Raw genomic sequence first — 560,145 nt, forward strand, 5'->3', positions numbered from 1 at the left:
AAGACCCTATCGTATCCACCTCCACCACCTTGAACCTGTGCCCTCTTGTGGCAGCCATTTCAGCCCTGGAAAATAGCCTCTGACTATCCACACAATCAATGCCTCTCATCATCTTATACACCTCTATCAGGTGACCTCTTATCCTCCATCACTCCAAGAGAAAAGGCTAAGTTCACTCAACCTGTTTTCATAAGGCATGCTCCCCAATCCAGGCAACACCCCAGAATTATATTGATTGGCATCTCCCTAGAGTGAGGGGTTTAGATGGGGTGGAGTTTGTTAGATGTGTTCAGGAAGGTTTCTTGACACAACATGTAGATAAGCCTACAAGAGGAGAGGTTGTACTTGATCTGGTATTGGGAAATGAACCTGGTCAGGTATCAGGTCTCTCACAGGGAGCGTCTTGGAGATAGTGATCACAATCTTATCTCCTTTACCATTGCATTGGAGAGGGATAGGAACAGACAAGTTAGGGAAACACTTAACTGGAGTAAGAGGAAATATGAGGCTATCAGGCAGGAACTTGGAAGCATAAATTGGAAACAGATGTTCTCAGAGAAACATACAGAAAAAATGTGGCAAATGTTCAGGGGATATTTGCGTGGAGTTCTGCGTAGATACATTCCAATGAGACAGGGAAAGGATGGTAGGGTACAGGAACTGTGGTGTACAAAGGCTGTTGTAAATCTAGTCAAGAAGAAAAGAAGAGCTTACAAAAGGTTCAAAAAACTAGGTAATGTTAGAGATCTAGAAGATTATAAGGCTAACAGGAAGGAGCTTAAGAAGGAAATTAGGAGAGCCAGAAAGGGCCATGAAAAGGCCTTGGTGGACAGGATTAAGGAAAATCCCAAGGCATTCTACAAGTATGTGAAGAGCAAGAGGATAAGACATGAGAGAATAGACCAATCAGTGTTACAGTGGAAAAGTGTGTATGTAACTGGAGGAGATGGCAGAGGTACTTAATGAATAATTTGCTTCACTACGGAAAAGGATCTTGGCGATTGTAGGGATGACTTGCAGCAGACTGAAAAGATTGAGCATGTAGATATTAAGAAAGAGGATGTGCTGGAGCTTTTGGACCAGACAGGACGTACCCCAGGCTACTGTGGGAAGTGAGGGAGGCATTTGCTGAGACTCTGGTGATGATCTTTTCACCATCAAAGAGGACAGGAGAGGTTCCAGAGGATTGGAGAGTTGGGGATGTTGTTCCCTTATGCAAGAAAGGGAGTAGAGATTGCCCCGGAAATTATAGACCAGTGAGTCTTTCTTCAGTGGTTGGTAAGTTGATGGAGAAGATCCTGTGAGGCAGGTTTTATGAACATTTGGAGAGGCATATTAGGAATAGTCAGCATGGCTTTGTCAAAGGCAGATTGTGCCGTACAAGCCTGATTGAATTTTCTGATGATGTGTCAAGTCAAGTCAGTTTTATTGTCATTTCGACCATAACTGCTGGTACAGTACATAGTAAAAATGAGACGACGTTTTTCAGGACCATGGTGTTACATGGCATGGTACAAAAGTACAATGTGACTGAACACATTGATAAAGGTAGAACTGTAGATGTAGTGTATATGGATTTCAGCAAGGCTTTTGATAAGGTTCCCCATGCAAAGCTTATTGAGAAAGGAAGGAGGCATGGGATCCAAGGGGACTTTGCTTTGTGGATCCAGAACAGACTTGCTCACAGAAGGCAAAGAGTGGTTGTAGACAGGACATATTCTGCATGGAGGTTGGTGACCACTGGTGTGCCTCAGGGATCTGTTCTGGAACCCCTATTCTTTGTGGTTTTTATCTGTAGGGCTCTCAGTACCATTAAGTGTGGTGTTAACTGTTAAGGCTAACAAAATGGCTTCTCTGTAGTGTTACTTAAAGCTGTAATGGGTGTCTGTAGCTTGAATGTTTGGATCATGACTACAGATAAGGGGGGAACTAACCAATGGAGAATTGTTATGCTATCTTGTACGTGTGAGCTGAGCAGGAGTTTGCAGTCTTTGTCGGGAGGCGAGCGAGGAGGATGGATGTGTGAGGAACGGACAGCGGATCCATGGCAGCAGATACCGGATGTCGGCGGTTCGGACGGTGGCCGAAGACTTGGAAGGTCATTGTGGATGGAACCGGAGGCATGAGCACCAATGTATTAAAATATTATGTGCACAAACTGATAAACTTACTGATTTGGTGCCTTTAGGTTATCTGTTTCTACTAACCCATCACTAAGAAATCATTGTAAAGTTATAATTATTCACTTGCCTTTGGTGTTTTGTTTGATATTTGTGTTGTGGGTGTGTACTGGGGGGTATTGCATCATACTTACACCAAAGTATTGCACTGTTGGTGGGGCAACGGCTGTTCACCCAACAAAACGGGAGTAAATTGGGGGCACAGACGCTACATATAAATGACTTGGATGAAGAAGTGGAGGGGTGATGACACAAAGGTTGGAGGTGTTGTGGGTAGTATGGAGGATTGTCAGAGGTTACAACATTGCCTCGATAGGATGCAAAACTGGGCTGAGAAGTGGCAGATGGAGTTCAACCCAGATAAGTGTGAAGTGGTTCATTTTGGTAGGTCAACTATGATGGCAGAATATATTATTAATGGTAACCCTCTTGGCAGTGTGGTGGATCAGAGGGATCTTGGGGTCCGAGTCCAAAGGACACTCAAAGCTGCTACGCAGGTTGACTCTGAGGTTAAGAAGGCATACAGTGTATTGGCCTTCATTAACTGTGGGATTGAGTTTAAGAGCCGAGAGGTAATGTTCCAGCTATATAGGAACCTGGTTTGACCCCACTTCTTAAGGAGTGAAGTGACATTTGCAATCTTCCAGTCCAGACCATGCCAGAATCAAGTGATTCTTGAAAGATCATGTCCAATGCATCTGTTATCTCTTCAGCAACCTCTCTCAGGACTCTGGGATGGAGTTCATCTGGTCTGGGTGACTTATCCACCTTAAGATAGGTGGTCTGCCTAGTATCTTTTCCTTTGTAATAGCAATGGCACTCACTCCTGCTCCCTGACACTCACAGACCTCTGGCACATTGCTAGTGTCTTCCACAGTGAAGACAGATGCAAAGTACCCATTAAGTTCATCAGCCATTTCTTTATCCCCCATTAATACCTCACCAGCATCATATTCCACTAGTGCACTATCAACTCTCATCTCCTTTTTTCTTCTTTATATTAATGAGAAAGCTCTTGGTATTCTCCTTAATTCTGCTTCAGCGAGTTTGGCCTCGTATTTCATCATTTCCCTTCTTATAGCTTTTTTAGATGCCTTTTGATGGATTTTAAAAACTTCCCAATCATCCAACTCCTCATTCACTTTTGCTACCTTACATGCTCTTTCCTTGGCTTTTATGCGGTCCTTAACTTCCTTCATCGGCCACAGTTGCCTACCAGTGCCATTGAGAACTTCTTCCTCTGTGGGACACATCTATCCTGCTCTTTGTGAACTATTCCCAAAAACCTCAGCCACCTCTGCTCTGCTGTCATCCCCGTCAGTATCCTCCTCCAATCCACCTGGGCAAGCTCCTCTCTCATGCCTCCATAATTCCCTTTATTCCATTGTGATACTGATACATGTGAGTGCTGCTTCTCCCTCTTAAATTGCAGAATGAATTCAATCATGTTATGATCACTGCCTAAGGGTTCCTTTACGTTAACCTGCCTAATAACATCTGGGTTATTACACAATCTAAGATGGCCTTTCCACAAGTAGGGTCAAGCACAAGCTACTCTAAAATTCCATCTCATAGGCGTTCAACAAATTCCTTCCAGCTCTTGCAATCCGCCACTGACTTGATTTCCCCAATCCCATTGTATATTGAAATCCCCCATCACTATTGCAACATTACTCTTACTGCATGCCTTTCACAGCTCCTTTTGCAGTCTCAACCCCATATCCTGGCTATATTTGGAGGCCTATAAAATATTCCCATCATTTTTTTTTACCCTTGCAGCTTCTTAACTCTACCTACAAAGGTTCAACGTTCTAATGAGTCTATAATTTCCTTTCTGCTTGTTTTCTCCTTTCTTGAAAACTGGAGTGATATTTGCAATTTTCCAGTCCTCTGGCACCATGCCAGAGTCCAATGATTTTTGAAAAATCATTTCTAATGCCACCTCAATCTGACACTACAAAGAGTGATGCCTCAAAAAGGCAGCTTCCATCCTTCAGGACCCCTGCCACCCAGGGCATGCCCTATTCTCACTGTTACCATCAGGAAGGAGGTACACACTCAGCGATCAGGAACAGCTTCCTCCCCTTTGCCATCTGATTTCTGACTGGACAAAGGGCCCATGAAACAGAATCTGGTTTAATATCACTGGCATTTGTCATGAAATTTGTTAACTTTGTGGGAGCAGCACAATGCAATACATAATAATAGAGGCAAAATATTGTGAATTACAGTAAGTCTATATATTAAATAGTTAAATTAAACAAGTAGTACTGAGGTTAGTAGATCCTCATAAATATTAACACCCAGGAAATCGAAGTTGCTCACTCTCTCCACTTCTGATTCCTTGATGAGGATTGGTATGTGTTCCTTCGTCTTGCCCTTCCTGAAGTCCACAATCAGCTCTTTCGTCTTACTGACGTTGAGTACCAGGTTGTTGCTGTGGCACTACTCAAGTAGCTGGTGTGTCTTGCTCCTGTACGTTGTAACATCAGTGAATTTACAGATGGTAGCCACACAGTCATTTAATATAGATAATGCAATTTAGAGTTTATTATTATTCGGCATGGACTAGAAGGGCCAAGATGGCCTGTTTCCGTGCTGTAATTGTTATATGGTTATAATGTATTAATTGTACTGCTGTGGGGTTTGGGGTGGAGCTGGGGGTTTGGAGTGGGGCTGGAATTTAGAAGGAAGTTCAGATTGGAAGGAATCTCATTGAAACCTTTTGAATGTTTAAAGGCCAAGACAGAGGATGATTCCCACTCGGGAGTAGATGTGGAAAGGATGATTCCCATGTGGGTGAGTCTAGGACAAAAGGGCACAGCCTCAGGATAGAGGGACATCTAGTTAAGAAATCATTTCTTTGCACAAACAGATACAAATCCTTAGAACATAGGGTATTACAGCACAGTACAGGCCTTTCAGCCCACAATGTTGTGTCTTTAAACCTACTCTAAGATCAATCTAACCTTCCCTCACACACTAACCATCACTCTCTGCACACCACCTTGGCTGAACAGAGAAGTACTTTTGGTAATAGACTAAGGCAACTGCACTGCTCCAAAGAACGCTAAATGAGGTCATTCTTACCCTTGGCCATTAGGCTCTATAATGAGTTAACCTACACCCTCTCCTGTTAAGATTGTTTGTGGTAACTAATTTTTTAATTCTTTCTTACCTCTCTTCTAACATTGACATCTGTGCTCTTTCTAATGCCACCACAATCTCTAACGCTACCTCTTTCAGAACCCTAGGGTGCAGTACATCTGGTCCGGGTGACTTGTGTACCTTTAGGTCTTTCAGCACCCTTGCACCCACTTCTCTTCCTTCACTACCTTCAATATCTGGTATACTACTGGTGTCTTCCACAGTGAAGACTGATGCAAAGTATTCCTTTAGTTCATCAGCTGTCTCCTTATCCCACATTATTATTTCTCCGGCCTCATTTTTTAGCAGTCCAATATCCACCGTCATCTCTCTATTATTTATATATACTTGAAAAAGCTTTGATATTGTTAGCTAGCTTGCTTTCATATTTCATCTTTTCCCTCCTAAAAATTCTTCTAGTTGCACTCTGTAGGTTTTGAAAAGCCTCCCAATCCTTTTCTTACCACTATTTTTTGCTTTGTTGTATGTTCTCTCCTTTGCATTGACTTAGATTTGACTTCCCTTGTCGGCCACGGTTGTATTATTTTGTCAATTCAATATTTCTTTGTTTTTGAAATACATTTATCCTGTATCTTCCTCATTTTTCTCAGAAACTCAAGCCATTGCTGCTCTGCTGACATCCCTCCCAGCATCTCTTTCCAATTTACTTTGGCCAACTTCCCTCTTGTATCACTGTAATTTCCTTTACTCCATTGAAATACTGCTACATCAGACTTTACTTCAAATTTCAAGTTGAACTCAAGCATTTTGTGATCACTGGTTCCTAACGGTTCTTTTACCTTAAGCTCCTAAATCACCTCTGGTAACACCCAATCCAGTAGAGCTGATTCCCTAGTAGGCTCAATGACAAATTGCTCTAAAAAAAAACACTATCTCGTAAGCATTCAACAAACTTGCTCTCTCGAGATCCATTACCAAAAATCCTCTTGCACTTCAGGTACGGTGATGCCAGCGACGTTCCCAAATGCGGGATACTCGACTGCAAAATTTGTGGTAGTGGGGGACCGTGTTCGCGCTTTCCCCTTTTCAATGGTTAATAATAATTTATCTTATTGTCATATGCGTTGCTATCTATAAGTGCACGATATACACAATATTCCATGAATAGCTTCTTTATTGTATTGTTCTTTATCTATTCCACTTTAAATTTCGTATTTTGATTTCCACACTATCGATACAGCAGAGCAGGACAATTGTTTCCTCTGATGCTGAGGTATTATTATTAATGATATTGTCAAAGCCATTTTCTGTGTAAACAAAATACCCACCTTTGATGTTTCTCCCTCCCCCAATACTTTTCTCCAGTCACCTTAAGCATATTCCCATGAGCACAAGTTCACGAAGTATGCAGAATTAAGATCAGAGACAGACGATGCTATCCATTTGAAGTAGGTTGCCGTGGCTTTATTTTCCAGAAGTGGCTACCAGCAGGGCAGCAGACAGGCTCATCATGGGTGTGGACCAAGTACGTCCAGAGGGGCAGATAGTCGGACATCTTTTGCAAACCCTTCAGTAGTTGCATGGACACTGATAGATGGAAGCGACCAACAACTCTGATAGAGGCAGATGCCAAATTTCTAAGCTCACCAGTGGGAGGCGGTGCTTTAGCACTGCTGGCCCACCACCTCGAGGGAGTCTTGATCATAAGCGGGCCGAAACTCCTGAAGACAGGTGGCAGATCAACTGATGATCCCACTGGTGATAGCACAGGACAGTTAACACCTTAGTTCACGTGTATTTTCAATTCTTCGGTACTGACCAATGCAGGGTCACTTTTAACAGTCTTAATACACTTCTGTCAACTTACCTTTGTTCAAGGGAAAAAGCCCTAACCTATCTTCATAAGACATGCTCTCTAATCCAGGCAGCATTCTAGTAAATCTCCTCTGCAGCCTCTCTAAAGCTTCCACATTTTTCCTATAACAAGATGACCAGAAGTGAACACATTACTCCAAATGTGGTCTAACCATAGAAAACCTACAGCACAATAAAGGCCCTTAAGAAATTTCCTAGAGGTTACCCATAGCCCTCTATTTTTCTAAGCTCCATGTACCTATCCAGGAGTCTCTTTTTTAAAAGACCCTATCACATAAACTTCCTCCACCACCATCGCTGGCAGCCCATTCCACTCACTCACTACTCTCTGCGTAAAAAACTTATCCCTGACATGTCCTCTGTAACTACTTCCAAGCACCTTAAAACTGTGCCCTCTTGTGTTAGCCATTTCAGCCCTGGGAAAAAAGCCTTTGGCTATCCATACAATCAATGCCTCTTATACACCTCTATCAGGTCACCTCTCATCCTCCGCTGATCCAAGGAGAAAAGGCCAAGTTCACACAACCTATTCTCAATCAGTTTTACAGAGCTGAAACATTATCTTGCAACTCTTGAATTCAATTCCACGATTAATGGGCGATTCAGTATTTCTTGCACAAGTTCCTGCATTGCTCCCTTAAATAAAAATAGCAATATTCTGTATTGTTTCATTTTTTTAGACTTTCACAAGACTTTTTACATTACATTAATTTTCTGTCAACCACCATTTTTTATTTCAGGTTTGTCTAAATACATTTATTTACACACAGGGTACAGAGGGGTGGTGCCATAGTGTTTAAGGTTAAAAACAAGGAATGAATCTGTAACCAAGCAAACAAACATTAGAAAACACCAGAAATACATTCAAACAGCCAAGAGTTGACATCCCATCCCGAAATGTAGCAAATTTCAATGGACTAACGCAGCCTGACTGTAACAAATTAACATTATTTTCAACTGGATTTTTTTTGGGAGAAATCCTTGTGTTTTCTCAGTTTCTACAATCACAACAGCAAATCCCAAATAGCTTCAATCAACTTGCAAATATTTTCTCAACATAACCCAGGTTACGAGATCATTTATTTTTGGGGATAGCAACCCACCAATTTAACCCTAGCCTAATCACAGGACAATTTACAATCATAATTAAACTGTTAACCAGCATAAGCAATGAAATGGTGGAGCAGATTCACTGAGCCAAATAGCCTAAATCTGCTCCTGTTTCTGTATGGTCAAATGCAAGTAGAAAATGTGAGGGCACCCTTCCAAGCTCCAGACCGCTCTTCTGTCTAGCCGTCTGTCAGTGAGAGCTCCCTCCCCGCCCCGATCACTCCTCTGTCCAGCCGTTTGTCAGTGAGAGTTCCCTCCCTGCCCCGATCACTCCTGTCCAGCCATTGGTGAGAGCTCCCTCCCTGCCCCGATCACTCCTCTGTCTAGCCGTCTGTCAGTGAAGCTGCACTGAGTGTCCAACGCAGACTTGTGCAAAACTGATGTGTCAGTTAGTTTCAGCTCCTCTTACCTCAGGGGTGAGTTTCTCCCCAAGTGAGGGTTCATACTTACACCAAGCTGTGGGAGGAGGTGAGCAGCAGAAAACCGTCACACAGAGAGGGAAGACCGTGACAAATGGCATAGAGCCTGCATCAGCTGTTGCCTTTGTGTCTGAGCAGACTGGCCCAGGGAACTGCTCAAGAGTTTGTAAAGTTACAAAGGGCAGCTCAGACTTCCAGTGCTTCTGTGTGTGGTTGTCCCTGTCACCTCGCCAAACCTGTGAAACTGCTTCATATCACCATGTATACAATTCAGGATTTCCCGTCTGATCTAGATAAATCCTTGTGTAGTATACAATTCAGGTCTACAGATAAATCCTCACAGGAACATGAGGAAGATGTGGGCAGCCAGCACAGATATTCACTTGTCTGAAGTCCAGGGGAGGGGAAGGCTGGCCAGTTAACTCTCATCTCTCCCACCACCAACAGACAGCAGTAAATATGTTGAAACACTGTTCATCCCTGCAAACACTTTGGAGTCAAGCTCATTTCCCAGCAGCTCCTATGAAAAACATTCAGTCCCAACCCAGTCCGATGGTCAAGCCACCACGTTAGTTCAGAGGGTGAGGAGAATTCACTGGGTAGATCTACTTCAAAGTCTGCACCTGGTTTACACCTGCTCCTTAATCCAGCCGACGCACACATCTGTCCCCACCCTCCCCAGTACATATCCATCACCCCCCACCACAGTCCATCAGTCCCCACTCTCCCCTGTACATATCCATCACCCCCCACCACAGTCCATCAGTCCCCACTCTCCCCTGTACATATCCATCAGTCCCCACTCTCCCCTGTACATATCCATCACCCCCCACCACAGTCCATCAGTCCCCACTCTCCCCTGTACATATCCATCACCCCCCACCACAGTCCATCAGTCCCCACACTCCCCTGTACATATCCATCAGTCCCCACTCTCCCCTGTACATATCCATCACCCCCCACCACAGTCCATCAGTCCCCACTCTCCCCTGTACATATCCATCACCCCCCACCACAGTCCATCAGTCCCCACCATCTCCTGTACATATCCATCACCCCCCACCACAGTCCATCAGTCTCCACTCTCCCCTGTACATATCCATCACCCCCCACCACAGTCCATCAGTCTCCACTCTCCCCTGTACATATCCATCACCCCCCACCACAGTCCATCAGTCTCCACTCTCCCCAGTACATATCCATCACCCTCCCCCCTCCCGAACCCTATTCACTGGAAAGCATGTTTCTCTGCACGTTGTGTTGGCCCCTGACCCTCTTGTGTCTCCACAGACATCAGTGGTATCAGGCCTGGAGGGAGGAGGGGTGAATCATTCCGAATGATGAGAAAAGAATAAAGTGGCCTGATTCTACTAGTTTCTGGTGCTCACAGAGCCCTGAACACTACCACACTGTTCAGCCCCTCCACCCTTATAGCCTCTGGCACCAGGTACACGTCACCTTCTGAACAAGGTGCCAACACCTCTGAAAACCTGTCCTAGGTCCAACATACTGTGCAATTACAAGAAAGCACAGCAATGGCTACATCTCAGTGGGGGTTTGCAGAGACTCAGCACATCACCAGTGACTCTCACAGATTTCTGCAGATGTACTGTGGAGCATTCTACCTGGTTTCACCAGCCTCTGGTCGGCGCCACTGCACAGGATTGGGAAAAGTAAACTCAGCCAACTACATCATGGATACCAGCCTCCCCAGCATCGAGGACACCTTCAAAAGATGGTGCCTCAAAAAGGCGGCATCTATGCCCTCTTCTCATTTCTACCATCAAGGACGAAGTACAGTAGCCTAAAAACTCCACATTTCGGGAACAGCTTCTTCCCCTCTGCCATCAGATCTCTGATGGACATTGAACCTCACTATTTTTCCTCTCTTTTTGAACTATTTATATAGTTTAATTGCTTAATGTTTTTAATGTAAATTATAGCTTTAAAAATTATTATGTATTGCAATGTATCGCTGCCGCAAAACAACTAATTTCATGACAAGTGCCAGTGATATTATACTTCATTCTGATTCAGAAATCGAGCAGTATCCTGGTTGGATACTCATTTAGGGGCACAGTCACCCTTTGCACTTCAGTGGAAGACCTGGCCCCAGAGACATGGGACAAATCTGCCAGTGGGAAATATGACAGGACCATAGGACAAGACTCCCACAGGCCGCAACAGAAAGCAGCCAATATGGCAAAAGGGAGCAGTTTTACCCCCTTATCTAAGAAAAGATGTGCTAACATTGGAGAGGGTCCAGAGGTTCATGAGAATGAACTCAGGAATGAAAGGGTTAATGTATGAGGAGCACTTGATGGCTCTGGGGCCTGTGCTCACTGGGGTTTAAGACAATTGGGTGGGGAGGAGTCTCACTGAAACCTATCAGATATTGAAAGGCTTAGATAGAGTGGATGTGACAGGGATGTTTCATATAGTGTTTGATTCTGGGACCGGTGGGCAGTTTTGGGAATAGAAGGATGTCCCTTTGTAACAGAGGTGAGAAAGAATTTCTTTAGTCAGAAAATAGTGAATCTGTGGAATTCACTGCCATGGACAGCTGTGGAAGATAAACCTTAAGTATATTTAAGGCAGAGATTGATATTCTTGATTAGTCAGGGCATCAAAGACTACAGGGAGAAAGCAAGAGATTGGGATTGGGAGAGGTAATAAATCAGCCACGATGGAATGGCAGAACAGACTCAATAGGCAGAGTGGCCCAATTCTACTCCAGTCAGAATCAGAATCAGCTTTATTATCACCAGCATGTCGTGAAATTTGTTAACTTAGCAGCAGCAGTTCAATGGCAGAACAGACTTAATAGGCAGAGAAGCCTAATTCTGCTCCAATGACTTATAGTCTTATGGACAATGGCTACAATGACAGACTTGCAGCAAAAGGTATACTGGCAGATGGAGTTCAACCCACGTAAGTGTGAGGTGGTTCATTTTGGTAGGTCAAATATGATGGCAGAATATAGTATTAATGGTAAGACTGGAGTCTGAATCAATAGGACGCTCAAAGCAGCTGCGCAGGTTGACTCTCTAGTTAAGTAGGCATACAGTGTATTGGCCTTCATCAATAGTGGAATTGAATTTAGGAGCCAAGAGGTAATGTTGCAGCTATATAGGACCCTGCTCAGACCCCACTTGGAGTACTGTGCTCAGTTCTGGTCACCTCACTACAGGAAGGATGTGGAAACCATAGAAAGGGTGCAGAGGAGATTTACAAGGATGTTGCCTGGATCGGGGAGCATGCCTTATGAGAATAGTTTGAGTGAACTCGGCCTTTTCTCCTTGGAGTGACAGTGGATGAAAGGTAACCTGATAGAGGCATATAAGATGATGAGAGGCATTGATTGTGTGGCTAGTCAGAGGCTTTTTTCCCAGGGCTGAAATGGCTAGCATGAGAAGGCACAGGTTTAAGGTGCTGGGGAGTAGGTACAGAGGAGATGTCAGGGGTTAGTTTTTTTTTTTTTTTTTTACGCAGAGAGTGGTGAGTGCATGGAATGGGCTACCAGCGATGGTGGTGGAGGCGAATACGATAGGGTTTTTTAAGAGACTCCTGGATAGGTACATAGAGCTTAGAAAAGTAGAGGGCTGTGGGTAACCCTAGATAACTTCTCAGGCAAGGACATGTTCAGCACAGCTTTGTGGGCCAAAGGGCCTGTATTGTGCTGTAGGTTTTCTATGTTTCTATGTAAATTATGAGGGGTATAGATAGGGTGAATACAAGCAGGCTTTTTCCACTGAGGTTGTAAGAGACTACAACTAGAGGTCATGGGTTAAAGGTGAAAGGTGAAAAGTTTAAGGGAAACATTTAGTGGAGTTTCTTCACTCAGAAGGTGGTGAGAGTGTGGATGGAACGAGCTGCCAGCAGGAGTGGTGGATGTAGGGGTCGATGTCAACATTTAAGAGAAATTTGGATAGGTACATGGATGAGAGGGTTATAGAGGGCTATGGTTGATGGGACTACGCAGATTACTAGTTCAGCACAGACTGGATTGGCTGAAGGACCTGTTTCTGTACTGTAGTGTTCTGTGACTCTAAGAATGACCAGAGGGAACATTGGGGAGCTTGCAAGGAAGGACAAGATGATCACTTTGTTTTACATTAGGAAATCAATCAAATGTGATGAAAGTTAGTGTGGATCCCTGGACACTGACAATTCGAATGGTGTGTGTGTGTGTGTGTGTGTGTGTCTGTCTGTATCTGTCTGTGTGTGTGTGTGTGTGTGTGTGTGTCTGTGTGTGTGTGTCTGTGTGTGTGTGTGTGTGTCTGTGTCTGTGTCTGTGTGTGTGTCTGTGTGTGTGTGTGTGTGTGTGTGTCTGTGTCTGTGTGTGTCTGTGTCTGTGTGTGTGTGTGTGTGTGTGTGTGTCTGTCTGTATCTGTCTGTGTGTGTGTGTGTGTGTGTGTCTGTGTGTGTGTGTCTGTGTGTGTGTGTGTCTGTGTCTGTGTCTGTGTGTGTGTGTGTGTGTGTGTGTCTGTGTCTGTGTGTGTGTCTGTGTGTGTGTCTGTGTGTGTGTGTGTCTGTGTCTGTGTGTGTGTGTGTGTGTGTGTGTCTGTGTGTGTGTGTGTGTCTGTGTCTGTGTCTGTGTGTGTGTGTGTGTGTGTGTGTGTGTGTGTGAGCAAGAGAGAGAGAGAGGCACGGAAGGTGCTGGATAATACAATTTCTGGAAATGGGTGCTTGTTAGTTATGCAGACATGGTGAGCCAAATGAACTGTTTCTGGTTTCTGCCTCCTTCCTTTCCTGTCCTGCTGAAGGGTCTCGACCTGATATGTCGAAGGTGCTCTTCTCCACAGATGCTGCCGGTCCTGCTGAGTTCCTCCAGCATTATGTGTTACACTCTGGATCTGCAGAGTGGGTCTGTTTCTGTAGAGTGTGACTCTGTGACTCTAAAGTCAAGGCCAAAAATGACCTTTTTACAGGGAAAAGAAGAGAGTCTGATGGAAATATTAATGGGGTCATTAGTGGACTGGTGAGCACCTTATGGTGACAGGACAGTAAGGAGAGAAAACAGGACCAAGTGGGTTGCACAAATGTGATGAGACAAATGGCCTCCTTAAATAGTGGATAATGGGAGATAGTGGGAAACGACTTGTACCTACACTGAAGCACAGTCTCTTACCGACAAGCTTCACTTCAGGCCAGAAATGTCATTCATTTCAGGAGGGTATGCTAGACTCTGAGAGCTGGGTTTGATTGCAACCCACTGAAATTGGCAGAACATTAACTTGAGCCAAAGCCAGTTTATAAACAATTCCACAACCTGATGTGAATCTTTTCTCTGATCCTTCCTGAACGCAGCAGCTGCAGACATGGCTGCTGATGGTTGGACAGCCAAGGGGAGCAGTCACATTGAACAGTGAATAAATATTAAATAAAGGAGACGGCATAAACGAGAGATTCTGCTGGGTTAATAGGTTCGGCGTGTGGCGTAATCCAAGACCATACTGGCAGCTCCGAGCAGTGCGGGTTCAGTCAGGCTGGAGACGGCCACTTCCACTGTGTGTGCTGAACGCAGAGCCCGCTGGCTGATCACCTCTTTCACATCGTCCTCATAATGAGCAGCCAGGACCCCAGACAGCACCACCAGAGAGGGGTTCAATGTGTGCAGGACATTCACAATGCCAAGCCCAAGAGCATGGCCAGCTGTGGGTGAGAATGAGATCCCATTAAGAAGCATTACAACACAATAATTCAAACAATGATCTTTGCCGGATCAGACTGTTAATTCTTAGAATAGTTGTAATTTTTTTTGCTGTTTAGCAATTATCCTCTTGTATCTTAAGTCATTTTTATATGCATGTAACAATTTATTATGTATCCTAATGGTCACAATATGCACATGCAAGCTCAGTGTTCCCTAGTGGACATCATACGGGCATGATTCTGGAAGCTTCACTTGGTAATGCATTATTTGAATAAGAGCTATCTCATTGGTTGACTCTTATCTATAAATCTGAATGGAATTTTCATTAGCTATGAGTATAAAATAACTGACCACAAAGCAGAACTTTCTTAGTTCTCTTGTCTCTCTTGGCTTCGCAGACCTCTGTTACTGTTTCATTCAATTTCTTTTTGTTCTATTAACACCTAATTATACAATCATGAAGCAACAAGATTTGTTCCTCTTTCCTGACATCTAAAAGAATCTTGGATTTAAATATCAGAATACAACACCTCTTCAGTGTGTTCCCATGACTCATCACCAGAGGACGTCCTTTTAAGAACAGAGATGAGGAGGAATTTCTTTAGCCAGAGGGTGGTGAATCTGGGGAATTCATTGCCACAGATGGATGTATTTAAAAAAGATGCCAAAGGTCACGATGTCAAATGTTTCTGGGAGAAGGGAGGATAGTGGGATTGAGAAGAATATAAATCAGCCAAGATTGAAGGGTGGAGCAGACTCAAAGGGCCAAATGGCCTAATTCTGCTCCTGTGTCTTATGGTCCTATCACAAAATCACCACCACACCCACCCCTCTGTCTCAGGGCCCCTGACCATAGAGTCACAGAAAAGTACAGCAAATAAACAGACCTTTGGGCCTATCTTATTATTTGCCACATTATTTGCCAAGGGAAATCACACGTGCAATTGTGGTTGTTGTGTGCATCTCTCCCTGTGCCAACCCGATGTCAGCATATAACATCGTTCACATCGTCACAGCCAGACTATAAACCCAGCACCCGAGTGCCCTCATTACCATCTCAGGTGACTTCAACCATGTTAACATGGCTAGAACACGCAGTATGTGAGCTGTACAACCTGAGGGGAGAAGACCCTGGACTTAATGTATGCTAATGTTAAGGATGCTTACAGCTCCTCTCCCTTCCCCCCACTGGGAAGGTCAGATCACAACCTGGTGCATCTCAAACCCTGCTACGTGCCTCTGGTGAAGAGTAAACCTGCAGCCTCGAGGACAGTGAGGAAATGGTCAGGGGAGGCTTATGAGGCACTCCAGAATTGTTTTGAGGCGACAGTCTGGCAGGCCCTCTGTGAACCACATGGAGAGGACATTGATGGGCTCACAGAGTGCATCACTGGTTACATCAACTTCTGTGTGGACTGCAATGTTCCGGCAAGAACTGTCCTTTGTTATTCACATAACAAGCCATGGGTAACAAAGGACATTAAGGACATCCTGAACGCTAAAAAGAGGGCGTTTAGAGATGGAAATAGGGAGAAGCTGAGGACAATACAGAGGGACCTGAAAGCCATGATCAGGGAGGCTGGTATAAGAGGAAGCTTGAGTGGAAACTCCAGCAGAACAACATGAGAGAGGTCTGGAGTGGGATGAGGACCATCACTGGGTTCCAGCAAACCAGCAACAGAGGAGCTGAAGGCAGTGTGGACAGGGCCAATGAACTTAACCTGTTCTTCAATAGATTTGACACGGTGGCCCCTGCCCATTCCCCACATGATTCATCTGTTGTCGGCCCCCAACCAACACATACTCCACTCTTCCCTCCTCACAGCCCCCCACCCTGCTCTCATGACTACACCCCTCCCTCACCTGAAACCACCACGGTGGTCTTCACAGCTGAACCGTCTCCATCCAAGCAAGGCTGCAGGCCTGGATGGTGTCAGCCACAGGGTGCTCAAAGCCTGCGCCCCCCAGCTATGTGGAGTACTTCACCATGTCTTCATCCTGAGCCTGAGTCTCCAGAGGGTTCCTGTGATGCGGAAGACATCCTGCCTTGTTCCTGTACCGAAGACACCGCGCCCCAGTGGCTCCAATGACTACAGACCAGTGGCATTGACCTCCCACATCATGAAGACCCTGGAGAGAATTGTTCTAGAGCAGCTCCAGCCTAATGGTTAGGCCACACTTAGACGCCCTCCAGTTTGCCTATCAGCCCTGACTAGGAGTTGAGGTTTAAACTAATTTGCAAGGGGGATGGGACCTGGAGTGATAGAGCAGTGAAAGAAGTGCATGGAGTAAAGCCAGATCTAACATATATAGAGGCTTTGAGGAAAGAGCAGCAGAATAAAGAGTATAAAGGTAGTAAGGTAGAAGGGCTAAAACGCGTGTACTTTAATGCAAGAAGCATTGGGAGCAAAGGTGATGAACTGAGAGCTTGGATACATAATTGGAATTATGATGTAGTGGCCATTACGGAGCCTTGGCTGGCACCAGGGCAGGAATGGATTCTCAATATTCCTGGATTTCAGTGCTTTAAAAGGGATAGAGAGGGGGGAAAAGGGGAGGAGGGGTGGCATTACTGGTCATGGATACTATTACAGCTGCAGAAAGGGTGGGTAATGTAGCAGGATCCTCTTTTGAGTCAGTATGGGTGGAAGTCAGGAACAGGAAGGGAGCAGTTACTCTACTGGGGGTATTCTATAGGCCCCCTGGTAGCAGCAGAGATACTGAGGAGCAGATTGGGAGGCAGATTTTGGAACAGTGCAAAAATAACAGGGTTGTTATCATGGGTGACTTTAATTTCCCGAATATTGACAGGCACTTGATTAGTTCCAAGGGTTTAGATGAGGCAGAGTTTGTTAAGTGTGTCCAAGATGGATTCCTGTCACAGTATGTTGACAGGCCGACTAGGGGGAATGCCATACTAGATCTAGTGTTAGGTAATGAATTGGGTCAGGTCACAGATCTGGTCAGTGGATGACCGTCTGGGAGACAGTGATCACCGCTCCCTGGCCTTTAGCATTATCATGGAAAAGAATTGAATCAGAGAGGATAGGAAAATTTTTAATTGGGGAAATTGCGGGAGTGAACTGGGATGATGATTTGCAGGGAAATGTACTATGGACATATGGATGATGTTTAAGGATCTCCTGCAGGATGTTAGGGATAAATTTGTCCCGGTGAGGAAGATAAAGAATGGTAGGGTGAAGGAATCATGGGTGACAAGTGAAGTGGAAAATCTAGTCAGGTGGAAGGCAGCATACATGAGGTTTAGGAAGCAAGGATCAGATGGGTCTATTGAGGAATATACGGTAGCAAGAAAGGAGCTTAAGAAGGGGCTGAGAAGAGCAAGAAGGGGACATGAGAAGGCCCTGGCGAGTAGGGTAGAGGAAAACCCCAAGGCATTCTTCAATTATGTGAAGAACAAAAGGATGACAGGATTGAAGGTAGGACCGATTATAGATAAAAGTGGGAAGATGTGCCTGGAGGCTGTGGAAGTGAGCAAGGTCCTCAATGAATACTTCTCTTCAATATTCACCACTGGGAGGGAACTTGATGACGGTGAGGACAATATGAGTGAGGTTGATGTTCTGAAGCATGTTGATATTAAGGGAGAGGAGTTGTTAGAGTTGTTAAAATACATTAGGATGGATAAGTCCCCGGGGCCTGACAGAATATTCCCCAGGCTGCTCCACAAGGCGAGGGAAGAGATTGCTGAACCTCTGGCTAGGATCTTTATGTCCTCGTTGTCCATGGGAATGGTACCAGAGGACTGGAGGGAGGTGAATGTTGTCCCCTTGTTCAAAAAAGGTAGTAGGGATAGTCTGGGTAATTATAGACCAGTGAGCCTTACGTCTGTGGTGGGAAAGCTGTTGGAAAAGATTCTTAGAGATAGGATCTATGGGCATTTAGAGAATCATGGCCTGATCAGGGACAGTCAGCATGGCTTTGTGAAGGGCAGATCATGCCTAACAAGCCTGACAGAGTTCTTTGAGGAGGTGAACAGGCATATAGCTGAGGGTAGTACAGTGGATGTGATCTACATGGATTTTAGTAAGGCATTTGATAAGGTTCCACACAATAGGCTTATTCAGAAAGTCAGAAGGCATGGGATCCAGGGAAGTTTGGCCAGGTGGATTCAGAATTGGCTTGCCTGCAGAAGGCAGAGGGAGTACATTCACATTGGAGGGTTGTGATTAGTGGTGTCCCACAGGGATCTGTTCTGGGACCTCTACTTTTCATAATTTTTATTAACAACCTGGATGTGGGGGTAGAAGGGTGTGTTGGCAAGTTTGTAGACGACACAAAGGTTGGTGGTGTTGCAGATAGTGTAGAGGATTGTCAAAGATTGCAGAGAGACATTGATAGGATGCAGAAGTGGGCTGAGAAATGGCAGATGGAGTCAACCCGGAGAAGTGTGAGGTGGTACATTTTGGAAGGACAAACTCCAAGGCAGAGTACAAAGTAAATGGCAGGATACTTAGTAGTATGGAGGAACAGAGGGATCTGGGGGTACATGTCCACAGATCCCTGAAAGTTGCCTCATAGGTAGATAGGGTAGTTAAGAAAGCTTATGGGGTGTTAGCTTTCATAAGTTGAGGGACAAGAGATGCGATGTAATGTTGCAGCTCTATAAAACTCTAGTTAGGCCACACTTGGAGTACTGTGTCCAGTTCTGGTCGCCTCACTATAGGAAGGACGTGGAAGCATTGGAAAGGGTACAGAGGAGATTTACTAGGATGCTGCCTGGTTTAGAGAGTATGGATTATGATCAGAGATTAAGGGAGTGAGGACTTTACTCTTTGGAGAGAAGGAGGATGAGAGGAGACATTATAGAGGTATAGAGGTATACAAGATATTAAGAGGAATAGACAGAGAGGACAGCCAGCGCCTCATTGCACAACATTGTGAGCTGAATGGCCTGTAATGTGCTTTACTATTCTATGTTCTATCTTGCCCTTCCTGAAGTCCACAAGCAGCTCTTTCATCTTACTGATGTAGAGTGCCAGGTTGTTGCTGCGACACCACTCCACTAGTTGGTATATCTCACTCTCGTCACCATCTGAGATTCTACCAACAATGGTTGTATCATCAGCAAATTTATAGATGGTATTTGAGCTATGCCTAGCCACACAGTCATGTGTATAGAGAGAGTAGAGCAGTGGGCTAAGCACACACCCCTGAGGTGTGCCAGTGTTGATCGTCAGTGAGGAGGAGGTGTTATCACTAATCAGTGCAGATTGTGGTCTTCCGGTTAGGAAGTTGAGGATCCAATTGCAGGAGGAGGTACAGAGGACCACATTCTGCAACTTCTCAATCAGGATTGTGGTAATGATGATATTAAATGCTGAGCTGTAGTCGATGAACAGCATCCTGACGTAGGCGTTTGCGTTGTTCAGGAGGTCTAAAGCTGTGTAGAGAGCCACTTAGATTTTGACTTATAGTGGCGATAGGCACATTGCAGTGGGTCCAGGTCCTTGCTGAGGCAGGAGTTCAGTCTAGTCTTGACCAACCTCTGAAAGCATTTCATCACTGTCGATGTGAGTGCTAACGGGCGACAGTCATTCAGGCAGCTCACATTACTCCTCTCAGGCACTGGTATAATTGTTGCCTTTTTGAAGCAAGTGGGAACTTCCGCCCGTAGTAGTGAGTTGTCCACTGTAACCAAGGAAGTTGCCAGTTTGTGCAAACTACCCATACCACTGGACCTGGACTTCCAACGTCAAGACACTTGCACTGCCACAGTGCAAAGGCTTTTCCACTTTGATAACTCTCCTGCACAGATTTCCCTCATCGCCAGATGCAACAAACAACCAACATTATACTCCTTAAAACGAATAGGACAAGAACAAATGTGTGCTGGTGATTACCTGTTTTGAGGACCTTTTGAGCTTCAACATTCCCAAGTTTGGCAGCTCGAATGAGGTCGACCGCACCAACGGTCTCGCCACTTTTTGTCATTCCGCCCACCAACAGCAAATCTTCTGAAAGAGATAAAACAGAAATACTCTCCTGAGCAACATATCACCAAGCAGGGTACGTTTTGATATTTTTTTAGAAATACAGCATGGTAACAAGCCTTTCCAGGCCTTCACAAGCCCACACTGCCCAAGTAACCTACTAACCTGTACGCCTTTGGTCTGGAGTGCCCAGAGGAAACCCATGCGGTCACAGGGAGAACATGCAAACTCCTTACAGACAGATTCAGGACTGAAGCCATATTGTTGGCGCTGTAAAGCATTACACTAAGCACTACACTACCGTGCTGCCAAAACAAAAATGGAGCACACAAAGGAAATGCATTCAGTTTTCTAGACAAAGTTGTCAATTCAGAATCAGGTTAATTATCACCAGCATGTGACATGAAATTTGTCACCTATACCATCTCACCGTGATGAGAGGGTCCCAGTTATTGAATCTGGGCATGTGGGAAAGGGGTTGGTGGTTCAAAAGCATGACACCTAGGACATAAACAACATAACACCAAAAACACTGCAGCACAGTACCTGCTCACAATGTTTTAACCTGCTCTAAATATCAATTATCAATATATTCCTTCCTACATAACACTCCATTTTTTTGTCATCCATGTGTGTATCTATGAATTTCTTAAAATGTCCCTAATATATCTGCCTCTACCACACCCTGGCATTGCGTCTCATGGACAAACCATTTTGTGTGTGAAAAATCTACCTGACATTCCCCTATACTTTCCTCTAATGCCCTTAAAATGATGCCCACTCATATTAACCATTTCCACCCTGCCAAAATGTCTCTAGCTATCCACTTCATCCAAGTCTCTTATCTCATACACCTTGTTAGCTGCCCAGTCTTAGCACAGAGGGTTGTGCCGACTCCTGTGAGGGGAACAGGGCAAGATCCAGTGCTCATTCACAGCCTGAGGGGAAGGTGGGTATAGGGTGGGGGGGGGGGGGAAGAATGACTGAATCTGTTTGAATGCAAGGTTCACAGAACAAAGACAGTTACATACTTAACCTACTCCCCAGTTTATTGATTTAGAGACAAAGCACACAACAGGCCCTTTTGGTCCAACTAGCCACACCACCTGGCAACCCACCATTTTAACCCTAATCCCAGAAGATTTTACAATGGTCAACTAATTAACATATTAACTGTTAGGTCTTTGAACTGTAATGCGCTGTAAGGTTTCACTGCTAATGTAATGGCTTCTTTGTAATGTTCATTGCTGAGGTAATGGTTTCTCTGTAGCAGCAATGTTTGGGTTATGGCTGGAGATAACAGGATGCATGTTAGCCAATAAGAGATTGTTACTCTGTCTTGTGAATCTGGACAAATGTTTTTCATGGTCTTTGTCGAGGAGAGATGAAGAGGGAGGACGTGTGTGGAGAGAGCTGGTAGACCACCGGATGGAGTGGGCTGGGATCTGAGGGTCCAAAGGTCAGTGACACTCGGAGGAGACCGATGGTGGAAGAACGACTATTGAGTAAGCTCCAACGTGAACTCTGGACTTTTCCTTGAACTGGGCCTCTTTTTAAAAAATTTTCATTAATAACCCTACATTCAGATTAAGATTCATAAAGTTCAATCATTTAATTGCACATGGTGTACTGTCTGATATTTTACGTTGTGGGTTTGTAACTTGGGATACATCACACAGCATCCACACAAATGTGATTTCCCAGTTTGGTGGGTTGTTTCCCCTAGACGAACATGAGCTGGGTGAGCCTGAGGGTCACAGGTCTGTGGAAGCAAACTAAAGCACCTGAAGGAAACCTACAAGCTTACAGGAATAATGTACAAACTTTTACAAAGGATGCCAGAATTGAACCTCAAACAATGACGATCCGAGTTGTGATATCATTGTGCCCATGTGGCAAACAACCAGCTCTTGGACTCCAGTTTGAAGCTACTTTGTATGGTTGCTTGTTAACTCAATAAGGGGTATTATACTTGAAACAGACTGCCAGCATTGTGTAAAAACAAATGGTGGATGAAGTAAATAAGCATTTAGTGACCGCTTCACTGTGGAAGACACTAGCAGTATGGTGGAAGTTCCAGGTGTTGAGGATCATGAAGTGTATAAAGTTACCATTACTAGAGAGAAAGTTCTTGGGAAACTGAAAGGTCTGAAGGTAGGTAAATCACCTGGACCAGATGGCATACACAGGCATTTGAAAGAGGTGGCTGAAGAGATCGTGGAAGCACTTGTAATGATCTTTCACGAATCACTAGATTCTAGAATGGTTCTGGAAGACTGGAAAATTGCAAATGTCACTCTACTCTTCAAGAAGAGAGAAGAAATGAAACTATAGGCCAGCTAGTCAAATCTCAGTGGCTGGGAAGATATTGATTATGAGATCTCAGTGTACTTGGAGGCACATGATAAAATGGGCCATAATTACCATGGTTTCCTCAAGGGGAACTATGTTACAATTCTTTGAAGAAATGAGGATAGACAAAGGTGGATTGTTTCATATTCTGTACAGTACTTGGATTTTCAGAAATCTTTGACAAGGTAATTTCTAAGATAAGGACATATTCGGCACAGCTTTGTGTGCCGAAGGGCCTGTATTGTGCTGCAGGTTTTCTACATTTCTATCGTGCCTCACATGAGGCTGCTTAACAAGCTATGAGCCTATAGTATACCAGGAAAGATTCCTGCATGGATAAAGCTGATTGGTAGAAGGCAAAGAGTGGGAATAAAGGGAGCCTTTTCTGACTGGCTGCGGGTGACTAGTGGTGCTCCACAGGGGTCTGTGTTGAGACCAATTCTCTTAAATTATAATTCAATAATTTGAACGATGGATTTGACGTCTTTGTTGCAAAGTCTACAAGACAATACGAAGATAGTGGAGAGGTAGGTAGGTCTGAGGAAGTAGTAAGGCTACAGAAGGACATTAGATAAGGAGAATGGGCAAAAAAATGGCAAATGGAATACAGTGTCGGGAAGTGTATGATCATGTACTTTGGTAGAAGAAATGAAAGGTTGACTATTTTCTAAATGGAGAGAAAATACAAAAAAACTGAGACACAATGTGACTTGGGAGTCCTTGTGCAGGATTCCCTAAAGGTCTGTTCGAAGGTCGAGTCTGTGGTGAGGAAGGCAAATGCAATGTCAGCATTCATTTCAAGAGGACTAGAATATAAAAGTAAAGATGTAATGTTGAGACTTTATAAAGCACCAGTGAGGCCTCGCTTGGAGTATTGTGAGCAGTTTTGGAGCCCCTTTTCTTAGAAAAGATGTGATGAAACTGGAGAGGGTTCAAAGGAGGTTCATGAAAATGATTCCAGGATTGAACGGCTTGTCATATGAAGAGTGTTTGATGGCTCTGGGCCTGTATACACTAGAATTCAGAAGAATGAGGAGTGACCTCATTGACACCCAACAAATGGTGAAAGGCCTTAATAGAGTGGATGTGGAGACGATGGTTACTACGGTGGGAGAGTCAATGACCAGAGTACACAGCCTCAGAACAGAGGGACTTCCTTTTAGAACGGAGATGAGGAGGAATTTCTTTAGCCAGAGAATGGTGACACTGTGGAGGCTGTCTTTATAAGACATAGGAGCAGAATTAGGACACTTGGCCCATAAAGTCTGCCATCAAACGCTCTTCATATGACTAGCCATCAATCCTGGAATCACTTTCATGAACCTCCTTTGAACCCTCTCCAGTTTCAGCACATCCTTTCTAAGATAAGGGGCCCAAACTTGCTCACTATATTTGGTGAGGCCTCACCAGTCCTTATAAAGTCTCAACATTACATCCTTGCTTTTATATTCTAATCCTCTTGAAATGAATGCCAACATTGCATTTTCCTCTGTTTCCAGTTTCCCTCTGCCTCCTCCTCCAGCTCCCTTCCCCTTCCCAGTTTCCCTCTGCCTTCTCCTCCAGCTCCCTTCCCCTTCCCAGTTTCCCTCTGCCTTCTCCTCCAGCTGCCCATCACCTCCCTCATGGTTCTGCCTCCTTCTACCACCCATAGTGTTTTCCCCTTACATTCCTTCTTCACTTTCCTGCCTATCCCCTCCCTGCTTCCCCTCCCCACCCCTTGATCTTTCCATTTACTGGTTTTTCACCTGGCACCTACCGGACTTCTCCTTCCCACCCTCCCCCCACTTTATTTATAGGGCTCCTGCCCCTTCCCTCTTCAGTCCCGACGAAGGGTCTCGGCCCGAAACGTTGACTGTTCGTTTTCATGGATGCTGCCCCACCTGCTGAGTTTCTCCAGCGTGTTGTGCGTGTAACATTGCATTTGCCTTCCTCAGCCATTCAATCATGGCTAATCCTTTTTCCCCTCCTCAGCCACGTCAAATCAAGAATCTATCAATCTGCCTTAAATACTCCCAACAACCTGGTTTCCACAGCTACCTGTGGTAACAAGTTCCACAAATTCACCACCCTCGCACTAAAGAAATTTCTCCATATCTCTGTTTTAAATGGATGCCCTTCTATCCTGAGGCTGTGCCCTCTTGTCCTAGACTCCCCCATCATGGGAAACATCCTTTCCACATCTACTCTGTCTAGGCATCTCAACATTCGAAAGGTTTCAGTGAGAGCCCCCCTCATCCTTCTGAATTCCAACAAGTACAGGCCCAGAGCCATCAAACCTTTCTCATATTGATAACCCTTTCATTCCAGAGTAATCCTCATGAATCTCCTCTGGAATCTCTCTAAAGCCAGCACATCCTTTCTTAGATGAGCAGCTCAAAACTGTTCACAATACTCAAGGTGAGGCCTCACCAGTGCCTTATAAAGCCTCAGCATCACATCCATGCTCTTGCATTCTAATTCTCTTGAAATGAATGCTAACATTGCATTTGCCTTCCTCACCACCGACTCAAACCTGCAAGTTAACCTTCAGGGTGTTCTGCACAAGGACTCCCAAGTCCCTTTGCATCTCAGATTTTTGGATTTTCTTCCTGTTTAGAAAATAGTCCGCACATTTATTTCTACTACCAGAGTGTATACATTTAGATACTTGATTGGTCAGGGCATAAAGGGTTATGAGGAGAAGGCTGGAGATTGGAACTGAGAGGAAACCTGGATGAGCCATGATGAAATGGCAAAGCATCTGAACGGGCCGATGGCCTAACTCATTTGCTATATCATATGGTCAACCTATTGTTTAAATTAATAAGGGGTATTACACCTTGAAACAGACTGACACCAACGTGTAATCTCTTGTTTAAATCAATAAGGGGTATTTTACCTTGAAACAGACCATCACTTACCATCGTGCAACCTCTTGGCCTCTTTTTGCAATGCTAAACCTGAAGCATAAGCCTCGATACAACCGCGGCCCCCACACATGCACTCGGGCCCATCGAGTGACACCACGATGTGTCCGAGCTCGGCCGCACAGAACATGCTGCCGTGGATCAGGTCGCTGTTGTGGATAATTCCCCCTCCGATTCCTGTTGCAATAACATTCTTGGTTAGTAATCACCCTTTCCCAAATCACTTCACCATCAACACAACATACATTTCAGAGTCCAGGACAGGTCAATGCATCACTGGGTTGTAAAGGGATGAAGGATGCAAAAGTGGTTGGGTAACAGTGCTGAGCTATCAGAGCTCTAAGACATAGGAGCAGAATTAGGCCACTTACCCTATGGACTCTGCTCAGCCATTCCATCCCTCTCAAACCCATTACCTACCTTTTCCTCATAATCTTTGACACCCTGACAAATCAAGAACCTGTCAACCTCCACTTTAAATAAATATACTCAATAACTTGGCGTCCAAAGCCATCTGTGGCAAAGAATTTCACAGATTCATCACCCTCTGGCTTAAGAAATACCTCCCCATCTCTGTTCTAAATGAATATTCCGCTATTCTGAGGCTATGCCCTCTGGTCCTTGATTCCCCAGTATAGGCAACATCCTCTCCATATTCATTCTATCTAGGCTTTTCAATATTTGATATCTTTCAAGAGATAACACCTCATTCTTCTCAACTCCAGCAATTTCAGGCCCAGAGCCATCAAATGCTCCTCATATGTCTGGTAAAGAGTTTTAAAAATCTAGTCTCCATAAAAGAAGGGTCATCGTTCGAGTGTGAGTCACAGTGACAAAGCTTTGGCTTAATAGGGCTTCAGTGAGAACAGCTCGAGGCAGGGTAAGTAGGTATGTTCATCCCATATTTCTTTTTTTTTCTTAGTTAACTCTTGAGAGAATAGAGGGTATGCCTACAGAGCCACTCTTCTGTTCTGCGTGTCAGATGGAGGATTTCCAGGAGACTACCAGCCTCCTTGATGGTCACATCTGCACCAGGTGCACTGAGATGCAGCTCCTTAGAGATCATGCTAAGGAACTAGACCTTAGTTCAATGACCTTCGGAAATTGAAGCAGTGATAGACAGGAGCTACAGGGAGGTAGTCACCTCAAGGCTACTGAAAAAATGGGTGACTGTCAGGCGAGGGAAGGAAAAATGTCAGATAGAGGAGAACACCCTGTGGCCACCCCTTCAACAATAAGTACTTCATTTTGAGTACATTTGTGGGGGGAGGGGAAATGAATTACCTGGGGGAGGCTCTGGCTCTGAGTCTGGCCCTGTGGCTCAGAAGGGTAGGGAACAGAGGTGGAGGGCAGCAGCAAGAGGGGACTCTATAGTTAGATGGGAGTCAGACAGGCAATTCTGTGGACGTTAAAAAGAAAGCCAGATGGTAGTTTGCCTCCGAGATGCCAGGATCCGCAATCTTTCTGAATGCGTCCACGATATTCTGAAGTGGAGGGTGAGCAGCCAGGAATCATGGCACATATTTGTACTAACGACATAAGTAGAAAAAGGGAGGAGGTCCTGAAAAAAGAATACAGGGAGTTAGGAAGGAACTGAGAAGCAGGTCCTCAAAAGTAGTAATCTCGGATTGCTGCCTTTGCCATGCGACAGTGAGAATAGGAATAGAATGATGTGGCAGATAAATGGCTGGCTGAAGATTTGGAGCAGGGAGCAGGGATTCAGTTTTCTGGATCATTGGGACCTCTTCTGGAGCAGGTGTGACCTGCACAGAAGGGATGGGTTGAACTTCAATCCAAGGGGTACAAATATTCTTCCCAGCAGGTTTACTTGAGCAGTTGGGAGTGGTTTAAAATAACATGGTAGGCGATGGGAACAAGTATGATAGAGCTGCTACATGAATGTAAGGAAGGACAAGAAAATAAATGGGTACAAATGGTTGGTTGGTAAGTTGATGGAGAAGATACTGAGTGGCAGGATTTATGAACACTTGGAGAGGTATAATATGATTAGGAATAGTCAGCATGGCTTTGTTAAAGGCAGGTCGTGCCTTACGAGCCTGATTGATTTTTTGAGGATGTGAGTAAGCACATTGATGAAGGTAGAGCAGTAGATGTAGTGTATTTGGATTTCAGCAAGGCATTTGATAAGGTGCCCCATGCGAGGCTTATTGAGAAAGTAAGGAGGCATGGGATCCAAGGGGACATTGCTTTGTGGATCCAGAACTGGCTTGCCCACAGAAGGCAAAGAGTGGTTATAGACGGGTCATATTCTGCATGGTCTGTGACCAGTGGTGTGCTTCAAGGAAGCGTTCTGGGAAAACCTACTCTTTGTGATTTTTATAAATGACCTGGATAAGGAAGTGGAGGGATGGGTTAGTAAGTTTACTGATGACACAAAGGTTGGAGCTGTTGTGGATAGTGTGGAGGGCTGTCAGAGGTTACAGTGGGACATTGATAGGATGCAAAACTGGGCTGAAAAGTGGCAGATGGAGTTCAAACCAGATAAGTGTGAGGTGGTTCATTTTGGTAGGTCAAATATGATGGCAGAATATTGTATTAATGGTAAAGCTCTTGGCAGTGTGGAGGATCAGAGGGATCTTAGGGTCCAAGTCCATTCGACACTCAAAGCTGCTGCACAGGTTGAGTCTGTGGTTAAGAAAGCATACAGTGTATTGGCTTTAATCAATCATGAGATTGAGTTTAAGAGCCAAGAGGTAATGTTACAGCTATATAGGACCCTGGTCAGACCCCACTTGGAGTACTGTGCTCAGTTCTGATCGCCTCACTATAGAAAGGGTGCACAGGAAATTTACAAGGACAATTGCCTGGGATTTGGGAGAATGCCTTATCAGAATAGGTTGAGTGAACTTGGCCTTTTCTCCTTGGAGTGATGGAGGATGAGAGGTGACCTGATAAGAGTTGTATAAGATGATGAGAGGCATTGATCGTGTGGACAGTCAGAGGCTTTTCCCAGAGCTGAAATGGCTATCACAAGAGGGCACAGTTTTAAGGTGCTTGGAAGTAGGTACATAGGAGATGTCGGGGTAAGTTTTTTATTCAGAGTGGTGAGTGCATGGAATGGGCTGCCGGCAACGGTGGTGAAGGCAGATACGATAGGGTCTTTTAAGAGACTCTTGGATAGGTACATGGAGCTTAGAAAAATTGAGGGCTATGGGTAACTCTCGGTAATTTCTAAGGTAAGGACATCTAAGCTTTGTATTGTGCTGTAGGTTTTCTATGTTCCCATGTTTCTAAATGCAGACAGAGCAAACAGTTCAATTGTACCACAAAGGCAAAATTCAAAAGAGCAAAGAATGCAGGACTGAAGGTGCTGTATTTATATGCATGTAGCACTCGGAATAAACCAGATGACTTGTGGCGTAAATAAGCAAACAATTTTCGCTTAAAATACACCCACGATCTTGGCCTCCACAGCTGTCTCTAGCAGAACATTCCACAGATTCACTACTCTGACTAAAAAAAAAAATTCCACCTTACTTCTGTTATAAAGGGTCACCCCTAGATTTGGAGGCTGTGTCCTGGACACCCCACCATAGGAAACATCCTTTCCACATCCAACTTATCTCGTCCTTTCAACATTCAGTAGGTTTCAATGAGATCCCCCGCATTCCTCCAGTGTCTTATAAAGGCTCAGCATTATCTCGTTGCTTTTATATTCTATTGCACTTGAAATAAATGCCAACATTGTATTTGCCTTCTTTACCAGACTCAACCTGTAAATTAAGCTTCTGGGAGCGTTGCATGAGGACTCACAAGTCCTCTGCGCCTCTGATGTTTGAACCTTCTCCCCGTTTAGATAACAGTCCGCACTATTGTTCCTTTTACCAAAATACATCATCATCCATCTGCCACTCTTTTGCTCATTCCTCCAACTCGTCCAAGTCCTGCTGCAATTGCATCGCTTCCTCAGCACCTCCTAACCCTCCACCTATCTTCGTATCATCCATAAACTTTGCCACAGTCTTCAATTCCATTATCTAAATCATTAACAAACAATGTGAAAAGTAGCAGTCCCAATTCAGACCCCTGAGGAACACCACTAGACACTGGCAAACAACCAGAAAATATCCCCTTTATTCCCACACCCTGCCTCCTGCCTTTCAGCCATTTCTCTATCCATGCCAGTAGCTTTCCTGTCATGCCATAGGATTTTATCTTGTTAATCAGCCTCACGTGTGGTACCATATCAAATGCCTTCTAAGGATTATATCCACTGCCTCTCCTTGGTCCATCCTGCTTGTTACTTCTTCAAAGAATCCCAACAGATTTGTCATGTAAGATTTCCCTCAACAGAAACCATGCTGACTTTGACTTATTTTATCATTAGTCTCCATATTCCCCGAAACCTCATCCTTAGTGATAGACTCCAACACTTTCCCAACCACTGAGGTTCAGCTAACTGGCCTATAATTTCCCTTCTTTTGCCTTCCTCCCTTCTTAGAGGGGAAATCAAATCACAAACAAAAGAAAATCTGCGGATACTGGAAATCTGAGCAACACGCACAAAATGCTGGAGGAACTCAACAGGCCAAACAGCAACTATGGAAAAGAGTACAGATGACGTTTCAGTCTGAGACCCTTCACAAGGACTGGGGTTTCAGACCAAAATGTCGTCTGTACTTTTTACCCCATAGATGCTACCTGGCCTGCTGAGTTCCTCCAATATTTTATGTGTGTTTCTTAAAGAGTGGAGTGACATTTCCAATTTTCCAGTTCTTCAAGACCATGCCAGAATCAAGTGATTCTTTAAAGATCATGAACAACAGATCCATTATCTCTTTAGCAACCTCTCTCAGGACTCTGGGATGTAGTCCATCTGGTCCAGGTGACTTATCCACCTTAGACCTTTTAGCTTGCCTGGCACTTTTTCCTTTATAATAGCAATGATACTCACTCCTGCTCCCTGACACTCACAGATCTCTAGCACACTGCTAATATCTTAGACAGCGAAGACTGATAAAAAGTACTCATTAAGTTCATTTGCCATTTCTTTATCCCTCATTAATACCTCACTGGCATCATTTTCCAGTGGTCCAATATGAAATCTCATCTCCCTTTTACTCTTTAACAACTGAAAAAGTTTTAGAAATCTGCTTTATATTATTAGCTAGTTTGACCTCGTACTCCTTATTTTGTTAGATTTTAAAAGCTTCCCAATCATCCAACTTCCTACTCACCTTTGCTACCTTATATGCCATTCCCTTGGCTTTTATGCAATCCTTAACTTCCTTTGTCAGCCACGATTGCCGAACCCCGCCATTTGAGAACTTCTTCTTCTGTGGGACATATCTATGCTGTGTCTTGCGAAATATTCCCAGAAATCTCAGCCACTTCTGCTCCTCCGTCATCCCCATCCTCCTCCAATCCACCTGGGCAAGCTCCTCTCTCATGCCTCTGTAATTCCTTTTATTCCATTGCGATACTGATACATGTGACTTGTGCTTCTCTCTCTCAAACTGCAGTATGAATTCAATCATATTATGATCACTGCCTCTTGTGATCCTTTACATTAAGCTCCCTAATAAGATCTGGGTTATTACACAACACCCAATCTAAGATAGTCTTTCCCTGAGTAGGCTCAAGCACAAGATGCTCTAAAAAGCCATCTCGTGGGTATTCAACAAATTCCATCTTTTATGATCTGACACCAACCTGATTTTTCCAATCACCATGCATATTGAAATCCCCCATTACAATTGTGACATTATCCTTACTACATGCCCTTTCCAGCTCTCTTTGTAATCTCAACCCCACATCTTGGGTACTATTTGGAGGCTTGTATATGATTCCCATAATAGTTCTTATCATCTTTGCAGTTTAACTCAACCTGGATCGTGGAAAACTCTCCTAGTAAGTAGAACAGTCATATCCAAGTTTGCTGATGACACTTAAATGAGTGGAAAAGCAAACTGTGCAGATCTTGAGACTACCTAAGTAAATATATTTAAGAAAAGGTTGGATAGATTCTTGCATAGTAGGGGAATTAAGGGTTATGGGGAAAAGGCAGGTAGGTGGAGATGAGTCCATGGTCAGATCAGCCATGGCCTTACAGAACAGGCTTGACGAACCAGATGGCCTATTCCTGCTTCTATTTCTTTATGTTCTTATAGGATTCTGTGGGCGTGATAAGAGACACCCAGATGGTATATTGCTTCCTAGGTGCCAGGGTCTTAGATCAGGTCCACAGCATTCTAAAAGGGGAAGGTGAGCAGCCAGAAGTCTTGATACATCTTGGCACCAATGACATAGGTAGGAAAGGAGAGGAGGTCCTGAAGAGAGAATTGAAGGAGCTAGGTAGAAAGATGAAAAGCAGCACCTCCATGGTAGTAATCTCTGGATTGCTGCCTGTGCCGCGTGCCAGTGAGGGTAAAAATAGGGTGATTTGGTATATAACTGCGTGGCTGAGGAACTGGTGCAGGGGACAGGGGTTCAGATTTCTGGATTATTGGGATCTCTTCTGGGGAAGGTACAACCTGTAGAAAAGGGATGAATTACACGTGAACCCGAGGAGGACCAATATCCTTGCGAGCAAGTTTTATAAAGCTGTTCAGGAGGGTTAAAAATAATTTGGCAGGGGGTTGTGAACCAGAGCAATAGGGCTGAGATGGGGCTGTTGGTTTACAAACAGAGGCAATATATGGAGAGGATAGGCTGATGATATGGCAAGATTGCAGTCAAAGTAATGAGCTGAAACATTAAAGGGGTACAAAATCAAAAAGGGTGACGAATACAGGATTGAATGTGTTATATTTGAATGCATGCAGTTTATGGAATAAGGCAGATTAACATAGCACAATCACAGATTAACATTTTCTGATGCAATGAGCATCACTGAATCGTGGCTGAAAGAAGATTGTAACTGAGAGCTTAGCATTTTACGATACTCATTGTATCGAAAGGACAAGCAGGTAGGCAGAGGGTAAGGTGACTCTGAAGGTAAAAAGTGAAATCAAATCATCAGAAGGAGGTGACATAGAACTAAAAGGTGTAGAATTGTTGTGCGTAGAACTTAGAAACCACAAGGGTAAAAAGATACTGATGAAAGTTTACCCAGACCTTCGAACTGCAGCAAAGATGTGGGCTACATATTACAACAAGAGAAATTAAAAGAATGTCAAAAGGGCAATGTTACAATAGTCATGGGGGATTTCAATCTGCAGGTAGATTTGGAAAGTCGGGTTGGTCCAGGATTGCAAGAGAGGGTATTTATCAAACGCCTACAAGATGGCTCTTCAGAGAAGCTTGTGGTTGAACCCACTAGGGGATCAGCTATTCTGGATCGGGTATTATGCAATGAACTAGATTTGATTAGATAGCTTAAGGTAAAGGAACCCTTAGGTATCAGTGATCATAATATGACAGAGTTGACCCTGCAATTTGAGAGAGAGAGCAGCTAAAGTCAGATGTATCAGTGTTACAATGGAGTTAAGAGAATTACAGAGCCATGAGAGAGGAGCTGGCCAAAGCTGACTGGAAGGGGACAATAGCAAGGATGATGACAGACTAGCAACAGCTGGAGTTTCTGACAGCAACTTGGAAGGTGCAGAATAGATACACCCCAAATAAGAAGCAGTATTCTAAAGGAAGGATGATGTAACCGTGCAGACAAGTGAAATCAAAGCCTACATTAAAGCCAAAGAGAGGGTAGATTCGATTGTGAGAAATGCGCAATGCTGCTGAGAAGGGACAAATAGGAGATACTGCCTAGCGGAGTGGTCGTCAGAGTAGCGTGAGGCAGAGTAGTAGGACACTCAAAGCTGCTGCACAGGTTGACTCTGTGGTTAAGAAAGCATACAGTGTATAGGCCTTCATCAATTGTGGGACTGAGTTTAGGAGCCAAGAGGTAATGTTGCAGCTATATTGGACCCTGATCAGACCCCACTTGGAGCATTGTGCTCAGTTCTGGTCACCTCACTACAGGAAGGATGTGGAAACCATAGAAAGGGTGCAGAGGAGAATGTTGCCTGAATTTGGGAGCAGGCCTTATGAGAATAGGTTGGGTGAACTCAGCCTTTTTTCCTGAGAGTGATGGAGGATGAGAGGTGACCTTATAGAGGTATACAAGATGCTGAGAGGCATTAATCATATGGATAGTCAGAGGCTTTTCCCCAGGGCTGAAATGGCTAACAGAAGAGAGCACAGTTTTAAGGTGCTTGGAAATAGGTACAGATTAGCGTCAGGGGTAAAGTGTGTTTTTTTTTACACAGAGAGAGGTGAATGCATGGAATGCGTTGCTGGAGATGGTGGTGGGGGTGCAATCTATAGGGGTTTTAAGAGACTCATAGATAGGCACATGGAGCTTAGAAGAAGAGGGCTATGTTTTATGTTCACATAATAGACCAAAATTTAGTGGGAATTTAGAGGATTAACAAGTTTTAAAAATCAACAGAAGGCAACTAAAATAATACATAAAGAGAGAAAAGATGGAATACGAAGTTAAGCTAGACAATAATATTAATGAGGATACTATAAGTTTCTTTAGATATACCAAGAATAAAAGAGAGGCGAGGGTGGATTTTGAATAGCTGGAAAACAATACTGGAGAGGTAGTAATGGGGGGGAGGAAGGGGAGGCAATGAAATGGCAGATGAACTGAATACATATTTTGCATCACTCTTCACTGTGGAAATTACTAGCAGTATGGTGGAATTTCAAGGTGTCGGGGGGCAGAAGTGGCTGAAGTTGCAATTACCAGGAAGAAGGTGCTTAGGAAACTGAAAGGTCTGAAAGTAGATAAGTCACCTACACCAGATGGTCTACAACCAAGGGTTTTGAAAGAGGTGGCTAAAGAGAACATGGAGGCATTGGTCATGATCTTTCAGAAATCAAGAGATTCTGGAATGGCTCCAGAGCAATGGAAAATTGCATATGTCATTCCACTCTTCAAGAAGGAAGAAAGGCAGAGGAAAGGAAGTTATAGGCCAGTTAGCCTGACCGCAGTGTTTGGAAAGATGTTGGAATCAACTGTAAAAATGTGGTTTCAGGGTACTTGAAGGCACATGACGAAATAGGCCGAAGTCAACATGGTTTCCTTACATGAAAATCTTTCCTGATAAATCTGTTGGAATTCTTTCAGGAAATAACAAGCAGAATAGACAAAGGAGAATCGGTGGATGTTGTGCAATCAGATTTTCAGAGGGCTTTTGACAAGGTGCCTCACGAGGCTGCTTAACAAGTTAAGAACCGCTATATTCAAGGAAAAAAACCAGCACGGATAGATCATTGGCAGATTGGAAGGAGGCAAAGAGTGGGAATAAAGGGAGCCTTTTTTGATTGGCTGCCAGTGATTAGTGGTGTTCCACAGTATTCAGTGTTGGGACTGTTTCTTTTTATGTTGTACATCAATGATTTGGATGATGGCTTTGTGGCCAAGCTTGCAAACAATAGGTGGAGGGTCAGATAGTGTTGAGGAAGCAGAGAGGCTGCAGAAGAATTTACACAGATTAGGAGAATGGGCAAAGAAGTGGCAAATGGAATACAGTTTGTGAAGTGCATGGTCATGCACTTTGATAGGAGAAATAAAAGGGTAGACTGTTTATTAAATGGAGATAAAATTCAAAGCAATGAGGTCCAAAGAAACTTGGGAGCCGTTGTGAAGGATTCCCTGAAGGTTAGCTTGCAGGTTGAGTTGGTGATGAGGGAGGAAAATGCAATGTCAGCATTCATTTTGAGAGGACTAGAATATAAAAGCAAGAATGTAATGTTGAGTCTTTATAAGGCACTGATGAGGTCTAAATTAAGAGTATTTTGAGCAGTTTTGGGCCTCTTATCTAAGTAACGATGTGTTGACATTGGAGAGGGTTAAAAGGAGGTTCATTAAAATGATTCTGGGATTGAAAGGCTTATCATATGAAAAGCATCTAATGACTCTGGGCCTCTACTCACTGCAATTCAGAAGAATCTCAGTTAAACCTATTGAATGCTGAAAGGCCTCGATAGGGCGGATGTGGAGAGGATGGTTCTTATGGTGAGGGCATCTAGGACCACAGGACACAGCCTTAGAATAGAGTGATTTAGAATTAGAATAAGGGGTAGGCCATTTAGAATGGAGTTGAGGAAAAAATTTTTCACCCAGAGAGTTGTGGATCTATGGAATGCTCTGCCTCAGAAGGCAGTGGAGACCAATTCTCTGGATGCTTTCAAGAAAGAGTTAGATAGAGCTCTTAAAGATAGCGGAGTCAAGGGATATGGGGAGAAGGCAGGAACGGGATACAGATTGTGGATGATCAGCCACGATCACATTGAATGGTGGTGCTGGCTCGAAGGGCCGAATGGCCTACTCTTGCACCTATGTCTATTGATTTTAGACTGTGACCGGAGATGAGCAGGAATTTGTTTCCCAGAGAGTTCTGAACCTGTGAAATTCTCTGCCACTGGCGGTTGTGGAGGTCAAGTCAGGGTATATTTAAGACAGGTTGATAGATTCTTGATTAGTCAGGGCATGAAGGGATACAGGGAGAAGGCAGGCGATTGGGACTGAGATGGAAATAGATCAGCCGTGATGAAATGGTAGAGCACACTCGATGGGCCAAATTGCCTAATTCTGCCCCTATATCTTATGGTCTTCTTTGTGCACACTTTAGACAGAATCCACGGACTGCTTGGTGCCATTTCATACAAGTAAAAAAGTGGTTTATTTGATGCTCTCTGTTGCTTACCTGTGCCAGTGATGAACACTGCAAAGTTTTCCACCCCTTTGCCACGGCCAAATTTTTTCTCTGCTAAAGCAGCACAATTACCATCATTGTCTATCCACACTGGCAGGTGAAGTGTATCAGATATTGGCGTCCGGAGATCCACTGACACCCACTCCTGAATAAGCTTGGTGGAATCGAGCACAATTCCTTTCTTGGGGTTGACGCGGCCTCCTGTGGAAATGCCTGAAGAGCGAAACACAGAGGAGACAAACTATCATCACCATCATCATCGAAGGACAAAGCAGATCCACACTTTCTTGAAAGTGGTGTCAATCAGAGATAGGGTCATAAAGAAAGCTTTTGGCAAATTGCCCTTCAAAATTCAATGTATTCGGTACAGGATTTGGGATGTTATGTTGGAATTGGAAAAGACATTGGTGAGATTTAATTAGGAGAATTATGTACAGTTTTAGTCACCTACCTGGAAGAAAGATGTAAATAAGGTTGAAAGAGTACAGAGAAAATTTACAAGGATGTTAATAAAGATATACAAAATTATGAGGGGTATAGATAAGGTGAATGCAAGCAGGCTTTTTCCCGTGAGGTTAGGTGAGACTATAACTAGAGGTCATAGGTTAAGGTTGAAAGGTAAAATATGAAAAAAGACCTTCTTCACTCAGAAGGCGATGAGAATGTGGAACGAGCAGCCAGCAGAAATGGTGGATGTGGGTCCAATTTCAACATTTAAGAAACCATAAGATCATAAGACATAAAAGCAGAATTAAGCCATCTGGCCCATGGAGTCTGCTCCATCATTCAATCATAACTGATCCTTTTTTCCTATCTCTTCCTCAACCCCAGCTCCCTGTATCCTTTGATGTCATGTTCAATCAAGAACCTATCAATTTCTGCCTTAATACATCTAATGACTTGGCCTCCACAGCTGTATGTGGTAACAAATTCCATAAATTCACCACCCTTTGACTAAAAAAATTTCTCCGCATCTCTGTTTTGAAAGGACGCCCCTCTGTCCTGAGGCTTTGTCCTCTTGTCCTGAACTCTCCCACCATGGGAAACATTCTTTCCACATCTACTCTGTCTAGGCCTTTCAACATCTGAAAGGTTTCAATAAGATCCCCCCTCATCCTTCTGAATTCCAGTGAGTACAGACCCACAGCCATCAAACATTCCTTGCATGATAACCCTTTCATTCCAGGAATCATCCTTCTGAACCCTCTCCAATGCCAGCACATCTTTTCTAAGATGAGGAGCCCAAAACTGTTCACAATACTCAAGGTGAGGCCTCATAAGTGTCTTATAAAGCCTCACCATCACATCCTTGCTCTTGTATTCTAGACCTCCTGAAATGAATGGTAACATTGTATTTGCCTTCTTCACCACCGGCATAGCCCGCAAGTTTACCTTTAGGGTATTCTGCATAAGGACTCCCAAGACCCTTTCCATCTCAATTTTTGGATTTTCTGCCCATTTAGAAAATAGTCCACATATTTATTTCTACTACCAAAATGCATGACCATGCATTTTCCAACATTGTATTTCATTTGTCACTCTCCTGCCCATTCTTCTTATTTTTCCCCAAGTCCTTCTGCAGCCTTCCCATTTCCTCAACTACCCCTCCACCAATCTTCATATCATCTGCAAACCTGGCAACAAAGCCATCTATTCCATCATCTAAATCATCTATATGCAGTATAAAAAAAAGTGGCCCCAACAGCAATCCCCGTGGAACACCATTAGTCACTGGCAGCCAACCAGGAAAGGATCCTTTTATCCCCACTCGCTGCCTCCCACCAAGCAGCCGATGATCTAAACATGCCAGTAATTCTCCTGTAATACCATTGGGTCTTAACTTGGTAAGCAGCCTCATAAGTAGCAACTTGTCAAAGGCCTTCTGAAAGTCCGAATATACAACATCCACTGCATACCATAAGACATAGGAGCAGAATTAGGCCATTCAGCCCATCGAGTGTGGTCCACCATTCCATCATGGTTGATCCCAGATCCCACTCAACCCCAATCACATATCTTCTTGCCATTTCCTTTGATGCCCTGACCAATCAGGAAATGATCAACTTCTGCCTTGAATATGTACAGAGACTAGGCCTGCACCGCAGTCCGTGGCAGAGCATTCCACAGATTTACTATTGGGCTAAAAAAATTTCTCCTTACCTCTGTTCTAAAGGGTTGACCCTCAATTCCGAGGCTGTGCCTTCTAGTTCTACAAACCCCCACCATAAGAAATGTCCTCTCCAGTCCTTTCAACATTTGATGACTTCCAATGACATTGCCCCACATTCTTCAAAATTCCAGTGAGTACAGGCCCAATCCTCATATGTTAAACTCTTTAATGCTGGAATCATCTTTGTGAACCTCCTTTGGACTCTCTCCAATGACAGCTAATCTTTTCTGAGATATGGGGCCCAAAACTGTTGACAATACTCCATGTGCAGTCTGACCAGCATCTTTTAAAGCCTCAGCATTATCTCCTTGCTTTTATATTCTATTGCCCTTGAAAAAAAAATGTTCACATTGCATTTGCCTTCTTTACCACAGACTCAACCTATAAATTAACCTTAGGAGTCTTACACAAGGACTTCTAAGTCCCTCTACACCTCTGATGTCTGAATCTTCTTTTCACTATTCTCATTTAGATAATAGTTTGCACTATTGTTCCTTTTACCAAAATACATTATCATACATTTCCCAACACTGTATTCCATCTGCCACTTCTTTGCCCATTCTTCAAATTTGTCTAAGTCTTGCAGTAATTACTTTGCTTCTTCAGCACTACTTACCCCTCCACCTATCTTCGTATCATCCGCAAACTTTGCCACAAAGCCATCAATTCCATTATCTCAATCACTGACAAACAATGTGAAAAGTAGTGGTCCCAATACTGGCCCCTGAGGAACAGCATTAGTCAGACAACCAGAAAAGGCTCCTTTTATTCCCACTCCCTGCCTCCGACCTGACAGCCATTCTGCTATCCATGCCAATATCTTTCATGTAACACCACAGGATTTTATCTTGTTAAGGAGCCTCATGTGTGGCACCTTATTAAATGCCTTTTGAGAATGCAAGTAAATGACAGCCACTGCCTCTTCTCTGTCCATCCTGCTTGTTACTTCCTCAAAGAATTCTAATAGATCTGTCAGGCAAGATTTTTCTTGTCAGAAGCCATGCTGACTTTGACTTATTTAGTCTCCAAATACCCCAAAACCTCATCCTTAATAATAGACTCCAACACTTTCCCAACCACTGAGGTTAGGCTAACTGGCCTATAATTTCCTTTATTTTGCCTTCCTCCCTTCTTAAAGAGTGGAGTGACATCGGCAATCTCCCAGTTCTCCTCAACTCACCCAGAATCAAGTAATTCTTCAAAGATCATGGCCAATGCATCTGTTATCTCTTTAGCAACTCTCTCAGGACTCTGGGATGTAGACCATCTGTTCCAGGTGACTTATCCACCTTAAGACCTTTGAGCTTGCCTACCACTTTTTCCTTTGAACTAACAAAAACACTCACAGGCCACTGACACCTGCTGGTGTCTTCCATAGTGCAGACAAATGCAAATTACCCATTAAGTACATCTGCTAATATTTTGTCCCCCATTACTATCTCAACAGCATCATTTTCCAGTGGTCCAACATCAACTGACCTGCCTTTTAATCTTTATGTAACTGAAAAAACTTTTCGTATCCTGCTTTATATTATTGGCTAGCCCTCATATTTCATCGTTTCCCTTTTTATAGCTTAGCTGTCTTTTGTTGGATTTTAAAAGTTTCCCAATCATCCATCTTCCCTCTCACTTTTGCTACCTTACGTGCCCTTACCTTGGCTTTTATGCAGTCCTTAACTTCTTGTGAAGCCACAGTTGTCAACCCCTGCCATTTGAGAACTTCTTCTTCTGTGGTACATATCTATTCTGCACCTTGTGAAATATTCTCTGAAAACTTCAGCCACCTCTGCTCTGCCATCATGCCCACCAGTATCCTCTGCCAATTCCCCTTTATCTATCCTCCATGCAATCTCCTCAAAGAATTCCAACAGGTTAGTCAGGCAAGATACTCCCTTAAGGAAACCATGCTGAAGTTGTCCTATCTTATCCTTTGACTCCATGTACTCCATCACCTCATCCTTAACAATTGACTCCAACATCTTCCCAGCCAGGCTAACAGGTCTATAATTTCCTTTCTGCTGCCTTCCTCCTTTCTTAGAGTGGAGTGACACTTGAAATTTTCCAGTCCTCTGGCACTATGCAGGAGTCCAATGATTAGGTTAGGATTAGGGAACCCTAACCCTAACCCACCCTAACCTGACAATCTGTAATAGTGCAACAAAGGCATCCAGCTTATTTCTTATACTCTGTGCATTGAAATATAACACTTTGAGTACCGTAAATATTGAAACATAGAAAATCTACAGCACAATACAAGCCCTTCTGCCCACAATGTTGTGCTGAACATGTACTTACTTTTAAAATTACCTAGGGTTACCCATAGCCTTCTATTTTTCTGAGCTCCATGTACCTATCCAGGAGTCTCTTAAAAGACCCTATTGTATCCTCTTCCACCACTATCAGCGACAACCCACTCCAAACATCCACCACTCTCTGTGTAAAAAAACTTACCCCTGATATCTCCTCTGTTCCTACTTCCAAGCACCTCAAAAATGTGCCCTTTCGAGCATTTCAGCCCTGGGAACAAGCCTCTGACTATCCACACAATCAATGCCTCGCATCATCTTATACACCTCTATCAGGTCATCTCTCATCCTCCGCTGCTCCAAGGAGAAAAGGCCGAGTTCACTCAACCTATTCTCATAATGTATGCTCCCCAATCCATGCAACATCCTTGTAAATCTCCTCTGTACTCCTTCTATAGTTTCCACATCTTTTCTGTAGTGTGGTGACCAGAACTGAGTACAGTACTCCAAGTGGGGTCCAACCAGGGTCCTATATAGCTGCAATATTACCTATCGGCTCTTGAATTCAATCCCACAGTGGATGAAGGTCAATGCACCATATGCCTTCTTAACCACAGAGTCAACCTGCACAGCAGCTACCCTTTTTGACTCTGTATCCCTAATGCACTGATACTCACCCTGCTGGCTGCAATTATGTTCTATCACCTGCCTGCCCTTCCCGACAGTCTGACTGCATGCTATCTTTGCTTTTTTACCATCAGTCCTATCCTGAGCCCTTTCAGTTCGGTTCCCACACCCCTGCCAAATTAGTTTAAACCCTCCCCAACAGCTCTAACAAACCTTCCTGCGAGAATACTGGATCCCTCGGGTTCAGGTGCAGCCTGTCCCTTTTGTACAGATCATATCTCTCCCAGAAGAGATCCCAATGATCCAAGAACTTGAAGCCCTGTCCCCTGTACCAGCTTCTCAGCCACGCATTAATGTGCCAAATCATCCTGTTTCTACCCTCACTGGCGCGTGGCATAGGCAGCAATCCAGAAAGTACTACCTGGGAGGTCCTACTTCTCAGCTTTCCACCTAACCCTCTATATTCTCTTTTCAGGACCTCTTTGCTTTTCCTTCCTACGTCATTGTTACTAATATGTACCAAGACATCTGGTTGCTGCTCTCCCTTCCTCTCCAAAATGTTGTGTATGTGACCCTAGATGTCCCTGACCCTGGCTCCTGGGAGGCAACATAACATCCAGGTGTCCCGTTCACATCCACAGAATCTCGTGCCTGTTCCCCTCACTATTGAGTCTCCTATCACTATTGCTCCCCTCTTTTCCCTCTTTACCTTCTGCATCACAGACCTACGCTCAGTGCCAGTAATCCAGTCTCCATGATATTTCCCTGGGAGGTCATCCCCCACAACAATAGCCAAAGCAGTATACTTATTTTTTAGAGGAATGGCCAAAGGGGTGCTCTATGCTAACTGCCATTCACATTTCCATTTCTCCTGAGAGTCATCCAGCTACTTGCTTCCTGCAACTTAAGACAGAGGTCGATAGATACTCGATAGGTCAGGGCACAAGGATACAGTCGGCACTCCTGATCTGCGGGTTCCACATGCGCAGATTCAACTAACCATGGATAGGGAAAACCCGGAAGTTCTCTCTCCAGCACTCGTTGTTTGAGCATGTACAGACTTTTTTCTTGTCCTTATTCTCTGAACAATACAGTATAACAACTATTTACATAGCATTTACATTGCATTAGGTACTATAAGTAATCTAGAGATGATTTAAAGTACAGGTAGTCTTTAAGTCGGATTTGTACCTAAGTTCGAACAGGTACATCTGGTATTATTTAGCGTCAGTTAGTCAAACGCTTGTCTTAGTATACAGTATATATTTTACCTTTCTATGCCTATTAAGAAATGTATGTATTTCAATAATTAAACCACTGCATTGCTTAGTAATAATTGTAGCTTTCATCGGGGTGGGGCCTTTCACATGCTCCATTATTCTCACTTTATCCTTTAAAATTGTTCCAATCGTTGACCGAATGTAGCCTAACACTTTTCCAATGACCTTTGGTGTTTCACCTCTTTCCAATCACTTTATTATTTCCACTTTATTTTCAATCATGATTATTTTCTGTCAACGGGTCCTGACCTCTGCCGGGTCCTAAAGTCCACTGCACTAAGACAGGTTAAATAACGGACTTGAGTATCCACGTTTTTTGTTATCAGTGGGGGGTCTGGGAACCAATCCCCCGCAGATAAGGAGGGCCGACTGTGCATGGGGAGAAGGCAGGAGGTCAGGGTTGAGAGGGAAAATGGATCAGCCATAATGAAATGGTGGAGTAGATGCAATGGACCAAATGGCCTAGTTCTGCTCCTACATCTTATGGCCTTAATCAAAGAGTAATTAGCTGAACATGGACATGTAGAGTTTCTGCTGATGATCTGTTAAACCACAGACTATTTTCAGATGAGAAGCGGTTTATTATGTAAAATTGCAAGCTTGTAGAAGGAAAAGCCTGTGATCTGGCCATTCCCGCCCAGTGTTTGGGTGAACTGGTTTGAACCAGTCTGCGTTGGGAAAAACAAAAGCCATTCCCTGGGGCAGAAGTCTGGGGGAAGAGCTATAATGCACTCACCAGGAAACCTGTAGATGCTGGAAATTCAAGCAACAAACTAACTGCTTTAAGAACTCAACAGGCCAGGCAGCATCTATGGAAAAGAGTATAGTCAACATTTTGGCCATTGATGCTGCCTGGCCTGCTGAGATCCTCCAGGAGTTTGTGTGTGTTGTTGTTGTAGTCTTGGGCGACATCCAATGAGAATCTGGCACAGGTCAATCGGGTTACCTTGAGCCAACAAAATTGTAACATCACAGATAAAGAGTAAGAGTAAAGATAAATGTTGTAAATTTGGACTTTCAGAAGGCCTTTGACAAGGTGCTACACATGAGGCTGCTTACCAAGTTAAGAGCCCATGGTATTACAGGAAAGTTACTAACATTGTTAGAGCTTTGGCTGATTGGTAGGAGGCAGCAAGTGGGAATAAAAGGATCCTTTTCTGGTTGGCTGCCAGTGACTAGTGGTGTTCTGCAGATGTTGGTGTGGAACTGCTTCTTTTTATGCTGTATATCAATGACTTAATTCTGAAGGAAGGCAGTTTTTAAAAAAACTTCTTCAAGTACAAGAAGGGCGAGACTGCGCAAGCACGTGACATAGACAGGACAACGCAGAGAATTTAAAAGGAAGGGGACTTCTAACGGTTGTTTTTTGGATCGGGACAAGAAGGGCGGCGTGAGAGCTAATTCTGAAGGAAGGCCGCTTTTTAAAAAAACTTTTTCAAGTACAAGAAGGGTGAGTCTGCACAGGCACATGACATAGACAGGACAGCATCGAGAGTTTAAGAAGACCACCCTATACAGTGGGCAGCAGAGTCAGTGACAACAGAATGTAGGGCTTTGGGTCTAGGCAGTAACGGGAAGAGGCGAAAGCAAGGCACCAACTCTTTTTATCCCCTTGGCGAATCGGCCCGGACCGACAGAGGAACAGCAGGGCTCACACAGCTAACAGTTTAAGAAGTTTGTGTGTTTGGTGAGGTAAGTGGGTGAGTAGACTTATTTTTCCTTGTTTCATTCCTGTAGAATTAAGTAGCATGTCTACAGGGTTAGTGCTTTGTTCAGGGTATCAGATGTGGAAATACTGGGAGACCTTCAGCCTCCCTGATGGTCACATCTGCGCCAGGTGCACCGAGATGCAGTTCCTCAGAGACAGTGTTAGGGATCTGGAGCTGCAGCTTGATGACCTACTGCTTATTAGGGAAAGTGAAGAGGTGATAGACAGGAGCTACAGGGAGGTAGTCATCCCTAGGCTACAGGGGTCAGAAAACTGGGTGACTGTCAGGACAGGGAAGGGAAATGCCCAGATAGTGGAGAGCACCCCTGTGCCTGCCCCCCTCAGCAACAAGTATATCTTTTTGGATGCTGTTGAGGGGGATGACCTGACAGGGGACAGCCACGGTGACACACTGTTGTGCAGGAGGGAAGGAGGGAGAAGAGGAATGCAGTAGTCATAGGGGATTCATAGTCAGGGGAACAGACAGAGATTCTGTGAGCCTGATAGAGATACCCGCATGGTGTGTTGCCTCCCAGGTGCCAGGGAACGGGATGTCTTGGATCAGGTCCAGAACATTCTGAAGGGAGAGGGCAAGCAGCCAGCTATCTTGGTGCATGTTGGTACCAATGACATAGATAACAGAAGGGAGGAGGTCCTGAAGAGAGATTTCCGGGAGTTAGGAAGGAAGCTGAGAAACAGGACCTCCAGGGTAGTAATCTCAGGATTGCTACCTGTGCCACGTGCTAGCGAGGGCAAGAATAGAAGGATCTGGCTGATGAATGCGTGGCTGAGAGACTGGTGCAGGGGGCAGGGCTTCAGATTCTTGGATCATTGGGATCTCTTCTGAGGGAAGTATGATCTGTTCAAAAAGTACAGGTTACACCTGAAGCTGAAGGGGACCAATATCCTGGTGGGAAGGTTTAATAGAGCTGTTAGGGAGGGTTTAAACTAATTTGGCGGGGGATGGGATCCAGAATGGTGGAGCGGAGGAGAGGGAAAACAGAAATAAATCTAAGATAGTGAGCAGTAAAGATGTCAGGAAGGACAGGCAGGTGATGGGGTAAATTTGCAGCCATTGGGATGAGTTGCAGTGCAATCAAAACAAAAAGTCCTAAATACTGGACTTAAGGTATTATACTTAAATGCACGCAGCATAAGGAATAAGATGGATGATCTTGTCGTACAACTACAGATTGGCAGGTATGATATTGTGGTCATCACTGAGACGTGGCTAAAGGATGCATGTCTCTGGGAGCTGAACGTCCAAGGATACACGGTGTATCAGAAGGATAGGCAGGTAGGCAGAGAGGGTGGTGTGGCTTCATTAGTAAGAAATAATATTAATTCATTAGAAAGAGGTGACATAGGATCAGAAGGTGCAGAATCTTTATAGGTTGAGCTAAGAAATCGCAGGGGTGAAAGGACCCTGATGGCAGTTATCTACAGGCCTCCAAACAGCTGCAGTGATGTGGACTACAAATCACAACAGGAAATAGAAAAGGCTTGCCAGAAGGGCAGTGTTATGATAATTTTGGGGGATTTTAACATGCGAGTGGATTGGGAAAATCAGGTCAGCACTGGATCTCAAGAGAGAGAATTTGTAGAATGTCTACGCCATGGCTTTTTAGAACAGCTTGTTGTTGAGCCCACTAGGGGATCGGCTGCACTGGATTGGGTATTGTGCAATGAACCACAGGTGATTAGAGAGATTGAAGTTAAGGAACCCTTAGGAGGCAGTGATCACAACATGATTGAGTTCACTGTGAAATTTGAGAAAGAGAAGCTGAAATCCGATGTGTCGGTATTTCAGTGGAGTAAAGGAAATTACAGTGGCATGAGAGAGGAACTGGCCAAAGTTGACTGGAAAGGGACACTAGCGGGAAGGACAGCAGAGCAGCAGTGGCTGGAGTTTATGCAAGAAGTGAGGAAGGTGCAAGATAGATATATTCCTAAAAAGAAGAAATTATCGAATGGAAAAAAGGATGCAACTGTGGCTGACAAGAGAAGTCAAAGCCAAAGTAAAAGCAAAGGAGAAGGCATACAAGGAAGCAAAAATTAGTGGGAAGACAGAGGACTGGGAAGTTTTTAAAAGCTTACAAAAGGAAACTTAGAAGGTCATTAAGAGGGAAAAGATGAACTATGAAAGGAAACTAGCAAATAATATCAGAGGATACTAAAAGCTTTTTCAAATATATAAAGAGCAAAAGAAAGGTAAGAGTAGATATAGGACTGATAGAAAATGATGCTGGAGAAATTGTAATGGGAAACAAGGAGATGGCAGAGGAACTGAATGAGTATTTTGCATCAGTCTTCACTGAGGCGAACATCAGCAGTATACCGGACACTCAAGGGTGTCAGGGAAGAGAAGTGTGCGCAGTCACAATTACGACAGAGAAAGTACTCAGGAAGCTGAATAGTCTAAGGGTAGATAAATCTCCTGGACCAGATGGAATGCAGCCTCGTATTCTGAAGGAAGTAGCTGTGGAGATTGTGGAGGTATTAGCAATTATCTTTCAATAGTCAATAGATTCTGGCATGGTTCTGGAGGACAGGAAGATTGCAAATGTCACTCCGCTATTTAAGAAGGGGGCAAGGAAAGGAAAAAGGAAATTATAGACCTGTTAACTTGACATCGGTGGTTGGGAAGTTGTTGGAATTGATTGTCAAGGATGAGGTTATAGAGTACCTGGAGGCATATGACAAGATATGCCAAACTCAGCATGGTTTCCTTAAAGGAAAATCCTGCCTGACAAACCTAGTGCAATTCTTTAAGGAAATTACAAGTAGGCTAGACAAGGAAGATGCAGTGGATGTTGTGTATTTGTGATTTTCAGAAGGCCTTTGATAAGGTGCTGCACACGAGGCTGCTAAACAATATAAGAGCGCATGGAATTACGGGAAAGTTACATATGTGGATAGAGTGTTGGCTGATTGGCAGGAAACAGAAAGTGGGAATAAAGGGATCCCATTCTGCTTGGCTGCCAGTTACCAGTGGTGTTCCACAGAGGTCCGTGTTGGGGCCGCTTCTTTTTACATTGTATATCAACGATTTGGATTATGGAATAGATGGCTTTGATGCGAAGTTTGCTGATGATACAAAGATAGGTGGAGGGGCCGGTAGTGCTGAGGAAACAGAGAGTCTGCAGAGAGACTTGGATAGATTGGGAGAATGGGCAAAGAAATGGCAAAGTTGTTTCCCATTGTGAGGGAGTCTAGTATGAGAGGGCATGACTTAAGGATTGAAGGGCACCCATTCAGAACAGAGATACAAAGAATTTTTATTAGCCAAAGGGTGGTGAATCTGTGGAATTTGTTGCCACGGGTGGCAGTGGAAGTCAAGTAATTGGGTGTATTTAAGGCAAAGATTAATAGGTATCTGAGTAGCCAGGGCATCAAAGGTTATGGTGAGAAGGCAGGGGAGAGGGACTAAATGGGAGAATGGATCAGCTCATGATAAAATGGCGGAGCAGACTCAATGGGCCCAATGGCCGAATTCTGCTCCTTTGTCTTATGATTTAGATGATGGAATAGGTGGCTTTGTTGCCAGGTTTTCAGACCATACAAAGATTGATGGAGGGACAGGTAGCATTGAGGAACTAGGTAGGCTGCAGAAGGACTTGGACGAATCAGGAGATGGACAAGAAAGTGGGAAATGAAATACAATGTTGGAAAATGTATGGTCATGCACTTTAGTGGTGGAAATAAATGTGCAGACTATTTTCTAAATGGGGAGAAAATACAACAATCTGAGATGCAAAGGACTTGGGAGTCCTTGTGCAGAACATCTAACGGTTAACTTGCAGGTTGTGTCAGTGGTGAGGAAGGGAAATGCCCTGTCAGCATTCATTTCAAGAGGTCCAGAATATAAGGGCAGGGGTGTAATTCTGAGGCTTTATAAGGCATTGGTGAGGCCTCACCTTGAGTATTGTGAACAGTTTTGGGCCTCTCATCTTACAAAAGATGTGCTGGCATTGGAGATGGTCCAGAAGAGGTTCACAAGGATGTTTCCAGGAATGAAAGGATTATCATACAGGGAACATTTGATGGATCTGGGTCTGTACTCAGTGGAATTCAGAAGGATGAGAGGGGGGATCTCATTAAAATCTTTCGAATGTTGGAAGTCCTAGACAGAGTAGATATGGAAAGGATGTTTCCCAGGGTTGAAGAGTCTAGGACAGGACACAGCCTCAGGATAGAGCGGCACCCTTTCAAAATAGCAAAGCACAGAAATTTCTTTAGCCAAAGGGTGGTGAATTTGTGGAATTTGTTGCCACATGTAGCTGTGGAGGCCAGGTTGTTGGGTGTATTTAAAGCAGATATTGATAGGTTCTTGATTGGACACGGCATCAAAGATTATGGGGTGAAGGCCCAGAACTGAGGTTGAGGAGGGGAAAAAAAAAGTATCGGCCAAGATTGAATGGCAGAGCAGACTCCAATGGGACAGAAGGCAAAATTCTGCTCCTATGTCTTATGGTCTAAAAATAGAGGATTTTAGGAGCACAGGCAGTGACCGCTCTGTGGAGACCAGCCACATCAGGAAAGTGGATACCCCGTATCAAAAACATGAAGATTACATCAGGTTTAAGAGAAATACCTGGCCAAAGGAGACCTTTACTCTTCTTGACTAGGGTCAAGAACATCTCGTAGATTTGCACAGAGGTATTCAGTTTTGTAAATTCACATACTTGTGAACTAAGCCAATCAAGGTGTTTGTCAGTAAATACAGATTCTCTCTGTGGTAAAATGATCAATATTATTGAGAGCTTATCGTGGTAACAGTATATGTCAGACACACTGGTTTAGAAATTGATAAATTACACAGAAAATTTGCACTGTCAATTAATAGGATAATACAACTGCGTAACTTCACCAAAGCAGACAGCTCCAACAGCAGTCACCAAATGAAGACTCCCTACAGCCCTGAAGTTTTCAACTTACCAACTCCAAGTATTCTGCAGTTCAGATTCACTGACTCTGCTGCAGCCTCTGTGCACATCTTCAGAATCAACTCCATTCTTTCATTGTAAGCTTTGGGATTGGATCGAATATATTTTTTTATGATTTCGCCCTGTAAGGTTTGCAAACAATCAAACTTAAATCAGAAATTGTAATATCTCAGTTGCAGCACACAGAGCAAGAGTCAACATATCTCAAGTAAAATCAATGAAGTAGCACCCAGACCTGAAATGTATCTGCACCTGCGTTAGGGAAACTGTTTGGTAGCACAAACAACCAATTCTATGTAGCTTTCAGCTCATCCAACCTTCCATGGCAAGGCTATGCCCTGTACCTATTCCCACTCAACAATTATTATGATTTTTCTGATATTTTAGCTTTAATTCCCTGATTTTTCATCCTTATGACTTAACTTTCAGGTTTCCTAGCTCTCCTTGTGCAGTTATCATCAATTGCAGCCTTCCCTCAACAGCCAACCAGTCACATTCCGGAATCCCATGCAGGACCCTCTTCAAGCCCCACAACCAAAGAAACACACTCAGGTATTCCCTGTAAAACCCTGCTCAAGCCCCCAGCCACAGAAAGACATTCAGGAACCCCCTGTAAGATCCTCAAACCTCCAACCACAGAAACACACTCAGGAACCCCCTGTAAAACCCTCAAACCTCCAACAACAGAAACACATTCAGGAACCCCCTGTAAGACCCTCAAACCCCCCAACCACAGAAACACATTCAGGAATCCCCTGTAAGACCCTCAAACCCCCAACCACAGAAACGCATTCAGGAATCCCCTGTAAGACCCTCAAACCCCCAACCACAGAAACACATTCAGGAATCCCCTGTAAGACCCTCAAACCCCCCAACCACAGAAACACATTCATGAATCCCCTGTAAGACCCTCAAACCCCCAACCACAGAAACACATTCAGGAATCCTCTGTAAGACCCTCAAACCCCTAACCACAGAAACACATTCAGGAATGCCTGTAAGACCCTCAAACCCCCAACCACAGAAAGACATTCAGTAATCCCCTGTAAGACCCTCAAACCCCCAACCACAGAAACCCATTCAGGAATCCTCTGTAAGACCCTCAAACCCCCAACCACAGAAACACATTCAGGAATGCCTGTAAGACCCTCGAACCCCCAACCACAGAAACCCATTCAGGAATCCCCTGTAAGACCGTCAAACCCCCAACCACAGAAACACATTCAGTAATCCTCTGTAAGACCCTCAAACCCCCAACCACAGAAACACATTCAGGAATCCCCTGTAAGACCCTCAAACCCCCAACCACAGAAACAAATTCAGGAATCCTCTGTAAGACCCTCAAACCCCCAACCACAGAAACACATTCAGGAATCCCCTGTAAGACCGTCAAACCCCCAACCACAGAAACCCATTCAGGAATCCTCTGTAAGACCCTCAAACCCCCAACCACAGAAACACATTCAGTAATCCTCTGTAAGACCCTCAAACCCCCAACCACAGAAACACATTCATGAATCCCCTGTAAGACCCTCAAACCCCCAACCACAGAAACACATTCAGTAATCCTCTGTAAGACCCTCAAACCCCCAACCACAGAAACACATTCATGAATCCCCTGTAAGATCCTCAAACCCCCAACCACAGAAACATATTCAGGAATCCCCTGTAAGACCCTCAAACCCCCAACCACAGAAACACATTCAGGAATGCCTGTAAGATGCTGCTCATTATGCTCCTATTTTAGAACAGCTTTTTAACCAGCCTTTTTATCAGTTCATCTTAAATCTTTTGAGTATTGCATATTTATTTTTGATTAAAGATGATAAAGATTAGATTTATTAGTCACATACACCAAAACATACAGTGAAATGCATCATTTATGTAAATGGCCAACATGGTCTGAGAATGTGCTGGGGCAGTCCACGAGTGTCACCCCCACAGGAATCCTGCGGTCACAGGGAAAATGTACAAACTCCTTACAGGCAGCAGCAGGAATGGAGCTGCAATCACTGGCACCGTAAAGCATTATGCTACCATGCTGTATTTAAATCTGTGCCGTGCTTTTCTGTATTAAAGTGGCATATTGGTGATGTATTTCGTGAGAACAACACAGACAAATGGACAAGGGACTCAGAGATTGTGCTAATCTGAGGAAAGGATCATTACCTTCATACTGATAATAGCCACTCGCAGGTTTGTTCCACCCAAGTCCACAGCTAAGGCACTCTGTATTTCCAGAATGTGGTCGATATCCTGCGAGCCACACTCCTTCACCGGTGGGAAACAAAACTTCTTCTGCAGAGGCTCAGTTACATCTATTGTCTTCAGGAATTTCAATATCCGTGGGACTGCATTTCCATCACCATATATTTTCGAACTTGAAATAGAATTTTAAAAGTTTTAAGAAGAAGCAATTGCAGGCTTTTGCCATTTTTCTGGCAGACCAAACAAATTGTGTTTCGTCAGCAAGGGCAAATAAAAATAAAGCAGGGCAAGTAGAGGAGTGATTGTGTAAGTAGATCAGTGTTGGAGTTCGGGATGCCTTCACAAGAATAGGCTTGGGTGAGTAAGTTTCTTCTTCACCCTTTATTCTTTGTCCATTAGTGCATATTTAGAGCAGTGCGGATGGCTCCAGGAGCTGTGCTGCGTTTTTGTGAGAAATGTGGGAATTCCAACCTCCTAATAAGCAGATGTACCGATCTGCAGCTCCTCAGAGAATGTGTTAAACAGCCAGAGCTGCAGCTCAAACGGGAAACCGAGGAGATAATAGGAGTTACAGGGAGGTAGGCACTCCTAAGTTGCTGGATGGGTGACTGTCAGCAGAAGAAAAGGAAATGGGCAGCCATTGCAGAGTAGCCCTGTGCCCATTCTGTCAGTAATAAATATACCGCTTTGGATACTCCTGGGGAAAGAACGTATTGGAGGACGCCGCAGTGATCAGGTCTCTGCACTGTGGCTCAGAAGGGATGGGGAGAAGAGGGCTGCAGTAGTGATAGGGCATTTCATAGTTAGAGTAGGTTCTGTGAATGTAATCAAAACACCCAGTTGGCATCTTGCCTCCCAGATGCCAGGGTCAGGGCCATCTTGGATTGGGTCCACAGCATTCTAAAGAGGCACGGTGAGCGGTACATATTGGCATCAGCCCTAAGGAGAGAACTTAAGGACATAGGTAGAAAGATGAAAAACAGAACCTCCAGGGTAGCAATCTCTAGACCACTGATGCGCCACATGCCAGTGAGAACAGAATGATTTAGCAGATGAATACGGGGCTGAGGAACTGGTGCAGTGGGCAGGGCTTCAGATTTCTGGATCACTGGGATCTCTTCTGCAGAAGGTGTGACCTGTACAAAACAGACAGGTTACACCTGAATCCGAGGAGTACCAGTCAGAAGGGGAAAAGGGTTAAGCAGCCAGTGGCTACCCCTCTCAACAACAGGTATGCTGTACCACTGTGGATACTGTCGGGGGGAGATGGGGGGGATGATTGAACAGAGAAAAGCAACAGTAGTTGGGTCTTTGGCACTGAATCTGCCTCTGTGACTCAGAAGGAAAAGGGGGAAAGAAAGAAGCAAGCTGTGGTGATTTGTTAATTAGGAGAATGGACAGGAGGTTCAGTGGGTGAGAAGATTTTTGGATGGCATGTTGACTCCCAAGTGCCAGGGCATGGGATATCTTGGATCAAATGCTCAGTATTCTTAAGTGGGATGGTAAACAGCCAGAAGTCATGGTCTGCATAGGTACCAAAGATATGGTCAGGACAAGTGACGAGGTTCTGCATTGAGAGTTCAGGGAATTAGGTGTTAGTTAAAGGTCAAGACCTCCTACATTAGTGCAACGTGCTAGTAAGGCCAGGACTAGGAAGATTATACAGATTAACACGCAGCTGAGGAGTTGATGTAGGAGGGAGGACATAAGATTTTAGAATCAATGGGCTCTCATCCAGGGAAGGGGGGACACCTGCAGAAGACACAAACAAGAGAGAATCTGCAGATGCTGGAAATCCAAGCAACACACACTAAATGCTGGAGGAACTCAGCAGGCCAGGTAGCATCTATGGAAAAAAGTACAGTCAACGTTTTGGGCCAAGAGAGACACCAACTCTTGTTGGAGTATTGTCCACAGGGCACATGTCATGTCCTAATGAAGGGTCTCAGCCCGAAACATTGACTGCACTTTTTCCATAGATACTGCCTGGCCTGCAGAGTTCCTCCAGCAGTTTGTGTGTGTTATGGTTTGCACCTGAACTGGAGTGGGACTAATATCATAAAGGTAAGGTTTGTTAACGCTGCATGGTGGAGTTTAACCTAGAGTTACAGGGGGATGAGAATCAGAGTGCAGGAACAGTTAGTGGAGAGGTTGTGGAGGCAGATGCTGGTAGAATGTCAGACAAAGTCAGGAATGAGAAGCTTGAATTGTATATATTTCAATACCAGAAGTAGAATAGGAAAGTTGGATAAGCTCATGGCGTGGATCAACATATGGATGGGGGGGGGGGGGGGGGGGATTGTAAATTAATTCTTTGCATCTGTATTGACTCAAGAAATGGATACAGAGTCTATGAGGCAATGAGGTGTTATTTGCTACACTGAGGCAAATCAGGGTGGATAAATCCCCAGGGCCTGACAAAGTGTTCCCTTGGACCCTTCAGGAGGTAAGGGCAGAAACTGTCGGGGAGAAGGTTCAAATATCAGTGTGCAGTGAGATTTAGGAATCCTCATGCAAGACTCCCAGAAGGTTAATTTATAAATCTACGGTAAAGAAAGCAAATGCAATGTTTTATTTATTTCAAGGGGAATAGAATATAAAAACAAGGAGATAATGTGGAGGCTTTATAAGACTCTAGTCAGGGCACACTTGGAGTATTGTCAGCAGTTTTCGGCCCCATATCTCAGAAATGATGTGTTGTCATTGGAAAGAGTCCAGAAGAGGTTCATGAGGATGATTCTGGGAATGAAGGGGTTAACATATGGGGACTGCTTGGGAGCTCTGGGCCTGTACTCACTGGAATTTAGAAGAATGTGGGGGGATCTCATTGAAACCTACCAAATGTTGAAAGGACTAGATAGGGTGGATATGGAGAAGATGTTTCCTATGCTGGGGGTATCCAGAACTCAAAATTGAGGGGCACCCTTTTAGAATGGATGTAAGGAGGAATTGTTCTAGCCAGAGAGTAGTAAATCTGTCGAATGCTCTGCCACAGACTTCAGTGGAGGCCAAGTCCATGGGTATATTTAAAGAGGAAGTTGATATTTTCCTGATTGGTCAGGGCATTAAAGGATATGGTGAGAAGGCAGGTGTATTGAGCTGAGTGGGATCAGAGATCAGCCATGATGCAATGGTGGAGCAGACTCAATGGGCTGAAAGCCTAATTCTGCTTCTATGTCTTATGGTCTTATGTGGGCTGCAAATTACAACAGGAAATAGAATAAGTATGTCAAAAGGTCATTGCTGCAATAGTCATGGGGGACTTCAAAATGCAGGTAGATTGGGAATATCAGGTTGATGCTGGATCCCAAGAAAGGAAACTTGTAGAATGCCTACAAGGTGGCTTTTTAGTGTAACTTGTGGTTGAGCCCACGAGGGAGCAGCTATTCTGGATTAGGTGTGGTGTAATGAACTGGATTTCATTAGTGAGCTTATGGTAAAGAACCCTTAGGAGGCAGTAATCATAAGAAGACAGAATTCACCCTGCAATTCGAGAGGAACAAGTTAAAACCAAATGTATCAGTATTACACTGGGGTAAAGGGAACTACAGAGGCAAGCCAGAGGAGTTGGCCAAAAGTGATTGGAAGGCAACACTAATAGGGATGACATCTGAGCAGCAATGCCTGGAATTTCTAGGAGGAATATGGAAGGCAGTTGATACAAACATCCCAAAGAACTAGTTTTCTAAAAGGCAGGATGGCACAACCTGCCAAACCCAACATAAAAGCAAAAGAGAGGGATATAATAAAGCAAAGGTTAGTGGGAAGTTGGAGGATTGGGAGCCTTTAGACCAACAGAAGGAAGTAAAAAAGCCATAAGGAGTGAAAGGATGAAATGTGAAGGTAAGCTAACCAATAATATCAAAGTGGATAGCAGAAGGTGTTTCAGATATTTAAACAGTAAGAGAGAGTTGAGTACAGATATTGGACTGCCAGAGAATGATTTATACTACCTGGATTGGACAGGCTAGATGCAGGAAGATTGTTTCCAATGTTGGGGAAGTCCAGAACGAGGGGTCACAGTTTAAGGATAAAGGGGAAGCCTTTTAGGACCGAGATGAGGAAAAACTTCTTCACACAGAGAGTGGTGAATCTGTGGAATTCCCTGCCACAGGAAACAGTTGAGGCCGGTTCATTGGCTATATTTAAGAGGAAGTTAGATATGGCCCTTGTGGCTAAAGGGATTAGGGGGTATGGAGAGAAAGCAGGTACAGGGTTCTGAGTTGGATGATCAGCCATGATCATACTGAATGGTGGTGCAGGCTCAAAGGGCCGAATGGCCTACTCCTGCACCTATTTTCTATGTTTCTATGATGCTGGAGAGGTAGCAATGAGGGATAAGGAAATGGTAGATTAACTAAATAAGTACTTTGTGTCGATCTTCACTGTGAAAGACACTAGCTGTTGCCAAAAGTTCTAGTGCCGGGTAGAAGTGAGTGGAGTTGCTTTTCCTAGGGTGAAGGTATTTGGGAAGCTGAAAGGTCTGAAGGTAGACAGGTCACCTGGACTAGGTGGACTACACCTGGGGGTTCTGAAAGAGGTAGATGAAGAGATTGCGGAGGCGTTACTAATGATCTTTCAAGAATCACTAGATTCTGGCATGTTTCTAGAAAATTGTAATGTCGCTCTACTCTTCAAGAACGGTAGGGGCAGTAAAAAGGAAATTACGGGTCAGTTAGTCTGACCTCAGTGGTTGGGAAGATTTTAGAGTTGATGTGGTTTCAGTATACTTAGAAGCACATGATAAAATAAGTCCATTATCAAAGAAAGAATGTGCTGACATTGGAGAGGATTCAAAGGATGTTCATGAAAAGAATAGGACCTATCAAGTGTGACAGTGGGAAATTGTGTATGAAACCGGAGGAAATAGTACAGGTACTTAATGAATACTTACTTCAGTATTCACTATGGAAAAGGATCTTGGTGATTGTAGTGTTGACTTGCAGCAGACTGAAAAGCTTCAGCATGTAGACATTTAGAAAGAGGATGTGCTGGAGCTTTTGGAAAGCATCAAGTTGGATAAGTTGCCAGGACCAGATGAGGTGTACCCCAGGCTAGGGAGGAGATTGCTGAACCTCTGGCAATGATCTTTGCATCATTGGGGACGGGAGAGGTTCTGGAGGATTGGAGGGTTGTGGATGTTGTTCCCTTATAAGAAAGAGAGTAGAGATAGCCCAGGAAATTATAGACCAGTGAGTCTTACTTCAGTGGTTGGTAAGTTGATGGAGAAGATCCTGAGATACAGGATTTATGAATATTTGGAGAGGTATAATATGATTAGGAATATTCAGTATGGCTTTGTCAAGGGCAGGTCATGCCTTTCGAGCCTGATTGAATTTTTTGAGGAGGAATCTTGGGGTCCGAGTCCATAGGACGCTGAAAGTAGCTGCACAGGTTGACACTGTGGGTAAGAAGGCATATGGTGTACTGGCCTTCATCAATCATGGAATTGAATTTAGGAGCCAACAGGTAATGCTGCAGCTATATATGACCCTGGTCAGACCCCACTTGGAGTACCGTGCTCAGTTCTGGTCACCTCACTACAGGAAGGATGAGGAAACCATAGAAAGGGTGCAGAGGAGATTTACAAGGATGTTCAACACGTACAAACAAACTGCATGAACTCAACAGGTTGGGCAGCATCCATTGAAATGAGCAGTCAACGTTTTGGGCCGAGACCCTTTGTCAGGACTTAAGAAGGGGGGGGCAGGGACTCTATAAAGTAGGTGGGGGGAGGGTGGAAGATGCCAGGTGAATAACCAATCAGGAAAGATCAAGAGGTGGGGGAGGGGAAGCAGGAAGGGGATAGGCAGGAGGTGAAGAAGGAATGTAAGGGGAAAGCACTATGGGTAGTAGAAGAGGGCAGAATCATGAGAGGAGTGATAGGTAGCTAGAAGAGGAGGCAGAGTGAAAGTGGGATGAGGGAAGGGAGAGGGAGGGAATTACCAGAAGTTGGAGAATTCGATGTTCATACCAAGGGGCTGGAGACTGCCCAGATGGTAAATTAGGTGTTGCTCCTCCAACCTGAGTTTGGCCTCATCATGGCTGTAGAGGAGGCCATGTATGGACTTATCCAAATGGGAATGTGAAGCAGAGTTGAAGTGGATGACAAATGGGAGATCCTGTCTGTTGTGGTGGACGGAGTGGAGATGCTTGATGAAGCAGTCCCCCAATCTGCGTCGGGTCTTGCCGATGTAGAGGAGGCTGCACCGGGAGCACTGGATGCAACAGATCACCCCAACAGACTCACAAGTGAAGCGTTGCCTCACCTGGAAGGACTGTTTGGGGCCCTGAATGGTGGTAAGAGAGGAGATGTAGGGACAGGTGTAGCATTTATGCTTGCAGGGATAAGTACCAGGTGGGAGACCTGGTGGGAGATCTGTGGGGAGGGACGTGTGGACCAGGCAGTCACAATAGACAACAGGTGCAGAGGTAGACCATTCGGCCCCCTCCTTCTTAAGTCCTGACGAAGGGTCTCGGCCCGAAACGTTGACTGCTCATTTCAACGAATGCTGCCCAACCTGCTGAGTTCATGCAGTTTGTTTGTACGTGTTGAACATCCTTGTAAATCTCCTCTGCACCCTTTCTATGGTTTCCTCATCCTTCCTGTAGTGAGGTGACCAGAACTGAGCATGGTACTCCAAGTGGGGTCTGACCAGGGTCATATATAGCTGAAGGGCCTGCACCGCCATTTTGAGATCATGGCTGATCATCTACTATCAATACCCGGTTCCTGCCTTGTCCCCATATCCCTTGATTCCCCTATCCATAAGATACCTATCTAGCTCCTTCTTGAAAGCATCCAGAGAATTGGCCTCCACTACCTTCCGAGGCAGTGCATTCCAGACCCCTACAACTCTCTGGGAGAAGAAGTTTTTCCTTAAATGTCCTAAATGACCTACCCCTTATTCTCAAACCATGCCCTCTGGTACTGGACTCTCCCAGCATCTGGAACATATTTCCTGCCTCTATCTTGTCCAATCCCTTAATAATCTTATATGTTGCAATCAGATCCCCTCTCAATCTCCTTAATTGCAGTGTGTACAAGCCCAGTCTCTCTAACCTCTCTGCGTAAGTCAGTCCAAACATCCCAGGAATTAACCTCATGATTCTACACTGCACTTCCTCTACAGCCAGGATGTCCTTCCTTAACCCTGGAGACCAAAACTGTACACAATACTCCAGGTGTGGTCTCACTAGGGCTCTGTACAAATGCAAGAGGATTTCCTTGCTCTTGTACTCAATTCCCTTTGTAATAAAGGCCAACATTCCATTAGCCTTCTTCACTGCCTGCTGCACTTGCTCATTCACCTTCAGTGACTGATGAACAAGGACTCCTGGATCTCTTTGTATTTCTCCCTTACCTAACTCTACACCGTTCAGATAATAATCTGCCTTCCTGTTCTTACTCCCAAAGTGGATAACCTCACACATTAAACGTCATCTGCCAAGTATCTGCCCACTCACTCAGCCTATCCAAGTCACCCTGAATTCTCCTAACATCCTCATCACGTCACACTGCCACCCAGCTTAGTATCATCAGCAAATTTGCTGATGTTATTCTCAATGCCTTCATCTAAATCGTTGACATAAATCGTAAACAGCTGTGGTCCCAATTCCGAGCCCTGTGGCACCCCACTAGTCACCACCTGCCATTCCGAGAAACACTCATTCACCGTTACCCTTTGCTTTCTATCTGCCAACCAGTTTTCTATCCATGTCAATGTCTTCCCCCCCCCAATGCCATGAGCTTTGATTTTACCCACCAATCTCCTATGTGGGACCTTATCAAATGCCTTCTGAAAATCGACGTACACTACATCCACTGGATCTCCCCCGTCTAACTTCCTGGTTACATCCTCGAAAAACTCCAACAGATTAATCAAGCATGATTTACCCTTGGTAAATCCATGCTGGCTCGGCCCAATCCTATCACTGCTATCTAGATATGCCACTATTTCATCTTTTATAATGGACTCTAGCATCTTCCCCACCACCGATGTCAGGCTGACAGATCGATTGTTTCCTCCCTCCCTCCTTTCTTAAAAAGTGGGATAACATTAGCCATTCTCCAATCCTCAGGAACTGATCCTGAATCTAAGGAACATTGGAAAATGATTACCAATGCATCTGCAATTTCCAGGGCTACCTCCTTTAGTACCCTAGGATGCAGACCAACTGGATCTGGGGATTTGTCGGAGGGAATGATCCCTGCGAAAAGCGGAGAGGGGTAGAGAGGGAAAGATGTGCTTAGTGGCAGGGTCCTTTTGAAGGTGGTGGAAGTTGCAGAGGATAATAACGGAGGCTGGTGGGGCGGTAGGTGAGGACAAGGGGAACACGGTCCCTGTTGTGGTGACGGGAGGATGGGGTGAGGGCCAAAGTGCAGGAAATGGAGGAGATGCGGATGAGGGCATCATTGATGACGGCAGAAGGGAAACCACAATTCTTAAAGAAAGAAGATGTTTGAGATGTCCTGGAATGGAAAGCCTCATCCTGGAAGCAGATGCGGCGGAGACGGAGGAACTGGGAATAGGGAATAGCATTTTTACATTTGGCAGGGTGAAAAGAGGTATAATGAAGGTAGTTATGGGAGTTAGTGGGCTTACAGAAGATGTCAGTGGGCAGTCTGTCTCCAGAGATGGAGACCGAGAAAGGGGAGAGAAATGTCCGAGATGGACCAAGTGTATTTGAGGGCTGGGTGAAAGTTAGAGGCAAAGTCAATGAAATTGACGACCTCAGCATGGGTGTAGGAAGCAGCATCAATGTAGTCGTCAATATAGCGAAGGAAAAGTTGGGGAGCAGTACCAGTATAGATTTGGAGCATTGACTGTTCCATATAACCCACGAAGAGGCAGGCATAGCTGGAGCCCATGCGAGTGCCCATAGCTACACCCTTAGTCTGAAGAAAGTGGGAAGAGCCAAAAGAGAAGTTATTAAGTGTGAGTACCAGTTCTGCCAACCGGAGGAGTGTGGTGGTGTTGGGGAACTAGTGAGGTCTATTGTGAAGAAAGTAGCGGAGGGCTTTGAGGCCTTCTCGATTGGCCCTCCGCTACTTTAGAAGAATGAGGGTGGATCTCATTGAAAACTATCAAATGTTGAAATGCCTAGATGGAGTGGATGTGGAGAGGATGTTTCCTATAGTGGGAGAGTCTAGGATCAGAGGTCACAGCCTCAGAACAGAGGAACACCCAGAGATGATGAGGAATTTATTCAGTCAACTCATGACAATTTGAGCAGCCACTGATATTGGTTGAATGCATTGTAAAGCAGATGTGCCCAATGGCCCCACTCACATAGCAGTGGAACCACCATTCCTTGGCATTGTTCTACACGTTCAGGCCATACTGTCGCGTTGCAAAGTAAAACTATCAGCATACCATGGGTACAACTTCCCAAACTGGAGCTGCAGAGCATGAAGTATTTTGTTCTGACTGTCAGCATTCCGAACATGTAGAACATTTTCACCTAAAGCCGTAAAGGAACAGGGGGTAAAAATGTATTCAAAGTAGAAAAAAATTATTTTATTTTATGGCCTAGAAACAGTGCAGATTACCGATTGATCCAAATCCCCCTGCTATTCGTCCACCCTATGAGTATAACCCTCCAATTACCCAGGCCCCTTTGAGCTGAATTGCCTCACCTTTCCCTGTGCTGCGTGAAAGTTGTGCTTACTGGAGAAAGAAGGGTGAACGATAAGATTATAAGACGTAGGAGCAGAATTTGGCTACTTAGCCAATTGAGTCTGCTCTGCCATTCCACCATGGCTGATTTATTATCCCTCTCTCCTGCCTTCTCCCTGTAAACTTTGGCACCTGTTAACCTCTGCTTTAAATATTCTCAATGATTTAGCAAAGAATTCCAAAGATTCACCACCCTCTGATAAAATAAATTCTTTCTATTTTCTGAACCATGCAATCACAGAGTGATCTATACTTTCTTAAAGGGGAGGGGGTAAGCGGGAATTCAACATTTCTGAAACTTATACTTCAGTCTTGTTGTTGCTTGTTTGTTCAGTTTCTCAATGGCAATGGGTGGGCAGGGGGAGTGGGGAGGGGAAGGGGCAGAGGGTGGGGGGGTAGGAGGAAGGGGTAGGGGAGATGTGGGAGGAGTGAGGTGAGTGGGATAGGGTAGAGTGGGGGGGGTAAATATATGCTGATATTTCTGTTTTTGCTGCCATTTTATTCCATATTTGTACTTTAATCTGTAGGTTTTCAATATAATTCTTTAATTCTTATAATTGAAAATTATTTATACAAACGTCCATTCAGTGGCCACTTTATTAGGTACACCAGCTCGTTAAAACAAATACTTAATCACCCTATCATATGGCATCAACTCAATGCATAAAAGCATGCAAACATGGTCCAGATGTTCCATTGTTCAGAGCAAATGTCAGAATGGGAAAGAAATGTGATCTAAGTGGCTTTGACCATTGAAAGACTGGTGCCAGACATAATGATCTGAGTATCTCAGAAACTGTTCATCTGCTGGGACTTTCATGCACAACAATCTCTAGAGTTTACAGAGAATGGTGTGAAAAATAAGAAACATCCAGTGGACAGCAGTTCTGTGGGCAAAATAGCTTGATGGCTGCTTAATGAGGAGTCTTCCAAACCAGTGTTACTTGAATATTCTGTGCACTTTTCAATCTTATTTTAACTCTGTCCCAACTTTTGTTGAGTGTGTTGTAGCCATCAAATTCTAAATTTGTGTATGTTTACAAAATACAATTAAGTTGGTCAGTAAAACTATTGAAAATCTTTTCTTTATACTTTTGTCAGTTAAATAAGGGTTCACGTGAATTAACATATCACAGATTTTTGTTTTTATTGCATTTTGGAAAATATCCCAACTTTTCTGGAAATGGGATTTGTAGTTTGACCTTAAGGTTATGGATGTAAACCTCACCCCAACCAGCGGTGTTGGATTTAAACTGAGGCCTTTAATCTGCAGTTGTAAATTCCATCATGGGCACTATCCCAACCAGCATCAAGGCCATCTTCAAACGGTAATGCCTTGAAAAGGCAACATCCGTCATTAAGAACCCCCATCACCAAGACATGCCCTCTTCTCATTGCTACCATCAAGGAGGTGGTACAGAAGCCTGAAGACACAATCTCAATGTTTCAGGAACAGCTTCTTCCCCTCCGCCATCAGATTTCTGAATGGACAGTGAACCCACTAAACCTCACTATATAATTTTTCTATTTTTGCTCTCTTTTTACACTATATTTATTTATTGTTGTTCTTATTATTCTGCTAGTTTATTTATTGAGACACAGCACGGAAATGACTCTTCTGCCCCATTGACACGGACCGTCCAGTAATTCCCCAATTTAACTGTAGCCGAATCACAGGAGAACTTACAGTGCCCAATAAACCTACCAAACAGCACATCTTTGGACTTGCGGAGGAAACCCGAGCACCCAGAGGAAACCCAGGCTGCCGTGGGAAAAACCTACAAGCTCCTATAGGCACAGCGGTATCTACACTTTCTGAGGAGATTGAGGTATGAAAGGCACCCTGCCCCTAGTCTCCATGAGTGCCAGTGGGAGTGCCAAGTCTGGTGCATCTTTGTGTGGTATGGAAGCTGCAAGCCATCGGATCACAAGACCCCACAGAGGATGATAAAAACCAAGAGGATAACTGGGGTCTCCCTCCCCTAAAAATTTATGACATTTATTGCTTACCTGTGCCACGCACTACATACATTTTGAATTATATTTCATGGCAATATTTTGGTTTAGGAACGATGTGTGCTGTATGTTTGTTGTGTATACCACAGTCTGGATGAACATAGTTTCATTTGGTTGCATATATACAATGACTATACTTGATTAGCAATTTGAAGAGATTTGGTATGTCAACAAATACACTCAAAAATTTCTATAGATATACCGTGGAGAGCGTTCTGACAGGCTGCATCACTGTCTGGTATGGAGGGGCTACTGCACAGGACCGAAAGAGGCTGCAGAGGGTTCTAAATATAGTCGGCTCCATCTTGGGTACTAGGCTACTGGATTTAAACTAGATACGAGGGGGGAGGGGAACCAGAGTGTAGGAACAGATGTATGTGAGAAGGAAGAAAAAGAAGACAGTAAAGTTCTTTGTACTGTTAGAGATAAACAGAGAGGAAGAGGTGGAGAATTTCTTAAATGCATCTATTTTAATGCTAGGAGCATTGTAAGACAGGTGGATGAGCTTAGAGCATGGATTGATACCTGGAAATATGATGTTGTAGCTATTAGCAAAACATGGTTGCAGGAGGTGTGTGATTGGCAACTAAATATTCCTGGATTTCGTTGCTTCAGGTGTGATAGAATCGGAGGGACAAGAGGGGGAGGTGTTGCGTTGCTTGTCAGAGAAAATATTACAGCGGTGCTCTGGCAGGATAGATTAGAGGGCTCGTCTAGGGAGACTATTTGGGTGAAATTGAGGAATGGGAAAGGTGTAGTAACACTTATAGGGGTGTATTATAGACCATCTAATGGGCAGCAAGAATTGGAGGAGCAAATTTGCAAAGAAATAGCAGATATTTGTAGTAAGCACAGGGTGGTTATTGTGGGAGATTTTAATTTTCCACACATAGACTGGGAAGCCCATTCTGTAAAAGGGATGGATGGTATGGAGTTTGTAAAATGTGTGCAGGATAGTTTCTTGCAGCAATACATAGAGGTACCGACTAGAAAAGGGGCAGTGTTGGATCTTCTGTTAGGGAACGAAATAGGTCAGGTGATGGAGGTATGTGTTGGGGAGCACTTCGGGTCCAGTGATCACAATGCCATTAGTTTCAATATAATTACGGAGAAGGATAGGACTGGACCCAGGGTTGAGATTTTTGATTGGAGAAAGGCTAACTGTGAGGAGATGCAAAAGGATTTAGAAGGAGTGGATTGGGACAATTTGTTTTATGGGAAAGATGTAATAGAGAAATGGATAAAAGGTGATATTTTGAAGGTACAGAATCTTCATGTTTCTGTTAGGGTTCCCTTGGGATCAATAAAGTATGTCTGTCTTAGGTTGAAAGGAAAGGTTAAAAGTTTGAGGGAGCCATTGTTTTCAAGGGATATTGGAAACTTGGTTGGGAAAAAGAGAGATATCTACAATAAATATAGACAGCAAGGAGAAAATGAGGTGCTCAAGGAAAATAAAGAATGTAAGAAGAATCTTAAGAAAGAAATTAGAAAAGCTAAAAGAAGATACGAGGTTGCTTTGGCAAGTAAGGTGAAAATAAATCCAAAGGGTTTCTACAGTTATATTAATAGCAAAAGGATAGTGAAGGATAAAATTGGTCCCTTAGAGAATCAGAGTGGACAGCTATGTATGGAGCTGAAAGAGATGGGGGAGATTTTGAAAAATTTCTTTTCTTTGGTATTCACTAAGGAGAAGGATATTGAATTGTGTAAGTTAAGGGAAACAAGCTAAGCCCTATGTAGTGGAGAGACAGATGCCAAACATACTAGTTTTCCGGGTGAAACCAAAGAATGGGAATGGGCCTCTCAAGATTATCCGTCGGAATCACCTTCTGCCTCTAAGACAAGAGGTACAGATTGACCCAGAGCCCAGATACAGGCAGGGATGATGGAAAGCAGAGATGGCTATAGTTCTGGGTATAGTTGACAAGGCACAGGATAGATATGTCCCACAGAGGAAGAAGTTCTCATTTGGCAGGGGTAGGCAATTTAAGGCTGACAAGGGAATTTAAGGACTGCATAAAAGCCAAGGAAAGGGCATATAAGATAGCAAAAGTGAGTGAGAAGTCGGATGATTCAGAAGGCTATAAAGTCCAACAAAAAGCAACTAGGAGAGAAAAGATGAAATATGAGGGCAACTAGCAAATCATTATAAAGCAGGGTACCAAAAGTTCTCTCAGTTATATAAAGAGTAAAAGAGAGGTGAGAGTTGATATTGGATCACTGGAAAATGATGCTGGTGAGGTAGTACTGGGGACAAAGAAATGGCAGATGGTCCTTATTCTTTGGAGCGTAGAAGGTTAAGGGGGGAGTTGATAGAGGTATTTAAAATTATGAGGGGGATAGATAGAGTTGACGTGGATAGGCTTTGTCCATTGAGAGTAGGAGAGATTCAAACAAGAGGACATGAGTTGAGAGTTGGGGGCAAAAGTTTATGCATAACATGAGGGGGAATTTCTTTACACAGAGAGTGATATCTGTGTGGAACGAGCTTCCAGTAGATGTGGTAGAGGCAGGTTCAGTAATGTCATTTAAAATAAAATTGGATAGGTATATGGACAGGAAAAGAATGGAAGGTTATGGGCTGAGTGCAGGCCAGAGGGACTAGGTGAGAGTAAGCATTCTGCACGGACTAGAAGGGCTGAGATGGCCTGCTTCTGTGCTGTAATTGTTATATGGTTATATATGGTTACCCAGGACATCTTCAAGGAGTGGTGTCTCAGAAAGTCAGCTTCCATTATTATGGGCCTCCAGCACCCAGGGCATGCCCTTTTCTCACTGTTACCAACAGGTAGGAAGTACAGAAGCCTGAAGGCACACACTCAGTGATTCAGGAACAGTTTCTTCCCCTCTGCTATCTGATTCCTAAATGGACATTGAATCCTTGAACACTACCTCACTTTTTAAATATATATTATTTCTGTTTTTGGACAACTTTTAATCTATTCAATATACGTATACATTAGTTGATTTACTTATTTAATTATTATTATTTTTTTCTTCTTCTTCTATATTATGTATTGCATTGAACTGCTATTGCTAAGTTAACAAATTTCATGACACATGCCAGTGATAATAAACCTGATTCTGATGCTATATGTACAGTCAGATGACAATAACCTTGAACTTGGGATGAGGTGCTTCTTACTCACAATTGGTTTCCTCTCCATTTCCCAGGTTTACAGCTCTTCAATTAGCAGAAATATTCAGCAATTCAGCAAGTGTGTGCAGTGAGATGTGTGCCAGAGTTTACCTGTTTCCCGTCCAGTCTGACGCGTCCCCAGGTTGATGACAGGTGTGCCGAATGCACCTGCCTCACGCACCCCACAGCTACTGTTACCGATCATCAGGCCAGCGTGTGCAACTAACTGGATAAACTGTTCAAAGGGGATATGTTTCACAGCCCGGAAGCTTGGATTCTTTTCAATTCCCTTCTTTCTCATCACTCGCACCATTTCTTTGCTTCCTACAAGTATAAATCAAAATTGAGAGAATCAGTTCATAGTCAGAACAGTGGACCATTGAAAAAAAAAATCAAGACAATCTTGTCACAGGTTTACTAAGAGCAAGGCTAACATTTATAAGATGACATGGAAAATATGCACAAGTACATGTGAAGTTTTAAAAATAGACATTCATTCATTAGGTGCTGTGCCTTTATGATGTAGGCAATCATGGTTTTCCATGACGTGGATTGTTCTTGGCAAGTTTTTCTTCAGAAGTGGTTTACCATTGCTTTTTTCTGGGCAGTGTCTTTACAAGAAATTAATGTGGACCAAGTGTAAGATGTTGCACATTGGGAGGACCAACCAGGATAGTACTTACAAGGGAAGTGGTAGAGCACTCAGGAGTGTAGCAGAACTGAGGGATCTGGGAATACAGATGCATAAATCCTTGAGAGTGGTGACACAGATAGACAGGGTCATATAGGAAGCTTTTGCACATTGGCCTTCATAAATCAAAGTATTGAGTACAAGAGTTAGGATGTTATGTTGAAGTTAGTGAGGCCTAATTTGGAGTATTATGTGTAATTCAGTCATCTACCTACAAGAAATATAGAAATAAGATTGAAAGAGTACAGGGAAAATATACAAGGATGTTGTCAGGACTTGTGGACCGGAATTATAAGGAAAGGATGAATACGTTAGGACTTTATTCCCTAGAGCGTAGAAGAATGATGAGAAATGTGATAGAGGTATACAAAATTATGAGGGGTATAGATAGAGTAAATGAAATAAGGCTTTTTCCAATAAAGTTGGGTGAGACTACAAATAGAGGTCATGGGTTAAGGGTGAACGGTGAAATGTTTAAGGGAAACCTGAGGGAGAACACCTTCACTCAGAGGGTGGTGAGAGTGTGGAACAAGTTGCCAGTGGAAGTGGTGGATGTGGGTTTGATTTCAACACAAGAGAAATTTGGATGGGTATGTGGATGGGGTATGTATGGAGTGTTATGGGACTATCCAGATTAATAGTTCAGTATGAACTACATGGGTTGAAGGGCCTCTCTCTGTACTGTTGTGTTTTATGACTCTATGTGAAAGTTATCATAAATTGGACATAACATATTCAGACACCATCTATAAATAAAACAAGTGTTCAGACCAGCTATCAAAGTTCAAAGTACATTTACTAAAGTATGTATACATTATACCTTTCGAGTCATCTCCTAACAGGCAGCCACAAAGCAATGAAACCCAAAATAAACCCATATATATGAAAAAAACTGTCTTGCACCCGATGTGCAGAGAATAAAAAAGCACACCATGCCCATAAAAAACAATAAAATAACCCATAAAAAAGACCATCAAACACCCAATGTGAAATGAAAAAGAAGTCATGCAGACAGTAACCGTAAGCAAATAGCTATGTAATAGGTCATCGCACATTCCCAAGAGAAAGAGCGTACTGGGAATACAGGGTGCCCTGTTTCAGGATTCCAGTCAGAACACCTGGTCAAGTATCGTTCAGAGCTCTGGCATCATCGCACAGCCCCAATCACTGCTCCCAGACACAGAGTGCTCCAAGCAATATGCTTAGCCATCAGAATGAGGGCAATGAGTTAGGACAGTTTACCCAGGGATTCTTATCCAGAGATGTATACTGCAAAACAAAGATCAAGAACTTCCCCAGCCAACACAAACTATACTACCATTTCAAGTACAGTTCAGGAACAGTTATTACCCCTCAACCAGAGAGGTAACTTAACTCAACTTCACTCACCTCAATGCTGAAATGTTCTCACAACCAATGGACTCACTCTCACGGACTCTTCATCTCATGTCCTCAATATTTATTGCTTATTTATTTATTTGTTTGTTTGTATTTGCATCATTTCTTGTCTTTTGCAAATTGGTTGTTTGTCCATCCTGATGGGTGCAGTCTTTCATTGATTCTATTACATTTCTTGGATTTACTGAGTACGCCCACAAGAAAACAAACCTCAGGGTACCATATGGTGACATATATGTACTCTGATAATAAACTTACTTTGAACTTTGAAATACACATGTTGCAGGAAGATTTTATGAAAAGCAAACTTAAAGCAACTGCAGAGATATATAGTAACACATACAAAATTCTGAAGTAACTCAGCAGCCCAGACAGGAAAAAGTATAGTTGATGTTTCGGGCTGAAAAACTTTGGCCAAGACTGGAGGAAAAAAAAGCTGAGGAATAGATTTAAAAGGTAGGGGAGGGGAGAGAGAAACACAAGGTGATAGGTGGAACTTGGAGGGGAGGGATAAAGTAAAGAGCTGGGAAGTTGATTGGTGAAAGAGACAGAAGGCTATGGAAGAAAGAAAAGGGGGGGATGAGCACTAGAGGGAGGCGATGGGTCGGCAAGGAGATAAGGCGAGGAAAAGGGGATGGGAAATGTAGCGGGGGGGGGGGGGGTGTTGAGGGGCACTACCAGAAGTTTGAGAAATAGAAGATCATGTCATCAGGTTGGAGGCTACCCAAACGGAATATAAGGTGTTGTTCTTCCCACCTAAGTGTGGCTTTAAATGGAGGAGACCATGGAAAGACATATCAGAAAGGGAATGGGAAGTGGAATTAAAATGGGTGGCCACTGGGAAATCTCACTTGTTTTGGCAGGCTGCGTTCACCTATCACATAAAAACATAAGAGATAAGACCAGGAGTAGGTCATCTGGCCCATCGAACCAGCTCTGCCATTCATTAAGATCATGGATGATCTGGCCATGGACTCATCTCCACCCACCTACCTCTTCCCCATAACCCCTGTTACTATTAATTCCCCTATTATGCAAAAATTTATCCAACATCTTAAATATATTTACTGAGGTAGCCTCCACTGTTTCCTTGGGCAGAGAATTCCACAGATTCACCACTCTCTGGGAAAAGCACTTTCTCCTCATATTCGTCCTAAATCTCTGCCACCAAATCTTCAGGCTATGTCCTCTACTGCTAGTCTCAGCTACCAGTGGTAACAACTTTCCTGCCTCTATCTTATCTACCCCTTTTATAATTTTATACATTTCTATAAGATCTCCTCTCATTCTTCTGAGTTCCAGCAAGTACAGTCCCAGGCGACTCTATCTTTCCTCATCTCAGGAATCAAACTCGTGAACCTCCTCTGCACCACCTCCAAAGCCAGTATATCCTTCCTCAAGTAAGGAGACCAGAACTGCACACAGTACTCCAGGTGTGGCCTCACCAGTACCCTGTACAATTGCAGCATAACCTCCCTGTTCTTAAATTCAATCTTTCTAGCAATGAAGGCCAACATTCCATTTGCCTTCTTGATAGCCTGTTGCACCTGCAAACCAACTTTCTGTGATTCATGCAAAAGCATTCACTCCCAAGTCCCTCAGCACAACAGGATGTTACAATCTTTTACTATTTAAATAATAATCTGCTCTTTCATTTTTCCTTCCAAAATGGATGACCGCACATTAGCCAACATTGTACTCCATCTGCCAGACCCTTGCCTGCTCACTTAACCTATCTATATCTCTCTGCAGACTTTCCATATCTTCTGCACAATTTGCGTTCCCACTCAATTTAGTATCATCAGCAAACTTAGATACACTAACTCAGTCTCCTATTCCAGATCATTAATGTATATTGCAAACAGTTGTGGGCCCAGCACTGACCCCTGCAAAACACCGCTCACTACTGATTGCCAACCAGAGTAACACCCATGTATCCCAACTCTCTACTTTCTATTAGTTAACCAATCTTCTATCCATCCCATAATACATCACCTCCAACTCAATGCATCCTTATTTTATAGATAAGGCTTTTATGTGGCACCTCATCAAACGCCTTCAGGAAATCCAAGTAAATAACATCCATCTGTTCCACTCTATCCACTGCGCTCGTTATATCCTCAAAGAACTCCAGTAAGTTTGTCAAACAGGACCTGCCTTTGCTGAATCCTTGTTGTGTCTGCCTGATGGATCCATTTCTTTCCAGATGTCTCGCTATTTCTTCTTTAATAATAGCTTCAATCATTTTCCCAACTACAGATGTTAAACTAACTAGCCGAGAGTTAGCTGCCCTTTGCCTACATCCTTTTTTGAACTGTGGCATGACATTCTATGTTCAGATCTACTCCTCGGCTTCTTTTCTCCAGTCCTGCTGAAGGGTTTCAGTCTGAAACATCGACTGTACTTTTTTCCATAGATGCTGCCTGGCCTGCTGAGTTCCTGCAGCATTTTGTGTGTGTTGCTCTAGATTTCCAGCCTCTGCAAATTTTATCTTGTTTACAGAGATGTATATTCATATCTCTAGAATGACAGAACTTTTACAAAGTGGCTTAACACAGTTACGCAATACCTGCCTTTTCCCAATGAGCAATTCATTTACTACTATCTGGATGGTTCTGTACTTTTTTCATCAAGTATCCATCCAAATCCCTTTGTGGAAGGCATTGTGTCAGTTTCCCTCAGCTCACTGGTGCTCTCCATGCACAAACCCAGCACAGCTCGTCTTTCTTTATTCTGTTGACACTCTACATGATTTTGAACATCCCCTCAACCTCCCACTGAAAACCACTCTGGGTTTCCTTATTAAAGCACTTAGATATGCTGGCATTTCCCACATATTTCTACATGCCTGCCAATTTGATTGGCTTGATACACCAGGATAAAGGATGGTAACTGAGTATGGATTCTGACACAGACCAGGCTGGACAAAGATGGGAGGTTTTCTTTTCTGAAAGATGTTCACCATCAAGAGCAGTTGAATGAAGATACCGATCAGGAGACAGTAGTCGAAGACAGATAGTCTAGAGAAGATATTGATCGGGAGTGGGGGCAGTCTGAGGAAGGTATTGATCAGCAGATGGCAGTCTAATGAAGATATTGATCAAGAGACAGCAGTCTATGGTATTGACCAGGAGTCGGCGGTCTAAGGAAGTACTGATCGAGATACGGCAGTCCAAAGAAGTACTGATCAGGAAACGGCAGTCCAAGTAAGTATTGATCGGGATACAGCAGTCTAAGGAAGTACTGATCGGGACACAGCAGTCCAAGGATGTACTGATTGGGATATGGCAGTCTAAGGAAGTATTGATCGGGAGATGGCAGTCTAAGGAAGTATTGATCGGGAGATGGCAATCTAAGGAATTACTGATCAGGAGATGGCAGTCCAAGGCAATGGCAATCTGAGGAAGGTGGTCATCAGCAGCCTCCCAAGGACGACCATGATCGGCAGGCGGCAACTTGAAGAAGGTTGTGATCTGCAGACAGCAGTCTAAGGAAGATATTGACCAGGAGATTGCAGTGTAAGCAAGGTATTGATCAGAGCACAGTAGTCTAAGAAAAGAATTGATCAGGGGATGGCAGTGTAAAGTATCGGTCATAGACAGCAGTCAAAGGTACTGATGAGATGGCAACTGGAATACAAGAGAAAGCCAGCAACGTACAGTAAACAAACTATAAAATATTCTGAAGTGAAAAGCAGAAGATATTTTTAAATTAACATGGGTCCCTTACACACTGAGACAGGAGAAATTATATCAGACACAACAAATAAACACATCTTCTGTATATGTTCATATGACATGGTAAACACTATCATCAGGTGTGGGCAAAGATATCAACATGATTAAAGATGTACAGTTGCAAGAAAAAGTATATGACCCCTTTACAATTACCAGGTTTCCTGCATTAATTACTCATAATCTGATCTTCATCGAAGTCACAATAATAGATAAATACAATCTGCTGCAGCTATTGACACACAAACATACAGAAGCAAGACCTCCCAGGTAGTATTTTTAGGATTGCTGCCTGTGCCACACGCCAGTGAGGTAAAAACAGGATAATCTGGCAGATAAATACATGGCTGAGAAGCAGATGCAGGGGACAGGGCTTCAGGTTCTTGGATTATTAGGATTTCTCCTAGGAGAGGTATGACTTGTTCAAAAGTTATAGGTTGCACCTGAATATGAGGGGGACCAATGTTCTCGTGGGCAGGTTTGTTCGAGCTGTTCGGGAAGTTTTAAACTAACTTGGGGTGGGGGGGGGGGGGGAGGAGTTGGGAACCGGAGTGAAGAGGCTCAGGAAAGGACGGATGGTAAAAAAGTAAAGATTGATGACTTTTGAAGAGTTAATTAGCAAATATTCTCTCTCTCATACACATTTTCTACAATATCTTCAGGTTAGACATTTTTTACAACAATGCTTATCTAAGTTTCCATATATGCAAGAATCTGATTTGTTGGATACTATTTTGAATATGATTCCTTTAGTAAGAGGTTCCGTTGGTAGAATTTATAATTTATTTTTACTACAAAAAGATAACCTCTCACTAAAGATTAAACAAGATTGGGAGAGAGAATTTAATATGACCATTGTTAATGAAGATTGGTTGTGAGTTCTGAAAATGGTCAATTCTTCCTCAAAGTGTGCCAATCAGTGTTTAATTCAATTTAAAATTGTTCACTATTGTTACTTAACAAATAAGAGACTATCCAAAATATTTCCTAACATAGGCAATTATTGAGATAGGTGTAAAACTGAAGTACCCACTTTGTCACATATGTTCTGGTCATGTTCTTCATTAAAATCTTTTTGGAAATCTTTATTTTCTACAATTTCTAAAACTCTGAAAATTAATTTACAACCTAATAGACTGACTGTTCTAATTAGAATAGTCTGCATCATATTCAGGATATTTCATCTTCAGACCAATATGTAATTGCATTTGTTACATTGTTGGCAAGAAGGGCTATTTTATTGAAATGGAAAGATACCTCTGTCCCTACATTAATTCAATGGTTTTCTCAAGTAATGCTATGTCTTAGTTTGGAAAAAATTAGAAGTAGAACTTTTGATCCTCAATTTGATTTTGAGAGAACATGGGGCTCTTTTGCCAAATATTATCATTTAATTTTAATTATCTTATATGGCTTCCTTCCAATTTTATTTTATATAAATGTGAATTGGCATTCTTCTTTATATGTATAGATGATGGTAAGACGTCTTGCTCCGGGAATTGATTCCTAATGGGCTTTTTTCTTTTTTTCTCTTTTTTCTTTTTCCTTCTCTAGTAGTTAGTGGGATTTCTTTTTTTTAGTTAGGGTTCGCTTTTTTCCTTCTTTTACTTAAAAAAAAAATTTTCATTATACATTATTCTTTTTGATAAGTTTTTCTCAGCTTTATTAATTGTATATACATATCAACTTGTTGAAGTTTTGTATCATTTTATAGCTGTAGAAGATAATGTATTAATAAAAAGATTTTAAAAATGAAAAAAGTAAAGATAACGTGAGATTGTCAGGAAAGGCAGGCAGGTGATGGGACTTAGTTGCAGTCAACAGGCTGAGTTTTAAATCATTAGGGATGCAGAATCAGAAAGGAGAGCAAATATGGTACTCAAGGCCATAGTAAATTGACAGGGATATCGGCAGAGCAGGAATGGCATGCATTCTGGGAAAAATGAAGGAGGTGCAGAACATGTGTATTCCAAAAATGAAGAAATACTCAAACAATAAAATAGTACAACTGTGGCTGACAAAGGAAGTCAAAGCTATTGTAAAAGCAAAAGAAAGGGCATACAACAAAGCAAAAATTAGTAGGAAGATAGGATTGTGAAACTTTTAAAAACCTACAAAGAACAACTAAAAAACATCAGTAGAAGAGAAAAGATGAAATATGAAAACAAGCAAGCAAATAATATCAAAGTGGATAGTAAAAGCTTTTTCAAGTACAAGGGGTGATTGATAAGTTTGTGGCCTAAGATAGAAGGAGTCAATTGTAGAAAACCTAGCACACTTATTTTTCAACATAGTCCCCTCCTACATTTACACACTTAGCACAACTGTCGTGGAGCATACGGACCTCCAGAAAGTGTCCACAGGAGTGATTGATAAGTTTGTAGCCTAAGGTGGATGGAGATGAGTTATACAACTCTCGTTACATGCATATGCAGTTCAACTCTTTGCGTGATTATGCAGAAAGTTTGGTTAATAACTCATCAGGGTGATTGACAAGTTCATGGCCTAAGGTAGAAGGAGATGAGTTCTTAACTACAAACTTTCTGCATAATCACTCAAAGAGTTGACCTGCATGTGCATGTAATGACAGCTGTATAACTCATCTCCTTCTACCTTAGGGCACAAACTTATCAGACATCTGAGGACACTTTCTGGAGGTCCAAGATCAGTATGCTCCATGACCACAGGACTAAGTGTATAAATGTAGGAGGGGACTATGTTGAAAAATAAATATGCTAGGTTTTCTAAAACTGACTCCTTCTATCTTAGGCCCCGAACTTATCAATCACCCCTCGCATGTTAAAAAAGAGAAATGCAAGTGAATATAGAACCGCTATAAAATGAGGCAGGAGAAATAATAACGGGAGACAAGGAGATGACTGATGAACTAAATGAGTATTTTCCATCAGTCTTCACTGTGGAAGACACTAGAAGTATGCCTGATGTTGTAGTGTGTGAAGGAAGAGAAGTGGGTGCAGTTACTGTTACGAGAGAGGTGCTGAAAAAGCCAGAAGACTTAAAAGTGCATAAGTCACTTGGACCAGAGGAACTGCACCCTAGGATTCTGAAAGAGGTAGCGTTAGAGATTGTGGTGGGGAGGTCACTAGGAGACGCTCATGGAGTGAGTACTGTTTCAGATTCGCTCCATAACCTTTACTTTTCTTAACCTATGATCACCCTTATTTAACTTACTTTTACCTACACCAAAAGATTCTTGCTACTTTTTTGGACTAAGAGTGTCCTGTGAATTTTGAAGAAATTAGTACAGAATTGGCTTTGAGATCTAAAGGGCGAGACCCTGGGAAAGATTCTAACGGCAACAGAAAGAAAAAAAAACGATCCTAAGTGCACTGAATTGACTTATGAAATGTTATTGGAGCTTTTAAATGAAAAATTTGAAGAGCAATGACAAATTTTCAAACAAGATATAAAGGCTTTTCAGGATTATATGGATAAGACTGATTCAGTAGTTAACCAGCAGCAAGCTCTAATCACAACTTTGCAAGAGGATGCTCGGAAGCGAGACTTGATAATTGAAAAACTGGAGCAGAAGTTATCTTCGATGATTAAACAGGTGGAAACACTTAAAGCTAAGAGTGTTGACTTTGAAAATCGGTCCAGAAGACAGAACTTACGCATACTTGGTCTCCCGGAAGGTATTGAACAAGGGGACCCCTCGAAGTATTTTGCTCAACTTTTAAAGGATGCGTTCCCATCTGTATTCCCAGACAGTCCTCCTTTACTTGATCGTGCCCACAGAATTATGCGCCGATCACCAAGTTCTTCATCTAAACCACCTGTTGTAATTGTTCGATTTCATTATGTGCATGTCAAAGAGCAACTTATTCGTGTGGCTTGGAGTTTAGGGATGGTTAAATTCAAAGATTTCGAGTTTAGATTAGTGGAGGATTTTAGCCCAGAAGTAATGAAGCCAAGGCTTCTTTTTAAACCTCTGATGTTTGAATGTTATGAGAAAAATCTAAAACCAGCACTTTTATACCCTGTGAAGCTTAGAATCTCGCCTCCGAATGCACCACGGCGTGTTTTTCTCTCCACATCTGAAGCTCGAAGCTTTCTGGATGAGAACTACCCGACTGCTTCAGATTCTCGTCTCTAATAAATGAGTGATTTTGATCGTTACAAGATAGTTTTTGTTTCCAAAACCAGATTTTGTTTCTGGCTATTGGTTTAGGTTTATTCTATATTTTAAATTTTAATTAAAGTTTTTTTTTTGACGTACTAATCTTCTTATTTTACTTACATTAACCACTGTACTTTATTTTTGGTCATTATTATTAACCCTTTGAAGGTGAATTTTTTTTAACTGTTTGATATATATCCTTTTCATTTTTTGTGTGACTAAGATGGCAGTTTCTTCTCTAAAATATTTCTTGCTTTTTTTTATTTCGCCATTTTTTTTCTCTCATCTTCTTCCTATAATACATTTCTTATCACATTTTAACTTTTTGTTTGGGTTTTAACCTGATTTATAAGTTACTAGTGTTTATATTCTTTTTGGTTTTTTTTAACTAGCAATTATATTAAGAAGTTTGTTTTAGTATAGTGATCATTACTTTTTTGGAGTTTGGGTGGATCTTTTTTTTCTCTCCTTTATATATTTGGAGTTGCTTTCTGCTGACACGGGGTAGATTTAGTATCATTCCTTTTTTTTCCCAGCCTTCTCCAGACTCGAGATGGACTTTTTCTTTGTGGGTGGGGGGGTGGGGGTCTCTTTTCTAAATCTATTGTTCTTTTTACCAGTTTTTTTTTTAGTTTTTTCATTTGGGCTGATTTTAAACTACTAAAATGTCCGCGATATCATCACTTCCGGGACCGCCCCTTATTTTTGTTCCTCTTCCGGGTGCATAATTTGTTCATAAGTTCATAATTTGGTTAACTCTTTATATACCAAAGGGTTGATTTTAGAAATATGGCTCAGACCATTAATTTTGTCTCTTGGAATACTAATGGTTTAAACCATCTGATTAAACGGCAAAAGATTTTCAAAGTATTCCAAAGACTGAATGCACATATTATTTTTGTACAAGAAACTCATGTGAAGAAAGAGGACAATCAATGTTTTTTTTAGGTTTTGGAGGGGTCAACAGTACCATTCAAATTCGAATGCCAAAGTAAAGGGAGTTTCAATTTTTATTGACTCCTCTATTACATTTGTCCAACACGATATTACTTCGGATCCGAATGGTAGATTTTTGTTAATTATTGGGCTACTTTTTAACAAAAGGTTGCTATGGTTAATGTTTATGCTCCAAATGTGGATTATCCTGATTTTTTTAAGTCATAATTTACTTCTCTATCTAATCTAAATGAATATATGTTGTTAATGGGTGGTGACTTAAATTGTTGTTTAAATCCTTTGCTGGACAGATCTATATCCACTCAGACTTTACCTAATAAGTCGGCCACTTACATTAATTCTTTTTTGACTGATAATGGAATTTTTGATATTTGGAGATTTCGGCATTCTAAGGACAAAGAGTTTTCATTTTTCTCACATGTTTATCATTCTTACTCGAGAATTGATTATTTTTTATTGACTCTCGTTTTATTCCATCTGTAATTGTTTGTAATTATGATATTATAACCATCTCTGATCATGCTCCATTGAAACTTTCTATTAAATTTATGGATACAGCTTCTAGTGTTAGGCAATGGTGATTTGATTCTACCTTACTGCAAGATCCGGATTTTATTAAATTTATGAAGGAACAGATCGATTTCTTCTTTTCAACTAATTCCATGGATGATATTCCTTGTGGAACACTTTGGGACACTTTTAAAGCATATTTATGTGGACAGATTATCTCCTATTCTGTTGGTTTGAGAAAATTAGAGAAACTGACAAGAAATATTCGACTGCTCCTAGTAAGGAGCTTTACAAACAAAGGGTTGAACTTCAAATGGGACACAGTTTATTACTTACATCTTCGACTGAAAATCAATTAATGAAAACCAGATCTGATTTTTATATACATAGTGAAAAATAGGGTAAACTGTCAGCTAATCAATTGAAGAATGCTTTGGCTAAATGTCAAATTATTAAGATTCGTCATCAGAATGGTGAATTGACAGTTAACCATGATGAGATAAACAAATCTTTTCAAGATTTTTATACCTCCCTGTATCATTCTGAATTCCCTCAAGATCATAATACCATGTATGATTTTCTTGGGAAATTGAATTTTCCAAAAATTATCATCAGATGATCTTTCAATATTAGAAACTCCTATAACGGATGCAGAAATTAAAGGGGTTATTTCCTCTATGAATTCTGGGAAAGCACCAGGTCCAGATGGGTATACAGTGGAATTTTTAAAGTGTTTTTCCTCTACTCTTTCTCCTTGGTTATGCAGGGTGTTTGAAGCAGTCAAATTGGGTAAACTGCCACAATCTTTTTATAGAGCTTCCATTTCTTTAATATTGAAAAAAGATAAAGACCCTACTGACTGTGCATCCTATAGACCAATATCCTTATTGAATGTAGATTCCAAGATCTTTTCCAAGTTACTGGCGTCCAGGCTGGAGAAGGTATTACCTCAAATTATCTCGGAAGATCAAACTGGTTTTATTAAAAATCGCTATTCTTTTTTCAATATTAGGAGATTATTGAATATTGTTTATACTTCTTCACGTAGCACGTCAGAATGCGTCATTTCATTAGATGCGGAGAAAGCATTTGATAGAGTTAAATGGCCATACTTATTTACTGTGCTTGAGAAGTTTAATTTTAGTCCGACATTCATTTCCTGGATTAAACTGATATATCATACTCCAGTAGCCTCTGTTTTTACTAACAATCAAAGATCTCCCTTTTTTCGTTTATTTCGGGGTACCAGGCAAGGCTGTCCTCTTAGTCCATTATTATTTGATATTGTTTTAGAACTTTTGGCAATTACTATTAGAGAATCACCGAACATTTTTGGCATTACTCGTGGGATGGATATACATAAGTTATCATTATACGCAGATGATTTATTATTAATTATTTCTGATCCTGAGAAATCCATTCCTGCAGTTATATCATTGTTGGCTCAATTTAGTAAGTTTTCCGGGTATAAATTAAATCTTAATAAGAGTGAATTGTTTCCTTTAAATAGACAGGTTCCAATTTATGGAAATTTACCTTTTAAGTTCTCTTTTGGAAGAGGACAGTTCTCTTTTGGAAGAGGACAGCGAGGCTTGAGAGGAAGTGCGGCGGCGGCCATTTTCAAATCGTCCAATTGCTTCTCAGATCGGAGTTCTGAGAGGCGGGACTGCGCAGGCGCGTGAAGGAGGCCCGGGAAGGAGGGAAGATATATAAAGGAAATACTGAGTGAGGTAGTTCTCTTTTGGAAGAGGACAGCGAGGCTTGAGAGGAAGTGCGGCGGTGGCCATTTTCAAATTGTCCAATTGCTTCTCAGATCGGAGTACTGAGAGGCGGGACTGCGCAGGCGCGTGAAGGAGGCCCGGGAAGGAGGGAAGATATATAAAGAACGCCGCCTTAAGAAGCGGGCAGCTTCGTTTGCAGGCAGCGGAGTGAGCCGGGCGCAGAGTATAGGGCTTGGGCTCAGAGGGCTTAGGCGGAAGAGGGCACAGCAGGCTTATCTTTTTAGTTCTTGTATTTTCAGTTATTTGGGAGGTATGAGTGTGAGGGCAGCTTGTTGTTCTCGGTGTCGGATGTGGGAGATCCTGGAGTCTCCGAGCCTCCCGGACGTCCACATCTGCGCCAGGTGCGCCGAACTGCAGCTCGTGATGGACCGAGTTAGGGAACTGGAGCTGCAGCTCGATGACCTTCGCCTGGTCAGGGAGAGTGAGGAGGTGATAGAGAGGAGTTACAGGCAGGTGGTCACTCTGGGACCATGGGAGGCAGATAGGTGGGTTACAGTCAGGAAGGGGAAGAGGCAGGTACTAGAGAGCACCCCAGTGGCTGTACCCCTTGACAATAAGTACTCATGTTTGAGTACTGTTGGGGGGGGACAGCCTACCTGGTGGGAGTGACAGTGGCCGAGCCTCCGGCACAGAGGACGGCCCTGTAGCTCAGAAGGGTAGGGTTAGAAGAAAGAGGTCCATAGTAATAGGGGACTCAATAGTCAGGGGCTCAGACAGGCGTTTCTGTGGAGGTGATCGGGAGTCCCGGATGGTAATTTGCCTCCCTGGTGCCAGGGTTCGGGACGTTTCTGATCGCGTACAAGATATCCTGAAGTGGGAGGGTGAAGAGCCAGAGGTCGTGGTACATGTAGGTACCAATGACATAGGAAGGAAAGGGGAAGAGGTCCTGAAACGAGAGTATAGGGAGTTAGGAAGGCAGTTAAGAAGAAGGACCACAAAGGTAGTAATCTCGGGATTACTGCCTGTGCCACGCGACAGTGAGAGTAGGAATAGAATTAGGTGGAGGATGAATGCGTGGCTGTGGGATTGGAGCAAGGGGCAGGGATTCAAGTTTCTGGATCATTGAGACCTCTTCTGGGGCAGGAGTGACCTGTTCAAGAAGGACGGGTTACACTTGAATCGTGGAGGGACCAATATCCTAGCGGGGAGGTTTGCTAGGGCTACAGGGCGGACTTTAAACTAGTAAGATGGGGGGGCGGGAGACTATTTGAGGAGACTATGGGAGAGGAGGTTAGTTCACCAGTGGAGCAAGTAAATAGACAGTGTGTGAGGGAGGAAAGGCAGGTGATGGAGAAGGGATGCGCTCAGCCCGAAGATGTAGGGGAGAAGAAAGAAAAGGATAATAAATTTGAATGCATTGTTAGGGATGGAAAGAGAGGAGGAGATGGAGAGTATCTTAAATGTATCTATTTTAATGCTAGGAGCATTGTAAGAAAGGTGGATGAGCTTAAAGCGTGGATTGATACCTGGAATTATGATGTTGTAGCTATTAGTGAAACATGGTTGCAGGAAGGGTGTGATTGGCAACTAAATATTCTTGGATTTAGTTGCTTCAGGTGCGATAGAGTAGGAGGGGCCAGAGGAGGAGGTGTTGCATTACTTGTCCGAGAAAATCTTATGGCGGTGCTCTGGAAGGATAGATTAGAGAGCTCCTCTAGGGAGGCCATTTGGGTGGAATTGAAGAATGGAAAAGGTGCAGTAACACTGATAGGAGTGTATTATAGGCCACCTAATGGGGCGTGTGATTTGGAAGAGCAAATGTGTAAGGAGATAGCAGATATTTGTAGTAAACACAAGATGATGATCGTGGGAGATTTTAATTTTCTACACGTAGACTGGGAAGCTCATTCTGTAAAAGGGCTGGATGGTTTAGAGTTTGTGAAATGTGTGCAGGATAGTTTTTTGCAACAATACATAGAAGTACCGACTAGAGATGGGGCAGTGTTGGATCTCCTGTTAGGGAATGCGATAGGTCAGCTGACAGATGTATGTGTTGGGGAGCACTTCGGGTCCAGTGATCACAATAGCATTAGCTTCAATATAATTATGGAGAAGGACAGGACTGGACCTAGAGTTGAGATTTTTGATTGGAGAAAGGCTAACTTTGAGGGGATGCGAAGGGATTTAGACAGAGTGGATTGGGTCAAGTTGTTTTATGGGAAGGATGTAATAGAGAAATGGAGGTCATTTAAGGGTGAAATTATGAGGGTACAGAATCTTTATGTTCCTGTTAGGTTGAAAGGAAAGGTTAAAGGTTTGAAAGCACCATGGTTTTCAAGGGATATTAGAAATTTGGTTCAGAAAAAGAGGGATGTCTACAATAGATATAGGCAGCATGGAGTAAAGGAATTGCTCGAGGAATATAAAGAATGTAAAAGGAATCTTAAGAAAGAGATTAGAAAAGCTAAAAGAAGATATGAGGTTGGTTTGGCAAATAAGGTGAAAATAAATCCGAAAGGTTTCTACAGTTATATTAAAAGCAAGAGGATAGTGAGGGATAAAATTGGCCCCTTAGAGAATCAGAGTGGTCAGCTATGTGTGGAACCGAAGGAGATGGGAGAGATTTTGAATGATTTCTTCTCTTCGGTATTCACTAAGGAGAAGGATATTGAATTGTCTAAGGTGTGGGAAACAAGTAAGGAAGTTATGGAACCTATGACAATTAAAGAGGTGGAGGTACTGGCGCTTTTAAGAAATTTAAAAGTGGATAAATCTCCGGGTCCTGACAGGATATTCCCCAGGACCTTGAGGGAAGTTTGTGTAGAAACAGCAGGAGCTCTGACGGATCTTTAATATGTCATTAGAAACGGGGATTGTGCCGGAGGATTGGCGTATTGCTCATGTGGTTCCATTGTTTAAAAAGGGTTCTAGAAGGAAGCCTAGCAATTATAGACCTGTCAGTTTGACATCAGTGATGGGTAAATTAATGGAAAGTATTCTTAGAGATAGTATTTATAATTATCTGGATAGACGGGATCTGATAAGGAGTAGCCAGCATGGATTTGTGCGTGGAAGGTCATGTTTGACAAACCTTATTGAATTTTTTGAAGAAGTTACGAGGAATGTTGACGAGGGTAAGGCAGTGGATGTAGTCTATATGGACTTCAGCAAAGCCTTTGACATAGTTCCACATGGAAGGTTAGTTAAGAAGGTTCAGTCGTTAGGTATTAATGCTGGAGTAATAAAATGGATTCAACAGTGGCTAGATGGGAGATGCCAGAGAGTAGTGGTGGATAATTGTTTATCGGGATGGAGGCCGGTGACTAGCGGGGTGCCTCAGGGATCTGTTTTGGGCCCAATGTTATTTGTAATATACATAAATGATCTGGATGATGGGGTGGTAAATTGGATTAGTAAGTATGTCGATGATACTAAGGTAGGAGGTGTTGTGGATAATGAGGTGGATTTTCAAAGCTTGCAGGGAGATTTATGCCGGTTAGAAGAATGGGCTGAACGTTGGCAGATGGAGTTTAATGCTGAGAAGTGTGAGGTTCTACATTTTGGCAGGAATAATCCAAATAGAACATACAGGGTAAGTGGTAGGGCATTGAGGAATGCAGAGGAACAGAGAGATCTAGGAATAACAGTGCATAGTTCCCTGAAAGTGGAGTCTCATGTAGATAGGGTGGTGAAGAGGGCTTTTGGAATGCTGGCCTTTATAAATCAAAGCATTGAGTACAGAAGTTGGGATGTAATGCTAAAGTTGTACAAGGCATTGGTAAGGCCAAATTTGGAATATTGTGTGCAGTTCTGGTCACCGAATTATAGGAAAGATATCAATAAATTAGAGAGAGTGCAGAGACGATTTACTAGGATGTTACCTGGGTTTCAGCAATTAAGTTACAGAGAAAGGTTGAACAATTTAGGTCTCTATTCATTGGAGCGTAGAAGGTTGAGGGGGGATTTGATCGAGGTATTTAAAATTTTGAGAGGGATAGATAGAGTTGACGTGAACAGGCTGTTTCCATTGAGAGTAGGGGAGATTCAAACTAGAGGACATGATTTGAGAGTTGGGGGGCAGAAGTTTAAGGGAAACACGAGGGGGTATTTCTTTACTCAGAGAGTGATAGCTGTGTGGAATGAGCTTCCTGTAGAAGTAGTAGAGGCCAGTTCAGTTGTGTCATTTAAGGTAAAATTGGATAGGTATATGGACAGGAAAGGAGTGGAGGGTTATGGGCTGAGTGCGGGTAGGTGGGACTAGGTGAGATTAAGGGTTCGGCATGGACTAGGAGGGCCAAGATGGCCTGTTTCCTTGCTGTGATTGTTATATGGTTATAAGTTAGTTAATGACTCTCTTATATACTTTGGGATTAAAATTACTAAAAATTATAAGGAGTTATTTAAGGTTAATTTTTTACCTTTAATTGATCAGATTAAGTGTTTGTTAACTAAATGGTCACCATTATCTTTATCTCTGATAGGTCAGATTAATGCTATTAAGATGATTATTTTACCTAAGTTTTTATATATATTTCAAGTGATACCAATTTTTATTCCGAACTTTTTTTTGTTAATGTTGATTCAAAAATTTCCTCATATATATGGCAGAATAAAAATCCTAGATTAGGTAAAAAAATATTTACAGAAGGAAGGAAGGTGGATCAGCATTGCCTAATTTTAGATTTTATTATTGGGCAGTTAATATCCGATATTTGATATGTTGGTTAAAGGATTGGGATTTATCTTTTAGCCCTCATTGTGTGAACTTGGAAACTAAATCTGTACAGGGATTTTCTTTGGGTTCTATTTTAGGGTCTTCTCTTCCCTTTGCTCTTTCTAAATTGCAGAAACGAATTGACAATCCGATAGTTAAACATACTTTACATATATGGTTTCAATTTCAGAAATTTTTTGGGTTGAATCAGTTTGTTTTAACTATTCCTATTGTATCCAATTTCTTTTTTTTACCCTTCTATTATAGACCAAGCTTATTCAGCTTGGAAGACTAAAGGATTACTACGATTTTCCGATTTATTTTTGGATAATTGTTTTATGTCTTTTGAACAATTATCTAATAAATATAATTTGCCTAGATTTCATTTTTTTTTAGATATTTACAGATTAGGAATTTCTTAAATACTGTACTTCCTACCTTTCCAAATCTTGAGTCTTCGGGTATTTTGGAGAATTTGTTAGAACTAAATCCTTCTCAGAAAGGTGTAATATCAAAACTCTACAATATAATTATGAAAATACATTCAGAGCCCTTCTGTAAGATTAAAAATGATTGGGAAAGAGAACTTAACCTTACTAACCCTACTGAGAATTGGGATAAAATTCTTCAATTAGTCAATTTATCATCTGTATGTGCTAAACATTCATTAATACAGTTTAAAGTTGTGCATAGGGCTCATATGTCCAAGGATAAATTGGCTCATTTTTATTCCTATATAAATCCTATTTGTGACAGATGTCATTCTGAGATACCGTCTTTAACTCATATGTTTTGGTCATGTCTGCTTTTGAAAAAATATTCAAAAGACATTTTTGATATTATTTCCACGGTATTGAACATTGATTTACAACCTCATCCTATTACTGCAATTTTTGGTTTACCAATGATGGACTCAATCCATTTATCTTCTTCTGCTTGTCGAATGATTGCATTTCTTACATTAATGGCTAGAAGATCTATTTTGTTGAATTGGAAAGAAATTAATCCCCCTACCATATTTTATTGGCTTTCTCAAACTATGTTATGTCTAAATTTGGAGAAAATTAGAAGTGTTGTATTTGACCCTTCTATTAAATTTGAAAAGACATGGAGACCATTTATTCAGTATTTTCATATGATGTAATGAGACCCTGTTCCAAACCTACTCGTTTTTCCAGTTTTGATTATACATATGTTGAGAGGATTGGAGTTGGTGACACTGATGATTTTGTAATTTTTTTTATAGATGTTATAAACAACCCGTTTTTAAAATTATTTTTTTCTCTTTTTTTTCTTTTTTCTCTTTATTAGTTATTAGGTTGTTAAGATTAGTTTTTTCTAGGTTTTTTTTTCTTTTTCTCTTTTTTTTATATATATTATGATATAACCTAGTTTTGCTTTGTTTATATGTTATTTGTATCATTCATGATTTGGGAAGACTTAATTATATTGTAACTATTGCTTGTGTATCCTTTCATGTTTAGTATAAATTTGTAAGTTTCTAATCCCAATATATATTGATAATAATAATAAAAAGATTGAAAAAGAAAGAAAGAGATTGTGGTGGTATAAAATACGATCTTTCAAAAATTATTTCACTCTGGTACGGTGCCAGAGGACTGGAAAATAGCAAATGTCACTCCACTCTTTGAGAAAAGAGGAAGACAGCAGAAAGTAAATTATAGACCAGTTAGCCTTACCTCTGTGGTTGGGAAGATGTTGGAGTCAATTGTTAAGGATGAGGCTGATAGAGTACTTGGTGACACAAGACAAGATAGTACAAAGTCAGCATGGTTTCCTTCAGGGAAAATCCTGTCTGACGAACCTGTTGGAATTCTTTAAGGAGATTACCAGTAGGATAGATGAAGGGGATGCAGTGGATGTTGTATATTTGGATTTTCAGAAGGCCTTTGACAAGGTGCCACACATGAGTCTGCTTACCAAGTTAAAAGCTCATGGTATTACAGGGAAGTTACTAATGTGGTTAAAGCATTGGATGATTGGTAGGAGGCAGCGAGCAGGGCTTCCAGAGACTAGCGGTGTTCTGCAAGGGTCAGTTTTGGGATCACTTCTTTTTATACTGTATATAAATGATTTAGATGATGGATTAGGTGGTTTAGTTGCCAAGTTTACAGATGATAGGAAGATTATCCTACTTATAATCTTCTCAAAGAATTCCAACAGGTTTGTCAGAGAGGCGGAGGGAGATGGGATGAGTGGAGTGGGAGGCGGAGGGAGGTGGGATGAGGCCGAGGTGGGGGAGGGGGAGTGGGGGGGGCCGGGGACAAGGCTGAGGAGGGGGAGTGGGAGAGAGAGGATGCTGAGTGTGAGGAGGGGGAGAGGGGGAGAGGAATGGAAATGGGAGCAACAGGCCCATTAATGGAAGGAGAACATACAGGGGCCAAGAATTAAACACAAAGCTGTGGAATTTTCTGCTCACCTGCATCGATGTTGGGAAACAGGATCAACGTGCGTTTACCGAATGTTAATAGCGCATCGAGCGTGAGCTCGAACATCTTAATGGAATGTTTAATGTTGGTGGTGACTGGATGCTGTAGAGCCACAATGTACTCCCGAGGTTTCACATCTTCACCTACAAAAGCAGAGCAAGTTTATCATGAACTATTACAAAATCCACAGCAAGCACACAATAGATGCAGTTCCAGAAATTATTTTTAAACATATGCACAATAAGGAAAGAAACTGCATATATTGATGGGATACTGCAGTATATACCTGTTTATCAGTTCATGTCAGTCTCAAGTATTTCCTAAAATTATAAACTACTTGTCAATACAAATGGTAATTTATAAAAATACAAAAAGCACTGGTACAGAACTTAAAATCTACTAATTTGAAGATAGCACTGCTGTACGCTTTATTATCAACTTAGCTTACTTTCCAGTTAAGCACTGGAACAGGGCTGTAGGTATCTATTACATGAGCTCAATGAACGCACGGATTAGAATCAGAGTTATGGAGCACGGAAATAGAACCTTCAGTCTAATTGTTACTCTACCTGGTCCCACCGAACTGCACCTGGACCACATCCTTCCAGTCCCCTCCCACCCATGTACCTATCCAAATTACTCTGAAATGCTCAAATCAAACCATTTCCACTGGCAACACATTCCACACACCCACCGCCTTAAAGATTTCACCTTTCCCCCTCAATCCATGTCCGTTAGTTTTAGTTTCAGTGGGAAAAGCCTGACTTCATTCACCCTACCTATACCCCTCAGAATTTCGTATACCCAGGACTTTGTTGACATGACCCACCCATTCACCAGAGCACTGACAGACAGCTTTTTTTTTCACTAAGTGCAATCGTGAACAATAGCCAGATCAGAAATGCTGATTAAGTCAACTAGTTCCCAAAGAGAACTCTGATAGGCCAGTCAGATGGTTCACTGCTGTTCAGCGATAGAACATTAAAAAATCATATGTACAATTAAGAAACATTTAAAAATAGAATTAATGCTGTCACTGTCACTTGTGCATCATCATCCCACCCTCTACACATAATACCAATACCCTGATCTCATCGTCGTCCCCGCCCTCTACACATAATACCAATACCTGGGCTTCATCATCATCCCCAACACGTCACTTAATACCAATATCCTGGCCTCATGTAAGAACATAAGATATAGGAGCAGTATTAGGTCATATGGCCCATTGAGTCTGCTCTGCTCTTTCATCACAGCTGATCCAATTTTTCTCTTAGCCCCAACCTCCTGCCTTCTCCCCATATCTCTTCATGCCCTTACCAATCAAGAATCTATCAACCTCAGCCTTAAATATACATAAAGATTTGGACTCCACAGATGCCTGATTCACCACTCTGCTAAAAAGAAATTCCTCTTCATCGCCATTCAAAAAGGATGCCCCTCGGTTCTGAGGACATGTCCTCTAGTCTCTGGATGTGTTCTCTGGTCCCACCATAGGGAGTAACCTCTCCACATCCACGCTATCAAGGCCATTCACCAATCGACAGGCTTCAATAAGGTCATTCCTTATTCTTCTGAATTCGAGTGAATACAGGCCCAGAGCCATCAAACACTCTTTATATGAGAAGCCATTCAATCCTGCAATCATTTTTGTGAACCTACTTTGAACCTCTCCAGTTTCAGCACATCCTTTCTAAGATAAGGGGCCCAAAACCACTCACAACACTCCAAGTGAGGCCTCACCAGTGCTTTATAAAGTCTCAACATTACATCCTTGCTTTTATATTCTAGTCCTCTTGAAATGTATGCTGACAATGCATTTGCCTTCCTCACCACTGACTCAAGCTGCAAATAAACCATTTAAAAAAATTTTTTTATTGTTAAGTTCAATGTTTAAGTTCATCATCAAACAAACATTTCCATAAGATGTATTTCAGACATTGTACATATATAGCATATAATCATATATATCACAAATCTCCACAATTTATCTGAGGTATACACTTTCAGAAAAGAGTGGAAAGAAAAAATAAGCAAAAAGAAAGAACTATGTACAAGTAGGGAGTGATCTTTAATTTTACAACAGATTCATTGATTTTGAGAGAATAAAAACAGGCCTATGAGGCATTATGTAGTTAAACCATTTTTCTCAGTATGAATCAAATTGTTCCAGCTTATGGTTAACAGATGCTGTTATCTTCTCCATTTTGTAAATGTCCGTTGTAATTTTCATCCATGTATTGAAAGTTGGGCTCTCCTGTGATAACCATTTCCTAGTAAGAGTCTTTTTACCAGCCACCAACAGTATATTCATTAAATGTTTATCTCTTTTCAACCATTCTTGAGGTATATATCCAAAATATATGGTCTTACTCTCTAAGGGTATTTCACATTTAAAGATGTCTTGTAGGGCATTGTGTATCCCCCTCCAATAGTCTTTGATAACAGCGCAGTCCCAAAAAATATGATAATGATTTGCATTTTGATTTCCACAATTTCTCCAGCAAACAGCGAGGTTACTATCATAATGGGATTTCTGAGAGGGTGTAATAAAATATCTAATCAAGTATTTCCATCCAAACTCCCTCCATTTCTGTGAACTGGTACAATTCCATTGATATCTCCATATTGTTGTCCATTCTTCCTCAGATATAATTATCCCTCCTTCCTTGTTTTAATGTATGAAGTCAAATGTGTTTTAAGATTTGACAATACATGCTTGAAATGATTCTACTACCGTTATCTGAATTATATGCTTTTCTAAAGAGCTCTATCAAGCACATACTTGCCTTGGTTACATTTTTAAGCGTCTCATTAACATATTGTCGCATCTGTAAATACTGATAAAAATCTTGGTTTTCTAATAGGTGTTTCTCTTTAAGCATTTCAAAACTGAACAGTGTTCCTTCTTTCATTATGTTGCAAAGAACTGTTATTCCTTTAGCTGCCCAGTGCTTAAATCTAGCATCCAATTTATTTTGTATAAAATCAGAGACATATGCACACCATTTAAGAATTGCAATATCTCCCTCTAGATTATATTCTTTTATAGTAGTTTTCCATATTTTAAGAGTCAATTTCACCCATGGGTTATCAATAGTATTTATGTAGCTTTGCAGGTTGTTATCAGCCAAAATTGCTTGTATGGGGATGGGAAGTACCCGCTCCTCAATGTTTTTCCATTGAGCATCATATGATGAGTTGCACCAACATATCACAGCTCTCAACTGTGCTGCAAAATAATAATCTCTAAGAGAAGGTAGGCCCTATCCCCCCTTTTCCTTTGCTAATTGCAAAGTTTTGAGACAAACTGTAGGCCTTTCACCCTGCCAAATATACCTTGATAACATCTTGTTCCATTCATTGAATTGATTTTGATTAGTCTCTATTGGTAGGGTCTGAAAGAGATATAACAGTCTGGGCAGTATATCCATTTTAATAGACTCAATCCTTGGACTGAGACTGAAAACAGGAATCAGGTTCCATCTTGCCATATCTTCCTTATTTTTTTATATATAATTTAAGTCTCCCCCACATATCAGGAGACCTTCTGTTTCCGTTACCATAATAGCAGTATTTTTCTGAAAGAAACCAGTATCACTTCCCGGTGGTGCGTATATATTCAATAGAGTAACTGAATTTCTGTCTATATTCCCCCCTCACCAAATGCATCTGCCCTCTTTATCTCCTTTTTCGAATACTTTTTCAAAATTTAGCTTACTTGAGATAAGAATAGCAACTCCTCTCCTATGTCCTGATTTATATGAGGAGAAAAACAAATTAGTGAAGCCCATTCTCTTTAGTTTTCTATGCTCATTATCACTTAAATGAGTTTCCTGTAAATATACTACATGGGCTTGTTCTTTTTTTTATTTTGCATAAAATTCTATTACACTTGATTGGATTTAATAGCCCATTGACATTAAAAGAAATGAATTTTACCTTGTCCTTAGCCATCTGTATTTATCTATCAATGTATCATTGAAATTAGAATAAAACTTAATTGATATACTCCCTGAACAAATAAGAACCAAGAAACACAAATAATAACAAAAATGGCAAAGAATGTGTGGTTCCAAGGCTGAGGTCTCTAGTAAATGACCCTGCGTTGAGCTAGAGGAAACGTCTAGCTGTGGGGGATAACCCCTCCTACTTGTGAGTAGAGGGCCCCCATTACAGTATTCATAAAAGTCAGTGAACAAATCCATTACACAGAAAAGATTTCCATGTGTACTCCTCCTATATATATATACACATATACACACACACACACATATATATATATTACATACACATATGCACACATATATATATGTATTCTCATTTTGGTGGGGAAAAAGGAGTAAGTGAGCAAATAAAGAATAACAGCTAAGTCATATAAAATCAACATTATAGTAAGTATTTCTCGAGATGGGTATATCACCATCTACTTTTGCTTCCGTTTAACATTTTTAAAGTTAGCCAAACCTTCTGGCTCTTCTGAAGGGGGTGAGGACTGTCTTTGGGAAACTCCCAGTCTCTTCCTGATATACTTCTCTCGGCCTCCTCCGTCTCCTGCCTTCTCGATTCTCACACTATCTCCCAAGCAGAGCGGGATAATTCCTCAGCCAGGCTTTCTCTTGGTTTGGTCACGCTGACGGGTAACCCTCTGGCCTTCACGTCTGTAGTCGCCACTTCCACTGTCTGGTACAACTGCGTCCCGTCGTCATAAAACACTTGACGTTTAGCAGGGTACGGAGTCTGAAATCTAATCTTTTTTTGCTTTAGTACTCACTTTACTTCAAAGTATTCTTTATGTTTCTGCAGGACCGCGGGGGGAGGAGGGGTGATCTTGGTCGAAATATATTAGTTTATCGTTGAAAAACACTCTCTTCTTACCCCAAGCCCTTCATAGAATCTCCACCTTGGTACCGTAACGAAGGAATTTAATTATTATTGAGCATGGCTTATCTGCTCTATCATGGGTAGGCTTCGGGACTAACGCGCGATGCGTTCTTTCGATTTCCAGCTCCATAGTTGAGGGAAGCTCCAGCGCAACTTTCCGACAAACTCCATCACAGACGAGCCCGCCGCTCCTTCGGGAACGTTATAGATTCTGATATTTTTCCCCCGTGATCTTCCCTCCAGGTTAAGCAGTTTACCTTCTTGGTCATTTAATATTTTTACCATCTTACTCAGTATTCATTTAACATTTTGAACGCGATCTTCCACCTTCTCAATTTGAGTCTCTGCCACCACTATTTTTTGATTGACATTGGCGAGCTCTGACTTAATATCATGTAGCTGCTGCTTTATTTTTCTGGAACTCCCTTATCTCTTTCAGAATTTCGATCATATTCGCTGCTTCACCTGAACGAGGCTCAGCGTCCGCCTTGCTAGTACGCGGTCGGGTAGGAGAACCGCTCACTGCACTCCTCTCGGCTGCAGAATCTGCAGTGCCGCTTTTTTTATTTCCATTCTTTTTCCCCATTCTTGCCCCTCATTTCAGTTCAAATATTTTCTGAAAAATAATATATTTGATGGGTTAATGGGGCTTAATAGGCATTTTTCCAGAGGAGCTAGTGACTTAAGCTGCCATTCTCAACGATGACGTCACTGGAAACTACAAATAAACCTTAAGGAAATCTTGCACAAGGACTTCCAAGTCCCTTTGCACCTCAGATTTTTTTGTATTTTCTCTCCGTTTAGACAATAATGAACCTTTTTATTTCTTCTACCAAAGTGAATGACCATACACTTACTGACACAGTATTCCAACTGCCATTTCTTTATCCATTCTCTTAATCTGTCCAAGTCCTCCTGCCTGTAGCCTCCCTACTTCCTCAAAACTACCTAGCCCTCCACGCATCTTCATATTGTCTGCAAACTTTGCAACCAAGCCATCAACTTCATCATCGAAACCACTGACATTTAACACAAAAAGAATCAGTCCCAACACAGACCCCTGTGGAACACCATCACTCGCTGGCAGCCAGACAGCAAAGGCTCCCTTTGTTCCCACTCTTTGCCTTCTACCAATCAGGCACTGCTTTATCCATGCTAGAACCTTTCTTGTAATGCCACAGGGTCGTAGCTTGTTAAGCAGCATCATGTGTGGTACCTTGTCAAAGGCCTTCTGAAAATCTAAGTATACAACTTAAATCGAATTTCTTTTGTTGACCTTGCTTGTTATTTTTTCAAAGACTTTCAACAGATTTGTCAGGCAAGATTCTCCCTCGAGGAAACTAACTACAGCCTATTTTATCATGTACTCCAAGTACCCTGAGACCTCATCCTTAATAATCAACTCCAACCTTTCCAACCACTGTGGTCAGACAAACTGGTGTACAGTTTCCTTCCTTCTACCTCTCTCCCCTCTTGAAGACTGGAATGACATTTGCAATCTTCCAGTCTTCCGGAACCAATACAGAATCTAGTGATTCTTGAAAAATCATTACTTATGCCTCCACAATCACGTCAGCAACCTCTTTCAGAAATCTGGGGTGTAAGCCTGATATCCAGGTGACTTATGTATCATCAGTTTCCCAAGAACTTCCTCTCTAGTTATAGTAACTTCACACACTTCATGCCCCCTAATACTTGGAGTTTCCACCATATTGCTAGTGCTTCCCACAGTGAAGACTGATGCAAAATACTTACTCAGTTCATCTGCCATTTTCTTGTCCCCCATTACTACCTTTCCAACACTATTTTCCAGCGGTCTGATATCCACTCTCACCTCCTTTGCACTTTATGTATCTGAAAAAACTTTTGGTATCCTCTTCAATAATATTGGCTAGCTTACTTTCATATTCCATCTTTACCTTCGTATTTACTTTTTAGCTGCCTTCTGTTGGTTTTGAAGCTTCCCGCTAATCTTTGCTCTATTATATGCCCTCTTTTTGGCTTTTATGTTGGCTTTGACTTCTCTTGTTAGCCACAGTTGTATCATTTTATTTTGAGAATATTTCTTTCTCTTAGGGATGTATATATCCTGTGCATTCCTCAGTAAATATATTTAATACAATGTTGAGTTGATTTTTTCATAGTAGAGGAATTAGGGTTATAGGGAAAAGGCAGGTAAGTGAAAATGAGTCCTCGACCATATAAGCCATGATCGCATGGAATGACAAAGTAGGCTCGACAGGCCAGATGACCTATGCCGCTCCTGTTTTTTATGTTTTTCCGAATTGATTCCAGAAATTCCAGCCATTCCTGCTCTGCCATCATCCCTGCAGTGTCCTTTACCATTCAATTCTAGCCAGCTCCTCTCTCATGCCCCTGTATCCCCTTTACTCCACTGTGATAGTGATACATAGAAACAGAGAAATCTACAGTACATTACAGGCCCTTTGGCCCACAATGTTGTGCCAACCAAGTAACCTACTCCAGAAGCTGCCGAGAATGCCCCTACTACATAGCCTTTTATTTTTCTATCCAAGAGTCCCTTAAAAGACCTTATTGTATCCACCTCTACCATCCTCACTGGCAATGCATTTCACACACCCACCACTCTGTGCAAAAATCCTACCTCTGACATTCCCCTTGTACCTACTTCCAAGCACTTTAACCTATGCCCCTTTGTGTTAGTCACTTCAGCCCTGGGAAAAAGCCTCTGACTATCCACACGATCATTGCTTCTCATCATCTTATACATCTCTATCAGGTCACTTCTCATCCTCTGTTGTTCCAAGGAGAAAAGGCCAAGTTCACTCAAGCTATTCTCATAAGGTATGCTCTCCAATCCAGGCAATATCCTTGTAAATCTCCTCTGCACTTTCTCTATATTATCCACATCCTTTCTGTAGTGAGGTGACCAAAACTGAGCACAGTACTCCAAGTGGGTCTGACCAAGGTCTGATATAGCTGTAACATTACCTCACGGCTCTTGAATTCAATCCCATGGTTGATGAAGGCCAACATACCATACACCTTCTTAACAACACTGTCAACCTGCGTAGCAGCTTTGAGTGCCTTATGGACATGGACCCAAAGATCTTGCTGATCCTCCACACTGCCAAGAGTCTTACCATTAATACTATATTCTACCATCATATTTGACCTACCAAAATGAACCACTTTACACTTATCTGGGTTGACCTCCACCTGTCACTTCTCAGGCCAGTTCTGCATCCTTCTGATATCCCACTGTAACCTCTAACAGCCCTCCACACTACCCACAACACCTCACCTTTTGTATCATCAGCAAACTTACTAACCCACCATTCTACTTCCTCATCCAGGTCATTTATAAAAATCACAAAGAAGAGGGATCCCAGAACAGATCCCCACGGAACACCACTGGTCATCATCCTCCATGCAGAATACAAACCATCCACTGCACTTAAAACTTTAAACATCTTCTTATAATATTTTAACATTGTATTTATATACTTATGCACAATTTATTCCGTATCATTATTTTAATAGCTAAGTATATTTTTACTTAATTCATAATTGTTGAATTCATGCCCAGACCAATAGACCACAGCAAGTTCTTCATACACATTCTTGTATTTGACAAATAAAGTAGATACTTGATCCTTGAATGTGTCCCCCTTCTCCTTCCCTCCAAACAAGGAACCATCCTGATCACAGGTAATGCCTTTGTCCAATCTATCCTCCCCCACACTCTCAGAAAATAAATTTGTATTGGCACACACAAAGTACTGGAGGAACTCAGCAAGTCACATTACTTTTTGAAGTACTGAGTCCAGTTCTGGTCGCCTCAGTATAGGAAGGATGTGGAAGCATTGGAAAGGATATAGATGAGATTTACCAGGATGCTGCCTGGTTTACAGAGTATGGATTATGATCGGAGATTAAGGGAGCTAGGGCTTTACTCTTTGGAGAGAAGGAGGATGAGAGGAGACATGATAGAGGTGTACAAGATATTAAGAGGAATAGACAGAGTGGACAGCCACCACCTCTTCCCCAGGGCACCACTGCTCAGTATAAGAGGTCATGGCTTTAAGGTAAGGGGAGGGAAGTTCAAGGGGGATATTAGAGGAAGGTTTTTCACTCAGAGAGTGGTTGGTGCATGGAATGCACTGCCTGAGTCAGTGGTGGAGGCAGATACACTAGTGAAGTTTAAGAGACTACTAGACAGGTATATGGAGGAATTTAAGGTGGGGGGTTATATGAGAGGCAGGGTTTGAGGGTCGGCACAACATTGTGGGCCGAAGGGCCTGTAATGTGTTGTACTATTCTATGTTCTATGTTTTAAGTCAGGCATAAGGTATGCAAATGAATAAACAGTCAACATTTCGGGCCAAGACACTAGTTCGGAATTAGGGAAGATCCCACAAAGGTGGAAAAGGTGAAAGAGAACTAGCTAAAAGGCGATAGGTGATGCCAGGTGGGTGGGAAAGGTAAAGGGCCAGAGAAGAAGGAATCTGATATGAGTGGAGAGTGGACCATGAGAGAATGGGAAGGAGGAAGGATATTAGGGGGAGGTGACAGACAGGTAAGGAGAAGAGAAAAGAAGCCATAGTGGGGGGGGGGGGGAAGGGGATGTTAAAAATATTAACAGAAGAAGATATCTATGTTCATGTTACCAGGTTGGAGGCTACCTAGATGGAACGAGGTGTTGCTCCTCCACCCTGAGAGTGGACTGCATCATGGTGAAAGAGGAGGCCATGACCAACATGCTGGATCAAGAACAAGAGAAAATCTGCAGATGCTGATAATCCAAGCACACACACAAAATGCTGGTCGGGTCTCAGCCCTAAACATCGACTGTTCTCTTTTTCCATAGATGCTGCCTGGCTTGCTGAGTTCCTCCAGCATTTTGAATGAGATGCTGGAACCGGATGGGGATTGGAATTACAATGGTTGACCACTGAGAAATTCCACTTTTGGACAGATGGAGTGGAAATGTTAACTTTCTCTTTCCATGGATGCTGCTTGATTTACTGAGAATTCTCTGAGAATTACTGAGAAATACTGAGAAATCTACTGAGGAAATATGTTGACAGAGAATAGAAAAACCAGCAATGACTAAAAGCTATAAAATAATGCAGAATATGAAGCAGCACATCAGGACTGTGTAGAAGTTAGCGAAGCACCAGTGACTGGAGTTCAATTCCCACCACTGGAAGGAGTTTGTTCGCTCTCCCCTTGACTGTAAGAGTTTCCTCTGGGTGTCCCGGTTTCTCCCACATTCCAAAGATAGATGAATTAGTAAGGGTTAATGAATTGTGGACATGCTATGTTGGTGCCGCTTCTGGGATGTCCCAGCACATCCCTCAGTTGTGTTGGTCGTTGAAGCAAAAGATGCATTTCACTATATCTTTTTGTGTACACATGACAAATAAAGTAACTAAAAAAATTTGAAATTCTGTTATGGAAAAAATGTAGAAACAATGTCATATTTTAAAGGGAACTATCAGACAGATGCCACAGACAGTATAAAAATGCAAACAACTATCTTCAATTAAGTGAAATAAATTACAACACACAACTGAATATTTGTACGTATTGGAAGGACAACAGTCATAAATGCATCATGGAGAGGTTGCCCCCCTGTCTTCCATATAATGGACCATAATCTCCATCAATTATTTACAAAAGTAAGGATGTAATGTTGAAGCTTTATAAAGCACTGGTCAGGCCAGACTTGGAATATTGTGAGCAGTATTGGGCCACTGTCGAAGAGATGATGTGCTGGCATTGGAGGGAGTCTATAGGAGGTTCACAAGAATGATTCTGGGAGTGAAAGGGTTAACATATGAGGAGTTTTTGATGGCTCTGGGTCTGCACTTGCCGGAGTTTAGAAGAATCAGATGGGATCTGATTGATACTTGAAAGGCCTAGATATAGTGGATACAGAGAGGAAGTTTCCTACAGTGGGGAGTCTAGGACCAGAGGGCGCAGCTTCAGAATAGATGGACGTCCATTTAGAACAGCAATGAGGAGGAATTTCTGTAGCCAAAGAGAGTGATGCATTCGTGGAACTTATTGCCACAGACAGCTGTGGAGGCCAAGTCATTGAGTATATTTAAAAGAGGTTGATAGGTTCTTGGTTAATTAGGGTGTCAAAAGTTAAAAGAAGAAGGTAGACCACCGGGGTTGAGAGATAATAAATCAGCTGTGATAGAATGGCAGAGCAGACTTGGTGGACTGAATGGTCTAATTCTCCTCCTCTGTCTTATGGTGTTAAAACAAGCAACAGTGGAAAATGACTTCATCTATTCTTATCAGATATGATTACTCACTCAGCCAAGTCTGCAGGGTGCTGATGTAGTCCTTGGATCTTGCTGTGAGAAGTTTGTCATAAGATGGACAGCCAGACAACAGGATCCGATCATGCTCCTCACACATCGCGATGAGATGCTGCTCAGCACTGCGGGTGCAGCATACATGGTAATGTGCCAGCTTAGTGATAGCGTGTCGGATTGAATCATCGATGGTACCGCTGACTTCGCCTCCTTCAATGTGCAGGATCCGAATATTCATCAGTGCCGCCGAGGTTGCTACTGCCAACGCATCAAACCTGTCTCCGTGAACAATCATGATATCCGGCTTCAAACGGTTTAACACATCTGGCAATTTTACCAAAGCAAGGCCCACCGACTCCACCATAGCAGCCTCATCTTCACCTCGGACTATTGTATGCAACCTTGTGTTGATGTCAAAATCATCTTGTTCAATCATTCGGTATGTATTCCTGAAAGTGAAAAAAAAACAAACAGTAAGCAAAGCCTTGGTCTATTGTTTGCTACAATGACTGTTAGCAGATGAACTGAGATGTCAGCTTGGTCAAATACACATTAATACACAGACGGAAATGTTAGCTTGGCTCAGCTGCATATTCAAAGCTCACTCCAGCCACTCACTATTGACTCTTTTTACATTATCTCTGGGAGGCTGTTTAGTTTTGTGATGGCAGTCGTGAATCCCTATTACAGCAGAAGCTTTAAGATCTAGGTTCAATTCCTGCCACTGCTTTTAGGGAGTTTGTATATCTTTGTGACCACTTTGTGACCTCTGGGTGCTCTGGTCGTCCTACAAAGATGTAAGTTACGGTATGTTCTGTTAGCCGCGGAAGCATGGTGACCCTTAGTGGTGCTCAGCACAATCTTCACTGATTTGATTTTTAAATTTTATTGTGTTTGGAGATAGAGCAAGGAATAGTCCTTTCTGGCCATGCAACCCAGCAATTCAACCCATGACCAATTCAACTACTAAACGGTATGTCTTTGAACTGCACCGGGAAGCCCATACACCAGAAGATACGTACCAACTTGATAGGAATGAACACTAGCACTGAAGTCCAAACCCTGACAGCCCGAGCTGTAATACCATTGCACTAACCACAACACTATGTGGCACCCATGATATCAGTGTGAATGACTAAGATGCTTCCTAAGACAGCAGTCCATTCCTGTGAACTGTTCACAACCCAAACAGTTTACAAGTCCAAAACGTGGCCATGGACCTTGTTCCTGGACAGCAAAAGGTGCCTGCAGTCCCACAGATACAGCACAGTAACAGGCCCTTCCAGCACACCAAGCTCACACCACACAATTTCTACCCATTTGTTGGATCTGACTATTTAATTCTTAGATTGGACTGTCCGTTGTTATTTTGTTTGCAAACAATGAGTTATCTGCTTATATTTTAGGTAGTTCTTATATACATGTAACAGTTTATTATGCTTCCTAGTTGTAACAGCACGTCAACGCAAGTTCAGTGTATCCCCAGTGGATATATTGGTATTATATTAATATGACTCTGGAAGCATCTCTTGGGATTGCATTATTTGAATAAGTGCTTTCCAAATGGTTAATTGTTATCTATAATTTTCCTTATCTATGGGTGTAAAGGGCTGCAACACAAGGCAGCGCCATCTTATGCTCCAAATCTGTGTTTCTTACATCTTAGCTTCTGCTCCTGTCACTGCCTGTTCCAATTTTTCTTTGTTCTATCAACACTTAATGACTTGGTGAAGCAACAAGCTTTGTGCCTCTTTCCTAACCTGAAAATAAAACATCAGAATCCAACAGGTGACCAATTAACCTAGTAATCCTACATCTTTGGAAGAAATCGGAGCACCCAGAAGAAGGTCATGTGGTCACGAGGAGGACGTACAAGCTCCTTACACACAGCTGTGGGAATTGAACCTGTGAAACCCCACTGGTTTCCTTGGCTGCATAAGCCTAGGGAAGATTCACTCTAGACCCACCAAAGCCGTGAGATTAAGACAGCTCTTCCACCCCAAACCCTGGTTTGTGTGGATGCAATGTAATTTGGCACCCTGTTACAACTCAGTGCCAAGAAATAACAGACAGCAGACTGCATACGATTAAAGAAATTATATTTATGGAACTTACTTAACTAAAGGGTTAGTAAAGAAAATAAAGAAAAACAAAAAGGGTGCATTATAATTAAAGTTACGTGTGCACAAGGTGGAGCTCACCTTGAAATTCTCTGTCACTCGCACACTAGGCCTTCAGTCTTTGTGAAAGCCCACAACACCTTTCGAGCATCGCCCATAATCCATCTCAAACAAACTGGTCTCCCACTGGGTCATATCCTATGATTGATTCTCCCCAGTGTCTTCATTCCCCCACCAAAAAAAAAGCTCCAAGACCAACCTTAGTGTTCCTCACCAGAAAAAAATCTCCCCCAAGTTCCACCATCCTAGTTGGATGGCACACATTTCTCATCATCCCTCATCTTCAACGATAACCCAAGCAGGCTGAAAGCAGAACAGACGGCTCTTACAGAGCAGCTAACTGCAAACCCTACAGTAAAGATGTGAACCAGGGCATGACATTCTCTTCCCATCACAAATAGTCATGTCCTCATGACTGAAATAATTCATCATTCCGTCATTAATAGCACAGTTTTCATAGGAACACGTTGGGCTGGCGGGGGGATGGGGTGAGGGCAGAAGGCTGGTGGAGGATGTCACTACCTCCTCCCATAGATGCTGTCTGGCCTGCTGAGTTCTGACAGCATTTTGTGTTTTTATTTTTTACAGTTTTCAAAGAAGTTTTGTGATGTCAGCACCTCCAATCCATTTGTAAAGGGTAGGGACATATCTATCTCACTACGGGGATAGTTGCAACGCTCTGTTCCCCCGCTGCTATATAGGCCAACCTATCTGGGGGTCTCCTGACTCTGAGACCTCCTTACCCCATCATCGACTTCTTCAGTTTCAGACACTCTTTGGGATACTTCTGGTCTACATGGCAAGGCCTCCCCCAGTCTATTACTCGTGCCTCCAGCAACTCAGGTCCCTCTGCCACTTGACTGAGCTCAGCTTCATTCCCAGTTACTCCAGAGCCCAGGCTACCTTTATGGCCCAGCTGCACACCTGCCTGTCCACTGCCAGTACCCCCCCACCCACCATTCCACCTGCCTTAGTGTGAGAAGGGCTGGGAATCTCTTCCTCAATTAGTGGGGAGTTAGTGACCATGCCTCTCATCCAAACATCAAATAATATGGCAAATACCCAGTAGCTTCATTGTGTGTACAGTTGTAGCAGTGGACCAGATGTCCAATATGTTGACACTCCACTTGTTCTTTTTGCTGATCTCCAAGGTTCTAAGCATGTCTAGCAGTTCCGATTGAACCTCTAAGGCTGGGGATCACTCTGTGGGTGATAAGGCATAATCCTTGACTCGTCTCCAAGCATGCTCAGTGACTCATGCATGAGCCTACTCTCAAAATCCCATCCTTGATCACTATGTATTCACCTGTGGAGGCTGTAATAAATGAAATACTTCTCCCTCAACACTTTGGTCACAGTGGACACCCTCTGATCCTTAGTAGGGAAGGCTTGCGCATATCTGGTGTAGTGATCCATAATGACCAAGACATTTGCCGTGTTGCTGGCATCTGGCTTTATTGACAAGAAATCTATAGACACCAGGTCAAGTGGCTCCGCACTCTGCAAGTGGGACAATGGAGCAACCCTCGTAAGCAGCATCTTCCTCCGTATACATCCAATGCACTTGCAGTACTCTTCAACCTCTGGCTTCATCCGGGGCCATTAGAACCGATCTCTGAGCAATCCATAGGTCTTGTCAACTCCCAAATGGCCAGAATCATCATGAATTGACTTCAACACAATCCTCTGATACTTCTCAGGCAGAACCAGCTTGGAACACTGAGGTTGGTCCAGAGGCAACATGACCCGGTATAAGATCTAGTTCCTCAACTCCAATCTGGGCCATTCTCTCGGTAGTAGAGACACCGCAGAGTGTTGCATCTTGTTGCTTGGGCCATGTCTCCTTTTGCAACCAAAGACCAAACTGTACCGATGCCCGGGTCATCTCAATGAGCGGCTGCCGCTTCCCCAGGACTCAATTCTGCAACTGCTTTGTCTTCAGAGCAATCAGGTTGCAGTGAGCTTGTGGAATGGCACCATCAGAAGCTCCCGATTGATCTACTACTCAATCCCACCCTTGCCTTTCACTTCAGGAGCAGGAACGCTCTCCCACTCTCCATTCCTGTCCATGTGCACAGTGAGACAACAACGTTCCTACTTCCAAGCCAACACTTCAGACTGAAATCATAGGCAGACAATGCCGCCAACCACTGATGGCCTGTGGCACCTAATTTCGCTGAGGTCCGGATATGTTAATGAGTTGTTGTCTATCCTCACCTCAACTGGCCCATGTAGATAGTCACTCAGCTATTCCACCAAAGTCCGTCTCTGCTGGCATCTGTATGCAATACATAAGGCAACCAGGGGTATGCAAGATTCAGCAAAGGCACTTTCTTCAGCATCTCCTTCTGCAACTGAAAGGCCTCTTCACATTTCGTATCCCATCTCACTCCAAAAGCCTCCAAAGGTCGAAGATAATCTTTACCATTCTCTCCTTTCATCCTTCCTTTGTTCCCCAAGGGAGGGTAACCACACAGAAGCCGACTTAAAGGGTGTTTCACTTTAAAGTAGTCCTTCATGAACCTCTGATAGTATCCACAGAACAAGCACAGGGCACTCACTGTCTGGGGCCTTGCCCAGGTGGTCAGCGTCTCTGTCTTAGACTCCATCCCATGAGATTACGTTGCCCAACATTGTTGACAGACGTCTTGCAGAACTGGCACTTATGCAGGGAAAGTTTTAACCCTTCAGCTTTCAGGCACCCAGCCCCTTCAATAGTCTCGCTTCATATTTTTCCAAGATGGACCCGAGCACCCTGAGTTCATCCAGGTACACCAATACCTCAAGCAAGTTCATATCCCCCACCATTTTCTGCATGACACGCTGGAAAGTTATAGGGTCTCCGATGTGTGCTGGGGCATTGTTTTGAACTGGAAGAATCCTAGTGGACATATGAATGCTGTCTTCTCTTTGTCAGCCTCACTCATGGGGATCTGTTAATACCCACTAGTGAGGGTGGCCGCCAAAAAACCTCTGACAATTCTGGAAGAGTTACAACTGTAAAACCCTGGTTAAGACTTTACTGCTATGCCGTAGGTATTTCGTTTCAGCAGTTCTGTCAGAGCAGTCTGTCTGCTTTCAGCCTCTTTTGGTTTGAGCTGAGATAAGAGACTTTGTTGTTCAACTTAGGAATCTTATGTCAGCTGATCAGGACAGTGGAGTTGGGAGAAGGTTCTGAAGAACACTGGGCAGAAAGGTTTGTGAGAGACACTGATGTGGGTTGAGGTCTTTTTCGTCGGGAGCTGGGAGACGACAAGAGGGAAGATAGCTGAGAATGCGTCCCTGTTGCACAAGGTACCTTGAGCAGATGAATGGCTTCAAGGAGGAAGGAACAATACACTGGTGAGAGATTGAGAGATTCATTTGTTCGAGATGGATTTTGAGAGACGTTCAGAACATGGTGTGTGCTTTCACAAACAGAGGGTACAGTGTGGGTGACAGACAAGGTCAAGATGTTTCTAAGATGAGCTCTAATTGAAGTGCACAGTTGGCTGTTTAAGAATAATGGGCCCTTTCTGTTTTTTCTTTCTTTCCTTTAATAACTGCTTGCTCAAGTTAACATACTTAAAAATACTTCTTTACAATCATATGCAGTGTATGATTTGTTAATTTTTGCCAACAGGTGATTGCTGAGGACATTAAATCACACAGCATTCACACAAAGCAGGGCTTGGGTGGACCAGACATCCCATCCTCAGAGATTTAGCGAGACCAAAGTCATATACACCCTAGATGTATACCTGTGAAAGGTGGGTTTCTTGCCGCAGAGCCCAGTGGCTGTGAGTGAGGGACTAACAAGCCACATTTCCAAAGGTGTCAAACGAAGTTTCAGTGGCTGAGATGGGAGAGTGGCAAAGAGAAAACTGCTGTTAAAAAAAACTTACATGAACTCTCGGCCAGAGTTTCCCAGAAGGTATGTAGGAGACTCTGAAGGTAGATGGAAGAAGGTTCTATGGTCTGATGAAATCAGATGAAACACTATTGCTTGGCGTAAGCCAAACAGCATACATCATCAGAAACACACCATTCCAACCATAAAGCATGCGTTCATGTTGTGGGGATGTTTCACTGCAGCAGGCTCTGGAAGGTTTGTGAAAGTCAGACACAAGACCATAAGACATAGGAGCAGAATTAGGCAATTCAGCCCATCGAGTCTGCTCTGTCATTCTGTCATGGCTGATGCTGGATTCCACTCAACCCCATACACCTGCCCTTTCACCATATCCTTTGATGCTCCGACCGATCAGAAACTAATGATTTTTGCTTTAAATATACTCATGGTCTTGGCCTCCACTGCAGTCTGTGGCACTGCAGTTCCAAAGATTCACCACTCTGTGGCTAAAAAAAATTCTTTCTTACCTCTGTTCTAAAGGAACGCCCCTCATTTTGAGGCTGTGCCCTCTAGTTCTGGACACCCATACCACATGAAACATCCTCTCCACATCCCTTCAACATTCAGTAGGTATCAATGAGATCCCCAAGCATTCATCTAAATTACAGTGAGTACAGGTCTAAAGCTGCCAAATGCCCCTCATATGTTAACCCCTTCATTCCTAGTATCATCCATGTGAACCTCCTCTGGACTCTCTCTATTGACAACACATCCTTTCTGAGATTTGGGACCCAAAATCCTAGCAGGCAGTTTTAATAGAGCTGTTAGGGAGGGTTTAAACTAATTTGGCAGGGGAAGGGGAAAACCAAAATAAGTCAAAGATAGTGTGTTGCAGAGATGATAGAAAGGACAGGCAGGAGATGAGGCATAATCACAGCCAGTGGGTTGAGTTACAGGGCAATAGAGATGCAGTGCAGTTAAAAGAGAAAGCAACAAATACTGGATTGAAAGTGTTATATTTGAATGCATACAGCATAAGAAATAAAATGGACTATCTTGAAATTCAGCAACAGATTGGCAAGTATGATGTTATGCCATCTCTGAAGCCTGGCTAAAGGATAGCTGTCATTGGGAGTTTAACATCCAAGGATATACAGTGTGTCAGAAAGATAGGTTAGGAGGCAGAGGGGTTAGTGTGGCCCTGTGTAAAAGAAATAATATTAAATCATTAGAAAGGGATGACATAAGATCAGAAGGTGTAGAGTCTCTATGGGTTGAAATGGCAAGGATAAAGGACCCTAATGGCAATTGTACACAGGCCTCTAAACAACAGTCGGGATGTGGATTACAAATTACAGCAGAAGACAGAAAAGGTGTGTCAGAAGGGCAATGTTATGATAATCGTTGGGGATTTTAATATGAAAGTGGATTGGGAAAACCAGGTCAGTACTGGACCTCAAGAGAGAGAATTTGTAGAATTCCTAAGGGATGGCTTTTTAGAACAGCTTGTTGTTGAACCCACTAGGGGATCAGCTGTGCTGAATTTGTTGTTGTGCAATGATCCAGAGGTGATAAGAGAGCTTAAGGATCAGGAACCCTTAGGGAACAGTGATCACAATGTGATTGAGTTCACTTTGAAATTTGAGAAGGAGAAATTAAAATCCAATGTGTCAGTATTTCAGTGGAATAAAGGAAATTACAATGGCATGAGATGGGAAATGGCCAAAGTTGACTGGAAAGGGACACTAGCAGAAAGGACAGCAGAGCAGCAATGGTTGGAGTTTCTGCAAAAAGTGAGGGCAGTACAAGACAAGTATATTCCAAATAAGAAGAAATTTTCAAATGAAAGAAGGACACTGCTGTGGCTGACAAGTGAAGTCAGAACTAAAGTAAAAGCAAAAGAGATGCATACCAGGAAGCCAAAGCTAGTGGGAAGATAGAGGATTAAGCAGCTTTTAAAAACTTGCAGAAGGAATCTAAGGTGGTCATTAAGGAAAAAATAAATTATGAAAGGAACCTGGCGACTAATATCAAAGTAGATACTAAAAGCTTTTTTAAGTATATAAAGGGTAAAAGAGAGTCGAGGGTAAATATAGGACCAATAGAAAATGGCATTGGAGATATTGTAATGAGAGACTCAGAGATGGCAGAGGAACTGAATGCAGATTTTGCATCAGTCTTCACAGTGGAAGACATCTGCAGCATACCAGACATTCAAGAGTGTCAGGCAAGTGAAGTTGGTGCAGTGAAAATTACGACTGAGAAGATGCTCAGGAAACCTAACGGTCTGAGGGTGGATAAATCTCCTGGACCTGATGGAATGCACCCTCAGGTTCTGAAGGAAGTAACTGGAGAGATTGCAGAAGCATTAACAATGATCTTTCAAGAATCGATAGATTCTGGCATTGTTCTGGATGACTGGAAAATTGCAAATGTTACTCTGCTACTTAAGAAGGATGGGAGTAGCAAAAAGGACCTGTCAGGTCTTGGGAAGTTGTTGGAATCAATTGCTAGGGATGAGACTACGGAATACCTGGAGGCACATGACAAGAAATACCAAAGCCAGCATGGTTTCCTGAAAGGAAAATCCTGCCCAACAAATCTACTGTAATTTCTTGAGGAAATTACAAGCAGGGTAGACAAAGGAGATGCAGTAGATGTGGCGTACTTGGATTTTCACAAGGCCTTTAACAAGATGCCACACAGAAAGCTACTTAGCAAGATAAGATCCCATGGAATTACAGGGAAGTTACTCACAAGGGTGGAGCATTGGCTGGTCGGCAAAAAACAGAGAGTAGGTATGAAGGGATCCTATTCTGGCTGGCTGCCGGTTACCAGAGGAGTTCCACAGGTGTCAGTGGGACCGTATGAGGAACGTCTGAAAGCTCTTGGACTTCTGGTCAAACCTGCCAACAATACTCCAAGTGCAGACTGACTAGTGTCTTATACAGCCTCAGCATTATTACTTTGCATTTATCTTCTATTCTCCTTAACATGAATGCCAACATTGCATTTGCCTTCTTTACCACAGACTCAGCAGGCACATTAACCTTCTTGGAGCTTTGCACAAGGACTTCCAAGTCCCTTTATACCTCTGATGTTTGAATTTTCTCCCCATTTAGATAATAGTCTGCACTTTTGTTCCTTTTACCAAAATGTATTATCATACATTTCCCAACACTGTATTCCATCAACACACACAAAATGCTGGAGGAATTCAGCAGGCCAGACAGCATCAATGGAAAAATGTACAATCTATGTTTCAGCCTTCAGCAGGATTGGGAAAAAAAAAATGAGGAGTAAATTTAAAAGATGGGGAGGGGAGAGAGAAACACAAGGTGATAGGTGAAACCAGAAGGGAGAGGGATGAAGTAAAGAGCTGGAAAGTTGATTGGTGAAAAAGATAGAGGGCTGGAGAGGGCCATGGGAGAAAGAAGAAGGGGGAGGAGCACCAGAGGGAGGTAATGGGCAAGCAAGGAGACAAGGTGAGAGAGGGAAAAATGGACAGGGAAAAGGGAGAGAGGGGTGGGGACACTTACAGGAAGCTTGAGAAATCAATGTTCATGCCGTCAGGTTGGAGGCTACCCAGATGGAATACATGGTGTTGTTCCTCCAACCTGAGTGTGTCCACATTGTGACAGTAGAGGAGGCCATCAATTAACATATCGGAATGGGAATGTGAAGTGGGATTAGAATAGGTGGCTACAGGAAGATCCCGCTTCTTTTTTTTATTTATTATTTTTTTATTTTTTAAAAATATGTGAGAAAAAAAATATATATATTAAAAAAAATAAAACACTAAACTAAACTAACATAGGCAATAATAACAGTTTACAAGTATAAGATAGTGTCAAAGAACTCCGGAACTCCATACCTGAACATGAATAAGCAGAAAGGTCTGGAGAAGGCCAAATTAATTCATATGAAAATGTCGAATAAACGGTCTCCAAGTTTCTTCAAATTTAATTGATGAGTCAAAAATAGTGCTTCTAATTTTTTCCAAACTCAGACAAGAAATAGTTTGAGAAAGCCATTGAAATGTAGTAGGAGGATTTACTTCTTTCCAATTTTGTAGTATAGACCTTCTGGCCATTAATGTTACAAAAGCAATCATTCGTCTGATTGAGGGGGAAAACTGATTGCCATCTTCATTTGGTATGCCAAAAATTGCAGTAATAAAATGAGGTTGTAAATCTATATTCCAAATTGAGGAAATAGTAGTAAATATATCCTTCCAATAATTATGTAAAGTGGATCCCGCTTCTTATGGCGGATAGAGTGTAGAGCTCCCCAAAACAGTCTCTGAATCTAAGTCGGGTCTCATTGATGTACAGGAGGCCACATCAGGACCACCAGATATGGTAGATGACCCCAACAGACTCACAGGTGAAGTGTCACCTCACCTTGAAGGACTGCCTGGGGCCCTGAATGGTGGTGAGGGAGGAGGTGTAGGGGCAGGTGTCACACTTGTTCCGCTTTCAAGGATAAGTGCCAGGAGGGAGATTAGTGGGGATTAGTGAGAAGTCATGTAGGGAGCGACCCCTGCAGAAAGCAGAAAGGAGAAAGCAAGAAAGGAGATTAAGAAGGGGCTGAGAAGAACAAGAAGGAGGCACGAGAAGGCCTTGGCTAGGAGGGTAAAGGAAAACCCCAAGGCATTCTTCAATTATGTGAAGAACAAAAGGATGACAGGAGTGAAGGTAGGACCGATTAGAGATAAAAGTGGGAAGATGTGCCTGGAGGCTGTGGAAGTCAGCGAGGTCCTCAATGAATACCTCTCTTCGGTATTCACCAATGAGAGGGAACTTGATGATGGTGAGGACAATATGAGTGAGGTTGATGTTCTAGAGCATGTTGATATTAAGGGAGAGGAAGTGTTGGAGTCGTTAAAATACATTAGGACGGATAAGTCCCCAGGCCCTGACGGAATATTCCCCAGGCTGTTCCACGAGGCGAGGGAAGAGATTGTTGAGCCTTTGGCTAGGATCTTTATGTCCTCGTTGTCCACAGGAATGGTACCGGAGGATTGGAGGGAGGCGAACATTGTCCCCTTGTTCAAAAAAAGTAGTAGGGATAGTCCGGGTAATTATAGACCAGTGAGCCTTACATCTGTGGTGGGAAAGCTGTTGGAAAAGATTCTTAGAGATAGGATCTATGGGCATTTAGAGAATCATGGACTGATCAGGGACAGTCAGCATGGCTTTGTGAAGCACAGATCGTGTCTAACAAGCTTGATGAGTTCTTTGAGCAGCTGAACAGGCATATAGATGAGGGTAGTGCAGTGGATGTGATCTACATGGATTTTAGTAAGGCATTTGACAAGGTTCCACATGGTAGGCTTATTCAGAAAGTTAAAGGCAAGGGATCCAGGGAAGTTTGGCCAGGTGGATTCAGAATTGGCTTGCCTGCAGAAGGCAGAGGGTTGTGGTGGAGGGAGTACATTCAGATTGGAGGGTTGTGACTAGTGGTGTCCCACAAGGATCTGTTCTGGGACCTCTACTTTTTGTGATTTTTATTAACGACCTGAATGTGGGGGTAGAAGGGTGGGTTGGCAAGTTTGCAGATGACACAAAGGTTGGTGGTGTTGTAAGTAGTGTAGAGAATTGTCAAAGATTGCAGAGAGACATAGATAGGATGCAGAAGTGGGCTGAGAAGTGTCAGTTGGAGTTCAACCCGGAGAGGTGTGAGGTGGTACACTTTGGAAGGACAAACTCCAACGCAGAGTACAAAGTAAATGGCAGGATACTTGGGAGTGTGGAGGAGCAGAGGGATCTGGGGGTACATGTCAAAAGATCCCTGAAAGTTGCCTCACAGGTAGATAGGGTAGTTAAGAAAGCTTATGAGGTGTTAGCTTTCATAAGTCAAGGGATAGAGTTTAAGAGACGCAATGTAATGATGCAGCTCTATAAAACTCTGGTTAGGCTACACTTGGAGTACTGTGTCCAGTTCTGGTCGCCTCACTATAGGAAGGATGTGGAAGCATTGGAAAGGGTACAGAGGAGATTTACCAGGATGCTGTCTGGTTTAGAGAGTATGGATTATGATCAGAGATTAAGGGAGCTAGGGCTTTACTCTTTGGAGAGGAGGAGGATGAGTGGAGACATGATAGAGGTGTACAAGATATTAAGAGGAATAGACAGAGTGGACAGCCACCGCCTCTTCCCCAGGGCACCACTGCTCAGTACAAGAGGACATGGCTTTAAGGTAAGGGGAGGGAAGTTCAAGGGGGATATTAGAGGAAGGTTTTTCACTCAGAGAGTGGTTGGTGTGTGGAATGCACTGCCTGAGTCAGTGGTGGAGGCAGATACACTAGTGAAGTTTAAAAGACTACTAGACTGGTATATGGAGGAATTTAAGGTGGGGGTTATATGGGAGGCAGGGTTTGAGGGTCGGCACAACATTGTGGGCCGAAGGGCTTGTAATGTGCTGTACTATTCTATCTTCTATGAAAGTGGGGGAATGGAAAGATGTGCTTGCTGGTGGGATTCAGTTGGAGATGACAGAAAATCCGGAGAACTTTGTGCTGGACACAGAAGTTAATGGGGTGGTAAGTGAGGACAAGAGGAACCCTATCCCTGGTAGGGTGGCAGGATAGGATAAGAGCAGACATGCCTGAAATGGAAGAGATGTGGTTGAGAGCAACATTGATGGTTGAGGAAGGGAAGCCTTTTCTTTGAAAAAGGAGGACATCTCCTTCGTTCTAGAATGGGAAGAGGTATAATCCAGGTAGCTGTGAGAGTCCACAAAATGCTGGAGGAACCAACAGTTCAGGCAGCATCAATGGAAAAAAGTACAGTCGACATTTCGAGCCAAGACCCTTCAGCTGGACTGGAGAAAAAAAAAAGCTGAGGAGTAGATTTAGAAATATAGACAGACCGAAAACTTGTAGCACAATACAGGCCCTTCGGCCTACAAAGCTGTGCCGAACATGTCCTTACTTTAGAAATTACGCAGGGTTACCCATAGCCCTCTATTTTTCTGAGCTCCATGTACCTGTCAAGCAGTCTCTTAAAAGACCCTATCATATCCGCCTCCGCCACCATCATTGGCAGCCCATTCCACGCACTCACCACTCTCTGCATATAAAACTTACCCCTGACATCTCCTCTGTACCTACTTCCAAGCACCTTAAAACTGTGCCCTCTCGTGCTAGCCATTTCAGCCCTGGGAAAAAGCCTCTGTCTATCCACACAATCAACACCTCTATCAGGTCACCTCTCATCCTCCGTCACTCTAAGGAGAAAAGGCCAAGTTCACTCAATCTATTTTCATAAGGCAGGCTCCCCGATCCAGGCAACATGCTTGTAAATCTCCTCTGTACCCCTTCTATGATTTCCACATCCTTCCAAAAGTGAGGTGACCAGAACTGAGCACAGTACTCCAAGTGGGGTCTGACCATGGCCCTATATAGCTGCAACATTACCTCTTGGCTCCTAAACTCAATCCCACGATTGATGAAGGCCAATGCACCATATGCTTTCTTAACCACAGAGTCAACCTGCGCAGCAGCTTTGAGTGTCCTATGTACTCGGACCTATGCAGATCTCCACGCAAGTATCCCCTGAACATTTGTCACATCTCTTCCATACATTTCCCTGAGAACATCTGTTTCCAATTTCTGCTTCCAAGTTCTTGCCTGATAGTCTCATATTTCCCATTACTCCAATTAAACGCTAACTTGTCTGTTCCTATCTCCCTCCAATGCTATGGTAAAGGAGATAGAATTATGATCACTATCTCCAAAATGCTCTCCTACTGAGAGATCTGACACCTGACCAGGTTCATTTCCCAATACCAGATCAAGTACAGCCTCTCCTCCTGTAGGCTTAAACATGAAAGAGGGACAAGGGGATGGGAAAAGGTGAAGGGGAGAGTGGAGGCATTACTGGAAGTTTGAGAAATCGATGTTCATGCCATCAGGTTGGAGGCTACCCAAACAGAATTTCCAGCATCTGCCGATTTTCTCTTGTTTGTGTCTCTCATGTTATCTCCTCGCCCACCCATCACCTCCCTCTGGTAATCCTCCACCCCCCCTTTCTTCCATGGCCTTCTGTCTCTTTCACCAATCAACTTCCAAGGTCTTGCGTCATCCCTCCCCCTCCAAGTTTCCCCTGTTGCCTGGTGTTTCTCTCTCCCCTCCCCCACCTTTCAAACCTACTCCTCAGCTTTTTCTCTCCAGTCCTGCTGAAGGGTTTCAGCTCAAAACATCAACTGTACTTCTTTCCATAGACGCTGACTGGCCTGCTGAGGTCCTCCAGAATACTGTATGTGTACTCGGATTTCCAGCATATGCAGATTTTCTCATTTGAGCTGTGAGAGTCCGTTGGTTTATAATAGTCATCAGTAGATAAGGTGACTCCAGAGACACCAAGAAAGGAGAGGGAGGTGCCAGAAATGGACCAGGTAAATTTGAGGGCATGGTGGAAGTTGGAGGCAAAGTTGTAGAAGTCGACGAGCTCAGCATAGGTGCAGGAAACAGCACCAATGCAGTTATCGATATAGCGTAGGAAAGGTGCAGGACAGACACCAGTGTAGGCTTGGAACTTAGACTGTTCCACATAGCCAACAAACAGGTAGGCATAGCTGGGACCCATGCAAGTACCCATGGCTACACATTTTGTTTGAAGGAAGTGGGAGAAGCCAAAGGAGAAATAATTAAAAGTGAGGACAAGTTCCACTAGATGGAGGAGTGTGGTGGTGGCAGAGAACTGGCTGGTCTGGTGTCCAGAGAGTAATAGAGTGCTTTGAGGCCTTCCTGGTGGGGATGGAAGTGTATACGGACTGGACGTCTATAGTGAAAATAAGATGATGGAGCCAGTGAACTTGCAATCATTGAAAAGATCCTGAGCACGTGAAGTATCACGGAGTTAGGTAGGAAGGGACTGAATCTGGGGGGGTTAAAACAGAGTCGAGGTATGCAGATATGAGTTCAGTGGAGCTGCTGAAATAAAGGGTCTACCTGGACATGCGGGTTTGTGCAAAGTATTCCGCCTGCCATTCTTTTGCCCAATCTTCCAATTTGTCAAAGACCTGCTACAATTGTACTGCTTCCTCAGCACTACCTACACCTCCATCTGTCTTTGTATTAACTGCAGACTTTGCCACAAAGCCATCAATTCCATTGTCCAAATCATTGACAAACAATGGGAAAAGTAGCGGTCCCAATACTGACCACCCTGAGGAACACCACTAGTCACTGGCAGAAAAGGCCCCCTTTATTCCCACTCGCTGCCTCCTGCCCATCAGCCATTCCTCTACCCATGCCAGTATCTTTCCTGTAACACCATAGGATTTTATCTTGCTAAGCAGCCTCAGGTGCAGCATCTCATCAAATAATTTTTGAAAATCCAAGTAAATGTCATCCACTGCCTCACCTTTGTCCACCCTGCTTATTACTTCCTTGAAGAATTCTAACAGATACATCAGGCAAGATTTCCCTTCACAGAAACCACGTTGACTTTGACTTATTTTATCATTAGTCTCCTTAACATCCTTTGTTAGCCACTTGTCTAGCCCTGCCCATTGAGAACAACTTCGTCCATGGAACACATCTATCCCGCACCTTGTGAACTATTCCTAGAAACTTCAGCCATCTCTGCTCTGTCATCATCTCTGACAGTATCCCCCCCACCCTCCAATTCACCTGGGCAAGTTCCCCTCTCATACTGTAATTCCCTTTATTCCATTGTGATAAGTGACTTGTGTTACTCACTCTCAAACTGCAGTATGAATGCAATCATTAAGCACCCTAATCAGATCTGAGTTATTACACATCACCCAATCTACATGATGCACTATCAATTACTCCAAAAGACTGGAAGTAGAGTAAATACCGAAAGGCTTTTATTAACAGTAAAATGGATCCACATCCATGCTGTATATCTGTCCTGGACTGTGGGAGAAGCAGTGACACAATCGCCTTTATTCAAGGGTCTGTGGGAGGAACCACAGGAGCAGTCAGCAGAGGGGCGTGTCCAGGCATGTCCAGACAGATAACCCAGTTGCTACCTATATACATGGTTTGCCACACTACGATAGCCTTTCCCTGAGCCAGTCAAACACAAACTACTCTTAAAATAAAATCTCGTAGGCTTTCAACAAATTCACTCTTGCAATGCGACACCAACCTGATTTTCCCAATCTCCTTGCATATTGAAGTCCCCCATTGCATTTGTGACATTACCTTTATTACATGCCTTTGCCAGTTCCCTTCGTAATCTACATCTTGACTACTTGGAGGCCTATGTACAATTCCCATGTTTTTTTCACCCTTGCAATTTTTTACTCCACCCATAAAGATTCTGACCCTATCTCATCTCTTTCTAAAGGTGTAATTCCATCTCTCACCATCAGAGCCACACCGCCGCCTATGCCTTCCTGCCTGACCTGTCAATACAAAGTATATTCTTTGATGTTAAGCTCCCAGCTATGACCTTCTTTCAGCCATAAATTAGTGATACCCACAACATCATACCAACCAATTTCTAATTGCGCCACAAGTTCATCCACATTATTCCGAACGCTACTTGCATTTAAACACAGCACCTTCAGTCCTAGAGTCTTCGCCCTTTTGAATTTTGCCTCTGTGGTACATTTTAACTCTTTGCACTCTCTGCATTTGTATCCAAATATTGGCTTGTCCTTCTTACATTCACGTTACACCCATCATCTACTTGTAAACCTGCTGGCTCATCCTCACCTCTGTCATACTGGTTCCCATCGCCCTGCCATATTACAACGTTTATAGTCTAAACCACCCCCAACAGCTCTAGTAAACCTGCCCACAAGGATATTGGTCCCCCTCGGATTCAAGTGCAACCTGTTCCCTTTCTACAGGCCCCATCTGCCCCAGACCAGGTCCCAATGATCCAGAAATCTGTATCCCTGCCCCCTGCTCCAATTCTTCAGCCACCTCATTCTATTCCTATCCTTGCTGTCACAGTGCACAGACAGCAATCCCAAGATTACTACCTTTGAGGTCTTGCTTCTCAACTTCCTTCCTAATTCCATGTATTAAGTTTTCAGGACAGGCATGTATGCCTGTTTTCAGGCATTGATCATGTGGATAGTCGGTGGCTTTTTCCCATGGCTGATATGGCTATCATGAGAGGGCAAAGTTTTAAGGTGCTCGGCAGTAGGTACACAGAGGATAATAGACAATAGACAATAGGTGCAGAAGTAGACCATTCGGCCCCTCGAGTCTGCACCGCCATTCTGAGATCATGGCTGATCATTCACTATCATTCACTATGTCAGGGTAAGTTTTTTTTTAAAACACGCAGAGAGTGGTGAGTGCGTGGAATGGGCTGCCGGCAGCGGTGGTGGAGGCGGATACAACAGGGTCTTTTAAGAAACTGCTTGACAGGTACATGGAGCTCAGAAAAACAGAGGGCTATGGGTAACTCTAGGTAATTTCTAAAGTAAGAAAATGTTTGGGACAGCATTGTAGGCCGAAGGAACTGTATTGTGCTGTAGTTTTTCTATATTTCTATGACTGCCTCCCTTTTTCTTCCAATGTCATTGGTACCAATATGTACCACGACTTCTGGCTGCTCACCCTCCCTGCTCAGGGTATTGCAGACCCTGGCACCTAGGAGGCAAAATGACATCCATGTTTCTTTTTCACATCCACAGAATCGCCTACCCGCCTCCCTGACTATAGAGTCCCCTATCACTGCTGCCATGTTCTTCAGTTCACTACCCTTCTCAGTCACAGCTCCAGACTCCATGCTAGAGCCTTACTGGTAGGTCACCCCTTCCCCCTAATACTGACTAGAAGGGGGCGAATACTTATGCAATCAATTATTTTGTGTTTTATATTTCTAATTAATTTAGATCAATTTGTAGTGATCTGTTTTCACTTTGACACAAAAGAGTCTTTTTCTGTTGATCATGTCAAAAAAGCCAAAAAAAATCCACTGTGATTAACTTCCAAGGAAAGGGTGAATACTTTTTACAGGCATTGTAGAATCAGAATCAGCTTTATTATCATCAGCAGGTGATGTGAAATTTGTTAACTTGGCAGCAGTTCAATGCAATACATAATCTAGCAGAGAAAAATATAATAGTAATAATAATAAATTAAATTAAAAAGTGATAAACAAGTAAATCAATTACAGTATACTATATTGAATACATTAAAAAAAACCTGCAAAAACAGAAATACCGTATATTACAAAAAAGTGAGGTAGTGTCCAAAGATTCAACGTCCATTTAGGAATCAGATGGCAGATGGGAAGAAGCTGTTCCTGAATCACTGAGTGTGTGCCTTCAGGCTTCTGTACCTCCTACCCTCAGTGAGAAAAGGGCATGCTCTGGGTGCTGGAAGTCCTTGATAACGGGCACTGCCTTTCTGAGATGCCTCTTCTTGAATATGTCCTGGGTAGTTTGTGGGCTAGTACCCAAGATGGAGCTGACTAGATTTACAACCCTCTGCAGCTTCTTTCGGTCCTGTGCAGTAGCCCCATGTTACTGAAGTAGCATCTCGCTCTGCAGTTGGATCCTTGCCCTTGAAGTTGAGGACCCAATTGTAGAGAGAGGTACAGAGGCCCATGTTCTGCAACCTCTCAATCAGGATTGTGGGAATGATGATATTAAATGCTGAGCTATAGTCGATGAACAGCATCCTGACACAGGTGTTTGTGGGGTCCAGGTAGTCTAAAGCCACGTGAAGAGCCATTGAGATTGCGTCTACCATTGACCTATTGTGATGATAGACAAACTGCATTGGGTCCAGGTCCTTGCTGAGGCAGTTCAGTCTAGTCATGACCAACCTCTCAAAGCATTTCATCACTGTCGATGTGAGTGCTACCGGGTGATAATCAATAAGGAAGCCCACATTATTCTTCTCAGGCACTGGTATAATTGTTGCCTTTTTGAAGCAAGTGGGAACTTATGCCCGTAGAAGTGAGAGTTGAAAATGTCCTTGAATACTCGCGCTAGTTGGTTGGCACAGGTTTTCAGAGACTTAACGGATACTCCATCAGGACCTTCTGCCTTGCGGGGATTCACTCTCTTTAAAGACAGTCTTTAACTTCGGCCTCTGAGATGGAGATCACAGGGTCACCGGGTGCAGCAGGGATCGTCACAGCTGTAGTTGTGTTCTCTCTTTCAAAGCGTGGATAGAAGGCATTGAGTTCATCTGGTAGTGAAGCATCGCTGCCATTCTTGCTATTGGGTTTCGCTTTGTTGGAAGCATGTCTTGCAGACCCTGCCAAGTTGCTATGCATCCAATGTCACCTCCAACCTCATTTGATTTTTTTCTCTTTGCCCTTGAAGTAGCCTTCCGCAAATCATACCTGGTTTTCTCGTGCAGGTCTGGGTCGCCAGACATGAATGCCACAGATCTAGCCTTCAGCAGACGATGTACCACCTGGTTCACCCACAGATTTTCATTTGGGAATGTACAGTAAGTCTTTGTGGGGACACACTCATCCACACAGGTTTTAATGAAGTCGGTAACAACTGCAGCATACTCATCCAGATTCAAACATGAATCCCTGAACACAGTCCAGTCCACAGATTCAAAGCAGTCCTGTAGGTGCTCCTGTGCTTCTCTTGTCCATACCTTCTTGGTCCTCACTACTGTGCTGCTACAGTCTTCAGTCTCTGCCTATACTCAGGGAGTAGAAGTACAGCCAGATGGTCAGACTTCCCAAGTGAGGGCGTGGAATAGCACGGTAGGCATTCTTGATGGTGGTGTAACAATGGTCCAGTGTGTTGTTTCCACTGGTATTGTAAGTGATCTGTTAATGGTAATTGCGTAGTGACTTTTTTTCAGACTGGCCTAGTTAAAATCTCCCAAAATGATGGTGAAGGTGTTAGGCTGCGCTGTTTCGTGCATGTTGATCCCATTGCTCAGATCATCTAAAGCCAGCTTGACATAGGCCTGAGGCAGAATATAAACTGTTACCAAAATGACCCCAGAGAACCCCCGTGGTAGATAAAAAGAATAGCACTTTACTGCTAGATATTCCAGGTCTGGTGAGCAGAATTGGGACAGCATTGATATTTTTGTGCACCAAGAAGAGTTGATCATGAGACATACTCCTTCACCTCTGCTTTTGAGAGACTCTGTAGATCTATCCTGACGGTGTATAGTAAACCCGTCGATCTGAATCACTGCATCCAGTACGAAGGGGTTAACCAGAATTCTGTTAAACAAATGACACACGCGGTCCTAATGTCCCTCTGATTCAGCACCCTGGCTCTGAGATCATCAATTTTATTCACCAGAGACTGCAGGTTTGCCAGCAAGACAGTTGGTATAGGGAGTTCGAAACCCAGTTTCCTTAAACACACTTGTAAACCCAGCTCTACACCCACGCTTCCTCCGAGGTATCCTACGTGGGTGCTTCCGACCATAATCTGCATTGTTTCCATCAGTTTTGAGCAATGATAGTTCATTTAAATGCATTAATATATTTTTGTTGACTATATTGACCTTGGAAGCAGTTGTGCTTTTTAGCTGTATCAGGCTGAAACAGGAATATTTAATCGTATCCATTCAGTGTATTGCCGCTACTCGAGTCGCACCTAGGCACCCCAGAAATTGCAAACACAAAAGTCAGACTGTATATACACAAGTCAGATGTTTGCTCCAAACATTTATGTCAATAGTTGCAGGGAGAATGTTAGGAAAGCAGAATGCCTACAAGCTGCCTAAATTTGACACAAAATATATGCTTTTCTACTTACCCATAATCGTCAATTAAATGAGATCCTAATACAACAACCTTTAGGTCGAAGTCATCAGATTGTTCCTTGATACCGAACATGATTGGGGCCAGTTTGGAATAATCTGCCCGATTGCATGTAGCAACACAGATCCGCAGCTTCTTGTTTCTGTCTTTCTCCATGATGCTGAAGGAATTCCTGAAAATATACAGACAGGAATATAAATCTGGCCAAAGTGAAAATGGTTAATAGCATATGATCACAGCATGGTTAAAGGATAGCCACTTTCAAAGCAACTACACAAACAAGAATACAGAACAGACGGTTTATGATAATGTTTTGAAGCAATTCCTTATGGGTATCTTAGCTATTACTGTTCAGAAAACAGACAAAGGCATAACTGCATTCCTCAAAAATATAATTCAGAACACAGAACTAAAGTTCCCTCTCATTTGTAATGACCAGAGTGCTCAAAAATCTTGGGCTCTGCACTTTTTTGCCCAGTACAACATGTGCACTGAATTTTTAAGTGGAAAATTAAATCTGAAGCTATTCTAAGGATAATAAACTATCAAGTCCAGTTTGTTGTTCCTTGTTTAAAGAAATAAAATAATACACATCAATAAGTCCTACTTCTCAAATAATATGCAACAGCATGTAATAATATCAATCTTTTCAAATGTTAAAGTTGTTTGAAATAGTCAAACAAAACATAAAATTTGCACATCATCCATATGTGAGTTGCTTGCAAAATGATGCTTTAAGAAGTTTCTAAATATCACGCTTCTTCCCATTTGCAAATTCTCCAGCAATTTCTGCATTGCGACAATACACATAGGTAACACCAGTTTCTGTATTTCTCATAGCTGCATGTTCCTGATCTCATAAGCTTTCGGTGTAACAGTTTCTACCATTTCATGCAGCCATTCCACTTTAAATGAACTAGCAGTTCTTTTGCACTCTGTGCCTTTAGTTTCTTTGGAAATAGATATTGTAAATCAATAATTGCTTCAATTGCAAACAGTATAAATAAGCCAGTTCTATAATCTACAGACAAATCATTACCAACTAGAGAAGGGGTAGTGTTGGATCTCCTGTGAGGGAATGAGACAGGTCAGGTGACGGAGGTATGTGTTGGGGAGCACTTCGGGTCCAGTGATCACAATGCTATTAGTTTCAATATAATTATGGAGAAGGATAGGTCTGGACCTAGGGTTGAGATTTTTAATTGGAGAAAGGCTAACTTTGAGGAGATGCAAAAGGATTTAGAAGGAGTGGATTGGGACAATTTGTTTTATGGCAAGGATGTAATAGAGAAATGGAGGTCATTTAAAGGTGAAATTTTGAATCTTTATGTTCCTGTTAGGTTGAAATTAAAGGTTAAAAGATTTGAGAGAGCCATGGTTTTCAAGGGATAGTGGAAACTTGGTTAGAAAAAAGAGAGAGATCTACAATAAATATAGGCAACATGGAGTAAATGAGGTGCTCGAGGAATATAAAGAATGTAAAAAGAATCTTAAGAAAGAAATTAGAAAAGCTAAAAGAAGATATGAGGCTGCTTTGGCAGGTAAGGTGAAAATAAATCCAAAGGGTTTCTATAGTTATATTAATAGCAAAAGGATAGTGAGGGATAAAATTGGTCCCTTAGAGAATCAAAGTGGACAGCTATGTGTGGAGCCGAAAGAGATGGGGGAGATTTTGAACAATTTCTTTTCTTCAGTATTCACTAAGGAGAAGGATATTGAATCGTGTAAGGCAAGGGAAACAAGTAGGGAAGTTATGGAAAATATGACAGTTAAAGAGGAGGCAGTGCTGGTGCTTTTAAGGAATATAAAAGTGGATAAATCTCTGGGTCCTAACAGGATGTTCCCTAGGACATTGAGGGAAATTAGTGTAGAAATAGCAGGGGCTCTGACAGAAATATTTCAAATGGCATCAGAAACAGGGATGGTACCGGAGGATTGGCAGATTGCTCATGTGGTTCCATTGTTTAAAAGGGTTCTAAAAGTAAACCTAGCAATTATAGGTCTGTAAGTTTGACGTCAGTGGTGGGTAAATTAATGGAAAGTATTCTTAGAGATGGTATATATAATTATCTGGTTAGACAGGGTCAGATTAGGAACAGTCAACATGGATTTGTGTGTGGAAGGTCATGTTTGACAAATATTAATGAATTTTTTGAAGAGGTTACTAGGAAAGTTGACGAGGGTAAAGCAGTGGATGTTGTCTATATGGACTTCAGTAAGGCTTTTGACAAGGTTCCACATGAAGGTTAGTTAAGAAGGTTCAATCTTTAGGTGTTAATATTGAAGTAGAAAAATGGATTCAACAGTGGCTGGATGGGAGATGCCAGAGAGTAGCGGTGCATAAGTATTTGTCAGGTTGGAGGGCAGTGTCTAGTGGTGTGCCTCAAGGATCTGTACTGGGTCCAATGTTATTTGTCATATACATTAATGATCTGGATGATCATTAGGAAGTATGCAGATGATACTAAGATAGGTGGCGTTGTAGATAATGAAATAGGTTTTCAATGCTTGCAGAGAGATTTAGGCCAGTTAAAAGAGTGGGCTGAAAGATGGCAGATGGAATTTAATGCTGATAAGTGTGAGGTGCTACATTTTGATAGGACTAATCAAAATAGAACATACATGGTAAATGGTAGGGCATTGAGGAATGCTGTAGAACAGTGATCTAGGAATAATGATGCATAATTCCCTGAAGGTGGAATCTCATGTGGATAGGGTGGTGAAGAAAGCTTTTGGTATGCTGGTCTTTATAAATCAGAGTATTGAGTATAGGAGTCGGGATGTAATGTTAAAATTGTACAAAGCATTGGTCAGGCCAAATTTGGAGTATTGTGTACAGTTCTGGACACCAAATTACAGGAAAGATGTCAACAAAATAGAGAGAGTACAGAGGAGATTTGCTAGAATGTTACCTGGGTTTCAGTATCTAAGTTACAGAGAAAGGTTGAACAAGTTAGGTCTTTATTCTTTGGAGCATAGAAGGTTGAGGGGGGACTTGAGAGAGGTATTTAAAATTATGAGGGGGATAGATAGAGTTAATGTTGAAAGGCTTTTTCCATTGAGAGTAGGGGAGATTCAAACAAGAGGACATGAGTTGAGAGGCAGGAGGCAAAAGTTTAGGGGTAACACAAGGAGAAACGTCTTTATTCAGAGAGTGATAGCTGTGTGGAACGAGCTTCCAGTAGAAGTGGTAGAGGCAGGTTCGATACCGTCATTTAAATTAAAATTGGATAGGTATATGGACAGGAAAGGAATGGAGGGTTATGGGCTGAGTGCAGGTCGGTGGGACTAGGTGAGAGTAAGTGCTCGGCACGGACTTGAAGGGCCAAGATGGCCTGTTTCTGTGCTGTAATTGTATGGTTATATGGTTAACTCCACATTATCAACACTGACCACTTCAGAAACTGGAAAAGGAAATGTGATTGCGTACAATCATGAAATATACTTAACGTGTCAACAAGGTAGAGGCAGGCAACCTTTTGTGCATAGTTTAAATTCCTATTTGTGCTAGTAACAAAGATGTGCGCACATGCACATACCTTAAAGCAGTGGTCCCCAACCACCGGGCCGTGGACCGGGCAGTGCAGCAGACTCATATCGCTTCATATTGCAAAATCATATTGTTTCCTCGCAGCCCGGTAGCACATGCTTTGCAGCCCAGTGGCTGGGGACCACTGCCTTAAAGGGAACATTGCACAGAGCAATACGGGCCCTTTAGCCCACCATGTTCTAGTAAAGATGTCGCCAAGCTGCAATGTCCGTCAACGTCATGTCTCAGGCTTAGACCATAAGATACAGGTGCAGAATTAGTCCATTCAACTCAAGTCTGCTCTGCTATTCCATCATGGCTGATTTATTAGACCTCTCAAACCCATTCTCCTGCCTTCAATTCATGACATGATTATGAGTCCGTGGTGCAGAAAGGGAAGAGGGAGAAGAAAGAGAAGAAGGGAGAAGTAGTGATATAGGACTCAATAGTCAGAGGAACAGACAGGAGATTCTGTGGATGTAAACGAGATACCCAGATGATATGTTGTCTCCCAGGTGCCAGGGTCAGGGACGTCTCAGATCACATCCACAGCATTTTGGATAGGGAGGGAAAGCCAGATGTCTTGGCACATACTGCTATCAATGTCACAGAAAGGAAAAGCAAAGAGGTCGTTAAGAGAGAATTTAGAGAGCTAAGCAGAAAGCTGAGAAGCACGCCATCTGGAGTAGTAAGTAAATTGAACTGACTTTATTTCTTACATCCTTCACAGACTTGAGGAGTAAAAATCTTTACGTAATGTCTCCATCTGAATGTGCAATGTGCAAATTGTAATGTGTAGTAAATAGCATGTACAGTAAGATATACAACAGGACAGTCAATAGCTTAAAAATACAATTGTGTCAGTGTGAATTTATCACACTGATGAAAGAAGCTGATGAAAGGTCTGATGAAAGAAGCTGTCCCGGAGCCTGTTGATCCTGACTTTTATGCTGTGGTACCATTTCCCGGATGATAGCAGCTGGAACAGTTTGTGGTTGGAGTAACTTTTTAAAAAAATATATTTTATTTATAATTTTCTACAAACTACAACGAAGAAAAGAAAATCAATAATATATAGAAGGATCATTGCCATATAAACAAAAATAACAGTAATACATGTCTTAACAAATGAGCAAGTCACCCACAGTAAAAAAAAGGGAAAAAAAGAGAAAAAGAAAAGCATCCAATCCATCACCTATACAACTACAAGCCAACCATTATATGAGATACACTTTTATTCCCCCAGAACTACATTTTGTAATTAAAAAAAGGGGGGGGGGAGGAGTAGCCTGCTACCTGAAAAGAAAAAAACAAAAGTAAAAAAAAAGCTGGAAATGTAGGGTCTGATTATCAAGGGAAAAAAGAACAAACACCTGTCAATCTAGGTGAGAGTTATGAAAATAATCGAAAAAAGATCCCCATACCCTATGGAGCTTTATGTCTGAATTAGAAAATGAGTAGTGAATCTTTTCAAGATCTAAACAAGACATAATATCCCTAAGCCATTGAGCATGGGTAGGGGGAACTACATCTCTCCATTTAAGAAGTACTGCTCGTCTGGCTAGAAGAGAGGCAAAAGACAATGTTTGTTGTTTAGCCAGGGTCAAATGCTTGTCAGGGTCTCAAAGAATATCAAAAAGAGCGATCAAAGGGTCAGGTTCCAAATGACAATTTAATATAGAAGATAAAGTTAAAAAAACATCTTTCCAAAATTTTTCCAGAGTAGGACAGGCCCAATACAAATGGAAAAGGGAGGCCTCACCTCCTTTGCATTTGTCGCACCAGGGACTAATATCAGGATAGAACTTCACCAATTTGGTTTTGGACATATGAGCCCTGTGGACGACTTTAAACTGCAGGAGACAATGACGAGCACATAAAGAGATTGAATTGACAGATTTAAGAATTGAATCCTAAACCTTGTCGGACAAAGAAAAACCCAAGTCATGCTCCCAAACAGTTTTAATTTTATCACAAGGGGCTTGTCTGAGAATCATAAATTTAACACGAATAGTAGAAATTACGCCTTTGCCCAAGGGGTTCATTTGAAGAAACAAGTCTACAACATCTTTATCAGGATGTTCAGAAAAATGTGGTATTAAAGGGCTAATAAAATGTCTAATTTGAAGGTATCTAAAAAAAATGAGTATTTGGTAAATTAAACTTTATAGACAACTGTTCAAAAGACGCAAACCGATTGTCTATAAAAAGATCTTCAAAATGCCTGATACCTCTCCTACACCAGTCTTAGAATGTGGAATCCTGCATAGACGGTTGAAATAAATGATTGTATAGAATAGGACTAGAGAGGGAAAAACTATTAAGACCATGGTATTTTCTAAATTGATCCCATATTCTCAGAGTATGACTGATTATAGGATTAATAATAGATTTTGGCAGTTGGCAAGGAAGAACAAATCCAAGTAAAGCTGGCATAGATAATTTCTTATAAGCGTTTAATTCCATTGCCACCCATGTTGGACAAACAGACTGATTATAAAAGTAGGAATAAAAGATAATATTACGAATAGTGGCTGCCCAATAATATGAATGAAAATTAGGCAATGCCAAGCCACCTTCTCTTTTAGGCTTTTGGAGATAAGTCTTATTGAGTCTGGGCTGTTTACTCTTCCATAGGTATGACGAGATAATAGAATCTAAAGAATAAAAAAAAACTTCAAGAATAAATATAGGTAAATATTGAAATAAGTATAAAAATTTAGGGAGAATATACACTTTAATTACATTAATTCACCCAATTAAAGACATGGACAGAGGTGACCACTGTGCTAATCTCTGTTTTGTAAAATTTAAAAGATTATTGAAATTCTCATCGAACAGTCGATTATAGTTCCTTGTTACGATATTACCAAGATAAGTAAAACAATTGTTTACTACTTTAAAAGGGAGATTGTGAAATTGTAATTCTTGTGCTTCCTTAGCTATCTGGATAGAAACTTAATCTACGTAAGAGTGAACTTTTTCCGATAAATGACTAAATTTACTGAGAAGTGAAAACAACAAAGATAAGGTGGTCGAGTTTGATATAAAAAGTAACAAATATCGGCGTATAGAGAGACTTTGTGCTCAAAACCGCCCCTCCAGATCCCAGTCAGTTCAGCTTAACTGCGAAACACAATTGCCAATGGCTCGATAGTCAGATCAAATAACAGAGAGCTTAAAGGGCATCCCTGTTGGGTGCCACATTTAAGATCAAAGAGTTGGGATTGCTGGGAATTAGTCAAAACTGATGCAATTGGATGGGAATATAGTAACTCAATCCACTTAATAAAATTATATCCAAAATCAATTTTTTCTAAAACCGCAAATAAATAGTGCCACTCCACCCAATCAAATGTGTTTTCGGCATCAAGAGAGATAACATATTCAGGGGTCCCTGATGAAGATGAATATACAATACTAAAAAGATGTCTAATATTGAAAAAGGGAAGGCGATTTTTAATAAAACCAGATTGATCCTCAGAGATAATTAACAGTAAAATAATCTCCAGCCTATGGGCCAAAACTTTAGTTAAAATTTTAGCATCTACATTTAATAGAGAAATTGGCCTGTATGAAGCACATTCTAATGGATCCTTGCTTTTTTTCGCTAAAAGAATGATACAAGACTCATCAAATGATGCAGACAATTTATTTTATTTAAAAGAATCAGAAAAAACTAAACTAAGTTGGGATAAGAGCAATGAGGAAAATTATTTACAAAATTCTGTAGAGAACCCATCAGGACCAGGAGATTTACCAGGCTGCAAAGCAGAAATAGCAGGGGATATTTTCTCTAAGGATAATGGCTCATTCAATTTATGTTTAAGATCACAAGGAAGTTTAGGAATATTTAAACTATCTAAAAATTGCATAACAGTAGTATTACCATTTAAGGATTCAGAGGTGTAAAGTTGAGAGTAAAAATTCCTGAATGTATCATTAATTTCAGACTGGTCCACACTAATATTCCCATTACTCATTTGAATTTTAGTGATGTGTTGTTTTGCTTCAGAGCGCCTAAGTTGGTTAATTAAGGACTTACCAGATTCATCCCCGTGAATATAGAACTTACACCGACTGCCCAAAAGTTGGCATTCAATCGGATAAGTAGAAATAAGATTAAATTTAGTTTCAAGCTCCATTCTTTTCTTATATAACTCTGGATCCTTGACCTGGGCGTATAATTGGTCTATAGCTTTAATCTGATTGATCAGTTCTAAACGTGCTTTGTGAGTCTTTCTTTTCAAATTTGCAATGTAGGAAATTATTTGACCTCTTAGATATGCTTTCATTGCATCCCAAACCACCTGACTAGAGGTTTCAGGTAGTGCATTGGTATTTAAAAAGAAATTTATCTGATCCTCCATTAATTTTACAAAGCGTTATCCGACAACAAGGTCGGATTAAAACGCCAGTGTTTATTTACTTGAGGGAGGCCAGGGAGAACTATGGACAATGTAAGTGGGGCATGATCTGAAATCAATATACTCTTATAGTCACAAGAAGGATGGGATCAATTGATTATCAATTAAAAAATAGTTTATTCTAGTAAATTTATGGTGAACGTGAGAAAAAGGAGTAATCCTGTGTGTGTAATAATGTGTGTCATACGCAGAGAGATTGGAGAGATTGGGCTTGTACACGCTGGAATTGAGGAGATTGAGAGGGGATCTGATTGAAACGTTTAAGATAATTAAAGGATTTGATAGGATTGAGGCAGGAAATATGTTCCAGATGTTGGGAGAGTCCAGTACCAGAGGGCATGGATTGAGAATAAGAGGTCAGTTATTTAAAACAGAGTTGAGGAAGAGCTTCTTCTCCCAGAGAGTTGTGGAGGTGTGGAATGCACTGCCTTGGAAGACGGTGGAGGCCAATTCTCTGGATGCTTTCAAGAAGGAGCTAGATAGATATCTGATGGATAGGGGAATTAAGGGATATGGAGACAAGGCAGGGACTGGGTATTGATAGTGAATGATCAGCCATGATCTCAGAATGGTGGTGCAGACTCGAGGGGCCGAATGGTCCACTTCTGCACCTATTGTCTATCTCTTTCATGTGGATGAAAGAAACGCCAAATATCAGCTATTCCATAATTAGAAAGAAAAGATTGAATAAATAAAGCAGATTTACTTAATTGTCTAGGGATAGAAGAAGATCTGTCCAAAACTGGATCCAGCCAACAGTTAAAGTCACCACCCAATATAAGAGAGTATGAACTTAGTTCTGCCAATGAAGAAAAAAAGGTCAAAAAACCCTACATTATCCGAGTTAGGAGCATAAAGGTTGGCTAAGACCACCTGTGTATTATAAAATTTCCCCAAAACAATAATAAAATGACCATTAGGATCAGATAACTTATTATGAAGCTCAAAAGAAACATTTTTGTTTATAAGAATTGAAACGCCCCTCAACTTGGCTTGAAAAGTTGAATGAAAGTGTTGTCCTGCCCATCATGCCGTAAGACGAGAATTATCTGAGTGACGAATATGTGTTTCTTGTAAAAAGACTACCTCTGCTCTAAGCTGTTTAAGATGTGCACTCTTCCCCTTTTAACCGGATGATTCGAGCCTTTAACATTCCAGCTGACAAAGTTCAATGGACTAACCATTGAAAATAAGAAAAAAAAAGGATAGCAGGCATTAAACCATATCTGAAATTTATATGTAATTCTGGGGCAAAAGTATACAAGAAAAGAAAACAGAATGAAATTACATCCTGTATAGTACAAATATGTCAAAATTCCATATATCATATTAGCATTGGAGTTCCCACCCACACCCTCTGAACCTACAACAAGAAAGCTGCAAATATAAAGCAACAAGCTCTCCCTGAGAAAAACTAACCCCCTACTGGACTTCCAATTAGGTAACATCTTAATTATCTCCACTCCAACTGTTGACACAGTAATGGAAATAAACACCAAAAAGCTTTAAGAGTTACAAACAAAGATTTACCTTAACAAGAAAAAACAATACATTCAAAGTTTGTAAATCTTAAAGTATAATAATGGTCTAAAAAAAACTTTACCCCAACCTTCCCACTAGAGTTGATAAACCGAAAAAAAGATCATCTACAAACTCAGTTATACAGAAAAAAAAACTTTAACGTCAAAGTAAGTAATCCAACCGAATCATAAAAATAAGAAAAAAAAAACACAAATAGCATCTTGAAACACAGGTAAAAAAAAACACCAAAAAAAAAAAATCCATTCAAGAGGAATTTGATCCAAACCCGAAACTGAGTTTAAAAGTACAGAATCAACTGCTGCTTAAGATTAAAATAATCTACCCAGAGAGAAAAAAATAATCACCTTTTGAAGAACTAAAATGACATAAGGTAGAAACTAAAATTGAGAAAATGGAAAAAAAGCACTTCAACAGGACAATGCAACATAATTAAGCTACTAATTAAATAGATGCGACAACAGCTACATCTAGCTACATCTTAAATTAAATCAAATTAAATTAAAGAAAAACAAAAAAACATTCAAAGGCGTTGTCACTTCACGAATCGATATCAATTCTTAAATGCGACATCGACTCCATTTTGAAATAAAGTCTCCAAAGACCTTTAAGAGGGGTCTAATTATATAGTTTCACAGTCAGCTCTATTTAAGGAAAATGAAAATGCCCATACTGAAAAATAGAAATCCATCATATCGAAATATATTGTGTTAAATGGATAATGAAAAAGATAGAAATAAAGATTAGAATATTAGAAAAAAAACCGTTATCTAAACAGAAACGAAAAAGGCTGAAAAGAAAATCATATCATATCATATGAGGAACTCGAAGTAGCAGATAGGCTACCAATGAAGGTTATCAATGAAGGACTGCGCCTCTGCAACCGAATCGAAACGTTTAAATCTGCCATTCCTAAGCTTGATTCAGAGCCGGGCTGGATAGGTGAGAGACGGATGAAGTCCACGATCGTAAAGAACTTTCATTACTCCTCTGTATTCAGCACGTTGACTCATAACTTGAGGTGCATAGTCCTCTACTAAACAGATAGCATGACCTTTATATTGAAGCGTTTTACGTCAGTGAGCTTCTTCAATTAGTAAACCCTTGCTTTGGTAACGATGGAGGTGAATTATCACTGGTCTCTTGCCATCTGCTGAGCGAGATGTAAAGATACGGTGTGCTCGATCAATCTCTGGAGGACTGTAAAGTATTACGCTTCCAAAAATCTCACATAGAAAGTCCATGAGAAATTCGACAGATCCCCCTTCACGCAAGCCAAGAATTCGAAGATTTTGGCATCTAGTCCTGCTTTCAAGGTCCATAATTTTAAGAGTTAACTTGCTATTATGCTTTAGGGTAGAGCAAACTCTTTCCAGGTCTTTCCAACAACGGTCTAGTTTCTCCGTGACTTCTTCAACATATGATAAACGTTGAGTGTGATTCTCCAGTGTAGAGTTGATTTTATCCAGTTTCAGTTCCAACGAACTAAATTGAGAAAACATATCTTGTCAGGTTTGGTCTAACACCAACACAATTTCACTCAAGGTTGCTCCCGAAGGAGTGTCTTTTTTTGCCGATTTAGTAGGCTTAGATACACTCATTGTGCAGCCAGCAACTTCAATAGTGGGAGGAAGAGTAAGAAATAAATGCAGGTATCTGAAATGGAGCAGAGCAAGTTTTAGCGACTTAAGCTACCGCCATCTTAACCGGAAGTCCGTGGTTGGAGTAACTTGGGTCCCTAATGATCCTTCGGGCCCTTTTTACACACGTCACTGTAAATGTCCTGAATAGTGGGAAATTCATTCACAGATATGCTGGCCTGTCGGCACCATTCTCTACAGAGTCCTGCAATTGAGGGAAGTAGAGTTACTAAACCAGGCAGTGATGCAGCCACTCAGGATGTTCTCATTTGTGCCTCTGTAAGAAGTCCTTAGGATTTGGGAATTCATGCCAAACTTCCTCAACCGTCTGAGGTGAAAGAGGCGCTGTTGTGGTGTTTTCACCATACAACCGTTATGTACAGACCAAGTGAGGTCCTCGGAGATGTATATACCAAGGAACTTGAAGCTGTCACCCTCTCAACCCCAGATCCATTGATGTTAGTAGGAGTCAGCCAGTTTCCATTCCTCCTGCAGTCCACAACTAGCTCCTTTGCTTTTGTGACATTGAGGGAGAGGTTGTTTTCTTGACACCACTGTGTCAGAGAGATGACTTCTCTGTAGGCTGCCTCGTTATTATTTGAGATAAGGCCAATCAATGTCGTATCATCAGCAAATTTAATTAGAAGATTGGAGCTTGGGTTGGCAACACAGTCATGGGTATACAGACAGTAAAGGAGGGGGCTTAGGACACAGCCGTGAGGTCACCACCTGCCAGCAAGTCCAGGATCCAGCTGCACATGGCAGGATAAAGGCCGAGGTCTCTGAGCTTCTTGTCAAATCTGGAAGGAATTATGGTGTTGAATGCTGAACTGTAGTCCAAGAACAGCATTCTCACTTAATTGAATTGAATTGACTTTATTTCTTACATCCTTCACATACATGAGTAAAAACCTTTATGTTACATCTCCACCTAAGTGTGCAATGTGCAATCATAGTAATTTATAATAAATAGAAAAGTCAATGTTATATAGAGTACACTCAAAGCAGCATGAGTTCATCAATCTGATGGCCTGGTGAAAGAAGCTGTCCCAGAATCTGTAGGTCCTGGCTTTTATGCTGCAGTACTGTTTCCCAGATGGTAGCAGCTGGAATAGATTGTGCTTGGGGTGACTCAGGTCCCCAATGATCCGATGGACCCTTTTTACAAACTTGTCGTTTTAAGTGTCCTGAATCATGGAATGTTCATAACTACAGATGAGCTGGGCTGTCCACACCACTCTCTGCAGAGTCCTGCGATTAAGGGAGGTACAGTTCCCATACCAGGCAGTGATGCAGTCAGTCAGGATGCTCTCAATTGTGCCCCTGTAGAAAGTTCTTAGGATTTGGGGGCCCATGCCAAACCTCCTCAACTGTCTGAGGTAAAAGAGGAGCTGTTGTGCCTTTGCCACCACACAGCTGATGTGTACAGACCATGTGAGGTCCTCGTATTGTGGATGCTGAGGAACTTAAAGCTGTTTACCCTTTCAACCCCAGATCCATTGATGTCGATAGGGGTTATCCGGTTTCCATTCCTCCTGTAATCCACAACCAGCTCCTTTGTTTTTGCGACTATGAGGGAGAGGTTGTTTTCTTGGCACCACTATGTCAGAGAGATGATTTCTTCCCTGTAGCATTCCTCCTTTCCAGGTGTATAAGGACAGTGTGTAGAGCTGTGGCTATTTCGTCATTTGTCGATCGGCTGTGTCAGTAGGCGAATTGTAGGGAGTCCGGTGTGGGTGGTAGCAAGCTGCAGATGTAGTCCTTGACCAGCCTCTCAAAGCATTTGCTTATTATTGAGGTGAGTGTGACAGTTGTTCAGACATGTTACCACCCCATCATCCAGATCATTAATATATATGACAAATAACATTGGACTCAGTACAAATCCTTGAGGCACACCACTAGTCACCGGCCTCCAACCTGACAAACAGTTATCCACCACTACTCTCTGGCATCTCCCTTCCAGCCACTATTGAATCCATTTTACTACTTCAATAATAATACATAACGATTGAACTTTCCTAACTAACCTTCTGTGTGGAACCTTGTCAAAGGCCTTACTGAAGTCCATATAGACAACATCCACTGCTTTACCCGCGTCAACTTTCCTAGTGACCTCTACAAAAAAATTCAATTAAGATTTGTCAAAGATGACCTTCCACGCACAAATCCATGTTGACTGTTCCTAATCCGACGCTGTCTATCCAGATTATATATGCCATCTCTAAGAATACTTTCCATTAATTTAACCACCACTGACATCAAACATAAAGGCCGATAATTGCTAGGTTTACTCTTAGAAACCTTTTTAAACAATGGAACAACATGAGCAATATGCCAATCCTCCTGTAGCATCCCCCTCTCTAACGACATTTGAAATATTTCTGTCAGAGCCTCTGCTATTTCTACACTAACTTCCCTCAAGGTCTTAGGGAATATCCTGTCTGGACCCAGAAATGTATCCACTTTTATATTCCTTGAAAACGTCGGTACTTCCTCCTCTTTAACCATCATAGTTTCCATAACTTCCGTACTTGTTTTCCTTACCTTACACAATTCAATATCCTTCTCCTCAGTGAATACCGAAGAAAAGAAATTGTTCAAAATCTCCCCCATCTCTTTCGGCTGCACACATAGCTGTCCACTCTGATTCTCTAAGGGACCAATTTTATCCTTCGCTATCCTTTTGCTATTAATATAACTGTAGAAACCCTTTGGATTTACTTTCATCTTACTTGCCAAAGCAACCTCATATCTTCTTTTAGCTTTTCTAATTTCTTTCTTAAGATTATTTTTACATTCTTTATATTCCTCGAGCATCTCATTTACTCTATGCTGCTTATATTTATAGTAGATCTCCCTCTTTTTCCGAACCAAGTTTCCAATATCCTTTGAAAACCATGGCTCTCTCAAACTTTTAACCTTTCTTTTCAACCTGCCAGGTACATAAAGATTCTGTACCCTGAAAATTTCACCTTTAAATGACCTCCATTTCTCTATTACATCTTTTCCATAAAACAAATTGTCCCAATCCACTCCTTCTAAATCCTTTTGCATCTCTTCTAAGCTAGCCTTTCTCCAATCAAAAATCTCTACCCTGGGTCCAGTCCTATCCTTCTCCATGATTACACTGAAACTAATGGCATTGTGATCACTGGACCCGAGGTGCTCCCCAACACATACATCCGTCACCTGACCTATCTCATTCCTTAACAGGAGATCCAACACTGCCCCTTCTCTAGTTTATACCTCTAAGTATTGCTGCAAAAATCTATCCTGCACACATTTTACAAACTCCAAACCATCCAACACTTTTACAGAATGGGATTCCCAGTCTATGTGTGGAAAATTAAAATCTCTCACAATCACAACCTTGTGCTCACTACAAATATCTGCCATCTCCCTACAAATATATTACCCAGGACTGTATAAAGTGCACAAAATAGTGCAGGCATTACAATAAATAACAGACAAGACATTAGGCACAGTAGAGGGCAGTAAGTTGTTGTCAGTGCAGTCTCTGGGTATTGAGGAATCTGATAGCTTGGAAGAAAAAACTTGGGAGGAAGAGTCTATGGCAGGGTCTAAATGAGATCACTGGGCGCAAAGAAAAGGCTGGGAATATCAATAACTGTTGTACTTCTCTTCCTGACGAACTTAACACATTCTACACCAGATTCAAACAGAAGAGGAACACCCCACTCCCTCTGGATGAACCGGATCTGGTGATATCGAGATTCATCGTCATCGAGGAGGGTGTTAAAAGGGCTTTCCTGAAGATAAATCAAAGAAAGGTGATGGGCCCAGATGGCATCCCGGGATGGGTTCTCCAGGCCTGTGAAGATGCAGAACAGATGTATTCCAAAGAAATACTCAAGTGGCAAAATAATACAACCGTGGCTGGCAAGGGAAGTCAGAGCAAATGTAAAAGAAAAAAAAAGGACATACAACAAAACAAAAATAGAGGAATGGGAACTTTTTAAAAACCTACAGAAAGCAACTAAAAGAATCCTTAGTAGGGAAAAATTAAACCTGAAAACAAGCTAGCAAACAATATCAAGGAAGAAAAATCTTTTTGAAGTATGTAAAAAATAGAGATGAAAGTGGATATAGGACTGCTAGAAAATCAGGCAGGTGAAATAATAATGGGGAGAAGGAAATTGCAGATGAATTTAATCAGTATTTTGCATCAGTCTTCACTGTGGAAGACACCAGCAGTGTTGCAGGTACTGACCAGGTGTAAGCAAAGAGAAATGAGTGCAGTTACTATTACATGGGAGAAGGTGCTCAAAAAGCCAAAAGACCTTAAGGTACATACAGTGGCATACTGAAGTTTGGGCACCCCGGTCAAAATTTCTGTTACTGTGAATAGTTGAGTAGAAGATGAACTATCTCCAAAAGTCATAAAGTTAAAGATGAAACATTCTTTTCAACATTTTAAGCAACATTAGTGTATTATTTTTGTTTTGTACAATTTTACAGTGAAAAAAAGGAAAGGAGCACCATGCAAAGGTTTGGGCACCCCAACAGGTTTGAGCTCTCATAACTTTTACCAAGGTCTCGGACCTTAATTAGCTTGTTAGGGCTATGGCTTGTTCATAGTCATCGTTAGGAAAGGCCAGGTGATGCAAATTTCCAGGCTTTATAAATACCCTAACTCCTCAAACTTTGTCCCAACAATCAGCAGCCATGGGCTCCTCTAAGCAGCTGCCTAGCACTCTGAAAATTAAAATAAATATGCCCACAAAGCAAGAGAAGGCTATAAGAAGATAGCAAAGCGTTTTCAGGTAGTCATTTCCTCAGTTCGTAATGTAATTAAGAAATGGCAGTTAACAGGAACAGTGGAGGTCAAGTTGAGGTCTGGAAGACCAAGAAAACTTTCCAAAAGAACTGCTCGTAGGATTGCGAGAAAGGCAAATCAAAACCCCCATTTGACTGCATAAGACCTTCAGGAAGATTTAGCAGACTCTGGAATGGTGGTGCACTATTCTACTGTGCAGCGACACCTGCACAAATATGACCTTAGAACATAGAATAGTATAGAACATTACAGGCCCTTCAGCCCACAATGTTGTGCCGACCCTCAAACCCTGCCTCCCATATAACCCCCCCCACCTTAAATTCCTCCATATACCTGTCTAAGTAGTCTCTTATACTTCACTAGTGTATCTGCCTCCACCATTGACTCAGGCAGTGCATTCCACGCACCAACCACTCTCTGAGTGAAAAACCTTCCTCTAATATCTCCCTTGAACTTCCCTCCCCTTACCTTAAAGCCATGTCCCCTTATACTGAGCAGTGGTGCCCTGGGGAAGAGGCGCTGGCTATCCACTCTGCCTATTCCTCTTCATATCTTGTACACCTCTCTCATGTCTCCTCTCATCCGCCTTCTCTCCAAAGAGTAAAGCCCCTAGCTCCCTTAATCTCTGTTCATAATCCATACTCTCTAAACCAGGCAGCATCCTGGTAAATCTCCTCTGTACTCTTTCCAATACTTCCACATCCTTCCTATAGTGAAGCGACCAGAACTGGACACAGTACTCCAAGTGTGGCCTAACTAGAGTTTTATAGACCTGCAACATTACATTGCGTCTCTTAAACTCTGTCCCTCAACTTATGAAAGCTAACACTCCATAAGCTTTCTTAACTACCCTATCTATCTGTGAGGCAACTTTCAGGGATCTGTGGACATGTACCCCCAGATCCCTCTGCTCCTCCACTCCCAAGTATCCTGCCATTTACTTTGTACTCTGCCTTGGAGTTTGTCCTTTCAAACTATACCACCTCACACTTCTCCAGGTTGAACTCCATCTGCCACTTCTCAGCCCACTTTTGCATCCTATCAATGTCTCTCTGCAATTTTTGACAATCCTCTACACTATCTACAACACCACCAACCTTTGTGTTGTCTGCAAACTTCCCAACCCACCCTTCTACCCCCACATCCAGGTCATTAATAAAAATCACAAAAAGTAAAGGTCCCAGAACAGATCATTGTGGGACACCACTAGTCACAACCCTCCAATCTGAATGTACTTCCTCCACCACGATCCTCTGCCTTCTGCAGGCAAGCCAATTCTGAATCCACCTGGCCAATCTTCCCTGGATCCCATGCCTTCTGACTTTCTGAATAAGCCTAACATGTGGAACCTTGTCAAATGCTTTACTAAAATCCATGTAGATCACATCCACTGCACTACCCTCATCTATATGCCTGGTCATCTCCTCAAAGAACTCTATCAGGCTTGTTAGGCATGATCTGCCCTTCACAAAGCCATGCTGACTGTCCCTGATCAAACCATGATTCTCTAAATGCCTAAAGATCCTATTTCTAAGAATCTTTTCCAACAGCTTTCCCACTACAGACGTAAGGCTCACTGGTCTATAATTACCTGAACTATCCCTACTACCTTTTTTGAACAAGGGCACAACATTCGCCTCCCTCCAATCCGCCGGTACCGTTCTCATGGACAACAAGGAAATAAAGATCCTAGCCAGAGGTTCAGCAATCTCTTCCCTTGCCTTGTGGAGCAGCCTGGGGAATATTCCATCAGGTCCCAGGGACTGATCCGTCCTAATGTATTTTAACAACTCCAACACCACCTCTCCCTTAATATCAACATGCTCCAGAACATCAACCTCACTCATATTGTCCTCACTGTCATCAAGTTCCCTCTCATTGGTGAATACCGAAGAGAAGCATTCATTGAGGACCTCACTCACTTCCACAGCCTCCAGGCACATCTTCCCACTTTTATCTCTAATCGGTCCTACCTTCACTCCTGTCATCCTTTTGTTCTTCACATAATTGAAGAATGCCTTGGGGTTTTTCTTTACCCTACTCGCCAAGGCCTTCTCATGCCCCTTCTTGCTCTTCTCAGCCCCTTCTTAAGCTCCTTTCTTGCTACCCTATATTCCTCAATAGACCTAACTGATCCTTGCTTCCTAAACCTCACGTATGCTGCCTTCTTCCACCTGACTAGATTTTCCACCTCACTTGTCACCCATGGTTCCTTCACCCTACCATTCTTTATCTTCCTCACCAGGACAAATTTATCCCTAACATCCTGCAAGAGATCCCTAAACATCGACCACATGTCCATAGTACATTTCCCTGCAAAATCATCATCCCAATTCACACCCGCAAGTTCTAGACTTATAGCCTCATAATGTGCCCTTCCCCAATTAAAATTTTCCTATCCTCTCTGATTCTATGCTTTTCCATGATAATGCTAAAGGTCAGCGAGCGGTGATCACTGTCTCCCAGATGCTCACCCACTGACAGATCTGTGACCTGACCCGGTTCATTACCTAATACTAGATCTAGTATGGCATTCCCCCTAGTCGGTCTGTCAACATACTGTGACAGGAATCCATCCTGGACACAGTTAATAAACTCTGCCCCATCTAAACCCTTGGAACTAATCAAGTCCCAATCAATATTAGGGAAGTTAAAGTCACCCATGATAACAACCCTGTTATTTTTGCACCTGTCCAAAATCTGCCTCCCAATCTGTTCCTCGGTATCTCTGCTGCTACCACGGGGCCTATAGAATACCCCCAGTGGTGTAACTGCTCCCTTCCTGTTCCTGACTTCCACCCATACTGACTCAAAAGAGGACTCTGCTACATTACCCACCCTTTCTGCAGCTGTAATAGTATCCCTGACCAGTAATGCCACCCCTCCTCCCCTTCCCCGCCCCCCCATCCCTTTTAAAGCACTGAAATTCAGGAATATTGAGAATCCATTCCTGCCCTGGTGCCAACCAAGTCTCCGTAATGGCCACTACATCATAATTCCATGTATGTATCCAAGCTCTCAGTTCATCACCTTTGTTCCTGATGTTTCTTGCACTGAAGTACACACACTTTAGCCCTTCTACCTTACTACCTTTATTCTCCTCAAAGCCTCTCTATATGTTAGATCTGGCTTTACTCCATGCACTTCTTTCACTGCTCTACTGCTCTGGGTCCCATCCCCCTTGCAAATTAGTTTAAACCCTCCAGAACCATGCTAGCAAACCTACCAGGACCTTCATGGAAGAGTCATCAGAAGAAAACCTTTCCTGCATCCTCACCACAAAATTCAGTGTCAGAAATTTGCAAAGGAACATCTAAACAAGCCTACACGAGTGAATCTGCAGATGCTGGAAATAAATTTAAAAAAAAACACAAAATGCTGATAGAGCTACTTCATTCCTCCCCCCACTTCTTATCCCCCCTCGACCATCCCATGTTACTTCACTCCTGATGAAGGATTTTGGCCCAAAACATCGTCACTACCTCCCCCCCATAGATGCTGTCTGGCCTGCTGAGTACTGCCATCATTTTGTGTTTTATCATCTAAACAAGCCTGATGCATTTTGGAAACAAGTCCTGTGGACTCAAGAAGTTAAAATAGAAGTTTTTGGCCGCAATGAGCAAAGGTATGTTTGGTGAAAAAGGGTGCTGAATTTCATGAAAGGAACACCTCTCCAACTGTTAAGCATGGGGGTGGATCGATCATGCTTTCGGCTGGTGTTGCAGCCAGTGACACGGGGAACATTTCACTGGTAGAGGGAAGAATGAATTCAATTAAATACCAGCAAATTCAGGAAGTAAACATCACACCGTTTGTAAAAAAGCTGAAGACGAAAAGAGAATGGCTTCTACAAAAGGATAACAATCCTAAACACACCTCAAAATCCACAATGGACTACCTCAAGAGGCACAAGCTGAAGGTTTTGCCATGGCCCTCACAGTCCCCCGACCTAAACCTCATTGAAAATCTGTAGAGCAGTGCATGCAAGACAGCCCCCAAGAATCTCACAGAACTAGAAGCCTTTTGCAAGGAAGAATGGGCAAAAATTCCCCAAACAAGAATTGAAAGACTGAGCTGGCTACAGAAAGCGTTTACAAGCTGTGATACTTGCCAAAGGGGGGGGTTACTAAGTACTGCCCATGCAGGGTGCCCAAACTTTTGCTTTGGACCCTTTTCCTTTCTTGTTATTTTGAAACTGTAAAGGATGGAGATAAAAAAAAAGCAATCTTGCTTAAGATATTAAATAAATGTGTCATCTTTAACTTTATGCCTTTTGGAAATCAGGTCATTTTTTACTCGCTTAGCTTTTTACAGTAACAGAAATTTTGACTGGGGTGCCCAAACTTCTGCATGCCATTGTAAGTCATCCGGTCCAAATGAACTATACCCTGGGGTTCTGAAAGAGGGAGCAGGAGAGATTATGAAGGCATAAACAATGATCTTTCAAGAATATTTGGACTCTGGCATGGTTTTGGAACACTGGAAAATTGCCTGACCTCAGTGGTTGGGAAGACATTGGAGTCAATTATTAAGGATGAGGTTATGGGATACTTGGTGACCCAGGACAAGATGAGACCAAGTCAGCATGGTTTCCTTAAGGGAAAATCTTACCTGACAAACCTGTTGGAATTCTTTGAAGACATTACAAATAGGACAGATAAGGGGTATGCACATTGTATATTTTCAGAAAGCCTTTAACAAGCTGCCACAGGAGACTGTCAAGTCAAGTCACTTTTTATTGTCCATAACTGCTGGTACAGTAAAAACGAGACATTTTTCAGGACCATAGTGCTACACGAAACAGTACAAAAACTACACTGAACTATGGGAAAACAACACAGAAAAAAAAATCTAGACTACAGACCTACCCATTACTGCATAAAGTGCACAAAACAGTGTAGGCATTACAATAAATAATAGACAAGACAATAGGCACAGTAGAGGGCAGTAAGTTATTGTCAGTGCAGTCTCTGGGTATTGAGGAGTCTGATAGCTTGGAGGAAGAAACTATGGCAGGGTCTAAATAAGATCACTGGGCGCAAAGAAAAGGCTGGGATATCAGTGACTGTAGTGCTTCTTTTCCTGACGAACTTAATGTATTCTACACCAGATTCAAACAGAAGAGGAGCACCCCACCCCCCTCAGGATGAACTGGACCTGGTGACATCAAGATTCATCGTCACTGAGGAGGGCGTTAGAAGGGCCATCCTTAAGATAACTCCAAGGCGACAGGCCCAAATGGCGTCCTGGGACGGGTTCTCTGGGCCTGTGCAAGAGAGCTAGATGGAGTGTTTGCTGACATCTTCAACTGCTCCCTGCTTCAGTCTAAGATCCCCTCATGTTTTAAGAAGGCAACAATAATCCCGGTGCCGAAGAAGAGTAAGGTGGCATGTCTGAATGACTACCGACCTGTGGCTCTGACATCAATTGCTATGAAGTGCTTCGAGTGATTGGTTATGGCACACACCAACCATAGCCTATCAGTCAAACTCAACGCATTGCAATTCACCTATCGGAGCAACAGGTCAATGGCAGATGCCATCTCTCTGGCACTACGTTCCTCCTTGAAACACCTGGAGAATAAAGACGCATATGTAAGGCTCCTTTTCATTGACGACAGCTCTGCCTTTAATACCATCATTCAAATAAACTGATTCCTAAGCTCCAGAACCTGGGTCTTAGCACTCAGATCTGTAGCTGGATCTTCAACTTCCTCACAGACAGGACCTAGGCTGTAAAAATAGGGGACAAGCTCTCTCCTCTACAATCACTCTGATCACCGGTGCCCCACAAGGCTGTGTACTCAGCCCCCTGCTGTACTCACTGTACACCCATGATTGTGTAGCCAAGTGTCCATTGAATTCAATATATAAGTTTGCTGATGACACCATAATTGTAGGCCATATCTTGGGTAATGAGGAGTTTGAGTACAGAGAGGAAATTAAGAACCTGGTGGCATGGTGCAAAGACAATAACCTATTCCTCAACGTAAGCAAGACAAAGGAATTGGATGTTGACTTCAGGAGTAATACGACCCTATTTACATCGGTGGTGCACAGGTGGAACAAGTCAAAAGCTTTAAGTTCCTCGGGGTCAATGTCACAAATGACCTGTCTTGGTCTAACCAAGCAGAGTCCACTGCCAAGAAGGCCCACCAGCACCTTTACTTCCTGAGAAAGCTAAAGAAATTTGGCCTGTCCCCTAACTAATTTTTATAGATGCACAGTAGAAAGCATTCTTCTAGGGTGCATCAGAACCTGGTACGGAAGTTCTCCTGTCCAAGACCGGAAGAAGCTGCAGAAGACCGTGAATATAGCTCAGCACATCACACAAACCAATCTTCCGTCCTTGGACTCACATTACACTGCACGCTGTCAGTGCAGTGCTGCCAGGATAATCAAGGACACAACCCACCCAGCCAACACACTTTTTGTCCCTCTTCCCTCCAGGAGAAGGTTCAGGAGCTTGAAGACTCATACGGCCAGATTTGGGAACAGCTTCTTTCCAACTGTGATAAGACCACTGAACAGATCCTGACCCGGATCTGGGCCGTACCTTCCAAATATTCGGACCTGTCTCTCGGTTTTATTTTGCACTGCATTACTTTCCCTTTTCTATTTTTTTATTTATGATTTATATTTTGAATTTTTATTAAATCTACTATTGACTTGTAATCCAGGGAGCACAAAGCGCAGAATCAAATATCGCTGTGATGATTGTACTCTCTAGTATCAATTGTTTGGCGACAATAAAGTAATAAAGTAAATGAAAGTAAAGTTACATAGTCTGGTAGTGAGAGCCCAAATGCTCTGGTGCCTTTTCCCTTATGGCAGGAGGGAGAAAAGTTTGTATGAGGGGCCTTCATAATGCTGTTTGCCTTGCGGATGCAGCGTGTAGTGTAAATGTCTGTAATGGTGGGAAGAGAGATCCCAATGATCTTCTCAGCTGACCTCACTATCCGCTGCAGGGTCTTGTGATCTGAGATGGTGCAATTTCCATACCAGGTAGTGATGCAGCCACTCAGGATGCTCTCAATACAACCCCTGTAGAATGTGATGAGGATGGGGGGTGGGAGATGGACTTTCCTCAGCCTTCGCAGAAAGTAGAGATGCTGCTGGGCTTTCTTTGCTATGGAGCTGGTGTTGAGGGTTAAGGTGAGATTCTCCGCCAGGTGAACACCAAGAAATTTGGTGCTCTTAACGATCTCTACCGAGGAGCCGTCGATGTTCAGTGGGGAGTGGTTGTTCCATGCCGTCCTGAAGTCAACAACCATCTCTTTTGTTTTGTTTGCATTCAGAGACAGGTTGTTGGCTTTGCACCAGTCTGTTTAGCCGCTGCCTCATCGTTCTTGCTGATGAGACCCACCACAGTCGTGTCATCGGCAAACTTGATGATGTGGTTCGAGCTGCGTGTTGCAGAACAGTCGTGGGTCAACTGAGTGAACAGCAGTGGACTGAGCACACAGCCGTGGGGGGCCCCTGTGCTCAGTGTGATCGTGTTGGAGATGCTGCCTCCGATCCCAGTCAGGAAGTCTAGTATCCAGTTGCAGAGGGACTGCTTACCAAGTTAGGAGCCCATGGTATTACAAGGAAGTTACTAGTATAGTCAGAGCGTTGGCTGATTGGTAGGAAGCAGCAAGTGGGAATGAAAGGATCGTTTTCTGGTTGGCCGCTAGTGACTGGTGGTATTCCTCAGCGGTTGGTGTTGGGACCACTTCTTTTTATGCTGCATATCAATGATTTAGATGATAAAATTGATGGCTTTGTTGCCAAGTTTGCAGATGATACAAAGCTTGGTAGAGGGGCAGGTAGTGTTGCTGAAACAGGAAAGCTGCAGAAAGACTTCAACAGATTAGGAGAATGGTCAAGAAAATGGCAAATGAAATACAATATTGGAAAATGCATGGTCATGCACTTTAGTAGTCGAAATAAATGTGCAGACTATTTTCTAAACAGGGAGAAAATCCAAAAATCTGAGATGCAAAGGGACTTGGGAATCCTTGCACAGAACACCCTGAAGGTTAAGGGTTGCAGGTTGAGGCAGTGGTGAGAAAGAGAAATGCAGTGTTAGCATTCATTTCAAGAGGTCTAGAATACAAGAGTAGGGCTGTGATGCTGAGGCTTCATAAGGCACTGGTGAGGCCTCACCTTGAGTATCATGAACAGTTTTGGGTTCCTTATCTCAGAAAAGATGTGCTGGCATTGGACAGGGTTCAGGGAGGATCACAAAGATGATTTTGGGAATGAAAGGGTCATCACATGAAGAATTTTTGATGGCTCTGTGCCTGTACCTACTCTAATTTAGAAGGATAAGGATGGATCTTATTGAAACCTTTCAAACTTTGAAGGCCTAGACAGAGTAGATGTGGAAAGGATGGATCACATGGTGGGGGAGTCTAGGATAAGAGGACACAGCCTCAGGATAGAGGGGTGGCCATTAAAACAGTGATGCAGAGAAATTTCTTTCGCCACAGGGTGGTGAATTTGTGGAATTTATTGCCACAGGCAGCTATGGAGACAAGGTTGTTGAGTGCATTTAAGGCAAAGCTTCATAGATTCTTGATTGGCCACGGCATCAAACATTACAGGGGAGTGGGACTGAGGAGGGGAAAGAAAAAGGAACAGCCATGTTTGAACAGCACAGAAGACTCGATGGGCCAAACAACCTAATTCTGCTCCTATGTCTTATGGTCTTATAACCTTTGATGCCCTGACTAATATCAACCTCCACTTTCAATATACTCAATGACTTGGCCTCCACAGCTGCCTGTGGCAATGAATTCCACAGATTCACCAGCCTCCAGCGAAAGAAATTCCTCTTCATCTCTGTTCTAAATGGACGTCCCTCTATTTTGAGGCTCTGCCCTCTGGTCCTAGACTCCCCCACTATATGAAACAACTTCTTCATGTCCAATCTATCTAGGCCTTTCAATGTTTGAAAACTTCCTATGAGATCACCCCTCATTCTTTTGAACTCCAGAAGGTACAGACTCAGTTATCAAATGCTCCTCATACCTTAAGCCTTTCATTCCCAGAATCATTCTCTTAAACCTTCTCTGGACCCTCTGCAAGCCAACACAACCTCCTTAGATCTGGTTGCTAAACACAATAGAGGCTCATAGTATTGCAGGATAGATACTACCATGGATAGAAGATTGTCTGACTGGCAGGAAGCAAAAAATCTTCCGACTATGCTAGTACTTTTCCTGTAATGCAGTAGGCTCCTAGCAGTCTCTTGAGACAGGCTGCAATTGGAGTATTGTCAACAGTACTGGGCACCATATCTCAGAAAGGAGAGAGTCCAGAGAAGGTTCACAACAATGATTCTGTGAATTAACATATGAGGAACGTTTACAGCTTTGAGATCCCCCATACTTAGAAGAATATGAGGCATCTCGTTGAAACCTACTGAATGTTGAAAGGACTAGATAAGGTGGATGTGGAGAAGATGTTTCCTATGGTGGGGGTATACAGAACTAGAGGGCACAGCCTCAAAATTGAGGGGTGACCCTTTGGAACAGAAGTAAGGAGGATTTTTTTTTAAAGTCGGAGAGTAGTGACTCTGTGGAATGCTCTGTGAGTCAGCTGTGTTCGCCAAAACCATGGGTATACAGGTGCCCTCCTTATCCGTGGATTCAACCAACCGTGGATCCAGAAAACCTGGAGGTTCTCTCTCCAGCACTTGTTGTTTGAGTATGTACAAACTATTTTTTCTTGTCATTATTCCCTAAACAATACAGTATAACAACTATTTACATAGCATTTATATTGTATTAGGTATTGTAAGTAATCTAGAAATGACTTAAAAGGACAGGCAGTTCTCGGGTTATGAAGGAGTTCCGTTCCTGAGTCTGTCTTTAACTCGGATTTGAAGTCGGAACAGGTACATCCAGTATTATTTAGTATCAGTTAGTCAAACATTTTTCTTAGTATATAGTACATATTTTACCTTTTTATTCATATAAAACACTTAAGAAACATAAGTATTTCAATAATTAAACCACTGCTTGCTTAGTAATAATTGCAGCTTTCATCAGGCAGGACCTTTCACATGCTCCATTAAAATTGTTCCGATCGTTAACCGACTGTAGCCTAACGCTTTTCCAATGACTGATGGCATTTCACCTCTTTCCGATCGCTTTATTACTTCCACCTTATTTTCAATCATGATTATTTTCATGAACAGAAACACTGCGGATTCGGAGCTGCGCCGCTAGGTCCTAATATCCACCGCACCTGGACATGTTACATCCAGGGTTCCACTGGGTCCTAAAGACCACCGCACTGAGACAGGTTAAATAAGGTACTTGAGCATCCGCGTTTTTTGGTTTCCGCGGAGGGTCTCGAAAGCAATTTCCCGCGGATAAGGAGGGCCGAACGTATTTAAAGGAAAAATTGATAGTTTAACGATTGATCAGGGCATCATAGGTTATGGCGAGAAGGCAGGTGTATGGGGTTGAGTGGGTTCAGGATCATCCATGATGGAATGGCAGAGCAGACTCAATGAGCTGAATGGCCTAATTCTGCTCGGGAGGGGTGGGGACTGGGACACCTTATGTACAGACACTTCTGTGCCTAGCGTCACTTTATGGACATACAATCAACCTAAGCATACAAGTTACCTTATGTATTTATATTTATTGCATTTGTTAACTTATGTTTTTTTTTGTGCTGAAACAAAATGGAGTAACAATTATTTCATTTTCCTTACACTTGTGAACAGGAAATGACATTGAACATTTTTTAATATTAATCCAATCGTTCAACACTTGGCCCATGGCCTTTGATGTCTGGGTGATTTAAGTTCAAATTCAAGTTTATTATCATTCAGTCATACACATGCATACTGCTAAATGAAACATCGTTCCTCTGAGGCCCAAGGTGCAAAGCATGTATAACCACGCTCAGCATACAGTGGTGCTAGAAAGTCTGTGTACCCTGCAGAATTTTCTATTTCTGCATAAATATGACCCAAACCTTGGTCAGATCTTCATACAAGTCCTAAAACTAAGTAAAGAGAACACAATTAAATAACACAAAAAACATAAAAACACAAGATACTGGCAGAACTCAGCAGGCCAGAGAGCATCTATGGGAGGAGGTAGTGACAACGTTTCGGCCCAAAACGTCGTCACTACCCCCTCCCATAGATGCAGTCTGGCCTGCTGAGTTCTGCCAACATCTTGTGTTATTATTTAAAAACGTTTGTATTTCCAGCATCTGCAGATTCACTCGTGTTGAACACAAAAAACATAATTGTTCATTTATTTATGAGAAAAATGATCCAATATTACATGTATATTTGGTGGAAAAGGTAGTTGGTGAAAAAACTTTGCTTTCAGTAATGGTGTGACCCCCTATTACAGCAATAAATTCAACCAAACGTTTCCAGTAACTGTTGATTAGTCCTGCACATCGGCTTGGAGGAATTTTAGGCCATTCCTCCTTACAAAACTGCTTCGACCCGGGGATGTTGGTGGGCTTCCTTGCGTGCACTGCTTGCTTCAGGTCCTTCCACAACATTTCTATAGGATTAAGGTTAGGACTTTGACCTGGCCATTCCGAAACACAAATTTTCGTCTTTTTAAACCATTCTGTTGTTGATTTACTCTTGTCTGTCGAATCATTGTCTTGTTGCATTGCCCAGCTTCTATTAAGTTTCAAGTGATGGAGTGCTACCCTGACATTCTCCTGTAAAACATCTTGATACAGTTTCGAATTCACTGTTCTCAACAATTGCAAGCTGTCCAAGCCTTGAGGCAGCAAAGCAGCCCCAAACCATGATGCTCCTTCCACTATGCTTCACAGTTGGGATAAGGTTTTGGTGTTGCTGTGCAGTGCTCTTTTGCCTTCAAACATAGCAATGTGCATTTCTGCCAAAAACATAGAAAACCTGCAGCACAATACATGCCCTTCAGTCCACAAAGCTGTGCCAAACATGTAACTACCTTGGTTTACCCATAGCCCTCTATTTTTCTAAGCTGTATGTATCCATACAGGATACACAGAGATCCTATCATTTTTGCCTCCACCACCGCTGCCGGCAGCTGATTCCACACACTCACCACTCTCTGAGTAAAAAACTTACCCCATTCCTCTATACCTACTTCCAAGCACCTTAAAACTGTGCCTTCTCGTGCTAGCCATTTCAGCCCTGTGAAAACCTCTGACTATCCACACAATCAATGCCTCTCACCATCTTGTACACCTCTATCAGGTAACCTCTCATCCTCCGTCGCTCCAAGGGAAAAAGGCCAAGTTCACTCAACCTATTCTCATAAGGTATGCTCCCCAATCCAAGCAACATCCTTGTAAATCTCCTCTGCACCCGTTCTATGGTTTCCATATCCTTCCTGTAGTGAGTCGACCAGAACTGAGCACAGTACTCCAAGTGGGGTCTGACCAGGGTCCAATGTAGCTCCAACATTACCTCTTGGCTCCTAAACTCAATCCCACGATTGATGAAGGCCAATGCACCGTATGCTTTCTTAACCACAGAGTCAACCTGCATAGCAGCTTTGAGTGTCCTATGGACTCGGACCCCAAGATCCCTCCGATCCTCCACACTGCCAAGAGTCTTACCATTAATACTATATTCTGCCATCATATTTGACCTACCAAAATGAGCAACCTCACACTTATCTGGGTTGAACTCCATCTGCCACTTCTCAGACTAGTTTTGCATCCTATCAATATCCCGCTCTAACCTTTGACAGCCCTGCACACTATCCACAACACCTCCAACCTTTGAGTCATCAGCAAATTTAGTACTAACCCATCCCTCCACTTCCTCATCCAGGTCATTTATAAAAATCACAAAGTGTAGGGGTCCCAGAACAGATCCCTGAGGCACACCACTGATCACCGACCTCCATGCAGAATATGACTTGGCAAAGTGTGGTTGTCGACTTCTGTGGGCAAGTCAGTTCTGGATCCACAAAGCTATTTCCCCTTAGATCCCATGTCTCCTTACTTTCTCAAACGTGCAAACATCTACACTGATTCTCGGGGTTTACTCACCTCCTCAGGACATTCTATTAGCAATGCTACGTTTGTACTGAATCTCCTCACTGCCTTGCAACTTCCAAAAACATTGGCCATTATCAAATGCTCCACTCATATCCACCAGACTGATAAAATCTCCACCAGTGATACCATGGCTGATGAGGCTCCCAAAGCCACAGCCCAGACACTTGAAATTATAGTCCCACCGGCCTGCCAAAACACCCTGTGCCTCTCACACAGCACTGGCATGCCAGGCATGCAAGCCGTACATACGTTCCGGGGGGAGCCCCTGAGAAGCACAGACTATGGACACAAATGGGCTGTAAGGAAGATCTCATGTCGGGCTACTGGTACACCCCTGCGGGACAGGTCTGTGTCCCTACCCAATTTCTACCAATCCTCCTTGATGACGTTCATACTAGTACTCATCTCGGAAAGGAAGGAATGGTAAACTCTTTGCTGCAAACATGGTGGCATCTGAAATTACAGCAAGCGGCAGCAAAGAGAGGAAAAGCATGTTTAATATGCCGTAAGAATAACATGGGAAAGGGGACACCCTGTGTGTCGGGCACCACTCCCCTACCTGAAGGCCCTTTTTCATGTTAGCAAATAGATTTTATTGAACTACCTAGAGTACATTGTTACAAATATTGCTTAGTGATCATAGATGTGTTTAGCAAATTGATCAAGACAAATTTAGCTGCCCTGACAGCAGCTAAAATGCTGTAGTGAGAAGTAATTCCCCAGTATGGGTTACCAGAAATATTGAGCTCAGATAATGATCCCCACTTTGTAGCAAAATTAAGTGAGGAAATCCGCAATGCCTTATCCATTCCATAACAATTCCATTGCTCTCACCACCCCCAGGCTGCAGGAATGGTGCAGAGGGCAAATGGTATGTTAAAAACCAAACTGGCAAAACTCACGACCTTAATTGGTAAAAGATATTGCCCTCAGCATTATTGCATATGAGGGTCACACCCCTCAAGAAATAACAGGATGGTCACTAGCTGAAATCATCTTCGGGAAGCCCCTGAGGACTCCATGGAGTTCTGCGCAGCCTCTCACTCTTGATATAAATGGGCTACCTCACTAAGATTCTCCAAGCCTTACATTCACAGGTATGTCAGGCTACGAGGACGAAGATGATATGACAATAGAAGGGGACTACCCCATCATCGAACCCAGGGACTACATACTAATTAAGAACTGGAACTGTGGCAAATTAGAACAGCAGAGGAAGGGACCATTCCAAGTACTACTTACCATGTCCACGGCAGTCAAGTTGGAAGGACACCTGCAGTGGATACGTCGTACTGACTGTAAAAAAAATTATGGACTAAGGAGCCTATTACCATGTACTGGCCGCTGTCTTTTGCCTTCTTTCGGGGGGGCTTCCAGTCAACTAAAGTCATATGTAGGGGCGGGAGGAGTGGCCCCCGAAGATGGGGCAGCTCCCCAAGAACTGCTGTGGCCAAAACATCCCCTACTACCTGATTTCGCCCATAACACCTTCCTGTCCCTTTGCCACAAGCAAGGGCATGTTGGGTATATGCGCAAGTACCCTTGCGAGGAAAGGCTATGGTACAGTTGTCAGTGATCCCCTCAATTCTACTGAAGAACTCTCTGCTTGGGGATTCTCTAATGATACCCAGGGCAGAGAAGTCCAGAATCGCAAGGGGACCCCAAACGACTGCAAATGTTTTCAAGGCCTCAGGCCCCTTTGAATATGACCTCCTCCCCTGAAGTCTCTTGGCCACACCTACATGTGCCCCGCACCCAGGTGGCAAATACAACTTGTCACTGCAGCCACCAGGGGAAACTTTTCTTGGGGAACAGCACTTGCAGCACCTAAAATTACAATGTTAATGGCAGGCTTCTCCCTTGGCCCTTGAATGGGTTTGCGGGGTAAAGCTTACTTCTGGCTACACAGGGAGATGGCTAGCAGATGGGACCCACAGCCACCCCAGAAAGAATTAGAGCAGGTGCTGTTATCTAGCTTGCTTGGCCCCCAACGTAAGGGTAGTGCCTAAACTGCAGGACCATCCTCACTGGCAGAGACAGGAACAGGGAATCACAGAGTCGGAGAGGTTCTGGATGATTGCCTTCCCATCTTATGGCATGGCTAGGAACTCCCAAGGAATCATTAAGCTAGCAGCTGCCCTGGAGGATTTGGCAAATAAAACTGCCAGCACTCTATTAGGCACCCAGACTCCAGTGGCTGAGGTGACCATGGAAATGTTAGTCATCTGACAAACAGTCCGACAGAATCGTGTGGCTTTAGACTTTATCTTAGCTGAAAAAGGGAGAACCTGTGCTATCATTGGCAAAGAATGCTGCACCTATATCCCTGATGAGTCTGCTAACATTATGTCCCTCTCCGAGCACATTGCCAAGGAGACTGACAACATCAAGAAAGTAGAGCAGGATTGGCACGGGTTTACCGAGGGGTCTAAATGGTGGTCGTTTGAAGGCCTGTTTGGTAATATGTGGGGCATGATATTGCATTATGGTCTAATAGTTGTACTTATCACTGTTATAATTTCTGTTGTACGCTGTTTTTACCCATTGATAATCAATGCTGTACTCGGTCGCTCTCTCTGTAAAAATTATTGCTTTGTTTCTATAGTTCTGACATAGAAGAGGGTGTTTTATTTTAGGGGTGGTCTCCATTAGTACTTTTTATAGCATCCTGAGGGAATGGTCTTGTGGAGAGGCTAAGCAGCTGGGAAGGATCTGGGAGGAAGAGCTGGGAGTAGAAATTACAGCTGAAACATGGGAAGACATCTGTGATAATGCAAAGAAAATTTCAGTTTGTAATAGAACTAAAGCATAGCAACTCAAAATTCTGCATAGAGCCCATCTGATTCCAGATCATCCCTCGAAATTTAAGATGGGGGTTTCCCCAATGTGTTCTAAATGTTAAGTAAATACTGGAACTTTCACCCACTGTTTTTGGTCTTGTCCCAAACTTCAGGCAAATGGAAAAGATTCTGAAGATGGAGCTTGAACTGGACTCAGTGTCTTTTCTCTTAGGCTTACCTAGCTGTCGTATTATTAATGCACATCAGAAAAAACTTTTTAACATCCTGACTTCTTGTGCAAGGAGGAACATTTTACTTTGTTGGATATCCGATAAGGCCCCTGCACTTTTTTGGTTGGCATAAATTAATCATGCCCTCTTCTCATTGCTAAAATGAAGAAAGAAGCAGAGGAGCCTGAAGAGAGACACTCAACATTTCAGGAACAGTTTCTTCCCCTCTGTCAGCAGATTTCTGAATGGACAATGAACCCATGAACACCACCTCACTATTTTCCCTCTTCTTGCACTAGTTTTTTTTTAATATATGCTTATTTTAATTTATAGCTTTTATTATATATTGCAATGCACCAATGCTGCAAAACAAATTTCATTACATACTGTATGCCAGTGATATTAAACCTGATTCTAATTAAGCTATCTTATGTATTTATTTTTTTATTTTTTAATTATTGCGTTCACTACCTGTAAGGAATTTATACTTTCTCTCTGTGACCGTGTGGGCTTCCTCTGGGTGCTCCAGTTTCCTCCCACAGTCCAAAGATGCACCAGTTGGTTGATTAATTAGTCATTATAAATTATCCCCTAATCAGGCTAAGGTTAAATCAGATGTGATGGCATAAAGGTCTGCATCTCAGTAAAATAAAATGGAGGTATTTTCTGTGCTGCACTGGATCTGCAATAATAATTATTTCCTTCTCTATGCTTGTGTACTGGAAATGACATTAAACAATTTTAACTTGAATTGAACAAAGGGAGCTGGGAATTCATCTTTGAAGCTACAGGGTGCAATGAGGGTGTAGGTATAGTAGAAAAGGAACACAAGCTTGGACTTCATAGACAGAGGTGATGAGCACAGATGTCAGGGATGAGTACAGCTGCAGAGGAGATGTGCAAACTTTTCATGAAACTAGTTAATATTTCAACTAGAAATATTGTGTTGAGAGTTGATCATTGCACTTCAGTAAAGATTCAAGGGTTCAGAAATAGTTGCTGGAATGGTTCCAGGAATTAGGAATTTTAGCTGCTAGGTTAGAAAAGCTGGAAAAGTTCTGGAAGTAAAGGAGATTGAAGGCACATTTCATGTGTTGTACAAGATCATAACTGATATAAGTAAGATGGACAAAGAAAAACAAAATTATGTATGTTGAGTCATCATTAATGAATTATCCTCTTAAAATGACTGAATTTACAAAACAATTTGTTCCAGTTAATTGGGACACATCAGGACCAATACATTTTGGCCCAATTCAGGAGCTGCCCCAATTAGAGGTTTCATGGAAATAGTCAAAAGGTATAAAAAAAAAGACAAACTGCCATTTAATTGAGTAACAAATTATGTAATTAAATGAAATAAAGAACAAATTAGAAAACTGGCAATACCTCTAAAGAACTATAAAACAGTGTATTAGTTCCTAATAGATACTGATGGAGGAATTCATCTGCTGTGATTGCCTGTGAACATATCAGCACAGACACCTACTGTAGATAATGGACTGCCTTCATACAGTTCTTTAGAGACAATTGCATCTTCAAAATCTTCATTTTCATTGTAACATTCAAGATGATTGTCAATGCCTACGTAATTCCTAACTTGTTGAAGTAACGAACATAGAAACCTACAGCACATTACAGGCTCTTTGGCCCACAATGTCGCACAGACCACGTAACTTACTCTAGAAACTGCCTAGAATTTCCCTACTAATAGCCCTCTATTTTTCTAAGCTGCCTGTGCCTGTATAGCCGCTGTCTTGCCTTCTTTATAACTACATCGATATGTTGAGACCAGGTTAGGTCCTCAGAGATTTTGACACGTAGGAACTTGAAACTGCTCACTCTCTCCACTTCTGATCCCTCTATGAGGATTGGTATATGTTCCTTCCTCTTACCCCTCCTGAAGTCCACAACCAGCTCTTTCATCTTCCTGATGCTGAGTGCCAGGTTTGTGCTGTGGCATCACTCACTCCTGGTGGCCCTCTCATTACCCCTGAGATTCTACCAACAATGGTTGTATTGTCAGCAAATTTATAGATGGAAATCTTCCTAAACAGACCTAGCAAACTCCACCCCATCTAAACCCCTTGTCCTAAGGAGATGCCGGTCAATATTAAGAAAGTTAAAATCACTCATCACAACAAATCTATTGTTGCATCATTCCAGAATATGCCTCCCTATCTGCTCCTCGACGTCTCTGTTACTATTGGGTATTTATTGTTTCATTTTCACTTCTGGCCATTTCTGGGATCTCCAATGTTCTGAATCATCTTACTGCTGATTTCTTGCCAACTATCACTGACAAAAATCACTACTTTTTGAACATGGATACATGCAACTGATAGCTCTAAGCACAGCGTAGTATCTAATGGCCACACAAGTGCACATGAGTGACTCTAGTTAGAAACTGTTCAGCAATGTCCCCTACTTGAATTAAGCAGCACCGTATCCCAAATAAATAAAGGGAACTATGACTATTTTCTCAATTTAGTTTTTGTTCTTTAAGAGTTGTCCAGAATAAACAGCTGTCCAACTAACCAATGGCCAAATTAACAGAAATCTGCTGTAACAGAAATTGAGAAAATGAAATAGATTGGAATCCTAGAGTCAGTATAGTAAAACAGCTGTTCAAAGTGGAATACAAAGGGATCTAGCAGAACGACAAAAGGTCAGTAGGTAGATGCAAGTTCTTTAAAGGACAAATAGTAATTGGATATTATGGCAAGGGTGGTTGGAATGCAGAAAAAGGGAAGTATTTTTACAAACAAACATGATATTGACAGGACTTCACCTGGAGTACTGTGCAATGTTAATCCTTTGTTATGAGTGATGGACAGACCTAATGGAACTGGGGTGCAGAGTTAACCATTCCCAACCCCCCCCCCTCCCCGAGAACTACGAATTATTGCTGTTGCTATGCTGCTATTGAGAGAGAGAGATAAAACCCAGGCAAGAACATTTGCTACAGATAAGAGGGGGAGAGAGACTGTTGATTTACTGTATTTTGACTCTTCCTGGATTATTTACCTTCCACTACAAGGACTTTACTTTGCTCGTTAACATTCCTCAGGAGACAGCAGGAGTGGCCTGATTCGATGGACACAATCATTCGGAGTTGATGGATAGCTGAGACCCTGTGAGTGGAGATAAAAGACAGGTCTGGGGAGACATCTGACTGGTGGACACTGACTGAGTGTTGGGAACCTATAGAAAGGTGGGGGCTTCGGAGACTGAATCAGGAGATCCGTCAGTAAAGCTCACAGAGTTACAGCAGGGCCGGTGGGGACTTGTGTGTGTGTCCGCTCATGCCAGAGTGACGAGTCCACCACAGAAAAACGCTGTGGTGAAGAACAGAGGGGTCATAACTGAAATGACCACAATGATACAATGGATTAAGAAAGCAACAGAAGGTTTGCCGCTGTAGCTGTTACCTCTCGCTCGCGCTCTCTCTCTCTCCAATGACTTCAATACAACAACCATAACTACATCAGCATTTAGGAACTGAACTCTATACTTTCCGATGACAATTCATTTACCCCTAGACATCGATAGAGCTTGTTTATTATTGATTACTATTATTCCTACACTTTTAGGTTTATTACTGCTAACTTGTTTTATATGTATATTTGCATTTTTGATATTGTATTGTGTAGTTTACTAATAAACATCTTTAGTTTGGTACCACCAGACTCCAACGGATTCTTTTTTCTCTGCTGGTCAGACACCCAGTTATGGGGTACATAACACCTTTCCATTTACAGAAAGACACTCTGGCAATAGATGCAGTCTAGACTGGTTCACCAGGCTTTCTCCTGAGTTAAGATGGCTGCCCTATCACAAACATCTAAAGAAGTTGGACCTGTACTCTTTGAATTTCACAAGAATGAAAAGTGACCTTATTGTAAACATTAAGACCATAAGACATAGGAGCAGAAGTAGGCCATTCAGCCCATCAAGTCTAGTCCACCTTTCAATCATGGGCTGCCCTCTACTGCCACTCCCGGCTTCTTCTTGCTTTCCAGTCCAATTTACAACCTCAGTTTGAATGCCAAGAAACTGAACTTTCTAGACCAACCTCACATATGGGACTTTGCAAAGGCCTTGCTTGAGTCCACGTAGACAACATCCACTGCCTTGCCTTCATCAACTTTCCCAGTAACTTTCTCAAAAAACTATTTAGGCACAACCTACCACACACAAAGCTTCATCAGTACACGTCTGTCTAAATAATTATATAACTGGTCTCTTAGAATACTTCAATAACATTCCCTTGACTGATGTTAGGCTCACCTGCCTATAATTTCCTGGCCTACTATGAGAACCTTTCTTAAACAGCAGACAACATTAGCTGTCCTCCAATCTGTAAGCACCTCACCCGTAGCTAGGGATGTTTTAAATACTTCTGGTAGGACCCCTGCAATTTCTGTACTTGCCTCTCATGTGTTTCTAAGAAAACACATCATTAGGCCCTGGGGACTTATCCAACCTAATGTGCCTCAGGACAGCAAACACCTCTGTAACCTATATAAGGTCCATGACCTGGTTGCTGCATTGCCTCACCTCTACAGACTCTGTACGCATTTCCAGAGAAAAAAAACAGATGCAAAAAAATCCATTTACCATGTCTCCCATCTCTTTCAGCTGATTTTCCACTAGACCAATTTTGTCCCTTGCCATCTTTGTACTCTTAATATATCTGTAGAAGTCCCTAGGATTCTCCTTCACTTTGTTTGCTACAACAACCTCATGTCTTCTCTTAGCCCTCCAGATTTCTTTAAGTGTTCTTGCATTTCTTAAACACCTCAAACACCTAATTTCTTCCTACTTGTCTACACATACTCTGCACCTCCTCCTTTTTCTTTTAACCAGGACTTCAATATCAAAAATCAAAGTTCCCTAAACTTGTTATCCTTGCCTCTTATTCTGACAATAACATCCAAACCTTCTACTCTCAAAATTTCCTGCTCCTATTTTGAGTCTGGACATGAACTTAGCAGTGAACAGCTTGGCGTGGAGAGGCAATGATCAACAGTCCATGATAGCCGCAAGGCTACCCAATGCAAAGGTCAAAGCAAGAGCAGGCCATTGGCAGATTATTTTACAATTATCATATGTACCAAGGTACAGCAAAAAAAAACCTTTCTTTCATGCCAACCTTGAAGATCATTCCATGACAGCAGTTCAAAAGGAGTAACACAACACAGAATAAAGTGTTACAGTTACAGAGGAAATAAGACACTAAGGTGCAAAGCCATAGCAAAATAGATTGTGAGGTCTATCATATCATATGTATTGAACACAGAAAATTACAGCATAATACAGGTCCTTCAGCCCACAATCTGACCTTTTAACCTACTCTTTAAAAAAAACTAAGCTTCCTTCCTACATAGCCTTCCATTTTTCTACCATCCATGTGCCTATCTAAGAGATTCTTAAGTGTCCCTAATGCAGCTGCCTCTACCACCACCCCATTATTCTTGAGGTTATAACTAGAAAAATACTTGATGGTGAACTCGAGGCCATCACTATATTTAAACGATTAGCTTTATTTATCACATGGACATCAAAACATACTAAGATGTGCAGTTTGCGTCAAATCAAATCAGCGGGGATTATGCTGGGCAGTCCACAAATGTCTCCACACTTCTGGCACCAACAGAGCATGCCCACAACTCACTGACACTAATTGTATGTCTTTGAAATGTGGGAGGAAACCCATGCGGTCACAGAGAGAACAGACAATCCCATTACAGACATTGGTGGGAATCAAACTCTGACCTTACAGCTGGTGTCGTACAATGCTCCGCAAACCACATTACCGTAGACGTAACACAAGTAAGAAATAATTAAACAAAATACGAGCACAAGAATGGGTAAATACACTGGCATGGACTGATAATCAACCAATGGTCAGAAAAAGAAAATAAAAATAAACTGGTCATCTTGAAAGGGGTTCAGCAGGGATTGTGCTGGGGCCCCAGCTGTTTGCATCCTATACCAATGATTTGGATGAAAGAATCAAAACTGCAGATGAAACAGATTGTTGGCAGAGAAATATATATTCTGGGAAAAATGAGAGGACATTTTGGAAAAGAGAGATTGAAAGCTGCTGGTTTTCAGAGGGACCAGTTTCTTTGTACACAAATCACTGAAAGTTCACAAAAAGAATTTGAGTATGGGGTAAACGCAGTGAAAATTTACCAGGAATATTATGCTAAGTCTGATCTTTCAATCTGTTAGACTTCTTGCCATTTCTGGTGACGTCATCATCGAGAATGGCAGCTTAAGTCACTAGCTCCTCCTGAAAAACATGTATTAAGCCCCGTTAACCCATCAAATATATTACTTTTTGAAAAATATTTGAACTGAAAAGAGGAGCAAGAATGGGGAAAAAGAATGGAAATAAAAAAGCGACACTGCAGAGCCTGTGACTGAGAGGAGCGCAGTGAGTGGCACTCCTACCCAACCGCATGCTAGCAAGGTGGACGCTGGGCCTCATTCAGGCGAAGCAGTGAATATGATTGAAATTCTGAAAGAGATAAGGGAGTTCCAGAAAGATATAAAGCAGCAGCTACATGATATTAAGTCAGAGCTCGCCAACGTCAATCAAAAAATAGTGGTGGCAGAGACTCGAATTGAGAAGGTGAAAGATTGCGTTCAAAACGTGGAACGAATACTAAGTAAGACGATAAAAATATTAAATCACCAAGAAGGTAAACTGCTTGACCTGGAAGGAAGATCACGGCGGAAAAATATCAGAATATACAAAACACAAAGTACACCTCAGATGCTGTGGTCAAATCAAGACTCCAGTCCTGACAAAGGGTCTCGACCCGAAACGTTGACTGCTTCTTTCAACAGATGCTGCCCGACCTGCTGAGTTCATCCAGCTCTCTTTTATGTCAGAATATACAACGTTCCCGAAGGAGCGGAGGGCTGGTCTATGATGGAGTTTGTCGGAAAGTTGCTGTGGGATCCGCTAGAGCTGCCCTCGACTATGGAGCTGGAAATCGAGAGAGCGCATCGCGAGCTAGTCCCGAAGCCTACCCAAGATAGAGCAGATAAGCCACACTCAATAATAATTAAATTCCTTTGGTACTGTACCAAGGCAGAGATTCTATGAAGGGCTTGGGGTAAGAAGATGGTGTTTTTAGATGATAAATTAATATATTTCGACCAAGATTACCCCCCCACCCCCGCGGTGCGGCAGAAATGTAAAGAATACTCTGAAGTAAAGCAAGTACTAATGCAAGAAAGGATTAGATTTCAAACTCCGTACCCTGCTAAACTTCAAGTGTTTTATGAAGAAGGGACAGTGGAAGAGGTGACTATAGACATGAAAGCCAGAGGGTTGCCTGTCAGCATGATCAAACTGAGAGAAAGCCTGGCAGAGGAATTATCCCGCTTTGCTTGGGAAATAGTGCGAGAATCGAGAAGGCAGGAGACGGGAGGAGGCCGAGAGAAATATATCAGGAAGAGACCGAGAGTTTTCCAAAAACAGTCCTCACCCTCTCCAGAAGAGCCATAAGGTTTGGCTAACTTTAAAAATGTTAAGAAGCTAAATGGAAGCAAAAGTAGACAGTGATATACCTATCTCGAGAAATACTTCTTATAACGTGGATTTTATATTACTTAGTTGTTATTCTTTATGTATATATATATATAGGAGTACACAGGGAAATCTTTTCTGTGTAATGTATTTGTTCACTGACTTTTATGAATATTACAATGGGGGCCCTCAACTCACAAGTAGGAGGGGTTATCCCCCACAGCTAGACATTTCCTCTAGCTCAACGCAGGGTCATCTACTAGAGACCTCAGCCTTGGAATCACACGTTCGTTGCCATTTTTGTTATTATTTGCATTTCTTGGTTTTTATTTGTTCAGGGAGTAGATCAATTAAGTTTTATTCTGCTAATTTCAATGATACATTGACAGATAAATACAGATGGCTAAGGACAAAGTAAAATTCATTTCTTTTAATGTCAATGGGCTATTAAATCCAATCAAACGTAAGAGAATTTTATCCAAAATGAAAAAAGAACGAGCCCATGTAGTATATTTACAGGAAACTCGTTTGTGATAATGAGCATAGAAAACTAAAGAGAATGGGTTTCACTAATTTGTTTCTCTTTTCATATAAATCAGGACATAGGAGAGGAGTTGCTATTCTTATCTCAAATAAGCTAAATTTTGAAAACGTATTCGAAATGGGAGATAAAGAAGGCAGATATGCTCTGGTAAGGGGGAATACAGACGGAAATTCAGTTACTCTATTGAATATATACACACCCCCGGGAAGTGACATTGGTTTCTTTCAGAAAATTACTGATATTATGGTAACGGAAACAGAAGGTCTCCTGATATGTGGGGGAGACTTAAATTTACAATTACAACCAAACTTAGACTCTTCCAATAGAAAAACCTATGAAACAAAATCTTTACATAAGAAAGTTAATGCACTTTTTGAGGATGTTGGTTTAATTGATATATGGAGGGACCTTTTCCCAGACAGAAGGGATTACATTCATTATTCTGCTCCCCGTTCTATATATAAAAGAATAGACTATTTCATAACATTTGGAAACGACAAAGACAAAATAAACACCTGTGGAATTGGGACAATAGATGTAAGTGACCATGCACCTGTATATTTATCTGTTGAGTTTGACCGACAACCAAAGAATACTATCTGGAAACTAAATTCAAGTCTACTCAATGATATGTACTTTAAGGAACAAATTAAAAAAGAAATTAGTCTCTACTTAGAATTTAATGATAATGGAGAGGTTTCACCTCCCATTTTATGGGATACTCTGAAGGCGGTCTTAAGAGGGAAATTATAGCAATACCTTCATATTAGAAAAAAATAAGGAATAAAACATCAGAGGAATTACAAAATAGGCTGAAGGAACTAGAGAAAAAACACAAATTGAATTTGGCACAGGATAAATTAGGGGAAATTAAAAGAATTAGGAATGAAGTTAATAGTTTGGCTATGCAAGAAATCAGGAAAAATTTAATGTTTCTGAAACAGAGACATTATGAAAGTGGACCTAAATCTATGAAAATACTGGCGTGGAAACTGGAAAAAAAAGATAGCAGAAAATACAATTCATAGAATTAGGGACCCAAGAACAAAAATGATAAAAAATAAGCTAAGTGAAATTCAAGAAGCTTTTGAAGTGTTTAACAAAACTCTATATTCCAAAGTTCCAGGGGGAAGCATAACCCAAAATGACACCTTCTTGAATTCTCCTGAGTTACCCACTTTAAGCGAAGAACAAAATAGAACGATGACTGCTGACATAACTGAAGTTGAATTACAAGCTGCAATTAGTAGGCTTAAATTAAGCAAGTCACCAGGATCAGATGGGTATACGGCAGAGTGGAACAAAGAATTTAAAAATGAGTTAATTCCTGTTTTACTCCCAACACTGAACTAGGCTCTACAAAAGGCACAAATTCCACCCAGTTGGAAGAAAGCGATAATCTCAGCTATACCGAAAGAAGGCAAGGATAAAATGGAATGCGGGTCATTTAGACCAATATCCGTTCTCAATGTAGATTATAGATTATTTACCACCATCATGGCCTAACGATTAGAGGAGTTTCTACCCATACTGATACGTAACGATCAGACAGGTTTTATACGACAACGCCAGACACAAGACAATATATGAAGGACACTTCACATTATGGATCATATACAAAAAATAAAATCGAAGCAATAGTGAAAAGCGTGGACGCTGCAAAGGTATTTGATTCAGTTAAATGGAATTTTCTTCAGAGTTTTACATAGATCTGGTTTCCAAGACACAATTATTAAAACTATACAGACACTATATGACAACCCTACTGCTAGGATTAAAATCAATGGATATTTATCAAATAGTCTTACCCTAGAAAGACTGTTATATCTCTTTCAGACCCTACCAATAGAGATTAATCAAAATCAATTCAATGAATGGAACAAGATGTCATCAAGGTATATTTGGCAGGATAAAAGGCCTAGAGTTCTTCTCAAAACTTTGCAATTAGCAAAGGAAAAGGGGGGGATGGGGCCTACCTTCTCTTAGAGATGATTATTTTGCAGCACAGTTGAGAGCTGTGATATGTTGGTGCAACCCATCATATGACACTCAATGGAAAAACATTGAGGAGTGGGTACTTCCCATCCCCATACAAGCAATTTTGGCTGATAACAACCTGCAAAGCTACATAAATACTATTGATAACCCATGGGTGAAATTGACTCTTAAAATATGGAAAACTACTATAAAAGAATATAATCTAGAGGGAGATATTGCAATTCTTAAATGGTGTGCATATGTCTGATTTTATACAAAATAAATTGGATGCTAGATTTAAGCACTGGGCAGCTAAAGGAATAACAGTTCTTTGCAACATAATGAAAGAAGGAACACTGTTCAGTTTTGAAATGCTTAAAGAGAAACACTTATTAGAAAACCAAGATAAGTATGTGCTTGATAGAGCTCTTTAGAAAAGCATATAATTCAGATAACGGTAGTAGAATCATTTCAAGCATGTATTGTCAAATCTTAAAACACATTTGACTTCATACATTAAAACAAAATGGGAGAAGGAAGGAGGGATAATTATATCTGAAGAAGAATGGACAACAATATGGAGATATCAATGGAATTGTACCAGTTCACAGAAATGGAGGGAGCTTGGATGGAAATACTTGATTAGATATTTTATTACACCCTCTCAGAAATCCCATTATGATAGTAACCTCGCTGTTTGCTGGAGAAATTGTGGAAATCAAAATGCAAATCATTATCATATTTTTTGGGACTGCGCTGTTATCAAAGACTATTGGTGGGGGGATACACAATGCCCTACAAGACATCTTTAAATGTGAAATACCCTTAGAGAGTAAGACCATATATTTTGGATATATACCTCAAGAATGGTTGAAAAGAGATAAACATTTAATGAATATACTGTTGGTGGCTGGTAAAAAGACTCTTACCAGACAATAGACAATAGGTGCAGAAGTCGACCATTCGGCCCCTCAAGTCTGCACTGCCATTCTGAGATCATGACTGATCATTCACTATCAATACCCAGTCCCTGCCTTGTCCCCATATCCCTTGATTCCCCTATCCATCAGATATCTATCTAGCTCCTTCTTGAAAGCATCCAGAGAATTGGCCTCCACCGTCTTCCGAGGCAGTGCATTCCAGACCCCCACAACTCTCTGGGAGAAGTAGTTCTTCCTCAACTCTGTTTTAAATAACTGACCTCTTATTCTCAATCCATGCCCTCTGGTACTGGACTCTCCCAACATCTGGAACATATTTCCTGCCTCAATTCTATCAAATCCTTTAATTATCTTAAACGTTTCAATCAGATCCCCTCTCAATCTCCTCAATTCCAGTGTGTACAAGCCCAATCTCTCCAATCTCTCTGCGTAAGACAGCCCTGCCATCCCAGGAATCAACCTAGTGAATCTACGCTGCACTTCCTCAATTGCCAGAATGTCCTTCCTCAAACCTGGAGACCAAAACTGTACACAATATTCCAGGTGTGGTCTCACCAGGGCCCTGTACGAATGCAAAAGCCATGATCTCAGAATGGCGGTGCAGACTCGAGGGGCCGAATGGTCTACTTCTGCACCTATTGTCTATTGTCTAAAAGGACATCCTTGCTCTTGTACTCAATTCCCCTTGTAATAAAGGCCAACATTCCATTTGCCCTCTTCACTGCCTGTTGCACTTGCTCATTCACCTTCATTGACTGATGAACTAGGACTCCTAGGTCTCTTTGCATTTCTCCCTTACCTAACTCTACACCGTTCAGACAATACTCTGCCCTCTTGTTCCTGCTTCCAAAGTGGATAACCACATTTATTCACATTGAATGACATCTGCCAAGTATCTGCCCACTCACCCAGCCTATCCAAGTCTCCCTGTATTCTCCTAACGTCCTCTTCGCATGTCACACTGCCACCCAGTTTAGTATCGTCAGCAAACTTGCTGATATAGTTTTCAATGCCCTCATCTAAATTGTTGACATAAATCGTAAAGAGCTGTGGTCCCAATACAGAGCCCTGTGGTACCCCACTAGTCACCTCCAGCCAGTCCAAGAAACACCCATTCACTGCTACCCTTTGCTTTCTATCTGCCAACCAGTTTTCTATCTATGTTGAAACCCTGCCCCCAATGCCATGAGCTCTGATTTTACTCACCAATCTCCTATGTGGCACCTTATCGAATGTCTTCTGAAAATCTAGGTACACAACATCCACTGGCTTACCCTCGTCTAACATCCTTGTTACACCCTCAAAAAACCAACAGATTAGTCAAGCATGATTTGCCCTTGGTAAATCCATGCTGGCTCAGCCTAATCCTATTACTGCCATCAAGATGTGCCACTATTTCGTCCTTAATAATGGACTCAAGCATCTTCCCCACGACTGACGTTAGGCTAACAGGGCGATAGTTCTCCATTTTCTCCTTCCCTCCCGTCTTGAAAAGTGGGATAACATTAGCCACTCTCCAATCTTCAGGAACTGATCCTGAATCTAAGGAACATTGGAAAATGATTACCAATGCATCCGCAATTTCCTGAGCCACCTCTTTTAGAACCCTCGGATGCAGACCATCTGGACCCGGGGATTTATTAGCCTTCAGTCCTACCAGTCTACTCATCACAGTTTCTTTCCTAATGTCAATCTGTCTCAATTCCTCTGATATCTTATGACCCTGGCCCATCCATACATCTGGGAGATTGCTTGTGTCCTCCCTGGTGAAGACAGATCTAAAGTACATATTAAATTCTGTTGCCATTTCCCTGTTTCCCACAACAATTTCTCCCAATTCAGTCTTCAAGGGGCCAACATTGTTCTTAACTATCTTCTTTCTCGTCACATAGCTAAAAAAGCTTTAGCTATCCCCTTTTATATTCCTGGCTAGACTGAGCTCATACCTGATTTTTTTCTCTCTGTATTGCTTTTTTAGTTAAGATCTGCTGTTCCTTAAAACTTCCCCAATCACCTGTATTCCCACTCATCTTAGCCCTGTCATACTTCTTTTTCTTTAATGCTATAAAATCTCTGACTTCCTTTGTCAACCACTGTGGCCCCTTTCCCCTCTTTGAATCCTTCCTTCTCATTGGAATGAACTGCTTTTGCATCTTTTGTATTATCCCCAAGAATATCTGCCACTGCTGATCCACTGTCTTTCCTGCCAGGGCATCCACCCATTTAACTTTGGCCAGCTCTTCCCTCATGGCTCCGTAGTCTCCTTTATTTAATTGCAACACTGACACCTCTGATCTGCCCTTATCCCTCTCAAATTGTAGATAAAAACTTATCATGTTATGATCACTACTTCCTAATGGCTCCTTTACTTCAAGATCACTTATCAATTCCTGTTCATTACACATCACCAAGTCCAAAACAGCCTCGTTCCTGGTTGGCTCAAACACAAGCTGTTCCAAAAATACATCCCTTAGACACTCCACAAACTCCCTATCCTGGGGTCCAGCACTTACCTGATTCTCCCAGTTCACCTGCATGTTGAAATCTCCCAAAACGACTGCATTACCTTTAGCACATGCCAATGTTAACTCCCTAATCAACTTGTACCCAATATCCACGCTACTGTTTGGGGGCCTGTACACAACACCCATTAGGGTCTTTTTACCCTTACTGTTCCTCAGCTCAATCCACACAGACTCTACTTCCCCTGTTCCTAAGTCACCTCTTGCTAAGGACTGAATCTCATTCCTCACCAACAGGGCCACCCCACCCCCTCTTCCCATATTTCTGTCTCTACGATAGCACGTATACCCTGGTACACTCAATTCCCAGGCCTGATCCCCTTGCAGCCGTGTCTCCGTTATCCCAACAATATCGTAGTTCCCCATTTTCATCTGAGCTTCAAGCTCATCTGTCTTATTTCTGACACTACGCGCATTCAAGTATAGAATTCTTAGCCCATTCCTCCTCTCTTTGCTTAAAACACTGTCTATTGTACCTAACCCAGCTCCTTGAACTTCCATCGGGCTAATTGCACCTTGAATTTTGATGACCTTCTCAAGATCACCCAAACCTTCTATACATTTAACCCCATGCTCCTTCTGACCAACCCTCTGTACATGTAACTTTTCCAACACATGTTCTGTCTCACCTTTCTCCTTTACACAATTAATATTTGGGAAACGTGTATTCCCCACCTGTCCCTTATCCTTCATCATATCATCTTCTCTCGTAATCTGGATCCCTGCCCCCTGCACATCTAGTTTAAACCCCCCCGAGCAGCACTGGCAAACATTCCTGCAAGAATGTTAGTACCCCTCCAGTTCAGATGTAGACCGTCCCTTCGAAACAGATCCCAATGACCCTGGAACAAAGACCAATTATCCAAAAACCTGAACCCTTCCTTCCTGCACCATGCTCTCAGCCTCGTATTAATGTGCATAATCATTCTATTCTTCGCCTCACTCGCACGTGGCACAGGTAGCAATCCCGAGATTGTCACTCTGGAGGTCCTGCCTTTCAGCTTCACTCCTAACTCCCTGAACTCTCTAAGCAGGACCCCCTCACTCACCTTACCTACATCTTTGGTCCCTACATGGACCACTAATTCTGGGTTCATGCCCTCGTTCTCAAGAATAGTCTGCACCCAATCTGAGATGTCCCGGACCCTGGCACCAGGGAGGCAACATACCATCCGAGACTCCCGATTTGCCCCACAAAATCTCCTATCTGCCCCCCTGACTATAGAATCCCCTAAAACTATCGCTCTCTTCTCTTCCCTCCTCCCCTTTCTCGTTGAGGGTTCAACCTCTGTGCCAGAGGTTCAACCACTAGGAAATGGTTATCACAGGAGAGCCTAACTTTAAACGCATGGATGGAAATTACAACGGACATTTACAAAATGGAGAAGATAACAACATCTGTTAATCATAAGCTAGAACAATTTGATTCATACTGAGAAAAATGGTTTAACTACATAACACCTCATGGGCCTGATTTTATTCTCACAAATCAATGAGTATGTTGTAAAAAAAAACGATCACTCCCTACTTGTATATAGTTTTTTCCTTTTACTTGTTTTTTTCTTTCCACTCTTTTCTATAATATACCTCAGATAAATACTTTGCAGATTTGTGATATATATGATTATATATATACACACACACATACACACACACACACACAACACAATGTCTGAAAAACATCTTATGGAAGTGTTTGTTTGATGATGAACTTCAATGAAAAAATTAATTACAAAGAAAAAAGACTTCTTGCCAACCAGCAGACATGTACAACCTGTCTGAATGCCCTGATGCCTTCCTCACCCACACCCCATTCCCCACTCAAAGACACACTCATCCTGCACTGGTCACTTGTCATTGTTACTGTTTCACTTATTAATAGGAGTGTTTTTTTTTATATAATAGTGCCAGTAACATGACTGTTTTCTGTTTCATTTCCTGAGCATCCTAATGCATTGAAAGAGTGGTGAAGGGCATCAACCCAAAAACACTGACTGCTTATTGTATTTAAAATTTAAGAATTAAAAAAAAATTGAACATGTACCCTAGGATAAAGTAGCAATAAAAAGAGGGCAGTAAAAGTTCACCAGATTGATTCCTGAAATCCAGGCCAGAAAAGGTTTAAGTTCTGAGAAGAGATCAAATAGAAGTCACAAATAGAAGGGTTGCGTGTGGTGGTAATAAACTGAGGTGTGTCTATTTCAATGCGAGTATTGTGGGGAAGGCTGATGAGCTGAGGGTGTGGATTGACACGTGGAATTATGACATTGTAGCCATTAGTGAAACTTGGCTGCAGGAAGGGCAGGACTGGCAGCTTAATGTTCCAGGGTTTCAATGTTTCAGACATGATAGAGGCAAAGGGATGAAGGGTGTGGGAGGGGGGTGGGGTGGCATTGCTAGTCAGGGAAAACGTTACAGTAGTGCTCAAGCAGGACAGATTAGAGGGCTTGGCTACCGAGGCCATTTGGGTGGAGCTGAGAAACAGGAAAGGTATTAATGTGGTTTTATTATGGACCACCTAATAGTCAGTGAGAATTGGAGGAGCAAATCTGCAGAGAGATAGAAGACAACTGCAGAAAACAAAGTTGTGATAGTAGGGGATTTTAATTTTCCACATATTGATTGGGACTCCCATACTGTTAAAGGTCTAGATGGGTTAAAGTTTCTAAAATGTGTTCAGGAAAGTCTTCTAAATCAATATATAGAGGTACCAACTATTAGGAAATAAGTTAGGACACATGACGGATGTGTGTGTAGAGGAACACTTTGGGTCTAGTGATCATAATACCATTAGTTTCAACTTGATCATGGATAAAGATAGATCTGGTCCTTGGGTTGAGGTTCTAAACTGGAAAAAGGTCAAATTTGAAGAAATGAGAAAGGATCTAAAAAGCATGGTTTGAGACAGGTTGTTCCCTGGCAAGGTTGTTGTTGGTAAGTGGGAGGCCTTCAAAGGAGGAATTTTGAGAGTGCAGTTTGTATGTTCCGGTCAGGATTAAAGGCAAAGTGAATAAGAATAAGGAACCTTGGTTCTCAAGGATATTGGAACTCTGATAAAGAAGGAGAGATGTATGACATGTATAGGAAACAGGAAGAAAATAAGATACTTGAGTATAAAAAGTGCAAAAAGTACTTAACAAAGAATTCAGGAGGGCTAAAAGAAGACATTAGGTAGCATTGGCAGTCAAGGTGAAGGATAATCCTAAGAGATTCTACAGGGATATTAAGAGCAAAAGGATAGTATAGGATAAAATTGGTCCTCTTGAAGATCAGAGTGGTTGGCTATGTATGGAACCAAAAGAAATGGGTCAGATCTTAAATGGTTTTTTTGTATCCGTATTTACTAAGGAAACTGGCATGGAGTCAATGGAGATAAGGCAAACAAGTAGTGAGGTCATGGAACCTATAAAGATTGAAGAGGAGCAGGTGCTTGCTATCTTGAGGCAAATCAGAGTAGCTAAATCCCCAGGACCTGACAGGGTATTCCCTCGGACCTTGAAGGAGTCTAGTGTTGAAATTGCAGGGGCCTTGGCAGATATATTTAAAATGTCAGTATCTACGGGTGAGGTGCCAGAGGATTGGAGGATAGCTCTTGTTGTTCCATTGTTTAAAAAAGCCTCTAAAAGTAATCCAGGAAATTATAGACCGGTAAGTTTGACATCAGTAGTAGGTAAATTATTGGAAGGAGTACTGAGAGATAGGACCTACACGTATTTAGGTAGACAGGGACTTATTAGGGAGAGTCAACACAGTTTTGTGCATGGTAGGTCATGTTTAACCAATCTATTAGAGTTTTTCGAGGAAGTTACAAGGAAAGTGGATGTTGTCTACATGGACTTCAGTAAGGCCTTTGACAAGGTCCCGCATGGGAGGTTAGTTAGGAAGATTCAGTCACTAGGTATACATGGAGATGTAGTAAATTGTATTAGACATTGGCTCAATGGAAGAAGCCAGAGAGTGGTAGTGGAGGATTGCTACTCTGAGTGGAGGCCTGTGACTAGTGGTGTGCCACAGGGATCAGTGCTGGGTCCATTGTTATTTGTCATCTATGTCAATGATCTGGATGATAATGTGACAAATTGGATCAGCAAGTTTGCTGATGATACAAAGATTGGAGGTGTAGTGGACAGTGAGGAAGGTTTTCAAAGCTTGCAGAGGGATTTGGACCAGCTGGAAAAATGGGCTGAGAAATGGCAGATGGAGTTTAATGCAGAGAAGTGTGAGGTATTAGAAGGAAAAACCAAGATAGAACATACAAGGTAAATAGTAGGGCACTGAAGAGTGCAGTAGAACAGAGGGATCTGGGAATACAGATACAAAATTCCCTAAAAGTGGCATCACAGGTAGATAGGTTAGTAAAGACAGCTTTTGGTACATTGGCCTTTATAATCAACTTATTGTGTTATCAGAGTTGGAATGTTACAGTAAAGTTGTATAAGACATTGGTGAGGCCGAATTTGGAGTATTGTGTGCAGTTTTGGTCTCCGAATTGCAGGAAGGATATTAATAAGGTTGAAAGAGTGCAGAGAAGGTTTACAAGGATGTTGTCGGGACTTGAGAAACTGAGTTACAGAGAAAGGTTGGATAGGTTAGCACTAAATTCCTGGAGCGTAGAAGAAAGAGGGGATTTGATAGAGGTATATAAAATTATGATGGGTATAGATAAAGTGAATGCAAGCAGGCTTTTTCCATTGAGGCTAGGGGAGAAAAAAACCAGAGGACATGGGTTAAAGGTGAAGGGGGAAAAGTTTAAAGGGGACATTAGAGGGGGTGCTTCTTCACACACAGAGAGTGGTGGGAGTGTGGAATGAGCTGCCAGATGAAGCGGTAAATGTGGGATCACTTTTAACATTTAAGTGTTACGAATGAGGTGCAAATCTGATGGACAGAAGGGTCCAGAATTGCCAATGCCGCCCCCCCCCCCCTTTTGAGAATTGCAAGATCGCTATTATTTCTGGTCTGAGACCTAGGAAATGAGAGAGATACACATCATGTCAGTAATGAGAGAGAGAGAGAGAGAGAGATGCAGGATCACAGCAAAGGCAGTTGTTATAGACAACGCAGAATACACAATAAGGTGGAATGTCTCCTAACAAAAGTGGAACGGAACCACTGATTACTGCTATTGTCTCTTGGAGAAGGAATTGTGTACTGAGTACTGTACTATTCATTGAAATCCCTCGGGGGACAACCAGAGTGGTCTGGTTGAGGGATTGCATCATCCCAACCTGATTGACATCTGAGACCCCATGAGTGAGGATAAAAGTCGGGTCTGGGGAACACCCCTCAGACGCACCAGGAGAAACACTAGAAATCCAGTGACAGCATTTTGTAGCGAAAGCCGGTGAGAGCTCGTGTGTGTCCTCCCTTGCTTGGGTGGCAAGCTCAACATGGAAGAACGGTTTCACTAAAGGAGAGGACATACTTGAACGGCCACAACAACGAGACACTGACGGATCAAAATCATAAAGGAAGGTTGGCAAAAACAATAGCGGTAACTTTTCCCATTCTCTCTCTCTCTCTCCCCAACAATTGCAACACAGCGACAAACACTGGAGCCTGTGTCAACTGAAATGAACTTTATATTTCGATTGGACAATTCATTATCCCCCAGACAACGATAGAGCTTATTTCTTATTGATTATTATTATACCTGCACTTTTAGGTTTAGTATTGACGACGTACAGTATCTGTATATTTGCATTGATATTATTTTTGTGTATTATTACTAATAAATACTGTTAAAAATAGTATCACCAGACTCCAACGGATGCCTCTATCTTTGCTGGTAAGTAACCCAGTTACAGGGTTCGTAACAACTTGGGGCCTCATCTCGAGATTTGATACCAAATTGGAGGGCCAGTAAATCGGGCTTTTAAGTCCAAACTTGGATCTGGTTGCGCGGGTAACCAGACGGGAAACCAGCAAAGATGGACGTAGACGAATTTATAAAAAACCTGACTCCAGGGGCGCTAGAGGCTGCCACAAAGTCGGACTTGATAAATATTGCAGAAGGACTAAATCTCGCAGAGGTGAGGTTGTCAATGAAAAAGTGAGAGATGCGGAGGGCCGTAACTCAGCATTATATTGAGAAGAATGTGCTTTCGGCTGAGGTAGTGGAACAGATCCCTGAAAAGGTACCAGCTAGTGGGACGGTTCAGTTGGAGTTGGAAAAATTGAGGCTGGACGCAGAACAGAGGAAAAAGGAGTATGAGCTCCAGCTAAAGGAGTTAGAGGCAAAGAGGGAGCATGAAATTAGGTTAAAACAGCTGGAAGCTGCTGAAAAGGAGAAGGACAGAGCTGAAAAGCAGAGGAAGTATGAGGAGAAAGAGAAACAGAGGAAACATGAGCTGGACATGGAGAAGTTAAGGCAAGAGCGAAGAGCTCAAGGGCCAGACCAAGAGGAGAGATTTAATGTTAGTAGGGAGTTTCGGTTAGTACCTCCGTTCAAGGAGACAGATGTTGATAGTTATTTCTTGCATTTTGAAGAGGTGGCAGGGAGTCAGAAGTGGCCCAGAGATCAGTGGGTGGCGTTGTTACAAAGTGTGTTAAAAGGGAAGGCACAACGGGCATATGCGGCATTGTCTGTGGAGGAGGAGGAGTATGAGAATTATGAGGAAGTAAAACAGGCCATTCTGCGGGCCTATGAATTGGTACCTGAGGCCTATAGACAGAAGTTCAGAAATTTAAAGAAAGTGTGGAATCAGACGTATGCAGAGTTTGCCTATGAGAAGGGTGTGCTCTTGGATCGTTGGTGTGCAGCAGAAACAGTGGAAGAAAATTTTCGGCATTTCAGGGAGTTAATTCTGATTGAAGAATTTAAAGGTTGTGTTTCGGATGATATCCGGATGTATTTGAACAAGAAGCCAAATAAGCCCATATCTGAATTTGCCAGGTTCGCAGATGAATATGCCCTCACCCACTAGACAAAGTTTTCCTCGAATAAGAGTTACCAGAAAGACCGTAGGAACGGTAGAGAAAGCCCGCCAGCTGAGGCAGAGATTCAGCCGGGAGCTAGTGGTAAAAATAAGGAGGAAGAAAGGCAAGATGGCAGGAGGGGTCCTGGCTTGACCTGTTTTAATTGTGGAAAGGTGGGTCATATTGCATCTAAGTGCTTTGCTCCGAGGAAGGAGACAGGAAAAGGGAAAGCAGCAGTCCTTACAGGGTGTATTGTGTTGATCAGTAAATCGATGAGAAAGCCCCAGGTAGATAGAATATGAGAGGGGCGTGAGAAATTTATTTCAGAAGGGACCGTGTCTGTGAAAGAGGGAGAAACACCAGTTCCAGTGCAGATCTGGAGATACTGGAGCTGAGCAGTCATTAATTCTCAGTAAGGTACTAGATTTTGGTCCTGAGACGGGAGAGGTAGCATTGAGAGGCATAGGAAAAGGGACAGAAGCTGTGCCTTTGCATAGGATCATTATAAATTGTGAGCTGGTATCTGGACCAGTTGAAATAGGGGTGCGATCAGAATTTCTGAGAGCTGATGTGGACGTCCTTCTGGGTAACGATTTAGCCGGTGGTGAGGTTTGGTCAGCAATGAAACTGACGAGCAAGCCTGTAAATGTTGAGGTCCTGCCCCTAGGTTCCAAGAGCTATCCCGCATGCGCGATTACTCGCAGCATGTCGAGAAAGGCAGCTGAGAAAGAGACCAGTTTAAATCAGGCCAGTATCGATTTGGCTGAGACGTTTTTACCAACCCTGTACCAAGAGGGGTTAGAGGGTGGTAAAAGGGAGGTGAAAGAGAGTAAAGGAGAGAAGGTAGACCTACCCTTAGCCAGGAGGAAATTTACAGAGGCACGGAGTGAAAATGAGTAACAGATAAGGCTGTTAGAAGGTCCAGGGTTGGACATGGATGATCTGTCTGGCTTGACAGAACTGTTTGAAGAAGTTGAAAATTTTAAAGGTGTTCCCGATAATGAAATAAGGGCAGTCCTAGATGGAAAGGATGCCATTACCTTGAAGGAGTCTGCAGGGTTGGCAGATGAGGTTGTTTCAGCCCGCAGGGTTGAGTTTACTCCGGAAGGGAGTTGCCCAGAGAGTAACTGGGAGGATCAGGGGGACTTAGAATTTGAAAAGGGGACGGGTATTGAAAGCCTGGAAGAGGCAGATGTCCCATTTGAGTGTGTTCAAGATGTGGATGCACGTGGTACTGAACCTAGTAATGAAACTCAGGAAAAGTCTGAGGTATCTGATTCAGTTAAAAAGGAATGCAGTCTTTGTGGGTCAGATGGACTTGGTTCAGTGAAGAAAGGGTTAACCTTGGTACTAGTGGGAAGTAAGAATTCCCAGTTGTTTGTGTTCGAAGGTGTGTTGAAAGTTAGTGAGGAGATAAAAGGTGGTGAGGCGAATATTATTATTGAAGGAGAAGGGAAAAGTGTAGTCCCTAAGTTGAATGAAGAAAATTTAAAATCGGGATTGGTGTCAGAAGCAGTAACCAGGCTGAAGAAACAATGGCTTGTTACCAAGGTACCTGCGAATCAATTACAGTTTGATTTGGAATGTAAAGGTGCCCCACTCACTAATGTTATTCAAGGGTGTGCTGTGAAGAGGCAGAATTTGAAATGTTATTTGGACAAAGAGGGATCGCTTGCAGATATTAAACTGAAAACTAATAGAATGAAGGGTCCTGAAGATAAAACTAACGACTTGCTTAAAAATAAAGAACTGTGTGTAAGTTCAGAACATGGGCTAAGTTTGGAAAACATTGTTGATAAAATAACTCCTATGAAAGGAGCATGCAAAAGCCTATTCCACACTGGTAAGCCAGCTAACCATGTGAGAATTAACTGGAAAAGGGGCAAAGGGTGAAAAATGCCACTTTAGATAACAGAATCTGGATTTTGACAATGCATATAAATAATAAAGACAACACCATGGAATTTGCATAAACTTTTGTAATATACATGTAAGCTAAGATCACAACTCTTTAGTTTTGTTTTGCTGAAGAAAAGGAATAAAAAAATGGGTGGTTATTAAATTGGAGTTTGATGCTATAGGAATTTATTAAGGTACAAGATATTAAAGGAAGTGACAGTGTAATCGCTAACTGTTTTAGGTGCTAACTTGAATGTATAACTGTATTGTTCTGTAGTGAAAAAAAACTTTTGTATTGTGTTAGATTCTGAAATTCTGCAAGACTCTGCATTAGCTAACTTTTACCTGTGGTAAAAACCCTTAGAAGGATAGGGGTGTTATGAATGAGAAGCAAATCTGATGGACAGAAGGGTCCAGAATCACCAATGCCCGCCCCCCCCTTTGAGAATCACTTGATCGCTATTATTTCGGGTCTGAGACCCAGGAAATGAGAGAGATACACAGCATGTCAGTAATGAGACAGACACAGGATCACAGCAAAGGCAGTTGTTATAGACAACGCAGAATACACAACAAGGTGGAATGTCTCCTAACAAAAGCGGAATGGAACCACTGATTACTGCTATTGTTTCTTGGAGAAGGAATTGTGTACTGAATACTGTACTATTCATTGAAACCCCTCAGGGGAGGACCAGAGTGGTCTGGTTGAGGGGTTGCATCATCCCAACCTGATTGACATCTGAGACCCCATGAGTGAGGATAAAAGAGGGGTCTGGGGAACACCCCTCAGACACACCAGCAGAAACGCTAGAAATCCAGTGACAGCGTTTTATAGCGAAAGCTGGTGAGAGCTCGTGTGTGTCCTCCCTTGCCTGGGTGGTGGGCTCATCACGGAAGAACGGAGAGGTCATACTTGAACAGCCACAACAACGAGACACCAACGGATCGAAATCATAAAGGAAGGTTGGCAAAAACAATAGCGGTAACTGTTCTCTCTCTCCCTCTCTCTCTCACACACGCACACACAATTGCAGCACAGCGACAAACACTGGAGCCTGTGTCAACTGAAACGAACTTTATATTTCCATCGGAAATTTCATTATCCCCTAGACAACGATAGAGCTTATTTCTTATTATTATTATACCTGCACTTTTAGGTTTAGTATTGACGACGTATATTATCTGTATATTTGCATTGATATTATTTTTGTGTATTTTTACTAATAAATATTGTTAAAAATAGTATCACCAGACTCCAACAGACGCCTCTATCTTTGCTGGTAAGTAACCCAGTTATGGGGTTCGTAACATAAGAAAAACTTGGACAGGTACATGGGTGGAAGGTGTATGGAGGGATATGGTCCAGGTGCAGGTCAGTGGGACTAGGCAGAAAAATAGTTTGGCGCAACCAAGAAAGACCAAAAGGCCTGTTTCTGTGCTGTAATGTTCTCTGGTTCTATGATTCTAAATACACTTGCCCCTTACTTACTGGAATTTTAACAAAACATATAAAATTCTTCTTCTGATTTTCAATGGCGATTGGCAGTCCAACTTAAAGGTGTATTACCGCCACCATCTGGACTGGAGTGTGGTGTAGTGAGTTGGGAAATAAAACCCCTACCAGTTCCTTATCAAATGAAAACTAAGTTACCCCAAAAAGCCCTATGGATTTTAAATAATGAAAAGCAATATTGTGAATTAAAGTCACTTCCATAACTTGTTTTTAAATAAAAACTGTCAACCTCCAAAGCTCCAAACCTCCAGCTTGCATTTGCTTTCTTTCAACCTTATAATCTATGCTTCACATTGTAAAAGAAGGTGCCCAACTGTTTCATAACGACAACAAATCCAACACACACTAGAGCGATGTTTTCCAACAAGATAAGGAATGATTAAACATAGTATGCCCAATTCCAGGTCGAGTCAAAACAATTTCTTCCCTTCTCCCATCAATCCAGCAGTTTTATGTCTCCCCTTATGCCCATTATCCTACAGGTATTGCCACAATCCCCTAATTCTTAGCCCCTCCAATCCCTTAACTTCGGATTTGCTAAGTGAAAGATCTATATCCAAAGAAGAATTTTTAACAGCTTTTTTGACCAAACAATCAACTCGCATATTCCCCTCAACACTTCCATGTGCAGGGACCCAGAAGAGGAAGACATGTAGACTAATACTTTGAATGTGAAATAAAGTTTGAAGAACTTCCAGCAGTAAATCTGACCTACTGCGATAATGACCTTTTTAAAGACTAGTCAAAACCGAAAAAGAATCTGAATAAATCATAACTTTGCTAGGACAGATTTCCCCCACCCACTGTAAGCCCAAAATAATGGCAACCAGTTCTGTAGTATACACTGAATAAATAGTAAGATGTTTCTTTACAGTTACTTGTAATTTGAATACAAAAGCAGCCACTCTGACATTCCCTGTAAAATTATCTTTTGATCCATCAGTAAAAATGGTTAACATATCACAATAATTTTCCTTAACATACTGATGAACCAACAGAGTCTCAGGCATAGCAGGATCCTTGGACTTCATTAAGTCATGCAACCTAAAATCAACTTAAGAGATTGGGGAAAAAAGGTGGAGTTAAAGAAAAATCTACAGCAGGTCAAATTACACAATCCATACAAAATTCTTAGAAAGGGTGGGGAAGATATTTGAGAAGGCGGTTCATCATCTCGAGTGTAATGAATCTTTGGAATTATCTCCCTCAAGGAAACTGTGTAAACTCTGTTACTGAGAAAATCTGTAAATGAAAATGAGGTACTTGCTGGAAAGTGAGGCCCAAAGTAAATGATTAGACAATCTTATTTAATGGCTTACACCTGCTTCACTTTCTTATCTTGTTTATTTTCTTATGACTCAAAACAGGAAGTAATAGACCTGTTCACCTTCCATCTGCTATTGGTAAAACACTAGTACCTATTATCAAGATATTTTAAAAATATATTATTAAACAGAGTCAACTTTTTTATGGAAAATGGGTGAAGAGAGATCCTGATGATCCGTTCGTACCCCACCTCCTGTTCCCCCTCCCTCCAGACACTTTCAAGGCAATGCCCCGGCCCGGTAGTACAATTCCTCCCACCACCTCACTCTCTTCCCTCCGTCAGCTTCACTGCCGGTCCCGGTTCCCCTCCGTCTGTACCGTCCCCACACGGCCCCTCACCCCCGGTCAGTACCAACCCCACCCGGTCCTTTAGTTCCGGTCTGTACCCGCACACGGACCCCGGCCCTGTGTCCAGTCCCGACTCCGTTCCGTACCGTTCACCACAGATGCTTTCGCCACTCCGACCACGTCAGTCTTCCCCTCACTGCCAGCTCCGCCCCGCCAAGGTTCCGCCCTGGATTAGCCACGTCGGTGGTATCGCCATGGTTACGTTGCTGGAGGCCTACTTAGGGTGGCGAAATCTGTCACTCACGGGATCAGTTTCCGTCTGCTGGCTTTAAACTACTGGAGAGCCCCAGCCCTGCCTCGCCTCTCTTAAGGCACAGGTCGGTATTGCGAATTAACGGCCCTTTTATGTTATTTGTGATATAGAGCAAAGAAAGAGGCTCCTCGGCCCATCGTGTGCATTCCGACCTATCTGTATAGATTGTATTTAGTTTTGCACTTCGGCAATTCAAGATACTTCTGAAATGCTGAGAAAATCTTTTTCTCCACCACCCCCTCGGGGGCAGATTGTTCTTCAGATTCCCCCTTCACCTCTTCACCCAAACCTGTGGTGTCTGAGGTGAGAAAAAGTTTCAACCATCTATATCCCCTTATAAATCTGTGCCTCTCTAACCCGTCCCCCTTCATTCCCTTCCACTCCAGTGAGCCTGCCCTGTCTCGTCTCTACCCCAGATGAAGCCGATCTACATCCTCTCCCTTGTGTGACAAGCACAACATGGAGATATGAAGATGTGATTTAATGAAAGGTTTATAAAGTTGATAAAGAATTCAGAAGAGAGAAGAGATCTTATAGAAACATAGAAAATTATGAAAGGGATAGATAAGATAGAGGCAGGAAAGTTGTTCCCAATGGTGGGTGAGACTAGAATAGGGACATTGTCTCAAGATTCTGGAGAGTAGATTTAGGACAGAGATTAAGAGCAATTACTTCTCCCAGAGAGTGGTGAATCTGGGGAATTCTCTGTCCAATGAAGCAGTGGAGGCTACCTCAGTAAATACATTTAAGAAAAGTTTGGATAGATTTTTGCATAGTTGGGGAATTAAGGGTTATGGGGAAAAGGCAAATAGGTGGAGATGAGTCCATCGTCAGATCAGCCATGATGTTATTGAATGGTGGAGCACTGGGCCAGATATCCTACTCCTACTCCTATTTCTTATGTTCTTATATTTGTAGCATAACCTTCCCATTTTTCTATTCAATGTATTCCTGCTTTAAAGACAAATAAGTGCTTATGTGCTTCTCCACCATCTTACTTACCTGCACTGCCACCGTCAAGAGTAGTGGATTGAATATTATCATTCTTTAATTCTTCAATACTGTAAAAGCATTAGGATTAGAAACCAACATTTGCTCCTCAAAAGCTTTGGGAATCCTCTAGCAGGAATCCTGATGAAAGTTCAACACTGGCTGACTCTGGATGCTGTTTCCCTGGCTCCCATTAAACTCACCGGGCCTTAGTGTGCTTTTACATCTGCCAAAGCTCTAGAGCTTATTATTTGCTGCTCCACTGTGAAGTCTTTTCGAGAGATGCCGACCCTGAAGAGGTTTAGATCCTCTCATCAACAGTTCAGTGAGACCCTCTCTCACTGCTCCCCTTCAGCGATCTCTGCTGTCTTCTGACTCTTTGACCATGTGCTTACCAACTCCCTGTGACAGCCACGTATCTTGACCTTCTAACTATTGTCCTTCCCATAAGACATTGGAGCAAAATTAGGCCATTCCACCCATTGATCCTGCTCCACCATTTCATTATGGCTGATCCTGGTTCCCATTCAACCTTATACACCTCCCCCTCTCACCATGTCCCTTGATACCCTGATCAATCAAAATCTATTAACTTCTGCTTCGGGTAGATGGAGCTCGTCAGCCTGAGAAGGCAGTCCATCTAAGAGAGGGAAACTCCCTGATTTCAAACCTCCACTGCCTTGTAGCCATACCCACTCATGGGAAAAGCTTTGGGAGTAAACTCTGAGGACAAATCTAGAGCTGGAGTCCCTGAGGCAGTCCGACATTGCCTTCAGCCTCGTTCTGGCAATTCCTGCGATGACACTGGCGCCAAGCTATATCAGCCTTTGCCCTTCCCTTGGACAACATCGGTGTCATGGAGAGGGGAGACTTGCAGCATGGGCAACGACCGGACTTCCATACAACCTTGCCCAGGCCTGCGCCCTGGAGAGGGCACTCCAATAGACTTTCCAGACGGAGATCTATGGTCTCGTGAGACTAACAGATGCCACCACTTTCTGCTTTAATTACACCCATGAACTTGACCTCCACCATAGTCTGTGGCAGAGCATTCCACAGATTCACCACTCTTTGGCTAAAAAAAATCCTCCTATACTAAGAAGATTACCCCTCAATTTTGAGGCTGTACCTTCTAGTTCAGGATACCCCAGTTTAGCAAACATTCTCTCCACATCCATCTTAACTAGTCCTTTCAATATTCGGTAGGTTTCAAAGAGCTCCTCGCACATTCTTAATTACAGTGAGTACAGGCCCAAAGCTGCCAAATGCGCTTCATATGTTAATACCTTCATTTCCAAAATCATCCTTATAAACTTCCTCAGGACTCCCTCCAATGACAACACATCCTTTCTGAGATATGGGGCCCAAAACTGTTGATAATACTACGTGCAGTCTGTCTTATAAAGCTTCATTATTATTGCTTTCATATTTTCACTTGAAATAAATGCCAACATTACTTTTGCCTTCTATGCCACAGACTCAACCTGTAAATTAAACTTCTGGGAGTCTTGCACGAGGACTCCTGAGTCCCTTTTGCACCTCTGATGTTTGAATTTTCTCCCCATTTAGATAATAGTCTGTACTGTTTAATTTTACCAAAATGCATTATCATACATTTTCCAACACTGTATTCCATCTGACGCTTTCTTGCCCATTCTTCACCTCACCTGGAAGGATTATTCAAGTCCTGAATGATACTGAGGGAGAAGGTGTATGGGCAGGTGTAGTACTTGTTCTGCTTGCATGGATAAGGGCCACGAGGGAGATCAGTGGGTTGGGATGAATGGAAAGGGAGTTTCATAGGGAGTGATCCCTGCGGAAGCAGAAACTGGGGATGAAGGAATCTTAAGACCACTTTATCCACCTTAAGGCCTTTCAGTTTGCCTTGCACTTTTTCCTTTGTAATAGTAATGGTGCTCACTCCTGCTCCCTGACACTCACTGACCTCTGGCACACTGCTTGTGTCTTCCACAGTAATCACTGAAGCAAAGTTCATAGTAAGTTCACCTGCTATTTCCTTGTCCCCATTACTACCTCACCAGCATAGTTTTCCAGTACTACAATATCAACTCTCACCTCCCTTTAATTCATTATATAACTGAAAGCTTTTATATTCTGCTCTCATATTTCATCTTTTCTCTTCCTATAATGTTATTAGTTGTCTTTTGTTAGATTTTAGAAGCTTCCCAATCATCCAACTTCCCACTCATTTTTGCTACCTTATATGCCCTTTCCTTGGCTTTTATGAAGTCCTTAACTTCCCTTTCAGCCACAGTTGCCTACCCCTGCCATTTGAGAACAACTTCTTCTGTGGGACATATCTATCCTGCATCTTGTGAATTATTTCCAGAAACTTCAGCCATCTCTGTTCTGCCATCATCCCTGCCAGTATCCTCCTCCAAACTAACTGGGCAAGCCCCTCTTTCATGCCTCTGTAATTCCTTTTATTGTATTGCAATACCGATACATCTGACTTTTGTTTCTCTCCCTCAAATTACAGTATGAATTCAACAGCATCATGATCTCTACCTCCTAAGGGTTTCTTTACATTTAGCTAATTAATAAAATTGGGGTTATTACACAACACCCAATCTCAGACGGCCTTTCCCCTACTGGACTTGAGCACAAGCTGCTCTAAAAAGCCATCTCGTAGGCATTCAACAAATTCCCTCTCTTGTGATCTGACACCAACCTGATTTTCCCAATCCCCTTGCATGTTGAAGTCCCCCATTATAATTGTGGCATTACCTTTATTACATGCCATTTCCAGCTCCCTTTGCAATCTCAACCCCACATCTTGGCTGCTGTTTGGATGGCTATGTATAATTCCAAGAATGTGTTTTTTTCACCCTTGCAGTTTCTTAACTGCACCCACAAAGAGTCGATGTTCTCTGACTCTATGTCACCTCTTCCATAGAACCATAGAACACTACAGCACAGAAACAGGCCTTTTGGCCCTTTGCTGTGCAGAACCATTTTTCTGACTAGTCCCACTGACCTGCACCTAGACTGTATCCCTCCATACACCTCTCATCCATGTACCTGCCCGTTTTTCTTAAATGTTAAAAGTGAGCCTGCATTCACCACTTCAACTGTCAGCTCATTCCACACTCCCACTATTATCTGTTTGAAGAAGCCCCCCTAATGTTACCTTTAAACTTCTCCCTTTTCACCTTTAACCCATGTCCTCTGGTTTTTTTCTCCCCTAGCCTCAGTGGAAAAAGCCTGCTTGCATTCACTCTGTCTATACCATCATAATTTTATGCACCTCTATCAAATCTCCCCTCATTTTTTAATGCTCCAGGGAATGAAGTCCTAACCTATTCAACCTTTCTCTGTAACTCAGTTTCTCAAGTCCCGGCAACATCCTTGTAAACCTTCCCTGCACTCTTTCAACCTTATTAATATCCTTCCTGTAACTATGTGACCAAAACTGCTCACAATACTCCAAATTCAGCCTCATCAATGTCTTATACAACCTCACCATAACATTCCCACTCTTATACTCAATACTTTGATTTATAAAGGCCAATGTGCCAAAAGCTCTCTTTACGACCTTGTCTATCTGTGATGCCACTTAGGGAATTATGTATCTGTATTCCCAGATCCCTCTGTTCTACTGCACTTTTCAGTGTCCTACCATTTACTTTGTATGTTCTAACTTGGTTTGTCCTTCCAAAGTGCAATATCTCACATTTTTCTGCATTAAACTCCATCTGCCACTTTTCAACTGTTACGTATTCAGGCAACAATAAATATATGAGTTAGGCAAGGGTTTATATAACAAATAACACGTTTATTAAACACTGAAAACAAACCCCCCCCCCCAAAAGTAAACAAACACTAACGTAACCGGAAATCAGCTGCTGTGTGGCAGCTTAAACAGTTCTTAAAGCGATGCAGCTCAAACAGTTCTTAAAGCGATGTTGCAAAAACAGGTCTTTTAAGTAGGATTGCCACAAGTTCAAAATGCTCATGGTCCATTTAAGGGAGAGACTTTTTAAGATGATTTAAATTCTCTTTCACGTCATTTTGCTTCGATCCCTGACGTCGAACTTTTCCCACGAAGACTTTACGAAATGAAACGAAACGGCTTAAAGGCACTGACCTTTCCTTTATCACACTGTCCTCAATCTTCTGCTATCCCACAGAGATTAACACGAGAACAGTCAACGAATTCCTTCAGAATAAGGATTAAACAAGATCGAACCCGTTTCACCAAAAATCGATTCTCCTCGATCTTTAATTCCCAAACTCCGATCTTCACTCTCCACTGATTGTCAACTAGCAGTATTGTAAAGAAACTGATGGCAATGACCTTTTAAACTTTAGGCATTAGATAAAAACTTCATCCTTCAACTAAACTGCGTCATCACATTAAATCACGCAGCGGCATGAAGTCAACATGGCAAATCCAGCCACGAACTGCCCCTCCTCACAGGGTGGGGTCTTCCTTTTATAACCTGTAAAAAAAAACCTGTCACATGATCTCTACTGGCGGGAAAATGACATCACTCCACCATTACAAGACCATTACCTCAAATCCAGTATAGCTTCAACCCCAGTCACGTGACAAGGGTACCACTGTCATGTCATGAGTACGTAACACAACCCATTTTTCCAGCTGGTGTAAATCCCTCTGCATGCTTTGAAAACCTTCCTCACTGTCCACTACACCTCCAATCTTTGTATCATCAGCAAACTTGTTGATCCAATTTGCCACATTATCATTCAGATCATTGATATAGATGACAAATAACAATGGACCCAGCACTGATCCCTGTGGCACACCACTAGTCACAGGCCTCCACTCAGAGTAGCAATCCTCCACTACCACTCTCTGGCTTCTCCCATTGAGCCAATGTCTAATACAATTTACTACCTCACCATGTATACCTAGCAACTGAATCTTCTTAACTAACCTCCCATGCGGGACCTTGTCAAAGGCCTTACTGAAGTCCATGTAGACAACTGCCTTCCCTTCATCCACTTTCGTGGTAACTTCTTCGAAAAACTCTAATAAATTGGTTAAATATGACCTACCATGCACAAAGCCATGTTGACTCTCCCTAATAAGTCCCTGTCTATTCAAATACTAGTAGATCCTATCACTTAGTACTTCTTCCAGTAATTTACCTACAACTGACATCAAACTTACCGGCCTATAATATCCTCGATTACTTTTAGAGCCTTTTTTAAATAACAGAACAACATCAGCTATCCTCCAATCCTCCAGCACCTCACCTGTGGATACCGACATTTTAAATATATCTGCCAGGGTCCCTGCAATTTCAAAACTAGTCTCCTTCAAGGTCCGAGGAAATACTCTGTCAGGTCCTGGGGATTTATCTACTCTGATTTGCCTCAAGATAGCAAGCACCTGCTCCTCTTCAATCTTTATAGGTTCCATGACCTCACTACTTGTTTGCCTTATTTCCATAGACTCCTTTCCAGTTTCCTTAATAAATACAGTTGCAAAAAATTCATTTAAGATCTTAGCGGAAGAAGTGCTACATCTGCCCCCACACATCTTCCCTCACCACCATCCCAGGCCCCAGACAGTCCTTTCAGGTGAGGCACCACTTCACCTGCGAGTCAACTGGGGTGATATACTGTATCCGGTGCTCCCGATGTGGCCATTTATACATTGGGGAGACCCGCCGCAGACTGGGAGACCGTTTTGTCGAACACCGGAGCTCAGTCCTCCAGCAGTGGCGGGATCTCCCTGTGGCCACACACTTCAATTCCACAGACCACTCCCACTCCGACATGTCTGTCCATGGCCTCTTCTACCGTAAAGATGAGGCCACACGCAGGTCAATGGAGCAATACCTTATCTCCCGTCTAGGTAGCCTCCTTCCTGCTGGCATGAACATTCAACTCACAGACCTCCGTTGATACCCCTGCCCCCCCTTATCCCCATCCCTATCTATTATTTCAGTCTGGTTCTCTTTCTCTCTCTTTTCCCCCCTCACTATAATCTCCCCCCAGCCCTACCTTTCTTTTTCTTTTATTTCCCATAATTCTCCACCTTCCCCCTAGCCCATTTCCCTCCGGCCTATCACTTCCTAGCTCTCTACTTTATCCCTCCCCCCACTTCTTATCCCCCCTCGACCATCCCATGTTACTTCACTCCTGGTGAAGGGTTTCGGCCTGAAACGTCGTCACTACCTCCCCCCATAGATGCTGTCTGGCCTGCTGAGTTCTCCCAACATTTTGTGTTTTTATTTATTTCCAGCATCTGCAGATTCACTCGTGTTGTTAAGATCTATCCCATTTCTTTTGGTTCCATACATAGCCGACCACTCTGATCTTCAACAGGACCAATTTTATCCCTTACTATCCTTTTGCTCTTAATATACCTGTAGAAGCTTTTAGGATTATCCTTCACCTTGACTGCCAAAGCAATCTCATGTCTTCTTTTAGCCCTCCTGATTTCTTTCTTAAGTATTTTCTTGCACTTTTTATACTCCTCAAACACCTTATTTGCACCTTGTTGCCTATACCTGTCATATATCTCTCTCTTCATCTTTATCAGATTTCCAATATCCCTCAAAGACCAAGGTTCCTTATTCTTATTCACTTAGCCTTTAATCCTGACAGGAACACACAAACTGCACTCTCAAAATTTCTCCTTTGAAGGCCTCCCACTTAACAATAATATCCTTGACAGAGAACAACCTGTCCCAATCCACACTTTTTAGACCCTTTCTCATTTCTTCAAATTTGGCCTTTTTCCAGTTTAGTACCTCAACCTGAGGACCAGATCTATCTTTATTCATGACCAATTTGAAACTAATGGCATTATGATCACTAGACCCAAAGTGTTCCCCTACACACACTTCCGACACTTGTCCTAACTCGTTTCCTATAAGAGATCTAATATTGCATCTTGTCAAGGTGGTACCTCTAAATATTGATTTAGAAAACTTTCCTAAACATATTTTACAAACTCTAACCCGTCTAGACATTTAACAGTATGGGAATCCTAATCAATACATGGAAAATTAAAATCCCTTACTATCACAAATTTATGTTTCTTGCAGTTGTCTGCTATCTCTCTGCAGATTTGCTCCTCCAATTCTCACTTGACAATTGGGTGGTCTATAATACAACCCCATTAGTGTGGTTATACCTTTTTCTATCACGTCTGAAATATCGGAACCCTGGAACATTAAGCTGCCAGTCCTGCCCCTCCTGTAGCCAAGTTTCACTAATGGCTATAATGTCATAATTCCACGTGTCAATCCACACCCTCAGCTCGTCTGCCTTCCCCACAATTCTCCTCGCATTGAAATAGACACACCTCAGAAGATTATTACCACCACACACAAGCCTTCTATTTCTGACTTTGCATGAACTTTTAACATTATTTATTTTCACCCCTGCTCCACTATCTACTCTGGCACACTGGTTCCCATCCCCCTGCAGATCTAGTTTAATCCCCCTCCCCCACCAATAGCACTAACAAACCTCCCTGCAAGGATATTGGTTCCCCTGTAATTCAGGTGTAATCTGTCTCTCTTGTATAGATCCCACCTGCCCCAGAACAAGTCCCAGTGATCCTGAAGTCTGAAACCCTGTCCCCTACACCAATTCCTCAGCCACGTGTTCATTCTCCAGAGTATCCTACACTTACCCTCACTCGCACGTGGCACGGGTAGCAATCCTGAGATTACTACCCTTGAGGTCCTGATTTTTAACTTCCTCCCAAGCTGTCTGTACTCATTCTTCACGACCTCTTCACTCTTTCTTCCTACATCATTTGTACCGATGTGTACCATGACATCTGGCTGCTCACCTTCCCACTTCAGAATGCTGTGCACGTGATCAGAGACATCCCTGACCCTGGCACCCGGGAGGGAACAACCCATCCAGGAATCTCTGTCACAACCACAGAACCTCCTGTCTGTACCTCTAACTATCAAGTTCCCTATCACTACCACTCTCCTCTTCTTCCCCCCTCCCTTTTGCACTGCAGAACCAGACTCAGTGCCAGTGCCAGAGTGGTGGATAACTGTTTGTCAGGTTGGAGGCCAGTGACTAGTGGTGTGCCTCAGGGATCTGTACTGGGTCCAATGTTGTTTGTCATATACATTAATGATCTGGATGATGGGGTGGTAAATTGGATTAGTAAGTATGTAGATGATACTAAGGTAGGAGGTGTTGTGGATAATGAAGTAGGTTTTCAAAGTTTGCAGAGAGATTTAGGTCAGTTAGAAGAGTGGGCTGAAAGGTGGCAGATGGAATTTAATGCTGATAAGTGTGAGGTGCTACATTTTGGTAGGAATAATCCAAATATGACATACATGGTAAATGGTAAGGCATTGAGGAATGCAGTAGAACAGAGTGATCTAAGAATAATGGTGCATAGTTCCCTGAAGGTGGAATCTCATGTGGATAGCGCCTGTACTTCCTCCTCTTTAATCGTCATAGTTTCCATAACTTCCCTACTTGTTTCCCTTACCTTACACAATTCAATATCCTTCTCTTTAGTGAATACTGAAGAAACGAAATTGTTCAAAATCTCCCCCATCTCTTTTGGCTCCACACATAGCTGTCCACTCTGATTCTCTAAGGGACCAATTTTTGCTATCCTTTTGCTATTAATATAACTGTAGAAACCCTTCAAATTTATTTTCACCTTACTTGCCAAAGCAACCTTGTATCTTCTTTTAGCTTTTCTAATTTCTTTCTTAAGATTCTTCTTACATTCTTTATATTCCTCGAGCACCTCATTTACTCCATGCTACCTATATTTATTGTAGATATCACACACAAAATGCTGGTGGAACACAGCAGGCTAGGCAGCATCTATAGGGAGAAGCGCTGTTGATGTTTTGGGCCGAGACCCTTCGTCAGGACTAACTGACAGGAAAGATACTAAGAGATTTGAAAGTAGGAGGGGGAGGGGGAAATACATAATGATAGGAGAAGACCGGAGGGGGTGGGATGAAGCTAAGAGCTGGAAAGGTGATTGGCAAAAGTGATACAGAGCTGGAGAAGGGAAAGGATCATGGGACGGGAGACCTAGGGAGAAAGAAAGGGGGAGGGGAGCACCAGAGGGTGATGGAGAACCGGCAGAGTGATGGGCAGAGAGAGGGAGAACATCTGACGTTCTCCCTTCCCTCTCCTGACAGTCACCCATTTATCTGCTTCCTGTATCCCTCGGATGACTACCTTTCTGTAGTTCCTGTCTACCACCACTTCACTTTCCCTAACAAGCCAAAGATCATTGAGTTCCAGCTCCAGTTCCCTACCACGGCCTCTAAGGAGCTGCAGCTTGATGTACCTGGCCTTCAGGGAGGATGGAAGTCTCTTCAAAATCCCACATCTGACACCCAGAGCAGAACACTGGCTGTGCAGACATATCCTTTATTCTCTCAAAATTAATTCAGAAAAAAAGAAATAAAGAATGAACTTACCTACTTACATTGCCTCCGCCTGTTCTTGCCAAAGCCCTGTTGAACCGAAGCCTTACTACTCTGACTCAGACCAGTCTGGCAATGACTGCTAGAACATAGAAGAACATTACAGCACAGAAAAAGGCCTTTTGGCCCTTCTTGGCTGTGCTGAACCATTCTTCTGCCTAGTCCCACTGACCTGCACCTGGACCATATCCCTCCAAACCCCTAGTGATACCTCTCTTTGATAAAGCTCTTCACTGGACCTGTGCAGGTGCTTCTGTTGTGTTTGCACAGTACTTGACTCAACGACTCCCATTGAAAACCTTCCTGCTTTTTAAAGTTCTTCACTGGACCTGTGAGGAAATGCTTCTGTTGCATTTGCCCCCTGTACCTCCCATACCCCCTGTATCTCCTAATCCTCCAGTTCCCCCCAGTACCCACTGCAACTCCTGAACTTCCTGTATCCCCGAGCCTCCTGTATCTCCTCGTCCTTCAGTTTCTCCTGCACCTCAGTACCCTCTGTGCCTCCTCTACTTTCTGTATCTCCTGTGCCCCACTAACCCCCTTACTTCCTGTACCTCCTGTACTCTGCATACCTCCTGTGCACTCTATAGCCCTGTACACCTCATACTCCCTGTATACTCCCACAACCCCTATAACTCCTGTACTCCACAAACACCCTCAACTTCCTATACCCTTGTACCACATGTACTCCAGTACCTCCTGTACCCTCTCTACCCCTTAACTCCCTGTACCACCTGTAAATCCCATACCACCTGTATCTGTTAGTCCTCCAGTTCCTGTAGCTCTGTACCTCTTAAACCCTCTCTACCCCTTACTTTCCTGTACCCCTGTAACTCCTTTGCGCCTGTACACCCTTTACCACCTTCACATCCTGTACCCCTTGTACTCCCTGTTTCATCTGTATCTTCCATACCCTGTGTCTCTCGTACACCTTATACACCTGTAGCTGCCTGTACCCTGTACCTGCTGTACCCTTGTATCTCCTGTATCCCTGGCACCCCCTATACCCCCTGTACCTCCTATACACCTATTAGCCCTTGTGCTCCATTATACCTGCTGTATCCCCTCTACCACCAGTGCCTCCTGTACTCCCTGTACCTCCTGTAGTCTATGTATATCCTGTACACCCTGTACTCCCAGCACCCCCATGCCCCTGTACCTCCTGTGCACCCTCTACCCCCTGTTGCCTTAGTACATCCTGCACCCCAGTACCAGTACCCCTCTAGCTTCTCTAACCCCTCTATTCCCATACCTTCTCTAACCCCTCTTATGCCTTAATTTCCTGGAACCCCTGTAACTACCTACTGCCTGTACCTCTTAGTCCTCCAGTTCCTTCTGTACTCCCTTTACCTCCTGTTCCCTCAGTAACCTTTCATCCTCCTGTAGCCCTTGTGCCTCCTGTACCCCCAGTAACTCCCAATCCTCCTATGCCCCCGTACCCCCTGTACCTGCTGTACACCCTGAACCCCATCTCCCCTTTACCTCCTGTACCCCCTGTATCTCCTATACCTCCCATTCCCCTTATACCTTGAGTACCGTCCCCACTGTACCTCCTGTTCTCCCTTTACACCCCATATCCCTGTACTTTCTGCACCCACTGTACTCCTTATACCTCCCATACCCTCTGTACCCCATGTACTTCATGTATCCCCATACCCCCGTACACCTGTACCCTCGTGTACCCCTGCATCTCCCTTACCCCTAGTACCCACCTGAATATCCTGAATCTCCCATATCTTCTGTATCCCCTGGGTTTCCTGTACCCCTTGTACCTCTCTTTACCTCTATATCCCTTTACATCCTGTACCTCTGTATCTTGTGTACCCCCTTTACATCCTGAGCCCCATACCTTCTATACCCCCTGTACCCCATATATCTCCTGTACACCCTGTAGCCCCCAGTACCGCCTGAATACCCTGTATCATCTGTACCCACTGTACCTCCTGTCCCCCCATACCCCTGTACGTCCCGAACACAATGCATCTCCCGTACCCGTTGTATTTCCTGTACCCATACTCCCTGTACCTCTCCACCTCATGTACTTCCTGTGTCCCCTGTGCTCACTGTACCCCTTGTATCTCCTGAACTTCCTGTGTACCCAGTAACACCTGTACCCACTGTACTTCCTAAGCCTCCTGTAGCCCTGTTACCTTGTACCCCCATATCCCCTGTACCTCCTGAACTTTCTGGACCCCTTGTATCTCCTGCACTTCCTGTAGCCCCCTGTAACACCTGTGTACCCTGTATCACCTTTACCCACTGTACCTCCCATAATCCCTTATACCCCCATATACCCTGTACCTCCTAAACCTCTTGTATCCCCTTTATCTTGTACTCCCAGTACCTCCTGTTCCCTTGTACTCCCTATGCCCTTAAGCCTCATGTATCTCCCTTACCTTCTGGACCTTCTGAACCCCCTGTACCTCCCATACCCTCTGTACCACCTGCACCCACTGCCCCACCGTACCTCCAGTTTCTCCTGTACCTAATATGTTCATGTTCTTCTGCTGTTGTAGCCCATCCTCTTTAAGATTCAACATCTAGTGCCACTCTTTTTTTTGTTTTTCGCACCATTCTCTGTAAACTCTAGAGACTATTATGTGTGAAAACCCCAGGTCAGCAGTTTCTGAGATATTCAAACCACCCCATCTGCCACCAACGATCATTCCACAGTCAAAGTCATTTAGATCACATTTTTTCACCATTCTGATGTTTGGTCTGAACAACAACTGAACCCGCTGACTATGTCTGCATGCTTTTATGCAGTAAATTGCTACCACATGATTAGCTGATTAAATATTTACATTAATGAGCAGGTATATAAGTGTACCTATTAAAATGTCACTGAGTGTATGTTGGAGTGGGTGCCTGAAAGCCTGATCACAGGAAGATTTGATGTGATTTTTGACCAAATGTTTGGTTGAGGGAGGAAGGGATTTAAGGAATATACGGAGTTACACCTTGAGGCAACTGAAGGCTTTGTCACTAATGATGGAATGAGTAAAGCTAAGGATACTGAAGATCCAGAATGCCCTGCAGCGCTGAGATTTGGTTGGTAGAAGGAGTTGTGGAAACTTGGAAGAGAGATCCTTAATTACCTTCCGCAGAAATATTGGTTGTCCGTCGATTTTGATGGTGATGATAGGAACTTGTGTGGGAAAGCTTTTAAAGTGGAAAAACCATTGCTTTGGGCAGTTCCACTCTCTCAACCTCAGAAGCCTATTCTAGTGGTATGAGTGACTGTCACAACTGGAGACCTCCTTGGTTGCAGTCTCTGCCCTTCACTCTCCATGGAGTACTGCAGAACTGCCTTTCTGACATTGGATCGCTCTGGTAATTTTACTTGCTCAGGCCTCCAAGACTAACTGGTTTGCCTCAGAAGCTAGTGTGATAGGGCATATCCCTTTGTCACCGGCTGCCTTCACCTGGTTTAGCCCCCCTGTCAAAGTGTGTATCAGCGTGTAGCCACTACTTGGAGCCACAGGTGAAAGGTGAAGACCCAAAGTCAATAAGCTGTACTGAGAGGGCCACGACAAGCACTTTCACCAGAGGTGCTTCCCTTACTTGGACCCCTCATACACCCCATTTGCAGAAATATTTAGCATAAAAATAATGAACTGTGCTGGGAGAGGTGTACTAGGTAGTGAGAAAAAGCAAAAGGGAGCAGAAAGTCCCAGAATCATCATCATAATGTGTGGAGGGTGGTACTGAGTTAACTTTACGTGGGCTGAGTACCAGTGAGTAGGGCCACTGGGTATCAATGGCAGTATGGGACTGGGCAAAAGCACAGCGGGTGTTAGTGGAAGGGATTGTGCAGGGGTAGTCAGACAAAGGGGATGATGGGAGTAGCTGGGGCAGTGGTCATAACTGTGGGCATGCTTGGGTAGTGTTGATGTTGGTGTTGATGGGATCATCCAGGCAACATAACCAATTTCTTGATGAAGGTTCACCTGTTTATTCAGACACTGCCTGACCTGAGTTCCTCGAGAATTTTGTGCATGTTGCTCTGCATTTTCAGCATCTGCAGAATCTCCTGTGTTTATGTGAGCATAACCAATTTGTTCTGTACTGCTTCAATGGGTTATTTATTTCAATTACTGTCTATTGTAAGAAGGATGATTGTCCACATGATGGCCTTTTGCTGGATCTTTGAGTGGAACAATGATGTCATTTAATGTGTTCTATTCAACATAGAATGAGGCCAGGCAACCTGCTGATGTTATTATGTATTGAAGGTACAGGCATGACATTAATCAGCTGTATCCACATCCATTACAGGTCTGAACAGCACAATTCCATTTTGATGACCCCTTTAAAGATGAACTGTCGAATTAGTGGATGCAGAGATAAATGAAGGATGTTTGAAACACCATTCTTTCCGTTTGTTTCTCCTATACATTGTGGGATGGGATAGCTATTGCATTCCTGGGTCAAAGTGCTCTTAGTAAATTGTTTTTTGCTTCTTGTGTCGCTCAGTATGGTAAAATTTGTTGGGTTTCATTGAATCTTTGCCCTATTAAATCAGCCAAGAATACCGAACATCACACTCACACAGGGAGACTCAATTTGCAATTTCTATTGTTGTTACCTTAACCAGCTGCCTGCCATCATTATTTATGTCTGTGTTTGTTTATTTTTATTTATAAATACATCATGGAATAGGCCCTTCCAGCTTTTCAAGGGGTGTCATCAACAAACTAACAATTTAATAAGACAATTCACAATGACCAATTAACCTACTAAACGGTATGTCTTTAGCCTGTGGAAGGGAATTGGGACATCAGGAGAAAACCCACGTGCACACAGGGAGGAATGTACAGACTTGCTTACAGAGGCCGCCAGAATTGAACTCTGAACTCAGATGTCGTGAGCTGTAATAATGTCACGGTAACCGCTATGTTCATAATAGCGACAAACATTAGTTGTCAAAGGCAATTGAATCTGAGAGTAATAAAAAGATGTATTAAATAAATAAAGAACTGTCAATTTATTTTATTTCCAGGTGCTGTACATTTTCTTCCATGTCAGTTTTTGTATATTATTAGTAAAGAAGGAATTGGGAGGGCTAAGATGGGTAATGAAATGTTGTTGATGAGCAGACCCTGTGTCATTGCCATTCGCCAAGACATCAGGTATATTTAAAATAGAGGCTGATAGGTTCATGATTAGTCAGGGCGTCAAAGGATACAGGGAGAAGGCAGGAGAATAAGGTTGAGAGGGATAATAAATCAACCATGATGGAATGGTGCAGCAGACTCGATGGGCTGAATTACCTAATTTTGCTCCTTTGAGTTTTGGTCTTATGAGTAGGAATAAACAGAATCCCAAGATTTTTTTTTCACAGATGCTAAAAATAAGAGGGTAACTTGATAGAGAATAGGACCACCCAAGAACAAAAGAAGGAATTTATGTCTGTAGTCAGAGGAAGAAGCTGAGGTATTAAATAAGTATGTAGCTAAAGAGAAGATACTAGATAGAGGCTAGCAATAACATAGAGGGTAGGATGATACATGAGAGCATGTTGAAGACCTATGAGCCTTACATCAGCAGTAAATAATTATTAAAGTCAATTTTTACATGGATAATTGACAAGTCTCACATGTTAGGGTGATTTAGATTAGGCACATAAGATCCCTGGACATGCAAAATTGACTTGACCATGAGCGTTACTCTGACCAGTAGTGTTCCACAAGGATCAAATCAATTTGTATGTGATATATGTAAATAATTTGCTCAAAGATGTAGGTACACCAGTGGAAATGTAGGCAGAGAAATGGCAGAGATAGTTTAATCTGCACAAGTGTGAGGTGTTGCACTTCAGGCAGTCAAATGTAAAAGGAAAATACCCAGTAAATGGCAGGACCCTCAGGAGCATTGATATACAGAAGGTTCCTAAGATGCAAGTCCATATCTCCCTGAAAGTGGTAACAAAGCTGGACAAGGTGATCAAGAAGGTGTATTATTCGTTTTTGAGGTGTGTAAGGTGACAGACAACTATCACTATTCTTTTTAGGACTTTAACAGTCACATGTTTTTGGGATTTATTGGGTGACAGATGCTTTTGCTACTCTTTTTAGGACTTTAGCAGTAACACGTTCTTGAAGTTTTTGTTACAATTTTGTCCCAAATTGGCATAGTGATTTTGTTTCATATAAAATAATGCAGCATAAAGTGAGAATGTAGACATTTTATTGAATTTTGCATCCATTGTATACAAATCTAAAACAAGTTTGGGAAATTTGTAACCACACTGTGACACTGCAAGTTGCATGCGACACCGCTATAGTTGGCACGATAGCACAGCAATTAGCATGGCGCTATTACAGCTTGGGATTCAAAGTTTGGAATTCATTTCCACTATTCTCTATAAGCAAGTCTGTACATTGCTTCCCGTATGATGCAGTGTCTCAACCTGAAACATTGACAATTCTTTTCCTGCACAGATGCTGCTCAATCCACTGAGTTCCTTCAGCAGATTGTTTGTTGCACCAGATTCCAGCATTTCAAGTTAATCAAGCTGAAGTTTAATTATCATTCAATCATGCATGAACATCCATGAATACAGCCAAATGAAATGGTATTCATCCAGAGCCAAACAAAATACCAAATCACACACAGCTCAAGGCACATAGCACATTTAAGATAGCAGTAAATATACAGTCACACAGAAAAGTAATAATAAAGCCCACATCCCTGAATGTCATGTACTGTAGATTGATAGTGCTTGGATATTGTCAGCAAGAACAAGCCTGCAGCAGTCCAAATATCCCACATTAGTACAGCCACAGGCGAATGCAATCCAGCTGTCTTCCACTGAGCAATCACTGGAGAGCAGCACGGATGGGAGGGGAAAGCCTCCAACCCAGCATGGATTCCAGTGTGCCCACTGCACCTCTGCTCTCTCCCATACTGCCTTCAGCAACTCTTCCCTGGGCCTCTGCAATAGGTGACCCTGTGGCATGAGGGCCTAGTCTGCACCACAACTGAGGCCTCTCAGTTCCCCTACCATCGCTATCACCAATGAACCAGGTTTGAAGCATTCTACATTACCAATGTCCAACAGGGTTTTGTGATCACTACAAAAACATCCAAGACAATCGTACGATCCATTTGTTAGTCTGCATGCCATCTTCACGCACCGACTCTGATGCCTTCCTATATAGCAGGCAGCAACACAGTCTGCACTAAGTCCAGCTCCTTCACTATTGAATAACTCACTAGTGGGGTAAATCTGCAGTATTTAATTAAAAGCTCGTGTGTACAAGGTCGCAAAGATTAGTGGGAAAACTTTAAAAAGCAACAAAGAACAACTAAACAAGAAATAAGGAAATGGAAGATAAAGTATGAAAGTAAATTAGCACAAAGTATAAAAACAGGAAAAGTTTTTATAAATATATAAAGTGGAAGAGGGTAACTAAAGTCAAAATAGGTCCTTTTGAAGACGAGAATGGGAAATTAATATTTGGTGATAAGGAAATGGCTGAGGCATTGAACGACTATTTTGTGTTGGTCTTCACAGTAGAGGACACATCTAATATGCCAAAGAAGGATGTTATGGATGAAATGGGAGGTGAGGACCTCGATTAAATCACTGTCACTAAAGAGATAGTGATGAGCAAACTAGAGGGCCTGAAGGTAGATAAGTCCCCTGGTCCTGATGGGATGCATCCCAGGGTGCTGAGGGAATTGGCGAAGGTTATAGTAGACGCGCTATTTATCATTTATCAAAACTGTCTAGACTCTGGGCAGGTCCCGGCAGATTGGAAGACAGCAAATGTCCCGTCACTTTTTAAAAACGGATGTAGGCAAAAGATGGGCAACTATAGGCCAGTTAGCTTAACATCTGTAGTCAGGAAAATCCTTGAAGTTGTCATTAAGGAAGAAATAGTGAAACATTTAGAAAGGAGTGGTTCCATTAGACAGATGCAGCATGGATTCAGAAAGGCAGGTCCTGTTTGACAAACGTACTGGAGTACTTTGAGGACAGAATGAGTGCAGTGGATAGAGGGGAACAGGTGGATGTCGTATACTTGGATTTCCAGAAGGCGTTCAATAAGGTGCCGCACAAGAGACTAAGATTCAGATGCATGGAGTCGGAGGAAGTGTATTGCATGGATAGTGGATTGGTTAACCAATAGAAGGCAGAGAGTTGGTGTAAATGGGTGTTTCTCCAGTTGGCGGTCAGTGGTGAGTGGGGTGCCGCAGGGGTCAGTGCTGGGCCCGCAGCTGTTTACCATTTACATTGATGATTTGGAAGAGGGGACTGTGTAGTGCAGCAAAATTTGTTGATGACACTAAACTGAGTGGAAAAGCAAATTGTACAGAGGATGTGGAGAGTCTGCAGTGGGATATAGATAGGTTAAGTGTGTGGGCCAAGGTCTGGCAGATGGAATACAAAGTTGGTAAATGTGAGATCATCCACTTTGGAAGGAATAATAGAAGAGCAGATTGTTCATTAAATGGTGAAAGATTGCAGCATGCTGTTGTGCAGAGGGACTTGGGAGTGCTTGTTCATGAATCACAAAAAATTGGCTTGCAGGTACAACAGGTTATTAAGAAGGCAAACGGAATGTTGGCCTTCATTGCTAGAGGGATTGAATTCAAGAGCAGGGAGGTCATGCTGCAACTATACAGGGTATTGGTGAGGCTGCACCTGGAGTACTGTGTGTAGTTCTGGTCTCCATACTTGAGGAAGGGTATACTGGCTTTGGAGGCAATGCAGAGGAGGTACACCAGGTTGATTCCAGAGATGAGGGGTTAATCTATGAGGAGAGATTGAGTCACCTGGGAGTATACTCTCTGGAATTCAGAATAATGAGAGAGGATCTAATAGAAACATACAAAATTTTGAAAGAGATAGATAAGATAGAAGTTGGAAAGTTGTTTCCATTGGTAAGTGAGACTAGAACTAGGGGAAGTTGCCTCAAGATTCAGGGGAGAAGATTTAGGATGGAGATGAGTAGGAACTGTTTCTCCCAGAGAGTGGTGAATCTGTGGAATTCTCTGCAGGTGAGTCTTCTTCACTAAATGTATTTGAGATAGATAGATTTTTACATAGTAGGGGAATTATGGGTTATAGGGAAGAGGCAGGTAGATGGTGCTGAGTTTATGGACAGATCTGCCATGATCTTATTTAATGGCATGGCAGGCTTGATGGGCCGGATAGCCTACTCCTGCTCCTATTTCTTATGTTCTTAAGTTTACTTGATATTCCTGATATCCACAGCATCATGCGATCATAAAAAAGATGTAAGAGATAAACAGTTACATGTTTGGTTGGACTTAGAGTAGTCACTGCAACCTTGCATGCCACCATCTTGCAGTCTCTCTGTCTCAGTGGAAGTAATTTTGTGTAATGTGTATTTAATCACACAAGAATATGAATTCTTTCTTTCTTATAGGAAGACATCAGAGTCAATGCGTGAAGGTGGCGTGCAGACTAACAAATGGATCGTACGATTGTCTTGGATGTTTTTGTAGTGATCACAAAACCCTGTTGGACATTGGTAATGTAGAATGCTTCAAACCTGGTTCATTGGTGATAGCGATGGTAGGGGAACTGAGAGGCCTCAGTTGTGGTGCAGACTAGGCCCTCATGCCACAGGGTCACCTATTGCAGAAAGAAAGAAAGAAGAATACTAATTCATGGTGAAGATGGCCATTGAGGCACAGGTGTCCACAGGGAAGGGAGCGTGGGTGGAAATGTGTAAGTGAGTGCTGTGTACAAAGGCTGTCCTGAGATGAGATGACTCAAAGATCAGTCAGGGTAGGGGCAAATTCTCAGAAGTGGGAACCATACAGGAAGAAACAGAAACGGATATATGATGTGAAATTTGTTCTTTTCTGGCAGCAATACAGTGCAAGACATAAATGTCCAGAAATTACTTAGTGCAAAAGCAAGGAATAATGAACCAGTGCTTATAGATTCATGGTCTATTCAGAAACTTGATAGTGGAGGGGGAAAGTTGCCCTAAAACACTGAGTGTGAGTCTTCAGGCTCCTATACATCCCACTGATGGTAGTAATGAGAAGAAGGCATGCCCCAGATGGAGAGGGTCCAACATCAATGCAGAATATTCTCAATCTACCTCTATGGACAAATCAATTCTGAATTCAAGTTTCAGCAGCAATGTTTCGCTGGATTCCGTACCTCCTGAGTTTCTGAATGAGCCTATGATGGGCAACCTTGTCAAATTCCTTAACTAAAATTCATACACACCCTACCCACCACACCACCTTCATTGACTTGTTTTGTCACTTCCTCAAAAAGTCAACTAGGCTCATGAGGGATGACCTGCTCCTCACAAAGCAATGCTGACCACTCCTAATCAGACTAATTCCTCTCCAAATCCTCATAAATCCTGTCTTCAAGAATTTTTCCAGTAGTTTGGCCACCACTGATATAAGACTCACTGGTCTATAATTCCCAGGGCTATCCCTATTACCTTTCCTGAATGAAGAAATAACATTTGTCATCATCCAATCTTTTGGTATTACTTCTCTGACCAGTGAAGACAAAAGATCATCATCAAAGGCACAGCAATCTCTTCCCTTGCATCCTGTAATAAACTGGGGTATATATATCATTCACCACTGGAAACTTAAACAGTCTTAGAGTCATAGAAAAGTACAGCACAGAAACAGGTCCTTCAGTCAATTTAGTTTATAGCAAGCCATTTAAACTACCTACCCCCATCCATCTACACCAAAACCAAAGCCCTCCATACATCTACCATCCATGTACCTATCTAAACTTCTCTTAAACATTAAAATTGAGCTCACATGCACCATTTGTGCTGGCAGCTTGTTCCACACTCTCATGATCCTCTGAATGAAGAAGTTTCCCCTCATGTTCCCCTTAACCATTTCACCTTTCATCCTTAACCGATGACATCTAGTTGTAGTCCCACCCAACCTCAGTGGAAAAAAGCCTGCTTGCATTTATCCTATCTCTACCCCTCATAATTTTGAATATCTCTAACAAATCTCCTCTCAGTCTTCTACATGCCAAGAAAGAAAGTCCCAACCTATTCAATCTTTCTGTATAACTCAGGACGTACAGATTTTGTTAAATAATCAATATATGGAGCTCCCAACTGGATACACCATGAGACCATACGATATAGGAGCGGAATTAGACCATTTGGTCCATTGAGTCTGCTCCTGTATTTCATTATGGGTGATCCATCTTCCCCCTTAGTACCAATTTCCCGCTTTCTTCCAGAATCTCTTCATGCCCTGACCAATCAAGAAACTATCAACCTCTGCTTTAAATATACGTAAAGACTTGGCTTCCGCAACTGTCCATGGCAACAAATTCACACAGATTCACCATTCTCTGGCTAAAGAATTTCCTCCTAATCACCGTTCTAAATGGACACTTCTCTATTCTGAGGCTGTGTCCTCTGGTCCTGGTCTCTCCCACCATAGGAAACATCCTCTCCACATCCATGCTGTTGAAGCCTTTCACCATTCAATAGGTTTCAATGAGCTCACCCCTCATTCTTCTGAATTCCAGTGAATACAGGCCCAGAGCCATCATACGCTCTTCACATGACAAGCTGTTCAATCCTGGAATCATTTTCTTGAACCTCCTTTAAACCCTCTCCAGTGTCAGCAGATCCTTTCTAAGATAAGGGACAGAAACTGCTCACAATACTCCAATTGAGGGCTCACCAGTGTTTTTTAAGGTCTCAACATTACATTTACGTTCAAGTCCTCTTGAAATGAATGCAAACTTCACATTTACCTTCCTCACCACTGACTCAACCTACAAATTAATCATTAGAGAATGGTGAATGGGGGATTTGGGGTGCATGGAGTTCTGCGGGTGTTAGCAGAAAAGGGGGTGTGCAACCCCCCCCCCCCCCACCGCTTCAAGTCCCACATGTGAGGTTGGTCAAGAAGGTTCAGTCACTTGACTTTCAGGATGAATTAGCCAATAGGATCCAACATTGGCTTCATGGGAGAAGCCAGAGAGTGGCAGTAGATGGTTGCTTCTATGACTGGAGGCCTGTGACTAGTGGTGTGAAATAGGGTTTGGTACAAGGTTCGTCGCATTTGTCATCTGGATGCTAATGTGGTTACTGGGAACAGCAAATTAGCAGATGGCACTAAGATTGGGGGTGTAGTGAAGACTAAGGAAGACTATCAAAGCTTGCAGCAGGATCTGGACAGCTGGAAAAATGGACTGAAAAATGGCAGATAGAATTTGATGTAGATGTGTGAAGAGCTGCACTTTGGGAGGACAAGCCAGGATAGGACTTACACATTGAGCGGCAGGGCACTGAGTAGTGCGGTAGAATCTGGGAATACAGGTCCATAAATTATTGAAAGTGGTGTCTTGGGCTGATAGATTCATAAAGAAAGCTTTTGGCACTGAGCTTCATAAATCAAAGTATTGAGTACAAGAGATGGGATGTTATGATGAAGTTGAATCAGACACTGATGTGTGCAGTTTTAGTCACTGACCTGCAGGAATGATATTAATACATTTGAAAAAGTTCAGAGACAGTTTGCAAGTCTGTTGCAGGGACGAGGACATAAGGTGTATGAATTGGTTAGGACTTTATTCCCTGGAGCATAGGAGAATCATGGTAGATTTGATAGAGGTATACAAAATGATGAGGGGTCCAGATAGGGTAAATGCAAGCAGGCTTCCATTGAGGTTATGGATGGAAGATGAAGTATTTAAGGGGAACTGCTTCACTCAGGTGATGACTGTGGAACGAGCTGCAAGCGGAAGTGGTGGATACGGTTTGGATTGCGACATTTTTGAGAAGTTTGGAGAAGTACGTATAGGTGGGAGGGGTATGGGGGGCTATGGTTCAGGTGCGGATCTGTGGGACTAGAGAGAATAATAGTTCGGCATAGAATGGATTGGCTGAACGGCCTGTTTCAGTACTATAACAGGATGACCACATCCCGCAGCGGCTGCGGTGACGACCGGTTGCTACCGGCGCCAGTCTCTCCCTCGCTCGGTCGCACCGCCCACAGATCCTCTGCAAGGTCACGTCAGTCACCAAGTTGATTCTCACTCTCCGCCTCTTCATCATCACCCTGTCAGCATTTTCCCGGTGCTCTCTCCGCAATCAGCACGCAGTTTCCCACTACCTCCCAGTCTCACCCGCGGCCCTTTTTAAACATTTAGCTTTTCCCCGTCATTCGGATCAACCGAGGAGCCGTGGTTTGCCGGGCCCGTGTGGGCTCGCCTCAGCTTCTCCTGCGGAGCGCCAGCGCTCCTTGCACTGTTTACCGTGACTGGAGGAGCCAGGGGTTTCCTACATCTCAGTTCCCCTCTCAGTGCTGGCTCCCCTGGTGGAGAGAGCGGCCTTCCGGGTAGCCGGCCTCGGGGGAGAACTCGCTGCCGGTTCATTAACGCGGTCCAGCGGTTGAAATTATGAAGAATGCTTGCCTGGATGCAGGGGCGTGAGGTCTAACTCCCAATAAGAGGGTTCGGGACTAAGTGAAAGTAAGACTCTCCTTGCCCAATCGGTTTTCACTACTGTTAGCTATGAACATTTATTACTGCGGCGTCACATTCCTGCAATGCCTCTAACTCGCTTTAATAACCCGAGCTCCCCACCACAGTGTGAATCGCCTCACATGCGGGGTGCTATGCCGGATAAAAATGTCATCCGCCGGTTCACGTTGCACAATGACAGCCCACTCTTTGGATCAAGCAGATAACGATAAACATTCCACAACATAAATCAGAACGATGTTTATACTTCAAGCACCGTCAGTATAGATGGATCTGTGTGCATACTACAAGGTGTGCATTGGAGAGGGACAGCCGACGATTATTAATAATTGTGCGGCAGTAAAACTTCCCAAATGCTCACCGACCAGAAAATTTGTGACAATGTACGGCATTAAATCGCACCGAACTGCTAATCTGATGTGCATGGGGTGACTGCAGAGCATCGGAAAAGCTGCAGAAAGTTGTAAACTCAGTCAGCTCCATCATGGGCATCGGCCTCCCCTGCATCGAGGACACCTTCAAAAGGCGATGCCCCAGAAAGGCGGCATCCGTCGTTAAATACCCCCATCACCCAGGATATGCCCTCTTCTCACGGAGGAGGTACAGGAGCCTGAAGACAAACACTATGTTTCAGGAACAGCTTCTTCCCCTCCACCATCAGATTTCTTGATGGACAATAAAACCAGAAATACAACCTCACTATTTTTGCTCTGTGTTGCACTAGTTACTGCAACACAGAGTAAAATACAATGTGTGTGTGTATGGTAAATAAAATATGTGTATGTATATATACACATATACATATATATATACTTACTTGTATGTGTGTGTGTGTATATATATATAGTTTTCTTTTATCGTTATGAATTGCTGCCGCATAACAACAAATTTCACGACATACGTTAGTGATAAACATTCTGATTCTGTCCGTGTATCCGGGGGGATGGTGGGGTGGGTGGGGGGATTAATTTATTTTGAGTGAGGACAGAGTTTGCTGAGTGTGGACTTGAGCAGATTGGCGCAGGGGGAGGGGAAAGGGGTGGGGAGCTATTTTTAGTGTGTGTGCGGAGCAGAGATGTGCTAGTGCTGCCGAGACGCGGGACGTGGCGGGACCCCACCGAAGCTGTTCTTTCAGCACCTACCCGCTCTGTCAGCACAGGTAAGAAACGGGCTCGTTGCCGCTGCTTTCCTTCACTCAGGTATCTAAGCCGCAGTGTGCAAGTTAAAGTGCTGCCTGGTTTTTAGTTATAACTTGATCACAATTAACAGACGCAACTCGACTGTGAAACTGTTAGGAATGTAAGGATAGTTATGAACAACCCTTCACGCCCCCAAACACTATTTTATCATTTCCTGTCAATCACCTTATGTACAACCTTTATGAACATACTTTATGGCGTCACTTTATGAACATACAATCAGACTATGTACATAAATTACCTAATGTCTTTATTGTGTTTTAAAATATTGTGTTCTTTATCTTATTGTGTGTTTTTTTGTGCTGCATCGGATCCGGAGTAAGAATTATTTCATTCTCCTTTACGCTTGTATACAGAAAATGACATTAAACAGTCATGAATCTTTCGGAAATATTCAGTAATCAGTTTACGTTTCTCGGGAGACTGGCCCGGGTCACAATGAAAGTAATGGACTGACATTACATTGACACATCGTTACTACTTTGTGTTCACCGTGGGTCACGTTTATAGACACGTTTATAGACCGTGGGTCACGTTTATAGGTATGCAGGCTGTCTGTTTGTCCGCACTGTCCCCGCTCTCCTGTCTCTTCACCCCTGTGAGCGGGTACGGACGGGGGAGGGGGGGTGAAGATTTGGGTGTCGAGATGACTTTGCTTGCTCAATAACGAGGGCGAGGAGAGACATCCCGCCACTTGCTATGCTATGGCTGAGGCAGCAGCAGCGTTTCGGGTTCATCTCCCGGGCGAGGTACCGTAGGGAGGACCCCGTGTATTAACGAGACCTGCTGTGACCTTGGGGATTGCGCTGAGTGCGCTACATGTTTCTTCAAGGGCGCAGAGTGAAGCGATCCCCGAGCGGTAGAGCACAGTGTTTGGCACAAAGCGCTTATTGGAGGAGGCGCCCATTGCCCTTGTAGTCACATTGATGTCTAGCGTAATCTGAAACATAATGGAGCGATCGGTTACAGGGTTCCTTAGGAGTATACCGTTAGCCCTTTCTAAGTACACCGGTAGGGCTAGGCAGGTTAGCTCTAATTTAGCGAGCACCACCCAGCGGGGGAGTAATTACCCCCGCGCCCCCCCCCCCCGCCCCCCGTAAACAAGAATGAAATTTGGCAGGAAGTAGCGGTAGTGTTAACTGAAAACTGCTGATAAAGCGGAGCGGGGAGGTCGGTGCCTGAACTGACAGCGCAGCTCAGCACGGCGGCATGCGGAAGCGCGTTGCTGCTGAGACCCGCATCTCCAAGCAACTCTGCAAGTGTCTGTGAGGCCGCTCTCTCTATATATATTCCGAGGCCTGTCACTCAGAGGTACGCTTAGAAGTCCAAAAGGAATGGCGCAGACAACAGGTGCAGGTTTGCAGGGACAGAGCTTGCGGAGTCGTAGTACCCCCGCGGAGCAGGCAGGGTAACCACTCATCCCAAATAACTACCTGTCACTAAATAAATAACCTTGAGATATTCCCACATTCCAGGGACAGAGACCAGATCCATTTCCACACAATCCAGCGAATTCCCATTGACACCGGCAAGATAAAATCCTTGTGGTATCCACAATTCAGAGTGACAGAAAATCCCATCCCAATTCCCACAAAAAGATAAAGAATCCCATCCCGTTCACACAGAGCCATTGACAATCCCATCCCGTTCACACAGAGCCGTTGACAATCCCATCCCATGCACACAGAGCCGTTGACAATCCCATCCCGTTCACACGGAGCCATAAAGAATCCCATCCCGTTCACACAGAGCCGTTGACAATCCCATCCCGTTCACACGGAGCCATAAAGAATCCCATCCCGTTCACACGGAGCCATAAAGAATCCCATCCCATGCACACAGAGCCGTTGACAATCCCATCCCGTTCACACGGAGCCATAAAGAATCCCATCCCGTTCACACGGAGCCATAAAGAATCCCATCCCGTTCACACAGAGCCATAAAGAATCCCATCCCATTCACACAGAGCCATAAAGAATCCCATCCCCATTCCCACAGAGAGACAGAGAATTCAGAAAGTAATGAGGCATGTGATCCTCAGAGACCTTGCTTTCTGGATCCAAAATTGGCTTGACCAGAGAAGGAAAAGGGTGGTTTTGGATGGTTTGTATTCTGCATGGAGGACCGTGATCGCAATGGTGTTCCACAGAGATTTGTTCTGGGACTCCTCCTCTTTGTGATTTTTATAAATGACCTGGATGAGTTAATAAAAGGGTAGTAAATTTGCTGATGACACAAAAGTTGGGGTGTTGTAGATATTCTGGAGGGTTGTCAGAGGTTACACCAATAGGATTCAGAACTGGGCTGAGAAGTGGCAGATGGAGTACAACCCAGATAAGTGTGAAGTGGTTAATTTTAGTAGGCCAATTTGAAGACAGAATGTAATATTAAAGGAAAGACTCTTGGAAATGTAATTTTGGGGTCCATGTCCTTAGGACACTCAAAGCTGCTGTGTAGGTTGACTGTGTGATTAAGAAGGCATACAGTGTGATGGCATTCATCAACCAAGGGATTGAGCCGAGAGGTAATGTTACAGCTATATAGGACCCTGGTCCTATATATGAATGTTTTCAAAGCCTGCAGAGGGATTTGGACCAGCTGGAAAAATGGGCTGAAAAATGGCAGATGGAGTTTAATGCACACAAGTGTGAGGTATTGCACTTTGGAAGGACAAACCAAGGTAGAACATGCAAGGTAAATGGTAGGACACTGAGGAGTGCAGTAGAACAGAGGGATCTGGGAATACAGATACAAAATTCCCTAAAAGTGGCATCACAGGTAGATAGGGTCGTAAATAGAGCTTTTGGTACATTGGCCTTTATAAATCAAAGTATTGAGTATAAGAGTTGGAATGTTATGGTGAGGTTGTATAAGACATTGGTGAGGCTGAATTTGGATTATTGCAAGCAGTTTTGGTCACTGAATTACAGGAAGGATATTAATAAATTTGAAAGAGTGCAGAGAAGGTTTACAAGGATTATATTATCATCATTCTATTCATTCTATGTAATTATCTTAAAAATTGAATTAAAAAAATGAAAGAGTGCAGAGAAGGTTTACAAGGATGTTGCCGGGACTTGAGAAACTGAGTTACAGAGAAAGGTTGAATAGGTTAGGACTTTATTCCCTGGAGCGTAGAAGAATGAGGGGAGATTTGATAGAGGTATATAAAATTATGATGGGTATAGATAGAGTGAATGCAAGCAGGCTTTTTCCACTGAGGCTAGGGGAGAAAAAAACCAGAGGACATGGGTTAAGGGTGCAGAGAGAAAAGTTTAAAGGGAACATTGGTGGGGGGGTCTTCTTCACACAAATAGTAGTGGCAGTGTGGAATGAGCTGCCAGTTGAAGTGGTAAATGCATAGAACATAGAATAGTACAGCACATTACAGGCCCTTTGGCCCACAATGTTGTGCCAACCTTCAAACCCTGCCTCCCATATAACCCCCCACCTTAAATTCCTCCATATACCTGTCTAGTAGTCTCTTAAACTTCACTAGTGTATCTGCCTCCACCACTGACTCAGGCAGTGCATTCCATGCACCAACCACTCTCTGAGTGAAAAACCTTCCTCTAATATCCCCCTTGAACTTCCCTCCCCTTACCTTAAAGCCATGTCCTCTTGTACTGAGCAGTAGTGCCCTGGGGAAGAGGCGTTGGCTGTCCACTCTGTCTATTCCTCTTAATATCTTGTACACCTCTATCATGTCTCCTCTCATCCTCCTTCCCTCCAAAGAGTAAAGCCCTACCTCCCTTAATCTCTGATCAGGCTCACTTTTAACATTTAAGAAAATCTTGGACAGGTACATGGATGAAAGGGGTATGGAGGGATATGGTCCAGGTGCAGGTCAGTGGGACTAGGCAAAAAAATGGTTTGGCACAGCCAAGAAAGGCCATCAGGTCTGTTTCTGTGCTGTAATGTTCTATGGTTTCTATGGTCAGACCCGACTTGGAGGATTGTGCTCAGTTCTAATCACCTCACTACAGGAAGGATGTGGATACTTTAGAGAGAGTGTAGAGGAGATTTACAAGGATGTTACCTGGATTGGAGAGTGTATCTTATGAGAATAAGTTGAGTGAACTTTTCTGCTTGGAGCAACAGAGGACGAGAGCTGACCTGATAGTAGGTGTACAAGATGATGAGAGGCATTGATCATTTGGATAGCCAGAGGCTTTCTCCCCCAGGGTTGAAGTGGCTAACATGAGGGGGCACAGTTTTAAGGTTCTTGAATGTAAGTACAAGGTACTTGGTAAGTTTTTCACACAGAGAGTGGGGGGTGTGTGGAATGGTAGAAGGTGGTAGAGGCATACACAATAAGTTATTTTTGTCATAAGGTGGGCATTGGGAACAGACCCAAATGCAAGACACAGACACTGAAGTACTAGGGAGAGGACTAGGTGTATAAAGTAAGCAAGGGAAGTAGGGAAGAAACAACACTGGACAAGACACAGGCCCTGGACAAGACTGGGAGACAGGGCATAGGCTAGGACTAGAGTAGGAAAGTGGGACCTGGACGAGGAACTAGGAACTGGAAACTAGAAACTAGAAACCTGAACAAGGACTCCGAGCCAGAGACTGGACAGGGACCCAGAACCTGGGTCTTGACTCAGGCTCAGACTCTGGATCCAGGCGAGGACTGAACGTGGCAAGGCAACAGGACTGGATGAGGGGGCAGGACGCAGGACTCCAGGGCTGGATTAGGACATGAAGCTCAGACTTGGTCTTGATTGAGGGAGAGCAGGAATGCAGAGCTCAGGTCAAGGGAGAGCAGGAACACAGAGCCAAGGTTGAGGGAGAGCAAAACAGAAGCAGGAAGAGGCATAGCTGGATATGGACACTAGCCCTGGACGAGACCAGGACTCAGGACCTAGGCAACGACCTGGACACAGACTGGAACCTCCACAGAGCCTTGGACTGGAGCACAGGAACACAGAACCAGGAGCCTTCCTTGGGAACAGGACATAGAGCCAGGGCTTTACACAGAGTCAAGACCCCTCCTTGGGGACAGGACATAGGGCCAGGACTCATACACAGACACAAAGAGACAGTTCCAAGCTCAACAATAGATAGTTCCTTCTGTTGGCAAGGCAAGGCTCCAGTCTCACTCCAGCAGCTGAACTTGACAGCAATACAGGTAAGGACACAGGTGTGGGTTGCCAGCAGGGCTTCAGGCCAGGCTTCAAAGGGAAGGAAGGGAACAGTCCAGCCTCAGGGTAACAGCAAGGACAGCCTGACTTACCCCACAGAGGCAAGGACAGGAACAGACACATCCCACCATAGCGTAACAGCAAGACCTGCTTGACTTACCCCACAGAGGCAAAAACAGGATACCAACAAGACAAACCCACAACCACACTCAAACCCAGGGCCACTTATATTCCAGCCCCAATATGAGAATCAGGTACCTATGATTAAGCTCAACTGAAACAACAGACAGCCAGAAGACCCGGAGTCTGGAGTTCACGGACTGGACTGTGAACCAGAAAGTGGACTTCACGGACCACACCATGACACTTTTAAAAGACTCTTAGATAGGTATGGGGAGTTTAGGAAAATAGAGGTCTATGCGGTAAGGTAATTCTAGGCAGCTTCTAGAGTAGGTTATATGGTTGGCACAACATTGTGGGCTGAAGGGCCTGTAAGGTGCTGTAGATTGTTCCACAGCACATTGCAGCCCATCTATATGTTTTATGTTCTAATCTCATCCCAGTTCCACAGAGAGACTGAAAATCCAATCCCAATTCCACAGGGAGACAGAAAATCCAATCCGAATTCCACAAAGAGACAGAAAATGCAATCCGAATTCCACAGAGAGACAGAAAATCCAATCCCAATTCCACAGGGAGACAGAAAATCCAATCCCAATTCCACAGAGAGACAGAAAATGCAATCCGAATTCCACAGAGAGACAGAAAATCCAATCCCAACTCCACAAAGAGACAGAAAATGCAATCCCAGTTCCACAGGGAGACAGAAAATCCAATCCCAATTCCACAGGGAGACAGAAAATCCAATCCGAATTCCACAAAGAGACAGAAAATGCAATCCGAATTCCACAGAGAGACAGAAAATCCAATCCCAATTCCACAGGGAGACAGAAAATCCAATCCCAATTCCACAGAGAGACAGAAAATGCAATCCGAATTCCACAGAGAGACAGAAAATCCAATCCCAACTCCACAAAGAGACAGAAAATGCAATCCCAGTTCCACAGGGAGACAGAAAATCCAATCCCAATTCCACAGGGAGACAGAAAATCCAATCCCAATTCCACAAAGAGACAGAAAATGCAATCCGAATTCCACAGAGAGACAGAAAATCCAATCCCAACTCCACAAAGAGACAGAAAATCCAAACCCAATTCCACAGGGAGACAGAAAATCCAATCCCAATTCCACAGGGAGACAGAAAATCCAATCCCAATTCCACAGAGAGACAGAAAATCCAATCCCAATTCCACAGGGAGACAGAAAATCCAATCCCAAATCCACAAAGAGACAGAAAATCCAATCCCAGTTCCACAAAGGGACAGAAAATCCAATCCCAATTCCACAGGGAGACTGAGAATCCAATCCCAGTTCTACAGAGAGATAGAAAATCCAATCCCAATTCCACAGAGAGACAGAAAATGCAATACCAAATCCACAGGGAGACTGAGAATCCAATCCCAATCCCACAGGAAGACTGAGAATCCAATCCCAATCCCACAGGAAGACTGAGAATCCAATCCCAATCCCACAGAGAGGTAAAGAATCCCATCTCCATTCCCACAGAGATACTGAGAATCCCATCCCCATTCACACAGAAAACATTGAGGATCCTGTCTCTTGACCATAAGCTTCAGGGTGAGGTTCTTCATCACATTTTTTAATCCTGTCACACATACCATGATGCAGTCATTGACTCTTCCCCTCCTTGGTATTCTGTTCTTGATATAATTTCTCGGTATCACCTTTGACTCTGGGATGAATTTGAAAACACATTGTTGTGCCATTACCAAGATGCCCCATTTCTCACTTGTAACGTTGTCTGGCTTTGCCCTTGTTATAGGTTATCTGAAGCTGAAGCCATTACTATCTCAGCATTAAACACGAGGAAATCTGCAGATGCTGGAAATTCAAACAACCCACACAAAATGCTGGTGGAACACAGCAGGCCAGGCAGCATCTATAAGGTGAAGCACTGTCGATGTTTCTGGCCAAGACCCTTCATCAGGACTAACTGAAAGGAAAGATACTAAGAGATTTGAAAGTAGTGGGGGGAGGGGGAAATGCGAAATGATAGGAGAAGACCGGAGGGGTGGGATGAAGCTAAAAGCTGGAAAGGTGATTGACAAAATCGGCTGGTGTGATATACTGCGTCCAGTGCTCCCGGTGTGGCCTTTTATATATTCGTGAGACCTGACGCAGACTGGGAGACCGTTTCGCTGAACACCTACACTCGGTCCGCCAGAGAAAGCAGGATCTCCCAGTGGCCACACATTTTAATTCCACGTCCCATTCCCATTCTGATATGTCTATCCATGGCCTCCTCTACTATCAAGATGACACCACACTCAGGTTGGAGGAACAATACCTTATATACCGGCTGGGTAGCCTCCAACCTGATGGCATGAACATTGACTTCTTTAACTTCCGTTAATGCCCCTCCTCCCCTTCTTACCCCATCCCTGACATATTTAGTTGTTTGCCTGTTCTCCATCTCCCTCTGGTGCTCCCCCCGCCTCCTTTCTTTCTCCTGAGGTCTCCAGTCCCATGATCTTTTCCCTTCTCCAGCTCTGTATTACTTTCGCCAATCACCTTTCCAGCTCTTAGCTTCATCCCACCCCCTCCGGTCTTCTCCTATCATTTCGCATTTCCCCCTCTCCCCACTACTTTCAAATCTCTTAGTATCTTTCCTTTCAGTTAGTCCTAACGAAGGGTCTCAGCCCAAAATGTCGACAGTGCTTCTCCTTATAGATGCTGCCTGGCCTGCTGTGTTCTACCAGCATATCGTGTGTGTTGTTTTTACTATCTCAAGATTATCCAACCTCTCTTCCAAGGTACACACTGCAGAATGAGAATCAGATCAGAATAGTGTCTCAGCTGAAGAAAAGGAGCAAGCCATGGATTGTCTACTGAGTCTCTCTGAGTGGAATTTAGAAACAGGAAGTGGTTAATAACTCTACTGGGTGTTTTTTATAAACCACCCAAAGTAACAGGGATATTGAGGAACAGATAGGGAGTGAGATTCTAGAAGGATGTAATAATAACAGGGTGATGGGAGATTTTAATTTCTCCAATATTGATTGGCATCTACCAAGAGCAAGGGGTTTAGATGGGATAGAGTTTGTTAGGTGTGTTCAGGAAGGTTCTCTGACACAATATGTAGATAAGCCTACAAGAGGAGAGGCTGTACTTGATCTTGTATTGGGAAATAAACCTGGTCAGGTGTCAGGTCTCTCAGTGGGAGAGCATTTTGGAGATAGTGATCACAATTCTATCTACTTTACCATAGTATTGGGTCGGGATAGGAGCAAACAAGTCAGGAAAACATTTAATTGGAGGAAGGGGAAATATGAAGCTATCAGGCAGGAACTTGGAAGCTTAAATTGGGAACAGATGTTCTCAGGGAAATGTACAGCAGAAATATGGCAAATATTCAGGGGATTTTTGTGTGGAGTTCTGCATGGGTATGTTCCAATGCTGTTGAAAATCTAGTCAAGAAGAAAAGAAAAGCTTACGAAAAAAAACTAGGTTCAAAAAACTAGTTAATGATAGCAATCTAGAAAATTATAAGGCTAGTAGGACAAATTTAAGAATGAAATTAGGAGAGCCAGAAGGGACCATGAGAAGGCCTTGGTGAGCAGGATTAAGGAAAACCCAAGGCATCCTACTAGTATGTGAAGAGCAAGAGGATAAGACATGAGAGAATAGGACCAATCAAGTGTGACAGGGGAAAAGTGTGTATGGAACCAGAGGAGATAACAGAGCTACTTAATGAATACTTTGCTTCAGTATTCACTATGAAAAAGGACCTTGGCAATTGTAGGGATGACTGCCAGCAGACTGAAATGTTTGAACATATTGTTACGAGACACGCAGGCTCATACTGTGAGTGTTACTTTAAGAGCGCCTGAGTAAGGTGGGACTATGACATCAGTAACAGGCTGTAGCAGCTTGCTGTGGACTTAAACAGAGAGAAAGAGAAAGAGGGAGAGAAAGAAGAGAGGGGAGACACTCAGGCAAGCTGAAATTTCAGCTTGTCACCTCTATGGTTTGGAACTCTTCGATGCCCGAAAGATTATCGGCACGCAGTGCACACAGATGTGTGACTGTCACTTCATGTAATCCATATGTATGGATTTGTTGGAGTATCCTGTGGTACCACTTTTGTTGGCCCTTTGCCTGGAATCGAGGTGTTATGGTAACCACTTGAAGACAATATTCTTGTAACTGTCATCTGATGATATGTCAAGTGGATTTCGGAACAACTCAACGGACAAGATCTCCAACGATTGCTATTTCGTTTACCCAGTCAGGAACCTGGGAATCTTCATAATTGCCTTTGATGTTATATCCTGGATTACAAACCTCTCCCCTCACTCACTTATTTTGTGGATTACTGAACTTTTCTACTTTACCATTTTAAGACTTTAATAACTATTCCTCAGCTTGATGGTTACACATACACACACATAATACTGTTAACTTTTGTTTATCTCATTAAGTTACTATATTATAAATAGATATGTACTCATAAAGATAGTGGTTTTAATATTAAAACCGGACTTAGTGTGAAATCTCTTGCTGATGATTTGTTTCTAAAACGTTACAGTTTTGTAACAAAATAGACATTAAGAAAAAGGATATGCTGGAGCTTTTGGAAAGCATCAAGTTGGATAAGTCACAGGGGCCAGATGAGATATACCCCAAGCTACTGTGGGAGGCAAGGAAGGAGTTTGCTGAGCCTCTGGCAATGATCTTTGCATCACCAATGAGGACGGGAGAGGTTCCGTAGGATTGCAGATGTTGTTCTCTTATTCAAGAAAGGGGGTAGAAATAGCCCAGGAAATTATAGACCAGTGAGTCTTACTTCAGTGGTTGGTAAGCTGATGGAAAAGATCCTGAGAGGCAGGATTTATGAACATTTGGAGAGGCATAATATGATTAGGAATGGCTAATCATTCAGCATGGCTTTGTCAAAGGCAGGTCATGCCTGATGAACCTGATCGAATTTGTTGAGAATGTGACTAAAGACATTGATGAAGGAGAGCCATAGGTGTAGTGTATATGCATTTCAGCAAGGCATTTGATAAGGTACCCCATGCAAGGCTTATTGAGAAAGTAAGGAGGCATGGGATCCAAGGGGACATTGCTTTGTGGATCCAGAATTGGCTTGCCCACAGAAGGCAAAGAGTGGTCGTAGAAGGGTCATATTCTGCTTGGAGGTTGGAGACCACTGGTGTGCCAAGTCTTAATCATTCCTTGTCTTTCGAACTGACATAAATCCTGTCCCTCAGAATGATCTCTAACTATTTCCCTACCAACTAATATCCATATTGCCCTCTTCTTAACAAGGAAACAACATTGGTTATCTTCCAGTCCTGTGGTTAGAATCTCAGAAAGCTCTTCCCTTGAGACCTTCCTGCCAACTGAGCCTGTGCCACCCAATTATACCCATGTGACTAATTAACCTACTAACCTGTATGACATTGGAATGTGGGAGGAAACCCATATGGTGACGGGGAGAACATACAAACTCCTTACAGACAGTGCCATGAATTGAAACTGGGTACTGGTGCTGTGATTACATTACACTAACCACTACGCTACCGTCTTGCCCATTTCTTTGCCCATTTTTGTCCTCCCAATTTTTTTTCTTGTGTTCTCTCCTATATTACCCTCAAACATCAGTGATCTGTTCAGTAATTACCCCTCAAACATACAACCATAAAACCATAAGATATAGGTGCAGAAATAGGCCATTTTGGCCCTTCAAATCTGCTCCACAATTTCATCATGATCCAATTTTCCTCTCAGCCACAATTTCCTCTCTTCTTCCCATATCCCTTCATGCCCTGACCAATCAAGAGTCCATCAACCTCTGCCTTAAGTATACATAAAGACTTGGCTTCCACAGCTGCCTGTGGCAACGAATTCCACAGATTCACCACTCACTACCTAAAGAAAACTTTCTTCATCTCTGTTCTAAAACAATGCCCCTCTATTCTGAGGCTGTGTCCTGTGGTCTTAGACTAGGCCACTATTGAAAACATTCTTTCTGCATCTACTCTCTCAAAGCCTTTCACCATTCAATAGGTTTCAATTAGGTGAACCCTCATTCTTCTGAATTCTAGTGAATACAGGCCCAGAGCCATCAACCTCTCAACCTTCAGGACACTTGTTCAGTTATTGACCCTTGGCCTTCAGGAGACTTGTTCAGTTATTGCCTCTCAACTCTCAGGCTCTTTCTTGAACTTCACTCACCCCTACACTGAACTGTTCCCACAGAAAATGGGTTCACTTTCAAGGAACCTGCAACTCATGTTTTCGACGTCTATTGCGTATTTATTTATTATTAATACATTTTATTCTTTTTTTTGTATTTGCATATTGTTGCTTTTGAGCATGGTTTGTTTGTATTTGTTGTGCGTGTTTTCAATGATTCTATTGTGTTTCTTTGTGTTTGCTGGGAATGCCTACAAGAAAATAAATCTCAAGGCAGTATATGTGACATTGCTTGGAGCTCACCAGGAATGAGTTTACAGGGAACATAGCAAAATTTGTCAGTTCTATTTTGGATTGTTTCATCACCAGTAAACTGCAATTAATGTGATTTAAGTGCAATTTTTTTTTGTCTTTGAGTGTGGATGGTACAGGATTTGGGGTTGCCAGAGTAATATATTAGATGTGATTCAGAAGGGAAAAGAGGAGAAGAGGCACGTTGTGGCAATTGCAGATTTGTTAGTTAGGGATTTGTAGACCTCATTAGCCCAGTCTGCCAGAGTTGCCTTCACATGCTAGCATAGGAATGTCCTTAAAATATTGTATAATAAATCTAATTTCTATGTAAAGATAGATGTAATTAGCACTCTTCGTTTGTATTGGTTCCATTTTTGAATTACTAGATTTGCTGTTAATTTTTATGAAGGAAAGACCACTGTGACTCATCTGCTCTAAAGCTTGTTCTAGATGAGAGATCTAACTCCTCAGCAAACTGCAGTAAGCAACCAAGGGTCTGCTTGGCAATCTTGTGGTTACTTAATTATTTAAGCCCATCACCCCATGGGGGCATAGCATGGGGTGATGGGCTTAAATAACAACAGCAGCTCACCAGAGTCCTCAATATATCACAGAAGCCAAGATTCCCTAAACTTGTTATCTTTGCCTTTTATTTTGACAGGATTATACAAACTCTGTACTCTCCAAATTACACATTTGAAGGCCTCACCTTTGTCAGAAAACAACCTGTCCCAATCCACACCTGCCAGATCCTTTCTGATACCATCAAAATTGGCCTTTTTCTCCAAATTAGAATCTCAACATGAGGATAAGACATATCCTTTTGCGTAATTACCTTGAAACTAGTGTCATTCTGATCATCAGATCACTTCTGTCACCTGCCCTGTCTCATTGCCTATAAGGAGATCTATTATTATGAAATACATTCCCAGCTGGTCGGGTTCTGTGCCAGGATATTGCATGGGGGAAGCTTGGCTCTTGCTGCCCACCTACAGTGATAATCTATTAACTAATTTAATTACACTGTGTTAGAGCAGTGCTGTCTTGCATATACCATTCTTCAACTGGGCAGATATTCTAACTTCAGACAGCAACCTGAAAACAGATTGTTTCTTTTGTAACATTAAAAAAAAGACATTGGGCAGATAATTTTAGTATTAAAATTGATATAAGCTAACATTGTGACACAGAACATAGAACACTACAGCACAGTACAAGCCCTTCAGCCCACAATGCTATGCAAACGTTTAACATACTCCAAGATCAATCTCCCCCTTCCCTCCCACATAATCCTCCATTTTTCTCTCGTGAATATGCCTATCCAAATGTCTGAAATGTATCTGCCTCTACCACCACCCCTCCACTCTCTGTGTAAAAAGCCTTCCTCCTGTAGATGCGTTTGATGGCTTTGGTTCTGTACTCACTTGAGTTCAGAGAATGAGAGGGAGAATCTCATTGAAAACAATCGAATATTGTAAGGCCTGCATAGAGTGCCTGTGGAAAAGATGTTTCCTATAGTGGGAAGGTCTAGGACCAGAGGACACTGCCTCAGAATAGAAGAAAGATAAAGAATTTCTTTAGCCAGAAAGTGGTGTATCTGTACAATTCATTGCTACCAGACAGTTGTGGAGGTCAAGTCATTGGGTATGCTTAAAGCAGAAGTTGATAGCTTCTTGATTAGTAAGGGCATCAAAGGTTATGGGGAGAAGTTAGGAAAATGGAGTTGAGAGGAGTAATAGATCAGCCATGATGGAATTTTAGAGCCAACCTGATGGGCCAAATGGTTTAATTCTGCTCCAGGGTTTTATGTCATGGTTTTCTCCAATTGCCTTAAAATTATGCTTACTGATATCTTTAGGGTTGATTAAAGAAAGCTTCAGCATTGTGAGCAGTCTGGGCAGTCTTTGCTGTAGATTTTGTGGTGTTCATACTAAGAAATAATGGAGGAGGGAGTGAGTGTTTAGAGTGGTTCGGAGAGTTCTGGTCAGCTGTTCTGCTTTTGCCTAGGTGGTGAAAGTCCTCGGAGCTGCACTCTCCAGGCATAGAACTAAGCTGGGGGTGCCACAGTAACATAGCCGTTAGTGTGACACTATTACAGCTCAAGTTCAGAGTTCAACTCTGACACAGTCTGTAAAACGTTTGCATGTCCCCACCCCCCCCCCCACCCCAAGGACTGCAGAGGTTTCCTCCAGGTGCTCTGGCTTCCTCCCACAGTGTACAGATGTACGGGATGATAAGTTAATTGGTTATTGTAAATTGGTCTAGGATTAACTCAGGATTTGGTGGACAGCACAGCTCATTGGGCCACACTGTACCTCTAACAGCCAGATAGATAAATAAGTAGATAAAGCTGCTGGGAATGTATTTAAGGAGACTGTAGCCTTACTCTTCACCAAGATTGGCAAGCAGAGGTTCAGTAATTTCTCAATGGAAGATGCTGAGACCCCGCATTGAGGATGTCGAGCTTCCAGCTCTTGTACAGGCATGTGGTGACTATTCCATCACAGTCCTGATATGTTTGGGTAGAACCAGGAGATGAATTCTTCTGAATACCCAGCCTCTGACCTGCTCTTGTACACACAGGATTTATGTGCCTGATCTGCTTAAGTTTCTGGTCATTTCTGATCCTTTGGATGTTGATTGTGTGAAAACTGAAGAAAAATGTCTTCAAATATTGAGGGTAGGTGGGTATTCGCCTGTTGGGCAGAATCATTGGTTGGTAGAAACCCACAGCCTGTAAGGAAATGAAGCGGAGGCTTGGCCCAAAAGCAGAGCAGCAGGGATGATTCAGCAGTGAATGATAAATTTAATTGGAAAATAACACACCAGGAGATACAGGAGAACCGAAACCATATACACCAGGCAACAAGGTAAACCGTGGGGAGGGAGAGAGAAGGCTAGCAACAACTGGTTGAGGCTGGCTGTTTCAATGAGAATTGGGTTTAAATAAGCTGCACGTGATGAGTGGCAGGTGCTTCCTGTTAGTTGGGTGGGGACTGGGAGGTGCCTGCATGCACAGACCAAACACAACTTGCTGTGAATGGAATTTAGACCTACCTTCTGTCATTATTTACTCGGGCTAGTGATATTGCTTAGCTGTGAACTGAGAGTAGCTTTTTTCTGTCACTAATCACTCACTGTTCACTAGATTAGTGAGAGTAGTTTAGTGGAACAGCTCAGTTATTGGGGTTGGAATTTCAGTTTGTTCTTCTGTCACCATGTGGTGAGTGTAGGGTTCCATTTTGCCGGGATCCATTGTGGCTATTGTACAATCACTTTACAAACTAAAATCATCTGATGCTTGAGTTCATGAAAATGCAATATTCAGCAAATGTGCCAACAAAATTCAGATATTATTTCTGATTAAATATGAATGAGGGTCTTCAATATATTTGATTTTGATTCCTAGTTTATTACTTTAGTACAAAACCAATTGATCAATGTTATTTTCATTCATAGAACACAGAACATAGAGCACTAGAGTATGGAACAGGCTGTCAGCATATCATATTTATGTTGTAGATGATGCCTATCTAAATCAATCCCTGGTCCACATCCCTCTTTCCCTGCCTGTTCATGTACTTTTCAAAATGCCACTTAAATGTTATCGTAACAACTACTTATTCTACTAGTCTGTGGTGGCCAGTGCTATCATGTTTGCTGTTGTGTGCTGGGGCAGCAGGCTGAGGGTAGCAGACACCAACAGAATCAACAAACTCATTCGTAAGGCCAGTAATGTTGTGGGTGTGGAACTGGACTCTCTGACGGTGGTGCCTGAAAAGAGGATGCTGTCCAAGTTGCATGCCATCTTGGACAATGTCTCCCATCCACTCTATAATGTACTGGTTAGGCACAGGAGTACATTCAGCCAGAGACTCATTCCACCAAGATGTAACACTGAGCGTCATAGGAAGTCATTCCTGCCTGTGGCCATCAAACTTTACAACTCCTCCCTCGGAGTGTCAGACACCCTGAGCCAATAGGCTGGTCCTGGACTTATTTCCACTTGGCATAATTTACCTATTATTATTTAATAATTTATGGTTTTATGTTGCTGTATTTCTATACCATTCTTGGTTGGTGCAACTGTAATGAAACCCAATTTCCCTTGGGATCAATAAAGTCTGTCTGTCTGTCTGTCTGTCTGTCTGTCTATCACCAACTCCACTGGCAGCCTGATAAAGGCACCTACCACACTTGAGTAAAACACTTACCTTGCAAATCTACTTTAAGCTTTCCTTTCTCACCTTAACTTCATGTCCCCTAGCACTTACCATTTCAATCCTGAGAAAAAGACTACCCATTCTCATAATTTCATCTACTTGTTCAATCAGTTCACCCTTAAGCTTCTGATGCTTCAGAGAACACAATCCAAGTTTAAAACATCTTATACAGAACAGTACAGATACTTCATCCATGATGATATGCTGACCTATACACACCTATCCACAAATAATTTATCCTTTCTCTTCTACACAGCCCATAACCCTCCATTTTTCTTTTATCCATGTGCCTATTTAAGTATCTTCTAAATGCTCTAATTGTATCCTCCTTTACCACCACCCCTGCCAGTGTGTTCCAGACACCTCCCAGTCTCTGTGTAAAAAACCCGTCTCCGACACATCTCGTAAACTACCCTCCACTTTTCTTAAACAGCCGTCTTCTGGATTTGGCTATTGCAACCTTGGGAAAAAGGCAGTGGCCGTCCCCTCAATGTATCCCTTATCAGCGTATACACCTGCAATAAGTTGCCACTTGTTCTCCACTCAAAAGAGAAAAGCCCTAGCTTACTCAGCCTTTCTGCATAAGACATGTTCTAATCCTGGCAGCAGCCTAGTAAATCTCTGCATTCTCCTTCTGCTGGAGGGGGGGATCCAGAACAAGAGGGCACAACCTCAAAATAGAGGGACAACCTTTTAGAACAGAGGTAAGGAGGAATTTTATAGCCAGAGAGTAGAGAATCTGTAGAATGCTCTGCTACTGACTGGTGGAGGCCATGTCCATGTGTATATTTAAGACGGAAGTTGACCATTTCTTGATCGGTCAGGACATCAAAGGATATGGTGAGAAGGCAGGTGTATGGGGTTGAGTGGAATCTGGGATCAGCCATATAACCATATAACAATTACAGCACAGAAACAGGCCATCTCAGCCCTTCTAGTCCATGCCGACGCTTACACTCACCTAGTTCCACTGGCCCGCACTCAGCCCATAACTCTCCATTCCTTTCCTGTCCATATACCTATCCAATTTTACTTTAAGTGACAATACCGAACCTGCCTCTACCACTTCTACTGGAAGCTCATTCCATACAGCCATGATGGAATGGCAGAGGAGACTCAATGGGCTGAAGCTTCTCTGTCTTAGGTTTTATGTTCTAAAGCTACCACATCTTCCTATTATAGGGTGACTAGAAATGAACACAATATTCCAAGGAAGAAAGTAAACAATCGATGTTTCAGGCCAATGAAGGGTTTCAGCCTTCTGAACTTGTATGGTAACTTTGAGGGATTTATGGACTTGGACCCCACGATTCCTCTGTACCCCAACACTGCTAAGAATCCTGTCATTAATCTTGTACCCTTTCTTCAAGTTTGATCATACAAAGTGAATCACTTCCCATCTGCCACTTTTCATAACAGCTCTGCATCCTGTCAATGTCCTTTTGTAACCTACAACAACCTTCTACACTATATATAACACCACCAACTTCCGTGTCATCTGCAACTTACCAAAAATATCCCATCTCCTTATAAGTGAAATATACTAACAAGTCCCAAGATCTACTTTCAACTTTTCCTTACACTCTAATCCAGGAAGCATCCTGGTGAATCTCTTCTCCATCTCCAAAGCCTCCACATCCTTTTTGGAACACGGCAATCAGGAATGTACACAGTGTGACTGAAACAGTGTTTTCTACAGCTACAATGATTTCCCAGTTCCTGCAGACTCAACCAGTTCCCCTCCACTACCACTCTCCGTCTGGTGGAACTGGTTCTCACTTTTAATAATTTCTCCTTCAGCTCCTCCCACTTCCTTCAAACAAAAGGTGTAGGGCAATCACATGGATCCCAGCTATGCCTGCCTGTTTGTCGGCTGTATACAAGCCTACAATGGTGTCACTCCCCAGCCTTTCCTACGCTACTGCATTGGTGCTGCTTCCTGCACCCATACAGTGCCCATTGACTTCATCAACTTTGTCTCCAGCTTCCACCCTGCCCTCAAATTTACCTGGTCCATTTCCGACACCTCCCTCCCCTTTCTCAATCTTGCTGTATCTATGTCTGGAGACAACTTATCCACTGATGTCCATTATAAACCCACTGATTCTCACAGCTACCTGAACTATACCTCTTCCCACCCTGTTACCTGTAAAAATGCCATCCCCTTCTCTCAATTCCTCCACCTCTTCCACTTCTTCCTCCCCCTCCCCCCACAGACTCACCTATCACCTTCCACTTCTTCCTCCCCCTCCCCCACAGTCTCACCTATCACCTTCCACTTCTTCCTCCCCCTCCCCCCACAGTCTCACCTATCACCTTCCACTTCTTCCCCCCCCACAGTCTCACCTATCACCTTCCACTTCTTCCTCCCCCTCCCCCCACAGTCTCACCTATCACCTTCCACTTCTTCCTCCCCCTCCCCCACAGTCTCACCTATCACCTTCCACTTCTTCCTCCCCCCCCACAGTCTCACCTATCACCTTCCACTTCTTCCGCCCCTCCCCCCACAGTCTCACCTATCACCTTCCACTTCTTCCTCCCCCTCCCCCCACAGTCTCACCTATCACCTTCCACTTCTTCCTCCCCCTCCCCCCACAGTCTCACCTATCACCTTCCACTTCTTCCTCCCCCTCCCCCCACAGTCTCACCTATCACCTTCCACTTCTTCCTCCCCCTCCCCCCACAGTCTCACCTATCACCTTCCACTTCTTCCTCCCCCCACAGTCTCACCTATCACCTTCCACTTCTTCCTCCCCCTCCCCCACAGTCTCACCTATCACCTTCCACTTCTTCCTCCCCCCACAGTCTCACCTATCACCTTCCACTTCTTCCCCCCCCACAGTCTCACCTATCACCTTCCACTTCTTCCTCCCCCCACAGTCTCACCTATCACCTTCCACTTCTTCCTCCCCCTCCCCCCACAGTCTCACCTATCACCTTCCACTTCTTCCTCCCCCTCCCCCACAGTCTCACCTATCACCTTCCACTTCTTCCTCCCCCCCCACAGTCTCACCTATCACCTTCCACTTCTTCCTCCCCCTCCCCCACAGTCTCACCTATCACCTTCCACTTCTTCCTCCCCCTCCACAGTCTCACCTATCACCTTCCACTTCTTCCTCCCCCTCCCCCACAGTCTCACCTATCACCTTCCACTTCTTCCTCCCCCCCCCCACAGTCTCACCTATCACCTTCCACTTCTTCCTCCCCCCCACAGTCTCACCTATAACTTTCCACTTCTTCCTCCCCCTCCCCCCACAGTCTCACCTATCACCTTCCACTTCTTCCTCCCACTCCCCCACAGTCTCACCTATCACCTTCCACTTCTTCCCCCCCTCCCCCCACAGTCTCACCTATCACCTTCCACTTCTTCCTCCCCCTCCCTCACAGTCTCACCTATCACCTTCCACTTCTTCCCCCCCACAGTCTCACCTATCACCTTCCACTTCTTCCCCCCCCACAGTCTCACCTATCAACTTCCACTTCTTCCTCCCCCTCCCTCACAGTCTCACCTATCACCTTCCACTTCTTCCCCCCCCCACAGTCTCACCTATCACCTTCCACTTCTTCCTCCCCCCACAGTCTCACCTATCACCTTCCACTTCTTCCCACCCCCACAGTCTCACCTATCACCTTCCACTTCTTCCTCCCACTCCCCCCACAGTCTCACCTATCACCTTCCACTTCTTCCTCCCCTCCCCCCACAGTCTCACCTATCACCTTCCACTTCTTCCTCCCCCTCCCCCCACAGTCTCACCTATCAACTTCCACTTCTTCCCCCCCCACAGACTCACCTATCACCTTCCACTTCTTCCTCCCCCTCCACAGTCTCACCTATCACCTTCCACTTCTTCCTCCCCCTCCCCCCACAGTCTCACCTATCACCTTCCACTTCTTCCCCCCCTCCCCCCACAGTCTCACCTATCACCTTCCACTTCTTCCTCCCCGCACAGTCTCACCTATCACCTTCTACTTCTTCCTCCCCCCACAGTCTCACCTATCACCTTCCACTTCTTCCCCCCCTCCCCCCACAGTCTCACCTATCACCTTCCACTTCTTCCCCCCCCACAGACTCACCGTTCACCTTCCACTTCTTCCCCCCCCCACAGTCTCACCTATCACCTTCCACTTCTTCCTCCCCTCCCCCTCCCCCCACAGTCTCACCTATCACCTTCCACTTCTTCCTCCCCCTCCCCCCACAGTCTCACCTATCACCTTCCACTTCTTCCTCCCCCTCCCCCCACAGTCTCACCTATCACCTTCCACTTCTTCCTCCCCCCACAGTCTCACCTATCACCTTCCACTTCTTCCTCCCCCTCCCCCACAGTCTCACCTATCACCTTCCACTTCTTCCTCCCCCCACAGTCTCACCTATCACCTTCCACTTCTTCCCCCCCCACAGTCTCACCTATCACCTTCCACTTCTTCCTCCCCCCACAGTCTCACCTATCACCTTCCACTTCTTCCTCCCCCTCCCCCCACAGTCTCACCTATCACCTTCCACTTCTTCCTCCCCCTCCCCCACAGTCTCACCTATCACCTTCCACTTCTTCCTCCCCCCCCACAGTCTCACCTATCACCTTCCACTTCTTCCTCCCCCTCCCCCACAGTCTCACCTATCACCTTCCACTTCTTCCTCCCCCTCCACAGTCTCACCTATCACCTTCCACTTCTTCCTCCCCCTCCCCCACAGTCTCACCTATCACCTTCCACTTCTTCCTCCCCCCCCCCACAGTCTCACCTATCACCTTCCACTTCTTCCTCCCCCCCACAGTCTCACCTATAACTTTCCACTTCTTCCTCCCCCTCCCCCCACAGTCTCACCTATCACCTTCCACTTCTTCCTCCCACTCCCCCACAGTCTCACCTATCACCTTCCACTTCTTCCCCCCCTCCCCCCACAGTCTCACCTATCACCTTCCACTTCTTCCTCCCCCTCCCTCACAGTCTCACCTATCACCTTCCACTTCTTCCCCCCCACAGTCTCACCTATCACCTTCCACTTCTTCCCCCCCCACAGTCTCACCTATCAACTTCCACTTCTTCCTCCCCCTCCCTCACAGTCTCACCTATCACCTTCCACTTCTTCCCCCCCCCACAGTCTCACCTATCACCTTCCACTTCTTCCTCCCCCCACAGTCTCACCTATCACCTTCCACTTCTTCCCACCCCCACAGTCTCACCTATCACCTTCCACTTCTTCCTCCCACTCCCCCCACAGTCTCACCTATCACCTTCCACTTCTTCCTCCCCCTCCCCCCACAGTCTCACCTATCACCTTCCACTTCTTCCTCCCCCTCCCCCCACAGTCTCACCTATCAACTTCCACTTCTTCCCCCCCCACAGACTCACCTATCACCTTCCACTTCTTCCTCCCCCTCCACAGTCTCACCTATCACCTTCCACTTCTTCCTCCCCCTCCCCCCACAGTCTCACCTATCACCTTCCACTTCTTCCCCCCCTCCCCCCACAGTCTCACCTATCACCTTCCACTTCTTCCTCCCCGCACAGTCTCACCTATCACCTTCTACTTCTTCCTCCCCCCACAGTCTCACCTATCACCTTCCACTTCTTCCCCCCCTCCCCCCACAGTCTCACCTATCACCTTCCACTTCTTCCCCCCCCACAGACTCACCGTTCACCTTCCACTTCTTCCCCCCCCCACAGTCTCACCTATCACCTTCCACTTCTTCCTCCCCTCCCCCTCCCCCCACAGTCTCACCTATCACCTTCCACTTCTTCCTCCCCCTCCCCCACACTCACCTATCACCTTCCACTTCTTCATCCCCCCCCCACAGTCTCAGCTATCACCTTCTACTTCTTCTCCCCCCACAGTCTCACCTATCACCTTCCACTTCTTCCCCCCCCCACAGTCTCACCTATCACCTTCCACTTCTTCCTCCCCCCACAGTCTCACCTACCTTCCACTTCTTCCTCCCCCTCCCCCACAGTCTCACCTATCACCTTCCACTTCTTCCCCCCCCACAGTCTCACCTATCACCTTCCACTTCTTCCTCCCCCTCCCCCACAGTCTCACCTATCACCTTCCACTTCTTCCTCCCCCCCCCACAGTCTCACCTATCACCTTCCACTTCTTCCTCCCCCTCCCCCCACAGTCTCACCTATCACCTTCTACTTCTTCCCCCCCCACAGTGTCACCTATCACCTTCCACTTCTTCCTCCCCCTCCCCCACAGTCTCACCTATCACCTTCCACTTCTTCCCCCCCCTCCCCCCACAGTCTCACCTATCACCTTCCACTTCTTCCTCCCCCCCCACAGTCTCACCTATCACCTTCCACTTCTTCCCCCCCTCCCCCACAGTCTCACCTATCACCTTCCACTTCTTCCTCCCCTCCCCCACAGTCTCACCTATCACCTTCCACTCCTCCCCCCCCCACAGTCTCACCTATCACCTTCCACTTCTTCCTCCCCCTCCCCCCACAGTCTCACCTATCACCTTCCACTTCTTCCTCCCCCTCCCCCACAGTCTCACCTATCACCTTCCACTCCTCCCCCCCCACAGTCTCACCTATCACCTTCCACTTCTTCCTCCCCTCCCCCCACAGTCTCACCTATCACCTTCCACTTCTTCCTCCCCCCCACAGTCTCACCTATCACCTTCCACTTCTTCCTCCCCCTCCCCCACAGTCTCACCTATCACCTTCCACTTCTTCCTCCCCCCCCACTGTCTCACCTATCACCTTCCACTTCTTCACCCCCCCCCCACAGTCTCACCTATCACCTTCCACTTCTTCCTCCCCCCCCCACAGTCTCACCTATCACCTTCCACTTCTTCCTCCCCCCACAGTCTCACTATCACCTTCCACTTCTTCCTCCCCATCCCCCCACAGTCTCACCTATCACCTTCCACTTCTTCACCCCCCCCCACAGTCTCACCTATCACCTTCCACTTCTTCCTCCCCCCCCCACAGTCTCACCTATCACCTTCCACTTCTCCTCCCCCCCACAGTCTCACCTATCACCTTCCACTTCTTCCTCCCCCTCCCCCCACAGTCTCACCTATCACCTTCCACTTCTTCTTCCCCCCCACAGTCTCACCTATCACCTTCCACTTCTTCCCCCCTCCCCCACAGTCTCACCTATCACCTTCCACTTCTTCCTCCCCCTCCCCCCACAGTCTCACCTATCACCTTCCACTTCTTCCCCCCCCACAGTCTCACCTATCACCTTCCACTTCTTCCTCCCCCCCACAGTCTCACCTATCACCTTCCACTTCTTCCCCCCCCCACAGTCCCACCTATCACCTTCCACTTCTTCCTCCCCCTCCCCCACAGTCTCACCTATCACCTTCCACTTCTTCCTCCCCCTCCCCCCACAGTCTCACCTATCACCTTCCACTTCTTCCTCCCCCCACAGTCTCACCTATCACCTTCCACTTCTTCCTCCCCCTCCCCCACAGTCTCACCTATCACCTTCCACTTCTTCCTCCCCCTCCCCCCACAGTCTCACCTATCACCTTCCACTTCTTCCTCCCCCTCCCCCACAGTCTCACCTATCACCTTCCACTTCTTCCCCCCCCCACAGTCTCACCTATCACCTTCCACTTCTTCCTCCCCCCCCACAGTCTCACCTATCACCTTCTACTTCTTCCCCCCCTCCCCCACAGTCTCACCTATCACCTTCCACTTCTTCCTCCCCCTCCCCCCACAGTCTCACCTATCACCTTCTACTTCTTCCCCCCCTCCCCCACAGTCTCACCTATCACCTTCCACTTCTTCCTCCCCCCCCCACAGTCTCACCTATCACCTTCCACTTCTTCCTCCCCCTCCCCCACAGTCTCACCTATCACCTTCCACTTCTTCCCCCCCTCCCCCCACAGTCTCACCTATCACCTTCCACTTCTTCCCCCCCCACAGTCTCACCTATCACCTTCTACTTCTTCCCCCCCACAGTCTCACCTATCACCTTCCACTTCTTCCCCCCCCCACAGTCTCACCTATCACCTTCCACTTCTTCCCCCCCCTCCCCCACAGTCTCACCTATCACCTTCCACTTCTTCCTCCCCCTCCCCCCACAGTCTCACCTATCACCTTCCACTTCTTCCTCCCCCTCCCCCCACAGTCTCACCTATCACCTTCCACTTCTTCCTCCCCCCACAGTCTCACCTATCACCTTCCACTTCTTCCTCCCCCCCACAGTCTCACCTATCACCTTCCACTTCTTCCCCCCCCACAGTCTCACCTATCACCTTCCACTTCTTCCCCCCCCACAGTCTCACCTATCACCTTCCACTTCTTCCCCCCCCACAGTCTCACCTATCACCTTCCACTTCTTCCTCCCCCTCCCCCCACAGTCTCACCTATCACCTTCCACTTCTTCCTCCCCCTCCCCCACAGTCTCACCTATCACCTTCCACTTCTTCCTCCCCCCACAGTCTCACCTATCACCTTCCACTTCTTCCTCCCCTCCCCCCACAGTCTCACCTATCACCTTCCACTTCTTCCTCCCCCTCCCCCCACAGTCTCACCTATCACCTTCCACTTCTTCCTCCCCCTCACAGTCTCACCTATCACCTTCCACTTCTTCCTCCCCCTCCCCCCACAGTCTCACCTATCACCTTCCACTTCTTCCTCCCCCTCCCCCACAGTCTCACCTATCACCTTCCACTTCTTCCCCCCCCCCTCACAGTCTCACCTATCACCTTCCACTTCTTCCTCCCCCCCACAGTCTCACCTATCACCTTCCACTTCTTCCTCCCCCCCACAGTCTCACCTATCACCTTCCACTTCTTCCTCCCCTCCCCACAGTCTCACCTATCACCTTCCACTTCTTCCTCCCCACAGTCTCACCTATCACCTTCCACTTCTTCCCCCTCCCCCCCACAGTCTCACCTATCACCTTCCACTTCTTCCTCCCCCCACAGTCTCACCTATCACCTTCCACTTCTTCCCCCCCCACAGTCTCACCTATCACCTTCCACTTCTTCCTCCCCCTCCCTCACAGTCTCACCTATCACCTTCCACTTCTTCCTCCCCCCCCACAGTCTCACCTATCACCTTCCACTTCTTCCCCCCCTCCCCCACAGTCTCACCTATCACCTTCCACTTCTTCCCCCCCACAGTCTCACCTATCTCCTTCCACTTCTTCCTCCCCCCCACAGTCTCACCTATCACCTTCCACTTCTTCCCCCCCTCCCTCACAGTCTCACCTATCACCTTCCACTTCTTCCTCCCCCCCACAGTCTCACCTATCACCTTCCACTTCTTCCCCCCCACAGTCTCACCTATCACCTTCCACTTCTTCCTCCCCCTCCCCCACAGTCTCACCTATCACCTTCCACTTCTTCCTCCCCCTCCCCCCACAGTCTCACCTATCACCTTCCACTTCTTCCTCCCCCTCCCCCCACAGTCTCACCTACCTTCACTTCTTCCTCCCCTCCCTCACAGTCTCACCTATCACCTTCCACTTCTTCCTCCCTCACAGTCTCACCTATCACCTTCCACTTCTTCCTCCCCCTCCCCCACAGTCTCACCTATCACCTTCCACTTCTTCCTCCCCCTCCCCCCACAGTCTCACCTACCTTCCACTTCTTCCTCCCCCTCCCTCACAGTCTCACCTATCACCTTCCACTTCTTCCTCCCCTCCCCCCACAGTCTCACCTATCACCTTCCACTTCTTCCTCCCCCTCCCCCCACAGTCTCACCTATCACCTTCCACTTCTTCCTCCCCTCCCCCCACAGTCTCACCTATCACCTTCCACTTCTTCCTCCCCCTCCCCCCACAGTCTCACCTATCACCTTCCACTTCTTCCTCCCCCTCCCCCCACAGTCTCACCTATCACCTTCCACTTCTTCCTCCCCCTCCCCCACAGTCTCACCTATCACCTTCCACTTCTTCCTCCCCCCCCACAGTCTCACCTATCACCTTCCACTTCTTCCTCCCCCCACAGTCTCACCTATCACCTTCCACTTCTTCCTCCCCCTCCCTCACAGTCTCACCTATCACCTTCCACTTCTTCCTCCCTCCCCCCACAGTCTCACCTATCACCTTCCACTTCTTCCTCCCCCTCCCCCCACAGTCTCACCTATCACCTTCCACTTCTTCCTCCCCTCCCCCCACAGTCTCACCTATCACCTTCCACTTCTTCCTCCCCCTCCCCCCACAGTCTCACCTATCACCTTCCACTTCTTCCTCCCCCTCCCCCCACAGTCTCACCTATCACCTTCCACTTCTTCCTCCCCCTCCCCCCACAGTCTCACCTATCACCTTCCACTTCTTCCTCCCCCCCCACAGTCTCACCTATCACCTTCCACTTCTTCCTCCCCCCACAGTCTCACCTATCACCTTCCACTTCTTCCTCCCCCCCCACAGTCTCACCTATCACCTTCCACTTCTTCCTCCCTCACAGTCTCACCTATCACCTTCCACTTCTTCCTCCCCCTCCCCCCACAGTCTCACCTATCACCTTCCACTTCTTCCTCCCCCTCCCCCCACAGTCTCACCTATCACCTTCCACTTCTTCCTCCCCCCACAGTCTCACCTATCACCTTCCACTTCTTCCTCCCCCCCCACAGTCTCACCTATCACCTTCTACTTCTTCCTCCCCCCCACAGTCTCACCTATCACCTTCCACTTCTTCCCCCCCACAGTCTCACCTATCACCTTCTACTTCTTCCTCCCCCCCCACAGTCTCACCTATCACCTTCCACTTCTTCCCCCCACAGTCTCACCTATCACCTTCCACTTCTTCCTCCCCCACAGTCTCACCTATCACCTTCCACTTCTTCCTCCCCCTCCCCCACAGTCTCACCTATCACCTTCCACTTCTTCCTCCCCCTCCCCCCACAGTCTCACCTATCACCTTCTACTTCTTCCTCCCTCTCCCCCACAGTCTCACCTATCACCTTCTACTTCTTCCTCCCCCTCCCCCACAGTCTCACCTATCACCTTCTACTTCTTCCTCCCCCCACAGTCTCACCTATCACCTTCCACTTCTTCCTCCCCCTCCCCCACAGTCTCACCTATCACCTTCCACTTCTTCCCCCCCACAGTCTCACCTATCACCTTCCACTTCTTCCTCCCCCTCCCCCACAGTCTCACCTATCACCTTCCACTTCTTCCCCCCCACAGTCTCACCTATCACCTTCTACTTCTTCCCCCCCACAGTCTCACCTATCACCTTCTACTTCTTCCCCCCCCCCCACAGTCTCACCTAGCACCTTCTACTTCTTCCTCCCCCTCCCACATTTTTCTCTGACTCCTCCTCATCTTTATTTTTCCATTAAGGCTCTCGGCCCAAAATGTCAGCTGTACTCTTTTCCATAGATGCTGCCTGGCTTGCTGAGTTCCTCCAGAATTTTGTGTGTGATGGTATTGGATTTGCTGTCTGTGAAGTTCTGAACTCAACTGAAGATCTTAAGCCTTATCAGATATTGACAACAACAGTTACCCTCATTAAAGGGAGGTTATACTGGAGCTACCTACTCTCAAACACTTGATCACTTCCCTGTTGGTCCTCCATGGTGAGTTTAGCTGCTAATACCCACTATTTGAGCAGTGGATCTCCCGTCCTTACCAAGGAGGAGATTCTTCCAGCTAATGAAGGAAATTCATTTATTTCTATTCATATACATTTAAATTTACATAGAATTCTTAAAACACAAGGAGCTTGGAAAAATAGAGGGCTATAGGTAAGCCTAGTAATTTCTAAGGTAGGGACATGTTTGGCACAAGTATTACGCTATAGGTTTTCTATGTTTCTATGTTTTACATTGAAAACTCAGAGGATTTCCATCTTATATAAGATTTCTAAAATACAAACCATTTCTAAAACACAATGGATTTCCAAAACACAAGTACAAATCCTATCAGCTAAAAAGACATACCAACGAGTTGTAGACAAATGAGTCTACCATCGCAGAAACCGAAGTCGGAAAATGGATTCATCTATCTGTCATTCTTCGTGTTCTTCTTTGACCATTCCTAACAAGTCTGACTGCTCTCCAACATATATACCATTTTTTTTTTGCTACTTGGTGACTACACACACATGTGGTATTTTAATTTTTCAATTACATTCGACTGGCCAGGTAAATGCATTGTTTAATTAAGCCAAAGCGGACTCCATTGTTTTCTCTTGATTAAATAATGAGTAAACGAGGACCCTATTGTTCACTTGTTTATGACAAGTTGAGCAAGGAACATTGGTCAGAAGCTGAACTTACTCAAAAACATCTGTTTAAGACCTGCAAACATGAGGAAATCTGCAGATGCTGGAAATTCAAACAACAACACACACAAAATGCTGGTGGAACACAGCAGGCTAAGCAGCATTTTGTGTGTGTTGTTGTTTAAGACCTGGAAGTGATGGCTGCTTTAGAAAGTTGAGCTTGACAAAAAGGCCTCTGGCCCTGGATTAATCTTCTGGGCCAACCTACCACGAGGCAGCTTGTCAAATGCTTTACTAAAGTATACTGTCCTACCTTTAGCAATCACTTTTGTCTTTTCCTCAAAAAAATTAATTTGTGAAACAGCATTTCCCTCACCAAAGCCATGCTGCCTTTCACTAGTAAGACAAAGAAACATAGGAAACCTACAGCACAATACAGGCCTTTCGGCCCACAAAGCTGTGCCGAACACGTCTCTGACTTAGAAATTACTAGGCTTTCCCATAGCCCTCTATTTTACTAAGCTTAATGTGCCTATCCAAAAGTCTTTTAAAGACCCTATTGTATCCGCCTCCACCACCGTTGCCGGTAGCCCATTCCATGCACTCACCACTCTCTGAGAAAAACACCTACCCCTGACATCTCCTCTGTACCTACTCCGCAGCACCTTAAACCTCTGTCCTCTTGTGGCAACCATCTCAGCCCTGGGAAGAAGCCTCTGACTATCCACATGACCAATGCCCCTCATCATGTTATACACCTCTATCTTACTTCTCATCCTCCGTCGCTCCAAGGAGAAAAGATCAAGTTCACTCAACCTATTCTCAAAAGGCATGCTCCCCAATGCAGGCAACATCTTTGTAAATCTCCTCTGCATCAGAACTGAGCACAGTACTCCGTGGGGTCCGACCAGGGTCCTATATAGTTGCAACATTACCTCTCAGTTCCTAAATTCAATTCCACTATTGATGAAGGCCAATACACCGCACACCTTCTTAACCACAGACTCAAGCTGCGCAGCTGCTTTGAGCGTCCTATGGACTCGGACCCCAAGATCCCTCTGATCCTCCACACTGCCAAGAATCTTACCATTAATACTATATTCTGCCATCATATTTGACCTACCAAAATGAACCACTTCACACTTATCTGGGTTGAACTCCATCTGCCACTTCTCAGCCCAGTTTAGCATCCTATTAATGTCCCCGCTGTAACCTCTGACAGCCCTCCACACTATCCACAACACCCCCAACCTTTGTGTCATCAGCAAACTTACTAACCCATTCCTCCACTTCCTCATCCAGGTCATTTATAAAAATAACGAAGAGTAAGGGTCCTGAGGCACACCACCAGTCACCGACCTCCATGCAGAATATGCATTCTCCATTCCTTTCCATATGTGAATAAATCCTGTCCCTAAGAATTTTCTCCAATGCATTCCCTACCTTTGATAGAAGTGCCAGAATTTTATATCTGGGCTTTTCCCTTGTCAGACATCTGCTGATTTATGACAAGGATTTATTGTCATATTAGGATTTATGTACCATCTCAGTGTGATGTGTGCCTCAGAATGCTGACACTGAACTTCAGTAATCCTCTCTGACAGGGCATTTGTATTTACAATTAAATTAGTTTGCAACAGTGCTGGCTATTGTGGTCCACTTTGATGTCAGGACAAGACTTTCAGGCAGTATACTGGAAATAATCAACATTCAGACCCATTTGTCTGAATTATTTCCTTTGTTCTCAGTTGGTAAGTTAATATTTTACAAAAAGCAGAACATGCACTCTTTATAGCAATGAAGTTAGTGATGGTGTGCCAAATAAAATTGACGATTTAAAGTTCGAAATAAATTCAAGGTTCAAAGTAAATTTATTATCTAAGTACATATATGTCACCACATACAACCCTGAGATTAATTTTCTTCCAGGTATTCACAGCAAGTACCAACACAATAGGAAAACCACGCATAAGACAAACAAACAACGTGCAAAAACTGCAAAAACAAAAGAGCTGAGAACAAAATAATAATAAATAAATAATCAATATGTATTGAGAACATGAGATGTAGAGTCCTTGAAAGTGAGTCCATAGGTTGTGGGAACATAGGTTGTGGGGTGAGTGAAGTTATTCCCTCTGGTTTAAGAGTCTGATGGTTGAGGGACTTAAGAACGGTCAAATGCAGTTTGTGTTGTCTGTGATGTAACTACAGACATTTTCACATACACATTCTGCTCGTCGTCACCAGGTAGAGAAGTTACATTAGTGTTTCAAAGAAAATGCTTTTGATCATCTAGTCCTTTTAAGGGGTCTCAGCCCAAAGCACCAGCTGTCCATAATGAAGGGTCTCAGCTTGAAATGTTGACTGTCCATTTCCCTCCATAGATGCTGCCTGCCTGATAATTTCCACAACATCTTATTTGTGTTGCTGAAGATTTGCAGCACCTTCAGTGCTTCTTGTCTCTGCCTTTGATTGTTAGCTGGAAGGAGGGCTTCTGACTGAGTTGAAATGTGATTAGGAGGCTAAAGCATGGGGCCGCATGATAGGCGTTGTGGTTAGAGTAACATTTTAGAGTGCCAGCTGTAAGATGGAAGTTCAATTTCTGATGCTCTCTGAAAGGAGTTTGTATGTTCTCCCCGTGACCGTGTTGGTTTCCTCTGGGTGCTCCGGATTCTGCCCACATTCCAAAGATGTACTGGTTAGGGTTATGAAATTGTGGACATGCTACCTTCGCACAAGAAGCGTAGCAACACTTATGGGCTGCCACCTCCCCAGAAAATCCTTGATGCAGGTGATGCATTTCACTGTATGTTTTGAAGTACTTTGACAAATAAAATTAATCCTTTAACCTTGATATTTACACTGCTTGCTGCCCGATAATAAGAAATGTTAAAAATAACCCATAGGTGTGCAGGATTCCCTGCTAGTAATTGAAGGGACAGATTCTATTGTACTCCTTTTAAAAATGAATCATGATTTTGACCACCTACTTGGAAAATTTATGGGTAGGAGAAAGGATGTAGGACATTTCGCCAGTTGTGAGGTGAAGGTTCTATATCGGCTAAAAGGTTCCACATGGGCTGAAAAATGGCAGATGGAGTTTAATACCGACAAGTGTGAGGTATTGCACTTTGGAAGGACAAACCAAGGTAGAACATACAAGGTAAATAGTAGGGCACTGAGGAGTGCAGTAGAACACAGGGATTTGGGAATACGGATAAAAAAAATTCCCTAAAAGTGACGTCACAGGTAGATAGGGTCGTAAAGAGACCTTTTAGTACATTGGCCTTTATAAATCAAAGCACTGAGTATGAGACTTGGAATGTTATGGTGAAGTTGTATAAGGCATTGGTGAGGCCAAATTTGGAGTATTGTGTGCAGCTTTGGTCACTGAATTACAGGAAGGATATTAATAAGGTTGAAAGAGTGCAGAGAAGGTTTACAAGGATGTTGCCAGGACTTGAGAAACTGAGTTACACAGAAAGGTTGAATAGGTTAGGACTTTATTCCCTGGAGCATAGAAGAATGAGGGGAGATTTGATAGTATATAAAATTATGATGGGTATAGATGGAGTGAATGCAAGCAGGTATTTTCTACTAAGGCTAGAGGAGAAAAAAACCCGGAGGACATGGGTTAAGGGTGAAGGGGAAGAAGTTTAAAGGGAACATTAGAGGGAGCTTCTTCACACAGAGTGGTGAGAGTGTGGAATGAGCCTGCAGATGAAGTGGTAAATCCGGGTTCACTTTTAACATTTAAGAAAATCTTGGACATGTACATGGACGAGAGGGATATGGAGGGATATGGGCCAGGTGCAGGTCAGTGGGACTAGGCAGAAAAATGGTTCGGCACAATCAAGAAGGGCCAATATGCCTATTTCCGTGCTGTAATGTTCTATGGTTCTAAGAGACAAATTGGGGCAGGTTTAACATTTCAATAGTGTTTGTGAGGCAACTCTTTTGAAGGACAATACTGTAGACAGGGACTCTGTTGAAGTATAATAATTTAGACACGGATTCTGTTGAAAGACAATAGTGTAGAGAGTAACTGTTGAAGGACAATTATGTAGACAGTGACCCTTATTGAAGCACAATACTCTTGAAAGTAACTGTTGAAGGACAATACTGTACAGAGCGACTGTGTTGGAGGACAAAACTGCAGATAGTGACTCTGTTGAAGGACAATACTGTAGATAGTGACACCGTTGAAGTACAGTACTTTAGACATGGACTCTTTTGAAGGACAAACAATACTGTAGAGAGTGACTTTGTTGAAGTATAATACTTACATGGACTCTGTTGAAGGACAATACTGTAGAAAGGGACTCTTATTGAAGGACAATACTGCAGACAGTGACTCTTGAATTACATTTTTGTAAACAGTGACTGTTGAAGGACAATATTGTAGACAGTGCCTCTGTTGAAGGACAAGACTGTAGAAAGTGACTCTGTTGGATCACCAGATGAAGTTTACTTGGCTCAGCTTCCCCAACCTTCCTGCAGGTAAATCACCGAAATTAAACATTGATCTGAGTCTTGCAATGTTACATGTTGTAATGTTGGGCACATGCAGGCACAAGTTCAAAGTTCAAAGTAAATGTATTATCAAAGTACATATATATCACGATGTACAATCCTGAGTTTCATTTACTTGCGGGCATACACGATAGATCTAAGAAATATAATTGAATCACGGAAGGATTGAATTGACTTTATTTCTTGCATCCTTCACATGCATGAATAAATATCTTCACGTTACGTCTCTGATTAAATGTGCAACGTTCAATCATAGCAATTTATAATAAATAGAACAGTGAATGTAACATAGATCGACAATCAAATTAGTGTGAATTAATCAGTCTGCTGTCCCGGAGCCTGTTAGTCCTGGCTTTTATACGGCGATACCACTTTCTGAATGTTAGCAGCCGGACCAGTTTGTGGTTAGGGTGACTCGGGTCCCCAATGATCCTTCGGGCCCTTTTTACACATGTCTTTGTAAATGTCCTGAATCATGGGAGGTTCACAACTACAGATACACTGGGCTATCTGCACCACTCTCTACAGAGTCCTGTGATTGAGGGAAGTACTGTTCCCATACCAGGAAGTGATGCAGCCAGTCAGGATGCTCTCAGTTGTGCCAACAGGACAGACAACCAATGTGCAAAAGATACCAAACTGGAAATACAAAAGAAAATGATAATAATAGTAAATAAGTAAGCAATAATTATTGAGAACATGTGAAGAGTCCTTGAAAGTGAGTCCATAGGTTGTGGGAACAGTTCAGTGTTGGGGTGACACATTGGTTCAAGAGCTTGATGGTTGAGCAGTAATAATTGTTCCTAAACCTGGTGGTGTGGTTCTTGAGGCTCCTTTACCTTCTTTCTGATGGGAGCAGTGAGAATAGAGCATGGTCTGGGTGGTGGGCTCCCTGATGATGGATGCTGCTTTCCTGCGACAATGTTTCATGTAGATGTGCTCAGTGGTGAGGGATGGGGGTTTACCTGTGATGGACTGAGCTGTATCCACTGCTTTTTTCAGGCTTCTCCAGTCAAGGGTATTGATGTTTCCATTACCAGGTCAAGATGGAGCCAGTCAAAATACTCTCCAGCATTCATCTTTAGAAATTTTTCAAAGTTTTAGATGTCATGCGGAATCTTCACAAACTTCTAAGAACAAGAGGTGCTGCCGTGCTCTCTTTATAATTTGATGTATAAAGGACAAAGTGACTTCAGGGTGCGGGCCAGTGAGGTAGGACACAGATCTTGTAGCCAGTATCTAATCCATGCTTGAAGATGCAAGAAACTGCAGAGGAAAATAAGAGGGCACTGCGGGACAGACTGTACTGAAAGTTGTCTACAAGGTATTGAACAAAGTCCCACATTGGAGGTGGGTCCAGAACATTCAGGTGCTTGGCATTCAGGATGAAGTAGTAAATTGTATTCAACATTGGTGTAGCAAAAGAATCCAGAGAGTGTTAGTAGATGATTGCCTTTCTGACTGAACACCTGTGACTTGTGGAGTGCTGCAAGGACTGGTGCTGGGTCTGTTGTTGTTCTTCATCTATATTAACAATCTGGATGATAATATGGTAAACTGAATCAGCAAATTTGCAGATGACACCAAGATTGGCAGTGTACTAGGCAGTGAGGAAGGCTATCATGGCTTGCAGTGGGATATGGACCAGCTGGAAAAATGACCTGAAAAGTGGCAGATGGAATTTAATGCAGTCAAGTGTGAGGCGTTGCACTTTGCAAGGACAAACCAGGATAGGTTTTACATGGTAAGCAGTAGGGCACTGAGGGGTGCAGATAAAGGGTTCCGTGAATACAGATGCATAATTTCTTGAAAGTGGCATTACAGGTAGATGGGTCATAAAGGGAGCTTTTAGCACATTAGCCTTCATAAAGCAGGGTATGGGGACAGGAGTTGGGATGTCATGTTGAAGTCGTATCAGACTCTGTTGAGGTCAGATTTGGAGTATTGTGGGCAGTTCTGGTCAGCTGTCTGTGGGCAGATACCAGTACCATTGAAAGAGTACAGAAAAAAATTACAAGGATGTTGCCAGGATTGGAGGACCTGAGTTATAGGGAATGGTTAAATAGGTTGTAAGACTATATTTCATGGAGATTGAGGGGAGATTTGATAGAGGTATACAAAATGATGAGGGGTATAGATAGAGCAAATGCAAGCAGTCTTTTTCCACTGAGATTGGGTAAGACTACAACCAGAGATCAAGGGTTAAAGGTGAGAGGTGAAATGTTTAATAGGAACATGAGGGTGGTGAGAGTGTGGAAGTGTCAGTGTAAGTGGTGGTGTGGATTTGTTGTCAATGTTTAAGAGGAAGTTAGATAATTTCCTGGGTGAGAGATGGTTATGAAGGGTTGCGGTAAAGGTGCAGGGTTGGGACCAGTAGAATAATAGTTTGACTCAGACGAGGTTGGTGGAAATGTGGAATGAACTGCTGGTGGAGGTGGTGGATGTGGTTTTGATTACACCACTTAAGAGAAATTTGGATACAGGTTAGAGGGGTATGGAGGGCTGTAGTCCAGGTGTGAGTCAATGGGACTAGGGAGGATAATATTTTAGCATGCACTAGATGGGCCAAAGGGCCTGTTCCCATGCTGTAGTGCTCTATGACACTATGACTTCAAGGAACCTGGTGCATGGAGGGAGAAAATAATTCAAAGTTGATAATGTAGGTTGGTTGAAGGGGCCTTGTGTAATATGTGGATCTGAAAAAGATGCAGAAAGTTGTAAACTCATTCAGCTCTATCATGGGCACTAACCTCCCCAGCATCAAGGATTTCTTCAAAAGGCAATGCGTCAAAAAGGCAGCATCCATCATTAAGGACCCCCATCACCCAGGACATGCCTCCTCATTGCTACCATCAGGAAATCAGGGAAGAGATACAGGAGCCTGAAGAAACACACTCAATGTTTCATGAACATCTCTTTTCTTCTGCCATCAGACTTCTAAATGGACAATAAACCCATGTACACTACCTCACTACTTTTGTTCTACTTATTTAATGTTTTCAATATACTTACAGAATGATAATTTATAGTTCTTTTTTCTATTGCACTATAATGCTGCCGCAAAACAACACATTTCATGGCATACGCCATTTCAGTGAAAATAAACCCAATTCTAATGTCAATGAGGCTATGTAGAATGTGTGAGAGGGTTATTAGGTAATTTTACGTAACTCACAATTGGAAATTGCGCTCGTACAAAACACAGATGATGCTGCCATGGAAATAAGAACAGATACTGGAAGTACTCAGCGGGCCAGGCAGCCACTGAATTAGACTGATGGCCTTTAATTGGAACTCAAAGGTATTGTTACACTTCAGAACTTGAAGACTTCCAGGATTTCTGATGAAAGGTATTTGACCTGAAACATGAAGTTTCTCTCTCTTTTAACAGATCCTGTCTAACTTGAAAATTTCCAGCACTTTCAGGGTTTTCATGGAAATGTCATCTTCCTCAGAAAGACTTGAAGTGAAGTGGAATTTATCTTCTCCTCTCTGTTGTTGCTGTTCTATCCTGGGGAGTATTTGATTGTCTTCTCTAGACAGACTATCACCAAATCCTGTCCCATGTTTCTGTGTTCAAAATACCATAAGATCATAAGACATAGGAGCAAAATTGGTCCAGTTGGCCCATCGAGTCTGCTGCACCATTCCATCATGGCCAATTTAGTATCTCTCTCAACCCCATTCTCCTGCCTTCTCCCTGTAATCTTTGCCACCTTGACTATTCAAGAACCTATCAACTTCTGCTTTAAATACACTCAATGACCTGACCTCCACAACCGTCTCTGGGAATGAATTCCACAGATGCACTACCCTCTGGCTTAATAAATTCCTTCTCATCTCTGTTCTAAAGGACATCCCTCTAGTCTAAGTCTGTGCCCTCTGGTCCTAGACTCACTCACTATAGGGCACATCTTCTGTACATCCACTCTAACGAAGCCTTTCAGCATTTGATAGGTTTCAATGTGATCCTCCAGCAAGTTTAGAATATATGTATTGTGAAACTCAAGAATATAAAGCCACAAGTCACTACTCAATAACTAGAATTACCAAATAAAGAAGGAATTTGTTTATGAACAAATGTGATTTTTCTCCCCTAAGTAGCATGTCAATATTAAAATAGGTCAAATTCAAATAGTATGCATTATTAATATAACATGAGAGAAATGTCTGTTTTAAAAGTGCTCCATCAGAACAAAGATGACACTTATAGACATCAGCAACCTTTTCTATTGGATCAGCAGCTTCTGGAGACCACACTCTGCACATTAGGCTGTCATTCACTCTTCAACTTTGTTCCTCAAATATTTTATAAAACCTGCCCAACTGAGAGACAATTTTAATTCAAAGTCAAAATCAAAGTTGAAGCAAATTTAATTTCAAGGTAAATACATGTTACCATATACTACATTTTCCCACAGGCATTTAAAGAAAAAAACAATACAGTAGAATTTTCAAAAATCTAGACATAAAAAAGACAATAGTCAAAAGAAGCTGTCCCACTTAGTGGCACAATAATATCAGTGCCGGACTCCGGAGCGAAGGTTCCCAAGTTCAAATCCAAGTCAGGTTGAGTGTTGAGCTAGCAACTCAGCCTCATAAAACCAAGAATAGCTTGCTACAGAAACACAGTCATGACAGTGCCCCGATAACTCCACTGCCGAGTTAAGGGCTATTCTAATTCTTCTTCTTCAAAAGAAGCTAAATTGCACAAATAAATAAATAATGAAGAGAACATGAATTGTAAAGTCCTTGAAAGTGAGTCTCTAGGTTGTGGAATTAGTTCAGTGTTGGGGTGAATTAAGTTATCCATGCCAGTTCAGGAGCCCAATGGTTGAGGGGTAATAACTTCCTGAACCTGGTGGGGTGGCACCTGAAGCTTCTATACCTCCTGCCCAAGGGTAGTAATGACAAGAGATCATGGCCTGGATGGTGAGGGTCACTGCTGATGGCTGCTGCTTTCTTGTGGCTGTGCTTCATGTAAAAGTGCTCAATGGTGGGGAGTGTTTTATCCCATGATGGGCTGGGCTGTGTCCACCATTTTCTGTAGACTTACCTGCACCTGAGCATTGGTGTTTCTGTACAATGCTTTGAGCAGCAACTAATTGGGAGATCAGAAGCTAGAGAGGAGGGAATTTTACTCAGGCTGCCTTAACGGTGTAGGAAAAGGAAGCAACTCATAGCAGTTTTTTTTAGAGCCCTGACCAGCAACCAGTTGGGAGATCAAAGCTTGAGATGAGAGAATTTCACTCAGATCCACTGGCTGAGTAGAAAAAGACAACAACTCACGGCAGTTTTTTCTTGGAGCTTTGAACAGCCAGAAATCATGGTCCATGTAGGTACTAATGACATGAGTAGGATGAGTGATGAGGTTCTGCATAGGGAGTTCAGGGTATTAGGTGGTAAGTTAAAGGGCAGGAGCTCCGTTGCAATCTCAGGATTGCTACGCATGCCACATGTCAGTCAGGCCGTAGCTAAGGAGTTGGTGTAGGAGGAAGGGTATAAGATTTTTGGATTATTAGGCTCTCTTCCAGGGAAGCTGGGACCTGTACAGGAGGGACAATTTGTACTTGAACTGGAAGGGGATTAATATCCTAGATGGAAGGTTTGCTAATGCTGCACGGTGGGGTTTAAATTAGAGTCGCTGGTATGGAAACCAGAGTTCCGGAACAGTTAGTGGAGAGGTTGTGGAGACAGATGTTGGTAAGACCTCAGACAAAGTCAGGAATCAAAAGATTGACAATAGTGTGACTAGTGTCCTGAGCTGCATGTATTTCAATGCAAGAAATATCATAGGAAAGGCTGATGAGCTCAAGGCATGGATCAACACCTGTAATTATGACATTACAGTATTCCGGGGTTCTGTTGTTTTAGATGTGACAGAGTGGGAGGGATTAACGGAGGAGTGGTGGCTTTACTTGTCGTGGAAAATGTCAAGGCAATGTTCTGTTAGGAACTTGTCTAGTGAGGTGTTATGGGTGGAACTGAGAGATAAGAAAGTTATAACCATATAACAATCACACCACGGAAACAGGCCATCTCGGCCCTCCTAGTCCGTGCCGAACTCTTAATCTCACCTAGTCCCACCCACCTGCACTCAGCCCATAACCCTCCACTACTTTCCTGTCCATATACCTATCCAATTTTACCTTAAATGACACAACTGAACTGGCCTCTACTACTTCTGCAGGAAGCTCATTCCACACAGCTATCACTCTCTGAGTAAAGAAATACCTCCTCGTGTTTCCCTTAAACTTCTGCCCCCTAACTCTCAAATCATGTCCTCTCATTTGAATCTCCCCTACTCTCAATGGAAACAGCCTATTCACGTCAACTCTATCTATCCCTCTCAAAATTTTAAATACCTCGATTAAATCCCCCCTCAACCTTCTACGCTCCAATGAATAGAGACCTAACTTGTTCAACCTTTCTCTGTAACTTAAGTGCTGAAACCCAGGTAACATCCTAGTAAATCGTCTCTGCACTCTCTCTAATTTATTGATATCTTTCCTATAATTCGGTGACCAGAACTGCACACAATATTCTAAATTTGGCCTTACCAATGCCTTGTACAATTTTAACATTACATCCCAACTTCTGTACTCAATGCTTTGATTTATAAAGGCCAGCGTTCCAAAAGCCTTCTTCAACACCCTATCTACATGAGACTCCACCTTCAGGGAACTATGCACTGTTATTCCTAGATCTCTCTGTTCCTCTGCATTCCTCAATGCCCTACCATTTACCCTGTATGTTCTATTTGGATTATTCCTGCCAAAATGTAGAACCTCACACTTCTCAGCATTAAACTCCATCTGCCAACGTTCAGCCCATTCTTCTAACCGGCATAAATCTCCCTGCAAGCTTTGAAAACCCACCTCATTATCCACAACACCTCCTACCTTAGTATCATCGGCATACTTACTAATCCAATTTACCACCCCATCATCCAGATCATTTATGTATATTACAAACAACATTGGGCCCAAAACAGATCCCTGAGGCACCCCACTAGTCATCGGCCTCCATCCCGATAAACAATTATCCACCACTACTCTCTGGCATCTCCCACCTAGCCACTGTTGAATCCATTTTATTACTCCAGCATTAATACCTAACAACTAAACCTTCTTAACTAACCTTCCATGTGGAACTTTGTCAAAGGCTTTGCTGAAGTCCATATAGACTACATCCACTGCCTTTCCCTCGTCAACATTCCTCGTAACTTATTTAAAAAATTCAATAAGGTTTGTCAAACATGACCTTCCATGCACAAATCCATGCTGGCTACTCCTAATCAGATCCTGTCTATCCAGATAATTATTAATACTATCTCTAAGAATACTTTCCATTAATTTACCCACCACTGATGTCAAACTGACAGGTCTATAATTGCTAGGCTTACTTCTAGAACCCTTTTTAAACAATGGAACCACATGAACAATATGCCAATCCTCCGAAACAATCCCCGTTTCTAATGACATCTTAAAGATCTCCGTCAGAGCTCCTGCTATTTCTACACAAACTTCCCTCAAGGTCCTGGGGAATATCCTGACAGGACCCGGAGATTTATCCACTTTTAAATTTCTTAAAAGCGCCAGTACTTCCACCTCTTTAATTGTCATAGGTTCTATAACTTCCTTACATGTTTCCCACACCTTACACAATTCAATATCCTTCTCCTTAGTGAATACCGAAAAGAAGAAATCATTCAAAATCTCTCCCATCTCCTTCAGCTCCACACATAGCTGACCACTCTGATTCTCTAAGGGGCCAATCTTATCCCTCACTATCCTCTTGCTTTTAATATAACTGTAGAAACCTTTCGGATTTACTTTCACCTTATTTGCCAAACCAACCTCGTATCTTCTTTTAGCTTTTCTAATCTCTTTCTTAAGATTCCTTTTACATTCTTTATATTCCTCAAGCAATTTCTTTACTCCATGCTGCCTATATCTATTGTAGACATCCCTCTTTTTCCGAACCAAATTTCTAATATCCCTTGAAAACCATGGTGCTTTCACATTAATGGGGCTATATTACAGACTACCCAACAGTCCTAGGATTCCGAGGAACAAATTTGTCAAGAGATCACAGACTGTTGCAAGAAACATACGGTTGTTATTGTAGGTGATTTTATTATAAATAGGACAGAGTATGTCAAACGAGTTTAGGGAAGTTTTCTTAATCAGTCCGTAGAAACCCCAATGAGAAAGTGTGCAATACTTGATCTCCTATTAGGGAGTGAGATAGCACAGGTGACAGAAGTTTTTGTCAGAGAACACCTTGCGTCTAGTGATCACAATGCCATTTGTTTCAAAATAATATGCAAAACGATAGGCCTGTTCTGTGGATTGAGATTCAGTGGGTTTGTCGCCAGTTTTGATAGTTTCAGAAAGGATCTAGTAAGTTGATTGGGATGGGCTGTTTTCTGGCAAAGGTGTATTTGGTAAGTGAGAGGTCTTCAAATGGGTAATTTTGAAAGCACAAAGCTTGTATGTGCCTGTCGGAATAAAAGGTAAAGATAACAAGTGTAGCAAAGCTTGGTGTTCAAGAGAAATTGAGGTCCTGGCTAAGAGAAAAAAGGAGGTGCATAGCATGTATAGGCAGGTAAGAACAAATGAGCTGCTTATGGAGTATAAGAAATGCAAGAGAACACTTAAGAAAGAAGTCATGAGGACTAACAGAAGGAATGAAATTGCTCTAGCAGACAACGTGAAGGACACGTTCAGAGCAAAAGAATTGCAAGGGATAAAACTGGTCCTCTGAAAGACCAGAATGGTAATCCATGTGCAAAGCCAAAACAGATGGGAGAAACCTAATTTTTTTTTTTGGCATCTGTATTTAGTCAGGAGACAGAAACAGGCTCGAAAGCAGAGAGACAAAGTGGTATCAACTTTATGGAGTTTGTATGGATTACAGAGGAGATGTTTGTGATAGAACAGAGAACAATACAGCACAGTACAGGCCCTTTGGCCCACAATGTTGTGCTGACCCTTAAACCCTGCCTCCCATATAACGCTCCACCTTAAATTCCTCCATAAACCTGTCTAGTAGTCTCTTAAATTTCACTAGTGTATCTGACTCCACGACTGATTCAGGCAGTGCATTCCACACACCAACCACTCTCTGAGTAAAAAACCTTCCTCTAATATCTCCTTTGAACTTCCCTCCCCTTACTTTAAAGCCATGTCCTCTTGTATTAAGCAATGGTGCCCTGGGGAAGAGGCACTGGCTGTCCACTCTATCTATTCCTCTTAATATCTTGTATACCTCTATCATGTCTCCTCTCATCCTTCTTCTCTACAGAGAGTAAAGCCTTAGCTCCCTTAATCTCTGATCATAATCAATACTCTAAACCAGGCAGGATTCTGGTAAATCTCCTCTGTACTCTTTCCAGTGCTTCCACATCCTTCCAATAGTGAGGCGACCAGAACTGGACACTGTACTCCAAGTGTAGCCTAACCAGAGTTTTACAGAGCTGCATCATTACCCCGCAACTATTAAAATCTATCCCTCGACTTATGAAAGCTAACACTCCATAAGCTTTCTTAACTACCCTATCTACCTGTGAGGCAACTTTCAGGGATCTGTGGACATGTACCCCCAGATCCCTCTGCTCCTCCACACTCCCAAGTATCCTGCCATTTACTTTGTACTCTGCCTTGGAGTTTGTCCTTCCAAAGTGTACCAGCTCACACTTTTCTGGGTTGAACTCCATCTGCCACTTCTCAGCCCACTTCTGCATCCTATCAATGTCTCTCTGCAATCTTTGACAATCCTCAACACTGTCAATAACACCACCAACCTTTGCGTCATCTGCAAACTTGCCAACCCACCCTTCTACCCCCACATCCAGGTTGTTAATAAAAATCATGAAAAGTAGAGGTCCCAGAACAGATCCTTGTGAGACGCCACTAGCACCCTCCAATCTGAATGTACTCCCTCCACCACAACCCTCTGCTTTCTGCAGGCAAGCCAATTCTGAATCCACCTGACCAAACTTCCCTGGATCCCATGCCTTCTGACTTTCTGAATAAGCCTCCTGTGTTGTACCTTGTCAAATGCCTTACTAAAATCCATGTAGATCACATCCACTGCACTATCCTCATCTATATGCTTGGTCACCTCCTCAAAGAACTCTATTTAGGCTTGTTAGGCACGATCTGCCCTTCACAAAGCCATGCTGACTGTCCCTGATCAGACCATGATTCTCTAAATGCCCATAGATCCTATCTCTAAGAATCTTTTCCAACAGTTTTCCCACCACAGACGTAAGGCTCACTGGTCTATAATTACCTGGACTACCCCTACTACCTTTTTTGAACAAGGGGACAACATTCGCCTCCCTCCAATCCTCCGGTACCATTCCCGTGGACAAAAAGGACGTAAAGATCCTAGTCAGAGGCTCAGCAATCTCTTCCCTCGTCTCGTGGAGCAGCCTGGGGAATATTCCGTCAGGCCCCGGGGACTTATCCGTCCTAATGTGTTTTAACAACTCCAACACCTCCTCTTCCTTAATATCAACATGCTCCAGAACATCAACCTCACTCATATTGTCCTCACCATCATCAAGTTCCCTCTCATTGATGAATACCGAAGAAAAGTATCCATTGAGGACCTCGCTCACTGCCACAGCCTTCAGGCATATCTTCCCACTTTTATCTCTAATCGGTCCTACCTTCACTCCTGTCATCCTTTTGTTCTTCACACAATTGAAGAATGAGCTTAGGGTTTTCCTTTACTGTACTCGCCAAGGCCTTCTCATGCCCCCTTACTCTCTTCCCCTTCTTAAGCTCCTTTCTTGCTACCCTATATTCCTCAATAGACCCATCTGATCTTTGCTTCCTAAACCTAACGTATGCTGCCTTCTTCCACCTGACTAGATTTTCCACCTCACTTGTCACCTATGGTTCCTTCACCCTACCATTCTTTATCTTCCTCACCAGGACAAATTTATCTTTAACATCCTGCAAGAGATCCCTAAACATCGACCACATGTCCGTAGTACATTTCCCTGCAAAAACATCATCCCAATTCACACCTGCAAGTTCTAGCCTTATAGCCTCATAATTTGCCCTTCCCCAATTAAAAATTTTCCTGTCCTCTCTGAATCTATCCCTTTCCATGATAATGTTAAAGGCCAGGGAGCAGTGGTCACTGTTCCCCAGATGGTCATCCACTGAGAGATCTGTGACCTGACCCAGTTCGTTACCTAATACTGGATCTAGTATGGCATTCCCCCTAGTCGGCCCATCAACATACTGTGACAGGAATCCATCCTGGACACACTTAACAAACTCTGCCCCATCTAAACTATTGGAACTAATCAGGTGCCAATCAATATTAGGGAAGTTAAAGTCACCCATGATAACAACCCTGTTATTTTTGCACCTGTCCAAAATCTGCCTCCCAATCTGCTCCTCAGTATCTCTGCTGCTACCAGGGGGCCTATAGAATACCCCCAGTAGAGTAACTGCTCCCTTCCTGTTCCTGACTTCCACCCATACTGACTCAAAAGAGGACCCTGCTACATTACCCACCCTTTCTTCAGCTGTAATAGTATCCCTGCCCAGTAATGCCACCCCTCCTCCCCTTTCTCCCCCCCCCATCCCTTTTAAAGCACTGAAATCCAGGAATATTGAGAATCCATTCCTGCCCTGGTGCCAGCTAAGTCTCTGTAATGGCCACTACATCATAATTCCAAGTATGTATCCAAGCTCTCAGTTTGTCACCTTTGTTCCTGATGCTTCATGCATTGAAGTACAGGCACTTTAGCCCTTCTACCTTACTACCTTTACACCCTTTATTCTGTTTCTCTTTCCCCAAAGCCTCTTTATATGTTAGATCTGGCTTTACTCCATGCACTATACATGCAGCTCTCGCATGACCTTTATCCTCCTCCACCTCACTATCTGCTGTAATACTCTGGTTCCCCTCCTCCTGCAAATCTAGTTTAAACCCCCCAGAGCAGCACTAGCAAACCTTCCCATAAGAATGTTAGTCCCTCTCCAGTTAAGGTGCAACCTGTCCCATTGGAACGGGTTCCTCCTTCCCTGGAACAAGGCCCAATTGTCCAGAAACATGAAGCCCTCCCTCCTGCACCATCTCCATAGCCATGTATTTAGCTGCATTATCTTCCTATTTCTAGTCTCACCAGCATGTGGCATGGGTAGCAATCCCGAGATTGAAACCCTGGAGGTCCTGTCCTTCAACTTTGCACCTAACTCCCTAAGTTCTCTTTGCAGAACCTCCTCCTTCTTCCTATCCATGTCATTGGTCCCTTCATGGACCACGACATCTGGCTGCTCACCCTCCCTCAAGAGAATACTGAGAACTCGATCCGAGATATCACGGACCCTGGCACCAGGGAGGCAACAGACCATCCGGGTTTCTTGATCTCTTCCCTCCTTCCCTTCTGAGCTGAGGGTCCAGTCTCGGTCCTAGAGACGCAACCACTGCAACTTGTCCCTGGTAGGTCATCCCCACCAACAGTGTCCAAAACGGTATACTTATTGTTGATGGGAACAGCCACCAGGGTGCTCTGCTCATTCTGTCTATTCCCCTTCCCTCTCCTGACAGTCACCCAGCTACCTGCCGCCTGACTTTTAGGGGTGACTATCTCCCTGTAACTCCTGTTTATTTCTGCCTCTGCCTCACAAATGATCTGAAGTTCATCCAGCTCCAGCTCCAGTTCCCTAACTCAGTTTGTCAGGAGCTGCAGCTGGATGTACCTTTTACATGTGTAGTCATCAGGGACAATTGTGCTCAGCCTGATTTCCCACATACTGCAAATGGAGCACTCGACTGCTCAAACTGTTGCCTCCATTACCTACGCCTAGGTGAATTAGATTAATTAAAGGAGCTCACCTGGCCTTACCTCACTGGGAGCAAGCGCAGCCTCAGCCTCTGCTCACCGAAGCCTCTCGAGCCAAAGCCTACCTACTCTGTCTCCCATTACTCCGTCACCCGCTCCTCCGATGCCCACTCTGTTAATTTGCTCGCTTTTTAAACTCTATTTAAGCTTAGCCATATTTAAACTTAGCCCTTTTGGGCTGACTTTCACGCGCTTGTGCAGTTGTGCCCTGTTCCAGCTGCCGAAGAAATGACTGCCCCCTCTCAATCTGCTCGCTTTTTAAACTCTCCCGCTGTATTGGTGCTATAATTTTAAAGGGGTGTTTGGGCTTGTTCTCATGTAGGGACAACCTACTGGCATCAGCAACTAATTGAAGTCTACATTCATTACAACCTCTCATTTGGAATTTAACACAGAAAAGATAAGGATAGACAGGACTTAAACCTGTTCATTCAGGAATTTACTGCAGTACAATAGTAAAGAGCTGAACAGATTATAAAGAAATTCTATTCTGACATGTCTATCCATAGTCTTATATTTATACTCTCAGGATGCAGGAGCAACACTTCTTTTTCTATCTAGGTAGCCTCCAACCTAATGACATAAATATCAATTTCTCCACTCTGGTCTCTTACCTCTTCTCCTCACCAGCCCATCCCCTCCCCGCTGCCCCTTTTCCTTCCCTTTCTGTCATGGAACACTCATCTCCTATCATATTCTTCTCCCCCCCCCCTCCTTTCCAGTCCTAATGAAGGGTGTCATCTCAAAATGGTGACTATTTATTCTTTTCCATAGATGCTGCCTGGCCTGCTGAGTTCCTCCAACATTTTGTGTGTGTTGTTCACAAACAGCACTGGGATAATGATCTATTAATCTGTTGATCGTGAAGTAAATGTTCGGAAGACAAGGGGAGAATAGGGCCATGGAATGTTGTACATTGGGCTGAGAGTCTGATCCAAAAGGGTAACTTCCTGCACACAATCCCTCGCAGTCCTGCTCCTCTGGGATATCCTGAGAATGCTGCATGTGAGGTGTCAAGGTGGCTCTGGACCTGTTGGGTGGGGTGGGGGGGGGAATAATCGCATTAAAACTTACTTGAAAGGCTGAGACAGAATGGATGTGGAGAGGATGTTTCTTATAATGGGGGAGTCTAGGACCAGAGGGCACAGCTTCAGAATAGAGGGACATCCTTTTAGAATGGAGTTGAAGAGGAATTTCTGTAGCAAGAGTGGTGAATATATAGAATTCATTGCCACAGACAGCTGTGGAGGCCAAGTCACTGGGTATATTTAAAGCACAGATTGAAAGGTTCCGGATTAGCCAGGGCGTCAAAGGTTATGGGGTTGAGAGGGATAATAAATCAACCATGATGGAATGGTGAAGCAGGATCAATGGGCTGAATGGCCTAGTTCTGCTTCTTTCTCTTATGGTCTTTCTATTATGCCTATCTCATCCTGTTAGGGAATGAGATAGGTCAGGTGTCGGACGTATGTGTTGGGGAGCACTTCGCGTCCAGTGATCACAATACCATTAGTTTCAATATAATTATAAGGATAGGACTGGACCCAGGGTTGAGATTTTTGACTGGAGAAAGGCTAACTTTGAGGAGATGCAAAAGGACTTAGAAGGAGTGGATTGGGACACTTTGTTTTATGGGAAGGATGTAATAGAGAAATTGAGGTTATTTAAAAGTGAAATTTTGAGGGTACACTATCTTTATGTTCCTGGTAGGTTGAAAGGAAAGGTTAAAAGTTTGAGATCGCCATGGTCTTCAAGGGATATTGGAAACTTGGTTCGGAAAAAGAGGGAGATCTATAATAAATATAGGCAGCATGGAGTAAATGAGGTGCTCGAGGAATATAAAGAATGTAAAAATAATCTTAAGAAAGAAATTAGAAAAGCTAGAAGAAGATACAAGGTTGCTTTGGCAAGTAAGGTGAAAATAAATCCAAAGGGTTTCTACAGTTATATTAATAGTAAAAGGATAGTGAAGGATAAAATTGGTCCCTTAGAGAATCAGAGTGGACAGCTATGTGTGGAGCTGAAAGAGATGGGGGAGATTTTGAACAATTTCTTTTCTTCAGTATTCACTAAGGAGAAGTATATTGAATTGTGTAAGGTAAGGGAAACAAGTAGGAAAGTTATGGAAAATATGACAATTAAAGAGGAGGAAGTACTGGCACTTTTAAGGAATATAAAAGTGGATAAAACTCCGGACCCTGACAGGATATTCCCTAGGACATTGAGGGAAATTAGTGTAGAAATAGCAGGGGCTCTAACAGAAATGTTTCAAATGTCATTAGAAACAGGGATGGTGCCAGAGGATTGGCGTATTGTTCATGTGGTTCCATTGTTTAAAGAGGGTTCTAAGAGTAAACCTAGCAATTATAGGCCTGTTACAGTTTGACGTCAGTGGTGGGTAAATTAATGGAAAGTATTCTTAGAGATGGTAGATATAATTATCTGGATAGACAGGGTCTGATTAGGAATAGTCAGCATGGAAGGTCATGTTTGACAAATCTTATTGAATTTTTTGAAGAGACTACTAGGAAAGTTGACAAGGGGAAAGCAGTGGATGTTGTCTATATGGACTTCAGTAAGGCCTTTGACAAGGTTCTGCACGGAAGGTTAGTTAAGAAGGTTCAATCGTTAGGTTTTAATATTGAAGTAGTAAAATGGATTCAACAGTGGCTAAATAGTAGATGCCAGAGAGTAATGGTAGATAACTATTTGTCAGGTTGGAGGCCGGTGACTAGTGGTGTGCCTCAGGGATCTGTATTGGGTCCAATGTTGTTTGTCATATACGTTTGTACATTAATGATCTGGATGATGGGGTGGTAAATTGGATTAGTAGGTATGCAGATGATACTAAGGTAGGAGGCGTTGTGGATAATGAAGTAGGTTTTCAAAGCTTGCAGAGAGATTTAGGCAAGTTAGAAGAGTGGGCTGAAAGATGGCAGATGGAGTTTAATGCTGATAAGTGTGAGGTGCTACATTTTGGTAGGAATAATCCAAATAGGACATACATGGTAAATGGTAGGGCATTGAAGAATGCAGTAGAACAGAGTGATCTAGGAATAATGGTGCATTGTTCCCTGAAGGTGGAATCTCATGTGTATAGGGTGGTGAAGAAAGCTTTTGATATGCTGGCCTTTATAAATCAGAGCATTGAGTATAGGAGTTGGGACGTAATGTTAAAATTGTACAAGCCATTGGTAAGGCCAAATTTGGAGTATTGTGTACAGTTCTGGTCACCGAATTATAGGAAATATGTCAACAAAATAGAGAGAGTACGGAGAAGATTTACTAGAATGTTACCTGGGTTTCAGCACCTAAGTTACAGGGAAAGGTTGAACAAGTTAGGTCTTTATTCTTTGGAGCGTAGAAGGTTAAAGGGGGACTTGATAGAGGTATTTAAAATTATGAGGAGGATAGATCGAGTTGACGTGGATAGGCTTTTTCCATTGAGAGTAGGGAAGATTCAGACAAGAGGACGAGTTGAGAGTTAGGGGGCAAAAGTTTAAGGGTAACCCGAGGGGGAATTTCTTTACTCAGAGAGTGGTAGCTGGGTGGAATGAGCTTCCAGTAGAAGTGATAGAGGCAGGTTTGGTATTGTCATTTAAAGTAAAATTGGATAGGTATATGGACAGGAATAGAGGGTTATGGGCTGAGTGCGGGCCAGTGGAACTAGGTGAGTGTAAGCGTCAGCACGGACTAGAAGGGCCGAGATGGCCTGTTTCCGTGCTGTAATTATTAAATGGTTATATATTATATATGGTTATGGTGGCAGAAGTAAAGGTTAAGTCTAAAAACACAACAGAGTCACAGGGCACTGGCTATTGAAGTGAGCATAATGTTGCATACTAGTATTCCAATATGAAGTTAACCCAATCATTGTGAACAAAATAAATTAACTGGACAGATATCTTGTTTGTTAGTTCTGAGAACGCATAGGCAAATTATCTATTTAGTTTGTTTTAATCACAAAGCACATTAGTCACGAAGAAAGGTAACAGTCTGAAATGTCGACCATCTATTCATTTCCATCAGTGCTGCCTGACCTGCTGAGTTCCTCCAGCATTTTGTGTGTGTTGCTTTGGATTTCCAGCACCTATAGACTTTCTCATGTTCACATTAGATCAAGTTCAGTTTATTGTCATACAACCATACACATGTATACCACCAAATGAAACAATGTTCCTCTGGACCAAGGTGCACAACACAGAACATATAACTCACACATAACACATAAAGTAATATCACTACAAATAAATTAACAAATAATAAGGTGAATTTACAATTCAAGTTAAAAAGTAAACACTATTACCATACTGGCACTTCGTACATGATGAAACCTGGGTAGTGGTAGTCTTATGGCCGGGGGAAGAAGCTGTTCCCCATCCTAACAATCCCTGTGCTAATGCTACTGTATGTCCTGCCTGATGGTAAAGGGTCAAAGAGATTGTTGGACAGATGGGAGGGATCATTATCAACTCAAAGGGCCCTGCAAACATAGCATTCCTGATAAATATTTTGGATGAGTGAAAGGAATACCCCAATGATCCTCTCAGCAGTTCTTGCAATCTCTTCTCAGATGCCTTACATTTCCTCTACCTGATGGTTATGCATCTAGTCAGGACACTCGCATTGGTTAGAATGAAGGGGAAGTCCCCTTGTATCAATCAATCTTTCTTTTATTGTCTCATTTATGAATATTTTCAGTTAATTTTAATAAATCGTTCAACTTTTGTTTCACAATAATACTGTGTAATTGAGTAACAGACACAAAGTGCTGGAGGAACTCAGCAAGTCAGACAGCATGTATGAAGGGGAATAAACATCTGGTCAAGACCCTTTCTCAGGACTGGAAAGGAGGTGCAAAGACAGCAGAATAAGAAAGTGGGGCAGGAGGTGGAGAGGGTGGGGAAAGGAGTGCAAGCTAGAAGGTTAGGTGAGACCAGCTGATAGATGAAGCAAGCTGTGTGGGGGAGGGGCGATAAAGTGAGAAGCTGGGAGGTGATAGGTGGAAGGGCTGGAGAAGAAGGATTCTGACAGGAGACAGTGGACCATGGGAGAAAGGGAAGGAAGAGAGGCATCAGTGGGAGGTGATGAGGATGTCAGGAGACGAGAAGGAGTGAAAGATGAGCCAGGATGAGTAATGAAAATTGAGGGGGTGGGAAAAGAAATTACTGGAATTTGGAGCAATTGGTGTTCATGCCGTCAGGTTGGAGACTACCCAAGCAGAACATAATTGAGTATTGTTATTCCAGAAGCTGGTGTTTTTGATTGGGGACTAAGTACTCTGGATTTCTACTGAGTGTTGCCTGATTTATGTGGGTGGGTAGTGTGTAGTGTGCTTTGGCCTTGGGGGAATTGTATAATGTTTGTACATCTGAACCAGATCCCTCTATTCCAACTACAAGCTATTCCTAAAGTGCTACAATAATTTCCTCTAGGTCCCAAAACAAAAACACTGCTTGCACTGGCGTTTAATACTCAGAAAGCACAGCTCACAACTGTATTTCAAATCTCAGTCTATTCTTGTCATTCATTTGGGAAATGAGGTCATTGTGACTGTGATCTAAATCACCGGAGGGACACTGAAGTCAATGATATAAAAGTCTTTATTCAATGCAACAAGTAGGCGTCAGCCTGGAGAAACTCTCGGTAGAGGCTCACAGACCCAAAAGTCCATTACATTTTTATACCCATGATCAAATATCATATTAAATCAGCAGGTGATTCAATACAATCTCAATAGTTACAATGACGTTGTTTACTTCAAAAATTTGGATTGACGATGCTTCCTTTGAATTATATATTGACCGATACGAAGGTTCAAAAGGGTCCATTTATCAGAGAATGTATTCCGTATACAACCTGAAACTCTTACTCTTCACAGACAACCATCAAACTGAAGAAAAACCCCAAAGAATGAATGATAGAAAAACTGTAAGAACCTCTAAGCCCCCTCCCTCCTCCCATGCTCAAATAGCAACAAAAGAGTCAACACTCCCCCTCCCCTTGCCCCCCTTATTCCAGCAGAAAGCATCAGCGCCCCCCACCACCCACCATGCAAGCAACAGCAGAGCACCAAAGAGAGACCATGAACTGCAATTCTTCAAAAACCGTTGTTCACTCAACAGTTCAACACGCCACAGGTTCTCTCTCACTAACAAGGGAGAGATGTCACCCCCTCCACAGTGAGGTGTAGTAATAACAGAGCTGTCGTGCTGGGAGATGTTAATTTCCCAAATATCGATTGGCATATCCCTAGAGCAAGGGGTTTAGTTGGGGTGAAGTTTGTTAGGAGTGTTCAGGAAAGTTTCTTGACACAATATGTAAATAAGCCAACTAGAGGAGAGGCTGTACTTGATTTGGTATTGGGAAATGAATCTGGTCAGGTGTCAGATCTCTCAGTGGGAGAGCATTTTGGAGATAGTGATCGTAATTCTGTCTCCTTTACAATAGCATTGGAGGGAGATAGGAACAGACAAGTTAGAAAAGCGTTTAATTGGAGTAAGGGGAATTATGAGGCTATCAGGCAGGAACTTGGAAGCTTAAATTGGGAACAGATGTTCTCACAGAAAGGTACAGAAGAAATGTGGCAAATATTCAGGGGATCTTTGTGTGGAGTATGTTCCAACGAGACAGGGGAGTTATGGTAGAGTACAGGAACCGTGGTGTACGAAGGTTGTAATAAATCTAGTCAAGAAGAAAGGAAAAGCTTACGAAAGGTTCAGAGAGCTAGGTAATGTTAGAGATCTAGAAGATTATAAGGCTAACAGGAAGGAGCTTAAGAATGAAATTAGGAGAGCCAGAAGGGGGCCATGAGAAGGCCTTAGTGGGCAGGATTAAGGAAAACCCCAAGGCATTCTACAAGTATGTGAAGAGCAAGAGGATAAGACATGAAAGAATAGGACCTATCAAGTGTGACAGTGGGAAAATGTGTATGGAACCGGAGGAAATAGCAGAGGTACTTAATGAATACTTCAGTATTCACTATGGAAAAGGATCTTAGACAGACAGACATACTTTATTGATCCCGAAGGAAATTAGGTTTCGTTACAGTCGCACCAACCAAGAATAGTGTAGAAATACAGCAATATAAAACCATAAATAATTAAATAATAATAGGTAAATTATGCCAAGTGGAAATAAGTCCAGGACCAGGGAGGAATTGTAAAGTCTGATGGCCACAGGCAGGAATGACTTCCTATGACGCTCAGTGTTACATCTTGGTGGAATGAGTCTCTGGCTGAATGTACTCCTGTGCCTAACCAGTACATTATGGAGTGGATGGGAGACATTGTCCAAGATGGCATGCAACTTGGACAGCATCCTCTTTTCAGACACCACCGTTAGAGAGTCCAGTTCCACCCCCATAACGTCAATGGCCTTACAAATGAGTTTGTTGATTCTGTTGGTGTCTGCCACCCTCAGCCTGCTGCCCCAGCACACAACAGCAAACATGATAGCACTGGCCACCACAGACTCATAGAACATCCTCAGCATCGTCCAGCAGATGTTAAAGGACCTCAGTCTCCTCAGGAAGTAGAGACGGCTCTGACCCTTCTTGTAGACAGCCTCACTGTTCTTTGACCAGTCCAGTTTATTGTCAATTCATATCCTCAGGTATTTGTAATTCTCCACCATGTCTACACTGACCCCTTGGATGGAAACAGGGATCACCGGTGCCTTAGCCCTCCTCAGGTCCACCACCAGCTCCTTAGTCTTTTTCACATTAAGCTGCAGATGATTCTGCTCACATCATGTGACAAAGTTTCCCACTGTAGCCCTGTACTCAGCCTCATCTCCCTTGCTGATGCAATTATGGCAGAGTCATCAGAAGACTTCTGAAGATGGCAAGACTTTGTGCAGTAGTTGAAGTCCGAGTGATTGTAGTGATGACTTGCAGTGGACTGAAAAGCTTGAGCATGTAGATATTAAGAAAGAGGATGTGCTGGAGCATCAAGCTGAACAAGTCACCAGGACCAAATGATATGTACCCCAGGCTACTGTGGGAGGTGAGGGAGCAGATTACTGAGCCGCTGGTGATTATCTTTGCATCATCAATCAGGATGGAAGAGGTTCTGGAGGATTGGAAGGTTGCAGATGTTGTTTCTTTATTCAAGAAAGGGAGTAGGGATAGCCCAGGAAATTATAGACCAGTGAGTCTTACTTCAGTGGTTGCTAAATTGATGGAGGAGATACTGAGAGGCAGGATTTATGAACATTTGGAGAGGTATAATATGATTAGGAATAGTCAGCATGGCTTTGTCAAGGCCAGGTTGTGCCTTACAAGCCTGATTGAATTTTTTGAGGATGTAACTAAACACATTGATGAAGGAAGAGCAGTACATGTAGTGTATATGGATTTCAGCAAGGCATTTGATAAGGTACCCCATGCAAGGCTTATTGAGAAAGTATGGACGCATAGGATCCAAGGGGACATTGCTTTGTGGATCCAGAACTGACTTACTCACAGAAGGCAAAGAGTGGTTGTAGACGGGTCATATTCTGCATGGAGGTTGGTGACCAATGGCATGCCTCAGGGATCTGTTCTGGGACCATTACTCTTCGTAATTTTTATAAATGACTTGGATGAGGAAGTGGAGGGAAGGGTTAGTAAGTCTGATGATGACATAAAGGTTGGGGATATTGTGGATAGTGTGGAGGGCTGTTAGAGGTTACAGCGGGACATTGATAGGATGCAAAACTGGGCTGAGAAGTGGCAGATGGAGTTCAACCCAGATAAGTGTGAAGTTTTACTCAGAGAGTGGTGTGTGCATTGAATGGGCTGCCAGCAACGGTGGTGGAGGCGGATACGATAGGGTTTGGAGTATTGTGTGCAGTTTTGGTCACCTAATTACAGGAAGGATTTTAATAAGTTTGAAAGAGTGCAGAGAAGGTTTACAAGGATGTTGCTGGGACTTGAGAAACTGAGTTACAGAGAAAGGTTGAATAGATTAGGACTTCATTCCCTGGAGCATAGAAGAATGAGGGGAGATTTGATAGAGGTATATAAAATTATGATGGGTATAGATAGAGTAAATTCAAGCAGTCTTTTTCCACTGAGGCTAGGGGAGAGAAAAACCAGAGGACATGGGTTAAGGGTCAAGGGAGAAAAGTTTAAAGGGAACATTGAGGGGGGGGGGCTTCTTCAAACAGAGAGTAGTGGGAGTGTGAAATGAGCTGCCAGTTGAAGTGGTAAATGCGGGCTCACTTTTAACATTTAAGAAGAACTTGGACAGGTACATGGATGAGAGGTGTATGGAGGGATATGGCCCAGGTACAGGTCAGTGGGACTAGGCAGAAAAATGGTTCGGCACAGCTAAGGAGGGTCGAAAGGCCTGTTTCTGTACTGTAATGTTCTATGGTTCTATGGTCTTTTAAGAGACTTTTGGATAGGTACATGCAGCTTAGAAAAATAGAGGGCTTTGGGTAAGCCTAGTAATTCCTAAGGTAGAGACATGTTTGGCACAACTTAGTGGGCTGAAGGCCTGTATTGTGTGCTGTAGGTTTTCTATGTTTCTATCTTACAATGTTACAGTCTGCAATGTCACTTTTTAATTTTGAATTCCTTGACTCAAAACTTGGCAGCAAGCTCCCCCTTGCCATCGAGAAAGAAAGAGAGTGAGAAAGGGAGAGAAGTGCAATCACCCAAGTACAGAGGCATCTGACAGCCACACCTGCTATCTCAAAGTTCTGACCTCCCACAACGCTTCAGTTGGATGACACTGTCAGGGAATCGAGTCATCCAGTGGAAGGCGCCAGTCTTCCAGGTTACCATTGGAGATATCGAAAGGTGGTCAATCGATGAGCTCTGTGAACGGGAGCTCACTGCCAAGAAAAATAGCAGGTTGAATGCAGCTATAGATCACAGAATCTGACAAGCCCAAGGCTACCTTGAAAAAGACAAAAAAGGCATCAGAGAGAAGAATTTAAACTGCTTTGCTGATGCTCTGGGAGAAGTCACCCTCTGGAGCCATTTTTATGTTACAATATTCTAAAAAACTTTCTCAGAGCCAGACACCCAAAATTAATCTGTCATGACTTTCTCTGAGGACACAAAACTACTGATTGCTTATGCCTGTGACCATAGTTGATATGCTCAGTGACAACATCTGTCTGGTCTACTGGTTTGAAACTCAGTCACAATGATACAAATTACTTAGCCCATATAGCCTGGTTTGATGCAAGCCAATTAACACAGCCCCATTGTCTTAATGTTAGGCTGATGCACATGCAATCTCTTGGTCGGTGGGATAGTTTAACTTTAATTTACTGCTTGCAATTGACAATAAGAACTGAAGATGAATTGCAAGCTTCCTGAACTTATTTACATTTATATTAAGAACTGAAGACTGATTCTCATTTGAATTAATATCTGCCATAATCACATAAGTCCAGAATACTCTATAATAAAGTAATCTGTTCTTCCTTTTCCAACAGGAAGCTCTTGGGTATAAACACAAAAAATTGGTCTGCTCTGCTCTCTGCCCCAGACTACCTTACTGCCAGTCCTCACTAAAGTAAGGAAGTTTATCAAATACTACCAGAGGTGGTGGTCCTTAGTAACTGAATAAATGAGCCAAGGAATGGCAAATGCAGTTTAGTTCAGATGAGACTGAAGTGTTTCCGATAATGGGAGAGTCTAGGACCAGAGGCCACAGACTCTGAATAGAGCAATGTCCATTTAAAACAGAGATGAGGAGGAATTACTTTACCCAGGGTGATGAATCTATGGAATTCATCACCACAGATTACTGTGGAGATCATGTCATTGAGCATATTTGAAGTGGAGATTAATAGGTTTTCGATTGAGCAAGCATCAAAGGTTACAGTAAGAAGTCAGGAGAATGCAATTGAATGGGATAATAAATTAGCCATAATGAAATGGTAGCAGACTCGATGGGCTGAATGGCCTAGTTCTGCTCCTATGTCTTATATCTTACTTCCTGCAAGATGAAATCCAATATCATGAATGGCAATGGCGATGATGGCTGCTTCTTCACTTGCAAAGATCAGGAGAGAAAACTCCATCACTATAGGACTTTTCTTCCCTCCTGCGCTATGTAGGTTTATAGTGAGGATTGGTGTGTACAGACCAATTCTGCTTTTTATGCCGGGGGACATTCCATAATGGCACAGTGAGCTGTGACAACTGCGGCAACTAAAGTTTTCCTTCTCTTAGACAAACTGCTTGGCAAGGTTAACGAGTCCCATCTACCTGTGTCTGGAATCGGAGTTTTCCTTCTCCTAGACAGACTGCCTGGCAAGGCTAAGGAACTCTTTCTATCCGAGTGTGGACTTGGAGTTGTCCGTCTCCTAGGCTGGCTGCCAGCCAAGGCTGCTGAGCCCAGCCTACCCACCAGTTACACCGCTGGACACTTGGTCATGGCATGACATTGCAAACTCAGTAAGAACAGGACACCACGTGAAGGCATTGCTCTGGACTGAGTAGTGTAAGAGAGGCCACATGTGAGAGACCTCCTGTAAGGCAAAACAAACAGTGGTCCTGTGGCAATCACTACATTGGGAAAGGAGAGCCTATGAAAGACATTTCACCTTCTATAAGCTCAGCTTTTGCGCTGAGACCTTTCACCAGGACTGATGAAGGGTTTCAGCCTGAAAGGTCAACTGTTTACTCTTCTTCATCAATGCTGTCTGGCCTGCTGAGTTCCTCCAGTATTTTGTGTGAGTTGCTTCAACACCTTTTTTTGTTTACTTTGAAAAGAAGAATATAACTAGAGCTGTGAAGATCTCTGCTGCACAAAGTAACCCTGTGATCTCTATCTTGGAGGCCAATGGCAGGCTGTCTTTCCAGAGAGTGAACCCTCGCAAGGAGATAGGCCCCAATGGTGTACCTGGTAAGGCTCTGAAAACTTGTGCCAACCAACTGACGGGGGTGTTCAAAGACACTTTCAATCTCTCACTGCTAAGGTTGGAAGTTCCCACCTGCTTCAAAAGGGCAACAATTGTACCAGTACCCAAGAAGAGTAGTGTGAGCTGCCCTTAATGACTATTGCCCAGTAGCACTCACATCTACAGTGATGAAATACTTTGAGGGGTTGGTCATGGCTAGGATCAACTCCTACCTCAACAAGGTCAATGGCAGACATAATCTCAATGGCTCTCCACACAGCCTTGGATCACCTGGACAACACAAACACCTACGTCAGGATGCTGTTCATTGACTATAGCTCAGCATTTAATATCATCATTCCTACAATCCTGATTGATAAGTTACAGAACCTGGGTCTCTGTACCTCACTCTGCAATTGGATCCTCAACATCCTAACCGGAAGACCACTATATGTGCGGATTGGTGATAACATCTCCTCTTCGCAAACAAACAACACTGGCGCACCTCAGGCATGTATGCATAGCCCACTGCTCTATTCTCTCTACACCCATGACTGTGTGGAGATTTGATTTATCACCTAAAACACTTGAAAACTTCCACAGATGTACTGTCAAGAGTAATCTGACAGCTACATACCTCTGTTATGTGGGGGGGGGGGTGCTACTGCACAGGATCAAAGTAAGCTGCAGAGAGTTGTAAAATTAGTCAGGTCAATCATGGGCACTAGCCATATTATCCAAGACATCTTTAAGGAGCAGTGCCTCAGAAAGAGAGTGTTCATCATTAAGGATCCCACCACAGGGCATGCCCTCTTCTCACTGTTACCATAGGAAGGAAGTACAGAAGCCTGAAGCACACAGTCAAAGCCCACTGGCAGGCATGGTTTGGGTTACCTGGAATAATCAGCAGTAGCAGAACATTCCAATCATAATGGTCAAACAACACACACAAAATGCTGGTGGAACACAGCAGGCCAGGCAGCATCTATAAGGAGAAGCACTGTGGATGTTTCAGTCCGAGACCCTTCGTCAGGACTGCGAAGGGTCTCGGCCCAAATCGTCAACAGTGCTTCTCCTTATAGATGCTGCCTGGCCTGCTGTGTTCCACCAGCATTTTGTGTGCGTTGTTTGAATTTCCAGCATCTGCAGATTTCCTCGTGTTTGCAATCATAATGGTAATTAAATAAACTTCAACAGCACAAACCTACTGTGCCACCCCAGTGACTTTTGGGACCACCTGGTGAAGGAAACCATTGAAGTAAAATGAGAGAAAAAGAATATTAACAAAGATGAAGGTCTCACTCTAAGTAAGAGCCAGAATTCGATTGTAAACAAGGTGGGAGAGCAGAAACCTGATTGGATGAGGACTAACCAATTGGGCGGGATGGACGATGGGGGTAAAAATACCATCAGATTAGACATGTTCAGGCATCATCCCTGATAACGATGGCAGAGCTTGTCTTTGAAACGTCAGTTAAAATCAACACTTGTCCCTAGCTGGAAACCTGAGAATAGTTTGTCATATATGCCGGGAAAGCACTAGATCCTTTTTGAACAGATGGTTGGACAGCTACATGGATTAGAAAGGTTTAGTAGGTTATGAGCCAAACGCTGGCAAATGGGACTAGCTTGGGCGGAGCATTATGGATAGCATGGACTGATGGGCCTGTTTCAGCCTAGGAGATGGACTGATGGGCCTGCTGCATGACTCTGCAAGTTCAAGCTCAAGTTTATTGTCATGCATGAATACAACCAAATAAAACAACATTCCAATAAAACACATATCACACACATCACATAAAGCAAAACATTACCAAAATAAGTTAATAAGATATAATTCAAAACATAATTTATCTCACTCCATTCCCATCTCCTATTCTTTTTCCCTTGTGTGTTTCTCCAGTCTCCTGCGAGATGCATGTTAGGAGGAATTTGTTTCTCAGGTAGAATGGAACGATAGGTTGTTTCTGTATTGTTGTTCTCTATGACTCTATATATTCCCTCAGGCAATTAATAAATACGATAGACGGCGGAGGCTTGATTCGGCTCCATCTGGATCTCAGTTTGTCACCAATCAAAATACTTTCCCATGTTCCTAACCGACCTTCCAACCAGCCACCAGCTTGTCACCAGCTCCAATTCCTTCTGCTCTCGTTCGTAACAGTAGAGGAAGGAAAAGGAAGGGAAATTTTAGAGAAATAGAGGATCGAAAGACCATCAGCTCAATAGGCAAAATTGTCACAGAAGACATGCATTGCCATTGCCAGCAGGCCTCGCCATCCAGAAGTTTATCATTACCATTGCTTCCATTTCTGCCTACTCCCAACTGCCGTGAGTAATGTCCTAACCAATCACTAACTAGTCAATAATGATGATTCATTTAGTGATGGGAAGGAAGATTACACCTCCCAATGGGCATTGCGACACACCAGTCTGTAAAATGTAACTGAATAAAACAATAGACTTCAACATCAACTCCTGTGTTTACAGAGCACTTGGCTTTGCAAATACAACTGGAACAAAAGATTACATTCTGAACTATACAGGGTGGGTAAGATATGACAGAACTTGTAATCAGTGGGGTTTAAGAAAATTGTTAAACAATGGAGAGAGAAGTTTGGATAATAAGGTCCAGAGATTTGGTAGAAGGTCCTGTTACTGAGGGTGAGGAAGCAGGGAGTAAGTCAAAGATCTAAATGGATTTTATTTGTGAGTCTATGCACTGAGATGGAGACAGGAATGTCAAGAAAGGGAAATGTAGTGGCAGATGTAGATCATATGGAAATGGGAATAGAGTGGAAATTGGCAGAAAATGTAGCAAAATGTTTCCATTCTGTACAGAACCAATCCAATCATCAGTGTAACAGGAAAAGAATAGGATCTGCGTTAGAGTTATAGAACACAAGAGTCACAGCAAAGTACAGCACATAGGCTCTTCAGCCCATCTAGTCTGCGCTGAACCATTAATCTGCCTAGTCTATACAACCTCCCTATGTCTTGGACCATAGCCCAGCATACTCCTCCCATCTACAGACCTATCCAAATTTATCTTAAATATTGAAAATGACTGCATATCCACCACCTGCACTGGCAGCTCATTCCACACTATCATGACCCTCTGAGTGAAGAAGTTCCACTCTCATGTTCCCTTTAAACATTTCACCTTTCACCCTTAATCCATGATCTCTAGTTGTAGTCTAGCCCAACCTCAGTAGAAAAAGCCTACATACATTTACCCTATCAATACCCCTCAAAATTTTGTACACCTCAATCAAATCTCGTCATTCTTCTACATTCGAGGGAATAAAGTCTTAGCCTATTCAACCTTTCCCTACAATTCAGGTCCTCAAGTGAGAAATCATTTGGAACAATTTTCCAGTAGGTAAACAAGGGCAAACATTTAAAGAATATGAACATAAGAAGTGGAAGAAATTGTTCCTCCTGTCCTACCAAATTAATTCATAGTTCTCAATGAACATGTAATGAACTAAAGAATTATCATACGTTTCCCAACACTGTATTCCATCTGTCACTTTTTGCCCATTCTTCCAATTTGTCTAAGTCTTGCTGCAATCATATTGCTTCCTCAGCACTACCTACCCCTCCACCTATTTGTATCATCCACAAACTTTGCTGCAAAAACATCAATTCCATTATTTATATCATTGACAAACAATGTGGGAAGTAGTGGTCCCAATACTGACCCCTGAGGAACACCACTAGTCACTGGCAGCCAAACAGAAAAAAGCCCTCTTTACTCTCACACACTAACTCCTGCCTATCAGCCATTGCTCTATCCATGCCAGTATTTCCTGTAACACCATAGGATTTTATCTTGTTAAAGCAGCTTCATGTGTGGCACCTTTTTAAACACCTTCTGAAAATCCAAGTAAATGACATCCACTGCCTCTCCTTCATCCACCCTAGATGTTACTTCCTTGAAGAACTCTAACAGATATGTCAGTTAAAATTTCTCTTTACAGAAACCATACTGACTTTGACTCATTTTATCATTAGGCTCCAAGTACCTTGAAACCTCATCCTTAATAATAGAGTCCAACACTTTCCCAACCACTGAGGTTAGGCTAACTGGCCTATAATTCACGCTCTTTTGTCTTCCCCTGCTTCTTAACAGTGCAGTGACATCTGCAATTTTCCAGTTCTCCGGGACCATGCCAGAATCAAGTGAGTCCTGAAAGATCATGACCAATACATCCATTATCTCTTCAGCAACCTCTCTCAGGACTTTGGGATGTAGTCCATCTGGTCTGGGTGACTTATCCACCTTAAGACCTTTCAGTTTGCCGAGTACATTTTCCTTTATAATAGCAATTGCACTCAGTCCTGCTCCCTGACACTCACGGACCTCTGACACACTGCTAGTGTTTTCCACGGTGATGACTGAAACAAAGTACTCATTAAGTTGATCTGCCATTTCTTTGCCCCCCCATTACTACTTCACCAGCATCATTTTCCAGTGGTCCAATATCAACTCTCACCTCCCTTTAACTCTTTATATAACTGAAAAAACTTTTGGTATCCTGCTTTATATTATTGGCTAGTCTGCCCTCTTATTCCATCTTTTCCCTTCTTATAGCTTTTTTAGTTGCCTTTTGTTGTATTTTAAAAACTTCCCAATCATCCAACTTCCCACTCATTTCTGCTACCTTATATGCCCTTTCCTTGGCTTATATACAGTCCTGAACTTCCTTTGTCAGCCACGGTTGCCAACCCTTGCCATTTGAGAACTTCTTCCTCTGTGGGACACATCCATTTTGTGCCTGTGAAATATTCCCAAAACTTCAGCCATCTTCGCTCTGCTGTCATCCCCCCTAGTATCCCTCTACAATCAATCTGGATAAGCTCCTCTGTCATGCCTCTGTCAGTCCTTTTATTCCATTTTTACACCATATATGCAGAAATGTGAGGAAAAAGGCACAGTAACATCATGAAGGATCCCATCTACTCTGCTGATAGACTGTTTGTCCCACTCCCATCAGGGAGGAGGCTACGTACCATCCACACCAGGACCACCACACTCAAAAACAGTTACCTACCCCAAGCAGTGAGGCTGATCAACACCTCCACCCACTAACCCACCCCTTCACACCCCCAACCATCACCACCTTATCATTTCCTGCCCTTCATCATTAAGAGAATTCAAAGGTATTCTACAGATATGTTAAGAGCAAAAGGATTGCAAAAGACAAAATTGTTCCTCTGGAAGATCAGAATGGTAAATCATGTGTGGAGCCAAAACAGATGAGGGAGATCTTAAATGTATTCTTTGTGCCTGTATTTACTCAGGAGGTGGATACAGAGTCCATACACGAGGCAAAGTGGCATCAACTTCATGGACCCTGTACAGATTACAGAGGAGCGGGTGTTTGCTACCCTAAAGCAAATCAGGGTGGATAAATCCAAAGGACTGACAACCTGTTCCTTCAGACTCCACAGGAGGCAAGCACAGAAATTGCTGGGGCCTTAGCAGAGATACTTATATCATCCTTACTAACAGGGGAGGCAGTCGAGGATTGGAGGTTAGCCAATGTTGTTCTGCTATTTTTAAAAGGCTCTAAAAAGAAATCAGAAATTATAGGCCAGTGAGTCGGACATCAGTAGTGGGAAAGTTGTTGAAAGTAATTCTAAGGGACCAGATATACAAGTATTTGGATAGACATGGACTTAATGAGGATAGTCAGCATGGCTTCATTCATGTCTAACTAATCTTACAGAGTTTTTTGAGGAAGTTACCAGGAAAGTGGATGAAGGCAAGGCAGTGAACTTTAGTAAGGCATTTGATAAGGTCCCGCATGGGAGCTGGTCAAGAAGTTTCAGTCGCTCAGCATTCAGAATGAGATAGTAAGTTGGATTAGACATTGGCTTTGTGGGAGAAGACAGAAAGTGGTAGTAGAGGGAGGAAGACTATCATGGCTTGCAGAGGGATCTGTATCAGTTGGAAAAATGGGCTGAAAAATGGTAGATGGAATTTAATGCAGACAAGTGAAAGGTTTTGCACTTAAGTAGGACCAACCAGGATAGTTCTACCACAGTGAACGGTAGGGCACTGAGGAGTGTGGTAGAACAAAGGGATCTGGGAATACAGATCCATAATTCATTGAAAGTTTTGTCACAGGTAGATAGGGTCATAAAGAAAGCTTTTGGCACATTGGCCTTCACAAATCAATGTATTGAGTACAGGAGATATGATGTTATTTTATAAGACACGTTGAAATTGTATAAGACATTGGTGAAGCCTAATTTGGAGTATTGTGTGCAGTTTTGGTCACCTAACTAGAGGAAAGATGTAAACAAGGTTGAAAGATTTCAGAGAAAATTTACAAGGATGCCAGTTCTGGAGAACCTAAGTCTAAGGAAAGATTGAAGGGGTTAGGACTGTATTCTTTGGAACGTAGAAGATTCAGAGGAGATTTGTTAGAAGAATACAAAATTATGAAGGATGTAGCTAGGGTAAATGCAAGCAGGTTTTTTCCACTGAGGTTGGGTGGGACATGGGTTATTGATCACTGGTTAAGGGTGGAAGTTGAGAAGTTTAAGGGGAACATGAGGGGTATCTTCTTCACTCAGAGGGTCGTGAAAGTGTGGAACAAGCTGCCAGCGCAAGTGGTGCATGTGAGCTCAATTTCAACATTTAAGGGAAGTTTGGATCAGTACATGGATAGTCAGGGTACGGAGGGCTAAGTTCCCAGTGCAGGTCGATGGAAGTTGGCAGTTTAAGTAGTTTCAGAATGGACTAGATGGGCGGAAGGTTCTGTTCAATGTTGTACTTCTCTGTGATTCTATGTACAGGTACTCCAGTACCTAGCATCACCTTATGGGCATAGAATCAATCTGTGTGTATAAGCTATCTGATGTATTTATATTTATTGTGTTTTTTATTGTATTGCGTTCTTTATCTTACTGAGTTTTTCTGAGCAGCACCAGATCCATAGGAACAATTATTGAATTCCCCTTTGAACTTGTGTACAGAAAATGACATTAAACAATCTTGAATCTTGTTGTTCTGGATTTCCAGCATCTGCAGAATACTTAGTGTTTATGATATCCTTCCTACATCTGCCCTTCCCAGCCCGGTTTCAAAGGGATTGATTCTCATTGTTCAAAGGTGTGCTCACCCACCCAGTCTGTCCGGTCTGTCTTTGTGTTTTAATCCTCAAAGCCCAGTCCCAGCACCCTTTCCCAGATTCACTGATCTGCTGTCTTTTCTAGATGTGATCTCACCATGAGTAAATAACTGGCATGAGACCTTGCTCCTCCCTCATTCAGATAATCTTGCAATAAGGGAAAATCAAAAGTCTGAAACCATAATAAAAATATGGTGTAAGCAGTCAGCACATCAGACCATAAGACATTGGAGCTGAATTGGGCCATTTGGCCCATCAAGACTGCTCCCATTCCATCAATGTTGATTAATTATCTTCCTCAACCACATTCTTCTGCTTTCTCTCCATAACTGTTGATGACTAATTAAAGATCTACCAGCCTCTAAGTATACCCAATGATTTGGCTTCCATAGTTGACTGTACCAACCCTCTGGCTAAAGAAATTCCTCTTAATCTCTATGCTAAATAAATGTCCCTCTATTCTAAGGTTGTGTTCTCCTGTCCTAGAATCAAAATCAGGTTTAATATCACCAGCATATGTTGTGAAATTGGTTAATATAGCAGCATAGTACAATGCAATACATGATAATGTAGAAAATAAATAAATTACAGTACATATATACATGTATATTAAATAGCTACATTAAAAATAGTGCAAAAACAGAAATAATAAAAAAGTGAGTTAGTGTTCATGGGTTAAATGTTCATTTAGAAATCGGATGGTGAAGGGGAAGAAGCTGTTCCTGAATCACTGAGTGTGTGTCTTCAGGCTTCTGTACCTCTTTCCTGACGATAACAGTAAGAAAAGGGCATGCCCTGGCTGAAGGGGGTCCTTAATGATGCTGCCTTTTCAGAGGCAGTGCTCCTTGAAGATGTCTTTGATACTATGGAGGCTAATACACAAGATGGAGTTGATTAATTTTACAGCTTTCCGTAGCTTATTTCTGTCCTGTGCAGTAGCCCCCAACCCCCACCATACCAGATGGCAATGCAGCCTGTCAGAATGCTGTCAATGGTACGTCTGTAGAAGTTTTCAAGTTATTAGGTAACAAACCAAATCTCCTCAAACTCTTAATTAAATATAGCCAAGCAACAAAATGCTGGAGGAACTCAGCAGGTCACGCAGCATCTATGGAAAAGAATATTTCGGGCCAAGAACCTTGAGCAGGACTGGAGAAAAAAAATATGAGGAGTCAGAGTAAGAAGGTATGGGAGGGGAGGAATCTTCCACATCCTTGCACTTCACTGAGCCTGTGCACATCATAAACAGGATTTATGAGACCTTTGAGATAATGGGATCCTAAATGGATGTTTTGCACCTGTATTTACTTGGGAGATGGACAGAGTCGATAGAAGTGAGGCCATGGACCCTATACAGATTACAGAGGAGAAGGTGTTTGCTATCTGAGGCAAAATGGTTTCGGTGGTTGGGAAAGAGTTCGAGTCTATTATTAAGGATGAGGTTTTGAGGTACTTGGAGACCAATGAAAAAGTAAGTCAAAATCAGCATGGTTTCTGTAAAGAGAAATCTTGCCTGACTAGAATTCTTCAAGGAAGTAATAAGCAGGGTGGACAAAGGAGAGGCAGTGAATGTCATTTACTTGGATTTTCAGAAGGCATTTGATAAGGTGCCTCACATGAAGCTGTTTAACAAGAGAAAATCCTATCCCATTCAGGAAAGATACTGGCATGGATAAAGTAATGGCTGACAGGCAGGAGGCAGCAAGTGGAAATAAAGGGGACCATTTGTGGTTGGCTGTCAGTGACTAGTGATGTTCTTCAGGGGTAACAGTATTGAGACCACTACTTTTCACATTGTTTGTCAGTGATTTAGATAATGGAATTGATGGCTTTGTGTCAAAGTTTGTGGTTGATATGAAGATAGGTGGAGGGGTAGATATTGCTGAGGAAGCAATGCGATTGCAGCAGGACTTAGACAAATTGGGAGAATGGGCAAAAAATGTCAGATGGAATACTGTGTTGGGAAAAGTATGATAATGCATTTTGGTAAAAGGAACAATAGTGCGGACTATTATCTATATGGGGAGAAGGTTCAAACATCAGAGGTGCAGAGGGACCGAGGAGTCCTCATGCAAGACTGCCAGAAGGTTAATTTACAGGTTCAAGTGAAGTCAAGTCAAGTCACTTTTATTGTCATTTCGACCATAACTGCTGGTACAGTACATAGTAAAAATGAGACAACATTTTTCAGGACCATGGGTGTTACATGACACAGTACAAAAACTAGACTGAACTACACAAAAAAAAACAACACAGAGAAAGCTACACTAGACTACAGACCTACACAGGACTACATAAAGTGCACAAAACAGTGCAGGGATTACAATAAATAATAAACAGGACAATAGGGCAAGGTGTCAGTCCAGGGTTTGGGTATTGAGGAGTCTGATAGCTTGGGGGAAGAAACAGTTACATAGTCTGGCCGTGAGAGCCCGAATGCTTTGGAACATTTTCCCAGACGGCAGGAGGGAGAAGAGATTGTATTAGAGGTGCATGGGGTCCTTCATAATGCTGTTTCTTTTGCGGATGCAGCGTGTAGTGTAAATGTCCATGATGGCTGGAAGAGAGACCCCCAGTGATCTTCTCAGCTGACCTCACTATCCGCTGCAGGGTCTTGCGATCCGAGATGGTGCAATTTCCGAACCAGGCAGTGATGCAGTTGCTCAGGATGCTCTCAATACAACCCCTGTAGAATGTGATGAGGATGGGGGGGGGGGGGGTGGGAGATGGACTTCCCTCAGCCTTCACAGAAAGTAGAGACACTGCTGGGCTTTCTTTGCTCTGGAGCTGGTGTTGAGGGACCAGGTGAGATTCTCCATCAGGTGATTACCAAGAAATTTGGTGCTCTTTGCAATCTCTACAGAGGAGCCGTCGATGTTCAGCAGGGAGTGGTCGCTCTGTGCCCTCCTGAAGTCAACAACCATCTCTTTTGTTTTGTTCACATTAAGAGACAGGTTGTTGGCGCTGCACCTCCTCTCTGTAAGCTGACTCGTCGTTCTTGCTGATGAGACCCACCACGGTTGTGTCATCAGCGAACTTGATGATATGGTTCAAGCTGTGTGTTGCAGCACAGTGGTGGGTCAGCAGAGTGAACAGCAGTGGACTGAGCACGCAGCCCTGGGGAGCCCCCGTGCTCAGTGTGATGGTGTTGGAGATGCTGCTCCTGATCCGGACTGACTGAGGTCTCCCAGTCAGGAAGTCTAGGATCCAGTTGCCGAGGGAGGTGTTCAGGCCCAGCAGGCTCAGCTTTCCAATTAGTTTCTGAGGGATGATTGTGTTGAATGCTGAACTGAAGTCTATGAACAGCATCCGAACATTTTTTTTTGTCCAGTTGGGTTAGGCCAGTTGGAGGATGGTGGCAATGGCATCATCTGTTGAGCATTTGGGATGGTACGCAAACTGCAGGGGGTCCAGTGAGGGGGGCAACAGGGTCTTGATATGCCTCATGACGAGCCTCTCGAAACACTTCATGATGATGGATTCAAGTGCAATGGGATGGTAGTCATTGAGGCAGGACACTGAAGACTTCTTCAGCACGGGGATGATGGTGGCGGCCTTGAAGCACTTTGGAACAGTGGCGCTGCTCAGGGAGATGTTGAAGATGTCAGTGAGAACATCTGCTAGCTGGTCTGCACATCCTCTGAGCACTCCACCAGGGATGTTGTCTGGTCCAGCAGCCTTCCGTGGGTTGACCCTGCACAAGGTTCTTCTCACATTGGCCATGGTGAGACACAGCACCTGGTCATTTGTAGGTGGGGTGGACTTCCTCACCGCCACATCATTTTGCACCTCAGAAAGAGTGTAGAAGTTATTCAGCACTTCTGGGAGGGAGGCATCACTCGCACAGTCAGGTGATGTTGTCCTGTAATTGGTGATGTCCTGAATGCCCTTCCACATGCACCGCGTGTCGCCGCTGTCCTGGAAGTGGCTGTGGATTCGCTGGGTGTGTGTACACTTTGCCTCTCTGATGGCCTGGGACAGTTTGGCCCTTGCAGTTGTTAGAGCTGCCTTGTCTCCTGCTCTGAAGGCAGAGTTGTGGGACCTCAGCAGCACATGCACCTCTGCGGTCATCCATGGCTTCTGGTTAGCGCATGTAGTGCTGGTCTTGGACAGAGTAACATTATCAATGCACTTGCTGATGTAGCTGGTCACTGATGCTGTGTACTCCCCTAAGCTGGTAGAGTCGCCATTGGTTGTAGCCTCCCTGAACATGTGCCAGTCAGTGTGCTCAAAGCAGTCTTGAAGAGCAGAGATGGCTCCTGCTGGCCAGGTTTTCTCCTGCTTCTGAACTGGTCTGGAGTGCCTGACGAGCGGTCTGTATGCTGGGAACAGCATAACAGAGATGTGGTCTGAGTGTCCGAGGTGTGGGCGGGGCTCCGCCTGGTACGCATCAGGGATGTTTGTGTAAACCAGGTCCAACATGTTCTCCAACTCAGGAAGTACAACCTGCCTCGGGAACTGCTGATTCAATTCTATTCAGGAATAATCCAGTCTGTTCTCTGTTCATCCATCACTGTCTGGTTTGGATCAGCTACCAAACAAGACAAGAATAGACTCCAAAGAACTGTCAGGGCTGCAGAAAGGATTATTGGTGTGAAGCTGCCCTCAATCCAGGACTTATATGCATCTGGAGTCAGGAAGCGAGCAAGCAGCATTATTGTAGACCCATCACACCCTGGTCATCACCTGTTCCAACTTCTTCCTTCCGGTAGGCGCTTTAGATCACTGTATGCCAGGACAAATAGGTACAAGAACAGTTTCTTTCCGTACGCCATCAGTCTTAAGAACACTTGAATTTTAGTCTATTATAAATCAAGTCCCATTGTTCTTGTTTGCTTTTAATTCTGTACAGAGAGTGCTCAGGGAAACCGGCATCAAATTCCCTGTATGTGTCCTCATACCTGGCGATAATAAAGGATTCTGATTCTGTAAGGTATTCTAACCAACTGGATATATAAATATTTGGATAGGCAGGGCTAAATTAGAGACAATCAATATGGCTTTAAGCATGGTGGGCCATGTCTAACCAATCATATAGAGCTTCTCGATGAAGTTACCAAGGAAGTTAATGAAGGCAAGGTAGTGGATGTAATCGACATGAATTTTAACAAGACCTCCGACAAAGTTCTACTTGGGAGTTTGGTCGAGAAAGTTCAGTTACTCGGCATTCAGGATGAGGTAGTAAATTGGATTAGACATTGGCTTTGTGGGAGAAGTCAGAGGGTGGTAGCAGAAGCTTGCCTCTCTGACTGGAGGCCGGTGACTCATAGTGTGCCACAGGGATCGGTGCTGTGTTTTTTTATTGCTTGTCATCTATATCAATGATCTGGATGATAATATAATCATATAACCATATAACAATCACAGCACAAAAACAGGCCATCTTGGCCCTCCTAGTCCATGCCGAACCCTTAATCTCACCTAGTCCCACCTACCCGCACTCAGCCCATAACCCTCCACTCCTTTCCTGTCCATATACCTATCCAATTTTACCTTAAATGACACAACTGAACTGGCCTCTACTACTTCTACAGGAAGCTCATTCCACACAGCTATCACTCTTTGAGTAAAGAAATACCCCCTCGTGTTTCCCTTAAACTTCTGCCCCCTAACTCTCAAATCATGTCCTCTAGTTTGAATCTCCCCTACTCTCAATGGAAACAGCCTGTTCACGTCAACTCTATCTATCCCTCTCAAAATTTTAAATACCTCGATCAAATCCCCCCTCAACCTTCTACGCTCCAATGAATAGAGACCTAACTTGTTCAACCTTTCTCTGTAACTTAATTGTTGAAACCCAGGTAACATCCTAGTAAATCATCTCTGCACTCTCTCTAATTTATTGATATCTTTCCTATAATTCTGTGACCAGAACTGCACACAATATTCCAAATTTGGCCTTACCAATGCCTTGTACAACTTTAGCATTACATCCCAACTTCTGTACTCAATGCTTTGATTTATAAAGGCCAGCGTTCCAAAAGCCCTCTTCACCACCCTATCTACATGAGACTCCACTTTCAGGGAACTATGCACAGTTATTCCTAGATCTCTCTGTTCCTCTGCATTCCTCAATGCCCTACCATTTACTCTGTATGTTCTATTTGGATTATTCCTGCCAAAATGTAGAACCTCACACTTCTCAGCATTAAACTCCATCTGCCAACGTTCAGCCCATTCTTCTAACCGGCATAAATCTCCCTGCAAGCTTTGAAAATCCACCTCATTATCCACAACACCTCCTACCTTAGTATCATCGGCATACTTACTAATCCAATTTACCACCCCATCATCCAGATCATTTACGTATATTACAAACAACATTGGGCCCAAAACAGATCCCTGAGGCACCCCGCTAGTCACCGGCCTCCATCCCGATAAACAATTATCCACCACTACTCTCTGGCATCTCCCATCTAGCCACTGTTGAATCCATTTTATTACTCCAGCATTAATACCTAACGACTGAACCTTCTTAACTAACCTTCCATGTGGAACTTTGTCAAAGGCTTTGCTGAAGTCCATATAGACTACATCCACTGCCTTACCCTCGTCAACATTCCTCGTAACTTCTTCAAAAAATTCAATAAGGCTTGTCAAACATGACCTTCCACGCACAAATCCATGCTGGCTACTTCTAATCAGATCCCGTCTATCCAGATAATTATAAATACTATCTCTAAGAATACTTTCCATTAATTTACCCACCACTGACGTCAAACTGACAGGTCTATAATTGCTAGGCTTCCTTCTAGAACCCTTTTTAAACAATGGAACCACATGAGCAATACGCCAATCCTCCGGCACAATCCCCGTTTCTAATGACATATTAAAGATCTCCGTCAGAGCTCCTGCTATTTCTACACAAACTTCCCTCAAGGTCCTGGGGAATATCCTGTCAGGACCCGGAGATTTATCCACTTTTAAATTTCTTAAAAGCACCAGTACCTCCACCTCTTTAATTGTCATAGGTTCCATAACTTCCTTACTTGTTTCCCACACCTTAGACAATTCAATATCCTTCTCCTTAGTGAATACCGAAGAGAAGAAATCATTCAAAATCTCTCCCATCTCCTTCGGTTCCACACATAGCTGACCACTCTGATTCTCTAAGGGGCCAATTTTATCCCTCACTATCCTCTTGCTTTTAATATAACTGTAGAAACCTTTCGGATTTACTTTCACCTTATTTGCCAAACCAACCTCGTATCTTCTTTTAGCTTTTCTAATCTCTTTCTTAAGATTCCTTTTACATTCTTTATATTCCTCGAGCAATTCCTTTACTCCATGCTGCCTATATCTATTGTAGACATCCCTCTTTTTCTGAACCAAATTTCTAATATCCCTTGAAAACCATGGTGCTCTCAAACCTTTAACCTTTCCTTTCACCCTAACAGGAACATAAAGATTCTGTACCCTCATAATTTCACCCTTAAATGACCTCCATTTCTCTATTACATCCTTCCCATAAAACAACTTGACCCAATCCACTCTGTATAAATCCCTTCGCATCCCCTCAAAGTTAGCCTTTCTCCAATCAAAAATCTCAACTCTAGGTCCAGTCCTGTCCTTCTCCATAATTATATTGAAGCTAATGCTATTGTGATCACTGGACCCGAAGTGCTCCCCAACACATACATCTGTCAGCTGACCTATCGCATTCCCTAACAGGAGATCCAACACTGCCCCATCTCTAGTCGGTACTTCTATGTATTGTTGCAAAAAACTATCCTGCACACATTTCACAAACTCTAAACCATCCAGCCCTTTTACAGAATGAGCTTCCCAGTCTACGTGTAGAAAATTAAAATCTCCCACAATCACCACCTTGTGTTTACTACAAATATCTGCTATCTCCTTACACATTTGCTCATATGGTAAACAGAATCTGCAGACTTACAGATGACACCAAGACTGTGGCTAAGTACAGCTCCAACACCATATACAGGTTTGCTGATGACACCACTGTTGTGGACTGTATCAAAGGGGGTGATGAATCAGCGTACAGGAGGGAAATGGAAAACTTGGCTGAATGGTATAATAACAACAACCTCTCACTCAATGTCAATAAGACCAAGGAAGTGATTGTAGACTTCAGGAGAGGGAAACCAGAGGTCCATGCACCAGTAATCTTCGCAGGATCAGAGGTGGAGAGGGTCAGTAACTTTAAATTTTTGGATGTCACTGTCTCAGAGGACCTGTCTTGGACCCATCGTATAAATATTATTGCGAAGAAAGCATGGCAGCGCCTCTACCTCCTCAGGAGTCTGCAGAGATTTGGCATGTCATTGAAAACTTTAGCAAACTTCTGTAGATGTGTGCTGGAAAGTGTGCTGACTGGCTGCATTACAGCCTGGTATGGGAGCACCAATGCTTTTGAGCGGAAAATCCTACAGAATGTAGTGGATTCAGCTCAGTACTCATGGGTAAAAACCTTCTCAACCATTGAGCACATCTACATGAAACATTACCGTAGAATAGCAGCATCCATCATCAAAGATCCTCACTACACAGTCCATGCTCTTTTCTCATTGCTGCCATCAAGTAGAAGGTATCGGTATCTCAGGGCTCACAACATCAGGTTCAAGAACAGTTACTACCCCTCAACCATAAGGCTGTTGAACAAAAGGGAAAACTACACTCATTTAAGGACTCTGTTACATTGTTATTTCATCCTTGTTATTTAGTTATTTATTTAGAGCTTCATTTACACAGTTTGTTTACAGTTTATAATTCCTGATGTTTACAGGTACTGTTCTATAGACTTGGTAAGTATGCTCACAGGAAAAAGAAATCTCAAGGTTGCATATGGTGACACGTATGTGTAACACTTACCCAACAGGCTGGTATATGTTTAGGGGAAAAGGAGATCCAGCCACATACCAATCCCACCTCCCGTATACGCAGTGGCTGTGGGAATCAAGGTTATGCCGCGCGTACACACACAATATCAAACTCACACCAGATACCGTTACGGAATACACTTTAAAGAGTTTACTAAAACTAAAAGAGTACTAGACAATACAATATACATGAAAGAAAAGAAAAAGCAAAAGGTGCCAAACTTATCAAAGTCCAAACCACTTCGTGCACAATCGTTGGAGCTCAATTATTGAAGTCTTCTGGCCACCATTCGACCCCCTCCGAACTCCTCGACTTGCAACTCAGGACCATCCGAAGTGGTCAACCAAACACATCTATCTTCGTCTCCTCTCCTCGGCGTACCTCCTAGCCTCGGACCCCCGCTTGAGGTCCGTTCCTCGCCCAGTTTACAGAATCACGTCCTCTCTCTCTCTCTCACCCCCTCGTGCTGATCTCCCAAAAGCCCGCCAACAATAGTTTACAGACTCAGAAGAAAGAACAACATTAATCCCAATTGGTTAACAAAGGAATACAATTCTCCTTATCAGTAAGTTTTAACCCAAATAAGCTTCCAGCACTAGCAACAAAAAAACATTCCTACTTTTAACAAAACAAAGAAGCCATTCTGAATAACATACACAGTAACAAATGAAAAAGAAGATACCCCCTTTACACTTGTATCTGATAATATATTTTACCTTGAACTTTAAACTTTGAACTTTGAGATTGGGGTGTAGTGGACAGTGAGGAAGGCTAACAACGCTTGCAGCATGACCTGGACAAGCTGGAAAAATGGCTGATGGAAGGCGGCTTAGTTTACAACCTCTTACAGTCTCTTGTGACACTGCGCTTTGGAACCTCCATACCAGTAAGTGATGCAACCAGTCAGAATGCTCCAGAGAAATTTGCAAGAGCCTTTGGAGACTGGAGTTGATTCTGAACATGACCTCATGGCTAGATTTAACCTCATAATTTCTCACAATAGGTGAGTGTGCTGTCGGGCAATAGTGATGAAATAGCTCACGCAGCTCTTCATGGGCACTGGCGTGATTTGGTGCCCTTTTGAAGCAGGTGTGAACCTCTGACTGCAGCAGTGAGTGATTGAAAATGTTCTAGTGTACTCCAGCCAGTTGGTTGACACAGGTTTTCGGAGCCCTACTTGGTACACCAAAGGGCACTGACGCCTGCGAGGAAGAATGTTCTGACATATTCTAAGGGATAATAGAGTATGATTATAAGTTCAGCTTTATTTGTCACATGTACATTGAAACATACACTGAAATGTGTCATTTCTGCCAAATCAAATCAACGAGGATCATGTTGGGTACCCAAAGGTATTGCCATGCTTCTGGCACTAACTGAGCATGCCCACAACTTACTAACCCTAACCATACATCTTTGGAATGTGGGAAGAAGATCATAAGACCATAAGAAATAGAAGCAGAATTAGTTCATTTGGTCCATCGAGTCTGCTCCACCATTCAATCATGTTTGATCCTTTTTCTTCTATCTCCTCCTCAACCTCTGTTCCCGGCCTAAATTCAAGTGAGTACAGATCCAGGGCCATCAAACGTTTCTTGTATGATAACCCTTTCATTCCTGGAATCATCCTTGTGAACCTCCTCTGAACCCTCTTCAATGCCAGCACATCTTTTCTAAGATGAGGGGCCCAAAACTGTTCACAGTACTCAAGGTGAGGCTAGTGCTCACCAGTGCCTTATAATGCCTCAGCATCACATCCTCGCTCTTTTTATTCTAGACCTCTTGAAATGAATGCTAACATTGCATTTGCCTTCCTCACCACCGACTCAACCTACAAGTTTACCTTCAGGGTGTTCTGCACGAGGACTCCCAAGTCTCTCTGCATCTCAGATTCATGGATTTTCTCCCCATTTAGAAAATAGTCTGCACATTTATTTCTACTACTAAAGTGTATGACCATGCAATTTACATCATTGTATTTAATTTGCCACTCTCTTGCCCATTCTCCTAATCTGTCTCAGTCCTTCTGCAGCCTACCTGTTTCCTCAACACTACCTGCCCCTCCACCAATCTTCATATATCTGCAAATTTGGCAACAAAGCCATCTATTCATTATCTAAACCATTGATATACAGCATGAAAAGAAGTGGTCCCAACATCGAACCCCATGGAACACCACTAGTCACTGGCAGCCAACCATAAAAGGATCATTTTATTCCCACTCACTGCTTCCTACCAATCAGCCAATGCTCTAACCATGTTAGTAACTTTCCTGTAATACCATGAGCTCCTAACTTGGTAAGCAGCCTCATGTGTGTCACCTTGTCAAAGGCTTTCTGAAAGTCTAAATATACAACATCCACTGCATCTCCTTTATCTATCCTATTTGTAATCCCCTCAAAGAATTCCAATAGGTTCATCAGGCAGGATTTCCCATGAAGTAAACCATGCTGACTTTATCCTATCTTGTCATGTGACACTAAGTACTCCATCATCTCATCCTTAACAATTGACTCTAACATCCTCCCAACTAGTGAGGTCAGACTTCCTGGTCTATAATTTTTTTTCTCTTGCCCTCTTCCTTTCTTAGAGTGGAGTGACATTTGCAATTTTCCTGTCTTTCTGACACCATGCCAGACTCCAGAGATTTTTGAAAGATAATTTCTAATGCCTCCACAATCTCTAATGCCACCTCTTTCAGAACCCTAGGGTGCAGTTCATCTGGTCTGGGTGACTTATGTACCTTTAGATCTTCCAGCTTTTTGAACACCTTCTCTCTTGTAACAGTAATTGCACTCTTCCTTCGCATACTACAACATCAGGCATACTGCTAGTTTCTCCCACAGTGAAGACTGATGCAAGTTCATCAGCCATCTCCTTGTCCCCCGTTATTATTTCTCCTGCCTTATTTTCTAATGGTCCTATATCCACTCTCATTTCTCTTTTAATTTTAACATACTTGAAAAAGCTTTTACTATCCACTTTGGTATTATTTGCTAGTTTGCTTTTATATTTCATCTTTTCCCTTCTAATGATTTTTTTAGTTGCTCTCTGTAGGTTTTTAAAAACATCCCAATCTTCCAGCTTTCCACTAATTTTTGCTTTGTTGTATGCCCTTTCTTTTACTTTTACAATAGCTTTGAATCCCTTGTCAGCCATTGTTGTACTATTTTACCATTTGAGTATTTCCTCATTTTTGGAATACACATGTCCTGCACCTTCCTCATTTTTCCCAGAAACACACACCATTGCTGCTCTGCTGACATCTCTGCCAGCAGTTCCTTCCAATTTACTTTGGCCAACTCCTCTCTCATACTGCTGTAATTTCCCTTACTCCACTGAAATACCGCTACATCAGACTTTACTTTCTCCCTATCAAATTTCAAGTTGAACTCAATCATATTGTGATCACTGTCTCCTAAGGGTTTTTTTTTAGCTTAAGCTCCCTAATCACCTTCAGTTCATTACATAACACTGAATCCAGTATAGCTGATCTCCTCGTAGGCTCAACGACAAACTGCTCTAAAAAGCTATCTCTTTGGCATTCAACAAACTCACTCTCTTGAGATCCATTTCCAACCTGATTTTCCCACTCAACCTGCATCTTAAAATTTCCAATGACTACCATAACATTACCCTCCGAGCTACTGTTGGCAGGCCTGTATATAACTGTTGTCAATGTCCTTTTACCCTTGCAGTTTCTTAATTCAACCCAGAAGGATTCAACATCTTCCAATCCTAGGTCACATCTTTCTACTGATTTGATTCCATTCTTTACCAGTACAGCCACAGCACCTTCTGCCTACCTTCCTATCCGTCCAATATAACGTGTAACCTTGGACATTCAGCTGCCAACTACAACCATCCTTCAGCCACGATTCAGTGATGGCCACAACATCGTACCTTACAATCTGTAGAAGTGCAACAAGATCACCCACCTTATTTCTTATACTCCATGCATTTAGATACAACACATTGAGCACCATATTTGCTGTCCTTTCTGCTTTGCATCTCTAATGTTTTGATACTCAGCCTGTTGGCTGCAACTAAGTCCATTCCTGCCCTTCCTGACTGCATGTTATCTTTACTTTTTTTCTATCTGCCCTTTACACTGGTTCCCAACAGCTCTGACAAACCTGCCCATGAAAATATTGGACCCCTCGGGTTCAGGTGCAACCCTTAACTTTTGAACAGGTCATACCTTCCCCCAGAAGAGACCCCAATGATCCAAGAACCTGAAGCCCTGCCCTCTGCACCAGTTCCTCAGCCATGCATTTATCTGCCAAATTATCCTGTTTCTACCCTCACTGGCACGTGGCACAGGCAGCAATCCTGAAATTACTACCCAGTGGTGGGGGGGGGGGGGTGCCCTGCTTCTCAGCTTTCTACCTAGCTCTCTAAATTCTCTTTTCGGGATATCATTGCTTTTCCTTCCTATGTCATTGGTACCAATACATACCAAGACATCTGGCTGCTCCCCCTCCCTCTCCAAAATGTTGTGGACATGATCTGAAACATCCCTGACCCTGGCACCTGGGAGGCAGCATAACATCCGGGTGTCCCGTTCACATCCACAGAATCTCCTGCTGGTCCCCGCACTATTGAGTCCCCTGTCACTACCGCTCCCTTCTTCTCTCTCTTTTCCTTCTGCACCACAGAACCATGGTCAGTGCCTGTAACCCGGTCTCCGTGGCATTCTCCTGGGAGGTCATCCCCCACAAAAGTATTCAAAGCAGTATACCTGTTTTGAGGGGAATGGCCACAGGGGTGTTCTGCTCTAACTGCCTATTTCCATTTCTCCTGATGGTCACCCAGCCTCTCACCTCCTGCAACTTTGGGGTGACTACTCCCCTGTAACTCTGATCGATGATCTCCTCACTCTCCCATACAAACCGAAGGTCATCCATTTGCTGCTCCAGATCCCTAACATGGTCTTCAAAGAGCCAGAGCACCCAGAGGAAATTCACGTGGTGACAAGGAGAACATACAAACTCCTTGCAGACAACAGTGGGAATTGAACCCTGATCTTTTAACTGGCGATATAATACCATTACGCTAACCGTTTCACTGACGTGGCACCCATGCTTGGCATGGGTACATGCCAAGAGGCAGCTTCCTCTTAGTGGAGTCTCCAAAGTTAGTGGCTGCATTCTCCAATGGGAGAGGGTCAGTTGTTTAGGGGTGAAGTGAGGAGAACTCTCTTCTCTCAGAGGCTAACCAATCTGTGGAAAGTTCTTATCAGGAAAATTGTGGCAAATCATATGGCAGCTAAGATGCATGTATCTTATGACACTAAAGAAAGCGAGGGAGATGGAAATTGTTGGGTCAGGGGTCTGCCTCTGTACTGAATGTTTGAGGTTGTTCGAGGACCTCCACATCACCTTGACTGTGCACAAAGCCTGATGCAATCCACCAGCTCAGTATTTGTTGATCACATTGCGGAGCCTGGCTGTGGAGAAAGCTGCAGATGAACATTGATTCTGTGCCAACAGAATATAAAAATATAGAACCCGCACTGTCCCGGGTCACTCAGCAGTTTGAAATATCTCGGTTGGAAGAATTTCATCATTTAGCATATCAAAAATCAATCTGAGTTCTAGTTCTGGAGTTCAAGTTCAAGTTTAATTGTCACTCAACTGTACCTATGGTTACAGCCAAATGAAACGGCGTTCCTCCGGGGCCAAGGTGCAAACACAGACTAACATTCATACACAGCACATAAAATTTTGATAGCAGAAAAACATACTGTTACAAAGAAATAAAATAATAATGATATAACCCAAGTCCCTGAGTGTCACGGCCTATAGATTGATGTCGCACAAATGTTGTCCTGGAACCATGTTTCTGGAAGAGCAAACAAAAGGCGATTCCTCATTTCACGCAGTGCAGCATGCAGACATGGAATTGAATTGAGTTGACTTTCCTTCCTGTGAAGAATTACATCCTTCACAGACTTGAGGAGTAAAAATCTTTATATTATGTCTCCATCTGAATGTGCAATGTTCAAATTATTTTAATTTGTAATAAAGAGTATGTAACATAAAATATACAACAGGGCAGTCAATAGCTTAGAAATGCAATTGTGTCAGCGTAAATTAATCAGTTTGATGGCCTGGTGGAAGAAGCTGTCCTGGAACCTACTGGTCCTGGCTTTAATGCTATGGTACTGTTTTTCAGATTGTAGCAGCTGGAACAGTTTATGGTTGGGGTGACTCAGGTCCAAAATAATCCTTCCAAGCCCTTTTTACACACCTGTCCTTGTAAATGTCATGAATAGTGGGAAGTTCACATCTGCAGATGAACTGGGCTGTCCGCACCACTCCCTGCAGAGTCCTGAGATTGAAAGAAGTATAATTCCCATACCAAGCAGTGATGCAGCCAGTCAGGATGCTCTCAATTGTGCCACTGTAGAAAGTTCTTAGCAATTGGAAACTCATGCCAAACCTCGTCAACTGTCTGAGGTGAAAGAGGCACTGTTGTGCTTTTTTCACCACACAGCCGGTATGTACAGACCACATGAGCTCCTTGGTGATGTGGATGCTGAGGAACTTAAAGCTATTTACCCTCTCAAACCCAGATCCATTGATGCCAATAGGGGTTAGCCCATCTTCATTCCAGCTCCTTTGTTCTTGCGACATTGAGGGAGAGGTTGTTTTCTTGACACCACTGTGTCAGGGTGATGACTTCTTCCCTGTAAGCCAACACGACGAAATCTGAAGATGCTGGAAATTCAAGCAACACAGACAAAATGCTGGTGGAATGCAGCAGGCCAGGCAGCATCTATAGGGAGAAGCGCTGTCGACGTTTCGGGCCGAGACCCTTCATCAGGACTAACTAAAAGGAAAGATAGTAAGAGATTTGAAAGTAGGAGGGGGAGGGGAAAGTGCAAAATGATAGGAGAAGACTGGAAGGGGTGGGGTGAAGCTGAGATCCGGAAAGGTGATTGGCAAAAGGGATACAGAGCTGGAGAAGGGAAAGGATCATGGGACGGGAGGCCTAGGGAGAAAGAAAGGAGGAGGGGAGCACCAGAGGGAGATGGATAGGCAGAGTGATGGGCAGAGAGAGAAAGAAAAAAAAGGAAGGGGGGAAAAACAAAAAAAACTAAATATATCGGATGGGGTAAGAAGGGGAGGAGGGGCATTAACAGAAGTTAGAGAAGTCAATGTTCATGCCATCAGGTTGGAGGCTACCCAGCCAGTATATAAGGTGTTGTTCCTCCAACCTGAGTGTGGCTTCATCTTGACAGTAAAGGAGGCCATGGATAGACATATCAGAATGGGAATGGGACGTGGAATTAAAATGTGTGGCCACTGGGAGATCCTGCTTTCTCTGGCAGACAGAGCGTAGGTGTTCAGCGAAACGGTTTCCCAGTCTGCATCGGGTCTTACCAATATATAAAAGGCCACACCGGGAGCACAGGACGCAGTATATCACACCAGCCAACTCACAGGTGAAGTGTCGCCTCACCTGGCAGGACTGTCTGGGGTCCTGAATGGTGGTGAGGGAGGAAGTGTAAGGGCAGGTGTAGCACTTGTTCCGCTTACAAGGATAAGTGCCAGGAGGGAGATTGGTGGGAAGGGATGGGGGGACTGAATGGACAAGGGAGTCGCATTGGGAACGATCCCTGTGGAAAGCAGAAAGAGGGGGGAGGGAAAGAAGTGCTTCGTAGTGGGAGCCGCCCCACCCCACCAGCCTCCGGATCCAACGTATAATTCTCCGTAACTTCCGCCACCTCCAACAGGATCCCACTACCAAGCACATTGTGGTGAACTATGTGCCTGTCGGGACACGCCCCTGCTGACTGCTCCTGTGGCTCCTCCCACAGGCCCCTGTATAAAGGAGGTCTGAGGCCTGACGCTCGGCCTCAGTCTCCAGGACATTGTATGATAGACACTCACTCCTGGTTCCTTCTTCCAGTCAATAAAAGCCGATATCTCACCTTACGTCTCAGTGTGAGTTATTGATGGTGCATCACACATCTTTCCCTCCCCCCCCTTTCTGCTTTCCGCAGGGAACGCTCCCTACGCGACTCCCTTGTCTATTCATTCCCCCCATCCCTTCCCACCGAGAAAGCTGGATCTCCCAGTGGCCACACATTTTAATTCTACGTCCCATTCCCATTCTGATATTATCTATGGCCTCCTCTACTGTCAAGATGAAGCCACACTCAGGTTGGAGGAACAACACCTTATATACCAGCTGGGTAGCCTCCAACACAGGGACCCCTGTGTTGAGGGTCAGAGGGGCAGAGGTGAGGGAGCTCACTCTTACCATCTGCCAGCGATCTGACAGGAAGTCCAGGATCCAGCTACACAAGGCAGGGTGAAGGCCAAGGTCTGAGCTTCTTGTTGAGCCTAGAGGGAATTATGGTGTTGAATGTTGAACTGTCGTCCAAGAACAGCATTCTCACATTGGCATCCTTCTTTTCCAGATGTGTAAGGATGGTATGTAGAGCTGTGGCTATTGTGTCAACTGTCAATTGGTTGTGTCAGTAGGTGAATTGTAGGGGGTCCAGTTTGGGTGGTAGCATACTGCAGATATAATCTTTGACCAGCCTCTCAAAGCATTTGCTTATTATTGAGGTGAGTGTGACAGGACACCAGTCATTCAGGCATGTTACCTCGATCTTTTTAGGTACAGGGATAATGATGGATGTTTCGAAGCAGGAGGGCACTCTACACTGGGAGAGGGAGAGATTAAGAATATGTGTAAACACACCTGCCAGTTGTGCCGCGCACATCCTGAGTACTTGCCCTGGGATACCATTCGGTCCCGCAGCCTTGCGACTGTCCACCCGTTGGAAACACCTGTGTACTTCAGCCTCAGAGTTGACCAAGCTGCTGGTCACATCACCTGCAGATCTCCTCAGGGGCTCAGTATTGGTGACATCGAATCGAGCATAAAAAAGATTGAGCTCATCTAAGAGAGAGGCAGCAATGTTGGCAGCATGACTGCATTTAGCTTTGAAGTCCGCGATGGTGTGCAGACCTTGCTGTAAGCTACATGTGTTGTTAGTGGAGAGTTGTGTCTGGATCTTGTCGCTCCATTGTCATTCAACTGCATGCAAGTGTAGTCCTCCTACACTTTGATGGAAGAACCAGCCCCCAACCCAGTGCAGAATTGAGTAGCACACAGACAGCTCCAGCATCTCCTTCCCCAGGGTCCGCAAAAGACAGCGCTGAGGCCTGGTAACTGGCCCTCAACAATCACAGGGTAATTAAAATACTCAGCGAGCCAGGTAGTCTATGGTCATAGAGCAGTACAGCCTGGGGACAGCCCTTCAGCCCATCTCCAATGTGCTTATCTGTACCCATCCCACCGGTCGGTATTAATTCCAAATCTCTGTGCTCTCTTCAGTGAGGTACCTGTCCATTTGCCTCTTAGATTTCGTAACTGTTCTCCCTTGCTTTCCCTACACTCAAGGAGACACTAATCAGTCTATTGATACTTTTCTATCTTCATTCTTTGTAGAACTGGTATGCTCCAGAATACCTGTGTCCCAGCCCCTGAGTTCACTACCCCCTACTGTCTTTCTCCAAGTCAAAGTATTCACTTAAAACCTGATCCATTTCCTTTGAGTCCGCACATACATCATCACAAGTCTGACACCCAGGAGTCAACAAGCCCTCTGCTTCAGGATCCTCAACTTGCTGAGCAACAGACACATTTGGGAGGGATAATCAGCCCGATTATTCTCAAAATTGGTTCTCCACAAGGTTGTGTCCTCGGCCCCCTACTTTATTCCCCCTCAGCCCCTACCCTACTCTCCCTCGGCCCCCTGCCCTACTCTCCCTCAGTCTCCTATCCTACTCCCCCTTGGCCGCCTACTTTATTCCCTCTCAGCCCCTACCCTACTCTACTCCACCACTACTTTACTCCCCCTTGACCTCCTACCCTACTCCACCTCAGCCCCTACTCTACTCCTCCTCGGCCCCTATCTACTCCCCCTTGACTCCTAATCTACTCCCCCTCAGCCCCTATTCTACTCCCCCTCGGCCCTACTCTACTCCCCTTCGGCACCTACTCTTCTCCCTGCACTCACGACTGTGAGGCCAAATTCTACTCGAACTTCATCTGTTAGTTTGCAGATGACACCACGTAGTGGGCCATATCTCATTTAATGGAGAGTTGGAGTACAGAAAGGAGATCGAGAGCTTAGTGGCACAGTGTCCTAATGATAACCTTTTCCCTCAATGGAATAAAACTAAAGAGCTGCTGACTGATCTCAGTGGGGAGGGGTACACACTCTCCTGTCTACATCAATCATGTTCCGGTTGACAGTCTCACGTCCGTAGCACTGAACTTCACCAACAGACTGTGCCAGTCCAGCTATAAGACATAGGAGCAGAACTACTGACCCTGAGGAACACCACTAGTCACCAGCAGTGAACCAGAAAAGGCCTCCTTTATTCCCACTCACCTTCTCCTGCCTGTCAGCCATTCCTCTATCCATGCAAAACAGCCTTATGTATGGCACCTTATCAAATGCCTTCTGAAAATCCAAGTCAATGACATCCACTGCCTCTCCTTTGTCCACTCTGCTTGTTATTTCTTTGAAGAATTCTAACAGATTTGTCAGGCAACATTACCCTTTACAGAAACCATGCTGATTTTGACTTATTTTATCATTAGTGTCCAAGTATCTCGAAACCTCATCGTTAATAATAGAGTCCAACACTTTCCCAAACACTGAGGTTAGGCTAACTGCCCTATAATTTCCTTTCTTTTGCCTCCCTCCCTTCTTAAAGAGTGGGGTGACATTTGCAATTTTCCAGGCCTCCAGGACTATGTCAGAATCAAGTGATTCTTGACAGGTCATGACCAATGCATCTGTTATCTCTTCAGCAACCTCTCTCAGGACTTTGGGATGTAGTCCATCTGGCCCAGGTGACTTATCCACCTTAAGACCTTTGAGTTTGCCTTGCACTTTTTCCTTTGTAATAGCAAAAGCAGTCACTCCTGCTCCCTGACACTCACAGACTTCTGGCACACTGCTAGTGTCTTCCATGGACACAAAAGCTCACTAACACCTCCGATTCCTCAGAAGGCTGAAGAAATTTGTCATGTTCCTGTCAACCCTTACTAATTTTATTGGTGCACCATGGAAAGCATCCTATCTGGATGGATCACAGCTTGGAATGGAAAATGCTCTGCAAGGAACTGCAGAGAGTTGTGAACACAGCTCAGCACATCATGGAAACCAGCCTCCTCACCATGTCTATGCTTCTTGCCGCCTCAGTAAAGTATAATCAAAGACCCTTGACATTCTCTCTTTTTCCCCCTCCCATCAGGCAGAGATGCAAAAACTTGAAAGCACAGCCCACCTGGTTCAGGACTGCTTCTAACCTGCTGTTGTAATAATATTGGACGGTTTGGTGGAGATTAGAAGAATGAGGGGAGATCTCATTGAAAACTATCATATGTTGAAAGGATTGGAGAGAGTGGATGAGGAGAGGATGTTTTGTTTAGTGGGGGAGTCTAGGACCAGCTTCAGAATTGGGAGACAACCATTTAGAACAGAGGTGAGGAAAAATTTCTTCAGCCAAAGGGTGGTGAATCTGTGGAATTCATTGCCACAGACAGCTGTGCAGGCAAAGCTATTTGGTGTATTTAAAGTAGAGATTGATAGGTTCTTAATTAATCAAAGTGTCAAAGGTTACAGAGAGAAGGCAGAAGAATGGGATTGAGAGGGGTGATGGAGTAGCGGAGCAGACTTAGTAGGCCAAATGGCCTTTTTCTGTTCCTATGCCTTAGGTGGACCTCACAGTCTACCTTGATATGATCTGCACCTTATTGTCTACCTGCACTGCACTTCCTCTGTAGCTGTTACACTTCATTCTATAATGTTATTGTTTTACCTTGTTCTATCTCAATGCACTGTGTAATGATCTGATCTGTACAAACAGTCTGCAAGACAAGTTTTTCATTGTACTTTGGTACATGTGACAATAATAAACCAATTCCGATTCCAATTCCCTTGCCAATCTTTTATTCTTATTTTTGTAGTTTCTTATTTATCTAGAGGTACACTGTGGAACAGGCCCTCCCACCCCAACAAACCACACCATCTAGGAACCACCAAGTTAACCTCAGTCTAATTACAGGACCTTTTACAATGACCAATAACCTACTGACCGGTACGTCTTTGGACTAGGAGAGGGACCCACACAGTCACGGGGGAACGTACAAACAGATGGCACCAGAAACAAAGAAACAGAAAACCTACAGCACAATACAGGCCCTTTGACCCACAAAGCTGTGCCGAACATGTCGCTACCTTAGAACTACCTAGGCTTTACCCGAATTGAACTCTGAACTCTAAACTCCAACACCCGGAGCCATAATAGTGTCACACTAAATGCTACAGTACAGTAGCACCCCAACTTTCTTATAGAGTCTTTAAAGATTTTCCTTTATCACATATGATTGCTTCTTATTCCCTCCTGACTTCCTTCATAAGTGTAATCCTCATCTCTTTCACACTTCAAGGAGTTCATGATCTCTACTGTTTACACCTAACGTATACCTCCATCTTTTTCCCTTACCTATCTCTTAATATCCCAAGGTCTACCAATGTGACAGCTTACCCCTCCATGCCCTGACCAATCAAGAATCTATCAACCTCTGCCTTAAATATATGTAAAGACTTGGCCCCCACAGATGTCTGTGACAACGGATTCCACAGATTCACCACTCTCTGGCTAAAGAAATTCCTCCTTATCTCCATTCTAAAAGGACGCTCCTCTATTCTGAGGCTTTCCACCATTCAATAGATTTCAATTTGGTCACCTCTCATTCGTCTGAATTCTAGTGAATAAAGGCCCAGAGCCATCAAACATTCCTCATATGACAAGCTATTCAGTCCTGGAATAATTTTCATGAACCTCCTTTGAACCCTCCCCAGTTTCAGCACATCCTTTCTCAGACAATGTTCACAATACCCCAAGTGAGGCGTCACCAGTGCTTTATAAAGTATCAACATTACATCCTTGCTTTTATATCCTAGTCCTCTTAAAATAGAACCATAGAACACTACAGCACAGTACAGGCCCTTCAGCCCTTCATGTTGTGCTGACCCATATAATCCTTTTAAAAAAAAGTACTAAACCCACACTACCCCATAACCCTCCTTTTTTCTTTCATCCATGTGCCTGTCCAAGAGGCTCTTAAATACCCCTAATGTTTGAGCCTCCACCACCATACCTGGCAAGTCATTCCAGTCACTCACAACCCTCTGTATAAAAAATTTACCCCTGATGTCTCCCCTAAACTTCCCTCCCTTAATTTTGCCCTCTGATGTTTGCTATTGGTGCCCTGGGAAAAAGGTACTGCTATCCACCCTATCTATGCCTCTCATAATCCTGTAGACCTCTATTAAGTCACCTCTCATTCTTCTGCGCTCCAAAGAGAAAAGTCCCAGCTCTGCTAACTTTGCTTCATGTGACTTGTTCGCCAAACCAGGCAACATCCTGGTAAATCTCCTCTGCACCCTCTCCATAGCTTCCACATCCTTCCTATAATGAGGTGACCAGAATTGAACACAATACTCTAAGTGTGGTCTCACCAGAGATTTGTAGAGTTGCAACATGACCCCTCTACTCTTGAACTCAATCCCCCTGTTAATGAAGCATCCCATTGACCTTCTTAACGACCCTATCAACCTGTGCAGCGACCTTGAGGGATGTATGGATTTGAACCCCAAGGTCCCTTTGTTCATCCACACTCTTAAGTAACTGACCATTAATCCTGTACTCAGTCTTCTGGTTTGTCCTTCCAAAATGCATCACCTCACACTTGTCCAGATTGAACTCCATCTGCTATTTTTCTGCCCAACTCTGCAGCCTGTCTATATCCACTTGTAACCTTCGACCACCTACAGCTCCATCCACAACTCCTCCAATCTTCATGTCATCCGCAAACTTACTCACCTATCAAACTTCTGCCTCTACATCCAGGTCATTCATAAAAATCACAAATAGCAGGGGTTCCAGGACAGATTCCTACGGCACTCCACTAGTCACCGACCTCCAGGCAGAATACTTTCCTTCCACAACTACCCTCTGCTTTCTTCCTTTAAGCCAATTTTTTATCCAAGCAGCCAAGGTTCCACTTATCCCATGCCTCATGACTTTCTGGATGAGTCTCTCATGAGGGACCTTGTCAAATGCTTTGCTAAAGTCCATGTAGACCACATCCACTGCCCTACCCACATCAATTTCTTTTGTTACCTCTTCAAGGAACTCAATCAGGCTTGTGAGGCATGATCTTCCCTTCACAAAGCCATGATGACTATCCATGAGTAGACTTACTTCTCCAAATGCTCATAGATCCTATCCTTAAGAAACCTTTCCAGTAGTTTGCATACCATCGACGTAAGATTCACCGGTCTATAGTTCCCAGGTTTCTCCCTATTACCTTTTTTAAACAAGGGAATTACATTTACCATTCTCCAGTCCTCCAGCACTTCCCCTGCAGCCAAAGAGGCTTCAAAGATCATGGCTAATGCTCCTGCGATCTCTTCTCTCAATTCCCACAACAACCTGGGGTGTATCATATCTGCCCCTAGGGATTTATCAATTTTAATGTTTTTAAGAAGATCCAGCACTTCTTCCTTAATCTCCACATTGTCCAGCACACAGGCCCGCTCTATTTCGACCTCATCCTGATCAAGATCCTTTTCACTTGTGAATACTGAAGCAAAGTATTCATTTAAGACCTCCCCAACCTCCTCTGCCTCCAGGCACATGTTGCCCTCCTTAATCTCACCTAGTCCCACCTACCCGCACTCAGCCCATAACCATCCACCCCTTTCCTGTCCATATACCTATCCAATTTTTATATATTTCTCACAAGCCCCTCCTACTTCCTGCTTCTTATATCTAACATATGCTTCCTTTTTCCTCTTGACTAGTTGCCTCACATGTTTCATCAGCCACAGTTCCCTTTTCCTATCATTTTCTCCTTGCCTCAGTGGGACAAACCTATCCTGAACCCAGATCAAGTGGTCCCTAAACTTCTCCCACATTACTTCTGTGCTTTCCCCTTTGAACACCTGTTTCCAATTTACTCTCGCTAGTTCCTGCCTCATTCCTTCAAAGTTATCCTTTCCCCAGTTAAGCACTTTACCATTTTGTCTGATTTTATCCCTTTCCATAGCTATGCTGAAGCTAAGGGAGTTGTGGTCACTCTCACCAAAATACTCCCCCACCAAGAGGTCTGTCACCTGACCACGTTCATTACCCAGAACTAGATCCAGTATAGCCTCTCCCCTCGTCGGCCGGTCCACATGCTGTGTCAGGAATCCTTCTTGAACACACCTAACAAATTCAGCCCCATCTATCCCCTTTGCACTCAGGAGGTGCCAGTCAATATGACGGAAGTTGAAATCACCCATAACTACTACCCTGTATTTCCTGCACCATTCTAAAATCTGCCTGCTTATCTGCTCCTCAGTGTCCTGAGGGCTATTTGGGGGCTTACAGACTACTCCCAGCACAGTGATTGATCCCTTCCTATTTCTGACTTCCACCCAGACTGACTCCATGGACACTCCTTCTGCAGCGTCCTCCCTTTCTATAGCTGTGATGCTATCCCCGACCAGCAATGCCACTCCCCACCTTTTCTACCTCCCATCCTATTCCTTTTAAAACACCTGAACTCCAGGACCTGCATCATCCAATCCTGCCCTTCTTTCAACCAAGTTTCAGTAACGGCCACAACTTCGTAGTTCCACGTATTAATCCATGCTCTAAGTTCATCCTCCTTGTTCCTAATACTCCTAGCATTGAAATGGACACATTTCAACACCTTTAACTGGCTACAATTATATTCTGTCCCCTGCCTGTCCTTCTTCATCAACTCAGAACTCTTAGCATCATGCCCTTGTCCTTCTACCTTAATCCCTGCACTCACATTCTGATTCCCAACCCCCTGCCAAACTAGTTTAAACCCTCCCCAACAGCTCTTATCAAACCTGCTCACCAGGATATTGGCTCCCCTTGGGATTCAGGTGCAACCCGTCCTTTTTGTACAGGTCACACCCGCCCCAAAAGAGGTCCCAATGATCGATCCAGAAATCTGAATCCCTGCCCCCTGCTCCAATCCCTCAGTCACACATTTATCCTCCACCTCATTCTATTCCTATTCTCACTGTCGCGTGGCACAGGCAGTAATCCCAAGATTACTACCTTTGAGGTTCTGCTTTTCAGTTTCCTTCCTAACTCCCTATTGTCTTCTTTCAGGACCTCTTCCCTTTTCCTTCCTATGTCATTGGTACCAATATGTACCACAACCTCTCGCTGTTCGCCCTCCCACCGCAGGATATCTTGGACACTAACATCACATTTGCCTTCCTCAACCTGCAAATTAACCTTAAGGGAATCCTGCACAGTACTTCTGCGCCTCAGATTTTTAAATTTTCTCTGCATTTAGGAAACAGTCTACCTTCTTATTCTACCAATGTGCATGACCATACACTTCCTGACACTGTATTCCATCTGTCACTTCTTTACCCATTCTCCTATTCTGTCTGTCCATCTGTAGCCTCTCTATTTCCACAAATCTACCTACCCCTCCACCTGTCTTCATGTCATCTGCAAATTTTGCAACAAAGCCATTAATTCCATCATCCAAATCATTGACAAGTGATGTAAAAATAATCGGTCCCAACTCAAACCCCCGTGGAACACCACTAGTCACCAGAAACTAATCAGAAAAGGCTCCCTTTATTCCCACTGTTTGCCTCCTGCCAAACAGCCACTGCTTTATCCATGCTAGAATTTTTCCTGTAATACCATGGGCTCGAAACATGTTAGGCAGCCTCACAAATGGCACCTGTCAAAAGCCTTCTGAAAATCCAAGTACACAACATCAGCTGATTCTCCTGCTTGTTATTTCTTCAAAGATTTCCACAGATATGTCGGGCAAGATTCTCCCTTGAAAAAACTATGCTGACTATGGCCTATTTCATCATATGCCTCCAAGTACCCTGAGACCTCATCCTTAATAATCAACTCCAACATCTTCCCAACCACTGAGGTCAGACTAACTGGCCTATAGTTTCCTTTCTTCTGTCTCTCTCCCTTCTTGAAGAGTGGAGTGACATTTGAGATCTTCCAATCTTCTGGAACCAATACAGAATCTAGTGATTCTTGAAAGATCTTTACTAATACCTCCATGATCTCTTCAGCCACCTCTTTCAGAAATTTGAGGTGTATGCCATCTGGTCCAGGTGACTTATCCACCTTCAGACTTTACAGTTTCCCAAGAAACTTCTCCATAATTATGGTAACTTCACACCCTTCTGCCCCCTAAAGCTCTGGATCTTCCACCATGAAGCAAAATACTTTTTAATTCATCTGCCATTTCCTTGTCCCCTATTACATGTCCTCCAGCACTGTTTTCCAGTGGTCTGATATCTACTCTCGCCTCTCTTTTACACTTTTTGTATCCTCTTTAATATTATTGGCTAGCTTACCCTCATATTCCATCTCTTCCATCTTAATGACTTTTTGTTGTTTTCTATAGGTTTTTAAAAGCTTCCCATTCCTTTAACTTCCCACTAATCTTGGTAAATGCCCTCTGCAACCTCTTTAAAGTTTCCACATCCTTTCTATACTGAGGCAACCAGACCAGAACACAATATTCCAACTATAGTTCCTGTAGATATTAGCCTGCTTAAGCTCAAATGTATTTAAAAAATAATTGCCTCACACTGATGTTAATAGTTTCATTGTGCTCTTTCAGATCATCAGCCTTGAGTAACCATTTCTATGTAACATTCATGTAAGAACTGGAATTGAAGACACAAACGATCACCAGAAGAAATCATGGACTTTGTTATGAAACAGGCTCTGGGAGGTAAGTGAGCACTGGGGTACAGGAATCTGCTCAGGAGTTGTACAACCTCAGAAAAGATATTCAGCAAAAATTGCTGGAAGAGCAACAACAGATTGGAACTGGGTGCAGAACAAAGAATTGAGCATTGAATAATCTGGATGCATAGCATTTGAGTGCAACTCTTTCTTCATGAATAGGCTGCAAGTCTGTCATTGTATCTTGTAGATCATGAATCTATCATTTTCTTGAACACAGTAACAGGAATCAGAGTAGACCACTTGGCTCCTCCAGCCTGCCCTGCCACTCAATATGATCTTATCTGCTTCAGGCCCTAACAACTCAATCAAATTGTTAATCCTTCAGACATGTATCTAGTGTCTCTGAGCTACCTACAATGATCTAACCTCACACCTGCAGGATGTGCAAGGTGTAACTTAGAGCACAGAACAGTACAGTTTAGTACAAGGCCTTAGGCCCTCAATGCCGTTCTGACCTTTTAGCTACTCTAAGATCAATCTAACTCTTCTGTTCTACATAGTCTTTTAGGATGTCATTAGTTTGAACCTGTTCATGTTGAACTAATATGGCAGGGGGATGGGAACCAGTACGATAGAGTTGAGGATGAGGCAGCAGATTTACAAGTAGATGATGTAATATAAATGAATGAAGGACAAACCAATGAGTGGGTACTAATGCAGACAGAGCAAAGAGTTAAATTGTACCACAGAGGCAAAATTCATAAGGGCAAAAAATGCAGGACTGAAGGTAAATTAAATTTAAATATACGTAGCATTTGGAATAAGGTGGACGAACTTGTGGTGCAGTTAGAGATTGGTCGGTATGACATTGTGGGCATCACTGAGTCGTGGTGGAAAGAAGGTCACAGTCAGGAGCTTTGCGTCAAAGGATATACTTTGTATTGAAAGTACTGGCGTTGGGTCAGAGAATGTCGAATCTTTGTGGTGGAGTTAAGAAATTGCAACAGCAAAAAATCATTATGGAAAAAATATCATTATATGTTGCCACCCACAGCTCTAATCTGCTAATTAAATTTGCTGACGATACTACATTGATTGGCCGAATCTCAAATAATAATGAGGCAGCCTACAGAGAAGTCATCTCTCTGACATAGTGGTGTCAAGAAAACAACCTCTCTCTCAATGTCACAAAAACAAATGAGTTAGTTGTGGACTACATGAGGAATGGAGACTGGATAACCCCTACTGATATCAATGGATCTGGGGTTGAGAGGGTAAACAGCTTTAAATTCCTCAGCATTTGCATCATCTAGGACCTCACGTGGACTGTACATAGTGGCTGTGTGGTGAAAAAGGCACAAGAGCGCCTCTTGCACCTCAGATGCCTGAAGAAGTTTGGTATCGGCCCCCACATCCTAAGAACTTTCTATAGGGGCACAACTGAGAGCATCTTGACTGGCCGCATCACTGCCTGGTATGGGAACTGTACCTCCCTTAATCGCAGGACTCTACACGGAGTACTGCGGACTGCCCAGCACATCTGTAGTTCTGAACTTCCCGTAATTTAGGACATTTACAAAGACATGTGTAGAAAGGGCCAGAAGAATCACTGGGGACCCGAGTCACCCCAACCACAAACTGTTCCAGCTGCTACCATCTGGGAAACGGTACTGCAGCATAAAAGCCAGGACCAACAGGCTCCAGGACAGCTTCTTCCACCAGGCCATTAGACTGATTTACTCACACTGACACAATTGTATTTCAATGCTATATTGACTGTCCTGTTGTACATACTATTTATTACAAATTACTATAAATTATACATTGCACATTTAGACAGAGACGTAACGTAAAGATTTTTTATGTTATGTGAAGGATGTAAGAAATAAGATCAATTCAATCTATAGGCCTCCAAATAGTAACCTCGATGTGGGTTTGAGATTGCAAAGGGAACTGGAAAAAGCATGTAATAAGGGTAGTGTCACAATTCAGTAGGCAAGGGGATTGGGAAAATCAAATTGGTGGCAGATCACAAGAGGGGGAATTTGTTGAATACCTACGAGATGGCTTTTTAGATCAGCTTGTGCTTGAGCCTACTCGGAGAAAGGCTGTCTGAGATTGGGTGTTGTGTAATAATCCAGATCTTATTAGGGAGCTTAAGGCAGAGGAACCCTTAGGAGGCAGTGATCATGATGCTGAACTCTTCTTCCGCCGGCTCCGTCCCCAAGCTTACTTCTTTGACAAGGACTCTCCTACACCCACCAATGACCCCTTCTCCCGTCTTCAACCCTCCTCCTCTTCATGGACACCCCGCTCTGGTCTTCTACCTGCTCTGGATCTCTTTATTGCTAATTGCCAATGGGACTTCAACTGTCTTGACTTCACCGCACCCTGTTCCAATTCCAACCTCACTCCTTCCAAACGCTCTGCTCTCCGCTCCCTCCGCACCAATCCCAACCTCACTATAAAACCTGCTGATAAGGGGGGAGCTGTTGTTGTCTGGCGTACTGACCTCTACCTGGCCGAAGAACAGCGACAACTCTCTGATAACACCTCTTATTTACCCCTTGATCATGATCCCACTAAGGAGAACCAGGCCATTGTCTCCAATACCATCACCAACCTTATTAGCTCTGGGGATCTCCCGTCCACTGCCACAAATCTCATAGTTCCCACACCCCGCACTTCCCGTTTCTACCTCCTACCCAAGATCCACAAACCTGCCTGTCCAGGTAGACCTATTGTTTCAGCTTGCTCCTGCCCCACTGAACTCATTTCTGCATACCTTGACACTGTCTTATCCCCCCTTGTTCAATCTCTTCCCACCTATGTTCATGACACTTCTCATGCTTTGAATTTTTTCAATGATTTTAAGTTCCCTGGCCCCCTCCGTCTTATTTTCATCATGGATGTCCAGTCCCTATATACCTCCATCCCCCACCGAGATGGTCTCAAAGCTCTTCGGTTTTTTTTGGATTCCAGACCTAACCAATTCCCCTCTACCACCACTCTCCTCCGTCTAGCGGAATTAGTTCTTACTCTCAATAATTTCTCCTTTGGCTCCTTCCACTTCCTCCAAACCAAGTGTGTAGCCATGGGCACCCGTATGGGTCCCAGTTATGCCTGCCTTTTTGTTGGCTTTGTGGAACAGTCCATGTTCCAAGGCTATACCGGAATCCATCCCCCTCTTTTCCTTCGCTACATCGACGACTGCATTGGTGCTGCCTCTTGCACACGTGCTGAGCTCGTTGACTTCATTAACTTTGCCTCCAACTTTCACCCTGCCCTCAAATTTACCTGGTCCATTTCCGACACCTCCCTCCCCTTTCTTGATCTTTCTGTCTCTATCTCTGGAGACGGCCTATCTACTGATATCTACTATAAACCTACAGACTCTCACAGCTACCTGGACTATTCCTCTTCCCACCCTGTCTCTTGCAAAAAGGCTATCCCCTTCTCACAATTCCTCCGTCTCCGCCGCATCTGCTCTCAGGATGAGGCTTTCTTTCCAGGACGAAGGAGATGTCTTCCTTTTTTAAGCAAAGGGGCTTCCCTTCGTCCACCATCAACTCTGCTCTCAAACGCATCTCTCCCATTTCCCGCACATCTGCCCTCACCCCATCCACCCCCCACCCCACTTGGGATAGGGTTCCCCTTGTCCTTACCTACCACCCCACCAGCCTCAAGGTCCAACGTATAATTCTCCATAACTTCTGCCACCTCCAACGGGATCCCACTACCAAACACATTTTTCCCTCCCCCACTCTTTCTGTTTTTCACAGGGATCGCTCCCTACGCGACTCCCTTGTCCACTCGTCCCTCCAATCCCTTCCCACCGATCTCCCTCCTGGCACTTATCCTTGTAAGCAGAACAAGTGTGACACCTGCCCTTACACTTCCTCCCTCACCACCATTCAGGACCCCAGACAGTCTTTCCAGGTGAGGCGACACTTCACCTGTGAGTCGGCTGGTGTGGTATACTGCATCTGGTGCTCCTGGTGTGGCCTTTTATATATTGGTGAGACCCGACGCAGACTGGGAGACCATTTCTTGGAACACCTGCACTCGGTCCGCCAGAAAAAGCAGGATCTCCCAGTGGCCACACATTTTAATTCCACGTCCCATTCCCATTCTGATATGTCTATCCATGGCCTCCTCTATTGTCAAAATGAATCCAAACTCAGGTTGGAGGATCAACACCTTATATACTGGCTGGGTAGCCTCCAACCTGATGGCATGAACATTGACTTTTCTAACTTCTGTTATTGCCCCTCCTCCCCTTCTTACCCCATCCCGGACATATTTAGTTGTTTGCCTGTTCTCCATCTCCCTCTGGTGCTCTCCCCCTCCTTTCTTTCTCCTGAGGTCTCCCGTCCCATGATCCTTTCCCTTCTCCAGCTCTGTATCACTTCCACCAATCACCTTTCCAGCTCTTAGCTTCATCCCACCCCCTTCGGTCTACTCCTATCATTTTGCATTTCCCCCTCCCCTCTCTACTTTCAAATCTCTTACTATCTTTCCTTTCAGTTAGTCCTGACGAAGGGTCTCGGCCCGAAACGTTGACAGCGCTTCTCCCTATAGATGCTGCCTAGCCTGCTGTGTTCTACCAGCATTTTGTATGTGTTATTGTTTGAATTTCCAGCATCTGCAGATTTCCTTGTGTGAGGCAGTGATCATAATATGTTTGAATTCATACTGCAATTTGAGAGGGAGAAACATAACTCACATGTATCAGTATCGCAATGGAATAAAGGGAATTACAGAGGCATGAGAGAGGAGCTTGCCCAGGTGGGTTGGAGAGGGATACTGGCAAGGATGACGGCTGAAGTTTCTGGTAATAATTCACAAGGTGCAGGATAGATATGTCACACAGAGGAAGAAGTTCTCAAATGGCAGAGGTAGGGAACCATGGCTGACAAAGAAAGTTAAGGACTGCATAAAAGCCAAGGAAAGGACATATGATGTAGGAAAAGTGAGTGGGAAGTTTTTAAATTCCAACAAAAGGCATTGAAAAAAGCTATAAGAAGGGAAAAGGTGAAATATGAGGGCAAACTAGCAATAATATAAAGCAAAATACTGTAAGTTTTTTCAGTTGTATATAGAGTAAAGGGGAAGTGAGAGTTGGTATTGGCCCACTGGAAAATGATGCTGTTGAGGTAGTAATGGGGGACAGAGAACAATGCAAAAAATCATTCAAAGAGTAAAGATGAAATATGAAAGCAAGCTAGCAAATAATATCAAAGTGGATAGTAAATGTTTTTTTCCAGTATGTTAAAAATAAAAGAGAAATGAGAGTGGATATAGGACTATTAGAAAATGAAGCAGGAAAAATAAAAATGGAGGAAAAGGAGATGGCTGAAACAATCGATGTTTCTGGCTGAGACCCTTCATCGGGACTGGAAAGGAAGGGGGAAGATGCCAGATTATGCAGCTGAGGGGATGGGGAGGAGAGTCAGCTGGAAGGTGATAGGTGAAGCAGGTAGGTGGGGGGGGGGAGGAATGAAATAAACAGCTGGGAGGTGATAGATGGAAAAGGCAAAGGGCTGGAGAAGAAGGAATCTGATAGAAGAGGAGAGTAGACCATGGGAGAAAGGGAAGGAGAATGGGTTCCAGGGAGAAGTGGTAGGCAGGTGAAGAGAAGAGGTGAAAGGCCAGTTTGTGGAATAGAAAAAGAGGGAAGGGGGAGAGGAACAGAAAAGATAGCTTGTCTAAAGTGTATAACTGAAAGGAACTGAGATCAGTACAGAGTAGTCCTGCTCTCAGGCATAAGTGACATTTCACAGGAACCATTGGTTTTGATAAATGGTGCAAGACCGAAAATTTGCTGATTGTAGTGTGAAGATCACATTGAGTCATTACAGAATAACAATGAAGGCATTGTCATCTTGTGAATTCAAATGATTTCATTAATGTGGCACAGCCAAAACTGCTAGGGAATATTATTCTTTGTGGACCAAAATTAGTTGGCTATTGTTATTAGAGTCTGGGCTACTTTCCTCAATATTTGAATGAAATTAATGTATTTGGGACAGTGAATGTAACCTGACGACACAAATGATGAATCTGTGCACCATTTGGACCATTCTACCTCAACCCATGACTTATTCTGTTAGTGCATCTTCAGCTTCTGAGTATCGATTTCTGTCAAACAGCTAGAACTCAGAGACTATTCAGCCTATCTTCTTAAACTGGCTGTCTACCAATGTGACAGACTGGCTCCAATCCCTGGCACTTCCTCCACTGCCTTGACAATTTTTATCCGTCATGGACGTTCCCAAGTCCGGCTGGGAAAGGAGGTGGGTTAGGCACAAGGTTAGCAACCCTATCCCATAAAAACCCAGAGCTACAGAAGCTCCAAAGACCTGCTCTGTAGGAGAGGAAAATGAGCTACACATGGGAGATAATTTGAAAGACTGGCCCAGGATGGAGGATTCTTGTGAGCTGCCGTCCATGGCCTATGCCCCTTTTGGGGTGACGGGCTTAAGCAACAGGAGAACATATTTAACCACTTTCTTCCTGAAGGCTCATATTGAATCTGCCTCCAACACATTGACAGACAGGAATTCAGCAGGTCAGACAGCATCTGAGAAGGCAGAGGGCTAGTCAGTGTTTCAGAATCGGCCATCTCTTGTGTCTTCATAGAATGTAAGAGTTAAGATTTTATGTTTTAACTTTAGAGAACACTTGTTAGACTGCAGCGGAAAGTTGTATACAGCCTCGCTATAGACAGAGAGGATATGATGGCAATGAAGGGCTGTAGTCACGGGGAGAGATTGGATAGGCTGGGCTTGTTTCCCTACAAGGGAAGGAGGCTGAGGGCTGATATGACAGATTATGATAGGGTCAATGATCAGATCCTTTTCCTGATAGTAGGGGCATTAAGTATAAAAGCTGAGTGGGGGTGGGGAATGTCTGCACAGAAAGTGTTTGATATTTGGAGCACAGTGCCAGAGGAGATGGTGGAATTGGACACAATCATTTCCGGGAAGATGGTGATGCACCTGGACACAGTGGCTTCTACGGGGTCAACTAGAAGTGTTATTGTCTTTTTTAACATATTTGTTATGGTCACAAGACCCTGCTGGACATTAAAAACTTAAAGTACAGCAGGATTGCCCCAATTTATTTTCCCAGGTTTCTGCTTAATAGCATCATATTTCCCCCCACCCCAACTAAATGTTTTCCCAAACTGTCTGCTCCTATCCCTCTCCAGCACTATGATGAAGGAGCTCTCCTGCCACAAGAGATCTGACAATTGACCAGGTTCATTTCCCAATACCAGATCAAGTACAGTCTCTCCTCTTTAGGCCTCTCTACATATTGCATCAGGAAACCTTCCTGAACACACCTAACAAACTACATTCCATCCAAAGTCCTTGCTCCAGGGAGATGCCAATCAATATTGGGGTAATTAAAATCTCCCATCATGACAACCCTGTTATAGAACATAGAATAGTACAGCGCATTACAGGCCCTTTGTCCCACAATGTTGTGCCGACCCTCAAACCATGCCTCCCATATAACCCCAGCCCACCATAAATCCTTCCATATACCTGCCTTTTAAATTTCACTAGTGTATTTGCCTCCACCACTGACTCAGGCAATGCATTCCACACACCAACCACTCTCTGAGTGAAAAACCTTCCTCTAATATCCCCCTTGAACTTCCCTCCCCTTATCTTAAAGCCATTACCTCTTGTACTGAGCAGTGGTGCCCTGGGGAAGAGGCGCTGGCTGTCCACTCTGTCTATTCCTCTTAATATCTTGTACACCTCTATCATGTCTCCTCTCATCCTCCTTCTCTCCAAAGAGTAAAGCCCTAGCTCCCTTAATCTCTGATCATAATCCATACTCTCTAAACCAGGCAGCATCCTGGTAAATCTCCTCTGTACCCTTTCCAATGCTTCCACATCCTTCCTATAGTGAGGCGACCAGGTTATTATTGCAACTTTCTAGAATCTGTCTCTCTATCTGCTGCTCATTGTCCCTGTTACTATTAGGGTGATCTATAAAAACACCCAGTAGAGTTATTGACCTCTTCCTGTTTCTGACTCTACCCACACTGACTTGGTGGATAATCCCTCCATGACTTCCTCCTTTCCTGCAGCCGTGATACGTGATACTATCCTTGATTAGCACTGCCACTCTCCCACCTTTTTTTGCCTCCCTCCCTGTACTTTTTGAAGCATTTAAAACCCAGCACACTCAGCAGCCATCCTACCCCTGAGACATCCAAGTCTCTGTGATGGCCACAACATCATAGTTCCATGTATTGATCCACACTCCTGATCTGCCTTGCCCCTAATACTCCTGCATTAAATTAGACTCATCTCAAGCCATCTGGCTGAGTGCATCTTTGCTCTATCATCTGCCTGTCCTTCCCCACAAACTCCCTACAAACGGTCACTTCTTGTGCACCAACCACCCCATCCTCTGGCTGTTCACTTTGTTTCCCACCCTCCTGCAAATCTAGTTTAAACCCTACCTAGTAGCATTAGCAAACTTACCTCCCAGGATATCGGTTGCCTTCCAGTTCAGGTGCGACTCATCCCACTTATATAGATCAGCCCTTCCCCAGAAAAGGTTCCAATAATCCAAGAAATTCAAACCCTGACCCCTGCACCACCTCCTCAGACACTCATTCATCTGTGCTATTTTCCTGTTCTTCAGTAGCTCATGGCACTGGGAGTAATCTGGAGATTACCACCTTGGAGGTCCTGCTCTTCAGCCTCCTTCCTAACTCCCTAAACTCACCGCGCAGGACCTCTACCCCTCTCCTGCCCATGTCGTTGGTACCAACATGTACCATGACCTCCCCTTCAAGAATATTCTGCTCTGAAACATCCTGGACTCTAGCACCCCAGAGGCAGTCTCTTCTGCTGCTGCACAATCTCTTATCTGTCCCCCTAACTATCCAGTCCCCAGAAAAGGCCCTTCTGGCCCTCTGAGCCAGCAATCCCCCAATTTAATCCTAGCCTAATCACAGTACGTCTTCAGAACGTGGGAGGAAACCAGTGCTCCCGAGGAAACATGAGGTCACAGGGAGAATGTATGATCTCCTTACAGGCAACGCCAGCAATAGAACCCAGGTCGCCTGTACTGTGAAGTGTTTTGCTAACCATTACGCTACCATATCGCCAAAAAGACTTGGCCTCCACAGCTGCCTGTGGCAATGAATTCCCCAGATTCACCACTCTCTGGCTGAAGAAATTCCTCCTCATCTCCACTTTAAAAAGACATTCTGAGGTTCGGTCCTTTGGTCTTACATAGTTCCACCACAGGAAACATCCTCTCCACATCCACTCTATTAAGGCCTTTCAACATTCAGTAGGTTTCCATTAGGTCACCCCTCATTCATCTGAGTTCCAGTGAGTACAGGCCCACAGCCATCAAACGCTCTTCATATGACAAGCTTCCCAATCCCAAAATCATTTTCTTGCACTTCCTTTGAACCCTCTCCAATGTGAACACATCCTTTCTTATATAAGAGGCCCAAAATACTCCAAGTGAGGCCTCAGTAGTGCTTTATAAAGCCTCAGCATCACATCCTTGCTTTTATATTCTAGTTCTCTTGAAATGAATGCTAACATTGCATTCGCCTTCCTCACCACCGACTCAACCTGCAAGTTAACCTTCAGGGAATCCTACACAAGGATCAAACTAGAGTCCCAGGTAGGTGGGAACCAGAGTGCCAGAACAGTTAGTGGAGAAGTTGTGAAGACAGATGTTGTTAAGACCTCTGACAAAGTTAGGAATCAAAAGGTTGAGCATGGTGCGACTAGTGTCCTGAGCTGTGTATATTTCAAAGGAAAATGTATCGTAGGAAAGGCCAATGAGCTCAGGACATGGATCAACATCTGGATTTATGACATTGTAGCCATTAGTGAAACCTGGTTTGTAGGAGGGGCAGAACTGGCAGCTTAATATTCTGGTGTTCTGCAGTTTTAGATGTGACAGAGCGGGAGGGATTAAAGGAGGAGGGGTGGTGTTACTAGTCAGGGAAAATGGCATGGCAGTGCTCCATCAGGACAAACTGGAGGCTCTAAAGATAAACCAGGAAACTATAGGTCCTGAGTCTGACATCAGCATTAGGAAAGTTATTAGAAGGCATTCTAAGGGACCAGATATATAAGTATTTGGATAGAGATGGACTGATTAAGGATAGTCTCCATTGCTTTGAGGAAGCCATGTCTAACTAATCTTATAGAGTTTTTCAAGGAAGTTACTAAGAAAATGGATGAAGGGAAGGCAGTGGAAGTTGTCTACATGGACTTTAGCAAGGTACTTGACAAGGTCCTGCATAGGAGTTTGGTCAAGAAGGTTCAATTGCTTGGCATTTAAGATGAGGTAATAAATTGGACATTGAATTTGTGGGAGAAGCCGGAGGGTGGTAGTAGATAATTGCCTTTCTGACTGGAGGCCTGTGACTGGTGCTGTACTGCAGGGATCAAGGCTGGGTCCTTTGTTGTTTGTCATCTATATCAATGATTTGGATGATAAAATAGTTAACTGGATCAGCAACTTTACGGATGACACCAAGATTGGGAGTGTAGTGGACTGTGAGAAAGGTTATCATGACTTGCAGAAGGCACATTAACCTTCCTAAATCAACATCCTGTGTACAGGAGATAGGATGTTATGTTGAAATTGTATAAAACGTTGTGAGGCCTAATTTGGAGTATTGTGAGCAGTTTTGGTCACCTACCTATAGAAAAGATGTAAACAAAGTTGAAAGAGTACAGAGAAAATTTACAAAATGCTGTTGGGCCTGGAGGACCTGAGTTATAAGGAAAGGTTGGGTTGAATAGGTTGGAATTTTATTCCTTAGAATATAAAAGATAGAGAGGAGATTTGATATAGATATACAAAATTAGAAGGGGTATAGATAGGGTAAGTGCAAGCAGGCTTTTTCCACTGAGGTTAGGTAGGATGATAACCAGAGGTCAGGGGTTAAGGGTAAAAGGTGAAAAGTTTAAGGGGAACATTAAGGGAAATGTCTTCACTCGGTGGTTTGTGAGAGTGTGGAACGAGCTGCCAGCACAATAGTGCACGTGAGCTCAATTAAGTGAGGTTTGGCTAAGTGCATGGATAGTAGTGGTATGGAAGGCTATGGTCCCAGTGCAGATGGATGGGAGTAGGCAGCTTAGATGGTTTGGACATGGAATAGATGAGCTGAGTGACCTGTTTCTGTACTGTACTTCTCCATGACTCTATGACTCCACAACCCTTTTATTTCTTCTGCATGACCATACATTTCCCAACATTGTATTCCATCTGTCAATTATTTGCCTATTCTCCTAAACTGTTAAAGTCCTTCTGTAGTCTCTTTACTTCCTCAAAACTACCTGTGCCCCCACCTATCTTCATATCATCTGCAAACCTGGCCACAAAGCCATCAATTTTGTCATCCAAATCATTGACATGTAACATAAAAATAATTGGTTCCAACACAGACCCCTGTGGAACACCACCAGTCACAGGCAGGCAGCCATAAAATGATCTCTTTATTCCCATTCTTTTCCTCCTGCCATTCATACAATGCTTTATCCATGCTAGAGCCTTTCCTGTAATACCACGAGTTCTTAATTTGTTAATCACAATTCTATCTCTTTTACCATAGCATTGGAGAGGGATAGGAACAGACAAGTTAGGGAAACGTTTAATTAGAGTAAGGGGAGATATGAAGCTATCAGGCAGGAACTTGGAGGCATAAATTGAAAACAGATGTTTTCAGGGAAACATAGGGAAGAAATGTGGCAAATGTTCAGGGGATATTTGCATGGGGTTCTGCATAGGTACATTCCAGTGAGACAGGGTAAGGATGGTAGGGTACAGGAAATGTGGTGTACAAAGGCTGTTGTAAATCTAGTCAAGAAGAAAAGAAGAGCTTACGAAAGGTTTATAAAACTAGGTAATGATAGAGATCTTGAAGATTATAAGGCAAGCAGGAAGGGCTTGAGAATGAAATTAGGGGAGCCAGAAGGAGCCATGAGAAGGCCTTGGTGGACAGGATCAAGGAGAACCTCAAGGCATTCTACAAGTATGTGAAGAGCAAGAGGATAAGATGTGAGAGAATAGGACGAATCAAGTGTGACAATGGAAAAGTGTGTATGGAACCGGAGGAGATAGCAGAGGTACTTAATGAATACTTTGCTTCAGTATTCACCATTGGAAAGGATCTTGGCGATTGTAGGGATGACTTGCAGTGGACTGAAAAGCTTGAGCATGTAGATATTAAGGAAGAGGATGTGCTGGAGCTTTTGAACAAATTCAAGTTGTATAAGTCACCGGGACCAGATGAGATGTACCCCAGGCTACTGTGGGAGGCGAGGGAGGAGATTGCTGAGTCTCTGACAAACCGTTGTTAGGGAACTGGAGCTGGAGCTTGATGAACTTCGGATCATTTGGGAGGCAGAGGCAGAAATAGACAGGAGTTTCAGGGAGATAGTCACCCCTAGGAGTCAGGAGACAGATAGTTGGGTGACTGTCAGGAGAGGGAAGGGGAATAGACAGGAAGAGCAGAGCACCCCTGTGGCAGTTCCCATCAACAATAAGTATACCGATTTGGTGTGGACGACCTACCAGGGACAAGTTGCAGTGGTTGCATCTCTGGCACCGAGACTGGATCCTCAGCTCAGAACAGAAGGAGGGAAAAGAGGAGAGCAGTAGTGATAGGGGATTCAATAGTTAGGGGGACAGATAGCAGGTTCTGTGGAAGAGATCGAGAATCCCGGATGGTCTGTTGCCTCCCTGGTGCCAGGGTCCGTGATATCTCAGATTGAGTTCTCAGTATTCTCAAGAGGGAGGGTGAGCAGCCAGATGTCGTGGTCCATGTAGGGACCAATGACATGGGTAGGAAGAGTGAGGAGGTCCTGCAAAGTGAGTTTAGGGAGTTAGGTGCCAAGTTAAAGGACAAGACCTCCAGGATAGCAATCTCAGGATTGCTACCAGTGCCACGTGCAGGTGGGTTTAGAAATAGTAAGATAGTGCAGATCAACATGTGGCTGAAGACATGGTGCAGCAGGAAGGGCTTCAGATTTATAGATAATTGAGCAGTTTTCCAGGGAAGGTGGGACCTGTTCCGGTGGGACAGTTTGCATCTGAACTGGAGGAGGACAAATATTCTTGCAGGTAGGTTTGCTAGAGAGGATCCAGTGGATTTAAACTAGATACAAGGGGGGAGGGGAACCAGAGTGTAAGAACAGATGTATGGGAGAAGGAAGAAAGAGAAGACAGTAAATTTCTTTGTACTGTTAGAGATGAACAGAGAGTAAGAGGTAGAGAATTTCTTAAATGCATTTATTTTAATGCTAGGAGCATTGTAAGAAAGGTGGATGAGCTTAGAGCATGGATTGATTCCTGGAAATATGATGTTGTAGCTATTAGTGAAACATGGTTACAGGAAGGGTATGATTGGCAACTAAATATTCCTGGATTTCGGTGCTTCAGGTGTGATAGAATCAGAGGGACAAGAGGGAAAGGTGTTGTATTGCTTGTCAGAGAAAATATTACAGCGGTGCTCTGGCAGGATAGATTAGAGGGCTCGTCTAGGGAGACTATTTGGGTGGAATTGAGGAATGGGAAAGGTGTGGTAACACTTATAGGGGTGTATTATAGACCACCTAATGGGGAGCAAGAATTGGAGGAGAAAATTTGCAAGGAGTTAGCAGATATTTGTAGTAAGCACAGGGTTGTGCTTGTGGGAGATGTTAATTTTCCACACATAGACTGGGAAGCCCATACTGTAAAAGGGATGGATGGTTTGGAGTTTGTAAAATGTGCACAAGATAGTTTTTGCAGCAATACATAGAGGTACCAACTAGAGAAGGGGTTGTGTTGGATCTTCTGTTAGGGAATGAAATAGGTCAGGTGACAGAGGTATGTGTGAACACTTCAGGTCCAGTGATCACAATGCCATTAATGTCAATATAATTATGGAGAAGGATAGGACTGGACCCAGGGTTGAGATTTTTGATTGGAGAAAGGCTAACTTTGAGGAGATGCGGAAGGATTTAGAAGGAGTGGATTGGGACAATTTGTTTTATGGGAAAGATGTAATAGAGAAATGGAGGTCATTTAAAGGTGAAATTTTGAGGGTACAGAATCTTTATGTTTCTGTTAGGTTGAAAGGAAAAGTTAAAAGTTTGAGAGAGCCATGGTTTTCAAGGGATATTGGAAACTTTTGGTTAGGAAAAAGAGAGATATCTACAATAAATATAGGCAGCATGGAGTAAATGAGTTGCTTGAGGAATATAAAGAATGTAAGAAGAATCTTTTAGAAAGAAATTAGAAAAGCTAAAAGAAGATACGAGGTTGTTTTGGCAAGTAAGGTGAAAATAAATCTGAAGCGTTTCTACAGTTATATTAATAGGAAAAGGATAGTGAGGGATAAAATTGGTCCCTTAGAGAATCAGAGTGAACAGCTATGTGTGGAGCCGAAAGAGATGGTGAAGATTTTGAACAATTTCTTTTCTTTGGTATTCACTAAGGAGAAGGATATTGAATTGTGTAAGGTAAGGGAAACAAGTAGGGAAGTTATGGAAACTAAGATGATTAAAGAGGAGGAAGTACTGGTGCTTTTAAGGAATATAAAAGTGAATAAATCTCTGGGTCCTGACAGGATGTTCCCTAGGACCTTGAGGGAGGTTAGTATAGAAATAGCAGGGGCTCTGACAGAAATATTTCAAATGTCATTAGAAACGGGGATGGTGCTGGAGGATTGATGTATTGCTCATGTGGTTCCATTTTTTAAAAAGGGTTCTAAGAGTAAACCTAACAATTATAGGCCTGTCAGTTTGACATCAGTGGTGGGTAAATTAATGGAAAGTATTCTTAGAGATGGTATATATAATTATCTGGATAGACAGGGTCTGATTAGGAACAGTCAACATGGATTTGTGCGTGGAAGGTCATGTTTGACAAATCTTATTGAATTTTTTGAAGAGGTTACTAGGAAAGTTGATGAGGGTAAAGCAGTGGATGCTGTCTGTATGGATTTCAGTAAGGCTTTTGACAAGGTTCCGCACAGAAGGTTAGTTAGGAAGGTTCAATCATTAGGTATTATATTGGAGTAGTAAAATGGATTCAACAGTGGCTGGATGGGAGATGCCAGAGAGTAGTGGTGGATAACTGTTTGTCAGGTTGGAGGCCGGTGACTAGTGGTGTGCCTCAGGGATCTGTACTGGGTCCAATGTTGTTTGTCATATCCATTAATGATCTGGATGATGGGGTGGTAAATTGGATTAGTAAGTATGCAGATGATACTAAGGTAGGTGGCGTTGTGGATAATGAAGCAGGTTTTCAAAGCTTGCAGAGAGATTTAGGCCAGTTAGAAGAGTGGGCTGAATGATGGCAGATGGAGTTTAATGCTGATAAGTGTGAGGTACTACATTTTGGTAGGAATAATCCAAATAGGACATACATGGTAAATGGTAGGGCATTGAAGAATGCAGTAGAACAGAGTGATCTAGGAATAATGGTGCATAGTTGCCTGAAGGTGGAATCTCATGTGGATAGGGTGGTGAAGAAAGCTTTTGGTATGTTGGCCTTTATAAATCAGAGCATTGAGTATAGGAGTTGGGATGTAATGTTAAAATTGTACAAGGCATTGGTAAGGCCAGATTTGGAGTATTGTGTACAGTTCTGGTCACCGAATTATAGGAAATATGTCAACAAAATAGAGAGAGTACAGAGAAGATTTACTAGAATGTTACCTGGGTTTCAGCACCTAAGTTACAGGGAAAGGTTGAACAAGTTAGGTCTTTATTCTTTGGAGCGTAGAAGGTTAAAGGGGGACTTGATAGAGGTATTTAAAATTATGAGGGGGATAGATAGAGTTGATGTGGATAGGCTTTTTCCATTGAGAGTAGGAGAGATTCAAACAAGAGGACATGAGTTGAGAGTTAGGGGGCAAAAGTTTAAAGGTAACACGAGGGGGAAATTCTTTACTCAGAGAGTGGTAGCTGTGTGGAACGAGCTTCCAGTAGAAGTGATAGGAAGGGAAATCTGACTTGAAAGGACAGGCCATGGAAGAAAGAGTGAAGAACACCAGAGGAAGGTGATGGGCAGTTAAGGAGATAAAGTGAGAGATGGAAATGGGAATGGGGAATAGAGAAGGGTGATTACCGATTACCGAAAGTTCAGGAGATCAGTCTTAATGCCGTCAGGTTGGAGGCTACCCAGATGGAATATAAGGTGTTGCTTCTCCAACCTGAATGTGGCCTCATCGCAGCAGAAGAGGAGTCCATGAACCGACATATTGGAAGACTGAAGCCCTTACCATTTGCCAGATTGCAATATATCCCTTTTATCCTCTTGCTCTGGACTACGTCTCATCTTTAATTGATAAGAACACCTCTGGCAATGCTGTTCAGTGTTGTTAAGCTGGTTTATATTCCCAATGCAGGTTGTGATACAACAGAAGAGAAGAATCCATACTAATTACACTTCCAAGTAAACCTTCTGCTCTTCCCCGGTCAACAAACTTGCAGATTGTTTCAATAAGCTCAAAGCACCTTTCCTTATCCCAAAAGCAGCACCTGACTTCAGTGGAATATGGATGTGATTTTTTTTTCAGAGCAGATGTCATAGAGTCTTTGGTATGAGAGTTAATGAAACACACCCTTTAGATAACCCCTACCAGGGATACGGTTCCTCTGTCCTCACCTACCACCCCACCAGTTTCCACATCCAGCACATGACTGTGCACAACTCCCTCCATCTCCAATAGGATCCAACCACCAAGCACATCCTTCCCCTCACACACATTCACACTTTCTGCTTCCACAGGGATCATTCCCAACTCGACTCCTTTCTCCATTCGTCCCTCCCCACTGATCTCCCTCCTGGCACTTACTCTTGCATGCGGAACAATTGCTACACCTGCCCCTACACTTTCTCCCTCACTACCATTCATGGTCCCAAACAGTCCTTCCAGCTGAGGTGACACTTCACCTATGAGTCTGCTGGGGCCATATACTGTGTCTAATGCTCCCAGTGTGGCCTCCTGTATATCGGTGAAACCCAGTGTAAATTGGTAGACCACTTCACTGAACACTTATGCTCCATCTGCCAGAAGAAGCAGGATCTCCCAGTGACCACCCATTTTAATTCCACTTCCCATTTCCATTCTGATATGTCCATTCATGGCCTGTTCTACTGTCGCAATGAGGCCACACTTAGGTTGGAGGAACAACAACTTATATTCTGTGTGGGTAGCCTCCAACCTGATGGCAGGAACATTCTTCATCCCCTTTTTCCCTCTCACACCTTATCTCCTTGCCTGCCCATTGCCTCCCTCTGGTGCTCCTACCCCCTTTTATTTCTTCCATGGCCTTCCGTCCTCTTAAATTCCCCCTTCTCCAGCCCTCTATCTCTTTCACCAGTCGCTTCCCAGCTTTTTACTTCACCCCTCCCCCTCCCAGTTTTGACTATCACCTTGTCCTTCTCCCTCTTCGCCTCCCACCTTTCAAATCTATTCCTCACCTTTTTTTTCTCCAGTCCTGTTTGAAGGGTCTCGACCTGAAATGTTGACTGCACTTTTTTCCATAGATGCTGCTTGGCCTGCTGAGTTTCTCCAGCATTTTGTGTGTGTTGCTGCCTTAGGGACTCCAGTTCTGTATTTTACCCTGGGGCTTTACTCCCGAAGCATTCCCATAAGTGGGTATAGCCGCAAGGCAGAGGAGGTTTGAGATCAGAGTTTTCCTTCTAGATGAGCTGCCAACCGTGGCTGCCAAGCCCTGTCTTCCCACATTGCACATAACACCATAACACAGACAGCAGAGCACAGGATCAGGCCATTCAGCCCATAGTAATCATTTCCTTTTGTGTCTTGCCTGTTTAGCTACAGATACAGTCCTAATGTCTTAGATACAGACTCTCTCCCCACTTGGATGGCATCAAGTATCAGAAATCTGAATCAGACATGTGCTGGGATCTCTGATTAGTTTTGTTTCTGCAATTTATTTTTATTGAAGTTCGTCATCAAATAAACATTTCCATAAGATGTATTTCAGATATTGTACATATATATCATATAGTCATATATGCCACAAATCTCCACATAATATTTATCTGAGGTATACACTTATGGAAGAGAGAAGAAAGAAAGAACAAGCGAAAGGAGAAAACTATGTACAAGTAGGGAGTGATCTTTTTTTTTAACAACATATTCATTGATTTGTGAGGATAAAATCAGGCCTTTGAGCTGTTATGTAGTTAAACCATTTTTCCCAGTATGAATCAAATTGTTCCAACTTATGATTAACTGATGCTATCTTCTCCATTTTGTAAATGTCCATTGTAATTTCCATCCAAGCGTTTAAGGTTGGGCTCTCCTGTGATAACCATTTCCTAGTAAGAGTCTTTTTACTAGCCACCAGCAGTATATTCATTAAATATTTATCTCTTTTCAACCATTCTTGAGGTATATACCCAAAATATATGGTCTTACTTTCTAAAGGTATTTCACATTTAAAGATGTTTTATAGAGCAATGTGTATCCCCCTCCAATGGTTGGGTGGCAGTGTGAAATGTGAGGAGGATGTTATGAGAATGAAGGGTGACTTGGACAGGTTGAGTGAGTGGGCAGATCCGTGGCAGATGTGATTTAATGTGGATAAATGTGAGGCTATCCACTTTGCTGGCAAGAACAGTAAGGCAGATTACTATCTGAATGGTGTCAAGTTAGGAAAAGGGGAAGTACAAGAAGATCTAGGTGTCCTTGTTCATTAGTCACTGAAAGTAAGCATGAAGGTACAGCAGACAGTGAAGAAAGCTAATGGCATGTTGGCCTTCATAACAAGGGGAGTTGAGTATAGGAGCAAAGAGGTCCTTCTGCAGTTGTACAGGGCCCTGGTGAGACCACACCTGGAGTATTGTGTGCAGTCTTGGTCTCCAAATTTGAGGAAGGACTTTGCAGCGTAGGTTCACGAGGTTAATTCCCAGGAGGGCGGGACTGCCATATGTTGAAAGATTGGTACGACTGGGCTTGTATACACTGGAATTTAGAAGAATGAGAGGGGATCTGATTGAAACATGCAAGATTATTAAGGGATTGGACACGCTAGAGGCAGGAAACATGTTCTCAATGTTGGGGGTGTCCAGAACCAGAGGCCACAGTTTAAGAATAAGGGGTAGGCCATTTAGAATGGAATTGAGGAAAAGCTTTTTCACCCAGAGAGTTGTGGATCTGTGGAATGCTCTGCCTCAGAAGGCAGTGGAGGCCAATTCTCCGGATGCTTTCAAGAGTTAGATAGAGCTCTTAAAGATATCGGAGTCAAGGGATATGGGGAGAAGGCAGGAACGGGGTACTGATTGTAGATAATCAGCCATGATCACAGTGAATGGCGGTGCTAGCTTGAAGGGCCGAATGGTCTACTCCTGCACCTATTGTCTGTTGTCTATTGTCATTGATAATGGGGCAATCCCAGAAAATATGATAATTGTCTGCATTTTGATTTTCACAATTTCTCCAGCAAACAGAGAGGTTATTATCATAATGGAATAATCTATTCATTTTAATAGATTCAATCCTTGAACTGAAACTAGAAAAAGGAATTAGATTCCATCTTGTTATATCTTCCTTAATTTTTTTATATATAGGCTGATAATTGCATTCCGATAATTTTGCAAAATCTTTTGGTATAATGTTGCCCAAATATTTGAAACACTCTGTGTGCCATGCCCAGGGATATCTACTTTCAATTTCTTTTGGTGAGCTATAGTAATATAAAAGTAATTGGGTTTTATCTATGTTGATCTTGTATCCTGATCATTGACCATATTGTTCAAAGGATTGCATCAATTTAGGTAAAGAGTATGTTGGTTGCCCTGGATAGATCAAAATGTCATCCGCATAACAGGCCAATTTATGCTCTGTCCCTTTGATAGTAATTGCCCTGATATCTTCATTTTTTCTGATGTATTGAGCTAATGGTTCCAGATATAATGCGAAGAGTAGAGGTGACCATGCACAACCCTGTCTCGTGCCCCTTTCTTTGTAAAATTATTTGATAAATATCCGTTGATTTTAATTCTAGCAGTAGGGTTGTCATATAGTGCCTGTATAGTTTTAATAATTGTGTCATGGAAACCAAATAGAAACATAGAAACATAGAAAATAGGTGCAGGAGTAGGCCCTTCAGCCCTTCGAGCCTGCACCACCATTCAGCATGATCATGGCTGATCATCCAAATCAGAACCCTGTACCTGTTTTCTCTCCATACCCCTGATCCCTTTAGCCACAAGGGCCATATCTAACTTCCTCTTAAATATAGCCAATGAACTGGCCTCAACTGTTTCCTGTGGCAGAGAATTCCACAGATTCATCACTCTCGGTGTGAAGAAGTTTTTCCTCATCTCGGTCCTAAAAGGCTTCCCCTTTATCCTTAAACTGTGACCCCTCGTTCTGGACTTCCCCAACATCGGAAATAATCTTCCTGCATCTAGCCTGTCCAATCCCTTTAGAATTTTATACGTTTCAATAAGATTCCCCCTCAATCTTCTAAATTCTAGTGAGTATAAGCCTAGTGAAGTCGATCCAGTCTTTCTTCATATGAAAGTCCTGCCATCCCAGGAATCAATCTGGTGAACCTTCTTTGTACTCCCTTATGGCAAGAATGTCTTTCCTCAGATTAGGGGACCAAAACTGCACACAATAGGTGCGGTCTCACCAAGGCCTTGTACAACTGCAGTAGAACCTCCCTGCTCCTGTACTCAAATCCTTTTGCTATGAATGCCAACATACCATTTGCCTTTTTCACCATCTGCTGTATCTGCATATCCACCTTCAATGACTGGTGTACAATGATACCCAGGTCTCGTTGCATCTCCCCTTTTCCTAATCGGCCACCATTAATATAATAATCTGTTTTCCTGTTCTTGCAACCAGAGTGCATTGCCTCACATTTATCCACATTAAATTGCATCTGCCATGAATTTGCCCACTCATCTAACCTATCCAAGTCACCCTGCATCCTCTTAGCATCCTCCTCCGCCGCCCAGCTTCATGTCATCCGCAGACTTGGAGATGCTGCATTTAATTCTCTCATCTAAATCATTAATATATGTTGTAAACAACTGGGGTCCCAGCACTGAGTCTTGTGGTACCCCACTAGTCACCATTTACTCCCACTCTTTGCTTCCTGTCTGCCAACCAATTCTCTATCCTCATCAATACTATACCACCAATACCGCGTGCTTTAAATTTGCACACTAATCTCCTGTGTGGGACCTTGTCAAAAGCCTTTTGAAAATCTAAAGATACCACATCCACTGGCTCTCCCCTATCCACTCTACTAGTTACATCTTCAAAAAATTCTATAAGATTCGTCAGACGTGATTTTCCTTTCACAAATCCATACTGACTTTGTCCGACAATTTCACTTCTTTCCAAATGTGCTGTTATCACATCTTTGATAACCGACTCTAGCATTTTCCCCACCACCGATGTCAGACTAACCGGTCTATAATTCCCCGGTTTCTCTCTCCCTCCTTTTTTAAAAAGTGGGGTTACATTAGCCACCCTCCAATCCTCAGGAACTAATCCAGAATCTAAGGAGTTTTGAAAAATTATCACTAATGCATCCACTATTTCTTGGGCTACTTCCTTAAGCACTCTGGGATGCAGACCATCTGGCCCTGGGGATTTATCTGCCTTTAATCCCTTCAATTTACATAACACCACTTCCCTACTAACATGTATTTCCCTCAATTCCTCCATCTCACTAGACCCTCGGTTTCTTACTATTTCCGGAAGATTATTTATGTCTTCTTTAGTGAAGACAAAACCAAAGTAGTTGTTCAATTGGTCTGCCATGTCTTTGTTCCCTGTGATCAATTCACCTGTTTCTGACTGTAAGGGACCTACATTTGTCTTGACCAATCTTTTTCTTTTCAAATATCTATAAAAGCTTTTACAGTCAGTTTTTATATTCCCTGCCAGCTTTCTGTCATTTTTTTCCCCTTTCCTAATTAAGCCCTTTGTCCTCCTCTGCTGGTCTCTGAACTTCTCCCAGTCCTCAGGTGTGGCACTTTTTTTTGCTAATTTATATGTTTCTTCTTTGGACTTGATACTATCCTTAATTTCCCCTGTCAGCCACGGGTGCACTACCTTCCCTGGTTTATTCTTTTGCCAAACTGAGATGAACAATTGTTGTAGTTCATCCATGCGATCTTTAACTGCTTGTCATTGCATATCCACCGTCAACCCTTTAAGTATCATTTGCCAGTCTATCTTAGCTAATTCATGTCTCATACCTTCAAAGTTACCCTTCTTTAAGTTCAGAACCTTTGTTTCTGAATTAACTATGTCACTCTCCATCTTAATGAAGAATTCCACCATATTATGGTCACTCTTACCCAAGAGACCTCGCACGACAAGATTACTAACTAACCCTTCCTCATTGCTCAATACCCAATCTAGAATAGCCTGCTCTCTCCCGCATACATTCCAAGAAATCCTCTTCATCAGCACCCTTACCAATTTGGTTCACCCAATCTATATGTAGATTGAAGTCACCCATTATAACTTCTGTTTCTTTATTGCATGCATTTCTAATTTCCTATTTAATGACATCCCCAACCTCACTACTACTGTTAGGTGGCCTGTACACAACTCCCACCAGCGTTTTCTGCCCCTTAGTGTTACGCAGCTCTACCCATATCAGTTCCACATCCTCCAGGCTAATGTCCTTCCTTTCTATTGCATTAATCTCCTCTCTAACCAGCAATGCTACCCCACCTCCTTTACTTTCCTGTCTATCTCCCTGAATATTGAATATCCCTGGATGTTGAGCTCCCATCCTTGGTCACCCTGGAGCCATGTCTCTGTGATCCCAACTATATCATATTCATTAATAACTATCTGCACATTCAATTCATCCACCTTGTTACGAATGCTCCTCGCATTGACACACAAAGCCTTCAGGCTTGTTTTTACAACACTCTTAGCCCTTATACTATTATGTTGAAAAGTGGCCCTTTTTGCTTTTTGCCCTGGATTTGCCTGCCTGCCACTTTTACTTTTCACCTTACTACTCTTTGCTTCTACCCTCATTTTACACCCCTCTGTCTCTCTGCACTTGTTCCCATCCCTCTGCCACATTAGTTTAAATCTATGTAAAACTCTGTAAACTCTGTGATACATGTTGGTACAACGACATAGGCAGGAAGAGGGATGAAGTCCTGAAGTGTGAGTTTTGGGAACTAGGCAGAAGGCTGAAGAACAGGACCTCAAGGGTGGCATTCTCAGGATTGCTGCCAGTGCTACGTGATAGTGATGGTAAGAATTGGAGGAGATGGCAGTTGAATGTGTGGCTGATGAGTTGGTGCAGGGGGCAGAGTTTTAGATTTTTGGGCCATTGGGATCTCTTCTGGGGAAGGTGGGACCTGTACAGATTGGATGGGTTGCACCTGAACTCGAAGGGGAGCAATATCCTTGCAGGTAGGTTTGCTAGCATGGTTCCGGAGGGTTTAAACTAATTTGCAAGGGGGATGGGACTTGGAGCAATAGAGCAGTGAAAGAAGTGTGTGGAGTAAAGCCAGATCTAACATATAGAGAGTCTTTGAGGAAAGAGAAGCAGAATAAAGGGTGTAAAGGTAGTAAGGTAGAAGGGCTAAAGTGTGTGTACTTCAATGCAAGAAGCAGCAGGAACAATGGTGGTGAACTGAGAGCTTGGATACATACATGGAATTATGATGTAGTGGCCATTACAGAGACTTGGCTGGCACCAGGGCAGGAATGGATTCTCAATATTCCTGGATTTCAGTGCTTTAAAAGGGATGGGGGGGTGGGGAAGGAGAGGAGGGATGGCATTACTGGTCATGGATACTATTACAGCTACAGAAAGGCTGAGTAATGTAGCAGGATCCTCTTTTGAGTCAGTATGGGTGCAAGTCAGGAACAGGAAGGGAGCAGTTACTCTACTGGGGGTATTCTATAGGCCCCCTGGTAGCAGCAGAGATACCGAGGAACAGATTGGGAGGCAGATTTTGGAAAGGTGCAAAAATAACAGGGTTGTTATCATGGGTGACTTTAATTTCCCTAATATTGATTGGCACTTGATTAGTTCCAAGGGTTTAGATAGGGCAGAGTTTGTTAAATGTGTCCAGGATGGATTCCTGTCACAGTATGTTGACAGGCCGACTAGGGGGAATGCCATACTAGATCTAGTATTAGGTAATGAACCGGGTCAGGTCACAGATCTGTCAGTGGGTGAGCATCTGGGGGACAGTGAACACCACACCCTGGCCTTTAGCAGTATTATGGAAAAGTGATAGAATCCGAGAGGACAGGAAAATTTTTAATTGGGGAAGGGCAAATTATGAGGCTATAAGGTTAGAACTTGCAGGTGTGAATTGGGATGATGTTTTTGCAGGGAAATGTACTATGGACATGTGGTCGATGTTTAAGGATCTCTTGCAGAATGTTAGGGATAAATTTGTCCTGGTGAGGAAGATAAAGAATGGTAGGGTGAAGAAAGCATGGGTGACAAGTGAGGTGGAAAATCTAGTCAGGTGGAAGAAGGCATCATACGTGAGGTTTAGGAAGCAAGGATCAGATGGGTCTATTGAGGAATATAGGGTAGCAAGAAAGGAGCTTAAGAAGGGGCTGAGAAGAGCAAGAAGGGGGCATGAGAAGGCCTTGGCAAGTAGGGTAAAAGAAAACCCCAAGGCATTCTTCAATTATGTGAAGAACAAAAGGATGACAGGAGTGAAGGTAGGACCAAATAGAGATAAAAGTGGGAAGATGTTCCTGGAGGCTGTGGAAGTCAGCGAGATCCTCAATGAATACTTCTCTTCGGTATTCACCACTGAGAGGGAACTTGATGACGGTGAGGACAATATGAGTGAGGTTGATGTTCTGGAGCATGTTGATATTAAGGGAGAGGAGGTGTTGAAGTTGTTAAAATACATTAAGTCCCCGGGGCCTGACGGAATATTCCCCAGGCTGCTCCACGAGGCGAGTGAAGAGATTGCTGAGCCTCTGGCTAGGATCTTTATGTCCTCCGGTCCATGGGAATGGTACCAGAGGATTGGAGGGAGGCGAATGTTGTCCCCTTGTTCAAAAAAGGTAGTAGGGATAGTCCGGGTAATTATAGACCAGTGAGCTTTATGTCTGTGGTGGGAAAGCTGTTGGAAAAGATTCTTAGAGATAGGATCTGTGGGCATTTAGAGAATCATGGTCTGATCAGGGACAGTCAGCATGGCTTTGTGAAGGGCAGATCGTGTCTAACAAGCCTGATAGAGTTCTTTGAGGAGGTGACCAGGCATATAGATGAGGGTAGTGCAGTGGATGTGATCTACCATATAACCATATAACAATTACAGCATGGGAACAGGCCATCTCGGCCCTTCTAGTCTGTGCTGAATGCTTACTCTCACCTAATCCCACTGACCCACACTCAGCCCATAACCCTCCATTTCTTTCCGGTCCATATACCTATCCAATTGTGCTTTAAATGACAATATCGAACCTGCCTCTACCACTTCTACTGGAAGTTCATTCCACACAGCTGCCACTCTCTGAGTAAAGAAATTCCCCCTCATGTTACCCCTAAACTTTTGCCCCCTAGCTCTGAATTCATGTCCTCTTGTTTGAACCTCCCCTACCCTCAATGGAAAAAGCCTATCCACGTCAACTCTATCTATCCCCCTCATAATTTTAAATACCTCTATCAAGTCCCCCTTTAACCTTCTACGCTCCAAAGAATAAAGACCTAACTTGTTCAATCTTTCCCTGTAACTTGGGTGCTGAAACCCAGGTAATATTCTAGTAAATCTTCACTGTACTCTCTCTATTTTGTTGACATCTTTCCTATAATTTGGTGACCAGAACTGTACTCAATACTCCAAATATTCCAGATATACTCCAGACTCCAGATATCTACATGGATTTTAGTAAGGCATTTGACAAGGTTCCACACGATAGGCTTATTCAGAAAGTCAGAAGGCATGGGATCCAGGGAAGTTTGGCCAGCTGGATTCAGAATTGGCTTGCCTGCAGAGGGCAAAGGGTTGTGGTAGAGGGAGTACATTGGGATTGGAGGGTTGTGACTAGTGGTCCCACAAGGATCTGTTCTGGGACCTCTACTTTTCGTGATTTCTATTAACAACCTGGATGTGGGGGTAGGAGGGTGGGTTGGCAAGTTTGCAGACAACACAAAGGTTGGTGGTGTTGTAGGTAGTGTAAAGGATTGTCAAAGATTGCAGAGAGACATTGATAGGATGCAGAAGTGGGCTGAGAAGTGGAAGATGCAGTTCAACTTGGAGAAGTGTGAGGTGGTACACTTTGGAAGGACAAACTCCAAGACAGAGTACAAAGTAAATGGCAGGATACTTGGTAGTTTGGAGGAGCAGAGGGATCTGAGGGTACATGTCAACAGATCCCTGAAAGTTGCCTCACGGGTAGATAGGGTAGTTAAGAAAGCTTATGGGTTGTGCGCTTTCAGAAGTCGAGGGATAGAGTTTAAGAGTCACGGGGTAATGATGCAGCTCTATAAAACTCTGGTTTGGCCACACTTGGAGTACTGTGTCCAGTTCTGGTCGCCTCATTGTAGGAAGGATGTGGAAGCATTGGAAAGGGTACAGAGGAGATTTACCAGGATGCTGCCTGATTTAGAGAGTATAGATTATGATCAGAGATTAAGGGAGCTAGGGCTTTACTCTTTGGAGAGAAGGAGGATGAGAGGAGACATGATAGAGGTGTACAAGATATGAAGAGGAATAGACAAAGTGGACAGCCAGCGCCTCTTCCCCAGGGCACCACTGCTCAGTACAAGAGGACATGGCTTTAAGGTAAGGGGAGGGAAGTTCAAGGGGGATATTAGAGGAAGGTTTTTTACTCAGAGAGTGGTTGGCATGTGGAATGCACTGCCTGAGTCAGTGGTGGAGGCAGATACACTAGTGAAGTTTAAGAGACTACCAGACAGGTATATGGAGGAATTTAAGGTGGGGGTTTATATGGGAGGCAGGGTTTGGGTGTTGGCACAACATTGTGGACTGAAGGGCCTGTAATGTGCTGTACTATTTTATGTTCTATGTTCTAAGGAAGATTCCAATTAACCAAATCAAATGCCTTTTCAGCATCCATGCTTATCACTATTGCTTCGATTTTATTTTTTTGTACATGACCCATAACGTGAAGTGTCCTTTGTATATTGTCTTGTGTTTGGCGTTGTTGAATAAAACCTGTCTGATTGTTATGTATCAGTATATGTAGAAACTGTACTAATCGTTTGGCCACGATGGTGGTAAATAATCTATAATCTACATTAAGAACGGCTATTGGTCTAAATGACTAACATTCCATTTTATCCTTGCCTTCTTTCAGTATAGCTGAGATTATCGCTTCCTTCCAGCTGGGTGGCATTTGTGCCTTTTTTAGAGCCCAGTTCAGTTTGGGGAGTAAGACAGGAATTAAATCATTTTTAAATTTTTTGTATCACTCTGCCATATACCCGTCTGATCCTGGTGACTTGCTTAATTTAAACCTACTAATTGCAGCTTTTAGTTCAACTTCAGTTATGTCAGCAGTCATCGTTCTGTTTTGTTCTTCGCATAAAGTGGGTAACTCTAGAGAATTCGGGAAAGTGTCAATTTGGGTTATGCTTCCCCTGGAACTTTGGAATATAGAGTTCTGTAAAATACTTCAAAAGCTTCTTGAATTCCACTTAGCTTTTTTTTTTATCATTTTTGTTCTTGGATCCTTAATTTTATGAATTGTATTTTCTGCTATCTTTTTTTTTCAGTTTCCAAGCCAGTGTTTTCATAGATTTAGATCCACTTTCATAATGTCTCTGTTTCAGAAACATTAAATTTTAGGGATCTCCGATTTCTGAGGTGCCAAAGAGCCTTGCTGAGGATATCCTGAGGTGGGACATGGCAAAGCATGTTATGGAGTGTTGGTGATGGCACCTTAGTGGCTGCATGGATGTCTGATTAAACTCACCTTGAGTCAGCTATGGCACTGTCTTAGACCGTGACAATGTCTGGAAATCTCCTATGGCAAGTCCATAAGACTATAAGACAAAGGAGCAGAATGAAACCATTCATCCCACTGAGTCTGCAGTGCTATTAGTGGTTCAGTACTGGAGCTTGGACAGGGACAATGGAGGGATATGGTAAGGGATGCTATGACTATGCAGAGAACCCACGAGTCAGATGCTCTCTCTAGAGGCAGGAGGTAATGCTGCACAGTTTCTAAATGGAGCAGGTCAGAATGATGAATGAGGTGGTGCATCTAAACATCTGTTGTTTCATGTGTGAGTGATGTCCTCTGCGGGAGACATCTGCTTCTCAGGGACGGTTCAGAAGCAGCTGTTTTCACAAATGGCAATGTGGGCTGAACCTGTGTTAACACAGCGGCTTCTCCTGCCACAAATCATATGAAATATTACTTTAACCTTTGGAAATGATGTGTGAAGAATAACTGAGGTGGTTACTAAACCCAATGACTCTAGCCTGTCAATTAACTTAACCTTAGGATCAATTTACAAAGACCAATTAGTACACCCCCAACCCAGTCAGACGAAGGACACCATGGTGGCGTAGTAGTTAGTGCAATGGGTGTCAGAGTTCAGAGTTCAATTCCAGGGCCCTCTGTAGAAAGTTTGAATATTCCTTACCTTGAGAGTGTGAGTCTCCTCCGACTGCTTTAAATAAACTTGAGAGATACTGCAGATGCTGAAAATCCAGAGCAACACACACAAAGTGAGGGAAGAACTCAGCAGGTCAGGTCAGCATCTATGGAAATTCGTAAACAATTGACGTTTCGGACCAAGACCCTTGATCAGGACCAGAAAGGAAGAGGAGAGACGCAGATTGAAAAGCTGTGGAGAAGGGAAGGAGGCTAGCTGGAAGATGATGTCAAACCAGGTGAGTGGGAAGGTCAATGGCTGGAAAGGAAGGAATCTGATAGGGGAGAGAGTGGGCGATGGGAGAAAGGGAAGGAGGAAGGGACCCAGGAGGAGGTGATAGGTACATGAGGAGAAGAGGTGAGAGGCCAGAGTGGGGAATAGAAGAAGAGGGGAGGAGAAAGGAATTTTTTCACTGGAAGGAGAAATCAATATTCATGCCATTAAGTTGGAGGCTAACCAGGCAGAATATAAGATGTTGCTTCTCCACTCTGAGGTGGCCTCATCTTGATACAAGTGGAGGCCACAGACCGACATGTTGGAACAGGAATTGGAATCAGAATTAAAATGTCTGGCCATGGGGGACGTTTTTGGTGGACAGAGTGGAGGTGCTCAATGAAGCTGTCCCCCAGTTTTCAGCGGGCTCATAAAAACAGAATAAAATAAAACTGATTTGAAATAAAACCCATTCTGATATGTCTATCCATGGCCTCCTCTATTGTCAAAATGAATCCAAACTCAGGTTGGAGGAACAACACCTTATATACTGGCTGGGTAGCCTCCAACCTGATGGCATGAACATTGACTTCTCTAACTTCAGTTAATGCCCCTCCTCCCCTTCTTACCCCATCCCTGACATATTTAGTTGTTTGCCTGTTCTCCATCTCCCTCTGGTGCTCCCCCCCCCCTTTCTTTCTCCTGAGGCCTCCTGTCCCATGATCCTTTCCCTTCTCCAGCTCTGTATCACTTTTGCCAATCACCTTTCCAGCTCTTAGCTTCACCCCACCCCCTCCGGTCTTCTCCTATCATTTTGCATTTCCCCCTCCCCCCACTACTTTCATATTTCTTACTATCTTTCCTTTTGGTTAGTCCTGATGAAGGGTCTCGGCCCAAAACATCGACAGTGCTTCTCCCTATAGATGCTGCCTAGCCTGCTGTTTTTACCAGCATTTTGTGTGTATTGTTGATAAAATAAAACTCACAGATATGGTCAAATGAAAATATTCAAACTCCACACAGACAACACCCGAGGTGGCTGAAGCTGTGAGGGAGAACATGCAAACTCCACAAAGACAGCACCCGAGGTGGCTGAAGCTGTGAGGGAGAACATGCAAACTCCACACAGACAACACCCGAGGTGTCTGAAGCTATGAGGGAGAACATGCAAACTCCACACAGACAGCACTTGAGGTGTCAAGCTATGAGGGAGAGGATCTTTGAGCTGTACACCTGTTACTACACCATTTCTACCAAGTATAATTAGCCAAAACAGATGTGGGTGTCTGATGCAGGAGAAATTAAACAAATATTTTGGATGTCTTTTGAAATACTCAGAAATATACCCAAAGACTAGTAAAATAAAATAGATCCAGAATGAATGGGGAGCTAGAAGACAAGAGCAACTAGTACTGGGAAATGTGAGACTGAACATGAAATGGTGGGTAAATTAATGGAAAGTATTCTTAGAGATGGTATATATAATTATCTGGATAGACAGGATCTGATTAGGAATAGTCAGCATGGATTTGTGCGTGGAAGGTCATGTTTGAGAAATCTTTTTGAATTTTTTGAAGTGGTTACGAGGAAAGTTGACGAAGGTATAGATGTTGTCTATATGGACTTCAGTAAGGCCTTTGACAAGGTTCCGCACGGCAGGTTAGTTAGGAAGGTTCAATCATTAGGTATTAATATTGGAGTAGTAAAATGGATTCAACAGTGGCTGGATGGGAGATGCCAGAGAGTAGTGGTGGATAACTGTTTGTCAGGTTGGAGGCCGGTGACTAGTGGTGTGCCTCAGGGATCTGTACTGGGTCCAATGTTGTTTGTCATATCCATTAATGATCTGGATGATGGGGTGGTAAATTGGATTAGTAAGTATGCAGATGATACTAAGGTAGGTGGTGTTGTGGATAATGAAGTAGGTTTTCAAAGTTTTCAGAGAGACTTAGGCCAGTTAGAAGAGTGGGCTGAACGATGGCAGATGGAGTTTAATGCTGATAAGTGTGAGGTGCTACATTTTGGTTGGAATAATCCAAATAGGACATACATGGTAAATGGTAGGGCATTGAAGAATGCAGTAGAACAGAGTGATCTAGGAATAATGGTGCATAGTTGCCTGAGGGTGGAATCTCATGTGGATAGGGTGGTGATGAAAGCTTTTGGTATGTTGGCCTTTATAAATCAGAGCATTGAGTATAGGAGTTGGGATGTAATGTTGAAATTGTACAAGGCATTGGTAAGGCCAAATTTGGAGTATTGTGTACAGTTCTGGTCACCAAATTATAGGAAAGATGTCAACAAAATAGAGAGAGTACAGAGAAGATTTACTAGAATGTTACCTGGGTTTCAGCACCTAAGTTACAGGGAAAGGTTGAACAAGTTAGGTCTTTATTCTTTGGAGCATAGAAGGTTGAGGGGGGGACTTGATAGAGGTATTTAAAATTATGAGGGGGATAGACAGAGTTGACGTGGATAGGCTTTTTCCATTGAGAGTAGGGGAGATTCAAACAAGAGGACATGAATTCAGAGTTAGGGGGCAAAAGTTTAAAGGTAACATGAGGGGGAAATTCTTTACTCAGAGAGTGGTAGCTGTGTGGAACGAGCTTCCAGTAGAAGTGTTAGAGGCCAGTTCGGTATTGTCATTTAAAGTTCAGTTGGATAGGTATATGGACAGGAAAGGCATGGAGGGTTATGGGCTGAGTGCGGGTCAGTGGGATTAGGTGAGAGTAAGCATTCGGCACGGACTAGAAGCGCCGAGATGGCCTGTTTCCATGCTGTAGTTGTTATATGGTTATATGAAGCCAAGGACATGCCTTCTTCTCATTGCTGAAGAGGTACAGGATCCTGAGGACACACACTCAATGTTTTAGGAACAGCTTCTTTCCCTCTGCCCTCAGATTTCTGAATGGATGATTAATCCATGAACACTACCTCAACATTTTTTGTCTTGCTTTTTACTTTTTTTGCACTACTTATTTGATTTAAATATGTATACTATATATATAGCACTATGTAAAAGTCTTAGGTACCCTAGATTTTTTATATAAGACATAGAAGCAGAATTAGGCCATTTGGCCCATCAAGCCTGCCATGCCATTCAATCATGGCTGATCCTTTTTTCCCCTTCCTCAGCCCCACTCCCCGGCTTTCTCCCTGTAACCTTTGATGCTGTGGCCAATCAAGAACATATCAATCTCTGCCTTGGATACACCCAACAACCTGGCCTCCACAGCTGCCTGTGGTAATAAGTTCCACAAATTCACCAGCCTCTGGCTAAAGAAATTTCTCCACATCTCTGTTTTGAATGGACACCCCTCTATCTTGAGGCTGTGCCCTCTTGTCCTAGACTCCCGCACCATGGGAAACATCCTTTTCACATCTACTCTGACTAGGCCTTTCAACATTCAAAAGATTTCCATGAGATTACCCCTCTTCCTTCTAAATTCCAGCGAATACAGACACAGAGTTATCAAACACTCCTCATATGATAACCCTTTCATTCCCAGAATCATTTTTGTGAACCTCCTCTGGACCCTCTCCAAGGCCAGCACATCATTTCTTAGATGGAGGGCCCATAACTGTTCACAATACTCAAGGTGAGGTCTCATCAGTGCTTTATAAAGCCTCAGCATCACATCCCTGCTCTTGTATTCTAGACCTCTTGAAATGAATACTAACATGGCATTTGTCTTCCTCACCACTGACTCAACCTCCAAGTTAACCTTTAGGGTGTTCTGCACAAGAACTCCCAAGTCCCTCTGCATACCAGATTTTTGGATTTTCCCCCCATATAGAAAATAGTCCGCACATTTATTTCTATTACCAAAGTGCATGACCATGCATTTTCCAACATTTCATTTGCCACTTTTTTGCCTATTCTCCTAATCTGTCTGAGTCCTTCTGTAGTCTACCCGTTTCCTCAACACTACCTGCCCCTCCACCTATCTTAGTATCATCTGCAAATTCCATCATCTTAATCACTGATATACAGTACAGCATAAAAAGAAGTGGTCCCAACACTGACACCTGTGGGACACCACCAGTTACCGGTAGCCAACCAGGAAAGGATCCTTTTATATGGCCTCTTCAGAACCCTGACCTCAACATCATCAGGGCTGCCTGGGATTATCTGGAGAGACAGAAGCAAGCAAGACAGCTAAAGTTGGCAGAAGAACAGGGGCAAGTTCCCCAAGATGCTTGGAACAACCTACCAGCCGATTTTCTTATAAAATTGCATGACGCTGTGCCTAAGAGAACTGATGAAGTTTTAAAGCCAAAGGGTGGTTACACCAAATATTGATATTATTAACTTTTTTACTGTTTGCTTCTCTTTATAATAATTTTTTTGATATTTAGAAACTTCTCATTATTTTTGAAGCATTTTTGCTTTTTACATTTGCCTATTGGGGAGACCTTGCACACCGATCACTGGAAGCTATACAGTGCCCTGCATTGCAATGAACATTAACTGAAACTCTAGGGTCTAGGGTGCTTGTTGGCAGAGAAACGGAAGGAGCTGGACTTGGTGCAGATCTGCTGCTGCCTGTGTTGGTGCGATCTAACAGCGAGTGGTTGTCTTACTTGCTTTTGAACAATGGCCATATGGTGATGAATCATAGGCAGCTTCACTAGATCACAAAAAAATGTGTGAATCCAGCAGCAACTGCTCCCACTCTCTCAGCACAACCCTGCTTTGTGCTGTCCTATCTTCAGAAGGATCTGTGGAAATTACAGGGCGAGTCTCAGACCAGAAGACACGGCGTCAGAATAGAGGGACATCCATTTAGAACAAAGATGAGGGGGGATTTCTTTAACCAGAGAGTGGTGAATCTGTGGAATTCATTGCCACAGATGGCTGCAGAAGTCAAGTCATTGAGTATATTTCAAGTGGTTGATAGGTTCTTGATTAGTCAGGGCACCAAAGGTTACAGAGAGAAGGCAGGAGAATGGAGTTGGTAAGAATAATAAATCAGCCATGATAGAACGGCAGAGTGGACTCAATGGTCCAAATGGCCTAATTTGCTCTTATGGTCTTATTTCCTTCAGGTGAATCTTGCCTTTCTTACCTTGACCTTTCAGCTTAATCACAAAACCTCCTAAACTTTCACAATCAGAAGCAGGCTTATTTATCTCTGACATTACAGGACGTCTGTTGTTTTGTGGCAGCAGTACAGATATCACATCAAAAATTACTATGTTACAATACCAAACAGTCTTCATGTGTTTTTGGACCATCTGAAATCAGGTGGAGGGGAAGGAGCCGGTCCTGAAACATTGAGTGTTTGTCTCAGGCTCCTATACCTCCTCTCTGATGAGAAGAAGGCATGTCCTGGGTGATGGGGGTCCTTAATGCTCTTCCCCCAGTTGAAATCAGGAGTGGAGAAAGGCAGCATGTCCTGGTGATGGTTACAGCAATTGAGACTTTCTTCATGCTCATTTCATTCCCCAGTCTACTCTCATACTGCCTGACCTGCTGAGTTCCTCCAGCATTTTGTGTGTATGGAGACCGCAGAGGCGCATGCGCTGCTGAGGACCCGTGACTAGACTGACACTTTACTGCCCTATTGTCTTGTGTGTTATTTATTGTAATGCCTGCTCTGTTTTGTGCACTTTATGCAGTCCTGGGTAGGTCTGTAGTCTAGTGTAGTTTTTTTCGGTGTTTTTTACGTAGTTCAGTCTAGTTTTTGTACTGTGTCATGTAACACCCTGGTCCTGAAATAAAATTGTTTCATTTTTACTATGTACTGTACCAGAAGTTATGGTCAAAATGACAATAAAAGTGACTTGACTTGTATTATTCTGGATTTCCAGCATCTGCAGGATCTCGTGTTTAACTTCATTGCTGGTAGTTCTGGTCGATTAAATTGTATATGCATCCTGGAATAATGAGAAACAGAAGTTTTGCTCTTAAGTTTCAAATTCTCATATTAACTCCACATATCCCTATGACATTAATGCTTCTCTAGTCTCAGTACAAAGCTAGGCCATGTTTCCTTAACATTTCTCAGACATGCAGCTCCAGTTCAGGTGCAGGCTCCTCAGAATGAATGATGCAGAATTTCTTGTTCCACAGGCACTGTCAAATCTGCTGAGTTTGTTAGTTTGAATTTCTGTTAGCTCTTTTTCTTTTGATATTGATAATAATTGCTGCAAATCCTTTTCCTTAAACTCTATCCATTGCCTGACTGCTCTTAGCCTTTCAGCTGAGTTCCCCATTTATCAAGGCTAACATACTTCATCTTTATGGATGTATTTGTTCAGATCCAGAATCTTTCTTTTTAACTTTACTAAGAATTCTATCCTGTTATACCCAAGGGACTGCAAACGTCAAGGTCGTCAGTCCTGGTGAAGGTTCTCAAACCAAAAGGTCAACTGTTTATTCATCTCCATAGGTGCTGCCTGATCTGCTGCTGAGTTCCTCCAGCATTTTGTGTGTGTTGCTCTGGATTTTCTGCATCTGTAATCTCTTGTGTTTACAAGGTTATTATTTTGTTCTCAGTGTAAAATATCCAGAATAGGGTGGCCTGCTCTCTGGGTAATTCCTGAACAATCTTCCTCGGTGTGTCGCCAAGTGCTCGGTTACAATTATCTCACTCGATCCTTCTTGCATTTTAGGAGCTACCAAAGACATGGGAAAGATGCTGGGCGGTGATGAGGAGAAGGACCCTGATGCAGAGAAAAAGGAAGAAGAAAGGTTAGAAGCACTGCGCCAGGCTGAAGAGGAGCGAGCAAGTAAATATGCCAAAATGGAAGCTGAGCGCGAAGTAATGCGGCAAGGAATCCGGGACAAGGTAACAGCCCTCAAGAAAGGTGATGGAGGCAGATATAATAGAGGAGTTTAACAGGCTCTTAGACAGGCAGGGAACAGAGGGAGAAGGACCACGTGCAGAGAGAAGGGATTCAGTTTTATTAGGTTTTTATGCAGACAGTGGTAAGTGCATGGAAAACTCTGCTGGGTCTGGTAGGGGTAAATCTATCTGAGACATTTAAGAGACTCTTAGATAGAGTCATAGAGCACTATGGCCCATTCAGCCCATCTAGTCTATACAAAACTGTTATTCTACCTAGCCCCATCGATCTATACCCAGACCATAGCCCCCCCCCCCATACATTACCCATCCATGTAACTATCCAATTTTCTTTTAAATCTTGAAATCAAACCTGCATTCTCCACTTGTGCTGGCTGCTCATTCCACATTCTCACCACTCCGAGTGAAGAACCTTCCCCTCAGGTTCCCCTTAAATATTTTTCACCTTCAACTTTAACCCATATCCTCTGATTCTTGTGTCACCCAACATCGGACGAAAATGCCTGCTTGCATTTACCCTATAAATATCCCTCATGATTTTGTATACCTCTATCAAAATTCCTCTTATTCTCCTACCTTCTAGGAAATAAAGTTCTAACCTCTTCAACCTTTCCTATAGCTCTTTCAATGAAGCAACATCCTTGTAAATTTTCTCTGCACTCTTTCAATCTTAATAGACCATTGACCAGAAGACATAGGAGCCCATTAAATTTGCTCCGCCATTCCATCATGGCTGATTTATTATCCCTCTCAACCTCATTCTCCTGCCTTCTCCCTGTAACCTTTGATGCCTTGACCAATCAAGAACCTATCAACCTCTGCTTCAAATATACACAATGACCTGATCTCCACAACTGTCTGTGGCAATGAATTCCACAGATTCATTACCCTCTGGCTAAAAAATTCCTCCACATCTCAGTTCTAAATGGACATCCCTCTATTCTGAGGCTGTGCCCTCTGGTTCTAGATTCACCCACTCACCTACTCTGTCTAGATCTTTCAGTATATGACAGGTATCAATGAGAACTCCCCCTCATTTTCCCAAGCTCCTTCAAGTACAGAGCCATCAAACTCTCCTCATATGATAACCCTTTCATTCTTGTGAATCTCCTCTGGATTCTCTCCAGTGCCAGCGCATTCTTTCTTAGATTAAGGGGCCCAAAACTGTTCACTCAGGTCCAAGTGCAGTCTGATCAATGCTTTATAAAGACTTAGTATTGTATCCTTGCTTTTATATTTGAATCCTCATGAAATGAATGCTAATATTGTACTTGTTCCCTTACCACTGATGCTTAAATTAACCTTTAGAAAGTCTTGCACAAGGACTCCCAAGTCCCTTTGTACCTCTGATTTCTGAATTTGCTCCCTGTTCAAAAAATAGACTATGCCTTTATTTTATCAACTTGAAATTCGAAAGGGAGAAAGTAAAGTCAGATGTAACAGTGTTTCAATGGAGTAAGGGTAACTACAGTGGTATGAGAGAGGAACTGGCCAAAGTAAATTGGAAGGAGCTTCAGGCAGGGATGTCAGCAGAGCAGCAATGGTGTGCGTTTCTGGGAGAAATGAGGAAGGTGCAGAATATGTGCGTTCTAAAAATGAAGAGATACTCAAACAGGAAAATAGTACAACCGTGGCTGACAAGGGAAGTCGAAGCTATTGTAAAAGCAAAAGAAAGGACATACAACAAAGCAAAAATTAGTGGGAAGACAGAGGATTGGTAAGTTTTTAAAAACCTACAGAGAACAACTAAAAAAGTAATTAGAAGGGAAAAGGTGAAATATGAAAGCAAGCTGGCAAATAGTATTAAGGTGGAAAGTAAAATTTTTTTCAAGTATGTTAAAAATAAAAGAGAAATGAGAGTTGATATAGGACCACTAGAAAATGAGGCAGGAGAAATAATAACGGGAGACAAGAAGATGGCTGATGAACTAAATGAGTAGTTTGCATCAGTCTTCACTGTGGAAAACACTAGCAGTATGCCTGATGTTATAGTGTGTGAAGGAAGAGAAGTGGATGCAGTTACTATTACAAGAGAGAAGGTGCTCAAAAAGCTGAAAGACCTAAAGGTACATAAGTCACCCGGATCAGATGAACTGCACCCTAGGGTTCTGAAAGAGGTAGTGTTAGAGATTGTGGAGGCATTAGAAATGTTCTATCAAAAATCATTTCACTCTGGCATGGTGCTAGAGGACTGGAAAATTGCAAATGTCAGTCCACTCTTTAAGAAAGGAGGAAGGCAACACAAAGTAAATTATAGGCCAGTTAGCCTGACCTCAGTGGTTGGGAAGATGTAAGGGTCAATTGTTAAGGATGAACTGATAAGAGTACTTAGTGACACAGGACAAGATAGGATAAAGTCAGCATGGTTTCCTTCAGGGAAAATACTGCCTGGCGAACCTGTTGGAATTCTTTGAGGAGATTACAAGTAGGATAGATAAAGGGGATGCAGTGGATGTTGTATATTTGGACTTTCAGAAGGCAATAGATAATAGGTGTAGAAGTAGACCATTCAAGCCTGCACTGCCATTTTGAGATCATGGCTGATCATCTACTATCATACCCAGTTCCTGCCTTGTCCCCATATCCCTTGATTCCCCTATCCATAAGATACCTATCTAGCTCCTTCTTGAAAGCATCCAGAGAATTGGCCTCCACTACCTTCTGAGGCAGTGCATTCCAGACCCCCACAACTCTGGGAGAAGAAGTTTTTCCTTAACTCTGTCCTAAATGACCTACCCCTTATTCTCAAACCATGCCCTCTGGTACTGGACTCTCCCAGCATCTGGAACGTATTTCCTGCCTCTATCTTGTCCAATCCCTTAATAATCTTATAAGTTTCAATCAGATCCCCTCTCAATCTCCTTAATTCCAGCATGTACAAGCCCAGCCTCTCTAACCTCTCTGCGTAAGACAGTCCTGACATCCCAGGAATTAACCTTGTGAATCTACGCTGCACTTCCTCTACAGCCAGGATGTCCTTCCTTAACCCTGGAGACCAAAACTGTACACAATACTCCAGGTGTGGTCTCACCAGGGCCCTGTACAAATGCAGCAGGATTTCCTTGCTCTTGTACTCAATTCCCTTTGTAATAAAGGCCAACATTCCATTAGCCTTCTTCACTGCCTGCTGCACTTGCTCATTCACCTTCAGTGACTGATGAACAAGGACTCCTAGATCTCTTTGTATTTCTCCCTTACCTAACTTTACACCGTTCAGATAATAATCTGCCTTCCTGTTCTTACTCCCAAAGTGGATAACCTCACACTTATTCACATTAAACATCATCTGCCAAATATCTGCCCACTCACCCAGCCTATCCAAGTCACCCTGAATTCTCCTAACATCCTCATCACATGTCACACTGCCACCCAGCTTAGTATCATCAGCAAACTTGCTGATATTATTCTCAATGCCTTCATCTAAATCGTTGGTGTAAATCGTAAACAGCTGTGGTCCCAATACCGAGCCCTGTGGCACCCCACTAGTCACCACCTGCCATTCTGAGAAACACCCATTCACCGCTACCCTTTGCTTTCTATCTGCCAACCAATTTTCTATCCATGTCAATGTCTTCCCCCCAATGCCATGAGCTTTAATTTTACCCACCAATCTCCTGTGTGGGACCTTATCAAATGCCTTCTGAAAATCGAGGTACACTACATCCACTGGATCTCCCTTGTCTAACTTCCTGGTTACATCCTCAAAAAACTCCAATAGATTAGTCAAGAATGATTTATCCTTGGTAAATCCATGTTGGCTCGGCCCAATCCTATCATTGCTATCTAGATATGCCACTATTTCATCTTTAATAATGGACTCTAGCATCTTCCCCACCACCAATGTCAGGCTGTCAGGTCGATAGTTCTCTGTTTTCTCCCTCCCTCCTTTCTTAAAAAGTGGGATACATTAGCCATTCTCCAATCCTCAGGAACTGATCCTGAATCTAAGGAACATTGGAAAATGATTACCAATGCATCCGCAATTTCCAGAGCCACCTCCTTTAGTGCCCTAGAATGCAGACCATCTGGACCTGGGGATTTGTCAGCCTTCAGTCCCATCAGTTTACTCATCACCGTTTCCTTCCTAATGTCAATCTGTTTCATTTCCTCTGTTACCCTATGTCCTTGGCCCATCCATACATCTGGGAGATTGCTTGTGTCTTCCCTAGTGAAGACAGATCTAATGTACTTATTAAATTCTTCTGCCGTTTCTTTGTTTCCCATAACAATTTCCCCAATTCATTCTTTAAGGGCCCAACATTGTTCTTTACTATCTTCTTTCTCTTCACATACCTAAAAAAGCTTTTGCTATCCTCCTTTATTTTCTTGGCTTGCTTGCGTTCGTACCTCATTTTTTCTCCCCGTATTGCCTTTTTAGTTAAGTTCTGTTGTTCCTTAAAAATTTCCTAATCATCTGTCCTCCCACTCACCTTAGCTCTGTCATACTTCCTTTTTTTTAATGCTATGCAATCTCTGACTTCCTTTGTCAACCGCTGTGGCCCCTTTCCCCTCTTTGAATCCTTCTTTCTCCAGGGGATGAACTGATTTTGCACTTTGTGCATTATTCCCAAGAACACCTGCCATTGCTGTTCCACTGTCTTTTCTGCTAGGCTATCCGTCCAGTTAACTTTGGCCAGCTCCTCCCTCATGGTTCCATAGTCCCCTTTGTTCAACTGCAACACTGACACCTCCGAGCTGCCCTTATCCTTCTCAAATTACAGATAAAAACATCATATTATGATCACTACTTCCTAATAGCTCCTTTACTTCAAGATCACATCAAATCCTGTTCATTACATAACACTAAATCCAGAATAGCCTTGTCCCTGGTCGGCTCTCGTACAAGCTGTTCCAAGAATGCATCCCGTAGGCACTCTACAAACTCCCTATCCTAGGGTCCAGCACCAACCTGATTCTCCCAGTTCACCTGCATGTTGAAATCCCCCATAACTACTGCGACATTACCTTTGCCACATGCCAGTGTTAACTCCCTATTCAACTTGCACCCAATATCCATGCTACTGTTTGGTGGCCTATAGACAACACCCATTAGGGTCCTTTTGCCCTTACTGTTCCTCAATTCTATCCACACAGACTCTACTTCTCCTGATTCTATGTCCCTCCTTGCAAAGGACTGAATCTCATTCCTCACCAACAGGGCCACCCCACCCCCTCTGCCCACATTTCTGTCCCCACGATAGCACGTATACCCTTGTACATTCATTTCCCAGGTCTGATCTCCCTGCAGCCATGTCTCCGTTATCCCAACAACATCATAGTTAACCATTCGTTCCTGAGCTTCAAGCTCATCCGCCTTATTTCTGACACTTCGTGCATTCAGATATAGAATTGTTAGCCCATTTCTCCTCTCTCTGTTTGAATCTCTGCCTATTGTGCTTAACCCAGCTCCCCGAACTCCCATCGGGCTATATGTCCCTAGAATTTTGTTGTCCTTCCTAAATTTACTTATTCTTTCTGCACATTTAACTCCATGTTCCGTCAGACCATCCCTCTGTACATATGTCCTTATCACTTGTTCTGCCTCACCTTTCTCTACTACACACTTAATAAAAGGCCTTTGACAATGTGCCACACATGAGGCTGCTTACCAAGTTAGGAGCCCATGGTATTACAGGAAAGTTACTAACATGGTCAGAGCATTGGCTGATTGGTAGGAGGCAGCGAGTGGGAATAAAAGGATCCTTTTCTGGTTGGCTGCCAGTGACTAGTGGTGTTCCGCAGGGGTTGGTGTTGGGACCACTTCTTTTTATGCTGTATATAAATGATTTAGATGATAGAATAGATGGCATTGTTGCCAAGTTTGCAGATGATACAAAGATTGGTGGAGGGGTAGATAGTGTTGAGGAAACAGGTAGGATGCTGAAGGGCTCAGATAGATTAGGAGAATGGACAAGATTGACAAATTAAATATAATGTTGGAAAATGCTTGGTCATGCACTGTAGTAATAGAAATAAATGTGCAGACTATTTTCTAAACAGGGAGAAAATCCAAAAATCTGAAAAGCAAAGGGGCTTGGGACTCAATAAAAAACAGAAAATGCTGGCAGAACTCAGCAGGCCAGACAGCATCTATGGGAGGAGGTAATAACGACGTTTCGGGCCGAAACCCTTCATCAGGAGTGAAGTAACATGGGATGGTTGAGGGGGGATAAGAAGTGGGAGGAGGGATAAAGTAGAGAGCTAGGAAGTGATAGGCTGGAGGGAAATGGGCTAGGGGGAAGGTGGAGAATTATGGGAAATAAAAGAGAAAGAAAGGTAGGGTGGGGGGAGATAATAGTGAGGGGGGAAAAAGAGAAAGAGAACCAGACTGAAATAATAGATAGGGATGGGGGTAAGGATGTGGGGCAGGAATATCAACGGAGGTCAGTGAGTTGGATGTTCATGCCAGCAGGAAGGAGGCTACCTAGGCGGGAGATAAGGTATTGCTCCATCGACCTGCGTGTGGCCTCATCTTGATGGTAGAGGAGGCCATGGATAGACATGTCGGAGTGGGAGTGGTCTGTGGAATTGAAGTGTGTGGCCACAGGGAGATCCCGTCACTGCTGGAGGACTGAGCGCCGGTGTTCGGCGAAACAGTCTCCCAGTCTGCGGCGGGTCTCTCCAATGTATAAATGGTCACATCGGGAGCACCGGATACAGTATATCACCCCAGTTGACTCGCAGGTGAAGTGGTGCCTCACCTGAAAGGACTGTCTGGGGCCTGGGATAGTGGTGAGGGAAGAAGTGTGGGCGCAGGTGTAGCACTTTTTCCGTTTGCAGGGATGAGTGCCCAGAGGGAGGTCGGTGGGGAGGGATGGGGGGGATGAATGGACAAGGGAGTCACGTAGGGAGCGATTCCTGCGGAAAGCTGAGAGTGGGGGGAGGAGAAGATGTGATTGGTGGTGGGATCACGTAGGAGGTGGCGGAAGTTACTTCATCCCCCCCATCCCTCCCCACGGACCTCCCTCCGGGCACTCATCCCTGCACACAGAAGAAGTGCTACACCTGCCCCCACACATCTTCCCTCACCACCATCCCAGGCCCCAGACGGTCCTTTCAGGTGAGGCACCACTTCACCTGCGAGTCAACTGGGGTAATATACTGTATCCGGTGCTCCCAACGTGGCCATTTATACATTGGGGAAACCCGCCGCAGACTGGGAGACCGTTTCACTGAACACCGGCGCTCAGTCCTCCAGCAGAGGTGGGATCTCCCTGTGGCCACACACTTCAATTCCACAGACCACTCCCACTCCGACATGTCTGTCCATGGCCTCCTCTACCGTCAAAATGAGGCCACACGCAGGTCGATGGAGCAATACCTTATCTCCCGTCTAGGTAGCCTCCTTCCTGCCGGCACGAACATCCAACTCACTGACCTCCGTTGATATCCCTGCCCCACATCCTTACCCCCATCCCTATCTATTATTTTAGTCTGGTTCTCTTTCTCTCTCTTTCCCCCCTCACTATAATCTCTCCCCCCAGCCCTACCTTTCTTTCTCTTTTATTTCCCATAATTCTTCATCTTCCCCCTAGCCCATTTCCCTCCAGCCTATCACTTCCCAGCTCTCTACTTCATCCCTCCCCCCACTTCTTATTCTCCCTCGACCATCCCATGTTACTTCACTCCTGATGAAGGGTTTCGGCCCGAAACGTCGTTATTACCTCCTCCCATAGATGCTGTCTGGCCTGCTGAATTCTGCCAGCATTTTGTGTTTTTTATTTATTTCCAGCATCTGCAGATTCACTCGTGGGGGCTTGGGAGTCCTTGATAAGAACACCCTAAAGGTTAAATTTCAGGTTAAGTCGGTGGTGAGGAAGGCAAATGCCTTGTTAGCATTCATTTCAAGAGGTCTAGAGTACCAGAGCAGGGATGTGATGCTGAGGATTTATAAGGCACTAGTGGGGCCTCACCTTGAGTATTGTGAACAGTTTTGAACCCTCATCTTAGAAAAGATGTGCTGGCGTTGGAGATGGTTCAGAGGAGGTTCACAAGGATGATTCCAGGAATGAAAGGGTTATCATATGAGGAACTTTTGATGGCTCTGGGTTTGTACTTGCTGGAATTCAGGAGGTTGAGAGGGGATCTCATTGAAACCTTTCGAATGTTGAAAGGCCTCGACAGAGAAGATGTGGAAAGGACATTTTCCAAGGTGGGAGACTCTAGGACCAGTGGGCACAGCCTCAGGATAGAGGGGTGCCCTTTCAAAACAGGTGCAGAGAAATTTCTTTAGCCAAAGGTGGTAAATTTGTGGAATTTGTTGCCACATGCTGCTGTGGAGGCCAAGTCACTGGGTGTATTTAAGGCAGAGATTGATAGGTTCTCAATTGGACATGGCATCAAAGGTTACAGGGAGAAGGACAGGAACTGGGGTTGAGGAGGAGATAAAAATAAGGATCAGCTATGATTGAATGGCAGAGCAGACTCGATGGGCCAGATGGCCTAATACTGCTCCTATGTCTTATGGTCCTATGGTCATTATGGTCTTGATTCCTTCAATCAAAGTGCATGACCATACTTGTCCTCATGACATTGATTTATGAAGACTAACGTGGCAAAGCTCTCTTTATGACCTGATCTACATGTGACAGCACTTTCAGGGAGTTGCTGACCTGTATTCCCAGATCCCTTTGTTCTACTGCACGGTCACTGAGTAAGTTCTTTCCTGGCCAGTCCTCCCGAAGTGCAACAACTCACACTTGTCCACATTAAATTCCATCTGCCATTTTTCAGCCCATTTTCTCAGCTGGTCCAGATCCAAAGGAGATGGTGATGGACTTTGGAAGATGAAGCCTGCCCTGCTCCCTGTTACTATTGATGATGAGGACTTGGATGTGGTGAGGACCTTCACAAACTAGGGAATGCACTGGGATGACCAATATTGAGGCTGTGTATGAGAAGGGCCAGAGTTGCCTCAACTTCCTGAGGAGACTGGGATTCTTTGGATTATGCAGGCCTCTCCTTCACCTGTTGTCATCAGTACAACCTTTTATGCTGTGGTGTGCTGGGGCAATGATAGGGTCTTTTAAGAGCCTTCTGGATGGCTACATGGAGCTTAGAAAAATAGAGGGCTATGGGTAAAGCCTCAGTAGTTCTAAGGTAGGGAGATGTTCGGCACAGCTTTATGGGCTGAAGGGCCTGTATTGTGCTGTATGTTTTTTATATTCTAATGGCATCAACACAGGTGATGCCAACAGGCTCAATAAACTGATCAGAAAGGCTGGCTCTGTTATAGGAGTCAAACTGGACACACTGGAGGCTGTGGTAGCACAAAGGACCCTACAGAAAATCCTGGCAATTGTGGACAATGTTTCTCACCCTCTGCATGCCACCTTGGCTGAACAGAAGAGCACTTTTAGTGATAGATTAAGACAACTGCCCTGCTCCAAAGGGTGCAATATGAAGTCATTCTTACCTTCGGCCATTAGGCTCCATAATGAATTATCCTACAGGCGGGGAAGTGATGACCTCCTCCTGTTAGACTGTTTGAGGTAACTTATTTTTTATATTTTCTTACATCTCTTCTAATATTTGTATATCTGTGTATTTGTAATGCTACTGTGACACTGTAATATCCTTAGGGATCAATTAAGTATCTATCTATTCCACTGCAAGCTTTAAAAGCCTTCCTTGCTCTCCATTATACCATCAATCCTGTTGTCATCCACAAATTTGCTGATGCTGTTAACTGAACAACAGAAGACCCAGTCCCGATCCCTGCAGCACTCCACTGGCCAGAGAGTCAACCATCTACTTCCTCTCTCTGGCTTTTTCCGTGAAGCCAATGTTGAATCCCATTTACCTCACCCTAAGCTAAAAACATTTTAAATAACTCTGCTCAGGCCCCTGCCATATCTGCATTCAACTCCCATAGGGTCTGAGGGAACACTTCGTTTGGCCCAGGGAATTATCCCCCCTAACATGCCCCAAGCCAGCGAACACCTCCTTTATAGAGTTCATGAAGTAGATGCCACTTTGCCTTACTTCTATAGACCATCTCTGGAGTGAATACAAAAATGTACGTAAGATCTTCCCCAACTCTTCTGGCTCCATGCATAGGGGACCAGTCTGATCTTCAAGAGGACCAATTTTGTCCCTTGCTATCCTTTTGCTTTTAACGTATCTGTAGAATCCCTTAGGATTCTCCTTCCTTTCACTTCAATTTCTTATATTCCTCAAGTACGTAGTTTGTTCCTACCTTCTTTTGTGTACCTCCCTCTTTTTAACCAGGGCCTCAATATCTCTCGAAAACCAAGGTTCCTTAACCCTGCTTAGGGAAATAGGCTGGGGATGGGATAGAGGGATGATGGAAAAATGGAGGGTTATGTAGGAGGGAAGTTAGATTGATGTTAGAGTAGGTTAAGAAGATAGGAAAAAGGGATAGCACTATGCCGTAATGTTCCATGTTCTATCAGTGAATGTCCCAACACTGATTCAAGGGGTACTTACAGAAAGAACATATTTTCTCTGTCAACCCTAAGGTATGTGGAGCTCTAGCGCAAGTGAGGGAGGAAAATATTTCTTCTCTCCTTGACTGTGGCCTGGAAGACTTGGGGCCCTGCCATAAACAGGCCATGATCGGAGCTGAGGAGTGAGACTCCAGTCACTCATAGTCCCAGGTATAGCTGAGCTGATTAATGATAATGTAGTCAATGCCAGCGATGTGACGTTGAACCTTCTCTCTGTCCCCACAGTACGGAATAAAGAAGAAAGAGGAAAAGGAGGCAGAAGCGATGGCAGCGATGGAAGCTCAGGCCGAGGGCAGCCTGACCAGGCCCAAGAAGGCCATCCCCGCTGGTTGTGGAGATGAGGAAGAGGAGGAGGAGAGTATTCTGGACACTGTCTTAAAATATCTCCCTGGACCTCTGCAGGACATGCTCAAGAAGTAATGATTTCAGCTCTCTGCAGAATAACCCCTGGTTTTGTTGTTAAGTGTAAAACATTCTCAATGTAAAATGGGACCCTGTAGTTGTCATCCTCACTCAGTGTGGTCTGACAGCCCATTGCATCCTGTCTTGTGGCATGGAACATCCACCACAAATCTGTGTACCAGTCATGAAGATCCTAACACAATAAGCCATGTTTATAGTCAAATAAAATCTAGACATTTAATAGTGAAATGAAGAAACATATCTTTTTACCAATGCGATCGGCTAGACATTGCAAGGCTCCAGTTAGCTTTCATACAATGTTTGTTCATCATGTCAGTTAAATAAAGCATCAGGTCACAGCACTAGGTCATACCTACAACGCTCCAAAACAAAATCCAACCCCTTCATTACCTCATCTGCTGATGCCAATGTTTGGCAGTGTTCCTACACACCAGAGCTTGCTTTCTGATTAAATTATGGCAACGATAGAAAGGTCTGTAGTTTTACACGTCTATGTCTAGTTCTGTACCCTGTGATGTTGATGTCACTTTGAGCAGGTCTCCAAAAGACAAGAGAATGGGCTAAGGATGCACTGAGCATTTGGTTCCTTGCATTGAAAAGTTTCTGTTCCAAGTTTTAGTATTTTGTGAAATAACTATTCATCAGAACTGTTGTTTTAGAATCAGCTTATTGTCATTCCTGGTCAGTTATGAGTTAAAGTTAATTTAACGTTGTACATGGACTAGAGGACACCGACTTGGTGGATGCAAGTGTGAGTGAGTGTCATCCATTGCTGTGCACTATTAGTATTCTGATACCACAGCTAAGACCTGGGGACTATCACTCACACTGCCCTGGTGTGTGGGTATCAAGTCCCTGGCAAATGGCATGGGATGGATTCACTAATGGAGAATCTGATTAACACTGCAGACAGTTGCTCATCCTTTCAGCTTGAGATCCACCTGTTAATCTGGTCAGACAGAATTTAGGGTGCTTGATAATGTCAAATAGAATCTGTGACTCCAGCAATTGAACCATGGTACCTCAATGTCTTTTTCAAATGTCACAATGCTCCTAAAGGTCAGAACTGGCAACATTTGCAGAAAGCCAATGCTTTTGGACATCAAAGGGACAGAACTGCTAGTTGTTTGCCCAGGTGAGACCCTCTCCCATCACAGAACTCAGGCTGCAACATTTCCTTTCTGTGCAGAGGGTGAGGCTGAGAAACTATCTATCCGAGTCACCCTCACACTCACACAATCAGCATCCAACATAAGGCAATAAGTTCGGGCAGCAAACAGAAGGTTGCCACCATACCTACTGACTTCAGCTTGTTATTTTTTTACACAACGCCGTTTGTTCGTCTCAGATAAGGATCTGGTGTTTGCCATATTTGTCAGAATTGTAAATAGATAATATATACAAAATTAAGCCATTTAAAATTGAGATGAAGAATAGATCATATTGCTGGAAATGGGAATTTCCCATTTAATTCATCACTGTGAATTTCCAGGTTGTGTGGGGAATTCTTGTCATTTGAAAATTTGATGATCTTTCTCCGAAGGTGAAGCCACTATACCCTGGGTACTGTAGTTTCCTCAGACATACCAGCTGATGCAATATTATTATTACTGTTCATTTTATTACCCAAGTTGGTTTTTGCAAACATTCTGTGGGGCCTGAATACGGTGCTTTTCCCAGGAACTGTTGATGAGAGGGGAGGAAGGAAAGGTAGAAGGACAGACCAGTATCAGAGTTAAACCACAGGAGTCCAATCTCCTCTCCCAGTGCCTGGATTCCAACTTCACACCTCCCACCTGAGAGCCTCTTCTCCATTCTGTGCACTGAAGGCCTGGAGATTCCAGGAGTTCACAGGAACATTTCAGTTTTCATGGACACTTTGAGCACACCCTTGGACATTTTTCTCTGTCAGTCTGGAATGTACTCCTGATAGTGTGGAATGGAGGGTCTGTTTCAGGAGCTGGTTTTGGGCAGGGACCATGGTCTGCTCCACAGAGCCGACTGAGAGTGTCCGGGACCTCTGATGCCTGGTACCTTGAAGTCATTGCCAGCACCAAGGTCATTTGGAAGGATGGAACATCAGCAGTATTATTACTGTTCAAGACAATGCTGGTGGACACCCACCATCTCCTCCCTCCCCTCACTCTGTGTTCCCTCTTCCTCTCACTAGGGCCCAGGTTCCCCTCACTCTTCCCATCATCACCAATCCCGACACTCACCCTTCATCCCCTCCCCCCTCCCTGGGGAACCAGTGAAAATTATTTATTAAAATAAAAGAGCTAAAATATGTTTTGTTGACTGTACATGTTGTGATTTAATTTCAATTAAACCAAAGATGGATGATCTCCCTAGTTGTGTCTAAGCAAAAGTTCTTGTTTTGCTTTGTTGACACTGATCGCTGTGAAAAGGAAATGTTTTTCTCAGGTATTGGTTTTGGGATTTGACCATCTCATTAGACAGCCAAGTGAGTTCAGGAGCCTAATTCCTCACGGCCTTTCCAAAAGCTCACAATGAAGAGAATCAACATCAAATTTCATTTGACAATGATTGATAAACTCCACATATTTCAACACAGAAAGCCATAATGAAGGCTTGGCAGTCTTAAAAGAAATTGTCCCAACAGACAGGTGTGCTGCTAACTGATGGAGAAAATCCCAAACTGTAAATGTTCACACATTGTGCAAAGTGATTATTGTGTGACTGAGGCAGAAACCAAAGCAATAATGTTCTACCTTGTCACATTGCAGAGTGCCAGATACCCACTGGGATTGGGATTCCACATTCCAATTCCTACAGGTTCACATCCCACTTAATCCCTTTGGATCCGACCCAAAGGACAACTGTGGATGGGAATTCCCCAAATCTCTCCCCTGTGCTGGCACTGGTTGGCACTTGGTCAAGTTTAGTGCAAGATCGTGAAGTTAATTGTGAAATACACTGTATATATCTCCCAGATGAAACAACTGAACGTTATTAATGACCCTCTTGTTTTACATCATTTTAATTACCTCTGCAGTAATTTTCTTTAAACAGATTAGAAAATAAAGAGAATAATAAGTTGCCTCAAGTGTTTGAAACAACAAATATCAAAGAATTTAAATGAAATTAAAGACTGCCAAGCCTCTGACTATGTGACTGCAATATATCTATTAACAGTACTACTGTCTGAATTTGTCCAAGTTATTTGTAGAGTCTTCCAATAATGTGTTGCCGTTCCTTGTTCAGGGTTTCATCGTTATCTACACAGAACATGATAAATTTACAAGTAAGGGTTAAGGTTATACTGTTGCTCAAACCTTTGGTGTGACCTGAATTGAAATGTCTGATAGATTTTCAAATGCTTTATCTGTCACCTGCCATCCAGCACGTTTTTAATCACTATGTCCCACAGAGGTGTTGTAGGCAGAGCCTACTAGTCGTTCAGAGCTTTCTGTGTGTTCTGTGTAACTTGGTGAGTTTTGTATTGTAAACCATTTTCTGCTGCTTCACCCAGCTGCATGTTCAGCCTCCAATAGCAATAGAAGATAAACATTATGACTGAAAATTGTGTTAAATCAGCAGCTGTGGCCCACTGCATGCCCTTCAGATGGAAGTCACAGTCAAAATAAAATGACTTCATTCAAATTTGTATCTCATCTGTTGTGTGTTTTTATTTAACAAAATGAAATGACGATTTAAAGGTACCAATACTGTGCACCTGTTCATGAGATGGAACAGGCCAACAGGAACTCAATGGGCAGAATGGATTCCTCTGTCTTCCTGATTTCATAATCTGAAACTTAGTAGAAGGGAAACTATTGAACATTATTCACTTTTTCTTGAAATCATCATCTATTTTACACATCATAAGACCATAAAAACAGAATTGAGCCATTTCACCCAAATCATTACAGCAGACCATTCTCTTGTAGGCAGTGAAGTCATAATTCACAAGTGCACACTTTGTGAATCCACAGGTCGACAGCCACAGGAGCAATCATTCGTATTTGTTAATCGATGACACACGATAAAGACTGATCATATTTAGATCATAAAAAGTCCCTAAAATACAGGAGCAGAATTAGCCAATTTGGCCCATGGCGTCTATTTCATCATGGCTAATCCAATTTTCCTCTCAGCTCCAGTCCCGTATCCCTTCATGCCCTGCCCAATCAAGAATCAATCCACCTCTGCCTTAAATATACATAAAGACTTGGGCTCCACAGCTGCCTGTGGCAAAGAATTCCACAGATTCACCACTCTGGCTAAAGAAATTCCTCATCTCTGTTTTAAAGTGGCATCCCTCTATTCCGAGGCTGCTTCCTCTGGTCTCAGACTTTCCCACCATAGGAAACATCCTCTCTACATCCTCTCTATCAAGGTCTTTCACTTTTCAATAGGTTTCAATGAGCTCACCCCTCATTCTTCTGAATTCCAGTGAATACAGGCCCAGAGCCATCATACGCTCTTCATATGACAAGCTGTAGAATCCTGGAATCATTTTCATCAACCTTCTTTGAACACTCTCCAGTTCTAGCACATCCTTTCTAAGATAAGGGACCCAAACCTGCTCACGATACTCCAAGTGAGGCCTCACCAGTGCTTTATAAAGTCCATAAGACTAGAAGACATAGGAGCAGAATTAGGCCATTTGGCTCATCGAGTCTGCTTCCAGAGGCTGAGCCCCTTTGTCCTAGACTCCACCACCATGGGAAACATCCTTTCCACATCTACTCTGTCTCGGCCTTTAAACATTTCAAGTTTTCAATGAGATCTCCCCTCATCCTTCTGAATACCAGTGAGTACAGACCCAGAGCTATCAGATTTTCCTTGTATTCCTACTCTTTCATTACCAGAATCGTCCTTATGAACCACCTCTGGACCATCTCCAATACCAGCACATCTTTTAGATGAGGAGCCCAAAAATATTCACAATAGTCAAGGTGAGGCCTCACTAGTGCCTTATAAAGCCTCCACATCACATCCCTGCTCTTGTATTCTAGACCTCTTGAAATGAATGCGAACATTGCATTTGCCTTCTTCACCACCAACTCAACCTGCAATTTAACTTTCAGGTTGTTTTGCACAAGGACTCCCCAGTCAGTCTGAATCTCAGATTTTTGGATTTTCTCCCCATTTAGAAAACAGTCTGCACATTTATTTCTTCGAGCAAAGTGCATGACTATGCATGCTCCAACATTATATTTCATTTGCCACTCTCTACCCATTCTCCTAATCTGTCTAAGAACTTATGCATCCTTTTTCCTCAACACTAACTGCCCCTTCACCAATCTTCATATCATCTGCAAAACTGGCAACAAAGCCATCTATTCCATCATCTAAATAATTGCTGTACAGCGTAAAAGGCGTGGGCCCAACATCGACCCTCAAGGAACAAGTCATTGGCAGCCAACCAGAAAAGAATCCTTTTATTCCCGCTCACTGCCTCCTACCAATCAGCCAATGCTCTGACCATGTTAGTAACTTTCCTGTAATACCATGGGCCCTTAACTTGGTAAGCAGTCTCATGTGTGGCACACTGTCAAAGGCCTTCTGAAAATCCAAATCTACAACATGCACTGCATCCCTTTCATCTATCCTACTTGTAATCTCCTCAAAGAGTTCCAACATGTTCGGCAGGCAGGATTTTCCCTGAAGGAAACCATGCTGATTTTGTCCTATCTTGTCCTGTGTCACAAAATACTCCATCACCTCATCCTTAACAATTGACTCCATCATCTTCCCAACCACTGACGTCAAGCTAACTGGTCTATAATTTCCTTCCTGCTGCCTTCCTCCTTTCTTAAAGAGTGGAGTGAATTTTGCAATTTTCCAGTCCTTTGGTACCATGCCAGAGTCCAATGATTTTAGAAAGAACTTTACTAATGCTTCCACAGTCTCCACTGCTACCTCTTTCAGAACCCTAGGGTGCAGTTCATCTGGTCCTGGTGACTTATGCGCCCTTAGGTCTTACAGTTTTTTCAGCACCTCCTTCCTTGTAATAGTAACTGCACCCACATCTCTTCCCTCACACCCTCAACATCAGACACACTGCTAGTGTCAACGTTATATCCTTGATATAATACTCTAGTCCTTTTGAAATGAATGCTAACATTCCATTTGACTTCCTCACCACAGACTCAACCTGCAAATTAACCTTCAGGGAATCCTGTACAAGGACTCCCAGGTCCCCTTGCGCTTCAGATTTTTTTTGTAGTTTCTCTCCATTTAGAAAGCAGTCAACCCTTTCTTTTCTTCGATGAAAATGCATGACCGTACAGTTCCTGACACTGTATTCCATCTGCCATTTCTTTCCCCATTCTTCTAATCTGTCTGAATCCTCCTGTAGCCTCTCTAATTCCTCAAAACAATCTGTCCCTCCACCTACCTTCATATCATCTGCAAACTTTGCATCAGAGCCATCAATTCAATCATCCAAATCATTGACATAAAATGTAAAAAGAATTGGACCCAAAACAGTCCCCTGTTGAACACCACCAATCAGCTCTCCTGCAATACCATCAGCTCTTGCTTCTTGTGGGACACATTGATAAAGGACTTCTGAAAATCCAAATACTGTACACAAAATGAACCAATTCTCCTTTATCTATCCTAACATAGAAACATAGAAAACCTACAGCACAATACAGGCCCTTTGGCCCACAATGCTGTGCCAAACATGTCCTTACCTCAGAACTAAGGCCTCCCCCGCTATCCAAAAGTAGAGCGTTCCTATGAAACCTTTCATAAGCCAAAATGGTGTAAAGCTAAGAAGCAATTACCATTAATTTATATGCAAAAATTTTTTGAGTGTTCCCAACCCCAAAAAAATAACCTACCATATCATACCAAATAGCACATAAAACCTAAAATAACACTAACATATAGTAAAAGCAGGAATGATATGATAAATACACGGTCTATATAAAGTAGAAATAATGTATGTACAGTGTAGTTTCACTTACCAGAATCAGGAAGATTTAGACAAAACCAATCTGTAGAAAAAAATCAGCACGTACACGCATGCACACACACCCGCCCATGCAAGGCTTCACAGTCATGGTAGTCTTTCTCAGGGTAAACACAAGTTTGAAGCAGGCGCCTTTTTTCATAAATGCAAAAATCCTCTTCGGATTTCTTTTGGTTAGCGAAAACAGGCACTAATGTAGGTCTTTCATAAAAGCAAACTGGCGTAAAGTGAACTTTCGTAAAGCGGGGGCACCTGTACCTAGGCTTACTCATAGACCTCTATTTTTCTAAGCTCCATGTATCCATGTAGGAGTCTCTTAAAAGACCCTATCGTTTCCGCCTTCAACACCACTGCCGGCAGCCCATTCCATGCACTCACCACTCTCCATAAAAAACTTACCCCTAACATCTCCTCTGTTCCTATTCCCCAGCACCTTAAACTGGGTACTCTTGTGGCAGCCATTTCAGCCCTGGATAAAAGCCTCTGACTACCCACACGATCAATGCCTCTCATTATCTTGTACACCTCTATCAGGTCATCTCTCTTCTTCCGTCGCTCCAAGGAGAAAAGGCCGAGTTCACTCAACCTATTCTTATAAGGCATGCTCCCCAAGATCCCTCTGATCCTCCACACTGTCAAGAGTCCTACCATTAATGCTATATTCTGCCATCATATTTGAGATACGAAAATGAACCACCTCACACTTATCTGTGTTGAACTCCATCTGCCACTTCTGAGCCCAGTTTTGCATCCTATTAATGTCCCGCTGTAACCGCTGACAACCCTCCACACTATCCACAACACCCCCAACCTATGTAATCAGCAAATTTACTAACCCATCCCTCCACTTCGTCATCCAAGTCATTTATAAAAATCACAAAGAGAAGGGGTCCCAGAACACATCCCTGAGGCACACCATTGGTCAACGACCTTCATGCAGAATATACATTTACCTTCTGTAGGCAAGCCAATTCTGGATCCACAAAGCAATGTCCCATTGGATCCCATGCCTCCTTACTTTCTCAATAAACCTTGCATAGGGTACCTTTTCAAATGCCTTGCATTTGAATCCATATACACTACATCTATGTCTCTACCTTCATCAACGTGTTTTAGTCACGTCCGCAAAAAATTCCATCAGGTTTGCAAGCCATGACCTGCCCTTGACAAAACCATGCTGACTATTTCTAGTCATATTATGCCTCCCCAAATGTTCATAAGTCCTGCTTCTCAGGATCTCCTTCAACAACTTACCAACCATTGAAGTAAGACTCACTGGTCTATGATTTCCTGGGCTATCTCTACTCCTTTTCTTGAATAAGGGAACAACATCCTCAAACCTCCAATTCTCCAGAACCTCGCCTGTCCTCATTGATGATGTAAGACTCACTAAAGGCTCAGCAATCTCCTTCCTCGCTTCCCACAGTAACCTGGAGTACATCCCATCCAGTCCCAGAGACTTATCCAACTTGATGCTTTCCAAAAGCTCCAGCACATCCTCTTTCTTAACAGCTACATGCTCAAGCTTTTCAGTCTGCTGTAAGTCATCCCTACAATCACCAAGATCCTTTTCCATAGTGAATACTGAAGCAAAGTATTCATTAAGTACCCCTACCATCTCCTCCGGTCTCATACACACTTTTCCACTATCACACTTCATAGGTCCTATTCTTTCACGTCTTATCCTCTTGCTCTTCACATACTTGTAGAATGCCTTGAGGTTTTCCTTAATCCTGCCCGTCAAGGCCTTCTCATGGCCCCTTCTGTCTCACCTTCCTGCTAGCCTTATAATCTTCTAGATCTCTATCATTACCTAGTTTTTTGTACCTTTCATAAGCTCTTCTTTTCTTCTTGACCAGATTTACAACAGCCTTTGTACACCACAGGTCCTGTACCCTACCATCCTTTCCGTCTCATTGGAATGTATCTACACAGAACCCCACGCAATTATCCCCTGAACATTTGCCACATTTCTTCTGTATGTTTCCCTGAAAACATTGGTTCCAATTTATGCTTCCAAGTTCCTGCCCAATAGAAACATAGAAACATAGAAAATAGGTGCAGGAGTAGGCCCTTCGGCCCTTTGAGCCTGCACCGCCATTCAGTATGATCATGGCTGATCATCCAACTCAGAACCCTGTACCTGCTTTCTTTCCATACCCCCCGATCCCTTTAGCCACAAGGGCCATATCTAACTTCCTCTTAAATATAGCCAATGAACCGGCCTCAACTGTTTCCTGTGGCAGAGAATTCCACAGATTCACCACTCTCTGTGTGAAGAAGTTTTTCCTCATCTCAGTCCTAAAAGGCTTCCCCTTTATCCTTAAACTGTGACCCCTTGTTCTGGACTTCCCCAACATCAGAAACAATCTTCCTGCATCTTGCCTGTACAATCTCTTTAGAATTTTATACGTTTCAATAAGATCCCCCCTCAATCTTCTAAATTCCAGTGAGTATAAGCCTAGTCGATCCAGCCTTTCTTCATCTGAAAGTCCTGCCATCCCAGGAATCAATCTGGTGAACCTTCTTTGTACTCCCTCTATGGCAAGAATGTCTTTCCTCAGATTAGGGGACCAAAACTGCACACAATACTCTAGGTGCGATCTCACCAAGGCCTTGTACAGCTGCAGTAGAACCTCCCTGCTCCTGTACTCAAATCCTTTTGCTATGAATGCCAACATACCATTTGCCTTTTTCACCGCCTGCTGTACCTGCATGCCCACCTTCAATGACTGGTGTACAGTGACACCCAGGTCTCGTTGCACCTCCCCTTTTCCTAATCGGCCACCATTCAGGTAATAATCTGTTTTCCTGTTCTTGCAACCAAAGTGGATAACCTCATATTTATCCACATTAAATTGCATCTGCCATGAATTTGCCCACTCACCTAACCTATCCAAGTCACCCTGCATCCTCTTAGCATCCTCCTCACAGCTAACACCACCACCCAGCTTTGTGTCATTCTCAAACTTGGAGATGCTACATTTAATTCCCTCGTCTAAATCATTAATATATATTGTAAACAAATGGGGTCCCAGCACTGAGCCTTACGGTACCCCACTAGTCACTGCCTGCCATCCTGAAAAGGTCCCATTTACTCCCACTCTTTGCTTCCTGTCTGCCAACCAATTCTCTATCCACATCAACACCATACCCCCAATACTGTGTGCTTTAAGTTTGCACACTAATCTCCTGTGTGGGACCTTGTCAAAAGCCTTTTGAAAATCTAAATATACCACATCCACTGGCTCTCCCCTATCCACTCTACTAGTTACATCTTCAAAAAATTCTATAAGATTTGTCAGACATGATTTTCCTTTCACAAATCCATACTGACTTTGTCCGACGATTTCACCTCTTTCCAAATGTGCTGTTATCACATCTTTGATAACCGACTCTAGCATTTTCCCCACCACCGATGTCAGACTAACCGGTCTATAATTCCCTGGTTTCTCTCTCCCTCCTTTTATAAAAAGTGGGGTTACATTAGCCACCCTCCAATCCTCAGGAACTAATCCAGAATCTAAGGAGTTTTGAAAAATTATCACTAATGCATCCACTATTTCTTGGGCTACTTCCTTAAGCACTCTGGGATGCAGACCATCTGGCCCTGGGGATTTATCTGTCTTTAATCCCTTCAATTTACATAACACCACTTCCCTACTAACATGTATTTCCCTCAGTTCCTCCATCTCACTAGACCCTCGGTTTCTTACTATTTCCCGAAGATTATTTATGTCCTCTTTAGTGAAGACAAAACCAAAGTAGTTATTCAATTGGTCTGCCATGTCTTTGTTCCCTGTGATCAATTCACCTGTTTCTGACTGTAAGGGACCTACATTTGTCTTGACCAATCTTTTTCTTTTCAAATATCTATAAAAGCTTTTACAGTCAGTTTTTATGTTCCCTGCCAGCTTTCTCTCATAATCTTTTTTCCCTTTCCTAATTAAGCCCTTTGTCCTCCTCTGCTGGTCTCTGAAATTCTCCCTGTCCTCAGGTGTGGCACTTTTTTTTGCTAATTTATATGTTTCTTCTTTGGACTTGATACTATCCCTAATTTCCCTCGTCAGCCACGGGTGCACTAACTTCCCTGGTTTATTCTTTTGCCAAACTGGGATGAACAATTGTTGTAGTTCATCCATGCGATCTTTAAATGCTTGCCATTGCATATCCACCGTCAACTCTTTAAGTATCATTTGCCAGTCTATCTTAGCTAATTCACATCTCATACCTTCAAAGTTACCCTTCTTTAAGTTCAGAACCTTTGTTTCTGAATTAACTATGTCACTCTCCATCTTAATTGCTCCATCTGATTGCAACATATAAGATTATTAAGGGATTGGACAAGATAGAAGCAGGAAATATGTTCCAGATGCTGGGAGAGTCCAGTACCAGAGGGCATGGTTTAAGAATAAGGGGTAGGTCATTTAGGACACAGTTAAGGAAAAACTTCTTCTCCCAGAAAGTTGTGGGGGTGTGGAATGCACTGCCTCAGAAGGCAGTGGAGGCAAATTCTCTGGATGCTTTCAAGAAGGAGCTAGATAGGTATATTATGGATAGGAGGAATCAAGGGATATGGGAACAAGGCAGGAACTGGGTATTGATAGTAGATGATCAGCCATGATCTCAGAATGGCAATGCAGGCTCGAAGGGCCGAATGGTCAACTTCTGCACCTATTGTCTATTAATGAAGAATTCCACCATATTATGGTCACTCTTACCCAAGGGGCCTCGCATGACAAGATTGCTAACTAACCCTTCCTCATTGCACAATACCCAATCTAGAATGGCCTGCTCTCTAGTTGGTTCCTCGACATGTTGGTTCAGAAAACCATCCCGCATACATTCCAAGAAATCCTCTTCATCAGCACCCTTACTAATTTGGTTCACCCAATCTATATGTAGATTGAAGTCACCCATTATAACTACCGTTCCTTTATTGCACGCATTTCTAATTTCCTGTTTAATGCCATCCCCAACCTCGCTGTTAGGTGGCCTGTACACAACTCCCACCAGCGTTTTCTGCCCCTTAGTGTTACGCAGCTCTACCCATATCAATTCCACATCCTCCAGGCTAATGTCCTTCCTTTCTATTGCATTAATCTCCTCTCTAACCAGCAACGCTACCCCACCTCCTTTTCTTTCCTGTCTATCCCTCCTGAATATTGAATATCCCTGGATGTTGAGCTCCCATCCTTGGTCACCCTGGAGCCATGTCTCTGTGATCCCAACTATATCATATTCATTAATAACTATCTGCACATTCAATTCATCCACCTTGTTACGAATGCTCCTCGCATTGACACACAAAGCCTTCAGGCTTGTTTTTACAACACCCTTAGCCTTTACACAATTATGTTGAAAAGTGGCTCTTTTTGCTTTTTGCCCTGGATTTGCCTGCCTGCCACTTTTACTTTTCACCTTACTACTTTTTGCTTCTACCCTCATTTTACACCTCTCTGTCTCTCTGCACTTGTTCCCATCCCCCTGCCACATTAGTTTAAATCCTCCTGAACAGCAGTAGCAAACGATCCCCCTAGGACATTGGTTCCAGTCCAGCCCAGGTGCAGACCGTCCTGTTTATACCGGTCCCATCTCCCCCAGAACTGGTTCCAATGCCCCAGAAATTTGAATCCCTCCCCCTTGCACCATTTTTCAAGCCACTTATTCATCTGAAATATCCTCCTATTTCTACTCTGACTAGCACATGGCTCTGATAGTAATCCAGAGATTATTACCTTTGTGGTCCTACTTTTTAGTTTATCTCCTAACTCCCTAAATTCACCTTTTAGGACCTCATCCCATTTCTTACCTATATCGTTGGTACCTACGTGCACCACAACCACTGGCTGTTCACCCTCCCATTCCAGAATGTCCTGCAGCCGCTCAGAGACATCCTTGACCCTTGTACCAGGGAGGCAACGTACCATCCTGGAGTCTCGTTTGCGGCTGCAGTAATGCTTATCTATTCCCCTTACAATTGAATCCCCTAGTTTCATATTTCCCCTTACTCCAATTAAACATTTCACTAAGTTATCTGTTCCTATCCCTTTCCAATGCTATGGTAAAGGAGATAAAATTGTGATCACTATCTCCAAAATGTTCTCCCACTGAAAGACCTGACACCTGACCAGGTTCAATTCCCAATACCAAATCAAGTACAGCCTCTCCTCCTGTAGGCTTATACACCTAACAAACTCCACCCCATCTAAACCCCTTGCTCTAGGGAGATGCCAATCAATATTTGGGAAATTAAAATCTCCCACAACAACCCTGTTATTATTAATTCTTTCCAGAATCTGTCTCCCTATCTGGTCCTTGATATTCCTGTTACGATTATGTGGTCTATTAAAAACACCCAGTGGAGTTATTGACCCCTTCCTGTTCCTAATCTCCACCCACAGAAACCCTGTAGACAATCCCTCCAGGACTTCCACCTGTTCTGCAGCTATGACACTATCTCTGATCAACAGTGCCATGCCCCCACCTCTTTTGCCTCCCTTCCTGTCCTTTCTGCATCTAAAGCCTAGCACTTGAAGTAGCCATTCCTGCCCCTGCACCATCCAAGTCTCTGTAATGGCCACAACATCATAGCTCCAAGTACTGATCCACGCTCTAAGCTCATCTGCTTTGTTCATAATACTTCTCGCATTAAAGTAGACACAGCTCAAACCTTTGGTCTGAGCGCATCCCTTCTCTATCACCTGCCTATCCTTCCTTTCGCGCTGTTTCCAATCTTTCTGTATTTGTGAGCCAACCTCCCTTTCCTCTGTCACTTCAGTTCAGTTCCCACTCCCCAGCAATTCTAGTGTAAACTCTCCCCAACAGCCTGAGCAAACCTCCCTGCAAGGATCCTGCAGGATCCATATCCTGCTTGTTATTTCTTCAAAGAAAGCCAACTGATATGTCAGGCAAGATTTTCCCTTGAAATCGACTCCAGCATCTTCACAACCACTGAGGTCAGATTAACTGGCCTATAGTTTCCTTTCTTCTGCCTCTCCCCTCTTGACAAATGCGGTGATATTTGTCTTCCAGAACTATTCCAGAATCTAGTGATTCTTGAAGATTTATTACTCCACAAGCTCTTCAGTCATCTCTTTCAGAACCCTAGGGTGTACATTATCTGGTCCAGATGACTTAGCTACCTTCAGATATCTGTTGCCCAAGAACCTTCATTCTAATTATGGTAACTTCACACACTTCATGACCCTGGACTCTTGTGAAGATTGTTGCAAAATACTTATTCAGTTCATCTGCCATTTCATTGTCCCCCATTATTACCTCTCCAGGATAATTTTCTCGTGGTCCCATATCCACTCTCACATTTTTTTTTCACACTTTATGTATCTGAAGAAAATTTTGGTACACTCTTTAATATTATTGGCTAGCTTACTTTCATATTCCATCTTTACCTTCTTAATGACATTTTAGTTGTCCTCTGTTAGTTTTTAAGAACTTCATACATCTCTAACTTCCCACTATTTTTGCTCTATTGTATGCCCTCTCTTTAGCTTTTATGTTGGCTTCGACTTCTCTTGTTAGCCATGGTTGTGTAATGTTACCTTTAGAATGCCTCTTCCTCTTTGGGATGTCTATATCCCGTGCCTTCCGAATTGCTTCCAGAAATTCCAGCCATTACTGCTCTGTCATCATCCCTGTCAGTGTTCTTTTCCAATCAATTCTCGCCAACTCCTCTCTCATGCCTCTGTTATTCCCCTTACTCCACTGTAATACTGATACATCTGACTTTAGCTTCACATTCACAAAACTCAGGGTGAATTCAATCATATGATGATCACTTGCCCCAGAAGGCTCTTTGATCTTAAGATCTCTAATCATTCCGGGTCATTACACAGCACATAATTGAGAATAGCCGAGACCCGAATGGGCTTGACCATGAGCTGCTCTAAACGGTCATCTCTCAGACACTCTAGAAATTCCTCCTCCTGGAACCCAGCACCAACCTGATTTTTCCAATCTACCTGCACATTGAAATCCCCCATGACTATTGTAACATTGCCCTTTTGGCTTGCTTTTCTATCTCCCACTGTAATTTGTAGAACACATCCTCACTATGAACTGCAGGTGAAAGCAGTCAGAAGTTGCATGGAAGGGAGGCAGAGGGGAGACATGGTTCTACTGGGAAAGAATGGCAACAAATGAATAAAACGTAGAAAACCTACAGCACAATACAGGCCCTTCGGCCCACAATGTTGTGCTGAACATGTCCCTACCCTAGAAATTACTAGGCTGACCCACAGCCCTCTATTTTTCCAAGCTCCATGTACCTATCCAGAAGTCTCTTAAAATACTCTATCGTACCCCTCTCCACCACCTTTGCTGCCCATTCCATGCACTCACCACTCTTTGAGTAAAAAATTTACCCCTGACATCTCCTCTGTACCTGCTCCCCAGCACCTTAAACCTGTGTCCTCTTGTGGCAACTGTTTCAGCCCTGGGAAAAAGCCTCTGACTATCCACATGATCAATGCCTCTCAACATCTTATACACCTCTATCAGGTCACCTCTCATCCTCCGTAGCTCTAAGGAGAAAAGGCTGAGTTCACTCAACCTATTCTCATAAGGCATGCTCCCCAATCCAGGTAACATCCTTGTAAATCTCCTCTGCACCCTTTCTATGGCTTCCACATCCTTCCTGTGGTGAGGCGACCAAAACTGAACACTGTACTCCATGGGGGTCTGACCAGGGCCCTATATAGCTGCAACATTAACTTTCAGCTCTTAAACTCAATTTCACAGTTGATGAAGGCCAATGCACCGTACGCCTTCTTAACCACTGAGTCAACCTGTGCAGCTGCTTTGAGCGTCCTATGGACTCAGACCCCAAGATCCCTCTGATCCTCCACACTGTCAAGAGTCTTACCATTAATACTATATTCTGCCATCATATTTGACCACTTCACACTTATCTGCATTGAACTCCATCTGCCGCTTCTCAGCCCAGTTTTGCATCCTATCAATGTCCCACTGTAACCTCGGACAGCCTTCCACACTATTCACAACACCTTCAACCTTTGTGTCATTAGTAAACTTACTAACCCATCCCTTCACTTCCTCATCCAGGTCATTTATAAAAATCACGAAGAGAAGGGTCCCAGAACAGATCCCTGTGTCACTCCACTGGTCACCGACCTCCACACAGAATATGACCCGTCTACAACCACTATTTGCCTTCTGTGGGCAAGACAATTCTCAATCCACAAAGCAATGTCCCCTTGGATCCCATGCCTCATTACTTTCTCAATAAGCCTTGCATGGGGTACCTTATCAAATGCCTTGCTGAAATCCATTTAAACTACATCTACGGCTCTACCTTCATCAATGTGTTTAGTCACATCTTCAAAAAGTTCAATCAGGCTCATAAGGCACGACCTACCCTTGACAGATCCGTGCTGACTATTCCTAATTACATTATAACTCTCCTGTTACGTACCCTTGTCACGTGACGGGTGTTGAAGCTATACTGGACTTGAGGTAATGATCTTGTGATGGTGGAGTGATGTCATTTTCCTGCCAGTAGAGGTCATGTGACAGGTTTTTTTTACAGGGTATAAAAGGAGGACCCCTCCCTGTGAGGAGGGGCAGTTCGTGGCTGGATTTGCCATGTTGACTTCATGCCACTGCGTGATTTAATATTATGACACAGTTTAGTTGAAAAATGGAGTTTATCTAATGCCTAAAGTTTAAAAGGTCATTGCCAGCAGTTTCTTTATAATACTGCTAGTTGAGAATCAGTGGAAAGTGAAGATTGGATTTTAGGAGTTAAAGGATCGAGGAAAGTCGATTTCAACGGTGAAACAGGTTCGACCTTGTTTGATCCTCAATCGGAAGGAATTCGTTGACTGTGTCTGTGTTAATCCCTGTGAATAGCAGAAAGGATTGGGAACAGTTTTGTAAACGAAAGGTCAGTGCCTTTAAGCCGTTTCTTTTTCCATTTCCGTAAATTCTTCGTGGGAAAAGTATAGTTCAACTGGGAACTGAAGCAAGACGACGTGAAAGAGAATTTAAATCATCTTAAAAAGTCTCTCCTTAAATGGACTGTAAGAATTTTGAACTTTTGCAATACTACTTTGAAGAACTGTTTTTGCAACATCACTTTAAGAACTGTTTAAGCTTCATTGCTTTAAGAACTGTTCAAGCTGCCGCACAGCAGTTGATATCCGGTTACATTAGTGATTTGTTTACTTTTGGGGGGTTTGTTTTTCAGTGTTTAATAAATGTTTTATTGGTTATAAAAACCCCAGCCTCACTCATATATTTATTGTTGCTTAGTCCGTAACACTCCAAATGTTCATAAATCCTGCCTCCCAGGATCTTCTCCATCAACTTACCAACCACTGAAGTAAGACTCACTGGTCTATAATTTCCTGGGCTATCTCTACTCCCTTTCTTGAATAAAGGAACAACATTCCAATCCTCTTGAACCTCTCCCATCCCTATTGATGATGCAAAGATCATCTCCAGAGGCTCAACAATCTCCTCCCTCACCCCCCCCCCCCCAACACAGTAGCCTGGGGTATATCTCATTCGGGCCCAGCGAAGATCAGAAGATGTTGAATCCTTGTAGGTTGAGTTAAGAAATTGTAAAGAAAACAGAACTCTGATAGCATTTATATACAGGTCTCCCAACAGTAGCTGGAATGTGGACCACAGATTATGGGAAATAGAAAAGGCATGTTAAAAGGGCAATGTTATGATAGTCATGGGAGATTTTAACATGTAGGTCGATTGGGAAAATCAGGTTGGTAACGGATCTCAATAAAGTGAGTTTGTTGAATGTCTATGAGATGGCTCTTTAGAGCAGTTTGTCGTTGAGCCTACCAGGGGATCAGCTACACTGGATTGGGTGTTGTGTAATGAATGAAGGTAATTAGGGAGCTTAAGATAAAGAACCCTTAGGAGGCAGTGATCACAATAAGATTGAGTTCAACTCGAAATTGAAAGTAACGTCTGATGTAGCAACATTTCAGTGGAGTAAAGGACATTAGTTGTATGAGAGAGAGGTTGGCCAAAGTAACTTGGAAGGAGTTGCTGGAAGGGATGACAGCAGATTAGCAATGACATAAGTTTCTGGGGAAAATGAGGAAAATGCAGTATAGGTGTTTTCCAAAAACAAATAAATACTCAAATGGCAAAATAGTACAACTGTGGCTGACACTGGAAGTCAATACTAAAGTAAAAACAAAAGAGAGAGCATACCACAAAGCAGAAATTAGTGGGAGGACAGGAGATTGGGAAGCTTTCAAAACCCTACAGAGAACAACTAAAAGAATCATCAGGAGGGAAAAGATGAAATATGAAAGCAAGCTAGCAAACAATATCAGAGTGGATAGTAAAAGCTATTTCAAGTACAATGTATAAATAATAAAAGGGAGATAAGAGTGGATATAGGACCACTAAAAAATGAGGTGGAGAAATAATAATGGGAGAGAAGGAAATAACAGATGAATTAAATGAGTATTTTGTATCAGTCTTCACTGTAGAAGATATTAGCAGTGTGCCAGATGTTGAAGGGTGTGAGGGAAGAGGGTGCAGTTACTATTACAAGGGAGATGTTGCTGAAAACACTTAAAGTACACAAGTCACCCAGACCAGATGAACTGCATCCGAGGGTTCTGAAAGAGGTAGTGGAGATTGTGGAGGGAAGAGCAATGATCTTTCAAAAATTGTTGGACTCTGGCATGGTGCCAGAGGACTGGAAAATTGCAAACGTAACTCCACTCTTTAAGGAGGAAGGCAGCAGAAAGGAAATTAAAGACCAGTTAGCCCAGGCATGGGCAAACTACGGCCCGCGGGCCATATGCGGCCCGTTAAGCTTTTTAATCCGGCCCGCAGAACTTGATGAAATTATATTAATAAACCTTGTTAATGTTTTTTTCCCGCAATTCTGGCATTTTCCCAATAGATGACGCACTCTATATACATTGACCTTTGTTGAGGTGCAGCGTATTACTCCACTTTTGCGCTTTACTCTTTGTTCGGCTCGACCTATTTGTGTGAACAGACGTTCAGCATCATGAACATCAACAAAGCCAGCCACAGATCCAAGTTAACTGACCAACACCTCGGATCCATCCTGAGAATCGCCACAACAAAACTAAATCCAGACTTTGATGCGCTGGCTAAAAAGGGAGACCAACAACGCTGTTCCCACTGAAATTAAAAATAAGTTTCTTCGTTGTGTTATGTAAAAAATGCATTTGAAAATATTTTTTTCAATAAGCCTTACATGTTACATGTCATTTCTGTTAAGTGATGGACATGAGTAGTGCGCAGGTGCACGTATGTTCTCAAAAAAGAAATGCGCTCCAGATCAAATAACGCGCTCCGCATACTAGCGCGCTGTCACTGTTCTGTCTGTGCTAGTCGTTGTTGAGTTTTGGCACAGGGGACAATTGAATAAGAAGGAGCAGGACAAGTAGACCTGCATCTCCTACCGTTTTTGAAATAAAGACAGTCAGGAGGAGAGTGATGATGATAATATCTTGAAGGATAACAGAATTTTCAGTGCTTTAAAATAATAACTGTTACTATTAAAAAAAGCTGTATTTTATTCATTTAATTTTCAGTGTTTTAAAAGTCATTTCAATAAATAGCTAAATACCATGGGACTTCAAAGACAGATATTTTGTTGTAATGCATTTGTTCATTTTCAATTGAAATTAAAGCACATGATTTCTACATATCCCATGATATTTTAATTTCTCTTATGAGGTGTATTACCAAAACACTCCGTCCATCTGCTCCTGGTCCGGCCCCCTCTCAAATTTTAGAACCCTTTGTGGCCCACAAGTCAAAAAGTTTGCCCACCCCTGAGTTAGCCTGACTTCAGTGGTTGGGAAGATATTTGAGTTAATTGTTGAGGATGAGCTGATGGAGTACTTGGTGACTCAGGACAAGATAATATAAAGTCACCATGGTTTCCATCAGGGAAAATCCTGCCTGACAAATCTGTTGGAATTATTTGAAGGGATTACAAGTAAGATAGATAAAGGGGATGCAGTGGATGTTGTATATTTGGACTTTCAGAAGACCTTTGACAATGTGCCACACATGAGGACGCTTACCAAGTTAGGAGCCCATGGTATTACAGGAAAATTACTAACGTGGTTAGAGCATTGGCTGATTAGTAGGAAGCAGTGAGTGGGAATAAAACGATCGTTTTCTGGTTAACTGCCAGTGACTAGTGGTGTTCCACAGGGGTCGGTGTTGGGACCACTTTTAATGATGTATATCAATGATATAGATGATGGAATAGATGGCTTTCTTGCCAAGTTTGCAGATGATACCAAATTTGGTGGAGGGGCAGGTAGTGTTGAGGAAACAGATACGATGCAGAAAGACTTGGACAGAATATGAGAACGGGCAAGAAAGTGGCAAATGAAATACAATGTTGTAAAATGCATGGTCATGCACTTTGGTAGTAGAAATAAATATGCGGACTATTTTCTAAATGGGGAGAAGACCCAGGAACCTGAGATGCAGTGGGACTTGGGAGTCCTTGTGCATAACACCCTGGAGGTAAACTTGCATGTTGATTTGGGTGAGGAAGGCAAATGCCATGTTAGCATTCATTTCAAGAGGCCTAGAGTACAAGAGCAAGGATATGATGACTTACCTTAAGTATCGTGAACAGTTTTGGGCCCCTCATCTTAGAAAAGATGTGCTGCCATTGGAGAGGGTGCAGAGGAGGTTCACAGGGATGATTCCAGGAATGAAAGGGTTATCATACGAGGAACGCCTGATGGCTCTGGGTCTGTACTCGCTGGAATTCAGAAAAATTGGGGGGTTGGGGCAGAATCGCATTGAAACATTTCATATGTTGAAAGGCCTAGACAGAGTAGATGTGGAAGGGATGTTTCCCATGGTGGGAGAGTTTAGGACAAGAGGGCACAGCCTCAGGATAGGGGGGTGCCCTTTCAAAACAGAGATGCAGAGAAATTTATTTAGCTAAAGGGTGGTGAATTTGTGGAACTCGTTGCCACATGAAGCTGTGGAGACCACCTCATTGGGTGTATTTAAGGCAGAGATTGATAGGTTCTTGATTGGACATGACATCAAAGGTTATGGAGAGAAGGCTGGGAACTGGGGTTGAGGAGATTAAAAAAAGGATCAGCCATGATTGAATGGTGGAGCAACCTTGATGGGTCAGATGGCCTAACACTGTTCCTATGTCTCATGGGCTTATCTATCTTGTCTGCCTTTACAACTCATCCTGTTGACTGTAATTTTTCCCTATCAGCCACCTCTCCTCAAGACACATTGCCTTTTTGTAAACTAGCTACCACATCTTCAGCACTATCATCTGCCTTTCATACTGTACTTCTTGCATTGAAATATACAGAGCTCAGGTCGCTAGTTGTACCAGGCTCAACCTTTTGATTCCCGACTTTGTCTGAAGTCTTACCAACATCTATCTCCACAACCTCTCCACTATATGTTTTGGCACTCTGGTTCCCATCCCTCTGTAACTCTAGTTTAAGCCACATCTTGCAGCATTAACAAACCTTCTCACTAGGATACTAGTCCCCCTTCCAGTTCAGGTTGCATTCTCCCTGGACAAGAGCCCCATGATCCAAACATTTTATGCCCTCCTTCCTACACCAACTCCTTAGCCACATATTAAACTGTATAATCTCCCTAATTCTGGCCTCACTAGCATATGGTACGAGTAGCAATCTTGAGGTCATAACCCTAGAGGTCCTGCCCTTTAACTTAGCACCTACCTGAACTCCCTGTGCAGCATCTCGTCATTCGTCCTACCCTATCATTGGTACCGACATGGACAACTTCTTGCTCTTCACCATCCCACTTAAGAATGCTGAGAACTCAATCCACAATATCCCCAAACATGGCTCCTGGGAGGCAACATACTATCCAGGAATCTCATTCTCACTCACAGAACCTCCTATCTGTTCCCCTAACGAATCCTCTTTCACCATACCATGCCTTTTCTCCCCTCTGTCCTCTGAGTTACAGAGGCAGACAGTGTCAGAGAATCGCTGTAAAGTCATCCCCCCTGACAATATCTAAAGTGATCTACCTGTGGTTGAGGAGGATGGCCACAGGGGTGCTCTGTACTTGCTACTTACCTCTTTCCCCTTTCTGATTATCATGCAGTTTCCTGTGTCCTGCACCTTGGGTGTAACCACCTGTACATATCTATATATCCTGCCCATCACCCCTTCAGCCTCCTGAATGATTCAGAGTTCATTCAGGTCCAGCTCCAGCTCCTTAACACAGATTGTAAGAAGTTGCAGCTGGAAGCAGTTCTCACAGTTGTAGTTGCCAAGGACACTGGAGGTCTCCTTGCCTTCCCACATCTCACAAAAGGAGCATTTCACTATCTTGGCTAGCATACAAAGAAAGGAGAAAAAAAAAACCTTATGGGGCAGGTATTGTTGAGGAAACAGGTAGGCTGCATAAAGACTTAAGACAGATTAGCAGAATGGGCAAAAAAGTGGCAAATGAAATACAATGTTGGAAAATGGATTGTTATGCACTTTGGTAGAAGAAATAAATGTGTGGACTATTTTCTAAGTGGGATCAAAATCCAAAAATCTGAGATACAAAGAGATTTGGGAGTCCTTGTGCAAAACAACCTAAAGGTTAACTTGCAGATGGAGTTGGAATGCAAATATAATGTTAGCATTCATTTCAAGAGGTATTACCCTTCGTCAGGGTCTCGGCCCAAAACGTCAACAGCGCTTCTCCCTATAGATGCTGCCTGGCCTGCTGTGTTCCACCAGCATTTTGTGTGTGTTGTTTGAATTTCTAGCATCTGCAGATTTCCTCGTGTTGGCAACAAGCTATCCATTTCATCATCTACATCATTGACAAATAGCATAAAAAGAAAGACTCCCAACACCAACCCCCACGGAAAACCACTAGTCACTGGCAGCCAACCAGACAAGGATCTTTTTATTCCCACTTGCTGCCCCCTACCAATCAGCCAATTCTCTAACCATGCCAGTAACTTTCTTGAAATACCATTGGCTCTTAAGTTGGTAAGCAGCTTCATGTGTGGCACCTTATCAAAAGCCTTCTTAAAGTCCAAATATACAACATCCATTGTATCCCCTTTATCTATCCTACTTGTAATCTCCTCAAAGAATTTCAACAGGTTCATCAGATGAGATTTTCCTTCTTACCCTGTGTCACCAAGTATTTCATAACCTCATCCTTAACATCTTCCCAACCACTGAGGTCAGGCTAACTGGTCTATAATTTCATTTCTGCTGCCTCCCACCGTTCTTAAAGAATGGAGTGACATTTACGATTTTCCAGTCCTCTGGAACCATGCCAGAATTCAAAGGTTTTTCAAAGATACTAATGCCACCACAATCTCTAATGCTACCTCTTTCAGAACCCTAGGGTGCATCTGGTCCAGGTTACATATGTACCTTTAGGTCTTTCAGCTTTGTACCTTCTCCCTTGTAATAGTAACAACACTCACCACTTCCCTCACACCCATCAACATCTGGCACTCTGCTAGTGTCTTCCACAGTGAAGTCAGATGCAAAATACTCATTTAGTTCATCTGCCATCTCCTTGTCCCCTGTTATTTATCTGGTCTCATTTTCTAGTAGTCCTTTATCCACTTTATATTGTTTGCTAATTTGCTTTCATATTTCATCTTTTCCCTCCAAATGATTCTAGTTGCTGCCTGTAGGTTTTTTTAAAACTTCCTAATGCTCTATTTTCCCATTATTTTTTGCTTTGTTGTATGATCTTTCTTATGCCTTCACATTAGCTTTGACTTCCCTTGTCAGCCATGGTTGTACTATTTTGCCATTTGAGTATTTCTTTGTTTTTGGAATACATCTATCCTGCACCTTCCTACAGCCCATTTCTGTGCTGCAGTGTTGTGACTATTTTGGCCTCTGAACATCTTGGAAAAGTAAGAGAGGCAATGTTGATAAACATGATCTCTTTGTTCCTTAATTTGCTATTGAATTATTCCCATCCTTTTCTCAATAGCAACCAAAGTTGTGTGACAGCACTGTTAGAATTAATGAACACAATAAATAGGATAACATGTGAAACACACTCACAAATATAATAATTTATTTAATTGACAGAACAAAAGAATTCTGCACATTATAGGGCTAAAAAGTGGTTTAATTTACATGAAGCATACAAAACATTCTCATTACAGAAGACATTTGAAGTAGCGGAATAATACATCATCACAACAGTTTATTATAAACTGGGTGGTGCCTTAGTGAGGTATTTGTTCACATGGATCTCTGATGTAAACCTGAGTGGTTTTCATTATCTGGTAACTAGAGTTTACTTAAGGAGATGTTTTCCATTAGAATTACAAACTCATTGCAAGAAAGTTATGTTAATGCAGACCGCGATGTTATCTCATTCATCTGAATCTCATAAACAACAGAAAATACTGAGAAACCATGTGATTCCAATTCTCACTGTGTTAGCTGTCACTGAGTTGGTGGCAGGAAGATGTCCTGCAGTAACACACGGCAAAATATTTCTCAGTCAGCATGGGTCAGTTACAAACAGTTCCATTTTAATGTCTGTTTCCTTTTTGATGTATGAGCTGTGACCTGCCAAGCAGCCACAATCCATTAAACTCTAATTCTGTACAATATTTGAAACTCAATTAAACATATCTGAATCCAACTTTGACCCTACCTGCACAGACTTGATACTGTCCAATCTGAAACATTCATGATTTGAGAATAAGTGCCAGAACCAACCCTAAGGTTGAAATTACCTTTTTCAGTTTGTTAGAAAATGTGAACGCTGGAACATTTCTGAAACACCAACCTGTTTCCTCCTGCACAAATAAACACACTTTATAAATTAAATACTCTTCAAATATGATGACCAAGTTCAGTTCTGGTTGTGAGTGATGCTATTCTTAAAAAATAACAGAATAAGGCAGCATAAATCAATGTTTACATGGGAGTCAATAAAGGAGTTAGATAACTAAGATACTGAGAGGGATTCTTGGAATCTGAACTCTCCATACGGACACTGTTCCCTGGTTCTGGAGAACCCAGGCTCTTCACGTGGACACTGTTCCATGGTTCTGGAGAACCCGGACTCTCCACACGGACACTGTTCCATGGTTCTGGAGAACCCGGACTCTCCACACGGACACTGTTCCACGGTTCTGGAGAACCTGGACTCTTCACGTGGACACTGTTCCATGGTTCTGGAGAACCCGGACTCTCCACACGGACACGGTTCTATGGTTCTGGAGAACCCGGACTCTCCACACGGACACTGCTCCATGGTTCTGGAGAACCCGGACTCTCCACACGGACACTGTTCCATGGTTCTGGAGAATCCGGACTCTCCACACGGACACTGTTCCATGGTTCTGGAGAACCCGGACTCTCCACACGGACACTATTCCATGGTTCTGGAGAACCCGGACTCTCCAAACGGACACTATTCCATGGTTCTGGAGAACCCGGACTCTCCACACGGACACTATTCCATGGTTCTGGAGAACCTGGACTCTCCAAACGGACACTATTCCATGGTTCTGGAGAACCCGGACTCTCCACACGGACACTATTCCATGGTTCTGGAGAACCTGGACTCTCCAAACGGACACTATTCCATGGTTCTGGAGAACCCGGACTCTCCACACGGACACTGTTCCATGGTTCTGGAGAATCCGGACTCCCCACACTAGCACTGTTCCACCACAGTAATTTCCTCAAATTATGTCAGATTCCATAGTTCTGTACTGTCCTCCAAACATACTGTGTCTTTAAAGGCCAAAATCATACATTGTAATTTCTGTTATTTATTCTATTCTGAGAGAAATAACTCCATCAGTAAAGCTGGCAAGTAATCATACCCACATTAGTGGCACTGCCAGAGGATTAATCTGTACAGGATTTGTACCAACTCAGTGGTAGATTGATAGAGGTTTCTGAAGAGACACCCAAGCTGCACCTTGGTTAGCTCACAGCTGTGATCACAACTGGAATGCTGAGTGTAGATCTGAAGCTGTCAGCATGCCCTGTATGGCAACAGCACTCTAATCTGCTGCCCAATTTAATCAGGAGACTGGAACAACTGTGTTATCACAGCATGGTTAGTTAGCACCAAACAACCTGTATTTACAAGAAGGTTTTAAGCAAAACTGTTATTAAGCCAACTTACCTCACTAATAAAAAGCTTCTTAATATACAGGTGAGCATCAGAATTGTGTGTAATAGTGAAGTTTGTAGTGGTAATGTCAACATGTAGAAAATACTGCTCGAACTATTAACTTACTTTAAAGCTGAATACTGGGCCATTGTTAGTAGGCTGGCACAAAGGTCCTTTCACAGTAACATGGTCTTTGTCTCCGTGGTGCCAGAACATGAGTGTGCCTACACACCAACCTCATAGTGGACAAGGTGTAAACAATACATCAAAGGTATGACCAACGTCCACATCAGCCTTCCTCAGATTGGGCACTTCAATGTTTACAGTTATCAAACTGCAGATACGTACAGAAAGCAATGGGAAAGTGTAGCATCCCTGATCATAACAGTGGAGAGACAGAGCTAATGTCTCCTCCCAATGTCTGGAGCCAGGAAAGTGAGTACTGTATCTCCAACATCCTGCATTGACACAATGACTGCCAACACAGACACAACTCCTTCTCAGTACACTGTTGCCTTCCATCACAACTTTATTTTTATCACTTGCTCTGAGATCAGTCCATACCCTTGCTGTTCACTTAATATTAGCTGAATCTCCTACTGCCAGCTTCATTCACCATCTCATCCTGTCACAGATATTCCCTTTGTTCTACCCACCACACCCAGTTCACCACTGACAACAAACTTGGTTTCTTTCTCAGTTCTAACAAAGGGACACTTTAACTGTTTCACTTTCAACAGCTGATTGTTCCTAATATTTTTTATTCTACTGGTAAGTGAAAAAAACATGTTAACTGCATTTTTCTTCACAGTTGCTGGCCTGACTTCTGAATATTCGAACACTTTGTCTTTACTTGTGGAACACAAGTGGAAGATGTGTAATTGTTCTGAGCTGTACACTGATTAAATCAATATACATATATATATAAATGACTTCACATTAATTTGTTAATATATTTGATCTTTTGAAAAGATGTTCATACATCAACAGCTGAGCATTGAAATAAGTATCAGACTTTGACTTCATTATATAAATTCCAAAATATTTATTTTAACTATGATCTTGGCATCCTCACTGGCCATGGGAGTAATACCAGATGATTGAAGAGTGGCAACTGATATTTCTTTGTTGAAGAAAGGGAATACTGATAACCCTGTGAATTATAGACCTATGAGTCTTACCTCAGTGGTGAGCAAACTACTGGAGAAGATTATGAGAGACAGGATTTGCAAGCATTTGGAGAAATGTAGTCTGATTAGAAAGACACAGGAATGATAGAAAAATGGAGGGTTATGTAGGTAGGCATAACATGATGGACTAAAGGGCCTGTAGTGTTCGACGTTTATGAACTAAACATTTCAAAGAATGCAAACCAAATCTACTTATTGTCTAACTTTGCTGAAAGATCAGTATGGGTATGCAGTCCCTTAGGTGCAGCTGTAGAGATATTATGGATTCTGCAGAATACCTTCACTTCTTTGATTCGTTTTGTAAAACAATATACCAGTATTTTTGGTCAATGTGATAATGTTCAAATCTGCTTCCTGCATTGCCTATCATAGAGCGGCAGGAACAAATAATGATAAAAGGTAATTGGTGCGTTATAGTGAGATTAAATGAGTGCATTAGATTGAAAGGAAGAAACAGTCAAATAAAGGACGAGTACACGGATCCCAGGCAATGGAGGCTGTCAGTTTAATCTTGGTGGTGGAGAAACTTTTAAGGAACACCAGTTAAAGAAAAAAAAATTATTGGCACTTACAGAAGAGGATAAGCATAGGGTCTACACAGGGTAAATGCAAGCAGGCTTTTCCCACTGAGTTTGGCTGAGACTACAACTGGTGGTCATGGGTTAAGGGTGAAAGGTGAAATATTTAAGGTAATATGAAACTTTCACTCTGATGGTGGTGAAAGTGTGAACTAAGCTGCCAGCAGCAGTGGTGGATGCAAGCTTGATTTCAATATTTAAGAGAAATTTGTGTAAGTACATGGATGGGAGTGGTATGAAGAGCTGTGGTCCAGCTGCAGGTTGATGGGACTAGACAGAAAAACAAGCTTCCAATGGACTAGAAGGGCCAAAGGCCTGATTTTGTGCTGAAGTACTCTCTGACTCTAAGTTAGGTACACAGCATGGAAATAAGCTATTCAGCCCATCCACCCATGCTGACCAGTGGGCACCCCATCTATTTTAATCCCATAGAGATGATAAGAGACAGCCAGTGGAGATTTATTAAAGACAAATCAATAAGAAGTTTTTGATGTGAAACCAGAGGTTAGTCAATGTCAACTGCGTGGATTTTCAGGAGGCAACTGATAAATTCCAACATGAAAGTTTGCTCTAGATTCCATCTGCATGTAATGAAAATGGTCTTAAAGGCAGCAAGCATAGAGAGGTGCTGAACTATCGAGTGAGGATGGAACTCAGTGCCACCCTTTAGTGGTCAGTGTTAGGAACACTACTTTTCATTCCGTAGTTTATTGATTTTGATATGGTGTGCAGGGCAACATCTCCACGTGATGTTTCAGACTGTGCAAGTATGGTAGTGATGAAGGAGAAGACATTACATTTCTAGTTGGCAGACAAGCTAAGTGAATGGGCAGGCAAAATGCAAACAAACTTAACCCAGAGGTGTGTGAAATGATATCGTACTTTGGCAAAAAGTATAGAGACAATAGTTGTGAACAGAGGGACCAGTTGTATGTGTTCACCCATCCTTGAAAGTAGCATGACATGATGGAGTATTCATTTGTCCATTCGTTTGTCTGTTTATTTATTTAGCGACACAGCACAGAGTTGGTCTTTCCGGCCTTTCGACATGCCACCCCACCAACCCCGATCAACTCTGATCTATTCACAGGACAATTTACAATGATCAATTAACCTACCAGGTATGTCTTTGGACTGTGGGAGGAAACTGGAATAGCCAGAGAAAATCCATGCACCCCACTGGGAGGACACAGAAAGCTGTTACAGGATAGCATAGGAATTGAACTCGGAACTCCAGAACAGTCCGAGCTGTAATAACATTGTGCTATGCTACCATGGCATTGCGTTCATAGAAATGAATAAACAGTTAGTGTTTTGGGCCAAATCCCAATGTCTTGATGAAAGGTCTCGGCCCAAAATGTTGATTGTTTCTTCCCTTCCACAGATACTGCCTGACCTGCTGTGTTCCTCCGGGGGGGGGGGGGGGGCACGTGTGTGTGTGCGTGCGTGTTTTAAAACATACCCACATTACAAACAGGGGATGCTGGTGATTTTAAAGTACATAGAGATGGATGGATACCTGGGGCCCAACCAAGCATATGCTAGAACTCTTCAAAAAGATAGGGAAAGAATGACAGGGCCATGGATGAGATGTGTATATCATGCTAGCCACATGTGAGATAATAGAAGGATAGAGGGTGGCTAATAAAGTCATACAACACTCCAGCACAAAAACAGGCCATTCAGCCTATTCAGTTCATTCCAACCTGTTTTTCTGCCAGATATCCACTAGGTTCCATACAGAGATGCAATCACAAACAAGAGGAAATGTGCAGATGCTAGAAATCCAAGCAACACACACAGAATGCTGAAGAACTTCAGCAGGCCAGGCAGCATCTGTGGAAAAAAGACCAGTCAATGATACAGACCGAAACCCTTACAGGACTGGAGAGGGACAAATGGAGAAAGGAGCCACGTAGGGAGCAATCCCCACAGAAAGCAGCAATTTCACTTCCCATTTCCATTCCAATATGTCCATTAATGGCCTCCTCCACTGTCATGATAAGGCCACACTTAACACCTTATATTCCACTTGGGTAGCATCCAACCTGATAGCATGAACATTGATTTCACAGACTTCTGGTAATGCCCCCCCCCCCCCCCACACCCCTCCTTTACCATTTCCCATTCCCTTTCCCTATCTCACCTTTATCTCCTTGCCACCTCCTCTGATGCTCCTCACCCCTTTTCTTTCTTCCATGGCTTCTGTCTCTTTCACCAATCAACTTCCCAGTTTTCTTTATCCCCCCCCCTCCAGGTTTCATCTATCACCTTGTGTTTCTCTTTCCACTCCCCCCATCTTTAAAATCTACTCCTCAGCTTTTTTTCTCCACTCCTGCCGAAGGATTCTGACCCAAAACTTTGACTATACTTCTTTTTCCACGGATACTGCCTGGCCTGCTGAGTTCATCCAGCAGTTTGTGAATATTGCATGTTGATAGAGAGAAATGTCAAGACTTTGGAGAGAGATCTATTCAAATATTTCTGGGTGACAGAAAGACTAGAAGAGCTGTGATTGTTTTCAGAGAAGTTCTGAAGGGGTTACAACAGGGTATAGAAAGGGCAGATCAAGGGAAGGATCAGGTCTGAAAAGGGAACTGGATGATCCTGGGGAAGGCAAGAACTCACAGGGCAATTGTGCTGGTGGGAATGGCGATATTTCTTGCATTGAACTGGAACAGACTCGACAGGTCAAATGATATCTCTGCTTTAATATGGTGTGCTAGAAATTACAGGTGCAAGATAGCACTTTAGCACAACTCACTGTGTTCACTCCCTTACTGATGTCCTCATCCCAGCAATTACATCCTGTTGAAAGTGAGACAGATACATTGTGAATTTGTACTGTTTTTGTATTCATATGGTGCCCAGTGATAGCTTTTCGTACAAAAGCACACTTTCATTCCCTCAGCATTCACAGCATGAATTGCATTTTCATTCAGCCCCACTAAAGCAGAATTCCACAAGAAATCACTCATTACAGAAGATGTAAAATAATCGTTCTCCAAGAGCACACTCACTCAACACTACAGGTTGGTCTATAAGCACTGCATTTATACAATACATACAAGCTTTGATATCAAGCTGAAAATACAGTGGACAGAAAATAGAACTGTAGCTATTGTTCCGTTTTCCCTTTTAAATGCTGAAATTCTTGGAAGCAGGCAGATAGATTCCCACAACTAGAATGCTAGAATTACACAGGATTTAAACAGGTCATCTACCCATCAATAACATACATGAAAATTTTGCCAGTATGAATAACATTATTACTAAAAAATTTCATGAAAATAATGTCCAGGCAAGAAGAAAGGGCAAATGGTGAATGAAAATACTTTGCATCAGTATTTACAACACAGGAAGATAACCCAAGGAAACAAGAAAACAAACTCAACTAGGCAGAGGTTCACAAAAAGTTAAGCATAAAGAAATCAATGGTAATATAATAAAGAACAACAAATCACCAGGACCAGGCAGGTTCCAACCCAGGCTAGAACCTTTCAGAATCCAATAGAAACCTGCATTGTCCTTGATTTGGGAATTTTTCCTATAAACTGGAAAAATTGTGCAGATTACTTCATTATTTAAGCGAGCAGGGAATTGTATATCAATTACCATCACATCTGTAGCCAGGGAATTGAGGTCTGGATGGACTAAGTGATTGAACATAGTGGCGGTGAATGAGAGCCAGAGATGATTTGTGAAGATGGCCATGCCCCAGAAGCTGATCCAATTCCCTGAAGTAGTGAATGGAGAAATATCATTACAAAGTCAACCAATGCAAAAGTTTAAGCGTTTGGAATCAAATACAGTACTAGTCTGGTTAAGGAAGTGGCAAGGTAACAAGCAAATGCTGATACAGGCAGTGACCTGTAAAACGACTCTTCTCTGTTTTTATTAATGGCTTCAATGGAAAGCGAGGAAGCCACGATTGTAAACAGTGCAAGTAAAAGCATCATCACTAGAGGTTACAGAGCCGCTCATACTCCTTGGACAGTGAGAAATTTCTAAACAGTGCAAGACTAAAAGAGCAGAAGGTCCAAAGAGACAGAAGTTCACAGAGGGGATCATTACAATGTCACAAAAATAATGAAAATCTACTGGAAAGTTAGCCTATCCGAAGAAACAGAATACAGAAAGATAGAAGAAATAACATATCAGTGCTAATTAAAATCCTGGTTAGACCTCAGCTAGAGTGTTTTAAGCAGTTCTGGATAGCATCCCTCAGCAACGTATTTGCTTTGGAGGTCTGCAGTGCAGTTTTACCAGAATAACTTCCCATTGCCAAAATTTAAAAATAACCAAAATAAAGGACAAATTCCCTAAAATTTAGAAAAATAAAGGATGATATCATTCAATATAGCAAATGGGACCATTGGCAAAGAGACTATTTCTGTTGATTGGGGAATCTATGACTGAAACACAGGGTTTAAAATTAGAATGAACACATTCAACAGCAAAGCAAGAAAACAACTTTATATTTAAGCAACAGTGAAAGATCGGAGCTTCAAGTATGAAGTGCCAGTAGAGTTACACTTAACTGGTATCGTATATGCACCTTATTACTTGTTAATTTATTCGTGGTAATATTATTTTATGTTTTGTGTGTGAGTTACAGGTACTGTGTTCACCTTGGTCTGAAGGAACATTGTTTCATTTGGCTGTAAACACAATAAAATGAACTTGAACTCAATTATCAATCACAACTGATGATACATTATTTTTAATTTTAAATCTGAGATTGAAGGATTATGTTAATAAAGTTTATGTTAAATAAAGATTGATATGTAGTTTGAACACACATCAGCCACAACCTTACTAAACAAGAGGGGCAGTCTCATGGCCTTGTAAGCACTCAACTATACTTCCCTACCCACCACTTGCTGAGAATATACGGTATATTCCCGTAACACTAAAAGAGAAAAGGTTTTTAAAGATTTAAGTCAAAACAGGTGTGAAACATGGACATTGCCAACCATGAGGGAATTACTGCAAAGATTAAAGCAATAAAAACATTAACTCAATTCCTAATGCAAACTGCTGCTGTAAATATTGTGCCTAATCCCACAGAAATACTTCACTGTACCAGAGAGCTAAAAAATGTACCTAGTAATTCAGGTTAAATTGGTGGCAAAGCTTATTGCAAGTTCATTTGCTCTGGTGTTACTATGACAATGAAGCAGATCATAGATGCAAAGCTCAACAGAAAATAAAGTTAGACAGTATATAATAATTCTCAGACCCAGCCAACTGTTTTTAAAGGCCCACTTACAATATTACCTTTGAAAAGCACTGATTCATGTTGGAGTAAAAGGTGGTATACATAATACTGTTCTGATACCACATAGAGAGATCCATACAGACACATTATGCTTTCCATATCAAAAACAACATAATAGGCAAACAGGAAATCAGGATGAGCAAACAGTTCAGACTATCTCCATCTAATGTCACATAGTACTCCCATTTGAACAAATGAGGAGCAAATATTTAAGATTTAAAATATTCTCATTCTGAACAAGTCCCATCTAAATTGTTCACTCATCCAGTAGCATTAACAAAACAGAACTCAAAATCAATACCTACCTTCACAGTCTGAAGGATTGTAGTTTTGAACTGTTACATTTTGTCAGCATTGAAAATCAAAAATTCCAAATGCTGGCTTCCTCAGCTTTGTCATCTTCACTTCACTTTGGCTTTCTTACTTAAAACAGTTTGAAATGATACATTTCACACAGCTCTTCTCAGGATAGGAAAATCTCCCCACTAAAACTTGTGGCATCCATACACTATGATCTTCATTAACCACTGAGTGGTTATTGGAAATATGTCAAAGGGACCATTCACTACAACATCTACAGATGGACAAGATTTTGTAAAAGGCACTCATATCTTTTGTCTGACTTGTTCAATGATACCAGTTAAATCTATGCAAGAGTTCATTAAACAATACATGTGCTGTAGTTTTTCACACTGATACAGTAAACTATCTTGGCTTTTTTTTTGTTTTGCAAAGAACTGACTACATAAATAATAACATAAACTCAACGTACTAAAATGCAATCTCCGTAGCTTTCCTGCCTGTGGTGCAGAAAAATATTTCATCCTCAGCAACAGGCATCCTGTTGTATACCCTAAAGCTGTTCATACCAGTCCAACTCTGCACTGTCAACATTGTGCTTCAAGCACCATTCTTCCAAAAGCCGATGCAGATAATGAAGCAACACAAGCACCTTTGTGTTAAACACTCCTCAACAAGCCTAACTACAATGATTCCTTTGTAAATCTGAAAGAAAAGGATTTTGGAAGATGGTGTGGAGTAACATGACACTGGTATGTTTAAACCCCACCACTCTGGTAATGAAAGCATGAGCACCGAGTTCTGTGGCCCTGAGCTGACCACCAACCAAGAGTTTCAGCAAATCCCAGCGTGATTACGTGGCTGATTCAGTGTTCTCTACAATGGTCAAACAAGCTGTAACAGTGAAACAACTGTTGGAATAGTAGCCAAACCTGTTCAATTAATATAGGTTATCTCCAGTAAGTATCTAGAACAGGGGGCGGGCTTTTCACTGAGTCCAGCTCATTCTGAGGAAAGCTGCAGGAGAGACATTAAATGGCACAGACTAGATGGCACAAAGGACCTGTTTCTATGCTGTAGCGCTCTATGACTGAAGGAAAGAGCACAGACAGAATGAACACATGAAATGAAATGCTAGGGCTGAAAGAAAAGACTGCATTGTCACTAAATGAATTTACATTAAAATTTTTTGATTTTATGGTTAATGATACACTTTAAATAAAATATAAATCTTGGGCATAAGGCGCATTATACTTTGTGCAGATTTTACATGGAAGATATAGTTTCAATTAGCTGTGGTCATGGACAGGAAATAAACTGACAGTAGAGGAACAGTTCTGAATTCTACTGGACTATGCCTGGCTTCTGCTACCCGATACACTTCAGTGCCCCTTTGCAATGTTCTGTAAAATTTCACCAAACATTTATTTATTTTCTTAAATTTAGAGATACAGTGCGGAACAGGCCCTTCCAGCCCTCCGAGCCTCGCCACCCAGAAACCACCAAGTTAATCCCGGCCTAATCACAGGACAATTTACACTGACCAGTAACCTACTGACCAGTATGCTTTTGGACAGTGAGAGGAAACTGGAGCGCCAGAGGAAAACCATGTTCTTAAGGGAAGGATGCAAACTTGTTTACAGAGGATATCGGAACTGAACTCCAAACTCCGATGTCCTGAACTGAATAATGTCACGTTAACCGCTATGCTACTGTGGTGTCGAAATCAGCTAAAGTTACTAAAATGTACAGAAACTCCAATTTACTTGTAGATTTCAAAATGAAACAGACCACTTATGGATGTGCTAACTATCTACTAAAATGGACGTCCAAACAACTTTAAAGTGGAATCAGTTATGAATATTGGTAATTATGTAATTTTTGAAAAGGATGGCCAGTATAAGTGAATATTCCATTGTGCAAGTTTCTTTATTGTCCTACAGGTTCTGTTTACAGCAACACTGAACCATGCCTACAGAAAAGCCTGTTCATTCTGTTAGTGCAGTGTCCTTCAGTGTTTGCTCTACAAGAAAATTAGAGAACAATTTGTCTTCAAGCCACGTAACCAAACATTTTAAAACCTCCTTGTGAGATCCCTTAAAACATGTATACAGTTTTGAAATAATATTTAATTTAATCTGTCATAAAAATTATAGACACTGTAATTTTGTTAATTTTCTTGCCGCCTAGATTAAAAATGTTAATTATCGCTGCCAAAAATAGTACTTTGTGAGTCACTGTACACAGTTGCAATGGTCAGACATTCCATATCAACATCTTTGAAGTCAGTTATACACATTAAAATATTTACAAGCACACTATACAAGCATAACTCTGCCCTGGTATATTAATGCACAACTCTAATGCTAAACTACCTTTTAGAAAGGAGGCTGCTTATCTTAGAAACCTGGTACACAGTGCAAAACAAAACCCACCACATACCAAGAACTAAAACACATAATTATAATATAATTTGCAATAAATATATAATCCTTCAGAATGTGCCATTAATAATATAGGATAAACCCTCACTAATGCCATCAGATATCCTCTCCCGCAGCCAAGGTCTTCCACTGTTCCCAATTGGCATATGAATAGTGTTCTTATCAAAGTACCGGGAGCAACAGTTTCATCGCTTAACACAGCTGAGCACCAAATCCTTTTCTTACAGTGTCTCAAAATTATATGGATGTAACAGGCAGATACCACCTCTCCTGAGAATATCCTTTTGGAGGGTGGTGGACATCCCAATGGAAGATATATGGTCATTGCAAACAGACAATAAAAACAATGATAATTTTAACTATCTACCAACCTATCGCACCAAAAGACTTGGAGATCCCACAGAAATCTCTCATTAAACAATTTAAATAGGCAATTTAATATTTATTCAGCAACTGATATAGCTGATAGGACATGTGACCATGAATGGGACTAATCTGCCAGGACTGAATATGAATGGCTATAAGCAATTGCAGAGGCAGATTAGATTCCAGCAGATGTTGGAGTACGTTTCTAGCCAGTGCTCATACTGAATGCTGCCATTTCTACAGCTGCAAGGCCAGGAAACAGACAGGGAGTAGTGCATTATATAATGCTGTAATGTAGTTCCCCAAAACTGGAACATTGGCATTGTAAAAAAAAAGTTCAATTTTGAAGTAAGGGTTAAATATCACCTTGAATCTGCACCTAGAAACAGAATTATTTGAAAAATGGGGACTCTGTGTTTCATAAAGTCACAAACTCATGGGTTAATATTGTTCAAACAGTGAACAGGGCAATTTCACACAATTAGATTTTTTTAAAAAATCTACCAACTTCAGTCCACAATTTTTGAGTTGAAACTACAAAAATTTTTCCAAAGGTCCTTTAAATAAGAAAGCCAAAGTAACCCACAGCTTAATTCAAACATCATTGAAACATTTCCAAATCACAGAGCTGCTAAAGCAAAGGTCAAAATGTAAACTAGAAAAGACTTCTTGTGCCCACAACAAAGCCGCCTAACACATCAAATTCAGCACACTGCATTGTCTTTAGAAACCAGGTATAAAAAAGTGTCTTGGTGCAATTTCATTTGATCCTTTCATAATAACATTATGACGTAAACCCACTTAAACATGAGCATTTCCAACACAAGGTTAGGAGAGAGCACAGAAGCAGGCTGCTGTTGAGTCGGTCCCAGTTGAGCAGGACCTCTGATCTGGTATGTGCGTTTTGCTGGTGTGTGCCACATGCTAGATCCAGTGATGCATTGTCTGGGTGCTGGGTGACAGTCTCTGCAAAGGTTGCACCTTATCAAGTTCAGCTGGCAATAAAACTTGATGTCATAGTAAGTCCATTTTTGGCCTGTAATGTAGCAGAAGTGGCGATTTCTTCGAAAAGAGAGAGAGGTATATAAAGTGTTATATAGCATAAATCACATTTCATAGCTTTAATAAAGGGTCTTTCCAAATAATTCCAATGTTCTTTCTGTGCAGAAATTAAACATTGCTGTTCTGAAATGTCTTTGGCCCATGTATCAGATCATGAGACAGCAATAAATCAAATCACCTCAGCTCTGGCGAGCTATACCCATTTTGAGCAATCTTTAGAGCACAGAGTTTGCAATCTTTCTATTGTCTCTTTCTCCAGTTTTATCCTACCCCTCTATTTAATGGTCTATTCCTCCAGCCCCAACTCTTCCCCATTTTATTGTCTCTCCTTTGTTGGAAGGTGTGTATCTCCTCTTCTAGCCCTTGCCGCTCTCTCTCCCTCTCCTCCTTCAGTTCATATTTATGTAATGATTTAGAGATACACCACAGAGGAGGCCTTCCAGCCCAACGAGCCACGCTGCTCAGCAGCCCACCTATTTAATCCTAGCCTATTCACGGGTCAACTTACAATGACCAAGTGACCTACTGACTGGTATGACTTTGGATTGTGGCAGGAATCCGAGCACCCTGAGAAAGCACACATGGTCGCGGGAGGACTTACAAACTCCTTAGAGGTGGTGTCAGAATTGAACTCTGACACACCAAGGTGTAACAGCACTCTGCTAACTGCTACACTACTGTGGCACCCCATTTTAAAGGGACACAGACTGGAGACAGGTACAGAACATGGCAGATGTAACTTAAAGGTACTGCTATGGACATAGATAGAAGAGAGGGACACAACCCAAAGAAAGAGAAGGGAGAGCAATCTGTGATGCATGTACTTGAACCTTTGAAGATGGCAGGGCAGGTTGAGAAACTGGAGAAGAGTATGGAGGGTCCAGATCGTTATACAGAGAGCTAGAGGGCACGCGGAAGCAAGTCATATTGAACCTTTATAAATGCAAGCAAGGCTTTAACAGAAATATTGCACCAAATTATAGTCAAAACATTACAGGAAGCAGGGAAAGCGATGGTCCAGGTTTGCGGGTGGTATGCTGTGTATAAGATAACCGTCATACAGAGATGAGAGGAAGGGTTGAGACGGGCTGGTAGGTAAAGAAAAAGAAGAGGTGGCAATCAGGATAGGAATAATGAATTATGGGGAAAAGACAGGGAAAAAACATAGGAGAGTAGAGCACAAGAACAGACCTACAATGTCCGTACAGACCATGATTTGATCTAATCCCAAACACCTGCACATGGTCCATACCCCTCATTTCCAAACTACACATGTACTTCTCTAAATGGCCTTTTCACTTTACATCAGCTTCTACTTCCTGTCTCCAAGCACCTACCACTCTTATGGTCATAGAAAAGTAAAGCACAGAAACAAGCCATTCAGCCCATCTAGTCCATGATGAAACCATTTAATCCCAACGATCGGCACCTAGACCATAGCCCTCCATAACCCTTCTTTCCAAACTTCTCTTGAACGTTGAAATCAAGCCTGCATAGACCACTTGTGCTGGCAGCTCATTCCACACTCTCACAACCCTCTGAGTGAAGAAGTTACCCCTCATGTTCCCCTTAAACTTTTCAGCTTTCAGTCTTAACCAACCCAACCTCAGTGGAAAGAGCTTGCTTGCATTTACGTTATGTATATCCCTCATAAAGTGGATGATCTTGTCGTACAGCTACAGATTGGCAGGTATGATGTTGTGATCATCACTGAAACATGGCTAAAGGATGCATGTCTCTGGGAGCTGAACGTCCAAGGATACACGGTGTATTGGAAGGACAGGCAGGTAGACAGAGGCGGTGGTGTGGCTTTATTGGTAAGAAATGATATTAAATCATTAGAAAGAGGTGACATAGGACTGGAAGGTGCAGAATCTTTATGGGCTTAGCTAAGAAATCGCAGGGGTAAAAAGACCCTGATGGCAGTTATGTACAGGCCTCCTAACAGCTGCAGTGATATGGACTACAAATTACAACAGGAAATAGAAAAGGCTTGCCAGAAGGGCAGTGTTATGATAATTGTGGGGGATTTTATCATGCAAGTCGATTGGGAAAATCAGGTCGGCACTGGATCTCAGGAGAGTGAATTTGTACGAGATGGCTTTTTAGAACAGCTTGTTGTTGAGCCCACTAGGGGATCAGCTGTACTGGACTGGGTATTGGGTAAAGAACCAGAGGTGATTAGAGAGATTGAGGTGAAGGAACCCTTAGGAGGCAGTGATCACAACATGATTGAGTTCACTGTGAAATTTGAGAAAGAGAAGCCAAAATCCAAAGTGTCAGTATTTCAGTGGAGTAAAGGAAATTACAGCAGCATGAGAGAGGAACTGGCTAAAGTTGACCAGAAAGGGATACTAGTGGGAAGGACGGCAGAGCAGCAGTGGCTGGAGTTTATGCGAGAAGTGAGGAAGGTGCAAGACACAGTCCAACAAAGAAGAAATTTTCGAATGGAAAAAAGATGCAACCGTGGCTGACAAGAGAAGTCAAAACCAAAGTAAAAGCAAAGAAGAGGGCATACAAGGAAAGGTAATAAAGGTAATAATCTCTGGATTACTACCAGTGTCACTTGCTAGTCAGAGTAGAAATAGGAGGATATTTCAGATGAATACGTGGCTTGAAAAATGGTGCAAGGGGGAGAGATTTAAATTTCTGGGGCACTGGAACCAGTTCTGGGGGAGGTGGAACCAGTACAAACAGGGCAGTCTGTACCTGGGCTGGACTGGAACCAATGTCCTAAGGGGAGCGTTTGCTACTGCTGTTCAGGAGGATTTAAACTAATGTGGCAGGGGGATGGGAACAAGTGCAGAGAGACAGAGGGGTGTAAAATGAGGGTAGGAGCAAAAAGTAGTAAGGTGAAAAGTAAAAGTGGCAGGCAGGCAAATCCAGGGCAAAAATCAAAAAGGACCACTTTTCAACATAATTGTATAAGGGCTAAGAGTGTTGTAAACACAAGCCTGAAGGCTTTTGTGTGTCAATGCGAGGAGCATTCGTAACAAGGTGGATGAATTGAATGTGCAGATAGTTATTAATGAATATGATATAGTTGGGATCACAGAGACATGGCTCCAGGGTGACCAAGGATGGGAGCTCAACATCCAGGGTGCTCAATATTCAGGAGGGATAGACAGGAAAGAAAAGGAGGTGGGGTAGCGTTGCTGGTTAGAGAGGAGATTAACACAATAGAAAGGAAGGACATTAGCCTGAAGGATGTGGAATCGAAATGGGTAGAGCTGCATAACACTAAGGGGCAGAAAACACTGGTGGGAGTTGTGTACAGGCCACCTAACAGTAGTAGTGAGGTTGGGGATGGCATTTAACAGGAAATTAGAAATGCGTGCAATAAAGGAACAGTAGTTATAATGGGTGACTTCAATCTACATATAGATTGGATGAACAAAATTGGTAAGGGTGCTGAGGAAGAGGATTTCTTGAAATGTATACAGGATGGTTTTCTGAACCAACATGTCGAGAAACCAACTAGAGAGCAGGCCATTCTAGATTGGGTATTGAGCAATGAGGAAGGGTTAGTGAGCAATCTTGTCGTGCAAGGCCCCTTGGGTAAGAGTGACCATAATATGGTGGAATTCTTCATTAAGATGGAGAGTGACATAGTTAATTCAGAAACAAAGGTTCTGAACTTAAAGAAGGGTAACTTTGAAGGTATGAGACGTGAATTAGCTAAAATAGACTGGCAAATGATACTTAAATGGTTGATGGTGGATATGCAATGGTAACCATTTAAAGATCGCATGGATGAACTACAACAATTGTTCATCCCAGTTTGGCAAAAGAATAAACCAGGGAAGTTAGTGCACTCGTGGTTGACAAGGGAAATTAGGGATAGTATCAATTCCAAGGAAGAAACATACAAATTAGCCAGAAAAAGTGGCTCACCTGAGGACTGGGAGAAATTCAGTGTCCAGCAGAGGAGGACAAAGGGCTTAATTAGGAAAGGGAAAAATGATTATGAGAGAAGGCTGGCAGGGAACATAAAAACTGACTGTAAAAGCTTTTATAGATATTTGAAAAGAAAAAGATTGGTTAAGACAAATGAAGATCACCTTACAGTCAGAAACAAGTGAATTGATCATGGGGAAAAAGAACATGGCAGACCAATTGAATAACTACTTTGGTTCTGTCTTCACTAAGGAGGACATAAATAATCTTCTGGAAATAGTAGGGGATCGAGGGTCTAGTGACATGGAGGAATTGAGGGAATTACATGTTAGTAGGGAAGTGGTGTTAGGTAAATTGAAGGGATTAAAGGCAGATAAATCCCCAGGGCCAAATGGTCTGCATCCCAGAGTGCTTAAGGAAGCCCAAGAAATATGGATGCATTAGTGATAATTTTTCAAAACTCCTTAGATCCTGGATTAGTTCCTGAGGATTGGAGAGTGGCTAATATAAACCCACTTTTTAAAAAAGGAGGGAGAGAGAAACTGGGGAATTATAAACCGGTTAGCCTGACATCGGTGGTGGGGAAAATGCTAGAGTCGGTTACCAAAGATGAGATAACAGCACACTTGGAAAGTGGTGAAATCATCGGGCAAAGTCAGCATGGATTTGTGAAAGGAAAATCATGTCCGATGGATCTTATAGAATTTTTTGAGGTTGTAACTAGTAGAGTGCATAGGGGAGAACCAGTGGATGTGGTATATTTGGATTTTCAAAAGGCTTTTGACAAGGTCCCACACAGGAGATTAGTGTGCAAACTTAAAGCACACGGTATTGGGGGTATGGTATTGATGTGGATAGAGAATTGGTTGGCAAACAGGAAGCAAAGAGTGGAAATAAACAGGACCTTTTCAGATTAGCGGGTGGTGACTAGTGGGGTACCGCAAGGCTCAGTGCTGGGACTTCAGTTGTTTACAATATATATTAATGATTTAGTTGAGGGAATTAAATGCAGCTGACAGTGGTGTCTGAAAAGAGGATGCTGTCCAAGTTGCATGCCATCTTGGACAATGTCTCCCATCCACTCCATAATGTACTGGTTAGGCACAGGAGTACATTCAGCCAGAGACTCATTCCACCAAGATGCAACACTGAGTGTCATAGGAAGTCATTCCTGCCTGTGGCCATCAAACTTTACAACTCCTCCCTCGGAGTGTCAGACACCCTGAGCCAATAGGCTGGTCCTGGACTTATTTCCACTTGGCATAATTTACCCATTATTATGTAATTATTTATGGTTTTATATTGCTATGTTTCTACACTAATCTTGGTTGGTGCGACTGTAACGAAACCCAATTTCCCTCAGGATCAATAAAGTATGTCTGTATACACTACCTGTTGAGTTCAGAGTTCGAGGGGTTCTGATACAGGGGATGAAATGTAACAGGGGATGATTGAGTTCACTGTGAAATTTGAGGAAGAAGAGGGTTCCGGTGACATCATCGTTGAAAATGGCAGCTTAAGTCACTAGCTCCTCCAGAAAAACGCATATTAAGCCCTGTTATTCTATCAAATATAATATTTTTCGAAAAATATTTGAACTGGAAAGAGAGGCAAGAATGGGGAAAAAGAACAGAAATAAAAAAAGCGACACTGCGGAGCCTGCATCCGAGAGGAGTGCAGCAAGCGGCTCTCCGACCCGACCGCGTGCGAGCGAGGCGGCTACTGGGCCTCATTCAGGCAAAGCGGCGAATATTTTCGAAATCCATAAAGAAATAATGGAGGTACAGAATGAAATAAAGCAGCAGCTCCGGGATAGTAAGGCAGAGCTCGCCAGCATTAATCAAAAAATAGCGGTGGCAGAGACTCGAATCAAGAAGGTGGAAGATCACGTTCAAAACGTGGAACGGATACTGAGTAAGGCAATAAAAATATTACATCACCAAGAAGGTAAACTGCTTGACCTGGAGGGAAGATCACGGCAGAAAAATATCAGAATCTACAAAGTTCCCCAAGGAGCGGAGGGCTCATTTATGATGGAGTTTGTCAAAAATCTACTGCAGGACGCGCTGGATCTTCCCTCGGTTATGGAGCTGGAAATCTAGAGGATGCACCGCGTGCTGGTTCCGAAACCTACCCAGGACAGAAAGCCACGCTCTATAATAATTAAATTCCTTCGGTACAGTACCGAGACGCAGATTCTACAAAGGGCCTGGGGTAAGAAGAGAGGGTTTTTCGGCGATAAATTAATATACTTCGGCCAAGATTACACCCCACCCCCCCAGCAGTCCTGCAGAAATGCAAAGAATACTCTGAAGTAAAGCGAGTACTAAAGCAAAATAAGATTAGATTTCAAACTCTATACCCTGCTAAACTTCGAGTGTTTTATGACAACAGGATGCAGTTGTACCAGACGGTGGAAGAGGCGACCACAGACATGAAGGCCAGAGGTTTGTCCGTCAGTGTCACCAAAATGAGGGAAAGCCTGACTGAGGAACTGTCCCGCTTCTCTTGGGAAATAGTGCAAGAATCAAGAAGGCAGGAGACGGGATAGGCTGAGAGAAATATATCAGGAAGAGACCGGGAGTTTCCCAAAGACAGTCCTCACCCCCTTCAGAAGAGCCATACGGTTTAGCTAACTTTAAAAATGTTGAGAAGCTAAATGAAAGCAAAAGTACACGGTGATATACCTATCTCGAGAGAAATATTATAATGTGGATTTTATATTACTTAGTTGTTATTCTTTATTCGCTCACTTACTCCTTTTCCCCCACCAAAATGAGTGTGTGTGTATATATATATTTGTGTATGTATATATAGGAGTACACAGGGAAATCTTTTCTGTGTAATGGATTTGTTCACTGACTTTTATGAATACTGCATTGGGGGCCCTCAACTCACAAGTAGGAGGGGTTATCCCCCACAGCTAGACATTTCCTCTAGCTCAACGCAGGGTCATCTACTAGAGACCTCAGCCTTGGAATCACACGTTTGTTGCCATTTTTGTTATTATCCGCGTTTCTTGGTTCGTATTTGTTCAGGGAGTAGATCGATTAAGTTTTATTCTAATTTCAATGGTACATTGACAGATAAATACAGATGGCTAAGGACAAGGTAAAATTCATTTCTTTTAATGTCAATGGGCTATTAAATGCAATCAAACATATGAGAATTTTATCCAATTTGGAACAATTTGATTCATACTGGGAAAAATGGTTTAACTACATAATGCCTCATAGGCCTGACTTTATTCTCACAAATCAATGAATCTGTTGTAAAAACAAAAGATCACTCCCTACTTGTACATAGTTCTTCCCTTTTGCTTGTTTTTTCTTTCCACTCTTTTCTATAAGTGTGTACCTCAGATAAATACTTTCTGGAGATTTGTGATATATATGATTATATGATATATATGTACAATGTCTGAAATACATCTTATGGAAATGTTTGTTTGATGAACTTCAAAAAAAAAATTACAAAAAAAAAAGAAATTTGAGAAAGAGAAGCCAAAATCCGATGTTTCAGTATTTTAGTGGAGTAAAGGAATAGCATGAATGAGGAACAGGTCAAAGTTGACTGGAAAGGGACACTAGTGGGAAGGACGGCAGAGCAGCAGTGGCTGGAGTTTATGTAAGAAGTGAGGAAGGTGCAAGACAGATACAGACCAAAGAAGAAGAAATTTTCGAATGGAAAAAGGATGCAACCGTGGCTGACAAGAGAAGTCAAAGCCAAAGTAAAAGCAAAGCAGAGAACATACAAGGAAGCAAAAATTAGTGGGAAGACAGAGGATTGGGAAGTTTTTAAAAGCTTACAAAAACAAACAAAGAAGGTCATTAAGAGGGAAAAGATGAACTATGAAAGGAAGCCAGCAAATAATATCAAAGGGGATACTAAAAGCTTTTTCAAGTATATAAAGAGTAAAAGGCAGGTCAGAGTAGATATGGGACTGATAGAAAATGATGCTAGAGAAATTGTAATGGGAGATAAGGAGATGGCGGAGGAACTGAACAAGTATTTTGCATCAGTCTTCACTGAAGAAGACATCAACAGTATACTGGACACTCAAGGGTGTCAGGGAAGAGAAACATGCGCAGTCACAATTACGACACAGAAAGAACTCAGGAAGCTGAATAGTCTAAGGGTAGATAAATCTCACGGAGCAGATGGAATGCATCCTCGTGTTCTGAAGGAAGTAGCAGTGGAGATTGCGGAGGCATTAGCAATGATCTTTCAAAAGTCAATAGATTCTGGCATGGTTCCGGAGGACTGGAAGATTGCAAATGTCACTCTACTACTTAAGAAGGGAACAAGGAAGCAAAAAGGAAATTATAGACCTGTTAGCTTGACATTGGTGGTTGGGAAGTTGTTGGAGTCGATTGTCAAGGATGAGGTTACTGAGTACCTGGAGGCATATGACAAGATAGGCAGAACTCAGCATGGTTTCCTTAAAGGAAAATCCTGCTTGACAAACCTATTGCAATTTTTTGAGGAAATTACAAGTAGGCTAGACAAGGGAGATGCAGTGGATGTTGTGTATTTGGATTTTCAGAAAGCCTTTGACAAGTGCAGCACATGAGGCTGCTAAACAAGATAAGAGCACATGGAATTACGGGAAAGTTACATATGTGGATAGAGTGTTGGTTGATTGGCAGGAAACAGAGAGTGGGAATAAAGGGATCCTATTCTGGTTGGCTGCCAGTTACCTGTGGTATTCCACAGGGGTCCGTGTTGGGGCCGCTTCTTTTTATGTTGTATATCAACGATTTGGGTTATGGAATAAATGGCTTTGTGGCTAAGTTTGCTGATGATACAAAGATAGATGAAGGGGTCAGTAGTGCTAAGGAAACAGACAGTCTGCAGAGAGACTTCAATAGATTGGGAGAATGGCCAAAGAAGTGGCAAAAGAAATACAATGTTGGAAAATGTATGGTCATGCACTTTGGTAGAAGAAATAAACAGGCAGACTATTATTTAAATGGCAAGAGAATTCAAAGTTCTGAGATCCTCATGCAGGATACCCTTAAGGTTAACCTCCAGGTTGAGTTGGTGGTGAAGAAGGCGAATGCAATGTTGGCATCCATTTCTAGAGGAATAGAATATAAGAGCAGGGATGTGATGTTGAAGTTCTATAAGGCACTGGTAAGACCTCACTTGGAGTACTGTGTGCAGTTTTGGGCTCCTTATTTAAGAATCGATGTGCTGACATTGGAGAGGGTTCAGAGAAGATTCACTAGAATGATTCTGGGAATGAGAGGGTTAACATATGAAGAACGTTTGACCGCTATTGGACTGTGCTCCTTGGGGTTTAGAAGAATGAAGGGGGACCTCATAGAAACATTTCGAATTTTAAAAGGCATGGACAGAGTGGATGTGGCAAAGTTTCCCATGGTGGGGGAGTCTAGTATGAGAGGGCTTGACTTAAGGATTGAAGGGTGCCCATTCAGAACAGATATGCGAGAATTTTTTTAGCTAGAAGGTGATGAATCTGTGGAATTTGTTGCCACAGGTGGCAGTGGAGGCTATGTCCTTGGGTATATTTAAGGAGGTTGATAGGTTCTTGACTAGTCAGGACATCAAAGGTTATGGAGAGAAGGCAAGAGAATAGATAGGTAGATACTTTATTGATCCCGAAGATATTACAGTGTCACAGTAGCATTACAAATACACAGATATACAAATATACGAAAAGAAGAAAGAAAGAATAAAAAATAAGTTACCTCAAACAGTCTAACAGGAGGGGGATTATCTCTTTCCCAGCTATAGATTGACTCATTATAAATCCTAATGGTCGAGGGTAAGAATGACCTCATATAGCACTCTTTGGAGCAGTGCAGTTGTCATAATCTATTACTGAAAGTGTTCCTCTATTCAGCCAAGGTGGCTGCGGGTGAGAAACATTGTACAGAATTTTCAGGATTTTCTGTAGGGTCCTTTGTTCTACCTCAGCCTCCAGAGTGTGCAGTTTGACTCCTCAAACAGAGCCAGCCTTTCTAATCAGTTTATTGAGCCTGTTGGCATCACCGATGTTGATGCCCTTGTCCCAGCACACCACAGAAGACTGTACTGGCGAAGACAGACTGGTAGAACATGTGAAGGAGAGGCCTACATACTCCAAAGGACCTCATTCTCCTCAGGAACTAGAGCTGACTCTGGACCTTCTTGTACACAGCCTATGTGGGTTGACAGGGATTATAAATCAACCATGATGGAATGGCGGAGCATACTCAATGTGACAAATGGCCTAATTCTACTCCTGTGTCTTATAGTCTAAAAAACATTTTTGCATAGCTGATTCAGAAGCACAGAATGATTACAGCATGATAGACTATTTGGCCCTTCAGTACTAGCACTATAGGAGATTCCGCTAATCCAACTCCCTCGCCATCTCAATGGAATTTGACATTGATAATGCTTTTATTTCCACTCTTTACTTTCCTCATTTCAAATGATTAAAAGAGAATAATTTCAGGGAGTGGCACAGTTAGGACTTGATAAATGTCATGGTGTGCAACTTGCCTCTGTATAACACAATCAATGTTTCAGCCTGCAGGCAGGTTCCTCATTCTGTTGTAGGCTGTGTGTGTGAACTGCTTGAACCAGGATAAAAGGCTCCTCATTAAAAGTACTTTGTTGCCATTTGGTAACTTTATAAAATGCTGTGTAACTTCACCTTTTTTTCTTACTGTAGGTGTAAACACAAGTTTGTCTAACCTTTAATTTCTGCATTATTTCTGAAGAAAATATTCAAACTGGTACAGTATGGCCCTCCATTCACTACGAGTTAGAACACTGGCAGTAGAGACTGAAAGAGCTCAAGCTTACGAAGGGAGGTAGGTGAGAGACTGTCAAGTGGGCATCACATCTGGAAATAACATATGTAGAGAATGTTTGAGACAGGGACAGAGACGGGAGATGCTATTGAGGTAGAAATGGGTGACCTTGATGATGGAGGAACTCAAGATAAGTTTGGCTCTAAGATTCTGAACAGAGCTGATCAACTTTGGTAAGCTGCTCAAGAAAGGGATGATATGAAGTATGGACACCAAAATCTAGTTCTTAAACTGGCAGCAACATAACTATCCCCATGTGAAAGCTGATTCAGTCATGACCAAAGCCACTACCATAGAAACTCAGAACATAGAACAGTACAGCATAGGAACAGGCCCTTCAGCCCACAATGCTGTGCCGAACCAATTAAATTAGTAATCAAATAACTAATCTTTTCTGCCTACACAATACCCACATCCTTCCATTTTCCTCACATCCTTGTGCCTATCTAAGTGTCTCTTAAAAGTCCCTCGTGTATCTGCCTCTACCTCCACCCCAGACAGTGCACTTCAGGCCCCCACCACTCGCTGTGTTGAAAAAAACCTACCCCTCACTTCTTTGAAGTTACCACCTCTGATATTAGACATTTCAACCCTGGGAAAAAGATACTGTCTATCTACTCTATCTATGCCTCTAAAAATGTTATAAACCTCTATCAGATCTCCCTTCAAACTCTGCCACTCCAGAGAAGACAACCCAAGTTTGTCCAGCTTCTCATTGGCATGTGCCCTCTGATCCAGGCAGCATCCTGGTAAGCCTCTTTATTTGAAATATATTTGATTGTGGAAGAGTTACACAGCAGGGAAGTATCACTCAATTTCCACTGAAGTTTCTTGTTACTGGATTGTCTTAGTAGCCCTTAATGTAGAGGCATCCTGGGCCCTAGACTCCAGAGTTCACATGGGACACACTGAATCTTCCATCTGGATGTTCGCATTTTTGTTCATTGGAATCAAAAAACCATTAAAATGCTCCAATCACATTGAGCTCTACACTAGGAAGAGAGAAATCTATGAACATCAGTACAGTGGAAATATGTTAATAGTAATAAGTACAGAAATAATTTCTTGGTGAAAATGAAAGTGAAGGCAGTACTGTCAAAAAAACTTCTGAGTCAACTTGCTACATTGATACTCACATCAAAAGAGACTAAGTGACTAACAGATGAGAAAGGAGAGGGGAAATGCTGCAAAGTCTGCATGTCAAGCAGCATCTGTGGAGGCAAAAGGTGAAAACTGCCAGTCCAATTCGCTGGTTCATTGCTGAGATTGAAGGTTTGGTTGGGGGGGGGCAGAGGCTGCATGGTTTTGGTTCTGGTGCAGACCAAGCCCTCATTTCTTTTACGGCTGCTGAGGAAGAAACAGCAGAGCTGGCTGTGTGCCGCTGGTGTCAGCACTGGGCTACTGGCTGGCCCCTCCAGTTGGTGCTGCCTCCAGAGTTCACTCAGTGGCAGACAAGTTTGATAGTGTTTGTCTACGGCTGTACTTGTAAGAGATGAGAAACTGCTGTGGGCTTGTTCTTGCAAAAACATGACTCCAGGACAACATCCATGTACCATCAATCTACAGGCCATGACACTCAAACACTGGAGCCGTCTGGCATGTTGGAACTGGATGTTTCTCTTGCGATCGCAAGACCCTGTTGGGCATTGATAATGTAAGATGCTATAGGCCTGTTTCCCTTGTTGGTGACACAACAGACAGCATGAGAACTGTGTTGCCTCGGTTGTAGTGAGGATCAGGCCTCAAGCTGCTGCTGTCCAGGAGAGAGTCACCAGTGGTGCTGTAACATATCATCTGTGCTCGGTTGGGGGCTGACCTCTCCCATCAGCACTGCGCTCCAGTGTTCAATTGGTGGAATGACAGGCTGGACTGCAGTGGCTGTGCACTGCTGGGAATCTGTACAATCGGGACCTTGAACTATATATATTCTTTGTACAACTATTTTTTTTTTGCTCGCTATTTTGAATGTGCTGTGTATGTTTTGCACCTTGGCCCCAGAGTAATATGTTTCGTTTGGCTGTATTCATGTATGGTTAAATCATAATTAAACTTGAACTTGATTTGATTTTAATTTGACATATCATAATTATGTGTTTATGTGCCACGTGCTTATATATGACTGCTGGTTCTGTGTTTTGCACATTGGGTGAGAGGAACACAGTTTTCTTTGGCTGCATTCATGTGTATGGCTGGATAATAATTTAACTCAACCCATAATACTGACCTGCACCTTCTGCCTCCATAAACCTGGCATGTTTAACTTTAGCACTGTGACTTAAACCAGATTGCTACCACCAATTTGTTTGCCTGATATTCTTGGCAATGATGAAAACAGTACGATTGATCCCAAGAACCCTTTCCAATTTGATACTTCATCCCACCTTCCCCACCCACCTTCACCCTCACCTGGCCTACGGATCTATCGACCTCTGCCTTAAATACACCCAATGACCTGCAGCTGCACAAGGCAACAAATTCCACAAATTCATCACCCCTTGACCAAAAAAATTCCTCCACATCTCTGTTTTGAAAGAGCACCCCTCTATCCTGAGGCTGTGTCCTCTTGTCCGAGACTCTCCCACCATGGGAAACATCCTTTCCGTATCTACTCTGTCTAGGCCTTTCAACATTTGAAAAGTTTCAATGGGATCCCCGCTCATCCTTCTGAATTCAAGGGAGTACAGACCCAGAGCCATTAAACATTCCTTGTATGATAACGCTTTCATTTCTAGAATCATCCTTGTGAACCTCCTCTGGACCCTTACCAATGCCAGCACATCTTTTCTAAGATGAGGGTTTAAAACTGTTCTCAATACTCAAGGTGAGGCCTCACCAGTGGCTTATAAAGCCTCAGCATCACATCCTTGCTCTTGTATTCTGGACCTCTTGAATGCTAACATTGCATTTGCCTTCCTCACCACCAACTCAACCTGCAAGTTAACCTTCAGGGTGTTCTGCACAAGGACTCCCAAGCTTTAGGATTTTCTCTCCATTTAGAAAATAGTCCACACTTTTATTTCTATTGCCAAAGTGCATGACCATGCATTTTTCAACATTGTATTTCATTTGCCACTTTCTTGCCCATTCTCCTAAGCTGTCCAAGTCCTTCTGCATCCTACCTATTTCCACAACATTGCCTGCCCCTCCACCAATCTTCGTATCATCTGCAAACTTGACAACAAACCATCTTTTCCATCATCTAAATCATTTTTATACAACATAAAAAGAAGTGGTCCCAACATCAACCCCTGTGGAACACCACTAGTCACTGGCAGCCAACAAGAAAAGGATCCTTTTATTCCCACTCGCTGCCTCCTACCGACCAGCCAATGCTCTGACCATGTTAGTAACTTTCCTGTAATACCATAGGCTCTTAACTTGGTAAGCAGCCTCATGTGTAGCACCTTGTTGAAGGCCTTCTGAAAGTACAAATATGCAACATCCACTGCATCCTCTTTATCTATTCTACTTGCAATCTCCTCAAAAAACTCCAACAGGGTCATCAGGCAGGATTTTCCCTGAAGGAAACCATGCTGACTTTGTATTATCTTCTTCTGTGTCACCAAGTACTCCATCACCTCATCATTAATAATTGACTCTTAACATCTTCCCAGCCACCGAGGTCAGGCTAACTGGTCTATAATTTCCTTTCTGCTGCCTTCCTCCTTTCTTAAAGAGTGCAGCAACATTTGCAATTTTCCAGTTCTCTGGCACCATGCCAGAGTCCACTGATTTTTGAAAGATCATTTCTAATGCCACCACAATCTCTAACACTACCTCTTTCAGAACCCTAGGGTGCTGTTCAAGTGACTTATGCACCTTTAGTTCTTTCAGCTTTTTGAGCACCTTTTCTCATGTAACAGTAACTGCACCAACTTCTCTGCCTTCACACACTACATTAGGCATACTTCTGGAGTCTTCCATTGTGAAGACTGATGCAAAATACTCATTTAGTTCATCAGTCATCTTCTTGTCCACTGTATTATTTCTCCTGCCTCATTTTATAATGGTCCCATATCCATATTTCTCTTTTATTTTTAACATACTTGAAAAAACTTTTACTATTCACTTTGATATTATTTACTAGCTTGCTTTCATATTTCATCCTTTCCCTTCTAATGATTCTTTAAGTTGCTCTCTGTAGGTTGTTAAAAATTTCCTAATCCTCCATCTTCCTAATAATTTTTGCTTTGTCGTATGCCCTTTCTTTTGCTTTTGCAATAGCTTTGACTTCTCTTGTCAGCCATGGTTGTAACAATAGCTTTGACTGCTCCTGTCTTCTCCCCGTAATCTTTGACGGCCTGACTAATCAAGAACCTGTCAACGTCCCCCTTAAATATATGCAATGATTTGGCCTCCACAGCCGTCTGTGGCAATTAATTCCACAGATTCACCACACTGTAGCTAAAGGAATTCCTCCTCATCTCTGTTCTAAATACTTCCTTTTATTCTGAGGCTGTGCCTCTCGACCTAAACTCCCCCATTATAGGAATCATCCTTTCCACATCCACTCTATCCAGGCCTTTCCATATTCAGCCCTGTCTCCATGTGGGAAACACAATGTTCATGTTTCTGTAGCACCTGTTACAATGCGGTCTGTATATCCCCCCAGAATTCCAGAACCAATGAACTTGGAAATTCAGCCCAATATCTGCTATTGGTCACATTGAATATTACATTAATACTTCCCACCCTCGTGGATTAAATCTGTAGCTTAGTGGTTAGCGCAATGCAAAACAATTTGGGCTTTCTGGAGTCTGAGTTCAATTCTGGTGCCATCTGTTAGGAGTCTGTACATCCTCTCCTTGGAATGCTTCAGTTCCTCCCATATTCCAAAGATGTACCAGATAGGTTAATTAGTTATTGTAAATTGTCCCGTAATTAGGTTAAGGTTAATCTGGTTTGTTGGGGTTTGCTGTGGTAGTGCAGCTAGAAAGGCCAAAAAGACCTACTCCATACTGTATCACAAAATAAAAATTTAAAAACCTTGAGACCAATCTTGGCTCAATGCTCTGTTATGTCATGATGAGGATAAAGTCACAGATGGTTACAGGAAGTCCTTGGAAACCTTGTGTACCTTATGTAGAACATGGCACCAATCAAATGAGATAAATGTCAGATTGTACCACCTCGACAGCCATGGGGTTTGTTAGATATAATATACGCCCATCAAAAATAAGGAAACAATAGACAACTGACTGGAAATCTTTCCAAAATTTAAAATACAGAGTTGATTAATGATTCTAAAAGGCAATAGAATTGCTGTTTACCTTAAATCTCCATCGAGTGACAACGACAAATTTCAAAGTATGATCCTTTCCAAGGATTTCTTCATTGCATAGAATATCCAACTATGGGGTAATGAAGAGAGGAAGGAGTCATGACAGTATAACACATCAGAGTACAAAAGAGATTTTGTTGTCAAACCCTGCCCACTGCAGGAAAGGACACGACAGGAATGTAAGTTCAGCTGAGTGCTAATGCCAGAAAAGCATTCAGCGCAGTGGGAAGATGATAAACACATTTGTTTTTAATTCAGCGATACAAGACAGCAACACTCAATTACACCCATGTGACCAACTGATTGTTTATTGGTAAGAGTCAGGTACCAACAATTTTACAATTTTGTCTGGTGCTAAGCATGCATTGTTTTAAAAGCTGGAAAACCTGTTGAGCAGGAAAGTCACAGTCTAAGGCCAGAATGACTTACTTCCAAAAACCACAGTCACTTTTCGTTGTGCAAAATATTACTAGAAAAATTCTCTTTTGATTGCCAGTAATTAAATTTAAGCAGAGTTCTCTGAAGGTGCAATCCAAAACCACATTCTTTATTCTATGGATTGAAGGTGGGGCTACAGAGATTACCCTGAAACCATGCCTGCTTGGAAGGTGGAAATAATGATCGATCTATGGTTACTGGCTACAGATCATAATTTAGAGCAAGACAGGGAGGTGGGGTGGGAGCTGGAGTGTAGATTGGGGGGGGTCAGGTGTGGGCTGCGTTGGGTATGGTGGGGTGGAGCATGGGGATGTCTGGGGTATGGCAGGTAGGATAGAGGGTGAGGTGATGATTAAGGTAAGGATGGGTGTTAGCATGAGAGGGAGGGTATGAGGGGAGATTTGAGACTGGGGGTGGACGAGGGTGCAGTGATGGGGCTGACCAGGGCGAGGGCAACGGGGAGGATGAGGGGTAGGGTATGAAGAGGCAGGGTGAGGACGGGGGTGTGGTTGGGGGAGTGTTGGGGGGGGACAGGAAAACAGAGCATCACAAGATTAAACATGGTGAAAAAAGCACTGATGAATTAAAACTAAACGAGATCAGAGTGAACAGATGGACATCATGCTGTTATTTTGTATATTGTATCTCACTAATGCTTGAAATAATTGGTTATAAAGCCTGTGACAGTCCAAAACTGTTTTAATATGGTAAAATAATTCTTTTTCTCTGATGGATTTGGGACCAAAGCCCTAATATTCTTTTTTATTTTCCAATATTACCTCATTAAATGATGTTAAGTTGAGTTTTTTGGCAATAAATTTCTTCAGGTGCAGAACAGTAGCCTGTGCTGAACATCGAATCCACTTTCTCTTCAGTCCTCGCAGTTTACTACTGTTACACTCCAGGCAGATGCTCACCTGGAACCAGACAGGGAACAACTCATTAAACAAGCTCTCTGCATCCTTCTACAGACAATACAGGTGTGTCCCCCCTTTACAAAAGTAGAGTGTTCCTACAAAACCTTTCTTAAGCCGAAATGGCGTAAAGCGAAGAACTATTAATCTGCATGGGAAAAATTTTCATAAAAGCGAAAATCCTCCTTGTAATGCCAAAACAGGTTACTAATGTAAGTCTTATGTAAAAGCGAAGTGGCATAAAGCAAACATTCGTAAAGCAGGGAACACCTATACTTTGAAAGAGTACATCATTTGTAATATTTTACAATTTAATTTTGTGTTTCCCATTGCTGGCATTTACAGGGACATGTTCCTTTCGCTATTTTAACTTTCCACATCAGAACATGAGGTTGTTCTAGTAGGTGATTATAACTTTCTACATATTGACTGGAATTCCCATATTGTAAAAGAACTGAATGGAACAGAGTTTGTCAAATGTGTTCAGGAAAGTTCCATTACATCAGTACATAGAACTCCCAAATACAGAGAGTGCAATATTAGTTCTATTTGTGAATAAGACGTGGCAGGTGAAAGAAGTTTGTGTAGGGAAACACTTTGCATCTAGTGATCATAATTTATTCATTTCAAGGTAATTACGGAAAAGGAAGGGTCTCATCCTCAGTTTAAGATTCTAAATTGGAGAAAGGACAATTTTAATGGCATCACAAAGGATCTGGCAAGTGTGGCCTGTGATGGGTTGTTTTCTGGCAAAGGTTTACTTGGTAAGTGGGAGCCTTCAAAAGGGAAATTTTGAGAGTACAGTTTGTATGCTCCTGTCAGAATAAAAGGCAAGGATACCAGGTTTAGGGAACCTTACCTTCAAGATATATTGTGCCTCAGTTAAGAAAAAGGAAGTGCACAGCAGGTACAGGGAGGTAGGAACAACTGAGAACCTTATGGAGTATAAGAAATACAAGAGAAAGAAATTCTTGAGTCAAAGTCTATATGGAGGTCGGTGACCAGTGGTGTGCTTCAGGGATCTGTTCTGGGACCCCTACTCTTCGTGATTTTTATAGATGACCTGGATGAGGAAGTGGAGGGATGGGCTAGTAAATTTGCTGATGATAGAAAGGTTGAGGGTGTTGTGGATAGTGTGGAGGGCTGTCAAGAGGTTACAGCGGGACATTGATAGGATGCAAAACTGGGCTGAGAAGTGGCAGTTCAACAGTTCAACCCAGATTAGTGTGAGGTGGTTCATTTTGGTAGGTCAAATATGATGGCGGAAATAGTATTAATGGTAAGGCTCTTGGTAGTGTGGAGGATCAGAGGGATCTTAGGGTCCACATCCAAAGGACGCTCAAAGCTGCTGCACAGGTTGACTCTGTGGTTAAGAAGGTGTATGTTGTATTGGCCTGCATCAATCATGGAATTGTATTTAGGAGCTGAGAGGTAATATTACAGCTATATAGGACCCTGCTCAGACCCCATTTGGAGTACTGTGCTCAGTTCTGGTTGCCTCACTACAGGAAGGATGTGGAAACCATAGAAAGGGTGCAGAGGTGATTTACAAGGATGTTGCCTGGATTGTGGAGCATGCCTTATGAGAACAGGTTGAGTGAACTCGGCCTTTTCTCCTTAGCGAACGACGGAGGATGAGAGGTAACCTCATAGAGGTGTATAAGATGATGAGAAGCAGTGATTATGTGGATAGTCAGAGGCTTTTTCCCAGGGCTGAAATGGTAGCAACAAAACGACACAGGTTTAAAGTGCTGGGGAGCAGGTACAGTGTAGATGTCAGGAGTAAGTTTTTTTACTCAGAGAGTGGTGAGTGCGTGGAATGGGCTGCCGGCAGCGGTGGTGGAGGCGGATATGATAGGGTCTTTTAAGAGACTTTTGGATAGGTACATGGAGCTCAGAAAAATAGAGGGCTATGTGTAAGCCTAGCGATTTCTATGGTAAGGGCCTGTATTGTGCTGTAGGTTTTCTATGTTTCGGTGTTTCTATGAGCCTCCACTGAACCTGCTCCAATGTCAGCACATCCTTTCATCCTTTTCGATGGTCCCAAAACCGTTTACACTCCTCCAAGTAAGGCCTCAACAGTGCCGTACAAAACCTCAGCACGACACCTTTGCATTTATATTCTAATTCTCTTGAAATGAATGCTAACATCACATTTACCGTCCTCACCATCAACTCAGACTACAGATTAGCCTTTAGGGAATTCTGCACGAGGACTCCCAAGTCCCTTTGCACCTTGGATTTTCAGAATTTTCTTGCTGTTTAGAAAATAGTCTTTGCTTTTAACTCTTCTCCCAAAGTGCATGACAATACACTTCCTGATACTGTATACCATTTGCCACTTCTCTGTTCACAACAGTGATTCCAGGAATGAAAGGGTTACTGTATGAGGATCGTCTGGCAGTGCTTGGGCTGTATTCCCTGGAGTTCTGGAGAATGAGGGGGGATCTCATTGACACATTCTAGATGGTAAAAAGCCTGAACAGATTAGAAATGGCAAAGTTAATTCCCATTGTAGGGGAGTCTAGGACAAGAGGGCACGACTTCAGAATTGAAGGACATCCATTTAGAACTGAGATGCGGCAAAATGACTTTAGTCAGAGGGTGGTAAATCTGTGGAATGTATTGCCAGAAGCAGCTGAGGAGGTCATAGAACACAGAACAATACAGCACAGTACAGGCCCTTCGACCCACAACATTGGTACCGACCCTTAAACCCTGCCTCCCATATAACGCCCCCCCCACCTTAAATTACTCCATATACCTATTTAGTAGACTCTTAAATATCACTAGTGTATCTGCTTCCACCACTGAATCAGGCAGTGCATTCCATGCACCAACCACTCTCTGAGTAAAAAACCTTCCTCTAACATCCCCCTTGAATTTCCCACCCCCCTTACCTTGAAGCCATGTCCTCTTGTATTGAGCAGTGGTGCACTGGGAAAGAGGCACTGGCTGTCCACTCTATCTATTCCTCTTAATATCTTGTATATCTCTATCATGTTTCCTCTCATCCTCCTTCTCTCCAAAGAGTAAAGCCCTAGCTCCCTTAATCTCTGATCATAATGCATACTCTCTAAACCAGGCAGCATCCTGGTAAATCTCCTCTGTACCCTTTCCAATGATACCACATTCTTCCTATAGTGAAGCAACCAGAAGTGGACACAGTACCAAGTGTGGCCTAACTGGAGTTTTATAGAGCTGCATCATTACCTCGCAACTCTTAAACTCTATCCCTCGACTTCTGAAAGCTAACACCCCATAAGCTATCTTAACTACCCTATCTACCTGTGAGGCAACTTTCAGGGATCTGTGGATATGTACCCCCAGTTCCCTCTGCTCCTCCACACTACCAAGTATCCTGCCATTTACTTTGTACTCTGCCTTGGAGTTTGTCCTTCCAAAGTGTACCACCTCAGACGTCTCCGAGATGAACTCCATCTGCCACTTCTCAACCCATTTCTACATCCTGCTAATGTCTCTCTGCAATCTTCGACAATCCTCTACACTATCTACAACACCATCAACCTTTGTGTCTTCTGCAAACTTGCCAACCCACCCTTCTGCCCTCACATCCAGGTCGTTAATAAAAGTCACAAAAAGTAGGGGTCCCAGAAATGCTCCTTGTGGGACACCACTAGTCACAACCCTCCAATCCAAATGTACTCCCTCCATCATAACTCTCTGCTTTCTGCATGCAAGCCAATTCTGAATCCACCTGGCCAAACTTTCCTGGATCCCATGCCTTCTGACTTTCTGAATAAGCCTACCGTGTGGAACCTCGTCAAATGCCTTACTAAAATCCATGTAGATCACATCCACTGCACTACCCTCATCTACATGCCTGGTCACCTCCTCAAAGAACTCTATCAGGCTTGTTAGACACGACCTGCCCTTCACAAAGGCATGCTGACTGTCCCTGATCAGACCATGATTCTCTAAATGCCCAAAGATCCTATCTTTAAGAATCTTTTTCAACAGCTGTTCCACCACAGATGTAAGGCTCACTGGTGTATATTTACCCGGACTATCCCTACTACCTTTTTTGAACAAGGGGACAACAATTGCCTCCCTCCAATCCTCCGGTACCATTCCCATGCACAACAAGGACATAAAGATCCTAGCCAGAGGCTCAGCAATCTCTTCCCTCGCCTCGTGGAGCAGCCTGGGGAATATTCCATCAGGCCCCGTGGACTTATCCGTCCTAATGTATTTTAACAACTCCAACCCCTCTTCTCCCTTAATATCAACATGCTCCAGAACATCAACCTCACTCATATTGTCCTCACCGTCATCAAGTTCCCTCTCATTGGTGAACACCGAAGAGAAGTATTCATTGAGGACCTCGCTTACAGGCACATTTTCCCATCTTTATCTCTAATCGGTCCTACCTTCACTCCCGTCATCCTTTTTCCTTTACCCTACTCGCCAAGGCCTTCTCATGTCCCCTTCTTGCTCTCCTCAGCCCCTTCTTAAGCTCCTTTCTTGTTACCCTGTATTCTTCAATAGTCCCATCTGATCCTTGCTTCCTAAACCTCACGTATGCTGCCTTCTTCCATCTGACTAGATTTTCCACCTCATTTGTCACCCATGGTTCCTTCACCCTACCATTCTTTATCTTCCTCACCAGGACAAATTTATCCCTAACATCCTGCAAGAGATCCCTAAACATCAACCACATGTCCATAGTACATTTCCCTGCAAAAACATCATCCCATTTCACACCCACAAGTTCTAGCCTTATGGCCTCATAATTTGCCCTTCCCCAATTAAAAATTTTCCTGTCCTCTCTGATTCTATCCTTTTCCATGATAATGTTAAAGGCCAGGGAGCCATGGTCACTGTCCCCCAGATGCTCACCCACTGAGAGATTTGTGACCTGACCCGGTTCATTACCTAATACTAGATCTAGTATGGCATTCCCCCTAGTCGGCCTGTCAACATACTGTGACAGGAATCCATCCTGGACATACTTAACAAACTCTGCCCTGTCTAAACCATTGGAACTAATTAGGTGACAATCAATGTTAGGGAAGTTAACATGCCATGATAACAACCCTGCTATTTTTGCACATTTCCAAACTCTACCTCACAATCTGCTACCAGGGGGCCTATAGAATACTCCCAATAGAGTAACTGCTCCCTTCGTGTTCCTGATTTCCACCCATACTGACTCAAAGAGGATCCTGCTACATTACCCACCCTTTCTGTAGCTGTAATAGTATCCCTGACTAGTAATGCCACCCCTCCTCCCCTTTTTCCCCTCTCTATCCCTTTTAAAGCACTGAAATCCAGGAATATTGAGAATCCATTCCTGAATATCTACATGATCAAGTTTTTCGGTCCACTGTAAGTCATCCTACAATCACCAAGATCCCTTTCCGTAGTAGAAAAGTACTCATTAAGTACTGTGGCGACCCACTTTCTGCGCAGGTGAACCGGCTCACAAATAGCCAGCGCGTAGGGAGAGACTTTGGTAATGCACCTCTGACGTCATTTCCGCCCGGAGAGGGTGGGTGCTAGGGATTAAATGCCAAAGCGGCGAAGTTTGATAAACTAGTCCCGACTGCGTGTCGTCTCTAGCTCTGTTTGTAGTACATCAGGTGACCCTGACGGTCCAAACGGGATTTGGACTAAAGATGACCGACTCTTCATCTGTTCACGCAGTTTCGCTAAAACTGCCAACTTTCTGGACGCTGCGACCACGTGTGTGGTTTAGCCAAGCAGAAGCCCAGTTCCAGATTCGGCAGACATCCTCTGATTCCATGCGTTACTACCACGTGGTGAGCGCCCTTAACCAGGAGACAGCTGCCCAGGTTGCGGATTTCATACAGTCGCCCCCGGAAGAAGGCAAATATGAAGCATTCAAAGCGCTGCTCATTAGGAACTTCGGCCTCTCACGGCGTGAGTGGGGTGCCCGCCTGCTTCACCTGGATGGTTTGGGAGACAGACTGCCATCACCATCGATGAATGAGATGCTGTGGAAAGCCAAGAGGGAGAGCATGACGTCTGTCAGTCAGATTACCAGGCCACGCGCCCAACAGCGGACCAGACCAGGCTCGGCAGGGGGGCGCACACAACACGGGCAGAAGTGAGGAGGCCAGTGAACAGTAGTGTTTCTACCACCAGCGGTGGGGCACAAAAGCAGTCTGGGACAAAAACAGTCTTGTACATCTGGGACAAACAGTCAGGACGCCGCTTCTTGGTCGACACCGGAGTGGAAATCAGCGTCTTGTCCCCGACGGGGAACGACACCCGCAACAGGAAGCCAGGACCCACCCTAAGGGCCGCAAACGGCAGCAAGATACGGACCTACGGCACCTGCACAATGCAGCTGCAGTTCGGCACCAGCTGGTTCACGTAGGACTTCACACTGGCTGCAGTGGCCCAACCACTCCTGGGGGCGGACTTCTTGCGAGCTCACAGCCAGCTGGTCAACTTGCAAGGGAAAAGACTGGTACATGCTGAGGCTTTCCAGACGTTCTCCCTGGGTGAAGCCAAATTGCCGGCCCCACACCTGGACCCCATCACGCTGCCCGACCTCGAATTCACCAGAATCCTGGAGGACTTTCCATCAATTCTGGCACCGCAGTTCACGGCAGCCATGCCCAAACACGGGGTACAGCACCACATTCCAACCCAGGGACCACCCCTCCATGCCCGCGCACGAAGGCTCCGCCTGGTGAAGGAGGAGTTCAAGAGGATGGAGGAATTGGGGATCGTACAGAGGTCCGACAACCCATGGGCCTCCCCCTTGCACATGGTACCCAAAGCAGCCGGGGGTTGGAGACCATGCGGCGACTACCGCAGACTGAACAAGGCTAGAACTCCAGACCGCTACCCCGTGCCGCACATACAGGACTTTGCAGCAAACCTGCACAGGGCAAAAATATTTTCCAAAGTAGACCTCATCCAGGGATACCATCAAATCCCGGTGCACCCTGAAGACATCCCCAAAACAGCACTCATCACCCCATTCAGCCTGCTCGAGTTCCTCCGAATGCCGTTCGGCCTGAAGAATGCCGCACAGACGTTCCAACGGCTAATGGATGCGGTGGGACGCAACCTGGACTTTGCGTTCATCTATTTGGACGACAACCTTATAGCCAGCAGTAGTCGCCAGGAGCATCTGTCCCACCTCCGCCAGCTCTACTCCCGTCTGAGTGATTTCGGCCTCACGATCAACCCGGCCAAATGTCAGTTCGGTCTTGATACCATCGACTTCCTGGGCCACAGGATTACCAAAGATGGGGCAACACATCTGTCCGCCAAGGTAGACGCGATCCGCCACTTTGCCCGACCCAACACGGTCAAAGGCCTGCAGGAGTTCGTTGGTATGCAGAACTTCTACCACTGTTTCCTCCCCTCAGCAGCCCGTATCATGTGCCCTTTGTACACCCTGATGTCGGGTAAAGGCAAGGACATTACTTGGGACGAGGAGGCCACGGCCACTTTCGTTAAAGCCAAGGAAGCCTTGGCAGATGCCGCAATGCTGGTGCACCCCAGAACAGACGTTCTGACGCACTCACGGTGGACGCATCCGACACAGCAATCAGTGGGGTGCTGGAGCAGCTCACCGAGGGGCGCTGGCAACCCCTGGCGCTCTTCTGCAAGCACCTACGACCACCCGAACTCAAGTACAGTGCTTTCGACCAGGAGCTGTTGACACTGTATCTGGCAATCCGGCATTTCAGGTACTTCTTAGAAGGCAGGCCATTCACCGCATTCATGGACCACAAACCGTTGACCTTCGCATTCACGAAGGTGTCCGATCCCTGGTTGGCTTGCCAGCAGCGACATCTGTCCTACATCTCTGAGTGCACGACAGACATCCAGCATGTCTCGGGAAAGGACAACATCACAGCGGACGCACTCTCCAAACCAGCTGTCCAGGCCCTGTCCCTGGGGGATGGACTATGCAGCACTGGCGGAGGCGCAGAAGGCAGACGACGAGATGCCCAGCTACAGGACCGCAGTCTCGGGTTTGCAGCTGCAGGACTTTCTCGTAGGCCCAGGTGAGAGGACCCTCCTGTGCGACGTGGCTACCTGCCAACCTCGCCCCATCGTTCCGGCAGCCTGGAGGCAGCGAGTTTTCGACTCCATACACAGTTTTACGCACCCATCTATCAGGACAACCGTCTGGCTGGTCTCCAGCAAGTTTGCGTGGCACAGTCTTCGCAAGCAGGTCAGTGAATGGGCCAGAACGTGCGCGCATTGCCAAACAGCCAAGGTGCAGCGGCACACTAAAGCCCCGCCGCAGTAGTTCGAACCCACCCACCAGAGGTTCGACCACATTCATGTGGATATCGTGGGCCCCCTACCAGTGTCCCGAGGAGCGCAGTATCTCCTAACTATGGTAGACCGGTTCACGAGGTGGCCAGAGGCGGTCCCGCTCACTGACACATCTGCCGATTCCTGCGCCCGAGCACTGATTGCAACCTGGGTAGCATGTTTCGGGGTACCGGCCCACATTACCTCCAACAGAGGTGCCCAGTTCACCTCCAGCCTGTGGTCAGCCCGTTGGGAACGCAGCTACACCACACTACTGCCTACCACCCACAGTCGAACGGACTAGTGGAACACTTCCACCGTCACTTGAAGTCGGCTCTCATGGCCCGCCTGAGAGGACCTAACTGGGTGGACGAGCTTCCTTGGGTCTTGCTTGGAATTCGCACGGCGCCCAAAGAGGACCTGCACGCCTCGTCGGCCGAGTTAGTGTACAGCGTACCCCTGGCCGTCCCGGGAGAGTTCATACCAGCCCCAAGGGTGCAAGAGGAACAGTCCTGGACAGACTACGCGAAAGGCTTGGCAACCTGGCCCCCGTGCCGACTTCACAGCATGGACGGAACACGACCCATGTACCCAAAGATTTGCAGGACTGTAAATTTGTGTTTGTACGAAGGGCAGGACACCGGGCACCGCTACAGCAGCCATGTGAGGGGCCATTCAAGGTGATCAACAACAACGGGTCCACGTACGTTCTGGACATTGGGGGGAAAGAGCAGGTTTTCATGGCGGACCGACTCAAACCAGCCCATGTGGACTTGGCGCAGCCGGTCAAGGTTCAGGCACTGCGGCACAGAGGCAGACCTCCCAAACAGAGGCTGATCCAGACTGTGGACATTGGGGGGTGTATCGCCGGTTCTGGGGCGGGGGGTTATGTGGCAACCCACTTTCTGCGCAGGCAAGCTGGCTCACAAATAGCCAACGCGCGGGGAGAGACTTTGGTAATGCACCTCTGACGTCATTTCCACCCGGAGAGGGCGGGCGCTAGGGATTAAATGCCAGTGCTGCGGTTTGAATAAACTAGTCTCGAAACGACTTACCGACTGCGTGTCATCTCTAGCTCTGTATGTAGTACATCGCTACAGTACCTCTATTATCTCCTCCGGTTCCACACACACTTTTCCACTGTCACACTTGATTGGTCTTATTCTCTCACATCTTATCCTCCTGCTCTTCACATACTTGTTGAATGCCTTGGGTTTTTCCTGAATCCTGTCCACCAAGACCTTCTTATGGTCCCTTCCGGCTCTCCTAATTTCATTCTTAAACTCTTTCCTGCTAGCCTTATAATCTTCCAGATCTCTGTCCCTAGATTTTTGAACCTTTTGTAAGTTCTTCTTACGTTTATCTGTTATTCATTCTTTGGGGCATTTCTCTGTTTTCATAGTGTTATATGCCCCAGGGTAAATTTTTTCTGCAGGCTGCGACTTAAAAACGCCGGGAGAATGAGACTGACTTTTGGACACTGTTTGAGTTGGGGGGTGAGGGAGAGAGAGAGGGAGAGAGAGAGAGGGAGAGAGAGAAGGGGGGAGAGAGAGAGGAGGGGAGAGAGAGGGGGGGAGGGAGGGGGAGAGAGAGAGGGGGAGGGAGGGGGAGAGGGAGGGAGAGGGGGAGAGAGAGGGGGAGGGAGAGAGAGAGAGAGTTATTTGATGGGCAATTGACGCTATGGTTTCTCTGCAGCTTGTTTTGAATATACAAGGACAGAGTCTAGATGGATTTGGTCAATGAAAGACAGCAGTGAGTTGGTTGCTGGTTTAAACTTTCAGTAGCACAAAGGACACACACAAAATGCCGGTAGAACGCAGCAGGCCAGGCAGCATCTATAGAAAGGAACACAGTCGACGTTTTGGGCCGAGACCCTTCGTCAGGACTAACTGAAAGAAAAGATAGTAAGAGATTCTCTTACTTCTCAAATCACTTACTATCTTTTCCTTCAGTTAGTCCTGACGAAGGGTCTCGGCCCAAAACATCGACTGTGCTTCTTCCTATAGATGCTGCCTGGCCTGCTGCGTTCCACCAGCATTTTGTGTGTGTTGCTTGAATTTCCAGCATTTGCAGATTTCATCGTGTTTGTGTAGTCCAAGGGGGTGAGTTGAGATCGATCCAGAGTATTGATAAATGACTCTCACAAGTTTCTGCAACTAGAAGTAGCTCGCAGAGTAGAGAGAGGAGAGGAGAGGAAGGTTTGCAACAGAAGAAACCTAGTGATAAAGAGATCACTGTTTGGACTCTCTCTCCAAGTAGCCTGTAAGGGTGAGTTTGTTTCCATTTGACTACAAAGGTATGATTGCAACGTAGTTAATCTACAGGAGTGGGTTCTCTGGTGAGGGGAAAACCTTTGTGAATACCACGTGTGTATTTACCCTTTGTCTGGGTGTGGTAGTTCACTGAAGAAAGGCACCCCTGTGGCAAATCACTGTTGGAGTTATTTCGTATGTCATGGAACTGGAAAGGTCCAGAATATTTTGAAGGGAGAGGGCGAGCAGCCAGCTGTCTTGGTACATGTTGGTACCAATGACATTGATAGGAAAAGGGAGGAAGTCCTGAAGAGAGCTTTCCGGGAGTTAGGAAGGAAGCTGAGAAACAGGACCTCCAGGGTAGTAATCTCAGGATTGCAACCTGTGCCACGTGCCAGTGAGGGCAAGAATAGTAGGATCAGGCAGATGAATGCATGGCTGAGAGACTGGTGCAGGGAGCAGGGCTTCAGATTCTTGGATCATTTGGATCTCTTCTGAGGGAAGTATGACCTGTTCAAAAAGGACGGGTTACACCTGAACCCGAAGGGGACCAATATCCTGGCGGGAAGGTTTAATAGAGCTGTTAGAGAGGGTTTAAACTAATTTGGCGGGGGATGGGAACCAGAATGGTAGAGCGGAGGAGGGGTAAGACAGAAATAAATCTAAGATAGTGAGCAGTAAAGATGTCAGGAAGGACAGGCAGATGAAGGGGTAAATTTGCAGCCATTGGGATGAATTCCAGTGCAATAAAGTTGCAGTGCAATCAAAACAAAAAGTACCAAATACTGGACTTAAGGTGTTATACCTAAATGCACGCAGCATAAGGAATAAGGTGGATGATCTTGTCGTACAATTACAGATTGGCAGGTATGATATTGTGGACATTACTGAGATGTGGCTAAAGGATGCATGTCTCTGGGAGCTGAACGTCCAAGAATACACCGTGTATCAGAAGGATAGACAGGTAGACAGAGGCGGTGGCATGGCTTTATTGGTAAGAAATGATATTAAATCATTAGGAAGAGGTGACATAGGATCGGAAGGTGCAGAATCTTTATGGGTTGAGCTAAGAAATCGCAGGGGTAAAAGGACCCTGATGGCAGTTATATACAGGCCTCCTAACAGCTACAGTGATGTGGACTACAAATTACAACAGGAAATAGAAAAGGCTTGCCAGAAGGGCAGTGTTAAGATAACTGTAGGAGATTTTAACATGCGGGTGGATTGGGAAAATCAGGTCGGCACTGGATCTCAGGAGAGTGAATTTGTACGAGATGGCTTTTTAGAACAGCTTGTTGTTGAGCCCACTAGGGGATCAGCTGTACTAGACTGGGTATTGGGTAATGAACCAGTGGTGATTAGAGAGATTGAGGTGAAGGAACCCTTAGGAGGCAGTGATCACAACATGATTGAGTTCACTGTGAAATTTGAGAAAGAGAAGCCAAAATCCAAAGTGTCAGTATTTCAGTGGAGTAAAGAAAATTACAGTGGCATGAGAGAGGAACTGGCCAAAGTTGACTGGAAAGGGACACTAGTGGGAAGGACGGCAGAGCAGCAGTGGCTGGAATTTATGCGAGAAGTGAGGAAGGTGCAAGACAGATACAGCTCAACAAAGAAGAAATTTTCGAATGGAAAAAGGATGCAACCGTGGCTGACCAGAGAAGTCAAAGCCAAAGTAAAAGCAAAGAAGAGGGCATACAAGGAAAGGTAATAAAGGTAATAATCTCTGGATTACTACCAGTGTCACTTGCTAGTCAGAGTAGAAATAGGAGGATATTTCAGATGAATACGTGGCTTGAAAAATGGTGCAAGGGGGAGGGATTCAAATTTCTGGGGCATTGGAACCAGATCTGGGGGAGGTGGGACCGGGACAAACAGGATGGTTTGCACCTGGGCTGGACTGGAACCAGTGTCCTAGGGGGAGCGCTTGCTACCGCTGTTCAGAAGGATTTAAACTAATGTGGCATGGGGATGGGAACAAGTGCAGAGAGATAGAGGGGTGTAAAATGAGGGTAGAAGCAAAAAGTAGTAAGGTGAAAAGTAAAAGTGGCAGGCAGGCAAATCCAGGGCAAAAATCAAAAAGGATCACTTTTCAACATAATTGTATAAGGGCTAAGAGTGTTGTAAAAACAAGCCTGAAGGCTTTGTGTGTCAATGCGAGGAGCATTCATAACAAGGTGGATGAATTAAATGTGCAGATAGTTATTAATGAATATGATATAGTTGGGATCACAGAGACATGGCTCCAGGGTGACCAAGGATGGGAGCTCAACATCCAGGGATATTCAATATTCAGGAGGGATAGACAGGAAAGAAAAGGAGGTGGGGTAGCGTTGCTGGTTAGAGAGGCGATTAACACCATAGAAAGGAAGGACATTAGCCTGGAGGATGCGGAATCGATACGGGTAGAGCTGCATAACATTAAGGGGCAGAAAACACTGGTGGGAGTTGTGTACAGGCCACCTAACAGTAGTAGTGAGGTTGGAGATGGCATTAAACAGGAAATTAGAAATGCGTGCAATAAAGGAACAATAGTTATAACGGGTGACTCCAATCTACATATAGATTGGGTGAACAAAATTGGTAACGGTGCTGAGGAAGAGGATTTCTTGAAATGTATACAGGATGGTTTTCTGAACCAACATGTCAAGAAACCAACTAGAGAGCAGGCCATTCTAGGATTGGGTATTGAGCAACGAGGAAGGGTTAGTGAGCAATCTTGTCGTGCAAGGCCCCTTGGGTAAGAGTGACCATAATATGGTGGAATTCTTCATTAAGACGGAGAGTGACATAGTGACATAGTCAGAAACAAAGGTTCTGAACTTAAAGAAGGGTAACTTTGAAGGTATGAGATGTGAATTAGCTAAAATAGACTGGCAAATGATACTTAAATGGTTGACGGTGGATATGCAATGGCAAGCATTTAAAGATCGCATGGATGAACTACACCAATTGTTCATCCCAGTTTGGCAAAAGAATAAACCAGGGAAGGTAGTGCACCCATGGCTGACAAGGGAAATTAGGGATAGTATCAATTCCAAGGAAGAAACATACATATTAGCCAGAAAAAGTGGCACACCTGAGGACTGGGAGAAATTCGGAGTCCAGCAGAGAAGGACAAAGGGCTTAATTAGGAAAGGGAAAAAAGATTATGAAGGAAAGCTGGCAGGGAACATAAAACTGACTGTAAAAGCTTTTATAGATATGTGAAAAGAAAAAGATTGGTTAAGACAAATGAAGATCCCTTACAGTCAGAAACAAGTGAATTGATCATGGGGAACAAGGACATGGCAGACCAATTGAATAACTACTTTGATTCTGTCTTCACTAAGGAGGACATAAATAATCTTCTGGAAATAGTAGGGGACAGGGGGTCTAGTGAGATGGAGGAACTGAGGGAAATACATGTTAGTAGGGAAGTGGTGCTAGGTAAATTGAACGGATTAAAAGCAGATAAATCCCCAGGGCCAGATGGTCTGCATCCCAGAGTGCTTAAGGAAGTAGTCCAAGAAATAGTGGATGCATTAGTGATAATTTTTCAAAACTCTTTAGATCCTGGATTAGTTCCTGAGGATTGGAGGGTGGCTAATATAAACCCACTTTTTAAAAAAGGAGGGAGAGAGAAACCGGGGAATTATAGACCGGTTAGCCTGACATCGGTGGTGGGGAAAATGCTAGAGTCGGTTATCAAAGATGAGATAACAGCACATTTGGAAAGAGGTGAAATCATCGGACAAAGTCAGCATGGATTTGTGAAAAGAAAATTATGTCTGATGAGTCTTATAGAATTTTTTTGAAGATGTAACTAGTAGAGTGGATAGGGGAGAACCAGTGGATGTGGTATATTTGGATTTTCAAAAGGCTTTTGACAAGCTCCCACACAGGAGATTAGTGTGCAAACTTAAAGCACACGGTATTGGGGGTATGGTATTGATGTGGATAGAGAATTGGTTGGCAAACAGGAAGCAAAGAGTGGGAATAAATGGTAGCTTTTCAAATTGGCAGGCGGTGACTAGTGGGGTACCGCAAGGCTCAGTGCTGGGACTTCAGTTGTTTACAATATATATTAATGATTTAATTGAGGGAATTAAATGCAGCTGACGGTGGTGTCTGAAAAGAGGATGCTGTCCAAGTTGCATGCCATCTTGGACAATGTCTCCCATCCACTCTATAATGTACTGGTTAGGCACAGGAGTACATTCAGCCAGAGACTCATTCCACCAAGATGCAACACTGAGCATCATAGGAAGTCATTCCTGCCTGTGGCCATCAAACTTTACAACTCCTCCCTCGGAGTGTCAGACACCCTGAGCCAATAGGCTGGTCCTGGACTTATTTCCACTTGGCATAACTTACCTATTATTATTTAATTATTTATGGTTTTATATTGCTATATTTCTACACTATTCTTGGTTGGTGCGACTGTAACAAAACCCAATTTCCCTCAGGATCAATAAAGTATGTCTGTCTGTCTGTATACACTACCTGTTGTGTTCAGAGTTCGAGGGGTTCTGATACAGGAGATGAGATGTACCACATGATGAGTTCAGAGTTCGAGAGGTTCTGATACAGGAGATGAAATACACTACCTGTTCAGTTCAGGTTCAAGGGGTTCTGATACAGCTGATGAAATGTCCGATCTGTTGAGTTCAGAGTTCGAGGAGTTCCAATACAGGGGATGAAATACACTACCTGTTGAGTTCAAAGGGTTCTGATACAGGGCAGTGTTGAGACTTTTCAAGCACTGTGAGGTCTCACTTGGAGTACTGTAAACAAGTTTAGCTCCCTTATCTTAGGCTACATCCACACTAGACCGGATAATTTAGAAATGCTGGTTTTGCGTAAAAACGATAGGCGTCCAAACTATGCATTTTTGAAAATATCTGTATCCACACTGAAATGGAGATTTCGCTAAATCTTCTCCTCCTGCGCATGTGCAGGACACATCTACCGAAAACAAGTGACAGGTTTGGTGTTGAATCTCGCCGTAAAAGTGCGCGTTTGTGTAGTTACAGACTAGAAAAACTTAAAACAATGGACAGCTGTTGGCTCTTGCACAGGAGAACTTAAATCTAAAAAAAACAAATACTGGAGAGTACGGTGGCAACCGACAGAGAGTTCACAGGCAGACTGACCCGGCTGATGACGAACATTGAAAAATTGACTAACTCTGTTGCATTAATAAAGCACCTTGTTAAATGTATAAAACATATCTGCATCAATGTTATCTTGTATTTCCATACAATGTTACATTAGGCTGTTACACATCTATTGTCAGAGAAGTACTTGCATAAATAGGTAAACCACCTTCATACGATCAAGGACAGAAAACAGGGCAAAGTGAGTACAGCATACTTATTTATTTAGTAAGTTATGGGTCAAAGTATTTGGTGAGTACATTTCTAACTCTTCTGGCTTCAGTCTCTTTGCCGTCTGTTCTGAAATTTTTAGGTTGCGTTCAAGAAAACAATGAAATAGCGCGCTGCTGTCTGCCAGCGTTTTCAAAAGTCTCCGGTTACCCTGTCCACAATGATCTGCCCAAGCAGCGTTTTCAAGAATACCCACCCTGGAAAGCATTTCTGAAAAGCTCCTGTTTTGGGGGACGAAAATGCCGTTTTAGTGTGGACGGAGTGTAAAAACAAAGAGAAAAGGCTTTGGTTACGGATTTATCTTGCGTAGTGTGGATGTAGCCTTAGAAAGGATGTGCTGAAACTGGAGAGGGTTCAAAGGTAATTCATGAAAAGGATTTCAGGATTGAATGGCTTCTCATATGAAGAGGGTCTGATGACTCTGAGCCTGTAGGACCCAGAGGAGAGCCTCAGAATTGAGAGACATCCGTTTAGAACAGAGATGAGGAGGAATTTCTTTAGCCAGAAGGTGGTGAATCTGTGGAATTCTTTGCCACAAGCAATTGTGGAGGCCAAGTCTTCATGTATATTTAAGTCACAGGTTGATAGATTGTTGATTACATAAAGGGATAAGGGGAGAAAGTAAATGATTGGGACTGGAAGGTAAATTGGATCAGCAATGAGCAAACGCGATTGGCTAAATATCCTACTTCTGCTCTTTTACCTTATGGTCTAATAATAGAAATTATGATAATACAATTAAAAAAGTGCAGAAGAACAACACAGGGTTTATGATGTCTGAAACCAGGCTGGGAAATTCAGAACACATTTCCAGCAAGACATTCTCAAAATTATGCAACTAGATTTTCTCTCCTGCTGCAATGCAGGCTTGATGAGACTTAGCGTTCATGATGCTGAAATAGGAATCATCCTGACACAGCATTATCAGCAATTAGAAGCACATCATTTAGTCAATAATTTGATGTATGTCACATTAAAAAAACCTCTGAAAAATTAGGAACAGCAAAACAAATGTTTACCGTTTATCTTTTCTAGCTATCTGTAGATTAGTGTGAATTTCACCCCACATAGTCACAGTGAGCAGCCAGCATTCTCATGTAAGGCATAAGTAGATCATAAAGCCACAGGACCACAAGACCATGGGAGCAGAATTAGACCACTCAGCCCAATGCTCCGACATTCCATCTATTATCCCTCTCAAGCCCATTCTCCTGCCTCCTCCCTGTAATCTTTGAAGCCTTGACTAATCAAGAACCTTTCAACCTCTGCTTTAATTATACCAAATGCCTTTGCCTGCACACCCAACTTTTGCAAAGAATTCCACAGACTCACTACCCTCTGGCTAAAGAAATTTCTTTATTTCTGTTCTAAATGGACATCCTTTGAATTCTGAGACTGTGCCCTCTGGTCTTAGACTTCCCCACATCCTCTCCACATGCACCATCTAGATCACACATTTGCCGCACTGGCTCCCTTCAGCACTATACTGTCCACATTTCCTGCACGTGCAACATTTTCCCATTCACCCATCACCCCCCCTTTGGATGTCTTGCCACTTACTCACACTGAAGGGTACATTTCTGTAGCTGATTAGCTCACTAGCATGTTTTCCAGTTCACAGTGCAGAAGCCCACACAGAGGTACCCAATCAGGATGTATTGCTCATCAAATGTGGACTTGGGTTAAGCAGAAATGTGAAGTGGAGGAGGCTGATGTGTGGCTTATCAAGGGGTACAAAATCATGAAGGGCATTGATAGGGCGAATATGGAGTCATTTTCTGCGATTAGCGAGTCTAAAACTGGAAAGCATGGGTTTGATAGTGAAAGAGGAAAAGTTTAAAGGGGACATGATGGTAAAGTTCTTCTTAGAGCAGGGATTACCAACCACTGTTTACGGCATGGATAGAGGAGTCTGCGGACCCCAGGTTGGGAAACTCTGTGATGGAACATGATGCCAAAGGCATTGGTAGAGGTGTGCACAATTACAATGGCTAGGATATATGCATAAGATGATGAGAGGCATTGATTGTGTGGATAGTCAGAGGCTTTTTCCCAGGGCTGAAATGGTTGTCACAAGAAGACACAGGTTTAAGGTGCTGGGGAGCAGGTACAGAGAAGATGTCAGGGGTAAGTTTTCTTACACAGAGAATGGTGAATGCGTGGAATGGGCTGCCAGCAATGGTGGTGTTGGCAGATACGATAGGGTCTTTTAAGAGACTCTTGAATAGGAACATGGAGCTTAGAAAAATAAAGGGCTAGTAAGCCTAGTAATTTCTAAGGTAGGGACATGTTCAGCACAACTTTGTGGGCCGAAGGGCCTGTATTGTGCTGTACGTTCTATGAGACATTTGGACAGGTACAGGTATTAGAATTTATTAGAGCAGAGGTTCCCAGCCTGGGGTTCATGAACCCCCTTACTTATTAGTACTGGTCCATGACATAAAAAAAGGTTGGGAACCCTTGTAGTAAAGGGACATGGGCCAGATTACTCTGCCTCAGAAGGCAGTGGAGGCCAATTCTCTGGATGCTTTTAAGAGTTAGATAGAGCTCTAAAAGATAGCGGAGTCAAGGGATATGGACAGAAGGCAGGAACAGGGTACTGATTGTAAATGATCAGCCATGATCACAGTGAATGGTGGTGCTGGCTCGAAGAGCCGAACGGCCTACTCCTGCACCTACTGTCTGTTGACATTGACACACGGGACTAAATGAGAAAATAATTTTGATTAGCAGGGAAAAGGTTTACCAAATGGCCTGTTTCTGTGCTGTGTAATTCCATAACTTTTCAGTAATAACACGCCTGGATACAACATTCATGACTTGGAAGCATTTCAAATGCTAGGTTGATGTGAAACCGAGAAGCTGAGGGGCTATACTGACTGAAGTAGAGAAGAACAATATTAGATGAACTTGTAGAAATATGCTGAGGTGCCAATAGGGTGACTGCTCAGAGAATGGTCTTTGGTGGTTTAATCAATAATGCATAATTTCATATTAAGGAGAAGGCACGTCTATGGAAGAACATCCTGGAGATTTGTGAACCTCTGCTATTCTCTACGCAAAACATCAATGGAAGTGAGGTCAACATCAAATCAGACCCGATCTTAGCGAATGGACCATTAGAGTGAGGAGCAATACTCTGCTCCTATTTCTTACATTATTATTTGCCCAGCTCGTAGATATTCTTATGAGAGAACATAATGGAGGTGAAAGGTCACATAATAGAGGCGTCAATAGTTAGGGGGACAGATAGGAGATACTGAGGCAGCAATAAAGAAACCATAACATTATGTTTGTTGATGATACAAAAGTTGGGGGTGTTGTGGATAGTCTGGAGGGTTGTCAGAGATTATAATGGGATATCAATAGGATGCAGAACTGGGCTGAGAAGTGACAGATGGAGTTCAAACCAGATAAGTATGAAGTGGTTCATCTCGGTAGGTCAAATTCAAATTTGAAGACAGAATATAATACTAATGATAAGACTCTTAGCAGTGTGGAGGATCAGCCAAATCTGGGATTCTGTGTCCATAGGACACTCAAAGCTGCTGCACAGGTTGATCGTGTTTTTAAGGCGTATGGTGCGTTGGCCTTCATCAACCATGGGAATGAGTTCAAGTGCCATAAGGTAATGTTACAGCTATATAAGACCTTAGTTAGACTCCACTTGGAGTACTGTCTTCAGTTCTGGCCACCTCACTACAAGAAGGATGTGGATACTATAGAGAGAGTGCAGAGGAGATTTACAAGGATGTTATTTGGATTGGGGAGCATGCCTTATAAGATGAACTTGGTCTTTTCTTCTTGGAGCAATGGAGGATGAGAGCTGACCTGATAGAGGTGAATAAAATGATGAGAGGCATTGATCGTGTGGATAACCAGAGACTTTTTCCCAGGCCTGAAATGGCTAACACAAGGAGACATAGTTTTAAGGTGCCTGCAAGTAGGTACAAGGGGGATCCCAGAGGTAAATTTTTCCACACAGAGAGTGGTGGGTGCATGGAATGCACTGACAGTGGTGGAAGCGGATACAATAGGGTCTTTTAAGAGACTCTTAGATAGGTACATGGAGCTTAGAAAAATAGAGGGCTATACAGTAGGGAAATTCTAGGCACTTTCTAGAGTAGGTTATATGGTTGGCACAACATTATGGGCCAAAGGACCTGTAATGTGCTGTAGATTTCTAAAACTGCATGAATTTACTGATACTGATTATCAGTTCTATAATGTTGTTTCCATACAAAGTGAAGCCCACTACACTTTCAGGAAAATTTGTCAAGGTTGCTTAAGTTCAAGTTCCAATTTAATTATCATTCAACCATGCATGACTAGAGCCAGATGAAACGGTGTTCCTCCAGAGTCAAGGTGCACAACATATTACCAACAGCACACAGCACACAGGACATGTTGTTACGATAAAGCTACCTGCTCATCATTTCTGTGATAATCATGTTCTTCCTCTGGCTTGTCCTCCATTTTCTGTTTATTTGATTCATCTTCTGGCTTTGTTTCACCTTACAAAAATAAAGTTGGCAAAGGTCAGCCCAAGTGATTCAGCATCAGGCCATGCACAAAAGCTCATAATCACTACTTACAGTTTACTAATGCATGGCAATGAAACATTTAGTACAATTAAACAGTGAGCTGACTTCACACTTACAAACTAAATAACATGTAAACTCAGCAGCCACAAATGGATTAATTAAATATCAATGACACTTATACAAAATTCTCTTCATCCTACTCCACAATTCTTCCACCTTCATGCCTGGTTGAAAGGATTAGAACAGAAACTTGATCTACCCTTTAGATTAACCGGACTATTTGTATCACTGGACCCACACCTCCAAGGTTGAGAGAGTGGAACTGCCCTAGGGCAACAGGTTTTTCACTTTTAAAACTCTTCTGCACAAGTCTCCTGTCACTGTCAGATACGACGGACAACCAACAGAGTCTAATTCACCCCTCTCCTCCTCCTGGTTTCACCTATCATCTTGTGTTTCTTCCTCTCCTCTCCCCACCTTCCAACTCTGATTCCTCACTCATGCTGGTGAGGGCAGGAACAGGGAGATAGGGGATCTGAATGTGTGGCTGAGGAGCTGGTGCGGGAAGCAGGGATTTACATTCTTAGACCACTGGGATCTGTTTTGGGGTAAGGATGAATTGTACAAAAGGGACGAGTTGCACTTTAACAGACAGGAGACAAGCATTCTGGCAGGCAGGTTTGTCACTGCTACATGGGTGTGTTTAAACTAAGTAGTGGGGGGGGGGAGGAGATGAACTGGAAATATAAGGATGGCGTTAAAGGGAAAGAGAATGAGATAAGTTAAGAAAGACAACAGAATTAACGGAGCAGAAAGATCAGGAAGGGATCGAAGAATATGGCCAAGTGCAATAGGAGTCGATGTGAAAGGTGAGGGGAGTAATGGATTAAAAGTATTTTATATGAATGCCTGAAGTATAAGAAATAAAGTGGATAAGCTTGAAGCTCAGTTGGAAATTGGCAAGTATGATGTTGTAGGATAAAGAGATAAGGCTGCAAGGGACCAGGGCTGGGAAATGAACATTCAAGGGCATACGTCCTATTGAAAGGTCAGGCAGTTGGGCAGAGGGGATGGGGTGGCTCTGTTGGTGAGGAATGAAATTCAGTCCCTTGCGAGGGGTGATATAGAATCAGAAGATGTAAAGTCAATATGGATAGAACTGAGTAATTGTAAGGGCAAAAAGACCCTAAAGGGAATTATCTACAGGCTCCCTCAAACGTAGGGTGCAAGTTGAATCAAGAGTTAAAATTGGCATGTCGCAAAGGTAATGCTACAATTGTTTTGGGGGATTTCAACATGCAGGTAGACTGACAAAATCAAGTTGATACTGGACCCCAAGAAAGGGAGTTTGTGGAGTGCCTCCGAGATGGATTCTTAGAGCAGCTTGTACTGGAGCCTACCAGGGAGAAGGCAATTCTGGATCTAGTGTTGTGTAATGAACCAGATTTGATAAGGGAACTTGAGGTAAAAGAGCCATTAGGAGGTCGTGACCATAATATGATAAGCTTTAATCTACAATTTGAGAGGGAGAAGGGAAAATTGGAAGTGTCAATATTACAGTTGAACAAAGGGGACTATGGAGCCATTAGGGAGGAGCTGGCCAAGATACCCTAGCAGGGATGACAGTGGAACAACAATGGCAGGTATTTCTGGGAATAATACAGAAGGTGCAGGATCAGTTCATTCCAAAGAGGAAGAAAGATTCTAAGGGGAGTATGGGGTGATTGTGGCTAACAAGGGAAGACAAGGACAGTATAAAAATAAAACAGAAGTTTAACAGCAAGGAAGAGCAGGAAGCCAGAGGATTGGGAAATTTTTAAAGAGCAACAGAAGATAACTAAAAAGGCAATACAGGGAGAAAAGATGAGGTACGAAGGTAAGCTAGCCAAGAATATGAAGGAGGATTGTAAATGCTTCTTTAGGTATATGAAGAGGAAAAGATTAGTTAAGACCAAAGTTGGGCCATTGAAGACAGAAACGAGTGAATTTATTATGGGTAACAAGGAAATAGCAGATGAGTTGAACAGGTACTTTGGATCTGTCTTCACTAGGGGAGACACAAACAATCTCCCAGAAGTAATAGTGTCCAGAGGACCTAGGGTAATGGAGGAACTGAAGGAAATTCACATTAGGCAGAAAATGGTGTTGGATAGACTGATGGGACTGAAGGCTGATAAATCCCCAGGGCCTGATGGTCTGCATCCCAGGGTTACTTAAGGAGGTGGCTCTAGATATCGTGGATGCATTGGTAATCATTTTCCAACAGGGAATTATAGACCAGTTAGCCTAACATCAGTGGTGGGGAAGATGCTTGAGTCAATTATAAAAGATGAAATAGCGGCATACTTGGATAGCAGTAACAGGATAGGTCCAAGTCAGCATAGATTTACAAAGGGGAAATCATGTTTGACTAATCTTCTGGAATTTTTTGAGGATGTAACTATGAAAAAAGACAAGGGAGAGCCAGTGGATATAGTGTACCTGGACTTTCAGAAAGCCTTTGATAAGGTCCCACATAGGAGATTAATGGGCAAAATTAGAGGACATGGTATTGGGGGTAGGGTATTGACATAGATAGAAAATTGGCTGGCTGACAGGAAACAAATAGAGATTAACGGGTCCCTTTCAGAATGGCAGGCAGTAACTAGTGGGATACCGCAAAGCTCGGTGCTGGGACCACAGCTATTTACAATAATTATATAACAATTACAGCACAGAAACAGGCCATCTCGGCCCTTCTAGACCGTGCCAAACGCTTACTATCACCTAGTCCTACCTACCTGCACTCAGCCCATAACCCTCCATTCCTTTCCTGTCCATATACCTATCCAATTTTTCTTTTAAATGACAAAATCGAACCTGCCTCTACCACTTCTACAGGAAGCTCGTTCCACACAGCTACCTCTCTCTGAGTAAAGAAGTTCCCCCTCGTGTTACCCCTAAGTTTTTGCCCCTTAACTCTCAACTAATGTCCTCTTGTTTGAATCTCCCCTACTCTCAATAGAAAAAGCCTATCCACATCAACTCTATCTATCCCCCTATTAAACACCTCTATCAAGTCCCCCCTCAATCTTCTACGCTCAAAAGAATAAAGACCTAACTAGTTCAACCTTTCTCTGTAACTTAGGTGCTGAAACCCAGGTAACATTCTAGTAAATCTCCACTGTACTCTCTCTATTTTGTTGACATCGTTCCTACAATTTGGTGACCACAACTGTACACAATACTCCAAATTTGGCCTCACCAATGCCTTGTACAATTTTAACATTACATCCCAACTCCTATACTCAATGTTCTGATTTATAAAGGCCAGCATACCAAAAATTTTCTTCACCACCCTATCCACATGAGATTCCACCTTCAGGCAACTATGCACCATTATTCCTAGATCACTCTGTTCTACTGCATACCTCAATGCCCTACCATTTACCATGTATGTTCTATTTGGATTAGTCCTACCAAAATGTAGCACCTCACACTTATCAGCATTAAACTCCATCTGCCATGTTTCAGCCCACACTTCTAACTGGCCGAAATCTCTCTGCAAACTTTGAAAACCTGCTTCATTATCCACAACGCCACCTATCTTAGTATCATCTGCATACTTACTAATCCAATTTACCACCCCATCATCCAGATCATTAATGGATATGACAAACAACATTGGACCCAGTACAGATACCTGAGGTACACCACCAGTCACCGGCCTCCATCCTGACAAACAGTTATCCACCACTACTCTCTGGCATCTCCCATCCAGCCACTGTTGAATCCATTTCACTACTCTGATATTACTACCTAACGATTGAACCTTCCTAACTAATCTTCCATGTGGAACCTTGTCAAAGGCCTTACTAAAGTCCATATAGACAACATCCACTGCTTTATCCTTGTCAACTTTCCTAGTGACTATAAGTAAATATACATTAATGATTTAGATGAAGGGATTAAAAGAAACATTAGCCAATTTGCAGATGACACAAAGCTGGGTGGCAGTGTGAAATGTCAGGAGGATGTTATGAGAATGCAGGGTGACTTGAACAGGTTGGGTGAGTGGGCAGATGCAGTTTAATGTGGATAAATGTGAGGTTATCCACTTTGGTGGCAAGAACAGGAAGGCAGCTTACTATCTGAATGGTATCAAGTTAGGAAAAGGGGAAGTACAACGAGATCTCGGTGCACTTGTTCATCAGTCACTGAAAGTAAGCATGCAGGTACAGCAGGCAGTGAAGAAAGCTAATGGCATGTTGGCCTTCATAACAAGGGGAGTTGAGTATAGGAGCAAAGGGGTCCTTCTGCAGTTGTACAGGGCCTTGGTGAGATCACACCTAGAGTGTTATGTGCAGTTTTGGTCTCCAAATTTGAGGAAGGACATTCTTGCTATGGAGGGAGTGCAGCGTATGCTCACGAGATTAATTCCCGGGATGGCGGGACTGTCATATGTTAAAAGATTGGAGCAACTGGGCTTGTACACACTGGAATTTAGAAGGATGGGAGGGGATCTGATTGAAACACATAAGATTATTAAGGGATTGGACACGCTAGAGGCAGGAAACATGTTCCTGATGTTGAGGGGAGTCCAGAACCAGAGGCCACAGTTTAAGAATAAGGGGTAGGCCATTTAGAACGGAGTTCAGGGAAAACTTCTTCACCCAGAGAGTTGTGGATCTGTAGAATGCTCTGCCTCAGAAGGCAGTGGAGGGCAAGTCTCTGGATGCTTTCAAGAAAGAGTTAGATAGAGCTCTTGAAGTTAGCGGAGTCAAGGGATATGGGGAGAAGGCAGGAATGGGGTACTGATTGTGGATGACCAGCCATGATCACAGTGAATGGCGGTGCTGGCTCAAAGGGCTGAATGGTCTACTCCTGCACCTATTGTCTGTTGTCTATTGTCTTTGATAACGGGGTAATCCCAGAAAATATGATAAAGGTTTGCATTTTGATTTTTACAATCTCTCCAGCAAACAGGGAGGTTACTATCATAATGGGATAATCTATTCATTTTAATAGATTCAATCCTTGAACTGAAACTAGAAAAAGGAATTTTTTTTTCTCCAGTCCTGATGAAGGATCTCGGCCTGAAACGTCAACTATACTCTTTTCCATGGATGCTACCTGGCCTGCTGAGTTCCTCCAGCATTCTGTGTGAGTTTCTTGGATTTCCAGCATCTGGATTTTCTCTTTTTGAGATTAGCTGGACATCTGTTTGAGGAATTTGAGTATGTGTAATTTTAGATCAAGCAATGGGAAAATGGTTGAAATGGCAAAATTAAGATGCTGTATCTAAATGCTCAAAGCATTTTCATAAAGGTTAATGAATGAAATGGAAGTGGACAGGTAATTCCTGTTGTGGAAACACAGCTGGATGGGATCAAAGCTGGTAGGTCTAAGAAGGATGATCAGAATCAGAATTGTGTTTAATATCATTGACATATGTTGTGAAATTTGTTGTTTTGCAGCAATATACAATAAGAAATTAACAAAGTACTACAAAAAAAGAGCAAAAGTAGATCAAAAACCAGTGTGGTGGTGTACATGAGTTCATTGTCCATTGAGACATTCATGTCAGAGGGGAAGAAGCTGTTCCTGAAATTTTGAGTGTGTGTCTTCAGACTCCTGTACCTCTTCCTTGATGGGATGGTACTGGGCACTGCAGTAGCACGACTCTATTACAGCCCAGGGTGTTTCAGAGTTCAGAGTTCAAGTCCAGGGCTGTCCTGTAAGGGGCCTCTATACGTTCTTCCCATGGAACATGAGAGTTTTCTCCAGGTCCTCCAGTTTCCTCCCACAATGTACATTGTCCTGTGATTAGGTTACTGTTAATCAGGTTTGTTGGGGGTTGCTGGGGCGGGGTGACTCAAAGGGGCAGAAGGGCCTGCCCACATAGTTTTAATGAATAAATAAATTAAGGATTGAGATTTAAAAAAAGAGATGGGTTGGTGCTACTACTAAGGAATAGTTCAGACAGACTTAGAAATGAAACAACACGAGTGAATCTGCAGATGCTGGAAATAAATAAAAACACAAAATGCTGGCAGAACTCAGCAGGCCAGACAGCATCTATGGGAGGAGGTAGTGCCGACATTTCGGGCCGAAACCCTTCATCACTTAGAAATGACTTTGGCTCAGCAAACATGATGTTGAATCCGTATGAAATGAACTAAGAAACCGCAATGGGTAGTAGATACTGGTGGCAGCTAGTTAAAGACTGTTAAGTAGTAGATGTGATATCAAGAAATTAGAAGTGCATGGAACAGGGCTAATATAGTAACCACAGGTCTTTGATCTACCTATAAACTGGACAAATTAAATTAGCAGCAATTCATCAAATGTAAATATCAGTTTCCAGACCAACATGTTGAGCAAACAATTGAGGAGTGGCTGTTACAATTTTCTTTTGTTCTCTGAGGAAGGAATAATTGCTAATTTTATGCAAAGAGGCCTTCAGGGAAAGCAAACATAATAAAATGGAATGTTACAGAAGATAGGTGTTACATTTACACCACCTATGAAAGTATGAGGGAGAGCACAGACAATGACTAGTAGTGAGAAGAAATGACGCATAATTTGCAGAAAAAAAACACACAAATGATAGCTAACAAGTAAAGTTAACTGCAAGGAAGAGGGTTAGATAGTTGATTTAGGAACTCAGTAAAGGATGAAAACAAAATTGCCAAAGAATAGAAAAAAAGTATAATGGAGGTATAAAAAAAGATTAGTGAGGCTAAACATTACAAATAGGAGAAGTTATAGTAGGAATGAGAAAATTAAACAAGTACTTTGTTCGGCATGGACTAGAAAGGCCGAGATGGCCTGTTTCCGTTCTGTAATTGTTATATGCTTATACATCTCTTCACAGAAGACAAAAATACTTGCTAGAAGTAGCAGAAAACCAGGAGTGAAATAAGAATAAAGACTGAATGAATGAGCTACAAAAACTGATGATACAATAAGGAATTGTGAAGAGATAGTATACCAACATTCGGTAGATTTTGAAATTGTTCCTGTGCTTTGGAGGGTAGCAAATTTGACCCCATTATTTAGGAAAGACATGAGAAAGAAAAAGAATTAGTAGCCTAACATCACAAAATGCTGCAAAAATTTTACACGCAAACACTTGAAAAGAATAACAGGTTTGAACAGAGTGACCGTGGCTTGGAGAAAGGAAAATTTTGTATGATTTACTTTATAACTCCTCCCTCAGAGTGTCAGACACCCTGAGCCAATAGGTTGGTCCTGGAGTTATTTCCACTTGGAATAATTTACTTATTATTATTTAATTATTTATGGTTTTATATTGCTATATTTCTACACTATTCTTGGTTGGTGCAACTGTAACAAAATCCAATTGCCCTCAGGATCAATAAAGTATGTCTGTCTGTGATTAATCCACTTCTCTAAAGGGAGCAAATCAGATCAGGACAAACCAATGAGATGATTGATTTGAATTTTTGGAAAGATTAGTTAACAAGTTTTGAGTGGATGAAATTCCAGTAATATATATAAGCAGCTCAGGATAAACAGATGGTATTGTCACTGAATATCAGGATGCATTTGCTGTGTACAGCTTTGGTCTCAGTTACAAAAGGTTATATTTGGCAGAGGAACTGCAGTGATGACCGACTACATTGGAATAAAAATCACTAACAGGTTTATCACATTGTGAAATTTGTTGCCTTGTGACTGGTGTATGGTGCAAGACGTAAATACTCTTATTTATTTAGAGATACAGCACAAAACAAGCTCTTTGGCCCACCTAGACGACCGCCCAGCAACCCAATGATTAATCCTTTGCCTAATTACAGGACATAATTATCCTACTAACTGGAACGTTTTTGAACTGTGGTAAGAAACCAGGACACCTAGAGGAAACCCATGCACTCATGGAGAGAACACGGGATGTTGAAAAGATGTTTCCTACAGTGGGACAGTGTAACACCAGAGGACACAACCTCAGAGTAGATTGGCATCCTTATTGAATGGAGATAAGGAGGAATTTCTTTCAACAAAGAGTGGTGAGTCTGTGGAATTTGTTATCACAGGTGGCTGAGCAGGCCAATTTTAGGTATATTTAAGCCAGAGATTGATAGATCCTTGATTGGTCAGGGCATGAAGGGACATGGGGAGAGGTAGGAAGTTAGGGCTGAGAGGAAAAATGGATCAGCCATGATGAAATGGCAAAGCAGACTCAATGGGTCAAATGGTCCAACTCTGCTCCTAAATATTGTGGTCTTACAGATAGATCTAGGTGAGGTGGCATAGGGGGTAGGAGAATTGGAATGGTGTCAAGAGGCTGGGAGGTAATAGGGTGGATCCAGGGGAGGTGGCATTGGAAGCTCCATGTACCTATCCAGGTGTCTCTTAAAGGACCCTATTGTATCCGCCTCTATCATCATCATTGGCAGTATATTTTTCTAAGCTCCACATACCCATCCAAAGGTCTCCAGAAAGACCCTATTGTAACCACCACCGTTTCCAGCAGCCCATTCCACGCACTCACCAAACTTGAGTAAAAAACTTAACCGACATCTCTTCTGTACCTACACCTCAGCATCTTAAACCTGTGTCCTCTTGTAGCAAACATTTCAGCCCTGGGAAAAAGCCTCTGACTATCTACATGATCAATGCCTTTCATAATCTTGTACACCTCTATCAGGTCACCTCTCATCCTCCGTCGTTCCAAGGAGGAAAGGCTGAGTTCACTCAACCTATTCTCATAAGACATGCTCCCCAATCCAGGCAACATCCTTGTAAATCACCTCTGCACCCTTTCTATGGTTTCCACATCTTCCTGTAGTGAGGTGACCAGAACTAAGCACAGTACTCCAAGTGGGGTCTGACCAGGGTCCTATATAGCTGCAACATTACCTCTAGACACCTAAATTCAATTCCGCGATTGATGAAGGCCAATACACTATACACCTTCTTAACCACAGAGTCAACCTGTGCAGTTGCTTTGAGCGTCCTATGGATGTGGACCCCAAGATCCCTCTGATTCTCCACACTACCAAGAGCCTTACCATTAATACTATTTCCGCCATCATATTTGACCTACCAAAATGAACCACTTCACACTAATCTGGGTTGAACTGTTGAACTGCCACTTCTCAGCCCAGTTTTGCATCCTATCAATGTCCCGCTGTAACCTCTTGACAGCCCTCCACACTATCCACAACACCCTCAACCTTTATATCATCAGCAAATTTACTAGCCCATCCCTCCACTTCCTCATCCAGGTCATCTATAAAAATCACGAAGAGTAGGGGTCCCAGAACAGATCCCTGAGGCACACCACTGGTCACCGACCTCTATGCAGAATATGACCTATCTACAATCACTCTTTGCCTTCTGTGGGCAAGCCAGTTCTGGATCCACAAAGCAATGTCCCCTTGGATCCCATGCCTCCTTACTTTCTCAATAAGTCTTGCATGGGGTACCTTATCAAATGTCTTGCTGAAATCCATATACACTATATCTACTGCTCTTCCTTCATCAATGTGTTTAGTCACATCCTCAAAAAATTCAATCAGGCTTGTAAGGCACAACCTGCCCCTGACAAAGTCAAGCAACACACACAAAATACTAGTGGAATGCAGCAGGCCAGGCAGCACCTATAGGAAGAAGTACAGTCGACGTTTCAGGCCGAGACCCTCCTGGGAGCAGAGATAGCCCAGGAAATAACAGACCAGTGAGTCTTACTTCAGTGGTTGGTAAGTTGATGGAGAAGATCCTGAGAGGCAGGATTTATGAACATTTGGAGAGACATAATATGATTAGGAATAGTCAGCATGGCTTTGTAAAAGGCAGGTTGTGTCTTACAAGCCTGATTCAATTTTTTGAGGATGTGACTAAACACACTGATGAAGGAAGAGCAGCAGAGGTAGTGTATATGGATTTCAGCAAGGCATTTTATAAGATACCCCATACAAGGTTTATTGAGAAAGTAAGGAGTCATGGGATCCAAGGGGATCCAGAACTGGCTTACCCACAGCAAGCCAAGAGTGGTTGTTGACAGGTCATATTCTGCATGGAGGTCGGTGACCAGTGATGTGCCTCAGGGATCTGTTCTGGGATCCCTACTCTTCGTGATATTCATAAATGACCTGGATGAGGAAGTGGAGGGATGGGTTAGTAAATTTGGTGATGACACAAAGGTTGAGGGTGTTGTGGATACTGTGGAGGGCTGTCTGAGGTTACAGCGGGACATTGATAAGATGCAAAACTGGGCTGAGAAGTGGCAGATGGAGTTCAACCTAGGTAAGTGTGAACTGGTTCATTTTGGTAGGTCAAATCTGATGGCAGAATATTGTATTGATGTTAAGACTCTTGGCAGTGTGGAGGATCAGAGGGATCTTGGGGTCTGTGTCCATAGGACGCTCAAAGCAGCTGCTCAGGTTGACACTGCGGTTAAGAAAGCATACGGTGTATTGGCCTTCATTAATCGTGGGATTGACATGCCAATCAATATTTGGGAAATTAAAATCTCCCACCACAACAACCCTGCTATTAGTACACTTTTCTAGAATCCGTCTCCCTATTCTACTTCCTCATCTAAGTCATTTATTCAAGTCACAAAGAGGAGGGGTCCCAGAACAGACCCCTGCAGGACACTAATGGTCACCATCCTCCATGCAGAATAACAACAACCCTCGATATCTCTGTTACTATGCGGGGGGGGAGGCCATAAAAAACACCAACTGGAGTTATTGCCCCCTTACTGTTTCTGCCTTTCACCCACAATGACTCAGTAGACAACCCTCAGTCGTGATACTATCCCTGATTAGCAGTGTCACTCTCACACCTCTTTTGCCTCCCTCCCTGTACTTTTTGAAACATCTAAAACCTGGCATGCTCAGCAGACATTCCTGCCCCTGAGACATCCAAGTCTCTGTAGGGCCACAACACCATAGTTGCATGCATTGATCCATGCTCTAAGCTCACCACCTTGTTTATGACACCCCTTGCATTAAAATAGGCACATTTCAAACTATCTGGCTGAGTGCTTTTTTGCTCTATCATCTGCATATCTTTCCTCACAAATTCCCTATAAGCTGTCTCTACTTGTGCACCAACGGCCCATCCTCTGCCTCTTCACTTCTCTTCCCATCCCTCTGCAAATCTAGTTTAAACCCTCCCCAACAACATTAGCAAACTTGCCCGCCAGTATACAGGTCCCCTTCTAGTTCAGGTGCAACCCACCCCACTTATACAGGTCACCCCTTCACCAGAAAAGGTTCCATTGATCGAAGAACTTGAAACCCCGTCCCCTGCACCATCTCCTCAACCACTCCATCTGTGTTATCTTCCTGTTCTGACCTTCACCAGCTTGTGGGACTGGGAGAAATCTGAAGAGTACCACTTTGGAGGTCTTGCTCTTCAGCCTCCTTCCTAACTCCCTAAACTCACTGCGCAGGACCTCTACCCCTCTCCTGCCTATGTCATTGGTACGAACATGTATCACAACCTCCAGCTGTTCACCCTCCCCTTCAAGAATATTCTGCAACCACTCAGAGACATCCTGGACCCTAGCACACGGGAGGCAACACACTATCCTGGTGTCTCTTTTGCTGCTAAAGAACCTCCTATCCGTCCCCCTAACTATTGAGTCCCCTATGACTATTGCTCCATCTGACTTTACCCTACCCTTCTGAGGCTCAGAGCTGACCATTGTCCTATTGATCTCGCTTGCTGCTGCCTTGCCTGGATAGGTCACCCCCTCAGCAGTATCCATTGCTGAGGAGAATGGCCATAGGGGGACCCTGCATGGACTTTCTTCCCCCTTTACCTGTCTCGATGTAAAACCATCTACTCCCCGAGTTCTGCAGTCTGGGTGTAACCACCTGCTGAAAAGTCCTATCTATCAAATGCTCGACCTCCCGGATGATACTAAGTTCATCCAACTCCAGTTCCTTAATTCTAGAGGCTGGGAGGTGGCATGGGCAGGGGTGAGTGGGAATTGTACCAGAGATAGGAGGTGACATGAGCAGGGGAGAATGGGAATAGTACCAGAGGCTGGGAGGTGGCATGAACAGGGGTGAGTGGGAATTGTACCAGAGGCTAGGAGGTGGCATGAGTAGGGGACAATGGGAATGGTACCAGAGGCTAGGAGGTGGCATGAGTAGGGGACAATGGGAATGGTACCAGAGGCTAGGAGGTGGATGTAGAGGGGGAGAGTGGGAATTTCACACAAGGTTACTAAGTTTACTGTTGGCCATTCTCACACTGCAAACTTGAACTCACACTGTAGTCAGAGTTTAGTCACAGTAGTTCAGCACACTCAATGTCACTGTACTTTTTTAATAATTGCACATTAAAACTTTAATTACACAAATTAAAAATAATCCAAAACCAAAATATTACATTTGCCGGAAATCTGAAATTAAAAAAAGAATGAGAATAGGTTGGATGAGTTGAAGGGCCTGTTTCTGTGCTGTAGTTCTCTACAACTCTAAAAATATTGAACTAGAACAGATTTTTCCTACATTCCCAGTTTCCTATTAAATAAGATGATGAGAGGCATTGATCATGTGGATAGTCAGAGGCTTTTTCCCAGAGATGAAATGGCTGACACGAGAGGGCACAGTTTTAAGGTGCTGGGGAGTAGGTACAGAGGAGATGTCAGGGGTTAAGTTTTTTTTTCACAGAGAGTGGTGAGTCCGTGGAATGGGCTGCTGGTGACGGTGGATATGATAGGGTCTTTTAAGAGACACCTGGACAGGTACATGGAGCTTAGAAAAACAGAGAGCTATGGGTAACCCTAGGTAATTTCTAAGGTAAGGACATGTTCAGCACAGCACTGTGGGCTGAAGGACCTGTATTGTGCTGTGTCGGTTTTCTACGTTTCTATGAGTATTTCATAACCTACCCTTAGAATCTTCCCCTGCATTTTATAAGAATGACTAGTACTTTAAACTTTATGCTAACTTGCAATTAAAATACCAGAGAGGAGGTCTCACAATAATTACAAAACTTTTTATACTGATCCTCCAATCAGAGAATTTGACTGCCAATCACTCTGGTAGAAGGAGCTTGCACAATTTTGTTAGACCCAGAACTCGTATTCAAGTATGCAGATAAAGTTTATTGCATAAAAACAAGCTGCCCTGACTCACGATACACACAAATAACACAGGCATGGCAAGTATGAAAGCAGGACAGTGTACTTGAGCAAGAGTTCCCTACAGTGCTGGGAAAGAAAAGGTTAGCTGACAGGAAAGCGACTAACCGTCATGGAGTGTGTCGAACAGTTGTTTAGCTGTGCACGTCTCACCTTTCACCTCTCCAGGCATTTCAAGGCCAAGTTTCTGATAAAAGTCTTTTTGTTTTTTTAATTCCGCTGTAAATGACAAATAATTTAGGTTTAGGCATTTGTGATATACAATATTAACATTTTCTGCTTTACCTCTAAATCATCGGGATTCCATGAGTTGGTCTAAAGAAAAAAACATAACTCTCCAGTTTGAGTTGCACTAAGGAAAAGAATTAATAACTCCCCAGTTTCCATTCAAAGTTCAAAATGTCACCATATACAACCCTGATATTCATATTCCTGTGGGCATACTCAGCAAATCTCTAGAATAGTAACTATAACAGGATCAATGAAAGGTCAACCAGAGTGCAGAAGACAACAAACTGTGCAAATGCAAATATAAATAAATAGCAATAATGAGAACATGAGATAATGAGATAAAGAGCCCTTAAAGTAAGATCATTGGTTGTAGGAACATTTCAAAAATCGGGCAAGTGAGTTAGTTATCTCCTTTTATTCAAGCCTGATGGTGGAGGGATAGTAACTGCTCTTGAACCTAGTGGTATGAGCCCTGAGCCACTTGTACCTTCTACCTGATGGCAGCAGCAAGAAAAGAGCACGACTCGGCTGGTGAGGATTTCTGATGAAGGATGCTCCTTTCCTGCGACAATGCTCGTGTAAACGTGCTCAATGGCTAGAAGGCTTTAACCTTGATATCTGGGGCGAATCCACTACCCTTTGTAGGATTTTGTAGCTTGATTAAGGAAAGATATCATAACTTCCCAGTTTGAGTGGGACTAAGGAAAAAGTATAACTCCCAAGTTTGTGGTGCACAGAAAACAGTTCAGGACAGTGAAGTCACAATGAGATTATCACAATGGACAGAAGATACAAAAGCCTGAAAGCACATACAAGGCTCAAGGACAGTTTCTACCTCACTGTTGGAGGACTATTTAATGGTTCCCTAGTGCAATAAGATGGACTCCTGACCTTAAAAAATAGAAAAATAGAGGGCTATGGATAACCCTAGGTAATTTCTAAGGTAAGGACATGTTCAGCACAGCTTTGTGGGCTGAAGGACCTGTATTGTGCTGTACGTTTTCTATGTTTCTATATTTCACAATCTACCTTATGATGCTGCACCTCATGGTTTACCTGCACTGCACTTTTCTGTCAATGTACATTTTATTCTGTATTCTGCTAGTGTTTTCCTTGTTCTACCTGAATATACTAAGCAATGAATGTATCTATATGAACAGTGCACAAGGCAAGCTTTTCACCAACCTTGATACAGTAATAAACCTAGTTCAATAAAGGAAATTGCAATTGATCATGTGAATATTCGGTGCTCTTGCTGATGATAAAAAGACTGATCGACGCCCCTTCACTGAGTTCAGAGATTTCTCTCCTGCACAGGAAGATATTTTCTGTACTTCATACAGTTACAAGCTGGAGCTTAAGAAAATAGTTAACTTTAAAGATTTACAGTACATCTCTGCAGCCACGTTTTTCAATTAACCTTTGACTTCAACATGCTTTGCACAAGAAGTTTTAGATATTTTATATTAAACCCTAAACTGACTTTAAGAGGTATCGTGATGCATCTACAGAAGACCATGTTTCAGCAATTTGAAAGTGATCCCTCATCTCCATTACTAGCCTCACATTTGTGTATCAGTCTCTGAGAGAACTGTTTCCTTTTTACCATCAAAGATGCAATGGCACCTGTCTTAATTACACAACTTGCTAAAGCCCTGCCTGCTCAAAGAACTCTTAGCATGAATATGTATTCCTACCTTGTTCACTCTTACATCAATTAGATCTTCATCACAATCTACACAAAAAAGAGCTCCCTTTGGGGCTACTCTGCCTTTTCCTGCATTGGTAATATCTTCCTGGACCACTTCCACCTCTCCACCACTGGTCATATCTCCAGGCAGTTTCATTGCTTGATGACATTCAGTTTCAGATAGTTCTCAACATTTGTCAGCCATATATTGAAAAGACTGAATCAACTGCCCTTGCCTCTCAGCATAAATCTCCATACTCCTCTCTAATTGCCTCCCTACAATTTCAAATGTCAAAAGAATGGAACATGCATGTAGAACAGATTTAATGCAGCTTTACCAGTCTGCATATGATTTTGGGCTGTATACTTAAAGAAGATGCTGACATTGAAGATTTGCCTGCCAACCCCTGGGACAGAGATGTTGACATATGGAGTTCAAAATACAAACTAAATTTATAAAAGTACATATATGTCATCATATGCTACCCCAATATTCATTTTCTTGTGGGCATACACAGGAAAAGTAAAGAAATATAATACAATTTATGAAAAAGAGGAGAGAGTAAGTGCCCAGCGAGGGGAAGGGAGGGCGGGGACCCTGTGCCCAGGGAGGGGAGGGCAAGGATTCTGTGCCAGTGGTGGGGGGGGGGGGGGGGCGAGGGGGAGGAGGAGGAAGAGAGGTGTTTGTGCCCAGAGTTGGATGTAGGTAAGAGGGAGAGAGATGGGCAATAATCTGTGCCCAGAGAGGGGAGGGTACGTCAATGCGCAGGGGAGGGTTAGGAAGTCAGGGTGATGCTTGTACCCAGACGGGTCAGGGAGGGCCATACTCAAAACTTGGCCATAAAGCCACAAATTCCATCATCAGATAACATGAAAATTAGTGGCCCAACACCGACACCTGGGGTACACCAGTCACTGTTAGTTACCTTGTCAAAGATCTTCTGAAAATCCAAATAAACACAGCATCCACTGAGTCTCCTTCATCTATTCTGGATGTTATCTCCTCAAAGAATTTCAACAGATTTGTCAGGCAAGATTTCACCTTTAGAAAACCCTGCTGATTTTGGCCTATTTTATTATGTGTCTCCGAGTACCCTGAAATTCTGAAACTTCATCTTTAATAAACTCCAACATCTTTCCAACCACTGAAGTCAGGCTACCTGGCCTATAATTCATGGTTTTTTGACTCTCTCCTTTCAGAAACAGTGGAGTGACATTTACTCTGGACCCATTCCTGAATCTAGTGTCTTCAACCCTGGGGTGTAGCCTGTCCAGTCCAAGTGATTATCTTCCTTCAGACCTTTCAACTTCCCAAGTATCTTCTCCTTAGAATTGGCTATTTCACTCATGCTTGCCCATGACACTCTTGAATTTGTAGCATGCCACTTGTGTCTCCCACAGTGAGACACACAGAAATTGTGAGAGCCCGTGCCACTCTGCCTTCTCTATGGTTACAGGCTATCACGTGATGTACTGAGCACCTGCAGGACACATCCTGCTTCCATATCCAGGGGACGAGACTAGGTTGATGGTATAGGGAGATTTATGAAAATCTGTGAGGCTGAAGAGAACTTCAGGGAATGGTGTGGAAGGAATGGCTTAGTGGGGAAAGATGTCAAAGAGGGGAAGGGAATACAGGGAGTGGAGTGGAAGGAGTGGATTAGTGGGGAGAGTTGTCAAGGAGGGGAAAGGGAATAAAGAGGGAGAAATGATTCTATGAAAATGAGAATTTACACTAATGCATCTTCTACCCTCACTCTTCACTTCCCCTCCCACACTGACTCATGCCCGTCTCCTCTACCATTTACGCCTCTTCTCTTCATTGTAAAACATGCTGCATTTCAATTTGTCAGAAAAAATTGAAACTTTCTAACTTACCTTCTTGGAGACCAGGCACCAGTTTGTAGACAATATCTTGCATTGTACGATCGTGTCTGAGAAATTGACGAAAAATATATCAATTGCTATCTTACAGAAGTAATTCCCAAAATTTCCAAACTATATTCCATGTAAAATAGTAAGGTTATGTTGACAATTAGATCAACTTATTGATTTGCTTAGAAGATGAAAATTTAAGGATGATTTAATAAATGTATTTTGAAAATATGGATGATTCCAATAACAGAAAACCAGAGGCACAGATGTGAGATAATTGGCGAAGAACCTAGGAGGAAATCTGAAATACTGATTTCTGAGGAAGTCCTTGTAAACTGGACTGTTCTGCACAGTACATGATGAAAACACATTCAACATGATCTCATAAATAACAATAATTTTCAGAGTGCTAGGCAGCTGCTTAGAGGAGCTCATGGCTGCTGATTGTTGGGACAAGGTTTGAGGCATCAGGGTATTAATAAAGCTTTGACATTTGCATCACCTGGCCTTTCCTAACAATGACTGTGAACAAGCCATAGCCCTAACAAACTAATTAAGGTCTGAGACTTTGGTAAAAGTTATCTGAGAACTTAAATTTCTTGAGGTGCCCAAACTTTTTCGTGGTGCTCCTTTCCTTTTTTTTCCAATCTAAAATTGTACAAAACAAAAATAATACACTAACCTTGCTTAAAATATTGAAAGAAATGTTTCATCTTTAACTTTATGACTTTTGGAGATCAGTTCATCTTCTACTCACTTAACTATTCACAGTAACAGAAATTTTGACCAAAGCTGTCCAAACTTTTGCATGCCACTGTATTTTTGTATCATCCACAAACTTTGCCACGAAGCCATCAATTCCATTGTCTAAATCATTGACAATGTGAAAAGTAGCAGTCCCAATACTAACCCCTGAGGAACACCACTAGTCACTGGAAGTCAACCAGAAAAGGCCCCTTTTATTCCCACTCGCTGCGTCCTGCCTGTCAGCCAATCCGCTATCCATGCCACAACACACACAAAATGCTGGTAGAACACAACAGGCTAGGCAGCATCTATAGGGAGAAGCGCTGTCGACGTTTCGGGCGGAGACCCTTCGTCAGGACTAACCAAAAGGAAAGATAGTAAGAGATTTGAAAGTAGGGGGGTAGGGGGAAATGTGAAATGATAGGAGAAGACCGGAGGGGGTGGGATGAAGCTAAGAGCTGGAAAGGTGATTGGCGAAAGTGATACAGAGCTGGAGAAGGGAAAGGATCATGGGACGGGAGGCCTCAGGAGAAAGAAAGGAGGTAGGGGGAGCACCAGAGGGAGATGGAGAACAGGCAAACAACTAAATATGTCAGGGATGGGGTAAGAAGGGGAGGAGGGGCATTAACGGAAGTTAGAGAAGTCAATGTTCATGCTATCAGGTTGGAGGCTACCCAGCCGGTATATAAGGTGTTGTTCCTCCAACCTGAGTTTGCATTCATTTTGACAATAGAGGAGGCCATGGATAGACATATCAGAATGGGAATGGGACGTGGAATTAAAATGTGTGGCCACTGGGAGATCCTGATTTTTCTGGCGGACTGAGCCTAGATGTTCCGCGAAACGGTCTCCCAGTCTGCGTTGGGTCTCACCAATATATAAAAGGCCACACCAGGAGCACCGGACGCAGTATATCACACCAGCCGACTCACAGGTGAAGTGTCACCTCACCTGGAAGGACTGTCTGGGGTCCTGAATGGTGGTGAGGGAGGAAGTGTAAGGGCAGGTGTAGCACTTGTTCCGCTTACAAGGATGTGCCAGGAGGGAGATCGGTGGAAAGGGATGGGGGGGGGGGGGGAGACGAGTGGACAAGGGAGTCGCGTAGGGAGCGATCCCTGCAAAAAGCAGAAAGCGGGGGGGGAGGGAAAAATGTGTTTGGTAGTGGGATCCCGTTGGAGGTGGCGGAAGTTAAGGAGAATTATATGTTGGACCTGGAGGCCGGTGGGGTGGTAGGTAAGGACAAGGGGAGCCCTATCCCGAGTGGAGTGGCGGGTGGATGGGGTGAGGGCAGATGTGCGGGAAATGGGAGAGATGCGTTTGAGAGCAGAGTTGATGGTGGACGAAGGGAAGCCCCTTTGTTTAAAAAAGGAAGACATCTCCTTCGTCCTGGAAAGAAAAGCCTTATCCTGAGAGCAGATGTGGCAGAGACGGAGGAATTGTTAGAAGGGGACAGCCTTTTTGCAAGAGACAGGGTGGGAAGAGGAATAGTCCAGGTAGCCGACGCAGACTGGGAGACCATTTTGCGGAACACCTACGCTCGGTCTGCCAGAAAAAGCAGGATCTCCCAGTGGCCACACATTTTAATTCCACGTCCCATTCCCATTCTGATATGTCTATCCATGGCCTCCTCTATTGTCAAAATGAATCCAAACTCAGGTTGGAGGAACAACACCTTATATACCGGCTGGGTAGCCTCCAACCTGATGGCATGAACATTGACTTCTCTAACTTTTGTTAATGCCCCCTCCCCTTCTTACCCCATCCCTGACATATTTAGTTGTTTGCCTGTTCTCCATCTCCCTCTGGTGCTCCCCCCACCTCCTTTCTTTCTCCTGAGGCCTCCCGTCCCATGATCCTTTCCCTTCTCCAGCTCTGTATCACTTTCACCAATCACCTTTCCAGCTCTTAGCTTCATCCCACCCCCTCCGGTCTTCTCCTATCATTTCGCATTTCCCCCTACCCCCCTACTTTCAAATCTCTTACTATCTTTCCTTTTGGTTAGTCCTGACGAAGGGTCTCTGCCCGAAACGTCGACAGCGCTTCTCCCTATAGATGCTGCCTAGCCTGTTGTGTTCCACCAGCATTTGGTGTGTGTTGTTGTTTGAATTTCCAGCATCTGCAGATTTCCTCATGTTTCCTCTATCCATGCCAGTATCTTTCCTGTAACACCAAAGGATTGTATCTTGTTAAGCAGCCTTATGTGTCGCACCTTATCAAATGCCTTCTGAAAATCCAAGTAAATGATATCAACTACCTCTCCTTTGTCTACCCTGCTTGTTATGTTTGAAGAATTCTAACCGACCTGTCAGGCAAAGTTTCCCTTGACAGAAATCATGCTGACATTGACTTATTTTATCATTAGTCTCCAAATACTCTGAAACCTCATCCTTAATAATAGACTCCAACACTTTCCCGGCCATTGAGGTTAGGCTAACTGACCGAAAATTTCCTTTTTCTGCCTTCCTCCCTTCACAAAGAATGGAGTGACATTTGCAATTTTCCAGTCCTCCAGGACCAAACCAGAATCAAGTTCTTGAAATATCATGACCAATGCATCCGTTATCTCTTCAGCAACCTCCCTCACGGCTCTGGGATGGAGTCTATCTGGTCCAGATGAATTGAATTGAATTGACTTTATTACTTACACCCTTCATACACATGAGTAAAAATCTTTGCATTACGTCTCCATCTAAATGTGCAATGTGGAATTAAAGTAATTTGTAATAAATAGTATGTACAACAGGATAGTCATTATAACATATAAATACAGTTGTGTCAGCATGAATCAAGCAGTCTGATGCCCTGGTGGAAGAAGCTGTCCCGGAGCCTGTTGGTCCTGGCTTTTATGCTGTGGTACAGTTTCCCAGAAGAAGCAGCTGGAACAGTTTGTAGTTAGGGTCACTTGGGTCCCCAATGATCCTTCAGGCCCTTTTTACACACCTGTCTTTGTAAATGTCCTGAATAGTGGGAAGCTCACATCCACAGATGCACTAGGCACCAAATCTAAAATAGGCTCGAGCACAAGCTGCTCTAAAAAGCCATCTCGTAGGCATTCAACAAACTTCCTCTCTTGTGATCTGACACCACCCTGATTTTCCCAAACCCATTGGCATACTGAAGTCCCCCATTACAATTGTGACATTATTACATGCCTTTTCCAGCTCCCTTTGCAGTCTCAACCTCACATCTTGACTACCATTTGGAGGCTTACACATGATTCCCATAATGATTTTTTTTTAACCCTTGCAATTTCTTAACTCCACTCACAAAGATTCAACATTTTCTGATCCTATGTCAGCTCTTTCTAAAGATCTAATTCCATCTCTTACCAACAGAGCCAAACCACTGCCTCTGCTTTTTCCTGCATGTCCTTTCGATACAAAGTATATTCTTTGATGTTAAGCTTTCAACTATGACCTTCTTTCCACCACAACTCAGTGATGCCAACAATGTCATACCAACCAATCTCTAATTGCACCACAACCCTGCAAGGTTGTTCACCTTATTCCGAATGCCAGTGGTCCCCAACCACTGGGCCGGGCCGCAAGGCATGTGCTAACAGGCCGCGAGGAAATGGTATGATTAGTCGATATGAAACGATATGAGTCAGATGCACCTTTGCTCATTCCCTATCACGCCCACTGTTGAACTTGAACGCACGCTGTCATTACCCACGTGAGGTCATCAGTTGCCTAAACGGAGTGATACCCTAGCGCCAGGGATCACTGGTTGGCATCAGGTAATCGGCCGCCTCGCACAGCTGGTAAGAAGTGCGTTTGCTACTGGCCTGGAGGGCAGACAGATGGTTGCCACCTCTAAACCTGTCTAGCACACCGAATGTTTGTGGGGAACCTGGTGCTAAAATATTAACAGACAACCTAATTCGGGCTCAGGGTTTCATAAGTAGCAGAGCAGCTACCTCGTTGCGATCTACTGAAAGTCATCCCTCGAGCCAAACTTTTGTTGGTCGATAGATCCTATCTGCCTACAAGGAGGACGGGCACGTGCCCTGTTGCACTCCTTATCACTTGGTCAGTTGCTCTGTCTGGACTGCGACTGCCGCGGCCCCGATACAGGGACCTCTCACTGGTGTGTTGCAATTATTTTATATATTCATACGAGGAAAATATGTGCTGTGTGTTTAATATCCAAATGTTACTTAAAATGTTATGATGCTATTGACTTATGAGTGAGTTATAATTGATTTATGACTATGTTCATGTGAGGAAAATATGTGCTGTGTGTTTAATATTAAATTCGTTAGATAAACACTTATAGAAACAAAATTGAATATATTAGCCATTTATAAGTGACTTATAGTTGACTTATCACTTATCACCTATATTCTGGTCGATATTAACACCCACACTGCCCCCCACCCCTCGGCTGGTCTGCAAGAATATTTTCAATATTAAACCGGTCCACAGTGCAAAAAATGTTGGTGACCCCTGCCGAATGCTATTCGTATTTAAATACAGCACCTTCAGTCTTGCATTCTTCGCCCTTTCAAATTTTGCCTCTGCGGTACAATTGAACTCTGCTCTGTCTGCATTTATACCCAATCATTGTCTTGTCCTTCCTTACATTCATGTTACACACATCATCTACTTGTAAACCTGCTGGCTCATCCTTAGCTCTATCATACTGGTTCCCATTCTCCTGCCATATTAGTTTAAACCACTCCCAACAGCTCTAGTAAAAATGCCCGCAAGAGTATTGGTCCCCCTTGGATTCAAGTGCAATTGGTCCCTTTTGTGCAGGTCACATCTGCCCTAGAAGAAGAACCAATGATCCAGAAATCTGAATCCCTGCCCCCTGCTCCAATTCTTCAGCCACACATTTATCTGCCACCTCATTCTATTCCTATCCTTACTGTCAACATGGCACAGGCAGCAATCCTGAGATTACTACCATTGAGGTGCTGCTTCTCAGGTTCCTTCCTAACTTCCTGTAGTCTGTTTCCAGGATCTCCTCCCTTTTTCTACCCATGTTGTTGGTACCAATATCTACCACGACTTCTGCCTGCTCACCTTCCCTTTTCAGGAATGTGTGGAAACATCCAGGAACAGTGCAGATCCTGGCCCCTGGGAAGCAAATTGCCATCCATGTTTCCTTTACACATACACAGAATTGCCTATCTGTCACCCGAACTATAGAGTTCCCTGGTACTGCTGCCATCCTCTTCCATTCCCTACCCTTCTGAGCCACAGGCCAGACTTAGTGCCAGAGGCACGGCCACTGTTGCCTCCCCAGGTAGGTTGTTGCCCCCCCCCACCCCAAACAGTACTCAAAATGGAGTACTCATTGTTAAGAAGGATGGCCACAGGGGTGCTCTGCGTTATCTGACAGTTCCCCCTTCCCTCTCCTGATGGCCACCCATTTATCTGTCTCTTGTAGCCTTGGGCTGACTAGCTCCCTGCAGTTCCTGTCTATCACTGCTTCACTTTTTCAACAAGCCTAAGGTCATCGAGCTGCAACTCCTGTTCCTTAAGGAACTACATCTCAATGCACCCGGTGCAGATGAGGCCATCAGGGAGGCTGGTAGTCTCCCAGAAATCCCACATCTGACACCCACAACAGAGTACTGGCTCTGTAGACATACCCCTATTCTCTCTAGAGTTAAAGAAATAAGGAATGAACTTACCTAGCCTCCGCCTGCGCTTGCCAAAGCCCTGTTGAGCTAAATGAGTTCTGTACACACCAGCTGTGTGGTGAAAAATGTACAACAGCACCTCTTTCACCTCAGACGGTTGAAGTTTGGTATGGGCCCCCAAATCCTAACAACTTTCTACAGGGGCACAATTGACAGCATCCTGACTGGCTGCATCACTGCCTAGCTTGGGAACAGTACCTCCTCCCTTAATCGCAGGATTCTGCAGAGAGTGGTGCAGACAGCCCAGTGTAGCTGTACTTGTGAACTTCCCATGATTCAAGACATTTACGACAGGTGTGAAAAGTGGGTCCAAAAAATCAATGGGGTCTCAAGTCACCCCAACCATGGTGTTTTCCAGCTGCTACCATCCGGGAAATGGTACCGCAGCATAAAGGCCAGGACCTACAGATTCTGGGACAGCTTCTTTCACCAGGCTATCAGACTGATTAACTCATGCTGATTTGAGACCCCCCCCTTTCTATGTTACATTGACTGTTCTATTTATCATAAATTATTATAAATTACTATGATTGCATATTTAGACACAGATGTAATGTAATGATTTTTACTCTTCATGTACGTGAAGGATGTAAGAAATAAAGTCAATTCAATACAAAGCCTTACTACTCTGACGATGACCACTTCGTTAGGCATTTCCTCTCTTTTATAGAATTGGCTATTTAAAGCTCTTCGCTGGACCTGCACAGTAAAGATTCTGTTGCATCTGTGCAGTACTCCAATCAATGACTCTCATCAAGAAGCTTCCGGCTTTTTAAAGCTCTTTGCTAGATCTGCGCGGGAATGCTTCTGTTGCATCCGCGCAGTACTCCAATATGAGCACATGGCATCACAGGAAATAGAAGACTGGCTGACTGGCAGAAGGCAAAGAGTGAGAATAAAGGGAGCTTTCCTCTGGTTGGCTGCTGGTGACTAGTGGTGTGCTGTAGGGGTCCGGTTTGGGACAGGTTTTTCCATTATAAGTCAATGATTTGGATAATTGCTTTGTGGTCAGGTTTGCAGACAATGCAAAGATAGTTGAAGTGGCAGGTAGTGTTGAAGAAGCTGGCTGTCTTCAGAAGAGCTTAAGATAGATTGGGGGAAAAGGCAAAAAATGTGGCAGATGGAATATAGAGTAGAGAAGTGAACGATCATGCATTTTGGCAGAAGGAATAAAAGCGCAGACTATTTCTTAATGGGGAGTAAATTCAGAAATCAGAGGTGCAGAGACACTTGGGGGGGCCTTGTGCAGGATTCCCAAAACGTTAACGTCCATGTTGAGTCAGTGATAAAGAAGGAAAATGCAATGTTAGCAGTCATTTCAAGAGGACTAGAATATAAAAACAAGGATGTAATGCTGAGGCTTTATAAGGCACTGGTGAGGTCTCACCCTGAGATACCATGAACAGTTTTGGGCTCCTTACCTAAAAAGGAATGTGCTAGCATTAAGAGAGGGCTCAGAGGAGGTTCGCAAGAATTATCCCAGAAGCGAAAAGGATAACACAAGGAATGTTTGATAATTCTGGGCCTGTACTTACCAGAGTGTAGAAGAAAGCGGGGGGGGGGGGGGGGGTCTCAAAATCTGCTGAATTTTGTAAGGTCTGGGTGAAGTGAATATGGAGCGAATGCTTCCTTTTGTGGGGGAATCCAGGACCAGAGGACACAGGCTGATAATTGAAGGACATCCATTTGGAACAGAGATGAGGAAAACTTTCTTGATCCTTTTTTCCTCTCCTCAGCTACACTCCCTGGCCTTCTCCTCGTAATCTTTGATGCTGTGTCCAGTCAAGAACCTATCCAGCTCTGCCTTAAATACACACAATGATATGGTTTCCAGAGCAGCGTGTGGTAACTAATTCCACAAATTCACCATCTTCTGGCTAAAAAAAAATTCTCTGCATGTCTGTTTTAAATAGACTCCACCACCATGGGAAACATCCTTTCAACATCTACTCTGTCTTGGGCTTTCAATATTCAAAAGGTTTCAATGAGATCCCCCTCGTCCTTCTAAATTCCAGCGAGTACAGACGCAAAGCCATCAAACATTCCTTCTATGTTAACCCTTTCATTCCAGGAATCATCCTTCTGAACCACCTCTGAAACCTATCCAATGCCAGCACATTTTTTCTTAGATGAAGAGCTCAAAACTGTTCACAGTACTCAAGGTGAGGCATCACCGATGCCTTACAAAGCCTCAGCATCACATCCTTGCTCTTGTATTCTAGAAATCTTGAAATAAGTGCAAACATTATATTTCCCTTCCTCACCAACTCAACCTGCAAGTTAACTTTTAGGGTGCTCTGCACAAGGACTCCCAAATCCCAGTGCATCTCAGATTTTAGAAAATATTCTGCACAGTTATTTCTACTACCAAAGTGCATGACCGTATTTCATTTGCCACTTTCTTGTCCATTCTCTTACTCTACAAACATCTGTAAGTCCCACTGCAGCCTACCCGTTTCCTCAATGCTACCTGCCCCTCCACCAATCTTTGTATCATCTGCAAAGTTGGCAACAGAGCCATCTATTCCATCATCTAAATCACTGACATACAACATAAAAATGAAGTGGTCCCAGCACCCACCCATGAGGAACACCACTAGTCATAGAACATAAAAATCTACAGCACATTATAGGCCCTTCAGCCTACAATGTTGTACCGATCATGTAACCTACTCCAAAAACTGCCTGGAAATTTTCCTACCACATAGCCCTCTATTTTTCTAAGTTCCATGTACAAACGCCATTTCCAGAAAAGTTGGGATATTTTCCAAAATGCAATAAAAACAAAAATCTGTGATATGTTAATTCACAAGAACCTTTATTTAACTGACAAAAGTACAAAGAAAAGATTTTCAATAGTTTTAATGACCAACTTAATTGTATTTTGTAAATATACACAAATTTAGATGGTTACAACACACTCAACAAAAGTTGGGACAGAGTTAAAATAAGATTGAAAAGTGCACAGATTATTCAAGTAACACCAGTTTACATAGAACATAGAATAGTACAGCACATTACAAAGCCTTCGGCCCTCAATGTTGTGCCGACCCTCATACCCTGCCTCTCATATAACCCCCCACCTTAAATTCCTCCATATACTTGTCTAGTAGTCTCTTAAACTTCACTAGTGTATCTGCCTCCACCACTGACTCAGGCAGTGCATTCCACGCACCAACCACTCTCTGAGTGAAAAACCTTCTTCTAATATCCCCCTTGAACTTCCCTCCCCTTACCTTAAAGCCATGTCCTCTTGTACTGAGCAGTGGTGCCCTGGAGAAGAGGTGCTGGCTGTCCACTCTGTCTATTCCTCTTTATCTTGTACACCTCTATTATGTCTCCCCTCATCCTCCTTCTCTCCAAAGAATAAAGCCCTAGCTCCCTTAATCTCTGATCATAATCCATACTCTCTAAACTAGGCAGCATCCTGGTAAATCTCCTCTGTACCCTTTCCAATGCTTCCACATCCTTCCTATACTGAGGCGACCAGAATTGGACACAGTATTCCAAGTGTGGCCTAACTAGAGTTTTATACAGCTGCATCATTACATCAGGACTCTTAAATTCTATCCCTCGACTTATGAAAGCTAACACTCCATAAGCTTTCTTAACTACCTTATCTACCTGTGAGGCAACTTTCAGGGACATGCACCCCCCAGATCCCTCTGCTCCTCCACACTACCAAGCATCCTGCCATTTACTTTGTACTCTGCCTTGGAGTTTGTCCTTTCAAAGCATACCACCTCACACTTCTCTGGGTTGAACTCCATCTGCCACTTCTCAGCCCACTTCTGCATCCTATCAATGTCTCTCTGCAATCTTTGACAATCCTCTACACTATCTGCACCACCACCAACCTTTGTGAAGTCTGCAAACTTGCCAACTCACCCTTCTACCTCCACATCTAGGTCGTTAATAAAAATCACAAAAAGTAGAGGTCCCAGAACAGATCCTTGTGGGACACCACTAGTCACAACCCTCCAATCTGAATGTAATCCCTCCACCACGACCCTCTGCCTTCTGCAGGCAAGCCAATTCTGAATCCACCTGGCCAAACTTCCCTGGATCCCATGCCTTCTGACTTTCTGAATAAGCCTTTGGAAGACTCCACATTAAGCAGGCTAATTGGTAGCAGGTGAGGTATCATGACTGGGTATAAAAGTAGCGTCCATCAAAGGCTCAGTTTTTGCAAGCAAGGATGGGTTGTGGCTCACCCTTGTGCCAAAATTCGTGAAAATTGTTAGTCAGTTCAAAAGGAATGTTTCCCAACGCAAGATTGCAGAGAATTTAGGTCTTACAACATCTACAGTACATAACATTGTGAAAAGATTCAGAGAATTCAGAGACATCTCAGTGCGTAAAGGGCAAGGTCTGAAACCACTGTTGAATGCGCGTGATCTTCAAGCCCTCAGGCGGCACTGCCTAAGAAACCGTCATGCTACTGTGACAATTATAGCCACCTGGGCTTGGGAGTACTTCAGAAAACCATTGTCACTTAACACAGTCCGTCGCTGCATCCAGAAATGTAACTTGAAACTGCATTACGCAAGGAGGAAGCCATACATCAACTCTATATCAACATATATCAACTCTATATCATACATCAACGGCAGAAACGCCGGCGAGTTCTCTGGGCCCGAGCTCATCTCAGATGGACCAAAAGACTGTGGAACTGTGTGCTGTGGTCAGATGAGTCCACATTTCAATAATTTTTGGAGAAAACGGGCGTCGAGTTCTCCGTTGCAAAGATGAAAATGACCATCCTGACTGTTATCAGTGAAAGGTGCAAAAGCCAGCATCTGTGATGGTATGGGGGTGCATCAGTGCCCATGGCATGAGTGAGCTGCATGTCTGTGAAGGTACCATTGACTTTGAGGCGTATATTAGGATTTTAGAGAGGCATATGTTGCCAGCAAGGCGACGTCTCTTCCCGGGACGTCCATGCTTATTTCAGCAGGACAATGCCAGACCACATTCTGCAGGGGCTATAACAGCGTGGCTTTGTAGACACAGAGTGCGTGTGCTTGACTGACCTGCTGCCAGTCCAGATCTATCTCCTATTGAAAATGTGAAAATGTGAAAAGGCGCATCTTGAAGAGGAGAATCAGACAACGGAGACCACGGACTGTTGAGCAGCTGAAGTCTTATATCAAGCAAGAATAGACAAAATTTCTAATTGCAAATCTTCTACAATTAGTATCCTCAGTTCCAAAATGATTAAAAAGTGTTATTAAAAGGAAAGGTGATGTAACACAATGGTAAACATGCCTCTGTCCCAACTTTTGTTGAGTGTGTTGCAGCCATCAAATTCTAAATTTGTGTATATTTACAAAATACAATTAAGTTGGTCAGTAAAATTATTGAAAATCTTTTCTTTGTACTTTTGGCAGTTAAATAAAGGTTCATGTGAATTAACATATCACAGATTTTCGTTTTTATTGCATTTTGGATAATATCCCAACTTCTCTGGAAATGGGGTTTGTACCTATCCAAGTCTTTTAAAAGACCCTATTATATCTGCCTCTACCACTGTCGCTGGCAGTGCATTGCATGCATTAGGGTCTCTGTATAAAAAACTTACCTCTGATATCTCTCTTGCACCTACTTCCAAGTCTCTTAAAACTATGCCCCCTCAGGTTACCCATTTCAGCCCTGAGAAAAATCCTCTGGCTATCCACACAATCAACCTGTCTCATTATTCATTATCTCATTCTTCTTCGGTTGTCCATCGGAATCCAATGACGACGTCCACTCCTTTAACAGTGAGATCTTTGATGACTGTACAGTCCTAACCTGGACCCACAAGTTCTATTGCAGGTGGGACATGCATATGTGGTAGAAGTGGTGGTAGTGATGGCAACCATGACTGCATTTCTCCTGGCTCCCTTCTGCTGTCTTCTGGTTGTTCTTTCCATCTCCAGAAAACGAACCCCATCCCTACACAGCTGTCGCCAAGTGTTACAATCAGCAGCAACATCCTCCAGGTCCTCAGGTCTGATCTTGCACTTCCTTAAAGCATTCCTCATCTGATCATTATAGTGCTTCTTCAGCCCTCCAGCTGAGCGTCGACCATGATGTAGCTGGCCGTATAACACTCTGCGGGGTAGCCGACATGGGGGCATCCTTATTACGTGCCCCAGCCACTGCAGCTGACGCTGGGTGATCATGGCCTCAATACTTCTGCAGTTGGTCTTTACAAGCATTTCAGTGTGAGGCACCTGCTCACACCAGGTAATTCCCAGGATGTGCTGAAAGCAGCTTATGTGGAAGCGCTCCAAGGACTTGATGTGACGGCTATAGGTTACTCAAGCTTCACAGCTATAAGGGAGGGTGGTGACACAGATCGCTTGGTATACAGTGACCTTTGTGGAGGGACGAAGGCTCCTGTTCTGAAAGACTTTACGCCGAGGTCTTCCAAAGGCAGCTGATACCTGTTTAATGCCGCTCTGGATGTCATTGTTTATGCCGCTATCCTCAGAGAGATTGCTCCCCAGATATTTGAAAGGTGGCATTACCGATAGCTTTTCATCACCAACATTGAAAGCAGGTAGGGTGGGTGGGACACTGGCACTCCATTGGCAAACCACTTCTGTCTTGGTGGTATTGACGGTCAGCCCCATCCTACTATACGCTCTCACCGCTACAGCAAGGACAGTCTGAAGATCCTCCGGAGTATGGGCCACAAGAGCACAGTCATCTGCATAGTGCAGCTCTAGGACCCATCCTCTACGGAGTTTGGTGGTTGCGTGGAGCCTCCTGATGTTAAAGAGGTTGTCATCTAATCTGACGTCTACTGCCACACCACTGCTGTCCTCAATCTCATTGTGGAGAAGCTTGGTAACACACAAGAGGAAGATGTTAAAGAGCACTGGTGCTAGCACACACCCCTGCCTCACCCCTGTGCGTACCAGGAAGGGCTTGGACTCTTGTCCTCCTATGGTCACCTGAGCAGTCATCCCATCATAGAACTGGCGAAGGATGTTAACAAATTTATTGGGACAGACAAACCTGAGGAGAACATCTTATAAGAGCTCTCTTTGCAATGTTGAATGCTTTGGAGAGGTCGACAAAGGCCATAAACAGGCCTTGATGTTGCTCCCGGCACTTCTGAAGCTGCCAGGCTGTGAAGATCATGTCGATCATACTCCTGTTCTTCCTAAATCTACACTGCAATTCAGGCAGCAGTGACTCGATGATGTTGCTGATGAGCCTTTGAAGCATCACCTTAGCCAGGACCTTTCCAGCAACAGAAAGGAGTGATATCCCCCTACTATTGCCGCAGGCGGCCTTGTCACCCTTGTTCTTATAAATGACAACGATGTTTGCATTTCTCCATTGCTGTGGGATCTTCTCATTAGTCCAGGCCTTGATGATGTACTGGTAGAGGATGCGCATATATATGTACCCTCCGTTCTCCAGTAACTCAGCAGGGATATTGTCAGTGCTGGGGACTTATTGTTCTTAAGGGAGTAGACAGCTGATAGAACCTCCTGGAAGGTTGGTGGTAGACTGAGATTGGTGGTACATCTTTGCACCTCTAACAGGTCACCTCTCATCCTCTGTAGCTCCAAAAACCCCAAAAGGCAGACCGCAAGCCAGGTCCGGACCGCAAGAACCAAATGTCTGGACCAGGCTGACCCACTGGCACTTACGTGAACACACCTGTCATAACATGTAAATAAAGCGCGCGCTGCTCTAATTTATTTTAACCTCACCCCACACCGTACACTTGACCTACACCCCCATAGAGCACATGACCTTCACTGGCTGAGCAAAGGCCATGCGTTGAAGAGGGTGTGCGACCCGCGTGATGAGCTTGTGTCATTTTTATCTAGCTTGCAGAGCCGAAAAGCCCAAGGATTTAAGAGGTTCTTAAGTGACAACAAGGTGATGGCAGATATTCTTTATTTGTGTGACATCATGTCTCATCTAAATCAAATTAATCTGCAATTACAAAGCAACAACCACACTGTTGCAGACATGTATGAGGCGACTAAAGCTTTCCGGTCAAAGCTGAACCTTTTGGGGGGGAGACATTCGCGAAAGAAAGTTGCACTTTCCATGTCTGCGGGAGCATTGCGAGAAGAACAAAGTGCAGGAGGATCCAGTGATGAAGGATTTCGTGACAAGTCTGGAAGAAAACTTCAGGAACAATTTGAAAGCTCCCCTAAACTCTCAGGTGAAATCCTCCTCTTCCTGAGACAGCCGTTCTCCATTTCGGCTGATGGCCAGTGGGCTGCAGAGGCCAAAAGGCTGGTGCCTTCCATAGATGAGGCAACTGTTCAGATGGAGGTCTTGGAAATAGGAACATCTGATTTACTCAAAGCACACCACAAGGACGTTGGGGTGAGTGACTTTTGGATCAACGTGGTTCCCCAAGCTCAATTCAAAAGCTCAATTCTCCTACTCACACTGTTCCCATCCACGTACATATGTGAGTCATCGTTTTCTTCAATGCACTCTATCAAGAACCAGGACAGTAACAGACTCTCCAATGCACATCTAGGCCAGTGCCTCAAGATTGCCACAACAGGATACAGGCTCGACATCAGAAGGATTGCCTCATCCCATCACTGTCATTTCTCTCACTGATTGGTGAGTGAATCAATTTATCTTTGTCCATTTGTCAATCTTATTGTGGTATAATAATATTACAACAATAATACTGATAATTTCATTTATAGCTACACTTCATACTTCAAATGCTACGTAGCTTAATTAAAAAAACAAATAAATTAAATGAGAGAACAGAAACAATGGAAAAGGCAGTACTACTAAAACTGTGTGAAGACTACCACGTTTACTCTGTGTGTGTGTGTGTGTGTGTGTGTGTGTGTGTGTGTGTGTGTGTGTGCACGCACACACGTGCACATTTTAAGTCCCAGATGAGTTCTCAATGTGACAGCTGACAGTTGAGATAGCTAGAGTCATAATTAAATGATTGGTTTTGGACTTTTTTTGTTTCAAGAGTGCATTTTTTTTTCTTGTGTGACCCACCACACAGGCTTTGAGAATCTCAGGCCTAAATTATTACTACCACCACTACTACAAGTAATAATAATAATAATAATAATAATAATAATAATAATGGTAATAGCAGCAACAACAACATCTGCCCATAAAACGTCTACCCATATTTACTGGCGCAATGAAAAAAACCCTGGACATTTTGGCCCTTGGCTTGGCATTCTTGATATAATTTGGTCCTTGTGGAAAACTAATTGGAGAACCCTGTCATAAGGAATGCTCTCCAATCCAGTTAACATACTTGCAAATCTCCTCTGCACTCTCTCTGTAGTATCCACATCCTTCCAATAGTGAAGTGACTAGAACTAAACACAGTACTCCAAGTAGGGTCTAACTAAGGTCTTATTATAACTTTAATATTACCTCATGGCTCTTGAACTCAATACCACAGTTGATGAATGCCAACACACTACAGGCCTTCTTAACAATACTGTCAACCTGTGCAGCAGCTTTGAGTGGATCCCAAGATCTCACTGATCCTCCACAATGCCAAGAGTCTTACCATTAATATAATATTCTGTCTTCAATTTTGACCTATTGAAATGAACCACTTCACACTTATCTAGATTGAACTCCATCTCCCACTTCTCAGCCCAGTTCTGCATCCTATCAATGTCCCGCTGTAACATCTGACAACCCTCCAGACTATCCACAACTTTTGTGTCATCAGCAACCTTACTAACCCACCCTTCTACTTCCTCATCCAGATCATTTATAAAAATCAGAAAGAAGACAGGTCCCAGAACAGATGCCTGAGGCACACCACTGTTCACCATCCTCCATGCAGAATATGAACCATCTACAACCACCCTTTGTCTACTGTGGGCAAGCCAATTCTGGATCCACAAAGCAATGTCCCCTTGGATCCCATGCCTCCTTACTTTCTGAATGAGCCTTGCATGGAAATCTTATCAAATGCCTGACTGAAATCCATATACACTGCTCTACCTTCATCAATATGTTTTGTCATATCCTTAAAGAATTCAGTCAGTTTCAGAAGGCATGACCTGCCCCTGACAAAGCCATGCTGACTATCCCTAATCAGATGATATCTCTCCAAATGCTCAGAAATCCTGCCTCTCAGGATCTTCTCCAACAACTTGCCCACTACTGAAGACCCCCCGGTCTATAATTTCCTGGGTTATCTCTACGCCCTTTCTTCAACAAGGGAACGAGGTTTGCAACTTTCCAGTCCTCTGGAACTTCTCCCATCCCTATGGATGATGCAAAGATCATCACCATAGGCTCAGCAATCTCCTCCCTCGCTTCTCACAGTAGACTGGGAGATAGCTCATCCAGTCGCGGTGACTTTCCACTTTCTTAATGTCTATACGCTCAAGCGTTTCACTTGGCTGTAAGTCATCCCCACAACTGCCAAGGTCTTTTCCCCTGGTGAATACTGAAACAAAGTATTCATTAAGTACCTCCGCTACCTTCTCTAACTCCATGCACACGTTTACACTATCACACCTGATTGGTCCTATTCTCACACGGCTCATCCCCTTGCTCTTCAAATACTTGTAGAATGCCTTGGGGTTTTTCTTAATCCTGCTCACCAAGGCCTTCTCATGGCCCCTTCTGGCTCTCCTAATTTCATTAAGCTCCCACCTGGCACCCTTGTAATTTTCTAGAGCTCTAACAATACCTAGTTTCTTGAAGCTTTCATAAGCTTTTCTTCTTAACTAGATTTTCTACATCCTTTGTACATCATGGTTCTTTAACTTTACCATCTTTCCCTGTCTCAATGGAACATACCTATGCAGAATGCCAAGCAAATGTTCTCTGAACATCTGCCACATTTCTGCCATGCATTTCCCTGAGAACATCTGCTCCCAATTATGCTACCGTTCCTGTCTAAATGCATATTTCCTCCTACCCCAATTAAACGTCTTCCTAAATTGTCTGGTCCTATCCCTCTCCAATGTTATGGTAAAGGAGATACAGTTGTGATCACTATCTCCAAAATGCTCTCCCACTGAGAGATCTGACACCTGACCAGGTTCATTTCCCAATATCAGATCAAGTACAGCCTCTTCTCTTGAGTCTTATTTACGTATTGTATCAGGAACCCTTCATGAACTCCATCCCATCCAAACCCCTTGCTCTAAGGAGATGCTAGTCAATATTAATTAAGTTAGAAGCACCCATCACAACAGCCCTATTATTATTATTTTGTTCCAAAATCTGCCTCCCTATCTGCTCCTCGATGTCTCTGATACTATTGGAGGGTCTATAAAAAAAACACCTAGAGGAGTTATTGCCCCCTTCCTGTTTCTAACTTCCACCCACATTGACTCAGTAGACAATCCCTCCATGACTTCCTCCTTTCTGGCCAAGGTTGACTGGAAAGGGACGCTAGCAGGAAGGACAACAAAGCAGCAGTGGCTGGAGTTTATGTGAGAAGTGAGGAAGGTGCAAGACAGATACAGACCAAAGAAGAAGAAATTTTCGAATGGAAAAAGGATGCAACCGTGGCTGACAAGAGAAGTCAAAGCCAAAGTAAAAGCAAAGCAGAGAACATACAAGGAAGCAAAAATTAGTGGGAAGACAGAGGATTGGGAAGTTTTTAAAAGCTTACAAAAGCAAACTAAGAAGGTCATTAAGAGGGAAAAGATGAACTATGAAAGGAAGCTAGCAAATAATATCAAAGAGGATACTAAAAGCTTTCTCAAGTATATAAAGAGTAAAAGACAGGTGAGAGTAGATATAGAACCAATAGAAAATGATGCTGGAGAAATTGTAATGGGAGATAAGGAGATGGCGGAGGAACTGAACGAGTATTTTGCATCAGTCTTCATTCAGGGAAGAGAAATATGCGCAGTCACAATTACGACACAGAAAGTACTCAGGAAGCTGAATAGTCTAAGGGTAGATAAATCTCCTGGACCAGATGGAATGCACCCTCGTGTTCTAAAGGAAGTAGCTGTGGAGATTGCAGAGGCATTAGCAATGATCTTTCAAAAGTTGACAGATTCTGGCCTGGTTCCAGCGGACTAGAAGATTGCAAATGTCACTCCACTATTTAAGAAGGGGGCAAGGAAACAAAAAGGAATTTATAGACCTGTTAGCTTGACATCGGTGGCTGGGAAGTTGTTGGAGTCGATTGTCAAGGATGAGGTTACAGAGTACCTGGAGGCATATGACAAGATAGGCAGAACTCAGCATGGTTTCCTTAAAGGAAAATCCTGCTTGACAAACCTATTGCAATTTTTTGAGGAAATTACAAGTAGGCTAGACAAGGGAGATGCAGTGGATGTTGTGTATTTGGATTTTCAGAAAGCCTTTGACAAGTGCAGCACATGAGGCTGCTAAACAAGATAAGAGCGCATGGAATTACGGGAAAGTTACACATGTGGATAGAGTGTTGGCTGATTGGCAGGAAACAGAGAGTGGGAATAAAGGGATCCCATTCTGGTTGGCTGCTGGTTACCAGTGGTGTTCCACAGGGGTTCGTGTTGGGGCCGCTTCTTTTTACATTGTATATCAACGATTTGGATTACGGAATAGATGGTTTTGTGGCTAAGTTTGCTGATGATACAAAGATAGGTGGAGGGGCCGGTAGTGCTGAGGAAACAGAGAGTCTGCAGAGAGACTTGGATAGATTGGGAGAATGGGCAAAGAAGTAGCAAATGAATTACAATGTCAGAAAGTATACGGTCATGCACTTTGGTAGAAGAAATAAACTGGCAGACTATTATTTAAATGGGGAGAGATGTAACGGGACTTGGAAGTCCTTGCGCAGGATACCCTTAAGGTTAACCTCCAGGTTGAGTCGGTGGTGAAGAAGGCAAATGCAATGTTGGCATTCATTTCTAGAGAAATAGTGTAGGAGCAGGGATGTGATGTTGAGGCTCTATAAGGCACTGGTAAGACCTCACTTTGAATACTGTGTGCAGCTTTGGGCTCCTTACTTAAGAAAGGATGTGCTGACATTGGAGAGGGTTCAGAGAAGATTCACTAGAATGATTCCGGGATTGAGAGGGTTAACATATCAGGAACGTTTGACCACTCTTGGACTGTACTCCTTGGAGTTTAGAAGAATGAGGGGGGACCTCATAGAAACATTTCGAATGTTGAAAGGCATGGACAGAGTGGATGTGGCAAAGTTGCTTCTCATAGTGGGGGAGTCTAGTACAAGAGGACATAACCTGAGGATTGCAGGGCACCCATTCAGAACAGAGATGCGAAAAAATTTCTTTAGCCAGAGGGTGGTGAATCTATGGAATTTGTTGCCATGGGTAGCAGTGGAAGCCAAGTCATTGGGTGTATTTAAGGCAGAGATTGATAGGTATCTGAATAGTCAGGGCATCAAAGGTTATGCTGAGAAGGCGGGGGAAATAGGATTAAAGGGAAGATTGGATCACCTCATAGTGAAATGGTGGTGCAGACTCAATGGGCCGAAAGGCCGACTTCTGCTCCTTTGTCTTATGGTCTTTCTGCAGCCACAATACTATCACTGATTAGCAATGCCACTCCCCCACCTCTTTCTGCCTCCTTCCCTGTCCCTTTTGAAACATCTAAAGCCCTGCATATTCAGCAGCCATTCCTGCCCGAGCACCAACTTGTGCACCAACCACCCCATCCTCTGCCTCTTTGCTTCGGTTCCCACCCCGCAGCAAATCGTTTAAACCCTTCCCAGTAGCATTAGCATACGTCCCTCCCAGGATATTGGTTTCCCCTACAGTTCAGGTGCAACCTGCTCCACTTGTACAGGTCACGCCTTCCCCAGAAAAGGTTCCAATGATCCAAGAACTTGAAACACTGTCCCCTGCACCATCTCCTCCGCCACTCATTCTCTGCGCTATCTTCCTGTTCTGATTTTCCCTGGCTCATGGCACTGGGAGTGATCTGGAGACTACCTCCTTGGAGGTCCTGCTCTTCAGCCTCCTTCTAAACTTACTGTGCAGGACCTCTACCCCTTTTCTGCCTATGTCATCGGTACCAACATGTACCATGATCTCTGGCTGTTCACCCTCCCCTTCAAGAATATTCTGCAATGCTCAGAGACACCCTGGGACCCTAGCACCCAGGAGGCAACACTCTATCCTGGTGTCTCTTTTGCTGCTGCAGAATCTCCTATCTGTCCCGATAACGATCGAGTCCCCTATGACTGCCTCAGAAGGTAGTGGAGGCCAATTCTCTGGATGCTTTCAAGAAGGAGCTAGATAGGTGTCTTATGGATAGGGGAATCAAAGGATATGGGGACAAGGCAGGAACCGGGTATTGATAGTAGTTGATCAGCCATGATCTCAAAATGGCGGTGCAGGCTCGAAGGGCCAAATGGTCTACTTCTGTACCTATTGTCTATTGACTATTGCTCCACCTGACTTCATCCTACCCTGCTGAGGCTCAGAGCCGACAACAGTGCTATTGATCTCGCTGCTGCTGCTGCCTTGCCCAGATAGGTCATCCCTCTCAGCAGTATCTAAAGGTTCACCTGTTGCTGAGGGGAACGGTTACAGGGAAATCCTGCATTGACTTCCTTCTCCCTTTACCTCTCTCGGTGTTCGCCCATCTACTCTCCACATTCTGCAGCTTGGGTGTAACCACCTGCTCAAAAGTCGTACCTATCAATTCCTCTGCTTCCCCTAAGTTCATCCAACTCCGGTTCCAGCTCCTTAATGCTGTCTTTCATGAACTGTAGGTGGCTGCACTCCCCACAGGTGTAGTCATCAGAGAGGCTGAGTTCACTCAACCTATCCTCATTAGACATACTCCTCAATCCAGGAAACATCCTTGTAAATCTCCTTTGCACCCTTTCTATGGCTTCCACATCCTTCCTGTAGTGAGGCAACCAGAACTGAGTACAGTACTCCACGTGGGGTCTGACCGGGGTCCTACATAACCATATAACAATCACAGCACGGAAACAGGCCATCTCAGCCCTCCTAGTCTGTGCCGAACTCTTAATCTCACCTAATCCCACCTACCCGCACTCAGCCCATAACCCTCCACTCCTTTCCTGTCCATATACCTATCCAATTTTACCTTAAATGACACAACTGAACTGGCCTCTACTACTTCTACAGGAAGCTCATTCCACACAGCTATCACTCTCTGAGTAAAGAAATACCCCCTCGTGTTTCCCTTAAAATTTTGCCCCCTAACTCTCAAATCATGTCCTCTCGTTTGAATCTCCCCTACTCTCAATGGAAACAGCCTATTCACGTCAACTCTATCTATCCCTCTCAAAATTTTAAATACCTCGATCAAATCCCCTCTCAACCTTCTACGCTCCAATGAATAGAGACCTAACTTGTTCAACCTTTCTCTGTAACTTAAGTGCTGAAACCCAGATAACATCCTAGTAAATCGTCTCTGCACTCTCTCTAATTTATTGATATCTTTCCTATAATTCGGTGACCAGAACTGTACACAATATTCCAAATTTGGCCTTACCAATGCCTTGTACAATTTTAACATTACATCCCAACTTCTGTACTCAATGCTCTGATTTATAAAGGCCAGCGTTCCAAAATCCTTCTTCACCACCCTATCTACATGAGACTCCACCTTCAGGGAACTATGCACTGTTATTCCTAGATCTCTCTGTTCCACTGCATTCCTCAATGCCCTACCATTTACCCTGTATGTTCTATTTGGATTATTCCTGCCAAAATGTAGAACCTCACACTTCTCAGCATTAAACTCCATCTGCCAACGTCCAGTCCATTCTTCTAACCGGCATAAATCTCCCTGCAAGCTTTGAAAACCCACCTCATTATCCACAACACCTCCTACCTTAGTATCATCGGCATACTTACTAATCCAATTTACCACCCCATAAATCCAGATCGTTTATGTATATTACAAACAACATTGGGCCCAAAACAGATCCCTGAGGCACCCCGCTAGTCACCGGCCTCCATCCCGATAAACAATTATCCACCACTACTCTCTGGCATCTCCCATCTAGCCACTGTTGAATCCATTTTATTACTCCAGCATTAATACCTAACGACTGAACCTTCTTAACTAACCTTCCATGTGGAACTTTGTCAAAGGCTTTGCTGAAGTCCATATAGACTACATCCACTGCCTTTCCCTCGTCAACATTCCTCGTAACTTATTTAAAAAATTCAATAAGGTTTGTCAAACATGACCTTCCATGCACAAATCCATGCTGGCTACTCCTAATCAGATCCTGTCTATTCAGATAATTATTAATACTGTCTCTAAGAATACTTTCCATTAATTTACCCACCACTGATGTCAAACTGACAGGTCTATAATTGCTAGGCTTACTTCTAGAACCCTTCTTAAACAATGGAACCACATGAGCAATACGCCAATCCTCCGGCACAATCCCCGTTTCTAATGACATCTGAAAGATCTCCGTCAGAGCTCCTGCTATCTCTACACAAACTTTCCTCAAGGTCCTGGGGAATATCCTGTCAGGACCTGGAGATTTATCCACTTTTAAATTTCTTAAAAGCGCCAGTACTTCCACCTCTTTAATTGTCATAGGTTCCATAACTTCCTTACTTGTTTCCCACACCTTACACAATTCAATATCCTTCTCCTTAGTGAATACCGAAGAGAAGAAATTGTTCAAAGTCTCTCCCATCTCCCTCGGCTCCACACATAGCTGACCACCCTGATTCTCTAAGGGACCAATTTTATCTCTCACTATCCTCTTGCTTTTAATATAACTGTAGAAACCTTTTGGATTTACTTTCACCTTATTTGCCAAACCAATCTCGTATCTTCTTTTAGCTTTTCTAATCTCTTTCTTAAGATTCCTTTTACATTCTTTATATTCCTTGAGCAATTCCTTTACTCCATGCTGCCTACATCTATTGTAGACATCCCTCTTTTTCTGAACCAAGTTTCTAATATCCCTTGAAAACCATGGTGCTTTCAAACCTTTAACCTTTCCTTTCAACCTAACAGGAACATAAAGATTCTGTACCCTCATAATTTCACCCTTAAATGACCTCCATTCCTCTATTACATCCTTCCCATAAAACAACTTGACCCAATCCACTCTCTCTAAATCCCTTCGCATCTTCTCAAAGTTAGCCTTTCTCCAATCAAAAATCTCAACTCTAGGTCCAGTCCTGTCCTTCTCCATAATTATATTGAAGCTAATGCTATTGTGATCACTGAACCCAAAGTGCTCCCCAACACATACATCTGTCAGCTGACCTATCGCATTCCCTAACAGGAGATCCAACACTGCCCCATCTCTAGTCGGTGCTTCTATGTATTGTTGCAAAAAAATATAGCTGCAACATTACCTCTCAGCTCTTAAACTCAGTCTCACGATTGATGAAGGCCAATGCACCGTATGCCTTGTTAACCATTCAGTCAACCTGCGCAACAGCTTTGAGTGTCCTATGGACTCAGACCCCAAGATCCCTCTGATCCTCCACACTGCCAAGAGTCTTACCATTAATACTATATTCTGCCATCATATTTGACTTACCAAAATGAACCACCTCACACTTATCTGGGTTGAACTCCATCTACCACTTCTCAGCCCAGTTTTGCATCCCATCAATGTCCCACTGTAACCTCTGACAGCCTTCCACACTATCCACAACACCCCCAACCTTTGTGTCATCAGCAAATTTACTAACCCATCCTGTTTCACCAAGTACTCTCTAACCTCATCCTTAACAAGTGACTCTAACATCTTCCCAACCACTCAGGCTAACTGGTCTATAATTTCCTTTCTGTTGCCATCCTCCTTTTTTAAAAAGCGGGGTGGCATTTGCAATTTTACAGTCCACTGGCACCATGCCAGAGTCCAATGATTGTTGATAGATCATTGCTAATTCTCTAATATTCTCTAACACTACCTCTTTCAGAACCCTAGGGCGCAGTTCATCTGGTCCGGGTGACTTGTGTACCTTTAGGTCTTTCAGCTTTTTGAGCACCTTCTCTTGTAATAGTAACTGCACCCACTTCACTTCCTTCACACACTACTAGTGTTGTCCACAGTGGAGACCGATACAAAAGATTCATTTAATTCATCAGCTATCTCCTTGTCCCCCATTATTATTTCTCCTGCCTCATTTTCTCGTGGTTCCATATTCACTCTTGTCTTGCTTTTATTTTTTACATACTTGAAAAAGCTTTTACTATTCAGTTTAATATTGTTTGCTAGCTTGCTTTCATATTTCATCTTTTCCCTTCCGATGATACTTTTCATTGCTCTCTATAGTGTTACTTACTCATGACACGTGACAGTGGTACCCTTGTCACGTGACTGGGGTTGAAGCTATACTGGACTTGAGGTAATGATCTTGTGATGGTGGAGTGACGTCATTTTCCCGCCAGTAGAGGTCATGTGACAGGGTTTTTTTTTTACAGGGTATAAAAGGAGGACCCCTCCCTGTGAGGAGGGGCAGTTCGTGGCTGGATTTGCCATGTTGACTTCATGCCACTGATGTGATGACGCAGTTTAGTTGAAAGATGAAGTTTTATCTAATGCCTAAAGTTTAAAAGGTCATTGCCAGCAGTTTCTTTACAATACTGCTAGTTGAGAATCAGTGAAGAGTGAAGATCGGAGTTCGGGAGTTAAAGATCGAGGAGAATCAATTTCTACAGGGAAACAGGTTCGACCTTGTTTGATCCTTATTCAGAAGGAATTTGTTGACTGTTCTCGTGTTAATCCCTGCGAAATAGCAGAAAGGATTGGGAACAGTGTTGTAAAGGAAAGGTCAGCACCTTTAAGCCGTTTCGTTTTATAAATTCTTCGTGGGAAAAAGTTCGATCTTGGAAACCAAAGCAACACGACATGAAAGAGAATTTAAATCATCTTAAAAAGTCTCTCCCTTAAATGGACTGTGAGCATTTTGAACTTTTGGAAAATTACTTTGAAGAACTGTTTTGGCAACATCGCTTTAAGAACTGTTTAAACTTCATTGCTTTAAGATCTGTTTAAGCTGCCGCACAGCAGCTGATTTCCGGTTACGTTAGTGATTTCTTTACTTTTGGGGGGTTTGTTTTCAGTGTTTAATAAACATGTTATTTGTTATAAAAACCCCTGCCTAACTCATATATTTATTGTTGCCTGAATCCATAACAATAGGTTTTTAAAAGCTTCCCAATTCTCTCTCCTCCCATTAATTTTTGCTTTGTTATATGCCCTCTCTTTTGATTTTACAATAGCTTTGACTTCCCTTGTCAGCCACAGTTGTACTATTTTGCTATCTGAGTATTACTTCATTTTTGGAATACACCTATCCTGCACCTTCGTAGATGTTGCCTGGCCTGCTGGGGTCCCCCAGCATTTTGTTTGTGTTGCTCGGATTTCCAGAATCTGTAGATTTTCTTTTGTTTGTGTTTGAATTACTACATTGTAAAGTCTCTTCCAGGGATGCCTACCCTGAAGTTATTTAAATCTTCCCTTCAACAGGAGTTCAGTGAAACCCTCTCTCACTGCTTCCCCTGTGATCCCTGCTGCTCTCTGACTCTGCGACTATGTGCTTAGCCAGTCCAGCTACTACAGCCATGCATCCTTTCTGGGAACATGTCTTTGTCGCCAGCTTGTACCAGTCCCGCCGAAGGGTTTCGGCTCGAAATGTTCAATGTACTCTTCTCCTAGATGCTGCCTGGCCTGCTGAGTTCCTCCAGCACTTTGTGTTTGTTGTTTTGCACTTACCTCATTTTTCCCAGAAACTCAAGCCATTGCTGTTCTGCTGTCATCCCTGCCATCAGTTCCTTCCAATTTACTCTGGCCAACTCCTCTCTCATACCACAGTAATTTCCCTTACTCCACTGAAATACTGCTACATCAGACTTTACTTTCTCCTTATCAAATTTCAAGTTGAACTCAATCATACTGTGATCACTAGTAAGCTCCCTAATCACCTCCAGTTCATTACAGATCACTCCATTGCAGCCGATCCTCTCGTAGGCTCAATGACAAACTGCTCTAAAAAGCTATCTCTTAGGTATTCAACAAACTCACTCTCTTGAGATCCATTACCAACCTGATTTTCCCAATCGACTTGTATCTTAAAATCTCCCATGACCATCATAACATTCCTGTTTTAACACACCTTTTCTACATTCTGTTGTAATCTGTGGTTCACATCCCAGCTACTGTTGGGTGGCCTGTATATAACTGCCATTAGTGTCCGTTTACACTTGTAAGTTTAATCCCAGAAGGATTCAACATCTTCCGATCCTATGACACATTTTTCTACTGATTTGATGCTTGATGCCATTCTTTACCAGCAGAACCACGCCACCCCCTGCCTACCTTTCTATCCCTCTGATATAATGTGTAACCTTGGATATTTAGCTCTCAACTGCAACCATCCTTCAGCCACGATTCAGTATTGGCTACAATATCAAACCTGACAATCTGTAATAGTGCAACGAGATCATACACCTTATTTCTTATACTCCGTGCATTGTGATATAACACTTTGAGAACTGTATTTGCTACCCTTTCTGCTTCTGCATTCCTAATGCACTGATACCCTGCTGGTTGCAATTCTGTCCTATCATTTGCCTGGCCTTCCTGACAGTCTGAATGCATGCTAACTTTGCTTTTTTACCATCTGTCCTATCCTGAGTCCCTTCACTCCAATTCCCACCCCCTCGCCAAATTAGTTTAAACCTTCCCCAATAGCTCTAACAAACCTGCCTGTAAGAATATTGGTCCCCCTCAGGTTCAGGTGCAACCCATCCCTTTTGTACAGGTCATACCTGCCCCAAAAGAGATCCTAATGACCCAAGTACCTGAAGCCCTGCCCCCTGCAACAGCTTCTCAGCTACACATTAATTTGCCGAATCATCCTGTTTCTACCCTTACTAGCACATGGCACAGGTAGCAATCCAAAAATTACTATCCTGGAGATCCTGCTTCTCAGCTTTCTGCCTAGCTCTCTAAATTCCCTCTTCAGAACCTCATTGCTTTTTTCCCCTATGTCATAGGTACCAATAAGTACCAAGACATCTGGCTGCTCTCCGTCTCTCTAAAATGTTGTGCATGCGACCCGAGGTGTCCCTGATCCTGGTAACAGGGAAGCAACATACCATTCAGGAGTCCCATTCTCATCCACAGAATCTCCTGTCTTTTCCCCTATCACTACTGTTGCCCTCTTCTCCATCTTTACCTTCTGCAGCACGGACCCATGCTCAGTGCCAGTTACCTGGTTTCATTGGCATTTCCCTGGGCGGTCATCCCCCACAACAGTATCCAAATGGTATACTTATTATTGAGAGGAATGGCCCCAGAGGTGCGCTAACTGCCTATTCACATTTCCATTTCTCCCAGCTACTCACCTCCTGCAACTTCGGGGTGACTACTTCCCAGTAACTCTTCAAGGCTGAGGTTGATACATGCAGACAGACAGACATACTTTATTGATCCCGAGGGAAATTGGGTTTCGTTGCAGTCGCACCAACCAAGAATAGTGTAGAAATATAGCAATATAAAACCATAAATAATTAAATAATAAGTAAATTATTCCAAGTAGAAGTAAGTCCAGGACCAGCCTATTGGTTCAGGGTGTCTGACACTCCGAGGGAGCAGTTGTAAAGTTTGATGGCCACAGGCAGGAATGACTTCCTATAACGCTCAGTGTTGCATCTTGGTGGAATGAGTCTCTGGCTGAACATACTACTATGCCTAACCAGTACATTATGGAGTGGATGGGAAACATTGTCCAAGATGGCATGCAACTTGGACAGCAAGCTCTTTTCAGACACCACCGTCAGATGGGTTCTTCATTAATCAGGGTACCAAATGTTACAGGAAGAAGGCAGGAGAATGGGTTTGAAAGGAATAAATTAGCCATGATGTAATAGCACAGCAAACTTGTTGGCCAAATAGCCTAATTCTATTCCTATATTTATGATCTCTCCAACACATCAATACTCCAGCACCTGTCTCAGTGTTGGTCCAGTAGCACACCAGAGCTCAGATGTGCCATCCACATTTGTAACGCTGCATTTAGCCAAGCGTGCATGAACGTCCAAAGGAAACTGAACCATAAACAGCTGATTGCCAGCTAGTTCAGTTCAGCCTCTGTTTTCTTAAAGGATGATTTCTGGCATGATTTAAGATGGCACTACTGAAGTTGAGCAACAGATTACTAGTAGTTCAAAAGCTAAGAAATACAACTAAATTAAAACACTTTTTCTGTGGTAAATTGTGGTAAACCATCACCACAAACAATGAAATGGCAAGTGAAGGCGAGGCTGACTCAAGGGTTAGGCCATGCACGTGCGATGCAAATTTGGAGTATGGCATATTCACGGAGAAGCATTCAGAATGAGGTTGAGGCATGGTCAAGACAGAGACTAAGCAAATCAGAGTGGAGTCAGTGTGGAGGAGTTTTGCAGCTCATCCACCTAAACTGGCAGCAAGGTTGGATGGATCTAAGTGCCGAGCTGATTTGGAAAGGTTGAGACGAGAAAGGCCTTGAGCTGGACGACAGGCTACAGGCCCAGAATGCATTGTTGCTGCAGGACCCAGGTCCTATTGTGGGGGACAACCTGGTGTTTGGATGATTTAAACACATCCCAAGTTGACTGAAAAGGCAGGGTGCCGGGACCAAAGGTGAGGATCAGGCCAATTCTGCTCGTGCTTGCACAACGTTTACTCCTCTCTCCATGGCGCTAAAGCCATGAGACTCCTGTAGCTGCTACATGCTTCATGTCTGCGAGCTTTGTGGCTTTTTGTCAACATGCACTGGGATCATGGCCCTCCATATCCCTACCATCCAGGTACCTATCCAAATTTTCTCTTGAACGTTGAAATCAATGTTGTATGCACCAATTGAGCTGTCAGTTCATTCCACACACTCATTACCCTCTAAGATTCACCTCATGTTCCTCATAAACTCTTCACCCTTTTACCCTTAACCCATGATCTCCAGATGTAGTCCAACTCAACTTCATTAGAAAAAGACTGCTTGTATTTACCCTGTTTATACCCCTCATAATTTTTATACCTCTATCAAGATGCCTCTCAATGTTCTACATTACAAAATATAAGGTCCTAAACTATTAAATCTTTCCTTATAACTCAGTTCCTCCAGACCCAGTAACATCCTTACATATTTTCTCTGTACTCTTTCAACCTTGTTTACATCTTCCTTGCAGGTTGGTGACCAAAATTGCACACAAAACTCCAAAGTATACCTCAAATTTATACAACTTCAACATAACATCCCATCTCCTTTACTCAATACTTTAATTTATGAAAGCCTCTACGTGCTAAACGCTTTCTTTATGACCCTATCCACCTGTGACACCTCTTTCAATGAATTATGGATCTGTCTTCCCAGATCTCTTTGTTCTACCACACTCCTCAGTGCCCTACTGTTCACTGTGTAAGACCTGCTCTGGCTGGTCCTACCAAAGTGCAAAACCTTGCACTTGTCTGCATTAAATTCCACCTGTAGTGGTGTGCTACACGCAGCGCTGAAATAACGACATGGAGTCGATGAACAGCAGTTACAAAAAGATTTTATTCGAACTTCGCAGCTTCGCTTTAAAGCCTTTCTGATCTCGCCCTCCCCGGGCGCGGATGCTGTAGGGGGCATGTATTCACAGTCCTGTCCCACGCGTGGGCTTTTCCCCTTGCTGGTGAAGCAGACTTGGCGCCCTTTTGGAACTGGCCTTTATGCCGGCGCGCTGGCTACTTGTGAGCCGGTTCGAGTGCGCTACGAAGTGGGTCGCCACATAATCTCCCCCACCCCCCCAGAACCGGCGATACACCCCCCAATGTCCACAGTCTGGGCCGGACCCCGTTTGGGAGGTCTGCCTCTGCGTCGCGGTGCCGGAAACTCGACCGCTTGCGCCACGTCCACATGGGCCAGTTTGAGTCGGTCCACTGTGAAAACCTCCTCTCTCCCCCCAACGTCCAGCACGAACGTGGACCTGTTGTTTCTGATCACCGTAAACGGCCCCTCGTAGGGCCGCTGTAGCGGTGCCCGACGCCCGCCCCTTCGTACAAACACAAACTTACAGTTCTGCAGGTCTTTGGGTACGCAGGTCGGGTTCTGCCCTTGCTGCGAAGTGGGTATGGGGGCCAGGTTGCCGAGCCTCTCGCGTAGTCTGCCCAGGGCTGCTGCAGGTTCTTCCTCGTGCCCCCTTGGGGCTGGTATGAACTCTCCGGGGAGGACCAGGGGTGCGCCGTACACCAACTCAGCCGACGAGGTGTGCAGATCGTCTTTGGGCGCCGTGCAAATTCCGAGCAGGACCCAGGGAAGCTCATCCACCCAGTTAGGTCCTCTCAGCCGGGCCATGAGAGTCGACTTTAGGTGACGGTGGAAACGCTCCACCAGGCCGTTTGACTGTGGGTGGTAGGCAGTTGTGTGGTGCAGCTGTGTCCCCAAAAGGCTGGCCATAGCTGACCACAGGCTGAAGGTGAACTGGGCGCCTCTGTCGGAGGTAATGTGGGCCGGTACACCAAAGCGAGATACCCAGGTGGCGGTCAGTGCCTGGGTGCAAGATTCGGAGGTGGTGTCGGTGTGCGGGTTCGCCTCTGGCCATCTTGTGAACTGGTCCACGATAGTGAGGAGGTGCCGCGCTCTGCGCGACACTGGCAGGGAGCCCACGATGTCCACATGAATGTGGTCAAAACACCGGTGGGCGAGGTGGAACTGTTGCAGCAGAGCTTTGGTGTGCCGCTGCACCTTGGCCATCTGGCAGTGCACGTTTTGGCCCATTCACTGACCTGCTTGCAGAGTCCGTGCCAAACGAACCTGTTGGAGTCCGTCTGGACGGTTGTCCTGATGGAGGGATGCGCTAAGTTATGAATGAAGTTGAAAATCCGCCGCCGCCAGGCTGCCGGGACGACGGGACGGGGTTGGCTGGTGGTGACGTCACAGAGTAGGGTCCTCTCACCTGGGCCTAGGGGGAGGTCCTGGAGCTGCAAACCGGAGACTGCGGTTCTGTAACTAGGGATCTCCTCATCTGCTTGCTGCGCCTCCGCCAGCGCCTCAAAGTCGACCCCTTGGGAAAGGGCACGAATGTTAGGGCGAGAGAGTGCGTCCGCCACGAGACGTGCTGGACATCTGTCGTGTATTCAGAGATGTAGGACAGATGGCACTGCTGGTGGGACGACCAGGGATCGGACACCTTCGTGAACGTAAAGGTAAGCAGCTTGTGGTACATGAACACGGTGAAGGGCCTACCTTCCAAGAAGTACCTGAAATGCCGGATTGCCAGGTATAGCGCCAACAGTTCCTGGTCAAAAGCACTGTATTTGAGCTCGGGTGGTCGCAGGTGTTTGCTGAAAAACGCCAGGGGTTGCCAGCGACCCTCGATGAGTTGCTCCAGTACCCCACCGACTGCCATGTTAGATGCGTCCACTGTGAGGGCGGTAGGGACGTCCATTCTGGGGTGCACTAGCATCGAGGCGTTTGCCAAGGCTTCTTTTGTTTTAATGAAAGCGGCAGCGGACTCCTCGTCCCAGGTAATGTCCCAGGTAAAGGGCGAACAGGGGGTGCATGATTCGGGCAGCTGAAGGGAGGAAGCGGTGGTAGAAATTTACCATACCCATGAATTCCTGAAGGCCTTTGATTGTGGTGGGTCGGGGGAAAAGGCGGACTGCGTCTACCTTAGCGGGCAGAGGGGTTGCCCCGTCTGTAGTGATCCTGTGGCCCAGGAAGTCAATGGTATCGAGCCCGAACTGGCATTTAGCCGGGTTGATTGTCAGGCCGTATTCACTCAGTCGGGCGTAGAGTTGACGGAGGTGGGACAGATGCTCCTGACGACTGCTGCTGGCTATGAGGTTGTCATCCAAACAGATGAAAGCGAAGTCCAGGTTGCGTCCCACCACGTCCATTAACTGCTGAAACGTCTGTGCAGCATTCTTCAGGCCGAACAGCATGCGGAGGAACTCAAAAAGGCCGAAAGGGGTGATGATTGCCATTTTGGGAACGTCATCAGGATGCATTGGGATTTGATGGTATCCCCGGACGAAGTCTACCTTGGAGAAGATCCGTGCGCCGTGCAGGTTTGCTGCAAAGTCCTGAATGTGTAGCACAGGGTAGCGGTCCGGTGTTGTAGCCTCGTTCAGCCTACAGTAGTCACCGCATGGTCTCCAGCTCCCTGATGCTTTGGGCACCATGTGCAGGGGGAAGTCCCATGGGCTGTCGGACCGCCGTATGATCCCCAATTCCTCCATCCTCTTGAACTCCTTCACCAGTCGGAGCTTGTCCGGGGGAAGCCTTCGAGCACGGGCATGGAGGAGTGGTCCCTGTGTCGGGATGTGGTGCTGTACGCCGTATCTGGGCATGGCTGCCGTGAACTGCGGTGCCAGAACCGATGGGAGTATGATGGAGTCGAGGTGTGGGGCTGGCAACTGGGCTTCACCCAGGGAGAACATCTGAAAGGTCTCGGCGTGGACCAGTCTCTGCCTCGGCAGGTCGACCAGTAGGCTGTGAGACCGCAAAAAATCTGCGCCCAGGAGCCGTTGGGCTACGGCGACCAGTGTGAAGTCCCACATGAACCGGCTGGAGCCGAACTGTAGCTGCACCGGACAGGTGCCATAGGTCCTTACTGTGCTGCCGTTCGCGGCCCTCAGGGTGGGACCCGGTGCCCTGTTGCGGGTGTCGTAACTCGTCGGAGGTAAGACGCTGATCTCAGCACCGGTGTCGACCAAAAAACGGCGTCCCGACCGCTTGTCCCACACAGACAGGAGGCTATCCTGATGGTCAGCCGCCGTAGCCATCAGCGGCGGCTGGCCCTGGCGTTTCCCGGGAACTTGCAGGGCGGGCGACAGCGGCGGGCTTCTGCGCCCCACCGCTGGTGGTAGAAGCACCAGTGTTCATTGGTCTCCTCACCCCTCCCTCTGGGGCTAATGGGCTCTGCTGCCGGGCCTGGTCTGGTCTGCTGCTGGGAGCGTGGCCTGGTGATCTGTGCGACTGATGCTCCACTCTCCTTCTTGGCTTTCCACAGCAAGTCCGCCCAGGCTGCCACCTTCCGGGGGTCGCTGATATCCGCGTCAGACAGCAGCAGGTGGATGTCCTCGGGCAGCTGCTCCAGGAATGCCTGCTCAAACATGAGGCAGGGCTTGTGTCCTCCGGCCAGAGACAGCATCTCATTCGTCAAAGCCGATGGCGGTCTGTCTCCCAACCCATCCAGGTGCAGTAAGCGAGCAGCCCGCTCGCGCGGTGAGAGTCCGTAAGTCCGTAGGGCTTTGAATTCCGTGTATTTGCCGTCCGCTGGGGGAGAATGTATGAACTCCTCAACCTGGGCCGCTGTGTCCTGGTCGAGGGAGCTCACCACGTAGTAGTAACGTGTGTCCTCCGAGGTTATCTGCCAAACGTGGAATTGGGCTTCTGCTTGCTGGAACCATAGGTGAGGTCGCAGCGTCCAGAAGTTTGGCAGTTCAACGAAACTGCATGAACAGATGCGGCGTCGTTCATCTTCGGGGTCACCAATTGTAGTGGTGTGCTACACGCAGCGCTGAAATAACGACACGGAGTCGATGAACAGCAGTTACAAAAAGATTTTATTCGAACTTCGCGGCCTCGCTTTAAAGCCTTTCTGATCCCGCCCTCCCTGGGCGCTGATGCTGTAGGGGGCATGTATTCACAGTCCTTTTCCCCTTGCTGGTGAAGCAGACTTGGCGCCCTTTTGGGACTGGCCTTTATGCTGGCGCGCTGGCTATTTGTGAGCCGGTTCAAGTGCACTAGGAAGTGGGTTGCCACACACCTGCCATTTTTCAGTCTATTTCCCAGCTGGTCCAGATCTCACTGCAAGCTATGATAGTCTTCCTCACTAGCTTCTATAGCCCAAATCTTGGTGTCATCTGCAAATTTGTTGATCCAGTTAACCACATTATCATTCAGAGGATGATAAAGATGACAAACAACATTGGACCCAGGTCTTATCTTTGAGGCACTCCATCATTCATAGGCTCTGACGAGAGGCAACCATCTACGCCTACACTCAAGTTTCTCCCACAAAGTCGGTGTCTAAGCCAATTTACTACCTCATCTTGAATGTCAAGTGATGAACCTACTTGACCTATCTCCCATGTGGGATCTTGTCAAGTAGGCTCTTGCTTAGACACAACTGACCATGCACAAAGCTATGCTGACTATTCTTAATCAGTCTATGTCTATCCAAATACTCATATCCAGTCCCTTAGAAAGCCTTACAACAATTTTCCTACTACTGATCCCAAGCTCACCAGCCTATAATTTTCTAGTTTATTTTTAGATCCTTTCTTAATTAGCTATCATCATTGGCTATCCTACTATCCTTTGGTACCTCATATGTCACTAAGGATGATTTAACTATCTCTGCTAGGGCCCCAGCAACTTCTGCACTTACTTCCTGCAGGATCTGAGGGAACACCTTGTCAGGCCCCGGGGATTTATCCATCCTAATTTTCCTCAAGACAGCAAACGCCTCCTCCGCTGTACACTGTACAGCATAAGTGTCAAACTCAAGGCCCGCGGGCCATATCCGGCCCGGCGTACAATTATATCCGGCCCGCGAGATCATTTTAGATAGATCTATTATTTTAATTATTAATGGCCTGGCGATACGAAGCCTATGATTGTAAGTTAATACCAATCATAAAAATAATGCTTGCTCAGCAGTCTTCTTCATAAGAAACGGAATTTGTGAAGTGAAACACTTTGTAGCTATAGCAGAGACTGAGACACATGAGAACAGGCTGAAAAAACGGAGGCAATGAAAGCTGCGTTCGCACGCGCCCGACTGATCTGGCCCGCATGAAGCTGCATTTTGCCCAATCCGGCCCGTGACCTAAAATGAGTTTGACACCCCTGCTGTACAGTGTCCATGAAATTGATGCCACTTTGCCTCATTTATATAGACTCTGTGTTCCTTTCCTGAGTAAAATACAGATACAAAACATTTACTTAAGATCTCCCCCATCTCTTGGCTCCATACATGGATTATCATTCTCATCTTCCAGAGGACCAATTTTGTCCCTTGTAATCCTTTTGTCCTTAATATATCTGTAGAATCCCTTAGGATTCTCTTTCACCTTGTCTGCTAGGGCAACCTCATGTTTTCTTTTCACCTTCCTGATTTTTTCTAAAGAAGAGCTCTCTTGCATTTCTTATATTCCACAAGAACCTCATTGGTTTCTACCTGCCTATCCCTGCCACGTACCTCCATTTTTTTCTTAACCAGGGCCTCAATACCCCTTGGGAACCAAGGTTCCCCACACCTATTAACTTTATCTTACATTCTAACAGGCATATATAAGCTTTGTACTATCAAAATTTCACTTTTGAAGGCCTCCCAGTTACCAAGTTCACCTTAGCAGAAAACAACCTGCCCCAATCCAAAGTTGTTGATATTGTGGAATGAAGTTCCTCCACCATGTTGTGATGACATCTTTCGTAGAGCATGGATCCACAGACATACACAGAACACATGCATGTATACACATACACACAAAGAGACAGACACACTGACACACATACTCAATCTCACCCAGACACACATGCTCACACAAAGGAAATCCAAAATATTGTCAATACACGTTGATACTGTGGACTGAAATTCCAGCTCAAGGTACGAACGATAGGGGGAAATCAGGAGAGCCATTCAGAAATGGACATATATCAGAGAGCAGCTGGTGCAGCAGGTTCAGTCAAGTCTCACAAACTGCAAAACTGCTTGTTCACTTATCTTATTTAGAGATACAGCACAAAACAGACTATTTCAGATCACCGAGCTGGGCCAGCCAGCAACCCACCAATTTAACCTTATTCTAATCACACAACAATTTACAATGATCAATTAACCTACTAACTGGTCTTTGGACTGTGGGAGGAAACCAGAGCACTTGGAGGAAACCCATGTGCACACTGGAAGGAACGTACAAACTTTCCAACACAGAATGCTGTAATTGAACTCTGAACTCAGACTCGGAGTTGTAAAAGTGTCATCCTAATTGCTACACTACTGTGGCGCCCCAGTTATATCAGAGATATTGCCAGAAGTTAAAATCTTACTTCATTGATTGAACTGGAAAGACTCCAATGACATAAAATTAATCAAAAATTACAGACAGATGTTAAGGGCAATTAACAAAGGAAAACTGAAAACATTCACCTATACTTTCATCAGTTATTTAACAGACAATTATTTTGGGGGTGGGAAGGATTTGCTATTTTAGATTCCAAGTGCAAATACCTCAAACTCCTTTGAGAAGAGATTTATTGATCATCGTTATCTGGTAAAAATTGCATTGCACAGAATTGTATACAAACATTCACACATTTTGTGCATAAGAAATGATCAAAAAAAGCACAATACCAAACAAAAATCAAGAAGTCACTTTGCAGTTTTCCTATTTGCATGGTTAACACTAGAACAGCTACAGCTGCGTGGTTAACACTCACCCTATGTACTGCAGTGGGTGGCTCTGGTGAATGACGATCCTGCAGGTCGGACAGGTGTTATTCTCTTCAAGATATTTCACAAGACAGCTCCTACAAACTGAAGCAAACCAACAATTCATCAATATCTCGTTGACTACAATCCACTCTGGCAGGAACAGTCTAGTGAACAGAGCTCCTGACAAAGACACAGTGATTTTTTTTTCCGAATTAGTAACTAAGGAAGTGCTTGCTTAAGAACAATCAAAAGTCTAACATTAACAAGTAGTATGACCCAGGGAGCAGAAAGGCAGATTGATGCCCGATTTCTTGGCCACATCAGAAGTACAATTTGCCTGTATTGGGGTAATAAAAGCAAAAGGAAGGATGAACAAATTAACTAACACAGGATAGCATTCAAGGGGAAGAGTGACAATGAGTGTGGCAATGAAAGCACAGCAAGACAGATATTCCTTGCAACCAACACTCTTGTACATCTATTGCAGGACATCTGCACAGACCTATGGAAAAAACTGGTAGCTGGGACCAATGATTTAGAAGGGAAGATCCACTGGGTTCAACCCAACTGTGTTAACATTGAATTCTCTAATTTCTGATAAACTGTCAAGGAAACCTTTTTTCTCCTCCTGATCCATGGATAAGGCATAGCTAACAAAGCTAATTCTGATGTCTATTGATATAGTGGTTGAGAGCTGAGGCTTTGAGTTCACATAGATGAGAGAATGAATTCCAGGACTTTGGTTCAGTACCAGAGAGATCTATTTCAAGGTTAGAGTAGTGGACAACCAGGACAGGAATATGTTTATGAAATAAAATAGACTACAGGCTGCTGCAAGGCAGTTTGCAGCTTGTGGCCAAGGATTCTGAAGTTCAGAGTACTGGGTGGTATGATAATCAATAAAAAAACACGAAATGCTGGCAGAACTCAGCAGGCCAAACAGCATCTATGGGAGGAGGTAATCACTCCTGATGAAGGGTTTCGGCCCGAAACATCGTTATTACCTCCTCCCATAGATGCTGTCTGGCCTGCTGAGTTCTGCTAGCATTTCGTGTTTTTTTATTTATTTCCAGCATCTGCAGATTCACTCGTGTTGGTATGATAATCAAGGTGGTTTGTTTAGCTGATCTGAATATTCCGACATTTAGTCATCTCAACAAGCAGAGAATATTCCACTACACTCCATGCTTAAGAAAGGTCTTGGCGAGTCACCCATTATAAAACACAAGGTTGCTGGCCTATTATGCAAGTTACCATCTGATGCACCTAACAGAACGAGGCTTCAGGTTAGTACAATGTCCAGGATATTGGTGGTGGGAGATTATATAGCAGTAATGCTGTTGAACATCAAGAGGTGGTGGCTCAACTCCCTTGACCTTTCTGATGGCCAACATTATCAGTCTGAGCTTGAATCCAATGCGCATCTCATTGTCTATGTGTACGGGTGCCTTTTTTTAACCAAGTTGCACATTTTAACCCAGATAACTTCGCAAGTCCAGCCACAATTACAGCAAGTTGATAAAACAGAAACATATTTATCACATGGTGCTGGCATGCAAGAATTCAATCCCCTTGCATGATACAATAGTTTATTCTTGTTCTAATTACTAACGCTCTTAAAGTTATTACAGATATTTCTGTACTTTAACCATGTACCAAGCAAGCAATCGAGATTGCACGGTTTAATATCATTGAACAGGAACGCATCCTTGTCGTTCATTTCATGTTATTACATACTTGTTATTTATTGCTATTCATTTATATTTGCATTTGCAGTTTGTTGTTCAATGATCCTGTTTACAGTTTACAGATCCTGTTCTATAGATCTGCTAAGTATGCCTGCAGGGAAAAAAAATCTCAGGGTTGTACATGGTAACATGTATGTATTCTGATAATAAATTTTACTTGGAACTTTTTTTTTGAACTTCAAGATTGGGACTGCAGTTGACATGATGATTCTGATTTCAGAATTTATCAGTTTGATGATAATGCCGCAGCAATATTTCTGGCTCCAGTGCTAAGATTAAGAGACCTATCTCAGGTAATAACCACTTCGGGAAATTGGAACATGCCGTTTACAATATAGTAATATACCCCTTCTTCCAGATTGATTTTTATCCCTAAGGACCAAAGAAAAACGTAATTGAAACAGGTTGCACAGCCCTCGAAGCTATCCTGCCCATCAATAAGATCACAGTTCAACTGAGGCAAAGTGACACAACACTGAAAAAGGCACACTGACCCAATGCACCGATAACAAAGCATCCATTAACAATCAAATTGAATTCAATTGTTAGAATCTCAGGTGGTGACGAGAGGACGAGAGTGAGATATACCAACTAGTGGAGTGGTGTGGCAGCAATAACCCGGCACTCAACGTCAGTAAGACGAAAGAGCTGATTGTAGACTAAAGGAAGGGTCAGACAAAGGAGCACATACCAATCCTCATAGAGGGATCAGAAGTGGAGAGAGTGAGCAGCTTCAAGTTCCTTGGTGTCAAGGTCTCTGAGGATCTAATCTGGTCCCAACATATCGATGTAGTCATAAAGAAGGCAAGACAGCGGCTATACATTATTAGGAGATTGAAGAGATTTGGCATGTTAACAAATACATTCAAAAACTTCTATAGCTGTACTGTGGAGAGCATTCTGACAGGCTGCATCACTATCTGGTATGGAGGGGCTACTGCACAGGACCGAAAGAAGCTGCAGAAGGTTGTAAATCTAGTCAGTTCCATCTTGGGTACTAGGCTACAAAGTACCCAGGACGTCCTTAGGGAAAGCAGTGTCCATTTTTAAGGACCTCCAGCACCCACGGCATGCCCTTTTCTCACTGTTACCATCAGGTAGGAGGTACAGAAACCTGAAGGCACACAGTCAGCAATTCAGGAACAGCTTCTTTCCATTTGCCATCTGATTCCTAAATGGACTCTGAAGCTTTGGACACTAACTCACTTTTTTTTTATATACAGTATTTCTGTTTATGCACATTTTTAAACTCTATTCAATATATGTAATTTGATTTACTTGTTTATTTATTATTATGTTTTATTTTATTTATTATTATTTTTTCTCTCTCTGCTAGACTATGTATTACATTGAACTGCTGCTGCAAAGTTAACAAATTTAACGTCACATGCCGGTGATAATAGACCTGATTCTGATTAAATTGAATTGACTTTATTACTTCGATTTTTCACGTACATGAGTAAAAATCTTTAAGCAACGCCTCCATCTGAATATGTAATATGTAGTTTGTAATAATTTGCAATATATAGTATGTACAACAGGACAGTCAATATAACACAGAAGCACAAAGAGGCCCACTTCCCATTGCTGTCTGAAAGGAGTTTGTACATTCTTCACATAACTACATTAGTATCCTCCGGGCACTCTGCTTTCCTCCCACATACTGGTTAGCAGGTTAATTGTTCACATGGGTGTATTTGGGTGGTATGGGCTCATTTGGCTGGAAGGGCCTGTAACCACACTGTATCTCTAATTGGTAAATTAATCTTTCATACTGACTGAGCATTCAATCTACAGAGAACTAAACTGCTCACATTAGACTAAAATGTCTTTACTCCAGTCAAATCCAACTTCCTGTTCAAATGCCTTTTAACATTACATCACCAAAGACTCAAACAAATTTCTACAGGTGTACCATGGAGAGCATTCTGATGAGTTGGATGTTGGCAGCTCCCAGCACATCCTCGGACTGTGTTGATCATTAACTCAAACAATGCATTTCACTGTGTATTTCAATGTTTTTGACATATATGTGACAATTAAAGCTAGTCTTGAAATCTTTTTTACCATTTATGATCAAGCCTTCAAACTTCTTTGTACTCTTGAGTTCCCTACTCTTACCATTGTTGACCAGATCTTTGTAAATCCTCCTCTAACTTCCTCATAGCCAGCATGTCCTTCATGCAATGTGTTGAGAAGAAAAGTACACAGCATTCAATCATAGAGCACTACAGAACTGAAACAGGCCCTTTAGCCTACTCAGTCTCTGCCAGACTATTATTCCACCTCGTCCCATTGACCTGAACCTGGACCACAGCCCTCCATACCCCTCCATCCATGTACTTATACAAACCAGAAAACATTGCACTCGAACCCACATTCACCTCTCATGCTGGCAGCTTGTTCCACAATCACACCCTAAGTGAAGATCCCTCTCAGGTTCCCCTTGAACTTCTCCTTTTCACCCTTAAACAATAAGGTTCTAAATGGTGTTTAAAATTCAGAAGTATTTTATAGAATGTGTCTTCTCTTAACTCCTATATTGTTGGAATATATAAAGATGGTATTAGCCATTCAACTTACCATCACTGCAGGTAAGAGCATTGACCAGCAACCAATCCAGACATCGAAAGTTTGAGAGGACGGAATTTCACTCAGGCGCACTGCCTGAGTAGAAAAAGGGAATGGCAAGCAGATCACAGCAGAGCAAAAGAGCTTTGACCAGTGACCAATCTGCATTTGAGATCGATTAGCAAGAGCAAATTATAGGAAGGCAGGGGCAAGCACAGTGGCCATTATCTGAGTGGACAGTAAGGTTTTAGCTCTTCGAGGCATCGGCAAAGACAGACCAGTCAGAGAAGGCAAAGGAAAAGAAAAACTCAAGGTTAAGTTTTCTTTTTCCTTCTCTTCTTTATATCTACTCAGTTAGGACAAAAGGAAATGCCAGGCAGGGTAGTGAAATATACCTCTTGCAGGATCTGGGAAGGCAGGAAGACCTCCCAGAAGACCTTCCAGAAGACCTTCCAGAAGGCAGTTGTCCCTGACAACTATTAACTACAGGAAGTGAATCCAGCTGCTGCTTCAAACGCTCCACGTTAAGGGTTTGGAACTGGAATTGGATGAATACCAGATCATTCAGGAGGCTGAGGGATGATAGATAGGACATATAGAGAGGAAGTAGAGAGGAAGCAGAACACAGAAAACTGGGTGACAGTCAGGAAAGGAATTGCTGAACCTCTGGCTAGGATCTTTATGTCCTCATTGTCCACGGGAATGGTACCGGAGGATTGGACGGAGGCGAATGTTGTCCCCTTGTTCAAAAAAGGTAGTGGGGATAGTCCAGGTAATTATAGACCAGTGAGTCTTACGTCTATGGTGAGAAAGCTGTTGGAAAAGATACTTAGAGATAGGATCTATGGGCATTTAGAGAATCATGGTCTGATCAGGGACAGTCAGCATGGCTTTGTGAAGGGCAGATCATGCTTAACAAGCCTAATAGAGTTCTTTGAGGAGGTGACTAGGCATATAGATGAGGGTAGTGCAGTGGATGTGATCTACATGGATTTTAGTAAGGCATTTGACAAGGTTCCACACAATAGGCTTATTCAGAAAGTCAGAAGGCATGGGATCCAGGGAAGTTTGGCCAGGTGGATTCAGAATTGGCTTGCCTGCAGAAGGCAGAGGGTCGTGGTGGAGGGAGTACATTCAGATTGGAGGATTGTGACTAGTGGTGTTCCACAAGGATCTGTTCTGGGACCTCTACTTTTTGTGATTTTTATTAACGACCTGGATGTGGGGGTAGAAGGGTGGGTTGGCAAGTTTGCAGATGACACAAAGGTTGGTGGTGTTGCAGATAGTGTAGAGGGATTATCGAAGATTGCAGAGAGACATTGATAGGATGCAGAAGTGGGCTGAGAAGTGGCAGATGGAGTTCAACCCGGAGAAGTGTGAGGTGGTACACTTTGGAAGGACAAACTCCAAGGCAGAGTAGAAAGTAAATGGCAGGATACTTGGTAGTGTGGAGGAGCAGAGGGATCTGGGGGTATATGTCCACAGATCCCTGAAAGTTGCCTCACAAGGTAGATAGGGTAGTTAAGAAAGCTTATGGGATGTTAGCTTTCATAAGTCGAGGGATAGAGTTTAAGAGACGCAATGTAATAATGCAGCTCTATAAAACTCTAGTTAGGCCACACTTGGAGTACAGTGTCCAGTTCTGGTCACCTCAGTATAGGAAGGATGTGGAAGCATTGGAAAGGGTACAGAGATTTACCAGGATGCTGCCTGGTTTAGAGAGAATGGATTATGATCAGAGATTAAGGGAGCTAGGGCTTTACTCTTTGGAGAGAAGGAGGATGAGAGGAGACATGATAGAGGTGTACAAGATATTAAGAGGAATAGACAAGAATGGACAGCCAGCGCCTCTTCCCCAGGGCACCACTTCTCAGTACAAGAGGACATGGCTTTAAGGTAAGGGGAGGGAAGTTCAAGGGGGATATTAGAAGAAGGTTTTTCACTCAGAGAGTGGCTGGTGCATGGAATGCACTGCCTGAGTCAGTGGTGGAGGCAGATACACTAGTGAAGTTTAAGAGACTACTAGACAGGTATATGGAGGAATTTAAGGTGGGGGGTTATATGGGAGGCAGGGTTTGAGGGTTAGCACAACATTGTTGGCCGAAGGGCCTGTAATGTGCTGTGCTATTCTATGTTCTATGTTCTATAAAGGGAAGGGGGTTAAGGAGCCAGTGCAGAGTACCCCACGGGCATCCCCTCAACAACTGTATATCACCTTGGATACCGTTGGGGATTGACCTAACAGAGGAATGTCACTGTGGTCGGGTCTCCGGCACGGAGTCTGGCTTTGTGACTGAGAAGGGGGGGGATGGTGAGAAGAGGCACGCTGTGGTGATAAGGGATTTGTTAGTTAGGGGAACGGACAGGAGGTTCTGTGGATGAGAACGAGATTCCCGGATGATATATTGCTCCCAGGTGCCAGAGTTGGGGACATCTTGGGTCGAGTCCTCTGCATTCTTAAGTGAGAGGGTGAACAGCAAGAAGTCCGGGTCCATGTAGGGACCAATAACATGGAAAGGCTGAGAGTCATCTGCATAAAGTATTCAGGGAGTTAAGGCTGATTTATACTTCTGCGTCGTAGCCTACGCCGCAGCCTTCGTAAGTGGCCTGCGCCGCTGTGAGCATTTATATCTGTGTGTTGGTGTGTCTGCCTCGCTCTGCAATTCACCACCAAAACGCTAGTTGGTGGTGGGGTTTCTATGCCACTGTGTAGAGTTTCTTTGTGTACAGGCAGACCCCAGTTATGAACGTCCGACTTATGGAGAACTCGTAGTTACGAACCGAGGAAGGAGAACACTGTTCACCACTTTAAGTCAGATTGCGACGCCGACCACCATTTTAAGTCGTTGCCATTGAGTGCTTAACTTTGTATTTGGCTTAAATTTTTCTTAGTAAGATTCACCCTGATCCCACGCCCCCCCCCCCCCCCCCCACCTTCCATTCCGGTCAGTTGGTGGCACAATGAGATCAGCACTGGGCTGGAGAATGGAGATTTCCGAGTTCAATCCAGTTACAGACCACTTCCATGCCGAGTTGATGTCGATCCAGTGACTCCCGTACCATTTGTGCCGGGTTGATGTCGAGCTCGCAACTCGACCTCATTAAAGAAAACACTGCCACCTCCAGTTTAAATTCCCACGTGGAATATTGTGGAGGATCAAATACCCAAACCCAGCACAGCCCCCACTTGTCCCATTTAACCTGTCTCAGTGCAGTAGAGTTTAGGACCCAGGGAATTCAATGCAGTGGTCCTTAGGACCCAGCAGACCTCGGGAGCCGGCACAGGTCGGGACCTGCCGCCTGCAGTGTTTCTGTTTCATTGACGGTAAGCGATCACGATTGAAAATAAAGTGGAAATAACAAAGTGTTTGGAAAGAGGTAAAACGCCATCGGTCATTGGAAAAGCGTTAGGCTACGGTCTGTCAATGATCGGAACAATTTTAAGGGATAAAGTGAGAATAATGGAGCATGTGAAAGACCCTGCCCTGATGAAATCTACAATTATTACTAAGCAATGCAGTGCTTTAATTATTGGAATACATATGTTTCTTAAGTGTTTTACATGCATAGAAAGGTAAAATATATACTATATACTAAGATAAACATTTGATTAACTGACGCTAAATAATACCAGATGTACTTGTTCTGACTTACGTACAAATCCGACTTAAAGACAGACTCAGGGACTGAATTCGTACGTAACCTGGGAACTGCCTGTACTTCAAACAATGGCGACTGAGCTCATCATGTTGGAATTGGAGCTAAGAAATGTTGAACAAGAGTTACTCTTATTGAAATTAATGCAACGCAGAAAAGAGAGAAGACATCAGAGGAGATGGATTGAGGCAGAAGGAGGGTGAATTTTCTGTGCTTGTCCAGCCACTGAGAGACATGGACAAGGAAATGCATTTGAAATATTTTCAGATGTCAGCAGGTAGATTTGACAATTTGGTTCATCATCTCCAACCATTTATTTCGTATCGGTGTATGCACAGTATGCCTATAGACAGGAGGAAATGCAATGCTACCAAGTGGACCAATCACAGTTGTTGCGGTCTGCATTGCCACGACGCGCAATTACATTTTTGGAGAGGTACACGTCAGGCTATGATGTAGGGTACAGCATAGGTTACACGGATACGCTGTACCTACGGCGTTCATTTGACGCAGAAATATAAATCAGCCTTTAGGTGTTAAGTTAAAGGGCAGGACCTCCAGGCTTGTGATCTCAGGATTGCTACCTGTGCCACATGCTAGAACTAGGAAGATTATACAGTTTAATAAATGGCTAAGGAGTTGATGTAGGAGGGAGGGCATAAGATTTTTGGATCATTAGGCTCTGTTCCAGAGAAGGTGGGACCTATACAGAAAGGACACTGAACTGGAGGGGGACTAATACCCTAGTGGGAACGTTCCTTAATGCTGCATGGTGGGGATTCAACTAGGTTTGCAGGGGGATGGGAAACAGAGTGCTAAAACAGATAGCGGAGAGGTTGTGGAAACAGATGGTATTAAGACCTCAGACAAAGTCAGGAATTATAAAGTTGAGCATGGTGCGACTAGTGTCCTGAACTAGTGTTGTAGGAAAGGAGGATGAACTCAGGGCATGGATCAACACCCAGAACTATGTGAGGTAGCCATTAGAGAGACTTGGTTTCAGGAGAAGCAGGACCGACACCTCAATGTTCCAGGGTTCTGTTGTTTCAGACGTGACAGGGCAGGAGGTATTAAAGGTGGGGACGGAGTGGGGGGGGGGGGGGGGAAACTAGTCACAGAAAATGTCATGGTATTGCTCCCGCAGGACAGACTGCAGAACTCAACTAGGGAGGTGGAACAGAGAAATTAGAAAGATGTGACCACATTAATGGGGCTATATTACAACCACCCAACAGTCCTAGGGATTCAGAGGAACAAATTTATAAAGTGATCACAAACTATTGAAAGAAACATGAGGTTGTTAGAATCAGTGATTTTAACCTTCTACATATTGACTGGATATTCCATTACATCAAATGACAAGATGGGATAGAGTTTGTCAAAGTTTCCTTCATCAGTATGAAGAAGTCCCAATGAGAGAGCATGCGATACTGAATTTGTTATTAGGGAATGAGACAGGGCAGGTGACAGAAGTTTGTGTAGGGGAACATTTTCCATTCAGTGACCACAATGCCATTAGTTTCAAAGTAAATATGCAGAGAGATAGGACTGGTCCATGGATTGAGATTCTAAACTGGAGAAAGGCTAACTTTGATGCTATCAGAAAGGATCTGGTAAGTGTAAATTTGGGACAGGCTGTTTTCTGGCAAAGGTATACTTTGTAAATGCGAGGCTTTCAAAAATGAAATTTTGAGAGTACAAAACTTGTATGTGCCTGTCAGAATAAAATATAAAGATAACAAGTGTAGGGAACCTTGGCATTCATGTGATATTGAGGCCCTTGTTAAGTGAAAAAAGGAGGTGCATTGTAAGTATAGGGAAGTAGGAACAAATAAGGTGCTTGTGGAGTACAAGAAATGCAAGAGAACACTTAAGAAAGGAATCAGGAAGGCTAAAAGATGGCATGAAGTTGCTCTATCAAACAAAGTGAAGGAGTATCCCAAGGGATTCTACAGCAAAAGGACTGCGAAGAACAAAATTGGTTCTCTGGAAGATCTGTGTAGAGCCAAAACAAATGGGGAGATCTTAATGTAGTCTTTGCATCTCTATTGACTTGGGAGATGGATACAGAGCCTATTCAAGCGAGGCAAAGCGGCATCAAATTCATAGACCCTGTACAGATTACAGAGGAGGGAAGGCGTAATGCCTCAGAGGTTGGCTCCTCCAAAAATTGGGCACCAGTGCCCAGTGTTCCCTTGGACCCGACGGGAGGCAAGTGCAGAAATTGTCGGGTCCCAGCAGAGATATTTAAAACATCTTTAGAGATAGGAATGGATTGAAGGATAGCCAATGTTGCTATGCTGTTTAAAATGCTCCAAACATAAAGCAAGAAAATTATAGGCCGGTGAGTCTGACATTAGTCGTGGGAAAGTTATTAGGAGGTATTCTAAAGGACCAGATATATGAGTATTTGGATAAATGTGGACTGATTAAAGATAGTTAGCATGGCAGGTCACGTATAACCAATGTTAAGAGTTTTTTGAGGAAGTTACCAGGTGTTACGGGTAATCCTAGTTTGGAACGGGGTCCAGAATTGACCCTATGAACTGTGCTGCTATTAAGAGAGAGGGGGGGGGAAGGCATCTGGGGGGGAGGGGTGTGTGTGTGTGTGTGTGTGTGTGTGTGTGTGTGTGTGTGTGTGTGTGTGTGTGTGAGTGTGTGTGTGTGTGTGTGTGTGTGTGTGTGTGTGTGTGTGTGTGAGTGTGTGTGTGTGTGTGTGTGTGTGTGAGAGTGAGAGTGAGTGAGTGAGTGAGAGAGAGAGAGAGAGAGAGAGAGAGAGAGAGAGAGAGAGAGAGAGACAGACAGACAGATAGAAACTGCTCTAAGGATTGATATTATGGTTTCTCTACCAGCTTGTCTACCTTTCCCCGAGGTCACCTGCCTGCTTGCAAAAGTTCCTGCAGAAAGAGGGCGGAGCAGGTTGATGGACAGCTGATGTCCAACATGTGGAGATAAAAAACCAGGTCCACTGTTACACAGACAGACACACCACGAAACACACAGTTCGGACACTGAACAAGCTTTGTTGCACCCACAAGAAGGTGGGGTTTTGGAGGATCGATTCGGGGAAATCGATCAGTGGCTCACAGTGTGAAAAGGTGTGACAGGTGGGGAATTTTTTGTGTCCATCCTGGCCTGGGTGATAATTCCACCACTGAAGAATGGTCATATGTAACATGGTCATAGTCCAGGGGTGGGCAAACTTTTTGACTTGTGGGCCACAAAGGGTTCTAAAATTTGACAGGGGGGCCGGACCAGGAGCAGATGGACGGAGTGTTTTGGTAATACACCTCATAAGAGAAAATAAAATATCATGGGATATGTAGAAAACATGTGCTTTAATTTCAATTGAAAATGAACAAATGCATTACAACAAAATATCTGTCTTTGAAGTCCCATGGTATTTAGCTATTTATTGAAATGACTTTTAAAACACTGAAAATTAAATGAATAAAATACAGCTTTTTTAATAGTAACAGTTATTATTTTAAAGCACTGAAAATTCTGTTATCCTTCAAGATATTATCATCATCACTTTCCTCCTGACTGTCTTTATTTCAAAAACAGTAGGAGATGCAGGTCTACTTGTCCTGCTCCTTCTTATTCAATTGTCCCCTGTGCCAAAACTCAACAACGACCAGCACAAAGAAAGAACAATGACAGCGCGCCAGTATGCGGAGCGTGTTATTTGATCTGGAGCGCATTTTTTATTTTGAGAACGTACGTGCACCTGCGCACTACTCATGTCCATCACTTAACAGAAATGACATGTAACATGTAAGGCTTATTGAAAAAAATATTTTCAAATGCATTTTTTACTTAACACAACGAAGAAACTTATTTTTAATTTCAGTGGGAACAGTGTTGTTGGTCTCCCTTTTTAGCCAGCACATCAAAGTCCGGATTTAGTTTTGTTGTGGCGATTCTCAGGATGGATCTGAGGTGTTGGTCAGTTAACTTGGATCGGTGTCTGGCTTTGTTGATGTTCATGACGCTGAACGCCTGTTCACACAAATAGGTCGAGCCGAACAAAGAGTAAAGCGCAAATGTGGAGTAATACGCTGCACCTCAACAAAGGTCAATGTATATAGAGTGCATCATCTATTGGGAAAACGCACGCCAGAATTGCGGGGAAAAAACGTTAACAAGGTTTATTAATATAATTTCATCAAGTTCTGCGGGCCGGATTAAAAAGCTTAATGGGCCGTAGTTTGCCCATGCCTGTCATAGTCAGTGACAATGGGAAGACCGACAGCATCACCTCTCACCTCTCTCTCTCTCTCTCTCCGTTACTCAACCAACTACCTCAAAAAGAACTGAACTCTCTTCATCATCATAAGACTGTACCCATTTACCCCTGGTTTTGAAAGAGCCTAGTTTTGCTCCAAAACTATATATAATTGCAATCCTGTTTATTATATTTGCATTGATATTACTGTATTGCTTAGTTACTAATAAACACTATTAGTTTATATCAATACCAGACTCCAATGTGGTTTCCATTTCTGCAGGTTCTTTAACCCAGTCACGGGGTACTTGACACCAGGAAAGGGGATGATGGCAAGTCAGTGGATGCCATTACGTGGTCTTTAGTATGGCATTTGACAAGGCAGTTGATGCGATTACGTGGACTTTAGTATGGCATTTGACAAGGCAGTGGATGCTGTCCAGTGGATGGGAACAAGTGCAGAGAGACAGAGGGGTGTAAAATGAGGGTAGAAGCAAAAAGCAGTAAGGTGAAAAGTAAAAGTGGCAGACAGGCAAATCCAGGGCAAAAAGCAAAACGGGCTACTTTTCAACACAACTGTATAAGGGCTAAGAGTGTTGTAAAAACAAGCCTGAAGGCATTGTGTATCAATGCAAGGAGCACTCGTAACAAGGTGGCTGAAATGAATATGCAGATAGTTATTAATGAATATGATATAGTTTGGATCACAGAGATATGGCTCCATTGTGACCAAGGATGGGAGCTCAACATCCAGGATATTCAATATTCAGGAGGGATAGACATGAAAGAAAAGGAAGTGGGGTAGAGTAGCTGGTTAGAGAGGAGATTAAAGCAATAGAAAGGAAGGACATTAGCATGGAGGATGTGGAATCGATATGGGTAGAGCTGCATAACACTACAGGGCAGAAAACACTGGTGGGAGTTGTGTACAGGCCAACAGGAAATTAGAAATGAGTGCAATAAAGGAACAGTAGTTATAATGGGTGACTTCAATCTACCTATAGATTGGATGAACCAAATTGGTAAGGGTGCTGAAGAACAGGATTTCTTGGTATGTATGCGGGATGGTTTTCTGAACCAACATGTCAAGGAACCAACTAGAGAGCAAGCCATTCTAGATTGGGTATTGAGCAATGAGGAAGGGTTAGTTAGCAATCTTGTCGTGCGAGGCCCCTTGGGTAAGTGACCATAATATGGTGGAATTCTTCAATAAAGATGGAAAGTGACATAGTTAATTCAGAAACAAAGGTTCTGAACTTAAAGAAGAGTGACTTTGAAGGTATGAGACGTGAATTAGCTAAGATAGACTGGCAAATGATACTTAAAGGGTTGACGGTGGATATGCAATGGTAAAAGCATTTAAAGAACACATGAATGAACTACAACAATTGCTCATCCCAGTTTGGCAAAAGAATAAACGAGGGAAGGTAGTGCACCCATGGCTGACAAGGGAAATTAGGGATAGTATCAAGTCCAAAGAAGAAACATATAAATTAGCCAGAAAAAGTGGTACACCTGAGGACTGGGAGAAATTCAGAGTCCAGCAGAGGAGGACAAAGGGCTTAATTAGGAAAGGGAAAAAACATTATGAGAGAAAGCTGGCAGGGAACATAAAAACTGACTGTAAAAGCTTTTATAGATAAGTGAAAAGAAAAAGATTGGTTAAGACAAATGCAGGTCCCTTACAGTCAGAAACAGGTGAATTGATCATGGGGAACAAGGACATGGCAGACCAACTGAATAACTACTTTGGCTCACTATGTCTTCACTAAGGAGGACATAAATAATCTTCCGGAAATAGTAGGGGACCAAAGGTCTAATGAGATGGAGGAACTGAGGGAAATACATGTTAGTAGGGAAGTGGTATTAGGTAAATTAAAGGGATTAAAGGCAGATAAATCCCCAGGGCGAGATGGTCTGCAGCCCAGAGTGCTTAAGGAAGTAGCCCAAGAAATAGTGGATGCATTAGTGCTAATTTTTCAAAACTCTTTAGATTCTGGATTAGTTCTTGAGGATTGGAGGGTGGCTCATGTAACCCCACTTTTTAAAAAAGGAAGGAGAAAGAAACTGGGGAATTATAGACCGGTGGTGGGGAAAATGCTACAGTCAGTTATCAAAGATGTGATAACAGCACATTTGGAAAGCAATGAAATCATCGGACAAAGTCAGCATGGATTTGTGAAAGGAAAATTATGTCTGACGAATCTTATAGAATTTTTTGAGGATGTAACTAGTAGAGTGGATGGGGAGAACCAGTAGATGTGGTATATTTAGATTTTCAAAAGGCTTTTGGCAAGGTCTCACACAGGAGATTGGTGTGCAAACTTAAAGCACATGGTATTGGGGGTATGTTATTGATGTGGATAGAGAATTGGTTGGCAGACAGGAAGCAAAGAGTGGGAGTAAACGGGAGCTTTTCAGAATGGCAGGCAGTGACTAGTGGGGTACCGCAAGGCTCAGTGCTGGGACCTCAATTGTTTACAATATATATTAATGATTTAGACGAGAGAATTAAATGCAGCATCTCCAAGTTTGCAGATGACACAAAGCTGGGCGGCAGTGTTAGCTGTGAGGAGGATGCTAAGAGGATGCAGGGTGACTTGGATAGGTTAGGTGAGTGGGCAAATTCATGGCAGATGCAATTTAATGTGGATAAATGTGAGGTTATCCACTTTGGTTGCAAGAACAGGAAAACAGATTATTATCTGAATGGTGGCCGATTAGGAAAAGGGGAGGTGCAACGAGACCTGGGTGTCATTGTACACCAGTCATTGAAGGTGGGCATGCAGGTACAGCAGGCGGTGAAAAAGGCAAATGGTATGTTGGCATTCATAGCAAGAGGATTTGAGTACAGGAGCAGGGAGGTTCTACTGCAGTTGTACAAGGCCTTGGTGAGACCACACCTGGAGTATTGTGTGCAGTTTTGGTCCCCTATTCTGAGGAAAGACATTCTTGCCATAGAGGGAGTACAAAGAAGGTTCACCAGATTGATTCCTGGGATGGCAGGACTTTCATATGAAGAAAGACTGGATTGGCTAGGCTTATACTCTCTGGAATTTAGAAGATTGAGGGGGGATCTTATTGAAATGTATAAAATTCTAAAGGGATTGGACAGGCTAGATGCAGGAAGATTGTTTCTGATGTTAGGGGAGTCCAGAACGAGGGGTCACAAGGATAAAGGGGAAGCCTTTTAGGACTGAGATGAGTAAAAACTTCTTCACACAGAGAGTGGTGAATCTGTGGAATTCTCTGCCACAGGAAACAGTTGAGGCCAGCTCATTGGCTATATTTAAGAGGAAGTTCGAGATGGCCCTTGTGGCTAAAGGGATCGGGGGTATGGCGAGAAAGCAGGTACAGGGTTCTGAGTTGGATTATCAGCCATAATCATACTGAATGGCAATACAGGCTCGAAGGGCTGAATGGCCTACTCTTGCAGCTATTTTCTATTCCTATGTCTATGTGGACTTCAGTAATGCATTTGACAAGGCAGTGAATGCCGTCTACGTGGACATTAGTAAGGCATTTGACAAGGGAGTGGATGCCATTGCGCGGACTTTAGCAAGGCATTTGACAAGGTCCCGCATGGAAGGCTGGTCATGTCAGTGTTGAGATTGAGGTAGTAAATTGGATTGAACATCTTCTTTGTGGGAGAAGCCAGAGAGAGTCCATAGAGGGTTGCCTCTCAAAATGGAGGCCTGTGACAAGTGGTATGCCGCATGGATCGGCACTAGGTCCTTTGTCGTTTGTGATCAATATCAATGATCTGGAAGATAATGTCATTAACTGGATCAGCAAATTTATGGATGACACCAAACTTAGGGGTGTAGTTGACAGTGAGGAGGCTATCACGCCTTGTACAGGAATCTGGATCAGCTGGAAAAATGGGCTGAAAAACGGCAGGTAGAATTCAATGCAGTCAAGTGCGAGCTTTAGTACTTTGATAGTACCAACTAGTTTACATCTTACATAGTGAATGGTAGGGCACTTAGGTGTGTGGTAGAACAAAGGTAACTGGGAATACAGGTACATAACTCATACAGGTGCATGGGGTTGTAAAGAAAGCTTTCATAAATCAATGTATTGCGTACAAGAGATGGGATGGCATATTGAAGTTGTATAAGTCGTGGATGAGGCCTAATTTGGAGTATTGTGTGCCGTTTTGGTCACGTCCCTGAAGTCAAGATGCAAATAAGGTTGAAGGAGTACAGTGAAAATTTATAAGAATATTGCTGGGTGTGGAAAACCTGAGTTATAAGGAAAGATTGAATAGGTTAGGACTTTATTACTTAGAATATAAAAGATTGAGAGGAGATTTGATAGAGGTATGCAAAATTATGAGGAGTATATATCAGGTAAATGCAAGCAGGCTTTTTCCATTAAGGTTGTGTGAGACTACAACCACAGGTTACAGCTTAAGGGTGAAAGGTGAAACGATTCAGGGGAAAATGAGGGGAAACTTCTTCATTCCGAGGAGCGTGAGTGTGTTGAATGAGCTGCCAGCATAATTGGTGCATGTGATCTCAATTTCAACATTGAAGTGAAGATTGGATGGCTACATTGATAATAGGTATGTGAAGGGCTAATGTCCAGACGCAGGTCATTGGAAGTAGTCAGATAAAATTATTTTGGCATGGACTAGATGGGACATAGGGCCTGTTTCTGTGCTGTACTTCTCTGTGACTCTGACATCCAATGTATGTAACTTGTCCAAAACAAACATAACACTTTAGCAGACATACTAACTGCGACAGAGTAACATAGCCTAACAGCTCCATCTGCTGGCTTGATTTAGAAATGGAAGCAAACTCCACAGGTCGGAAGCACCTTCAGTGATGAAGTAAAAGCCAATTTAAACAGAAGGCAAACAAAGGAGAATCTGCAGATGCTGGAAATCCAAGCAACACACACGAAGTGCTGAATTCCTCCAGCATTTAGTGTGTTAAACAGAAGACAAAAGGTTTAACATTAAAGCAAAGATTTGTGTTGAAAAAAGTTCACCAGCATGTTGGAATAGAGATGGAAAATAGGAAGACACTACAGTTAACTGCATGGCTGAGGAGGGCTTTAGGTAGATGGATCTTTGGACTCTCCAGCAAGTAGGCTGGGACCTGTACAATAGGGACAGGCTGTATTTTAACTACAGGGAAACCAACATCCTAATGGAAAGCTTTGTTACTGCTGCTCAGGAGGGTTCAAACTAGTCTGATGTGACAGTACTGTGGCACTGTACATTATGGCTCGCGCATCACTGTACAGCACCGCTCTCTAAAAACTCATTTCCTCATTGACTTTAATACAAACCTCTACAAGCAAGTGCAGCACAGACTGGCACATGGAACTTGGATATTATACAGACTGGTACGAGACTGAGATATCACGTAGTCCAGCACGTGGGGACATTATACAGCCTGGCACATGGGACAACAGTATGTACCATGGATTGGGTACAAATGCAGACAGAGCAGAGTTAAGTTGTACCAGAGGCAAAATTCATAAGGAGAATGAATTATGAAGGTGCTGTATTTAAATGCACATAGCATCTGGAATAAGGTGGACAAACTCATGGTGCAATTAGTGATTGGGTGGTATGATGTTGCAGTCAAGATATAACAGATAACACACTACATACAATTAAAGTATATTTATGAATGTTAACTTAACCAAACCATTATTAAACAAAGAAAAAAGGGGGGTAAACCAAAAAAAAAAGTCAAAGGTGCACAAGTTGGAACTCAAAACATCCAAAAGCTGAAGTGTCCGATGAGCTAACTCCTATTCACTGATCACCAGTAGGATTTCCCCTTTTAGACTCCATGGAATCCTGCACTCCTGTTAGATCGAATTCTACAGCAGGTCCCCTCGAGCTTCTTCTCTCTCTATCTCCCACTGAAAAGACCTCGACACACCCTAGAGTCCATCATAAAATCCCCTTTGCCCAGTCTTCTCTAGAACTTTCTCCCAATTCCACCATCCTGATTGGATGACAAGACACTCTTAATCAGAACATCACAACACCTCATCTTTAATAGTAACCCAAGAGGAGGTTTGGGAATCTCTTCATCAATCATTGGGGAGTTTGCATAAGGTAACATATACCACACCCCCATTTCCTCCAAGCCTGTACAGCATTCAGTGGTTAGGTCCCTTTCAGGTCTCTCCATTGACTACCTTTCTGTTCTCTCACTTCGGCACAGAGTCCTCTTACTAGGTGTAGGGTCCACGTCAGGCTCTGGGTCAACACGTACCTCCTGTCCTAGAGCAAAAAGGTGGTTCTGAAGGAGAATTTTGACAGGCCAATTCCTGTCTTCTGGCTTCACCCAGAAAACTGGCACATTCGGCATCTGACTCTTCACTACTTTAGGGGTAACCACCTAGCAGTCAGCCAACTTATGCTTCTCTGCTGGCCCCAAATTCCTTATTGGAACTCCATATCAGGCATCAGTTGGGAGAACCTAATCTTTTGATCGTATCTCCTCTCGCTTCCTTGATTCTGCTTCATAGCAGAGACCTCTGCTACTTCATAAGCCTTTTGCAATTCTTTCCTCATGTCAGACACAAACTTAAGATAGGTTTTCTCCTCCAGCCAAAAAACAGAGGTCTACAGACAATCTTGCTCCGTACCCAAACATCAAAGAGTATGGCGAGTATCCAGTAGCTTCATTCTGTGTACAGTTATAGATGCCCAATATGCTGACTCCATTTGTTCTTTGAACTGATACCCAGAGTTCCGAGCAGTCTAGCAATGTCCGGTTGAACCTCTCAGGCTGAGGAACATCCTGAGGGAAATAAGGCATAGTCCTCGACTACTTGACTCCAGGCATGCCCAGTAACTCATGTACAAGCCTACTCTCAAAATCCCTTCCCTGATTGCTGTGTATCCCTCTTGAAAGGCTATAAAGAATTAAATACTCTTGCCAAGGTGGATGCCCTCTGATCCTTTGTAGGGAAGGCTTCAGCATTATCTGGTGTAGTTATCAGTAATAAACAAGCCAATCACAAAGCTGCTGGAATCAGGTTCCACAGAGAGGAAATCCATACATACTAGATCACGTGGCCCCGCACTCTGAAAATGGGCAATGTCTTGCTCCAAATATGTCAAATGCACGACTTATAGTACTCTTCGACCTCAGGTTTCTGACAACGTTGAATGCACGACTTACAGTACTCTTCAATCTCAGGCTTCATTCAGGGCCAGTAGAACCTCTCCAATCCATAGGTCTTGTCAAATCCTCAAATGACATGAATCATCGTGAAGTGACTTCAACACAATCCTCCGATGCTTCTCAGGTAGAACCAACTGGGAATGGTGAGGCATGTCTGGAGGAGACGTGATGTTATATAGAAGCTGGTTCCTCAAATCCAGTGTTTTCCGTTCTCTTAGAGGTAGAGGTATGGCAGGGTGTTTCATCTTTTCAACTTGGTAAAATTCCCTTCCACAAAGCTGACCAAACAGTGCCTACACAAGGGTCATCTCACTGAGCTGCTGCCACTTTTCCAGAACTCAACACGGGCAGCTGTTTCGTATTCAGAGCAGTCAAGTTACAGTAAGCTTGTGCAATGGCGCAACCAGAAACTCCCAGATGATCCACAGCTCTATCCTGCTACAGCCTTGCCTCTGACTTCCCCATGGTAGAAAACTGGCACATTGAATTGAACTTTATTTCATACATCCTTCACATACATGACGAGTAAAAATCTTTACGTTACGTCTCTGTCTATATGTACAATGTGCAATCATAGTAGTTCATAATAATTTATAATAAATAGAAGTCAATGTAACATAGAAAACACTCAAATCAGCGCGAGTTAATCAGTCTGATGGCCTAGTGGAAGAAGCTGTCCCAAAGCCTGTTGGTCCTGGCTTTTATGCTACAATACCATTTCCCAGATGGTAGCACCTGGAACAGGTTGTGGTTGGGATGACTGGGGTACCCAATGATTCTTTGGGCCCTTTTCTCATACTTGTCTTTGTAAACGTCCTGAATCATGGGAAGTTCACATCTACAGATGTGCTGGGCTGTCCACACCACTCTCTACAGAATCCTGCGACTGAGGGAAGTACAGGTCCCATACCAAGCAGTGATGCAGCCAGTCAGGATGCTCGCAATTGTGCCCCTGTAGAAAGTTCTTAGGATTTAGGGGCCCATACCGAACTAAATCAACAGTATGAACCTTTTTCACCGCACAACTGGTGTGTACAGACCACAAGGTCCTTGGTGATGTTGATGCTGAGAAACTTAAAGCTGTTTACCCTTTTAACCCCAGATCCATTGATATCAATAGGTTGTGCATGGGGTAATTGTGCTTAGAGGGTGACAGACTCTAGCTGACAAAAGTGACAGGTTTCAACCCTGATCCTGATATAGAACTCCTTCTAACCCTCACAGCTGGCATCTGCGAGCAGTACATACAGCAACTGGAGCTTGCAATGTCCAACAGAGGTGCTTTAGTCAACAGCTCCTTCAGCAACTGGAAGGCCTCTTCATAGTTTGCATACCATCTTACTCTGAAAGGCTCGGAAGGGCTAAGATAAACTTTACCATCTTCTCCTTTTGTCCTCCTCCCTTTCTCTCTTCCTTCTCCAATGGAGGGTAACTGCACAGAAGCTGATTCAAAGGGTAGCTTACTTTGGAGTAGAGCTTCACAAATCTCCAGAAGTACCCACAGAATCCAAGAAACAAGTGTACAGAACTCACATGCTTGGATTTGGCCATGTGGTCACCACCTCTGTCTTGGACAGATCCACAGCTACTCCATCTGATGAGACGATGTGCCAAATGTACTTGACAGATGTCTTGCAGAACTGGCACTTGTCCAGTAATATTTTTAACCCTTCAGCTTTCAGGCAGCCAAACACCTTCCTTCAGGAGCCTTGTCTCACGCTCTTCCAGGGTGGACCTGAACACTATGAGATCATCCAGGTACACCAGCACCTCGAACAAGTTCATGTCCCCAACAGTGTTCTCCGTGACATATTGGAAAGTAGCGGTTGCTCCTGGTATGTCCTGCAGCATTCTCTCAAACTGGAAGAATCCAAGTGACAGATGAATGACACCTTCTCTTTAGCAGCTTCACTCATGGGTTTCTGAAAATACCCACTCCTTAGGTCCAACACACTGAACCATTCCGTTTCAGTCAGGCAGGCCAGCACATCCTCAAACCGTGGAACAGTCTACTGGTCAGAGACACACGTTTATACCTTCCCATTCTCCTTCCTCACCACCACTATGAGGGACCCTGTGCCTCCATGATAATCCCAGTTTTCTTCATGCCGAACATTCAAATGCTTGCATGTAGCCAGTGGAAGAGGCAAATTGGTTCTGCACCATCAAGAACTTCACCACCAACACAGACTGGGAAATGGGGCTGGAGCATTATACAAACTGATACACAGGACTGGGATGTTATACAGACTGGTACACAGGACGGGGATATTATACAGACTGATGCACGGGACAGGGATATTATACAGAATGTGACATGGGATGGGGATATTATACAGATTGTTACACAGGACGGGGATATTATACAGACTGATACAGGGGACAGGGATATTATACAAACTGATACACGGGATGGGGATATTATACAGACTGGTACATGGGACCGTCATATTATACAGACTGGTACACAGGACGGGGACGTTATACTGACTGGTACTTGAGACTGGCATATTATACAGACTGATACACAGGACCGTCTTATTATACAGACTGGTACACGGGACGGGGATACAATACAGACTGGTACACAGGATGGGGATATTATACTGAATGGTATGCGGACCCGGCATATTCTACAGACTGGCACACGGGACTGGGACGTTACACAGTCTGAAAGGGACCATTTGTCTGTACTTACCTTGGAGAAGGTTACGGAAGCTAGGAAGATCAGGGAAGAAAATACTGATGTCCTGGAAGATATCTACATTAATAAGGAGGAGTTAAAGCATATTAAAGTGGATAAAGACCCCTAAGACCACTGAGATATGACCAAAACACATCTTTGGACAACTTGGGAAGCTGGGAAGAAATTTCAGGATTTGCACCATCTTTAACCATGGATGAAGTACCAGAAAACTGGAAGCTAACTAACGTTGTGCCTTTGTTTATAAAAGGCTGCAAGTAGAATCAAGTGAAGTAAAAGGCAGTGAAACCAACAGCAGTGGGGGAAGGTTCCTGAGGGTCATAAACTTTCTGAAGTTTCAGTCCTCATTGAGGCGTTAGCAGTGGAGAGGATGAGCAGCTTCAAGTTCCTGGGTGTCAACATCTCAGAGGAATTATCCTGGGCCCAACAGAAGGAACAACAGTAGCTCGACTTCATTAGGCATTTGAGGAGATTTGGTATGTCACCAAAGTTTCTTGTAAGGAGCTTACACATTCTCCTCATGATCACGTGGGTTTCCTCCAGGTGCTCTGGTTTCCTCCCACATACCAAATGCAGCAATTGCATGCACACTCGCCACATTCTCACAATCGAACTGATACAGTACAATAGCAGGATCTATGTCAACAGGGAACGTGTGCCACGGAAAGGCAAATGGAATTTTACCTGGACAATTATAAAGTAATGCATTTAGTCAGTTAAACCAGGCTGGTCATACACAGTGAATGACAGAGTGAAAGACAAAAGCCTGATGGTTGAGGGGTAATAACTGTTCCTGAACCTGGTGGTGTGGGTCCTGAGGCTCCTGTACCTCCTTTCTGATGACAATAGCGAGTAGAGAGCATTGCCTAGGTGGTGGGGGTCCTTGATGATGGATGCTGCTTTCCTGCAGTAGTCCTCAAAGTAGCTGCGCTCAATGTTAGGGAGGGTTTTACCTGCGATAGATTGTGTTGTATTTACTACTTCTTATAGGCTTTTCCTTTCAAGGACATTGGTGTTTCCATACCAGGCCATGATGCAATCAGTCAATATACTCTCCACTGCAAGAACATCTATAGAAGTTTGTGAAGATTCGGCATATCAACTAAAACTTGACAGACTAAGGTGGGAGGTGAAAGATTGAAAATGGAAATGGGGAATAAGTTTTCCATACAAAAGGTGGCGTATGTATGGAATGAGCAGCCAGAGAAAGTGATAGAGGTGGGTACACTTACAATGTTTAATACACAGGATAGGAAAGGTCAACAACAGACAAATGAGCGAGGTCAGGTGGACAATTCAGTCAGCATAGAAGAGTTAGGCTGAAAGACCTGTTACTGTGTTGCATAGCTTTATAGCTCTATAAAGCCCAAAATGGCTGAAATAAGCATTACTAGGTATCTAGCTAAGCTGTGATCAATATATTTCTGGTACTTACAGGTATGTAGGCACTCTGTGACTGTGGTAGCATCAATCAAATATCCATTGCAAAGTCGACATGTGATGTGAGCATTAATGTCCCAGAGCTTTATCTTCCTTGTCAGCATCTTTGAACCCTAGAAAAATCACGTATTCTTCAAATGAAAGTTCACAGTTTAAATTTATCATCTAAGTATGTATACCATGTACAACCTTGAGATTCATCGTCTTGCAGGCAGCCACAAAACAAAGAAACACAACAGAATCCATGAAAAACCACACAAGACCATCAAGCACCCAGTATGCAAAATAGGATAAATAATGAACATAGAACATAGAATAGTACAGCACATTACAGGCCCTTCGCCCCATAATGTTGTGCCGACCCTCAAACCATGCTTCCCATATAACCTCCCACCTTAAATTCCACCATATACCTGTCTAGTAGTCTCTTAAACTTCACTAGTGATTCTGCCTCCACCACTGACTCAGGCAGTGCATTCCACGCACCAACCACTCTCTGAGTGAAAAACCTTCTTCTAATATCCCCCTTGAACTTCCCTCCCCTTACCTTAAACCTATGACCTCTTGTACTGAGCAGTGGTGCCCTAGGGAAGAGGCGCTGGCTGTCCACTCTGTCTATTCCTCTTAATATCTTGTACACCCCTATCATGTCTCCTCTCATCCTCCTTCTCTCCAAAGAGTAAAGCCCTAGCTCCCTTAATCTCTGATCATAATCCATACTCTCTAAACCAGGCAGCATCCTGGTAAATCCCCCCTGTATCCTTTCCAATGCTTCCACATCCTTCCTATAGTGACGCGACCAGAACTGCACACAGTACTCCAAGTGTGGCCTAACTAGAGTTTTATAGAGCTGCATCATTACATCGCGATTCTTAAACTCTATCCCTCGACTTATGAAAGCTAACACCCCATAAGCTTTCTTAACTACCCTATCTACCTGTGCGGCAACTTTCAGGGATCTGTGGACATGTACCCCCAGATCCCTCTGTTCCTCCTCACTACCAAGTATCCTGCCATTTACTTTGTACTCTGCCTTGGAGTTTGTCCTTTCAAAGTGTACCTCCACACACTTCTCTGGGTTGAACTCCATCTGCCACTTCTCAGTCCACTTCCGCATCCTATCAATGTCTCCCTGCAATCTTCGACAATCCTCTACACTATCCACAACACCACCAACCTTTGTGTCGTCTGCAAACTTGCCAACCCACCCTTCTACCCCCACATCCAGGTCGTTAATAAAAATCACAAAAAGTAGAGGTCCCAGAACAGATCCTTGTGGGACACCACTTGTCACAATCCTCCAATCTGAATGTACTCCCTCCACCACAACCCTCTGCCTTCTGTAGGCAAGCCAGTTCTGAATCCACCTGGCCAAATTCCCCTGGATCCCATAGCTTCTGACTTTCTGAATAAGTCTACCGTGTAGAACCTTGTCAAATGCCTTACTAAAATCCATGTAGATCACATCCACTGCATTACACTCATCTATATGCCTGTTCACGTCCTCAAAGAACTCTATCAGGCTTGTTAGACACAATCTGCCCTTCACAAAGCCATGCTGACTGTCCCTGATTAGACCACGATTCTCTAAATGCCCATAGATCCTTATCTCTAAGAATCTTTTCCAACAGCTTTCCCACCACAGACGTAAGGCTCACTGGTCTATAATTACCCGGACTATCCCTCCTACCTTTTTTGAACAAAGGAACAACATTCACCTCCCTCCAATCATCCGGTACCATTCCCGTGGACAACGAGGACATAAAGATCCTAGCCAGAGGTTCAGCAATCTCTTCCCTTGCCTCCTGGAGCAGCCTGGGGAATATTCTGTCAGGTCCTGGGGACTTATCTGTCCTAATGTATTTTAACAACTCCAAAACCTCCTCTCCCTTAATATCAACATGCTCCAGAACATCAACCTCACTCATATTGTCCTTACCGTCATCAAGATCCCTCTCATTGGTGAATACCGAAGAGAAGTATTCATTGAGGACCTTGCTCACTTCCGCAGCCTCTAGATACATCTTCCCACCTTTATCTCTAATCGGTCCTACTTTCACTCCTGTCATCCTTTTGTTCTTCACATAATTGAAGAATGCCTTGGGGTTTTCCCTTACCCTACTCGCCAAGGCCTTCTCATGCCCCCTTCTTGCTCTTTTCAGCCCCTTCTTAAGCTCCTTTCTTGCTACCCTATATTCCTCAATAGACCCATCTGATACTTGCTTCCTAAACCTCATGTATGCTGCCTTCTTCCAACTGACTAGATTTTCCACCTCACTTGTCACCCATGTTTCCCTCACCCTACCATTCTTTATCTTCCTCACCGGGACAAATTTATCCCTAACATCCTGCAAGAGATCCTTAAACATCAACCACATGTCCACAGTACATTTCCCTGCAAGAACATCATCCCAATTCACACCCGCAATTTCTAGCCTTATAGCCTCATAATTTGCCCTTCCCCAATTAAAAATTTTCCTGTCTTCTCTAATTCTAACCTTTTCCATGATAATGCTAAAGGCCAGGGAGCGGTGATCACCGTCCCCCAGATTCTCACCCACTGAGAGATCTGTGACCTGACCCGGTCCATTACCTAATACTAGATCTAGTATGGCATTCTCCCTAGTCGGCCTGTCAGCATTCTGTGACAGGAATCCGTCCTGGACACACTTAACAAACTCTGCCCCATCTAAACCCTTGGAACTAATCAGGTGCCAATCAATATTAGGGAAGTTAAAGTCACCCATGATAACAACCCTGTTATTTTTCCACCTTTCCAAAATTCCAAATATTCTATACCCAGGGGGCCTATAGAATACCCCCAATAGAGTAACTGCTCCCTTCCTGCTACATTACCCACCCTTTCTGTAGCTGTAATAGTATCCCTGGCCAGTACTGCCACCCCTCTTCCCCTTGCTCCCCTCATCCCTTTTAAAGCACTGAAATCCAGGAATATTGAGAATCCATTCCTGCTCTGGTGCCAGCCAAGTCTCCATAATGGCCACTACATCATAATTCCATGTATGTATCCAAGCTCTTAGTTCACCACCATTGTTCCTGATGCTTCTTGCATTGAAGTACACACACTTTAGCCCTTCTACCTTACTACCTTTACACCCTTTATTCTGCTTCTCTTTCCTCAAAGCCTCTCTATAATGTTAGATCTGGCTTTACTCCATGCACTTCTTTCACTGCTCTATCACTCTGGGTCCCATCCCCCTTGCAAATTAGTTTAAACTCTCCCGAACCATGCTAGCAAACCTACCTGCCAGGATATTGCTCCCCCTTGAGTTCAGGTGCAACCCATCCAGTCCCCATCTCTTCTGGGGAAGGTGGGACCGATAAAGAGATCGCAATGATCCAAAAATCTAAAACCCTGCCCTTTGCACCAACTCCTCAGCCATGCATTCAACTGCCATCTCCTCCAATTCTTACCATCACTATCACGTAGTACTGGCAGCAATCCTGAGAACGCCACCCTTGAGGTCCTGTTTTTCAGCCTTCTGCCTAGTTCCCAAAACTCACATTTCAGGACTTCATCCCTCTTCCTGCCTATGTTGTTGGTACCAACATATATCACAACTTCTGGTTGCTTTCCCTCTCGTACCAGGATGCCCTGCACCCAGGAGACAACAAACCATGCGGATGTCCTTCTCACGTCCACAGAATCTCCTGTCTGCTCCCCTGACTATAGAGTCTCCAATGATGACAGCTCTCCTCTTTTCTGTCCCACCCTTCTGCACCACAGGGTCAGACTCAGTGCCAGAGGCCCTGCCACCATGGCTGTCACCTGGTCGGTCACCCCTGCCAACAGTATCCAGGATGGTAAACTTATTATTCAGGGGAATGGCTACAGGGGTGCTCTGCACTTTGAAAATAGTAAAAAAAAATTAGTACCAGGAACAAGAGCTGCAGACTCTGTGAAAGTGAGTCAGCGCAGAGGCGAGTGAAACCAGTCCAAGAGCTCAACGGCTGTAGGGCAACAACTGTTCCTGAACCTGGTGGTGTGGGATCCAAGACTCCTGCACCTGCCACCCAAAGGGAGTAGTGAGGAGAGGAGGAGGCAGGTCAAGCACAGACAGGTGGAATGGACTCAGGTGGATCTTGGCTCGACATTTTTCTTCTATTCCTTTCATATTCATGTCTCCCTAAAAGCCTCTTGAACTCCACAAACTGCTTCCACAACTATTCCAACAACCCATTCCAGAGACCTATTACCCTCTGCATAAAACAACTTTGCCTTCATGTTACTTTTAAACTACCGCCACCCGCTCAATAACCTTAAAAGCATGGTCTCTGATATTTGACTTTTCTGATAGATTCTGTTTATCCTGCCTATGCCACTCATAATTTAAAAACTTCTGGGGTCTCCCCTCAACATACAATGCTCTGGAACAGGGATTCCAACCTTTTTATGCCATGGACCCCTACCCAGGAATCTGTGGACTCCAGGTTGGGAACCCTGCTCTGCGGAGAACAATCCAAGTATCTGCAATCTCACCTTATAGCCCATATTGTCTAATCCTGGTAAACTAATTCTGCACCCTCTCCACAGTCTCATAGTAAATCCCAATAGTTCATACTGTCTAATCTTGGTTAATTGGCAAGTGGCAAAGTGGCATTAGCGCTGAACTACGTGGCGAGAGGTCCCGAGTTCAAATCCGGCAGCTCTCTTGCACACACACCTTCCGTGCCTGAGTTGAGTGTCGAGCTAGCAACTTGACCTCATAAAAAAAAACCTGGACAGGGATGGGCTCCGCCAGGTTTCAGACACGCTGTAGATTAGCAATCACCAAAAAGATCGGTATAAAAAGCTTGTCATGACGGCACCCCGACGACTCCATCAGGAGTTAAGGGCGCGCGCACACAAGAACTGCTGAGTTCATCAAGCTTGTTTGTATGTGTTGATTTGCACACACACACAATCCTGGTAAACTAATTCTGCACCCTCTCCACAGTCTCACAGTAAATCCCAATAGTTCATACTGGTCTAATTCTGGGAAACTACTACTGTCCCCTCTCTACAATCTCACAACTAAGCAGCAGTGCTTCCATACAAATAATCTGTAGTACACGTTATTCGTTAGAGCTCTGGATGGAAACAAGCCCTTTAGCCTAACAGGCCCATTCAGATCAAGGTGCCACATCCAAATATTCCAATTTGCTAGGGTTTGGCCTGTAACCTTCTAAACCTTTCCAATCTATGTACCTGTAGAAATGTATTTTAAAAGTTGTTAATATACCTGTCTCAACAACTCCCTCTAACAGCTAATTCTACAAAAATGCCACCATTATTTTTAAAAAGTTGCCTTTCAAGTTCCTCTTAAATCTCTCCCCTCTCACCTTAAACCAATGTCCTCTAGTTCTTAATTTTCCAAGTCTGAATGTATTCACCTTATCTTTGCTTCACCTTATCTTATATACTTCTAAGACCACTCAGTCATCCATGCTCCAAGGAATAAATAAGATCATAAGAAATGGGAGGAGGAGTAGGCCATCTGGTCCATTGAGCCTGCTCCACCATTCAATAAGATCATGGCTGATCTGGCCATGGACTCATCTCCACCTACCTGCCTTTTCCCCATAACCCTTAATTCCAATACTATGCAAAAAGCTATCCAACCTTGTCTTAAATATATTTACTGAGGTAGCCTCCACTGCTTCATTGGGCAGAGAATTCCAGACACCATCCTCTGGGAAAAGCAATTCCTCCTTATCTCCATCCTAAATCTACTCCAAATCTTGAGGCTATGTACCGTAGTTCTGGTCTCACCCACCCACCAGCTTTAACAACTTTCCTGCCTCTATCTCATCTATCTCTTTCATAATTTTATATGTTTCTCTAAGATCTCTTCTCATTCTTCTGAATTCCAGCGAGTACAGTCCCAGGTGATTCAATCTTTCCTCATAGTCTAACCCCCTCATCTCTGGAATCAACCTGGTGAACCTCCTCTGCACCGCCTTCAAAGCTAGTATATCCTTCATCAAGGAAGAAGACCAGAACTGCACTCAGTACTCCAGATGCAGCCTCACCACTACCCTGTATAGTTGCAGCATGACCTCCCTGCTCTTGAATTCAATCCCTCTGGCAATGAAGGCCAATATCCCTTTTGCCTTCCTTTTGTGATTCATGCACAAGCACTCCCAAGTCCTTCTGCTGAGCAGCATGCTGCAATTTTTTACTATTTAAACATTAATCTGCTCTTCTATTCTTTCTTCCAAAGTGGATGACCTCACATTTATCAACATTGTATTCCTGCTGCCAGACCCTTGCCCACTCACTTAACCTATCTATATCTCTTCAGTCAAAGCTCAGTTGCTCAAGTCCTACCAACATCTTTGTAAATCTTTTCAGCACTCTTTCCAGTTTCAAAACATCCTTCCAACTTCTATACTCAATGCCTGATTTAAGAAAACCAGCATGCCAAAACCTCCTTCATCACCTATGCCTCCACTTTCATTGAACCATGTGCTTGCATTAAAAAGGTGCCTCTGTACGACAACACTCCGCAGGGCCAGTTCTACCTGGATTTCACTTTCCAACATGTAACATCCGCACTTGTCCATATTAAACTCCACTTGCTATTCCTTGGCCCACTTACCTAGCCAAGCAGGTTTTTTTCTGTAATTTATGATAACTTCCTTCCTTGTCCACTATACTACTTTAATGTCATAAGCTAGTGTTTAGAATATAAGCAGTTTTACTTATTTATATTTATTGTGTTTTTTATTACCATTGTATTCCTTATCTTATTGCAGAGAGACATTGATAGGATGCAAAAGTGGGCTGAGAAGTGGTAGATGGAGTTCAACCCAGTGAAGTGTGAGGTGGTACACTTTGGAAGGACAAACTCCACGGCAGAGTACAAAGTAAATGGCAGGATACTTGGGAGTGTGGTGGAGCAGAAGGATCTGGGGGTACATGTCCACAGATCCCTGAAAGTTGCCTCACAGGTAGATAGGGTAGTTAAGAAAGCTTAGGGGGTGTTAGCTTTCAGAAGTCGAGGGATAGGTTTAAGAATCACGGGGTAATGATGCAGCTCTATAAAACTCTGGTTAGGCCACACTTGGAGTACTGTGTCCAGTTCTGGTTGCCTCACTATAGGAAGGATGTGGAAGCATTGGAAAGGGTACAGAGGAGATTTACCAGGATGCTGCCTGGTTTAGAGAGTATGCAGTATGATCAGAGATTAAGGGAGCTAGGGCTTTACTCTTTGGAGAGAAGGAGGATGAGAGGAGACATGATAGAGGTGTACAAGATATGAAGAGGAATAGACAGAGTGGACAGCCAGCGCCTCTTCCCCAGGGCACCACTGCTCAGTACAAGAGGACATGGCTTTAAGGTAAGGGGAGAGAAGTTCAAGGGGGTTATTAGAGGGAGGTTTTTTTTTACTCAGAGAGTGGTTGGTGTGTGGAATGCACTGCCTGAGTCACTGGTCGAGGCAGATACACTGAGTCAGTGGTGGAGGAAGATATACTAGTGAAATTTAATTACTAGACAGCTACATGGAGGAAATTAAGATGGGGAGTTATATGGGAGGTAAGATTTAAGGGTCAGCACAACACTGTGGGCCAAAGGGCCTGTACTGTGCTGTGTTCTATGTTATGTTTTTTTGGTGGTGTGTCAGATCTGGAGTAACAATTATTTGGAAATGACATTAAACAATCTTGAATCTACAAACTTACTACCAATGCCTTGGACATTCTTATTCATATTGTTGCTATTGATGACAAACAATAATGAGTATAGCACTCGCCCCTGAGGCACACCAATAATCACAGGCCTCCAGCCTGAGAAACAAACTTCTGTCTTCTCCCATCAAGCCAGTTGTGTATCTAAATAGACAGCTGTCCCTGGATCCCCTCTGATCAGACCTTCCAGAGCAGTGCACCATCTGCAACCTTGCCAAAGGCCTTACAGACATCCATATAAACCACATTTAGCACCCTGGTCTCAATGACTTCCTTAGTCATGTGTCAAAAACTCGATCAATTTCATAACACACTGTTGCCCATGCACAAAGCCGTGCTGTCTCAGCACAAACATCCCTCACAATCTTCTCCAGTAATCTACTTACCACAGATGTTAGTCCTACTGGCCTACAATTCCCACGTTTTCTTTACAACCCTTCTTAAATATAAGCACAATATTTTCTGGTACCTCACCAGTGGCTAACAAATATCTCAGCCAATGCTCCTACAATTTCTTCTCCAGACTCCCACAATGTTCTTGGATTACCTTGGGCAGGACCTCGAGACTTGTCTACCCTCAATTCTTTTCAGTCTGCAGTGCCCACTAACCAAGACCACCCCATTTACTTTTCCTGGTTTCAGAGTTTTCATGTCTTTCTCCATGGTTAAAACAGAAGAGAAATATTCATTAAGGACTGGAGGTGTGGCAGAGCCAGACAAATTAGGGATATTTAAAAAGTTCTCAGATAGGCACTTGGATGATAGAAAAACAAAGGATTATGGTTTATGTTAGACAAAAGGTTGGATCAATCATGGAGAAGTTTGCATTGGTCAGCACAATGTTTTGGGCTTAAGGGCCCATACTGTGCTATACTTATTTTTTTAAGAGATACAGCATGGCCACAGGCTCTTCCAGCCCAACAAAACCATGCAGCCATGAGACCAATTAACCTACTACCCATATGTTTTAGGGGGTAAAAGGTTACAGGCAGAAGATAGGGGAATGGGGTTCAGAGGAAAAATAAATCAGCCACGATGGAGTGGCGGAGCAGACTCGATGGGTTGAATGGCCTAATTCTGCTCTTATGTCTTTGGAATGCTATAGAAAACTGGAGCGCTCAAAGCAAATCCACGTGGTCACAGGAAGAATTCCTTAAAGGCAGTAGTGGGAATTGAACCTGGGATACTGACACTGTAATAGTATAACTCTATTCAACTGGGTCACTGATGCTTTAATAATTACACTACCATGCCAACCAACCACTATGCCATTGTATACTGTTCTATGTACAACTACAAATGCAAACATCCTCCCCGATCAGCAAAATTTCTTTCTGATGTGAAATGAAACTCCATTTCTCTTTTCACAGATGCTACCTGTTATTCTGGGGGGAGGGGGGGGTTCAGATTTTCAGCATCTTTAGCTGTGGATTTTCATTGTTTGAGCTGGGGGCTCATATGATGCAGAAATTTAATGCGCTGTAAGTGGTTATGTACTGTGTTTTGCACCCTGAACCGTGAGGAATGTTGTGTTCTTTAGCTGTATACATATGTATGGTTTAATGACAATAAATTTGAACGAACTTGAACTGATGGTGAATGCTTCAAGAAGCTTTAATATGTTAATACATAGCATGTAATAATATTTACAAAAATCTCCTTTTAAAAACTGTAAGTGTTCCTAGAATGGAAGAAAAAGTACCTTTGGTGTGAAACAGCATTTCCATAGAAACAGAACAAGGAGACCACAGCCCAAGGTTGCGTATCATCACATCAGATCATGGAAATGTTTATCCGCATGGAGAGGGTGCAGATATGCACACAATACACCAGGCACCAGAGTCTTGGATCACAACATAGAACAGTACAGACCCTTCAGCCATAATGTTGGGCTAACCATTGAACCAACTAAGAGATTAATCAAACCCTTCCCTCCCACATAGAGCTCCATCCCATAAGACATGAGAGCAGAATCATGCCATTAGGCCCATCAAGTCTGCTCTGCCATTCAATCATAGCTGATACTTTTTTTGCCCCACTCCATGGCCTTCTTTCCAGAACCTTTGATGCCGTGTCCGATCATGAACCTATCAATCTCCACCTTAAATACACCCAATGACTTGACCTCCACAGCTGCCTGTCATAACAAATTCACCACCCTCTGGTTAAAGAAATTTCTCCGCATCTCTGTTTTAAATGGACACTCCTCTAAACTGAGGCTGTGCCCTCTTGGCCTAAACACCCCCACCACGGGAAACGTCCTTGCCACAATAACTCCGTCTAGGTCTTTCAACATTCGTAAGGTTTCAAAGAGATCCACTCTCACTCTTCTAAATTCCAGCGAGCACAGACCCAGAGCCATCAAACATTCCTCGTATGATAACCCTTTCATTCCCAGAATCACCCTTGTGAACCTCCTCTGTACCCTCTGCAATGCCAGCACATCTTTTCTAAGATGAGGAGTCCAAAACTGTTCACAATACACAAGGTGAGGCCTCTCAGTACCTTACAAAAGCTCAGCATCACATTCCTGCTCTTATACTCTAGACCACATGAAATGAATGCTAACATTGCATTTGCCTTCCTCATCACCGATTCTACCTGCAGGGTGTTTTGCACAAGGACTCCCAAGCACCAGTGCATCTCAGATTTTTATATTTTCTCCCCATTTAGAAAATAGTTTGCACATTTATTTCTACTGCCGAAGTGCATGACCATGAATTTTCCAACATTATATTTCATCTGCCACTTAATTGCCCATTCTCCAAATTTGTCCAACTCCTTCTGCAGCCTCCATTTCCTCAACATTACTTCCCTCTCCACCAATCTTTGTATCATCTGCAATCTTGACAACAAAGCCATCTATACCATCATCTAAATCATTGATATACAGCATAAAAAAGCGGTCCCAACACCAACCCCTGCAGAACTAGTCACTGGCAGCCAATCAGTCAAGGATCCTTTTATTCCCACTCCCTGCCTCCTACCAATCAGCCAGTGCTCTAACCATGTTAGTAACTTTCCTGTAATACCACGGGCTCTTAACTTGGTAAGCAGCCTCATGTGTGGCACCTTGTCAAAGGCCTCCTGAAAACCCAAATATATAGCGTCCACTGAATCTCCTTTATCCATCTAAATACTTGCAATCTCTTCAAAGAATTCCAACAGGTCCATCAGGCAGGATTTTACCTGAAGGAAACCATGCTGACTTTGTCCTATTTGTCCTATGTCACCAAGTACTCCATAACTTCACCCTTAACAATTTTGTCCAACATCTTCGCAACCACGGAGGTCAGGCTAACTGGTCCATAATTTCCTCTCTAATAACCCCCTCCTTTCTTAAAGAGTGGAGTGACATTTGCAATTTTCCAGTCTATCAGAACCATGCCAGAGTCCAAAGATTCTTTAAAGATTATTACTAATGCCTCTACAATCTCTACTGTTACCTCCTTCAGAAACCTAGGGCGCAGTTCATCTAGTCCAGGTGATTTATGTACCCTTAGGTCTTTCAGCTTTATAAGCTTCTCCCTCCTAATAGTAACTGCATTCACTTCTCTTCCCTCACATCACTTCAACACCTGGGATACTGCTAGTGTCTTCCACAGTGAAGACTGATGCAAAATACTCATTTAGTTCAGCAGCCATCCCCTTGTCCTCTGTCATCATCTCTCCAGCCTTATTTTCTAGTGGTCCTATATCCACTCTCATCTCTCTTATTCTTTTATATTCTTGAAAAAGTTTGCTCCACCTACCTTGATATTGTTTGCTAGATTGCTTTTATATTTCATCTTTTCTCTTCTCTCCTAGTGATTCTTTTAGTTGTTTTCTGTAAGTTTTTAAAAGCTTCCTGATCCACTGTCTTCCTGCTAATTTTTGCTTTGTTGTGTGCCCTCACTTTTGCTTTTACTTTAACTTTGACTTCTCTTGTCATCTACGGTTGTACTATGTCGCCATTTGAGTATTTCTTTGTTTTTGGAATACATCTATCCTGCACCTTCCTCATTTTCTCCAGAAACTCAGGCCATTGCTCCCCTGATCCCTTCCAGAATCTCTTTCCAATTTACTTTGGCAACTCCTCTCTCATACCACTGTAATTTTCCTTACTCCACTGAAATACTGCTAATAAGACTTTACTTTCTCCCTATCAAATTTCAAGTTGAACGCAACCATATTGTGTTCACTACCTCCTATGGGTTCCTTTACCTTAAACTCCTAATCACCTCTGGTTCATTACATAATACCCAATCCAGTGTAACACTTACCCAACAGGCTGGTATATGCATAGGGGAAAAGGAGATCCAGCCACTCATCAACCCCACCTCCCGTACACACAGGTGCTATGAGAATCAAGTTTATGCCGCGCGCACACACACAATATCAAATTCACACCAGATACCGTTATGGAATACACTTTAAAGATTTTACTGAAACTAAAAGAGTACTATGCAATACAGTATATGAAGGAAAAGAAAATAAAATAAAAGGCGCCAACTTATCAAAGTTCAGTGCACATCATTGGAGCTCAACCATTGAACTACTCGACCCCTTGTCACTTTCCTCCGACCTCCACGTTCTTGCACCTGGGACCACCCTGGTGGTCAACCGAGCAGTGCAGTGCACGTCCACCTTCCTCAGCATCTTCTTCCCGACTCCCTGAAAAGACCACGAAACCGCCCCCCCCCCCCCCCGCTCCCAGCCCCACAAGACGAATAACATTCCCCCATTGGTTAACAAGTGAATACAATCCCAATATCAGCAAGTCTAAAGGTAAACAACTGCAAGAGAAAGCACTTATAGCAAAGAAGCACTCCTACTCTTAACAAAGAAGCCATTTTGATTAACATACACAGTACATTGTACACCAGTGTAGCTGATCCCCTCAACAACAAGCTCTTCTAAAAAGCCACCTTGCAGGTTTTCAATAAATTCACTCTCTTGAGATCTGCCTACATATTAAAATCTCCCATGACTGTCATTAACATTGTCCTTTTGAAACGTCTACTCTATTTTCCATTGTACTCTCTAGTCCATGTCCCAGCTACTGTTTAGAGGCCTGTATATAAATGCCATCAGGGTCCTTTTACTCTTGAATTGGTACAGAACTGAGAGCTGAGTTTGAATTTGAGGTGCTAAGGTACTTAACTCACCTGCGCTGCTCTGACGCGGAGCACTGCAGTGTAGTCATGTGATGTGGCCGGCAAAGATCGGAACACTTGAGTAGTTGTGTGAAACACCTGAGCAAGGTAAAGCAATGAGGCTGTGTCATTTTAAAATGTGTTCAGTAATAACCCATGCAATTCTCATTACACACTGCCAAAAATTCTGGTGAGGAAAAGTTATAGTAAAATAAAGTTATATACCCAGTAAGGAGAGAATAATACCTTTCAGCACAAAAGAATATGGTTTAATGGTTGAAACAATGATCCAATATCACCAGAATTGGGTAAAGAACAATGAAATCTCGTATAGGCAAGTGCAAAGTGAGAGACTTAGAAAGAAGAGGATGAGTATGTCCATTACACTAACTGCAAGATCAGTAATTGTTCCTTCACTAAGTACTTCACTGACACCCTTTTCCACCATCCTAATAAGTCACATGTCTACCAGAACCTTGTTCATGGCACGGGTGAACCTTGTGTGGATCATGAGGAAGGTCATCAAAGGATTCAGCTGCTTAGAAACACATTGGAAATATTGGTGGAGAAATGGCAGATGGAGTTTAATCCAGACAAGTAACAGGTGCTGTACTTGGAGAGGTCAAATCGAAGGGTAGAATATACAGCAAATAGCAGGATCCTTAGGAGCAATGATGTGCAGAGGGATCTTGGGATGCAGGTCCAGTCCCCTGAAAGTGGTAACACAAATGGACAGGGTGAATGGAAGGTGTATTGCATCTTTGCTTTCACTGGCAGTTTGGCCACTAAGTATAAAAGTTGGGATGACTGGAGGGGACTTTGGTTAGGCTACATTTGTACTGTGTGCAGTCCTGGTCACCACATTACAGGAAGGATCTCTAGCTTTGCAGAGGACAGACCACCACGGTAGCATAACAGTTAGCACGACACTATTACAGTTCAGGGTGGAAAAGTTCGGAGTTCAATTCTTGCATCCTCTGTAAGCAGGTTTGTATGTCCCTTCCTGTGTGTGCATGGGTTTCCTCCAGGTGCTCCAGTTGCTTGTAATTTATTTTTTTATTTAAGTTCATCATCAAACATTTCCATAAGATGTATTTCAGACATTGAACATATATATCATATAATCATATATATCACAAATCTCCACAAAGTATTTATCTGAGATATACACTTATAGAAAAGAGTGGAAAGAAAAAACAAGCAAAAGGAAAGAACTATGTACACGTAGGGAGTGATCTTTTTTTTAACAACAGATTCATTGATTTTGAGAGAATAAAATCAGGCCTGAGGCATTATGTAGTTAAACCATTTTTCCCAGTATTAATCAAATTGTTCCAGCTTATGGTTAACAGATGCTGTTATCTTCTCCATTTTGTAAATGTCTATTGTAATTTCCATCCACGTATTTAAAGTTGGGCACTCCTGTGATAAGAGTCTTTTTACCAGCCACCAACAGTATATTCATTAAATATTTATCTCTTTTCAACCATTCTTGAGGTATATATCCAAAATATATGGTCTTACTCTCTAAGGGTATTTCACATTTAAAGATGTCTTGTAGAGCATTGTGTATCCCCCTCCCAACAGTCTTTGATAATAGGGCAGTCCCAAAAAATATGATAATGATTTGCATTTTGATTTCCACAATTTCTCCAGCAAACAGGGAGGTTACTATCATAATGGGATTTCTGAGAGGGTGTAATAAAATATCTAATCAAGTATTTCCATCCAAACTCCCTCCATTTCTGTGAACTGGTACACTTCCATTGATATCTCCATATTGTTGTCCATTCTTCCGCAGATATAATTATCCCTCCTTCCTTCTCCTATTTTGTTTTAATGTATGAAGTCAAATGTGTTTTAAGATTTGACAACCCCTTATACATGCTTAAAATGATTCTACCATTATCTGAATTATATGCTTTTCTAAAGAGCTCTATCAAGCATGTATTTGCCTTGGTTACATTTTTAAGCATCCTATTAACATATTGTCGCATCTGTAAATACTGATAAAAATCTTGGTTTTTCTAATGAGTGTTTCTCTTTAAGCATTTCAAAACTGAACAGTGTTCCTTCTTTCATTATGTTGCAAAGAACTGTTATTCCTTTAGCTGCCCAGTGCTTAAATCTAGCATCCAATTTATTTTGTATAAAATCAGAGACATATGCACACCATTTAAGAATTGCAATATCTCCCTCTAGATTATATTCTTTTATAGTAGTTTTCCATATTTTAAGAGTCAATTTCACCCATGGGTTATCAATAGTATTTATGTACCTTTACAGGTTGTTATCAGCCAAAATTGCTTGTATGGGGATGGGAAGTACCCGCTCCTCAATGTTTTTCCATTGAGCGTCATATGATGGGTTGCATAAACATATCACAGCTCTCAACTGTGCTGCAAAATAACAATCTTTAAGAGAAGGTAGGCCCCATCCCCCCTTTTCCTTTGCTAATTGCAAAGTTTTGAGTTGAACTCTAGGCCTTTTGCCCTGCCAAATATACCTTGATGACATCTTGTTCCATTCATTGAATTTTTTTTTATTGAATTAATTTTGATTAATCTCTATTGGTAGGGTCTGAAAGAGATATAACAGTCTGGGCAGTATATTCATTTTAATAGACTCAATCCTTGAACTGAGAACTGAAAAAAGGAATCAGGTTCCATCTTGCCACATCATCCTTAATTTTTTTTTATATAAAGGCTGATAATTACATTCTGATAATTTTGCCAAATCTTTTGGCATAATGATGCCCAAATATTTGAAAGACTCTGTGTGCCCAGGGGTATCTACTTTCAATTTCTCTTGGTGGTCTATAGTAATATGAAAGTAATTGGGTTTTATCTATGTTGATCTTGTATCCTGATAATTGACCATATTGTTCAAAGGATTGATCGATTTAGGTAAAGAGTAAGTTGGTTGCCCTAGATCGGGGGTCGGCAACCTGCGGCTCCCGAGCCATTTGTGGCTCTTTCACCTCTGTGCTGCGGCTCCCTGTGGCTTTGGGAAATAATTGGTCAGTATTTAATTAAAATGTATTTTATGTTAGTTTGTTAGCTTTTGAAATGTAATTATGGTGATCTTGTACAACCTAAGTGTAGCGACACATTTCCTGCCACATCATAAAACGGCTCACAATTAGCCAGCATTCCGGCTAAGGGAGATAGCCTACGGGGGTTTGTGAGTACGCGTCTTTTGCAGCATCTGCGTCCATGGGGGCTGGGTTGAGGGAAGCTGAAAAGCAAGGCTGTTTAGTTCGAATAAAGCTATCTTTGACTGCAGTTTACTGACACCGCTACAACGTGTTTTTATCGCTGGCTGTCCAGACGGAAGGTGCTGAAACGCTTTGTCGCGTGTCTGAAAGAAGTGAAAACTTTCCTGGGCAGCAAAGGGCTCACCTTTCCTGAGCTGGAACAGCCAGAGTGGCTGGAAAAGCTACACTTCATGGTAGACATGACAGCGCACCTGAACACGCTGAACACAGCTCTTCAGGGGAAAGGACGTACAGCCCTGCACATGTTGGAGGATGTTTTGGCATTCGAGCGCAAGTTGACAGTGCTTGCCAGAGATTTACAGAAAGGCACTTTGTCTCACTTCCCCAATTTGAGAGAGTTCAAACAAGGTCACGACATGATAATTTCGGAGTATTTACATTCTGCAATCATCGCAATGCAAACATCGTTTGGGAAACGCTTCTGTGAGTTCAGAGAGGAAAAAAACACATTATCCTTCCCGGTCACTCCCTTAAGCATCGATCCTTCCCTACTGAATACGACTGCATTGGCAGGTGTGAGTCAACCTGATCTTGAGATGGAACTGGCCGACATAGCCGACAAAGACATATGGGTGTCCAAGTTTAGACGCTTGACAGCAGACCTTGAAGATGTTGCCCGTCAGAAGGCCGTTCTTGCTCAGAAACACAAATGGAGTGATATTGAAAACCTCACAGATGACAGCTTGCGATCCTGTGTAAAGATGAAGGTGACATCATACAGCCCTGATGTGCAGACGCTGTGCGCTGAGGTCCAGGAGCAGAAATCCCATTAACCAAGTATGATAAATATTTTAATTGCCTATTATTTTACTTACATTCATATTTTTTCATTGTTCAGTGAAATAGTCCTTTCATTTTTCAGGATGACAGCTGGCTGACGTTATTTTTGGTTTGCTGCTGGCGGAAAATTTAAGTTCGGCGTTTTTCATAAATACAAGAAGGACTCAAATAGACATTGAATATTTTACTTAAAAGTAACTTTCAACCCAACGTCTTTTTTTCGGAGTTCAAAATGTTTTTGTTGCATGCAGAAATGTAATTTCGTTTTCTCTGCAGGAGTTCATCAATTTCATAAATGCAACACATTATAGTTTGTTTATACATAGCATAAAGGCAAAAAAAAACGTTGTATGCAGTGTTATTTCATTTTAAATGTCAAACGGGTTTTGCGGCTCCCAGTGTTTTCTTTTCTGTGGGAAACGGGTCCAGGTGGCTCTTTCAGTGGTAAAGGTTGCTGACCCCTGCCCTAGATAGATCAAAATGTCATCCGCATAACAAGCCAATTTATGCTCTGTCCCTTTAATAGTAATTCCCGATACCTTCATTTTGTCTGATGTATTGAGCTAATGGTTCCAGATATAACACGGAGTAGTGGTGACCATGCACAACCCTGTCTCGTGCCCCTTTCTAGGGTAAGACTACTTGATAAATATCCATTGATTTTAATCCTAGCAGTAGGATTGTCATATAGTGTCTGTATAGTTTTAATAATTGTGTCTTGGAAACCAAATCTATATAAAACTCTGTAAAGAAAATTCCAATTAACCGAATCAAATGCTTTTTCAGCGTCCATGCTTATCACTATTGCTTCGATTTTATTTTTTTGTATATGATCCATAATGTGAAGTGTCTTTCGTATATTGTCTTGTGTCTGATCGTTACGTATCAGTATGGGTAGAAACTCCTTTAATTGTTTGGCCATGATGGAGGTAAATAACCTATCATCTACATTAAGAACAGATATTGGTCTAAATGACCCGCATTCCATTTTATCCTTGCCTTCTTTCAGTATAGCTGAGATTATTACTTCCTTCCAACTGGGTGGCATTTGTGCCTTTTTTAGAGCCCAGTTCAGTGTGGGGAGTAAAACAGGAATTAACTCATTTTTAAATTCTTTGTACCACTCTGCCATATACCCATCTGATCTTGGTGACTTGCTTAACTTAAGCCTACTAAGTTTTTAATTCAACTTCAGGTATGTCAGCAGTCATCGTTCTATTTTGTTCTTCGCTTAAAATGGGTAACTCTAGAGAATTCAAGAAGGTGTCAGTTTGGGTTATGCTTCCCTCTGGAACTTCCGAATATAGCGTTTTGTAAAACACTTCAAAAGCTTCTTGAATTTCACTTAGCTTATTTTTTATCATTTTCATTCTTGGGTCCCTAATTCTATGAATTGTATCTTCTGCTATCTTTTTTTCAGTTTCCACGCCAGTATTTTCATAGATTTTGATCCACTTTCATAATGTCTCTGTTTCAGAAACATTAAGTTTTTCCTGATAACTGGAAAGCCAAATTATTTATTTCATTCCTAATTCTTTTAAAATGTATCCTGTGCCAAATTCAATTTGTGTTTTTTCTCTAGTTCCTTCAGCCTATTTTGTAATTCCTCTCATGTTTTATTCCTTATTTTTTTCTTATATGAAGATATCGCTATAATTTTCCCTCTTAAAACCACCTTTAGAGTATCCCATAAAATGGGAGGTGAAAGCTCTCCATTATCAATAAATTCTAAGTAGAGACCAATTTCCAAGATGGCGGCACGACGCAGCTTGCAGCAGCCACTCCAGAGCTGATTATCTGTTATTTATGAAGTGGGGTGCCGTGCACAATCATAATCGACTGAAAACGGACGTGGAAACACGGAGGAACATCGGGAAATCTCCAGGAAGACCTTCTTTGTTGCTGCTGCTGCTGTGAGGTCCAGGACTCTGTTGAGAAGAACAAGCCTCCAAGTCCTCGGGGCCGCGCTGCCAACGGCCATTGGTGGGGCCATCTTAATACGCTCGGTAGAGGATGGTGCTCAGAGAAGCTGTGCCGGAGGGGATGGTCGTCGGCTCAGAGGTTTGACGGACTCGGAGTTTTGCTGCAGTCATGTCACTTTCGTTGTGTGCTGTGTCTGCAAGGCTGAGTCGGGCGGCGCCGTGGAAGTCCATAGCGGGGGTATTCCCTTCTGCCAACAGACTCGCCATCCCACGCCAAGCTACAAGCTATGCACAACGGTGGACAATCTTGGATTAGAGGGTACAAGCTATGCACAAGAGTGGACGATCCTGGACTGGAGGGTATGAACCATGCAGAAGGGTGGAAAATCCTGGGTGGGAGGGTATGAGCTATGGTGGACAATCCTGAATTAGAGGGTAGGAGTTACGTAGAGAGGATGGACTATCCTGGATTAGTGTGTATAATCTATGCAGAGAGGTGGGAGAATCCTGGATTAGTGGGTATGAGCTATGCAGAGAGGTTGGACACTCACTGAATTGTTTTCCCTGGTGTCACAGGTTGTTGCATGACCACAAGACATAGGAGCAGAATTAGGCCATTTGGCCCATCAAGTCTGCTCCACCATTTAATCATGGTTAATCCTTTTCTCCCCTTCATTACATAACATCCAATCCAGTATAGCTGATCCTCTAGTAGGCTGAACGACAAACTGCTCTAAAAAAAACCTGGGAGGCAACATACCATCTAGGTGTCCCGTCCACTGAATCTCCTGTCTATTCCTCTTACTACTGAGTCCCCTCTCACTACCACTCCCCTCTTCTCACTTTTCTTTCTGCACCACAGACCCATGCTCAGTGCCAGTAAAGTGGTCTTTGTGGCATTCCCCGGTGTAGTATTGATGTGACTCATACACCGCAATATACTGAACAACCACGTTTATTCACCAGACCTCCATTTTCTATTAACCTCCGTTCTGACGTCATACACATCCTGACCTATGAATACTGACACAGTACATTACATCCCCCTTCTCAAGATTTTTTTTAACAACACTGAATTGCCAAAACAATGCCTTTCTTACACTGCAACAGACATGACATAAACCAAAAACATCTTAACTTCTTATACTGTATTCTACATTGTATCTTACAATACTAACAGCAGTATATTTTCCTTTACTAACATAGATTAATAAACCTTTTATTTCACACCTTGGAACTTATAACATGTGTGACCTTGCCTCAAACTGTGTGAGACTGTAGGTAAATCTAGTCTCTGTAGCTAGCTAAAAGTTTGATTTGTCTCCCAGACTGTGTGCGATACAACTGTGACTGTGCTTGTCCTTCAGAGTCAGTTTCTGAAGACCAGAGTGTTCATCAGTCCACAGTTAGAGAAACTGTCTACAAATAGAGAAAATTCAGTACTGTTGCTACTCTCCCTAGGAGTGGACATCCTGCAAAGATCACAAGTGCAATGCTGAAGGAAAATAGAGCCCAATGGTAACAGCAAAAGACATACAGAAATCACTGGAACTTGCTAAACTCTGTGTCCACTGTAAGAAAAATACTGAACAAGAATAGTGTTCATGGAAGGACACCACTGAGGAAACCACTAGGCTCCTGAACATCTCAAGTTTGCAAAAGACCATCTGCATGTTCCACAACGCTTCTAGGACAATATCCTGTGGACAGATGAGACAAAAGTTGAACTTTTCGGCAGGAATGCACACTGCTATGTTTAGAGGGGAAAGGGCACTGCACGCCATCACCTCAACCCAACTGTGAAGCCTGGTGGAAGGAACATCATGGTTTGGGGCTTTATTACTGCCTCAGGGCCTGAAGAGTTTACAATCATTTGAGGGCACAATGATTTTAAAAACTATATACTGTAAAAACATTTTACAGGAGAAGGTCAGAGCACCAGTCCAACACCTGAAGCTCAATAGAAGTTGGATGATGCAACAAGACAACAATCGAAACACAAGAGTAAATCAACAGAATGGTTTAAGAAGAAAAAAAATTGTGTTTTGGAATGGCCAAGTCAGAGTCCAGACTTTAACCCAATTGAGATGAGGGCTGTTCATGCAAGGTATCCCAGGAATATTGATGAACTGAAACAGTTTTGTATGGAGGAGTGGTCTAAAATTCTTCCTGCCATTGTGCAAGTTTGATCAACAGCTACATGAAACGTTTTTGGTGGAGGTTATTGCTGCTAAAGGAGATTCTACCAGTTATTAAATACAAGGGTTCACATACTTTTTGCAGCCCGGACTGTGAATGATTAAACAATGTGTTCAAGAAAGACATAAAAAGTGTAATTGTTTGTGCAGTTTGTATTAGTTTAGGAAGATCGTGACTTAGATGTCAAGACCAGATGACATTTTATGAGTAATTAATGCAGAAAACCAGGTAACTGCAAAGGCTTCACAAACTTTTTCTAGGAACTGTACCATGAAATAACAAGATGAAGAGTTCTTAAAGTGAGACCATCGTTTGTGGGAACACCAGAAATCGAATCCCCTTTTATTCAACAGCTTGATGGTTGAGGGTTAAGAACTGTTCTTGAACCTGGTGGTTCGAGTCCTGAGACTCCTGCACCTTCTAACTGATGGCAGCAGTGAGTAAAGAGCATGGCCTGGGTGGTGAGGATGAATGGTTGCTGCTTTTCTACAATGCTTCATGTAGACGTGCTCAATGGTTTTCCTGTGATGTATTGGGCTGAATCCACTGCCTTTTGTAGGGATTTCCGCTCAAAGGCATTGGTGTTCCCATACCAGGCTGTAATGCAGCCAGTCAGCACACTTTCCACTACATATCTATAGAAGTTTGCCAAGGATTTTGATGACATGCTGGATCTCTGCAGACTCCTGAGGAGGCGGAGGCACTGTTGTGCTTTCTTCAGAGTTATATTTATATGATGGATCCAGGACATGTTCTCTGAGATAGTGACACACAGGAATTTAAAGTTACTGATCCTCTCCACCTCTGATCATCGAGTGAGGACAGGGTCATGGACCTGTGGTTTCCATCTCCTGAAGTCTACAATCAGTTCCTTGGTTTTATTGACATTGAGTGGAGGTTGTTGTTATTACATCACTCATCCCTACTTTCCATCTCTCTCCTGTATGCTGATTCGCCACCCACTTTGATGCAGCCCATAATATTTCAGCATTGGATCACTTGTGTACTGAAAATGACATGAAACCAGGGAGACTGGGGATGTTCATGTGGTGTGCAGGAGGAATGTAGTCAGGATATATAGTCAGTTTTTATCCAAGGATACAGGAGTCTATAACTAGATGACAAACTCAAGGTGAAAGGGTAAATATTTAAATTTCTCAGGAAGCTACCAGAGATGACAAAGGTAGTCTAATCACAGCGCTTAAGCAGCAGCTGATTGGTACAAGGGAATATGGGATTAGCATTGATGATCTCAGTGTGTGGATGAGTTTCCCTCCTCCCTGCTCTCTACAGTACATCTACACCCCATGACTGACTCTTCAATCAGTCCTCCCTGCTCTTGACAGTACATCTACCCCGTGACTGACTCTTCAATCACTCCTCCCTGCTCTCTACATCTGTTCCCTGCAGTACCTGACCATAAATCCATAAGACACAGGGGTAGAATGAGGCCATTTGGCTCATTAGACTGCTCCACCATTCCAACATCGCTTTATTTTCCCTCTCAATTCTATTCACCGGCCTTCTCCACATAACCTTTGATGCCCCTGTCTAATCAAGAACCTGTCAACCCCTGCTTTACCCAATGACTTGGGTATATTTATTGCCTAAGGCAATAAATTCCACAGATTCAATATCCTCTGCTAGTAGGTATCCCTCTCTTCAGAGTGTGTGTCCTCTGGTGCTCAACTCCCCAAATATAGGGAACATTTTTTCCACATCCACTCTATCCAGGCCTTTCCATGTTCAGTAAGTTTCAATGACCATTCAATCAATGTAAGTATTTTCTCTTTATTCACTCCAGTGAACCCCTTCTGATTTTATTTGCAAAGTTAAAAGTCATTCGTGCCTGAATATGCTGTCTTCAGAATGGACACAGCTGAATGAGGGGAAGATTTATGGAATTTTAAATTAATTAGTTAAATCCAATTAAGTTTAGTTTTAAAGTTAATTTACTTATAAAATTTTAGCCTCTTGTGTACTTTTCTGTTGAGGTGGTCAACTTGGGTAAAAGGATATCTATATGAGATGCCATTTACAAATATTTGGAAGTCATGGTGCTGCTCAAGTACCTCAGACCATGTGACCTAAATATTATTCTGTAATGAGAGGAAGTAATGGTACTTGGAGACTAAAACTAAAATAAGTCAAAATCAACATGGTCTCTGTAAAGGGAAACCTTGCCTGACAAATCAGTTAGATTTCTTTGAGGAAGTAACGAACAGGGTTCACAAAGGAAAGGGCAGTGGATGTCATTTACTTGGATTTTCAGAAGGCACTTGATAGGGTACCTCACATGAGGCTGCTTAACAAGATAAAATCCTATAATTATAGGAAAGATATTGGTGTGGATAGAGGAAAGGCTGATAGTGAGTGGGAATAAAATGGGCCTTTCCTGATTGGCTCTAATGACTAGTGGTGCTCCTCAGGGGTCTGTATTGGGACCGCTACATTTCACATTGTTTGTCAATTATTTAGATAATGGAATTAATGTTTTTGCAGCAAAGTTTGCAGATGATACAGATAGGTGGAGGGGTAGGTAGTGCTGAGGAAGCAATACTATTGCAGCAGGGCTCAAGGCAAATTTTAAGAATGGTCAAAGAGTAGCAGATGGAATACAGTGTTGGGAAATGCATGGTAAAGCATTTTGGTAAAAGGAACAGGAGTTAAGAAGCCTCATACAAGATTCCCAGAAGGTTAATTTACAGGTTGAGTCTGTGGTAAAGAAGGCAAATGCAATGTTGCCATTTATTTCAAGGGGAATAGAATCTGAAAGCAAGGAGGTAATGCTGAAGCTTCTTAAGACAGTAGTCAGGCTGCATTTGGAGTATTGTCAACAGCTTTGGGCCCCATATCTCAGAAAGGATGTGCTGTCATTGGAGAGAGTCCAGAGGAGGTTCACGACGCTGATTCCGGAATGAAGGGTTAACATATGATGAGCATTTGGCAGCTTTGTGCCTGTACTCACTGGAATTTAGAAGAATGCGTGGGGCTCTCATTGAAACCTACCAAATGTTGAAAGGACTATATAGGGTAGATGTGGAGAGGATGTTTGTAGTGATGGGAGTATCCAGAACCAGAGGATACAGCCTCAAAATTGAGGGTGATCTTTTAGAACAGAGGCAAAGAGGATCTTTTTTTAGCCAGAGAGTATCTGTGGAACATTCTGCCACAAGCTGCAGTGGAGGTCAAGTCAGTGGGTATATTTAAGGTGGAAGTTGATAAGACTCCTGATTGGTCAGGGCATCAAAGGATATGGTGAGAAGGCAGAGGTATTGTGTTTTATCGTCTAACACTGAAGCTCTCAATGGTCTGGGACCAGAATACATCATAGAATTGTGCTCAAACTCTTAAGGTCTTTTTCCACCAGTCTATATAACCATATAACAATCACAGCACAGAAACAGGCCATCTCAGCCCTCCTAGTCCGTGCCGAACTCTTAATCTCACCTCGTCCCACCTACCCACACTCAGCCCATAACCCTCCACTCCTTTCCTGTCCATATACCTATCCAATTTTACCTTAAATGACACAACTGAACTGGCCTCTACTACTTCTACAGGAAGCTCATTCACACAGCTATCACTCTCTGAGTAAAGAAATACCCCCTCCTGTTTCCCTTAAACTTCTGCCCCCTAACTCTCAAATCATGTCCTCTCATTTGAATCTCCCCTACTCTCAATGGAAACAGCCTATTCACGTCAACTCTATCTATCCCTCTCAAAATTTTAAATACCTCGATCAAATCGCCCCTCAACCTTCTACGCTCCAATGAATAGAGACCTAACTTGTTCAACCTTTCTCTGTAACTTAAGTGCTGAAACCCAGGTAACATCCTAGTAAATCGTCTCTGCACTCTCTCTAATTTATTGATATCTTTCCTATAATTCGGTGACCAGAACTGCACACAATATTCCAAATTTGGCCTCACCAATGCCTTGTACAATTTTAACATTACATCCCAACTTCTGTACTCAATGCTCTGATTTATAAAGGCCAGCGTTCCAAAAGCCTTCTTCACCACCCTATCTACATGAGACCACCTTCAGGGAACTATGCACTGTTATTCCTAGATCTCTCTGTTCCACTGCATTCCTCAATGCCCTATCATTTACCCTGTATGTTCTATTTGGATTATTCCTGCCAAAATGTAGAACCTCACACTTCTCAGCATTAAACTCCATCTGCCAACGTTCAGCCCATTCTTCTAACTGGCATAAATTTCCCTGCAAGCTTTGAAAACCCACCTCATTATCCACAACACCTCCTACCTTAGTATCATCGGCATACTTACTAATCCAATTTACCACCCCATCATCCAGATCATTTATGTATATTACAAACAACATTGGGCCCAAAACAGATCCGAGGCACCCTGCCAGTCACCGGCCTCCATCCCGATAAACAATTATCCACCACTACTCTCTGGCATCTCCCATCTAGCCACTGTTGAATCCATTTTATTACTCCAGCATTAATACCTAACAACTGGACCTTCTTAACTAACCTTCCATGTGGAACTTTGTCAAAGGCCTTGCTGAAGTCCATATAGACTACATCCACTGCCTTACCCTCGTCAACATTCCTCGTAACTTCTTCAAAAAATTCAATAAGGTTTGTCAAACATGACCTTCCACGCACAAATCCATGCTGGCTACTCCTAATCAGATCCTGTCTATCCAGATAATTATAAATACTATCTCTAAGAATACTTTCCATTAATTTACCCACCACTGATGTCAAACTGACAGATGGATAATTGCTAGGCTTACTTCTAGAACCCTTTTTAAACAATGGAACCACATGAGTAATACGTCAATCCTCCGGCACAATCCCCGTTTCTAATGACATCTGAAAGATCTCTATCAGAGCTCCTGCTATCTCTACACAAACTTCCCTCAAGGTCCTGGGGAATATCCTGTCAGGACCCGGAGATTTATCCACTTTTAAATTTCTTAAAAGCGCCAGTACTTCCACCTCTTTAATTGTCATAGGTTCCATAACTTCCTTACTTGTTTCCCACACCTTACACAATTCAATATCCTTCTCCTTAGTGAATACTGAAGAGAAGAAATCGTTCAAAATCTCTCCCATCTCCCTCGGCTCCACACATAGCTGACCACTCTGATTCTCTAAGGGACCAATTTTATCCCTCACTATCCTGTAGAAACCTTTCGGATTTACTTTCACCTGATTTGCCAAACCAACCTCCTATCTTCTTTTAGCTTTTCTAATCTCTTTCTTAAGATTCCTTTTACATTCTTTATACTCCTCGAGCAATTCCTTTACTCCATGCTGCCTATATCTATTGTAGACATCACTCTTTTTCCGAATCAAGTTTCTAATATCCCTTGAAAACCATGGGGCTTTCAAACCTTTAACCTTTCCTTTCAACCTAACAGGAACATCAAAATTCTATACCCTCATAATTTCACCATTAAATGACCTCCATTTCTCTATTACATCTTTCCCATAAAACAACTTGACCCAATCCACTCTCTCTAAATCCCTTCGCATCTCCTCAAAGTTAGCCTTTCTCCAATCAAAAATCTCAATTCTAGGTCCAGTCCTGTCCTTCTCCATAATTATATTGAAGTTAATGCTATTGTGATCACTGGACCCGAAGTGCTCCCCAACACATACATCTGTCAGCTGACCTATCGCATTCCCTAACAGGAGATCCAACACTGCCCCATCTCTAGACGGTACTTCTATGTATTGTTGCAAAAAACTATCCTGCACACATTTCACAAACTCTAAACCATCCAGCCCTTTTACAGAATGAGCTTCCCAATCTACGTGTGGAAAATTAAAAACTCCCACAATCACCACCTTGTGTTTACTACAAATATCTGCTATCTCCTTACACATTTGCTCTTCCAACTCACGCTCCCCATTAGGTGGCCTATAAAACACTCCTATCAGTGTTACTGCACCTTTCCCATTCCTCAATTCCACCCAAATAGTCTCCCTAGAGGAGCTCTCTAATCTATCCTTCCAAAGTACCGCCATAAGATTTTCTCGGACAAGCAATGCAACACCTCCTCCTCTGGCCCCTCCTACTCTATCACACCTGAAGCAACTAAATCCAGGAATATTTAGTTGCCAATCACACCCTTCCTGCAACCATGTTTCACTAATAGCTACAACATCATAATTCCAGGTATCAATCCACTCTTTAAGCTCATCCACCTTTCTTACAATGCTTCTAGCATTAAAATAGATACATTTAAGATACTCTCCACCTCCTCCTCTCTTTTCATCCCTAACAATGCATTCAAATTTATTATCCTTTTCTTTCTTCTCCCCTACATCTTCAGGCTGAGCGCATCCCTTCTCCATCACCTGCCTTTCCTCCCTCACACAGTCTACTTACTTGCTCTCCTGGTGAACTAACCTCCTCTCCCATAGTTTCCTCAAATTGATTCCCGCCCCCCCATCTTACTAGTTTAAAGTCTGCCCTGTAGCCCTAGCAAACCTCCCCGCTAGGATATTGATCTCCCCAGGATTCAAGTGTAACCCGTCCTTCTTGAACAGGTCACGCCTGCCCCAGAAGAGGTCCCAATGATCCAGAAACTTGAATCCCTGACCCCTGCTCCAATCCCTCAGCCACGCATTCATCCTCCACCTAATTCCATTCCTACTCTCACTGTCGCGTGGCACAGGCAGTAATCCCGAGATTACTACCTTTGCAGTCCTTCTTCTTAACTGCCTTCCTAGCTCCCTGTACTCTCGTTTCAGGACCTCTTCCCCTTTCCTACCTATGTCATTGGTACCTACATGTACCACGACCTCCGGCTCCTCACCCTCCCACTTCAGGATATCTTGGACACGATCAGAAACGTCCCGAACCCTGGCACCAGGGAGGCAAACTACCATCCGGGACTCCCGATCACCTCCACAGAACGGCCGGTCTGAACCCCTGACTATCGAGTCCCCTATTACTATGGTCCTCTTTCTTCTATCCCTACCCTTCTGAGCTACAGGGCAGTCCTCTGTGCCGGAGGCCCAGCCACTGTCACTTCCTCCAGGTAGGCTGTCCCCCCCAACAGTACTCAAACATGAGTACTTATTGTCAAGGGGTACAGCCACTGGGGTACTCTCTAGTACCTGCCTCTTCCCCTTCCTGACCGTGACCCACCTATCTGCTTCCCGTGGCCCCGGAGTGATCACCTGCCTGTAACTCCTCTCTATCACCTCCTCACTCTCCCTGACCAGGCAAAGGTCATCGAGCTGCAGCTCCAGTTCCCTAACTCGGTCCCTCAGGAGCTGCAGTTTGGCCCACCTGGCGCAGATGTGGACGTCCGGGAGGCTCGGAGACTCCAGGATCTCCCACATCCGACACAGAGAACAACAAGCTGCCCTCACCCTAAAAGATAAGCCTACTGTGCCCTCTTCCGCCTAAGCCCTCTGAGCCCAAGCCCTACACTCTGTTCCCGGCTCGCTCCACTGCCCGCAAACAAAGCTGCCCACTGCTTAAGGCTGCGTTCTTTTTATATCTTCCCTCCTTCCCAGGCCTCCTTCGTGCGCCTGCGCAGTCCCACCTCTCAGAATTCCGATCTGAGAAGCAATTTGAAAATGGCCGCTGCCGCACTTCTTCTCAAAGCCTCGCTGTCTTCTTCCTTAAAATTCTCTTAAAGTCTCTTAAATTTAAACCATCACTGTCAAGGATAATTGGCAGGTCAGCTTTTTTGAACTATGTTCTTAAGTTGCAGAATTCAACTCCCAAGTGTGCATCCAACTTCAACTCCTGACTGACAAGGGCAAGGAGCTGGAGCTAGATGCCTTCACGACTATCAGGGAGATTGAAAACTTCATAGAGGCTGAACACTCAGCATGCAGGCTTCACTTCGAGAGAACTAGAAACTGCCTAGAATTTCTCTACCGCATAGCCCTCTATTTTTCAAAACTCCATGTACCTAATTAAGAACACTGTCGCCAGCAGTGTATTCCATGCACCCACCACTGTGTGGAAAACTTACCCCTGACATCCTCTTTGTACCTACTTCCAAGCAGCTTAAAAGTATGCCTCCTCAAGTTAGCCATTTCAGCCCTGGAAAAAGCCTCTTGCTATCAAAGTAAGGATGTAAGACTGAGGCTTTATAAGGCATAGATCAGACTGCACTTTGAGTACTGTAAGCAGTTTTGGGCCCTACATCTAAGAAAAAATGTGCTGGCATTGGAGAGCATCTAAAGCAGGTTAACAAGAATGAAAGATTAAACATATGAGGACCATTTGATTGCTCTGGGTCTGTAATCAATGAAGTTTAGAAGAATGAGGAGGAAGAATGTCATTGAAACCTATCAAACATTGAAAGGCCTAGATAGAGAGGATGTGAAGAGGATGTTTCCGATAGTGGGGGAGTCGAGCACTCGGAATCGAGGGACATCCATTTAGTACAGATACGAGGAGGAATTTCTTTAGCTAGAGGATGGTTAATCTGTGGAATTCAATGCCACAAATGACTGTGGAGGCCAAGACTTTGGGAATATTTAAAGTGGAGGCTGATAGGTTTATCACAAACAAGATAAAATCTCAGATGCTTGAAATCCGAGCAACACACAAAGTGCTGGAAGAACTCAGCAGGCCAGGCAGCATCTATGGAAAAAAGTATAGTCAGGCTGAGACCCTTCAGCAGGACTGGAGAATAAAAGATGAGTAGATTTGAAAGGTTGGGGTGGAGAGAAAAAAAAACAGGCAATAGGTGAAACTGAAGGGGAGTGATGAAGCAAAGAGCTAGGAAGTTGATTGGTGAAAGAAACAAAAGGTCATGGAAGAAAGAAGGGGGGAGGAATATCAGAGGGAGGCAATGGGCAGGCAAGGAGATAAGGTAAGAGAGGAACAAGGTGATGGGAAATGCTGAAGGGTGGAGACATTTCTGGATGGTTGAGAAATCAATGTTCATGCCATTAGGTTGGAGGCTACCCAAACGAAATATGTATTGTACCTCCAACCTAAGTGTGGCCTTATCCAACAGTGGGGGAGGCCATGGATGGACATAGCGGAATGGGAAGTGGAATTAAAATGGGTGGCCACTGGGAGCTGCCACTTTAGAGGTAGGGTTAGCCTGTTTCTTCTGCCGGACGGAGTGTAGCTTCTCGGCAAAGCATTCTCCCAATCTACGTCAGTCTCACCGATGTACAAGAGGCTGTGGATGCTGCCTGGCCCGCTGAGTTCCTCCAGCATTTTGTGCGCGCTGTTAGGTTTATTTTTGTCTTTTTATTTTATTCTTTTACTTCATTTTCATCTTTATACTTTCGTCAGATTGTAAATCTTTTTGATCTATACTGTCTGTATGAAAAGTGCATGATAAATAAGTTATCATTAACTCTAAGTGTTGCTTTGAATCTACAATTCTGAAATGTCACTGGTGAGAGTTGATTGGCAGCTGTTGAGAACTTTCTGGCAGGTTGTTAAGTAAACATAAGACCATAAGACAGAGAAACAGAATTAGGCCTTTCAGCCTAGCAACTCTACTCCATCACTTAATCATGGCTGATCCTGGATCCCATTCAAACCCATGACACCTGCACTCTCACCATACCCCTTGATGCCCTGACCAATCAGGAAGCTATCAATTTCGGCTTTGAATATACCCACGGACTTGGCCGCCACCACAGTCTGTAGCAGAGCATTCCACAGATTCACGATGCTTTGGCTAAAAAAGTTCCTCCGTACTTCTGTTCTAAAAGGTTGCCCCTCAGTTTTGAGGCTGTGCCCTCTAGTCCCTACCATAGGAAACATCCTCTCCACATCCACCTTATCTAGTCCTTTCAATATTCGGTAGGTTTCAAATAGATCCTCACGCATTCTTCTAAATTCCAGTGAGTACAGGCCCAAAGCTGCCAAATGCTCCTCATATGATTTCCAGAATCATCCTAATGAACTTCCTCTGGACTCTCTCCAATGACAACAAATCCTTTGAGATATGGGGCCCAAAGCTGTTGACAATACTCAAAGTGAAGCCTGACCAGTATCTTATAAAGGCTCAGCATTATCTCCTTGTATTTATATTTTATTCCCCTCAAAATAAATGTCAACATTGCATTTGCCTTCTTTACCACAAACTTAACCTGTAAATTAACCTTCTGGGAGTCTTGCACAAGGACTCCTTGGTCCCTCTGCACTACAGATATTTGAATTCTCCCCATTTAGATAATTGCCTGCACTAATATTCCTTTTACCAAAATGCATTATCATACATTTTCCAACACTGTTCCATCTGCCACTTTGTTGCCAAGTCTTCCAATTTGTCTAAGTCCTGCTACAATCTCATAGCTTCCATAGCACTACCTTCCCCAACACCGATCTTCATAATCATCTACAAACTTTGCCACAAAGCCATCAATTCCATTGTCTAAATAATTGATAAACAATGTGAAAAGCAGCGGTCCCAATACAGACCCCTGAGGAACATCACTAGTCACTGGCGAACAACCAGAAAAGGCCCCCTTTATTCCCACTCAATGCCTCCTGCTTTTCAGCCATTCCTCTATCCATGCCAGTAGCTTTCCTGTAACAACATAGGATTTTATCTTGTTAAGCAGCCTCATGTGAGACACCTTATCAAACACCACTGAAAATCCAAGTAAATGAAATTCACTGCTTCTCCTTTGTCCACCCTGTTTGTTATTTCCTCGAAGAACTCTAACAGATTTGTCAGGCAAGATTTCCCTGACAGAAACCATGCTGACTTTGACTTATTTTATCATTCATCTCCTGGTACCCCAAAACCTCATCCTTAATAATAGACTCCAACATTTTCCCAACCACTGAGATTCCTCTCTGGAGTGACATTTGCAATTTTTCAGTCCTCCAGGACCATGCCAGAATCAAGTAATTCTTGAAAGATCATGACCGATGCATCCATTATCTCTTCAGCAACCACTCTCAGGACTCTGGGATGTAGTCCATCTGGTCCAGGTGACCTACCCACCACAGGACCTTTCAGTTTACCTATTTGTAATAGCAATGGCATTCACTTCTGCTCCCTGACATTCACAGACTTCAGATGCATAGCTCGTGCCTTCCACCGTAAAGACTGAAGCAAAGTACCCATTCAGTTCACCTGTCATTTCTTTGTCCCCCATCACTACCTCACCAGCATCATTTTCCAGTGGTCCAATATCAACTCTCACCTTTTTACTCTTTACATTACAAAAAACTTTTTGTATCCTGCTTTATATTATTGGCTAGTTTGCCCTCACTTCATCTTTTCCATATAGTTTATTTAGTTGCCTTTGTTGGATTTTAAAAGCTTCCCAATAATCCAGTCTTGCTACCTCATATGCCCTTTCCTAGGCTTTTGTGCAGTCCTTAACTTCCCTTGTCAGCCATGGTTGCCTCACCCTGCTATTTGAGAACAACTACTTCATTGGAACAGATCCATTTTGCACCTTAGAACATAGAATATGACAGCACAGTACAGGCCCTTCAGCCCTCCATGTTGTGCTGACCCATATAATCCTTTAAAAAAAGTACTAAACCCACACTACCCCATAACCCTCCATTTTTCTTTCATCCATGTGCCTGTCCAAGAGGGTCTTAAATACCCCTAATCCCCTAATATCTTAGCCTCCACCACTATCCCTGGCAAATCAATCCAGGCACTCACAACCCTCTGTGTAAAAAACTTAACCCTGATGTCTCCCCTAAACTTCCCTCCCTTAATTTTGTACATATGCCCTCTGGTGTTTGCTATTGGTGCCCTGGGAAACAGGTACTGACTATCCATCCTATCTATGCCTCTCATAATCTTGTAGACCTCTATCAAGTCCCCTCTCATTCTTCTATGCTCCAAAGAGAATAGTCCCAGCTCTGCTAACCTTACTTCATATGACTTGTTCTCCAAACCAGACAACATCCTGGTAAATCTCCTCTGCACCCTCTCCATAGCTTCCACATCCTTCCTATAATAAGGTGACCAGAATTGAACATAATACTCTAAGTGCAGTCTCACCAGAGATTTGTAGAGTTGCAACATGACCCCTCTACTCTTGAACTCAATCCCCCTGTTAATGAAGCCTAGCATCCCATAGGCCTTCTTAACTACCCTATCATCCTGTGCAGCGACCTTGAGGGATGTATGGATTTGAACCCCAAAGTCCCTTTGTTCATCCACACTCTTAAGTAACTGACCATTAATCCTGTACTCAGTCTTCTGGTTTGTCCTTCCAAAATGCATCACCTCACACTAGTCCAGATTGAAATTCATCTGCCATTTTTCTGCCCAACTCTGCAGCCTGTCTATATCCTCTTGTATCCTTCGACAACCTACAGCTCCATCCACAGCTCCTCCAACCTTCGTGTCATCCGCAAACTTACTCACCCATTCTTCCGCCTCTGCATCCAGGTCATTTATAAAAATCACAAATTGCAGGGGTCCCAGGACAGATCCCTGCGGCACTCCACTAGTCACTGAACTATTGAACTATTCATAAAAACTTCAGCCATCTCTGCTCTGCCATCATCCCTGCCAGTATCCTCCTCCAATCCACCTGGGCAAGCTCCTCTCTCATGCTTCTGTAGTTCCCTTTATTCCACTGCGATAGAGTGAATTATGTTTCTCCCTCTCAAATTCCAGTATGAACTTAATCATACTATGATCACTGTCTCCTAAGGGTTCCTTTATGCTAAGCTCCCTAAAAAGATCTGGGTTATTACACATCACCCAATCTATGACAGCCTTTCCTCGAGTAGGATCAAACACAAGCTGCTCTAAAAAGCCATCTCGTAGGCATTCAACAAATTCAGAATTAGGTTTATTTTCACCAGCATGTGACATGAAATTTGTTAACTTAGCAGCAATTCAATGCAATATATAATCTAGCAGAGAGAAAAAGATAAAACATAACAAACAAGTAACTCAATTACATATATTCAACAGATTATTTAAAAATGTGCAAAAACAGAAACACTGTATATCAAAAAAGTGAGGTAGTGTCCAAAGCTTCAATGTCCATTTAGGGATCGGATGGCAGAGGGGCAGAGGAGAAATTCCCTCTCTTGCGATCCCACAGCAACCTGATTTTCCCAAACCCTTTGCATATGGAAGTACCCCATTACAACTGTGTTATTACCTTTACTACATGCCTTTGCAATCTCAACACCACATCTTGGCTACTATTTGGAGGCCTTTATATGAGTCCCATAATAGAATTTTTACCCTAACAGTTTCTAAACTCCACCCACAAAGATTCAACATTCTCTGACCCTGTCACCTTTTTCTAAAGATCCATCTCTTACCAACAGAGCTACACCACCGCCTCTGCCTTCCTGTCTGTTCTTTCAACTAAAAGTATATTCTTCGATGTTCAGCTCCCAATGCTGGCCTCCTTTCAGCCATGACTCAGTGACGCCCACAACGTCATACCAACCAATCTCTAACTGCGCCCCAAGCTTGTCTGAATACCAGTGGATTTAAATACAGCACCCTCAGTCCTGCATTCTTCACCCTTATGAATTTTGCCTCTGGTACAATTTAACTCTTTGCTCTGTCTGCATTTATACCCAATCATTGGCTTGTCCACCCTAACATTCATATTACATATTGCATCATCTACTTGTAAACCTGCTGGCTCATCCTCAGCTCGATCACACTTGTTCCTATCCCCCTGCCATATTAATTTAAACCACTCCCAACAGCTTTAGCAAAGCTGCCTGCCAGGGTATTGGTCTGCCTCAGATTAAAGTGCAACACATCCTTTTTGTACAGGTTCCACCTGCCCCAGACAAGGTCCTAATTACCCAGAAATCTGAATCCCTGCCCTACTCCAATTTTTCAGCCACCCATTTATCTGCCAACTCATTCTATTCTCACTGTTGCATGGCACAGGCAGCAATCCCAAGATTATTACCCTTGAAATCCTGCTTCTCAGCTTCCTTCCTAACTCCCTGTATTCTGCTTTTTTCTTCTCATGTCATTGGTACCTATATGTGCCACAACCTCTGTGGTCACCCTCCTTTATCAGATATTGTGGATGTGTTCAGAAAAAATAACGAGTCCTGGCACCTGGGAGGCAAACTACCATCTTTTTTGCAGCCTCAGGATCACCTGTCTGTCACCCTAACTAAAGTCCCCTAACTACTGCCATCCTCTTCATTTCTCTACCCTTCTGAGCCACAGGGCCAGACTCAGTGCCATAGGCACAGCCACTGTTGCTTCCCCTAGGTAGGTTCCCCACCCCGCCGAACAGTAATCAAAATGGAGTACATTTTGTGAGAGGGACAGCCACAGTATCCCATCCCTCTCCTGACAGTCACCTGTAGCCATTCCAGAACAGTCCCACCGATAAGTAGAATGCCCACCCTTGGCCAAGTGGGAAGTTGTAGACACTGCAACTAGGAGGCAGCATGCAAACTAGAGAAGATAGTCTGAGAGCAGCCACTTAGATTTGGGAAGCCTTGAGTTCCTCGAGCTTAATGACTTTCCTACCCCAGATGCTGCCCCTTCCCCTGGACAGTAGTGGCTGTTTCTTCCTCAGGGGATGACGATATGTTGCATGGCTCAATTAGATAATGGAGAGGAGAGTTAAGGGACAAGTAGGAGCCTCTTCCGCTGTAGTTGGTGCATTACTTCTTGGGTTTCATGGTCAAAAACTCACTAGCTGCAGGGCAACATGGAGGGAAAGTGAGAGGAGTAGTGTCATCCATCTTGCACCAAACAGGTGTTAAATGTTTAAAAGCATTATCCCCAAGTTCATCCGAGGAGTATGCCTGGTGCCACAGTTTAAGAACCAAGTTCATTTATCCATACTTGAATACAGACAAACAACATTCCTCTGGGGCCAAAATGCAAAGGGACAATACGGCAAATGAGTACAGGGGAAGGTGTCAGAGAAAGCACTTTCAGTTTGACACATTGGGACTCTTTCTGAGACAAAGGCCTGCACTATGCTGGCAGGATATTTCAACAAGATCCCATCAATTCCATTACAAAAGGGGGGAGAGCATTGTCAGTACTCCCAACATATTGAAACTAATTACTATGGAATCTTTGCTGAAGTGGTTTTTTAAAAAAATGTTGACAGCAAAGCAGATAATGGCAGCAATGAGCAACAAATGTGGTTCAACACAAGGGGTTCTTGTGTTGAACCACAGATACTAGAAATCCAGAGCAACACACACTGCTGGAGGAACTCAGTAGGTCAGGCAGCATTGATGGAAATGAATAGACGGTGACATTTCAGGTGGAGACCCTTCTTCAGAACTGGTTGAAGTAACTTTGACAGTACCAAATGTAGCAAGACATTGAATAAACTGTATGGACATGATCAAATTGCTATTATAGAAATGTGACTGCATAGTGACCAAAGCTGGAAACATTATTCCAGGGCATTAAACATTTGGAAAGGATAGCAAAAAGTACATGGGGAAATACTACTAATAAATAATCATGAAATAGGTATTGCACTTCTAAAAAACACACTTGACTTGCAGATTGCAGTATATATTGAAAAATCCCAGTACAACAAAGTCATAGTAGCAGATAGGAAATATTAAATTTGCAACGGGTCTCCTAAACAGTTGTACAAAATAAAATCAATTCTGCAAGATTGCCAGCCACAACAGCAAGCCTGCAGAATGGGAGTGTTTTAGATTTAGCCAAAAAAAATTATGAGGAATTTGATGAAAAGAGAAAAGAGAACTAGTACACTTGTTGAAGTCATCAAAGTTTCCTGGTTGGTAGGCTGTGCAGGATTCTTGTGCCTATGGGCATCCAATCAAGACCATAAGACAAAGGGGCCAAATTAGGCCACTCAGCCCATCAAGTGCACTCCACCAATCATAGCTGATTTATTATCCCTCAAACCCATTCTCTTACCTTTTTCTCATAACTTTTGATGCCCTAACTAATCAAGAACCTATCAAACTTTATCAAAACCTATCAAAACTGCACATAATAAGACAGACAGCCCAACATGCAAGACAACAAACTGTGCAAATACAAAAAGAAATAAGCAAAAACAATCAAGAATGCGAAATGAAGAGCCCATTCGGTGTTGGGGTGAGTGAAGTTACCTATACTGGTTCAGGACGCTGATGGTTGAGGGGGTAATAACTGTTCCTGAACCCAGTAGTGTGAGTGTTCGGTGTTGGGATGAATGAAGTTTTCCACACTGGTTCAGGTCTCTTGATAGTTGAGGGGTAATAACTGTTCCTGAACCTGGTGGTGAGAGCCCTGAGGCTGCCCGATGGCAGCAGCGAGAGGAGAGTATGAAATAGGTGGTGGGGGTCCCTGATGATGGATGCTGCTTTCCTGACTTGAGGCAGTGAATCTTTGGAATTCACTACCAAAAGGGGCATTTGATAAGGACAGAGCTGCTCGAGGCCCTGTCACTGACTACATTCAAAAGTAAAATCCACAGGCTTTTAGATATGAGAAGTGGTAAGAGTTATCTAGCTGGGACAGGAACATTCGGCTGTGTTAGGTACACAGAAATCAGGTAGCCCGCACCCTGCCCGGCCTTGACATCGTTCCTGAGTCTGGCTGCTGTAACCACTAGAAGGGGCTGCCGTCGGGGTGCTCAGCCGCCGAAGCAACAGCTCGGCCGGTGGGCCGGCGGCCCGAGCCCCGCACAAAGGATCCCTCAAGCCCCGGCCCCCACCCCACGGGCCACAGCCTCGCAAGGCCCGCGAGCCTGTGGCGGTGCCGTGCACTGAGGAAGTGCAGTGCTGCTCGGGCCGGCCTGCGGCAACGCCAGCCGACACCCCCACAATCCCCGGACTCACCTGTGTCGGCGGCGCAGCAGGGTTGAGGTGCGGCGGACTCATTGATGGACAGCCGCGGCCTGACGTCACTGGCCCGCGACTCCGGCCGCCGGCAGTGACGTAACGAGAAGCGTCCACACACGGCACCCGCGCAGGCGCGGCGGGACGAGCACGTGCTCAGCGACGAGGACAAGAGGTGTGAAGCAGGAAGGAAAGGTTGAGGAGGTGAGTGGAGTGAAATAGGATGGTGAGGGAGAGGGGAGATTATTCGCAGTGAAAAGGAAGGTGGGGTGGGGTTGTGAAATAGAGGGTGAGAGAGGGAAGAATATTGGGGTGGGGGTGGGGAGTGAACTGGGATGGTGAGGGAGGGGGTGAAATTGGAGGGTGGGGTTGGGGAGTGAACTGGGATGGTGAGGGAGGGGGTGAAATTGGAGGGTGGGGTTGGGGAGTGAACTGGGATGGTGAGGGAGAGGGGTGAAATTAGAGGGGTTGGGGAAGGGGTGAAAGCAGGATAATGAGAGGGGAAATTATTGGGTTGGGGTGTGAAATAGGAGAATGGGAAGAGGGGGTTTATTGGGTGTGAAATAGGAAGTTGGGGTTAGGGGATCTTATCAGGATGGAGAGTTAAATAAGGGGAGGGGAGATTACTGGATGTGAAATAGGAGGGTGGGGAGAGGGGGGATTATTGGGGTGGGGAGAAATAGGGGAGTGGGGATATTATCAGGGTGGAGAGTCAAATAGGGGAGGAGAGGAGAAATTATTGGGTGTGAAATAGGGTGGGGAGAGAGGAGGTTTGGGTGTGTAATTGGGGGTGGGGAGTGACATAGGACATTAAAGGAGGGAAGGGAAGAATGTTGGGAGTGGGATGTGAAGTAGGAGAGTGTGGTGTGACATGGGAGGGTGGAGTGAGGGGAGGTTGTTTTGGAGGACTGTGTGTACAGGGGAAAATTGTAAAGCCAATGGGTGGGCTGGAGAGAGTTTGTCAGTGGGGTGGGAAAGCTACTTTATGGTGGGGAGGGTTTTAAGAATAGGGATGGGGTATGGAGAGGATGTTTCATTTGGTGGTGGTGGCACAGCCTTGGAATACGTTGCTTTAGACAGAGATGAAGAGAATTTCTTAAGCCAAAGGATGGTGCATCTGTGGAACTCACTGCCACAGATGGGTATGTAGGCCAAGCCATTGGGTATATTTAAGGCAGAGGTTGATAGATTCTGAATTAATTGTGGCATCAAAGGACACGGAGAGAAAGCAGGAGAATGAGGTTGAAAGAGATAATAAATCAGCCATGATGGAACGTTGGAGCTGACGAGGGCTGAATGGCCCAATTCTACTCCATTTTATGTAAAGTGTCAGTGGGTGGATGAAAGGAAGAGGAAAGGTTGTTGTTGAGGCAGCGGAGGTAGGGTACAGTGGGGTGGGAAGAGGTGGGTAGGGGTGGTTGTGGGATACTGGAGGCAGGGAGCAGGGTGAAGTGGATGGGTGGGGTGAGGGGGGATTGTTAGTTGGGAGGGTGAGTGTTCTGACTCCAGCCTGGACCTTGACTGAGAGCACCTACAGGTTGGGACATCACATGCTACCACTGGAGCCCCTGTCACCCCTTGCCCTACCACCACTCTACAATCCATATCTCTCAGATCCCACCGCCAGCTCTTGGGTCCTCAGAGATTCCATCTTCCTCTCACCCCATCATCCCTGAACACCGCAAACCTCCATTCTCCTCAGACACAACCAACCATCTTCCTCCCTGAGGCAGAACATTCTGTCCTCAATAAGGTCCGCACCTTTGTCACCCTGCACTTAGACCTCAGTGAGTTCCATGCCTGCCATGACACTGAGCTCTTCTTCCACCGCCTCTATCACCAAGCCTACTTTTTTGGCACGGACTCTCCAGCCTGCCCCTTCCTCTTCCTGAACACCTTGCTCTGGTCTTTTGCCTGCTCTGAATCTTTTCATTGCTAACTGCCAACTGGAGATTAACTGGCTTGGCTTTACAACTCTTCTCTCTAATTCTAACCTCACTCCCTCACTCCTTCTGAATGCTCTGTTCTCCACTCTCTACGTGCTAATCCTTACATCACCATCAAACTCGTAGATAAGGGTGGTGCTGTAGTAGTCTGATGGACTGACCTCTGTTACCAGATGCTGCTGACTGTGCCAGCTTCCGGCATTAGATGCTCGAATTCTCCAGAGGATGGATAGTTAGTGCAGCACCTTTAAGTGTTCAGGATGGTCCCACTAATTGGCAATCATGTCTTGGGCACACAGAATTGAGTATTAGAAGAGCACCTGAACCGAGGTTCAGAGCTCAATTGTAAGCCCTACCTGTGATATTGTGTAGCATTTATTTTGTGCTCTGTTCTAAATCCTGTCTGATATACTGTGTCTCAATCCTTGCTTCGGATACTCCAGCATTTGGGTCCAAACTGGAGCTAAAATGGGACTACTTCAGAAGGTCAAAGAGAGCTGGTCTGAGCCCAGTCCCAAGCATCACAGTTCCATTCCCCGACCTTGGACCATAACTAACCAGATCCTGTCGAGCCCATGCAGGTCAGCTGCACTAGACTCTCCACCGAGGCATTGGAGTCAAGGTAGCTGCTTTTACTGCAGGGAAGCAGGTCACCTGCGGGCTGAATGTCCTAGGCTGCAACTGTCAGAAAATCTTCTAAGGCTGTCCAGCAGCCACTACTCCCAATCCCACAGACTCTGGTTTCGTGCTGAAGGCAGAGTTTACCTGGGAAAAGAACCCGAGGCAAGTGAAAGCTTTTGTGGACTTTGGAGTAGCGAGTAATTTTCTGGACATCGGAACCACCCGCTGGCTCAACATACCACTGCAAGAATTGAGCCAGTCCATGCCCACGACTATCTTGGACAGCCACCCGCTAGATTCCAGGCAAATCCAGAATCAGACTGTGGTTTTGCAGATAAGTATTGAGGATCATGTGGAAGACATCAGTTTCACCTTTATTGATTCACCCTGATCCTCTGGTACCCATGGATGGCCCAGCATAACCCATCCATGGACTGGAGGGAGGGGGTAATCGTTACTTGGTCCAGTCATCGTAAGAGGGTCTGTTTGCGGCATGGTGTTCTGAACCCCAGACTCTCTCAAGACCAATGACCAACAAAAGGGCAGCCTTCAGTGCAAGGTAACCTGACGATTCTGGAAATGCCCTCAAAGACAGACAGGCCAGTCCCAGCCAATGGGACTGTGCATGTCCCAACCCTGTGTAGTTGAGATTACATGGGAACTAGAGAGAGGGAATCTCCAGTTCAGAAGGAGACCTAGGAGATACCCAAGCAGTCTGGAAAACTTGCAGCTAAGCCTAAGGAATCCAGTTGCTAAGTCTCGAGGAAAGGAAAGATTCCTATACGCAGATCCTTGAAACCTATTCCAGATGGGGGAGGGCAAGGACCATCTGCAACACCTCATGGCTGTCACCTGGAGATACAGACAGGGATTGGACTCTGATTTGGTCACTATCTCTGCAAATGAGGTTTATGAACCTAGGGAGGGGACTCTGAGGTCTGTTGAATCACCCTGCCACCTAAGAAACCTCAGGAGTCATCCTCAAAGGAAGGTCTGGAGAAGATAGCAACACCCAAACCAGTTGAAATCCCTTCTGTCTGCAAGGACTTGGATGAGGTCTTCAGCAAGGGAAGGGCATTGACTCTTCCACCACACCGAATCTACGACTGTGCTATAGTCCTGCTGCCTGGTACATGCTCTGCAATGTCAATTGTACGAGCTCTCAGGCTCAGAGAGAGGCGTAAGGGAGGAGTCTCTTGCCATGGGCTTCATTTGGCCATCTGGCTCATCAGCTGGTGCAGGCTTCTTCTTCATTCAAAGGAAAGATGAAGCCTGGCCATGCATTGATTATAGGTGGTTAAACTGCATAATGGCATAGAATAATTAACTCCCTCCCCCACACTCATGAATACAGCCTTTGAAGTACTCCAAGGGGCAAGAGTATTCATGAACCTAGACCTGCGGAGTGCATACAATCTGGTTCATATAAATGAGGGTGATGAGTGCAAAACTTTATTCAATACACCAATGGGGCACGGTTTTGTAAACGCTCCAGCAGTCTTTCACACTTTATAAATGATGTGCTTCAGAATGCTCTCCATATGTACACCTTTGTTCTATTTGGATGATACCCTAATTTTCACAAAGTCCATAGAGGAACACATCGCTCATGTCAGAAATATCTTAAAGAGGATTCTAGACCATGGACTTTATGTTAAGCTGGAAAAGTTTGAATTTCAGGCAACAACCATTTCATTTTTGGCTTTAATCATCTCCAATGGCAATATCAAGATGGACCCTACCAATTGCCAAAACCATTCAGTGTTAAAGATGTCCAATGATTCCTGGGATTTGCAAACTTTTACGGATGTTCACCAGGAACTTAGTATCAGCTCTGCTGATGTTGCTAAGAAATCCATGGGCCCATTTGTCTGGAGTGCTGAAGCAGAGGCTGCTTTGGCAGAGGTTAAACAGCAGTTCACGTCAGCTCCCAACTTGGTTTTTCCTAACCTGGACCTTCCCTTCATCATGAGCTGGATGCCTCAGACATTGGAGTGGGAGGAGTGTTGTCTCAATGGTCACTATCGGACAGTAAACTACATCCATGTGCATTCTTCCGCAGGTGGCTATCCCCAGCAGAGAGAAACTGGGATATCAGGAATTAGGAGCTTCTTGTAGTTAAGTTGGTTTTGGAGGAATCATGTCACTGGCCAGAGGAGCCAAGGACCCTTTTATTGTTTGGACAGACCACAGGAACTGGCTTATATTCAGGAGGCCAGGAGACTGAATTCCAGACAGGCCAACTGGTCTTTATTCTTTAACCACTTTAATTTCATCCTGACCTATCAACCAGGGTCAAAAAACCAGGTGCCATGTACCTTGTCCCATCAGTTTGATGAACCAGAATGAGAGAAGCAGCCTACAACCATGTTGCCCAAGCCAAGGTGGTAGCGCCAATTCATTGGGGAATCAACCCTCTTGTTTGCAGGCCCAAACACAAGGGGAGATTCCTGTGAATGTACTCCACGTCAGCTATGCATCCCAAGTTCCATCCAGACTCAGGTATTCCAATGGGGACATTCACGGAGAATGACTGTTCACACGGATTGCCAAGACCCTCAAGTTTATCAAGAGGAGGTATTGGTGGCCTGGAAAGATGAAGAAGCTTTGACAGTACATGCAATTATGTGAGGTATATACCCAGAACAAGGAGCCCTGTGCCCAACCTAAAGGGCTCCTCTACCCCTACCTGTTCTGGAAGTACCATGGATGCATGTCTCCATGGACTTTGTCATGGCTCTTCCGCCAGCCAAGGAGAAGATAGTCATTATGGTAACTATCGATCAGTTTTTGAAAGCCAACAAGTTTATTGCCTTGGATAAGCTACCATCTGCAGTGGAGATGGCCAACATTGTCCTGGACCAATCTTCAGGATCGGTGGATCCCCGGTGGACATTGTTTTGGATCGCAGTCTACAGTTCAGATCACATGTCTGGAGAGCGTTTTGTAAGCTGACTGGGCAACAGCAAGTCTCTCCTCTGGGTTTCACCCACAGTCCGATGGCCAGACGGAATGGACCAACCAAGATTTGAAACATTCCCTAAGATGCCAGGCCTCAGAAAGACTTGATGAGTGCTGTGATCATTTGATGTGGGCAGAGGTCGTCCACAATACTTGCAGCTTTTGGCGCATATGATATCACCATTGGAGTACCAGTTTGGTTATCCTCTTTCTGGAACAGGAAGCCAAGGTTGGAGATCCTGCCGCTGAAGACCTCATCCAATGCTGCAAGCAGAAATAGATTAGGCAAGAGAGATTTTGCTGACCTCTATCCAGAAGGCAGAAATCAAGGCAAACTGAAGAAGACAGGGACCCACTTTACAGCTTGGGCAACAAGTCTGGATCTCCAGTCATGATTTGCCTTTCTGGGGGGGAGTCAGGAAAATTGGCGCCCAAGTTCATTGGACCCTTCAAAGTCCTGAGGAAAGTAAACCCAGAGGCTTATGCCTTACAGCTCCCCAGGACCCTAAAGATCAATTCGTCCTTCCGTGTCTCTAAGTTCAAACCTGTCTGCTCCAGCCCCTTAGCCCCACCAGCATCAACCTCACCTATGTTTATTGATGGGGACAGGTCTTAATGGCGAAGAAGACTTCTGGACTCACATACTGATTGGGGTTATTGGCAATACCTTAATGTCTGGGAAGGATTCGGACCTGAGGGGGAGTGCTGGGTGCTGGAAAAAGACACCTTAGATCCAGCTCTCATTCTTGACTACTGTCACTGTCTCTCTGAGTTGCCAGGGCCGTCAGGATTGGCCATAGCAGAGGGGGTCCTGTTATGAGATGCTCCCAACCACTTCAGATTCCACGATTTAGATGCTCTATGACTAGCTGGTGCAGCCGCTTTAAAGCTTCGGGACAGCCCACTAGTTGGTTAACATGTTTTGGGCATCTAGAATCGAGAATTTAAAGAGCACCTGAACTGGTCCTCAGGGCTCAGTCATAAGCCCCACTAGAGATACCATCTAGTGTTTGTTTTGTACTCAGTTCTCAATCCAGTTTGATACCATGTCTCAGTCCTTGCTTCAGATACTTCAGCATTTAGGTCCAAATCAAGAACCTCATCCTCATCAAGGGTTCTTGTCACAATCTCTACCTTGCTGAGGCCAGGCAACAATTCTCAGTCATCTCACTTATCCCTTGAACAGCACCCCACTAAGGAGCACCAGTCCATTGTCTCCCACAACATCACTAGTTTTATTAGCCCTGGGGATCTCTCATCCACTGTCACCAACCTCATAGTTCCTGCACCCTGCACCTCCTGTTTCTACCTCCTCGTTGTGCTGGTGGCTATCCCTCGAGGTCAAGGATGATGATCTTCGTTCCATTGATCTATCACAGAGCGAAGACACCTGTGCGTGTATTTGTTTAATGTGTACTTGATGTTGCACTCCAAGAAGCACACACAAATCAACCAACTGATTCCAATGGCATGGAAACAACGATGATTGGAGCTGATAGATTTGTTGCACCATTCATCCGCCTTCACAGCCATTGAGTTCGAAGTAACTTCGTCCGTTTGTTCCACTGTTGAGGTCTTGGTTGGATTGTTCTTTGTCAGGGACCTCACCCTCGACCCTACCAGGAGTATAGCTCCAGAGGGCATCACTCTCGGGATCTCAGGACCACACAAGCTTCTCCACCACGACAAGGTGACAATCCACGGAGAAGTTCTACCTCCTACCCAAGATCCAGAAACCTGCTTGTCCAGGTAGACCCATTATTTCAGCATGTTCCTGCCCCACTGAACTCATATCTGCATACCTCGGCTCTGTCTTATTTCCCCAGATACAGTTCCTTCCCACCTATATCCATGATGCTTCACACACTCTGCAACTTTTCAATTATTTCAATTTCCCTAGCCCCAATCATTTTATTTTCACTATGGATATCCAGTCCCTATACACCTCCATCCCCCACCAGGAAGGCTTCAAAGCTCTCTGCTTCTTTCTAGATTACAGACCCAACCTGTTCCGCTTTACCACCACACTGCTGTGTCTCACAGAACTGGTCCTTCCTCTCAATACTTTCCCCTTTGGCTCCTCCCATTTCTTCCAAACCGAAGGTGTAGTCATGGGCACTCACATGGGTCCCTGCTCTGCCTGCCTTTTTGCTGGCTATGTGGAATGCTCTATGTTCCAAGCCTACACTGATATCACTCCCCAACTTTTCCTACGCTACATCAATGACTGTATTGGTGCTCCTTCCTGCAACCGTACTGAGCTCATCAACTTCATCAACTTTGCCTCCAACTTTCACGCTGTCCTCAAATTTACTTGGTTCATTTCCAACTCCTCCCTCACCTTCCTTGATCTCTTTGTCTCTACCTCTGGAGACAGTTTATCTACTGATATCTTTAATAAACCCACTGATTCTCACAGCTACCTCTCCTGTCAATTATAAAAATGCTGCCCCCTTCTCTCAGTTCCTCCGTCTCTGCCACATCTGCTCTCAGGATACAGTTTTTCATTCCAGAACGAATGAGATGTCCTCCTCTTAAAAGAAAGGGCTTTCCATCCTTCACCATCAATGCTGCCCTGACCCACATCTCTTTCATTTCACACACATCTGCTCTCACCCCATCCGCCTGCCACCCTACCAGGTACAGGATTCCTCTTGCCTTCACCTACCACCCCACCAGCCTCTGCAACCAGCACATAATTCCCCACAACTTCTGCTGTTTCCAATGGGATCCCACCACTAAGCACATCTTCCACTTTCTACAGGGATTGCTCCCCATGCAGCTCCCTTGTCCATTGATCCCTCCCAAATAATCTCCCTTCTAGTACTTAGAAGTGGAACAGGTGCTACATCTGCCCCTACACTTCCTCCCTCACTCCTGTTCAAGGCCCCAAACAGTTCTTCCAGGTGAGGCAACACTTCATTGTGAGCCTGTTGGGATCATCTACTGTATCAGGTGCTCCCTGCGTGGTCTGCTGTCTATTAGTGAAACCCAATGTAGATTGAGAGACCGCTTTGCCAAAGACCTACACTCCATCTGCCAAAAAAGGCAGAATCTCCCAGTGACAACCCATTTCAATTCTACTTCCCATTCCCATTTCAGCATGTCAGTCTATTGCCTCCTCTAAAGCCATGATGCAGCCACACTCTGGTTGGAAGAGCAATGTGTCCTCCGAGACGCCAGGCCACTCCCTCACTGAGTCTCTCTGCTTCAGTACCCGGGGGTCACTCTCTGAGGGGCCCCCCATCGTTCACACTCCCTCCTCACCACAGCGATAACAGAAATACTGGGCGCTCCCCTGCTCACGGAATCCCCTTCACTTCTCAGTCCGTACCCTCGGGGGTCCAGCTCCCTGTCAGCTTTATTGTGTGGGGTGGCTGCACAAGCCAATAACAACCGGGGCATCTCAGTCTTAAACTCTGTCATGAGCTTTTTTTTTAAATTTTTTTTATTAGTTTTTCAAAACATTTTACAAATTAAAAACCCCAAATCCCAATGAGGAACATTAAAACAGTGCAAAATTAAGCATACAATAACAATATGCTACAAAGGAAGAGAATTTAGCAAAAAAAAGCATCTAAATTAAAGACAAGTAAGCTTAGTGTCCTCCTCACGCCCCACAACACAAGAAAAAACAACAGCAACTCCAGACCAACCACAACACAATATAGAGAGTATAAGTCAGGACAGCCAAGCTCCCAGACTGTGAATACACTCAGCAACAGAGGATTATAATCCCATCTACTGGAAAAAAAAGGAGCTGAAAGCAAGGGACCGTAAAGAAAAAAAAACCCTAGTCAAGAGGAAGGTTATGAAAGTACTCGATAAAAGGTCCCCAGACCTTATGGAACTTTAGATCCGAATTGAGAACTGAATAATGAATTTTTTCGAGGTCCAAACAGGCCATGATGTCGTTAAGCCGTTGAGCATGAGTGGGCGGGGCAGCATCTCTCCATCTGAGGAGGATCAAGCGTCTAGCCAGAAGAGAGGCAAAGGATAATATTCGGCATTTGGTCGGACCCAGACATAAACCTGTCTCGCCCCAAAAACCGAACAGAGCAATTAAGGGGTTTGGTTCTAGGTGCTGATTCAGAATACACGATAACGTAGTGAAGACATCTTTCCAGAATTTCTCCAAGCTAGGACAGAACCAGTACATAGGGATGAGAGAGGCCACGCCCCTCTTGCATTTATCACAGAGCGGACTAACACTAGGGTAGAATCGAGATAGTTTAGATTTAGACATATGGGCTCTATGAACAATCTTAAACTGTAAAAGGCAGTGGCGAGCACAAAGAGAGGTTGAGTTAACCAATTTGAGAACTGAATCCCAGCTCTCCTCAGATAAGGAGATATTTAAATCCTGCTCCCAGGCCATTTTGATTTTATCCATGGGGGCCCGTCGTAAGGCTGCTAGTTTATCTCGGATGATTGATATTAAGCCTTTACCTAGTGGATTCATGGAAAGAAATAGGTCCATAGCATTTTTCACAGGCATTTCAGGGAAGTTAGGAATTAAAGGAGCAATAAAGTGTCGGATTTGGAGATATCTGAAAAATGAGCAGATTGAACTTAACAGAGAGCTGCTGAAAAGAAGCGAAGCGGCTATCAATGAAAAGATCTTCAAAATGTCTAATGCCCTTCCGATACCAAACCTGGAATGCTGAATCGTATGTAGTAGGTAAAAAAAGGTGATTATGAGCAATAGGGCTGGAAACGGAAAACCCCTGGAAACCATAGCATTTCCTGATCTGGGCCCATATACGCAAAGTGTGTCTAACAAGAGGATTAGCTATTGATCTGGGCAGACTACTAGGGAGTGCAGAGCCAAGAAGTGCAGAGATAGATAAGTCTTTAGTGGAGCTCAACTCCATCGCCACCTAGTTAGGGCACTCGGGTTGGCCATGGAAGAAAGACCAAAAGGTAGCACAACGTATATTAGCTGCCCAATAATATAAACAAAAGTTAGGTAAAGCCATGCCACCCTCTTTTTTAGATTTTTGGAGATGGATTTTATTAATTCTAGAGCGCTTATTCTGCCACAGATATGACAAAATAATAGAGTCTAAGGAATCAAAAAAAGAATTAGGAATAAAAATTGGGATAGATTGAAATAGGTATAAAAATTTGGGGAGAACATACATTTTAACAACATTAATACGACCTACCAAAGACACAGATAGAGGTGACCATTGTACCAGACTCTGTTTTATAGCATATGAAAGGTTGGCAAAGTTTTCACGAAAGAGATCTTTAAACTTCCTTGTGACTGTAATTCCAAGATAAGTAAATTGATTATGGACTACTTTAAAAGGGAGATCATGAAATGTTAGTTCTTGTGCTTCTTTATTAATTGGGAGAAATTCACTCTTATGTAAATTAAGTTTATAGCCAGAGATCTGGCTAAACTGGTCAAGAAGTGAAAACATTAGAGGTAAGGATGTAGACGGATTTGAGAGAAAGAGTAATAAGTCATCAGCATAGAGAGAAACTTTATGCTCAACACCCTCTCTCCAAATCCCAGTCAATTCAGGGCAGTTTCGAAATGCTATCGCCAGAGGTTCCATAGCCAAATCAAAGAGAAAAGGACTTAAGGGGCATCCCTGGCGGGTGCCACGTTTGAAATTAAATACTTGGGATTTCTGAAAATTGGTTAAAACAGAGGCAGTAGGACACAGGTACAGCAATTGGATCCAAGAGATGAAACTTTGGCCAAGGTCAAATTTTTCTAAAACTGCAAAAAGGTAATTCCACTCTATACGATCAAATGCTTTCTCTGCATCGAGGGAAGTAACACATTCAAGAATCCCAGTTGGAGGTGAGAATAAGATATTAAATGAACGCCAAATGTTAAAAAAAGGGAAACGGTTTTTAATAAAGCCTGTTTGGTCATCAGAGATAATGGAGGGAATGATGGTTTCTAATCTATGAGCCAAAACTTTAGCTAAGATCTTTACATCAACATTGAGCAGAGAGATCGGCCTATACGAGGAACACTCTGTTGGGTCTTTGCCCTTTCTTAAAAGAAGAATAATAGATGCCTCACTGAAAGAGGGTGGCAATTTGCCGTAATTAAACGAGTCAGATAATACTGTAAGTAACTGAGGAGAAAGAAGAGAAGAGAATGATTTATAAAATTCTACAGGGAACCCATCAGGTCCAGGAGATTTCCCTGAGGACAGTACAGAAATTGCAGTAGATATTTCTTCTAATGACTTAGGCGCATTGAGTTTGGCTTTGAAATCAGATGAAAGTGAGGGGATATTCAGATTCTGTAAAAATTGATCAACAGAGATATTGTCATTCAGAGATTGAGAGGAATAAAGCCGAGAATAAAAATTTGTAAATGCGTCATTAATTTCTAAATGATCCGATGTAAAGTCTCCGTTCTCCTTCCGGATCTTTGTAATATGTTGTTTGGCTTTGGAACGCCTCAGCTGATTGGCTAGGAATTTACCAGACCTATCCCCATGAATGTAAAAGCGACTCTTGCTTTCGAGAAGTTGGCGTTGGACAGGTTGAATGGACAGAAGGTTAAGTTTAGTTTGGAGTTCAACATGCTTCTTGTATAATTCAGGGTTCTTAGTTTGGGCATATATTTGATCCAATTCTTTAATCTGGTTAATGAGGTCTAATCGATCTGCACGGGATCTTCTGTTGAGATTTGCTGTGTAAGAGATTATTTGCCCCCTCAGATATGCTTTCATGGCATCCCAGACAATCTGGGATGGCACTTCAGGTGATGTATTAGTGTTAAAATAAAAGGTTATCTGATCCTTAATAAATTTTAAAAAATCATCATCCGATAGATGAATCGGGAGCAAGTTACAGCTTGTGATTCAGCTGGGAGCTCAGAGAATTCGACCGTGTAGGTAGGATTTAAGCCTACCTGGTCAATACCTGTGGAGGAGGGGGAACTGCGCAGGCGCGAGTGACGTCAGCGTCGAGCGCGCACTTTAAAAGGCAGGACTTCTTTTCAGAGCGGGCAGCGGAGTCCGTGGAAGCAGAGTCCTGGGCTTCGGCGTAAGGGGACTTCGGTAAGCTTGTGTGATTGCTCGCTGAGGGGAAGAAGGTAAGGTCGCTAGGTGCTTTTTAGACTTATTCTATTAATCCAGTTCAGGTAATGGGGGAGACAGTCAGAGCAGTGGTGTGCTCCGTATGCAGTATGTGGGAAGTCAGGGTCAACACAGTTGTCTCTGATGACCACACCTGCAAAAGGTGCGTCCAGCTGCAGCTCCTATCAGACCGAGTTAGGGAATTGGAGCAGGAGCTAGATGAACTATGGATCATTCGGGAGGTGGAGGCAGAGATAGATAGGAGTTAGCAGGAGGTAGTCACACCAAAAAACCAAGAAGTAGGCAGATGGGTGACGGTCCAGAGAGGCAGGGGGAGCAGGCAGAGAGAGCAGAGCACCCCTGCGGCCATTCCCATTAACAATAAGTATACCGTACTGGATACTGTTGATGGGGATGACCTACCAGGAATGAGTTGTAGTGGTCCTGCCTCTGGCACAGAGGTTGAACCCTCAACTAGAAAGGGGAGGAGGGAAGAGAAGAGAGCGATAGTTTTAGGGGACTCTATAGTTAGGGGGGCAGATAGGAGATTTTGTGGGGCAGATCGGGAGTCTCGGATGGTATGTTGCCTCCCTGGTGCCAGGACATCTCAGATCGGGTGCAGGCTATTCTTGAGAATGAGGGCATGAACCCAGATGTAGTTGTCCATGTAGGGACCAATGATGTAGGTAAGGTGAGTGAGGGGGTCCTGCTTAGAGAGTTCAGGGAGTTAGGAGTGAAGCTGAAAGGCAGGACCTCCAGGGTGACAATCTCGGGATTGCTACCTGTGCCACGTGCGAGTGAGGCGAAGAATAGAATGATTATGCACATTAATACGAGGCTGAGAGCATGGTGCAGGAAGGAAGGGTTCAGGTTTTTGGATAATTGGTCTTTGTTCCAGGGACATTGGGATCTGTTTCGAAGGGATGGTCTACATCTGAACCGGAGGGGTACTAACATTCTTGCAGGAGTATTTGCCAGTGCTGCTCGGGGGGGTTTAAACTAGATGTGCAGGGGGCAGGGATCCAGATCCAGAGGGTTGGTCAGAAGGTGCATGGGGTTAAATGTGTACAAGGTTTGGGTGATCTTGAGAAGGTCATCAAAATTCAGGGTGCAATTTGCCCGATGGAAGTTCAAGGAGCTGGGTTAGGTACAGTAGACAGTGCTTTAAGCAAAGAGAGGAGGAATGGGCTAAGAATTCTATACTTGAATGCACGTAGTGTCAGAAATAAGACAGATGAGCTTGAAGCTCAGATGAAAATGGGGAACTACGATATTGTTGGGATAACGGAGACATGGCTGCAAGGGGATCAGGCCTGGGAATTGAGTGTACCAGGGTATACGTAGAGACAGAAATATGGGAAGAGGGGGTGGGGTGGCCCTGTTGGTGAGGAATGAGATTCAGCAAGAGGTGACTTGGGAACAGGGGAAGTAGAGTCTGTGTGGATTGAGCTGAGGAACAGTAAGGGTAAAAAGACCCTAATGGGTGTTGTGTACAGGCCCCCAAACAGTAGCGTGGATATTAGGTACAAGTTGATTAGGGAGTTAACATTGGCATGTGCTAAAGGTAATGCAGTCGTTATGGGAGATTTCAACATGCAGGTGGACTGGGAGAATCAGGTAGGTGCTGGACCCCAGGATAGGGAGTTTGTGGAGTGTCTAAGGGATGTATTTTTGGAACAGCTTGTGCTTGAGCCAACCAGGAACGAGGCTATTTTGGACTTGGTGATGTGTAATGAACAGGAATTGATAAGTGATCTTGAAGTAAAGGAGCCATTAGGAAGTAGTGATCATAACATGATAAGTTTTTATCTACAATTTGAGAGGGATAGGGGCAGATCAGAGGTGTCAGTGTTGCAAATAAATAAAGGAGACTACGGAGCCATGAGGGATGAGCTGGCCAAAGTTAAATGGGCGGATGCCCTGGCAGGAAAGACAGTGGATCAGCAGTGGCAGATATTCTTGGGCATAATACAAAAGATGCAAATGCAGTTCATTCCAATGAGAAGGAAGGATTCAAAGAGGGGGAAGGGGCCACAGTGGTTGACAAGGGAAGTCAGAGATTGTATAGCATTAAAGAAAAAGAAGTATGACAGGGCTAAGATGAGTGGGAATACAGATGATTGGGAAAGTTTTAAGGAACAGCAGATCTTAACTAAAAAAGCAATACGGAGAGAAAAAATCAGGTATGAGCTCAGTCTAGCCAGGAATATAAAAGGGGATAGCAAAAGCTTTTTTAGCTATGTGAAGAGAAAGAAGATAGTTAAGAACAATGTTGGCCCCTTGAAGAATGAATTGGGAGAAATTGTTACGGGAAACAGGGAAATGGCAACAGAATTTAATGCATACTTTAGATCTGTCTTCACCAGGGAGGACACAAGCAATCTCCCAGATGTATGGATGGGCCAGGGTCATAAGATATCAGAAGAATTGAGACAGATTGACATTAGGAAAGAAACTGTAATGAGTAGACTGGTAGGACTGAAGGCTAATAAAACCCCGGGTCCAGATGGTCTGCATCCGAGGGTTCTAAAAGAGGTGGCTCAGGAAATTGCGGATGCATTGGTAATCATTTTCCAATGTTCGTTAGATTCAGGATCAGTTCCTGAAGATTGGAGAGTGGCTAATGTTGTCCCACTTTTCAAGAAGGGAGGGAAGGAGAAAACGGAGAACTATCGCCCTGTTAGCCTAACGTCAGTCATGGGGAAGATGCTTGAGTCCATTATTAAGGACGAAATAGTGGCACATCTAGATGACAGAAATAGGATTAGGCCGAGCCAGCATGGATTTACCAAGGGCAAATCATGCTTGACTAATCTGTTGGAGTTTTTTGAGGGTGTAACAAGGATGCTGGATGAGGGTAAGCCAGTAGATGTTGTGTACCTAGATTTTCAGAAGGCATTCGATAAGGTGCCACATAGGAGATTGGTGAGTAAAATCAGAGCTCATGGCATTGGGGGCAGGGTTTCAACATGGATAGAAAACTGGTTTGCAGATAGAAAGCAAAGGGTAGCAGTGAATGGGTGTTTCTCAGACTGGCTGGAGGTGACTAGTGGGGTACCACAGGGCTCTGTATTGGGACCACAGCTCTTTACAATTTATGTCAACGATTTAGATGAGGGCATTGAAAACTATATCAGCAAGTTTGCTGACGATACTAAACTGGGTGGCAGTGTGACATGCGAAGAGGACGTTAGGAGAATACAGGGAGACTTGGATAGGCTGAGTGAGTGGGCAGATACTTGGCAGATGTCATTCAATGTGAATAAATGTGAAGTTATCCACTTTGGAAGCTGGAACAAGAGGGCAGAGTATTGTCTGAACGGTGTCGAGTTAAGTAAGGGAGAAATGCAAAGAGACCTAGGAGTCCTAGTTCACCAGTCAATGAAGGTGAATGAGCAAGTGCAACAGGCAGTGAAGAGGGCAAATGGAATGTTGGCCTTTGTTACAAGGGGAATTGAATACAAGAGCAAGGATGTTCTTTTGCATTTGTACAGGGCCCTGGTGAGACCACACCTGGAATATTGTGTACAGTTTTGGTCTCCAGGTTTAAGGAAGGACATTCTAGCAATTGAGGAAGTGCAGCGTAGATTCACTAGGTTGATTCCTGGGATGGCAGGGCTGTCTTACGCAGAGAGATTGGAGAGATTGGGCTTGTACACGCTGGAATTGAGGAGATTGAGAGGGGATCTGATTGAAACGTTTAAGATAATTAAAGGATTTGATAGGATTGAGGCAGGAAATATGTTCCAGATGTTGGGAGAGTCCAGTACCAGAGGGCATGGATTGAGAATAAGAGGTCGGTTATTTAAAACAGAGTTGAGGAAGAGCTTCTTCTCCCAGAGAGTTGTGGAGGTGTGGAATGCACTGCCTCGGAAGACGGTGGAGGCCAATTCTCTGGATGCTTTCAAGAAGGAGCTAGATAGATATCTGATGGATAGGGGAATCAAGGGATATGGGGACAAGGCAGGGACTGGGTATTGATAGTGAATGATCAGCCATGATCTCAGAATGGCGGTGCAGACTGGAGGGGCCGAATAGTCTACTTCTGCACCTATTGTCTATTGTCTATTGATAGTAAAGTTGAATCAAACCACCAGTGTTTATTCCTCTGAGGGAGACCAGGCAAATTCAGAGAGAGAGTAACTGGGGCATGGTCAGAGATCAGTATACTCTGATAGTCACAAGAGTGGGCAAATGGAATAAGTTGGTTATCGAGTAAGAAATAATCAATTCTAGTGAAGGTATGGTGAACATGTGAGAAAAAAGAATAATCTCTCCGTAGGATGGAGGAAACGCCATATATCAGAGATACCATAATTAGAGAGAAACGATTGGATAGCTAAGGCAGATTTAGTAGGTGGTCTAGTAACAGAGGACGATCGATCCAAATTGGGATCTAACCAACAATTAAAGTCACCACCCAGTATAAGAGAGTATGAGTTTAAGTCTGGTAGTGAGGAAAAAAACCGTTCAAAAAAATTAACATCATCAAAGTTGGGGGCATACAGGTTTGCTAGTGCAACTTTAGTGTTATATAGTTTACCAGAAACAATAATAAAACGGCCATTTATATCAGATATTTTATTATGGAGTTCAAAGGGAATATTTGAGTTAATAAGAATGGAGACTCTCCTAGCTTTAGCGGTAAAGGATGAATGAAAATGCTGACCTGCCCACCTTGACAAAAGCCGGGAGTTATCAGAACAACGAATATGAGTTTCTTGATGGAAAGCAATGTCAGCTTTGAGTTGTTTGATATGTGAGAATACCTTCCTCCTTATAACAGGGTGATTCAATCCCTTTACATTCCAGCTCACGAATTTAAGTGCACTAGCCATTATCGATTACTAATGCATAAAAGGCAGAAGGCATATAAAAAGTCAAGCAGTACAATAGCAGTCTTGGAGCAGAGATGTAAACATAGATTAGTAAAATCAAAACATATACATGTCCTGAGCAATAAAGAGATATAATATATACAGTGAGTGATGTTGGAACTAGAAAACCCACCCCACCCACACAACCCAAAACTAGACGGCTACCAAAACAAGTAGCTAGCTCTACCAAAAAAAATAACCCAAATACAACTTCCAGATCTGTGTCATTAACAGCAGTTCCATATAAATACTATAATAAATAGTAACTAGTTTATGCACTAAAAAACATAACTACAGATTAGAACACCTTCTGCAGGAATATAAAACTTAATACAGAGAAAATCGGAAGAGGACCAAAACTAACCTGCCAGCAAAAAAATTATAGAAGAATAAAGTAAGGGAAAGGAAAAAAAAGATAAAAAAAAGGAAAGGAAGTGGAAAATTATAAATTCAAGACGAGTATTTATCAACCATTTACAGAGAAGAGAGAAAAAAATTCAGAGATTAGAAAAAAGGGGTGAAGAAAAGGAAAAAAATAAAAAAATAAAATAAAACAAAATAAATAAATATAAAAAGAAGGAAAAATAAATCAGCAATTAAACTGTGAACCAACAAACAGGAAGGCCTTCACTGAAGACTTCAAACCTCCAAAACAAGTTAAAGTCAGTTGTAGAACTCTGTAGATAAAGTTGTACAACAATAAAAGATAGATTACACACACACCAAATCCAGGGAGAGATTGTCAACAACCCTTAAGAGTTTCGATGAATAATGTCTGAATGATTCAAGAAAAGTCTGAGTCCAGAAAAAGTAATTTTACTACGAGAAGTACTTATCCACCATTTTAGGAGGTCTGATCGGGTTCCGAAGATGACTGGATAGCCGGAAGACTTGCCACAAATGCTTCAGCTTCCTTGGCTGACTTAAACCATTTGTATTTCCCAGTGTTAAGTTTGATTCGTAGATCAGCAGGGGAACGAAGAGAGGGTTTAAAACCACGATCAAAAAGCACTTTCATTGCGCCTTTAAACTCAGCGCGCATCTTTAAGGTCTGTGGTGCAAAATCTTCCACAAAGCGAATGGTTGTATCCTGGAAAATAAAAGAACTTCTGCGACGTGCCTCTACGATCAGACGGTGTTTTACCTGGTATTGATGGAAGCACAAGATTACTGGTCACGGGCGGTTGCCCAGAATTCTGGCGGGAACATGGACCCAGTGTGCCTGTTCGAGCTCAGGCGGTTTCGGAAGCAAATCTTTCCCGAATATCTCACAGAGAAACTCGGCGAAAAACTTCACTGTTGATCCCTGTTTGGTGGCCTCTGGCAATCCAAGAATTCTAAGATTGCAGCGTCTGCTGCGATTTTCAAGATCCACCGTTTTGAAAAGGAGTTTGTTACACTTTTCCTCCAAGCTGGAACAGAGAGTCTCCGAGTATCGAACACAACTTTCTAGATCTTCAGAAGTCGAATCGATGCGAGATAAGTGTTGGGCATGTTTGCCCACCTTGTTGATTTGATCAATCTTGACCTCCAACTGTTTGAAAGTGGTTTTGAATTCCTTTAAAATTTCGTCTCGGAGCTGACCGAGCGCAGCCAGGGTCTCGTCTGAGAGAGCCGTAGCTTCCTTTCTCCCGGATTTAGAGCTCTTGCTAGACATTGTAAGTTAGATGTGTTTACAGGCAAGTAAGAGGTACTGAAAAAGTTCCCGACTAAGGTTTAAAAAATGGAGACATTTAGTGCAAAGATAGCGACAGTAACGGAACAAAAGTTCAGAGCAGCTAAGCAATCGCCATCTTACCGGAAGTCTCATGAGCTTCTTTACCACTCCCTGGGTGGGTTATCAGAGGTTACCTCAGCCAAGGGGACCACTACCGAGGACTGTACTCTGCTGACGGAGGCTTCCACATCTCCATCGCATTCTCCTCTCTTACTTTGCTGATTAGCTTGACAAAGGGGCGGGGGGGGGGGTGCCTTTTACAAAACATTCAGAGACCCCAAGCGATCAGCTCTGGTGCCTTTCGCCACTTAGTCCATTCTTAACTGATCCACCTCAGCTGTCGGAATGGCCCCTCTACACCTCAAGCAATTTAGCTATCTCTCTAGCCGAAAAATGTAGGCAGGAAGCTTCTCCCCCTTCTCCTGACACATTCTGAAACCCTGTCATGAGCTCCATTGGGCTTCCCATCACATCAAACTATTTTCTAGTGCTTGCATGTAGGCCACAGAGGTAGCAAAGGGGTTCTGTGTCTTTCCAGATCTCACTATGTCAATAGCCACCCTTTTCAAACTTTCAACCAATCGCTGTCTTTTTACGTCATCAGAGCACTGCCACTCATCCAGTATCTGAAAAGTCTGCTCCGCCCAGGTCTCATACTCCTCTTCCCCCTTGGGAGTAGGCTTCACCCCAGAGAACATTCTCAGGTTTCAATAGCTAGGACCCTCTGTCTGGCAATGGGCCATTTATTTGCCACAGAGATAAGGGCTGATACCAACTCAGAAGTCCCACGCTTAACTGGGGGACTCATTAGACATTCCAAATCAGACCACTCCTTCCCTCGTTCTGCAGAAATGAGAGCAACTTTGAAGTCTCAGCCCCCAGCTATGGGAGACTCAGCTTTGGATTTGGCACACTCACCGACACTCCCCTCCTCCCGGAAAGTATGGACAGCCCATGGTCCCCCCAGGGCCCCAATAGTACCAGGCAGTCCCACTGCTGTTACGTCAGCACTTGACTGAACTAGAACAAAGTCTTTGCCCGTCATTTTGACAAACCGCTCCACAATCGTAACTGCTCCTATGCCTTTAATGGTACTTAAAGTTCAAATTAACAATTTGGCAAGAATGCGAATGCCTACCCAACTCAACACACACACATTGGTTACCAGTAACCCTGTGGATTCGCACCACCACTCAACCCCCTGCAGCATTCATAACCATGTATCGTGATCACTTTACTAGGCAGTAGTTTAGCACAGACTGAAACACACAACCCAATGGATCATTGCTCGGGGCAATCACACAGCATCTAACAAAATTGATCCCAGACAATATCCCCACAATGAAGACCCCTGGTTTCCTTGGCTGTGTAAGTCTAGGAAAGACACTCTCCGGCCCTGCCAACCTCATGAGACTCTCTCCCACCCCAAACCACAGTTTGTGTGGATGCTCTGTAATTTGCTACCCTGTTACAAATTGGTGCCATGAAATAACAGACAGTACACTGCATACAATTAAAGGAATTGTATTTATGAATTTTAACTAAAGGGTTAGTAAACAATAACAAAAAGAAAAGGGCCCATTATAATTAAACAGTCAAAGGTGCACAAATTGGAGCTCATCTTGAACTTCTCTGTCACTCATGAGCTGGGCCCTTGTCAGCGTGATAACACATACCACCTTCCAAACGTTGCTCACAATCCATCTTGAACAAATAGGTCGCCCACTGGATTGTATGCTACGACCAATTTTCCCCATCGTCTTCTCTCTCCATCTCCCACTGAACAAAAGCCCAAGCCTAACCTTATTGTCCCTCACCAAGAAAACCTCTCACTAATTGGATGGCACACATTCCACATCATCCCTTATCTTCAACAATGACCCAAACAAGCTGAGAACAAAGCAAATGTCTGTGCAGGGTCAACCCATGGAAGGCTGCTGGACCAGACAACATTCCTGGCAGAGTGCTCAGAGGATGTACAGACCAGCTAGCAGATGTTCTCACTCACATCTTCAACATCTCCCTGAGCAGCGCCACCATTCCAACGAGCTTCAAGGCCACCAACATCATCCCCGTACCGAAGAAGTCTTCAGTGTCCTGCCTAAATGACCACCGTCCCGTTGCACTTACATCCATCATCATGAAGTGTTTCGAGAGGCTCGTCCTGAGGCATATCAAGACCCTGCTGCCCCCCTCACTGGACCCCCTGCAGTTTGCGTACCGTCCCAACCACTCAATGGATGATGCCATTGCCACCACCCTCCACCTGGCCCTAAGCCACCTGGACAAAAAAGACACATACATTCGGATGCTGTTCATAGACTTTAGTTCAGCATTCAACACAATTATCTCTCAGAAACTGATTGGAAAGCTGAGCCTATTGGGCCTGAATACCTCCCTCTGCAACTGAATCCTAGACTTCCTGACTGGGAGATCTCAGTCAGTCGGGATCGGGAGCAGCATCTCCAACACCATCACACTGAGCACAGGGGCTCCCCAGGGTTGCGTGCTCAGTCCACTGCTGTTCACTCTGCATACCCACGACTGTGCTGCAACACACAGCTTGAACCATATCATCAAGTTCACCGATGACACGACCGTGGTGGGTCTCATCAGCAAGAATGATGAGTCAGCTTACAGAGAGGAGATGCAGTGGCTAGTTTACAGGTGCAGAGCCAACAACCTGTCTCTTAATGTGAACAAAACAAAAGAGATGGTTGTTGACTTCAGGAGGGCATGGAGCGACCACTCCCCGCTGAACATCGACGGCTCCTCGGTAGAGATCGTGAAGAGCACTAAATTTCTTGGTGTTCACTTGACGGAGAATCTCACCTGGTCCCTCAACATCAACTCCATAGCAAAGAAAGCCCAACAGCGTCTCTACTTTTTGGGAAGGCTGAGGAAAGTCCATCTCCCACCCCCCATCCTCATCACATTCTACAGGGGTTGTATTGAGAGCATCCTGAGCAACTGCATGACTGCCTGGTTCGGAAATTGCACCATCTCGGATCGCAAGACCCTGCAGCAGATAGTGAGGTCAGCTGAGAAGATCATCGGGGTCTCTCTTCCCACCATCACGGACATTTACACTACACGCTGCATCCGCAAAAGAAACAGCATTATGAAGGACCCCATGCACCCTTCATACAATCTCTTCTCCCTCCTGCCATCTGGGAAAAGGGTCCAAAGCATTCGGGCTCTCACAACCAGACTATATAACAGTTTCTTCCCCCAAGCTATCAGACTCCTCAGTACCTGAAGCCTGGACTGACACATTGCCCTACTGTCCTGTTTATTATTTATTGTAATGCCTGCACTGTTTTTGTGCACTTTATCCAGTCCAGTATAGGTCTGTAGTCTAGTATAGCTTTCTCTTTTTTTATATATATATGTAGTTCAGTCTAGTTTTTTTTGTACTGTGTCATGTAAACCATGGTCCTGAAAAACGTTGTCTCATTTTTACTATGCATTGTACCAGCAGTTATGGTCGAAAAGACAATAAATGTTGACTTGACTTGACTTGACTTGAAATGAAACAAGCTGCTTTTTCAGAACTGCCAAAATGAAGTACATACAGTAAAAGAGTAAAAATATGAACCAGGGCATTACATTAATATCTATACGCTCAAGCATTTCTATCTGCTGCTAAGTCATTCCCACAATTGCCACTGGTGAATACTAAATTAAGTATCTCCTCTGGTTCCATGCACAAGTTTCCATTTTCCTGATCGGTCCTATTCTCACACAGCTCATCCTCTTGCTCTTCATGTAGAATGCCTTCATATTTTCCTTAATCCTGCACACCAAGGCCTTAAGTGGTCGGGCATCGAAACTCCTCTGTGCTCCTCCTAACTGAATCAATCGCTCCAACTCCATCTCCAACAGTGGTATCATGTCTGTATGTGAGTCCTTCTCGAACACATTATGCTTCGTCTTTGAATCAGCTTTGCCTCCGCTTCTGTTTGCGGTGATAATTTACCACAACTTACTTCAAAAAAGGTTATTAACAATGTTTTTTGTTGAATAACTTGCCTTTTGAATGACCAGTCAGCTGTCACTCACCTTCAGTCGCCAGAGTAGGCCCAAAGCCTCAGTCTCTGTTCATCATATTAGAGCAAATTGCTGCAAGGCTCGCAGACATGAAGCACAACAACTGGAGCAGACTCACAGCATCAGCACTACGGAGAGAGGAGTGAATATGCGGAAGAGAGAGCAAAATCAGCTGGTACCTCACCTCCGATCCTTAAACTGGATGGCACTTGTCCCTTGTGAGCCATGGTAGTGTCATCCTGCCTTTAGAATACTTCTTCTTTGAGATGTATCTATCCTGCACCTTTCAAATTGCTCCCAGAAACTCCAACCATTGCTGTTCTGCCATCATCCTTGTTAGTGTCCCTTTCTAGTCCATAAGATATAGGAGAAGATTTAGGCCATTTGTTCCATCAAGTTTTCTCAGCCATTTCATTAGAATCAGAATCAGGTTTATTATCACCAGCATGCAACATGAAATTTGTTAACATAGCAGCAGCAGTTAACAGATAGAGTGATAGGGCAAAGCTCAATGGGCTTAGGTGGTAACAAGGCAAGGTAGGTTTACCTGTGTTAATTGCGGAAAGGAAGTGGTATGTGTGTAAGGCCAGTTTTCTGTGCTCAGTGTCAGATGCGGGAAGTCCTGGAGTCTCCCAGCCTCCTGGACAGCCAGATCTGCACCCGGTGTGTCGAGCTGCAGCTCCGAAGGGACCGCATTAGGGAACTGGAGATGCAGCTCGATGACCTTCATCTAGTCAGGGAGAGCGAGGAGGAGTTATAGGCAGATGGTCACACCGGGGTCACAGGAGACAGACAAGTTGATCACAGTCAGGAGAAGGAAGGGGAAGAGTCAGGTACTAGAGTATACCCCTGTGGCTGTACCCCTTGACAATAAGTACTCCTGTTTGAGTACTGTTGGGGTGACAGCCTACCTGGGGGAAGCAACAGTGGCTGTCCCTCTGGCACAGAGTCTGGCCCTGTGGCTCAGAAAGGGTAGGGAAAGGAAGAGGAAAGCAGTAGTGATAGGAGACCCTGTAGTTAGGGAAGACAGGTGACTCTGTGGATGCAGGAAAGAAACTCCGATGGTAGTTTGCCTCCCAGGTGCTAGGGTCCGGGATGTTTCCAATCACATCCAAGATATCCTGCAGTGGCAGGGAGAACAGCCAGAGGTTGTGGTACATATTAGTACCAATGACATAGGTAGGAAAAGGGAAGAGGTCCTGAAAAAAGACTACAGGGAGTTAGGAAGGAAGTGGAGAAGCAGGACCACAAAGGTAGTAATCTCAGGATTACTGCCTGTACCACGCAACAGTGAGTATAGGAATAGAATGAGGTGGAGGATTAATGCATGGCTGAGGGATTGGAGCAGGGGGCAGAGATTCAGATTTCTGAATCATTGCAACTGCTTTTGGGGCAGGTGTGACCTGTACAAAAAGGACTGGTTGCACTTAAATCCCAGGGGGACCAATATCCTGGTGGGAAGGTTTTCTAAGGCTACTGGGGAGAGTTTAAAATAGAATTGTTGGGGAGAGTGGGAAATGAAATGAGGAGAATGGGAAAGAGGCGGTTGGCTCACAAGTAGAGAAAGCTTGGAGACAGTGTGTGAGGGAGGATAGGTAGGTGATAGAGAAGGGACACGCTCAGATGGACGGTTTAAGATGTGCCTATTTCAACACAAGGAGTATTGTGAACAAAGCGGATGAGCTTAAAGCATGGATCAGTACTTGGAGCTATGATGTGGTGGCCATTACAGACTTGGATGTCTCAGGGACAGGAATGGTTACTTCAAGTGCTGGGTTTTAGATTTTTCAGAAAGGACAGGGAGGGAGACAAAAGAGGTGGGGGTGTGGCACTGTTGATCAGAGATAGTGTCACAGCTGCAGTAAAGGTGGATGCCAGGAGGGTTTGTCTGTGGAGTCTCTGTGGGTGGAGGTTAGGAACAGGAAGAGGTCAGTAACTCTACTGGGTGTTTTTTATTTGGATGAAATTCCTACAGGAAATAAGGAGAATGCAGGAAAAATATATTCCAAGAATAAAGAAAATCATAAAAGGAAAAATGACACAAATGTGGCTAACGAGAGAAGGCTAAAATAAAAGCAAAAGAGGCAGTGTTCAAGGAAGCAAAAATTAGTGGGAAAACTGAGGACTGGACAAATTTTAAAAATTTGCAGTAGGTAACTAAGAAACTTATTAGGAAAGAAAAGATAAATTATGAAAGGAAATTGGCAATTAACATAAAAAAGGACACTAAGAGTTTTTTAAATATATGAAGAGTAAAAGAGTGACACGGGTAGATATAGGACCTATTGAAAAGGATGCTGGAGAAATTATAATGGGTAACAAAGAGATGGCAGAGGAACTAAATGAGTATTTTGTATCAGTCTTCACAGTGGAAGACATTAGCAACATATCTGATAGCCAGAGGTCTCAGGGAATAGATTTAGGTACAGTCAAGATTACTAGAGAGAAAGTGCTTGAGAAGCTAAATGGACTAAAGATTGATAAGTCTCACAGACTGGATGAAGTGCATCCACAGGTTCTGAAGGAGGTGGCTTCGGAGATTATGGAGGCATTGGAGATAATCTTCCAGGAATCAGTAGACTCTGGCACTGTTCCGGAGGACTGGAAGATCGCAAATGTAGTTCCATTTTTTAAGAAAGGAGAGAGGCAGGAAAAAGAAAATTACAGACCTATTGGTCTGACATCAGTAGTTGGAAAGTTATTGGAGTCGATCCTCAAGGATGAGATTATGAATTACCTTGAGGTGCATGACAAAATAGGCCCAAACCAGCATGGTTTCATGAAGGGAAGATCCTGCCTCACCAACCTATTGGAATTTTTTGAGGTAATCTCAAATAAGATTGACAAGGAAGTGGCTGTGGATGTTGTGTATTTGGATTTTCAAAAGGCCTTCGATAAGGTACTGCATAAGAGGCTGCTTAATAAGATGAGGGCTCATGGAATTACAGGAAGGATATTGGAATGGGTGGAGCATTGGCTGATAGGCAGAAAGCAAAGAGTGGGAATAAAGGGATCCTATTCTGGTTGGTTGCCGGTTACTAATGGTGTTCTGCAGGGGTTGGTTTTGGGGCCACTTCTTTTTACACTGCATATCGATGATTGAGATTATGGATTAAATAGTTTTGTGGCTAAGTTTACGGATGACACCAAGATAGGTGGAGGAGCAGGAAATGTTGAGGAAACGGAAAGTTTGCATAGAAACTTGGTCAGTTTAGGAGAGTGGGCAAAGAAATGGCAGATGAAATACAATGTTGAGAAATGTATGGTTGTACATTTTGGAAGAAGAAACAATCGGGCAGATTATTATTTAGATGGGGAGAAAATTCAAAAATCGGAATTGCAAAGGGACTTGAGGGTCCTAGTGCAGGATACCCTAAAGGTTAACCACCAGGTTGGATTGGCAGTAAGGAAAACGAATGCTATGTTGGCATTCATTTCAAGAGGAATAGTGTGTAAGAGTAAGAAGGTGTTGATGAGGCTCTATGGGGCACTGGTGACACCCCAATTTGGAATACTGTGTGCAGTTTTGGGCCCCCTATCTTAGAAAGGATGTGCTGATGTTGGAGAGAGTTCAGAGAAGATTTACGAGGATGATTCCTGGAATGCAGGGACTAACATATGAGGAGCGTTTGTTGGCTCTTTGATTGTATTTATTAGAGTATAGAAGAATGAGAGGGGATCTCATAGAAACATTTCAAATGTTGAAAGGGTTGGACAGAGTTGATGTGGAAAGGCTGTTTCCCTTGGTGGGTGAGTCCAGGACAAAAGGCCACAGTCTTAGAGTTAGAGGGTACCCATTTAAAACAAAGATGAGGAGAAATTTTTTTAGCCAGAGGGTCGTGGATTTATGGAATTCGTTGCCACATATAGCTGTGGAGGCCCAATCATTGAGGGTCTTTAAGGAGGAGATTGATAGGTATCTAATTAGTCAGGATATTAAGGGATATGGGGAAAAATCCGGAAATTTGGAACTGGATGGGAGAATAGTTTAGCTCATGGTGGAATGGCGGAGAAGACTCGCTGGGCCGAATGGCCCGCTTCTGCTCCTTTGTCTTGTGATCTTGTGACCTGTCCACCAGTGTGTTTACCCAATCAAATGTACCTGTTCACCAGTATATTAACTCACTCTACCTGTTCACCAGACTATTCACTCAATGACCTCTACCTGTTCTCCAGTGTATTTACCCAATTACCTGTACGTGTTCACCAGCATGTTCACCGAATCATCTGTACCTGTTTACCAGTGTATTCATCCAATCACCTATACCTGTTCACCAGCCTGTTTCTCCAGGTAAAATTAGTGATCTTGTAGTTAGGGGTCCTTTTGGAAGGAGTGATCACAGTATGATTGAGTTTCTCATACAAATGGAGGGTGCAATAGTTCAATCAAAAACCTGTGTATTGTGCCTAAACAATGGAGACTGCAATGGAACGAGGGAGGATTTGGCTAGTGCCAACTGGGAACATGGTGGGATGGTTGAGGAACAGTGGAAGATTTTCAAAGATTTTTCACAGTGCCCAACAAAAGTATATTCCAATTAAAAGCAAGGGCAGTAAGGGTGGGGAGAGCCAGCCTTGGATAACTAAGGAAGTAAAAGAAAACATCAAACTAAAAGCTCATGCGTACAAAATCGCCAAGAGTAGTGGGAAACTGAAAGATTGGGAACACTTTAAAAAGCAACAAAGAAAGGGAAGCTAGAGTATGAAAAAATAAACTAGCACAAAATATAAAAACAGACAGTAAAAGTTTTTATAATTATATGAAGTGAAAAAGAGTGTCTAAAGTGAATGCAGGTCTCTTGGAGGACGAAAAGGGGGAATTGATATTCGGTAATGAGGAAGTGGCAGAGGCTTTGAATGACAATTTTGTGTTGGTGGAGGACACATCTAACATGCCAGAGAGAGTTGTTATGGATGCATTGGGAAGTGAGGACCTCGATACAATACCTATCGCTAAAGAGGCAGTGCTGAGCAAACTTGAGGGCATAAAGATAGACAAGTCCCCTGTTCCTGATGGAATGCATCCCAGGGTACTGAAAGAAATGGAAGAAGTTATAGTTGAGTCTTTGCAAATAATTTAACAAAATTCTCTGGGCAGGTCCTGGTGGATTGGAAGACAGCGAATGTCATGCCACTGTTCAAAAATGGATGTAGGCAAAAGGCAGGTAACTATAGGCCAGTTAGTTTAACATCTGTAGTTGGGAAAGCTATCGCTAAAGAGGAAATATCGAGGCATCTGGAAAAAAATGGAACCTTCAGGCAGATGCAGCATGGATTCAGCAGAGGCAGGTCCTGTTTGACAAACTTACTGGAGTTGTTTGATGATATAATAAGTGCAGTGGATAGATTTATTTACTTGGATTTCCAGAAGGTGTTTGATAACGTGCCACATAAAAGACTTATTCATAAGATAAGGATGCATAGAATTGGGGTTGATGTATTAGCATGGATAGAGGATTGGTTAACTAATAGAAAGCAGAGAGTTGGTATACATGGTGTTACTCTGATTGGCAATCAGTGGTGTGTGGTATGCCGCAGGGCTTAGAGCTGGGTCTGTAACTGATCACCATATACATTAACAATCTGGAAGAGGGGACCGAGTATAGTTTATCTAAGTTTGCTAATGATACTAAATTGAGTGGAAAAGAAAATTGTGCAGAAGATACGGAGAATCTGCACAGAGATACAGAAAAGTGAGTTGGCAAGGGTCTGGCAGATGGTAAATGTGAGGTCATCCACTTTGGAAGGAAAAATTAAAGAGCAGATTATTATTTAAATGGTAAAAAATTGAAGGAGGAACTGTTCTTTCCAGAGATTGGTGCATCTGTGGAGTTCTCTGCCCAATGAAGCAGTGGAGGCTGCCTCAGTAAATATATTTAAGACAAGGTTGGATAGGGTTTTGCACAGTAGGGAAATTCAGGGTTATGGGGAAAAGGCAGGTAGGTGGAAATGATACCATGGCCAGATTAGCCATGATCTTATTGAATGGCTATATTCACTCAATCACCTGCACCCATTTACCAGTGTATTCACTCAATTGCCTGTACCTGTTTGGCCTAAAATGTTGGCTCTGTATTCCTTTTTATAGGTGCTGCCTGACCTGCTTAGTTCCTCCAGCTCCAATGTGTGTTGCTCTGGATTTCCAGTATCTGCAGAATCTTTTCTAAATCTTTTTGCCTAAACTGGGTCTGCATCTGTCTCCTGTCCCATGAAAATGCCTTTTAAATGTTGTAACTGTGCCTGTTCATTCCATATCCCCACCACCCTCTGTATGGAGAAACTACACCTCACCTCTGTTGTTCACTTGCGTACAGATGCCGCATTCTTCTCTGCAGTCTGTGGGCTCACTTTCAAGAACCTTGCAGCCCGTGATATTCCTGTATAAAATGTTTACTTTTTAATTATTTGCCCAGTTTGCACTCTTTTGCACATTGGTGTTTGTCGGCTTTTATTGTGTGGCATTTTCATGAATTCTTTTGTTTTCCCGTAGCTGTCTGTAAGAAGACAAATCTCAAGTTTGTATATGTGTACTTTGATACTTCATTAACTTTGAACTTTGATCTACTTGAGAATTGTGTACAATTGTGTTCTGATTATTGAATGTCTGTCATATTGTGGGGCATCAGAAAAATGTGAGGTAGCATCACAGAAGCAGAAAATCTTAAGAGTAATAGACAGAGAACAACATTTTGGTTGTAGAAATAAATGTGCAGTCTATTTCCTAAATGGGGAGAAGATCCAGGAATCTGAGTGTGGTGAACTACATATACCTGTCTGGACATGCCCCCCCCCCCCCCCCCCGTTGACTGCTCCTGTGGCTCCTCCCACGGACCCCGATATAAAGGCGATTGGAGACACAGCCCTGGCCTCAGTCTCCAGGATGTAGTGTGGTGGTCATTTGCTGCTTGTTCTTTCTTCCAGCCAATAAAAGCCTATATCTCGCCTCACGTCTCCAAGAGTTATTGATGGTGCATCACTGAGATGAAGCAGGACTTGGGAGACCTTGTGCAGAACACCCTGAAGGTTAACTTTCAGGTTGAGTCTTTGGTGAGGAAGGCAAATGCATTAATTTCAAGAGGTCTAGAAAGCAAGAGCAGGGATGTATTGCTGAGGCTTTAAAAGGCATTTGTGAGGCCTCAACTTGAGTATTGTGAAACAATACTAATGTGCTAGCATTGGAGGGGGTCCAGGAATGAAAGGGTTATCACACAAGAAATGTTTGATGGTTCTGGGTCTGTACTCACTGGAATTCAGAAGGATGGGGGGGGGGGGAAATCTCATTGAAATCTTTCGAATGTTGAAAGACCTAGAGTAGATGTGGAAAGGATGTTTCCCAGGGTGGGGGAGTCTAGGACCATAGGGCACAACCTCAGGATACAGGGGCACTCTTTCAAAACAGATGTGGAGAAATTTCTTTAGCAAAGGGTGGTGAATATGTGGAATTTGTTGCCACATGTAGCTGTGGAGGCCAGGTCGTTGGGTGTATTTAAGGCAGAGATTGATAGATTATTGACTGGACATGGCATCAAAGGTTACGGGGAGAAGGCCGGGAACTGGTTGAATGGCGGAGCAGACTCGATGGGTCGGATGGCCAAATTCTGCTCCTATGTCTTATGGTCTAACCCACAAAATACTGGAGGATTTTCCTCCATAGATGCTACCTGACCTGCTGAGTTCCTCCAGAATTTTTGTGTTATTGCTTTTGTTTTTATTTCGTACATTATTACTGTATGAACATTCCAAGGTAGTAGATCGGGCTGTTTATATAAAGGGATTGGTTGCAAAAGTAAATAGATCGCTGCGGCGGGGCGGAACGCCCAGACAGTGTATCGGGTGCAAGTCCGGGAACTGC

General features: G+C 43.5%; 3 protein-coding genes across 9 annotated transcripts; 1 reads left to right on the forward strand and 2 right to left on the reverse strand.

The window, feature by feature from the left end:
- Positions 1 to 13,283: 13,283 nt before the first annotated feature.
- Positions 13,284 to 176,169, reverse strand: gne (glucosamine (UDP-N-acetyl)-2-epimerase/N-acetylmannosamine kinase). 4 transcript variants are annotated; one of them, XM_059989782.1, is made up of 12 exons: positions 176,091 to 176,169; positions 118,489 to 118,665; positions 97,780 to 98,231; positions 86,575 to 86,727; positions 66,380 to 66,592; positions 60,811 to 60,898; positions 51,395 to 51,605; positions 49,218 to 49,347; positions 36,240 to 36,461; positions 25,555 to 25,737; positions 20,213 to 20,326; positions 13,284 to 14,347 (listed from the first exon to the last, which is right to left on the reverse strand). In XM_059989782.1, the coding sequence occupies exons 2-12, from the start codon at positions 118,647 to 118,649 to the stop codon at positions 14,112 to 14,114; spliced, it is 2,163 nt and encodes a 720-aa protein (XP_059845765.1). In that variant the 5' UTR covers positions 118,650 to 118,665; positions 176,091 to 176,169; the 3' UTR covers positions 13,284 to 14,111. The 4 variants fall into 4 exon arrangements, with proteins under 4 accessions (XP_059845765.1, XP_059845766.1, XP_059845767.1 ...); XM_059989783.1 differs by having other exon boundaries at positions 176,043 to 176,146; XM_059989784.1 differs by having other exon boundaries at positions 176,055 to 176,133.
- A 42-nt stretch (positions 176,170 to 176,211) lies between these two features.
- Positions 176,212 to 342,665, forward strand: LOC132405058 (complexin-1). Of its 2 annotated transcripts, XM_059989787.1 has the most exons (6): positions 176,212 to 176,321; positions 196,080 to 196,184; positions 257,279 to 257,358; positions 292,426 to 292,539; positions 327,965 to 328,140; positions 338,853 to 342,665. In XM_059989787.1, exons 4-6 carry the CDS (start codon positions 292,509 to 292,511, stop codon positions 339,045 to 339,047), a joined length of 402 nt encoding a protein of 133 aa, XP_059845770.1. In that variant the 5' UTR covers positions 176,212 to 176,321; positions 196,080 to 196,184; positions 257,279 to 257,358; positions 292,426 to 292,508; the 3' UTR covers positions 339,048 to 342,665. The 2 variants fall into 2 exon arrangements, with proteins under 2 accessions (XP_059845770.1, XP_059845769.1); XM_059989786.1 differs by lacking the exon at positions 257,279 to 257,358.
- A 20,405-nt stretch (positions 342,666 to 363,070) lies between these two features.
- LOC132405063 (polycomb group RING finger protein 3) lies at positions 363,071 to 529,160 on the reverse strand. Of its 3 annotated transcripts, none has more exons than XM_059989797.1 (10): positions 529,067 to 529,160; positions 504,168 to 504,254; positions 491,324 to 491,441; positions 467,823 to 467,919; positions 431,085 to 431,140; positions 427,439 to 427,504; positions 414,053 to 414,141; positions 393,601 to 393,738; positions 392,373 to 392,453; positions 363,071 to 370,662 (listed from the first exon to the last, which is right to left on the reverse strand). In XM_059989797.1, exons 1-10 carry the CDS (start codon positions 529,106 to 529,108, stop codon positions 370,579 to 370,581), a joined length of 858 nt encoding a protein of 285 aa, XP_059845780.1. In that variant the 5' UTR covers positions 529,109 to 529,160; the 3' UTR covers positions 363,071 to 370,578. The 3 variants fall into 3 exon arrangements, with proteins under 3 accessions (XP_059845780.1, XP_059845778.1, XP_059845779.1); XM_059989795.1 differs by having other exon boundaries at positions 427,394 to 427,504; XM_059989796.1 differs by having other exon boundaries at positions 363,071 to 376,378; positions 427,394 to 427,504.
- Positions 529,161 to 560,145: the final 30,985 nt, after the last annotated feature.

The sequence above is a fragment of the Hypanus sabinus genome, chromosome 14 (genome assembly GCF_030144855.1).
Source record: "Hypanus sabinus isolate sHypSab1 chromosome 14, sHypSab1.hap1, whole genome shotgun sequence".
Classification (NCBI taxonomy): domain Eukaryota; kingdom Metazoa; phylum Chordata; class Chondrichthyes; order Myliobatiformes; family Dasyatidae; genus Hypanus; species Hypanus sabinus.

Excerpts from the sequence above, each read along its gene's own strand:
- gne (XM_059989782.1), bottom strand. The coding sequence starts at position 118,649 with ATGGAGAAAGACAGAAACAAGAAGCTGCGGATCTGTGTTGCTACATGC. Across the intron at positions 86,728-97,779 it reads CACCCTGCAGACTTGGCTGA|GTGAAGATGTGAAACCTCGG; the intron begins GTGAGTAATCAT and ends CTGCTTTTGTAG. Across the intron at positions 49,348-51,394 it reads TGGCTATTATCAGTATGAAG|GGCGAAATCATAAAAAAATA; the intron begins GTAATGATCCTT and ends CAAACCTTACAG.
- LOC132405058 (XM_059989787.1), top strand. The coding sequence starts at position 292,509 with ATGGACTTTGTTATGAAACAGGCTCTGGGAG. Across the intron at positions 292,540-327,964 it reads TATGAAACAGGCTCTGGGAG|GAGCTACCAAAGACATGGGA; the intron begins GTAAGTGAGCAC and ends CTTGCATTTTAG. Across the intron at positions 328,141-338,852 it reads GGCAAGGAATCCGGGACAAG|TACGGAATAAAGAAGAAAGA; the intron begins GTAACAGCCCTC and ends CTGTCCCCACAG.
- LOC132405063 (XM_059989795.1), bottom strand. The coding sequence starts at position 529,108 with ATGAGTCCGCCGCACCTCAACCCTGCTGCGCCGCCGACACAG. Across the intron at positions 431,141-467,822 it reads CACCCACTGCAGTACATAGG|ACACGATCGTACAATGCAAG; the intron begins GTGAGTGTTAAC and ends TCAATTTCTCAG. Across the intron at positions 370,663-392,372 it reads TCACTCGATGGAGATTTAAG|GGAATTGGATCAGCTTCTGG; the intron begins GTAAACAGCAAT and ends TCACTACTTCAG.